Consider the following 576,716-nt stretch of genomic DNA (forward strand, 5'->3'; position numbering starts at 1 on the left):
ATGAAGAAATAAAGATCTCCAATAAAGATAACTATACGGATAAATTTAAATGCCAGTGTCATTGTATGGTTTGTGGTTAATCCATTTTTATTTCTTGGATGATTTAAAATACAAATGCATAAAAACAGTTATAAATCTATGTTTTGAGGCACACAATGTATAATGATGTAATTCGTGGCAAGAACAACATTAAAGGAGGAAAAGAGGTATAGGAGCATAGTTTGTGTATGCTATTTAAATTAAGTTAGTATCAATTCAAACAATATTATTGGTATTTTGTGTAAACACAAAAAATCATATACGTATATATACATACATATATATATACACACACATACACCCATACATCCATACACAGAAGAAATGAGAAGGGATTCAAAATGCGTCATTACAAAAGATCAACTAAACACAAAAGTAGGCAGTAATGGAGGAATGAGGTGCAGGTATAAGGTATAAGACATACAAAATGCAAACAGAAAAATGGCATAAGTCAGTCCTGAATTATGAGTAAGTATTTTAAGTGTAAATGGATTAAATGCTCCAATCAAAAGGCAGAGATTGGCAGAATGTGTTAAAAAAAAAAAAAAAAAAAAACATGATCCAACAATATGCTTTTTAAACTCACCTTAACTTCAAAACCACAAATAGGTTGAAAGTGAAAGGATGCAAAAAGTACTCCATGCAAACCAAAAGCAAAATAAGCTAGACACAAAAGGACAAATATTATATGATTTCACTTATATGAAATACCTAGAATAAGCAAGTTCATAGAGACTAAAAGTAGATTAGAAGTTACCAGGGGCTGGGGGAGGAGGAGTAGGAAGTTATTGCTTAATGACCACAGAGTTTCTGTTTGGGTTGATGAAAAAGTTTTGGTAATGGATGATGGAGACAGTGGCACAACATTGTAAATGTGATTAATGCCACTGAATTGTACACTTAAAAATAGTAAATTTGAAAATTTTGTGTTACATGTATGTTATCACAATACATTTTTTTGTAATTTAAAGGTACCAGTATCAAATTTTACAGAAAGAGTGTCAGAGGCTTGAAAGAAAGCCCTGGAGACAATAGTGAAGCACTGTTTTAAACCCTCTATATCAAAAGCCTGTGCAGAGGTTAGTATTGAATTAGAGTATTTCTCAATATTCCTGAAGTGGAAATAAAAAGCCTAGTTCTTCGTGAATTATCTTCTAGGTAAGTTGATTCCTCTCTATAGATTTGCTGCTATTAAGAACTGTTTTTTACTTTTCCAATATCAATGCAAACCTAGCTAATTAGTCCAGCAGCAATAACTTTTAGGTTTTATGGATTTTTTTAAAGAAATGTAACATCACTAGCATTTCTGATGACCAAATTATGATATTGTGTGAGAAAGTATAGAATTCTACGGCTGTTAGATGAAAAGTGATTGAGGAGAGCTATACTGCCAATATGAAGAAGTTTTGGAAGACCTTAACCATTTTTTTCACTTTGCATTTTCCTTTGTATTTATGGATAAGTGATGTATGATAGAAATATATATCTAATTAAGTCTAAAAGTATGCTTTCAATAAAAGTATAAAATAAAAATTCTAAATCAGAGGAAAGCATGGGTCACAGTATAATAGGCAGAATTCTTTCTTTGGGAGTGGCACATAAAGTAATGACAATCTTACCATCAGCAAGGTCTTAGATTTCCTAGTTAAATATTATGGTATTAGAGATCCTGAAACACATTATAAGGTCATAAAAAGAAATACAAAATATAAAGATTGGAAGGTATATCAGCCAAGGTCCAGTCAGGAAACAGAGTTCCATTCCAAATAGTTCAAAGAGGGAATTTAATAGAGAAACAAATTTTTAAAAGGTGTTTCAATAACCAAAAAGTCAAACAGGATTCTGAGGCAACAGCAGGAAGTTTCTGCCACTTCTAGGGCAGAAAGGACCCAGAGAAGAGGTGGTGCTACCCAGTAGGAAGATTTCTTTAGGAGATATTCCTAAGTATATTACCTGGCAATTGTGCTCCAGGCCCAGGGGATGATTAATTCCAGTGATATTAATGCAAATGGTTACCTCTGAAGGAAGAAAGTGGAGCATAGTCAGGGAGGGTATATAGTGGGCCTATAACAAGAATTTATTCATTCTAATTGCTATACAGAATTTCAGTTATAAATACACCAACATTTATTTATCCTTTCTTCTGTGGATGGACATATGGAGAAAAATAACCCACTCGTACTTAAGGAGGCAAAGCACATGAAAATATATCATGTGATCTTGTTGAAGCTTCCCACCAGTAAGATTATCTGACAGATAGAAATGCCTTAAATATAACTACTGTAGAGAGAAAATAGAAGAAGCAAACTTTGAGCTCTTCTAGAATCCACATAAATTAGAGTATACTTTTAGTTTCTGTTTTGTTTGTTCAAAGAATGATTTATAGAAAAATTACCTTACTAGTGAGTCAAAGAAATTTAAGACGAGGTGAAAGAAAATCTGCAAAACTTCAAGTGCCATTCTTTCACTATTGGATTGACAAATGACTTTCCAAATTTGATGTTTATTAAATTTTGGAAGTAAATGCTCTCTAGACCAATTTCTTAAAACTTTACAAAAAAATTCTGAAATCTGGGGAAGAGTACAGAAACAAATGTGGTAACTAGAAAAGAGTAAAAGTCAACAGAAAGCTTGGCACATGTTCATAGAAAAAAGAATGTTTCATTTATTCAAGGATACTTTTCTTTTGTTTTGCAAAAACATGCTAAGGCCATACAAAAAGATATGTCCACCCCTAATCTCTGAAACCTGTGAATATTACTTCATTTGCAAATAGGGTCTTTGCAGATATAATTAAGTTGCGATCATCCTGGATTACTCAGGTGAGCCCTGTATCCAATGGCCAAGTATCCTGATAAGAGACACAAGATAAATACACACAGAGGAGAGGGTGATATGAAGATGAAGCCAGAGAAAAAAGCAATATGGCCATAATCCAAAGAAGCCAAGCAATGCCAATGGCCAACAGAAGCTGGTAGAGGCAAGGAAGGATTCTCCCCTGGAGCCTCCAGAAGGAGTGTGGCCTTGCTGACACTTTGAACAGAACAGTGAGAGAATAAAGTTGTTATTTTAAGCCAAAACATACACACAGAGAAACATGCTAAGGCAAAAAGAATTCAAACTATTTTTAAAAAGCAAAATTGAAGTAATTACAAATCTCTTAAGTCACATCAGCATAGAACATGAAGGTCTGTGCATTATTTTTTGCACATCTCAGGCAAATTGCTTAATTTTTCTTTATACTACCTATATAGTTGAACATGAAAAAAATTTAACTATAAATTACGATAAAAATGTACTTTTTGATGAGAGAGGTTAAAATTCTTGAAAAATGCCGTTATAACTTCTCATATAATAGTGGACCATACCAACTTTTGTTTGGTGGAAATGCAAGTAGTCCAATTTGATGGAAGTGGGCACTTGAACTCTGGCAATAACTGGAAATAACACTAAAAAACTAACGCGAAGTCAAATTGGAAATGGTTTGCTATACAAAGGAATTTGAATGTTACATACGTGGATGGTAGGAGCAGGTTTATAAAGTGACGTGAGTAGAGCTGTGATTTGGGAAGATTACTTAGCAGCAGTGTATAGGGAATTTATGGGAGAGATAGAAGATGGAGAGAAGAATGGAAGAAGGATGAAGAGTGGGTGGCCTGTTAGGGTATCTTACTTAAAAGTGAGGAGTGATAAGGGACTAAAATAAAATAGTGGCCATAGGAATAAAGACAAGGAAACAGATGCCAATTATAAATGTAATCTTGTATCATCATTTTAACTACCATGGACTAGGAAAATATCTAGCCACTATCTTAACTTATATGATCTCTTCAAATGTTGCTGGTCTAATTTTGTCTCCCAATATTAATTGAATAAATATTTTCTATAATGACAAAAATGTATGTTAGGCAACAATGAAGATAGGTGAGGAAGACTACTCTATCTGCCCATGAGAAGCTTGTAGTCTAATGTAAAGAACTCTCTTATATGTAATTTAGTAATAGAAGAGATGGGAAAAGAGGCTATTGCATAATATTTATTATTTCTGAGGTTTATCTTTAAAATTCCATCAAGTATTTTCAATACCAGTAGGCTTGTACATGCATTTCTCTGGAGGGAAACACAAATAACTGATAACAATAATTATATCTAAGGAAGGAAATTGGGTGGCTGAGGAAGGGTTAAAGAGAGACTTTGCTTTTCACCATATATCCTTTTGTACCATTTGAATTTTGTACCATCTTAATGTATTACCTATTTTAAAATATGATTCTCTAAATTCTTTCTTACGGGAAACTATGGGCACTATGAAAAACATAACAAATTTTTTAGTGAGAGATGGTACATTAGTTTGCCAGGGCTGCTATAACAAATACCACAGACTAGTTGGCTTAAACAACAGGAATATATTGTCTCACAGTTTCAGAGGCTAGAAGTCCAAAATCAAGGCATTGGCACACCATGCTTTCTCTAAAGTCTGTAACATACTGATGGTGGCTTGCTGGCAATCCATAACTCAATCTCTGCTTCCATCACATGGCAATCTGTCTCCTGTCTCCTCCTCACTCTTACTATCATGTCCAAATTTACTTTACTTATAAGGATTCCAGTCATGTTGGATTAAGGCCCACTCTGATTTAGTTTGGCCTTAATAGACTCTTCAAAGTTCCTATTTCTAAGAGTTCACATGCACAGGACCAGTGATTAGGACTTGAACATATCTTTGTAGAGGTTCATGATTGAATCCATAATAGATGGTTATTACAATTTTCCATTCATTTAATCACTGAGAGCATTTTATTTCTATCTTTGCTATTTCCCTTTTTGTAGCTAAATAAATCTTTTCAAGACAGAACAAAGTTAATTTGGCCATATTTTGAAATTATGTTCAAATTTAAGGATATATTTTATCAAAAATTACCAAAACAAGGAGAATTGAATAAAATTCTGAGAACCACAATGTCTAAGAGCTGGTACAGACTACAGCACTTAGAGCTTAATGCCCATGGTTTCGTTCTTTACACTCTCTGAGCCTCAGGTTACCTATCTTTAAATGTATAAAATAGAGTAAATAACACATATTTTATAAGATCGTGTATGGCAATACCTGTGAAAATACTTTGTAAACCATAAAGTTTATAATGTGGCTAAGAAATGTACACAATCATAGATCTCAGGTAGGTAAACATAGAACCTCATTTATTTTTCTAAAACTAAACATAACCTAGATTTCTAGTTCTCTAGTTCCATTGAAAGCTATTCCAGGTTGCTAATGCTGCCGCTATGCAAAACACCAGAAATGGATTGGCTTTTATAAAGGGGTTTTATTTGGTTACAAAGTTACAGTCTTAAGGCCATGAAGTGTCCAAGGTAAGGCATCAACAAAGGGTACTGTCCTAGTTTGCTAATGCTGCAGAATGCAAAACACCAGAGATGGATAGGCTTTTATAAAACGGGGGTTTATTTCACTACACAGTTACAGTCTTAAGGCCACAAAGCATCCAAGGTAACACATCAGCAATCGGGTACCCTCACCGGAGGATGGCCAATGGCCTCCGGAAAACCTCTGTTAGCTAGGAAGGCAGCTGGCATCTGCTCCAAAGCTCTGGCCTCAAAATGGCTTTCTCCCAGGAAGTTCCTCTCTAGCAAGCTTGCTCCTCTTCAAAACATCACTCCCAGCTGCACTCTCTTTCCTCTCTTTGAGTCAGCTCATTTATATAGCTCCACTGATCAAGGCCCACCCTGAATGGGTGGGGCCACACCTCCATGGGAACAGCTCATCAAAATCATCACCGACAGCTGGGTGGGGCACACTCCAAGCAAATCCAACCAGCACCAAAACTTCTGCCCCACACAAGACCACAAAGATAATGGCATTTAGGGGACACAATACACTCAAACTGGCACAGGTACCTTCAATGAAGAAAGGCCAATGGCATCCAGAAAACCTCTGTCAGTTGGGAAGACACGTGGCTGCCGTCTGCTGGTCCTGGATTGTGTTTCAGCTACTCTCTCAGCTCCTGTGCATCCTTAGCTTAGCATTTTCAAACATCCTTCCATCCGCAACTCCAAGCATCTCTGGGCATCTCTGTCAGCTCCCAGGTGTCTCTCCAAAAGTTTCTCTCAGCTACTCTTGGGGTGTTTTGTCCTCTCTTAGCTTCTCTGGAGCAAACTCTGGGCTAGCATCTCAAAGTGTAAGCATCTCTCTTAGCTCTCTTAAATACTCCAGTGAACTAATCAAGCCCTACCCTGAATGGGAGGGCTCAAACATCCATGGAAACATTCAATCAAGGGGTCACACCCTAATCAAAAAGATTAATGTCTGCCCCCACAAGATTGCATTAAAGAATATGGCACATTCCACCCCCTGGACCTCAAAAAGACATGTTCTTTCCATATACAAAATACATTCATCCCATCACAATCACAAAAAGTTAAATCATTTCAGTAATAATAGGTAAATACAAGATCTTATCAAAATCAGTTACAGTTGTGGTCTATCCTAAGGCAAAATTTCCCTCTGGCTGTGGACCTGTGAAACTTAGAACAAGTTATCTGCTGCCAATATACGAAGGAGGGACAGTCATAGGATAGATGTTCCAATTACCATATGGAGAAACTGAAAGGAAAACAGGGTTCCCAGGACCAAAACAGTTCCTAAAGCCCACAGGGAAAACTCCATTAGATTTCAAAGTCTGAGAGTCATTTATCGAATGATGTTTTATCCTTGCGACTTTAGAGAGCAAGAGTCCAACCCTTTCCAAGGGCCTTCGCAGCAGCCCTTTAATCTCCAAATGCTGGGATGAGTCCTTCAACATATCTACGCACTGGGGAGACCACCTTCTTCTTGGCCTCACCCTCCTCAAACATCAGGGCACCACCTAGACTCTGCCTCTTTGGGGCAAAGTCTCTCCCCTCTCTGAACAGTGGGGTGGTGGCCAGGCTGTCTCCAATCCCCAGGGAATGTGCTCCACCTTCTCTGAGGCCTGGGGTGGCAGTACTCTTCCTGACCATCCAGGTGGGCCTTCTGCCTCTGGGGCAAGCTCACCCTTTCCATGTGTATGGGTTGCTCCACTCTCCTTGCCCAAGATTTCTTGACTCCAGACCTCAAATTCCATGGTTCTGTCCCTAAAGAATTTTCCTTCAATTTATTCCTTTTCTGTCCCCTCCAGTCTAGACCAGCAGTGGTGCCACTTATACAGATCTTGCAAAAAATTTGTTGGCTTGGCATGCAACATACAGGAGTCAAAACCATCAGACAATAGGACTTTCCACAGATCCTTTCTGGATAACACCCATCCCCAATCCTGGCTTATACTGAATTGGCTGGCTTGTTTCAGGTTTCATTAAATCCTCACATGGGGCTGTAGCCTTTGGGGTTTCACTTTCTGGAAGCCCAGAGTTTTCCAGACCATCAATTTCTGGTTTCTTTGAACCCAAGAGTTCATGTCTCAGCTTATCTCCTTCCTCTCACATTTTACCGTAAGCTTCAAGGAGAAACCAGGCTACATCTTCCCTATGTAGTTTGGATATCTCTTAAGCTAAGTATCCCAGCTCATCGGTTTCAAATGCTGCCTTCCATCTAATACCAGGACTCAATTTTGCCAAATTCTCTGCCTCTTTAAAACAAGGATTGCCTTTCTTCCAGTTTGCAATGACACAGTCAACATTTCTGTTCAAGGCCTCATCAGAACTATCTTTAGAGTCCATATTTCTACCAACAGTCTCTTCAAAGCCATCTAGGCCCTTTCTATAAAGCTCCTCACAATTCTTCCAAAATCTTCCCCTTATCCATTTAAAAAGCTGTTCCAATATGTTTGGTATTTGCAAACTCAGCAGCATCCCACTTCTCTGGTACCAAAATCTGTTCTGATTTACTAGAGCTGCCATCATGCGAAATACTAGACATGGATTGGCTTTTATAAAGGGGGTTTATTTGATTACAAATTTACAGTCTGAAGGCCATGAAAATGTCCAAATTAAGGCATCAACAAGAGTATACCTTCACTGAAGAATGGCCGATGGCATTGGGAACATCTCTGTTAGCTGGGAAGGCACGTGGCTTGTGTCTGCTCATCCTTTGCAACCAGGTTCCATTTCAAAATGGCGTTCTTTTGGGGGTTCAGGGGGTGGAATGTGCTGGTTTGGATATATTATGTCCCCCCAAAAGCTATATTCTTTAATGCAGTCTTTTGGGGGCAGACATATTAACCTTTTTGATTAGGGTGTGACCTCTTGATTGAATGTTTCCATAGAGATTTGAGCCCACCCATTCAGGGTAGGTTTTGATTCATTTACTGGAGCCCTTTAAAGGGAGCTCACATAAAGAGCAAAGAGATGAAAATGCCCTGGGATATGCTAAGCCAAGACCCAGATGCGTGCTTACACTTAGAGATGTTTGGAGATGCAGGCAGAAGGACGTTTGGAGATGGTTAGCTAAGAGATGCTAGCCCAGAGTTTGCTCTGGAGAAGCTAAGAGAGACTAGCCCAGAGACATTTTGGAGAACGCAGTTTTGAAACGCAACCTGGGAGCTAAGGACCAGCAGACGCAAGCCATGTGCCTTCCCAGCTAACAGAGGTGTACCGGACACCATCGGCCATTCTTCAGTGAAGGTATACTCTTGTTGATTCCTTAATATGGACATTTTCATGGCCTTTAGACTGTAAATTTGTAACCAAATAAACCCTCTCTATAAAAGCCAATCCATTTCTGGTGTTTTGCATAATGGCAGCTCTAGCAAACTGGAACAACAGCATAAAACTTAATCTTGCTAATGTACTCACTTTCAGATTTTTATCCTCTGTTGTGCTAATCATTCAATTCTTTATTCTTCCTTTACCCCTTCTTCTTACATCAGATCGTGGGTGACTGGAGAAGCTGCTGGTGAAAGTTGATGATCTAAGTTCTTGAAAAGGGTAGAGGAAGAGCCTTACATGATCTTAGTATCAAGGAGGTATGGGACATCTGATCCAAAACCCACTCTCTGTCTTCACTGGCCTCTGCTGAGGCATACCTCGTGTCATTTGATCTTCCTCAAGAGTGGGCTGGCATCTATTGATGTCTGCAAGTTCTCCATGGCTTCTCACTGTCAGGTCCATCTATGCATTCTATGCCCAATTGTAACCCCAGACTCCTCTGAGTAATTTAGCATGCCCACCATAAACGCAGAGAAATCCTAGGATGCTTTCCCATATCAAGCTGGGATGTTTGTGACTGTAATGCTACCTATCCCTCCAAACCCCTCACTTAGTCAATAATATCTTCCTTATCCAACACCATGCTAGACACAGACCTTTTCCATGAGAGTTGTGAGGAATCATGGCCCAGGTCTCCTCTATTCTGTGCTCCAAAAAACTTATTTAGTGTTTCTACCAGTCTTTACAACTTGGAGGGGGCAGGATATAGGACCCCTATCTTAGGACTACATACCAAGTATTACTCTCTTTCATTTTTATTTCCTGATTCTATCTTATCTCAACTTAATCTTCTCTCTCAGTGGTTAACAACTCTTATGCTAAAAGTTTCATGCTCTGGGTCCTAAGTCTTTCAGACTTTTCACACTCAATCCCTCTTATCTTTTTCCACAAAAAATTCAGGCACTTATCTTGGCTTTCAAGATTATTGCTATGAGTTTAAAATGTGTGGTATGCAGTAAGACTATTCAAAGATTCCATTTCTCCATTTAGAAACATGGTAGGATTGAACTTTCCCACCCTCTTTGTAGTTAGGCCTAGCATGTGACTTGCATTGGCCAATAAGAGGAAGTGATATGTCACTTCTGGGCAGAAGTAAGAGCTAGTGTACATTTGCTGCATCCCATTTCAATAGCCACTCTAATTATGGAAGCACATGTTAAAATGGAGCCTCCACCAACCTGGATTGTTAATTGCAATAAGCAGCACTCAACCCTTCCTATCAGTTCACGTTTGACATTTTGTATGAGCAAGACATAAGCTTTTGCTGGATTAAGCCACTAAGATTTGAGAGGTTTTTGTTACTATAGTATCACCTAGACTAACCCAACTAATAAACAAATCAATCATAAACACTTTTAATTTCAGCTGTAGCAATACCGCTACTAAGGCTCTAAATACTACTGGTTTAATTTGGAGAGTCACAAGGCAAAAGGAAATGTGGAAGAAAATTTTTTGAGTTATTATTTGGAAATCCTACCCATTTTTATGTGTAAGGTATTGTGATTTGTCACATAGTGTTTTACATATAAATGCCATTTTATAGGGAAAGGGGCTCATTTATAAAGGGAAGTTAAAACATGTTCAACAGGTTGAAGCCTTAGGGAGTAGTCAGAGAATAGCTAAGGACAGTTTAAACTGAGTCAGGGAGGAAGAATAAAAGCAGAATCTTCAAAATAAAGTAACATAGTAGATGGTGGACAATGGTTAAGTGATGCTAAAGGGAGACTATGCTGTATTATAAATTCTCTCTGGAAAAGATGGATAGATAAGTCTATGCTTTTTCTCCCTTATTAACATTAGACATTCATATTTTGGTTGGTTATTTAACTATTGTCTCTCAGTCCTTATTTTACACTTTTATACTCTGCTTTTTGATGGTGGAGCAGAGACTCCAAAGACCACATTTCCCAGACTCCCATGACAGTTTAACAGTAGTTATGGGGCACCTGCCACCAGAGATCCAAACAACATCCATAAGTCACCCCATCAGAAATCTGAAGAGTTGTCAAGTATCCCTGCACAGAGGTTTGATTATCACCTTCAGAGTACCCTCCTCAGAAATCCAAGCACCAGCCATATGTGGGCTTCTCCCCTCAGTACAATGTTTAGACGTCTGGTGTCTGGGGCATGTCAATATATCCCCTCCAAAATGAAAGACAATTTCCTGTAGTTTGCATCTCCTATTACAAAGAAAAAGGTAAATTCTTTGGATTTGGAGACAATATATATACCACACATGAATGTGCTGCTTCTACCCATTTATCATATAACTTGTAAGGCTGCATTTGGAGTAAGGCCCAGAGGAAGAGAAGCCTCTGCACCAACCAAACTGCTGTCCAAGGTGCTTCGCTACTTGAGCATTATGACCCAGCAGATCCATTGGCAAATAGGGATCCTGCGTGGACCAACAGGTCTCCTAGGGTCTTGAGCAAAGCCAAGTGCCCTACAGATAACTATTCTCCTTCTAAGAAACAACTTCTTCACTTCAGGCTCTGGTAGAGATTGAACATCTATCCATGGGACACACAGGACCATATGACCTAGCTGCCTACCATGAATTGGATGTTATCCGATCCATCGAACCATAAGTTTGGATATGCAATGCAGAAATCCATCTTCAAGAAGGTCCTGAAGATACAGGTAAGCTGTATGAGCAGTTGGCTCAGACTTTTCTGCATCACTACCTCTCCCTCAACACACATGATACAGCTTCACAGAAAATTCTCAATTACAAAGTTACTGCGGAAAAGAAATTGGGACTTGGTTTACGGATGATTCCCCATGATATGCTGCTCCAGCCAGAAACAGACTGCTAGAGCATTATATAGCCCCAATTAGGGATGTCTCTTGAAAGGCAGAGGTAAAAGGAAATCCTTTCAGTAGCCAAAACTTTTATCAGTAATTTAGCTTTTCTACTTTGCCTGGATGGACAAGTGGCCAGACATATGGATCTAAACTCATTAATGGACACTGGCTAACATTTTTACTAAATGATCAGGGACCAGAAAAGAACAGGATTAGTATATTGGTGATGAGTAGCTCTGGAGAAAAGTTGTATGGATGAAGTTTCTCAATAATAAAGTGGTCAAGATCACCTTTTGTGTAGCAGAAATTGAGGCTATGCATGGGTGAAGCAACATAGATTTTCCCTCACTGATGCTGATATGTGCCTAACATACCAATAGTAGAGACCAATGCTCAGCTCCCAACATGGCACCATTCCTCAGTTGGATCAGCAAGCAGGTTGATTATATGTGACCATCTCTATCATGAAGAAAGCAATTTTTCTCACTGGAATAGACCTCTGGACATGTATTTTCCTTCTGTGGTAGGTGAAATTCTAAGATGTCCCCAAAGGTCCCCTGCCTTCTAGAGTACACATCCTTTATAATACCCAGAACTGTGAATACAATGGATCTTACTACCACGATTAGGTTATGTTCTATGTCACAGTATACTTTAAGAAAAGGAGATTATCAGGGTGGGGCCTGACCTAATCACATGAACCCCTTAAAAACAGAGGATTTCCACCACTGGTTATAGGAGAGGAGGTCAGAGATTCAAAGCATAGGAAGGATTAGATGTGTTGTTGTTGGTTTGAAGATGAGGGGACCACAAGGTAAGAAATACTTACAGCCTTTAGCTTCTGAGAGCAGCCTCCAGATGACAACCAGCAAGTAAACAGGGACATCAGTCCTATGACTTCAAGTAACTGAATTCTGCCAACCATAAGAATGACCTTGGAAGCAGATTTTTCACCACAGCCTGCAGTCAACACCTTGATTTCAACTTTGTGACACCATGAGGAAAGAACCCAGCTACACCATGCCAGTCTTCTGACTTACAAAACTGTGAGCTAATAAATGTGTATTGTTTTAAGCTGCTAATTATTGATAATTTGTTACACAGAAATAGAAAACTAATATACTTTATCTCTCTGCAATGGGCTATTGAAGACTATAGGACCAATCAGGAGTTACCACCAAGTGGTAGTTAGAAAAAAACACCTGGTGAAATTAGGACACTATTCTACAGGATGAGCAGTGTGCTTTGAACCCAGTCAGGAATATATGGTGCTCTTTCTTCCATAGCCAGAATACATGAATCTGGGCATGATAAGAGGTGGCAATGAGAGTAGTCTCCACTTCTCTTACATCTAATAACACAGTTTTGGGTTCTCTGGCTTAGAAGTCTAAGTACTCAAGGAAGAAATGCTTCCACCTAAGGATACAATGTTTTCAGTTAATTGAAAGCTGAGACTACCACCTGGTCTTTTGTGCTTCTCAAACCACTGAACCAAAAGGCAAAAAAGGATTGGGCTGATTTATCCCTATTACCAAGGTAAACTTTTGATGCCCCTACAAAATAGGGGACTATGTATATAACTCAGGGAATTGTCTGGAGTACCTCTATATGCTTCCAAGTCCATAGTAAAAGTCAATGGAAAATTAGAGCAACCCAATAAAGAAAGAACTACAAAGGATTCAGACCCTTCAGGAATGAAGTTTGAGATCACCTCACCATGTAAAGACCCAATCAATTTATTTTCTGGCCACCAGCAAAGGGAACATGGAAAGGGTAGTGGAAGAAAGAAGTTTTAAATATCAACTATGGCCTTGTGACCAGTTACAGAAACAAGAATATAGCAGTTATGCATACTTATTCTTTGATTTTTATGAACATATTAACTATTTTATCCTTCATTCTTCTTTCCTATTATTTTAATTAAAGATTACTACTATTATCTGAATGATTATTTCAACCTCCCCTTTGTGGCCTTTCAGCCATACACCACCTATGTTACTAACCCTCCGTGTGGTAAATCCCGTTTGAATACCTAGCATGGTTTCTGTTTCCCTCACTGACTGACACATCTTTTCTCTCCTCTCCTCAGACCTCAGTCATTCTGACTATAACATTGCATATTTTCCCCTCCTTCCAGGTTATGTATCAATGATCTGTTAAGTTCTTTAATAAACAATTCACCATATATATTGGTATATTGTATGTCAACTTTCATTTAGTGATGCCTCAGAACTGAGTCTTTCAACAACTGTGAGTGGGGGGCAGAAAGGTGGTGGACAAGTGGTGAGGAGCCACAGTTATTTTGGAGGGTTATTGGGAAAAAGATGTCACATTCTGATATGGGGCATCAATCAGGAATTTAAATGCTAGCCTTTATACATAAGAGACAGGGGAAGTGGTTGGTTACTAGAACTAAACTTTCTTCCTTCTGCTAAAAATATTCTTTTAAAAAGAAATTTTATAAAAAATTCATTTTGCCCTGCATATATAGGTAAGAGATAGGTTTTAAAAGAATCCTGGTCATGACTCCCAGGGGTGTAAATCTCCCTGGCAATGCAGGATATGACTCCCGGGGATGAATCTGGACATGGCATCATGGGATTGAGAACATCTTCTTGACCAAAAGGGAGATGTAAAATGAAACGAAATAAAGCTTCAGTGGCTGAGAGATTTCAAATGGAGTCGAGAGTTCACTCTGGTGGACATTATTACGCACTATATAGATAACACTTTTTAGGTTTTAATGTATTGGAATACCTAGAACTAAATACCTGAAACTACCAAACTCCAACCCAGTAGCCTTGACTCTTGAAGACGATGGTATAACAATGTAGATTACAAGGGGTGACAGTGTAATTGTGAAAACCTTGTGGATCGCACTCCCTTTATCCAGTGTATGGATGGATGAGTAGATAAATGGGGACAAAAACTAAATGAAAAATAGGGTGGGATGGGGGGGGTGATTTGGGTGTATTTTTTATTTTTATTTTTTATTCTTATTCTGATTATTTCTGGTATAAGGAAAATGTTCAAAAATAGATTGGGGTGATGAATGAAAAACTATATGATGGTACTGTGAACAGTTGATTGTACACCATGGATGATTGTGTGGTATGTGAATATATCTCAATAAAACTGAATTTAAAAAAAAGAATCCTGGTCATTTTATTTGGGACTAATTAAAGAAACAAAGAAAAAGCTCAAGTTGATTGATTGAGCTAATACAAAATATCACATAGCAAATCAAATTGCCTGTTTGATGAAGACAGATTGCTTGACTTGGCATAAATTCTATTGTTTAGAGAAATATCTTTTAGTGGAAAACAATTGTCTGGTATATAACAATGTTGTTTACTTCAAATTAAAACAGGAATAGAAAATGAAAAGATTATGCAACCATTCTGCAAGTTTATTGGCAAAATGCATGAATATGTGTTTTCGGTTGCTCTGCAGAGTCTTGACCTAATTGAAAGAGAAATGTGATGCCTGGTGACAAAGCTGAATAATTGTTTTTTAGAAAAAGAGAGTAGAATAATTATCCATCTTCTGTATTTCTTCCACATAGAGTATATGATGACTGTTTCAACCCTGGGAAATAATTCATGCCCCCAAAAAGCCCAAACCAGAGACTCTAATATTAGTAGTTTAATTCAGGGCTTTCATTAGTAAAACTAGCACTTCTTTAGCACTACAATCACTGATGACTCAGGCACTGTCCTTCACATAGGTGATGCTGCTGATTCACGGTCTATAATGCATGAGCTCTAAGGTTTTTTCGTTTTGTTTTGTTTGTTTGTTTGTGGTTTTTGTTTTTTATTTTCCCAATAGCAGTTTAAATTTTTTTCTGATCTACCCACAATTCCGGGCTTTGTTTTCCTCCTGACCAATATGTTGACTTGTTAGGGTGGGTCTATAGTTAGAAACACATTGGTGCTGAACAAGCACACAAGAAAAAAAATCCATCAACCCTGCCTCTCTACGCCATAGCAGAATAAGAAATTCTTTCCAATTATTTGCTCATTTCTCTTTAGTCCCCAGGAAAATGTGAACTCCTCTGAGAATTAATCTGTCTTTGCATTCTCAGTTCCTATATTATGTATTCAATAAATGTTGGTGTGTATAGTGGGTCGCCTAAACTTCAGAACAGTGCTATTACCAATGGAGTAATATCAGGATTTGAACAGGTTGCTAAACCAAGATCTTTAAAAAAATATATATTGAAGGTGAAAATACTTTCTTGAGTTCTTGCCCTTATTGCCATTTGGAATGGTAGTTTTTCACAAGTTTAGTTTCAAAACTGCTAACTCTTGCCTTATACTCCTTAATGTCAAAGAAATGAGACCTACAGAATAATGAAAGTTGAAAAGAGGTCAGTTACTTTCATGAGATCAGCTTCATAGAAGTAAAACAACTACTACTCATTCAATTCCTTTGACAAACATCTCTTAATAGCAGGTTGTGTGCTAAATGATATGGATGCAAGGGTGAATAAGAGATAAGTCTAAGTCTTAAAAGACTACACAATTTACCTGAACAAACAGATTCCTATAATGCTAGAGTTATACCACAGGGTATTATGGGACTGTTGAGGAAGGACACCTGTCCCAGCCCAGAGGGCTCAGGAAAGGTTTCCTAAACTGAGTCTTAAAGAGAGGATGGTTTAAGCAAAGACATGAAGAACGGAAAGAACATGGTATGTAGGAGTAAATGCAAATATTTGTGTCTCTAAAGCATAAAGAGTGGAGAAAGGAGTGGCAGAGGATTACAGAAAAAGCAAGCTAGATAGCAGAGAGCCAAATTTGTCTTATTATGGGTTTGGAAGTATAGGGAGCCCCCAAATACTTTTAAGTAAAACAATGATAGGATCAGATTTGTATTTTGCATAGATTATTTGAATTAAGATAAGTATGATTTGAGGAGTATAATACAGAAGATTAAGAAAGCAGTATTACAATAATCTAAGTAAAAGATTGTGGGGTTTCCACTTGAGAAAAGAAGGCTCAGCTCCAGAAATATTTAGCAGGGTTTGGTGATTGATGGCACGTGAGCTGTGAGGTAGAAACTCCCAGGTTTCTAACTTGGGTGACCAAGCTGATTGTACTGCTTCCAAAGAAGTTATACAATGCAAAAAGGGTAAAAGACTGGGAAAATGATAAGATAAGAATTTAAATAGCAATGCTGAAATTGAGGTTATGGTGGGGCATCTGATTGGAACAGTACAACTGAGAATTAGACACATGAGTATCCCTCCATGATGTTATGGCAGTTGAAACCATAAGAGGAGAGAACAGAGAAAATGTTATGAGAAACAGTGTCATGGAAGACAAGAAAGGAATTTCAAGGAAGGAGTTATCAACATGCCAAATGCAGCAAAGACACCCAATTAGATAAAGACTGAAAATGTCCAGTCAAATTTTGTAATTAGCAGGTTTTCTGTAACATAATGAGGAAAATTTCAGTAGGAAGAAAAGGCAGAAAACAAACTACATTAGTGTCACTGATAAATGATAGGTGAAGAAGCAGGGACAAGTAAGTTTAGACTCTTTTTAGAAGTTTGTATGAGATGTTAGCTCAATTTGTTCTTTTATGAATTGTACTTTTGATATCATACCTAAGAACTTTTTCTAGTGATTGCCAAAGTCACAATGATTTTTTTCTTTTAGAAATTTTATAGTTTCAAGTTTTACCTTTAGATTTATGATCCATTTTGAATTCATTTTTGTATAAGATGTAAGGTTTAGGTCAAGGTTCATTTTTTTTGCTAATGAAAGTCGAATTGATCCAACACCATTTGTTGAAAAGACTATACTTCCTCCATTGAATTAATTTTGCACGTTTGTCAAAAATCAGTTGGCAGTATTTGTGAGAGTCTGTCTCTGGACTCTATTCTGTTCCATTTATCTATGTGTCTATCCTTTCACGAATGCCACAATATCTTGATTAGCTTTATAATAAGTCTTGAAATCCAGTAGTGGTGATTCCTCCAACACTGTTCTCTTTCAAAACCATTTAGGTCATTCAAGTTCCTTTGCCTTTCAATATAAACTTTAGAATCAACTTATTGATGTCTACAAAAATACTGCTAAGCTTTTGACTGGGATTTTGTCAAATCTATAGATCTGGGAAGAATTGACATCTTAACAATAGTAAGTTTACCAATCCATGAACATGGTGTATCTCTTCATTTATTTAGGTGTTCTTTGATTTCTTTCATAAGTTTTATAGTTTTTAGTATACAGATTCTAGAGACATTTTGTTAGATTTAAACCTATCTCAATATTATGATACTTTTTTTCAATTTCATATTCTAATTGTTCATTGCTAGTATCTAGAAACATAATTGACTTATTATATTGACCTTATATTCTGCAAACTTGTTAAACTCACTAATTAGTTCTAGAAGCATCTTTATAGATTCCTTAAGGCTTTCTTTATAGATAACCATGCCATTTGATAATAGACATAGTTTTGTTTCTTTCATTCCAATTTGGATGTCTTTTTTCGTCTTCTTTTTGACTTACTGCACTGGCTAAGACTTCTAATATGCTGTTAAATAGAAGTGGGGAGAGTGAATATCCTTGTCTTATTCTTCATTTTATGGAGCAGCATTAGTCTTTCACCATTAAGGATGATGTTAGCTGTGGGTTTTTATAGATAATCTTTATCAGAAAAAGGGAGTTCTATTCTTAGTTTGCTGAGATCTTTTTTGATAGTAATAAATGTTAATTATGTCAAATGCTTCTTCTGGATCTATTGAGATGATCATATACTTTTTCTTCTTTAGTCTGTTAATGTGGTGAATTACACTGGTTGATTTTTTTTTAATTTTTAATTTTTATTTTGAAATCAATTCAAACTTATAGTAACCATTGCAAAAATAATACAAACCCCATACACAGAACTCCAGCATACCCCAACCCCTCTCCATCAATACCCCAATCTATCCACTTTAATATTTTGTCACTTTACCCTTTCTTTCTTTCTCTCCCTCCCTCCCTCCCTGTCTATATCCATCATCTATTGCTCTTTCTTCTGAACATATGCGAGCAAGCTGCACACATCCTTGAACAAATAATATAATTCACATATACATTTCCTATGAACAAGAATATTCATTTATGTAATCACATTAAGTGTAGTTAAGAAGTTCAAGAAATTTAACATTGATATAAAGCTTACATTCTATATTTCATTTTTTTTTATGTCCCAATTGTGACCTTTTAAGCCTTTTCTCTTCTATTCTTAGATCTCATCCAGGATCATCTATGGCATTTAATTGTCATTATCTATTTAGACTTTTTTTTTCAATTGTGGAAACATATATACAGCATAAATCTTCCCATTCCAACCCCTCCCTAGCATTCCATTTAGTGGGATTAATCACATTCACAATGTTGCAATGCCATCACCTTCCCACCATCCATTACCAGAAATTTCCCTTCACCCCAAACAGAAACCCTACACTCATTTCATATTAACTCCCCATTGCCCCTTCCCCCACTTCCCATAACCCATACTCTACTTTTCATCTCTATGGTCATATTCTCTGATACTTTCTTTGTGTTTACCGTGGGGCTTAAATTTAACATCTTAAGTCTATAACAATCTTGTTTCCTTTGATACCAACTTAACTTCAATAGGACACATAAACTATGTTCCTATACTCCTCCATTCCCCCACCTTTATGTAGTTCTTGTCAAAAATTACATATTTTGCCTTGAGTCCAAAACCACTGATTTATCATTACACTTTATGTGTTTTAGATCCTGTAGGAAGTAAATAGTGGAGTTACAAATAAAAAATACAGTAGTATTGGTATTTATATTTACCATGTGATCTTTACTTGGAAATCTTTATTTCTTCATGTGGTTTCAGTCAATTGTTTAGTGTCCCTTCTTTTCAGCCTGCACAATTCCCTTTAGCATTTCTTATAGGCCTGATCTACTGATGATGAAGTCCCTCAGCTTTTGATTATCTGGAAATGTTTTCACCTCCCCCTCATTGCTAACCTCCAGGTGTTTGTGAATTTTCTAAGTCTCTGATGACTATTGACTTCTATTTGTATTCCATTGTGGTCAGAGAATGTGCTTTGAATAATTTCAATTTTTTTTAATTTATTGAGGCTTGTTTTATGTCCGAGCCTATGGTCTATTCTGGAGAAAGTTCCGTGATCACTAGAGAAGAATGTGTATTCTGGTGATTTGGGATGTAATGTTCTATATATGTCTGTTAAATTTCTCTATATCTCTCTCTCCTTTCTTTGTTTCTCTGCCAGTAGGGCAAGTCTTTAATTAGCAAAATCTCTCAGCATTTGTTTGTCTGTGAAAAATTTAAGCTCTCCCTCAAATTTGAAGGCGAGTTTTGCTGGATAAAGTATTCCTGGTTGGAAATTTTTCTCTCTCAGAATTTTAAATATGTCATGCCACTGCCTTCTCGCCTCCATGGTGGCCGCTGAGTAGTCACTGCTTAGTCTTATGTTGTTTCCTTTGTATGTGATGAATTGCTTTTCTCTTGCTGCTTTCAGAACTTGCTCCTTCTCTTCAGTATTTGACAGTCTGATCAGAATATGTCTCGGAGTGGGTTTATTTGGATTTATTCTATTTGGAGTTCGCTGGGCATTTATGCTTTGTGTATTTATATTGTGTAGAAGGTTTGAAGGTTTGGGAAGTTTTCCCCAACAATTTCTTTGAATACTCTTTCTAGATCTTTACCCTTCTCTTCCCCTTCTGGGACACCAATGAGTCTTATATTTGGATGTTTTATTTTATCTATCATATCCCTGAGATCCATTTTGATTTTTTCATTTTTTTCCCCATTCTTTCTTTTGTTCTTTCATTTTCCGCTCTGGCTCTTGATGTCACTGAGTCATTGTTCACCTTCCTCTAGTCTTGTACTATGAGTATCCAGAATCTTTTTAATTTGGCCAACAGTTTCTTTTATTTCCATAAGATCATCTTTTTTTAATTTACTCTTGCAATTTCTTCTTTATGCTCTTCTAGGATCTTCTTTATGTCCTTTATATCCTGTGTCATGCTCTCGTTGTTTGTCTTTAGTTCTTTGATTAACTGCTCCAAGTACTGTGTCTCCTCTGATCTTTTGATTTGGGGGTTTGGGTTTGGGTTATCCATATCATCTGGTTTTTCATATGCTGTAAAATTTTCTGTTGTTTTGGGCTCTTGGCATTTGCCTTACTTGATAGGGTTCTTTTAGGATATGAAGGATTATTCAGAAACCAATCTCTAATTTGTCAGATCTACAGCTTGGTGGCCTACACTTTAACCAGCAGATGGTGGCCACGAGTCACCTATTCCCCTCAAGTCAGTTTCTCCCCAACTTTGCCTTTGTGGTGTGTGGGGGTCTGGTTCTTGTGGGGTCCAATTGGTGCACCAATTGGTGTGTTGTTGCTGTCTGCCCTGAATGTGGGGCATATGTCTGAGTGGTGAGGAAGGGAGGGAAGCTTTAATAATCAAACCTCCCAGGTGTTCCTGGAGATTTAAGGCTGTTGCAAGAGTCTAAACCTCCATTTCAGTCTCGCCACAGATTGTCTCTGCCGCTGACTCACAAGTCCTTGGTATTGGCATAGGGTCCCTGGGTTTTCCAGGTAGGTTCCTCTTCCCAGCCGTGCCCTTCTAGGGCCTTTGCTGAGGGAAGGCTGTGCTACGCCACAAGTGCGCACCATCCTTCAAGGGAAGCCCTGGGCTGTGGGGCCATGCAGGGGCATTCCCAGCCTGCTGTAAAGATGGCTGAATGGGGCGTGTTAATTTCCCCCTTTTCACACAGCTCTACCTTCCCAGCTCTGGGACAATTAGCTGTGGGTGCATGAAAGGCTATTGTCCACTCCCAATATTGTGGCATGTTCACGGTGTTGCCGGAAACACTTCCCGTCACACTGGGTCCCTTGGCGCAGCTCTGGGCTGTGGCTCCAGTGCCAGGCAGGAGTGTTCCAGCCCACTGGGAAGATGGCTGCAAGGAGCATGGTTTTTTCCCCTTTTGGCTCTCCTCTGCCCTCCTTGCTCTCAGACAACTAGCAGTGGGTGCCTCAAAGGCTCTCTTCCACGCCAGATATTGAGGTGTTCATACAGCCCTTTCCTGCTGCGCTTCACTGTGTGGTTCTCGCTGCCGTATCTGCAGCCGCTTTTGGGTTTTTTTAAAAAAGAACTAGTCCACCTCCAAACGCCAACCCACAGTTTCCCCACACCGCAGCGAGGTTGCCAGACATTCAGCCAACTTACTCACTCGTTTCAGAACGCAGACTCCCGGTTTCACCAAGTGCTCAGTCCCTGTGGATTTAGCAGACCTTGTCCAGCTGGTGCATTGCTGGAACTGGTGTTCTGGGTCACTTTCTGGTCTATATCTAGTATTTTTCATGGAGATGTTTTTTTGCCCTGTTTCTCCTAGCTGCCATCTTAGTTTCTCTCTGATTGATTTCTGAATATTAAGCCAGCCTTGTATTCCTGGGATAAATCTCAGTTGATCATCACAGTTTATCCTTTTTGTACATTGCTGGATTCAATTTTCTAAAATTTAGTAGAGAAATTTTGCTTCTACATTCATGAGGGATATTAGAATGTGTTTGTCTTCTCTTATAATGTTTTTTTGTGCATTTGGTACCAGGATAATGTTGGCCTCATAAAGTTAGTTGGGATGTGTATCCTCCTCTTCTATTTTCTGGATTTTTCCACAAATATTTGTTAGAATTGAACAATGAAACAATCTGTACCTAAGTTTTCTTTTTTTGGAAGGTTTGTAGCTACAAATTCAATTTTAAAAAGCAGATATAGAATGATTCACGTTATCGGTATCATATTGAATAGGTTTTGGTAGTTTTTATCTTTCTAACAATTTGTTCATTTCCTCAAATTTGTCAAATTTCTGGACATAGAGTTATTTGTACTATTCCCTTATTATCCTTTTAATGTCTATAGGGTCTGTAATGATGTCCCTTCTTTTATTCCTGATATTGGTAATCTGTTTCTTCTCTATTTTTTTTTTTTTATCATTCTAACTAGAGGTTCATCAATTTTATTGGTATCTTTGAAAAGATGGCATTTGGTTTCATTTATATTTTCTATTATTTTTATTTTTCACTTTCATTGATTTCTGCTCTTATTCTTTCCTGTCTTCTGCTTGCTTTGGGCTTACCTTGCTCTACTTTTTCTTGTTCTTTATATTAGAAACTGAAATTTCTTATTTGAGACTGGTCTTCTTTTCTAATATAAGCACTTTACACTATTCTTCTCTTTCTTTATGCACTTTTAATTACTTCCCATAAATACTGAAATGTCATACTTCCATTTTCATTCAGCTCAAAATAATTTTCTAATTTACCTTGAGAATTCCTGTTTGATTCATGGGATATTTAGAAACATTGTTTTTAAATTTCAATTCTTTGGAGATTTTCCAAATATCTCTCTATTATTAATGTGTAATTTAATTTCATTATGGCTGGAGACCATACTTGGTATAATTTTTAATCTTTTAAATTTGTTAGGGTTTGTCCTATGGCCTAGAATATAGTCTATCAGTGAATGTTTCATGTACCCTTAAAAAGAATTTTTATTCTGTTGTTATTGTGTACAGTGATACATAAATGTGAATTAGGTGATGTTCATTGATACTATTGTCCATGTCTACTATATCTTTGCTGATTTTCTATGTGTTCTATTGATTACTGAGAGAGAAGTGTTGAAAACCTTGAATATTATTGTAAATTTTTAAATTCTCTTTCACTTTCTGCTTCATGTATTTTGAAGATCTGTGTTAGATGCATACACATTAGCATTGTTATGACTTTTTGTTAAATGGAACCTTTCATCATTATATAATGTCCCTCTTTATCCCTGGTAATCTTCCTTTTTATAAAGCCTATTTTGTCTGATATTAATATAACCACTCCATATTTCTTTTTATTAGTGTTTGCATGGTATATCTTTTTTCACCTTTTTACTTAACCTATCTTTGTGAATATATTTCAAGTGGATTTCTTGTAAACAATTCCTTTCTTTTAATTGGTGTGTTTAGATCATTTATATTTACTATAATTATAGGACTGCCATAATTTAGGATTGCCATTTTATTATTTATTTTTGTTTGTTTGTCCCCTCTATTTTTCCCTCCATATCCCCTTTCCTGTTTTTTTTTATTATTATTTGAATAGTTTTTATTATTCCATTTTAATTTACCTATTGGATGTTTTACTATAACATTGTATTTTTCTTTTAGTGGTTTCTCTAGGGATTACAATATATATACCTAATCTTTCAGAGTCTGCTTAGAGACAATATTTTATCACTATGAGTAAAATATATAAGATTAACAATTATATAGGTTCCTTTATCCTTGCCACATTATGTTATTGTTGTCATATGTATTACATTTACATAGATTGAAAATCTCACAAGACAATATTATATTTTGCTTTCCATAGCCATACAGATTTTAAATAACTTCAGGGAAAAAAAAAACAGTCAATTATATTTACCCAGATATTTACCATTTCTGTTACTCTTCTTTCATTCCTGAAATTCCAAATTTCCCTCTGTTATGATTTCCCTTTTGTCTGAAAATTTTCCTTAATCATTTCTTTTAGAGCAGAACTGTTGGTGATGAATTCTTTTAGTTTTCCTTCATTTGAGAATGTCTTTATTTCACCATCATCTCTGAAGGATATTTCACTGGATATATAATTCTGGGTTGACAGTCCCTTTCTTTTAACACTTTTAAAGAAGTTGTTCCTCTGTCTCCTGGCCTCCATGGTTTCTGATGAGAAATCTGAAGTCATTCAAGTCATTGTTCCTCTATTTTTAATGTGTCCTTTTTCTCTAATTATTTTAAGATTTCTAAATCTTTGCCTTTCAGAAGTTTGATTATGATTATCTGAGCATGGTTTTCTTTGAGATTATCCTGCTGTATATATTTTCTGCACCAATGTCTTTCTTCTCTCTTTCTGAAACTCCTATGACACCAACGTTAGAACTGTTCATATTGTCCCAAAGATCTCTAAGGCTCTGTTCATTTTTTCCCAATCTTTTCTGTCTTTTTTCTTCACATTGGATTATTTCCATTGTTCTATGCTTAAAACACTGATTATTTCTTCTGTTATCTCTATTCTCCTACTGAGCCCATCCACTGTGTGTTTGTTTTTTTTAATTCAAATATTATATTTTTCAGTTGTAAACTTGCCATTTGGTTTTTTTAAACAGTTTTTATTTCTCTGGCTAAAGACTTCTTTTTTTCATTATTTCAAGAGTGTTTACCATTGCACCTCATGGATCCTGGGTATAATATATGAGCTGTTTTAAAGACTTCTTTATAAGTCCAACATGTGGGTCACTTCATGGTTGGCACCTGTTGTTGATTTTCTTTTTCCTTGAGAATTGGTAACATTTTTCTGATTTTTTTGTAGGTCAAATCTTTGGGATTATATCCTGGACATTTTAAATATATTGTGAGATTCTGAGTCCTGATAAAAAACCCTCTGAAAAACGTCTAATTTTTGCTTTAGCAGGCAATTAATCCTGTTAGGTCCAGACTGCAAGTTCTCTCCTGTCTTCTATCAGCAGTGATTCCAACATCAGTTCAGTTTTGAGACATTTGATATGGTTTTTTGGGCTATATTATTCATGTGTCTATCAGGGTTTAGTCAGGGAATTGGGTGATGGTTTATAGCATGATTAAGTTCTCAAAACCTTTGCTATGCTGCTTTTGGTCTTTTCTGTACAAGCACAACTTGGGGGTATGCTTAGGACTTGTGTTGTTACATACACAGAATTAGGAGAGCCTCTTCTCCAGCTCTCTCTTCTACCAAATTTCTCCGATACTCTCCTGCTCATAAGGGTCTTTCCTGGTCCTCTACAAAGAAAGACAGTTTCTTTCAGACCTTTAGTTGCCTGTGTTAATGTACAGTTCCATGTGATTAGGGCCACCTTTGGGAAAAAGCAGAGAGGAAAAATAATAAATGTCATTCTGACCATACTCTTCCAATTACAGGGTCAACCATTGCCATTGCCTCTTGCCAGAAAGACAAGGTTTCTCTTGAACTGTTAGGTTCTTATGCTTCCACTCCAAGTGCAGCTACACAACTGAGACCACCTATTGGAGAAGCCTGGAGAGAAAAAAGAGAAAAAACCCCAGCATTTCTCCCCATACTATCTGGCTCACAGGGGCCCTTTCTCCCAGTTTTTCTGGCCAGAAAGACAATATTTTCTTGGAGTCTTTGCTGTCCACACTTGCCGCAGTTTTGCACTGGTGCCACCCTCAGGTCAAAACTGGGAGATAAAATAAAATAAAAGGCTGGGTAACTCACCTTTGTTCTGTGTCATTCTTCAAGTTTAGGCTCCCCTGCCCTGATCAACCTGCTATTGTTAAATTTTTAGTGTCTTCAGGTAGCTGCTCTTTAAAATTTTGTCCAGAGATTTTAGTTGTAATCCATGAGAGAGACAGGCTGTAATGGGCTTACTTCATTGTGACCAGAACTCTTTAATTCATCTGGAAATTATAGATTAACTAATTAAAGGTTAACTGATAGTTATACCAACAGTTATGAATAATTATTCTTTCTCCATCACTCTTTTTTTTTTTTTTAATCTTCATTTTATTGAGATATATTCACATACCACGCAGTCATACAAAACAAATCGTACTTTCGATTGTTTCCAGGACCATTACATAGTGGTACATTCATCACCCAAATCAATCCCTGACACCTTCATTAGCACACACCCAAAAATAACAAGAATAATAATTAGAGTGAAAAAGAGCAATTGAAGTAAAAAAGAACACTGGGTACCTTTGTCTGTTTGTTTCCTTCCCCTATTTTTCTACTCATCCATCCATAAACTAGACAAAGTGGAGTGTGGTCCTTATGGCTTTCCCAATCCCCTTGTCACCCCTCATAAGCTACATTTTTATACAACTGTCTTCGAGATTCATGGGTTCTGGGTTGTAGTTTGATAGTTTCAGGTATCCACCACCAGCTACCCCAATTCTTTAGAACCTAAAAAGGGTTGTCTAAAGTGTGCGTAAGAGTGCCCACCAGAGTGACCTCTCGGCTCCTTTTCGAATCTCTCTGCCACTGAAGCTTATTTCATTTCCTTTCACATCCCCCTTTTGGTCAAGAAGATGTTCTCCGTCCCACGATGCCAGGTCTACATTCCTCCCTGGGAGTCATATTCCACGTTGCCAGGGAGATTCACTCCCCTGGGTATCTGATCCCACGTAGTGGGGAGGGCAGTGATTTCAGCTTTCAAGTTGGCTTAGCCAGAGAGAGAGGGCCACATCTGAGCAACAAAGAGGCATTCGGGAGGAGGTTCTTAGGCACAACCATAGGGAGGCCTAGCCTCTCCTTTGCAGCAACCGTCTTCCCAAGGGTAAAACCTGTGGTAGAGGGCTCAACCCATCAAACCACCAGTCCCCTATGTCTGTGGTCATGTTAGCAACCATCGAGGTGGGGTAGGCGAATACCCCTGCATTCTCCACAGGCTCCTCAAGGGGGCACTACATCTTTTTTTTTTTCCTTGTTTTTCTTTTTTTTTTTTTTTAACTTTCCCTTCTTTTTTAAATCAACTGTATGAAAAAAAAGTTAAAAAGAAAACAAACATACAATAAAAGAACATTTCAAAGAGACCATAACAAGGGAGTAAGAAAAAGACAACTAACCTAAGATAACTGCTTAACTTCCAACATGTTCCTACTTTACCCCAAGAAAGTTACCTAATATAGCAACATTTCTGTGAACTTGTTCCTACTATATCCATCAGAAATTAACAGACTATAGTCATTCCTGGGCATCCCCAGAACGTTACATAGCATATCTGTTCTTCTTGGATTATTGTTCCCCCTTCCTTAATTGCTCTCTATTGCTAGTTCCCCTACATTCTACATTATAAACCATTTGTTTTACATTTTTCAAAGTTCACATTAGTGGTAGCATATAATATTTCTCTTTTTGTGCCTGGCTTATTTCGCTCAGCATTATGTCTTCAAGGTTCATCCATGTTGTCATATGTTTCACGAGATTGTTCCTTCTTACTGCCGCGTAGTATTCCATCGTGTGTATATACCACATTTTATTTATCCACTCATCTGTTGAAGGACATTTGGGTTGTTTCCATCTCTTGGCAATTGTGAATAATGCTGCTATGAACATTGGCGTGCAGATATCTGTTCGTGTCACTGCTTTCCGATCTTCCGGGTATGTACAGAGAAGTGCAATCGCTGGATCGAATGGTAACTCTATATCTAGTTTTCTAAGGAACTGCCAGACTGACTTCCAGAGTGGCTGAACCATTATACAGTCCCACCAACAATGAATAAGAGTTCCAATTTCTCCACATCCCCTCCAGCATTTGTAGTTTCCTGATTGTTTAATGGCAGCCATTCTAACCGGTGTTAGATGGTATCTCATTGTGGTCTTAATTTGCATCTCTCTAATAGCTAGTGAAGCTGAACATTTTTTTCATGTGTTTCTTGGCCATTTGTATTTCCTCTTCAGAGAACTGTCTTTTCATATCTTTTGCCCATTTTATAATTGGGCCGTCTGTACTATTGTCATTGAGTTGTAGGATTTCTTTATATATGCAAGATATCAGTCTTTTGTCAGATACATGGTTTCCAAAAATTTTTTCCCATTGAGTTGGCTGCCTCTTTACCTTTTTGAGAAATTCCTTTGAGGTGCAGAAACTTCTAAGCTTGAGGAGCTCCCATTTATCTATTTTCTCTTTTGTTGCTTGTGCTTTGGGTGTAAAGTCTAGGAAGTGGCCGCCTAATACAAGGTCTTGAAGATGTTTTCCTACATTATCTTCTAGGAGTTTTATGGTACTTTCTTTTATATTGAGATCTTTGGTCCATTTTGAGTTAATTTTTGTGTAGGGGGTGAGGTAGGGGTCCTCTTTCATTCTTTTGGATATGGATATCCAACTCTCCCAGCCCCATTTGTTGAAAAGACCATTATGGCTCAGTTCAGTGACTTTGGGGGCCTTATCAAAGATCAGTCGGCCATAGATCTGAGGGTCTATCTCTGAATTCTCAATTCGATTCCATTGATCTATATCTCTATCTTTGTGCCAGTACCATGCTGTTTTGGCAACTGTGCCTTTATAATAAGCTTCAAAGTCAGGGAGTGTAAGTCCTCCCACTTCGTTTTTCTTTTTTAGATTGTCTTTAGCAATTCGAGGCATTTTCCCTTTCCAAATAAATTTGATAACTAGCTTTTCCAAGTCTGCAAAGTAGGTTGTTGGAATTTTGATTGGGATTGCATTGAATCTGTAGATGAGTTTGGGTAGAATTGACATCTTAATGACATTTAGTCTTCCTATCCATGAACATGGAATATTTTTCCATCTTTTAAGGTCCCCTTCTATTTCTTTTAGTAGAGTTATGTAGTTTTCTTTGTATAGGTCTTTTACATCTTTGGTTAAGTTTATTCCTAGGTACTTGATTTTTTTAGTTGCTATTGAAAATGGTATCTTTTTCTTGAGTGTCTCTTCAGTTTGTTCATTTCTAGCATATAGAAACATTACTGACTTATGTGCATTAATCTTGTATCCCGCTACTTTGCTAAATTTGTTTATTAGCTCTAGTAGCTGTATCGTCGATTTCTCAGGGTTTTCTAGATATAAGATCATATCATCTGCAAACAATGACAGTTTTACTTCTTCTTTTCCAATTTGGATGCCTTTTATTTCTTTGTCTTGCCGGATTGCCCTGGCTAGCACTTCCAGCACAATGTTGAATAACAGTGGTGACAGCGGGCATCCTTGTCTTGTTCCTGATCTTAGAGGGAAGGCTTTCAGTCTCTCACCATTGAGTACTATGCTGGCTGTGGGTTTTTCATATATGCTCTTTATCATGTTGAGGAAGTTTCCTTCAATTCCTACCTTTTGAAGTGTTTTTATCAAAAAGGGATGTTGGATTTTGTCAAATGCTTTTTCAGCATCTATTGAGATGATCAATTGATTTTTCCCTTTTGACTTGTTAATGTGTTGTAATACATTGATTGATTTTCTTATGTTGAACCATCCTTGCATGCCTGGAATGAACCCCACTTGGTCATGGTGTATGATTTTTTTAATGTGTCTTTGGATTCAATTTGCAAGTATTTTGTTGAGGATTTTTGCATCTATATTCATTAGGGAGATTGGCCGGTAGTTTTCCTTTTTTGTAGCATCTTTGCCTGGTTTTGGTATTAGATTGATGTTAGCTTCATAAAATGAGTTAGGTAGTGTTCCATTTTCTTCAATGTTTTGAAAGAGTTTGAGTAAGATTGGTGTCAGTTCTTTCTGGAAAGTTTGGTAGAATTCCCCTGTGAAGCCATCTGGCCCTGGGCATTTATTTGTGGGAAGATTTTTGATGACTGATTGGATCTCTTTGCTTGTGATGGGTTGGTTGAGGTCTTCTATTTCTTCTCTGGTCAGTCTAGGTTGTTCATATGTTTCCAGGAAATTGTCCATTTCCTCTACATTATCCAGTTTGTTGCCATACAGTTGTTCATAGTATCCTCTTATAATTTTTTTAATTTCTTCAGGATCTGCAGTTATGTCACCTTTTTCATTCATTATTTTGTTTATATGGGTCTTCTCTCTTTTTGATTTTCTCAATCTAGCTAGGAGCTTGTCAATCTTGTTGATCTTCTCAAAGAACCAACTTTTGGTGATATTTATCCTCTCTATTGTTTTTTTGTTCTCTATGTCATTTATTTCTGCTTTAATCCTTGTTATTTCTTTTCTTCTACTTGGTTTAGGATTGGTTTGTTTTTCATTTTCTAGCTTCTTCAGTTGATCCATTAGTTCTTTGATTTTGGCTCTTTCTTCCTTTTTAATATATGTGTTTAGTGCTATAAATTTCCCCCTTAGCACTGCTTTTGCTGCATCCCATAGGTTTTGGTATGTTGTGTTCTCATTTTCATTCGTCTATATATATTTAGCAATTTCTCTTGCTATTTCTTCTTTAACCCACTGATTGTTTAGGAGTGTGTTGTTTAACCTCCAGGTATTTGTGAATTTTCTAAGTCTCTGATGGTTATTGACTTCTAATTGTATTCCATTGTGGTCAGAGAATGTGTTTTGAATAATTTCAATCTTTTTAAATTTATTGAGGCTTATTTTATGTCCCAGCATATGATCTATTCTGGAGAAAGTTCCATGAGCACTAGAAAAGTATGTGTATCCTGGTGATTTGGGATGTAATGTCCTGTATATGTCTGTTAAATCTAATTCATTTATCAGATTGTTTAGGTTTTCAATTTCCTTATTGGTCTTCTGTCTGGTTGATCTATCTATAGGAGAGAGTGATGTGTTGAAGTCTCCCACAATTATTGTGGAAACATCAATTGCTTCCTTTAGTTTTGCCAGTGTTTCTCTCATGTATTTTGTGGCACCTTGATTGGGTGCATAGACATTTACAATTGTTATTTCTTCTTGCTGAATTGCCCCTTTTATTAGTATGTAGTGGCCTTCTTTGTCTCTCAAAACATCCCTGCATTTGAAGTCTATTTTATCTGAGATTAATATTGCTACACCTGCTTTCTTTTGGTTGTAGCTTGCATGAAATATTTTTTTCCATCCTTTCACTTTCAGTTTCTTTGTGTCCCTGTGTCTAAGATGAGTCTCTTGTATACAACATATTGATGGTTCATTTTTTTTGATACATTCTGCGAATCTATATCTTTTAATTGGGGAGTTTAATCCATTTACATTCAACGTTATAACCGTGAAGGCATTTCTTGAATCAGCCATCTTATCCTTTGGTTTATGTTTGTCATATTTTTCCCCTCTGTCTATTAATATCCTTTATTGTACCCATACCGAATCTCTTTAGTACTGAACCTTTCTCCAAGTCTCTCTGTCCTTTCTTTGTTTCTCTGTCTGTAGGGCTCCCTTGAGTATCTCCAGTAGGGCAGGTCTCTTGTTAGCAAATTCTCTCAGCATTTGTTTGTCTGTGAAAAATTTAAGCTCTCCCTCAAATTTGAAGGAGAGCTTTGCTGGATAAAGTATTCTTGGCTGGAAATTTTTCTCACTCAGAATTTTAAATATATCGTGCCACTGCCTTCTCGCCTCCATGGTGGCTGCTGAGTAGTCACTACTTAGTCTTATGCTGTTTCCTTTGTATGTGGTGAATTGCTTTTCTCTTGCTGCTTTCAGAACTTGCTCCTTCTCTTCTGTGTTTGACAGTGTGATCAGTATATGTCTCGGAGTGGGTTTATTTGGATTTATTCTATTTGGAGTTCGCTGAGCATTTATGATTTGTGTATTTATGTTGTTTAGAAGATTTGGGAAGTTTTCCCCAACAATTTCTTTGAATACTCTTCCTAGACCTTTACCCTTTTCTTCCCCTTCTGGGACACCAATGAGTCTTATATTCGGACGTTTCATATTATCTATCATATCCCTGAGGTCCATTTCGATTTTTTTCAATTTTTTTCCCCATTCTTTCTTTTATGCTTTCATTTTCCATTCTGTCATCTTCTAGGTCACTGATTCGTTGTTCAACTTCCTCTAGTCTTGTACTATGAGTGTCCAGAATCTTTTTAATTTGGTCAACAGTTTCTTTAATTTCCATAAGATCATCCATTTTTTTATTTAGTCTTGCAATGTCTTCTTTATGCTCTTCTAGGGTCTTCTTGATTTCCTTTGTCTCCCGTACTATGGTCTCATTGTTCATCTTTAGTTCTTTGAGTAGCTGCTCTAGGTGCTGTGTCTCTTCTGGTCTTTTGATTTGGGTGCTTGGGCTTGGGTTATCCATATCGTCTGGTTTTTTTCATATGCTTTAGAATTTTCTGTTGTTTTTGGCCTCGTGGCATTTGCTGAACTTGATAGGGTTCTTTTAGGATTTGTAGACCAAGTGAAGTCCTTATCTCTAATTTATCAGATCTACAGCTTCGTGGAGTACACTTTCTCTAACTAACCAGCAGGTGGCGTCCACGAGCCACCTGTTCTCCACAAGCCAGTTCTCCCCTGCTTAGCCTTTTTGGTGAGTGGGGGAGTGAGTCTTGTGGGGTCCAATTGGTGTACCAAGCTTGCGTGTGTAGTTGGTGTTGCCTGCCCTGTATATGGGGCGTGTTTCTGGGCAGTCAGGGAGGGGGGGTGGCTCTAACAATCAAATCTCCCTGGTGATCCTAGAGTTTTAAAGCTGCTGCAATAGTCTAATCCTTCAGTTCAGTCCTGCCACAGTTTGTCTCTGCCACTGACCCACAAGTCCTTGGTATTGGCGTATGGCTCCTGAGACTTGCAAGTGGGCCCCTCTTCCAGGCCGTGCACCCCGGGTCCTCTGTTGAGGGATGACTGTGCTATGTCACAGGTGAGTGCCGTCCCCCCAGGGCAGTTCTGGGCTGCTGGGCTGTGTAGGGAGGCTCCCAGTCTGCTGAAATGATGGCTGAATGGGGCTTTGTTAATTCACACTGCTCTACCTTCCCAACTCTGGGACAATCAGCTGAGGCTGCAGGGAAAGCTAATGTCCACGCCCAGTTTTGTGGTGTGTGCCTGTTATTTGAAGCACTTCCGTCACACTGGGTTGTGTGGGGCAGCTCTGGGCTATGGGGCTGGCGATGGGCAGTAGTGTTTCCTGTCCACCAGGATGATGGCTGTGAGCGGACACCCCCCTTTTCTTGGGAAGTTGTGGTGTTTAGTGAATTTTCTCAGCCACTGGATTATTGCGTTTTGTCTCAGAGCTCTCTTAGTTCTGCTCTTGACTTGACGTGCCCAAATTGCAATTCTTTGAAGCTTTCTGTATTGGGCTTCTTAGAGTAATTGTTTTAGAAAAAGAAAAAAGGATTAAAAAAAAAAAAAAAAAAAAAAGGGCCCTCCTCAGAGATCTAATGGGTTATTGAAATGCTAAGAGACAAAGCAACCAGGGCCATTAAGGAAAGGTCCACAGGGCAGAGAGATCAGCTTTTCTTCGGGATTTGCATATGCGCCTCAGGGCCTGAGCTCGGGCCTGAGCTCTGCCCTTCCCCTTTCTATGTTCACCAGAACTCCAAAAATCCTCCGCTTTTATTTTGGAGTTTTTCGTGTTGTTTTTTTTTCTCTATGCCTGTCTCCTCTCTGCTGGGCTGGCTGCTCTCAGATTCTCTGGTGTCTGGTCTCAGTCTATCTATGGTTGGAGTTTGGATCAGTAGAATGAGTTTCCGATAAGGGCTGCCACTGCAGTTCTCCCTTCTCCTTCCGGGAGCTGACAGCCCCTCCTCCCACGGGACTGAGCCTGGCAGGGAGGGGCGCGGGTCCTGTGGCCGCAAAAACTTACAGATTTCGCTGATCTCAGCAGTTCCACGTTTTCATGAGTGTTGTATGAAGTATGCCCAAAGTCAGATTGCTCTGTGGTGTCCAGTCCACGCAGTTCCTGGCTTTCTACCTACTTTCCTGGAGGAGTAACTAAAACATACAGCTCACCAGTCTGCCATCTTGCCCCGCCTCTCATCTCTCCATCATTCTTAATTCCATTTTTTTCCTATACAGAACTCACATGTATACTGCGATCTGAGATCAAAACTTTCTAACCTGTTTATTAATTGTGACTCTTCTATTACAAGTGCCGCACTCTTTTTACAACATACTTTAATGTTTTTTGGTGCAACTTAGCTAAAATCATTCTAAGCTTTTCAAAAATATCTTGACTCCTCATAACCATTTGTTATTCCAAATGTACTTTGTTATCACTCAAGTGGTTGTTTTGTTTTTGTTTTTGCTTTCTTGTTTACACTTGGTTCATGGCTTACTAGAGGGCTGCAAGGTGGACAGTTAAAAAGATGCCTCCTGGCTGAAGGGAGAGACTCAGGCAGAAGCCTGGATGCCAGGGGAATACAGAGGGTTCTGCCAAAGACCTCTGGACTCTGGAGTCTCCTAGTCATGCTTGAGGGTGAGCCTTTCAAAGATATACTCATCCAGCCTGGCCTGCAGCCCAGCCAGTCAGGTGATCACCTATCTTCTTGATGAGTTCCTGCTCCTTATCTAGGAAATGGCTCTCCAGGAAGTCGTAGAGATGAGGGTCTGTGTTGGCAGAACTCAGGGCATGCAGATCCATAAGGGCCTGGTTCAGGGTTTTTTCCAGGGCCATGGGGGCTTCCATGGTATCCAGTTTCTCAGCATTCTTGTCAGCATTTGATGTTGTCATCGTGTTTTATTTTAGCCATTCTGATAGGTGTGCATGCATTTCCCTAATGGTTAATGATTTTGAGCATCTTTTCATGTGTTTGCCACCTGTATGCCTCTTCAGTGAAATGTCTATTCATGCCTTTTGCCAATTTTCTTATTTTATATACATACATATATATATAGATATATATTTTTTTTATTATCATTTATTCATTTATTTTTTTAACCATTGAGGTTTTAGAGTTCTTTATATATTCTGGCCACTAGCCTGTGTCAGATATGTGGTTTGAAAATATTTCCTCCTAGTCAGTACCTTGGCTTTTTATCCTCTTAACAAGGTCTTTCATGGAGCAAATTTTTAAATTTTTATGAGTTCTAATTTATCAATTTTAACTTTTATGTATCACGCATTTGATGTCGTGTTTAAGAAATCTTTGACTAGCCTTGATCCTGAAGATTTTCTCATGATTTTTTTTTCTGAAAGTTTTATAGTTTTACATTTTACTTTAAGTCCATGGTTCATTTTAATTTAATTAGGTATATGGTTTAGGTTGAGGTACATTTTTTTTGCCTATGAATGTCCAATTGTTCCAGCACAATTTGTTGAAAAGGTATCCTTCTTCTATTGAATTGCTTTTGTACCTTTGTCAAAAATGAGTTGGGCAAACTTGTGTAGGTCTATTTCTGGGTTCTTTATTCAGTTCCATTGATCTATATGTCCATTCTTCCACCCAAACAACACTGTCTTGATTATTGTAGCTATATGGTAAGCTACTATATTGGGTATAGTGATTCCTCCCACATTATTTTTCTTTGTCAAGATTGTTTTATGAATTTATGGCCTGTGCCTTTCAATATCAATTTTAGAATAAGCTTGTCTATATCTACAGAAAACCTTGCTAGGATTTTAATAAGAATTGCATTAAACCTATAAATAAATTTGAGGAGAGCTGGCATCTTTATTATGCTCTTATAATCCATGAATCCTGTATGTTTTTTCCATTTATTTAGATCTTCTTTAATTTCCTGCATCAGCTTTTTATGATTTTCAGTGCACATATCCTGTACATGATTTACCAAGTGTATTCCTAAGTATTTAATTATCTTTAGAAAGCTTTCAAATGGTATTATGCTTTAAATTTTGGTTTCTGCATGTTAGTATATAGAAATGCAATTGATTTTTTTGTTGCTGATCTTGTGAACTTGCTGAACTTACTTATTAGTCCTAGGAGATCTTTTTGTAGATTCTTCAGGAATTTCTCCATGGACGATCATGTCTGCAAATAGGAACATTTTTATTTCTTCCCTTCCAATATGCTGCCTTTAATTCTTATTCTATCTATGTTATATTTTAAGTGAGTTTCTTATAGACAACATATTGTTGGATTAGTTTTTTTTTTTAGCCAATCTGTCAATTTCTTTATTTTAATTGGTATATACAGACCATTTACATTTAAGCTAATACTGATGTGTTGGGGCTTAAGGAGACTGTTTTATTATTGTTTTCTGTTTGTTTCCTCTGTTTCTCATTCTTTTTTTCCCTTTTCTTACCATCATGTGGGTTATTTGAACATAATTTAGGATTCCATTCTGATTAATTTATACTGAGTTTTTTTCATTTTTTATTGTGGAATATAACATATATACATAAAAGTGATAACTTTCAAAGTGTGATTTAACAAGTAGCTAGAGAGAAAATTTCAAAGAATGTTATGGGTTATAGTTCCACAGTTTCCATTATTTCCTTATTGTGAAATAAGGAAAGGTGATAACTTTCAATGTACAGCTTAACAAGTAGCTATAGAGCAAATTTCAAAGAATTATAGTGTTTTTTAGCACGTTTCTTTGTATAGCTTTCTTAGTGGTTGCTCTAGGTATTAGAATATACATATGTAACATCACAATCTGCTAGTATCGATGATTTACCAATTTAAGTGAAGTATAGAAACATCACTTCCATTGGGTTCCTTTATCTTCCCCATTCTTAAAATATATTTAAGTATTTCTTCTCTATATATTAAGCTCCAAATCAGATGATGTTATAATTTTTGCTTCATTCTTCAAATATGATTTAAGAAACTCATGAGAAGTAGGATAACCTATTATATTTCCCTTATTCTTACACATTCCAGTTTTCTTTTCTGAAGTTCTATTATCAGTAACTTCCTGATAAGAGAAATTAATTCCTTTAACCATTCTTTAAGGAGAAGTTTGCTAGAAAATAATTCCCTTAGTTTTACTTCATCTCAGAACATTTTTGTTAACCCTAATTCCTGAAGGACATTCTCACCAGATATAGAACTCACTGTTTACAGTTCTTTGTATTCAGCACTTAAAAAAATATGCCACTTCCTTTTGGTCTCCATAATATCAGATGAGAAATCCAGTGTCATACCAATTGGTGGTCCTCTATAAGTAATGGGCCATTTCTCTCTGGCTGCTTTCAAATTTTTTTCTTTGTCTTTAGTTTTCACAAGTTTAATTATGATATCTTTGCATGTATTTCTTTGAGTTTATCCTATCTGGACTTGGCTCAGCTTCTTGAATTTGTAAATGTCTTTCTTTTGCCAAATTTGGAAAGTTTTCAACCATCATCTCTTTGGATAACATTTCAGTGTCATTCTCTCCTCTCCTTCTGCAACTTCAGGAGCCAAATGTTTTCTCTTTTGTTGTTGTACCATAGGTCCCTGAGACTCTGTTCATTTCTTTTTTTTTTTCTACTTCCTCTATGTTCTTAAAATTGGATAAATGCTATTGAGCTATTGAGCTGTACTCAAGTTCACTGATTCTATCCTTTGTCATCTCTACTCTGCTATTGACCCATTGTGCAAGTTTTTCATTTTGGTTATAATAGTTTTGAGTTCTATAATTTCCATTTGTTTCTTTTTATAGCTTCTTTTTCTTTGCTGAGATTTAGTATTTTTTCATTTGTCTCAAAAGAATTCAAAATTGTTTATTAAAACATTTTTATGGTGGCTGCTTTAAAAATTGTCAGATAATTTCAACACCTCATTCCTCTCAGTGTTGGCACCTATTAATTGTTTTTTCTCATTCCTGTTTGATTTTTCTGGTTCTTTCTATGATGAGTGATTTTTTATTGTAGCCTGGACATCCTGAATATTTTCCTATGAAGCTAGAGACCCTATTTAATCGTCTTCATTTTAACAGGCAGTCCACCTGTTGAGGTGTAGCTCCTGGGCCAGGTGGGATGTATGTACCACTTCACAATGGGTCCTTCCAAAACCATCCTGGCAATAGTGGGCACTGACTCATACTTCCTCATTGCAGATGGATAGATAGGGTGGAAGTTCAGCTTCTCCATCAGCCCCACTGACATCTTCCCAGTGAAAATGGGGCACTGATGGGTTGGTGTGGGAGCTCAGGTTTCTAATGGACCCTATGACAACATTGGTGGAGGAACAGAGGCGACGAATAACCTTGCTTTGCATCACTTCATTCGGTCTTACTGCTGCCAAGTGAGTTTGGAGGTCCAGGTCTGCACTGACCTTGCTGACATCAGGGGTAGGGGGAAAGTGGAGTGCTTACTAGTTCTGACTTACACTGCTTTGTTCAGTCTCATTGTTCACAGGTTGGAATGGAGGCTCAGCTCTTCACTGAGCCCTGTGACAAGGGGAGTGGGAACTAGTAGGGGTGAAGCATAGTGGTGACTAGCCCCAGCTCCCATGCCTTGTTAAGATTCCTTGCTGCTGGGTTGGGCTAGAGACTCAGCTATCTGCTGAACCCCACTGAAACTACCCTGGGAGGGGAACTGGAGCACCACCTGTTTCCACTGCATAGGGAATGGAAAATCAGCTTCCTTCTCAGCTTGCTGACACCACATTGTAGGCAGAGTACCACCTACTTCCCACAAGTGGAACACTGCTGTAACTGTGAGGCATAAGATGTAGTTTCTCTATGCTGCCTATCTGGTGTAGGCTAGTTATTGTCAAAAAGATTTTCTGTTGTTAGGCCACTCTTTTCCTGGTCCTTTTGCTAGGGGGGGAAATAGACTTTTCTTGGAGCTTTTTTTTTTTTTTAAATAAATTCAAACTTACAGGAACAGTTGCAAAAACAATACAAACCCCATACACAGAACTCCAGCATACCCCGACCCCTCTCCCCCGATACCCTGATCCACCAACTTTAACATCCTGCCACACCACCATTTCTTTCTTTCCCTCCCTCCCTCCCTCCTTCCCTCCCTCCTTCCCTCCCTATCTACCATGCATCATCTATTGCTCTGTCTTCTGAACATATGAGAGCAAGATGCACACATCCTTGAACAAACAATATAATTCACATATACATTTCCCATGAACAAGAACATTCTTTTATGCATTCCCTTTAAGCGCAGCTAAGAAGTTCAAGAAATTCAACATTGATACAAAGCTTACATTCTATATTTCCTTTTTTTTTTTTTTTTATGTCCCAACTGTGTCCCTTTGAGCCTCCTCTCCTTCTTGGAGCTTTTTGTCTTTGCCTGTTGGCAGTTCTGGGTTGGAGAATTTTGCCATGCTATGTTCTGGATCTATGGAAGGCAATCATTAATGAAGCCAATGGAACTCACTGTAGTGTCTTTCCTCAAGGCCCAAGGTCCCTGGGCTGTTTATCTTCTTGCCACCTTTCAGAGTCCTCCTGTGCTTGTTTCTTGTGTTATGTCCAAGTATTTTTTATTGTAAGAGGGAGGACATGGGAAGAATGGGGCTATTCCATCTTGGCTGAACCAACAGTCTCCCAAAATGTTATTTTGAGAAGACACTGTTTTATGTTTTACAGTACTAGATTTAAAAAATACATAAGGGCGGCATCCTTGCTCTGAGGCGGCAACCGGGAGCAACACTTCATGCATGGCTGTGGCAACACGCTTCAAGCACAGTCCTTTATGTAGCTGTTAATTCATGCTTTTAAAAGAGTTATTCAGAGACAAACAATGCCAACACTAGGAAGGATGTTTCTCTCCTGCTGAACTCCAGGGAACTTGCTGAGTTGGTGCCCTCATTCTTTCCCTCCAGCTGATATGAAATGGGAATGCCATGGTGAGAGGTGTGTGATTCAGATGAAAACCAGGTGGAAACAGGCCACTGAGACCATAGGAGACCAGAGAAATGAAGTCTTGCAAGACTTGGGGCTGGTATGAGTTGAACCAGAGAGGACAGAAGACATCTTCAGACTTCTGGAAAGATGGCGGAGTAGGTGAGGTGAAGCAAGCTTCTCCCCCATGAAAGAAACTAGAGAGGGGCCAGAAGATGCCCAGGACTGCAGTTTCAGGGTGTGACTGACCATAGAGGGACCCCTAGAGTACATGGTGGGGATGTGGGCAAAACCACAGAGAGACTGCTCCTTGAGGAATGGGGTGAGTTTGTTCGGCCAGGACTGCCTCCCGGGGCCAGCAGCAGCAAGACGGCTGCCAGGCAAGGGAGTAAGTGGCAGCTCCCCACTACCGTGCACCCACCTTGGCAGTTAGCTGGAGAGGTGATCCTCCACAGCCATACAGCCAGGAGCTCCTGTGAGGGAACCCAGGAAGCAGCATTTACTTTCACCCCATGGAAGTCAAGGGTATGCACTGGCAAGAAGTAGGGATAGGAGAGGGTGCCATACAGAAGCATCAGGAGTCTCTCCCACACCCCAGAGGCTCACAGGTGCAAGAAAGGCAAGGAACAGGGCATGTTTGAGCTAGAGGGTGCCCTTGAGAGGACTCCCTGCCAAACTGCACAGGGCCCACATAGTACCACCCGGGCAGGCAGTCACCAGGGCACATGGAGAACTGGTGAAGTGAATGGGTCCCTTTCCACTTTGGACTCTGCCCAGCACACATGAGAAGTTCAGGGAAGACTGGCTTAAGAGTAAAAGGTGGATAAAGAATGCCACCTACTGGTAGGATAGGGAAACTGCACCCCAGCAAGCTGTAGCTCTGCCAAATTATATATAAATGCTCAAATAGTCCTGCATTTCCCAAAATAACCTTATCAAGACAAGCAAATGCCCAGAATTCAACAGAAAATCATAAAGCACTTGAAGAATGTAGAAGATACAGACAAGCCAAATGAACAAATTAAAAAGCCATAGGAGACACAAATTTTGGAGCAATTAATTAAAGAAGTATAAACAAATCTCCAAAAAACTTCAACGAGATGACTAAAGACATAAAGGACATCAAGAAGACTCTAGAAAAGCATAAAGAAGAATTTGAAAGTAAATAAAAAATAGCATATCTTATGGAAATAAAAGATACTGTGGATCAAATTAAAAATATAATAGAGAAACACAACAGCAGATTTGAAGAGGCAGATGAAAGAACAGGTGAACCAGAAGACAGATCAATTGAATGCAAACACACAAAAGAACAAATGGTGAAAAAAATCGAAAAATTTGAAATGGATGTCAGGAAAATGATGGACAACATGAAGCAAACAAATATAAGAATCACTGATGTCCCAGAAGGAGAAGAGAAGAGCAAAGGGCTAGGAAGAATGTTTCAAGGCATAGTTGGGGAAAATTTCCTAGCCCTTCTAAATGACATAAATATGCAAATAAAAGATGCCTAATGAACTCCAAATACAATAAATCCAAATAAACCTACTCTGAAACATACACTGATCAGATTGTCAAATGCTGAAGAGGAGTAGAAAGTTGTGAAAGCAGCAAAAGAGAAGCAATTCAACCACATACAAGGGAAAGAACATAAGACTAAGTACTGACTACTCAGCAGGCACCATGGAGGCGGGAAGGCAGTGGTATGATATAATTAAGATGCTAAAAGAGAAAAATTTCCAACCTGGAATTCTTTATCCAACATAACTCTCCTTCAAAATTGAGGGAGACTTTAAAATTTTCACAGACAAACAATGACAAAGTCACTTGAGCTAATAAACAAATTCAGCAGAGTGGCGGGATACAAGATTAATGCACAAAAGTCAGTAATGTTCCTATACACTAGTAATGACCTAACTGAAGAGGCAATTAAAAAAAATTCCATTCCCAATAACAAGACCTCATAATAGGAGGTAGCTTCTTAAAACCTTACACCTAAAGCACAAGCAATGAAAGAAAAACTAGATAAATTGGAACTCCCCCAAACCAAAAGCTTCTGTGCCTCAAAAGACTTTGTCAAAAAGGTGAAGAAGCAGCCAACCCAATGGGAGAAAATATTTGGAAACCATATAGCTGATAAGAGACTGATATCGTGCATATATAAAGAAATCCTACAACTCAACAACAATAGTACAACAGCCCAATTATAAAATGGGCAAAAGATATGAAAAGGCATTTTTCCAAAGAGGAGATACAAATGGCTAAAAAACACATGAAAAAAAATGTTTACCTTCACTAGCTATTAGGGAAATGCACAAAACCACAATGAGATACTCTCATGCCAAAAACTGGGCTGCCACTAAACAAACAGAAAACAATAAATACTGGAGAGGATGTGGAGAAAGTGGAACTCATTCATTGCTGGTGGGAATGCATAATGATACAGCCACTGTGGAAGACAGTTTTGTGGTTTCTCAGAAAACTATATATCAAATTACCCTGTGATCCAGCAATTCCATTTCTTGGTATATACCCAGAAGATCTGAAAGCAGAGACATGAACAGACATTTGTACACCAATGTTCATAGCAGTATTTTTCACAATTGCCAAGAGATGGAAACAATCCAAGTGTTCTTCAACAAACGAGTGGATAAACAAAATGTGGTATATACTTATAATGGAATATTATGCAGCAGTAAGCAGCAACAAGGTCCTGAAACATATCACAACATGGATGAACCTTGAAGATATAATGCTGAGTGAAATAAGTCAGATACAAAAGGAGAGATATTGTATGTTACCACTAGTATGAACTCCCTGAACAATGTGAAATCAGTGTCTTATAATGTAGAATTTTGGGGACCTAGTGATAGACAGAAGCTAGTGAAGGGGGAATGATAATCTAATATGTTCAGATAAGTTAATGAGGGTGAATTCAAAGATATGGGAATGGATAGGGGTAATGATTGTTTGCTAATGGGATTATAAGTATCAGAGCTGCACTGAAGGAAGCCCAAGTCAACAGTAGTGCCGAAAACCCTAAAGAATACCTGGATCCCTATCTGAGCCTCTATAAAAGTTTCACTCACTAAGTTTATTCTTCTAAAACTTAAATTCTCCAAAGAGCTCCTATGCCAGCTAAGTCCCAAAACCCAGAGGCAATAGCCTCTTTGAGAACTTCAATCAGATGTGTCTCCTTTTCCCATAATGTCGACACCCCTTTTCAACATGAACAAGTTAGGGTGGCCACTGCCTAGACAATCCTGAAGATTGGGAAAGTGATTAAATTAGAGGAAGGGGTAGCTACAGACAAGATGGAATTTAACAAGGATTATGAATACTGAATCTCTATATAATTCTCTTTTTCTTAGTTGCTAGGGTATTAGAACAGCTAGAAGGAAAGAACTGAAATGGCAGAACTATAACCCATAGCATTCTTTGAAATTTGCTCTATAGCTACTTGCTAAATTGTAATTTAAAAGTTATCACCTTTTGCATATATATTTCACAATAAGGAAATAACTGAAACTGTGTAACTGTAACCCATAACATTCTTTGAAATTTGCTCTCTAACTACTTGTAAAATTGTACTTGGAAAGTTATCACTTCTATGTATGTATGTTACATTCCACCAAAAAAAATATGATTATATATAGATAGGTAGATTGAACATTTAATTTTACCAGATTATTTTTCGGCATATATTTGGAGGCTCATATGTGCTTTGTCCTTTGATCTACGGATTAGGGTTAGGGTGGAAATTTAGGAAAATTACACATGAAAACCAAACACAATGGATAAAAACTTGATTATTTGGGGTTTATGTTTTGTTTTGTTTTGTTTTTACTTTTACAATGGGGGTTTATTAGATTGCAAATTTACAGTTCTAAGGCCGTGAAAATGTCCAAATTAAGGCATCAAGAGGAAGATACCTTCTCTGAGGAATGGCTGATGGCACCTGGGGTTCCTCTGTCACATGGGAAGGCAGGCACATGGCTGGCTTTACTGAACCTTCTCTCCTGGGTTTAACTTCTGGTTTCAGTGGCTTTCTCCAAAATGTCTCTGGGCTTCTGTCTCAGCTCCTGTGGGTCCTTGCCTGCTTCTCCAGGGGGCAAACTCTAGATTACTATCTTAGCTTCTCTGCAAAATGTCTCTCTCAGCTTTTCTCGGCTCCTGTGGGTCGTCCTTGCTTCTCCTGGGGGCAGACTCTGGATTTCATCTCTTAGCTTTTCATCTCCAAATGTCTTTCTGCCTACATCTCCAAATGTCTGTCAGCTCTGAGTGCTCTCTTTCTCCCTGAGCTCTCTTAAGGACTCCAGTAAACTAATTAAGACCCACCTTGAATGGGTGAGGTCACATCTCCATAGAAATAATCTAATCAAAATTTCCCACCCAACAATAGATCTGCCCCCACAAGAGTGGATTAAAAGAACATAGTCTTTTATGGGGTACATAACAGATTCAAACCAGCACAGACATGAATAATTAATTTTCCCTTATCCTTGATAGTGATTGTTGCTTTTCAAAGGATTCAGTGCCACTGACTCAGCAAGTCATAGGTTGAGAGTAATCTTAATCTTAAGAAGACACATGGTTCAAGTGCCTCCTCTGACCTATGAGGTTAGGAAACCAGGGCCCAGTGAAGAGCTTACCCCACAGTCACACCATTGTCAAGGTAGAATTGGGAGTGGAACCCACAAAACCCCAATTTCCATAGCACGCTTTATCCTATATAGTAGTGGTTTCCAGTCTCTATTCCACCAAGTTCTAGGGGTTCCTGGGGGTACCTCCAGGTATCTGGGGTGACTAGAAGGGCTCTGAATGGGCTGCATGCCTCCCTTGCCCCCTTCCCTCCATCAAAACATCTCTGCTTTCATCATTTGCTATATTGAAATTTGGCATAAAATTTTATTTTAAGAATGGTTGTGGTGCTTGGGGAGAAAAAGTTGATTCTTAATATTTCTTTTCAGGGATTTTCCAGCATGGATTGGATTGGCTTAAGCATTGTAAAATAAAAGCCCAATGATATCTGGCCTGAAAATTCTTCTTCCTTCCTTCAAAAGTTTCCCTGCATTAAATGTGGCTAGATGATATATGCTCTTAATTAATGTACTTTCTTCAACAAGCTTACTTCTCTCATAGCCCTCTCCTATTTGGTCCTTGAATCATAAGTGTGCATTGTCCTATTCTTAGGGAGCTTATCAAAGGAGAATCTGAAGCCAAGTCAAATTCTTGGCTTTTAGATTTGTTTTTAAAAGCCATAGTTTGCAAGGAAAACACAAACCATAAGGGAAAATATTGATAAATTGAACTATGTTAAAATTTTAAAATTCTGCTCATCAAAAGACACCATTAAGAAAATTAATAGTTAAGCCAAAGTCTGAGAGAAAATATTCACAACACATATATTTGCCAAAGAGATTGGATCTAGAATTTATAAAGAACTCCTAAAACTAAATAATAAAAAGATAAACAACCCAATAAAAATATGGGCAAAAGATATGAACAGACACTTCACAAAGGAAGATATACAAATGGCCAACAGGCACATCATTAATCATCAGACAAATGCAAATTAAAACCCAAATAAAATAACACTATACACCCACTAGACTGTCTAAATGAAAAAGATTGACCATACCAAATATTCGAGAAGAAATGGAACTCTGATACATTGCTGCTAGAAGTTTAGCATTTTCTTAAAAAATTAAACACACAGCCATTCTATAACCCAGCAATTCTACTCCTATATATCTATCAAAGAGAAATGAAAATATATGTTCACAAAAATCCTTGTACAAGAATGTTTATAGCTGACTTATTCATAATAGCCAGATATCTTTCTATAGGAGTATGGATAAACAACCCATGGTATATTCATACAATGGAGTACTACTCAGAAATAAAATGGAATGAACCACAGATATATGCCAAAATACAAGCGAATCTAAAAAAAATTATGCTAAGTGAAAGAAACAAGACACACAAGTACATACTGTGTAACTTCATTTCTATGAAATTCAAGAATGCACAAAACTAATAAACTATGGTGACAGAAAACAGATCATAGTTGTTGATGGGGGGTGGTTATTCACTGAGGAGGGGCATGAGAGAACTTTATGTGGTATGAGAACATTTTGCGTCTTAATAGCGATATGAGTTATACAAGTATACTCATTTGTCAAAGCTGAACAGTACACTTGAGGTCTGAGCATTTAACTGTATTTAAATTGTACTTCAATAAAAAGAAAAGCCAAGGTCTATGTATAAGACCAAAAGATTTGGGAAGTGTACTAATTAAAATTTACTCCTCTCCCAGATTAAATAACATCTTTAGAGCTATAGGGCAAGGCAGGGAAGAAAATTTGAAAATAAAACAAGAGAGCCAAATGTAGTGGTGGGTAGGAGGTATTGGGGCCTCCTCTCCAAGTCTAAACAGAACCCTATTTTAAGTGTGAGTATTTGAGAGAGTATAAAGAATCCTGGGAGAAGACCAAGGAGATAGCAAATTAAGAAAATCCTCCAAATCATTAAAAGTGCCATAAAGTTTGTTCACAGAAAACAAGACAAGAGAAAACCCTCTGAATTTCCAGTGGAATGGCATCTGAGAGTTCCTGGAGAGTTAAATAGTAGCTAAGAAGAGAAATAGTTAATGAGCATGCAAGGGATCTACAGCTGATACTAGTGATCCCCAAACTAAAGGAATATCCAGCCTGGGATCAAGTAAGGGTATATTTCATTTCAGCAGATGTCAGTGTGGAAGGGACAAGTAGGAGGAGTTATGATACAGAGGGTGTCAGCTTAGGATATAACCAAATCAAACATAACTTTATGGAAATTATTCATTATTTACTTAAGCCTCCTTCCAGCTTTACTTCTACCTCAGGGAAGAGGAGAAGGCCAACCCTACAAATTTCCTTAAGAAAAATCACAAAAATGACCAACTTTACCTGGAAATGACTAGATAAAATCTTTTGAGACATAGATAAATTTTCTGCCACTAAATAAACTTTCTTGGACACTTGAGGTAGAAATGACATTTAGTTATATAAAAAGTAAAGTTTGCTCTCTCTCCCTCTCCTCTGTGTTTGTGTGTGTTTGTGTGTGTGTGTATTTTAAAAGTTTTATTTTGAACTAATTTTAGACTTAAAGAAAAGTTGCAAAAATAGTACAGAGTTCATTTATCTCTCTCACCTTGCTTCCCCTAATGTTAGCATCTTTCATAACCATAGTTTATTAGGAACAATAAATTAAGATTTGTACAATATTATTAACTGAACTACAGACTTATTCGAAATTCACCAATTTTTCTACTAACATCTTTTTTTCTGTTCCAGGATTCTATTGGGATCCCTCTATGTATATAAAACAGGGGGAGGAGGAGATTGCATGGCAATTTCTTATATCAATAATCCTTTGCATTTGGTTTCATTATGGCAAACAACTTTCAAGGAGGGTTGCCGTCTACTTCAACAATTTTGCTTACATTTCTGGAAAATTCTTAGGTGTATCTCTCTAGGTTGTTACAAATTTTCCTTATATGCTGATGATATGTCAACAAGTTTTCTTTCTGAAACAATCAAACCTTCCTTTGCTCATGCTGCTGATGGCTCACTACATTAACTCTCAGGTCTCTTGAACAGCAAAATACTTTGGCCATATAGATTGCTTGGATATGTGGCATGTGAATTCACTGCATTTGGTCAAAAATTTATGCAATCAAAACTGTTTTCACCTGATAAATCAGTATACCCCAATTCAAATCACCTCTGATGTCATTGGTCCTCACTTCAAACCATTTGATGGTAAAGCATGGCTAATGTCTGTATCTGAGGAAGTCATTAGGTACACGTAAATTCAGAAACATGGGTTTTGACTATTCTTATTTAGGAAAAGAAAGGTCATTAAATCAGAGCATCAAAGTCAAATTGTCATAAAGTTCCTTGCTTGAGAATATTTTTCCAAACAGTTTAAGGGAAAAGTTAGACACAAATTGCACTTACCTTGAGCTTATGATTCTCTCTACCAACTTGGATCGGCTTCTTCTAGGTCTTAACTATAGGACAATATGTAAGATAATAACTGCAGCTGTATTAAATCTACAGAAACCAGTGTCTCTGAGAAGGACAACTAAAGTCTTAGTAAATGATTTAATTCTTTGAGGTATTCAAAATGAAGGCAAATTGCAGTTGTATAAATGGCAGGTATCAGTTGGAGTCATCTTTATCAATGCATATGGAATATCTTTGTATGAATGTTTGCTTTAGCTTGTTTATTTTGTGATTTACCAAAACAGGTAAACAAATTAGTATTAACAGATTTTCCATTTTGACATTGTTGAACCAAACCTCCACAGGATCCCATTAGGACCCAAGTATATTTTTCATACTAAAAATCATGTTCATTGCATGTTAATAGAATTCTTCTGATTATACTAACAGTATTTTTAAAGAGAATCTAATGGCTTGCCATTTTCATGTATTTATGTTCTAATGGACCAAGAAAAATTGGATAATTAACATAATATCACAAAGACATGATAAAAGAGAAACACACTGCAAATAGGCAAACAACTAATATTCCTTACCCAAAAGCAAGGTCACAATGGGTACCTGATATAATTTCTGAATAGTATTTTTAAACTAAATGTTGGATTTAGTTAATTCCATCATCTTTCTAATCTTTCTCTATTGGATACAACTTTATTTTCCTGTTCAGGAATCAATTTTTCATGTTGTCACATTTTCTTTTTTCAATGAAATTGGGCATTCCAGAAGTTGTGCCTTTAAGTAAGTGGATTTCTACACTTTCTCAACATTGCACAATATTTTTCTGAGGAAAATAAATATAATAATTCTATGACCTCTTACTCCCTCGGCCATGTGAGGATTCTGACAATGCTGTGTAAGAACTACAAGTACCTAGGTTGGGATGGGGAAACTATGAACTGTAGTCTATTTTCATCCAGCTGCAGAAGGTATATTTCTAAATATGGAGAACAAAGACAAGGTTTAACTTTTTAAGTCAATTTTGTTTTATGTAGGCACTCATTCAAATAAATTGATAGTAAAGTGGTACTTTATCAATTCAAATATTTTCCTTCCCACTCCCCTTCCACATTCCAATCTTTATTCTTAGTGCTGACAAAGGGAATAGTTTACAGGAGCTGAACTTTCATTGCCCTTCCATGCTCACATCGGAAAAAACATGAAAAGTGAATAGTTTTTATTTCTCATTTCACAAACATAAATTTGATTATTTTATGCTCAACAATTTAAATTTTTATAGAGTAATATCTTAAACCAAACATGTAGAATAAGGATACAATAATCCAGGAGTTGAAATGGAAACATTACTAAAATGCAGATAAACCTATTTTTTTTTAAGAAATATAACCAAGGAAATACAATGAATAAGTGTTAAGCCTTCAAAATAGTCACCATCAGGATGCTCAGATAATCCAAAACATTTTGGGAACTTTTAACATTACCTTCAATAATTTTATGTGACATGCTTTAAAAAAGGTCTGTTTAAAGTTTCTTTTTTTAAAAAAAAAAAACAAAAACCATATTAGCCAATTGGAGCATCAACTTTACTGGGAAGACTTGGCTTCAAATGCATTTTGACCATCAAAATTACCCTTAGACAACAAAGAGTTGCTAATTTTAAGGATATTTACAAGAATATGCTATGAATGCTATATAATTTAAATAATAACATCTAGCTTACATTTGTATACTTCACAGTGATTTTGAATACATTGTCTCATTTGTACTTCATGACAATTCTAATAGATGGAAATCTCCATATTGCATGAAAATATGGAGGCTTAGTGGAGCCTTGAAAGCTGAAGTTTAGACAGAAGGCCCCAACTCTTCTCACTCCTAATTTAACTCTCTTTCTAATTATATCATATCACTTTGCAATTCAACATGTTCTGGCAGACTTAAGATTTTTCTTATAATTTTATAAGGAATTTATTTTCATATAATTTGTAGAATATAATGTATGCTGTTAGGTCTATGATATAACTTTGTTGAGGACATACTCTTCAATAAAAATTAAGAGGGTTTGCTACAGAAAACAACCTTAACTTTGCTTTTTGAATGAACATATTCCGATTAATAGCTAAGCAAATATAAAGCCTTAAATCTTTATTTCCAAATTTCCAGACATTTGGTACCCTAATAATCATTTTATCAGAATAACCAACCATTGATACCAATTTAAAAATCTGGACACATTCAAAGGAAAATAAATAACAATGTACCTCTTCCCTTTATGTCCATAATCTACCAAAAAATAAGATTGTTTTTCTAGAATATTAAAAGTAACCCCATGCTAATGGAAAAATACTTGGTAATTACGCTTTTATACAGGACTTCTGCAAAAAGTTATTTGCTTGGGAAGCAAGAAAACACTGTTTTGGATTCTCATTATCAACTGATTACTGTTTCTCCTATCAGATTCCAAATCCCATGAAAATTAAGTAAACATAATTTTATAACATGGGAAAAATGTATATCTTCTCTAACTAGAAAAGACGTGCTGCTTCACTGGAGCTTAGAAACAACATACTGTTTTAAAAATAAGGTTTCTGAGTTAGGAGACATGGTGAATCTTCATGAAGTCAGGGAGAGAGGAGAGTTGTCATGAAACGTGCTCCATCAGAATTGCCAGAGGGGCAGACTATACTTTCCTTCTAACGAACGTAACTTTTTAAATGTGGTCATCCCTATATTTTCTTACTATATGTGCAAGTTTTCACTTTTTCCCTGTGACTATGTGGAATGCTTTCTATTTTCAATTCCCAAAATTTTTTTTCTATTTTACTTAGAACTCAAAAGGTACATTGTATACCCATTGCAAATAAAGGTTGGAATGAAAAAAAAATCAGGCTGGAGAAGAGATAATAATTCTAGTCTTGGGGGTGGGAGGGTATGTTGATTTGAAAAACTCCATGGTGGAAGTTATATTTCAGTAGGGTCTGAGGAAGAGATGCCAGAGAAGTGAGACTATTTTCCAATGTGGCTGAAGTGTGCTGGGGCACAGCTAGAAATAGAGGGTTAAAGCTAATTGGGGTAGACTTTCTAACCACCAGGCAAGAAAGTTCAGTCTTTATGCTCTAGACTGAAGTAGAGACTTCTGGTTTTATTATAAATATTTTAAAAAATGTTTACTAAGGTGATAAATGCACAAGATTTACTAATGAAAGGGTAGAGAAGGGCTTAACAATGAAAACTCTTCCTACCTTATCTACTCCCATTTTAACTTTTTAGAGCTGTTTGTCACTATTAAATAGATTTGTTAATTTAGGACATTATCCATGGACTTTCTATTATGGCAGAAGAGTATTTAGCTAACTTAAACCATACCCCTATAACTTCACTCATTCCCCCCGATATGATTATATTATTATTTTCAGCTCCTGTACTGCTTACCACTGAACTTTAAGGAATATATTTAGATATTTATTTCTTTTTCGATCAACTATGCAATGTATTCTTTGACTCTTTACCAAGTAACATCAGTGTACTAGCACTTCAATTTTTTCCTTTAGTTTTCTTTTCCCTTACTACCTTCCAAATTCTGCTTATACAAGGTCAATGTTGATAACATTTAAATTCTGTTCAAGAGCCATAATTTTCTTCTTTGCTTTGTTTATAGGTTTATTCAAAAAGTCAAAAATCAGTAAACAGTATTTAATTATCAAAATGTAAGTATTTTTTACTGCACATCCAAGTATACTGATTTTTTTTCCTGAAGTTTCTAATTGCCTTTTCTCCCCTGAATTTATTGTATCCTACAGTTGTTATAAAGTCTTATAGATGGCATCAAAACTCTTAAATCCCCATTTTTCCATGATATCTCCCATCTGAAGCCCACTATTCTTCAATCTAAACTAATTGCTCTGTATGTAAACCTGCTTCACAGGGACTTTACTTCTTTCCTGGTTTGGATCCATTATTTCCTGGATCCATGCTTTCCTCTGTCTTATTTGCTGGAACACAACCTCGGTAACTTAGTAAGAAAGGTTATGTGGGAGATAAATGTCTCAGGTCCTTGCATTTTTAGAAATGTCTTTAGTTTACTCTCAAAACTGGGATTTTGGCTAGGCATAGAATTCGATGATAAAAATCATTTTCCTTTAGAGGTTCAAAGATATTGCTCCATAATTTTCCAGCATTTGGTCTTGCTGATGAGAATTCTGATGCTAGTTTGATTCTTGTTACCATGTAAATGACTTGAATTTTCTTGAGTGTGTTTGAAAGCATTTATGACCTTTTCTTTATTGTAGTAATATTCACAGGAGTGAATATTTCTATTCATTTTGCTAGGCACTTCCTTGGCCCTTTCAATATACAGACTTGCATGCCTGACTTATGGAAAATTCTCTCATTTTCTTCCATTGAATTGTCTTTGAAATTCTGCTCTCCTCCATTTTTTATATTTTTTCCTTGTTAGAATTCCTCTTATATGTGAGTCCTCTTAGATTATTCTTATATCTCTTTAGCTTTTCTCTCATATTTTATATCTCTTTGGCTTTTTGTACTATTTTTAAGGCATTTCCTTGACTTATCTAACCCTTCTATTAAAGTTTTTATTTTGACAAGAAGTTTTTTAATTTCCAAGAGCCTCTTCTTGTTCTTTTTCTTTTTCATGACACTTTCATCTTTTACAGATTAAATATTCTCTTAAATCTCCATGAGGAATCAGAGATTTTGAATTTTTCTTTTGTTCTTTGCATTATCTCTTTATTGTCCTGTGTCATTTTGTTCTTTGTTTATTTTGATTAAAGGAGTTAATGTATTTAAAGCACTGAACAGTACCAGTATTTATAAGCGTGAAATAAATATTGGCAATTATTATTTGATTTCTCTCTTTCATGTTAGAGGCCTTCCTGAAATATCTAGTAATATTCAGTTGTCTGTTGATAGTTAAAAATAAACCAATGTAAGACCAATTTGAAATTCCGTATACTTGGTGAGGTTAAGACCAATTTGAAATTCCGTATACTTGGTGAGGTGTGCCCACTGGTGGAGGAGATGATGGAAATAACTAGAGTTCATGCCTACTCTTTCATTTCTGATTTTAGTAATTTGAGTCACTTCTCTCTTTTTTGATTAGTTTAGCTAAAGGTTTGTCAATTTTGTTGATCTTTTTCAAGAACCAACTTTTGGTTTCATTGATTCTTCTATTGTTTTTCTATTCCCAATTCATTAATTTCAACTCTAATCTTTATTATTTCCTTACTTCTGTTTGCTTTAGGTTTAGTTTGCTCGTCTTTTTCCAGTGTCTTAAGGTGGAAGGTTAGGCTATTGATTTGAGATCTTTCCTCTTTTTTAATACAGATGTTTACAGCTATATGTTTCCCTCTAAGCACTGCTTTGCTAAATCCTATAAGTTTTGGTATGTTGTGTTTTCAGTTTCATTCATCTCAAGGTATTTGTTAATTTCCCTTGTGAATTTTTCTTTGACCTTTTGGTTAAGTGTGTGTTGTTTAATTTCTACATGTTTGTGAATTTCCTTAAGTTTCTTTCTGTTACTGAAATCTAATTTCATTCCATTGTGGTCAGAGAATATACTTTGTAAAATATCAATCCCTTTATATTTTTGAGGTATGTTTGATGACCTAGCATATGGTCTATCCTGGAGAATGTTCCACTTGAGAAGAATGTGTACTCTGCCATTATTAGGTGGAGTGTTTTATAGCTATTTGTTAGGTCTAGTTGGTTTATAGTGTTGTTCAGGTCTTTTATTTCCTCAATCTTCTGACTATTTGTTCTATCATTATTGAAAGTGTCTTATTGACATCTGTAAGTATTATTTTTGAATTTTTATTTCTTCCTTCAATTCTGTTAGGTGTTGCTTCATGTATTTCAGGGCTCTGTTGTTAGGTACATATATATTTATAATTGTTGCATCTTCCTGATGAATTGTCTGGTTTATCATCTTAAAGTGTCGCTCTTTATCTGTAGTAACATATTTTTGTTTTAAAGTCTAGTTTGTCTGATATTAGTTAACCCACTCCAGCTTTCTTATGGTTGCATGATAATATCATTTCCACCTGTTCACTTTGAGTGTTTGTATATTTGACTTTAAAGGCTGTCTCCAGTAGGCAGAATATATCTTTTGTCATCCAGTCTGTCAAACTGCCTTTTGATTAGAATGTTTAATGCATTCACATTTTAAGATATTAATATAATTGTTATTGTTGGATTTACATCTGCTATTTTACCTTTTTATTTCTATATATCTCATATCTTTTGTTTCTTTGTTCCTCCTTTATTGCTTTCTTTTTCATTAAGTGAATATTTTCTATTACAACATTTTAATTCCTTAATGATTATTTTCCACTATATATTTTTTTAGTTTTTTCTTAGTGGTTACTCTAGGACTTACAAGTCACTACACTTACATAGCTCTATTCCTTCTTCCCTTTTTTGGGGGCTATTATTTTTATACCTATTACATCTATATATTACTATCCCAACAATATATTCTTATATTAATAGATTATATAATGTTATGTCTTTTAAAAAATCTGAGAGAAGAAATGAGACCACGTATATATTTATAGAGTTTGTTATATTAACCTTCTTATTTATCATATCTGGTCCTTTTCATTTGTTCCTGTGGTTATGAGTTGCTCTCTAATGTTTTCTCCTTACTATAATTTCCATTTAGTTCTTTTTAAAAAAATTCTATCTCTTTATTGATAGTCTCAATTTGATGACATTGTCACCACACCTTTGTTTAATTCTTTAAGCATGGTTTGCTTTAGCTTTGTTTTTTTTTTTTTTTTTTTAATCATTTTATTGAGATATATTCACATACCACGCAGTCATACAAAACAAATTGTACTTTCGATTGTTTACAGTACCATTACATAGTTGTACATTCATCACCTAAATCAATCCCTGACACCTTCATTAGCACACACACAAAAATAACAAGAATAATAATTAGAGTGAAAAAGAGCAATTGAAGTAAAAAAGAACACTAGGTACCTTTGTCTGTTTGTTTGCTTCCCCTACTTTTCTACACATCCATCCATAAACTAGACAAAGTGGAGTTTGGTCCTTATGGCATTCCCAATCCCACTGTCACCCCTCATAAGCTACATTTTTATACAACTGTCTTCGAGATTCATGGGTTCTGGGTTGTAGTTTAATAGTTTCAGGTATCCACCACCAGCTACCCCAATTCTTTAGAACCTAAAAAGGTTGTCTAAAGTGTGCGTAAGAGTGCCCACCAGAGTGATCTCTCGGCTCGTTTTGGAATCTCTCTGCCACTGAAGCTTATTTCATTTCCTTTCACATCCCCCTTTTGGTCAAGAAGATGTTCTCCATCCCACGATGCCGGGTCTACATTCCTCCCCGGGAGTCATATTCCACGTTGCCAGGGAGATTCACTTCCCTGGGTGTCTGATCCCACGTAGGGGGGAGGGCAGTGATTTCACCTTTCAAGTTGGCTTAGCCAGAGAGAGAGGGCCACATCTGAGCAACAAAGAGGCATTCAGGAGGAGACTCTTAGGCACAAATACAGGGAGGCCTAGCCTCTCCTTTGCAGCAACCGTCTTCCCAAGGGTAAAACTTATGGTAGAGGGCTCAACCCATCAAACCACCAGTCCCCTATGTCTGTGGTCATGTTAGCAACCATGGAGGTGGGGTAGGCGAATACCCCTTTTAGCTTTGTTTTAATATTTATATTGGCTGCTTCAAAATCGTCATCTGCTAAATTCATCATCTGAGCCCTCTCAGAGGCAATTTCTGTAGCCTGCTTTTTTTTCCTGTGTATGGGTCACATTTTCCTGTTTCTTGACATGTTTTGTAATTTTTTAATTTGAAATTGAACAATTTAGGTAATATAGTGTACCAATTGTGGATACTGATTCCCCTAGGGGTTTCTTGTTGTTATTGTTTGCTTGTTTATTTATTTGGTGACTTGGCTGGACTATTTAAGAGAAATCTATTTCCCTCACAGTGTGTAGCTTCTGATGTTGCGTCTCAGAAGGTGCAGCCTTGAGAATGCACAGAGTCACCTTGGTATGAATTGTTTTAGGAGGGCTTTTTTTTTTAAGTCTCTTTCCCTATTCTCTCTATTAAGCTTCCAGCAGGTCTGCCTTTATTTGTATCATACCCAGCTGTTAGCTTCCATTAATTGTTGGCTGATTGCTCTTTTTTTTTTTTTTTTTTTTAAACAATTCTCTGAAGCATAAATTGCTCTACAGTCTGATCCAATTAAATTTGTGTCCCTTTGCAGGGGTAGTCTTTGAAGTCAGTCTTTGAAGTTTGTTCTGACTTTTAAGGGCTCTACTTAGTTGCCTTTTTACCTGGTTCTCTTTGTTAAACTTCTCGCTGGTGTAGAGTTTAGCTTGTTTTTATCATGGAGCTACTAGCCTCCTCTAAACTGCTTACCACCCAAATCTCCACTGGTTTTGACAGTACTCTTAGGCTTGACCTTTTCACACTATGTCTAAATAAAGTCAGTCCCTTTAGGGACAGCTACAGAGCTCTCTGTTCTTATGGCCTGCCTCTCCCCATGGGATATGCTTCTGTGCCACTGCTCTGGAGCTGGGGCCAGGGAGAGTGGCTCACTTTTCTTGGTGTGACACCCCTGATTGGTGAGTGGGGTGCTGGGTAGGGGCAGTAGCCCCTATCTTCTTGGCTTGCCTCTCCTGGCCTCTCCACCTTATGAGAAAGCTGAGAAAAAGGAGATCTGGGTCGAATATGCTCAGCCTGGCACACCTGGGGTAGAGCTTCTACCCCATGAATGCGGGCTGGGTGGAGGAAAGGAGCACCAGATATCTCCACTCTTGCTTGGAATAAAACTTCTGCAATATGGAACTGGGGTATAATGTATTTTTATTTCTCTTGAGACTTCCTCTTTGACCCACAAATTATTTAGGAGTCTGTTCAGTTTCTAAGAGTTTTCTGTCATCTTTCTGTTATTGACTTCTAGTTTGATTCCATTGTGTTTGGAGCACAATTCTTTTAAATTTTTGAGGTTTGTTTTATATCCCATGATATGGTTCCATGGGCAATTGAAAAGAATACGTATTCTTCTGTTTTGGGGTAGATCTGTAGTGTGGATTAGATTCCATTGGTTGATGATATTGTTGAGTTCTTCTATATTCCTGCTGATTTTCTATCTAGTTGTTCTAATAATTGTTGAGAAAGGGGTATTGAAATATCCAACTATAATCATGGATTTGTCTATCTTGCCTTTTGTATTATCAGTTTTTCCTTCACATATTTTGCAGCTCTGTTGTTTGCTACATTTAGTAATCTGTTAAGATAGTTATGCTAGCAACAAATTCATTCGATTTCCTTCATCTGAGAAGATCTTGATTTCCCTCAAATTCCTGAAGGATATTTTTGCTGAATCTAGAATTCTAGTTTGACAGTTCTTTTCTTTCAGCACTTGAAAAATATTTGTGCCACTTCCTCCTGACTTCCATGGTTTCTGATGAGAAATCTACTGCCATTCAAATATTTTTTTTCCCCTAGGTAAGATGTAGTTTCTCTCTGCCTTCTTTAAAAAGTTTCCCTTTGTCTTTAGTTTTCAGAAATTTGACTATGACATGTCTTTGAGTGGATTTCTTTGGTTATTGTGGGGTTCGTTCAGCTTCTTGAATCTGTAGGTTTACTACTTTTGCCACATTTAGGAAGTTTCTGCCATTATTTTTTTTTTTTTTTACATTGTGAAATTTATTATAGCAATTTTGAGAGATTTATTATAGGAATTGGCTTACACAATTGTGGGTATGGCAAGTCCAGATTCTATAGGGCAGGCCACAAGTTGGAAACTCCAATGAAATTGACATTGAATTCCCCAAGAGAAGTGGGCTGGATGAAGTAGAGATAGAAATTCTTCTTTCTGACTGCTGAAATCCTCAGTTCTCACTGTTATGCCTCCAACTGATTGGATGAGGAGACTACTCTCATTGCTGAACTGCCATTATTTTTTCAAGCCCTTTTTCAGCCCTGGCCTCTGTGACTCCAATGGCATGAATGTTAGATCTTTTGCTATAGTCCCATGGGCTTCTGAGACTCTGTTCATTTTTCTCCCCTGCAGACTATTTCCTCTCTGTTGTTCGGATTCGATTTTTTATTTCAGTTATTGCATTTTTGAATTCTAAAATTTCATTTTTTTCTCCTTTATGTTTTCTGTTTCCTTGATGAAACTTTTATGTTTTCATTTGTTTCAAGTATATTTGTAATTGCTCAATGAAGCATTTTTGTGATGGCGGCTTTAAAATTATTGTCAGATAATTCTAACAATTGTGTCATCTTATTGTTGGAATCTACTGATTATCTTTTTTCATTCAGTTTGAAATCTTCCTGGTTCTTGGTATGACAAGTGAACTTCATTTGACACCTGGACATTATGTTATGAGTCTCTGAATCTTATATAAACCTCTTTTAGCTGGCTTTTTCTGACACTACTGATCAGGGGAAGCACAAGCGCTGCTGCTTTCTTTCTGCCATGTGGTAAAAGTCCAGATCCCCACTCAATATTCTTTGACACCCAAAGGCAGGGCTCCTTACTACTGCTAAGCCATGGTTGGAGTTTTGGCTCCCCAGTAGACTTCCACTGATATCTCCCTGCCTGGGAAGGGTACGAGTACTTCATTGCCATTCACTTTTCACTTTCCCTGACACCACTGAGTAGGAGAGGTGGCCAAATTACTACTGCGTGGTAGTGAAAGTCTTGACTCTGATTAGGCCTCCTCTGACACCATCTAAGTGGGGAAGGGAGGTACATTGTTACTGCCTGTTGGGCTAATAGTCCAGGCTCCACTTATACTGCAGGGTTGTTGCAGGCATCATTACTGCCTGGCAGGGATAAAAGTCCCATATTTCTACTTGACCTTCTCTGACACCCTCAGTGCTGGGGTCCCTTGCTATAGGTCACCTTGCAAAGGTGGAAGTCCAGACTCCCTGTATGGCCTTTGCTGGCATGGGTGGGGGCAGGGCCCTGGTTTCTTCTGTGGTGTTTCATTGGAGTAGAGGAGTTACTGTCTAATGTTTTCTGTCTTGCTAGGCTGTATCTTTCCTGGTGATTTGACAAGAAAGAGTAGGCTTTTCTTGGGACATTTTTGCCTGAACCCTTGGCATTTCCAGGTTGCCAGCTTCTTTAGCTTTAAGTTTAGGACATATGAGGCAAAGAAACCTCAAAAACTGGGAATTCACCACCATGTTTTTCCTTCAGTCTCATGGTCTCTTGCCAATCTGCTTTCTTCACTCTACCTTGCTATTTAATGTCCTGGGATTTTAGTTGTATTTAGTGAGAGGAATAGAGAAAAGTATATCTACTCCATTTCTCCAGAAGCATAACCCCTCCTGATTTAAAAATATAATTTGGATCATGTCTCTGGCCTGTTTACAAATCTCAATGGCTTCTCACTGCACTCTAAACTAGTTACCTCATGGACTTCAAGACCCTGTTTTCTCTGACTCCTGCGTTTTTCTCTAGCCTCTTTCCATGCTTCCCCACCCCCATTCACTAAGTTTCAGCCACACTGGTTTCCTTTCTGTTCCTCAATCAACTCAAACTTTTTATTGCCTCAGACTTTACACATGCTTTTACTTCTCCCTTGAATGAGCTATTTCTGCTCTTTGCATGCCTATATCCTTCTTATATCTCAAGACCGTGCCTAAAAGATACCTACTCATAGAAGTCTTCAGATCACCCCAAGGAATTTCCTCTCTCCCTCACTCCAACTGTTCCCTATCACTGCACAGTACTTTTCATGATTGGCAATCATATATATTTTTGTTTGTTTATCATCATATTGTATCTTTCCTACTAGATTGTAAACTCCATAAGTTTGGGAACCATGTCTATTTGTAATCACTAGTTCATCCATAGTTCTTAGCCTAGGGCCTGGGACACAGTAATCATTCAGTAAATGTCAAATGAATGGAGACAAAGCATTGTATGTACAAAATACATTGCCATCTTCTAATCTAGAGAGATGCTTGTTTATTTATTCATTTGGTATGTATTCATATTTTCATACTGTAAAATACACCCATAATGATTTTATATGTCTCTGTCATTTTACATGCTACATTATATCAGAAATATGTATTATATGCTTTGTTTAGTTTATAGGCTTTGAAAACAGCAACCATGTTTTACTCATTTTTGTATCTACAGTGCTTAGCAGATGGGATACGCATAGTAGATGCTCATGTTGACAAATCAATAAATAAGTTGCACTGTTCCACAAAGTATTTGAAATAATTCCTAAGAAACTAAACCAACCAAGTCTTTTTATCACTTAGCTCATAAAAATATCTAAGTTTCCTTTCAAAATCAAGAAAATGTCAAAAGGAGTAACAAAACTTACATGCCTCTCTCTCTTTCTGGATACAGTTCCTGATCAGTGGGAATACCTGATTTGTTCCACTTGATATGAGCATCCTTAATTAGCCAATCTTCCTGGAAGTAAATAAGACCAATTTGTGAAAAAGACAAAATCTATGGAGAAAGAAAACAATCCACCTTTCCCACTCTCTATCTTTATTCCTCTGTAATCTGTCAATTGTTAGCAAAATACTAAACAATTTGTCTCCTGCCTTAGGCAATTTTTACATTTAAAATTTTTGATCTGTCTATAGAGATAGACCAATTAACTTTTTTTAAAATTCAATTTCATTGAGATATATTTACATACCATACAATCATCCACAGTGTACAATCAATTGTTCACAGTACCATTATATAGTTGTGTATTCATCACCACTATCAATTATAGAACATTTTCATTAACACACACAACAAAGAATAAGAGTTAAAGTGAAAAAGAACACACAAAACATCCCATACTCCCCATCCCTCCCTATTACTCATTTACTTCTTATCCTCATTTTTCTATTCATCTGTCCATACACTGGATAAAGGGAGTGGGAGCCACAAAGTTTTCACATCACGTGGTCACACAGTGTAAGCTATATAGTTATACAATCGCCTTCAAGAGTAAAGGCTACTGGGTTACAGTTCAACAGTTTCAGGTATTTCCTTCTAGCTATTCCAATACACTAAAAACTAAAAAGGGATATCTATATAATGCATAAGAATAACCTCCAGAATGACTTCTTGACTCTATTTGAGATCTCTCAGCCACTGAAACTTTATTTTGTTTAATTTTGCTTCCCCCTTTTGGTCAGAAAGGCTTTCTCAATCCCACAATGCCAGGGCCAAGCTTATCCCCACAAGTCATGTCCCACATTGCCAGGGAGATTTGCACCCCTGGGAGTCATGTTCCATGTAGGGGGGAGGGCAGTGAGTGGATTAGTGAGAGAGGCCACATCTGAGCAACAAAAGAGGTTCTCTGGGGATGACTCTTAGGCACAATTTTAAGTAGGCTTAGCCTCTCCTTTGCTGTAACAAGATTCATAAGGGCAAGCCCCAAGATTGAGGGCTCAGACTTCTAAATTGGTAGTCCCCAGTGCTTGTGAGAGTATCAGTAATTCCCCAGGTGGGGCAATTTAATATTTCCACATTTTTCCCCAGTCCCTCAAGGGGGCTTTGCAAATACATTTTTATTCTCTGCCCAAATTACTCTGGGATGTATTGGGGCTTCACACTAACCTGTGCAAACCAACCAGATTTCCCTCCCCTATTCAAGGGTCCATGTAATTATGTTGCTTGAATAAATTGACCATACAAGTCAATTATACAGTGTGTTACAAAAAATATAGATTTTGTACCTAATAAACATCTCTTCCTTTGGTCTCACACAGAAGTTGAAGTTTTAAAAATACTGTTAATTTCATCCTTTACCCTTTAGTCTGATTTACCTTAGTACTAACCAAGTCCATTTCATTCATATCTCTAATTGAAGTCTGATCTTTTTTTTCAGACTATTTAACATTTGCTATATGGGGTAATGCTGACCTTCATAGCTACCAGACTCTGGCTCTGAGTCTCAGGTATCACACAGATACCCAAAGTTCCAGAGACTGACCAGGTTATTCACAAAGAGCTTAGCATCTCAGAATTTAGAAATAGCCATTACAACACAGAAATAGATGTAACTGCTGTAAGAGCTTACAATCTAGGAACCTTAACCATAAGCCTTCCCTTGATAACCTATGCTCCCAGGTCAGGTCTCAGAGTTTGCATATTATAGTTAGTCCATATTAGTGAGGCATTATAATGTTTGTCTTTTCATTTCTGGTTTATTTCACTCAACATACTGTTTTCAATGCCCATTCACCTCACAACTTCACTCCTTCTTGTAGCAGCTCAATATTCCATTGTATGTATACACCAGTTTGCCATTCCGTTCATCAATTGATGTACCCTTGGGCCACCTCCATCCATTGCGAATCCTGAATACTGACACAATAAACCCCACTGTGCAAATGTCCATTTGTGTCCCTCTTTTCAGTTCCTCCAAGTATATACCCCATAACTGAGTTGCAGAACCGTATGGCAACCCCATGCTTAGCTTCCTGTGGAACCACCACACTGCCCTCCAGATGGGCTGCACCATTCAACTTTCCCACCAGTGGTGATTAGGTACATACCTTTCTCCACATTTTCTCTAGCACTCGTATCCCTCTTTTATTTTTAGATGGTTTTATTCACACACCATACATTCTATCATAAGTAAACAATCAGTGGTTCCCTGTATAATCACATAGTTACACATTCACCACCACTATCTATATAAGGACATTTCCATTTCCTTATAATGGAAATTATAATGGAAATTAAAGAAAGAGGAAGAGGCAAAAAAATAAAAAGAAAGAAAAATGACAACTAAAAACCAACAAAAGAAAAAATAAAATTAAAATAAAATACAATAAAGTCAGACAACACCACCAATGCCAAGAATCCCATACCCCTCCCTTATATCCCCCTCTTATAGACATTTAGCTTTGGTATATTGCCTTGGTTACAATTAATGGAAGCATATTACAATGTTACTGTCAACTATAGTCTCTAGTTTGCATTGATTGACTTTTCCCCCCAATCCCACCCCATTTTTAACACCTTGCAATGTTGACATTCATTTATTCTCCCTCATGTAAAACCATATTTGTACCTTTTATTACAATCGTTGAGCACACTAGGTTTCCCTGAGTTATACAGTCCCAGTCTTTATCTTTCATCTTTCATTCTGGTGTCCCGCATGCTTCTAACCTTCCTCTTTCAACCATGCTCACAGTCATCTTTGTTCAGTGTACTTACATTGCTGTGCTACTATCTCCCAAAATTGTTTTCCAAACCTCTCACTCCTGTCTTTTCCTATCTGCCTGTTGTGCTCCTTTAGTATTTCCTGTAGAGCAGGTATCTTGTTCACAAACTCTCTCAGTGTCTGTTTGCCTGAGAGTATTTTAAACTCTCTCTCATCTTTGAAGGACAGTTTTGCCAGATATAGAATTTAGTTGGCAGTTTTTCTCTTTCAGTCCAATTAACTTTAAACAGGACATTTGAGTTTATCTAGCACCAATTTTGCCAGTCCACATTTGCCACTACCAAATAGACTGCCAAATGCTCAGATGAAAATGGACCTAATATTTTGAATGTGAGGGAATTCCCTTAAATCTTAGTGTTTTATAAACAAATAATGTTAAAGCTCAAAAGAAAAGTTTTAGATCAAGGTTTTTTTGTTTCTTATCCTGCAACATTAACACAGAGTTGTTCTTCGTGTGTATTTTTTAAAAATTAATTATTGGGTTATCTAGGGAGTCCTGATGAGAGGGAAAATGCAGTCTTTTCAAATTCAAAGTCAAGTTTCTGCAGCTACTTATTTACTAGGCCAGGGCAGGTCTGGCCTAGTTTATCTAGGCAGAGGTTCAGCAAAGCTCACTCCTTTGGGGAGTATTTATGGACTTCCTAGATCAAATCTGTGCCAAGCAGTCAAGCAGTACCTAAGCAGTAGCATGATAACAGCTGCTAAGTTGGTTTCCATAGATTCAGCCAATAAGGAGAAAAGAAGTTCAAATGGATTTAGAAAGTTTATTATTTACACAGACAACAAAGCAAGATCAGTGTGGTATCAGTTCCCTGTGTCCCTAGGTCCACAGGATGACAACAAATTGGAGGGGCAAGATGACAGAAAACAAAAGGGGTGGGTTGCTCTGTCATTGAGGAGCCAACTCTGAATTACAGCTAAACAGTTTTATAGTCTGAAGCTGTACCTGAAGCAGGGATGAGGTGGAAAGTCCCATGCCTCACTGGAAACAGGGAGACATATGAGAAATGGACTTGGGATGGCACCTCACAAAACTCTCTTGCCCATTCCAAGGAGGATCACAAGATGTTCTGCCAAGACTTGGGTCACAATGCGGTTGAGCCTTCTCTACATGGCCTATGTGGAGATGTGCAAAATCACCAGGATGCTGGGGTGAAGCTGGTCCCCTACAATTTGATGAGGAAGGGAGGATTTCAGAGCTGGTACAATGTAAAGAGTTCCATGATTCCATAAGGGGTGAAAGTATAATTAGACAAGAGTAAAGATTGTCATTAAATTCTGAGACGTCATCAAAAAGAGTAATTCAAGTGGTTGTTGGTTAATCCGAAACATTCTCATTCATTATGGAGGCATCTTAATAAGAGAGACACATAGGTGGGCTTTGAGGAGGATAGAAGGGAAATCAACTTGTAAAAGTTAATGCTCTACACACCAAGACTCCCCATTCTGACATCCAGCTCTTTTACAGATCCCATGAAGAATCTCCAAAGTGCAAAACCACCAGATATTTTTCCCTCAGTTCTTCCTGGAACAACCTTATTTTTGTACTTTACACAATTTTCCACTCCTTCTTAGCAGAAATTTTTGGTTTATTGGGCTGCCATGACACTGCATTCACTTGGCTCTCCTTATAATTTACTTATTTTCTCTTTCTTTTCTGTGAGCTTTCTCTGTCTCATTCATATTCTTGTTTTGTAGTGACTCCCAAATCTATATCTTCTGCCCAGACTGAACTTCACATTCCTATATGTGAATACAGAAACTGCCCCTATTAGAAATACCTTCTTGGCTGTCCCACAGATATCTCATGTTTAGAATGTCTAAAACAAAACTAACATCTCAGATCACCCCTCACAAATCTGATTTTCCTCCTATTTTTTAAATGTTAAATGGAGAAGTAATTTACTATTCACCCAAGCTAGAATCCTGGGAATCATTCTTCATATTGCTCTTTTCCTAACCTTTCATATGCAATCAATCACCAAGTTCTAAAGTTACTAAACCTATCCCTTTCTCTCCTATTATTCTATTTCTTTGTAAAATTTCATTGTGTATATTATATATAACAAAAAATTTGCCATTTTAACCATTTTAAGGGTACAATTTACCAGCATTCATTACATTTACCATGTTGTGCTACCATCACCACCATCCATTACCAAAATTTTTTCGGCACCCAAAACAGAAATTCTGTACCCATTAAGCAATAACTCCCCGTTTCTCCCTCCGCCTGACATGTGGTAACTTCTAATCTATTTCTGTCTCTATGAATTTGCTGATTCTAGATATTTCATATAAGTGGAATTATATAGTATTTTTTCTTTTGTGTCTGGCTTATTTCACCTAGCATAATGTTTTCAAGGTCCATCTATGTTGTAGCATGTATTGGAACTTCATTCCTTTTTATGGCTGAATAATATTCCATCACATGCATATACCACATTTGTTCAGCCATTCATCTGTTGATGGACATTTGGGTTGTTTTTACCTTTTGGCTATTGTGAATAATGCTGCTATGAACATTGGAGAACAGATATTTGCTTGAGTTCTACTGCTCTATTTCTGACCTGAGTTGTTTCTTTACTGGGCTATTGTCACAACCTCCAAATTGATCCCTGCCTACATCCTATCCCTCTCAAATCTATGCTTTCCATAGCTGCCAGAGTAATCTATATAAAAACATAAACATATAAATATGACCAAGTCACTTCATTGCTTAAAATCATCACATGGCTCTAACTTTTCAGGTTACAGCTTCAATTTTTTTTCCCACTATCTGGTTATTGCCCACTTCTTGCTTTGCTTTTTAACTCCACACATCCAGGTACTTCCACATGGTGATTTGTAATTGCTCACACTGTACTTCTGCCTTCAAGCCCTCTTCTGTATTATTGCTTGGCTATTCCTGCATATCCTTTAAGACAGAACAGACATTATACCCTCCATATAGTTCTTCCCCTCAGCTGAGTTAGATACTCCTCTCTGCATAATACTATGCACATCTATCTTTGCCCTTATCACATCAGTCTATTAAATTAGCTGCAAATGTTTCTGTTTCTCCTATCAGTCTATAAGCATCTTGGTCTTCAAAGTCACAAATTCAAGCACAGAGGCTGATGCATTGATAGTGTTCAAAAAATATTTGTTGAATAATGAGTTTGTATGACCTTCATTAATGGTTGTTGAGTCATAAGAAACTTCTCTGATGGGGTAGGACTTAATGTAAGAAAGCTAGGTTTCCTGATCTTGATGGGCTCTGGGATTTTTATTAGATTGTGATTAATACAGCAAGGTGAGCCCTGGAAAGGGCCCTAAAAAAGACCCCTATTGGTATATCCTCAACTCAAGGCAATTTCTCTTCACCTAGAAACAATTGTGAATCTCTGTCTAGAAAGGACATGGCTTGATTTAATACAGTTTACCCCACAGGCAGAACAGCAAAGAGGATTCTACTAACTTAATTATAATCTCTGGGTGCTTCTCCCTGAGAATCTAAAAGGTTTGGCCTGGAGCAGTGCAGGGAAGGCCCATTTACAGTTAAAGGTCTCTTCCTACTTGTTTCTCTGAAGATTGGGTGCTTAGAAAGTCAGATTGCTATCAGGTGGTTGATTATATTCTTAATCCATATCTTTTAGTTGAATTACACTGGGAACATTGTTCCAGAAATTTTGCTGCGCTTTCTCTGAAGGAAGTATTACATATTGTTCTTTGGAATAAATTGTGTTTTGTTTGTTTATTACTACTAGCCTTATCAGAATGTCCAAGCTATTTCTTCTGTTCAAGGGATATAGCTTGGGCCAGCACTGAACACCTGCTTTTGAAATTGTAGGAAAAATGCGAGCATAACTGAGTAAAAGAGGGCTTTTATTCTTTCCTCTATTTTAGGACATGACCCTCATAGCTGTTCTTTCTGTGTTGTCACTTCTCACCACCCATTTAAAAATGAAAGATAAAAGAAAGAAAAATAATTTATGATAAAATACTACTCATTTAAAAAAACACAAAAAATAAGAAACCTAAAAACTAAACAGACAGTGATGGCAAAAAATACAAAATCTAAGCAAAGCGGGAAAATCACCAGAAAGGGCTTTGTATTTTATCTAAATGTTAAATTACTAAAAACATTAAAATGTGTCTTGCATGGCATTTCTGAGGTCTGGTTTAGAGCAAACTTCTTAGCAGAAAAAAACAAGTCAAGAATAAGGCCCCTGCAAGATAGCCTAGGTTGGAAAAACATGGAGGTCAGATTCTCACCTTGCAGCTCCAGAAGAAGCATTCAAATTATCTACTCCTTTCTTTGCCCCAAAGAAACAAAGCTTGAAGGTCCTCCTTTTGGTGGAAGGCTCCCTCCCTCTCTGACCTAATCCCTAAGAGTCAGATCCATTTAGCACCCAGATACCATTCATATCTGGAGCTAATTAGAAACATTACATATACAGTAAGATTTTAACTGAATATTTTGGTCAAGATTTTAAATTTTTTTATTTAAATCTAGAGAGAGAGGAATACAAAAAGATAAGCTACAATAACTAGCACCATAAATAGGATTAAGGGATCATTTAAAGTGATTTATTTTGATATAGCTGCAAACATCTCACAAGTTTTATGTCTCCAATTAATTTAATTAATTTAGTATTTCTGCTCTGCCTGCTTCCAACAAGAGAATGTAAAATTTCTTCCAAAGAATCAGTTTGGTTTTCATATCCAGAGTGTTACAGTATATGTGAATCATGCTATTTAGCGTATTATGTTGTTTGTTTTATGCCAACATACCTTTTCCCCTAATCTTTTTGAGACTGCATTCTCAGCCCCTTGAGTTCTGCATTAAGAAATGGCAAAATTAAACTATTGAAGTTTATATATAATCACATTATACAATGCTTACAAAAATGGAACAAGATGTTATCATTTTGAATAAAAGGCAACAGAATATAAAAGCTAGTTTATTTGAAAAGTTGTGGAGAGAAAAATGCAGGGACGATTTAGCTGAGTCATTTGGAGTTAAGAATAAAAGAGTGAAGGCAATGATGATTTAATCCTTTTATTTTTCTTCCCCCAAAGTCAAGAATATTCGAAGTGAAAAGTCAGTTATGTTCTCAACAAATTAAGTGAAATAATTAATGACTATTATATTGTCAAAATCAAAGGCATATGTTACATTTTGTAGGGGAAACCTTAGGGAGGATGACTTAGGACAAATAAACTTAAGGCCCTGGTGAAATACATTAGATAGTATAACTCCACACCCACATGTTGGCTCTTTCTTAGATCTTAGTATTAGTTTTTATAGTTATCTAAGGGGATTAGATTAAGTAAATTCCTTACTGTGACATAAATAAGAGGACTGGAGTCCACGTACAGCTTAGTTTTAATGCAGGGTCTTCTTTGGCACTGGTCTTCTCATGAAGTAGTCTTCTCTTTCATTTTGACTGCATCTTGGTCTTTGGCATTTGTTTAGATTGATATTCCATTCATCATGCAAAGGATATCTAGCTTTGAACTTGTGATGTACAGTCTGGTTGTTTCTCTTGCAAGCCCAGTCTCCAAGTGAAGTTAGGTCTTTCAGCCAAATTCGGTCACTTCCTATGTTCTTACAGTTGCTGATTAGGTACTGGTCAGGAACATTCAAGGTGACTCTCAGACTCCTTTGTAATTAAAAACATTCTGATGCGATATATTAACACTGAATGGACCTTCCATTCACTCTTGCTGTTCATATTGTGACACGGATACAAGTCCTTTTACTAGTTTTAAAAGCTCACATTCTGGAATCACCTTAATTTGGTAATACCAAATTACCTAACCTCTTTAAGCTTATTTATTTATTTATAAAACCTTTACTGAACTATGTGTAATAAGCTCTGGGGATAGGAAGTGAACGTGATAACCAAAGTTTCTCATCTGTAAAATGTGGCTAATGATAGAGATGTTTTGAAAATAAAATGCATGCAAAGGACTTAGCACGGTGCTCAATAAATAAATGTTAATTGTGATTAGCAGTATTATTTTGATAAAATTACTTTTAACATCTCCCTATGACTGTAACCCCTAATGACTCACAATGTATCCATTATATTACATTTTTTAATGTAGTTGCTCCATAAATTACTGACACTGGAAATGGTCTGTTCTAAAAATACTGATGCACTGTTCTTATACTCAATTGGAATGTAAACACTCCAAAGTCCAATACAATACCTTTCACACCTGGTCAGCCAAGAATTGTATATCATAACCATGACCTGGATTATGAAAGGGAGGTGCGATGCTTGCATCCTCTGAGTATAAACCTATCTAGATAGTATTCCAAATTTCTTCCCCAAATCTCCCATATGATTTTAAATTTGGAGTATTAGAAAAATACAGAAGCCTAAATCTAGGGCACATCTTAAATTTTACTTGTTTTGAATCCCTAGGCTGAAAACATCAAAATATTTTAACTACTGCTGTTTCGGCAATTTTTTTTCCTGTGTGTTTGGGGACATATCTCATGTCAGTCGAAGAAAGTAGCAGTTCTACATTTCATAAAATTGAACTGGAGAAAATGGGTTACTGCAGGCACTGGAAAAACCTATCGACATAATTGAAATAGTTATGGAAATAAGGAGCGTTTCTATTTTACTCAATGGAGCTATTTAAGAAAGAGAAAACATCTACAACGGTGGTAGAGTTTATATATATACTCTCTAGGATTTCTTATTTGTCGATTAAAGTGAAGCCTCATTAGGCAAACTGTATTTTCCTACGGGTGTAAGATTTCTGAAGAAAATGAGTTTGGAAGAATCACGTTGTTTACAGTTTGTCATTCATTTCAAATCATTTAAAATTGTTACCCTTCAGCTTTTATATAAGAATATCTGAAAGCAAAACGACATCCCCTAAAATAGGTACTGGGAGCTCTCAGTGTTGGAGGAGGTGGCCGAAACCCCGAGACTGAGCCCTTCAAAAAGGCACGCGAGGCAGAACCAGTCTCAGAGATAATCACCACAGCAAGCAGTTTGCAGGTTACAGAAATCGACGCCAAGCTTCCCAGGCCCCGCTCATCACCGGGGGGGTGAGGTGGGAGTGGGGTGGTGAGGTGGTGGGGTGGGTGGGGTGGTGGGGGCTGGGGTATACGACAGCACCGGACCTCCTGCCTCGTCATCGCTGCGTTGCTAGCTCGCAGATCCCGGTTCCCGTACACGGCGTTCCACGCCTCCGTCTCCGCAGGCGTGCGCGGGTCTCGGGAATCACCTCGCTAGCCCACTTGGCAGCAGGGAGGGAGAGAGCGAGGAAACCCCGGGCTCGCGATGTAACTCCGCACTCCGCGGTGTCCCCCTCCCGTCGGCGGCGGGGCCGCAGGTACCTCCTCAGCCTCCTCAGCAGTCAGCTTTCAACTGGTGGGCGGCCCGTCCCGTCGCCGCCGCCGCCGCGTTCCCTCAGGGGCCCTTCCAAGCCGCGCTCCTGTCGCTGGCACCTGACTGAGTGACTGACTGAGTGACTGACTGACTGACGGACGGACTCCGGGCTCGGGCCTCGCGGCACTGCCGCGCACGCGCTCCTCGCGCGCCTCTGTCCCTCGCGGGCTCCCAGGGCGGGAACGGGACGTAGGTAGCCGCCCGCACCTGACTGACTGACAGGCAGACCCCGGGCTCGGGCCTCACGGCCCGCGCTGTCGCCGCGCGCACGCGCACTCGCACTCGCACTCGAACGCGCCTCGCGCGCCTGCCGTCGGCCCCGGGGGCGGGACCGCGCGGCTCCGAGCGGGCGGGGGGCTCGTGGCGCGCGCGCCCCGCATCCGAGGGCTGCAGAGAGATATTCTGGGTGGCAGGAGGCCCCTCGTCATTTCCGCCGGGCAGCGTGTCGTACCGGGGGCTTCACTCCCGCGCGCGAGGCAAGCGGGCAAGTTGGTTGCGGGCGTGCGGCGGCGACTCCTTCCTTCAGCACCGCGACCCTTGGCAGCGCAAGCCATGAACTGAAGCCTGGGGAAGACGAGACCCAAGCGAAGCGGCGGAGGCAGCAGCCACCGCCACAGTGGACTGAGCAGACCCGGCGCGGGGCCGCGAACCCGGCGCGTTTCCCTCCCGCTGCCGCTCCCATAGCTGCTGCCCGTCGTTTACAGCCGCGACGCACCCTGTACACAAAAGCCACCTTCTCCGCGCCGCCCGCCCAGTGAGGCAGCGGCCAGCAAGGGAGACCACCTGAGGGCAGCTCGGGCGATTGAGTTCGTTTTGTGTCTGACCTCCGCGCCCGCACGGAACCGATCGCGTCCCCATGGCTCTGATAATGGAACCGGTGAGCAAATGGTCTCCGAGTCAAGTGGTGGACTGGATGAAAGGTAATGCCCGCCTTAGGGAGGGTGCGCCCACCGCCGCCGCCGAGCCCCGCCATCGGGGCTTCCAGCGCAGATCGTGGTACTCTGTTAGGCAGCGGGGAGTCCTCCGGAGCTGGCGTGGGTTCGGGTTCCCCGGTGCCCTTTTGTCTGCAACCCGTCGCTCCCCAGCCTGAGGGGCTCGGAGGGGCGCAGAGAGCGCGGGGGCGACCTGCTTGGAGGGCGGAACTGGGCGGCGAATCCTGGCGTATCTTCCCCGCTCTCTACAAAGTCCCCAAGTCTTGGCGACCCTTGTCTCCCCACTTAACGAGGAGCCCCCGGAACCTGTTCCCCCGGGAGCCCCTTCTTCGGCCCCTTTGTTCCTGGGAAACCCCTCAGCGCCCGCCCTCGCCAGGTGCCTTCTCCAGCTCCAACTCTCCCGGCAACTTTTAAGCCCGAATAATGGGGTCAGGACCGGGCTGCCCCCGTCTGGGCCCAGGGAGCCCCCCCCCCCCTCCAGCCCCCAGGCTGGGGCTAAGGATGCTTGGGTGTGCATGCTACTTTGAGAAAGAGGAAAACATGCTTCCCCTGGGACAGCATCTGCGCTGGCATCTGGGCTCAATCTTGCGCACCCCCCTCCACCCCCCTAGTCTTTTGCCCCCTCCAGTTCAGACCGGATGGGACTTCGGATCCCACGGTTTTTTATTAGGGGCCCGATGCCAGGTGTAAGGTGATGCGCATTTAAGTACCCCCTCGTATTTTCCATCGTGAAGACAACCCCCCCCACACACACACACCTTTTTTTTTCCCCCCCTGGCAATTTCTGATTACCGTAGTTCTAGACACTCGCCCTCCTAGTTGCAAACGTGACTATTCCCTGGGCTTTCCTGCCTCACTATCTCCCTCTGTTGTCTGAGCTAAGGGGCTCATAGAGGAACCCCCTCCCCACCAGCACCACCACGGCTGCTCCCCTCCCCCCCATCCCCAGGCCCAAGTCTTTCCTTAAGATTTGGGGAATGCTGAGAGGGGATGGATGGGATGGAATAAAGGATCTCTGACCACACTTGGGGGACGTTACATTCTGTTGGTGGGGGTTCTTGGGCACAAACCCTAGGTAGATTAGTCAGGGACTGAAGGCTTATTTGTGAAAATGCCAGGTTCAGAAGACGAGGAAGCCTTCCCTTCTTAGGGCTTGCTTAGCCTTCAGACTGTCTAAGCCCCAGGTGCTTTAGAACGAAGGGTGAGGTGATTGAGACTGGGTGGAAGGGTGGAAGGGATTGAGACTGAAAGGGAGAAACTGTTTTTTTCCCTTTCTTTTCTCCAACCCTTTCGGCCTCTTCCTTATTCTTGTGGATTTTCGTTTATTCTTATTTTCTTATTCCCTTACTTACCCTTTATTCTCATTTACTGTGTTTTTCTTTTCTAATATGTGGAAAGTGCTTGTAACTGCAAAGCACAGTACCATGTGAGTGAATTGAATTGAATCAAATTCATTATTTATCGACTGCCCCCTCTGTATGCGGTGCATTGTGCTAAGGTGCCCTGGGGGGTTATAAAGATGACTAAGACAAAGTCTGCAGTGGCTCATCTTTTCTGCTTCTTCTTCTCTTTCCATTATTTGCTGTTGATATTCCACTTTCCTAGATTCCCACCAGAATTTTTCCCCCTGGATTCACAGATTCAGACAGACATCTATCTTCTCAGTTTCTCAGTCCTGTAAGAAGGAGCCAGGACATATGTAGGAAGCTAGAATGCTTAACGAAAACCCTTTCTTTGAATTTGTCTAAAAGGTCACTTTAGTTTGAGTCTGTGGCTGAAATACTTAGAGAAAAAGCTATCTTGGCTCCATGGGAGTCAGATTACCTTCAGAGACTACCTTTCACAAATTCCCATGATGCTTTGTAGTGATTGTTGCATACTCCATCTTCTTCACCTCCCACCCTCCCAGTTACATTCTTGCAGTTTCCCCTCTCTCATCAGTTTAGGTCCACTGAAGCAAGCAGAACATATGATGTACATGTTCTGACACAGTATTAGTTTTCCAGTACACTAGTCCTTTAAAAATCTCTCTACCCTAAAATGCAGCTTCTTTGAAGTTAGACTAACATTGTTAGTTATGATTTTAAATGGTTGTTATATTTAAGTTGAATAACTTGTTTTCATCGGTGAAGCATTTTAGAGCTATTTGAAACGATCAATGAGGCAGCCAAGATATAATTTTTATGTCTTTATACACATATGACTGGAAGAGAATAATTGATGCAATTATCTGGCTATTTCAAATCCCAACAACTTACTGCTGAAATTTCCATAATATTCATATAAATTTGATTTGAGATATTATCAGAAAATAAGATTAAACAAAAATAGTTGGATGAAATAAACATTTCCTCAACTTGTAGCTTAGACTGTTAACTTAATTTTCCCCTCCCTACCCTTTTCCCAAATAAACAAGACATTTAAAAAATACTTTTCATCACTTCCTCAGATGCCGTAATGCTTAAAAGTCAACTCCTAATTTAGGCTGTAGCTTGAGAATAGATAGACCTCATTTAGTGTTGTATAATGTATAGCGTTATAAAGGCAGTACCAAAGAATGAAAAGGACTTTGAAAAATGCAATATTGCGAGACTTCCTCACAAGAGGCTCTGCCTTACTTATGTGATTGTTTCATCATCCTTAACATTTAAAGCATATGCTTTCAGCTATTTGCCATAATAAATAGTTATAACTCTGTTGAGTAAGGTAAATGCTTTGTGCTCTAAGGTATTTTTCTCTTCACTGAACAGAAAAGGAACCATTAAGCATGTAAGAATAGCATGACCATATATTTATGATTACAGACAATTTATAGAAGTGGTATAGAAACTTAGTCATCATAGAGGAGAATTGAAAAAAAATACAGGCTGAGAAAATTATTAAGCTTTGGTAACATATGTTTGAGATTATTTATGAAGGAACATTTATACATTGCAATTCATTTTGATCTCTTTATTAAAATATATTTGAGGGAGACACAAATAAAATTTATGTATTATTTGTATATGAAAACAGGCTCATACTCAACTCTACTATTTGTAAATCTAATACTCTGAATTTTCTGTTGACAATGAAAATTCGATGTGACAGTATTGAAGTTAATTCTAGTAAATATATGAATGCCTCATGAGCCCTCATAAGCAGTTATATCTCAGATAATTGTTATTTTTATTTTAATTTTTTTTATTAGAGAAGTTGTGGGTTTACAGTATGATCATGCATAAAATGCAGGATTCTTCTACACCACCCCACCAGCAACAGCTTGCATTGGTGTGGAACATTTGTTACAGTTGATGATCAGATAATCTTGATAGTACTTGTGGCTATTTGGAGATATCTTTCAGACCTTCAAAATTTTTAAATTTTATAAAAATATCTTTTGCAAAAATCGAATATTTATCATTTAGTGTTTTGAAGCCAATATTCTTCAATTGGAAATTACATTCAATCTTCTTGTGGTTTTGACAAAATTTTAAAACTCAAGCCATTTCAAAGTAAATAAAAGCAAACCAGTTATTGGAAAATGTTATAGGCAGAAAAGTAGGCCAATAACTTTGTAATTTCTGCTCAGTCTTTTACTCTAAAATGCATTATTTCTCAGCTCCTGTCTGTTCACTTGCAGGTCCTAGAAGTATTTCAAAATCAGCAGTTGTTTGAGTCCTCAGTCCTTCTCCACCTTCTTTCCTGCTGAAAAATAACAAAAACCTCTCAACATTTTGGGCCCCTATTATGACTTTTGTTATTAATTTTCATTGCCCACGTCACACCCAAGTAATTCCAGTTTTCTTCTTACACCCTTTCCAACTTTGAGACTCATTCAAAATATTCTCATAACAAAAGCTAAAATTTTTTTCCAGGATCAGCACTCTCATTTTCTTCCAGTGATTGTTAATCCCTTTTTGTAACAAATAAAGTTATTATTGTTTTCAGAGTCAATCAACAGGCCCTGCTTTGCTGGTCTTCTCTCATGGTCACTATAACTTAGTTCCAAACCAATCTTGCATTATTATGATTCCTAAAATAATATAAATCTTTAAGACAGCCTTTTGTCAAATCATCTCACAATCAACTGCTGTCTTCTTTCCTGTTTACTATAAACCATTTTCTATAAATTTTCTTTAAGAAGCATTCCCTGACTTCTAATTTCTGTCCTGATGACTCAGCCATCTTGAGGGTATAAAAAAAGCAAAGATAAAAGCAAAATTTTGCATAGAACTCTATAATAGAGGAAAATGCAGTGATGAAATCAGTCTATTCAGTATAAAAATTAAATGCTGTAAGGACAATGTGTCTGATAGGGCAAAGAAGTTTTGACAGGTATAATGTTCGTTTGTAATTCTTTTTCTCCCCCCCTCGAAGGACCCAGAACTGAGGTTGAAACTTATCTTAAGTTAGAGAAGAGAAAATGTCAAAATTTGACTTAAACTGTCTTGAGAGATCAGGAATAGTTTTCTGGCAAGAACTTGAAAAAGTATGCATCATAAGAAAAAATATGGTAAGCTTGAAAATGAAATTGATCATAACACTTCCTTTTGAAAAATTAGATTTTTCTTCTCAATTGCAGGGTGACTAGATAGTCACCATTTTTGGTAAGCAGAATTCTTGTCATTTTACACCAAAAAGAAATTTACCTTTTCAATATGTAGAAGTTAGTTCACAAGAAACATTTTATTTATAATGTCATTAACTTTTGCTCCTTAAGATAACACTCATATCTAGTGCAGATTAGGAAGAAAAAGTTTATATATCTAGATATAGTTTGGTTTTTATATAGTATTTTCGCACTACTACTGCATGGAAGGTGCTTTAATAGGTTGGTTTAAATGAATTATTTTCTGCTTTGGGGAAATTAGCCTTGGTAGGGGACAACAGTGACTAGACAAACCTATGCCAAGACAGAGACAAGTACCAACTAGTACATTTGGTAAATTAAAAAAAAAGTATATGCACTATGTAAACAAGCACAATTGGAAAGAGAAGATGATGATTTTAGTGAGTAAGGAAGCGGATCCTGAGGAAAGTGGGGTTTAGCAACTATTTAAGCTACTTATTTAACTAAGGAATATTCTAAGATGGATGTATTCTAAATGCAAGAGCGTTTAGACTCTAGAGCAGGACTCCAGAGTTGAGATGGGGTGATTAACCAGAGGGGCTGTGTATAGGTTTGTCTGGTTGAAGGCAAGGGATGGGCAGTAGAGGGAAAATGAGGGAGGAGCATGAGTAGGTGGCACAAAGGTACAAGAACAAATCTGCATTTTCACAAAGACAATAAAACTCTCATGTCCTGAGTTAAAATAAATGCCACATTATAAAACTTGGGCAGCCAAAAATAAGCCCACAAAGAATGTATATTGAATTTGTACAGCTGTTTCTAATCTGTTTCTCAGCAATCATTTGGAAATAATGTTAAAATAAGTTATTTTGATGATTAATTACATCATTAACATTATGTTGTTGGATATTTAAAATTTTACTGATCCATAATCTTACATGAAGAATGGAGATAGGATTTTAAATATTAATTCTCTTCTTAAAGCAATGATAAATTATCATTTTCATTTATAGCAGAGCAACCTTAGATTAGGTTTAATTTGTTGTTCTTAATGACTTTTAGCTTTCCATGTGACTTCCCTACAGCACCTCAGACATAAGGCTAATTGTGAACGATGACTTATAAGTTTCCATAAAGATTATTAGAAAGACGGATCATATAGACCAATTTTAAAAAGGAGAGGAGTAATTTTGAAAAAAGAAAAGCAGTCTAAAGCTTTTTTTATTTTTTATGACTGTCATGGTTTAGTGTCTGATTAACGAATCGCAAGTGTAGTCTTCAATACAGAATCATTATGTTGAATAATATTCAGTGAGTGAATTCACAGTTTTCATGAATAGCATAGGCCTGTGCTCCTCAAAATGGTATATATTTGTGGTTATGGAAGTCAAATGATAAAAGGAAGCCAAAGGGTTGATTTTGCTAAGTATTTTAAAACATTATTTTTATATTAAAACAAACATGATTATTATATTCATGGTGCAGAAAGTAAAATTGTCATGATTTTAAAGATGAGACCAGAAGCTTAATAGGAATTTTTGGCTTGCAGCAAGCTGTTTAAAGCTGCATTCCCCAGACCTCCCAGGGTTATGAGTACACTCAGTTCAGCAATTATGGCTACATTTGAGAAGTGATTGTTGGGTTTAGAAAAGGCAAACTTAACGCACTCTTGCTGTCTCTTTTTCTCCTGTTATCGCAAGAAGCAAAATATGTTTTCAGTCAAGTTCATAATAATTATAGCATCTTAATTTTGTTTGTTTGATCATCAACCTGCAGTCAGGATGAACTTCTTGATTCTTGTCTGATCTTGTCCTCTCACTTCCACCTTCATCAGCTTAAAACAATTTAATGACTTCTCATTGCCTTTAGGATAAAAAGATCAAAGTCCTTAACATGGCCTATAAGACCCTTGAAGGTTTGGTTATTGCCTTTAACATAAGCCTCATTCTTAGTATCAACTACAGTGGCCTTTTTCATTTCTTCCTGTTTGCTCACCACTGGGCCTTTGCATTACTATGTTCTCTCTTCCCTCCTTTCTTCACCCACTTAACTCCTACTCATCCTTTATATCTGAAGCACTGCCCCCTTCCCACCCCAGGAAAGCCTTCCCTGATTCCCTAAATCACATGAAATCCTCAATGAAATGCTTTCTTAGTAGTACTATGTATATTTCCTTTGTACATTTGCCAAAATTTTATTTTTATATTAATTCCTATGGCTATTTGATTGATGTCTAACCCCCACTAGATTTATACTCCTTGAGGACAGGGACCCCATCTGTTTTGCATAATAAAGTGTCTGGAGCAAAGTAGACACTCAAAAAGTCTTTTGTTGAGTGAAATAATAAATATATTTATTCACAGATTACTGGTTTGTCAGCAAATCTGCTTTCCTAAACCATGATGCACGTAAAGTCCTTTATAATACTCTAATGGATACTTCAGAGCCAAGTTGTATACTGTGTGCCAGATTAAAATGGAAGTAGAGTTGTTTCATCCATTTTTTCACAGTTGTATTGCTAGAGCCAATTCAAACACCTAAATCATGGTTTAGAATCATTTTAAGAAATATTAATAATTTCAATGAATCCATAATACTTCTGTATTAATACTATAAATATGATAAATATTATGCTCTAAATATTGCTGATGTCACACAATAGGCTAATACAATGACCCAATGCTTATTAAAAAGTAAAACATACCCCTTCTAAGCATTTGTATTCCTTTATTCAAATTTTCTAATTGTTTCTTCTTTTTGGTATTTAAAAAAAAAAACAATATATTTTTGAATGCATGGTTTGAGTGAAATTGATAAAATGCCCTAAATTTGTCCTCTTATAAAAGTTAAAAAAAAAAAACAAACTCATAAGAAGTTAAAATGTATTTTTCTGTTGTGAGAACAAAATACCCTTTATTTGTTAATTAGGAGTATAAAATGGAAGAATAGCCCTTTAGTTTAATGAGAACCATTATCTTTATTATATTTCATGTTGAATTTTTATTTTTATTAATAGGAATAAAATTAAGTTATTTAAAGATGCATCTTAAATCAGTCTTATATAATTTTCCTTCCTTGCCTCTGATTTTGAAAAAAGAATTCTAATTTTTTGACCAGATATATAAGTTTATTTTGACTAATTTTTGAAGGGTACTTGCTAAGAATATATGTAAAAGGTTATTGTAAAAACTAGCTTGCTGAATATCAACTGCCTCATGTGGATTTTTTTGAGAGGTGCATCTTACTAGATAATCACCAGTAGGTAAGTTATATTTTCCGAATAAAACATGCCTCCCCCCAATTAAGCATCGTTAACATATAAATCAGAATAAGTGAAATTTTTAATGTCTTAACATAGGTATGCCAGTCTGTTAACTCGTAATAAAATACCTTCAGGCTTAAATGTTTTAGCTAGTGCTGGAAAACAATGGATTGCAATTGTACCCTGATTTGAATTACAAGGCAACTTATTCATGATGATATTTTTAAAACTTTAAAGATGTACTTAATTTCTTGTTCAATTTCAATTTAAATTACAATCATTAATTTTAAGAGAGGTTTTTGTTAACTCATTTACTCTTCAGGAAAGAAAGGGTGTATGGGTATTTGCATAAATTTGTTGAGTTACAAATTTTACTCATACATTAATTGCTGTTTTAGTTTTCTGTGTTTGCTAATTATTGTGTCACAACATAAAATTGTTTTAAAAACCATGATTTAGTAAATAAAACCAAAACTCACAATGACATTAATTCATGATAGGTTGCCATGATGAAAACAGTATTACATAACTAATATCAAGTGTAGCACATATGCCTGTTTTATATATTTAGATGACATTAATGTCCTTGGAAATCAGTCTTATTGGGTAGGCTGGATAGTCTTCAGATAGGAGGGGAGGTAAAAAGAAACCAGCATTAAGTTAGTTGCTTTTTAAAATGTTGCCTAATACATTTTCTTTTTTATTTGAACTTTTAATTTTGTTTCAGATACATCTGCTATTTTAAAAATGGGCTTGCAATATGTTTTCTTAAGTGATACCTACAACAAATCAATAGAAGGCTGGCTTAGATCCTGGATTTTACTTTTTTCAACTTGTTTACCAAAGATCATGAAAGAATCCATCTTCAAGCAAGTTGTTAGTTGTTAGACTTGTGATGTAACTTATTAATAAAAACATTTAAAATACTGACCTTAAGTAATTAGGCTGAATTTCCACAACATCAGCTTAATTTTTGTCATAAATTTGGTATGCTTTTAAATGTATATGGGAGTTTATTTCTTACTTTTCTTTCAACCATCCATATTGCTTTTAAAATATTTGAAAGTTCTGGAGACTTGCAATATTTTTTTTTTCCTGCCTGAGCAGAAAATTCATATTTTAATTTTTGCGTAGTTCATTTATATTTTGGCTTTCAAAACAGGCTACTGTACTATTAAAAACATATAAAAGAGGAAGTGTTTTAGAGTTTTTGCTAATAATGTTCAAAACAAACATCTTGTCCTGTTGCTATTTTCCTCCAGGCCTGCGGGTGCCTATGTGGCATAGGGCCAAACATGGTATGGCAAGCTAAATGCTTCTTCCACATTTCTCTCCGTAATGGTGCCAGGGTGAGTTTTGTGGCAGTTTCTGTTGGCACCAGTGTTGCATTAAATCAAAAGCAGACGGTTTCCTTATCTAGAAGGCTGCCTCTGCCTTCTAGCTATCAGACCAGAGGCTTTCAGATAGATGTTGAATTACCACATGCAGAGAGAAGTTGGTTCTGTGGAATATTTGTGATTAGATAATTTTGCTCTCCAGTCTGTCCCTACATGTAATGCTTTGAGTTTGTTTTGGGGAAAAACGTAGTAATTCAGACTGTATTTATTTGGGATTTGTGATAATTTCACTAGGTTCCCATTATAGTTTACTCTTAATATGTGAAGGAAGAGTTTACTGATCAATCTAATAATGCAAATGATAGTGGGAAGAAATTGTTTAACCTGGGAGGATAAAGTGTTTTCAAGTACTGAACTTTGCCAGGAGTCATTTTCACACTGAAAATATGCTAGTTATAAGTGAATTGTATTTTTAGTTAGAATTTCTGTATACTTGGAATCTTGGTTTTTATTTTTTGATTTGTTTGCAAACATTGTATACTATAGCTTGGTTCTTCCCCTCATTTGCTCAAATTAGTAAGGTCTCAAGCACCTCACATCTGTTATTTGTAATCCTTAAAAGTGAGATAAGGGGCAGTTATTAACACCAACTGTTCTTTCCCTACTGGATTGGATTTACAACTTAGTGGGTGAAGGACATAGCTCAGGTTTGTATATAATTACCTTTAGACTTGATTTTTTTAAAATTTCTCAAACTTTCTGCCTATTAAAAATTGACAGCATATAGTATATGGTATAATTAAGAAAATTTTTGCATCGATGCCTGGGTTTATAGCCTGGCTCCATCACTTCCTAGCTGTATGATCTTAGGCAGGGACAGTTTAAGTAATTTATCCAAGTTTTCTCATTTTTGTAAAATAGGAAGATAATATTACCTTCCTCATAGAGTTGTGGTATACTTAGAATGATGCTTGGTACATAGTAAGTGCATGATAAATGTCAGCTTTTATTTTTTGTAAGAATAAGGTTGCATTCTTCTGGCAATCTTCAGAAGCAGAACTATTAATAGATAATATTTATTGAGTACATACTACATTCCATATACTGTGCCAGGTGCTTTCCCTATATTATCTTTAATGCTTACCCCAGCCTGAAAGGCTGGAATTATCCCTGTTTTACAGATGAAGAAACTTTTGGTTAGGGAGAGTAAACATTGAATCACTTGCAGATGCTCAATAAATATTTTGAAGAATGAATGAATAGTAAGTGGAAGGAGCAGGATTTGAATTGATTTCTATCTGGCTCCAAAATATATATATCCACCTTGCCTTTCTACCAGAGGTAGATGTGACATGAGAGGAATCCTGGGAATACTTTTCAAAGATGTAGCTATCCTCTCCATCAGACCTGCCTTCCCTGGAATCTGGTAAAGTGGGCTGTAATTTCTGGGTCCTTTTAGCCTCCAGTGGGGTGTGTGGTGGGGTGGGGGTGGGGTTGGGGTTCTACTTTTCAGAATAGGCCTCTAGCTAGTGGCAAAAATGCCACACATAACTGTAGTCTTGGTGACATCTCTTCTATTTTGAAGTGAACCCCAGGAATTTGCTCCCCTCTGGACTTAAGCAAATGTCCTACTTCAGACGGCTGCTCTACCCATGCAGTGCTGAGAAAATGTTTTGTTCTCAAAGCATTGTTATAGCAGTATCTGTACATGGTGCTTGGTAATAGATGTCCATAAGCAGCTACAAGTTTAGAAATAATGCCTTCTGTGATATTATTTTGTTCAAATTTACTCAGCAGTGATTAGCATGGCCATCTGCATTTCATTAGTGTTTCTCTGAACAGCAGACTTTATTCAGTGCATTCCTATAGCTCTGAAACTCTTACCTACTTACCAAATGTTAATTAAGCCCCTAACATTGTTTTGTTTGAAAACTCTTTTATCATAGACCATATTGTTTCGTGATAGCATACTGAATCACAAAAGGAACTTAAGTACTGTACTAGGGGACACTGAATCTTGTCAAAAAGCTATTGTGAGCTGGGATTTGAATCCCAGCTGCAACACAGGCACATTACTTAACCTTCCTGAATTTCAGATTCCTCAAATGTAAAATGGAGATAATGATAAGTACCTGATGGTGATGGCATAAGAATTAGTGAAGAAATGCAAGTAAACTTTCTGGATATGGTAACTCAACAAATAGTACCTATTATTATTGTTGTTATGTAGTAAATTTATTTGTAAATTTTGGAGGCAATCTGAGGTTCTTCCAAACCTGATCCACCAAAAAATTCCAGCTGATTAATGACAAGATGATTATTTATATTACTAAGGGAGAACTTTTTATATGTTACAACAACACTTCAGAGTCAGAACTCTAAATGTGAACTAATTTAAAGTAAGGAAAAATTTACATAAAATTGTTTTAATTAAAAAAAAGCTAGAGATAACTTCTCTAAGATACTCAACTATGTAGCCTATTTTCTACTTACTAGGGTAGGAAAATTTTAAAATAATTTTTAGAAAGATTCACAAAATACAAAGTTGGTTAAAAAAAAAGCTATTATGAAATAAATGCAAAATATGGAGTGGTCAAGTTGAGCCAGAGATGTTTGATCAGTTGAATAGTTGTGAAATTAGAATCAAAGAACATTCCATTTACATTATATTTTTCAATGATATCCATGGTTTTGTATATGTATCTAAAATATAAATTCTAGTATGCATTTAGGAAGTTAAAGTAGGATTTATTCAGAGTAAAAATACACAGATGGTATCTTCTATTTCTCCTTGTTTTCTTTTAATAGAATTGAGGTGTGTTTGCTTCAGACTGGGAGTTTTAACATAGTGAAAAAAACTTTTAAACTGGTTTTTACTTGTGGAGAAAATGATTTGGCATCCCTGTCACTTTTTATAAAAGCTACCACAATACCCAGGACAAAAGACACTTAAAAGAACAACAAGAAAAAATACAACTGTGAACTGTGGTAATTACCAAGTATTTTGAATTTGCCCCAGCCTTGTCCATTTGATTATGTAAAGCACTTTTTATCAACTGAAGAGCTAATTATCTTTTAAAATCCATATGAATTAAAATTAATTGTGTTTGCGAATGCTTTGAGAATCTGAGCACTTTCCTTGAAATAATTGTTGACATCCTGTGTTAATAAGCAGTCTGGTAAGAGAAACTTTTAAATATGTAACACGGTGAATCTCCATCTCCATTAATTTTTAAGTTATGTCTAATTTAATGTTTAAAGAAAATGGTTTTATAAATCTGAGAATTTTTTGATGTTTTCAAATGAGGCTGCCTTGCCAGCTTATTCTTACATTTGTACTGGAAATTAACACACACACACATAGAAAATAAATACAGCAAAATAATAGCTAGGGATTTGGTAACATTTTCTCCCTATTGATACACAGTAGTGAGATCGTAAACAATTAAGGCTGGTATGTACCTCTAAAAAATAAAAGAGTTAAAAAAATATATATTTATAACACACACACACACACACACACTACTACAACACTATTATCGCACCAAAAATCATTCCTTCACATCATCAAATATCCAGCTGGTGTTCAAATTTTGTTTCATAAATGTCACAGACATTTTTACAATTTTTTGTTTCTTAAGTCAGGATCCAAATAAGGTCCACATATTGTAGTCCACCTTTTTCCTTTTCCCCATGTAAATCCTTTTGGACCCAATATCCCCTTTATATAATAGACATTATGTAATTCATAGATAATATAATCTTCTTACATAATTTTAAATCCAGTATAATGCCCTTATTGTAATAATAACAAAGAAAAGGAAAAATTAAGTTATAGTAAAATAAGATAGGTTTCTATATGTAGATGCTCAGTATGATTATACTAGATGAAAAAAATTGATGTTTTTGGCTACTTATAATGAACATATCTGGATTTCAGATCAGAAGTCATTCCATTTAGTAAGTAGAAGAAATGGAAGAGCAGCTAAACCGATAGACACTGTAATAAATGTAAGTATTAGAAGTAAAACAGGCCAGACTCATTTGATATTTCATCCTAATAAATCCCCCTGATCATTTTAAAATCATGTGGGAAAGAACCACAACTCCTTGGAGAAATGGCAGAGTCTAGGGCTGGGGCAGGGAAAATATACAGGATCAGCCTGGAGCATCTTGTATTTCCAAAAAGTAGTGCCCCCCAAAAAAGAACCTACAATAATGAGGGCATATCAAAGATACAGGAGCCAATGTGAAAGTGTTCCCAATGACCAAAGCTGGAACAATTTGAGCAACAAAATAAAGTAGTATTGGATTATAAACCAAAGTGTAAAATCAATATCTGTGAATCCATACTGATATAAATAAATGATTGAATAAATAAAGAAATGAGAAAGAAGAGACATATAATTATATACAGAGAATTCCAAATAATTTATATACATACTTCCTCCTTAAGGAAGTGACACTTCACTCTCCACCCCTTGATTGTAGGCTGTTCTTAGTGACTTGATTCCAAAGAGTAGAATATGGAAAGGGGGAAAAATATAACTTTATAGTGCAGAATCCTGGCAAGCACTACCTTTGGCTAGGTGGTCAAGATGGACATCATCAGTGATAAGCCATGGTGATAGCAGGTACCCTTGATATGATGTGATGAGAAGAGCACTTCTCTTCTGCGGTCTTCTTCCCCAACACCCACAGCCTCAGTCTAACCAGGAGAAAAACATCAGATAAATCCAAAGTTAAGGACATTTTACCAAATAGCTGACCAGTACTCCTCAAAACTGTCAAGGCCATCAAAAAACAAGGAAAATCTGAGACACGCCTCTGTCACAGACCAGAGGAGGCTAAGGAGACATGATGATTTAATATTTGGTATCCTGGAATAGAAAAAAGACATTAGGAAAAAAAAAAAAAAAAGAAAAGTGAAATCCAAATAAAATGTAGAGTAATATACCAACACTGGCTCCTTAGTTGTGACAAATGTACCATATTAATACAATGTTAATAAGGAAAAATGGATGACGGCTATATGGGAACTCTCTGTACTATCTTTGCAACTTCTCTGTTGATCTAAAACTATTCTGAAGTAAAAAGTTTATTTTCAAATTTGGTAATTCCAAAATATAAGCAATATCTCATGTATTAAATAGCTGTCGTTTGTCTCTTCTGAATTAACAACAAACTCTTTCAAATGCAAAAAAAAACAAAACAAAACAAAACAAAAAACTTGTCTGGGACATAGGCAGTTCTTCAGTGCGTGAGACTGTTCCATACTTGATCTTTAGCAATCACTGGGAAATACAATCATTGTATAACCAAAAACTCTTTAACAGTTCTCAAAATGCTCTCAAGAGCCAATACCCTTGCCTGAGGTTAAGAACCACTGCCTCACTTATCTCCTGTGTAAACCTCATGCTCTTCCACACTTGAAAAACTAATTTTCTTGAATAAATGTTATACCTGGTTTCCATCATACTGAAATTAAACTTCTACCTTATTACGCACTTACCTTTGCTAATCAGGAAATGTGTTTAGGAGAACTTAATGTGCATAGGTAAATTGAATACTACTAAACTTGAGCTCCATCTCCTTATTTTACCTTAAAGCTAACAAATTTGCAGTTAAATTCTTGGACAGAGGAGTGGTTTGCTAAACCTTGTGAACAAAGCCTGATTCCCAACACTCCTAATCATAGTTACTGTTTTGCAGAAACTTTGTGTGGGAATATCTACTTTGTTAAACAAGGCATGAAAATTTTTGAGCAAATAAATTGTTTATAATAATTGATTTTAGCTGTGTGTATGATGTGTGTATGAATATTCATGCATATTTACTGAGGGCAGATATTTGCCTAGGGAAGATAAGCTGAAATTGAATATCACTAAAAGACCTTTTCTGATTGCTCTTCTGCAAGAAAGTCAATTTTTTTGCTTTTGTCATTTAATGTAACACCTTGTTTTCATTGAATAATGGGGCCATGTAGTGTATTTGTAGTTGAGTTTGAATATGAGGATGGTTCTAACCTAAGACCTCAAAACAGAACTACTTTAATACTTGCATTTCATTTCTGTGCTTTTTTGGTTAAGATTGTCCTTGTTTTCTAGTTTCCTGATGTGGAAATCCTAAAAAGAACAGGCTCTGGTAATAAGTAGATAAAGAAACGGTGATTGAGAACTTAATGCATTAGCCTGATACTTTCTGTATTGCCACAGTAAGTTGAAATGTTGTAATTATCAAAATTTTAGCCTACTTGGTTCTTCATTACCAATCCACCTCTGTAAAATTATGAAGTTCTGCTGATATTGTTAAGATGTGAATGATTTAGAATTCTCTCCCTGGCTTGCTGCTAAGTATCTTTTCCTTTTTTCTGACTTTATCTCTATGAGTACCAACCTCAATATACATTAATGTGTTCTCTGTGAAATGCTTTTGTTTTTTGTACCAAGTATTCTTCAGTTATGCTCACAGAAATGAAGGAGGTTTTTTTTTGTTTGTTTGTTTGTCTCCTTTCTTTTATTTTATTAAGGTATGAATGCTTTGCCTTTGTAGACACCCAAAAAAAAACAACCTGTGTGGAAGCTGTCTTTGGCTATGTGACTGGAAAGGATGGTTTGGCTTTGCAACATTCTCCAATATCTTAAAATTTTAGAATTCATCCCAGCATAAGTGGGCAACATATAGAGTGAAGTTATTTTCAAAACTTTCCAGTAATACTTTTCATACTACAGTTATGCAGATTTAGGGTGACTAGCTATTGAAAATGCAGTCTGATAATAATTAAAAACAGAATGTTAGAAGCAAATCGTGTGATTTGCATGACTTATGAAATACAGATGGTGAGAAGTAGACTTGGAAGCTTTTTCAGAGTACAGATGGACATGAGTTCTTCAGTGAAGCTAATTAAGAGTAATCACTGTATAGTAAGCACTGCCTTGTAGGCTGCCATGAATTTATTATTCTACTTTCCCAAATGAAAATGCAGATGATGCCTTTCAAAGCTGCTGAAAACATCTTTTATCACCTGTGGCCATAGCAAAAGATTCATTCCCCTATCCCTCTCTTCCTTCATCTCTACATTTCACACAGATGAATTAAAAAAAAAAAGATTAAAGGGAGAAATATCTAGTAGGAAGCACTACATGTAGAAAACAATACAAATCATTTGTAGTATTGAGTTGGGATTAGAAGTCTCGCCAGTTATGGTCCAACCCAAGTTTTGCCCTGTATTTGCTATGTGTGTTTAACCTATCTCTTCACTTTTCAAGCCCTTGGCTTCTTTATCTAAAAAAATGGTAATAATGAAAATGTGCTTTATAGGGAATACTGAGGAATAATTGGTCAAGATGTAGTTCAGGCAGAAATGGAGTAACATTTTGACACTGGCCAAAAAAAATAGTTTATTAATTACTGTAACAGGATCTTATAAATGATCTTTATGGAAAAGAATGTTCAAAGTACTCCAATTTAGAAATAAAATTACTGCATGTAGCTCACATGTTTGCCTTAAGACATGGAATGCAAAGAAGATTATACTGACTGGTTTGCTAAAGTTGCCAAAATGCAGTATACCAGAAGTGGGTTAGCTTTTACAATGGGGATTTATTAACTTACAAGCTTACAGTTCTCAGGCCATGAAGATGTCCAAATCAAACCATCAATAAGCGATGCTTCCTCCCCGAAGACCAGCTACCAGAGATCCTCAAGGCACATGGCGACGTCTCCTGACTCTCTGAGGAGACTCTCCCTTCTCTCCCAGGTTTTGTTGCTGCCAGCTTCTGGCTTCAGAGGCTTCCTCTCCGTTTCTGTGGTTTCTCTCTGATTTTTGTGTGCCCTTCTTTCTCAGCTTCTCTGGCTTTTCTTTCTCAACTTCTCTCTGTGCTTCTCTGAATTTCATCTCTTATAAAGTACTCCAGTAAGAGGATTAAGATCCACCCCAAATGAGTTGGGCCACATCTTAAGATCTTACTCATCAAAAGATCCTACCTACAATGGGTCCACACCCACAGCAATGGACTAGCTTTAAGAACATGATCTTTTCTAGGATACATACAGCTTCAAACCATCACACTGACTTAAAAATGTATCTACATAAAGGTGTGTGTGGGGGGATGGGGTATAGGAATATAGTTTATGTATGCTATCGAAGTTAATTTGGTATCAAAGCAAATGAAATTGTTGTAGACTTAGGATGTTAAATTTAAACCCCATGGTTACCACAAAGAAAATATCAGAGAATATGCAAACTCACAGAGACAGAAAGTAGGGTACAGGTTACCAGGGGCGGGGGACAGGGGCAGTGGGGAGTTAATACAAAATGAGTGTAGGGTTTCTGTTTTGGGAGAAGGGAAAGTTCTAATGATGGAAGGTGGTGAGGGTGCTGCAAACATTGTGAATGTGACTAATCCCACTGAATGGTAAGCTTGGGAGGGGTTGGGATAGGAAGATTTTTGTGGTGTATGTTTCTATAATTAAGAAAAAAAAGAATAATAAAGAGAAAATGACAGTTAAATACAATACATGGGAAATATTATGTGTTCAAGGGGTATGATGTGTGTAACCTGCTCTCAGTTTTTCAGAAAATAGATAGGTAGGTAGATAGACAGACAGAAGACAGACAGAATGATACAGCAAAGGTGGCAAAATGTTAAAATTTGTGGATCTTGGTATCTGGGAGTATGTGGGTATGTTGGAGTTCTCTATATGAGGTTTATATTATTTTTGCAACTGTCCTTTACATTTGAACTTATTTCAAATTAAAAAGATAAAAAATGTATCTGGAGTATGAATTTCAAGTGGCTAGTTCTGTCTTGGAAATGCTTTCTTTCTTACTAGCTTCTGTCTGCTTATGTAGTCACTTCTTTCTAACAGCTTTGTTAGCTAGTTTCCCTCCAGATCATTGTTTCTTATTTGAGTCATATGGTCACTTAAATGATTCCTGCCTGATTATTAAAATGGCAAATCCCACTCTTCCAGCTGTGGAACTCAATACAAAGGTCCTAAATCATTGCCGCTGATGGCTCTGCCATCCCTGGCTAAGTCTGTATGAATATAAGCCGCCTCTCAGGAATAGATGACCCTGCATATCATGGTTCCCCAGTACTTCTCAGCATTATTTTATCAGAAAGTTCGTGGTCATTGCAAATTTCATCTCTCAGACCTTGTCAGAAGATTGGGATATAAGAGTTTTATCATCATAGATATATACTTGATCAAAATTGTTATTAGAGTGAATCTGTACAATGAAAATGATAGGCACCTTTATGAACACTAGCGCTCCGTTTAAGTGATATGACTATTGACTTTTCATAGGAAAAACAATCAGTTGTCAGAAACAAATGAACCAGTTCATTTGAGCTTGCATCACTGAAAACAAGGGAGTATCAATGGCAAAAACAATGCCTTTTCTCATTCATGTGTCACAAGTGGTATTTGGATTGAGGGCACTTGAGAAGCATTAAGATTATAAATTAGTTCCCAAGTTATGTAGAATGATTGTTGGAAAGTATACTTTACCAATACTATTATGTTGGGTTAAAAAATATATATTATAGCAGTTTTGAATTTTTTTCCTTAGGTTTCACATATTGGCCTACATTTGTGTTTTCCTTACAAAAAATGCTCTGTGTATTCAACATTGATGCATCTTGTAAATGATGTCAACACACATAAAATTTAGTTTAGAGGAATTTTTTAAATATAGAAATTGATTAACAGCCTCCTCTTAAATCAGTATAACAATGTAACTGTTGACTTTAAAGCTTTTGAGAAATATTTTTCACCATGTTTTTTTTTTGTTGTTGTTGTTGTTGCTACTTCTTCAATCTTTTTGGTATTGATATGTTTCTAAATGACAGTAGACAACAATATACCAAATTTTACCCTTTCTTTCAAACTTGGAGGACCAGTTGAACTTTTTGTCAGCCCTGAGCTGTTCATAACTCATTTTTTTAAATCATGTAAGTTATAAAGTGAGTGAATACCTTCTATAAAATGAGGTTGTGTGGTTGAGACTTAACATTTGTCAGGGTTATCTAGGGTAAATAATTTGGTTTTCTGATTTTCTTTTCCCATATTTGGTTTAGAAGTGATGAATGAGGAGCATACTTGATTTTTTTTTTACATCTACTTTAGTGACCTCTAGTGACAGTTGGACCTTATGAATTTTTAAAGGATTTAGTTTTATTCTAGCCAGTAATAAATTCCAGGCACAAAAGTGCATGTGCTTAATCTATACAAAGACTTGCAATGTAATAAAAACAGAAGGTTTATTTTTAATGTTTTAAGGTAGATCTGAATCCTCCAGTTCTTGGCCATTAGTCCCAGTTTATCTTAACTACTAATTCTGGTTGGCAAATTCCTAAGATACTAGGTTACAATTTTCTATTCTTTTCCTTTAGGTCTTTCATTGCCTAAAACCGTAACTACTACAGGTCAGCAAGCAGGCTATTGAGAAAATACCCCCTCCACCCTCAGCCCCTTGGATAGTCTTAATTTCTTAAGGTGGCCTTGTCTGCCTTTCCTTTAACAATATTCCCCCATTTCCCCGCAAAAATCAGGTGGCTGAAAAATCCTACTATACAAAAATAAAAATATGAATTACATTCACAAGTCTAAGGAAAACATAAATTGGAATATGCTGTACAAACAAGGTGATACAGAGTATCTAAAAATAATACTTTTTATTCTTTTGTTCATTTTTAAATCATTCTTTTTATTGAATAAAGTGTCTGTAATACAGTAGGTCGATAAGTTATTTCTAGATATTTGCGAATGTATCAAACAGATCTGTATAATGCAAATAAGTACATCCCTTAAGTTCTTAGCAAAATTTGTAGCTATTTTTTTATAGACCTTTAACATGTATATGGTTTTAATTATACTGGCTAGGCAAATTTGAAGCACAAACTCAAATAATAGTTTTTGTGTTTATCATTGAAACACATCATTAGTTAAAACAGTTTCTAACCTTTCTTTTAAAAAATAACATACTTAGTTTCCCTGGATACTGACAATATTGACACTTTTATTCTCTATATAATCTATGAGATAATTAACAGAGATTTAGAACCAGAAAGAACCTTTAGAAGTCTCTTGGTCATATGCCATCATATTACATGTAAGGAACTGAGCTCAGAGAGGTTAAAGGACTTGTCTAAATTCATGTATCTTTCTAGCAGGAAAGTTAGTATGACAAAGAACCCAACGTTTGAACTTTCAGAAATAGTATTTTGCATAGATCTTTTCATCGTTATGTGGACATCTCTGCTAGGAACAAAAGAGAGTGAATTCCTTTGATCACTGGTATAAAAAATAGAGCACGCCTTGATTAACACAAGCAACAAGCTTACTTCATAGAATAATCCCCTCATTAAGAATGCTTGTTTTAGATTTCATTTACCATAATCCAATGTAAGGTTCTGAGAATGCCATACCCCATTTATAGTGTTAAAATACCATTAACTGCTGGAAAAACTTCTCCTGATGAGCTTCTAATATGTGTGTGCTATGACTCAGTGATTTTAAATCCCATTTTCGAAAGCGTTGCAGATTGTTAGTGCAGTCCAGTGCAACTGATTTAACACAAATCTGAACACAGAACCTTTTGAGGTTCATTTAGAACTGAGTAAGTGGTTTGCTATGCTGAATAATTCATAGTAATTCACTTATGTTAATAATTGCCAATTTTAATTAGGAACAGTATACATGCACCTACAATTCTAAATGTGGAATAACTTTCAACACTGTCTATTATTTAAATAACTTCATTCACACTACTGGAATTAATATATTAGAATAAATTGATCTCTGCCAAATACAAATAGCTGTCTTTGATGCTTCAAAAAAAGTGTGTGGAAAGATCAAGGCCACTGAATTGTTTTCAAATTTGTTTTGAAGAGCTTGTTTATTGTATGTCTTCTTTTGCACCTGTTTTAGATATTGCTTCCTTCTCTATAGTAGATATTGCATCATTTGTACTGTTTTCATTCTTCTTTCTGATATTCCTATGTCCCAGTGTTAGTTAAAGCCTGAAGATTGGAATCTTTGATTTCAAAGAATTTTTACTTATTTAAAATCTATAGCAGTGTGATATCTGCATTTATCAGTGATTTGGTAAGAAATGTAAATTATATGACTATAATGAGATTTCTGGTATTTATTTTAAAATGAATACATGGATGCCAAATAGGGAGAGATAGCTACATAAAGTATTTAATAAAATATAAACAAATACATTAATAGAGTTTTCAAGTTTAATATGTGTGTATTTTCCTTGTATTGTTTGTGCTATTAAGTATCAATGGATGCTTTAAGGTATTCAATAACTAAATGAAAATGGAAAGTATTTTTTCTTTCACCACTGAAATGCCATTGTATGTCTTCTATTCTAAACTTCTTTCATATGGCATTTACTGTCCTTTAGGAACTACTTTCTTCTGCATGTTAATTTTTAGTTATGGTATTTTTAAGGTTTGTCATCCTTTAAGAAAGGCAAAATTATATAACTTAGTCACTTGAGAATGAACTGTGGCATTATGCACATTTCCTGATAGCTGCTGTCAAAGATGGAATAACAACACTTTCCCTGCCTCCATAAAATGTGTGGTCACCTCAGGACAGCACTGAGTCATATTTCTGTGGCCAGTAGGAAAAGTTCGCATCATTGGCAGCCACCTGGGCTCTTCATGTTCCATGACAAATGGCACACTGGCACATGGTGTAACTGAAATGTTTCTCACATGTCTAAGTCCCAGGAAAAATTATCGTTAAATAGGGTAAAAACTGACTGCAATCTGTGATTTGTATTGAAATAGTAGTTTTGAATTATTAATTTAGTTATGCTTGTTTCACAAACTTATAATTGTGTTTTAATTTAACTAAATTCATATTACAGCTTGCTATGCTAAAACTAAGGGACCTTGTACAGTTAAGAACTCATGGATTGAGTCTTTTTCTGTATTTTTTTAAATGTGTTAACCATTCTCAAAAATTCAGGCAACACTGGAATATGACCATTAATGTTTTTTTCTCTCTGTCTGTAGATATATAGTTGTTATTTTAACCTAGATAATTGCTGGACTTCTCATTTATGTAAATATGTCTAAGGAATCTAGGCAATTTTTTTTAATTAAATTCAGTTTTATTGAAATACATTCGCACACCATACAATCATCCATGGTATACAATCCACTGTCCACAGTATGATAACATAGTTATGTGTTCATCATCACAATCTATCTCTGAACATTTTCCTTACATCAGAAAGACCCAGAACAAGAATAAAAAATAAAAGTGAAAAAAGAACACCCAAATCATTCCCCCATCCCACCCCATTTGTCCTTTAGTTTTTATCCCCATTTTTCTACTCATCCATACACTAGATAAAGGGGGTGTGATCCACAAGGTCTTCACAATCACACTGTCACCCCTTGTAATCTACATTATTATATAATTGTCTTCAGGAGTCCAGACTACTGGGTTGGAGTTTGGTAGTTTCAGGTATTTACTTCTAGCTATTCCAATACATTAAAACCTAAGAGGTGTTATCTATATAGTGCATAAGAATGTCCACCAGAGTGACCTCTCAACTCCACTTGGAATCTCTCAGCCACTGAAACTATTTTGTCTCATTTTGCATCCCCCTTTTGGTCAAGAAGATACTCTCAGTCCCACGATGCCGGGTCCACATTCATCCCCGGGAGTCATATTCTGCGTTGCCAGGGAGATTTACAACCCTGGGAGTCGGGTCCCACGTAGTGGGGAGGGCAGCGAGTTCACCTGTCGAGATGGCTCAGTTAGAGAGAGAGAGGGCCACATCTGAGCAACAAAGAGGTACTCAGGGGGAGACTCTTAGGCACAACTACATGCAAATTTAGACTCTCCTTTGTGGTAACGAGCTTCATAAGGGCAAGTCCCATGATCCAGGGCTCAGCACATCAAACCGCCAGTCCCAATGTTTGTGACAACATCAACACCAGTCCAGGTGAGGATGTCCAACATATCCACACCTTCCCCCAGATCCTCCGGGCTGGGGAGGGGGAGGCTGTAAATATATTTTTTATTATCTGCCCAAATTACTCTGGGATGTGTCACTATTTCACTCCAGCCTATACTAACCTACCGTATCTCACTTCCTATTCAAAGTTCCATGCAATTGTGGTGTTTGAACAAATTGACTGTAGAGTTGTACCGTTTAGGAAATTTAGATCCTATACCAAATAGATATCTCTTCCCTTGGTCTCACACAGAAGTTGAAGTTTTAAAACACAGTTTCAACCTTTACCCTTTGGCTTGGCTTGCCCGGGTCTTAACCAGACCTGCTTCATTCATATCACTAATTGAAGTCTGGGCTCTTTTTCAGCTTTTTTTTTTTTTTTTGACAGTGGCTGTATACACTAATACTGACATTCATATCTGCCGAGCTCTAGCTCTGAGTTTCAGGTGTCTCAGAGATATGCATTGTTCCAGAGACCAATCAGGTTATACGCTAGGGGATCAGCATCTCAAAGTTTAGAGATAGGCCTTACAATTCAGGGATAGAGTTAACTGCTGTAAGAGCTTACAATCTAGGGACTATTACAATTATTGTGTCCACGTTAGGCTATGTTCTAAGATTCAATTCTGAGTTTACACATTGTAGTTAGTCCATATTGGTGAGGCATCATCCCTCTCACCATGTTTTCTCCAACACTTTTACTCCTGTATATATATTTTCCTACAATTTTATAGAGTTATATTCACATACCATACATTTATCCACAGTGTACAATCAGTTGTTCATGGTATCATCATAAAGTTGTACATTTATCACCACAAACAGCACTTGAACATACTGATTACTACAAGAAAAATTGTTTTTTTTTTTTAGCAATAAGAAAAAAATGATAAAAAGAAAAATAACATGTCATACAATACAATATACTAGAAAGGACAGCAAATAACACCACTACCGAGAATCCCATGGAATCTAGGCAATTTTGCAGAACAGTAATACACTGTTAGAATGCTTAGTTGATTGCCCTTGATAAATACCAGTAAAATTTGTGACCACAGAACTGTCCATCCCACATACTCAAAATAACCTTAAAGCATAAATGCTATTTTTTTTAATCTTCATTTTATTGAGATATATTCACATACCACGCAGTCACACAAAACAAATCGTACTTTCGATTGTTCACAGTACCATTACATAGTTGTACATTCATCACCTAAATCAATCCCTGACACCTTCATTAGCACACACAAAAATAACAAGAATAATAATTAGAGTGAAAAAGAGCAATTGAAGTAAAAAAGAACACTGGGTACCTTTGTCTGTTTGTTTCCTTCCCCTATTTTTCTACTCATCCATCCATAAACTAGACAAAGTGGAGTGTGGTCCTTATGGCTTTCCCAATCCCATTGTCACCCCTCATAAGCTACCTTTTTATACAACTGTCTTCGAGATTCATGGGTTCTGGGTTGTAGTTTGATAGTTTCAGGTATCCACCACCAGCTACCCCAATTCTTTAGAACCTAAAAAGGGTTGTCTAAAGTGTGCGTAAGAGTGCCCACCAGAGTGACCTCTCGGCTCCTTTTGGAATCTCTCTGCTACTGAAGCTTATTTCATTTCCTTTCACATCCCCCTTTTGGTCAAGAAGATGTTCTCCGTCCCACGATGCCAGGTCTACATTCCTCCCCGGGAGTCATATTCCACGTTGCCAGGGAGATTCACTCCCTTGGGTGTCTGGTCCCACGTAGTGGGGAGGGCAGTGATTTCACCTTTCAAGTTGGCTTAGCCAGAGAGAGAGGGCCACATCTGAGCAACAAAGAGGAATTCGGGAGGAGGCTCTTAGGCACAACCATAGGGAGGCCTAGCCTCTCCTTTGCAGCAACCGTCTTCCCAAGTGTAAAACCTATGGTAGAGGGCTGAACCCATCAAACCACCAGTCCCCTATGTCTGTGGTCATGTTAGCAACCATCGAGGTGGGGTAGGCGAATACCCCTGCATTCTCCACAGGCTCCTCAAGGGGGCTCTACATATTTTTTTCCTTGTTTTTTTTTTTTTTTTAACTTTCCCTTTTTTAAATCAACTGTATGAAAAAAAAGTTAAAAAGAAAACAAACATACAATAAAAGAACATTTCAAAGAGACCATAACAAGGGAGTAAGAAAAAGACAACTAACCTAAGATAACTACTTAACTTCCAACATGTTCCTACTTTACCCCAAGAAAGTTACCTAATATAGCAACATTTCTGTGAACTTGTTCCTACTGTACCCATCAGAAATTAACAGACCATAGTCATTCCTGGGCATCCCCAGAACGTTAAATAGCTTATCTGTTCTTCTTGGATTATTGTTCCCCCTTCCTTAATTGCTCTCTATTGCTAGTTCCCCTACATTCTACATTATAAACCATTTGTTTTACATTTTTCAAAGTTCACATTAGTGGTAGCATATAATATTTCTCTTTTTGTGCCTGGCTTATTTCGTTCAGCATTATGTCTTCAAGGTTCATCCATGTTGTCATATGTTTCACGAGATCGTTCCTTCTTACTGCCGCGTAGTATTCCATCGTGTGTATATACCACATTTTATTTATCCACTCATCTGTTGAAGGACATTTGGGTTGTTTCCATCTCTTGGCAATTGTGAATAATGCTGCTATGAACATTGGTGTGCAGATATCTGTTCGTGTCACTGCTTTCCGATCTTCCGGGTATGTACAGAGAAGTGCAATCGCTGGATCGAATGGTAACTCTATATCTAGTTTTCTAAGGAACTGCCAGACCAACTTCCAGAGTGGCTGAACCATTATACAGTCCCACCAACAATGAATAAGAGTTCCAGTTTCTCCACATCCCCTCCAGCATTTGTAGTTTCCTGTTTGTTTAATGGCAGCCACTCTAATAGGTGTTAGATGGTATCTCATTGTGGTCTTAATTTGCATCTCTCTAATAGCTAGTGAAGCTGAACATTTTTTCATGTGTTTCTTGGCCATTTGTATTTCCTCTTCAGAGAACTGCCTTTTCATATCTTTTGCCCATTTTATAATTGGGCCGATTGTACTATTGTCATTGAGTTGTAGGATTTCTTTATATATGCAAGATATCAGTCTTTTGTCAGATACATGGTTTCCAAAAATTTTTTCCCATTGAGTTGGCTGCCTCTTTACCTTTTTGAGAAATTCCTTTGAGGTGCAGAAACTTCTAAGCTTGAGGAGTTCCCATTTATCTATTTTTTCTTTTGTTGCTTGTGCTTTGGGTGTAAAGTCTAGGAAGTGGCAACCTAATACAAGGTCTTGAAGATGTTTTCCTACATTATCTTCTAGGAGTTTTATGGTACTTTCTTTTATATTGAGATCTTTGGTCCATTTTGAGTTAATTTTTGTGTAGGGGGTGAGGTAGGGGTCCTCTTTCATTCTTTTGGATATGGATATCCAACTCTCCCAGCCCCATTTGTTGAAAAGACCATTATGGCTCAGTTCGGTGACTTTGGGGGCCTTATCAAAGATCAGTCGGCCATAGATCTGAGGGTCTATCTCTGAATTCTCAATTCGATTCCATTGATCTATATGTCTCTCTTTATGCCAGTACCATGCTGTTTTGGCAACTGTGGCTTTATAATAAGCTTCAAAGTCAGGGAGTGTAAGTCCTCCCACTTCGTTTTTCTTTTTTAGAGTGTCTTTAGCAATTCGAGGCATCTTCCCTTTCCAAATAAATTTGATAACTAGCTTTCCCAAGTCTGCAAAGTAGGTTGTTGGAATTTTGATTGGGATTGCATTGAATCTGTAGATGAGTTTGGGTAGAATTGACATCTTAATGACATTTAGCCTTCCTATCCATGAACATGGAATATTTTTCCATCTTTTAAGGTCCCCTTCTATTTCTTTTAGTAGAGTTATGTAGTTTTCTTTGTATAGGTCTTTTACATCTTTGGTTAAGTTTATCCCTAGGTACTTGATTTTTTTAGTTGCTATTGAAAATGGTATCTTTTTCTTGAGTGTCTCTTCAGTTTGTTCATTTCTAGCATATAGAAACATTACTGACTTATGTGCATTAACCTTGTATCCCGCTACTTTGCTAAATTTGTTTATTAGCTCTAGTAGCTGTATCGTCGATTTCTCAGGGTTTTCCAGATATAAGATCATATCATCTGCAAACAATGACAGTTTTACTTCTTCTTTTCCAATTTGGATGCCTTTTATTTCTTTGTCTTGCCGGATTGCCCTGGCTAGCACTTCCAGCACAATGTTGAATAACAGTGGTGACAGCGGGCATCCTTGTCTTGTTCCTGATCTTAGAGGGAAGGCTTTCAGTCTCTCACCATTGAGTACTATGCTGGCTGTGGGTTTTTCATATATGCTCTTTATCATGTTGAGGAAGTTTCCTTCAATTCCTACCTTTTGAAGTGTTTTTATCAAAAAGGGATGTTGGATTTTGTCAAATGCTTTTTCAGCATCTATTGAGATGATCAATTGATTTTTCCCTTTCGAGTTTTTAATGTGTTGTAATACATTGATTGATTTTCTTATGTTGAACCATCCTTGCATGCCTGGAATGAACCCCACTTGGTCATGGTGTATGATTTTTTTAATGTGTCTTTGGATTCGATTTGCAAGTATTTTGTTGAGGATTTTTGCATCTATATTCATGAGGGAGATTGGCTGGTAGTTTTCCTTTTTTGTAGCATCTTTGCCTGGTTTTGGTATTAGATTGATGTTAGCTTCATAAAATGAGTTAGGTAGTGTTCCATTTTCTTCAATGTTTTGAAAGAGTTTGAGTAAGATTGGTGTCAGTTCTTTCTGGAAAGTTTGGTAGAATTCCCCTGTGAAGCCATCTGGCCCTGGGCATTTATTTGTGGGAAGATTTTTGATGACTGATTGGATCTCTTTGCTTGTGATGGGTTGGTTGAGGTCTTCTATTTCTCCTCTGGTCAGTGTAGGTTGTTCATATGTTTCCAGGAAATTGTCCATTTCCTCTACATTATCCAGTTTGTTGCCATACAGTTGTTCATAATATCCTCTTATAATTTTTTTAATTTCTTCAGGATCTGTAATGTCACCTTTTTCATTCATTATTTTGTTTATATGGGTCTTCTCTCTTTTTGATTTTGTCAGTGTAGCTAGGGGCTTGTCAATCTTGTTGATCTTCTCAAAGAACCAACTTTTGGTGAAATTTGTCCTCTCTATTGTTTTTTTGTTCTCTATGTCATTTATTTCTGCTTTAATCCTTGTTATTTCTTTTCTTGTACTTGGTTTAGGATTGGTTTGCTGTTCATTTTCTAGCTTCTTCAGTTGATCCATTAGTTCTTTGATTTTGGCTCTTTCTTCCTTTTTAATATATGCGTTTAGTGCTATAAATTTCCCCCTTAGCACTGCTTTTGCTGCATCCCATAGGTTTTGGTATGTTGTGTTCTCATTTTCATTCGTCTCTATATATTTAGCAGTTTCTCTTGCTATTTCTTCTTTAACCCACTGATTGTTTAGGAGTGTGTTGTTTAACCTCCAGGTATTTGTGAATTTTCTAAGTCTCTGATGGTTATTGACTTCTAATTGTATTCCATTGTGGTCAGAGAATGTGCTTTGAATAATTTCAATCTTTTTAAATTTATTGAGGCTTGTTTTATGTCCCAGCATATGATCTATTCTGGAGAAAGTTCCATGAGAACTAGAAAAGTATGTGTATCCTGGTGATTTGGGATGTAATGTCCTGTATATGTCTGTTAAATCTAATTCATTTATCAGATTGTTTAGGTTTTCAATTTCCTTATTGGTCTTCTGTCTGGTTGATCTATCTATAGGAGAGAGTGATGTGTTGAAGTCTCCCACAATTATTGTGGAAAGATCAATTGCTTCCTTTAGTTTTGCCAGTGTTTCTCTCATGTATTTTGTGGCACCTTGGTTGGGTGCATAGACATTTACGATTGTTATTTCTTCTTGCTGAATTGCCCCTTTTATTAGTACGTAGTGGCCTTCTTTGTCTCTCAAAACATCCCTGCATTTGAAGTCTATTTTATCTGAGATTAATATTGCTACACCTGCTTTCTTTTGGCTGTAGCTTGCATGAAATATTTTTTTCCATCCTTTCACTTTCAGTTTCTTTGTGTCTCTGTGTCTAAGATGAGTCTCTTGTATGCAACATATTGATGGTTCATTTTTTTTGATCCATTCTGCGAATCTGTATCTTTTAATTGGGGAGTTTAATCCATTTACATTCAACGTTATAACCGTGAAGGCATTTCTTGAATCAGCCATCTTATCCTTTGGTTTATGTTTGTCATATTTTTCCCCTCTCTCTATTAATATCCTTTATTGTACCCATACCGAATCTCTTTAATACTGAACCTTTCTCCAAGTCTCCCTCTCCTTTCTTTGTTTCTCTGTCTGTAGGGCTCCCTTTAGTATCTCTAGTAGGGCAGGTCTCTTGTTAGCAAATTCTCTCAGCATTTGTTTGTCTGTGAAAAATTTAAGCTCTCCCTCAAATTTGAAGGAGAGCTTTGCTGGATAAAGTATTCTTGGCTGGAAATTTTTCTCACTCAGAATTTTAAATATATCGTGCCACTGCCTTCTCGCCTCCATGGTGGCTGCTGAGTAGTCACTACTTAGTCTTATGCTGTTTCCTTTGTATGTGGTGAATTGCTTTTCTCTTGCTGCTTTCAGAACTTGCTCCTTCTCTTCTGTGTTTGACAGTGTGATCAGAATATGTCTCGGAGTGGGTTTATTTGGATTTATTCTATTTGGAGTTCGCTGAGCATTTATGATTTGTGTATTTATGTTGTTTAGAAGATTTGGGAAGTTTTCCCCAACAATTTCTTTGAATACTCTTCCTAGACCTTTACCCTTTTCTTCCCCTTCTGGAACACCAATGAGTCTTATATTCGGACGTTTCATATTATCTATCATATCCCTGAGGTCCATTTCGATTTTTTCAATTTTTTTCCCCATTCTTTCTTTTATGCTTTCATTTTCCATTCTGTCATCTTCTAGGTCACTGATTCGTTGTTCAACTTCCTCTAGTCTTGTACTATGAGTGTCCAGAATCTTTTTAATTTGGTCAACAGTTTCTTTAATTTCCATAAGATCATCCATTTTTTTATTTAGTCTTGCAATGTCTTCTTTATGCTCTTCTAGGGTCTTCTTGATATCCTTTATATCCCGTACTATGGTCTCATTGTTCATCTTTAGTTCTTTGAGTAGCTGCTCTAGGTGCTGTGTCTCTTCTGATCTTTTGATTTGGGTGCTTGGGCTTGGGTTATCCATGTCGTCTGGTTTTTTCATATGCTTTATAATTTTCTGTTGTTTTTGGCCTCTTGGCATTTGCTGAACTTGATAGGGTTCTTTTAGGATTTGTAGACCAATTGAAGTCCTTATCTCTAATTTATCACATCTACAGCTTCGTGGAGTACACTTTCTCTAACTAACCAGCAGGTGGCGTCCACGAGCCACCTGTTCTCCACAAGCCAGTTCTCCCCTGCTTAGCCTTTTTGGTGAGTGGGGGAGTGAGTCTTGTGGGGTCCAATTGGTGTACCAAGCTTGCGTGTGTAGTTGGTGTTGCCTGCCCTGTATATGGGGCGTGTTTCTGGGCAGTCAGGGAGGGGGGGTGGCTCCAACAATCAAATCTCCCTGGTGATCCTAGAGTTTTAAAGCTGCTGCAATAGTCTAATCCTTCCGTTCAGTCCTGCCACAGTTTGTCTCTGCCACTGACCCACAAGTCCTTGGTATTGGCGTATGGCTCCTGAGACTTGCAAGTGGGCCCCTCTTCCAGGCTGTGCACCCCGGGTCCTCTGTTGAGGGATGACTGTGCTATGTCACAGGTGAGTGCCATCCCCCCAGGGCAGTTCTGGGCTGCTGGGCTGTGTAGGGAGGCTCCCAGTCTGCTGAACTGATGGCTGAATGGGGCTTTGTTAATTCACACTGAAGCACTTCCGTCACACTGGGTTGTCTGGGGCAGGTCTCGGCTATGGGGCTGGCGATGGGCAGGAGTGTTTCCTGTCCACCAGGATGATGGCTGTGAGTGCACACCCCCCTTTTCTTGGGAAGTTGTAGTGTTTAGTGAATTTTCTCTGCCAGTGGATTATTGCCTTTTGTCTCAGAGCTCTCTTAGTTCTGCTCTTGTCTTGACCTGCCCAAATTGCAAGTCTTTGAAGCTTTCTCTATTGTGCTTCTTAGAGTAATTGTTTTAGAAAAAGAAAAAAGGATTAAAAAAAAGGTCCCTCCTCAGAGATCTAATAGGTTATTGAAATGCTAAGAGACAAAGCAATTAGGGCCATTAAGGAAAGGTCCACAGGGCAGAGAGATCAGCTTTTCTTCGGGATTTGCATATGAGCCTCAGGGTCTGAGCTCTGCCCTTCCCCTTTCTATGTTCACCAGAACTCCAAAATCGTCCGCTTGTATTTTGGAGTTTTTCGTGTTGTTTTTTTCTATGCCTGTCTCCTCTCTGCTGGGATGGCTGCTCTCAGATTCTCTGGTGTCTGGTCTCAGTCTATCTATGGTTGGAGTTTGGATCAGTAGAATGAGTTTCTGATAAGGGCTTCAACTGCAGTTCTCCCTTCTCCTTCCCGGAGCTGACAGCCCCTCCTCCCACGGGACTGAGCCTGGCAGGGAGGGGTGCGGGTCCCCTGGCCGCAAAAACTTACAGATTTCGCTGATCTCAGCAGTTCCACGTTTTCATGAGTGTTGTATGAAGTATGCCCAAAGTCAGATTGCTCTGTGGTGTCCAGTCCACGCAGTTCCTGGCTTTCTACCTACTTTCCTGGAGGAGTAACTAAAACATACAGCTCACCAGTCCGCCATCTTGCCCCGCCTCCCATAAATGCTATTTTAATAATATGTTAGCATAATTAAAATAAGCACCTTTAAAAACAAACACGACCTTTAATTGAATGGCTTCTTTTTGAATATCCATCCTCAAGTTACACGTTATATGTGTATTTTTATATGAAAGTTAATTGTATGTTCTTCAAATGAAAGGAAATTTATTTTAGAGACATTTCCCCCATCTTTGTTGTCTTATTTGAAACACTTGATTTGGTAATTATGACAGGGCTATTTCTATATGATTGAGTAATATTTTTATTTGTATGTGGGTTGCTTATTTTTTTATAGCAAAATATACTGTGTTGCTATATAATTAGGTATTTTTAAAAGTTGCTCTAAACACTGGAGTCTACCATAAAAATCTTTTAGGATAGTGCAATTATCCTTTTCCCTAAGTGATCAGAGTGTGCTCATTCTAAACTCTAAATTTGTCTTAATTCTTTTTGGGAACTCGCACCTAAATTTGGAGGGTTCATTATGGATGGGAAGAAAGGGTAGATGAAAGTATTTTAAAACTTATGTTTCAGACACTCCTTTCTTCCTTAGTTCCTTACAAATGTTTTGCAGTGGTAGAAGTAGGCAAATATAATTTTTTTTATTGAGATTGTTCACATTCCATACAATTATCCAAAGATCCAAAGTGTACAATCAGTTGCCCATGATACCATCATACAGCTGTGCATCCATCACCACAATTAATTTTTTTTGAATTTTTAGAACATTTTCATTACTCCAGAAAAGAAACAAAGACGACAAAAGGAAACGCCAATCCTCCCATACCCCTAACCCCCCCTCCATTATTGACTCAGTATTGGTGTAGTACATTTGTTACTGTTAATGAAAGAATGTTAAAATACTATTAACTGTAGTAGATAGTTTGCAATAGGTATATTTTCCCCTATATACCCCTCTATTGTTAACTTCTAGTTATAGTGTCATACATTTGTTTTAGTTCATGAGAGAAGTTTCTACTGTTTGGACAGTTAATCACGGACATTGCCTACCACAAGATTTACTGTTTTATACATTCCCAATGCAAATATAATTTTAAAATCTTTTAGCCCTTCTTTTTAAAAATACCATGGAATTTAAGCTATACCTTGTTCGAGCTTGTTCGTTTTGCCCAAGATGTTTCTTTTTCTGAGCAGTGATTGGTTAAATTAGGATTCTCTTAAGCCAGGATGTCAGCAATACTAATAGTATTAGAATTGAATGAGCTTAGAAAACTGGGTTAAGAAATGATCAGGAGAAAGTAAGATTGTTGGTTAGTACACTATGAAAATAGTCTTGGAAAAACTGAAAATCATCTGTAAAAGTAGCTAGCAGCCTTTTGACTTATGTTATGTGGTCCGAAAATAGTGTTTTAATATTGGAAATAATACAGGTTCATGTTTTTGATATTTGTCTAAATCTACAAAATTTAACCAAAATGGTGATGGCATGAGCTACAAAGTTCTTGCTCAGATATAGCTCATTTTGGCCTTTTTCAAAGCCAAACAAATATCAGTTGTGGGTTTGAGGAGCATCATTTTTCAGTGGCCTAATTTTTCGCCTTTCCTTTAGAAATTATGTAGTCCTGAAATGTGTATGTGTGTGTATACACCTGTATGCATATTTACACAGCGTGCTTAGTCCTGTATGGAATATAGAAATCTATATAGCAATCCTTATCTTTAGGATAATTTCATTTTAAGAATTAGAGAAAACTTTTTTTTTTTCCTCACTACCTTTGTGTTTAGAGCACTGTGTAACTTAGTCTGGAAGAAACTATGAAACCGAATGACATAGCCCTTAATATTGAGAGGCTTTTATTCTGCAATAAATGTAAAACCAGAAAATTGTATGCATTATAATTATTCATTCAGTGCCTACTAAGTGTCAGTCACTTTTCATACTTCAGTGATTTGATTAGGATATTGGGGTAGCATCTCGAGGGTAGTGTTACTAACTGATGTAACTACCCAACAATGACCCCTATTTTTCTCTAGTTTATCTTACCTGAGTTCAAAGATGTGCTTTTATATTCTGATAACAAAAAGGGCAAAAACAGGGCTGCCACATTGAGTTGTGTAGCTTTTCATCATCCCATATATGGTTGCGCGGGTGTGCATTACAGAGCCTGCAGAGTTCTGTGTAGTGTCCTTAAGTAAGGACATAGAGTTCAAAACCTAGAGCAAGTTAAAGGAAACTGTTTATAAAATTCCTGTTTTGCTCACCCAATAAAATTTAGAAAATTAGAATAAATAATTAACATTAGAATGATTTAGTTTATGTTCAAATTTAGATAAGGGACTGTAAAGGCTCATGCCAAACAATATATTTGAATTTATGATGACACTTAATATTTTTAAAGAAAACCTCGTATATTATGATTGTATTATCTTTACATTTTAAATTTATCAACTAATCTGAAAGTGTGATGACAAATGAGCATATAGTCTATATTACAACATTTTACAAATAAAAATTCATTTTTTAAATATTCCAGAACATGAAACTAGTTGACAGTTACTTAGCTCTTTAATGCTTATGATAAAAGGGAAAAATAGGCTGAAATAGGGAGTGAAATTTTCATGTTGACAATTTAATTTTTGTGCTTGGTTTACCATCCTAATTACATGTGGGGCATAATTCTTAAATTAATCTATTAAATCTTTTGGCTTATGATTGATACAGGGATTGATAACCTATAAATAATAATAGCCAGGAACTCACTGAAAAAGAAAATCTATGAAGTGGGATTAGCCCCATGAGATATTAAAACATATTATAAAGTCTCTAATAAAAACAGTATGGTGCCTGGCACATGGATAGACAAATGTAACAGTGGAATAGAATAGAAAGCCCATAACTAGACCTTAGCACATATGGAAATTTACTATATTATAAAGATAGCATTTCAAATCACTGGAGAAAAAGTGAACTCCTTTTTAAAATTCCTAAAAAAAATTTTATAGCAGAAACATATATAACACAGAATTTCCCATTAAGTATACAATTCAATGGTTTTAATTATATTCATAATGTTGTGCTACCAGCACCACCATCCATTCCCAACATTTCATCACTCTAAACAGAAACTCTGTACCCACTGAACACAGTGAAGTTTTTAATAAATGGTGTGCTTGGACAACTGGCATTTGGAAAATGATAAATTGAAATCCATACACAAGAATACACAAGAATAAACTCCAAATCATGTAAAAAAAATGGAACCATACAAGTACTAGAAAAACTCAAGGGTAAATTCCTTTCTAACCTCAGTGTACATTTTTAAAGAAAATTTCCATCAACTAGGAAAGTTTCCTTTTGAAATGGCAGATTTCCCCCCTCATTTTGCAGGTGCAGTCATTTGCCTTTATTAGGCATAGGGAAAATCAGTTCTCCTTTAGTATTCTCAATCTCATCCCCTAGTACATGTATTCTCCTTTTTAAAAGGTCAATGCCAAAATTATTAATTCAAACTGGTATCCTTTAAGGATAGACTCACTCCCAATGATCATGATATGTTTATATACATTAACAGTTCTACCCTAAATTTTTTTCATTGGACTTTAGTATCAACCTGTGTTACTCCATAAAATATCAATGGCAACTCAGATTCTATGATGGTGAGGCATGGAAACTACGTTAAGTTCTGTTGTGGTTATGGCTGATGACTGTAAAGTTGAGTTATAGAAAGAGAAAGGAGTTAAATGGCAATTCTGTACTATATAAAGGTTTGGGAAGCAGAAAATCTTACATAAAGTTTAAATAAATCCCACAGAACTTACTTTAAATCTATGTTGAGTTTTAAAATAGTGCAGAAGAGATATTCATTATGCAAGCATATATTAAATATCTTTTGAGAGTTAGACTCTATTCTGGAGATTAAAATGTGGCATATAGTCCCATAGCTGCTTTTATTAAGGGTCTGGTAATTAAATGCAGAATCTTATTTTAAATAATGGTCATTATATTGACCCCATTTTATAAATTTACTTTGTTTATACAGCTGCTATATTATATTTCACTTAAACCACATGTTACTTGTGAGAACAAAGGGTAAACTGCAGTACATTTGAAATAACTGTGTCCAGAAAGCAGCATTATATAACAAACTCTTCCACATAGGGCCTTTTATTACAGCTTCTATTTTCATAAATTGAAACTTGTAGCAACCTGTACATAAAGTAAACTAGATTGCAAGAATAGCATAATTTCTTGAAAGAACCAGTGCACCTAATAACTAACCTTTCATGGAATTTGTTTTGAAGAAAAAAAATAACTTATTCTGGAACGCACATACAAGGGATGCAGCCCACTTTCATAAGCAACAGTGGCTCACTAAAGCATAGCTTCTTAAGGAGTAAAGAGGGAGAAGTAGGAGGTTGACATTTTATCAGAATTTAGGGCTCGTGTGTAGTTTGAAAAAAAACCCTGTCTTTTATAGGAAAACATTTAAATTTTAATGTAGTCATATCTGTCATTTTTTTTCCTCTTAAGGCTACAGGGTGTTATATCTCGCTTAGGACCTTTTTCATCCCAATATTGTACAAATCTTTTCCATATTTTGTTCAAGTGCATTCATTTTTAAATCTTAATTTAGCTTTTTAATAGGAAATTTTTAAAAATGTAAAATATAAAGTAGGATCTGATTTTATCTTTTTCCCCAAATGACTATTATAACACAACTTATTGGCTAATCTGTTTTCCCCCACTTATTTGAAATGTCGATTTTATTTAAAAAAATTAAAATGGTAAATCTCAATCATATACACTTAAATTCACATGGATAGGTCTGTTTCTGGATTCTTCTTTGGTTCATTTATCTATCTTCTATTTCTATTTATTGTTGTTTTATAGACATGTTTGCTGTCTATATGCTTTTTCAAATATGCCTTGGTTATTGTTCATTTTTTCTTTAAAAAGAAATTTAGGTTCAGTTTGTCAAGTCTCATACACAAAAAAATTCCATTAGGATTTTGAGTGGGATTGCACTGAATTAATTAGATTGATTTGGGGAGAATTAACATCCTTACACTATTGGGTCTTATCATCCAGGAGTATGGTATCCTCCTTTATTTATTTGAGTCTTCTTGTATATCCTTCAGTGAAATTTGATAGCTTTTTAAAGTAAATGTCTTCTACATTTCTTATTAGGTTCATTCCAAGATAATTTGTTGTTTTTATTCCTATTGTGAATGGAATTTTTTTCCATTACATTTTCTAATTGGTTTTTGCCACATATAAGGAAGTTACTGTATACCGCTCTTATTTTTGGCCATCTTACTAAGCTTGCTTATTATTAGTCTAATAGCTTTTCAGATGATTCTCTTGGATTTTTAAGTAGGCAACCATATTATGCAATGTTGATAATTTTTTTCCTCTTCTAATTATCTATAACTCTTCTTTTTCTGCCTTTTTTGGATTGGCTAGGACTGTTGCTCAATACTGAATATTCTTGAGCTGGTGGAGAATGCAGGGGTATTGGCCTGCCCCACAGCGATGCTTGCTAACATGCCCACAGACATAGGGGACTGGTGGTTTGATGGGTTGAGCCCTCTACCACAGGATTTGCCCTTGGGAAGACTGTTGCTGCAAAGGAGAGGCTAGGCCTCCCTACATTTGTGCCTAAGAGCCTCCTCCCGAATGCCTCTTTGTTACTCAGATGTGGCCCTCTCTCTCCAGCTAAGCCAACTTGGCAGGTGAAATCACTGCCCTCCCCACTACGTGGGATCAGACACCCAGGAGAGTGAATCTCCCTGGCAACGTGGAATGTGACTCCCAGGGAGGAATGTAGACCCAGCATCGTGGGACGGAGAACATCTTCTTGACCAAAAGGGGGATGTGAACGGAAATGAAATAAACTTCAGTGGCAGAGAGATTCCAAAAGGAGCCGAGAGGTCACTCTGGTGGGCACTCTTACGCACAATTTAGACAACCCTTTTTAGGTTCTAATGAACTGGAGTAGCTGGTGGTGGACACCTGAAACTATCAAACTGCAACCCAGAACCCATGAATCTTGAAGACAATTGTATAAAAATGTAGCTTTTGAGGGGTGACAGCAGGATTGGGAAAGCCATAAGGACCACACTCCACTTTGTCTAGTTTATGGATGGATGAGTAGAAAAATAGGGGAAGGAAACAAACAAACAAACAGACAAAGGCACCCAGTGTCCTTTTTTACTTTAATTGCTCTTTTTCACTTTAATTATTATTCTTGTTATTTTTGTGTGTGTGGTAATGAAGGTGTCAGGGATTGATTTTGGTGATGAATGTACAACTATGTAATGGTACTGTGAACAATCAAATGTACGATTTGTTTTGTATGACTGCGTGGTATGTGAATATATCTCAATGAAATGAATATTAAAAAAATATATATATTGAATGTTCTTGACCATAGTGAGATTGCTTCTTGAGTTTCAGTATTAAATATGTTGAATATGATGATTCTGAATTGTTCTAAATGTGTCTCTGCATTTGGCAATATCTGGTTACCCTTTTTCCAAGTTGATATATTAACATTCAAATTTGTAATTGGAAAATAAATATCCCATATTTATATAAATGCTAATGATTGATTTAGAGTAGTATAAAGAAATGATCATTAGTGGCCTGTGAGGCTTAAGGGTTTAACTTCCTATCTTCTAGGAAGCAAATTTATGTTGAGGATGATTTTTATATATTTTATTCCAGCTTAGTAACTTAGTTTATCAAGTAACATATTTTCAGATCTTATAATAAAAATGTTTTACTTTGAAAAGTTTAATTCTGTTTTGAGCTGATATTAGTTTATGTGTACTGATGATATGGTCTTGACGTTTTTATTATTGGACCACCAGGACATTTATCTATGTGTCCCCATTATTTAGAAATTTCCAAAAAACTGTTTTATGTATTTCTCTGAATATTCATAAAACAAGCTCTGAGTGTAAAGAAGTGGAGAGGTGGGACCATTGAACCACTCTCAGCTGGGCCAAAGAGTAAGCCATTAAGTTTCTGATCTTCCCCTCCATTCCTTTGTGTCAAGACAAGAAGAGGTGGGAGTAGGAGAGCAATATCATATCTCTCTTCAGTTTACAGGAATAGTGATTTGAAATAGGAGCTTAATATTAATCATGTTGCTGAAGCACAGATCATCTTCCCTATGCATAAAGGAAAATTTTTAGCTCATTAACTAATGTAAGACCTGTTTTTAAAAAACAAAAGGTAAGTATTGTGTGTATTAAGTTCCTCCTTTTTATCCTTTGGTGTAAACTACAAGAACCATAAATTGAAAAGTTTCATTGGTTCTGTTCCTCATTGTAACAATTTTTGATTTTGTGGCATTATTATTAATTAAGTAATAGAGTAGCACTACTCTTCTCCCTTTTGATGTACTCTGCCAAGGCTTTTAGTTTTGGAACATGGATTATAACTATGCTATTTCTAAAATAAACTTAAAAACTGTAAGATTTTTTGGAGCAAATATAAAAAAGTAGTTAATATTGTACTCTTAAAAATTATTAGAAGGTTGAAATAAAGGATAAAGAAAATAAGTCATATTCCAGAAGAAATGCTCCTAATTTAAGTGTTCATCAGCTGCCTGAGGTTAAACTAGTTAACCTTGAAAATGCTGTATATGAAATACACTGTGTATGTTGGAGAATAGATACTGTATTAAAGCATTAGGATAATTAAGATAGATGCACATGGGCCTTATTTCCTCTCAGAGAGGATCAGTTTCTCAAAATCAGGTATTCTGTTTCCTATGCCAGGCTTTTTATCGTTTTTTGCCTTCCTATTTTTATTTTCTGTTGTTGTGTTCTCACAACATCATCACCAAACCCATGCCCTTAAAACAAACCCCCACCTATTTGAGGAGAAATAATTTTTGTTGTTGTTTTCCTCCTTTTTGACAGGATTTGGGATTGCCATCAAAAGTAATGAAACCAACTCTTTTTATATGTAAATTTTTCCTGGGATGACATGACTCAGTTTTGAATAGAAATGCAACTTTCCGTTTTGAATTCTTTACCCTTTTTTTTGGATTATGGTACTGCGATGTCAGGATCTGAGTACTTTGTTCATAACTAGAGGTGTCCAAAACTTTAATAGGAGTTTAAAGTTGCCTTTATCATTGATTGAATCACATTCCTCTTAGATAACTTAGTCTGTGATGCTATAACCAGAGGGAACATGTTTCCCGGAGGCTGCTGATGATAATAATTCTAGGTTTTCTTACATTGCTACCTATTTTAGTATATTTCTTATTCTTTCTTTCTTGAGATGAAATTTCCTTCAAAATTTTTCTATTTCTGGGAAACTATCTCAAATTCAGTAACCTGCTGTTTAAAGTTATCAGGATTAGGGAGCAGTTTTGACTCAACTATAAAATTAAAACAAAATTAATGTTAATCTTTTACATATACATTAATTTAGAAACATGTACCAATATTTTCTATAGTTTTCACCAGGGCTATTTGTAATGCTTATCAAGGTTATATTATATTATGATATGTAACATTAAATTAATATAATTATTTATAATGTAAATATTTTTAATACTTGCAAAACTGCTGGGAATAGCTCTTAGTTTGTGGCTACTCAAGATGATTCTTAATAAGTGCTTAGTTCCTTTCACAAGATTGATTTACAGCTGTCATGCCTATAGGTTGGTGTAGCATCAATGGTAGTATATCTATATGATGCAAATCATATCTCTCAGGGTCTTTTTTTTTTTTTTTTTAAATCATCATTTTATTGAGATATATTCACATACCACGCAGTCATACAAAACAAATTGTACTTTCGATTGTTTACAGTACCATTACATAGTTGTACATTCATCACCTAAATCAATCCCTGACACCTTCATTAGCACACACACAAAAATAACAAGAATAATAATTAGAGTGAAAAAGAGCAATTGAAGTAAAAAAGAACACTGGGTACCTTTGTCTGTTTGTTTCCTTCCCCTACTTTTCTACACATCCATCCAAAAACTAGACAAAGTGGTGTTTGGTCCTTATGGCTTTCCCAATCCCATTGTCACCCCTCATAAGCTACATTTTTATACAACTGTCTTCGAGATTCATGGGTTCTGGGTTGTAGTTTGATAGTTTCAGGTATCCACCACCAGCTACCCCAATTCTTTAGAACCTAAAAAGGGTTGTCTAAAGTGTGCATAAGAGTGCCCACCAGAGTGACCTCTCGGCTCCTTTTGGAATCTCTCTGCCACTGAAGCTTATTTCATTTCCTTTCACATCCCCCTTTTGGTCAAGAAGATGTTCTCCGTCCCACGGTGCCAGGTCTACATTCCTCCCTGGGAGTCATATTCCACGTTGCCAGGGAGATTCACTTCCCTGGGTGTCTGATCCCACGTAGGGGGGAGGGCAGTGATTTCACCTTTCAAGTTGGCTTAGCCAGAGAGAGAGGGCCACATCTCTCAGGGTCTTTTCATTGAAATTTGCCATTGGAGAGATTTGGGATAAAAATAAAAGCTTGCTAAAAGATTGTTTGCACAGCTGTTGGTAGGCAGTGACCAGAGTCTTATAGGAAGATGAGTGGCACTCTTGCTGGGCCAAGCTCAAGTTTCTTGGATAGCACTTGGCATAATATAAAGACATTGCATGTGTTGGTCTTTGCCCTTGACCTAACTTCACCAATCCCCAGTATCTAGTGACTTTAAATTACATTTCTTGTTAGACGGTTTTAAAATTCTGGGACCTGAATGAAGATGATGTCCATGTATCTTTCTCTTCTTATAAACTCCTGTGTATGAAACTAGGCTTTTGAGCAATACTGTAATGAGGAGAATCATAAGAAAAGTAAGCTCCATTAACTATTGTATTGCTAACAATATGAATCTAGTGTTAAATTATGACTTGGAACTTTGCAAATATCATCTAAAGGGTAATTCTTAAATTCCTGGCAAGTGATTGCAATCTGTGAAGAAACAGATGTTATGGAAGTTAATTTTTGACTTCCCAGTGGTAAGGTGTGAATGCAAGATTTTTAAAAAAATGTGAGTGTATCAATATATTTCTTTGACAGAGCATTATCAAGGCCTCTCATATCTTCTCTCTTTTTTTCTGATTCATATGCATCTATGCAGAACTTTTTCCTGCTCTTCTAATTTGGAGATAACTTCTTTCTCTGACTCACTTATAGAAATTTAGAGTCTAGAGGGGACCAAGGGAAAGAAGCTATTACTAACTGACATCCTCTTCCAGTTTGATTGGTAAGAGGAGAAACCCCACTTCCCTACTGGACATTGATTGCAGTAGAATGCTATCATAATGAAGGCAAATTTTATTGAGAGGAATTATGAGAAATATTAGCAGATTCATATTTTAGGAGTCTTTTGAGAAATGCTTTATGATAAGGGACATGAATTTGTACTTTTTTTTTATAAGAACAGTATTGAACTTGGGATTTATTAGTGCACAAGTGATTAAGGGAATATTAAATTTATAATTGTACAAAGTAGTACAGGACCTTGCTACTCCTGGTGTGAACAGACCAGTAGCAACAAGCGCATCGTTTGGGAGTTTATTCTCAGGCCCCACCCCAGACCTGTTGAATCAGAATCTGCATTTTCACAAAATCCCCAGATGTTTTGAGTGAACATTAAAGTTTGAGAAGCAATGGGAAACTGACATTGTATTGAGTTATAATTATTAGAATTATTTTGAGGATGTATTATGATTTTAGGGAAAAAATCAAAATAACCCTCAAAATAGCCTATTTTCCTAGGTAAAATAAAATTTACTTCATAAATTTTTGATGCTAATATTCATTTGGCTAATAAATAATTGGCCTTTAATGTAACAGTATGATATATATTGATTCTGATGCACGAAGCAAAACAAATAAATTCAATATCACCACTTAAATTATTAGGTAATCTATCAGAAATGACTGTGGGATAAGTCTAGAATTCTTTTTTATCCTGAAAAAAAATTTAACCTTTTGTTAAAATTCCAAAATTCATAGCTTTATTTTAATTATAATATTCAGTAAAACTAAATGATATAAGCATTAGATATGAAGTACATGTTGACTAAAAATTAAATTGTCTTAACTTTTTAGAACCTGTTTTAAGACAAAAAATTTTAAAACACCAGAGGTTTCTTCCTGTTTTGTTTTTTTTTTGTTTGTTTGTTTGTTTTTTGTTTCTTCCTTTTGCTTGTCCCTGTGAAATTATTGAATAGTTAATGTTGACATACATTTATAGTGGGACATAGTGGGAAAGTGTGTGTGTGTGTGTGTGTGTGTGTGTGTGTCTAACAGTGCAGGAGGCTCCAAACTGTGGATTTGAAATGATGGTAAGATTTGTTTTCAATTAGGGAAGGATCATAGGACATATATTGAGATTAGGTTTAATAGTGGATAATGCACTTTGTTCCTGCAGGTACTTTTATGCTAGACTTTTCTTTTGTGGAGGTTATTTCAATCAGAATTAATGAGTTGCATATGTCTGAATTAAAATGATTGGTTGTAACTTCTAAAGGTAGTTTTTTACTTCTGTATTACCATACTGTATTTTTCTGAATCACCATTTTAAAAGATGATTCTACCCTTTACCACATTTTTCTTTTGATTTTGATTTCTTATTCAGGAGACCATGGATATAATTCTATATGATGTATGGAATAAGCTCTACTTGTAGGTCTTTTCCTTAACTTCTCTTACCAGGAGGAGAGTAAGGAGGATGTAGGTGGGCACAGAAGGATAAAATGGCCACAGAAAAGACATGTTTGGGAAAGCTGTGTGCTTCAACTCACATAGCTGAAATAGCCGACCAAGTGAAGGTGCTGAGCAGGAAGATTAGTTCCTGCCAAAGATGATCCTTTCTTTGACAAAAGGCGAATTGGCCACAAGTCACACTGTTCTACATGTTGAAACCAGAGAGAAGCTTTTCAGAACATGTCTGATTTTTAAATCCCTCAATGGCTTACCATGGCTCTTAGGATAAGGAACAAATTCCATACCACAAATTTAGTCATGCCAGCCTTTTTTTCAATGCCTCATACCCTATCCTGTTTCTTGCTGTTAGGTCTTTGTTGTTTCCAGGGTTTAATGCTTCCCTCCCTCTTTGCCTAGTTGACTCTTACTCATCTCCAAGCAGCAGTTCTTGCCACGGTTCCCCCAGAAAAACTTAACTTTGGTCTCTCTGATGTGGTCAGATCCCCCTATTATAGGCTCTTGGAGCACCATGCAAGGTACCTTTCCTTCCCTTCAATTTACTTGTCAGGGTTGCTTGTGTAATTGTTTACTTAATATGCTTCTCTCTCAGTAAACTAGCTCCACAAAGGCAGGGACCACGTCTGTTTCTGCCAATATATATATATATGTGTGTATATATATATATATAGAGAGAGATTGTTTACATATCATACAACTATCCAAAGATCCAAAGTGTACAATTAATTGCCCATGATACAATCATACAGCTGTGCATCCATCACCACAATTAATCTTTTTTCAATTTTTAAAACATTTTCATTACTCCAGAAAAGAAATAAAGACAAAAAAAGGAGTCTCAAATCATCCCATACCCCTGACCACACCCCCCACCCTCCATTATTGATTCATAGTTTTGGTATAGTACATTTGTTACTGTTGATGAAAGAATGTTAAAATACTACTAACTGTAGTATATAGTTTGCAATAGTATATATTTTTTTCCTATATGCCTCTCTATTAACTTCTAGTTATAGTGTCATACATCTGTTCTAGTTCGTGAGAGAGATTTCTAATATTTGTATAGTTAATCACAGACATTGTTCACCACAAGATTCACTGTTTTATACATTCCCATCTTTTAATCTCCAACTTTCCTTCTGGTGACATACGTGACTCTGAGCTTACCCTTTCCACCACCTTCACACACCATTCAGCACTGTTAGTTATTCTCACAACATGCTACCATCACCCGTCTATTTCCAAACATTTAAGTTCACCCTAGTTGAACATTCTGCTCATCATAAGCAACCACTCCTGATTCTTTAGCCTCATTCTATATCCTGGTAACTTATATTTCATGTCTACGAGTTTACATATATATTATAATTAGTTCATATCAGTGAGACCCTGAAATATTTGCCTTTATGTGTCTTACTTCACTCAATATAGTGCCCTCAAGGTTTCTTCATCAACCCCTTTCTTTTAAGATAGTTTTGTTCACACACCATACATTCCGTCCTAAGTAAACAATCGTTTCCCTGTATAGTCACATATTTATGTTTTTAGCACCATCGCCACTATCTATATAAGGACATCTCCATTTCTTCCACAAAGAAGGAGGAAGAATCAAAGAAGGCAGAGAGACAAAAGAAAAAGAAAAGAGGAAGAGAGAGAGAGAGAAAAAACAAACAACAAAAAACCCCAAACTAGACAGCTAGAAAACAACAAAAGGAAAGATAGCATTAACCTAAAGTAGAATAAAGAGTCAGACAACCTCATCAATGCCAGGAGTCTCATGTCCTTCCCCTATACCCCACCCCCCATATGCATTTAACTTTGGTATATTGCCTTTGTTATATTAAAGGAAGCATAATACAATGTTTCCGTTAATTATAGTCTCTAGTTTGCATTGATTGTATTTTCCCCCCAATCCCATCCTATTTTTAAACCTTCCAGTGTTGACATTCATTTGTTCTACCTCATGTAAAAACATATTTGTACCTTTTATTACAATCGTTGAGCACCCTAGGTTTCCTTGAGTTACACAGTCCCAGTCTTTATCGTTCATCTTTTGTTCTGATGTCCCACGTGGTCCCAACCTTCCTCTTTCAACCATACTTAACAGTCATCTTTGTTCAGTGTACTTAACATTGCTGTGCTACTATCTCCCAAAATTGTGTTCCAAGCCTCTTACTCCTGTCTTCTCCTTTCTGTCTGCAATGCTTCCTTTAGTGTTTTCTGTAGAGCAGGTATCTTGTTTACAAAGTCTCTCATTGTCTGTCAGAAAATATTTTGAACTATCCCTCATATTTGAAGGACAGTTTTGCTGGATATAGGATTCTTGGTTGGCAGTTTTTCTCTTTCAGTATCTTAAATATATCACACCACTTCCTTCTTGCCTCCATGGTTTCTGCTGAGAGATCCACACATAGTCTTATTAAGCTTCCTTTGTATGTGATGGATTGCTTTTCTCTTGCTGCTTTCAGGATTCTCTCTTTTATCTTTGATGTTTGATAATCTGATTATTAAGTGCCTTGGCATGGGCCTATTCAGATTTATTCTGTTTGGGATACGCTACCCTTCTTGGATCTATAATTTTATGTCTTTCATAAGAGATGGGAAATTTTCATTGATTATTTCCTCTATTATTGCTTCTGCCACTTTTCCCTTCTTTTCTCTTTTGGGGGACACCAATAACACGTACATTCCTGATTTTCGTTTTGCCCTTAAGTTCCCGGAGACGTTGCTTGTATTTTTCCATTCTTTTCTCTATCTGTTCTTTTGTGTGTGGGCTTTCAGTTGCCTTGTTCTCCAGTTCCTGAGTGTTTTCTTCTGCCTCTTGAGATCTGCTGTTTGTATGTTTCCATTGTGTCTTTCATCTGTGTTATGCCTTTCATTTCCATAGATTCTGCCAGTTGTTTTTTCGAACTTTCAATTTCTACCTTATGTACGCCCAGTGTTTTCATTATACAGTCCATCTTTGTTGCCATATCCTCCCTAAACTTTTTGAATTGACTTAGTATTAATTGTTTAAGTTCCTGTATCTCAGTTGAAGTGTAAGTTTGTTCCTTTGACTGGGCCATAACTTCGTTTCTCTTAGTGTAGGTTGTAGTTTTCTGTTGTCTAGGCATGGTTTCCTTGGTTACCCCAGTCAAGTTTCCCAGCCCAAAACAGGCTCTGGTCCCAGAAGGAAGAGCTGGTCAGTATCTGGTTTCCCTGAGGGTGTGTCTTAGAAAATTGGTACACCCTTTGAGGCCTTGGGTCACTGTGTTTTTCTGCCCAGCAGGTGGCGCCTGTCAGCCTGTCACTCCTGACTGGTGTAAGGAGGTGTGGCCTGTGGCTGTTTTCCCCCAGGCTCTGGGGTCTGGTTCTGAATGGAAGGTGGGTAGTAGAGCTGGGCCCCACCCCTTTCCTCTTAGGGAAGATAGACCCCCTAGGAAGAGGTCATTAGCATTTCAGTAGTCTCTCTCTGCCTGTGCTATCTCCACTCTTGTCTGGGTCAGAACACTGGGGACTGAAAATCACCAAGGCTTTCTCCACTGAGCTGAAACAGGGACAGAAAGCCCCCTTCAGGGCCAGTATGCAGCCACCCTCTGGTTCTCCAAGGTCAGTCTTCACCCAAAGCCTCTGTCTGCTTGTTGGGGATTCATAGCTTATAGTGAGCAGTCCACACTTGCTAATTAAAACCCCAGTTGCAGCTCAGCTGAGCTATATTCGCTTGCTGGGAGAGAGCTTCTCTCTGGCTCCACAAGGCTTTGCAGCTCAGGCTGTGGGGGGAGGGGGCTCCCGGCTTGGATCCGCAGTTTTTACTTACAGATTTTATGCTGTGATCTTGGGCATTCCTCCCAATTCAGGTTGGTGTATGATGAGTGGATGGTCATGTTTGTCCCCCCGCAGTTATTCCAGATTATTTACTAGTTGCTCCTGGTTGCTTATTAGTTGTTCCAGGGGGACTAACTAGCTTCCACTCCTCTCTATGCTGCCATCTTAGATCTCCAGTCACTCCTTCTCTCTCTGCTCACCTTTTTATCCTTACTGCTTCAAATACTGCCTGGCTCATAACTAGGCATTTGATAAAAATTTGTTGAATGAATAAATGAAATTTGATACCAGGAATTGGAAAAGCAGTATTGTTAGGATCCTGATATTGGGAGAGGAAGAGAGGATTTCCTTAGCTCAGCAAGCTAGTTTGTCACAGGAAAGTCATATAGAGATCTGTTCTGTAGTGGAAGTCTAACAAGCAGGCAGTAATTGACATTGGAACCAGGTTAAAATCCAAGGAATTCAGGAGCATTAGAGAATCCTTGGGCTGAGATAAGCCAAGATTAGATGTTTCCCCAGAAGTAAAGTTGCATCAAGTTTTATCCTTTTCAATGGGCATGAATCAGGGTTGTCCCCACCTTCACCTCCTCCTCCCTGCCTCCTCAGGACAGCCCTCTCCTGCCCATGGCATATTCTTCCTGAAGAAGGGACTCTCCCAGCACTCTGACAAAGATAATCAAAGATGATCAATCCTTCATGATTCTATTCCTTCAAAATTCATCTGGATAGCATTTGGATATAAAATTATTTTTTCCCTTGGATTGTACTATGTACAATTTTTTATAAAATTCAAAATTCACACATGGCTGAAACAATTTTTGGCATATCTTCACACTCAACAATATTTAGATATTGAGTGAAAATAATAATAATAATAATAAAGAGATGACAGCTGTATAAGTCCCATCATGATTAGGCAAATAATTTTGTCATGATGAATTAGCACTGGGTAAGACATCATACTGATGTGTTCCATGTAAGAGTCACTGAAGTCAGAAAATCATTGCCTTTGAAAAATTTGTTTACAAATGGATACAGCATTAGTACTAGATTCAGAACAGTGCTTACAACTATGGCTTTCATATACCAATGGACCTCCCAAAATGCTTAAGCTTAATTGAAATTTGAAAGCAGCAAATTCAAGGCTTTTTAAGATTAATCTATTAGTTAACTCATAGTTTTTAAAATAAAAATCTGTAAACATGCTTTTCAAGATAAGCAGTAGTATAACTCTGGGAGTCTTTCGATTTAAATTGGCCTTGCCTTACCATTTATAAGCTATAGGATCCTGGGCGTGGTCCCTAAGTCTCAATTTTCTTATCCGTAAAACTGAGATAATATGTAATTCACAGGATTGTTCTAAGGAATAAATGAGAAAATATTTGTGAAGTGCTTACAACAGTGCTTGGCACACAGCAGTTACATACATACACAAAAAATCAATGGAAGGTATTACTATTAGCACCATTTCCGTTTGCAGTCATGGAAAACTATTGACAACTTTTCATTTCCTAAGAGAAATTAGGACAGAGTAAATGAAAACAGGCCAACAAGGAAATTTTCCTTCCTTTTCCTATTTTATTTGGTTTTCTTGGGAATCTTTGTGAAAAGAAATGTTATGCTTGTAGAAGGTGGGTGACTGAAGGATGGCATTGAAGAACGTAAGGAAGAAGAGTTCTCAGGTCAACATGTATTGTATTGCTTTCAGTGTTACCTAAAAATTGCTGGTGGTGTTTCTCCTTTCATTCATTTGAATGTAGCTTCAGAATGAATATGAGCTGGGTACCCTGCACTGTAATTGATGCAGCAGAGTCTGTGAGCATGTATGTAATTCAATCCTTGGTACTTTTAAAGAATTTTTTTCACATAGGTCTGGAAGAGTACAATTTTATTAGCCACTGTCCTGTGTTGGCCCTTCTTCATTTTTAATAGCTGTACGTTTCTATCTGTGTTCATTGACCCCTTTCGTTTTGTAAGAGTATAAATCCACTGTATTGGGATCTGTTTTCTTAATCTTGAGATTGTCTGATGTAGTAAAAGTGGACTGGACTCTGGAATCATATGGAAGGAGGCGGTTTTAATCCTTCTTTGCAGGTCACTTACTTGCTGTGTACACTTACGTAGTTACTTAATCTCTTTGTGCTTTAGTTTCTTCTTCTCTAAAATTAGTATAATAGTCCTTTTGACCCTGCTTGACACCTCTCTGTCCACTCCCCATCTTCCTCAATACCATATAATCTCCTTCCTTTCCTTCTGTAAATTTCTCTAAGGAATATTCTACATGTAAGGCCCCCTCTTTCTCACTGTTCTGGCTAAAGTCACTGATAATCTCCTAATTGTCAAATCCAGAGTGTTTTTAGTCCTCATCTCACTGGGATGCTGTGCTGCATTTAACACTGACTGTCAGCCCTACCTTATTACCTTCATCCTCTGTTCCATTTTGTTCTCATTCTTGGATGCCCTTTTCTCTGTCCATCCCTCAAATGTTGTGGCCTACTATTCTTTCATCCTGTGTATTCTTCCCATCCATTCATACTTTTTACTACCATCCCTACCACTTCCCTTAGTACTTCAAAATTATAATGATCCTTTTGTGTGCCTATCTCCACCTCTAAGTAGTGCTGCATTCTGTGTCGTATTTACCTTTCTATTCCCAGCATTCAGGAACTATCTTACACATAGTTCCTTCATCTTTTCCCTTGTTCCTGACCTCAGAGTCATCCCTTGAAAATAAAAACCTGCACCTATCTTCTCCTTCCCTCTTTTTCAGATAGAGATATACAGCTCTTATCCCCATTTAAGTGTCTTCAAGTTGCTAACATCCTTAAAAACAAACACACACCTCTTTCCCAATCCCATGTTGTCCAGCTGTCCCCTTATTGTTTTCTTTTTTATAGCCTGACAATTTCAAAGACTCAACTCATTTACTGATGGCTTACTGCCATCATTCTGTGAAAACAACTCTCACGAATGTCATCAGTGACCTTCATGTGGTCATATCCAATGAGAAAATTTCAGCCCTCATCCCATGACCCTAAGCAACTTTTGACACTGTTGATCATGCCTTGCATTTTAAGATAACATTTGTTAAGCCTTTACTGTCTGACAAGAACTGTTTGAATTTAATCCTCACAACAATTCTGTAAGAGGGGTATAGAGGCATATTGCTTATCCCTATTTTAGAACTGAGGTAACTAAGGCACAGAGGTATTAAATAACTTGCCTAAGACCCCACCATGGTAGAGCTGGGATTGGAACTCAGGCAGTCTGACACAGAGTTTTCTTTTACCATAGTCCTGTACTGTCCATCTTCTTGAAACGTTTTCTTCCATTAGCTTCCATGATATCACCTTTTCCTCATTTCTTTCCCTTCCTCTCTGTCTGTACCTCCTCTGTTTCCTTTCCAGGCTTGCCTCTCCCATGCCTTAATACTTTGGAGTTTCTTAAGGTTTAGTTCTAAATTCTCTTTTCACTCTACCCATTTTACTTAGTCAGTCTCAGTCACGCTCATGGCTTCAATTTTCTCCCTATACACCAATTACTTTCAAATATATGTCTCCAGGGCAGACCTTTATTTCAGACTGGCTACTCAACATTTCTACCTGGCTGTCTCAAAGGCACTGTAAGCCCAATATGTCCAAAAGAGAGCTAGTCCACCCTAAATTCATCCTTCTTCGGTATTCCCTTTGTATGTGATTAATGCCACCATTCATCCATTTCTGTGATCCAGGAATGTAGGCATCATCTTCCTTCCCATGACCTACTCTATGTCTCACATCTGATCTAACACCAAATCCTGTAAAATTTTATGTCCTTCCCAATCCGTCTCTTCTCTTCCTTTCCTGCCATCTCCTAGAACAAGCTACTAGCATTTCATTCTTAGATTACTTCAAAATATCCCAATCTGCCTCCCTCTTGGCACCCTCCAATTCATTCACCACACTGCAGCAGCTATTATGTTCTCAAAAAAGGAAATGCTTTTAAGTTACCTATTTCCCCTTTGGTAGATTCTCATTGTTCTTAGGGTCCTTGTCAAGATTCTGAACATGACCTCTTATTCCAGCCATACAGACTTCTTTCAGTTCTTTGAAAATCGTGTGTGCTTTTGCAGCACAGGGTCTTTGCATATGTTTCATCTACCCTAATTGTCCCCTCTCTATTCCTCCCCTTTGCCTACTTAACATTTTTAAGCTTATGAATCTCAGTGCAGTCATCAATTCGATTCTTCAAGTAAGCCTTCTATTTCTGACTTCCACTTCCACCCTGGCCTCTAGGTTAAGTATCCATTTTTGTTTTATATACACAGTGTACTTTCCCCCTCGTAACAGTTATCACAGTTTGTATTAATACATCTATTTTGGTGATTAAATGATAAATGGCTACCTTCTGCATTACACTATAAACTCCATGAAGTCAAGAGCCATGATGGTTTTTGCTCAGCATTGGATTCCCAGTGCCTAACACATAGTAATCATCTCAGTAAATACTGATTGAATGAAAGAATGATGGAATATATATCAGGTGCCTACTGTGCTCAGTACTGTGTGGAGGAGTCAGTGATGCTACCCTTCAAGGCTCTATAGTCTTGGGGGGAGGGGGGAGTAAGACACTAACACAAATAATTAAATCAAAACAGTATAGGTACCATAAGTGTGAAATCCATGAATGTTAAGAGAAGAAAGGTTTATCTGATTAGATAATCAAGACCTGATGGGATTTCAGCAACTGAACACGTAAAAGAGTATACTCTGGGGAATAGGAATCACATTAAGGGAAACAGTTGAGTTGTCCAGTTTGCTGTTGTATAGTCTATATGAATGTATGGGAGATAATGTTAGAAAGATGGGTTGAGGCCTGAATTGGGAGAGCTTTGAATGCCAGAATAAAGGATAAGAAGCTGAGGTGTCCTTAAGCTTCCGTAAAAAGCAAAACAAAAACTATTAGGTTGCAGAATGAAAGCTATTTCTAAATCCATAGGTTTGCAATTAATTCTTTATGTTTGTTCTGCATCTGATTCACATCAGTTATTTTTCTTTAATTAAATATGCTTAGTAAGGAGTGGGAAGACTTTCAAAGAGAAAGACCCTTTCAATTTTAGTTAAATTGACACTGAAACTGATTCTTCATTTGCAGAAGAAAGTGTGAAATTTGAAAAATACTGTATATATATAGCATGCAATCTTTTGTTTATTGAACGTGTCATTAGAAACAATAAAATGCGGCAGTGCAGAATAGTTGTATAATGTTGAGCGTTTATTTCCTCTTTACTTAAAGGACATTTAAAAGTTTGTAAGCTATCCTGAATATCACTTAAAAAAAAACTGCTTATCTAGCTGATTTATTATGTTCTGCATAAACTTTAAAAATTATAAAATTATGAAACCACTATAACATTGTTTTGTTTAATGTGCCATTGCATTTTAAGGTTGCTATCTCAGATGACCATATATCAATATTTTAGAATTGAACATTTTTAAGCAACTTGCTAGTATGTCTATGGGTTACTTTGTCCTCTTTAGTTGGTCTTGATGGAGTATATCACTGTATATATTATAAGTACCTTTTGGTGAATATTCTGATTTGACATGTTGCAACAAAAACTTTAAATTTTTATGTAGTCATTTAATTTTTATGCAGTCCTTACTGTTTCTGGGTTTGGTGTTACAGAATTCAGTTTTCTTCTAGTACCTTTTTATTTTTTTAACATTAAATCTTTAACTTATCTGTTATGGTCGGTACTGTCTCCTAGTTTCAGTGGTAATAAAGTTTTCCTCATTTTTGCTTTCTTGTTGTTATTTTCTAGGAGAGGGGAGTTTCAAGCCAGATCTTTCTTTGCTATCTTCTTTGAAATTCAGTTTAAAGTCTCTTGGTATTTAAAATCTCTGGTTTAAAATGAAGACTCAGAAACAGATTGTAGGGAGGCTAAGGTGTTTTGCAAAGTGGAACAATTGATGTATTATCTCACAGACAAGATTTTTTTAGTCTCTGTCCTTAAAGACAACATTAAATTGTTACAGAGAAAAATAGGTGTAAGGAGAATTTAATGGGACAAAGGAAGGTTAAAATGGTAGTGATCAGTATTGTGGGGCTTGGCCTTTTACTTCTAAGGAATCTTCTGGACCACAGCATGGTCTTTGAAAATTCATTCATTCAGCGGTTGGTTTCCTACTACATCATTCTGCACACACTGCATTATATAGAGTTTCTCAGGGAGAATTCTGTTTATAGACTCTCAGCTCCTTCAGTCAACAGGGGGAAGGAGTCTTTTCAAGTGTATTTAAATGCATCGATGCACACTGCCTCAAACTTAGCAGGTGCTTAATAAATAGTTGCTGAATAGAATGCTTCAAACACAGTATTATTCCCTGGCTTGTGTCTTGTATGTCAAACACTGACAAAATGATGTCAAAGGGGCAATTTTTTTCAACTAAATTTTTACTTTAATAATATTTTTCAAACTTTATAAATTTACCTATTTCCAAATATAATATGGCCTATAATTTCATTTATAAATTTTTAAATGTTTTTAATTTTATTTTTTAAATTAACAGGATAAAATTGAATTTTTGAATGTACAGTTCTATGAATTTTAACACGTGTAGAGTTTTGTTACTGGGGCCATAATCAGGATATAGAATAGTTTCATCACCCCAAAAAATTCCTTCTTGCTATTCCTTTACAATCACATCCTCCTCCATTCCCAACCCCTGGCAACTGCTGATCTGTTTTCTGCCACTTTAGTTTTGCCTTTTTTGGCATGTCATATAAATGGAATTATTCAGTAATCTTTTTGTGGTTGACTTTTTCACTCAGCCTAATGCCCTTGAGATCCATTCAAGTTGTTGTGTCTAGCAATAGTTTGCTCCTTTTTTATTGCTTTAGTGGTATATATGGTTTTGAAGAAAACGTATTTTTTTGTTATTGTTGAATATAAACCAAAATATAGTAAAAAGCTTTTAGAGCAAATAATAAATGTTTTTACTGCTAAATAAGAGTGATGGACAGCTCATCTCTGAATTATATCAGGAGTTCGTATGGCTATATTATCCCAGAACTATGTGGAAATTGTTAAACAGAAATTTTTTTACCTATATAGGTTTTGGAGCAAAACCCCACTTTTCTAGAATATTTGAGAAATTTGTTCTATTAAATATTCTGGGTATCTTGTCAGCTAGCCTATATAGTTACATAGGTTGACCAGTTTGCCCAGATTTAGAATCCAATAAAATCCACTTATTGCTCAAATACTTTTGAATACAAATTCATCCTTTTCAGATGGTTTGGAAGTACCATAACATCTTAAATAAGGATTGACTTTTGCTAGACCATTTATCATTATATACTACCCTATGTGTAGAGGAAAAGCATGGTTATATGAACTTCCTGGTTTTTTATATTCTAGAAAGTGCTTTTATTGTCTGAAGTAGATGTTACAGTTAAAACCTTCCAAGTTAAAAAACAAAAAAACAAAAAAAAACTTTGAATTTTTTTTTAATTGGTAAAAGTCTTGATCAAAGTGTGTTTTACAGATCTAGCAGTGACAGACTGAATGGACTCATGCCTGAAGGAACAGCTAGAGGTCAGAGCAGGCTGTACAGCATGAATAAACTGGTGACACTGGGATGTGACACTGGGATCAGAGATGACAGGACAGAGCAAAAACTGTTTTGATTGAAGAAATTGTTTCTCAGTGACTGACAAGATAAGAAATTAAAATAAACATCATCAGACATCATCAAAGATGGTTCTGAGACTAAAAAAAGTGATAGAAGTAGAAAAATTGCTGAGAGAGAATGAGATTGGAGATGAGGAAATTAAATGTGATGTTGGTTATTGGTAATCTTGAAAATAAGTAGTATCAGTGAAATGAGGGGACTGCAAGCTAGATTAAAAGTAAGATCTTTTATGAATTAACATTCGTGTGATTAAGCAAAGGAATATTAAATGTATAGATGTTTGTTTTAATTTCTTACTCTTATGTTATAGAAGGGACATAGGTCTTCATAACTCTTTACATGTTGAAGGTATTAGCAGGAAAGCCATAAACTGCTTTGTCTAAATGAGAGAGAATTAAGGCCTTGTCACAGCCCATGAGGGCCATGCCAGTCCAGAGGCCAAAGAAGACAACGAGCATTTTCTGATACATGAACTTTTATTCAGGGCTTACTTACAGGGTGAGAAGTCGTGGAGAGATCATGACAGCTCTCTCAGGCCAGGCAGGCATCGCATTCACAGGGAAGAAGACTGAGTGATGCAAAAAAAGGCAGAAAGCCTTTTATAAGGATTTAAGACAAAGGCCTTCCTAAGGGTGGGGGGAGCATAGATGCAGGAACAGGTCACTCTGACCTGGGGGGTGGTACAGGAAGGACTAGAATAACACTTGAACAATTACATTTTGCTCTTTTTGTGAGTCTAAGAGCCTTTCACTTCCTGCCTGCTTCCCATAAAGTTACATTTTAAGGTCAATTTACCCTTTTTCTCTTTACTGTTTTAGAAAGACAATAGGTTAAACATTTAGCTGCCTAGGTCATGCAGACTGCTGTGCACCAAAGATCTGCAGGCCTGTTTTGCTCAGGCCACAGGTTGCCACAGGCCTGATTTAGGAAGATGGCAGTGGGGAATGAGAGGAAAGGCGATATATACGTATGTCAGAGGACCAATTGATAGGACATGGAGGTTGGTTGGATATGTGGCTCTAAGGGAGGTGAATGAATCTAAGATGGCTCCCATATATTTGGCTTTTATAATGAGATATATGGTGGTAACATTCACTGAGACAGTGAATGCAGCAGGGAGACGACTCTGGAGGGGAGAATGAGTTGTGTTGTGGGCATGTTGAAGTGTATGGATATGTAGGTCTGGCATTCATGAGGGAAATCTGAAATGGAAATAAAGTGTGTTAGACGGTAGCTGAAGACATGGTGATAAATGAAATTTTTCAATTAGAATTTACAGACTGACTGGTAAAGGGGTCAGGGAGGGGTCCTGGAGTGGAGAGCAACAATATTTTAGGACAATTGGAGAAATAGTCCTGAGGGGTCTGATTAGGAATGGATAAAAAAGTTAGAGAACCAGGAGAGAGCAATATACATGTAACAATGGAGAGTATAGTGGGGGTACAATGCAAATTGTATTGGATTAAGGAGAACATTGGAGGTGAAGAAATAAAGCTAAGGGGCTTGCCTGTAAAGGGAATGACAGACTAGTAAGGAACACACGATCAAGGAAATGAAGGAAAATATGGTTGTTTTTTTAAGATGGCAAAGGTATGAATACAGGAGTCACTGAGTAGGAAGTGGTTCAAACAAGAGTTTAATTGTTGAAGTAGCCTTAAGGTGACAGAAGATGAGATTTCAGAGTGAAAAGAAGATAGATTAGCTTTGTATACGAAAAAGGAAACCTCTCCCTTTGAAATGAGATTAAAGAAGAATGGTGGAGTGGGTTGCAGATAAGTTTAAAAGTAGGTACTTTATGAAATAGGCAGCAAGGAAATCTGCTGAGAAGAGAGGTGATGATTTCCAATAATTGCTGAGGAAAATTCAAATAGGATCCTAACAGCTAGTGAAATGATGAGGTGAATTTTTTTTGCTGCAGCCCACATATAGGTTGAGAAAAAGAGAGTGATTGGACTAGTCCAGAACTGAAATGGATTTGTGACATGGTAGGAGTTAACACTTGCTGCTTCCCTCCCATTTCATTGGTTCAACTGTTTTTTCATTCTAGTCTTCCATATTTCTCTTTTGTAGGTCTTGATGACTGTTTGCAGCAATATATTAAGAATTTTGAGAGAGAGAAGATTAGTGGGGACCAGCTGCTGCGCATTACACATCAAGAACTGGAAGATCTGGGTGTCAGTCGCATTGGCCATCAGGAACTGATCTTAGAAGCAGTTGACCTTCTGTGTGCACTGGTAAGGCCATAAAACTGGCGGGAAGGGAAACTTTTCTTTTTTCTTGTTTTCTCTCCTTTTTAATTCATGTTCCTTTGTTTGCTTGTTTTCTCCTTTTCTTTTTTTTTTAAATAATTTAAATGCAGTAGAAAAGAAATCCCCTAATTCTAATTATCAACCAATTAGATATGGTATTTTTTTCTTTCCTTGAATTCAGTATATTCTATAGTACCAAATTACAAATCAAAGAGGCTTGTAACTCAGCTGTAACGTTACATTTAGCTACTTCAAAAAATTGAGTTAGAGATCACAAAGAGAGTTTTCACAGCAACATTTGGAATACATAATTGTATACAGTCATTTATAAAGTCCATTTCCTTCTGAAAATCTTTAGTATCTAAAATACTAAGTAATCCCATTTTAGAAAAATCATCCTTAAAATAATCAAATTATTTGAGTGTTCTTTATGTATACTTAACAATGAAAATTTAACATTGTACATTACATGGTTACTTCTGTATATTAAAAGAGCAGTGCCTAGTTAAACACAAGTAATTTCACCACAGCTTTAGTTCTTGAAAATGGAGATAATAGCAACTACCCCTTGATGGTGTTGTGAAAAGTAAATGAGATAGTGCATGTATAGTGCTTAATTCGGCACCTGGCACATAGTAGGCATTCAATAAATAGTAACTCTTACTAAGATGATGATAATTAATGAGATGAATAGATAAATGCATTTCAATTCAAGAACCAATTAATACACTAAAGTAACAAGCTATGACTAAGATAGATGGGTTCATGTTGTAAAGGAGATGATATTTGAGCAGCCTAATTGAGGATGAACATGTGTTTGGTAGATAGAGTGTAACTGAGAAATTAAGATTTAACAAATCAATTTGGTGACTCTGGCGGGACATGGATGTCTTTAAAGAATAAGGAGTCTGGCTGACCGATGTTTTGGAGCCCCAGCAGGACAAGTAAGCATGGTAATTGATCCTTTTAGTCTAAAGGTTAACTGGGTTTTCTTCTGGCCTGCCGGCACCCCAGGGTCCTTAGTGCTTTAAAGCTTCAAAGGGAGAAACAGTTCCAGAGTTCCAGGTGTGGACATCTGATTGGGTGAGTAGGTCAACAAAGTAGAAATGGATTAGGAAGTTTGTACGGGAGTTCAGTCCCCTGGACCTGGGTTTGAGGCCCTGAGTCCCGCTTCCAAAAGGATTCCCCCTTGCTCTGACCTCTACACCTTTCTGTTTTCTGAGTACCATTTCTATATGGGGTGCAAGGCACTGACCTGAGTCTGTCAAGTATATGCCTGAAATATGTTATAAAATAAGTAATCTAACAATATTTAATGAAATTAAGTGTTTAGTGTCTCTGTGTTAATTGGTGTGTTGCTTAGATATATAGTGATTACTGAAATTCTTTAAAAGAGGAAATTCTAATTCTAGTAGCATTCCTGAATGTAGCCCCTTGTGCTATATTTTGAAAAATTAGTAAGGTTTTAGTTATGAGCCTATTATAAAACAAAAGATAGTTTATTTTTGTAGCACGGTCTAGCTTCAATATGATTTAGAATCAGGAGAGAAATGGCCTGAGAATGGTTCTATAGAAAAGAACACTGTATTACAGTTAGAATTGTTCTGCAAAGGAAAGCAGAAATGGTATGAGATGATGTATGTTCAATACTTTAGTTGTCTCTCTCAGCTATCAATGTTGATGAGAAAATGTAAAATTTTACTTGTAAAGATTAGCAGAGAAAAGAAAAATGTCCTCCTTGATTCAAATCCAGAAGATCCAATAGTGCCTTTATAAACTCCTTCACCTGCCCCACCTCTACCCTATAACCGAGGGGCCAATAGATCAGGAAAGGAGGAAGCTCCCTTACCCCGCCCTCCCATATCCTCCTTTACCGGAGGTAAGAGAGCCTTAGATAGACATGGTCTCCCCTTCCCATACCTGTCAGGGTACTCAATTCAGCCAGCGCTGCTCTAAGACCAGCAACTGAGCCACTGGCAAAACTTCTACTCCTCCGGCAGGTGCCTACCAGAGTAGAAAAACAGGGAGACCCAAGTAGATTCGAATTGCTTAAAGATAAATATGTGCTTGCATATATATATATACACACACACATATATATATATATATATATATTAGTATTCCTGGAGTCCCCAAAATTTTAAAAACACACAAACAAAAAGCAGGCTTCTAGTGGTCTTTAAACTACTCCTGCCTTCCCTCTCTGTGTCCTGGCTTAACCTATACCTTTTCACTCTAAGCCACGAAGATTCAAGAGGCAGTACTGTGTAGAAGTTTTTTAAGAACCTGGGCTCTGAAATTCAAAGCCCAGCTCTGCAGGGACTGCTGGTGAAGGTCATATAAAAAATCTAAATAGACGAAAGGATTTGAAGAAAAAAAAACCCTCTAGGCACCAGGGTTAGTACTTGTAATTACTGTAAACAACCTGGACATTGGAAAGAAGCTTCAGCTAGAAATTTCCCAAAGGCAGCAGCACCCCCCACTCCCACCTCCCCAGTTCAGTGCTCTGCCCTCTATAAAAGCAAAGTAGCAAAGTAGCAAAGTGCCTTTCGCTGTAACTCTTAAAGCTGCCTCCGGAAACAGCAAAGACTTTTGTAATTGTCTGGGTCACATCTTTAGGTGAAATAGATCTGATAATTGGAAACAATTTAAAGGAGGGCATAGGAACTCTCATCAATACTAGGATCATCTTATGTGTCTTAAATCCCAAGACCCCCATTTGAAAACTTTAAACCATATTCATTAGACCAGGCTTCATTCTTTCTGTCTCACCTATGCCTGCCCCCAGGGCCTCTTAAACTTTGACCACATATGAATGAACCAATTAAGACAGCTATGGGGGAAGAGTTGGGTGCAGAATGATGGGGGAAGTGTGGGTTTGGTTTAGAATTCTTTCTACTGGGTCTGAAGATCAGGAATGGTGGGCACAGGGGAAATGTTGCAAGATAGGCATGTTTTTCTGAGAGAATTCCCCAATTAAAAATTTTTTATCCCAATAATACCTTTGCAATGGTAGCTGCAGTAAACAAATCATTATTAAAACATAAATAGCCTTGGGATGGGATAATTGAATGATATCTAATTGCCAAATTTCAGTAAATAAAAGAAAATGTCCTTGAGAGCTATGGAAAAGTTTCCCTGGATTTATGCTTAGGACAAATTAAACAATTGTAGTATATTTTCCAGAGCTTGATAGTTAGTAAGCTTTTGAGGTTGTTCATAATTTTGGGATATTATGAAAACAGAAATTTTTTTAACCCCCATTGGGAAAAAAAGAATAAAAGCAAATACAACTGCAAAAAAAAATGCAGTGACAAAGTCTAGTCCTACTCCTATTTTTGTGATGACTTTTGAACCAAACAAATACAATTTTATTCTACTTGGTTATCTTCTCCCTACATTTATGCAAGTTTACTGATAAAATAAGCTAGCATTATATCTATTAGAACTTTAAGATGGTGAAAAATGTAAGTTTGTATTTAATGAAATTAAGTTACTGTCATTGGCCCAAGAGGGCTTTTGTAGCCAAAGAACTAAAGAAAGCACCGGACGCGTTCTGAGATATGAGCTTTTATTCTCAGGCTTACCTACAGGGTGGGAAGTCGAGTCATGTTGTCCTGAATTCAGGAGCTTCTCTGAATGGATTCAGGAACTGCTCTGAATGGCAGCAGGTTCAGAGCTCAACGTGGAAATACTCCACACTTTGGGGGCCTGAACAAGCTGGTTATAAGGGCTCTACATTCCGATGGGTAAGAGAGCATAAGGCCGGAGTGGGGGTCTTGCAAGGAAAGGGAGGGATTGATTGTGGTCAACAGGGAGGAGGGGAGGATTAGAGATTATTTTGTAGATAACAGTATCTCAGGGAATCTCAGGGAGGAGGTAGTTACACATTACATTTAGCACAGAGGCCTGATTTTACAAGGAGATTACGTCAAACCTTTAACTGTTCTAGGTCAAGCAAACTGCTGTGTGCAGTCTTCAAGACACTTGGGGGCCCGGGATTCTCACAGTTACTATTTTGAGAAACTTTATTTTAAGAATAATTATATTTTGTAAGATGTTTAAAGACAGTTTCAAAAATCTTTTTAATAACTTAAAATATGCAAATATGTAAAGTATGCAAGTATGCTTTGTTTAAAAAAAAAGAGAAAGATGTAGTTTTTTCCTGAAATAGAATAACTAGTTTTCACAGAATGAGAAGCAGAAATATATAAGACAAGATCTGAGTAAATATAGAAAGTGGTAGAAAGTTTATAAAAGTGAATTTTGTTTGTTGTAGTCAATGCTGACTAAAATTTAATAAGCTTATTTAAGTGTGTGGTTTAGTCCTAAAGTAAAATAACTGGTTTTTACAAAATGTAAAACAAAGATGTATAAGGCAAAATCTGAATGTAAAAAGTTTTAAAAAGGTTTATAAAAATGAATTTTATTTGTCATGGTCATTGTTAACTAAGAAATACAAAGAAGTTTGTATTTCCTAAAGTGAGCATTGAAGAATCATCAAAGAACAATCAAATATTTGTTTTAAAGAGGTCATCGATGTTAGTGAGAATGATGGAATGGAGAGAGAATTAACTAAAGATGTGGAGAACTCTCAGGAAATGTTTGAAATAATCCATGTAAACAATGAGCAGGGCCTGAACTAAGGTTGTGACAACAGGAATAGATGCTAAATATGGGAAATGAGATAAAGGAAGAAGTTGAGAACAACTCCATCCTTTTAGCTTCAGAGACAGAATAAATGATTGTGCAGTAACAAAGATAGGCAATAACGGAAAGAAGAATAGATAATAGTTGGGAATATAAATTGAGCTTTAGATTTGTTGAATTTGAGGTGTAATCCAGAAAGAGATATATATCCCTTAGTTGAACATATGAATTTGGCCAGAAAGAGATATATATCCCTTAGTTGAACATATGAATTTGGCACTCCGAAGTGGCTGAAGATAAAGATTTGGGACTCTCAAGGATATAGGAATTGAATCCATAAAAAGGAGATCACCCAGGGAGGGTCCATAGAATATAAAGAACAAAGGGTGCAGCTCTGCATGCAAATTGGAAAGGAAGAGATGTCTACTGAGGAGACTTCCAGAGTGGTCAGAAAAGCATGAAGACAACAAAAGCAAAGGGGAGTGTGATTTTCATTAAGGAGTATCAATTATGTCATCAGATTTCACTGAAAGCCAATAGGATAAGCAAGGAAAAAAAAAGACCTGGCCAAAAACAGATTCCAAAGAAAACTGCAATCCAAAACCATTTTGGTTGAATAGCACCTCCCATTTATACTTCGCTTTTTCCTTAATAGTCACTTCCTCAAAGAGACATTCCTTGATCACTCCCTCATCTTTGCTTTTCTTAACCCTCATCTCATTTTATAATTATATACTTGAGTGCATGTTTAATGACTCTTCCACTCGACCGTAAGCTGTGTGGGAAAAGTGACTATGCTTATTGAACACCTTATGTGTAGCACAAATGCCTGGCAATAGTGAATGCTCAATAAATATTTTTTGAAAGTGAGAGTGAAGGATATTTCCCACATTTTTCACATGATAGTTTGAAGATCTTCTTATTTCACCATTCCAGAGATAAAAGAAATCAATTAAGACTGGAATTTGCGCTTGTACTTTATCCCTTATCTGAATCAGGTTTCAGAAATCATTACTGAGAACAAAAGATAGTACTCAGGGTGAGGTAATAGTCCACAGTGTTTTTAGCATGCTAGTCTTCAAATCTGAGTCAGAGTGGCCATGACAGTGCAAAGAAGTGGCTTAGAGATTGGCACCTGATGTAGCAGTCGCCTGTTTGAGTTGAGTGTGTCAGAGCTTAAAGTCCAGGGAATATGTTTCGTAAACAGGGCTCCTCAGAACCACTCATGTGCTGGGCTCCCATACTGCCAGTTTGAGGAAGGAAAGAAGAATGATAATTGACAGTGTCAAAAAAAAGTTTAACCTGTGGTCTTTGGACTTTGGCCCATGCACAAGGCTTTGCTGAACTAAACTTACTTAGAAGGATGGCATCAACGCCATTTCTAAATTTGAGCCATGAACTGTGGTAAATCCTTTAATATGCTGAGCTTTAATCCCTCTACAGTTCTGGGTTTAAGCCCCCCTAGTTTTACATCATTTTTTTTTTTCAAAAAACTTCATTATATGGTTGGGCTCTTCTAGGAGTTAACAGAGGAAAAAAAAAATAAATCAAAATGCTGAATTCATTTTTTCTGTTTTTATTCAGCAATAAATTGGGACATATTCCCCAGAGAAGTCAAACATTAAACTTCCTTTTCACTGCTTCCTAATGGCTCTAAATCAGTAGGTTAGATGTACAGATATCTTCCAATTTATGCAACAAATGTTTTCCAATGAATATAGAGCAAATTTCTGAGCAATGAATTCTGATTCACTTTGAAATACTTTTATAAAATCAGGAGTTGTGCTGTTGGGAGTGGGAACTGTGTCCTGTCTCTCTGAAACTAATGTCTCTACTGACCTTTCTACTCTGTCCCACATTAACTATATTTACTTCTTAAAACAATTTTTGTATTCATCCACTACAATGCTCAGACAGTCCTACTACTGGGAATACAAACATGAAAAAGACATAGTCTGTGTTCTTGAGATGTGTACAGTTCAGTTGGAAGGCAGCATTCATTAAACGACAACATAGATTTAAAGAAAGTCCCAGAGGAGTGCAGAATGAAATGACAGACATTGCTGAGAGAGTCAGGAAGTGTATCTGAGATTTGAATTAGTCCTTGAAGGATGAGTAGAAGTTTGCCAGACAAAATAGTTGGGGAAAAGTTATCTTCAGCTTTCACCCCAGTGCTTAGTGTATAGAGGTTGTTAAGTTAATGTTATTTGATGGAATGAAACTCTCTGCCTTTCTCCAGAGAGGTGTAATTTTTTCTCTTGCCTGCACAGCCTCTGACTCTGAAGTTTCTGTTTCTAATGTAATGAAGACACAGAAAAATTACCAAATTCCTTTTGTTTTTTTAAAGCTGTGCTATAGGTATTTTCATTTGCCTTTTTTGAAATTAGTACTGATGGGGAAAAAATATTATGGCAGCTGATGAAAATTAAAGGTTTATTTAGTTACTTGTTCATTCATGCAACATATGTTTATTAAGTACTAACTATGTTGTTTGCACCATGTTATGCTAGAAAGAAGTAAGCTGTTCATGATTTAGAAGTGCATTAACTCTTTCACGCTATTATGCTGTCATTTAGTATGCTTAAACAAAGAGCAAAATATATTAACCAAAAGAATAAAAGCATAAATAAAATATGTATGGTTTAATATGTAGCCCTTTATTTATGTTCTGACAATATACCTTTTATTGAGAAGTATAATTGAATCACTTATGACAGGAAAAGAACAGTTTTCATTTCATTCTTCATGCACTTTTCATTTACTAGACATTTTGCATGAAAATTTTGATGTTTGCAATTGCTAGGTGTTGTTTCTTTGAAATATAATTGCTAGACTCATTCATCTCAAAATAATTTATTTTCTAAAAAAAATCATTAAGGCAAGCCTTTTAGGGCTCTCTCATGTTTATAAAGCAAAAGCATTATAAATCTTATACACCTGCTCCATGATGCATTCAAATTAAGAGCTCTGAATAAAATAACATTGACAATTTTAAAATATGTGGTGCCAATATTGAATATTTTTAGTTAAATGTTTAGTGAGAATTGGCCACTAGTGAAGATATAGCCAATTCCATTTTTTAAAATGTTAAATGTTCATTTCTTTCTTTGATATGTTTGCTTGCATCTAATTGAAAGAGGAAACCAATATGAACTTAGCACCAATTCATTAAGACTAGACTGGCTGTGTTTATAGTCGCGAGACATGACTAGTTTCTGGCAGACATGTTAATGGCCAAGTATATGAACAAATAGGATAACTTATAAGATGAAGAAAATAGTTAAGTGTGTTTCAATGCCCAAATTTTTGTTTTCTTGATGTAGTCCTCCATATACCAATATTAATACCTAGCTTTTCCACGAATAGCCAGTAAAAATAAATCCATAATCAGGAAACCTGCATTTTTAAAAAGTTTAGGCAGTACCTCTCATCTGTATACCCGTGATTAAAACCAAAGATGCACTTCATTTACTTTTAGATTCTTTAAATGATAGGCAAGAGAGTATGATTTACTGATGACTTAGTGAGTCACAACAAACCATCTGCTTTCATGAAAGAGCAAGAAGATATCTGTGTTAGCAGTAATTGATTATGAGCTACTTAGAATTGTAAATTGTGTTGGTAAAAATTAACTTAAGAGGTCAATTAATCCATCTCTTTTATTAAAATAGGATTACATAGAAATTGGTGAAAATCAAGCCCAGAGCACAGGAGAAAACTTACCTTATCTTTTTAAAGGTGTGAATACTACTCACAGGGTTGTTGGTTTTGTCCTTAGCCAAGAAATAGGAGGAGCAAGTTCACGGGCCATATTTTAAACTTTTGTTGACATTAGAACTTTTTGAGAAAAAGAGCAAAGAACTAACAGAATCCCTGGGATAATATGTGTAGTTTCAAAAATTATTTTGGTTTTCTTTTGTCACAATATTCAGTTTATTTTGAATTTGGAGGGATTTTAAAGAAACACATGAAAAACACACAAAAAAAGTTACTTTTTTTTAAAAGAGGGCATAGTTAACAAAGTTTGATGAAATCAAACTTAGGTGATTGAGAATCTTCTAGGTTGGAAAATTCAGAACTAAATAAATTGATTTAATCCTCCCCTTTGTTTCCTAAGATACGATATTAATTGGACATATGTTGACATACATAAGAAAGATCATTTGCTATCCTATGTAGTGTGTGGTTCAGATATAGTAATACAGAGTTCTTAGGAAGAAGTGGAGAAGTGGTAACAATATAAAGTTAAGGAATGCAGAATCGTGAGTTACAAAAATTTTGACTAAAACTTTTGGAAAATGTTAATCTAAAACTTTGGCAAAGGAAATACTGAAATTTCTATTCAAGAATTTTGGAGTTTAAAATGCAGATCTAAAAATAAGGTGGATTACATGTTATTAAAAAAAAAACTCAAGATGACTAGTGAATTGTATTAAAAGTAATAATTTTAATATCTTGAATTTTGAAGACTTCAAAGTATTTTTACTTTGCCTTCAGATTTTTATTTATAAAAGGATTTGTATCTCTAAAATTATTTTTACCTTTTCTAATAAAATATTTGAGATGCCTAATGTTATATAGAGACAAATAAATTAATCTTTTATGGAGGCTAATGGCTGCAGTGTGAAAGGTCAATAACTAGATTGATTAATTAGGTGCCTCTTTAATAAACTGTTATAACTTGACCTTCTCTACACACTCTTAAACTTTGTAAGTAACTGTTTTTCCATTAAAATCACTAATGCACAAAAGTGAAAAGTGCCAACATGGTTGAACTTCAAGGAAAATGCTTTAACAGGGAAAAAGTGTTATGGAAATACTTCCAAGCACTTCACAAGTATGCTATACATTTAGTTGCTATAATTATGAATGGCTCTTATCTAGTCATTAGAGAGTATCTTTTATAAACTTACAAAAATATTTCCTTCATTATATAGTGGCACACTAGATAAAATCTCCCAAATGTTTCATAGATAGTCCCTGCCTAGATGCAATAGATTTGCCTAGAATGTTATTTTAACACAAGCCAAAACCCTTTAACTTGAAAGGAATATTGCAATTCAAATTAAGCAGTGAATTCCAAATTCAGTATACTATGTTTTAAAAAAAAAATCTGTGATTCCAAATAAGAGTGTTCTGTTAATAAAAACATAAATTCTCAGCAAAGAACACCAAACTTTTATCACTATTAAATCTTTAGTGGTAACACCCATAATATAACTTGATATTTAATGTTGATGCATCCAATCCTCTCCCCCCCTCTTTTTTTCTCCACTAAGTCCTCTCTTTTCATTAATTACCCCAAAAAGAAATGCCTAAATTTCATTTAAAGTAGGTATCCAATGGTTGTTGACTTAATAATATAGCTAAATACATTGTGCCATTTGCTTCTTCACTTTTTTCATTCCCCCAGTGTTTTATCTTCCACTTTGCTTCATTTGTTGTCACCACCCTGCTTTGAACAGGAGTAGAATACAGATGCTGGAGGATGGTGGAGGCATCCGTCCCGGCAAGTGTCTTGCAATCCTATTCTGAACTCTGTCGAATCGAAAAGCTTTTAAAAAAATCAGAATTTCCATATACTTCAGTTTCCTCAAGTGTAAAAAGGAAAGCAAATCGTACCGTGGTAGACTCTAAGGTCCAATCAAATTCAAACATTCTTTAGGTTTTATGATATTCTGTAAGGCAATAATACATTAATTTTATACATGACAGCAATATACATGCCCATAGCATGTATGTTGTTTAAGATCATCCTTTGATCAGGTTAACCATCCTTTCTTAGGGGTGTTTTACTGCTCACAATTAGCTGCTTTTAATATTAATTTTAACTTACTAAATTTTTCCGTAAGGTTTATTTGAGAGGGAGTGTACATTATTTTCTTACTTGAAGATGGTAAAAAGGTTTATTATGTTTATATTCTTATAACCCCTTTCTGCAATAATTTGTAGACAAAATATTTATAGTAAAATAATAAATATAAACAGAAGTTGAAAAGTGAGTCCCAGGAAAGGAAAACAAATATGGTAGTTTCCAAAAGTTACTATGATTGCTTTAGCTATGCTTTATGTTTGACTGTGAGCTTATAAGCAGCCATGACAAAAGTTAAAATTAAGTTTAGTTTCATAATTTGTGAAAATATATTTGTTCCTCTGGGGAAGCAGAATTTTTCCTGGTGACATATAATTAAAAAATTCTTCTTACATGAATAGTTATGTAGAAGACACAGAAAAAAGTTTATTGCATGTGATTTATTTCTTGCTTTTCATATCATTGTTGGGTTGTGCTTATTTTTCTCACTTCGGATAAGCAGACTTTTTCCTAGTATCTACATTCATGACCATGCATATGCTAATAGAATATATACTCAAAAATAACTGTTGCTACTAATTAGTTTCACAAGTAAATGAACTTAGGTATTGTATTTTTTTTATCTTTTTAAGAAACTCTTGAATCCTTTTAATCTTGCTGTCTTGGGTGGCATATTTCCAAGATAAGATGACCTCATCTTTCTGCGCTCATATCTTATTATAGTACTTAAAAACACATTTTTTGGTATTTATTTGTTTATCTGACATCTCCCTAAATCCTTACCTGACTGTAGCCTCTCCTCTAGGGCAAAAATCCTATCTTAGTCATTTGTAACAGTAGACCCATTGCCCATGCATAGTAAATACTCAGTAAATATTTAAATGAATATATAAAACATTGACTTTCTATTTATTCTCTCTCTTTTTTATAATTCAGAATTATGGCTTGGAAACAGAAAATCTAAAAACCCTTTCTCACAAGTTGAATGCATCTGCCAAAAATCTACAGAATTTTATAACAGGAAGGAGAAGGAGTGGCCATTATGATGGGAGGACGAGCCGAAAATTGCCAAGTGACTTTCTGACATCTGTGGTGGATCTGATTGGAGCAGCTAAGAGTCTGCTTGCCTAGTGGGACAGGTAAAGTCTTCCACATGTTTTATAGATAACCCCGCCTCAGACAGTAGTTTGAATATAATGTTATTTCATGCTTTCTTGTGAAAGGATATGGACAGGTGGAGGAGTAATATGTAATAAATGTCTAATTATGAAACACCACAATATAATGCATCATCAAATAGATATTAATCTTTTGTAAAATTTGATATCAAAACAAGTAGTCAATAATTAGTCCCTAAGAATTGCAAAATACCTTTGCTGCTTTATAAGCAAAGTCATATTAGGATTTTATAATGCTACTTTATAAATATATTAATAAACAGTATTAATAACAGAATTTATAATTCTGCTTTGTCTTCTGATTTTCTTTATTATTTTTACTAATTAGTTATATTTAAGGAACTGACTATTAGGATTCTATTTACTGTTTTAAGTATCAGACACTGACACTTTCATAGCATGCATTGTATGTCTCCTTGCCCTTGCCTTATTCATTCTTTATTATTAGTCACATTGCACAGTCAGCTCTGGATATCATAAACATACTTTTAGAAATTTGTTTTGGTTTAGTTAAATTTCATTTGTCTTGGAACACACAAAATATAAACATTTTCATAATATTAAATGAAAAAAGATTGAAATTTTATACATGATTAAACATTACAATAGTTTAAAAAAACCAAAGCTCTCTAACTTTATTTTCAAAATTTTTTGTAAGGGCCATATACTATACTATAACAGTTAAATAATCAAAATTTTAAATAACTCTTTCTTTCTCTTAAAAAAAAAATTCTGATAATGCATGATTTTACCAGAATTCTTTCATGAATAAATGTCAGTAGGATAGACGTATAGCTCAGTATTATCTTTTGACTTTTTAAAATTATGAGGTATTATTGTAAAAGTAAAATATTTGTATTTTTAATATAAAAGTTAAGGTAATTTTGCTAAATTTTATATTGTCTAAATTTATATATATTAATATTAACATATAACATAAAGTGATGTCTCCAAATCTGAACACAAAGCTGTATATTATTGGCTTTTTGGTAATTAATACGTGGACAGCATGATTCTTTTGCACTATAACATCATGAAAATTTAATTCTCATAATTGTCTAAACAGCATTTAACAATTATTTAAAATAATCGCATTTTAAATATATAAATTCTACAAGTTCTCATTAATGGTCAGTGAGGAAAATATATTTAAAATATGGCTTAGTCCCTAAGTAATGAAATACACTTACTTTGGGAAGCTTCCCGTAATCAGAAAGCTTGAAGAACACATACTTGATTTTAATTATATGTTCTTTTACTATCACTGCCCTATAATTATAAATTTGCTCAGCTTTGATATTTGTATCAGTAAATCCCATTATATCTTCTTTTTACAGTAGTATTTGTTAGTATAATAGTATTTGTTAATAAATAAGTAAATAGAGTGATGAGAGAATGTTTTTGCTTCTTGATGACAGGTTGGCTATTTATAAAATTTCATAAATGACTTCTAGTGCTATATTAGTCTCTGAGATCTTACTGTATTATTAATTTTTTTGTGGTGGCATTACTTTTAACATCTAATAAGATCCTCTTGGTAAATAATAAATACCTATTCACCTAGAAACACATATCTGTGCATACACGTATAAAAACACATACATAGGACTCCATGAAGGCGATCAATAATGTTTTGTGTTTGTTTCATAGAAAGAGAAAATATGACGAAAGTCCTGAAATAAATAATTTAAATCATCTATTTGACTTCCATTGCTGCAAAGCTTCTCACAATGCTTATTTTGTGTTATATCATACCAGTGGTCAGTTAAATCAAAGGCCAGTTGACATTTTGACCATGAAAATGAAGTACATTCTTGAAAGGAAACAAAAAGAACAATTTGAAATAACTTTAAAATCTTCTACTGAGACTTTAATAAATTGAATAAAGAAACTGAAGCTTATATTTTGAAGATTTTTCACAGAAAAGTTTAGTTGCAGGCTGGTTGACTACAATGATGCTGCTTTAAAAGCCAAAATTTTGCAAATAAAAGAAAGAGAAAAAAAAGAAAAGAAAAAAAATTCTTTACCATGCTAAGTAAGGCATTTGGACTTTACAATAAAGGCAGTGTGGGAGCTGCTTGGGGTCCGTGTGTGTTCAGATCTGTGAATTTTGAAGATTACTTGGGTTGTAGCGTCAGGAGAGATCAAAGAGTAAGGCTAGAAGAAGAGAAATCAGTTAGAAGTCATGTTATTGTTGCTGCTGCTGGTGATTCTAATGCTGACATTGATGATGAGAGTATTTGTTGGGCACTAATACCTCCAGCCACACTCATTTAATCAAAGAAACCCTAGGAGAGTTGTCCTCATTTTACAGATACGAAAACTAGGACTTAGGGAGGTGAAGTTCAAAACCAGAAGGGAAGTAAGTAGTGGAGCCAGGATTCAAACCTGGCATTCTGACTCCAGAGCTATCTTCTCCACTGCTATTTGTTGAGATTTTTAATTAGGGAAACAGCAATGAGAATGGAAAAATGTTAGAAATATTTACACCCATAATTAAGACTCAGTGACAGATAAGATCTAGAGAATAAGGAAAAAGAGACATCTAGGATGAATAAGTGGTATCTGACTTGGCAGACCCAGTGGTGCTATTATCAAGATAGGAGGAATGGGTTATGGTGGAAGATGAGTATTGAGTTCAGTATTAGGCATGATAAATTTGTGATGGCTGTAGAATATTCAGGTGAAATGGTCATATGGGGTGTTGCTCAGAGAAGAAATGTAGTCTTTGGATAGAGATTTGGGAATAGCTAAAATATAGGTGATAGTTAAAGTCATGGGTATATTTAATATGATGGTCTAAAGAGTGTATTAGAATGGATTCCTCTTACCCTGCTCTATTTGTTTTCCATAACAGTTATAACCTTCTAACACACAATATAGTTTATTATATATTATGCTTATTGTTTTTGTTTGACTACTCTATAGGATGTGAACTTCAAGAAAGCAGGGATTTTTGTCTGCCTTGTTCACTGATCCCACAATTATCTAGAACAGTTCCTGGCCCATAGTGAGTACTCAGTAAATACTTTTTGAGTGAATGAAGAGAAGTGGATAAAGAATGAATCCTTTGGACCCCCAACATTTGAGAGGTGGTTGGATGTTTAGTTTATTAGAAAAAATAAGAAGGCATAATCAGAGAGGTAGGAGGGAATTAGTTGAGCATTGGTGTCATAGAGGCAATGGGAATAAAGAATTTTAGAAAAAAGAGGAAGTGGTCAGGGTCAAATGCTGCTGAGAAGTTAGGTAGAGTCAAGGACTGAAAAGCATGTGGTAGATTAGAGAATCAGGATATATTTGCCTTTACTAGCAACACTTTGTTTTTACCTAGAAGTCATGAAAACTGGATTGCATGGGTTGGTTGGGAGTTACAAGTTAAGTGAGGATTCCTCTTTGAAGAAATTTTTTCCATGAAATGATTTGTAGTTCAGAATAGTTTTGTAGGATATTAACTTCTCCTTTTCATAATTTCTTAATCTTTTAGGGGTGATGAAAAAAGGAAAGGCAAATTATGAGTGCCCCTTCTATATTTGGGAACTTGACTTTGCTTCCTCCTCTGCCATGGGTTGTATGAATATCTTAACTGCTCCTTGGCTAATTTAAATTTCAAAAGGTCCTGAGATCAATTTAAATGCAATAGGATTTTATATATAACTGTGCCAGGTGAAATGTTTAGGCTGTTTGTTTTACTGACAAGTAGCCCAGACTTCTTTTTTTTAAATAAACAATTTCATTCCCACACCATACAGTCCATCCAAAGTGTACAATCCAAGGCTTTCAGTATAATCAGAGTTGTGTGTTCATCACCACAATCAATTTGAGAATATTCTCGTTCCTCAAAAAAAAAAAAAAATCCCATACTCCTTATATCCCCCTATTATTGAGACTCGGCATTGTAACAATTTGTTACAGTTGATGCAAGAATATTACAATGTTACTGTTAACTATAGTCTATAGTTTTTATTAGTTGTATTTTTCCCCATATACCACCCTATTATTAACACCTTATAATAGTGACACACATTTGTTCTAGTTCGTGTAAGAACATTCGTATATTTGTATAGCTAACCACAGTCATTGTCTACAAAAGGGTTCAAAATGCTGTACTGTCCCATGTTTTATTCTCTAGCTTTCCTTCTAGTGACATATACAATCCTAAATTTCCCCTTTCAACCATAATCACACCCATAACTCAGTGTTGTTAGTTACCCTTACAGTAATGTGCTACCATCACCTCTGCCCATTTCCAAACATTTACAATCAACCTTATTAAAAATTCTGTGCAAATTAAGCATCAACCTGCCACTCTCTACCCTCTCTCTATTTCCTGGTAATCTATACTCTAGATTTTAGCTCCAAGAGTTTGCTTATTATAATTAGTTCGTATTAGTGAGATAACACAATATTTGTCCTTTGGTATCTGGCTTATTTCACTCAATATAATGTCCTCATGGTTAATCCATGTTGTCATATGCATCAGGACTTCATTTCTTCTTACAGCTGAATAATATTCCATTGTATGTATATATCACATTTTGTTTATCAGTTCATCAGTGGATAGACACTTGGGCTGTTTCCATCTTTTGGCAATTGCAAATAATGTTGCTGTGAATATAGGTGTGCAAATGTCTGTTCATGTTCCTGTTTTCAGTTCTTCTGAGTAGATACCTAGCAGCAGGATTGCTGTATCATAAGGCAATTCTATACTTAATTTCCTGAGGAACTGCCTAATTGTCTTCCACGGTGGCTGCACCATTCTACATTCCCACTATCAGTGAATAAGTGTTCCTATTTCTCCATATCCTCTCCAACACCTGTAGTTTTCTTGTTTTGTTTTTTATTCCAGTCATTCTAGTAGGTGTTAAATGATATCTCATTGTGGTCTCAGTTTGCATTTTCCTAATAGCTAGTGATGTTGAGCGTTTTTCCAAGTGCTTTTTAACCATTTGTATTTCCTCTTTGAAAAAGTGTCTATTCAGGTCTTTTGTTCATTTTTTAATTGGGTTTTTTGTCTTTTTATTGTTGAGTTGTAGGGATTCTTTAAATATTCTGGATATTAAACCCTTATCGGATATGTGGTTTCCAAATATTTTCTCCCATTGAGTAGGCTGCTTTTTTACTTTCTTGACACAGTCCTTTGAAGCATAAAAGTATTCAATTTTGAGGAGGTCCCTTTTATCTATTTCTTCTTTCATTGCTTGTGCTTTGGGTGTAAGGTCTAAGAAACCACCTCCTACCACCAGATCTTGAGGATGCTTCCCTACATTTTCTTCTAGGTGTTTTGTGGTCATGGCTCTTATATTTAGGTCTTTGACCCATTTTGACTTAATTTTTTTATAAGGTGTGAGATACGGGACCTATTTCATTTTTTTGCATATGGATATCATACATTTTCTTCTAGGAGTTTTATGGTCCTAGCTCTTATATTTAGGTCTTTGATCCATTTTTAGTTCATTTTTGTATTAGGTGTGAGATAGGAGCCCTCTTTCATTCTTTTAAATATGGCTATCCAGTTCTCCCAGCACCATTTCTTGCAGAAACTGTTCTGTCCCAGTTGAGTGGCTTTGGCAGCCTTGTCAAAAATCAATTGACCATAGATATGAGCATCTATTTCTGAAATCTCAATTCTATTCCATTGGTCAATATATCTATCTTTATGCCAGTATCATGCAGTTTTGACCAGTATAGCCTTGTGATATGCTTTAAAGTCAGAAAGTGTGAGTCCTCCCACTTTGTTTTTCTTTCTCAAGATGTTTTTGCATTTAAAGTCTATCTTGTCCTATATTAATATAGCCACTTCAGCTCTTTTCCGGTTACTATTTGCATGGAATATCTTTTTTTCTAGCCTTTCCCTTTCAACCTATTTGTGTCCTTGGGTCTAAGGTGAATCTCTTATAGACAGCATATTGATGGATCATTTTTGTTTTTATCCATTCTGCCACTCTGTGTCTTTTGGGGAGTTTAATCCATTAATACTCAATGTTATTACTGTAAATAGCCTGGACTTTAATTAGATATTGTTGGTGGGTGTGTGGTTAAGTTATATTCTTATTCCTTACAAAGAAAAAAAGTTTCCTAGGTAGCAGCAAGAATGCAAGGCCACACTTCACTGCTGCCTTGTTTCAGTGTGTCCTACAGACTTTCCACAGGAAACAAAACACATTAATCAAATGCTGGAAGAGCCAAAGAGCAGTGTTCTCCATGACCATTACGGTGAATCCCATTGAAATGCACTGTGGTGTGGTGGAATAGAGCAGAGGGCTGAGAAGGGGAGAAAGAGTTGAGACTCAGTTCTCTTTCTAGCTCTGGGTAAACTTGAACCTTGACTTCTAAGTGTTTTTAATTTCTTTGTGGAATAAGGATGTAAGACCTGCAGAATTTGAAGTTCTCTTCTAAGCACTAATACTCTATTTTTCATTGATCTTGTTCACAAAAGCCATTTGAGGTATATATACAATTCATTTCCCTTTATATAATATTAAACACTAACAAAATCTGTTTGTCAGTGACTTATACAATTTTAACTTAAATCCCTACCTCTTCTTTAAATAAATTTAGTTAAGTATTTTTGTTTCATTTTAAGTTCTAGAGCAAAACTAATCTGTCTTTATACTTTATCTATGGTAAGAATGTGTCTGGTCTTTTTTTAGTTTTGTTTGTTTTCTAAGAACTTAGAACATAAAGCATAGAAATGATGTTCACCAAAAATTCTTAACAATTTTGTTTGTCAGTATACATTTGCTTTAATTTAGAGGGTTGGAAATGGCCACTGCAATCAAATATTGTCAACCATTTGATATTTAAGCTTAGTTTATTCCTTTGGTATGTAATACCATATAATTCTTTGTTTGAAGAATGAAAAAAATTGGCAGTTAAATATGGTTATTTTGATGCCAAACAACTGATTTCCCTTTTATAAAAACAGCACAGTAAATTTTTTGGCATTAAGAAATTTTTAATGACAATTTGGTATGAACTTGCTTGCACAGCAATATGATTTGGGTTAATTGCAGTTTTTATTTTTAATTTTGGGTTAATTGTTAATTTTGTTTTATGGCTCTTGAAGTGGGGGTGGAGGTGGAGGAAAAGAAAGCATAGGTGAAATATCTTTAATTTAGTTCTAGATACTGAACTTGATGCTTTAACTCTATCAACTCATTTTATTCTCATAAAGCAGGTATCGTTTTCCCCATTTTACATATGAGATATTCAGTAACTTGCCTAAAGCCCTTAATCTAATATGAAAATTGTGATTTGAACCTATTTTTGTCTGATACCAAAGCTGTTATTTCTCCTCTGCTCCTTTGTCATGTTACATTTCTTTTGGGAGTTGATTATTTCTTGAGGATTTTGAGAGAGTGATTCTTAGGAATGCAGCATATAAATATTTACACTTCGGCACTTTTCTTCAAAAGCGAAGTAGCCACTTAACCAAAATAAGAGTACCACTTTTCTTTTTGGCCTTGATACCTCAAATTGCTATATGGAATTTTATTTATAGAAAGAAGTTTATTTTACTATTTTTAGTGTACATTTATTCTTTTCCCTCTTTTTTAGCATTAAATCCAAGATTTAATTTTTGTAAAATAGCTTTCAAACGTTATTGTGAGAATAATTAACAGTGCTGAATGGTGTGTGAATATGGTGGAAAGGAGAAGTTTAGAGTCGTATGTCACCAGGAGGAAACGTGGGTTAAAGCATTGGAATGTATAACACAGTGAATCTTGTGGTAGACAATGTCTGTGATTAACTGTATAAATATAAAAAAGTTCTTTCATGAACTAGAACAAATATATAACACTATTGCAGGGAGTTAATAATAGAGGGGTGTATGGGAAAAAATGTATCTATTGCAAACTATGGACTATAGTTAACATTAATATTTTAATATTCTGTCGTCAACAGTAACAAATGTACCACACCAATACTGTGCATCAATAATGGGGCAGGGGGTGGTGGTAAGGGATATGGGAGGATTTGGGTTTTCTTTTTTATTTCTTTTCTGGAATAATGAAAAGGTTCTAAAATTGATCTTGGGAATGTACACTGTGAGCCAGTGATTATATACTTTGGATGGTTTGTATGGTGTGTGAATCTGCCTCAATAAAATTGCATTAAAAATAGCTTTCAAGACTATTCCATTTTGAAGGAATCAATGAGATATCTTGTAATATCATTAGAAACCTTTTTAATATTTAAGGCATAAGAGTTAGATTACTAATGAAAAAATGTCTGAAATTCACAAAAATTCCAGTTTCAATGGAGCTTTCCTTTAACTGAGGTTTATTTTCAAAGACCAGCTCATTAAATTCTTAAATAAGATAAAATATAAGGCTAGCAAAATACCTTTTTTCCTACGATTTTAAATACTGACTTGAAAGAAACAGCAGACTTTCCCAGAAGAAAAGCCTCAGAGATGAATCACAGTTGGTAGCTTTACTGTTTATTTTCAATGTGCAGTTTACTTGTCTATTTTTAACATATATCCTGCTGTTTTTCGCACCTCATCTTTCTTGCAGTTTTCTGTGGCTTTGTCACATCAGTCTATACTTGGAGGTTTACAGATCACTGTACGTATCACATTATACACTATCATCAGTAAAAATGTTCAAAATGAGTTTCTTTGAAAACTTTGCCTTAAATGAGAATATGGTTGAACTGATTTCCTCTTCCGTGATAGAAAACTTTAGGAAATAAATTAATTCTATACCAGAAAAAAAAATTACAGAGACCAAGAAAAACAGCCAGATGTTGCAGCTCATTGTTATTTGGTCTTATTTCCTCTCACGTGCTCATTGCTCTCACTTGGCACCTCTTTTCCAGTGAAGAGCAGTGATGTTAGCACTGATACGGTTCATGGGCTTCCCCTGAAGCTTTAGCAGTGCCATCCTAAGAAATTGTAAGGCATTACAGATTCTCCTTATTTATGCTTCTCATTTATTCAGGATTCCTGAACCATTAATAATCTTTCCATAAATGTAATGCTTTTGTTTGACAATAATGTACAAAGAATAATTTCATATAGGCTCATAAACCTTTGCCCTACAAAGAAGAATAAGCATTGTATTATCCATGAGGATTTAAAAAAGGAAAGTTGCTGAAAATATAATATTTACATAGTATATTTAGATATTTATCGTAACAGCCATTTATTGATGAGCCAAGGATTCAATTTTTTTCTTTTTTCTTTTTCCTTTCTGGCATGAAAAAACTTTATTGCCATGAATTTAATTTCCTTTGCTTAGAGTCTCTGTGTTCTTTTTGTAAGTTGCCTGAGTTCTAGTTCAGGGTTTCTTTATTTTGTTTTGTTTTTGAGCTGGTCATGGTCAGTTATTCTACAGAGATCGATTTCTTTATCTCATCAGTGAGCATTAAGTCATGACCAAGCGATCATCTTTGGTGATCCACAAAGATTGGAACCCTGTCTGTCAGCTTTCTTCTATCCTTATTTATGTGTGTGTATAGCCAAAATCTTTATACCAAGCATTAATATCTGCTGTCTGATAGATTTTTCTCTTTGTATATTTTGAAGATCAAATGAGATTCTTTTAATTAGTTATATAGAAAAATCATCTGGTTTTTGAATGAAATATTTAGATTTTATAAATAGATTCTGACCTTTTCAAGCCTAGGAATCCAAACTCTTTCCTAATTATGCCAGAAGTATTTTTAAATTCTTAATTTAAAATGCCAATTTTTATGCTTCAGGGCAGCTAAAATGGTCTTTAGTTTTTTTTTGTTTTTTGTGTTTGTTTTGTCAATTAACTATTTTTTCCCAAAGTGCTTATATTTTACATATTTCACTTAAAGAGCTCTATTGAGACATAATTTATATTCTATAAAATTCACCTATTTTAAGTATACAGTTTCATGAGTTTTATTGCAACCATCTCTACATTCCAGTTTTAGAACACTTCCATCAGGATAGATTTTTTTAGCTGGTTTCTACTTACAATTAAAGGTACTAATTTTTTTTTCAAGTGAAAACTTGAAAAAGCAATCACGTTAGATATATCAATTACTTAAATGTAAAACATAAATCCTTAAGAAAACTAGGAAAAATGCAGGCTAAAAATGAGTTCTGAGTGTGGAAAGACTAAGTACTAAAAATATGGTATATATATAAAGGAAAATACTTTTTTTTTACTTTGACTGTAAAAATTAACAACTTGAAAATGTGACAGATGATAAACTGGGAAAAAATTCTTGCAGTAAACAGATGAGAAGCAGAGGGTCAACATGAATACAATAGTCAAATATATGCATAACAGAAACTACTAAAGCGCAACAGATGAGTACATAAATATACATTTCAGAAAAGGTACGCAAATTGCTTATAAATATTTGAGAAAAAAATATTTAACTGACATAGTCACCATATAAATTAAAATTTTAAAACATCATTAGCTTGACTGTCAAAATATCAGAGAAAAATACTTTAAAAAGTACAGTACGACTCATTCTAAAGTAACTCAACAGATACTTTCAAACTGCTGGTAGAATACAAATTATAACAACTCTGCTACAAAGTAATTTGTAGGATTTATCAAGAGTTCTAAAAATGTTTATAGCATTTTACTAGTAATTCTACTTCATGGACTATATCCTTGGCAAACAATTAGAAATATGAACAAAAATTTATGCCCAAGAGGCCTATCATAGCATTATTTACTTAATTTACTTAATTAAATCCTATTTTGGGGAATTTTAGTTTATACTGCCTATTATTTTGTTATACATTGCAAGGATTATAGAAAAAAAAAGTGACATCTGTAATAGGTTTAGTACCAGATAAAAAACTGGGTAAGTTCAGAGGCAGTGTATTAGTGTTAAACTGGGTGTGGAGAGGGGTGCTCTGGAGTCAGACTTCCTGAGTTTGAATACTGGCTCTACCACTTACTAGTTGTGTGGCCTTGGATACATCGTTTAACCTTTTTTTACCTTAGGTTTCTCATCTTTAAAATGGGAATACTAGTGCCCATTTTAAAAGGGTTGTGAAGGTTAAATTATTTAGTACATATAAAACATTTAGAACAGTACCAGGCATATAGTAAGCTCTCAGTAATTGTTACTGATTACTTATTACTAGCTCTTAATCATGAATATTTCAAGAAAATACTGTACTCAAAACCTTGGTTCTTTCGAAGGTAAACTTTAGCTAAATGTTGTCTTTGCCTAAAATATACTTTTTGTTGTTTTGTTTTAGATGTAGTGAAGAGACTTTGTAAGAAATACCAAAGAACTTCTAAATATTAAGAACTAAAAGAAAGAGAAATTTGATGGGAAGCAAACATGTTTCTTGAATTTAATACTCATTTAAGCATTCCTCTCATTTTTTAAATAAGGTCCAAAATGTTGTTTATCAATATGTAAACTTCAGAACATTTCGTACTATTCAAAATCTTATTTTTGGTTGTTATGTTTTGGAACTTTTCAAAAACTGTTCATATTAATCACTATTTTCCTTTTCTCTTTATAGATCACCATTTGCTGCTGTGACAGATTATTCAGTTACAAGGAATAATGTCATTCAGCTCTGCTTGGAATTAACAACAATCGTGCAACAGGTATTAGCTCACAGACTTTTCTTCTGTCAATATGTTGGCTATTTCCTATTCCAACAATGAGGAGTATTCTTTAACCGAAAATATATAAGACACTGGTTTGGTAATTTCTCATTCAAAGACAGATGGTTCTAAAGAAACCAAATATGTGATTATTTCTTGCAAAACAATGTATATAGCATAATAAACAAGGGTTTCATTTACCAGAAGAAGAAAAAGTAACCTGAACTTCTAAAGACATCCTTACAATAAAATTGTAATGTCTGTTAGTTTCATACTTTCAGGATGTCAACTAAACTATATTGCCTTTCACAACATTAAACTACCCCATGATAGTCTGAGACTATTAGTGTCTTGTTTGTGCAACTATAGTTTCACTTAATGTACATATACATGCAAACAAATATACGTAATAGTGATCTAATTATATGAACTAATTTCCCGCTTTGAATATTATCTAAGCCAGGGATCCCCAAATCAAATGCTTTCACATGTCCAGCAGCTAATATAAATGTTTGAATCAAGCCTGATATAAGACAAGTATTAGAGGTAGGGACTGGGGTTAGTTGAATAGTATATAACAAAACTCTCCTGAGAGGTCTGAGGCCTGCATCCACCACTCTGTGTAAGCCTCATATAAGCGTATTGCTACTGTTTCTTTCTTAGGGTGCCATTATTTGTTAACCTGTCCAATGATGCAGAAATCTGGAAAGCAGAGGATAAATTATGATACAGGAGATTATTGGATAAATTTGGGAAATTGACAGTTTAATTTATCCTTCTACTCTATCCATTAACAGGGATTCTTGCTCTTTTATTATATTGCCTATATATTCTCAAAGAAACAAGACATTTTATTCATATAGATTTAATTCCTTCAGTACATTTTCTGCTGCACTGTATAGATTTTATTTGTACTATTTCCCTGAAACTGCAGGTTTTAAGATGTTTTTCATTATAGACAGAAGAGTAAATTTGTGACTTTTAGTTGTGGAATACATCAGACATTCAACAGAATTGTATCATGGTAATGAGAAGTCATCAACTCATTGCTTGCTGTTAGTCTAAGAGACATGCATGAAGATGATGAACACTTTATGAATTTTGAAGTATCCTAACAGCCTTACTACATGCCTTCATATTTGATATCAGAAGAATTTCATACATCCCAACTGGGTAGTAGGGAGACAAGTAGTATTTTAAGGTAGAGCTAAGCAAACTTGTTCTGTAAATGACCAGACACTAAATATTTAAGGCTTTATAGGCCATATGATCTCTGTCACAGCTACTCAGATCTACTGTTGTAGCACAAAAGCAGTCATAGACAATATGTGAATGAATGAGCATGGCTGTGTTCCCTTAAAACTTTATTTGCAAAAACAGGTAGTTGGCAAAATTTGGCCCACTGGCCATAGTTTGCTGGCCTACGTTCTAGGGCAATGCTAGTCCAGTGTGTTAGGCAGAGCAGCAGCATCATGATCACGTAGAAACATGTTAGAAATTCGGATTCTTGGAACCCACCCCAGATTTACTATAGGTAGGGCCCTGAAATCTGCCTGTCAGTTTTCCAGGTGATTTTCATTTTCATACATTGTTCTAGGAAACAAGGTAAAAGAGCAAAACCAAAATTCATGGGTAGTTTTTCTTATAGTTCTGTATTAACTGTGGCATTTCTTCAAAAATCTGTTTTCTAAAATCCTATTTCTTTTAAAGGTTTTAAACTTTCCCAGAAATTTGGGATGTGGACAACAGATTGTTGGTTTCTTCCCTTTTAATATGAGAGAAAGAAATTCTCCCTGATTTAAACATACCTGTTACACAGTATTTGTAATCATTTATAGCCTCTTAATGTTGGATATGCAGTGGAAATCTGTGAACAAACAATAATAGTAATGAAATTATTAATGCCTGTTATCTGCTATATGATAAGTCTGTTATAACCATATTATATATATTATGTAAGTTTTTTTTCATTTATAGATGAGACTAAAGACAATTGAAATATGGAATTAAATGGAAGGATTAAAAGTATGTTTATTTTTATACATGAGAACTTTTTATACGTGAGAAACAACTTTTGTTACATGAGAAATTCATTTATTGTCAATTATGTGGGAAAGCAATCAATCTGATATCAGGTTCCAAAATAATTTCATTTCCAAGCATAATTATGACAGAAAGTGGATGTTTTTCATTCCTTCTTTCTCCTCCAAACATCTGGAACTGGATGACCAGTTTAAGGTTTTCTTTTGAGTAACTGGCCAATACTTTGTTGCCTTATAAACCAAGACTGCAAATTCTGAATGACAACAATGATACTTTTTCTTGAAATTCTTGAAAGAGTATTAGGGGATTGTTTTTCACTTAATTCATACATACCTAATATTTTCCCATATCAAAAGGGGGTAGACAAAGTGATCTTGAAAGAAAAGTTACCTTTCTTTTAACTGTTAAATATAGGACCAAGTCAGAAATGGAGAGTTTTCTATATTTAGCACTCACAGGTTCCAGAGCATACCTTTGTCACTCTAACCTTCAGATGTTAAGTCAAGAAGAATGGCTGAAGTAATTTTAAGATCTGTAGAAACGTGAAGTGGTGGAAATGCGGTTTATGTCAGATATGACTAACTTACCCACTCTACTATTTTAAGAACCTACCATCTAAATAACAAGTGATTCAGTTTTTGTTTCCAGAATGTATGAACACCTGCTATTGACAACTATTTCATAGAAAACGTATCCTACTCTGATAATGCCCTAAAAGGCTTGTTTATGCTCTCAACAGGACCTTTTAACAGCTGCACTATTTGGCTTAGCATTCTCTTCAGGAGTCTTCCTTTAGGGCAGTAATGGGTTTATGTTTTGCTATTTATAAGTTAAGAAAAAGTTACAGCTTTTAAAAAGTTCAACCTCTTTACACTGGTTGAACTTTAAGTACCTTCAGTCCTGACTAAATGCAGAATAACCAAAATTACTCCCAATAACTGAAATATTCCAAATATACTCAAGGCATAGAAAGACCTCTGTACCTTCCACCTTATATACTTTTTTTTTTTTTTGTAGAGGATGTCATGCCCTTCTAATGGCATTTTGCTTTTACAATACCTATTTCTGTGGTTTTTGAAAGTTCAGTAGCTCATAACATTTGTCACAGTTACGTCTACCTTGTTCTCATTTTCCCATTACTATCCAGTTCCTTGTTTTTCCTTTAAGATGCTTCATAACAAAAACCTCTATACATGAATGTTTTGGTTCTTGTCTCACCACCCCATCCCAACTTGTACCTGGCTTGATTTCTTAATACATCTGCTTTAACTAGGTCCTTTGTTATACCTTAAGGAAAATAATGGGTGCAAATTTCTCTTAAATCTTGTCTTCTTGGCATTCTGATTATTCTTTTTAGAGAATCAGTCACTTTCAGACTAGTCATCCCAAAGCCCAACTCCAATCTGATCAGTCTGGTTACTTCTAGCAGTTTTCAGCAATTTTCTACTTATTTCCACATTGATTACAAACTCCTCTCTTTGGAATTCAAAGGCCTCCATGTATGGTCTTAACATAACTTAAGTTTTATCTTCTAGTACTTCCATGTATCTTAATTGTACTCTAGTTCATATGGATGACTTATTTTTACTAAAATAGATCTTGCAGTTTCATCTTTTTATGTTGTGAGGCCTTCTCAGAATGTAAATTGCATATATCTCATTATCTCGTATATCTCATTATCTTTGCTTGTTAAAATTATGTCATATTTTTAAAGCCCTCAAAGAATGCCACCTCACCCATGAAACATTTCATTTTTCCACATCTGTTTGTCCCTTCTCCCTACTTTGACCATTTATATGTAATATGATTATTAATATGGTTGGGTTTAAATATACCATCTTGCCATCTTTTATTTTTTCCTTCTGTTCTTTGTTCCCTTCCCCCCCCCTTTTTTTTCTGTATACTTTTAAATTAATCGTTTTTATGATTACATTTTTTTCTCCTTTTTGTCAGCTTACTAGCTGTAACTCTCTGGTGTGTATAAGATGGGTTTTAGTGATTGCTTTAGGGCTTATGGTATACACCTTTAACTTAGCAGTCTGCCATCAAATAATATTATGCCACTTCACATATAAGAATATTATGATGAGATACTTCCATTTCTCCTCTCACAACTCTTGTGCCATTTTGTCATATCTTTTAACTAGACATAGGTTATAAACCCCATAATCCATTGTTATAATTTTGACTTTAAACATTAAATTATCTTTTAAAGATTATCCTTTAGAGTAAATTTAATTATAGGCATTATATATTAGTTGTTTGTGTTTTTTTTTTACCATCTCTTAAATAATCTATTAATTTTCTACCATTATGTGACGTTATCTCTCTTAGGTACCAAGTTTAATGATACGCTTAAGTCTTTTCTCTGGACTCTGTGATCTATAGCTACCTTTAATAGCAGTAGGAATGAGCATTATAGATAAAATAATGAAATAAAATAGTTACATGTTTTCTCTTGGTAGTGAAATTATGGGTGAGTTTATTTAGACTCTACTTTTCTGTATTTTCCACATTTTCTAAAACAAACTTGGGTTATCAGAAAAACAAAAAAATAAATGCTACATCCATTGAAGAAGAGCTACTTTAACTTTGATAAAAAGAGCACAGTGTCGATGAATACTTACTATATATTAAATTACATAGCTCCCAAATAGTTAATGTCCACCCAATGGTCTAATTCAGCCATTATATACATGCTAATCACTGTATTCACTTGGAAGTTATGAAGCATCTAAAGTCAGGAATTAAACTTAAACTGCAGTAAAAGAGGACAATTTGAATAAGCAACATGTGGATTTAAAAATCATATCTAGGGGAGAAACCATTATGAAACCAGAACTCCAGAGCAGGTGCCAGCCACATGCCTCCCCAGTTAACAGAGGTTTTCTGGACACCATTGGCCACCCTCCACTGAAGGCACCCGATTGTTGATGCATTACGTTGGACACTTTATGGCCTTAAGACTGTAACCGTGTAACCAAATAAACCCCCTTTATAAAAGCTAAAAAAAAAAAAAAATCATATCTAGGGCATGCATTTATTACCAAGCTTTCAAGAAATCTCATCTGAACAGTTATTATGATAGTTACGCTTTTGAAATATGCTGTGCTTCAAATTATTTTTCACTCAACTTTAATTATTTTTATTTCCTTTGCAGTAGGATGAGATAATCAATATCTAAAAATAAACTGTCAAAAATGGCTTTTTTTTCCCTCCTTAACACAAAAAGGTGGCACTATGAAGTAAGCGGAAAGTGCTTCTTGATAGTGGCCACTTATATTTAAAATAATGCTAAAATTAGAATAGGAAGATATTTCTTTTAAAAACGATTTAGTGGAATTCGTTTAATCTACTAGGCCTATTTAACTTATTTTCACTTGTGATGGATTTGGATAGTTATATTTGAAGTCTTTTAGAAGAAACACTTTTCCCCAACACATACCTCCCCACATAAGATTAGTTATAATAACACCTTAAAGACAAAAAGAGAAACTTGTTTTAAAATCTTAATGGAAAGAATCCTCAAGAAGTACTGCGGCTTCATTTAGAGCACTGTCAACAACTGAATCAGAAAAATGAGACGGGTACCCACGCACATCTTGTCAGCATTGAAATAATTGCCATTTGCCTGCCCTAATGGGTATCAGCTCAACCTAAAACTATTCCTACTGTAACATTTTTATGTTTTTCACTTCAAATTTAAAAATGATGCATTAGCTTGTCACTAGTTAAGAAATGAGCACAAAACTATAGGTTTGCAAGGTGATGTTTTGGTGAAGCTTAGAATACTTGGGACAAGGGACTGGGGGTGGAAGGGGGCAGTGAGTCTTGGAATACTTGAGACTCAGCTCTATTGCTTCATAAGCATTTCATCTTGGATAAGCCATAAATTGCTTGCACCATATATCAACAGAAGTGATCATATGTATCTCAAAGCTATTGTGAGCATCAAATTAGATATATTTAAAAATGATTCATAAATGTTAAGTGAAAAGCAAAAGTGGAGTAATATTATTTACAAAATGAGTGAGAAAGAGACTTGATAAAAGGAAATAGGATAAGAACTTTATTTTAAATAATAAATTACAACAATTTATTTTCTCCATTTGGCATGTGTTAGCTTCCTTGAGCTAAACTTATAGTGAAATCTGAATTACATACTGAGAGAAAAATTTCAACATGTTGGAAAACATTTTAAATCAAAGTTTGAAATGTTAAATTCAGAGTGAAAACTCCTTTAAAATTCATGTTCTGACAATATGCTTTTACCTGAAATCGTCCCCTCTAGGTTGTGTTTATTCAAAATGTCTTTCTGTTTTCTTAGGGGCTTACTTATTTTTCAGCCTTTTTAGATCCATTTTTCCATGTCCTTGGACATCACTGGATGTCTGAATAGTGTTGGAAACATTTTAGTTTCCTTTACCAGTCCTACCTAAAAGTTGAAAAAAACGAGAAGACCAGTACTCTTTCACGTAAGGTTATTATAAAATAACTTTTGAGAAGAAAAAGAATTCAGGGCCTATCATTCTGAAGACCTTTCTTAAATCATCGATCTATTTAAAAATATGTAATTTATACTTACCACATACTCAACACTTTCCTTCCCTACTTCCTAAAATATGAAGAAATAGCATTTACTATTCAAAAAGTATTAACTGAGAGAATCCTCACCAACACCTGAAAATTCATTTAGTTGTTGAAAGAGAGAGTTTTTATGGTCCTTGCTCTTATGATACTAAAATGTATAGTGTAAAGGCTTGTATGTATCATATTCTCTACTCCTTTGACTATTTTCTAAATTTTTTAAATTATAAAAGTAATCCTGACAGAAAAATTTGGAAGTAATAAGAAGAATAAAAATGTTATTTATTACCCTAACACCCAAAGAGAGCCCCTGTTATCATTTTGCCTATTTTATTTCAGACTGTTTCATGTGCATATACATATGTATATATTTTGAATATGGCATTTTTAATTTAATATTTTTTGATACTTATTTTTCATTTTATTGCATACTTCAAATTAGGTCTTTTTTCCTTTAAAAAAAGTTTAAAAATAATATTAATTTTTTTAACAAAATACAGAAAGCTGTAAAGAAGAACAGTTACACTCATCCCAACCTAATAATGCAGAAATAACTGATGCTATTCTTTTGGTCTTTCCTACAATATATATCTTACTTTATTATTCTGGCTTTGATGGTTATTTATTTTTTAAATTTTTTACTTTGTTACATATTTATCTGTTGAATGTATTTCATTTCTTTTTAAAATCTTTATTCAAGCAAAGGGGAAAGATATTCTTCATAGATCAATATTGAAAGTGTTTATTTTTTATAGGTAACCTCCCTTAAATTATGTATATGTGTTTTCTGATCCCTTTTGTTACATTTACACTATTTAAAATGTAAATCTGTAAAATCAAACAATTTATGAACTAGTCTCTAAATATGCATTTTAAAATAAAAATATAAATTAGCATGTTGAGTTTATAGCCCTTTTTATGTATTCCTGCTCCAATTAAATCCAATCACTTTACTTGTTTTATCTTCATCAGGTTGTTCCTTGCTCACAGTAAATACCTAAGAGACATCAAAAGCTTTTCTAGGACTTGCTGAATTGGTACTTTATGGTTTAAATTTTTAGAGCACATATTTATAAATACTTTAAAAGAAAAAGCAGAATTTTGTGAAAACGAATAGCCTAAAAAGCAATTTTAAAAGCTTCATTAAGGGTGTATGCAGGCAAATTTGGCCAGTAAGTTTATTGACAAAAGCTATTATATTTCACTTAATTACATTTCCTCTAGATGAATGGTACCTCCTTTACCTTTTTGGTTGACATATCATTTGCTCTTATATTTTATGACAAAATAGTGTAGTGTGCTTTCATGTCAAGTAGATCTGAGTTTATCATCTAAGTTCAGCTTTTTGATGAGCTGTATGAACTCAGACAAATTGCTTCATAACTCTGATACTCTTTGTCTTTACCTGTAAAATTGGATCACTACTTTGTTGGATTATTGTTGAGTTGTTGTGAAGACTGGAAACTGATCAGCCCATGACCTGGCATGTAGTGGGAGCTTAATAAATGGCAGTTATTGTTATCTTATGTAGCAAAGGAGCTTTGGGAAACTAAACAGCTAGTTTCTTGCTCCACAAAAAATGTAAGTGATGCTCTACTTTTTGGTATTGAGTAGCAATGAAGAAAGACCTATTTCTAAAAGTAGAGGAATTTTTTAATAGGATTTTAGTTTGCTTAGGATGTTCTTTAGTTTTTTATGCATATTAATTTCTGTTTCATATTCTGGGAGATAATTTGAAACATCTTTGTTCAAATGTAATACAGAAATTAATTTTGATCATCTGCGAACTTGCAATCTCTACCCACATATTCAAATAACCTAGAGTTAAAAATGGAACAACCAAAATGTGCATATTTGAAAGGCCATCAGTATATAATAGTCATACAGAATGTGTTTTAAAAGGGATATTAAGATTCACATAATAGTTTAATACATGTAAAGATCTAAAGTGGGGACATAAATTATGCTGGGATAGGTAGGGTATATTCTATGGTTCATGTAGCAAGTGTTAAAACATATGAAAAACCCAGCCAGAATATTCTCACATCATCTCAAACACAATATATTACTAACCCTGAAAATATATATATATATATTACTATATATGCAGGGTTAGTGTTCAAGCCTTTCTGAATCAGACGTTCTAGGTGACCTGAAAATTGGACTGGAACCCTTGGGTTAGAAACTGGGGCATTTCAGACTTAAAACTAGGGCAAGCCTTATATGTAATTTTTATAAAATATGAATTATATTACTTAGCATATCCATTGAAAGCAATATGAAAGGCGATGGTGTTTTTTTAAACAAAACAATACATTTCAGTGTAATTTGTACTTAATCTTTTTTCTCAGATGTTTAGTTAATCATGTAAAAGCAAATCCAATATCTTTTAAAACTTTTTCAGAGAATCCTAATATAGTGAACCAGAAGTTTTATATAGAACTGTTAGACATAACACACAGATAACTTGAGCATATTTTTTCTGAAGACAGTGAATATTGGACATATGTATATATATATAGAACTAAAAACAGTTTGCAAAGTTCTGTAGTGGCAGGAAGTATGATATATGTATATACCTGTATCTTGTCAAAGGCCTAGAATATAGTGTTATAATCAGAATAGATATAAACATACACACAGACATGACATCATCATTCATTATTTTTTCTTAAAATAGTTCCATTTATTTCTCTTCACATTTAATGTAATTATGCTTGTCTTTGAGCTTTGTAAAAATGGTATCATTGTGCATCTTTTTTCACTTGATATTAGATTTTCAGTTTCACTCATGTCTTGCTCAGTACCTTGTAGTTCATTCACTTTTACTGCATATAATATTTCATTGTGTGTATATACCCCAAGATATTTATCTGTTCTCTTGACTATGGATATTTGGGTGTATACCTACATTTAAGTACATACCTAGGAGTGTAATTGCCAGGTTATATGGTATGCATATGCTTGTCTTTACATTTGGACCACATCTTATTCTCAAAGTTTTATTTATTTATTTGTTTTATTTATTTTATTATTTATTATATAGTGTACTTTCATTATCATCTTATTCTCTACATTATTTTTGTCATATGGTCTTATGATGCAATTTACCTTTCAAGAGATGTTTACAATTTTCTCACAAAAACCTTAAGAAGGTAGAACTTTTGTCAGTATTCCTATTTTATGTATAAGGAAACAAGTGTAGAAAGGTGGGTTAGGTGATTCTAACCCCTTATACTTGATAAAATAAACTTCATTAGAAATTCCCTGATTTGCTGTCATTTGTGATGTACCATGATGACTCTTCTTAAAGAATCAAGCCAAAAGTAATACAGATACATTTAAGAAGGGGTTTGCTGTGGTAGGTTTGGTGAAGGCAGAAGTATGCCTCCTTCATCTCTGTATCTCTAGAGCCTGGCAAATAAGCATTTGTTGAAAGTATGGAAAGATTCATTTTCCGATTAAAATTTCACCAAAAAAGTTATATAATTTTAAATATAGCTTCTTAACTCACTCTGATATGATGCTATATGAAGACCAAAAAGAGAAGTAAACAAATTATTGAGTTTCTAAAGTTGATAAAATCTATGTGTTAGTTTTCCAGGGCTGCTATAGCAAATACCATAGACTGGTTGGCTTAAACAACGGGAATTTATTGTCTCAGTTTGGAAGGCTAGAATTCCGAAATTCAGGTGCCAGCAGGATCATGCTTTCTCTGAATCTGTAGCATTTTGGTGGTGGCTTGCCGTCTGTCTCTTTTCTTCTTCTACTGTGTCCAAATTTCTTCTGCTTATAAGGACTCCAGTCACATTGGATTAAGGCCCACCCTGATTCAGTTTGATCTCACCTTAACTAGTAACATCTTCAAAGGTCCTGTTTACAAATGGGTTCACATCCACAGGACCAGGGGCTAGGACTTGAACATCTCTTTGTGAGGGACATGATTCAATCTGTAATACTATGTATATTATGATTTTAGCAAATTTTAAAATTGTCCTTTAAGGCTGCTGCTTCCTATTCCTCCTCCTGTTAATCTTTGTAACTCCAGGGAGATGGATTGCGAGACAACAGTGGTGACAGTGCCAGTCTTCTCCATAGAGCTGGTAATTAGCTAATGAGTTGGGGAGGGTGGGAGAGGGGAGAAAAACTATTGTGGGGAAGACCAGAGGCTTAAGGGAGTAGGCTGGTTTTGGAGCCAGGAATGCTCCCCATTACTGTCTGCTTTCTGCCCTCCCTCAAATAAAGCCAGGTGTGCATCTCTGAGTATCATTTAGAATGCTTTTGTAGCTTAAGAATTTAACATTGGGTCAAATTTGGAAATCTGAGCAATAAAAGAATATAGAATATAATGTTTTTGCACTATACAATGCCAGTTAGAGTGAGAGTTAATGAAGTGGGACGTGGGGGGTGGGGGTGGGAATCAAAAGTTTCAATTAGGTAGCCTTATTGGTTCTGGTTCTGTAAATGTTTTCCTGTGTATCTTTCTCCTATTTAAGTGCTGCCACAAAGTTTCTTCAAGACTTTTGAAATGCCTACCCTAGTTGTATTCAATGGTTATTTATACTGTATTAATTACCATTTTAATGTCTCACTGTTTTCTATCCTCCCCACCCCACTAAATATCCCACTGGTGCTTCCTGTTTCTTTCCACCTAAACTATCTACACAATGTTCTCCTACCCTGTCTTCCCACCTAGGAAGGATTCTTAGTTGTCTTTTAGAATTGAAATTTATTTGCCCTGGCTCTTTCAACTTTTTAACCCCTCCCCCAATCATAGCATCTGGATAAACCCTATTCCTTCTGACACTTAAAGGTCATTAGCAAGAAAAACAGGGCTATGTTATGTTTAATGTGTAAGCAATAATATCTTTACTGTTTTGCTGTTGGCAAAGTGTTTGTACCACACACATCAAATTTCCTCCTCACAACAATCAGGTAAGGTAGGTAGACTAAGTGTCATTATCTCAATTTTACAAGTGAGTTAATGGAATTTCAGAGAGGGAGAATGACATTAAGTGATTTAGGTCTAGGTGCTCTGACATGGTCTGTAATACTTTCAGTTTGTTGCTCCCCAACTTTGACTTCATCTTAGAATCAAGTAAAGAGCTCTTTAAAAACACTGATGCCTGGGCCCCATCCAAAACCAATTAAATCAGATTATCTGGGTTGGAGTTTGGCATCAGTATTTTTTAAATGATGCTTCAAGTGATTCTACTAAGGAGTCAAAGTTGATAATCACTGGGATGTACTCATACTTTACTGGCTTAGTAGGAGATGAGTATTAGGTGGGAAGAAAATGTACGTGATCAAGAAGTGTTTCCCAAAGGATGGTCCATGGACCAAACTTGACCTGGGAAAGCTTGTTAAAAGTGCAGATTCCCCAGACTTCACCACAGACTTAATGACTGAGAAGCATGAATCAGAAGGTTGACCTATTAATAGGTGATATCAGCCCAGAACTCACACATTATGAAGGAAACTAGTTAAAGTTTTGAATTTGTAACCATACTTATCAGTGGTTCATAGTCCATCTGTATAGTAAATGAATTATGGGGAATGCATATCCAGTATTAGACTTACTCTTATAAGTTATTAATGAAAATGTGTCACTGTGCACTTGTAATAAGAGGGAGAACCTGTGCTAGAAACTGATATGGTATCAACAGGCAGAGGCAGGAACTAGAGTTAGTAAAACATGAAGGACTAATAACTACATTTTGAGTATTTACTGTAAATCATAGCTTACATGGATTATTACCTCATTGAATCTTTAAAAAAAAAAAACTATGACATAGATTTTTATACATATGTAAAATGAAAGCAGCAAACCAAAGAAAATATAGAGCTACTAGTTTGAGGCACTGGTTTTTTTAGACATTTTGCCTCTTGGCCGAGGAAATAGTTTTTAATAACCCATACCCCTTAGGTTGTGTCAGAATGACTACCAACATCAGATAGGTACTTCAGATGAAATTAGGCGCTGACACAGGTGAAATAATGGGTTGAAATTTTAAGTGACAATGATAGATTGAAGAATTGGTGAGAATTAAGTAATTAGGGCAAGTGAGCATGAATCAGACTTAAAAATTAGACAAAAAATTTCTCTATAAATACAAGATAGGAAAGGACCAGATTTGCATGAAGGTAGCGGATTGTAATCTAAGATTCGTTGTGGGTTGCAGTGTGTGAGAGGTGACATAGCGTGGGGACCCAGGGCCCAGGCTCCCCCTCCCTAATGGGGAATGAGGTCCCATAGCACATAGCAGCCTGTATGATAGGATAGAAGTTAAAAGTCAACAGACCACCTCCGGGAAGAAAGTATGTACAGATGGTATTGTAAACCACTTATCTTGTAAAGCATTGAAACTCCCCTCCCCAATCACTGTTGATAACAAATCTCCAGACCCCTATGTCCCAAGACCCTGATAAACTGTTCTCATATTCTATGGAATGTCTTTGTTCTAAACCCTTATAAGCTGCCTTTTGCACACCTACCTTTGTGTAATGCTGATTCCATTTTCCTCGGACAGCTGCCACTGGGGACCCTCTCCCATCTGTAAGCCCTAATAAAACTCATGTATGACTCCATACCTGGTGTGTTCTTTGATCTTAAGGCTGCACTGATCCGAGCCCTTTAAGAGCTGGGTGGAACAATTGATGTGCCAGCCAGGAGACCAAAGACCTGCCTGCCATAGTGGGCATGAGTCCTGGAAAGGGAGAATTTGTGGGGGAAATCCCAAATTGGCCTATATCATCCGTGTGGGGAGGGGTGGCCACCCTCCTGGACAAATGGGAGCTACCGTGTGAGTATGCGGACACCCTGAAAACGCTGGCGGGGTTGCTAACTGTTTTGCAACAGATAGCAGGACAAGTAAATTTTTTAATGCATTTTTTTATTGTGAACTTGAACATATATACATAACAGTGGTAACTTTCAATGTACGATTTGACAAGTAGTTAGAGGGAAAATTTCAAAAATGCTATGGGTTACAGTTCCACAATTTCAGTTATTTCCATTATTGTAAAATATAACATATACAGAAAGGTGTTAACTTTCAAAGTACAATTTAACAAGTAGTTATATAGGTAATTTCAAAGAATGTTATCGGTTACAGTTCCACAGTTTGGGTTCTTTCCTTATTGTGAAATATAAGGTATATACAGAAAGGTGATAACTTTCAAAGTACAATTTAATGAATAGTTATAGAGCAAATTTCAAAGAATGTTATGGGTTACAGTTTTACCTTTTCAGTTATTTCCTTTTAGCTATTCTAATACCCTAGCATCAAAAAAATATTAATATAAAGATTCTGTATTCGTAATGCTTTGTTAAATCCTATCTCGTCTGTTGCTACCCCTTCCTCTCATGTAATCACTTTCTCCATCTTCAGGGATGTCTAGGCAGTGACCACCCTAACTTGTTCATATTAAAGGAGGTGTCGATACTATGGGGAAGGGGTCTGCATCTGATTCTTGTTCCTAAAGGGGCTGTTGCCTCTGGGTTTTAGGACTTGTCTGGCATAGGAATGCTCTGGTGGATTTAAGATTTTAAGAGAGAAAATTTAGTGAGAGAATCTTTTATAGAACCTCAAATAAGGACCAAGGTATTTGGGGACTACTTTTGGTAAGGGCATAGCATACTGTGGCCATTTGGGGTATCTAGCTGGAGCTTAAATAAGAGTAACCAGCAGGATAGCCTCTCAACTCTATTTGAAATCTCTTAGCCACTATAACCTTATTTTGTTGCTTTTCTTTTCCCCCTTTTAGTCAAGTAGGCATTTTCAATCCCTTGATGCCAGGGCTCATTCCTGGGAGTCAAGGACAACTAAATTTGAGTAAGAAGAAAAGAGACCACCAAATAGCAGCAGCCATAGCATGACCCCTTTTAGGAGCCTTGTGGACGGCTACCAAGGCAAAACAAGTGGAGAAAGATACTGCACGCTGTTTAGAGGAGAAGGTAAAACTAGAAAGAGATACGTGTCTTGCCCAGGTGCAAATGAAGGTCTCTCTGACTAATTGCCTACTCTCAGTGGATGATTAGTTAGAGACTTTGGCATGCAGATATGCCTGAGTCAGAGGCCGTAAGTTGCCTCAGGCTCAATTCTGGAGGATTTTAGCTACTCCGGGATGGGACCCCAAAGTGTGGGACTCCATAACTCCATAGATTGCTCTGCAGAAGAGGAAGGGGAGGAAGAATGGGAGGTAGAGGAGGATGAAGAGCCCTGACAGGTGTGCCCCATAAATAGAACAGAAATGGAAGGCGTCATAAGATCAACCCTCTGGGGTTCAGCAATTCCAACCTCCTGAAAAGAAATTACACTATACTATGAGAGACTATACTGCTGCTGAATTGGACATTTTAGGGCAGTGGTATAGCCAAAAAATCAGGGAGCACCTACCCAATTGGCTTCTGAGATTATGGGACACTGGAGTAGAGGGAACAGTGCTTTCAGGGGTGGAGATGAGTAAACTGGCGTCCATTACAACCCACCCTTCGCTGCAACAATGCTTGTATGCTACCAATAACTGCCTCCTTATTGGTATGGCTGGTTGACAGTTATAAGGCTGCATCACCTAATGAAGAGGATAGATACACCACACAATACCCCTCATTGGAAAACTATGAAGGAGCTACCAGATGTTTTAAGTGGGCTAGGAATGAAGCATGCCATTTATGCCTCGGCTTTCGTAGGTCCTGACACTGAAGCTTTTACCACAGGAATGAAAGACATAGTATTGCATACTGCCCCCAACCATTACTATGGGCCTCTCGTGTCTGTGCTAAGTCCACTAGTAGGACAGCCCATTTCCCTTGCCACTCATGTCCAGTGCTCATGCTCCATGTCCATCCTGGGTTGCTAACACTACTCCACATCATCCTTTACTTTAAAGCCCAGGTTGATAGAGTAACCTCTTCTACAACATTGCTGGTCATCATGGCAGAGGGAAAAGAGAGAATGGTAAGCCATGTACTGGTTTGGAAACCTTCATGGAAGTGAAACATAACACTTCTTCTTACACTTAACTTGTCAAAGCAAGTCATGTAACCTCAGTGGCTTGAGGAAGTTCAATCCTTCCTTTAAAAAGGGCGATGCGTGTTGAAAGTCATAGTACAATCTGCCACAGCAGTGATGCTATGAAGAAAGAATACCATGATAGCATTAGATTAGAATTTTGATACAACTATATTGTTTATTTGAATGGATGGAAAAAGACAATAAAATTTTAATTTTAATTAAAAATTTAAAGATCAGAAAACAACATGGTAAAGGTCAAGTTTGAAGAATTTCTTCTCTCTGTTCAGTGGTGTTTTTAATTTGTGTGTGTATGTGTCTTGGTATTTTAAGCACAGTCTAGACAATGGAAGGTAGAGTGGGTGGAAGGGGAATAAATGACCTATTAAAGTTGTTTCCAAGCATAAATTTCTGGTTTATAATCACTCAGTGTGAGCTATTTAAAAAACCCAAATGGGTGCTGATTCTGTGGAATGTCTCTTTTCAAGGTGTACAAAATTAAGCCTCAATTTAAGCTTGTACAATTTAGTGGACAACTTAGTATCTATTAGGAAATAAATACCTTATCATCATTAATGATCTAAAATTTTTGAATGCTTGGGTCCAAATGGTACTTTTTTAAATGTTGCACACTGTTACTGAAAAAAAAAAAAAATGGTTCCATTTTGTCCAAGAAAATGCAATCTAAATAGATAAAAGAGACAAAGCTAAATAGGCTAAGTATGTTTTTTCAATAATCGCAGGAATTTGTTCCAGATACACCATAACATCCATTTATTTTCTTATGGCCAAGTAGATAATCTTGAATTGAAGAATTAATGTTTAATTTCTGTTGTTATTTATGACTAGGTACGGTATTTATCTTTGCTTGAATTCTTTAGTTGAGTTTGTTGCAAAGGAAAAATTGTCTCCCATCACCTAGACCCCATAGATGTTCTTTATTTCCCATGTGATATATTAGATGGTCATTACAATAAGTAAGTTGGACATCTGGAAGCTAGAAAGTCTTTTCATTGCAAAGAAATGTTAGCTTCATTGTATGAATATAAAGTTCTTGATATCTTTTATACAATATGAGCCTTCATGTAGAAAGGCCCAATTATTTTTATTGAAAATAACTGCTAAGATCATGCAGATCAGGTTTAAAAACAAACTCACATTTAAAATTATGAATCTCAGTCTTTTTATATAAAATGGAAGTGTGAAGAAACTAAATGTACTGTACTAGTTTGTTTGACAATTAGAACTTGTTTTTAAATATGATTTTTAAAATTTCATTTTCTATACCTAGGCTAGAAAACCGGTGTAAAATGTTTTTTATGGAATTTGAAAATAGAGAATCAATGGAATAAAATATTCATAACTGATAAATTCTGATATTTAAAGAGTATATAGAGCACCTTGGGAAATTAAGGAGGCAATACAGTTGACTAGAGGGCTCCTTTGAAAATATCCACCTTGTAATGGGCAAGACTAACAAATAGATAACTGTTGGAAACATAACACATGCAAAGTTAGTAGTTATTCAGCAGGCCATTCAAAACAATTTAGGTCTTGCCTCAAGACATGCAGAATACCCACACTTAGTTCATAAGGGGAATTAGCTCACTGCCTCTTCAGGTTTTCAACACAGAGCTGTTAAAGTTACAGGGATCATAATTACATTCATTGAGTTTTCTAGTCATTGGTATGTTTACGTTTTTACTTGTTATCCATTTGACACTTCAATTTGAAGTCTCATTGATTTTTTTGAATTTGTTGGAGACCCTTTTGGATGCTGAAAAAACAAGCTGCCTTCCTTCTACCCCCAACCCCAAGTCTATATACAAAAACATTATTACTTTCCACATCCATACAACTATTGGGACATTAGTTTATCATTATCAAATGAAAGACTGAAGTGATTAGAGCCAAATGGGGCTTCATTTTAGATGACTGAATGGGGAGAACTGAAAAAGAATTTTGAGGAGGAATATTATGCAAGGTGAGGAAAATATATAGCTATGTTCACCAGCAGAAAGACAAAGTAGTTCCAAGCCTTTTTATCACTGAGTGACTATTTTATTGTTTTTCTTTCCTATACCCCATGCCTTAAAAGATTTAAGGCTTCTGAACTGCATTTTGTAATAATTAGTAATTTGAAAATCATTTACACTACAGAAAGAAATGGTGAATAATATAACAAGCATGCAGATACCAACACTTGAAATTAACACATATTAACATTTTGTCATATTTGTTTTAGAACTTTTTTTATGAATTTGTTTGGATTTCTGCTTTGTCCCCTTCCTCAGATACAGCCATTAGTATTGGCATGTATGCGTCCAGTCCCTGTATATATACTTTACTTCACATAAATGTGTATTCAAAAACAATGCATTCTACTTCTAAATTTTAGTGAACAATAAAACAGCATGGGAATTAAACAGAAGGATTTAGGATTATGATAGGAAGATTAAAATAGCTCAAAAGTTTGATATAGTGGTTTTATGAGTTCCCCTGCTCCTTGGTGACTCCCCGTTAGCCTCAGGATAAAACTCATACTCCTTAACTGAATTTCGAGACATCACATGATCAGATTCCCCAACTTTTACCTCTTCAGCTTCAGCTCTCATTATTCCTCTTTCACATCTGTTTTATTCCCTGCTTTCAATTTTTTAGGGTATATACCTAACAGTGGAATTTCTAGATCATATGGTGATAACATGTTTAACTTTTTGAGGAGCCACCAAAGTGCTTTCCACGGTGGTTGCACCATTTTACATTCGCACCAACAATGCATGAGAGTTCTGATTTCTCTACATTCTCCCCAACACTTATTTTCTGTTTTTGTTTTGTTTATTTTTTAAAATAATAGTCATCCTAGTGTGTAGGAAGTGGTATCTCATGGTGGTTTCTATTTGTACTTCTATAATGGCTAACAATGAGCTTTCATGTGCTTATTGACCATTTGTATATCTTCTTTAGAGAAATGTCTGTTCAAGTGCTTTACCAATTTTTAAATTGGGTTGTTTGTCTTTTTGTTGTTCAGTTGTAGGAGTTCTCTGTGTGTTCTGGATATCAAACCCTTGTCGGTTATTTGATTTGCTACTATTTTCTCCCATTCTGTGGGTTGTCTTTTCACTTTGTTGATAATCAATAATTTTCTAGGTTTTCATAATGAAATATAAAATGTTAAGGTATTGAACTTGAGCCTCGGAAAAACAGAAAAATACTGCTTATTTTTAATTTATTGGTAAACTGACAAATATTAATTATTTTATATACCAAATATTTTTGCATAAAACTGCAGTCTCCTTTCTACAATTAACTCATCTTTATGTACAGATGTTTGTTTCACGCAACAGACTGTAAATGGAACTTTATACCCAAAGCTAGTCTGTATTGAAGATTATCTGCTACAATTTAACAACAAAAAGACAATCCAATTAAAAATTGCTTCTCCCTCTCCGATTACTGCTCTTTCTCTGTTACAACTCATATCCTATTTAATGTAATGAAAATCTTAGTTCTTTTAGAAATTGGTCATTTTCCTATTTCAACAAGATACCACCCCTCATGATCCTTTCCCCAAAACAATGGTGGCAGGAACACTAACAGGTTTGTGGCCATTGAGATGGTCCAAATGGTGAAGGGGTTGCCAAAGAAGCACTTTTGGCATGACTGTACATCTGCCTTGTTTCCCAAGGACTTTGAGGTGGCTGAAATTAAAGCTAATAAATGACATTTTGGTAAGGCACTCAAGAAGAATGCAGATGCCTGTCTTTTCAGCATGGACATCGTTCTTTGCACTTGGTACCATTAGATGTCAGCTTTCAGTCTTTGATGAATGTAAATTTAGTTTGGACTTTTATCTTCCCATCTAGAGCAAATATTTTACATGCTGGCACTGCTTTCTCTATGCCCGCCAAGCTATGTGATGGGCACTTTTCGTGGCTCTTTTCCATATATTATCATATAAAGGAATTGATTTCATTGTACCATGCTTCTACTACAAATGTCATGATAGACCAGAATCTGCTCTTTGCAGAATAAAAAGTAAAGTGAAGCATCTGGTTAATAACCAGGAACTAAATCTCTATGTTTTCTTCTCAGGTATCCCCTTCACTGTTATTTGCTTGGAGTTTTTATTAAATGGCCACTTCCCATTTTGTAACTGCTGCATAGACTATATTATATTTCTTTAGACCTGTGCTCCTGTCTAACATAGTAACCACTAGCCACATATGGCTATTGAAATTGAAATTCAAATTAAATTGTATAGAATTAAAAATTCAGTTCCCCATTTGCACTAGCTACATTTCAAGTGCTCAGCAGTCACATGTGCCTAATGGCTATTGAATTGGACAACACAGAAGCAAACATTTCTACTAATTTGGCTAGTTGTATTGGATGATACTGCTCTAGACTATTGTGGTATTCCTGCATGTGAGGACATAGCTTGGCAAAGTAGTTTTGTCATATATCCATCCTCAATATGGGATGTTATAAGGCAGAAAACTGAAAAGGTAATCAGACCAAGAATAAGTGGTAAATGGGTAAGGATTGTTCCATCTTGCTACTAAAAACAAATCACCCTTCCCACGTGAAAAAGTTGTTAGAAACTGTTTTAGTTTCCTAGGCTAGTCTAAGTAGATACCATGAAATGTGTTGGTTTAAACAATGGGAATTTATTAGCTTACAGTTTTGAGGGTGCGAGAATGTTCAAATCAAAGTGATGCTTTCTTCCCAAAGACTGGCTGCCAGTGATCCTTGGCTCCTCTGCTACACGGCAAGGCGCATTGCAGCACCTGGCACCTTCTGGCCTCTCCCTTCTCTTCCAGGTTTCATTGCTTTCAGCTTCTTGCTTCCATGGCTTCCTCTCTCTCTCTGTCTCTCTCTCTCTCTGGGGTACATACAGCTTCAAACCATCACAGAAGCTAGTTTTTTAAAAAAATAGAAAAGGCTGTGAGAATGTCTCAAAACTAGTGATAAAGAAAGGGTTTGTCCTTTCTTTTTACAAAATAAGAATTTTGTTTTTACTCCTCTCCAGATAATTATGGTCCATATTATATTGTACTCTCTTTCCTCTGAGGACAACTCATCTAAATCATTTCTACTCTTTACAATCCTTCACCCTTTTTAAGCCCCTAACCAGATTTGTGTCTCCTTTCCCCTGGTTGATGAATTTGCCACATTAATTGTATTGTTTTGAGGAGATGGAAGGTATTTGATATATTTTTGATTCACCTGTTTTTCCCACTGATATTGCACAGAATCAGTCAGTCTTCCTTTTTGATGTATTTACCATATTGACCCCTGTACTGATACCTTCTCCTTGGTGTGTATATAGAGCCTCCATCTCCTGTAATCCCCTAAGAGTAATGACAGTAATCATGTTATATTGAGCATTGCCTAGACATTCTTTCCATTTATAATCTTTATGTTAGTTGAGTTATATAAACATGTTTATATCTCTATGCCTTTGTGTAAATTAGCATATCTTGATACACTCTAAACTGCATCCATCTTCTTTCCCTCCTTTCTTTTTCTTTTCCATCGGTTTGACCCTGCTTCCTACAAACCTACTTTTATAATTCCTTTCCCCTACCTTGAAACATTTCTTGGAAGAGCAGTTTATATTAGTTGCTGTTATTTACAATCTGAACTCCCTATCCTTGTCCCTTTCAGCTAGAGTTTTATCTCCAGCTTTATATTAAAACTGATTCTCAAACGTTCTCATCATCGTTTTGCTCAGTCTCTCACTGAATTCTCTCACTTGAATTGTTTATCACTTTTCCCTTTTTAAAACTTTCTCTTTCTTTATCTTCTGTAACACCACTTTTATGCAACCAGCTCCTCCTCTGTCTGGCTCATAAACATAAGCATGGTCTCAAGTTCTGTCTTCATATTTCTTCTCAATGTACATATTCTACTTTGATGAACTCCTTTTTATTCCTTATAGCCTTAACTGTCACTTTGTCAGTATCTCCCAGATCTGGCTTTATCTTAATTCCAATTCATCTTTTTTAGCCGCTTGCTGGATATCTTTATATTATATGTCTTCTCTCTGCTACTTCTAATTTCACATGACCAAAATATAATTATTTTAATGTCTCCAAAATCTCTCCTGCCATCTCTACTATGCCGTTCACCCATTTACTCAGGCTTGAAACTCTGGAATAATTTTTAACTCTTCCCTCTCTATTATTCTCTGTATTTAACCAGTCACAAAATTCTCTCATTTTTGGCTAAATTTAAGTCATCCAGCTATCCTCATCTCCCCTTCCACGATCATAGCCTCAGTTCAAGCCCTCATTGCATATCACATTTTCTATTGAAAGAGTTTTCTGACTGATCTCCCTGCCTCCAGTTTCCCTCCCTTCCAAATCCACTGCTTCCCCATCATTATCATAAAACAAATTGGATCACATACTTCCCATACTCAAACATCTGTGAATGCTCCCTTTGTATCAGAGTAAAGTTCCCTCCCTAGAGTTCAAAAATCTATTTGATGTGTCTAGAAAGATTCAAAGCTTTGCAGAGACTCCCATATCTGAGACATGGTGCCAAAGTTGCTCCTGTAACTTAAGGGACTAGGAGGAAAGGAACAGGAGACAGTTATTGTTAGCAGGACCAGAGAGTGTCAACCCCCACCCACCCCAACCAAAACATACACACACTCGAAACTCACATTGCTGCATAATACCATGGTACTAGGAAAGCTACCCTGATTTCAATCCCTCCCCAAGGAAAATCAAGAGATATTGTCAATGGACTGAGTTAAGCTTTTGCCACCCTGATAGAATGGAGCTTCAAAATAGAAATTAGATTATTACAGGGAAAAAAAAAATTTCCCTTTAAAGCAGAAGCAAAATTCTTAAAGCAGAAACCAGCCCAGTTTTGGTAGCTCTCTACAATATGACCCCATCTTATTTTTTTTTTTTTTCTTTTTTTGCTATCTTTCCCACTGCATCCCCTCCACATCTTACACTCTAGCCTAGCTGAATCAGTCTCCCTCCTCCTTATTGATGATGCCTTTGTTCAGCATATTCACACAACCTGAAATGTTCTTTTCCCTGCAACCCCCATTTTTCAGATTTCAGAGCCATTTAAGACTAGCTAAAATACCATCTCCTCCAGTAAGTCATTCTAGAGTTAAGTCAGAATTTATTTCCTTTCTTTCTGTTAGCATTTATTTTGTATACCTGGTATTATCAGTTGAATGTTTTCTCCTCCAGTAAATAATGAAATCATCATGGACAAGGACCAAATATAATTTATCTTTGATCACCCAATAGTGCCTGACAGTGAACAGTACTTGGAAGATGCCAAAAAACATTTTGGTGGAAACTGAATTGTGACTTGAATGAATGAATGAATAAGACTATAGAACTAACTCATTGCATGAATTAATCACTTAGACATTTGAAGACATTTTGATAGCTTAATAATAGCCAAGTATGTGAAGTATTCAGTGTGAAGGTACTATGTCAAAGGCTCACACAAATGGATTGTTTAAATATTACTTGCAAGCAAAACAATATTTTTATATTTTTTGTAAAAGTACACTATTATATATATATATATACACTGAAATGAAACATGAAAATTTGTGGTATTAAAGTTTCATGAAAATATAATTATATATATATATCATTCGAGGCATACAGTATCTTTATGTTTCTAATATTAATAACCTATATACTGTTTTTAGGAACTATAATACACAGTTGATGAGAAATATTACTTTTACTGAGCATTATGACCCCAGGAGCTTAAAGCTTGTTGAGAAAGTGTGGAACGTCAATGGTAGCATGTAGGAATAGAAATTTTTCTGTGTATTCTGCTCAGCATTGTTTCACAGAAAGGGTAACTGATTATGATTCTGTGTGGGTGTGTAGCTTATATGTGGGAGGCTGCTTCTGTGCATACTTACTTTTCCAAGAAGAAAAATGTTCAAATTTAAGAAACTCCTCATTTTTAGGAATAATATCTCCTCATTAAGAATTTGGTCCATATAAATATATATCACATAGTTTGTAGAAGCATTATGTGGAAAAGGATAAAGAAGAAATGCAAGTTTTATTTTGCACGTACAGTAAAAGACAGCTTGAACTACTGAAGAGAATTTCTGGGAGTATGTAGTGTCATAGTTCTAAATCCAATTTTAAAGATCTAAATTTAATTGTAGCCTAAAAATAAGTAGAATGTCAGAAGTGTACCTTTCCTTAACATGAATAGGTTTCTAAAATGTAGATTTTTCCATATATAGTACTATTTTCTTTTTTTTTTTTTTTTTTTTTTTTTTTTTTTTGAGTGGCTTCTGATTTTATTAGATTTCTGATAAATAGGGTATAAACAAAGCATCCCAGAGACACTGGCTCAACAAAGTACAGAGTCATAGTGACAGACTCATGAATCTTTGGTTCTGCTTGTATATGCATGTAGAAAATCTGGAGTTCTTATGATTTCTTATGCATTTCTGGGGGACTCCTGGGTGTATTTCTTGGGTTCATTACAAACCATTGGTTACCATTGGTCGGTCATTTTCCTCCTTACCTGCTCTGCCTCTTTGGGGAGACTGGTGATGTTGGTAAAGGCACAGGGAAGGCAGAGAAATTGCTTTGGAAGGCTAGCTAGTCACCAGCCACTTACCACAGCTTGTGGCACTCGCCTCAGGAGTTCAGCCACCATTCAGGGCCTGGCTAGTCCTAAGCCCTGAGGCTCTAATATCTCATTTGCCAGCACACTGAGACAAGGACCATCCTTCAGGGCTGACTGGCATTAACCGAGCACTCAGCGCCTTTTCTCCTATGGGCCAATTTGTGAAATTTTAGAGATCAGTACAACTGTCAAGAGATGAGAATGCTTGGATTGGCAGAAGATTGATGCATAAGGAATCCAAAGGTTAGGAGTGATCTGATTCTAAGAAGTTTCTACCAGCTACAGCAAGTTGAGGTACTTTAGGGATGGTGTTGCCCAAAACTCAAAAGGCTAGTGTTCAGTCAGAATTCCTTTTCCTCTGGACAACACTTGTCTGGTTATTTGTCAACATTTTCTTCCTCTGGGATCCTGTTTTTTTCCCCTGCTTCTGTGGGTGATCATTTTCCATTCATGTGGCTTTTCCTCCAATCGTGAGTCTGATATACTTGATTAGGATTCTACTTACAATCAAATGCCAGTTCTGCCTCCTGGAGACAGCTCTCAATTACTTTGATTGGAATTTTAAGTGTTCACAAACATTCCCATCATACATTTGTAAAGACCTCTGGGGTTTACTTTCATAGATGAATAATATATGTAGTGATATAGATATATTCTAGTGTTTATTCATTCAGCAAATATTTATTGTATACCTACTATCTGCCAGTTACCAGGCTAAAGGCTGGGATAATAATGATTAGTAAGACAAGCACAGTTCCTGTCCTTCTCAGCTGCTAGTGATGAGAACGAGAACATCTTCACCTCTAGTCCCTGGGTGTGGTGACTGCCAAAACCTCAAATGTTAATGCTCCGGGAGTGTCCACTAATGATGGTCAGTTTTCCTTGTTCAGGGCCCCATTGCCCTATGTACTTTCCTGCCAGAGGTGGTAGTGGGCCAGCTGGGTCTGTCCCTAAGTCTGAGCTAAGGGCAGCCAGGGCCATGAGAGCACGCATATGTGTACTAAGGGTGCCATCTTCTGATGCTACTGAGGCTGGTGGCATCTATGCCAACCACCCTGCTCCTCCAACCTGTTTTAGCATTTATTCACTCTTGTCTAGGACTTATTTTCATATTAAAACTTGAGCTTGTGATCTTTTGGGAAAAGATTTGGTCCCAAGTTTTAATAAAACCCTCACTTAAGAATAAAATATTTTAAAATCACATTTTGATGGAAATGAAGCAACTTACTAATTAAAATGAATCCCCCAAAGTAACTAGGGCTATTTAAATATTTGGCATGATAAAATGAGCCTCATAAAATTATAGCTTAACAAAATAGAGCATAGTTATTTAGCTTCTATTCTCCCTAATATGAAGTAGCAGGTTAATATCTGTGTTGTTTTGTTTTAAATTTGCTGTGTCTTAGCCCTTTGTGAAAGCCTCTGTCTTTCAATAATGATCGGATTGAGCTGGGCTAAAAGAAGGTAGGGATACAGGCAAATAGAAGCAGTTATTCAAAGTAGTAAGCTATTAAATAAAGAAATAAATTGGGGGAACATATAACTAAAATACATATCTCTGAAGATCTGAAAACGCTTTAGAATAAGCCAGCAGATACTGTTTTTAAATCAGTTTACTGATTTATGAATTCTATATATTTGATTATTTTTGATTTGGATTGATTTGGTGCTCCTCTATCATATGATTTCCTATTAAATAAACCAAGTGCTTCTCAGAATACAACCTTCATCAAAATCATATTGGGAGGCACCCACTGTAGATCTACTGAATCAGAATTCTGGGGGATGACATTTGGGGATCTGAATTTTAACCTGCTCCCCAAGTGATTCTTGGATATACAGAACCAAAATCTGAAAACTACTACAGTAGCTTAACTGCTTTTGAATACAGTTATGATGGTTTTGCAGTGATACCTTTATTTTCACTGCCTAAAGATCTACTTTTTCCAGGGCCCAATTAAAACCAGACTTCTGTGAAACCTTTCCTGATTTTTTTTTTTTTTGAGTCAGAGTTCATTGCTCCCTCCTCTGCTTTTCCAGCCCTATGATTGTGACTTTATTATAGAAACTGTGGGTGTCCCAAAAATCTTAGTGCTGATTTAAGCATTGATAACTTCAGATGTATAAGTGCTACAAACAGTAAATGTCATTTGAAATTTTAATTGTTTAAATTTATTTCATAATCATTTAGTTTTGTTTATTTTAATTAGTAAGTTTTTTATTTTAATATTTTTATGTGACAGTTTTTTAGACTGGTGAAAGAAACTTGGCCACCTTAGTCACCTGATATATCTCTCTTACAGTTTTTCTTGTGATAGGTCAAAATTGTATGCATTAATGCCTCATTCTATGAATAATCTTAAGGCTAGGATCACAAATGTAATCCTTTCAATCACTGAGCAACAGCTGATGAAAGTTTTTACAAAGTTTGAAATTTGAGTAGGGCTAACACAGTGGTCATATTGAATTTTAATAAGAAATATATCAATATTGTAAAGTTTAAATATTTTATCTTTCATATGTTTTGTATAATTTTGTGACATTTATACTTCTAAAGTTATTAAAACATAAAATTACACAAACACTTTTGGGACACCACATTGTTTTTTTCCATACTAAAGAGAAGTTGTATGTTTATAGAACAATCATGCATAAAATACAAGATTCCCATTTACCACCCTATTATTAACACGTTGCATTGGTATGGAACATTTGTTACAGTTGATGACAGCATATTTTTATAACTGTACTGTTAAATATAGTCCATGGTTTAACTTAAGGTTCACTGTTTGTGTAGTATACTTCCATGGATTTTTTTAAAATTATTATTCTCTTACCATATATATAGCTTAAAATTTCCCCATTTAACCACATTCATATATATACATATATATTTCAGTGTTGCTAATTACATTCACAGTGTTGTACTACCATCACCACCATGGGTGTGAAATGGTATCTCATTGTGGTTTTGACTTGGCGTTTCCCTGATGACTAATCATGTTGAACATCTTTTCATATGCTTCTTGGTCATTTGTATATCTTCTTTGGAGAAGTGTCTATTCAAGTCTTGAGCCCATTTTTAAATTGTATTGTTTGGTTTTTTGTTGTTAAGTTGAAGTATTTCTTCATGTCTTCTAGATATTAAATTGGATATGTGGTTTCCAAATGTCTTCTCCCATTGTGTAGGTGGTGGTTTTACTTTCATGACAAAGTCTTTTGAGATGCAAAAGTTTTTCATTTTGATGAGTTTCCATTTATCTTTTTCATTTGTTGCTTGTGCTTTAGGTGTAAAGTTTAAGAAACCATTGCCTAACACAAGGTCCTAAAGATGCTTCCCTACAGTTTTTTCTAGGAATTTGATAGTTCTGGTTCTTCTATTTAGGTCTTTGATCCATTTTGAGTTGATTTTTGTATAAGATGTGAGGTAAGGGGTCCTCTTTTATTTTGCAAATGGAGATTCAGTTTTCTCAGCACCATTTGTTGAAGAGGCTATTCTTTCCCAATTGAGTGGTCTTTGTCATCATGTCAAAGCTCAGTTGGCCATAAATGTGAGTTGATTTCTGAGCTCTTACTTTGATTCCATTGGTCTGTATGCCTCTCCTTGTCCCAGTACCATGCTGTTCTGATTACTGTGGCTTTGTAATAAGTTTAAGATAAGGAAGTATGAGCCCTCCAACTTCATTCTTCTTTTTCAAGATGGCTTTAGGCATTTGGGGCCCCTTATCTGTCCATATAGATTTGATGATTGATTTTCCATTTCTGCAAAGAAGGTTGTTGGAATTTTGATTGGGATTGTGTTGAATCTATAAATTGCTTTGGGTAGGACTGACATCTTAATGATATTTAGTCTTCCAATCCATGTACATGGATTATCCTTCCATTTATTTGGGTATGCTTTGATTTCTTTTATTAAAATTTAGTAGTTTTCTGTGTATAAGTCCCTTACATTTTGGTTACATGTATTCCTAGGTATTTGATTCTTTTAGTTGCTATTGTGAATGGAATGTTTTTCTTGATTTCTTCTTCTGGTTTTTCTTTGCTTGTGTATAGAAACACTACTGATTTTTGAGTATTGATCTTGTACCCTACCACTTTGCTGAATTCGTTTATTAGCTCTAGGGGCTTTGTTGTGGTATTTTCAGGATTTTCTGTATATGGGATCATGTCATCTGCAAATAGAGAAAGTTTTACTTTCCAATCTAGATGACTTTTATTTCTTTTTCTTGCCTATTTGCTGTGGCAAGAACTCCCAGGTACAATGTTGAATAACAGTGGTGACACTGGTCATCCTTGTCTTGTTCCTGCTCTTAGAGGGAAAACATTCTGTCTTCCACCATTAAGTAGGACATTAGTTATGGGGTTCTCATGTATTCCCTTTATCGTGTTGAGGAAGTTTCCTTGTATTCCTAGTTCTAAGTGATTTTATCAAGAAGAGTTGCTGGATTTTGTCATTTGCCTTTTCTGCATCAATTGAGATAATCTTATGTTTTTGTTTTTTTTTCCTTCATGTTGTTAATGCAGTATATTACATTAATTGATTTTTTCATGTTGAACCAACCTTGCATACCAGGGATAAATCCCACTTGATTGTGATGTATTATTCTTTCAATATGCTGTTGGATTCAGTTTGCTGTATTTTGTTGAGGATTTTTGCATCTATATTCGTAAGAGATATTGGTCTGTAGTTTTCTTTCCTTGTGATAACTTTGTCTGGCTTTGGTATGAGGATGATGTTGGCCTCGTAGAATGAGTTCAGGAGTGTTCCCTCCTCTTCAATTTTTTTGGAAAAGTTTGAGCAGAATTGGAGTTAAGTCTTCTTGGAATGTTTGGAAGAATTCCCCTGTGAAGCCATCTGGTCCTGGGCTTTTCTTTGTTGGGAGGTTTTGATTACTGATTCAGTCTTTATACTAGGAATTGGCTTGTTGATATCTACTAATTCACCTTGAGTCAATATAGGTAGTTTGTGTGTTTCTTAGAATTTATCCACTTCATCAAGGTTGTCCTAATTTATTGGCTTACAGTTTTTCTTTGTATCCTTTTATAGTCCTTTTTATTTCAACGGGGTCAGTAGCAATGTCACCCTTTTCATTTCTGATTTTCGATATTTGTATCCTCTCTTTTTATGTTTTTCAGACTAGCTAAACATTTGTCAATTTTATAGATCTTTTCAAAAAAGCCACTTTTCTGTTGATTCTCTCTATTGTTTTTTGTTTTTTTTTCTATTTCATTTATTTCCACTCTAATCTTAGTTATTTCCTTCCTTCTGCTCACTTTGGGTTTAGTTTCCTCTTCTTTTGCTAGTTCTTGCAGTTTTTGAGGTTACGTCTTTGATTTGAAGTCTTTCTTTAATGTAATCATTAAAAACTATAAATTTCCCTCTCAGCACTATCTTCTTTGTCTCTCATAATGTTTAGTATGTTGTATTTTCATTTTCATCTGCCTGAAGATATTTCCTAATTTCACTTGTGATTTCCTCTAACCCACTGGTTGTTTAAGAATATGTTGCTTAATTTCCACATATTTGTGAATTTTCCATTTCTCCCTGTTATTGATTGCGATAGCTTCACTCCGTGTGGTCAGAGAAGATACGTTGTATAATTTCAATATTTTTTTGATTTATTGAGACTTGTTTTGTGACCCAATATATGGTCTATCCTGTAGAATGACCCATGTGCACTCGAAAAAAATGTGTATTCTGTTTTTGTTGGGTGAAGCTTTCTATGTATATATGTCTGTTGGGTCTTGTTGGTGTAGAGTATTGTTCAAGTCTTTTTATTTCCTTAGTGACCTTCTGACTTCTACCCATTGTTGAAAGTGGTGTATTTAAAGTCTTGTCGTTACCGGGACACTACATATTTAAACTTGTGTGAATGCCTTTCTCCCTGAACTGTGTTTCTCTAAGTCTGGGGCCATGTGTTATTTATCTTTATATTCCTAGCACAGTCAATATTTTCTGAATTAAGGGGAAAAATATACCTTTATACTTTGTCCAATTATTTTAATATACATTGACTATTACACTATGAAATATACTTTGATATGGTTAACATATTTAAATTTTAGTATTTAAATATCAAATATATTACTATATTTAATATTTAATAATATTTACTGTGCTTCAATCCATTGCACTTATTATCCTTATAGATGCTCGAATTACTTCATCTTTGGCCAAGGGGATTCTCTTCATGTTGGCTTCTGTGTCCTACTTACATAATCCTAGCAGTCTTTGGTAGCTTCCCTCTGTCTTATATCACAATAGAATCCAAGCTCATCTTGTACATTTCATATCCCAGGTGTGGAATCAGCCATTTTCCAAGAAGCCCTGGGAAATGTTATTTCAAGACCACAAACTATGGGACATTCCTTGTTACTGGATTGGTTACTGTTTCTCGGCATTTTCAATGGGCAGAGTTAGGTAATACATAATATATCAGGAATTCTATTGATACTTCCATTCAAATTCGGGATTCTAGGGTTTTTACTTAACTTCAGTCTTACATCTATGTCTGCTTTTTTTATCTTATCAATGACACTAAGTTATAGAATGACATTTTCATATAATTCTTCATATGTTTTGTCCTATAAAACAATTTTAGCAAAACAATAACAGAATAGCAGCATGTCTACCAACAACCAATATGATTACTGAAAGAAACCATTTAAAATATTTTTAACAGTTCTTTTGTTATATTACACTAGGGATGTGCAAGTAAGTTATTATTATTTAAAGAGACTTACTCTGTATGATTATACCACTAACAGGACATACATTTAGACCTTATTTACTTTTTCCCTTGAGAATCCCTTTAAAATTTGGACATTTAATCATATCCTCTGATTCTGGGAAGGTAAGCAAATAATAAAGCTTGCATCTCTTGTAGCTGAAACAAGCTGTAGAGGCAGCCTGGGGAAACTGGGCAACTTCCCAGCTTTTCCCAAAACATCTTTTCCCAGTGTAATTGTGTTTGAAGCTAATTTCTATAAAATTGGGCTCTTTCAAACTCAGATGTAAGTACAAATCCATTTTCCAAATATAAATGTTTTATCTACACCTTGGCTACTGTGTACACATAATTCATACTTAATTATTAAGAGTTGACTTTGTATAAGTATATGGACATAGATATGACTATATTTGTAATAAACTTTCCCTTTGCCACAGGAGCCACTCAGAAAGGCAAGGCTCAATGCTTAAGTATTTCTATTAGTTTATGAAATGAATCAGACCTAAATTTAAGTTTTAAAAAATGCACTTCTTTAATATGAATCTATACTTCTTCTCACATGATATTGTGGTAAAATATCATTATCATAAACTGTGTTGAACTTGATTTCTTTCTGTTAACATTAAATTCAAGAAAAAAATAAAAGGAACTGTCATTCCTTAAAATATGTAGAATATGGATTTTTTTTCAAAATTAGATTGCCAAATAAGAAAAATTAGTCATTAATTTTTTATTTTGAAATAAAGGCAATTAGTTTTAAAATTTAAAATAATCATACAGAGAGAGCAACAGTAATACATGGTTAAATGTATTTATTAAAATACAGTATGCCAGACACTGTACCAAGCAATTTGTCTCATTTTCTTATTTAAGCCTCACAACACCCTTATAGGTTATTACTAATACCATGCCCATTTTATAAATTCCTAGAGGAAACTGAGACTCGGGAACATTGTTACTTGCTTAAGGTCATTTTGCTATATTATTGCTTTTTGTAAATCTAGCAATTGAAGGTAAAAACAAAGTGGCAATTTTTAAAAATAATTTTTTATAATTTCCAAAACTCAAATTTAGGGTACAAGTACTATAAACTTGATATTAGCATGTCTCAATTTAAAAGACATAAAATCAAGTATATTTAACACTTTGCAATAGTTGAAATATAAAAGTGTTTATGATATTTTTATATTGGAGATATTCTAACAAAGTACATTTATCTCAGGTAACATTTTAGATAGAAAATGGTTACAGTAAGTTTTCTAATACTACTTTCTAAAAGTCTAATGTGTGTTGCCCTGTATTATATGTGTTTAAAATCAGTAAAATTAGAAAATATGGGTAAGCAAAAATAAGAATATCCCCTCTAACTGGCCATCAGAGCAAACCACTGTTAATATTTTGGTATAAAACATTCCTGATTTTTTCCCCATTCTTACTGGGGTTTTTGTTTTGTTTTGTTTTGTTTGCTGGAATTGTCAATTTTTTTTTTTTCAAATTATAGTATAATTACTAAGAAAATGTTTTAAAAAGAATTCTTGACATGTTGAACCTAATTTATGGTTTCTTTTCTTCAGGATTGTACTGTGTATGAAACAGAAAATAAAATTCTTCATGTGGTAAGTATACTTAGATTTATATCCATCTTCATTAGAGAATGTTTCTTTGTTTAACTAGTAATTAAATAAAAGGCTATAGCTTATAAAAATAGTGAGCCATAATAAAAAATCTAGTGGGCAATTAAGTGTGTATTTTATAGGAAATGTAGAAAAGAATCAAAACACAAATTATGTGAGTTATAACCATTCTGTTGTATCTAATAGAAAAATATGATATAATATTTTAGAAATGCAATATGTATCATGGTTGGAATATAATAAAATAATGAATCTAAAAAAAGATAAATTGAAATGTGAATTTTTCACCTTTATCCATGACAAAAGGAGATCGGAGAAAGGTACTCTATCACAGTTAAATTATCTCTGTCATCATTTGTATGAAATACTTCATAAAGTAATTGAATTTCCTTTGCTGTGATTCCATACTCACCAAACAACCTTCTGAATTTTAATTTGGCAATATTTGTTGACTCAGTTAATGAATTTGCAGATTTATTATTACTAGAAATGTAGTTTGAGTACATTATTCCTTGTAGAAAGGCATATCCATTTTTGTTAAGGAATAGTTCAGTTCACCACTTCTGTTTGTAAATCACTTTCTTGGGTGATGCCAGTCTGTCCTAAGAACTGCTTCACTCTGGTGTGAGATTATGTTGTTTCTTCATATGCCAGATCCCAGTTGGTGAAGATCCATATACCTGCCAAATGATACTTTCCTCTTTTATTCCTACTTTCACTTATAAGTTCTATATTTCTGAAATATTTTAATATTATTAAAACAAAAATGCATCATTTTGTGTTTGAAAAAGGAATTATTTTTTTTTTTTAATCATCATTTTATTAAGATATATTCACATACCACGCAGTCATACAAAACAAATTGTACTTTCGATTGTTTACAGTACCATTACATAGTTGTATATTCATCACCTAAATCAATCCCTGACACCTTCATTAGCACACACACAAAAATAACAAGAATAATAATTAGAGTGAAAAAGAGCAATTGAAGTAAAAAAGAACACTAGGTACCTTTGTCTGTTTGTTTGCTTCCCCTACTTTTCTACACATCCATCCATAAACTAGACAAAGTGGAGTTTGGTCCTTATGGCATTCCCAATCCCACTGTCACCCCTCATAAGCTACATTTTTATACAATTGTCTTCGAGATTCATGGGTTCTGGGTTGTAGTTTAATAGTTTCAGGTATCCACCACCAGCTACCCCAATTCTTTAGAACCTAAAAAAGGTTGTCTAAAGTGTGCGTAAGAGTGCCCACCAGAGTGATCTCTCGGCTCGTTTTGGAATCTCTCTGCCACTGAAGCTTATTTCATTTCCTTTCACATCCCCCTTTTGGTCAAGAAGATGTTCTCCATCCCACGATGCCGGGTCTACATTCCTCCCCGGGAGTCATATTCCACGTTGCCAGGGAGATTCACTTCCCTGGGTGTCTGATCCCACGTAGGGGGGAGGGCAGTGATTTCACCTTTCAAGTTGGCTTAGCCAGAGAGAGAGGGCCACATCTGAGCAACAAAGAGGCATTCAGGAGGAGACTCTTAGGCACAAATACAGGGAGGCCTAGCCTCTCCTTTGCAGCAACCGTCTTCCCAAGGGTAAAACTTATGGTAGAGGGCTCAACCCATCAAACCACCAGTCCCCTATGTCTGTGGTCATGTTAGCAACCATGGAGGTGGGGTAGGCGAATACCCCTGCATTCTCCACAGGCTCCTCAAGGGGGCACTACATCTTTTTTTTTTTTTTTCCTTGTTTGTCTTTTTTCTTTCTTTTTTTTTTTTTTAACTTTCCCTTCTTTTTTCAAATCAACTGTATGAAAAAGTTAAAAAGAAAACAAACATACAATAAAAGAACATTTCAAAGAGACCATAGCAAGGGAGTAAGAAAAAGACAACTAACCTAAGATAACTGCTTAACTTCCAACATGTTCCTACTTTACCCCAAGAAAGTTACATAATATAGCAACATTTCAGTGAACTTGTTCCTACTACATCCATCAGAAATTAACAGACCATAGTCATTTCTGGGCATCCCCAGAACGTTAAATAGCTTATCTGTTCTTCTTGGATTATTGTTCCCCCTTCCTTAATTGCTCTCTACTGCTAGTTCCCCTACATTCTACATTATAAACCATTTGTTTTACATTTTTCAAAGTTCACATTAGTGGTAGCATATAATATTTCTCTTTTTGTGCCTGGCTTATTTCGCTCAGCATTATGTCTTCAAGGTTCATCCATGTTGTCATATGTTTCACCAGATCGTTCCTTCTTACTGCCGCGTAGTATTCCATCGTGTGTATATACCACATTTTATTTATCCACTCATCTGTTGAAGGACATTTGGGTTGTTTCCATCTCTTGGCAATTGTGAATAATGCTGCTATGAACATTGGCGTGCAGATATCTGTTCGTGTCACTGCTTTCCGATCTTCCGGGTATATACCGAGAAGTGCAATCGCTGGATCGAATGGTAGCTCTATATCTAGTTTTCTAAGGAACTGCCAGACTGACTTCCAGAGTGGCTGAACCATTATACAGTCCCACCAACAATGAATAAGAGTTCCAATTTCTCCACATCCCCTCCAGCATTTGTAGTTTCCTGTTTGTTTAATGGCAGCCATTCTAACCGGTGTTAGATGGTATCTCATTGTGGTCTTAATTTGCATCTCTCTAATAGCTAGTGAAGCTGAACATTTTTTCATGTGTTTCTTGGCCATTTGTATTTCCTCTTCAGAGAACTGTCTTTTCATATCTTTTGCCCATTTTATAATTGGGCTGTCTGTACTATTGTCATTGAGTTGTAGGATTTCTTTGTATATGCAAGATATCAGTCTTTTGTCAGATACATGGTTTCCAAAAATTTTTTCCCATTGAGTTGGCTGCCTCTTTACCTTTTTGAGAAATTCCTTTGAGGTGCAGAAACTTCTAAGCTTGAGGAGTTCCCATTTATCTATTTTCTCTTTTGTTGCTTGTGCTTTGGGTGTAAAGTCTAGGAAGTGGCCGCCTAATACAAGGTCTTGAAGATGTTTTCCTACATTATCTTCTAGGAGTTTTATGGTACTTTCTTTTATATTGAGATCTTTGGTCCATTTTGAATTAATTTTTGTGTAGGGGGTGAGGTAGGGGTCCTCTTTCATTCTTTTGGATATGGATATCCAACTCTCCCAGCCCCATTTGTTGAAAAGACCATTATGGCTCAGTTCGGTGACTTTGGGGGCCTTATCAAAGATCAGTCGGCCATAGATCTGAGGGTCTATCTCTGAATTCTCAATTCGATTCCATTGATCTATATGTCTATCTTTGTGCCAGTACCATCCTGTTTTGGCAACTGTGGCTTTATAATAAGCTTCAAAGTCAGGGAGTGTAAGTCCTCCCACTTCGTTTTTCTTTTTTAGAGTGTCTTTAGCAATTCGAGGCATCTTCCCTTTCCAAATAAATTTGATAACTAGCTTTTCCAAGTCTGCAAAGTAGGTTGTTGGAATTTTGATTGGGATTGCATTGAATCTGTAGATGAGTTTGGGTAGAATTGACATCTTAATGACATTTAGCCTTCCTATCCATGAACATGGAATATTTTTCCATCTTTTAAGGTCCCCTTCTATTTCTTTTAGTAGAGTTATGTAGTTTTCTTTGTATAGGTCTTTTACATCTTTGGTTAAGTTTATTCCTAGGTACTTGATTTTTTTAGTTGCTATTGAAAATGGTATCTTTTTCTTGAGTGTCTCTTCAGTTTGTTCATTTCTAGCATATAGAAACATTACTGACTTATGTGCATTAATCTTGTATCCCGCTACTTTGCTAAATTTGTTTATTAGCTCTAGTAGGTGTATCGTTGATTTCTCAGGGTTTTCTAGATATAAGATCATATCATCTGCAAACAATGACAGTTTTACTTCTTCTTTTCCAATTTGGATGCCTTTTATTTCTTTGTCTTGCCGGATTGCCCTGGCTAGCACTTCCAGCACAATGTTGAATAACAGTGGTGACAGCGGGCATCCTTGTCTTGTTCCTGATCTTAGAGGGAAGGCTTTCAGTCTCTCACCATTGAGTACTATGCTGGCTGTGGGTTTTTCATATATGCTCGTTATCATGTTGAGGAAGTTTCCTTCAATTCCTACCTTTTGAAGTGTTTTTATCAAAAAGGGATGTTGGATTTTGTCAAATGCTTTTTCAGCATCTATTGAGATGATCAATTGATTTTTCCCTTTCGAGTTTTTAATGTGTTGTAATACATTGATTGTTTTTCTTATGTTGAACCATCCTTGCATGCCTGGAATGAACCCCACTTGGTCATGGTGTATGATTTTTTTAATGTGTCTTTGGATTCGATTTGCAAGTATTTTGTTGAGGATTTTTTTTTTTTTTTTTTATAAAGCTTCCAGTTTATGCAGACATGCAGCTAAAGTTGAGAAACACTGATATATCCCCATGCCACCCAATAGAAATATACTGTGAACTGCATCTATTCTACTGGCAACATTTAAAAAGTATAAAAGAAATAGGTAACATTAATGATAGATTCTATTAACCCAATTTGTCCAAGACATCAAGATATCAACATGTACTCAGATAAAAAGTATTGTGAAATATTTTATCTTCTCTTTTTCATACTAAATCTTTGAAATCCAGTGTGTATTTTACACTTGGAGAACATCTTAATCCCATTGCTAAATTGTCATTGGAAGTACTTGATTTATATTTAAGGTTTATAAAATTTATCGTTTAAAAAGTAGATTCACATATCCAAGTTGTTTCTTACATACTTAAAAATTTTCCAATAACTGAATCCAGTATCAATTCATTGAATTTAATTTTAAATTAATTAATTAAAATTAAAAGCTCATTTCTTTAGTCTCACTAGCTGCAAGTCAAGTGCTCAGTAGCTATATACAGCTAGTGGCTACCATATTTCACTTTGGTAATGATTTGTATATCTTTTCCTCACAAAATTGTATATTCTTTCTCTGAGTTAGTGGTTATATGCTGATGACCTGCAGGCCAAGTCTGGTCCACAAGTTTGTTTTATATAGCCCAAAACAGTGCGAGGTCATATAGGGTTGAAATGTGGTTGCCAGCACTTAAGAATCAAATAGATATGTACACAGAATCTGGATTTGCATCTTCTCATGAAAAAGAAAAAGAAGCCTTAGCAACACAAGGTCTGCATTTCCATGTAACTTTAAGCTGCTGAGCTGAGAAGTCTAAGCTCCCTCCTTTTGCCGTCATGTGTTGAGTATCCCCAGTCCCCACCATTCCCTCTTTTTTTTTTTTTTTTTTTTTTCCATAGGTAATCACTATTACTTTTATTTGCATATTTTTTGAAACTTATATGAACTTTATAATATAGCTTTAAAATACATAAAGCAAAAATCAACAGAACCAAAAGACAAGCTGACTAATTCACTTTCATGTTTGACAACTTTTATGTATTTTTCGATTGATTGAGATTAAAAAACTCATCAAGGATACAGAATGATTGAACAAGAACATTAGAAAGTTTAACCTAATGTCAATAGATAAAACAAATATTTACAAAACATGATCATACCGTGTATTTTTTTTTTTTTTAAATCATCATTTTATTGAGATATATTCACATACCACGCAGTCATACAAAACAAATTGTACTTTCGATTGTTTACAGTACCATTACATAGTTGTACATTCATCACCTAAATCAATCCCTGACACCTTCATTAGCACACACACAAAAATAACAAGAATAATAATTAGAGTGAAAAAGAGCAATTGAAGTAAAAAAGAACACTGGGTACCTTTGTCTGTCTGTTTCCCTCCCCTACTTTTCTACACATCCATCCATAAACTAGACAAAGTGGTGTTTGGTCCTTATGGCTTTCCCAATCCCATTGTCACCCCTCATAAGCTACATTTTTATACAACTGTCTTCGAGATTCATGGGTTCTGGGTTGTAGTTTGATAGTTTCAGGTATCCACCACCAGCTACCCCAATTCTTTAGAACCTAAAAAGGGTTGTCTAAAGTGTGCATAAGAGTGCCCACCAGAGTGACCTCTCGGCTCGTTTTGGAATCTCTCTGCCACTGAAGCTTATTTCATTTCCTTTCACATCCCCCTTTTGGTCAAGAAGATGTTCTCCGTCCCACGGTGCCAGGTCTACATTCCTCCCTGGGAGTCATATTCCACGTTGCCAGGGAGATTCACTTCCCTGGGTGTCTGATCCCACGTAGGGGGGAGGGCAGTGATTTCACCTTTCAAGTTGGCTTAGCCAGAGAGAGAGGGCCACATCTGAGCAACAAAGAGGCATTCAGGAGGAGACTCTTAGGCACAAATACAGGGAGGCCTAGCCTCTCCTTTGCAGCAACCGTCTTCCCAAGGGTAAAACTTATGGTAGAGGGCTCAACCCATCAAACCACCAGTCCCCTATGTCTGTGGTCATGTTAGCAACCATGGAGGTGGGGTAGGCGAATACCCCTGCATTCTCCACAGGCTCCTCAAGGGGGCACTACATCTTTTTTTTTTTTTTTTTCCCCTTGTTTGTCTTTTTTCTTTTTTTTTTTTTTTTTTTTTTTTTAACTTTCCCTTCTTTTTTCAAATCACCTGTATGAAAAAAAAGTTAAAAAGAAAACAAACATACAATAAAAGAGCATTTCAAAGAGACCATAGCAAGGGAGTAAGAAAAAGACAACTAACCTAAGATAACTGCTTAACTTCCAACATGTTCCTACTTTACCCCAAGAAAGTTACATAATATAGCAACATTTCAGTGAACTTGTTCCTACTACAACCATCAGAAATTAACAGACCATAGTCATTTCTGGGCATCCCCAGAACGTTAAATAGCTTATCTGTTCTTCCTGGATTATTGTTCCCCCTTCCTTAATTGCTCTCTACTGCTAGTTCCCCTACATTCTACATTATAAACCATTTGTTTTACATTTTTCAAAGTTCACATTAGTGGTAGCATATAATATTTCTCTTTTTGTGCCTGGCTTATTTCGCTCAGCATTATGTCTTCAAGGTTCATCCATGTTGTCATATGTTTCACCAGATCGTTCCTTCTTACTGCCGCGTAGTATTCCATCGTGTGTATATACCACATTTTATTTATCCACTCATCTGTTGAAGGACATTTGGGTTGTTTCCATCTCTTGGCAATTGTGAATAATGCTGCTATGAACATTGGCGTGCAGATATCTGTTCGTGTCACTGCTTTCCGATCTTCCGGGTATATACCGAGGAGTGCAATCGCTGGATCGAATGGTAGCTCTATATCTAGTTTTCTAAGGAACTGCCAGACTGACTTCCAGAGTGGCTGAACCATTATACAGTCCCACCAACAATGAATAAGAGTTCCAATTTCTCCACATCCCCTCCAGCATTTGTAGTTTCCTGTTTGTTTAATGGCAGCCATTCTAACCGGTGTTAGATGGTATCTCATTGTGGTCTTAATTTGCATCTCTCTAATAGCTAGTGAAGCTGAACATTTTTTCATGTGTTTCTTGGTCATTTGTATTTCCTCTTCAGAGAACTGTCTTTTCATATCTTTTGCCCATTTTATAATTGGGCTGTCTGTACTATTGTCATTGAGTTGTAGGATTTCTTTGTATATGCAAGATATCAGTCTTTTGTCAGATACATGGTTTCCAAAAATTTTTTCCCATTGAGTTGGCTGCCTCTTTACCTTTTTGAGAAATTCCTTTGAGGTGCAGAAACTTCTAAGCTTGAGGAGTTCCCATTTATCTATTTTCTCTTTTGTTGCTTGTGCTTTGGGTGTAAAGTCTAGGAAGTGGCCTCCTAATACAAGGTCTTGAAGATGTTTTCCTACATTATCTTCTAGGAGTTTTATGGTACTTTCTTTTATATTGAGATCTTTGGTCCATTTTGAGTTAATTTTTGTGTAGGGGGTGAGGTAGGGGTCCTCTTTCATTCTTTTGGATATGGATATCCAACTCTCCCAGCCCCATTTGTTGAAAAGACCATTATGGCTCAGTTCGGTGACTTTGGGGGCCTTATCAAAGATCAGTCGGCCATAGATCTGAGGGTCTATCTCTGAATTCTCAATTCGATTCCATTGATCTATATGTCTATCTTTGTGCCAGTACCATCCTGTTTTGGCAACTGTGGCTTTATAATAAGCTTCAAAGTCAGGGAGTGTAAGTCCTCCCACTTCGTTTTTCTTTTTTAGAGTGTCTTTAGCAATTCGAGGCATCTTCCCTTTCCAAATAAATTTGATAACTAGCTTTTCCAAGTCTGCAAAGTAGGTTGTTGGAATTTTGATTGGGATTGCATTGAATCTGTAGATGAGTTTGGGTAGAATTGACATCTTAATGACATTTAGCCTTCCTATCCATGAACATGGAATATTTTTCCATCTTTTAAGGTCCCCTTCTATTTCTTTTAGTAGAGTTATGTAGTTTTCTTTGTATAGGTCTTTTACATCTTTGGTTAAGTTTATTCCTAGGTACTTGATTTTTTTAGTTGCTATTGAAAATGGTATCTTTTTCTTGAGTGTCTCTTCAGTTTGTTCATTTCTAGCATATAGAAACATTACTGACTTATGTGCATTAATCTTGTATCCCGCTACTTTGCTAAATTTGTTTATTAGCTCTACTAGGTGTATCGTTGATTTCTCAGGGTTTTCTAGATATAAGATCATGTCATCTGCAAACAATGACAGTTTTACTTCTTCTTTTCCAATTTGGATGCCTTTTATTTCTTTGTCTTGCCGGATTGCCCTGGCTAGCACTTCCAGCACAATGTTGAATAACAGTGGTGACAGCGGGCATCCTTGTCTTGTTCCTGATCTTAGAGGGAAGGCTTTCAGTCTCTCACCATTGAGTACTATGCTGGCTGTGGGTTTTTCATATATGCTCTTTATCATGTTGAGGAAGTTTCCTTCAATTCCTACCTTTTGAAGTGTTTTTATCAAAAAGGGATGTTGGATTTTGTCAAATGCTTTTTCAGCATCTATTGAGATGATCAATTGATTTTTCCCTTTCGAGTTTTTAATGTGTTGTAATACATTGATTGTTTTTCTGATGTTGAACCATCCTTGCATGCCTGGAATGAACCCCACTTGGTCATGGTGTATGATTTTTTTAATGTGTCTTTGGATTCGATTTGCAAGTATTTTGTTGAGGATTTTTGCATCTATATTCATTAGGGAGATTGGCCGGTAGTTTTCCTTTTTTGTAGCATCTTTGCCTGGTTTTGGTATTAGATTGATGTTAGCTTCATAAAATGAGTTAGGTAGTGTTCCATTTTTTTCAATGTTTTGAAAGAGTTTGAGTAAGATTGGTGTCAGTTCTTTCTGGAAAGTTTGGTAGAATTCCCCTGTGAAGCCATCTGGCCCTGGGCATTTATTTGTGGGAAGATTTTTGATGACTGATTGGATCTCTTTGCTTGTGATGGGTTGGTTGAGGTCTTCTATTTCTTCTCTGGTCAGTCTAGGTTGTTCATATGTTTCCAGGAAATTGTCCATTTCTTCTACATTATCCAGTTTGTTGCCATACAGTTGTTCATAATATCCTCTTATAATTTTTTTAATTTCTTCAGGATCTGCAGTTATGTCACCTTTTTCATTCATTATTTTGTTTATATGGGTCTTCTCTCTTTTTGATTTTGTCAGTCTAGCTAGGGGCTTGTCAATCTTGTTGATCTTCTCAAAGAACCAACTTTTGGTGATATTTATCCTTTCTATTGTTTTTTTGTTCTCTATGTCATTTATTTCTGCTTTAATCCTTGTTATTTCTTTTCTTCTACTTGGTTTAGGATTGGTTTGCTGTTCATTTTCTAGCTTCTTCAGTTGATCCATTAGTTCTTTGATTTTGGCTCTTTCTTCCTTTTTAATATATGCGTTTAGTGCTATAAATTTCCCCCTTAGCACTGCTTTTGCTGCATCCCATAGGTTTTGGTATGTTGTGTTCTCATTTTCATTCGTCTCTATATATTTAGCAATTTCTCTTGCTATTTCTTCTTTAACCCACTGATTGTTTAGGAGTGTGTTGTTTAACCTCCAGGTATTTGTGAATTTTCTAAGTCTCTGATGGTTATTGACTTCTAATTGTATTCCATTGTGGTCAGAGAATGTGCTTTGAATGATTTCAATCTTTTTAAATTTATTGAGGCTTGTTTTATGTCCCAGCATATGATCTATTCTGGAGAAAGTTCCGTGAGCACTAGAAAAGTATGTGTATCCTGGTGATTTGGGATGTAATGTCCTGTAGATGTCTGTTAAATCTAATTCATTTATCATATTGTTTAGGTTTTCAATTTCCTTATTGGTCTTCTGTCTGGTTGATCTATCTATAGGAGAGAGTGATGTGTTGAAGTCTCCCACAATTATTGTGGAAACATCAATTGCTTCCTTTAGTTTTGCCAATGTTTCTCTCATGTATTTTGTGGCACCTTGATTGGGTGCATAGACATTTACGATTGTTATTTCTTCTTGCTGAATTGCCCCTTTTATTAGTATGTAGTGGCCTTCTTTGTCTCTCAAAACATCCCTGCATTTGAAGTCTATTTTATCTGAGATTAATATTGCTACACCTGCTTTCTTTTGGCTGTAGCTTGCATGAAATATTTTTTTCCATCCTTCCACTTTCAGTTTCTTTGTGTCCCTGTGTCTAAGATGAGTCTCTTGTATGCAACATATTGATGGTTCATTTTTTTTGATCCATTCTGCGAATCTATATCTTTTAATTGGGGAGTTTAATCCATTTACATTCAACGTTAAAACCGTGAAGGCATTTCTTGAATCGGCCATCTTATCCTTTGGATTATGTTTGCCATATTTTTCCCTCTCTCTATTAATATCCTTTATTGTACCCATACCGAATCTCTTTAGTACTGAACCTTTCTCCAAGTCTCTCTGTCCTGTCTTTGTTTCTCTGTCTGTAGGGCTCCCTTTAGTATCTCCAGTAGGGCAGGTCTCTTGTTAGCAAATTCTCTCAGCATTTCTTTGTCTGTGAAAAATTTAAGCTCTCCCTCAAATTTGAAGGAGAGCTTTGCTGGATAAAGTATTCTTGGCTGGAAATTCCTCTCACTCAGAATTTTAAATATATCGTGCCACTGCCTTCTCGCCTCCATGGTGGCTGCTGAGTAGTCACTACTTAGTCTTATGCTGTTTCCTTTGTATGTGGTGAATTGCTTTTCTCTTGCTGCTTTCAGAACTTGCTCCTTCTCTTCTGTGTTTGACAGTGTGATCAGTATATGTCTCGGAGTGGGTTTTTTTGGATTTATTCTATTTGGAGTTCGCTGAGCATTTATGATTTGTGTATTTATGTTGTTTAGAAGATTTGGGAAGTTTTCCCCAACAATTTCTTTGAATACTCTTCCTAGACCTTTACCCTTTTCTTCCCCTTCTGGGACACCAATGAGTCTTATATTCGGACGTTTCATATTATCTATCATATCCCTGAGGTCCATTTCGAGTTTTTCAATTTTTTTCCCCATTCTTTCTTTTATGCTTTCATTTTCCATTCTGTCATCTTCCAGGTCACTGATTCGTTGTTCAACTTCCTCTAGTCTTGTACTATGAGTGTCCAGAATCTTTTTAATTTGGTCAACAGTTTCTTTAATTTCCATAAGATCATCCATTTTTTTATTTAGTCTTGCAATGTCTTCTTTATGCTCTTCTAGGGTCTTCTTGATTTCCTTCATATCCCGTACTATGGTCTCATTGTTCATCTTTAGTTCTTTGAGTAGCTGCTCTAGGTGTGTCTCTTCTGGTCTTTTGATTTGGGTGCTTGGGCTTGGGTTATCCATATCGTCTGGTTTTTTCATATGCTTTATAATTTTCTGTTGTTTTTGGCCTCGTGGCATTTGCTGAACTTGATAGGGTTCTTTTAGGGTTTGTAGACCAGTTGAAGTCCTTATCTCTAATTTATCAGATCTACAGCTTCGTGGAGTACACTTTCTCTAACTGACCAGCAGGTGGCGTCCACGAGCCACCTGTTCTCCACAAGCCAGATCTCCCCTGCTTAGCCTTTTTGGTGAGTGGGGGAGTGAGTCTTGTGGGGCCCAATTGGTGTACAAAGCTTGCGTGTGCAGTTGGTGTTGCCTGCCCTGTATGTGGGGCGTGTTTCTGGGCAGTCGGGGAGGGGGGGTGGCCCTAACAATCAAATCTCCCTGATGATCCTAGAGTTTTAAAGCTACTGCAATAGTCTAATCCTTCAGTTCAGTCCTGCCACAGTTTGTCTCTGCCACTGACCCACAAGTCTTTGGTATTGGCGTATGGCTCCTGAGACTTGCAAGTGGGCCCCTCTTCCAGGCTGTGCACCCCGGGTCCTCTGTTGAGGGATGACTGTGCTATGTCACAGGTGAGTGCCGTCCCCCCAGGGCAGTTCTGGGCTGCTGGGCTGTGTTGGGAGGCTCCCAGTCTGCTGAAATGATGGCTGAATGGGGCTCTGTTAATTCACACTGCTCCCCCTACCCAGCTCTGGGACATTCAGCTGAGGTTGCAGGGAAGGCTAATGTCCACGCCCAGTTTTGTGGTGTGTGCCTGTTATTTGAAGCACTTCCGTCACACTGGGTTGTCTGGGGCAGCTCTGGGCTATGGGGCTGGCGATGGGCAGGAGTGTTTCCTGTCCACCAGGATGGTGGCTGTGAGCGGACACCCCCCTTTTCTTGGGAAGTTGTGTTGTTTAGTGAATTTTCTCAGCCACTGGATTATTGCCTTTTGTCTCAGAGCTCTCTTAGTTCTGCTCTTGACTTGACGTGTCCAAATTTCAATTCTTTGAAGCTTTCTGTATTGAGCTTCTTAGAGTAATTGTTTTAGAAAAAGCAAAAAGGATTTAAAAAAAAAACAAAAAAAAAAAACGGCCCTCCTCAGAGATCTAATGGGTTATTGAAATGCTAATAGACAAAGCAACCAGGGCCATTAAGGAAAGGTGCACAGGGCGGAGAGATCAGCCTTGCTTCGGGATTTGCATATGCGCCTCAAGGCCTGATCTCCGCCCTTCCCCTTTCTGTGTTCACCAGAACTCCAAAAATCCTCTGCTTTTATTTTGGAGTTTTTCGTGTTGTTTTTTTTCTATGCCTGTCTCCTCTCTGCTGGGCTGGCTGCTCTCAGAGTCTCTGGTGTCTGGTCTCAGTCTATCTATGGTTGGAGTTTGAATCAGTAGAATGAGTTTCCGATAAGAGCAGCCACTGCAATTCTCCCTTCTCCTTCCCGGAGCTGACAGCCCCTCCTCCCCCGGGACTGAGCCTGGCAGGGAGGGGCGCGGGTCCCCTGGCCGCAAAAACTTACAGATTTCGCTGATCTCAGCAGTTCCACGTTTTCATGAGTGTTGTATGAAGTATGCCCAAAGACAGATTGCTCTGTGGTGTCCAGTCCACGCAGTTCCTGGCTTTTTACCTACTTTCCTGGAGGAGTAACTAAAACATACAGCTCACCAGACTGCCATCTTGCCCCGCCTCCTCGAAAAAGGAATTATTTTTAAACCATCATACCTAAATGTGTGCGTGGTGGTGGTGGGATATTAATTCAAGATATCAGTGGTGCAGAATTCTTGTTTTTGTTTTGTTTTCAGCTACAGTAATCCCTTGCTGAGTGATCCTTTTGTCCTAATTGTGCAGTGATGATGTCCATTCTGATTTCTAGGGATGGTCTGAGGAGTGGATAATTAATATACTCTCTTAATTCAGGAGGGAAAGTTATTACCACCAACCCTCTTTTTATCTACTTGTGGGGTCTGGAAAATAAATGAAAGAAAGTAATATTTATTTAGTGTATATTAATATTGCAAGTGAAGGTTTAGGTCCTATAAACATATCTCATTTAATCTTAATTTTGCAGATGTTGGAACTAAATAAGGGTCACGGATGTTGAGCTGTTCGAGTGTTGCCTTTGAACACATATCTGATACCAAAGCCCATGCCCTTTCCAGATATGTCTGTTGTTGCCAATTCTGTTTCCCCAAGAGTTTATGAACTGCACTATTTTGTTTTCTACAGAACCACAGGGCTACTATCTAGCTACTCCTTTTGTGTCAGTAACCAAGGAGCATGAACAGACTCTTTCCTGCCAACATTTTATTTCCTATGAGTTACTGTTTCTTTGACATTGAATTTTCTGACAATGATTATTACTTCTGAAGTTTGGAAATTACTGAATTGGACTTTAGTATGTTGCTGTGTATTTTTATCGCAAGGCTGTTTTTGAGGTTGTTGTGTGCTACACAGTGCCCCCTTTATAAAGTTTCTCAGGAGTAATCTCTTTCTGGTATCAGTATCAAAAAGAGTTGTACTTTTCTTTATGCATTGGCTGCTTGAAACGTAATGTTGAAATTTATGGCCCATAGTTAACAAGTGCATTTCATGGTATTCATTTTGTATATTAGCTTCATTCTTGGCTCTAATTTATATCCATGATTTCTCTTTCCCTTGTCTTTCTTGCTTAATGTATGTATGGCATATATTTTTGTTTGCTAAAATAGTCTTTTATATGGAGGAATATCTCCAGTAGATAAGAAAAGCCATTTTTAAATTGATATTCAGATGTCAACAAAGGAAGTGTAAATGGTTCATAGAAAAAGAATCTTCTGGAGACTGCAAAAAATAGGAAATTTTTTTATGAAGAAAATTCATATTCTACCATCATGAGCCAGAATAACAGAAATGAATTTAAATGATGAAAGAAATATTTGGGATTTCTCTTGTATAAAAAGTATCTTAAATATTATTTTAAATATAATTTTAAGTTTATCAGGCTAAGGAAATAAGCTCTTTGGGCTTATAAAATGATGTTTGAAAATTTTATTTAAAACCGTAATAAATAATATCAGATTTTAAAATAATTTGACTCTTATATTATTGCTATATTGACATGTCATTTATCTTTCTTAAAAGACAGATGCTAAGCTATATGCTACTAGAAGTGAATGACAATGTAACATAGAAGAAGTTTGGAAATGAGTGCAATATATTTAGTTTGACAAATTTGCATTCCAGCTAGTGAGAATTTAAAAGTCCTCTCTGATGATCAAGACAGGGTAGCATTGGCCAATCAGTTCAACTCAGAAAGCACTTTTGTGTTTTTGTGTTATTCCACTTCCATTATGACATTATGTGGAAAGATGGCCCAGCCGCCACTAGAAGGTTGTAAGATTGTGTGTGACTTTTCTCACAATAGGAATTAATTTCTTAAATAGTAAATTAGTATACTATATCATGTGGTATATGATGTTGGAATACTTTCTTAAAATAAAAATTTCAAAACAAGTAACTTTCCATATTTCCTGTAGTGTATAAGAAATCACTTTGATTCTAAAAACTGTGTCTGAGTCCTGCTTCTATCACTTTCTATCTCAGTGACTTTGGTCAAGTGGTTCAACTTTTTTGAGAATTTGTTCTTAATATGTAAAATGAAGATGTGAATATTTTCCAAGTATCATTGTTTCTAGGAGGAAATAAATTAATATGTTTTGGTGTGGTAAATTGCTATGCAAAAGTGGAGTGTATTAGTTATAGGTTTTAAAAAATCCCAGTCATATAATCTATTATCTTCTCATGGTTATACTGGAAAAAAAATATCAAACCTATTTTCTAGGCAGAGCTTTGTGATCGGTTCAACTTCTCTCTAATACTTGTTTGACTAGGTTTTTTTCTTTCTCTTTTATATAAATACCAGAAAATACAAAGCTTGAGTTCTGATATAACTTATTGAAAACCAAGCTGTGAGCTACTCTTTAGTCCTATGATACTTGAATATGCTAAGTAAATTAGTATTATGGCTCATTTTCAAAGATTCATTAATGTTTACTCAATATGACCATCTCAGCCTGGGTTCTCTCTGGAAAGCAGAGCCTAACACAAATGCTTGAATGCAGATAGTTTATTTTGGGATGTGATCCTAAAGCACAGAAGTGAAACTGGGAAGGAGAGAGTCATTATAAGGATGGGCTCTTGAATTGTTCACAGGCATTCCATCCCATCAGGACATTCTGAGGAGCCCTATAGAACCTATCTCCGAATTGCCCAGACTGCCTGCCAAAGATTGAAGAGGAAGCTGTTTCTTCCATTGGTCAATGTTTGCCCCTTGGGGTGTTAACTCTCTCACACTACCAGGTTCCTGGAGGCATTTAAGAGCCCCAGAGCAAAAAGTGAAGGCGGTGAAACTAAGGAGAGACAGATTGCCACAGCAATGTCTGGAGTACAAAGTGGGCTGAGAGGCTGTAGGGTGGAGGCTGAGGTGTCTAGTACTGTGAGATATACCGTGACACACCATTGGATGTCTTACTCCAGTGTTTTTAATGTTACACAACATCAACAACAAAACGGCTTACTTGTTAGTTTTTAAAAAGGAAAATTCCCTTGAAAAATATTATGGTGTCTTGGGAAGAAAACTTCAATAGGTCTCTGCCAATCAAAATATTAAAGTATTTTATCCTGAAAATGATTAAGATTAAGATTTGCATAAGTAACAAAAGCAACTTTCAAACAATAGGTATAGTATGATAAAGTGTAAAAAGGAAATTTGTTTATAGTGAGAAAAATTTAATTAAAACAAACATAGTATAACATGTATATTACTTTCTTAATCAGAAAAAAATTCCACTAAAATATCCACAGATGCCTGAAAGTAAGGTAAACCACAGAATAATACCCCAAACTCTAGATTAAAAAATAAGCATTTTCCCAACTATATAATGGTACTGTGAACAATTGAATGTACACTTTGTATGACTGCATGGTATGTGAATATATCTCAATAAAATTGACTTTAAAAGAAAAGAAACATTTTCCACAAATGAGTAAGAGTTTCAAATGGGTAAGAAGTAAGAATAGTGCTATTATACAACCATTGCTAAGCTACAGACAATGGCTGGAATCTTTCCAATGCCAGGCAGCTTTAGAATTCCTGTGTAATGTAACCCCACCCATCCACCCACCCACCCCGCCTCCCACGCAGGCCGTGTTCAAGGTACCTAGTCAGGTTCAAATCCTGGCTCCACGTGGAGATGGTGGCACAACATGGTGAATGTCACTAGCACCACTGGATGCTACTTGAAAGTGGTTACAACAGGATATTAATAGGTCCTAGGAGCCTCTTCCCTTTATATGCTGGAATGCCAGTAAATAGATATTTAAAGCAGCCACAATGATTGCTGCCTTTTTCAAATGACCAAAGAGGAGAACCTCACACAACTATGTAGAGATTACAGTAGCTTGAGATATATACTGGGACATCAGCTGTCGTAACCCAGACTCGTCCCCTGTAACTTTATTTTGCCCAGAGGGTAGGGGAGGCAATTGTCAAGAGGAAGGAGAACTTATCACTGATGAAGGCCTGTTATATCCTAGGAATTCTACAAAGCAACACAAGTATCAGAGTGCCCTTCAATACCTGGACAAACTGAGATAGAGAGCTGAGGAGTGTTATGAGGTGTTATGTCTTCTCCCCAAATTGATCCATATTTGAGAATGAGTAAAGAAAAAGAAAGGGAAACAGAAAAGGATGTAGCCTCTTAGACTAGAAAATCCTTCCCCATGAAAAAGGTTTAGTAAAAACATTTGTTTAATGTTCTCCATGAGTCAAAAGAACATTGCCTGTATTAAAGGAGAATACAATTATATAAAGAGAGATAAGGCCAGTATAAACCAAGAACAAAATGAACTAAGAAAATAGTTCCGTAAAACTAAGAACATGGAAATAGAAATTAAACCATGCTGAAAATGGAAAATAGCAGGCTGGATATTGCACAAAATTTAAACTGAGATACAAGATACACTTTGAAAACACTCATAAATATTTAGTAAATTAATAAAAATACAAAGAACAAGAGAAGATAATGACTATTTAGAGGATAGATTATGGTTAACTGATCTTCAAGTAATTATTAATTTCTGAGGGAAAAAAGATAGGAAACAATTAAGGAATATAAGAATAATTTAGGATTAGAAGTTGGGAAAATTGCAAGTCAGAAGATATATTGAAAAGTAACAATTTTAAGGTATATTCTGGTAACCGTTTTACTTTCTATAACAAGCAACCTGGCGTTCACTGAACCAGTGCGGTAGCTTTTATATATATTTTTTTAAAAGGAACAACCTTGCATCCTTAGATTAAATCACAAAGACTACCATTACTTGCCAGTAGCAATTATTCTCAGATAATAAGGACTTCCTGTAAAATAATATTGAAATACAGACTTTCACCTATTAACTCACACACATGCAGACACATATATACATACATATATATATACACACACACATACATATATATACATACATACATACTGAATATATCCAAAAGCTGGTGAGCATCTGTTGAAATTAGAACTATCATACTTGACTGCTAGGCATGTACTCAATCAACCTTTTTTGAAAGCAGTTTTCAGGCTATATTGATACTTGAAAACATTAATACTAACACTTATGCAGTATTTGCAATATGCCTCGGGTACTGTTTCAAGTGCTCTATATAAATTAACTCATTTGGTCCTCATAACATTCTTGTGAGGTGGGTATTATTACTGTCATCTCCATTTTGCAGATGAGGAAACTGAAGCACAGAGAGGTTAGGTGATTTGCCCGAAGTGACATAGTTGGAAAGGATTTAAGAGAGGATTTGAACCCAGGTAATCTGACTCCAGAATCCACATTCCTACACTTGCTTGGGTGTCAAGTCTAAAGAGAAGTTCCAAAACATAATGTTTTTCCTAGAAAGTGTTTATTGCAGTATTATATATAATAATGAAAAATAGGAAATAATTCCGTAGTTGCATTCACAAAATATTGATTTTTCATAGTTAGGGTTTGAAATTATGCTTGTGAATATATAATTTATGAAGAAATTGTATTTATGATTATACCTAAAATATTCATGTGCCAAAGTTAAATGAAAAATTCTAAATGATAATGTTAAGTAACAAAGCAGATGAAAAGCATTATAAACACAATGAATTATCACTGTTGAAAACTGAAAAAGGGAATATTCTATAATATTAATCTTTGTTGTGTTTGCTTGGTAAAATAAATGCATGGAAATACCATGCCAGGCATAATCATGAAAGTCACATTGTTGTGAGCTCAAATACACCTTTATGTTAACCAACACTGTGGTATTGTATATGACGCTTTATAATAGCATTGTATGCCATTGTTTTGGTAAAGATAATGGGAGGAAAAATTACAGTGAATGACTATTTGTTATTTCAGTGTTAATATTATCTTTTAGTTGTATAATACTTTAGTGTACAGAGCATTCACACAAATGTGGTTTCTTCTCTTTTCTCTCACTTTGTTTTCTCTCCAAGCTAGTTTTTCTTTATTTAGGTTTGATAACAAAGTAGGCTTATTTTGGCATGTTAAGTATTTGTTTTATTTCATAAAGATTTTGTATAATTTTTCCCCCTTTAAATGTTTGATTTCTTTACTCCTAAACTCTACCTGGGCCAAGATACTGTGCCTTCTCGGCTATCCAGGCTACAAATGGCTAAAGCTGCAAAGAGCCAATGGGCTAGATTCAAGACAGGAACCTGGAGGAGAAAGTAAATAGCTCATTGTAGATTTTGCCCCAGTACCTATCATGTCATTTATATTAGCATAGCTTTCCTCCCCATATCACCCAAAACCTTGAGGATGTATTTCAGTTCTAGGGTAGCAGCATGCCCCATAATGAAATAAAAGTGATCATATTAATATTTTATCTTTAGAGAGTCCTTGAAAACAGTGGCACTCTCTCTAATGACTTAAGAATCCATGAAAGCAACCATTATAAATATATTATTGGTCTTCAGAAGTTCCCTGATGCTGTGGAAAGACAGATTTTGACAATGATAGCCTGGACACTTCTTCTTTTAAAGCTGTGGTCTTAGGCTAATTGCAAATGGAATTGTTTTGTATGGTTACTATTTTGGTTGTAACTGTAGCATTTGAACATTATGGTCAATCTCATTAAAACATAAATTCTAATACTGAGTTTTTTAGCTGGAAAGGGTTAAGACGCTTATATGAAGTCCAACTTTTCTTCATCTTCGCGGTTAATATGATCCTTCTATCTTTGCCCACTTTACTATCTTTGTGGTTAACCTAGAGGCATGCTAATACTAATGCTAATACTATTACTGAAATAGGTATTGATTTTTTGCATGGTGTATTAGATTATCTTCAGTAATTTGACAATTTGGTAGTTAATTGCCTGGTAAATTATTTTAACTGTAAATTAACTTTTCTATAAGTGATGTCCTGTGCAAGAAAGGAGAAATCCAGAAAGAATATGATAGAGGTGGAAAATGTTCGTCTTTCCTGGGACAAAATGAAAACATGTATATATTAAAGAGAATGTGACCATACATGAAGAATTAAAATAATCTGTTTTTAGTGTTCCCTATTATTAGTCAGATATGTAAGTTGGTATATTAATATCATTGTTTTTGCTAACATACTTGCTAAACACATTATGCATTGAAAAATACTTTCATATTCAGGCTGACTCTGAGAGAGTGATCGTTGTCCTCAAGGAATATTCTTTCTTCTTGGGTAATCAAGTGAGGCAGAGTAATACAGTAGAAACAGTACCAATCTGAGAGTTAGATTTGACTTCCTGAGCCCATTCTGACCATTCCTAGTGGGGAACAATTTAAATTAACCTCTGATTAAGTTGGGGGATTGGAGGATCTGTGATTTCTAAGGTCCAAATGTCATAATTATTTGGTGTCTGCAATGGTTAAGTTCCTATGTCAACTTGGCCAGGTTTAGGTGTCCAGTTGTGTGGTCAAGCAAGCACTGGCCTGATTGCTTCTGTGAGGACGTTTCATGGACTTAAATCATCAATAAGTTGATTGCATCTATGTTTGATTACATCTACAATCTACTGAGGAGATAGCCTTCAACAATCAGAGAAGTCTGATCCAATCCGTTGAAGACTTTGAAAGGAAAAGTGATGGTTTCCCCAGTCAGAAGAGAATTTCCATCTCTACTTCAGCCAACCAGCTTCTCCTGGGGAATTAATCAAAAACCTTCATGAGAGTTCCCAGCTTGCAGCCTGCCCTACAGAATTTAGACTTGCCCATCCTCATGGTCACGTGAAACAATTCTTATAAAGATCTCTTAATATTTACGTTATATATATATATATATATATATATATATATATATATATATATATATATATATAAAATATATCTTCTGTTAGTTTGGCCACAGAAAGTGATAAATTAGAGGGCTGTCTTCCTCTGAGTTCATTCTTTGTGTGATCAAGGACACTGGATTTTTAAAAATTACAGTTGTAGTCTTTGTAAACATAAAGATTTCTTCATCAAGGTAATTGATTCAGTCTGGAGACAAATTGCACAGTAATTTAAACAAGAGATGTTTAATATAAAAATTATTAAACTATGATAGGGTAATTATAAAGATATAAAGAGAACTCTAAAAGATATCTTAGGACTGAGGGGGAGTACCCAAGTAAGGACAAACTTGGACGTAGAATACCTTCTCCACAAGTGACTCTCAGAACTGATTGGAGAAGGTATGATTGTAGTGCCACCAGCTTGCCTAGGCCAGAGCTCATCCACAGTTGCCAGTCACTCAGGAAACAACCTTCCAGAATGCAGGCAGGTTGAAGCTGGTGGGAGGGTTCACAGGGTTGGGGTGCCACTGCAGGTGCGAGGCCTGGAGAGTATAGTGAGTGTCTTGAGAGGGCTGCAGGATGGTGGTCACTGAGCCCAGGCTGAGTCTGCGAGGTCGCTGAGGGACTGGGTGCATGGCTGGAGCAGAGTACCATCAGATGGCCCTACACACATGTACTGCTAATGGGCCGTGCAGCAGGAGCAAGAAAAAGCAAAATGCAGTACATGGGAACTGTAAAGAGAAGACTCCTGGGTTGCTTCCACCTTTGGGCTATTGTGAATAATGCTGCTATAAATGTTGAGTTGTATATATGTTACTACAATAAAAAGGTTTTTGAAAAGAGAGAGCAATGCTTGCTTCCTCCTGCAATGTCCCTCCAGCGCCCTCTACTGACATAAACTTAACATTGTATTCCCTGTAAAGGAAACATGCTTGAGTACAGTCCATTATCACAGAGCAAGTAATGAAGGGTGAATTTGGAGCTGAGAGCCAACAATAAATGCCTAACTGTCACAGTGCAGTTAGCTTTTATCACCATAAAACCTCACATGGCAACTTCAAATTTTTCTACTATAAGTACAGAAATTGTTGCCAGTCTCCACTATTATTTCCTATTTGCCCTTAAAGTATGTATAGCAACTGGATTTTCAGAAATTCCTTCAGTTATAGTGAACTGCTTCACTCTTGCCATTTGAATTTAAAGTCCAAAGAAAAATTAAATATTCTTTCTAATAACCTGCATCTTAGTTGAGCAGCTGATTTGTCCAGAGCCTTGTTATTCTTGAGCCTGAAAAGTAGCTTGCCCACAATAAATGCTCCCTTATCATTGGGGACCCACTACAAGTCTGCCTGTCTGTGTTTCCTGCAGAAGAAACAGCACACAAATAGAATAAAGATTTTTCCAGAGCCAGTTCTGCTTTCCAACTGGCTCTCTCTTCCTATTCAGAAATGAGAGTAGTGGTGGAGCTTCTCCCAACTTTTAATTCAGACCAGGATGTCTCAGGGAAGTAGGGAAGTTGGAAGTGTCATGGGTCCCCTTCTTGCTCATCAAAGCTGGCACACATTTGGGACTGGTGTTCTCTCATTGTTTGGCACTGACCTCATTATTCTTAGATGATTATTTTAAAGTGCTGTTTTTTAGGCTATAATATTATCTCAAAGTTTGGCTCTCGAGGCATTAAAATATCTGACAGTTACATGCTAGGCAATGTTCTAAGCACAGTAGTTAAGCAGGAACTGAGACAAAGCTGCCTGGGTGTAACTTGACTCTGCCATGTAAAAGCTCTGTGAGCTTGTGCAACTTTTTTAGCACCTTTGTGCCTCAGTTTCCATATCTGTACAACACAGATAAAAACTATCTCCTTAGGGATGTTGTGAGGATTAAGTTAATTAATACATGTAAAGGGCTTGGAAAGATATTTAGAATATAGTGTGCTCTAAATAAATGTTAGCATTTCATTTACTCCCCATAACAGTGCTGTGAGAAGGTACTATTTTCATCTCGATTCTGTGGATGAGGAAACTGAGGCATGCGACTTGCCCAAGATCATGTAGCTAGTAATGACTAAAACTGGGCTTCAATCCCAGGCTCTTAAATCACTATGCTATAGTTGTCTGTCTAGGAGATCACAATCTAATCCTAAAATTGTAAGTTGTAGGCATATTATTTCAGTGACTTTATTTTCTGTCTTTTTATTGATGATTTTCCATTGACATCTCTGATTGGCAGAATTCTAAGATGACCTCAAGATCCTTGCCGTCTGTTATATAATCCCCTGTTCTTCAGTGTGGATAAGACCTGTTAATATGATGGATGTTACTTCTGTGATTAGGTTTCATTATATGGCAAAGGTGAAGGGAGTTTGCAGATGTATTTAATAATCATCAAAAGGGAGATTATGCTGGGTGAGCCTGCCCTAATCATGTGAGCTCTTGAAAAGAGACTCAAAAGAAGTCAGAGTCTCTTGCTGGTTTCAAAGAAGTAAGTTGCCATGTTGTGAGAGGGCTTGTGGGGGGAGCTACGTGGCCAGGACCTGAGGATAACCAATACAGCATCATTAACCTAAATTTCACCTCAAAATAACAACAACAAAAAAAACCCTTGAGATTTTCTAAATAAAACCAAAAAGAGAGCAGTAATCAACAAAGAATAATTATAGAAACAATTCCTTTGAGAATCTAAATATATATAAAGTACTGTATTGTTCACATCTTATTTATTGTAAACAGTTCTTTGGTTAGGCAGTGTATTACTGTGAAAAGAGCACTTGACTGGGAATCAGGAATTCTAGGTTTTAGTCCTGAATTTGCCATTAACCCTGTCACTTGTGCAAATCACAAGCTGTCAGGCATTCTCAAGTGTCATTCAGATAGATTGAACTAAATGATTACAAACCATCAATCTTGAAATTCTATGAATATAAGGATTAAAATGATTAGATGCTTGTAATAACAGGACTGAAATTATCAATAAACTTTAGGACCTGGCTTGGCACTGGGTAGGCAAAAGGAAGCACATAAGTTTTAATGTGGACAGATGTTAGAACTAATTTAAAAGGAACTGATACTTTTAAGATCATGACTTACTAATTTTAACTCAGGATACTCTGTTAGAGGACATTCCTTCTTTTCTGTTATTGAAAACACAAGGGCAGCATACTTTGAACTTCACTGATATTGAGGACAAAACCAAATAAACTACTAGAAATATTTTTGTCGGCTATGAAATCCTTGAGCGGAGTAGTTGGCATTTGAATCATATAGTAGATCTTTGGTGATTGTTTAATGAATGAATGGCTTAATGGAGGAGTATTGTTGTTATTGTGGTTTTGTTACATTTTGCTTATTGTTTTGTTGTGCTTTTTCCCCCACCCTCAGAGTTGTAAGTTTAAGGGATTGCAGGAGTTTTCTAGGCTCTTTTGAACTTAGTTCATGTGACCTTTATTTGCAACTACATTTGCTTTCTGCAGCTGTTTTAAACTCTTAATATTTGCTGTATATAGATATCATTTTTAATTGAATTGAAATTGAAATTTTATTCTATTGAAGTTTTAAAGAAAGTTTTTTCTTCAATTCTCTTTATTCCTATGAGCAAAAAATTCTTCCTGGGGAATGTATATAGAAAATACTTTTGAATACCAATTTAAATTCTGTTTGTGAATTTTACTCTTTCAAAGTTACCCAGGATTGTTCACTCCTTGTGTCTTGTTAGGGAGCCATCGTGTACAAAATTGCTAGCTCAACAGAGATTTGGCAAATACTAAGATACTAAATGTACTATATTTCTGAATGAGGTTTAGATCATCTAGAGTTCTCACTATTTAAAATTAGAATAAATGTGTAATATTTTGTAAAAACAAAGCCTCTCTTGTTCACCAAATAGAATGCAAATATCATCCTAAATCAGCACAGAGCTGCATGTTTAATGCTGAATTATACTAATATATAAGCCAAACAATAAAATACAAACATAGTGTTCTTTAGACCATTTTAATTGAATTATTATTTATATAAATAACTCTTTTAACATGTACACACTATTAAAATAAAATTTATTGCTGTTTTCCATGTTGTTGATAATAAAACTGTATTTGTTTAAGCTGTATTTAAATGTAGCTTTCACCCCACCATTGCCATCTTAAAATGTAATTTTAAGATATTTCCTCATCTTGTCTTGGTTTTATACTCTTGTCCCTTGTGTGAGATGTTGACACCAGAATAATGGAAATTTCCTTTTGTAAAGCCTTTTGTTAACCTAGTGAGCCTGGAATGCTTTCCTATGTCACATGATTTTTCTAATTTTTTAATCTGAAAATATTTCCATTCATTTGCTCCAATACACTTTGAAGAATAACTGAGCGGGACTCTACTTATTTAGAAGAACAGAAGTAAAAATAATTTCAGTAACTCAGTCATGCCGGAGTGTGTTCGAAGGCTAACATAAGACCTCTTTCCTACACCTTAGCTTTTCACTATTGTTTGTACTTAGAACATTTTCTACATTCCCTTTTTAAAATACAAATCTGAAACTTCACATGTAAATCTAAAAAGTATTGGAAACATTCACAGATAATAAAAGAATGCTGTTCATAGATAATGAAAATTGCCTATGTGCTATTATTGGTTAATACCTTGATATAGGGTGGTGGTTCTTTTTAAATCTCTACAGGGAATAAAATGTGGCTTTTACAATTGTTTTAAAACCGTTACCTAGTTTATACTAATCAAGCTGTGTTCAGATCTTTTCTCCCTTTAGAACTTTTAGACTTCAGTGAATCAGACATATATACAGAATATAATATGTATGTAGAAGAAAATACTAAAACTTTCCATTTCATTCTGAGAATGTGATCTATTAGTTAAATTAATTCATATTTAAGATTACTATAATTTACCCGAGAGAAAAAAATCTCACAGTACCACTGAATCCAGCATCTGACACTCTTCTATTTTAAATGGTTCTTGAAATCATAGCTAGCCCTGACTGTTAACTGTTATTCAGTCATCAATCCTTTGTCACCATCTTGGGTAGCTTGTAATAGAATCCAGAGGGTCAATTATGATACTTATTGCCATTTTGTGTTCCCTATAGCTTTATTAAAGGCATTATTTACTAGGCTTTAATTTATGGTTCAAGTTTTTCTGTTTTTAGAATTAAAGAAAAATAGAATTTAAAATCCTTTGGTATAAATATTGCAAAAATACCAAAAGAATCCTCTTTATGCAGTGGTCACCAGTTGTCCTTTTGCTGCTTATATAGGTTTTCCCAGAGAGCTATGACTTTCTAACACTCCTTATCTAATCTGCATTGTAAATTGCAAGAACTCTGCTGGCCAGCCTTATATTTCTTTATACTAGGTGGTATGTGATATAACATCCATCTAAAACAGACATATATTTTAAACACTAAAAATGAAATTGATCAAAAATGGAAGTCAATCAAAGTTTCAAAATAAGAGACAGTAAACATAATAATGATTAAGAATTTAAGTCATTCTTCTGCCAAGTCACTGACCTTGGTTTACTTATTTAGCCTTGCTCTCTCATCTGTTAAACTGGCTATAAAGATACCTACTTCAGGTAGTTGTTTTAAGTGTAAATGATTATGAAGCATTTAGCATTGTGCCACACACATGGTAGGTACTCTACAAATATTAAATTATAATAATAAAAGATGTGTTTTTCTTGCTATATTATAGTTAATTTTCTTTTTCTAGAATACGCTCTTAGGTAGCAATAGATAATATTGTGTTTTAAAACAACAAAATAATATCTCACACGATTTCACTGAATGAACAGAATTGTAAACAAATTGATCAAACAAATAACATCACCAGAACTTTACCATAGTACTCTTAATGTGGTTTCCCGCAGTAGCTTGATGTATGATGCAGGATGGAGTGTAGAATTAGCATTTAAAGTAAGGTCATTTTATACCTTCTAATTGGCTTATTTAGTCAAGTGGCAGATGCTATAATATAAAGATTCTAGTACATTATCTATAAAAGAGTCAGCAAGGTTTTAGTGCAGTTTCTTTTCTAATTCTATTTTTTTTTTTCAAATACTTTAATCTGTTAAAACCTGGTAGCTTTGATGGCAAGGTCAGTGTTTTACTCACCTTTCGTATTCCCAGCAGCACCTAGCAAATAGCAGACATATGGCAAACAAAATTACTCAAGAAGAGGAATCTGAAAAAATGATTTGCAACTTAATATGGTGCGTTTAATTGGTACTTCCTTTTTCCTAAAAATATCTGCAGTCTAGTATTTCCGCCTTTCCTCTTTCCACCCCGGTTCTAAGTACTACCAGGGCCCTGGCGAGGAGAGCTACTGTAGCTCAATACTGGTGTGTTATATGAGGCCTGAATGTTGTGATGCACATGTATCAAGCCATTTATATACATCCATTACCTTTTGACTTATTTAATGTTGAACTCTTGAAGTATGCTTCAACTTTTAGAAACCACAAAGGTTTCTTTTTAGCATGCTGATTTAGTAACCTTCAGATTATCATGCAATCCAAGTGTCCTATATAGACACATTTCAGAATTAACAATGTTATCATCCCCTTGAGATAAAGAGAAAATAAGAATGAAATGTAACCACATATAGGGAGAAAGCTAAATCTGCCAAAATGTGTTTTTCTTCCTGTCAAACAGCAGCAATTTGAACTGTAGCCACAGTTTTTGTATGTTAAATTCTGCCATTCCATCCTTTTCCTGATGGTTGTGATGAACATTTGAAGAGGAATTAAATATATATATTTATCAGAGAATGGGGTCCCAGGAAGGGCTACATAATTGGTGAAACCAAGTGCAAAATGAAAATGCAGAGCTCCATCTTAAAAAATTGATTACAAATTTCAAGATGGTAACAGAGTATAAAACTGAATGTAGGCCCTGTGCACATGCCCATGATGCTGGCACTGTAGGATTCCCTAATTCTAGAAGGTGGTTTTCCTGTTGGCACTTTGTCTAGAAACTCTTCGGGTTGAATACCTTCATCTTATATGAAAGGAATGACTTGAACATCAAAGGGAGTAAAGAGATGTAAGCTGTCCATTTCAACCATGCAGCTAGACTGGTTGGTATGATTATTGATCATCATAAAATGATGAAGAAGGCCATGGGATTGAGAATAATGAGAGAATTCATCCTGTGAGTAAGGATTGAGCCCTTTGAAGGTAGAGAAAACAACAAGGAGAGAATAAGCATTCTCACATTTAGTGCCGTCTTTGGATAGGAGCCTATTGGACTCTTTTTTAATTCCTGATGTACCATGGAAACCATATAAAGTAATTTTTGTTACCCCCATTTTCTATATGAACAAATTGAGACCCAAAGACAGAGAGAAAACTGAAGTCACACAGCAAGTAAGTGGCAAAATGGTGCTTGCCCACATCTGTCTTCATACCAAGCCCTCACCCTTTCATGGCCATTGGTGTCAAACTGGCTAATGTCTGTCTTTAGGGGCTGGAAGCCGCAATAAAAGTGCAGCCTTGACAAGCAGCAAAAAGCATGAGTGTGATTAGGAGTTGAAATTTAGCCTGGCAGCTTCTGTAGTGAGGAAGCTGATCCCAGCGCAGACTGAGGCCATGGACCAAGTATGGAATGCAGTCAATAAAGAGAGACATTATTATCCTGACCAGGCAGATGGAACTGTCTCCCTCCCAGGAGAGTAAAGCAGTGGCCACATAATAAATGTAACATGTTGGAGACAGAAGATAATACCTTGATTGCTGCAAAATAATAGCTCCTCCTACAGTGAGGAAAAAAAGTTCTCAAATATTAGAAACCAGGCTTCACTAAGTACAGTTACAGTTTGTGAAATATCTGAGGACTAGCGTATGTTAGGGCACAATTTTCCAAGCTTCATTCCGTCATACTACGTTTTCTTCATGATTTTGCCATGTCTAACTGGTAGCCATGCTATTATGGATGTAATGTATATTTTAAATCTATTATTCTGTGTCAGTATGAATGGATTTATCCTAGCCAAAACACTTTCTGTCTTCAGTCAAGCCACTCTCTACTAATTGTTAAAGGTCATTTCCTCTTTACTTTATTGAGTTTATATTTATCAAGTGCCCTGTGTGTTCTAGGATCTGTCCGCCTTGTGTGGGTGAGGGGTGGGGGGAGAAAGAGAAGAAGTCAGAGATGTGTAAGACATAGTCCCTTAGTTATCATCCAGTTTCTGAATGTTCATAGAGTGCTCAAACAACAGGATTGAGAGAGTACCAAACTGCCTGGAGGAGGTGGAAAACTTGAGGCTAAGGTAACCTTTGGGCAGGAAAGTTTTGAAAGGTCAAACAGATTTGGGAGGTGTGTCTTTTCTGGACCTTGGCTGGATATATTTTTTTTAATGTTTCTGATCACAGAGTAAAAGACAGCAAGATTTTGAGGTTATTTAATTCATTTCAATCCATTGGTTATCATCAATAGGGTCTCAGATAATTAAGGTTGTTTAGAAACAGTCATTTTAATTTAGGACAGGCGAATCCAATAATAGAAGAAAGAGACCATAACCATGACTTTCATGAATATTTTTGCATATATTTCTTATATTCATAGTTTAGAATATATATAGGAGTGTGTCGTATGTGTATATGTGTGTGTTTCACCTGAATATCTTTTTTACACAGTAATTTGATTTTAGAGAATAAAGTGCCAATTACTTTCATCTACTGTTTCTTTTATTTTCTCCTTGTTGAAAAAAGTTAAAAGGTGATTTGTATGTTACTTCCAGTGTGTTTACTATATATATACACATTTTTTGCTTCCAGTGTAAAACTCTTTCTGGAGTTTGTGACCACATCATCTCCCTGTCATCGGATCCTCTGGTTTCACAGTCTGCCCACCTGGAAGTGATTCAACTGGCAAACATCAAGCCAAGTGAAGGGCTGGTAAGAGATACCGTGTTTATCAAAACCACCATCCATAAGTGAACAACTAATAATGTAGGCAAAGCAGCCTCCAAATATGGGTACCCATAAATTTTTCAACAGACACTGAACATTTTTTTTTTTTTCTGGAGGAGTTAATTTAGTGGGAGTTTGTCATGATAAGAACTTTTATAAACATAAATGAAAATGAAAGGGAATTAAAAACAGTGATTTCTGCATTATCCTGTTTACTTTTGTAATAATTTTTTTTTTTTTGCATTCTTCCACTTCACTCCCCATCTCCAGCCAAAGTTTCTTAAGTTTAAAGTTTTATAATAAACAACACAATGTTACCTTCCATGCAAGTAGGTTTTTTGTTTGTTTGTTCTGTTTTGCTTGGTTTGTTCTGGTTTTAATATGTCTTTCTTCCCCTAGGGTAGATAAGCTAAACAAAACTGATACTGTTTATAACTCATGCCCATTCTTTCTTATGAGGATAAGTAAGCAAGTAGAAATCACTAACAATAGGCTAACATCCATGAGATGTATTTTCTTTTTATGGTGATAAAGGTAATCTTCTATATCTTGTTCACCTGATTGAAAAGTGTATTGGTTCTGAATTTAACCTAAGGTAGAGTTTGTTGTTTGTTTGTTTGTTTTTTGTTTTTTTTATAAGCCTCTAGAAAAAAAGCATGTTTTTGGATATTGATGAGGGCAAGGCAACAACAAGAAACTGGCTGGAGAACATCATACCTACACACAACTATTTACTTGCTAGCTTAGTGCTACACTATTTGTCCTTTCTCCTTGTAGATAAATTTTCCAGAGAAACCATTAATGATACTTTAGAAAATAGAAATCTTAGAAATCATGTTAATAACTGAATTCAGATAATAATCTTCTTAAGGCTCTCTAAGCATGTTTAAATTTTGTATTTGGTTTTTTCTTCTTCATATATGTATAACTGTTTCAGAGGGTAAAACTTTCATAGGGTATCAGTAATTTTTTGGTATGGAACCATCTAGTCAATAGAGTGACTTTTCTCCTGTTATTTGGCAAATTCTCTTGTAGCTTTTATGGGTATTTTCCTGGGAAGATGGAAATCAATAGTTCAGACATCGGCAACATGTCATCATTGTAACCCAAAAGTGTTATATCTAACTTTGATTAGTTTTAAGAGTTTATTTCTAACATTTATAAACTTAATTTGAGGTAATAATATGGTTTTAAATTTTTGTTATTTTTTTAAGTTAAGTGAGGTAGATCTGGGTCTGCTCTTTGGAAGAGTCATGAACTTAAAATACTATGAACCAGATTCAGTTAAATAGTCTGGGAAAGAGTGGAAAAAGAAAAGAAGTGAGTGTCTACCATTTATTTACCAGGTACTTTCCTCACAACTCTATAGAGTAGTTATTAATTTTCCCATGTTACAAATGAGAAAATGGGATCTCAGATTGTCACCAATTTGCCCTATATCACATATAAGTAATAAATGATAGCAGCAGGGTTTAAGTTCATTGTAAATCTATAGGAAGCACATCTGAACAAACCTTTTTCCATTATCCCACATTCAAATTTGTAGTTGCTAAAGGGAGATGGGAGTTTAGAATGACGAATTTAAAACTAGAACTACTTAGGGAAATTCATTTTTAAAGGACATTTCAAAGGGAGGAAAAGATAAGCTTATAATGTTCAAAATTAATAAAAAGAGTTAAGTATAACACCTTTTCTTGTGATTCCTATGAAAGAGTAGAAGACAAATAGAGATTTTAAATGACCTATTCAAGGTATCATTTTAAAAATCAGCCACTTTTATGTAAGTTTAGACAGTCACATTTGAATTAAGTGAGGATTTGAAGATTGTGGTAACATTTGGCGTGTGTTTAGCCATAGGAAGTATCTAAATGGTAAATGAAGGAGAGAAATAGAAAGAGGTGGAGTATACCAAGACTTAATGAAATTTAATTAGCTTAGCAACAGCTGCAGAAGGTCTTCTGCCAATTTCAGAATGCAATGTCTCTCATAGGCAAAAATGTAACTGCTTTATTGTTCTGATAAACTGGATAGATTGTTCATCAGCCTTCTATCTAAGTAGTAAAATCTCCCAGGATTTCTTAGATTTGGAGGTCCTGAAGCATTATAGGAAATTATGAGAGAAGTACTTAGTTATAATTAAAACATAAGAAACTTATAAAATGCTCTTAAACAGCAATAATCAGCAGAAAATTAAAAGAAGGAAAATGGGAGCTATCCTAACATAACAAAAGTAGTTTAGAGTTGAGATGAGTTGAATAGAGAGAAATGGGTTGTTGGGGGTGGGCATTCTTAGGGAAGCCTCTTGGCCTCCAAGAGTTCTTTTTCTATTTAGGTTCTTGGACTGTTTCCAAATATGCCTTATTCTGCTGGCTTGCCTGTGAGGTTGCTTTGGCTGCTGTTGGTTAACTGACATTTGGAGACAGAATGAAGCAAATGTCATTTTGGCAAGCTGAACAGGAGAAAGGGAGCTGTTTGAGTCAGCTCCGGAATTAATTAATTGGTTTATAAAAAAGAAAAAAAGGCGGAATGACAGTGCTGTTGAAATAGAAGCTTAGATTTGTCTCAGATCCAGAAAAGTGCCATTTGAATTACATGTCCTACTGCTATTTGACCCTTTTTCAGAAATAAACCAGTGATCAGATGTAATTCTGTGTATTCAGAAGATGGTTAGTTTGAAGCTCATCCAAGCAACTTGTTTCTTGTCTTACTTGCTTTTGTTGCCTGACTTTTTGCCCTTTTTCTCATTAGTACTACTAGATGGAGAGAAGGATGAAGAACTCAGTTTTGATTCTTAAAAGCAGTTATGATATAGTTTATGCAGATTAGAAATATAATTATTACATGAAATAAAGTATCCTCATTCTTTGGGATATTTCTTAAATGTGCTTTATTTATATCCTATTGCTCATGACTATAAAAAGCTTCTGAAATTGAATTCTATGCACATAACTAGATCCATCTTTATTTAAGCATCTTTAAAATAGTGTTTATCCATCTGAAAAATAAGTTTTAATATAAATTACATAAAATTGTTATGACAAGATCCTCTTCCTATAACTAATAGATACTAACTGTAGCTTATAGTTGCCTGTCTTTAAAGTTCCTGGAATGTGCAATAATTAATTATACACAAATATTATTTCCAGAGTTATATCTACATTATCCATGATTTTTTATTATCCTAATGACTATAGTATCTTTTCTGAGATTTTTTTCTTAGGGTACTAGGGTTTCTCTATGACCTAATCATTTATTTAAAACTCTTGACAAACATCTTTAATTCATAATCAGGAATGCACAGAGTTGAAGCAAATATGGTGAGAAATAGAATTAACTTCTGCTTAAAGTTGTCAGAAGACATGGGTAATTAGTACAAATTTGTACAATATCAAACCCAGTTATTCTTTTTTACCACATTTCACATAATAAATGTATACTAAAGACATCTTAGTCTTTCTGATTAGATGTTAAACAGTGAATCTTTGACTTTAATATCTACTGGTTGCCAAATATATGTTCTAATGAGAAAATACAAGGTACACAACTTGCTTAACTGTTAATAAATAGATAAATCAGGAGCATGGTAGTTGAGACTGTAGCCTTGGTGCCTCAGTTTCCTTATCTCTAAAACAAAGGTAATAACAGTTTTCACCACATAGGCTTTTATGAAATAAATGTAAAACACTTAAGGCAGACCCTCGCATAAGTAGATGTTAGCGATGATGATTGCTTTGTATGTCCAAGTATAATGTTTTTCTCACTGTCTTTTACCACTTTATCCTCTCTCATAACCCTTCTATGTTGAAAACTAAAACAAAATTTTAGAGTCTAACTCTTACAAATATGTTTTAAGATACTTTATTAATTTGATGTCATCTTGTTAATTCCTGTGGTGGGGGGTGGGTGTTGATTGCAAGGATCTTGTCCTCTTCTAAGTTCTTTAATAACACCATTAAATATTTGCCTTCCTATATATAATGAAATAAATATTAACTTCGAAAGTATTAAGTTATTCATCTGTCACCAGCTTAAGATTGAATATTACCATATGGTCATAGCCAAGAACTACTAGCTAGTTTGTTGATTAATTTCTTGTTGAATTTTTGTTAAGAGGTTTAGTTAGTTTATATAAAGTAATGAGCTTTCATTTAAGAAACTAGAGTTCACAGGTAATTGATGATTTTTAAAAATTATATTCATTTCATTTCACGTTAGAGATCCAGGCTCGTCCATTTCTGGAAGTGATAGTAACAATTTAGATTTAGGACATTACCAAAATAACTTTTCAGAATTAAAACTTATCCAGGAAGATCTAAGATGGCGGCATAGAGAGGAGTGGAAGCTAAGTAGTCCCCCTGGAACAACTAAAAAAAACCAGAAACAACTAGTAAATAATCCGGAATAACTGCAGGGGGACAAACGTGACCGTCCACTCATCATATGCTAACCTGAATTGGGAGGAATGCCTGAGATCACAGCATAAAATCTGTAAGTAAAAACTGTGGATCCAAATCGGGAGACCCCTCCCCCACAGCCCGAGTTACAAAGCCTCATGGTGCCAGAGAGAAGCTTTCTCCCAGCAAGTGAATATAGCTCAGCTGAGCTCCAACTGGGGTTTTAATTAGCGAGTATGAACTGCTCACTACGAGATGCGAGTCCCCAGCAGGTAGACGGAGGCTTTGGGTGGCGCCTGACCTTGGAGAGCCGGAGGGTCGCCTCAGACTAGCTCTGTTCCTTTTTCGACTCAGTGGAGAAAGCCTCAGCCGTTTTCAGTTCCCAGTTCTGTGACCCAGACCAAGGGTGTAGCGCAGGCAGAGAGAGACCATTGAAATGCTAATGACCTCCCCCTAAGGCATCTATCTTCTCTGAGAGGAAAGGGGTGGGACCCAGCTCTGCTACCTGCCTTTCCTTCAGAACTTGCACCAGTCAAGAATTATAGGCTAATCTTTGCATCAGGCAGAGAGCGCCCCTGCACGGCCCAGTGGCCCGGGGCTTCCCTTGAGGGACAACGTGCACAGTGACGTAGCACAGCCTTCCCTCAGCAGAGGTCCTGGAAGATCACAGCTGAGAAGGGGGGCCCGCTTGGAAAACCCAGGGACGCTGCGTCAATGCCGGTGGTTTGTGGGTCAGCGACAGAGAAAATCTGGGAAAAAACTGAAATGAAGGCTTAGACTCTTGCAACAGCCTTGAATCTCCGGGAACACCTGGGAGGTTTGAATATTAAAGCTGCCCTGCCTCCCTGACCACCAAGACACACGCCCCACGTTCAGGGCGGACAGCTCCAACAACAAACCCAAACTGAGTTCACCAACTGAACCCCACAAAAATCATTTCCCCACACACCACAGAGACAGAGTTGGGGAGAACTGACTTGAGGGGTATAGGTGACTCGCAGACGCCATCTGCTGGTTAGTTGGAGAAAGTGTACGCCACCAACTTGTTTTTCTGAAAAATTAGATTGGTATTTTATTTTACAACTTGAAAGAACCATATCAAGCAAAGCAAATGCCAAGAGGCCAAAAACAACAGAAAATCTTAATGCATATGATAAAACCAGACGATATGGAGAACCCGATCCCAAACACCCAAATCAAAATATCAGAAAAGACACAGTACTTGGCACAATTAATCAAACAATTACAATCGAGGAACGAAAACATGGCACAGGATATAAAAGACATGAAGAAGACCATGGAACAGGATAAAAGGGACATAAAGAAGACCTTAGAAGAGCATAAAGAAGAAATTGCAAGATTAAATTAAAAAATAGAAGATCTTATGGAAATAAAAAATTGTTGGCCAAATTAAAAAGACTCTGGATACTCATAATACAAGATTAGAGGAAGTTGAACAACGACTTAGTGTCCTAGAGGTCCACAGAACAGAAAATGAAAGAACCAAAGAAAGAATGGAGAAAAAAATTGAAAAAATTGAAAAGGATCTCAGGGATACGATAGATAAAATAAAACGTCCAAATGTAAGACTCATTGGTGTCCCAGAAGGGGAAGAGAAGGGTAAAGGTCTAGAAAGCGTATTCAAAGAAACTGTTGGGGAAAACTTCCCAAACCTTCTACACAATATAAATACACAAAGCATAAATGCTCAGCGAACTCCAAATAGAACAAATCCAAATAAACCCACTCCAAGACATATTCTGATCAGACTATCAAATACTGAAGAGAAGGAGCCAGTTCTGAAAGCAGCAAGAGAAAAGCAATTCACCACATACAAAGGAAACAGCATAAGACTAAGTAGTGAATACTCAGCGGCCACCATGGAGGCGAGAAGGCAGTGGCATGACATATTTAAAACTCTGAGAGAGAAAAATTTCCAACCAAGAATACTTTATCCAGCAAAACTCTCCTTCAAATTTGAGGGAGAGCTTAAATTTTTCACAGACAAACAAATGCTGAGAGAGTTTGCCAATAAAAGACCCGCCCTACTTCAGATACTAAAGGGAACCCTACTGACAGAGAAACAAAGAAAGGAGAAAGAGATATAGAGAATTTTAACAGACATATATAGAACCTTACATCCCAAATCACCAGGACACTCATTTTTCTCTAGTGATCATGGATCTTTCTCCAGAATGGACCATATGCTGGGACATAAAACAAGCCTCAAGAAATTAAAAAAAAAAAAAAAAAATTGAATATACTCAAAGCACATTCTCCAACCATAATGGAATACAAATAGAAGTCAATAATTTTTGAACTGTAACTCCACTATTTACTTCCTACATGATATAAATTACACAAACTCTAATGACAAATCAGTGGTTTTGAACTCAGTGTAAAATATGTAATTTTAGACAACTATATAAAGGTGGGGGAATGGAGGAGTATCGGAACATAGTTTATGTGTCCTATTGAAGTGAAGGTGGTATCAAAGAAAAACAAGATTGATATGGATTTAAGAGGTTAATTTTAACCCCCACAGAAAACACAAAGAAATTATCAGAGAATATAACCATAGAGATGAAAAGTAGAGTATGGGTTAAGAGAAGTGGGGGAAGGGGCAATGAGGAGTTAAGAAATGAGTGTAGGGTTGCTGTTGGAGGTGAAGGGAAATTTCTAGTAATGGATGGTGGGAAGGTGATAGCATTACAACATTCTAACTGTGATTAATCCCACTAATGGAAGGCTAGGGAGGGGGTGGAATGGGAAGATTTAGGCTGTATATATGTTTCCACAATTGAGGAAAAATACAACAGTCTAAATAGATGACAGTTGAATGCCAAGGATGACCCTGGATGGGATCTGAGGATGGAGGACAGGAGGCTCAAAGGGACACAGTTGAGACATAAGGAAAAGGAAATATGGAATGTAAGCTTTGTATCATTGTTGAATCTCTTGTACTTCTTAGCTGTGCTTAATGGGATTGCATAAAAGAATGTTCTTGTTCATGGGAATTGTATATGTGAATTATAGTGTTTGTTGAAGGATGTGTGCAGCTAGCTCTCATGTTCAGAAGACAGAGCAATAGATGATGGATGATAGGGAGAGAGGGAGGGAGGGAAAGAAATAGCAGTGTGACAACATGTTAAAGTTAGTGGATCGGGGTATCGGGGGAGGGGGGTCAGGGAATGCTGGAGTTCTGTGTATGGGGTTTGTATTGTTTTTGCAACTGTTCCTATAACTTTGAATTTATTTCAAAAAAAACACTTACCCAGTGATTTCATAATAGTTACATACCATGAACTTTACTGGTTCCTGTTTTTCTCTTACTTACTTTCACTGAATACATGTGTATATTCAGGCATCTAAACATGTAGTTAACATAAAGATTTGGGAAATTAACATTATAGTAACTGTTTGCTTTACGTAAGTGCTAAAGGTATATTTTTCTGAGATATTTTTTGCTATTTATCCCTTAGGTTTCAGATTTTAAGTTCATTAAATTTCATTAACATTAAATGTTCATTAACATTTTTTGCTTATGAAATCAGTGTTCTGAAATGCAAAGCACTTTTTTAGGTAAAACTCAGGGAATTATTTTCCTCCAAAGAGAATTTAAAGAAACAGAATCTTCCTTAGAGAGGAAAATAGGCCATTCACAGAATCATTTATTCTTCTGATTATTTAAGATATTTCATTATTTAAAATGTGAGTCCTTTATTGTGATATTATTATTTCTCTTTACTTTAAAATTCCATCACTATCTATAATTTAAAATTTTCATTTGCCCTTAAAGCTTCCACAATTTTGGTATTTCTGGATAATTTTTAAACTTAATGAAGCTTTTTCTAAAATGGCTTTATTTAAATAGAAAATGGAGTCATGCCTTCTTTATTGGGGGAGGGGACATTGCCACACATTACATCTTAATTGTTGATGTAGAGATGATTGGATATAATTTTTTTAATTATAACTATCAAATAAAGATAGAAAATACAGGGTAGCCCACAATAGCAGAAGAAAAAAAAATCCATATAAGTAATATTTTATTGTCCTTCTTTCTCCAGTTATAGTCCAAGTGGCTCTGTAGAAATCTACCTTTTATTGTATAATATACAAGTATAATATGGTAATACTATGCTAATATTTGAGTCCCCTGTTGTAACTTGTATTTTGCCATAGAACTTATAGTATAAATTTTTGAAGGGGAGTGAGTTGAGTTCTTTCTATAGTATTGAGTTACCATGCTGCCTTTTATAAATCTTACAGGAAATTCACTTGACAGGTAGTTGTATGATTAAGTTGACTATAGGCTTCTTCCCACAAAGTTAAGAAACCGAAACATTCAGACAGGAATTTCTCGTCAGTTTAAAGACACATAATTGAATCATGGCTTCATCCCAGGGGCATGTGGCACTTTTAATTCCATAGGGTAAATTTTTTTTTTTTTTTTTTTTTTTTTTTTTTGTAAGTGAGGTTATAATGTACTTGAAAATATTCCAATTGCTTCACTTTTTTTTTTTTTTTTTTTTTCCTGATGTTTCTTTTTCTTAGGGTATGTATATTAAATCAACATATGATGGCCTCCATGTAATTACTGGAACCACAGAAAATGTAAGTATTGTAAACATTACGATTTTGGTGTGTTTTTCCCTTTCATTGTTAAACACCTAATTTTATACATCTCACATGATTGAGGTTGGCTTTTAAGGATATATGAACAGATTAGTAGATAAAATTAAAAAGACATACCAAGTTAATAAGTGATGGTTTCAGGAGGGTTTCAGTGATCATATGTAGTTTAGAATAGCTAGTTACTTAAAGTAAATCAGATGTTTTCTGTTCACAGCCAGAACAATTTGTCTTTGTTAAGTATTTTCTGGTTCATGACAAGTTATTGTAACATCTAAAAGGAACCACTTCCATCTGTCAAACATTTTAGTTATTTTAAGCTTCTTAAGTCATGCAAGAAAGGAACATCAGGTAAGTCTGGCTTTTTGAATACTTGGCAGTATAATTCAGCTTAAATCAGTGGAGGAACAGTATGATATGTAGTTCAATGGTTCTTATAATGTGGTCCCTGGATCAGTAGCATCAGCCTCCCTTGAGAACTTGTTAGAAATGCAAATACTTGGATCTTACCCCAGACCTACTGAATCAGACACTCTGGGGCCCAGCCCTCTGCTTCTTACCAAGAGATTCTGTTTTAACAGAATCTGAGGCATGCTCAAGTTTGAGAACCACAGAAATCCCCAGGCCTAGGTCCTGTAATCAAATCTGCTTCTTAATAGTACTGTAGTTTTTGGTGAGTCGCTTACCTTCTCATTGCTTTAGTTTCCTCAACTATAAATTGGAAGTAATATCACCTGGCCTACATACCTCACTGTGCTGTAAAAATCAAATAAACTAATAAATGTGAAAGACTATGACAAAAAGAGCTCCAGAAATGTGAGGTGATCTTGTTGGGCATTAACATGATCAGTATAATAGATTTGAATAGCATAATAAATCAGTATTCCTGCATTTGGTTATCTCATGTTTTCATTCTACTCTTCTATAAGCAGGTGCTGAGCTTTGAATTGATTTTTTTTTTCATTGAAAGATTCTGACAGATTACATGTTTATGCTGTGTTCCTTTAACAAAGTCTGAGGTAGAATTAGTTTAATCTCAAGTTATTATTGATCTCAACATTTTGCCAGAATTTTCTTTTAAAAAACCAATGTTCTCTTCATCTAATTCACCTATTCCTTTAATCATTTATTGATCTTTCCCTACTTCTCTTGGTTTCTTGTGAAAGGTGAAACACATAATACACGTTACAGTTAGATTCCAGTAATGGCTTCACATTTTGGTATTATATATGAGATTCATATGGGATCAGAAATACTGGTCAGATGCACAGTGTGAACTATTAAAAAAATTTTTAAATGCAGTAAGATACTACAAACCACACTCTTGCCACCAGTTGATCATTTTCATTTATTTGTACATTAATTTGCTCATTTATTTATTCATTTGTTCATTTAGCATACCTCTCTTTCATGTCTGCAATGTTCCAAGCATGGTGCTAGGTATTGGAAGAATCTTAAAAATAACTAGCTTGCTGCCCCTGAGGAGTGTATAGCCAGTAGGGGTTTGTTCTAGTTTGCTAATGCTGCAGAATGCAAAACACCAGAGATGGATAGGCTTTTATAAAACAGGGGTTTATTTTGCTACACAGTTACAGTCTTAAGGCCACAAAGTGTCCAAGGTAACACCTCAGCAATCGGGTACCTTCACCGGAGGATGGCCAATGGCGTCCGGAAAACCTCTATTAGCTGGGAAGGCAGCTGGCGTCTGCTCCAAAGCTCCGGCCTCAAAATGGCTTTCTCCCAGGACGTTCCTCTCTAGCAAGCTTGCTCCTCTTCAAAACATCACTCCCAGCTGCACTCAGTTCCCTCCCCCCGGAGTCAGCTCATTTATATAGCTCCACTGATCAAGGCCCACCCTGAATGGGTGGGGCCATGCCTCCATGGGAACATCTCATCAGAATCATTACCCACAGCTGGGTGGGGCACATTCCGAGCAAATCCAACCATCACCAAAACATCTGCCCCACAAAACTACAAAGACAATGGCATTTGGGGGACACAATACATTCAAACCGGCACAGGGTTCATCTGTGTAAACAGGTAGTGAAAGTTGCATGGATGGACAAAGGAAAGAATAGTAAATACTATTTACTAGTAAATAGAAATAAGTGAAATCAGAAAAGGAATCACAGAAATGGTGATTTTGAACTATATCTTGAAGAATTGGTAGGAACTGTGTGGTCTAAGGTCTGTAAAAAAAAAAGTTGAGCACTATGTCTTGCTCGTATTAATTACTCAGTGATATGAGTGATCAAAATAAAGACTGATTCTGTATTTCAGATATGAACCATGTATTAATGGTTCATCATTTAATTCTTTTTTCTTGAAAATACTACTATTCTCAGTACCCTCAGTTACTGATAATTAGATCTGTATTTGGCTCCTAGTAAAGCTTCTCACTAAAGTGGGTAAGTTACTGTGTTTTTCTGTGCCTTAGTTTTCTCATATGTAAAATGAGGGGTTTGGACAAAACAATTTCTAGGATCCTTTTTAACACTGAAAATCTAAAATTTATATGACATCACCCCCATTTTTACATATCTGTGCAAAAGTTGTTTAAATTTCTTTGCATTTTATGTACCAACTGTCATTTTCTCTTATATCATGACAAGAGCCATTTGCTTGGTATTTTTCTTCCAAACTTTCCTTTAAAAAGATTGGTTGTAAACCAAATAGCATAGTGACAGAGCCTGTAGTCATAGTTCTATTAAAGTAATGATTCACGATCTTTTCAGAGTTGTTACATGGTACTTGTCTGATTTGATAACATGCCCCACCTCCTAACGATGCTGTGGAATAAATACAATTTTTTCTTCTTATAACACTGTTCTTAGAGTTGGGTTCATATCCTAGATGAGCCTACACCTTTAATATTATACTTGTGTTATTACTTCAGTAACTGGAACTCTGGATGTCTATCATCTTAACTTGAATTCTAGTCTGTGGAAAATAGTTTTATTATGAATTTTAAAAATTTTGCTTAATTGAGGATAATACTGTTTCAAGATGTCTGTGTTTTTTTGAAATAATTGGGAATTGCAAGTGAATCAAAAATAACTAGAAATCGCTTTTAAAGTAAATCCTACTCCAGGCTGTTGAAAGTAGCATTTTAGTTTGCAGGTTACGCTACTATATCATTCTTCTTTAGCTTTCAATGGATACTAATGAATTATATCTCCAGCACTTATAAACAACATGCATATATACAAAAAAATATTTTTTTCATAAAAGCACCAAAGTCTATAAGCATACTGTCATTAAAATGTCAAACAATTCATAGCATATAATCAAGTTGTAGTAACTAGAGGAAAAATAAAGTTTATTATTTTAAATTAATTACCTAGCCTACAAAATTATGAAATTTCTATCTTAAGTCTCATTTTAGTTTCCTAAAGTTCTCTTAAAACTTGTCAACATTAGCTTACCGAAGTTGTTTGATTTTATTTTTACTCTTTGGGGAGTAAAGAAAAAAGTGATAGAAATGTTACATCCTTTGCAAGTTTTGGCATTTTAGTTCATTTATTGTGATTTTTGTTTGCCAGAGTATTTTTATATGATGTATAAGAAATAGCATGCTCTTATAATTAGACATTTAGTGAAATAATGTTATACAACGCAGCTTTGAGCTAATGGCTGTCTGTTCATCTTTTAACTTGCTTTTCTAGATTATTCAGAATTGATGTTATTAATGAAATAAGTTAGCAATTTAATTATCAGGCTTCAAAGCTTTGATGCTGATAATATATGCATGTACTTGGAAACATTGATTTGCTAAAGTTAATGTGAATTATTTGTATTAGATGGAAAGAATCGTAGTACACAAAAGACAATGTTTTGAAATATTTTTGAAACAGTTGCCCAGTATAGCCTAGCAGGGTTGCTTGTATAAAGTTTGCAAAGGGTAACACCAATTATCCTTTTCCCTAAATGGTGTCAGAAATATCTTCTTCTTTTATAACATAAATATATATTGTTTTACATTTCTCTTTCCTGTCATTAGTTATATACAAAATACATAAATACTAGTAACTATTTTTATTAGTTTAATTAATTAGTTCAATTCCTTGGAGATTTTAACTGAAAATACTTGGTCTAATTTAAGGAGATTAACTTATTGTAGTGTTGCCAGAGGGAGGAAATGACTGATAAAAATTAACTTCTTTATCATTTCTTTTATATTAAATTTAGTCACCTGCAGATCGGTGCAAGAAAATCCATGCTGGCGATGAAGTGATTCAAGTTAATCATCAGACTGTGGTATGTATAATTACCTTAAGAGTCAGTGGGAGGAACTAATTTAAAGATTTGTAAAGCTTTAAAAGAATATCAATGAAATGAAGTGCCTGTTTGTGTACAAAATAATTGAAGTCTTTTTTTTTTATCATTGAATAACTATTCTTCTTTGTTACTTGATGGAATGTAAAGACATGGTTTTAAAAGAACATGAAGAAATATTGCTGGTGTTTGAGATTACATATGCATTTCTATTTGGACAGGTGTAATATAACATTAAATTAAAGTGGTGATGCATATAAATTTGACCTTTTTTCTATAACTTTTTAAAAATTATTGGATTATCTAGTAGATATTGTTTGTAACAGCATGCATTCCTTCATCTGACATTGATTTGTTCATTAAGTATCTGGTGGATTTTTTTTTTTTTTTTTAGTTTATATGTAGACTTTTTAAAAATTTTAAACTTTAGTAGCTGAATTGGCTCTTTATTTCCCCCAAAGAGGACAACAGTTTTAGCTTTAAAACTATTGCATAAAACTATTCCACTTAACTAAATTAATTAATTAAATTTTCTTGCCCTGTGCACCTCATGAATCCTTTTCTACTGATAAGAATAACCGTGGCATTCTCTGCCTATGGTACATTTTAAAGGGCTGTTTTTCTTAATTTTAGATTTAGAAAATGAACATTATATGATTTTCATTTCAGATTATTTTCTATTTCTCAGTTGATTCACTTTGTTCACCTCTTTCTGCCAAAATAAGGTGTGTTCTCTTAAAAATGAGTTAAAATAATTAATATTAATATAGTAATCTTCATTTGAAAAAAAAAATTTCTGATATATATTGTTACAGCCCACTAACTCTTCAGAGTAAATAATTATCTCCATTACAATTTTTAACTAAAGTTGCTTTTGCATATGCTAGTGGTAGAAGAAACTCAAAAAGAAAGGATATATTTTGAGTGTAGAAAGACTCGTGTGAAAAGGCTGATCTTTCACAATGATTTTGATCTTAAGGCAAAAGGTCCATTTTAATTTTTGCTTTGAATAAACGGAAAAGTTTGTGATATTTTGGAAAGGTTCCTAAGTACTTATAATTAAAGTCATGATGTTTATTCAATACATTTAATATCTTAAGTATAGTGAAAGTTTCTAAAACTAAATTTGTGGGCCTAAGGTTGGCACTAAATAATACAGAATATTGGTAATTGACAAAGCCTTTCCACACAATGAAAATTTCAATGACCAGAAAGTTCTCATTACTAGAAACTGTACAAAGTGGTTGTCCTGACTAAAGTTTCTTGTCCCCCAGGATGAGGATTTGAGTAGTGGGATAAAGCACCTGCTTCAGTTAGACTGACGGCTTTTCCTTCTTCTAATGTTTATGCTGCTTCCATTTCTGAAATGTGACCTTTAAAAATATGACATCTGTTGGATAGTTCCTGAATGTGTTTCCAGTTGGTTGATTCTAAGAGAATAGAAAACAGTCCCTAATGAAAAAAAAATTGTTTAAAGGATACTCTTCATGGAGCAAATTCTGATGTTTATCAAATGGATATGAAGGTCTTTAAAAGTCTACAAATGAATTAAAATCTGCATGGACTGGTGACATTTAAATGCTACGAGAGTGTGTCTATTCATGTTTACATCATAGGAGTATTCTAAAATACTGAGAACTACCCAAAATGATGGTTAGGGAAATTTGGTTCTGGTTTATGCTCTGAAATTGACTTATGGTTCTAAGTGAGTTGGGATAACTATATGAGTATCACTTTACCTTTTTATAATAATAATAACCATAGTCAACATTTATTGAGTCCTTACTGTTTGCCAAGCATATTAAGTACTTTACATATTTCATTTCATTTACTTCTAACAATAATTCTGTAAAGAAGTTGTATGTGGAAATTGAGGCTCAGAATGGTTATTTAATTCACCCACAACTCAAGGCTGTCTGACTCTATGGCCCATTCCTTACTTCAATTTTATCATACTCCCTCCCAAAACTAAAATTATAATATCATCAAACAAAAAGAGAAGAATTCTAACAAGCTAGTAAATAAATATCAGGATTCATTGAGAGATTAAGTGGGGCCAAAGGTAAGGAAAGGAAGTGAGAATTTACATAACTGAGGTAGGGAATCAGCTGAACTGAATGTAGAGTAGGGTTGAAATTCAACTTTACCACCACTTCTTCAGTCAGATGTATAAGATTAATGTGAAACATCTATCACAATGCTGGGCACATGTTAGGAGCTCAATAAAAATTAATTTTCTTACCTCCCTTTCTCCCTTTTACCTGCTACAACTAGGCCAATTGGAGTCCAGTTTCTTGGCAGGGTGCTGCTTGAGCCTACAAATCGTTTTTGGATTATAAAGAGACGTTCTCTGGCATGGAAATATGTTGAATTCTATGGAAGTAGCCTTGCTTAATAATATGATGATTTACCAGATTTTCTTATTTGTGTTCAAGTAAGAGGTATAGTTGGGCAAGAATGGTGCATTTTATTAAATGTAGCCTACTCTGCCCCTTTTTCTTTTTTTTTTTTAAATTCAATTTTATTCAGATATATTCACATACCATACAGTCATCCAAAGTGTACAATCAGTTGTTCATAGTACCATCATATAGTTGTGCATTCATCACCCCAGTCTATTTTTTTTGAACATTTTCCTTGTACCAGAAAAAGTGAAAATAAGAATTAAAAATAAAAGTAAAGAACACCCAAAACAGCCCCCCCCCACACACCCTATTTTTCATTTAGTTTTTTGTCCCCATTTTTCCACTCATACATCCATACATAGGATAAAGGGAGTGTGATCCATAAGGCTTTCAAAATCACACTGTCACCTCTTGTAAGCTACATTGCTATACAATCGTCTTCAAGAGTCATGGCTACTGGGTTGCAGTTTGATAGTTTCAGGTATCTATATAGTGCATAAGAGTGCCCACCAGAGTGACCTCTCGGCTCCTTTTGGAATCTCTCTGCCACTGAAGCTTATTTCATTTCCTTTCACATCCCCCTTTTGGTCAAGAAGATGTTCTCAATCCCACAATGCTGGGTCCAGATTCACCCCCGGAAGTCATATCCCACGTTGCCAGGAGATTTACACCCCTAGGAGTCAGATCCCACGTAGGGGGGAGGGCAGTGTGTTCACCTGCCGATTTGGCTTAGCTAGAGAGAGAGGGCCACATCTGAGCAACAAAGGGGCACTCAGGGGGAGACTCTTAGGCACAATTATAAGCAGGTTTAGCCTCTTCTTTGCAGTGACAAGCTTCATGAGGGCAAGTCCCATGATTTGGGCTCGGCATATCAAGCTGCCAGTCCTCGATGTTTGTGAAAACATCCGCAACCGTCCAGGTGAGGAAGTCCAACACCTCTGCATTTTCCCCTAGCTCCTCAGTGAGGCCCTGCATATATATTTTTATTCTCTGTCCAAATTACTTTGGGATGTTTCACTATTTCACACTAACCTATGCAAACCTACCAGGTCTCAATTCCTATTAAAAGTTCCATGTAATTATGGTATTTGAACAAACTGTTCTGCCCCTTTTTCTTACTGTTGCCTGTGTTGTGGTCTGTACAGTGCTTTTAACTTCTTGCTAAACAATATACAGATGAGGTGAAATGCAAATTATCTGGGTTTTGTTAACGTGAAAGGTTTGGTAGATTGATGGACAAGTTGAAACAAGTATAAATTATTTGTAGCCTCCCATTTTCCCTTCTATCCCTATGTTCATTACCATGGACATTAGGTGTCAGTTAAGATGTAATAGTAAGTTACATTAAATATGGCCTAATGCATTTGAAATGTATATTTAATATCTCTTAATCCATTAACTAATTGATCAGAATAGTGAGAGATTGCCAATTTTATTCTTTACCAATTTAAAATCAATAATAAAAAGAGGAGTGTTACATCTTATTATTTTAGACAATATTAGCCCAGTTAGCCTTTTTTAATAACTCTAAAATTTCCTACTGCTTAAGTATACCTTTAATGGATACTAATGTACAATATAAAATCTGGTACTTTCTCTTATTTTAAAATACATGTAAAATGATTTAAAATTTTTCCGTAAGAGTCTGAGAAAGTTGAATGAATGACAGATGAATTTAAATACTATTTTCTGAAATTGCTAGTATGGTATATCTTCAAGATGTTGAATTAGTTGTGTATGTTTCTAGTTTGCTTTTTTTTTATTAAAAAAAAGTATATTTTCTTATTTGAACTGAAATTGGAAGTTTTGTGTCCTTTTTCATGTTGCTGTATTCTTTATTGTGAATGGCTTTTAAGCATTTCAAACATACTTCTATGACTGAGAAGCTGTGACTGCCAGGTAGGAAGAAGAAAAAAAACATGAACATCCAAGCAAAGCAGACTGAGTCATATTGCATGTCTTCCCCGCCACTGAAGATTCGACTCCTCAAAGGCTGCTGGAATCTCCCGAGATTCTTTCCACTTCATCTGCCACTACATCCCTCTCTCTGGGAGATAACCTCGGCATAGCTTGAATCAGCAACTCTGCCCTCTTGATGTGCTTTTAATACATTTTTTAGCTAATGAGAGTATTTATAGTTATTAAAACTATTTCAGCATATTCCTAATGAATCTGTTAAACTTCATGTTACTACTGTTTGGGGTGTGTGTTTTAAAGATTTTATCTATACTCAAAACAAATACTTTCTTCTTAGGAATCTCAGTTGTAAAGAGTGGCATATATGGTGGTTGAATCCAGCATTCTGAAAAATTTCCTCTTTATTTTGTATAAATATTAAAACATATTCACTGTTATTTTAAAGGTCTTCTGGAACCTGGTGACTGCATTATGGCAAGAAATGGTTCAATAGATGTGGCTATAAAAGCCGCTGTGATAAAAAATGACCAGGTTGGGATAGTTAAGAAGATAGACTGCAGCAAATAGGATGTTGGGCATTGAGATATGGAAGATGAATACTATAAGCTAGTGGTTTTTGTTACCCACAAAATGGTAAATAATAATTGAGCAAGGCTTGTAGATGATGGCAGAATGGGGCGGGGGAAAGGAAACACATTGAAGGACTATTGAGTCATCTGGAAACAGCATTCTGACTTCATGTATACAATTTTCAAAGGAGTTTCCATTCTATTCTCACTCTCATGTCTCCTTTTTAACTGTATCCTCACCCTCTTGTTCTCTCAATTCCAGTACAATGGAAGAATATTGTTAAATGGGGCAGCTAACATAATCAGAAAGAATGGAGAGTGTGGTAACCCATTAAAGTTCCTCTTTTTTATCCTTCCCTCTCACCTTACCACCCTTCCCTGGACTGAAGCAGGAATTAGTGGCTTTAGTACCTCATCAAATGGAATCAGTACCATGATATTCTCTAAAACCAGATGTGCTTTCTCTCTCTTTTCTAATTTACTAAATTCTTTATTTGTTTTTCTTCTAATTCCATTTTCTTCTCCTTTCTTTGACTGTTCTCATCTATTCTCACTTAACTGTTTCTTCTCCATTTGTCATCTCGTTCAGTTTTCTTTATTCTTCCTTGTTTTCTTCTCTTCTCCTTCTTCAAATGAGAAAGTATTCATCTTACAACTTTCCTTATACCCAAAATATAAATATAAGTGAGATCTCAAATGGCAGTATTTTTGGCATACCCCATCTTATTCTTGTAAACACAAGATGTTACTGGAGTACAGGGATTAAATACGTTAGCATGGTGTTTAATGTATTTAACATACTACTTAATAAATGGCTATGATAATACCCTATAATAACTGTATTAGGATTCTGAGAAATTGGTATCCTAAAACAGAGCAAGTAAAGTATTCTCTTTTAGAAGAGAAAAAAATTACAAAACACTAAAGAAAATAGTGCATCATAGATTTCAATTACTCATAGTAATATTTTATTTCAGATTCTACCTTTTATAGTGGATAGCTTATGAAATGATCATAGATTTTCTTTATTTTATATTGAACATTGTAGATTTGATGAGAATGTGTGAAATTAGTTATGAAGTGTCACATATTGATATAAATTACATTTTTTGGCCTAGAGAAATCAATTCATGGCTTTGTTATTTTCAAATATAATACTAAAATGTATTATCTTAAGCATTTATATAAAGGACATAAGTTGTATGATGACTTAGTTATATCAACTTCCTGTTAACCAGTTTATTTTCTCTGCTGATCTCTGTCTTTTGATTTGTTTTTCCTATTTATGCAATTTTTACTAGTTTCACCAGGAAATGAGTAATTGCTTTTTAAAATGGTTATTCTTTTATTTTTATTAGAATATATCTTTCAGTGTCCACATGCAGTTAATATGATCCAGTTATTTTATACTGAATCAAAAATGTTTCCTTATAAGTGATTATTTTATATATTTAAGATGTATTTATTGGCTAAAGTTCTTACCTATTCAGATTTATTAAGTGTGTAGCTTATTTTGTAAATCAATTTCAATCATCTCAGCCCTTTTCCTTTCCCTTTCAAAAGCAAAAGATAATCTGCCAGCCACAATTGCCTAGGCACTTCCTATTTGTAATAGGGGTAGGCAATTAGTCGATAACATTTAGCTGCCTGATGAGGATAAAAAATTTCATCAGTGAGAGACACATTAGAGCAATAATCTTAAGTTCTTTTCAAGTTATTTAGCCCTGTGATTCAAATGCAAGTTTCATTCACTAAATGAACATTTGATCAGCATGGCAGCTGAAATTTTAGGTAATGGAGCCACTCATTACTTTTACATTTCCTCTCAACTGTCCCTTCTGCATCTTCTTACCATAATACTGGGCAATAAAAGTTTTTTTTTTATTTGGGACAAATCGCAGACCAAATTCACTGTGACCCTTTTTAGAACTGATCTGTTTGTCTGAAATACTGGAATTATGGTAAAAGGATTTCTAAAGATAATTTCTGCAGTAGAAGTATTTATGACTATTATGGAAGTTCTTAAATTTAAAATTTTTATTAATAAATGATTAGAATGCTGTTTTATTTAGTGTTACATATGTGTACATATGGGTCTTGAGCTTGTGTTTTAATAAATATAGACATCTATTGCAATATATACTAGGATTTTCATATGAGCATTTTTGTTGAATGTCTACTAGTAAATGACATTTTAAAAATTATTCATAGAAAAATTGTAAATATTTAAGCATGTCACTTTTGGAGTACTAAGGTTTTGCTTGTTATTTAAATTTTTTTCATTTGGGTTACTAAATTAAACTTAAGCCTGATTTTTTTTCTTAAGTTTAGACATGTTTTCTTTATTCTTTCTCAAAATTTGTATAAGTAGGAGCTTTAGATTTTTAGATAAAGATACTTCGTTTCATCCCTTAGTTTTGGCAACCAAGAGTCTTTTCTTTTTATTTTAAAATACACATATGTCCAGTATCTTTGCAGGAAGAACAGAAATGAAATATAGGAGAGAACAACAGAAATTCCATAACTTCTTAATATATACAGATATAAAATTGTTTTAAAATTTAACCTATGTATATATCTTTATAAAAATTTAAGTTATAAAGCTGTATTATTTTGGTTCTTTAAAAAAAAAAACTGTTACTGCTTTTTTGGGGAATGCGGTTCTGTGGTATGATGAAAGATTCACCCCCATAGCGTTGCCTTTTGCTATGTTCTGATGGTCTTCCGCCTCCATCTCTCCCTAACAGGCTTTCAGACTCAAATCAATTTTATGTTTTTGAGAAGTTAAACAACATCATAAAACATGATGAAATGAAAATAAAATTGACTTTGATTTAGTTTTCTACAGCATATATGATTGTAAACCATGTCCCCCAAATAAACCGTTGGCCTTCAGAGACCACAACATTTACCAAATTTACTATACTGCAAAGGAAGAAGGGAAAGAGAGCTGTATGTTCAAGATGCTAAACTGGACCCACAGGTTTTGATTCAACTTGCCACTGAAGCAGACACACCAGCAATTCAAAGGATACAGTTAATATAAGTGATAGGTTGCATAAGATAGTGCAAGTGACAGGGTATGGATTACTACTACCTTTGGTGAAAATTATTTGGGTAATTCAAAAAACTTAAAAGAAAGCATTATGATTACCATTTTGTTCCCCCTGTGAGCTTTCTCATGAGCCAATCAAGGAATTCTGATTTAGCCCTAAGAGCTTCTTAGTTACTCAGGAAAAAAAACTCTGGGAAGTGATGTGCAATAAGTGGAGGGAAAAAAAAGTACTAGCTTCTTGTAGTGCACAAGTTGGCTCTCATTTGGGCTCCCTCTCCATCTTTAGCAGTGAGAAATTATGCTCCCTGTCAGTGCTTTCTCTTTATATACATTATATCCCATGTTAGAATTTCATATTCAAAATCACCTGCCAGAAAGATTCTGTTAATGGATTTTTATATATATTTCTATAGTAATATAGAGAGATAGATAGATAGATGGATAAATAGATATAGTTGTTCCTCATTATTCATGGATTCCACATTTGCAAATTCAACAACTTCCTAAAATTTTTTTGTAACCTCCAGATCAACACTCACGGCACTTCTGCAGCCATTCACAGACATGTGCAGGGCAGTGTAAAATTTCATTCGCCACACACACACACGTTCCCAGCCACGGTTGAATAAGGCCTTCTTGTTTCACCTCTTGTGTTGTAAACAAGTGTCCTTTTCATGGTATGTTTAGTGCCATGTTTTTTGTGCTTTTTGTTGGTGATCTTGCTATTTAAATGGCCCCCAAGCGTAGTACTGAAGTGTTGTCTAGTGTTCCTAAATGCAAGAGGGCTTTGATTTATCTTATGGAGAAAATATGTATTTTAGATAAGCTTCATTGAGGCATGGGTTATAGTACTATTGGCTATGAGTTCAATGTTAGTGAATCAATGATATATATTAAGTAAGAGGTCATTAAACAAACACATAAAACAAAGTTATGTTTTTTGTGTGTTATGTTATGATGAAGTTGTCATGACTGGAGGCTCATGGGAACCTAACCCTATATTTCCCCTAAAAGTGATGGTTCAGTATTCACTATTTCAGTGTTCCTAGCAACTTTGTAAAACTTAATGACTGCAAATAGCAAGAATTGACTGTATATACATTATATAAATGACTGTGAAATTCATCTGAAAATATTAAGTATGAAAACAATATGTAAATTCAAATTGTGAGCGGCTTAACATGGTCTAAGTTTGACAGTAAAATTAAGCCACGAAAAAAGTAAATGCCTTGATGTATGTTTATTTCACTGGATAAGTGCCTTTTAAAGTTAAAGAGGATGTGAGATCAAGAGTAGCTCAATGAATAAATGACATAAACTTATGAGGCGTTTTCTGTAATGAAAAGAAAATATTTGATTCCCATATTCCTTATTTTCAAATGATATCTTCTAAGACTATCCTAATCATATTTATAAAGGTATTCAACAATACTAAAGTTTTATTTAAAATAGATAAACCTTGGGAACATTTCTCAATACTCTGAATCTTATTTAAATTACTCTATGCTAGGATTTAAAATCATCTTTTGAATATAGTTCCTTAACAGATTGCATATACACTTTAGCTTAAATTCCTTTATATTTGAACCATGAGTAATTATTCCTATTCGGTGAGTAAATGATGGTAGAAGAACAAAATTAAGATATCTCCAAATGTACTAGAGTTTAAGACTGTAAGTCTTGTTTATAATACTTTGTGGAAATACAAGTTTAAATGAAGGTGAAGTTTGTAGATTGGTAATCAAGGAAGTAATCAAAGATCTAGGAACTTTGAAAGATATTTTTTATACCAAAATTCATTACTTCTGAAATATTTATAACTGTATGATATTTCCTCCACATCACTTGTTTTGCTAAAAAAAGGTAGTCATTGGTATAAAATGTTTAGTAAATTAGATACTTGAATAACCTTTTGGTAATACAAAAGAACAGAACACTATTATAAATATCTCAGCACCAAAAAATGTAGAAAAGACAGAAGCGTCATTAGCTAGAGCATGATGGATTGTGGATTGAATTAACTCTTCTTCAGTCCTTTTAAAAAGAACAGGAGGACATTTGAGTGTAGCATGACTCATATCTTAGGCATCCTCAAGTCTCTGAAATTTCATTTGTGAATGGGTATCTTTTATAGATTACAACCTCTGGGTAAGACCTTGTGTAAATATTGATTATGAAATCTATTTCTTTGTCTTGTGAAGGGTAACAACTTTTAAAATATTCTAAGAAATGTACTGTTTTCCTACCCATGGGTATAGAAATATGCTCTTTGTAATTCCAAATGTAGCTGTGAAAGAGATAAAGAAGACTTGGATCTACAAGCTCAAAGTCTTTACACTACACCTTTTGCTACTTGGGGCCAAAGACATTGTCTTTTCATATGTCTGTCAGTAAATAATTCACCAACTCTTGTTTGGAAAACAAGTAGGCCAGGACACTTCTTAAAGGGGTCAGAGATGACTTCCCTCTAGGTACCAAGAGGAAAAGAAGCATTTCAACTCTTTAGCACCAACCCAAAGCTTCTTGTGCAGCTAATTCAGGCAACTAATGGTCCAGAACCTGCCCATTTATGTTACCCTTCAGCCAGGAACATCTGCTGTCTGCTTCAGCCTGACCAAAACAATTACAAGCCCCATACACAAGAAAGCACAACCTCTGGCTTTTAACCTTTGGAAGACTTAATGGTATTCTTGGAAAATCTTAATCTGGTTTGTGTTATACATAAAATACATTTTGACGTATAAGTTGGAAATTATATATAAATTAGCAATCAATAGGACTTGCCATTACTTGGAGACACTGATTTTGTTACCATGGACAATCATGAAGATAATGGTAGTTCAGCACATATGAAAAACATAGCTATAGCTAATAATCAGATATTTTGTAACATACATATTATAGTTTTAAAGGGTTCATTCTAGCCCATGACTTAATGTGAACAAAGTAATCTATTGAAATATTGAAAAAGAGAAATTTGGACTATTTACAACCACTACAATATATTTTTCTTGGGAGAAAAAACCTTATCAGTGTTTATATATGTGTATGACAAAGTAGAATCTTTCTATGACAAATAGGGACGTTGTTCACTGTTATAGTCCTTGTCATAATCGCATCACTATGACTTTAGGTCTGGAGTATCCAAGAGAGAAATACTAATTTTTTTCAAATGTTCATTTATAAAGAGAAAGTTTATTTGGAAATCTGGAGTAATAATGTCTATTGTCGCCTTAATATCAGGTATATTACATTTAGAGAAAAATGACTGCATCTTGGCTTTACATACAAAGCCAAACGTTCCTTTGGAGTTTCAAGACACTTTGTTGTCTCTGAAACATTTATACTTTCAAGTCACTGTATTATCTCACTAATCCAGATATTAACAAATATTGACTGTCTACTATTTGTAAGGAAGCTTGTTGATTACAGGGTATATCCAGATAAAGACTCTGTCTTTAGTCTCAAAAAAAATCTTGAAATGCAGTTCTTGTAAGGGTAGGAGGAGGGTGAGGAAAAAATGTCAACCTGTAACATGAGACACTGCATGAAAAATGCCACTAAAGAGATACAGTGTGCTAGGAGATTCACATGAGGAAAAAGATGATTTCAGCTGTAACAAGAGGCTTTATGGGAGATGATGCATTTAAAATGAACCATCGTGGATAGGTAAGATTTTATAGATGAGAGAAAAATTACAAGCAGAGGACAGAGTGCTTTTGCAAAGACAGTCGAGGAAAAAAGCACAGTGTTTGAAAGGAACATATATTCATTACTCTACCAACTTTTTTAATCATCCACTTTACAAAGCCTTTTGTAATCACCTAACCACAATTTATTTCTCCTGCTTCATTACTTCTTCCCTTGCTGTCTTCCACCATAGTGAACTACTGAAAGTTGCTCAAACTGGCAATACTTTTTCACAGCTTTCTTTACCCCCTCAACCTCCATACTCCCTTCACCTGCCCAACTCCTGAAGAATTCAGATTAGCTCTAATAGGAAACCTTCCCTGAACCCTCAAGGAGAAGGTAGGTTCCCATTTTGGGGGCTCCCATGGAACCCAGTATTCACCCTACTAAGGTACTTCTCTTACTGTATTGTAAATGTTTATTCACCTGATCATCTCTCCCCATTTATTATGCTTTTTAGTGAGGCATAGACTGCTGCATTCACTGTCGTATTTATAGTTCATGGAAGACATAATAAATACTGATATATGAGTTATAATATCTAGTCTTAAAAACATTAAACACTGAAAATATTCTAGTCTTGGGTGAGTCACTGCCTTCAAGGAGCTCATCATTTAGGACAAGCTGTTCTCTGCATGTGGTCCCTGGACCAGTAGCATCCACTTCACTTGGGAATTTGTGTTTTTTTGTTGTTTGTTTGTTTTTTCCAAAAAAAAAAAGGATATTCTCAGACCCCAGCCTAGACCCACTGGATCAGAAACTGGGAATAAGGCCCAGCAATCTGTGTTTTAACAAGCTTTCCAGGTGACTCCGATGCATGCTGAAGTTTGAGAACCACTGCATTAAAGAGAAGTAAGAGGAGACAAAGTTGTGGCCATATGGTCAGAAGACCTATTTGAGGAATTGGTTCTTTAGTTGAACCTTTTGGAGAACCATTCCAATGTTTTGAAGGGAAAGGTTAAACGGGGGGGGGGGCGGGGGGGGCACGACAGTCAAGATGACTCCAAAGAGAAGAAGATGAGGACCATAGAACTTTTTTGGTGGATGAGGGCAAGGAGATAATGAGTTTGGTTTTTAAAGTGTGGCATTCATTTGAGCTGCATTATTCAGGGGAAGAATAATGCTTTGTACTTCATAATCGAACATACTTGAATGTGAATTCTGGCTTTTCTACTTGCTATCTTTGTAATCTTGGCCACAAAATTTAATCTCTGCTTCAGTTTCTTCACTTGTAAAATGAATTTAATAGTTTATGTCATTGGGCAATTGAATGAACAAAAATATAATTTAAAAGATTTTAATATAAATACGAATACTCTTATGGTGAATTGTAGGTGCCTGATGATTCAGTAGCTGTTAGTATGGTTGAACTGAATTGAACAGTGGGAAATACATGACTAGAGTTCTTGATAGTAAGCAAGGATGGTTGGAGAGATTTGGGAGTCCTATGCAAAAAGTTATTAGTGGAAGCTCTGGGAAGAGATTATTGTAAGGAGGCAGCATACAATATTAGAAAAGGGGTATAATAGCCTCGAGCAAACACCTAAATTTACTGACTGTAAAAAGAATTCTATGTAGTAGAGAAATAGAAAGTAATGAAGAAATATGCCATGTTAGGGAGTTTGAGAAAGGACTAAGGAAAAAAGGACTATTCAAAAGAGAAAGGCAGTGGTCTGGTTACTTTTTATACGTATATAAGTACTAGAATGAGACTGATATAGTTAAAGCCTACCTATGTTATTGGGGAAAATGTTACATACAGGCTGTGAGTTAGCAAGCTTCATTCCTATTCAGTAATTTCTACATGAAAGTGGTATATCTCCTGAAACCATTCATTGAATCAAATATAATCAAAAATTGCTGTGGAACAAAGGGAACTTTGATCTCATTTACCATTGACCCATTTAGATCAAGTTTTTTTTTTTCACATTTAAGTTTTATAATGACTAAGACTTTCTCAAAAATATCCAAGAACAAAGATATTATACTTCTTGATTTATTGAGTACACCTAAGTAATAAATTTGTATCCTCTTGCACAAGTCATTTAAAAGTGTAGTGCATAGAGCAGATGTGATTCCCCCATCACCATCTTTTAGTGTTTTAAATAATGTTGCCTTTCTGGTTCTGTACATTTTGTGGAAATTTTCCATCTGTAACAAACAGGCCTGATTAGATCATTAATAAAACACATGATTTTCTACCTGAAATGCTACTATTCATGGACTAGGTCCTACTTTATTTGTCTTTAAAACCAAAATATTTTTTATTGTTGTTTATAAAAGCAACTCATCTTGTTGCCAAAAGTTCAGGAAATGAGAGTATAAAGAAGAAAGTATATGTTGCAGTCTGTATGACTCTCTCAATGTAACCATCATTATCACTGTTGTATACCTTTCTGTATTTTCTATATTTATGTATTTTTTATTACAAAAGTAGAATTGAATTATTATTTTGGAAGCTACTTTTTTCATACAACAATTTTTTTACCCCTGACTATTGGACATTTAAATAGTGAATAATTTTTGATCGGGTTAAGCAATACTGTGAGACATATGTTGCATATATATTTATATATGTATATAATAGATATTTCTTTGTGCTTTTATCCAGTCATTTCCTTATGGCAGTGGAAGTAGAATTTGGGAGCCAAAGATACTTTGATAATTCTTTTTTTGATTCTTGATATATATTTGTTTGCTTTTTTAAAAACAACATCACTAATGTTATGTCAATTTAAGTCGGACAGCTAATTAAAATGTAGTGAAATTTTATGCCCAAATTTTCTGTCATTAAATATCATGGAGCTGAAAAATTAAAATCTAACCAGATTAACTTTATCATCAAAAAACAACTCCACTTTCTCATAGGTAAATAATTCTGTTTTGGAATTGTTTCCTCAAAAAGCATTTCATAAGGGTGAAAGAAGGGGATGAATCAAATTGCAATGAACATTTTACTGTAAAACACCATCTGGCCTTAACAATCTTCAACTAGTCACAGTGATCATTTCATAGAGTAAAATGGACAGAAATTGGTGGATATAAATCAATATGTACTTCATTGTTGATAATAGACATTCTGGAAGAAAGGTCTGATCATCACATTGATTGCTTTAGTAGAGTTAGGGATTATTTGAATAAATAAAATAAATGATAAAATGAGTTTATTATTAATAGTTGTTCATAAACTCTTTGTATGATCAGTTTGTTTTCTCCCTCCACACCTGTAACTCAAAAATCTGCTCTCTTGTCCTTTCTTAGCAAGCAAAATGAACACTTGGATTTGAACTCACTTTGCTTTGACTCTTGGCTTGTAGAAATAACTGTCTAAACACTACTTAGCTATCAGAGAAATCAGATAATAATCCCTAGGTACATATAATGGAAGGCATTTGACCGGTTCCATTACCGTAGTTGATCTGCATTAATGTGATTTAAAAAAAACACACACACACAAAAATCTGGCAGCCTCTTATTTATGTTCGATGAATATCCTAATGATCAATTTTATTCATATTTCAGACCCCTGAGGCTGTAAGCTTCACCTCTTCTTTTTTTATCCTAATGCCTAACCCGCTCCACCATCACTCAATTCAGCTATAGTTGAGGTTATAGTTGAAATGAATGCTCCTTAAATATACCAAAGTCTCCTGTTCTATAGAAGTTGTGTTCCAAGTAATCTCTTCATCATAGTCTCTGGGGAGTTGTGCTTTTCTTGGTGGAAGAATTCATTCTCTCCAGCTTAAGAAGTATATTCTAGACAAAAACACTGAATAGCAGACAAAAGGCACCCATTCCTTTTCATTTGAATACCTAGGAAGAAACTAGATGGTTGTTCAGGCCGTTTGCTAAATCCTGATTGCAGTCCAGGGTAAATTCTGATCCGGTATATTTATGTGACATGTCCTGGAAAATTATAATCTATTAGAGTTGGGTTTTCTCTCGTTTATATATGAATGTATTTTTAAGCAAAAATTGGAATATTTTTAATGTTTCTTTAAAGCATAATTCTTGGGATTTCAGTTACCTGCTACTGCATCGCTAGTCCTTTTAAAAAACAAACAAAAATGATTCTATGTTCAGAATTTTAAAAGGATAACATGTGAAGTGATTGAACATGGTCAACAGTTGATCCAGGTTTCAGGACATGTATCTAGTACTTTGTTTTATTACATGATATGTTTTGAGGTAATATTCAGATAAAATGGCTTCATTAAATTTAGCATATTATATTTTATGTTTATAGGGTCATTTGGAATACATTTCCAATAGCTGCTGAATTGAAGTAGCATTGCCTTGTCATTTCTTCTATTTTTATAGCATGGTAAAAGGTTTATTTTATTGAAGCAATCTTCCATGCATCAGAATATTGCCTTGGTAGATCAGTATCAGCTATTGATAATATAATTTCAGTCTAATTTAGGGATATTTGTACCACATATCTCTAAAAGATGGTGATGAGAAAGCATGTGGTGTAGTTTTTAAGCTCAGGGCATTGCCAAGTCCTTGTTTTCTGGCATGTGGATTTTTAAAATTTACTTGTGAACAGAACTTGGATCTAGACCTGGCAACTGAGCTGCATTAATGGTGACATGAAATCTCTTTACATTCTAAATTACTCCATTGATAGGGATACTGTTTTAGCCTCTGCTTTGACATGGTTAATGTCCATTATGTTGTCTCTTATTGATATGGACTCTAATGCAATAACTTGTTTAATCAATTCAAATATAAAATTTCTTTCTTGAATATGTATCTCCTGAAAATTGATAGGATGGTACACCAATTATGTGATTTTCTTTTTTTACTAATCTTGTTAAAAGGGGGAGAACATTAAATCTTGAATACTGTACCTCAATTTTATTGTAATGATTTTGCTGGTTACCAGGTGGGGTGGCAGTTGAAAAATTTGGTGAATGCACTACGAGAGGACCCGAGTGGTGTTATCTTAACTTTGAAAAAGCGACCTCAGAGCATGCTTACCTCAGCACCAGCTTTACTGAAAAATATGAGATGGAAGCCCCTTGCTCTGCAGGTAATGAAGCTTAATCATAAGTCATACACCATCATTTTAGCCATAGATTATCTCAGTAATGCTTCTTTATTGTGCCTCATCTCAGCAGCATATGGATTAATCTTGTATGCTTTTGAAAATTTGTTTGTGAAATGATCTCTTCACAGCTTATCCTAATAGGTTTAATTGGGATGAAATCAGAGAGACTTACTATAAATCCCCAATGATAAAAAACCCAGCCTTAATTTTTAAAGATTTAAATTATAATTCCAAAGAACCACAAGTTATTTCTTGCCAAAATATTGATAGAAATGAAAAAGAAAGCTTTCATTTTGTGATATAATCTTCTATTTTATAAATTATATTTGGATACACTAGAAACTAGATGATATGATAGTAAGAGTAATTTATAGATAGTAGGAAAATCAAGTTTTAGGGTAGTAGTAGTACCTAGTACATTCCTCCTGACTCATCATTTTTCTCTTTTCCACCCTGTAGGGTGGCAAAAATAGGAAAGATTTTGGAGTAGAATTTCTGCATTTTTCCTTAGCATAAATATAAAACATCACTTTGATGAAAATCAACCCTGGGTGTTGATTAAATTATATTCATTAAGAAGCAGAGTTATCTAGAAAATTGTAAAACCATGATTCCGATTGATGAAATTCAAGGAAGTAATACATTTCCTTCCATTTCAGTCTGGATGTAACCTTTAAACATATTATGGAAGAACTTTTTTTCCTTCACAAAACCTACATTTTAAAATAGGAGATGGTTATCTTGTCCGGAAAGTTAATTTTTTAAAATTTGAATTGCCCATTGAAATAGAAATTGCCTATTGTCACTGCTATGTAAATTGTTAATAAGTTCAGTATTATAGTACTGTCTATCATTCATAGATTTTTTTCTAATAAAGTCTCCATTACACATGAATAGCCTTGTAGATTTTTAAGATTTCTCATTGTTTAAAACTTTACTTCTCATTGACCTCAAAGTTGGCATTACCCTTAAATCATATAAAAACATACAAAATGTTCCAACATTAAGGTCTTCAAGGTGAATCTTTCTAACTTTTCAAATGAATATATATAAAACTGTATTAATATGTCCATATGCATTTGACTTGCAGTATATGTTTATCAAAGATTTTTGATGATCATTAAAGTTGAAAGGTCAGTGTTTGACTCATTAAGTCATAGATTTACAGATCAGACTTTCCCATCACATCGTTTTATTTTCTCACTTCCATTGTAAGTTGCTTTGTTCTTCCACTCTGTAGTTTCCTACTGACATTTCTTTTCCAAAGATCCTTCTTCAATGTTGGAGAGGTGGGAACCCTGACTAAGGTGAAAAGGAGGCCATGCTTTCAGCCATTAGTTTTTCTTAGTGTAGTTAAATTTAATAACTCCTCTCTAGTCCCTTATATTTCACATTGAACACCAAAAAAATACAGAGAGCCATGCGCTGTTTGCAGGAATATCTCTAGCAAAGAAATTGATCATTTGTTCCCCTTTTAGATTCTTTTCCACAAGCACAAGCCCAGTTAAGAATCACCTTTACATGAAATGCTAAAGTAACTGAAAGACCAACATTTCTTTTTTGCTGCACATACATTTGGGTGTGTGTATGTGTGTGTGTACTCAAAGCTAGAAAACACACTTTAATGTAAAAATATCTCACATCGTTCCTTACTCTATGCTTATAATTGAATTTGACACCTTTTTCTAGATGCATTCCTAAACACCATTCAGTTACTCCGTATTTGTAAATTTACTTTTTCAGAATGCTGAAATCTGAAAAAAATAAACAACCTTTATATAAGTGCTTGTATGTATTGACATTTTTGTAAATTCCTTATTTCAACTGAATTCAGCTCACCTAAAATGTATTGAACCAGCTCACTTTCCTATGGATAAATAATACTATTAGAAAAAAACAAAACTGCTTTCAAATCCTTTGACAATTGCTTCGGTGGTTGATTCTTTGCACAGCAGAAGGAAGATGACTAGTTTTTATTAAACACTTCCTAGTGGTGCTAAAATAAGGTGTTAGGAGTAGGGGCAATGGATGAGACCTCTAACATACCACACCACTACCGCCACCACATCTCTTCATTGGAACCTATATTGAAGTCCTGAAATTGCACCATTCCAGATTTCTTTCTTGATCTTAAGGCATCAACCTGTGCCAAAATGCAGAGACACCTAGAAGGGAATTATCTGCTCAGAATTTTTATAGAGTAGATTTTGATACAACCAAAGATGGGCAAAATCTGAAGTTACCAGGATCTGGAGGCTGAATATGATTGCCTCCAGAGGGGGTAATGTCAAAGAAATAGTGGAATGAGAAGGTCTTGAAGGCAGTTTCAGATTCTTTCATGACTTTGCCTGAGGCCACTTTTTCTTCCTAGTGCCTAAGAAAGGACCTGTGATGTGAAACATAAGTGCTTTATGTAGTAACAATACTCTGTGTAGATATTAACTAAAGTACCATCCTTATTGTATTCTTGCTTCGGGTGTCTATGCAGATACGCTGGAGCCAAAATGCCCATTAACTCACTGAAATATAAATCTTTGGTGTTCAAACTGGAAGAATTTACATTGGGTTATTTCTTTTCATAGTGTACAAAAAGTATACTAGGAATTATTTATAATAGAGGTATAAGAATAAACAATCTGTGGCATTTATTATACTCAGTATGTCTATATCATCTTTTTCTTATACTATGCCAGGCTTAATTTATCTACTAGCATTTTCAGATAAAACACAGCAAAGTTTGTGTAGTATGGAGGTAGAAACTAATCCATGCCTCCAAAACAACAACAAAAAAACCCCAACTTTATCCTAACATAGGGAATAATGATTTTTTAAACTTTTTAATTCATATCTACACAAATAAATCATTATCTACCTAAAGGTAGAAGACTGTTAAAGAATACATGTTTAACTGAAAGTGAAGTTTTATTTCTAAAAACATTTTAAAAGATTAATGATTCCCAATTTTAATCAACTGCAATGGTGAGTTTTGATTTTCTTCCAAAACTCATTCATGAAATTATAGCCAAATATACAAAAGCATACAATTCAACCTCATACTCACAGAGCAATTTCATTAATACATTTCATGAAATTTGGAAACTCTTTTGTTATGTTCCTGATTTCTCAAGTATTTTGCATTAGAACCGTAGAACTTACAAAACCTTAGGCAAATACTACAAGCAGATTTAATAATATCTAGATGACTGAATTCTGTTGTCATTTGCACTCATTTATAAATAACACAAATGTCTTACTGAGATAAAATCTTTTATTCTAAGAAAGCAAACAGGAATTCCTTGCTACCTAAGAGCTGTTTTTAAAAACATCTCCTTAGTGGCACTCTCTGCTCATTTTCTGGATTTTGGTAAGCATGGTGACTGCTTATGGTCAGGTTCTTCCAAATCAATGAGAAAAATCCCTTCTAATTATGAATAAATCTCAAGGTATATTTTTAGATGTTTGTGTTTTAAAATTAGTGTGCCTAGGTTGCAAGCATGCATGGGTGGTGTGATTTTATTCTTACAAGAGAAGTGTGGTAGAATTAACTGGACACTGATGAATGTTCCTTGAAATGATCACTGAGTCCAGCTTTTTGTGTGTGAGAATGCATCTCAGAAATGATCCCTAAAATCAAATGCTGGAATTCAACAAATAATTTTTATATAAAATATAAAGTAAGGGCTATCTGTGTCTTCTAGAAATATGTTCCTAAACTGTATTCTAGTCCATAAATCTCTTATATTTATGCTATAGTTACATATGTGGTTTTGTGCTTTTCAATTCAAATTTTATTGCTTAGCATTACCTTTGATGCCATTTTTACAGGATGTTTAAATAACTGAGCAAAAAAAGAAATGGAAAGCAAATAGAGCAGTTGTTTTTTGTCTATCAGTTGGTGTAACTGGAGAACACTGATTTGTTACATTTTAAATACATATAGATGTGAATGGTTGAAGTCATTCTGTATAAAAATCAAGACATAAGCAGTAATAAAATGTATTTCAATATTAAATCTCCAGGTCAGTGTGACTGAAAAAAACCTTAGTGACAGAAAGCTTATATGTTACTGAGAATTTTGTTTTAAAAACCTGTTTTGAAAAAGAAGAGAACTAATACTAGGTATGACACCAGAGAAGAAAATCAGTTTTTTTACCAAAAATATAATTGTGTTGACTGAAAGAGAGAAACAATTATATGGTTAAAATGCTCAAATTAGTAAATAGCTGCAGGCAATTGTCACATCTAATTTCATATCACCAGTATTTAAGCCAGTTAATTCTAATTCACATATGTGTCTTTCAGCCAAAAGCTTTCAAAATATTAATAAGGACTACAAGTAATAATCTATAGTGCAAGTTATCCATTCTTTCTTTAGTTACTATGCTAAAAATCATGTTTACTGTAATTTGAAAAAAGTAGAATTCCAGTTTTTCTCTTGTAGTATTAACTATGCCCATAATACTAGACAGCACAAAATTAAAAACATGCATTAGCCTCAATACACTGAGCAAAATTTGATAATTCAGTGGAAAAAAACATTTTGCAGGGTGACTCAGAAGTCTAGTTATGTATTTACGTATGTACATATTTTTATGCACACATATCTGTATTTTTAACTTAACGCAGATATGGTTTCCTAATCAAATCCATGGTCAAAAATTTTTCTTAGTAGTCTGGTAGGAAAGGAAAAATACATGCTCATAAAAGAAGAGTTAAACCTTTTATATTTATAAATTTGGATTCTAGAAAAAGCTGTGAAACAATGAGAGTGGAAGAATTTTGTATGTATATGTTTACCATGCTTAAGTTCTTTTCAAATAATTTAATACTTAAGAAAAGCATAGCCAGGAAAAGAGATGCCTAATAATTTTCCAAATTAGATCTAATTCTTTATATGGTCAAGAAACTTACAAAATTGTGTCCAACTTTTTATTTCTCAAAGTCCAGGATGCATTTTCTCTGGAGCATTTGTTTAGATGATCAGTAAGAGAGTTGCTAACATAAAACAATATTCTGGTACTGATGTTGGGAGTTTTAATAAGAATGTGTTTGAACCAAGTAAGAAGGTCTAGTATGAACGTTCTGTGCTAGAATAATAGGGTATTATGATCCATTTGAGTCTGTGCTTAATCCCAAGAGTGAATAAAATGAATGGCTATGTTTTGTACTTGATGTGATCATTTGTATTTCATTATGTATTTTGCCTCAGAAGGCAAAGCAAGTTCTGTGTGGTCTTTACATTAGTGAATTTTAAGAGAACTACATAATGCATAATGCACTGTTTTAATCTTTAACATTGAGGCTGTCTTAATGTCGTTGGTTCCATTTGAAACATTTTATAGCTCTATCAAAGCTGGGTCACTTACCAGGCAGAAGGACAGCAAAAATGTGAATGTTTCAAGTAAAACCTCAATGTCAAATGTAATTTCTTAAGCATGGAAGTTCTTTTCTCATAGATTTTAAGAGCCTAGGGGTTTCAGAGGTACAGTGATACCTTCCAGCTGTGCTCAGTTACCTTAGAGATGTTCGAATTGAGGGCACAAGGAAAAGACCTGAGCCATCAAAGGATTTAAAATGAGATTTCAGTGATTCCTTGCAAAAGCTAAAAATTTTATTTTACAATAATCAGTCTCTCAGTGATGTTTAAACTAGATGAGTAGGATATTATACTGAAGTCATTACTCATGATTCAGAGAACGACATGTGCAGTACCATATTTTGAGCTACAATTTTAAAGTATTAAACTTATCCAGTTCAAACTGAATATGAAAAGTTTATGTGTAAGTTTTACCTAGTAGATTTGAGTCCTGCTGATCATGGTTAGTTATCATTAATTGATGTGGGGTTATAAATATATACTTGAAGAGATACGTATGATTTAGGATTTGGACCTTTTTAAGAGGTGCATGCCAGCGCCCCTAGAAATCTATCATGAAATTGTTTTAGAAGGTTAACAACAGATATGTAAATGCATAATCTGTGTTGGAGACTCACTAAATCTGTGGAAAGAGAGCTGTATGTCACAAGGACCATTTAGATATGAAAACCAAATGTTATGATGAGATACTTCTTGGGAATAAACCCCTTTCAATGGAACCCAAAATGGATGCATGTCATACTTGATTGCATACCTTAATGGATCAAGTTTTACTGAAGCTTCATGCTTCAGTCTTAAAAAACCCTTGTGTTAATAGTTCCTAATTCTCTTCCCATACAAATTTTTCCACTGTAAGAGAAAGAATCAAAATGGCAAAATCGTTAAAAGAGAAGAATATTACCATTTATTTCAACTTTTTTTTTCTTAAATTGGAAATTCTTTACAGTGCAATGGTAACTTTTTCTTATACTTTATTATAAACAAAGATTTAATAAATCATATTTTTTTAATCTAGAGATTCTATCATTCAAAGACCTGTAGAGGCTGGAAATGCTTCCTTAGAAAGAATACAGTTTTTTATTTCCTCGAGCTTTCTGGTGTTGATCCATACAGGTAACTCCTGTGGTTACCTGTAAAATCTCAGGATATCCCATTGCCAAGTGTTTTATTTTCAAAAGACACACATAGTTTAACTGGACACTATTCCAAAATCAACATAGTTAAACATAATAGTCTGTACTGCATATTTTATAATATCTTAAACTGTCTACTAATATGTAAAGCTTCTGACTTTTTTTTTTACATCATTTGAGATAGAATATTGTAGAGTCCCAAAATAAATTATCAATTCTTTTCCCCTTCTCTCTCTCTTTCTTTAATTTCTATTTCACATAGATTAAAACTTAACTATCATTTTGACAGGATGTGTGATTGCAAGCTATTAAGGTGAGCTGTGTAACAAGGAAGGTCAAAACCATGAACTGAGTCATAAACTATGTAGCCTACTCCAGTGACCTACATTGTACTTTACATTGTATTTATGCTTGCCTTTTTAAACAAATTTTGTTTATCTGTACAAAAGTATCATCACAATATAAAATAGTTGTAATATTCTATTTTTGAGTGTCCAGCAAAATGTGTTAGAGTAATAGAACTGTGGGTCTATATAGAATTGCTGAAAGTATTTTTGTACTGGCTAAAATGACAACATCTTGTCATGTGAAGATATAGTTCATTTTGTGATAATTATTTTTGTGTTTGCAATTGGACTAAAATTCTTGTGCTTAATATGTTAATTGTATATGTTGCTAATCAGTAAAATATGTAAGATAAACAAGAAAATTTGTGAATAATTGTTTCACTTTAGGATAGTTTCTTGAACCACAAGATAGTTTTCAAATGCTGTGAAGCTTGAAATTGGGAGTGCTCTTAAGTTAATGCATCTGGATGTATCACTTAAGACAGTATACACATTATCTTAAATTAAAAAAAACTTCCTATTTAATATTTAAATACAGGCATGAAAATGAGCTCTATAGATACACAACTAAAGTTTATTTTAAACAATGACAAATGTGTGTGACTATGAGAGGTAAAATGATTGTGGCACATTTATCACCATACTTTTGAAGATGTACCATAAAATGGCTTTGAGAAGACTGTTAGCTATGTTTATATTTACAGAAAAAAAAGTACCTTTTTCTAGAAAATACTTTCTCGTATTGGCTTTTCATACTCCATTGTTGTAACATTTTCTGAGAATCTGCAACATTCCATTGACCTAGGAATATGGTTGGGTTTTTTGGGGGGGAGGGAAATGATCTGAAATCTTTTTCTCATATATCAGTCAATCGAGTGAGCTAATTCTGTTTATTTACCTTTCTTTCAAAAGCATTGATGGGATTCTGATGAAGTAAACTTAATTTAAATACGTTCCTGACTGAGATAAATCTACCCATTGTGAAACACCACATGGTTTTACTACCTTTTAAATAGCTTTTAGATGATTATATCATAGAATAAGGTGAGTTGAGAATTAAGAGGAAACCTCTAATGTAGTAAACAATTGGGTTTTGGAGATTCAAAGTAATATCCACGTGCTAAATAACATGTTTCTTGATTGCAACCGAGTTCAAAAACTTTGCAGAAATAGATAATTTAAAAATGATAACCATGTGTCGTTGTTGTTTTGTGTGTTGTTTGTGTGTGTATGTATTTTCTTTTTCATTTTAACCAGCCTCTTATACCTAGAAGTCCCACAAGCAGTGTTGCCACGCCTTCCAGCACCATCAGCACACCCACCAAGAGAGACAGTTCTGCCCTCCAGGATCTCTACATTCCTCCTCCTCCTGCAGAACCCTATATTCCCAGGTATAAAACTAACCAAAATGTTTTTCTAGGCATATTCTGTTAAAAACTAACCCCATAGTGTGTAAACTGTGAAGTCAATTCTCAAGAGACACCTTGAATATTTTATCAGTTAGGAATTCTGAGCACGTTCTGGAAAATCTTGCATTATAGAGACTGTATTTTGGTTAGTAATAATAACAGTAACTGGTTTGTATAAAGCACTATGCATTAAGTATTTTACACCCATTATCTCATATAATAGAGAAGCATAGGAAAGTAATATTAAATAACCATTAGGATTACTGTAACAAGTAAAAAATAAGTGAGGCTCTTTGTCTAAGAAGCCATCTCAGGTTACTTTGAAGCAGCTCATACTTTTTTAAAATGGAAAGTTACAATAACTTTTGTGTCTTCTTAAATATATGTGATAAGGGAGATTTTTTTTTTCGATGATGAGGGAAGTAGTTTTCTTTCTTAATACTTCTGTATCTAGAATTTCCACTTCATTAGTTCATTAATGATTCTTTCAGAAACTAGAGTTTGCAGGAGAATGAATTGCCTTAAAATCTATTTCTAGATTTTTTTGAGGCTATGTCTACATTTCATTTCTAGTTTCCTGTTTAAAATTCTAGGTCTGGAAGAATACAGCTTTGTGCTATAATGCATTCTATCCAAAAGCATTCCGATGTCCAGCCTTGTGGAATACAAAAATGATGGAAAAGGGCCATCACTAATTGGGGGTAATTAATACCAGCCACAAAGAATGTGATTCAGTTTTTAAGTTAGTTGCACAGTCATTCAAAAGCAATAATTTAAAGTCTCTTTTCAAACATCATACTTAATAGTAAATTTCTTCAGTATATAAAGGAACAGAAATATCTTATGTTTAATTAATTTTATTTACTTTAGTATACCTCGTGTTTCAGAAACTTTTCTTGTATTAGACATGATGGTACTGGCATGTTAAGATCTAAATGCTATATTGCATGTCTGCAAATGCTGTGTTGTCATCTAGTAATAAAACTACAGCCAGTTGTATAAACATTTCAGTTCTTGAAATTGAAATTTATTCTCAGTGGGAAGAAAATATCATTTACTAAGCTGGCATTTCATAAATCTTTCACATATATAATTTATAATCTTATGTTCAATTTGCAATCAAATGTACAAATTCATCAAACACCCTAGTAAAACACAAGTTGCATTTTAATCCTATTAAGACAATGTCAGACTTTCTGCATAATCTTGCATGAAGAACAGTAAAAGCATGTGTGCTCCCAGTAGGAAGTGACCCTTTTTGGTTTGTTTTCATTTTAATTGGAAACATTATTTCAATGCAAATAGTTATTTAAGAGGCCTTACTTTTCAAAGGCTACATGTACAAATAAACATGTAAAGATTATTTTTGTCAAATCTCTCCAATTTTTAAATATTATTTCCTTTTCTCTTGGGTTGGGAGGAGCTTGTTATAAAGAAAATGTTTTCTAGACAGAAAGTTTTTTAAATATACTTAAGAAGACAGTAGAGTAAAATGATCCAGCTCTGTCCTCTGAGTGTGATGAAGATATGATTAAAGCAATATATTCAAGTCAGTAAAAAGCTTTAGCATACTAATTAAAAATACTAGACAAGGTAAGATTTTGAAATGTCAACATGTGGTTCTTGTTTTATTGGTACTACTTGAAAGCTCCATACTTTTCAGTAAAATCCATAATTAGTGTTTACTATCTCATTTTAATAATTCTAGTTGGTCAATGTGTAGTTTAACAAAATAGTCTAAATATGTTTTAATCAAATTACTGGTTAACTAGCCACAGAATCTTTCAGTACAGCATAGTCAGTGCAATACATTCATCAAAGTCCATTTGTACCACAGCCTTGAACAAATTATCTGCATTTTCTGGGTTTGACTTGAAGATAGAGTCAAAAAATCTTTTGCTCTTGTCATTCTTTTTATAGATACAGCCTTGGCACTTCCTCCCCCTGCCCCCACACCCCATTTTCTCACTTTGAGGATGAATGTGGTTGACCTGATTTAGCACTTCTGAACAACGTTTCTTTTTTCTCCTACATAAAAAAAAATTTATTTATACAGTATAGGCATGTTGGTGATATGTGAACATATATAAATTATATGTTTAATTTAGAATGTAAATTAATAAAAGCTTTCTTATCTTAAAAAAAAAAGACTAAAATGGTAGAGCTAGTCAAGTTAGGTAGATTTTTCATATGAGTACAATTCTTTGAACACATACATTCCAGAAAAAAAAAATGTGGCTGAAAAAGTGCCTTTTTCTCTAACACAGAAAACACTGATGTTTGTGAAATGAGTGAGACTTGGTTGGTATTTTATTATATATCTTATGACTATATACAGTTTCTGTTAATCATAATATATAGTATATTTTTATACTTAACCAAATTTCTTTTTCTGTGATGCAAGTGAAGAATTTGTAGTTTTTTGTACAGCTGTGAATTGTAAGCACTAATTTCTCATATTACCTCTATTGTGTGCCATTAAATAATCAAGTCCGCTAAAGCAGTGTTCTAACTTTTAATCTATTACCTTAAATCCATTCTAGAGCAAAGGTGTACACTTACTAGATACATGTATAAACGTATAGCATTATGAAAAGTTAAAAAACACGAAAACAAATCTTTACAGCAGCTTGAATTAATACATTGAGTTCTTCAGGGACTCTTGAGTACATACACACACACACACACACTACATGTATTCATTCATTCTGCTGGAAAGTTTATTTGAATGCATCCCCTATAAGCATGTTTAATTAGTCTGCCTTGTTGGTTGAAGGCCCTTCCTTCATATCATTGTAAAGTAAGCAATACCAGCACTCCAATTTCCTGCCGCAAGGTTTGTCCATATAAATAGAGCATGGTTTGTTAACCACAGCTGAATCTGATCTCTGATCTCAACTGCACTGACATTCATGTTACAGGCCTCATAGAGAAGTATACCCATTTACAGATACATATAACCTTACTCCAGTGCCATGAATTCTTTTTCTTTTTTTTTTTTTAATTCAGTTCTGTTGAGACACATTCACACACCCTACAATCATCCACAGTGCACAGTCAACCATCCACAGTACCACCATACGGCTGTGCATTCATCACCTAAACCAACCCCTGAACATTTTCATCACTCCAAAATTAAATTAAATTAAATTAAAAATTGAAAAAACAAGAATAAAAATACAAATAAAGAAGAACACCTGAAACATCCCATTCCCCCTATTCATTTAGTTTTTGTTCCCATTTTTCTACTCAACTGTACATACACTGATTAAAGAAAGTGTGAGCCACAATGTTTTCACAGTCGCCTAGTCACACCATGTAAGCTACATAGTTATACAATCATCTTCAAGAATAAAGGCTACTGGGTTTCAGGTATTTCCTTCTAGCTGTTCCAATACACTAAAAACTAAAAAGGAATATCCATATAACACATAAGAATGCCCTCCAGAGTAACCTCTCGACTCCATTTGAAATTTCTCAGGCACTGAAACTTTATTTTGTTTAATCCCCACCCCCCGTTTTGATCAGAAGGATGTTCTCAATCCCACAATACTGGGTCCATGCCCATCTCCTGGAGCCATGCCCCACATTGCCAGGGAGATTCACACCCCTGGGAGTCATGTCCCATGGGTGGGTTGCGGGGGAGGAAGCACTGTCATGAATTCTTAGGACTGTTTCCAAGCTAATTGCAGTTTTAATTTCTTTCTGATAGAGGACTCACAGTAACAAAGAATACCAGGGAATTTGTTCAGGAAAAGTTTGTAGCTATCTTAATATAAAATTCTGCTTGGATTTTATATTTATTTCTTCATGTTGCCTAAGAGCTAGCTATGTAGTTATAATTTGGTAATAATACTTTTCTTTTAGAAAATAAAAGAGCAAATGTCAATGTAAATGGAAATTTCATCTTGCCATGAGTTAGATAAACAATTCACTGATTCAGTCAGTCTTGAAAATACTATGTACTATTTTTTACTTATTTCAAATAGTAGGACTATAGTTCTCTACATTTGGATAAGCCTAATCCAGATATTTGCATATAGATACAGAAATATAGATTTTTGCTGGACTGAAAATTTATTTTGGACTTGACATTATTTTTCCAAGCTCATCACCATCTTTAAGGATTAATAGGACTTAATTGAAAAATGTGTTCTCCTTATCTGTCTTGTTATAATTCCTTCTGTAGATTTAAGATTTCAGTCTTAGCTCTTAAGATAAAATTAAGTTTTCTGATTTGATAGCACTGACTCATGGCACTGTTTTAGGGTAACTGGGAACAGTTAGGTGCTATGAAGAAATATAACTAATAATTGATGAGGAAAGCAATAGGTTACATTTACATTCACAGTCATGTTCTAGAAGACAAACCTTTCTAACAAAAATTTCATAGCTAGTCAGTAAAACAAGGTTTGGCTTAGCCAATCCTAAATGGAATATTTCTACCAAAATACCACTTGTTATGGGCCCAGTCACTGATTACTATTTGTGAGTAATAGGTTTTAGAGATCCCTGAATTATTGGAGATTTTTCTCTTTAGAATCCTATAGAAGAAAAAATAAATATGCCATCACCCTAAGTGCCATATTTTGTAAGAGTTCTTCACTTGTTCTCCACAAGAAACATTGCTGTTATGTAATGAAATTTTGATATATCCATTTAGAATGAGTTCTATGAGTATCTCTTTTTACTCTTAAATGACACACTTAGAATTTGAGTAGTGAGAGTAATTCTTTATGCTAAAGTTTATTTTAAATTAATAACATACTGTTTGAAATTCCTACCATACCCGTTTATGTATGCTCATTTGGTTCTTAAAGCCACTTTTCCCCTTAGAGAGGTGATAGTTCTTAAACACCTCTTTGTTTTTAAGCAGTGGAATTATTGCAAAGAATCAATTAGGTGAACTGGCAGAAGAAAGCTATGTGATTAACATTGTTAACACTGTACCTGCTGTCTTGAACACTAAAACCAATTTATGTGCTAAGATGATTTCCTTTGTATGAATGACATGTACAATAAAAAATGGACTTAAGCAGGAGTTAGAAGATTCAGGACCCATTACTAGCTCCACCATTTATTTTTTGTGTGATATTTGGGCAAGTCATTTAACCTCTCTTGAGCTTCAGCTTTTTTCCTGCAAAATAGGAATAATTTAAAATTGCCCTATAAACCTCAAAGAAAGTTTGGAAATATCAGAAGATATTTTATATATATATATATAATTTTAGACTCTCTCTTTGATTTTACCACTCTAATAACACTTTCCCAAATCCCTCTCCTTTACTCGGCTCTTTCTTCAGGGATGAAAAAGGAAATCTTCCTTGTGAAGACCTCAGGGGACATATGGTGGGCAAGCCCGTGCATAAGGGATCTGAATCACCAAATTCATTTCTGGATCAGGAATATCGAAAGAGATTTAATATTGTTGAAGAAGATACTGTCTTGTATTGCTATGAGTATGAAAAAGGAAGATCTAGTAGTCAAGGAAGACGAGAAAGCACCCCAACTTATGGTAATTATAACAATTCTTCTCTTACCTTTACATAAAAACATGCCTGACATGGGAATCTCAAATTTTCTTTCATAGTCTTTTAAGTTGGGAGAATTACTTGATAGCTTTTGAATCTCTGTAATTGATCTGAGTTACTCATGTGGATTGCCAACAATTTGAGGCATGACATTAGAAACAGCTTTTCCAAAAATAAGCAAGAACAATAGGTAATATTTTAGTTCAATATTTTTAGCATCACATGTACTTTTTATATGTCAGATATTTCCCAAGCTGAAATAATTCAAGGTTTTTTCCCTTTCTTTTTTGTTATTTTTAATGAATACTTACAGTTAACATAACTTCTTTAAAATAATCTCCTTATTCTTCAGGGATTTAAAAAATTATTTAAATTAGTGCGACATTTCTGGGGAAGATCTTACCTCAATTTTTGTAATTTTTTTAAGCTGCAAAATTAAGTTGGCATTTGAGTAGAACTGTTGACATTTTAAAGAGAATGGACATGTACTTAATGCAAAGATGGGCTTAGAATTTTTTATCGTTCACTCCTGTTTTTTCATGCATGACTAAGAAAGCACCAGTCAGAAATACTTAAAATCAATATACCGTATTAGAAAGATTTACAGATAAAGTTGTGTGAAGTTAAAGTAGTAAAGTCTATGGTGCTATTGCAAGAATGTACGGATTTAATTGGAAGTCTATGCTCCTTCCTCCCTTTCCAATTTTCAAACTGTCCTTTTCAGTAAGCTTATACTTTGGGGAAAGGCAGGATACCTACTGATTAGTCTAGACTTTACCAGTGGGAGCTGAGCAACAGGGAAATTGTCTTTATTTTTTTGTTTCGTTTTTTAAATTTTTATTGTGGTACACACACGTGCACATATATCACAAAATTTCCCGTTTTAATATTCTTAACTGTACAATTCAGTGGTATTAATTACATTTACAATGTTGTGCCACCATCACCACTATCCATTACTAAAACTTTTTCATCACCCAAAACAGAAACTCTTTACCCATTTAACAATAACTCCCCATTTCCCCCTACTCTGAACCTTGGTAACCTCTAATCTATTTTGCAACTATGAATTTGCTTATTCTACATAATTCATATAAGTGGAATCACACAGCCTTTGTCCTTTTGTGTTTGGCTTATTTCACTGAACAAAGTATTCTCCATGTTGCAGCATAAGTCAGTACTTCCTTTTTACATCTGAATTATATTCCACCGTGTGAATATGTGACATTTTGTTTATCCACCTGTCATTTGGTGAACATTTGAAATTTTCCGCTTTTTGGCAATTGTGGAATTGTGCTCTATGAACGTTCATGTACAAGTTTTTTATTGAATACCTATTTTCAGTTCTTTGGGGCATATACCTAAGAGTAGAATTCTCAGGTCATATTCTAATTCTATGTTTAACTTTTTGAGGAACCCCCTCACAATGGCTATACCATTTTACATTCCTACCAACAATGAACAAAGGTTCCAATTTCTCCTCATCCTTGCCAACACTTACATTCTATTTTTTAATACTAGCCATCCTGGTGAATGTGAAGTAATATCTCACGGGGGTTTTGATTTGTGTTTCCCTAATGGCTAATGATATTGAGCATCTTTTCATGTGCTTATTGGCCATTTGCATATCTTCTTTGAAGAAATGTCTATTCACGTCTTTTGCCCATTTTTAATCAGGTTGTTTTTGTTGTTGAGTTGGAGGAGTTCTTTATATATTCTGGATATTAAACCCTTATCAGATACATGATTTCCAGCTATTTTCTCCTTCTGTGCAGGTTGTCTTTTTCACTTTATTGATAATGCCCTTTGATACAGAATTTTGTAATTTTGATAAAGTTCAGTTTTTCTGTTTTTTCTTTTGTTGCTCATGCTTTTGGTATCATGTATAAGAAATCACTGCCAAATCCAAGGTCATGGAAATTTTCCCCTGTGTTGTCCTCTTAGAGTTTTATAGGGTCAACTTTTATATTTAGGTCCTTGATCAATTTTGAGTTAATTTTTGCTTATGGTGTGAGGTATGCATTCATCTTTCTTTTTTTTTTTTTTTTTTTTTTTGCATGTGGGCAGCCACTTTTCCCAGCACCATTTATCAAAGAGACTGTTCTTTCCCCCTTCTAATGTAATTGGCACTCTTGTCAAAAATCTGTTGGCCATAAATGTGTGGGTTTATTTCTGGACTCTCATTTCTATTCCATTGATCTAGATGTCTATCTTTATGCCAGTATCACATTGTTTTGACTACTGGAGCTTTGTGGTATGTTTTGAAGTCAGGGATTATGAGATCTCCAAATTTGTTCTTTTCCAAGATTGTTTTGGCTACTGGAGCCCTTTGTGACTCCATATAAATTTCAGGATTGGCTTTTCCATTTCTGCAAAAAAGGCTGCTGGAATTTTGATAAGGATTGCAGTCAATCTACAGATCGTTTTGGGTAGTATTGATACTTAACAATATTAAGTCTTCCATTCCACAGACACTGGATGTCTTGCCATTTATTTAGGTCTTCTTATATCCTCCAACAGTGTTTTCTGGTTTTCACTGTACAAGTTTTTCATTGCCTTGGTTATTAAATTTATTAAATAATTAAATTTATTCCTAGATATTTTATTATTTTAGATTTTATTATAAATGGAATTGTTTTCTTAATTCCCATTTTTGATTGTTCATTACTGGTATTTAGAAACACAACTGGTATTTGCATGTTAATCTTGTACCCTGCAACTTCACTGAATTTATGAGCTCTAATAGTTTTCTCATGGATTCTTTGGGATTTTTTTTCAATATATATAGGATCATGTCATCTGCAACTAGAGAAAGTGTTACTTCTTCCTTTTCAATTTGGATACCTGTTATTTATTTTTATGCCTAACGTCTCCAGCTAAAACTTCCAGTATTGAATAGCAATGATGAAAGTGGGCATCCTTCTCTTATTCCTGATCTTAGGGGAAAGGCTAAGATATATAATAATAATCTAAGGGGAGTATAATAATTTAAGGGGAAATTGATAGTCACCAGATGACAAAGTTGATAACCCATAACTTTATTAAAAAACATGTTTACTAGGTCCTTACTTGAATGGCTGTGAATTGTTTAGTACCTTCAGATTATTTTAAAACACCTAGTGCCATCATGTTCCACAAGTCATAATATCCACACACACACATCCCCCCCTAATAAATAGACAGATCAAATTTCAGAACTTGTTCCAGTTTGCTAATGCTGCTGTTATGCAAAATACCAGAAATGGATTGGGTTTTATAAAGGGGATTTAAGTTACAAATTTACAGTTCTAAGGCCATAAAAGTGTCCAAACTAAGGTATCAACAAGATGATGCCTTCACTGAAAAATGGCCAGTGTTGTCCAGAACACCTCTGTCAGCTTGTGGCTGCCGTCTGCTGGTCCTTTGTTCCTGGGTTATGTTTCAAAATGGCTTTCTCCAAAATATCTCTGGGCGTCTGTCTTAGCTCCTCTCTCTCAGCTCCTCTGCATCCTTGCTTCTTTCTCCCAGATGTTTCTGTCTAAGCATGTGGGGTGCTCTCTTAACTTCTCTGGGGCAAACCCTGGGCTTCATCTCTTAACTTAGCATCTCCAAATGTCTTTCTGTCTGCATCTCCAAGCTTCAGCATCTGTGTTGTCTCTTGAGCTCTGTTAAGTAGTTCCGTGAACTAATCAATACCCACCCTGAATGGTCGGGGTCCACACCTCCATGGAAGTAATTTAATCAGAGATTCTACCCTAATCAACAGACTAATAAGTCTGCCCCACAAGATTGCATTAAAGAATATGGTTTCTCTGGGGGACATAATATATCCAAACCATCACAGAACTTAAAATGGAAGATATTCTATTGATAATCTGATCTCTTTTTTTATACAACTTAGGCGAAAATAAATGTATACATGTTTAAAAAAGAACAAAGAAGTAAAAAAAAAAAAATTCTTTTTTTAAACTTTTGACCCTGAAACAAATAATCTTACTATACAGTGATTTAATATAATCTGAGCCTTCAGTAGAGATACTTGTAGCCTAGAAACATTTTATTTATCTTGAGTTACCAGGGAATTAGCATTTTCATGTATTTATCTTTTTAACCTGTAAATAGTAAAACCTACCTGTCAGGCACATGAATTTGTGGCCCTAATCTTCCCAATGATCAATTCATTCATCAAGTCATTCAACTAATACTTTTTGTGTATATAAGGTTGGCTAGGCACTGGTGATGCAAAGGTGAATAACACGTAGTTCCTACCTGTAAGACAGTCGTAATTCAGAGGGAATTTTAAAAAGGAGATGCATTGTGCTCACTTTAAGTAAGTAGGAAGGTATGAACAAAATGCTGTAATAGCCCAGGACATGACCCCACATAGTTTTCCTGAGGAAGTAAAAAAAATTGAGGTGACGTTTATGCCAAGTTTTAAATGATGAATACTCACCATCTGGGGTTTCTATAAATTCCAGTCATCCCCACTAAACAACTGGTACCTTCTTAAACCTCGGTCTGAGGTTAGAGGGCTGGTATAAATCAGCCTAAAGGCTCCAATAGAAATTACTTTAAACCTTCATAAAAAATAAAAGATGACTGCTGGAATAGTACAACTTATTTATTTAACCTGTGAAGTGGTCCCATTACATGAACTCCCAAATGTGACATTCTCTGGTATTTGAAAATAATGATAATGAAAATACATGATTCTGCTGAAGTATAATAGCAAAAAAACTAAAGTACAAAAAAATTCACATTTCATGCTTTCAGAAAATGACATTAATTAGACTTGTTAGCACTTGTACAATGTCTCAAAATGCTGTGTATGAGTCCTTTATCCTTATTGTGTTCAACTTAGTTCTTAGTTACAAATACCCCTATCTTGAAGTATGTGAGTTTAGCTACCATTACTGTCCTATTAATTTCCCAGATTACCTATTTACTCAAAGAGAGGATAGAGTTGAGATTATAAGAGTCTAGTCTAGTTAGGATTTTGAGAATCAAAGAGAAGACGTGACAATTCTTAATAGGTGCTTTTGGTTAAATATGTGTATACCTACTATATTTCTTTTAGTATTATTCCTGTTTTAAAGTTAGATATAAAAGAGAACAATATTTAGGGAAGCATTGTTATTGGACACAGTGACAAAGAAAGGTAGACTTGATAGAAAAATACTTGAATATATCCTAATTGTGGTGTTTAAAATATTGTTTATCCAAGGCTCTCCTTTTATATCATGAATCCACGAGTTGTTGCTAAGAATGAGTAAAAATAAGTACAGTTATTTTCCCTAAGCTCAGTACAAATATGGATAGCCTCTAGATGGCCCTTCAAGAAAATAAGTAAATACTACCTATTGAACTTTTATATATGTTCTGAGCATTTTAAAGGCATTAACCCAATTAATCCTCACAATAGTCCTATGAGGTAGATACTAAGAAAATTTTTGTTACAGATGAGAAATCTGAATTACAGAGAGATTAAATAACTTACCTAACTAGTAAGTGGTACATCTGGGATTAAATATCCATAAATATTTGTTAACCCTGCTAGTGATACTAACAGGTAAATGTAATGAAAATAAATTGCTAAATTGTAGGAAAATAATTTCCAACAATTTTATTATTCTGTCCAAATTCAAGCACTTTTTTTTCAGGTAAGCAGAACTAGGTCTGATTTTGTATGTTCTTGTGTATGTTGTTTTGAATTTACTTGCACTATAATAAACATGCATGTAAATAGAAATGGCCCTGACAGACCTTAGGATAAGATTGCTAAATTGGGGGATAAAATATGTTAAGTCCTTTTTAAATCAAAGAGCATAAAATCGATTTTACTTTCATAAAAAAGAAAGACAAGAATAATATCCGGAAAATACAGGTATCAGTAGGGAAAACAACATAGATTAGTGGTTAATAGTGTTGGCTATAGCATTAGACATACTTGGTATTCCTATTTGCCATCTAATTATTCCATTGTGACCTTGGGGACATTACTCAGTTTTCTCATTTGTTAAAGGAAGACAATAATATCTGCCTCATAGAGTTTTTGTGAGAATTTAATGATGACAAATTATAAATTGCTTTGGAAGGGCCCAGTATGTTTTAGGTATTTATTTTCACTATTATCATTATTATATAGAAACTTTATATGAAAATAAAAAGGGGGAAGAGATAGCATTAAATTACTTTATTTGGTCTCATCTGCTCATGCTTCAAAGGCAAAGGTTCAAAGTTGATGAGATCAATTGCTTGGCAACTTTTCAGAATAGTTACATTTCCCATCAGCTTTCCCAATTTGCTCCACATAGATTCCTTGCCTTGCTGTTTCCATCATGGCACAATTCTATGGGTAAAAACGTGCTAAAAGGTAGACACAGTTGACTGAGTCCCTTTATGGCTGTGAGTGGTTTTTGTAGCCAAGGGACTAAATAAAGTACCAGACATGTTCTGAAACATGAGTTTTTATTTTGGGGACTTTTCTACAGGGTGGGAAGTTGGTCACATTGCCCTGAATTCAGGAGCTTCTCTGAATGGATTCAGGAGCTGCTCTGAATGGTGGAGGGTTCGGAGCTCAACGTGAAGATACTCCGTACTTTGGGGGGGCTGAACAAGCTGGTTATAAGGGCTCAACATTCCAATGGATATGAGAACATAAGGCAGGAGCAGGGGTCTTGCAACGTAGGGAGGGATTGATTGTAATCAGCAGGGAGGAGGGGAAGATTATAGATTATCTTGTAGATGACAGTATCTCAGGGTGTTTCAGGGAGGAGGTAGTTCCGAGAGGGTGGCAAACTATAGATAACATTTAGAACCAGAGGCCTGATTTTACAAGGAGAGGAGGTCAAACCTTAACTGTCCTAGGTCAAGCAAGCTGCTGTGTGCACAGTCTTCAAGGCACTTGGGGAAGGTCCTGGGCCCGGGGCTCCCACAGTGGTCATATTTTATAAGAAAAGGTGGAAAACATGTTTTTACAATAATATCACAGAATAGTATTGGTTTGAAGATTGGAATCCAGACCTTTTCTGATTTGTTGTAAATTCAGGACCTCACAAAAAGTGCATGAATTAATGAAAACTTCGTATTTTAGAAATGCTTCTCATAGATGTTATTTGCATACACATTGTGGATTGAGGAAAGTTAATTTCTATAAAGTTATAACTGAACATTTTCAACTCAAATAGTTGGGACAAGAGAAAATCAAATACTGTGTTCCTTTTATCCATGTGAATAAGTAGATGGCTTGAAATGACTTATAGCAGCATGATAAAGTGCCTATGGGAAATGACACTGTAAACTAAGAAGTTTTATCAATGTGAGGTAAAGATACTGTGTGGGTTTCAGGTCTCTTATCATACTTCAACATTGCCTTTCCACTTGCCTTACAACTTCATTTTATCTTAGGAGCAGTTAAATTGTAATTAATAGCATTATTTCAAACATTATTCTTAAAGAATAAAATACACATAGTAAATTTGTACTTTCTTCTTTAGTTCCAAGTAGAAGCCTGGTTTTTTACCTGTGCTTTTATAATCTTATCAGGGAAAAGTTGAATTATCATTCATCATCTCTGCTAAAGGGAAGGGGAAATGGGATTCTAACCACATGAAATTTCTGTGTTCAAGTAAAGTGTACCATTTCCAAAGTAGAACTAGTGAATTGAAAATGCAGAAATATGAGATGTGCACTATACTCAAAGGAATTGTTTTAATAAATTTCATAAAGACTACATGTTGACTAGCTTCACAAAATAATTTTGACTATCAAGCTGATGGTGACAAAGGGCTACGTAATTGATTAAAAAGCAGTTCAATATGGTGTCTTGACTATATCGCAGTAAAACTGCAAAAAAATGTTCAGCCATATTTTGACGTAGAAATAGAAAATAGTCTATTCTTGATGTAAAAATTAGAATAATCACCTAGGGAAGGCACTCTTCTTAATTTTTACAATTTTACTGATAAAATTAAAAGAGCTTGATCTTTGAGGTCAGATGGAGTTCAATTTGTGTCACAATTTGGCCTTTAATAGTTGACTGACCTTGAACTGTTTACTTAACCTCTCTGTTATTTCTTTTATCTGTAAAATGGAAGAGCAGTACTACTCAATCTTAATCTTAAAGATTAAGAGATAGTACATGCCAAGCACTTAGCATAGTTCTTGCCTTGTAGAAAGCACGGAAGAAATGGTGCCTAAGTGGTATAATAAACTACTGCTGCTCATAAATAAAAATATTCCAAAGATAAGTCCCTCTCTTATGGAGGCACTTGGTAAGGGACAAAAGGGATGGAAGTGTTCCCTCATGTTTGGACTCTGCCTACCTAAAACCACCTATTTAAATTATAGCAATTAAAAGAAATATAAAATATGAATAGAGATTTTTGTTTTGTTTTGTTTGTATTTGCAAAAATAGAAGGTAGAGCATTGAAATAGCTGATAGCAATAGAAGCTGTCCTCATCCAAGTCTTCTTGTACCCCCCCCCCCCCAGAAGGTCCCAATTACAGCCTCTCGGCATCAGAAATGTGAAAACAATTCAGCACTATTCCTTTTTAAAGTTTTTAGTTGCTAAGAAAAATAAAGGAAGAAAATATGTGAAATAAATAAAATAGTTGGAGACTCTCAAAGAAATGAAACTTGGGAATACTCTTCTGAAAGAATTCAATGTACTGGGTAACAGATGAAACATTAAGATTAAGAAAAGGAACCTTTAAGAAAGTTCCAGGGTATTAATGTGTGGATAAAATGGAAAGATTACCCAACCAAATCAGCAAAGCTGATTCAACTATCAGGGGACTAAAGAAATTCTTCAAGTGAATTAATCAGCAGAAAGATAAGAAATGAAATAAATGAAATCGTGCTCCCCTTATAGACAGAATGGGAAAGCCAAGAATAGAAAACAGTCTAATTCCGTAATTCTCAAATGGGGTGGGGATGGCGGGGATACTGTTCCCCCGAGAGACATATGGCAATGAATGTCTGGGGACATTTTTAGTTGTCACAATTAGATGTGGGGATATGGGAGGGTACTACTGGCATCTAGTGGGTAGAAGCCAGGGATGCTACTTAACATCCTACAATGCACTGGGCAGTCCTACAACAAAAAATGGTATAGCCTAAAATGTCAACACTGCTACTGTTGAGAAACCATAGTTAACTTCAGAATAAGCAATTTACACACAAACTGAATACAGAAATAGATAGTTAAAATTAAAAAATCAGAGTCAGAGCCGATGTATGACATAGGGCCAATTACCTCCCCTCCAAACTCCCTCTACCCCCATTTGAAGAACCTGGGACAGATATGCCAACTTTTATTCACACTTAGCTTATTTTCTTGGGCAGAAATAGTATAAGGTCATGGGTCCCTGCCCTACAATAGAAATCCTACTCATGATACCCCAGGGCAGGAGGGAATACATTTATCCCTAGTTGAAATTAGAATACATTTTCCCCTGTTGTGAAAAAAAAAAGTAATAAATGGCAGCTAGATAAAGTTTAAAAGGAGCTGTTACTGTTAGTTTTCAAATCATAATATGTCTTAAGTCATCCAGCATTTTCCTGAGTATGTTCTTCAGACCAGTAGTTCTGATAGTCTTTGTAAAAGAAATAGATTATGTGGTTAAGTAAGATTGGGAAGCTCTGAATATTTTATCTCCCTCTTGGAGATTAATAAATGCACATTATCATATTAAAGACTTTGATATAATACTTTTTTTGCCACATAATACTTATTAACTCCCAAAGAAACTAATGTTTGATAGAATATATTTTGGAAAATGCTGAACTAGAGGTGTGTAGCTCCTTCTGATACCAATGATAAAATTTTTGTGTGTTTCAAATTCCAAACAGCTGACTTACAGATAAGCATTTGGAAAAACCTCTATTCTTAACTTGAAGCCTGCCCAACAGTCTGCTGGTTGAATGTCATCTTCGTTTTTATCTTGCAGGATAGCCAGATGTGAACCGTTTTCTAGAGTAAATCTTTTTTATTGTTATTATGGTAACATATATACATAACATGAAATTTGCAATTTTTAAGTGTATAGTTCACTAGCATTAATTACTTTTACAATGTGCTACCATCACCACCTTCCATGACTAAAACTTTTTCATCACCCAAAACAGATGCTCTTTACCCATTAAGCAGTAACTCCCCATTCTCCCTCCCCCTAGCCCCTGGTAACCTATAATCTACTTTCTGTCTCTATGAATTTGCTTATTCTAGATATCTCATGTAACTAGAATCATACAATACTTGTCCTTTTGTGTTCCGCTTAATTCATTTAGGATTGTTTTCAAGATTCATCCATGTTGTAGCATGTATCACAACTCTATTCCTTTTTATAGCCAAATAGTATTCCATTGTATGGATATACCACATTTTGTTTATCCATTCATCTGTTGATGGACATTTGGGTTGTTTCTACCTTTTGGCTAATGTAAATAATGTTACTATGAACATAGTATACAAGCTTGAGTCTGCTTTCAAATCTTTGGCGTATAATCCACAGAGTGGAATTGCTGAGTCATATGGTAAATCTTTTTTACTTTTTGAAGAACTTCCAAACTGCTTTCCACAGTGGCTTCACCATTTTATATTCCCATCAGCAATATACAAAAGTTCCGATTTCTCCACATCCTCACCAACACTTGTTATTTTCTGTTTTTAAAATAATAGCCATCCTAGTGTGTGTGAAGTGGTTTTGATCTGCTTTATCCTAATGGTTAACGATATTGACCATCTTTTCATGTGCTTATTAGGCCTTTGTATATATTATTTAGGGAAATATCTATTCAATTCCTTTGCCCATTTTTTAAATTGGGTTGTCTTTTTGTTATAGAGTATAGAAGTTCTTTATATATTTTGGATATTAAACTCTTAGATATATGATTTGCAACTGTTTTTTCCCATTCTATAGGTTGTCTTTTTACTTTCTTGACAATGTCCTTTGATGTACAATAGAGTAAATTTTATTTGTGATAAATATTCAAACTAAAGTAATAAAAACTAACTAGAAAGACAGGTACATGATGTTCTATACCTCAGGCTGGAAATTTTGGAAGAAATAGATCCCTAGGGATAAAAAATGTCAAGTCTTATATCTAGTGTTGTTAAAGAAAAGATGACCATAAATTAAACACTACTTACCTTAACATCAGTAGCTCTGGAGATATTGGAGCAAATAATATACAGCTATTTAAGTGTACACATATAACAACCTATTAATTTATTTTCATTCGATGTTAAGGCAATGCACTATAAATACAAAGTTACTTCCACAATTTATTCTCTAATCCATTAATTCTTCACACAGCCTTAAGAATATTTTGCAAGAATTGCCACCTGGCTGACAGGATACTTAAACAAAAAAAAAGCAAGAATTATATATATATCATTGAATTATTTTTGAAGAAAAATTAGTTGGATTTTTGCGTAATTCAATGCTCTTGAATGATTCATCACTGAGTTAATTTGATGAAGTGAAAAGAACACTAGGATAGGAATTTAAAATGTATACTCATGTACTGGCTCCAATACTGCTTATCGGTGAAATCCTGAGAAATTAAATGTTCGGGCCCAGACCAAGTTTATGCAGAGCATGCGCTGGTGCTGCCACAAGACTGAAACACACTCCAGGCACAGAAGTAGACATAGATTTATTAGGACTTACGAACAGGAGAGGTTCTCCAGTGACAGCAGATTCTGAGGTTTAGCGCTTCACGAGGAATAGGAGTGCAGAGGGGGTAATATGTGATTTTAAAACAAAGACATTCCATATAGTAAGAGGACATGAGGTCATTACAGGGGCCTAAAATCTGATATTTTACTAAGATTAGTGTTTAAGACTAAGATAAAATCAATGCCGTATTTACATCCATAGTTACATTCTTACCCCTCTGGGGAGATTGTTTACTTTCTTGACCTTTGTCCTTGGCTAAAGCAGGTTTGTTACAGATCATTTAAGAGGGGCCCAGGCCATGGGCTGCCACATTAACTTTGATAACTTTGTTATGTCTCAAGTTCTCCGTCTCTACCTTTCTTACTAGCTTCACTGGTAAGCATGATCCCAAAGAGAAAAATATGTGAAAGGAATTATGAAGTTATTACAAGATGTCTTTTTTTTTTTTTCAAATGAGAATCACTTGAATTGGTGGTTTTAATCATTGTCTTATTCAGTTCTCATGAGAGTGACCATCTTCCATATGTTTATGGGATTTTCAAGACACTGCTTTATCAAGATTTTAAAAAAATGGATTGCTTGAATATGTAGTTCTTTAACTTGAGAACTGGATGTTTTAAACAAAATATTTGCATGCCTGTGCCTTCTTTCTTATTCACAGCCATGTTAATGCTGAGCACAGCAAGAAGCAAAAATATGTTTTGGTGTAGATCATTTACACCGTCAGAGCCCTGAGAAGAGGACACACAACTCTTTTGCCACTTGTACAGTATTTAAACCATCTGAATCCTTCCCCATTCTTCCCACATCCATCTAATGTAAACAAATTGTCTCTGTACATAGTAGCAACATTTAAACTAAAAAAAACCTGTCCTTCCTAATTCCAATGTGTATAGCACAGTCTTTCTCTTGATAGAAGCTTTACAAAAGGTAACTTGGTTCAAAATAAAATTAGCCTTGGATTCAAGTGTTGTGGGCTCTGCCAGGATCAAGATGGCAGAGTGAGAAGCTTCTGGGCTCCCTCCCACCTCAGAAGCTTTGAACATCCAGTAAGAAGTGGCAGAAACACCTTTCTCAAAGCTCCATAAAACAGTTAGAGGACTGCAGTAATAGGGTGAGCTCCAAATCAAGAGAAAGGCTACTTAAAAGCAGTAGGATCTCCCATTACCCTGGCTAGCTCATTCCCCCACCTCTCACCACCTCTGCACAGAGCCCACCTGGATTTCTAGTGCAGATCCCTGGTCCCAGTTCCAGAGGGCACAAGGTAATAATTTATGTGCATACTGGGAGCAAGTATGTCTGGCCCAATTGTCTGATGGGGGCCTGATGGAGTCACTATCCCAGAACTTGCCCTGCATGTGTAGAAAACAGATCACCAACCTATAGAACACTGTGAGAGAGTGGTCAAATCATGCTGCCTGGGGCAAGGAATTGCTGGCTATAGGACACATAGTACAGTGCCCAGACCATGAGGAAATTGATTCCTAGGGAAGAGGGGACATTCCTATCCACATAAATGGGGAAATTTTTAGAGCTTGGGGTAGATGCACATGCTCTAAATAAGAAGCATGTACAAAAGGATCGGGGAGGCCCTTATACATTGGCCTGCAGCTATTTTCATACAACCCCTTGTATGGATAAGCTCTGAAGGAGAACGTTTACACGGGTCAATCTGCAAACACTGGGAAAGGCGGTTTCTTTTTTTCCTCTTTTTTTGGTTTGTTGTTGTTGTTGTTTTTAAACAACTGTCTGGATACAACCTTAAGGAACAGAAGCTTCAGAGTCTAAATTCCAGTGATAACATGTATCAAAATGTCCAGATTTCTATAAAATATTACAAAACATACAAAGAGATAGGAAGTAATGGCCCAAGCAAAGGAGAAGATTAAAGCATTGGAAATCATCAATGTGGAGGAAACAGACCTGGGGCATATGGTCCTAAATATGCTCAAAGAGCTAAAGGAAAACATGGACAAAGAACTAAGGAAATCTGTAAAATGATAGCTGTATACAAAGAGAATATCAATAGAGAGATGGAAATTATGAAAAGGAAATAAACAGCTGAAGACCACACTAACAGAAATTTAAAATTCCCTAAAGGAATTCAGTAGCAGATTGGAGCTGGCAGAAGAAAGAATCAGTGAACTTGAAGAGAAGGTAATTGAAATCATGAGGTCTGAGGAGCAGAAAGAAAAAACAATTAAGAAAAGTAAACAGAGCTGAGGATACTGAGGGACACCATCAAGCATACCAATATATGCATTGTAGGAATCCCAGAAGGAGAAGAAAGAGAAAGGAACAGAGTGAATATTCAAAGAAATACTGGCTGAAAACTTCCCAAATTTAATGAAAGGCATAAAGACATAAATATGCACATCCAAGATGTTCAACAAATTCCAAACAGGATACACCCAAATAGACCCACACCTTGTCCATGTTATAATCAAACCATCAAATGCCAAAGATGAAGAGTTAATTCGGAAAGCCTCAAGAGAAAAGTAAAGTGTTACATGCAGGGGAGGCTCAAAAGGATATTATCAGGACCTAAGAAACACATTAGAATATAGAATCTTGAGCCTTTTCTTCTCCATTCTTAGATTCCATTACTTAAAGTGATTGCATAAGTGAATATCCTTGTTGTTTAGGAACTGTACATGGACATATGTGTTCAAGGAGTGTGATGTGTGAAACCTACTCTCAGATGTTCAATAGGTGGATGGATGGATGGCAGGCAGGAAGAAAGGGAGGAAAGAGGAAAGAGATGGGTGGATACCAAAGTTGGAAAAATGTTAAAATTTGGTGGATCTGGTTATGGAGGGGGATGGTGTGAGGGTATGTTGGAGTTCTCTGTATGGGGTCTGTGTTATTTTTGCAACTGTCCTGTAAGTTTGAAATTAGTTCAAAGTTAAAAGTTGAAAAAAAACTTAAATGCCAGTAATTTTCATGCAATTCAATATTTTCTCCTTCAATAATTCTTGTACATTACTCCCTACTTAAAGTATAGATTACTTTTAGAAAGTAATAGGAAAGTGCACAAACAAGATACAATTTATTCTTTGAAATGAAATGAAATGTTTTTGTTCTCCATTAATGAAACAGAAAAGACTTCAAGCTAATAGTCATCAGGTTTATATTTGGTTTGTATTATTTATGGGACATTAAAGCCGGTGCTTCAATAATCATCACGTTGAAATGTTTACAAGCCAGTATTTTTCCAAGCTCTCTTATCCAAAAATGAAAAAAAAAAAAAAAATGACCCCTAAAAATCCAAGTGCCCATTCTTATTTTATTGGATCCAGATGTTACCCTTATCCTTAAAAAATAGACTTCCCATTTAATTCAGTTTTACTTCCTCTTTAAATGTGTGCTCCTCTGCCTTAAATAACCTGGGGATGTTTTCCTATAAATGCAGTCAACCATCTGAAAATAATTTTTCTTTCTGGAATGTGTGATGCTTGATGGGTGTATCTGGCAACCTGATTGTTTATTTCTTACTATACTCATTTTTGTCATAATATTGACTAAAATTTTCAGAACAGATGTGTGTTTGAATGTACTTTTTCTCCTTAAAAGTTCTAGATAAAGCCTTTTTCTGGGCTTTAAAGGGTATGACAGACTTATGGGGAAATTTTTATGCATTTTTTTCATCTCTTTGGCAACTGTAAGAGTTGCTGTAAAAGAGAAGATTGCTTCTCAAATGCTGTCTATTACCTTGAAGCTTCATGATTTTAGCACATTTTGAAACAGTAAAAAAAAAAGTGATGCGATGGAAAAAGGCAGCAATTCGCTAGTGTTTCAACAGACGTCATGGGTAGCTTAAGATGGGGATGTTTCTAGAAAATAAATCAGGAGATAGGACTTATAGTTCTGATTTGATTACCAGCAGCTCTCTAAGTCTCAATTTCTTTAAAAAAAAAAAAAAAAGAAAGAAAAAAAAGGAAGAAAGTTGGTCACGATGGCATATTACCTTAGAAGGAAGGAAGGAGGCAAGGTGGAAGGGATGGGAGAGAAGGAAAGGGAAGGAAACTATGAAAATGGAAACTGATGGGGTAGCTTGGACCCTTTTGGTCTAGTGTATGAGGAAGATCCCCTATTTACTTTTTAAATAAGTAATCAGTTAAATATTGAGCAGACACTGTATTTCCAGCACTGTGTTAAGCGCTGGAGATACCACAGTAAACAACAGAGACATTGTCCCTTTCCTCTGGAATTTACATTCTACAAGGCAACTAATTTAGATTTCAAGCAACTAATTTAGTAAATAATTATTTGGCTATAGTTGGCATGCTATGAAGAACAAGACAAAAGGAGAACAAATGCAGAGAAACCTGACCTAGAATAAGAGGTCAAGGAGAACATCCCTGAGGAAGTGACATTTTTCCTTAGCTGTAAAGGATGCATGTGAATTTAAGAAGAGAATGGGAGAGAAAAACCAGAGGAGAGCAGAATTCTGGACACCAGGTGAAGAAAATGTTTAAAAGAAGGACACAGTAATCCTCTGTGCCGAATGCTGCAGATAGATCAGAAAATCAAGGACTCTGAAAGTTTTCTACTGGATTTAGCAACATGGAGATCGTAGTGACTTTGCCAATAGCAGTTTGGGTAAAGTGTAGTGGGAGCAGGTTAATTGGAGAAGGTTAGAGAGAGAGAATAGGAGGTGAGGTATTGGAGATTGGGAATATAAAATAAATCTAGGAGATTTTCTGATAAGGGGAGCAGAGAAATAATGTGGTAGCTGTGTGGGGGTTTGAGGCCAAGAGAGGTTTTTTGTGTTTGTTTTTTAAGATTGGAGAAATTACAGCATGTTTATGTGGTAATGGGAATGATTGAGTAGAGGGGAAACTTGATGCAGAAGAGAGAAGGGATGATTGCTCAAATGATGCCCTTGAGTAGGTAAGAAAGGATACGATCCAGTGAAAACCCCAGTAATTTGGGATATCCCTAACATCTAGCATCCTTTCATTCACATTCGAAAAATAATTGAATGAATAGCTCCTTTGGATCAGAGTCTTTGCCAGGGACATTCATAACAAAGATATACAAGATCTAGTATCTTCCAAAAAGTAGAAAAATTTATAAACAGACAGATATAATACAGTATAATAAGCATGATATATACTGAGAATACCAGGAGAGAGCTAAGGGAGCCCAGATATGTGAGTATATAACTCTGCCAAAGGGAATCGTAGCATTTGTAATATCACCTAAAATGCTCTATTATCTAAGGTAAGAGTTTATTTAAAAGGGATTCTGTGTACTAGTATTAAAACATGGCAATTTTATATTAAATATATTTAAATATATATTACTTTGCATAGAGATTATAAAGCCCTCCATCACGTATACTTAAAATTATATTTAGTGTTCTATTTGTATTTCATTGCAGCTAAATGTGGTTTGTAATTAAAAAAAAAAAAAAAACTGCTTGCCATCAATTTCAGAATAAAATTCAAAGAAAATCTTGAAATACTTATCCTTTTCATCTGTGCTACCTTCATTAGTATATACTAAGAAACACAATGCACAATTCCTGCCTCAATGGAGATCCCAGTTAGAAAGCCCCAGATATGCAGCAGATATGAAAAGCCAAGGAACAAAATAATAGTTATGCTATGAGGCAATAGCACAAGCGATATCACAGGGGCTGTGATAGAGTGTCAAATGAACTTTACAATTAATAAATGCTTTATGCTTAAAGGAATGAAAAATTACTATTAAGACAGAGTGATCAGCAAAAAATTTTAAATGGGTTCTATTCCTCATTTTCTTTGACTATAACAAAAGTAAAGCACTGCATTGGTATAATTACCATACCACATTTCTCATGCTACCAAAGAAATGAAATGAGTGGGTTTGTTCAGCAAAGCATTTATCATTATAGTTGCTATTATTACCAATTTTCATCATGATTTAATAATCTTAACTTTACCATGTCAAGAACTAATCTGTGTTTCTACCTAAAGAGACTTAAAATTCTCCAGATTTATTTTTCAGAGATCCATGATTAATTTATGTACATTTATAAAGGAATGGATCAGATGTATATAATTTCATAAGCCTTAAAAGGGCACATAAGCATAAAATACTTTACATCTATGAATAATATATATTCGATTTAAATCTAACTATAATGCTTATAGTACTTTTTTTTTGAACCATTAGCACTACAACAACCAACCATAAAGTTCTTTTTCCACTTGAACTTTGCTGTCTAGTAAAATTAAAATGCTGCTATATACATGCAGTAGCAAACATATTCCCAAACTGCAATCAATAATCTGTGTATTTGGAATTGAAAATAATTTAAGCCATTGTCTATTTTTCAGTCTTTAAAGGACTGCTGTTTATATAAGAATGTTACCTTATGTTATAACCTTATGTTATTTCTTTACCTGTTTCTTGACCTGTTTGTTATTTCTTATATGTTTCAATATTTTAGCACAATAAAAAATTTATAAAAGAAGCAATACTTAGAAGCAACATTATTTGTTATGCCTAAACAAATACACTTTTTAAAATACTTATTTTCATTTGCATTGCTAAATAGCTTTATAAATAATAAAAGCAAAACCATGATGTCCTCCAAAAGTAAATTTCAATTAATTCTTTTTATCTCAGTTGGTTATTTTGTCCAATTCAATATATATTCCTTCAATTTTAAGTTAGTAATATATGCTATAATTCTCTTTAAAAAAATCACTCCATGAAAGTCATTGTTAAAATCTACTGCAAATTTTTCCTATGGTCAATGACATGACCAAAAACATCCAGGCTTAATTACATGTGTCAATGACTTAGCTCCATTAGAATCTCAAGAGAAAATGACCTGAAATACAATGACCACAATTATGTGTTTCATATTGTTTGTACCAAGTATTGTAACATGAGTGCAAATCTTTCTTATTTTTGTGCACATATATTTGATGCCAAACAACCAGTCAATTATTTAACAAGTATCAAACAAAGGTTTATTTTATAACATAGAGCAAGTAAAACAATTAAATGCTTGTTTATTGGATTTTTTTTTCACTTTTCAAAAGATTTTCTCAGTGATATGTAGAAATAGTATTAGCGCTATTAACTGCCTCAGTTTCAGTGTACATGCTGAATGGAGTTTATTTTTAAAACCACTAACAGGTTCTAGATATTTTGAAAATAAAGTATTCATAATATTGAAAATCTGGAGGACCAATTCTGCAAAGCAGTGGAATAGACATGACCAAAAGAGACCTTTTCTAAAACCTTTACCCCATCCTCAATGGGTGGAATAGAATATATTGACCTGGATCAACTCGCCCAAAGTCCCTCTCTGTAAAAGAGCAGAGATATACTTCAAGGGAGTTTTGGAATCTTAGATGATCATTTATAAAGCCGTTTGCATACCTTCAAAGGAAGTTAACTGCAAAGAAATACTACTTTTTTTGGCTCATTAATAATTTTATCATGTCTGGTTCAATCTCCGGCTTTAAAAGAGCTTAGTAAAACATACTATATAAACTGTACCAGTGTACATAATTAAAAAAAAAAAACCCTAAGGTTGCTGCTACACTTTCCTTATAAACAGAAGTGCGAGTCTTCTAACATTTTTTTTTTTTAATTCATGGAGTGACTATAATAATTAGTCATGAAATTTAGCTGGGCAAAGAGGAAAGTGAAGAGGTCATATGGTTACTGGGGGATATTGAAAAGTGTTACGATTGATAGATTAAAGGAAGGAGGCTTGTTGGCCTTAGTGTACTGTTGGGGGGGGGGATGTGCTAGAAATACAGAAGTTGGTAGTTGGAAAGTGGAATATTTGGAGGGATTGCCACATTTGTAGATGACCTGATTAAGTATATGACCACAGGAATGAATGGAGAAGAGAACATTGAGAAACTTCCTGGCCCAAGTATTGGAGGGTGATTCTTGAAGTCTCCAAAAACTATGGCCAAAGCGATGTTTGAGTCCTGGTACCACTACTTGCCAGCTATATGTCCTTGGGCAAATTATGTAACCTGTCTCCGTTTCCTCATCTGATAAAATGAGGATAATGATAGTATATTTCTAATAGTTGTTATGAGGATTAAACAAATGGATGCAGATAAACCCCTTAGACATATCTAGCATATGGTAAATGATATATGATTGTTAGTGCTAGTATTGTGACCATCATCAGCATCATTATTATTACAATTCCATCTTGTGTACGTCTCTGCTTTTCATTCATTCACAATTTACTAATCAACTCTTATGTCAGGCATTGTGCTAGATACCCTTTTAAAACTTATGTATGACTTTGACTGTTTCATGCTTCAAGAACTTCAAGTTGAACAAAAGTAATATGCCTCAGCCTCACCAAAAAGTTTGTCTATGGAATCTATACCAAGAGTTCTCCTGGCTAAAGTAAAATACTGTTTAGTAAGAATATAAGCCCAGAGTGAAATGGGACAGGCCAAAGCAGTGGTTAGTTGGATCTGTAAACTAGACATGTTCAATTTAGCAGAAGAGCTGCTTATGGGCTTACTCAGCCATAAAAGAGAATCTAGTCATATGGCTGAGACATGATGATATCCAAAATGTATGGTGGTAGGAGTTAGAAGGCAGTCAAAAGGAGAAGTTAGCATTGTGGTATTCCAACAGGAAATGGGGTTGATGTCCTGGCCTGGCAGGCAGGTTAAACACCAGGGGCTGCGATCTTAGAAGTAGGCTATCAAAATATAGACACTTGGGCACTAGGGAATAAGAGTTCTAGTTACTGAAAAGGAAGTAAAGTCACTTAAATAATGATCGTCTTTATAAAAGATCACATTTTTAAAGTCTAGGGCTCCTGAATGAGCAGACCTAGGCTATTCTTTATTATTGAGAAATAGTGCCTTAAGTTTGCATTCTCACCTGGCCAATTGCCACAGGCAGTTTCACCTTCTGGCTCAAAACACACATTTTCTTCATCTACATTAATGCCAACCATAATGTTGCATATGAGTGAGTGTGTTTTGCAAACTGTAGCTAAAAATCAATGTGAGTCGGAGCGGACATGGGGAAGAAAAACAATGTGATGTGAATTTTGTTCTCTGTGTTTAGGCAAGCTACGACCTATATCTATGCCAGTGGAGTATAATTGGGTGGGGGACTATGAAGATCCAAATAAGATGAAGAGAGATAGTAGAAGAGGTAAGTGTTCTAGAATTTCAGTGTAGGCTGGGTTGTTTGAACAATAAGCAAATTTAAATGTTCTTTAAATAGGATGTTATGGCTTCAGTGGAAAACTTTTCATTCTGTTACTGACTCTATGGTACACCAAAACCAAGTCAGACCAATGTTTAACTGTCTTGACTGGTTATTAAGTAGATATCTTCTCTGAATCCCTGCTAAGTGATTCAGGGTAGATAAGCATACTGTAAAAAAAAAAAAAAAAAAACGAATATCTTATTTGAAATTTAATATTTTGGAAAAAAAGGTCAGAAGTGTGAAACTGCACAAAAGAATTAAGCTCAGTGAATAGGAGCCGCTTGTGATTAGTCCCCATTGGTCCACAATGCAAACTCACTACTTTTGTATTGATGCAATCTTAAAATAAGTATTGAAATAACATGGGTAAAAGTTAATGAAAACTGGGGCAGTGACTCCAATGAAAACCATAAAGAAATTTAAAAAAATGCTTTTTTTTCCCCATTCTGTTTGCTGTTCAGGGATATCTTCTTATTTAGGGGTGGGATACTCTTGAAGTACCTACCAAAAGTAAGTTTTTCTGTTCTCGTATCCTGATATTGATGTGAGCAGTAAAGAGAGCAACTGAGAACCTCACTACTAGATGGAATTTGATCAAATGTGGACATGGTGGGCCCGTGGGTTGTGCTGCTACTTCCACTATCCATAATAGCCATTAGGTTGTGGATGAAAAACAACAAAAATCAAAACACAGCAAAAACTTCATAGAACCTAAGCTAACTAAGCTTCTTTCATGATATGTTTGACCTATTTGCCTTTTATTTCTAGCCAGTATACAGAATTTATTTCATTACTACACAGTTTCACAGACCACACAGTGACAAACAATACTGAATATCTATTTCATTAGGGTTCTTAACACTCATTTTATGGAGCAAGCATTTCTAAAAATGTTGGTAAATACAGGAACATTGACAGATTCTCTTAAATCTATATATTCATTGATTTTCCACCTTCAGTTTCTAACCTCATTTGTTTTACAGAATAAATCAGGAAAAAAATAAAAGTGCTTGTCTATGCCATCTCTGAGTCACTCTTTTTTGGACTTCATATGAGAGTGACATCTTTAAAAAAACAAGTCATATGAAATACTAAGTGCTAACTATCAATTTAAGCATGGATTTTTTGAACTAAGTTTCCTGACTATTGGTTCATAATGCAGCCTTGAACGTCTCCAAGGATGCTACCTAGCATGCCCATAGGTCAGTGTTTGTCATCAAGCTTTAGCAAAATCCCCCTGGGGGAGCTTGTTAAAAATTTTAATGAGCCACACACCCAGAACTTGGGATTCACACTCTGCAGATGATTCTCATGTAATTGCTTCAACTTGCAGAAATACTCTATAGGCTGTCTGTTTCTTATTGTCCTATGATCCCGACAAATTCAATTCCTCTATATTTTCATTACGTGGCTATTTTATAAATTAAAGCAAGTTAAATTTCTGAAATGAAACCTAATGGCAGTTAGGAAAAATGGTAAATGTGGAATATTTGCATATTTATATTGGTGTATTTATCTCTTTTTATATAGAAAACTCTCTACTCCGATATATGAGCAATGAAAAAATTGCTCAAGAAGAATACATGTTCCAGAGAAACAGCAAAAAAGACACAGGGAAGAAGTCAAAAAAGAAGGGTGATAAGAGTAATAGCCCAACTCACTATTCATTGCTACCTAGTTTGCAAATGGATGCATTGAGACAAGACATCATAGGCACACCTGTGCCTGAGACCATGCTATACCATGTAAGTAAAAGTCTTAAACACTGATGCGGCTTTTATTAGGAGACTGACAAATGACTCTTTTCGGCAAATTCCAGATTATTTATTTTTATCCTATTGCAAGACTTTCACAAAAGATCCTAACTTTAGAGTTTATGCCCTTAAAAAAAAAAAAAGCATGACGGGTTATTGGCTTGTTCTTCAGTTCTTACGATGAGTTTATGTATTGTAGCAGGTTAAATTTTTAATGAGATGATATGCATAAAGATGATGGAGAACAATTAGCTGATTAATCATCAGTGTGGTAAAAATAGTGAATTGGATAGCTGTAAAATTCAATATTAAAGATAGAAATTTTAATATGTTCATGATTGTTTCAGTTTGCTAATGCTGCCATTAAGCAAAATACCAGAAATGGATTGGCCTTCATAAAGGGTATTTATTAGGTTACAAATTTACAGTTCTAAGGCCATAAAAGTGTCCAAACTAAGGCATCAACAAGAGGATATCTTCACTGAAGAATAGCTGATGGCGTCTGGAACACCTCTCTCAGCTGGGAAGACACATGGCTGGAATCTGCTTGTCCTTTGCTCCCAGGTTGTGTTTCAAAATGGCTTTCTCCAAAATGTCTCTGGGTTTCTCTTAGCTCCTCTCTCAGCTCCTGTGTGTCCTTGCTTCTTTCTCCCAGGACGTTTCTCTCTAAGCGTCTGGGGGTCCTCTCTTAGCTTTTCCGGGGCAAACGCTGGGCTTCATCTCTTAGTTTAGCCTCTCCAAACATCCTTTTGTCCACATTTCCTAGCATCTCTTAAGTGTCAGCAAGCATCTGGGTCTGTGTTGGCTCTTGGCTTCTCTCTTAAATACTCCAGTGAACTAATCAAGACCCACCTTGAATGGGTGAGGCCACACCTCCATGGAAATAACCCAGTCAGTGTCACCCACAGTTGTGTGGGTCACATCTCCATGGAAACACTCAATCAAAATGTTCCGCCCGAGAAGACTGGGTTAAAAGATCATGGCTCTACTTATTCTATAGGACTCTCATAAAATTAGAGTGTAGAAAAATACTTTCCTTTATTTGGATTGGAGTAGGAATTTCCTTAGCACTCCTAAGTGTCTCATTCTCTACCCTTGCTTCTCCCCAGAAACATATCCCCAAGCCTCTTTCACTCAAAAGACTAGTGCCCATATCAAAACCTGCTCCCTTAAATGACTGATAAATCAAACTGTTATTTTTTCTGCAGGCATTTGCAGTCTCAAATCATTACTCTTAGCTGTGTGATGTCAGCCATTTTTGCTATCACCACTAGTTAGAAGCACTGTATAAGTACTGAACTCCCTCTAGAATCTGAAGTTCCAGTTATCAGTAGTAGCCTGAACAAAGGTCTGAAGATGAGAAACAGCTGACCCATTCAAGAGGCAAGTTGGTAGTGAGATTAGTCTGAAGAGGGAAGAAAGGACCACTTGACTTAGAGCGTATAAACTGTTAAGGAGTTTGGATTTTATTCTAAGAGGAGTGGTGAGCCATTGAAGGCACATTTAAACACTCAGCTTGTTCCTTACTGTCATGCACATCTGGACAGGAGAATACTGTGTGAGGAAGGAAAATAGGGAAATTGATGAAGTTTGTGGATTTGGAGCTATTAAATTTAAGGAAGAGTAAAAGGTGAGTCAAAGTGGTAATCAGGAATACCATGAGTATTGTCTAGGAGTATAAATTGTTAATATATAGCATTATTAATATATAGCATTATTATGTATTGTGGCAGGTTAAATAAATATAGCATTATTAAGCTATATATGTGTGTGTGTATATGCATACATACATTATATATGTACATATATACACACATATGTTTTTGTTTCCTAGCTGCTAAAACAAATACCATACAGTGGGTTGGCTTAACAATGGGAATTTAGTGGCTCACAGTTTTGAGGCTAGGAGAAGTCCAAAATCAAGGCATCAGCAAGGCGATGTTTTTTCCCTGAAGACTGTGGCGTTTGGGGGCTGGCTGCCAGTGATCCTTGATCCTTGGCTTTTCTGTCACATGGCAATACACATGACAGCGTCTTTTCCTTTCTTTTCCGGATTCTGTTAACTTCCAACTTCTTGCTTCTCCTGTGGCTTCTCTGTGTCCAATTTCCTGTGCTTGTAAGGTCTTCAGCTATATTGGATTAAGGCCCACCCCCCTTCAGTTTGGGCACACCTTCACTAATAACATCTTCAAAAGTCCTATTGACAAATGGGTTCACACCTGCAGGACCAAGGGTTGGGACCTGAACATGCCTTTTGTGGGGGACATGATTCAATCCCCAACAATATATATACTTCAAGAACTTAGTCTAGTAAATTAACTTCTAGAAATTTATTTCAAGAGAGAAATCAGAGAGCCTACTTTTGCCTCCTACTTTTATCATGAGTCCTGATTCTGAGCGTGGTATTTTACACATAGGCGAGATCTGTCTCAACTGATTTTTGACAGAAGGCCAACACAGAGTAAGGTACATTGTTAACCTTGGGGTAGATCATCCCATGTAATGCTGATCCTCCAATCCAAGAGTAGAAGGTAATACTTTCCACCTCTATTTTCAGACTTAGAAGAAGCAAATTAATTATTAGCTCCAATTAGAAGAAGCAAATTAATTATTAACCCCAAAGTACATGTTGGATGCCTGTAACCAATGTTCAGTAAAGAAAACATTCATTGGTGGGTTTTTTTTTTTTTTCTGGATCTTAAGTTCCCTTGCCTTGTACTTATTTAGTACTTTCACAGATTTGGGGGAGTTTCCACATTTGGTTTGACATTTGAACCTCACAACAACCCTATTTGCAAATGACAAAACTCAAAGCTCAGAAGGGTTAACCAGATTACCTACTCCAGTAATCTTTCTATACTCTATCCTTGTGTTTTGTGCATAGTAGGCATTCCACACACAAATGAGTTTGTGCTTTAATGAATAAGTATATAATAATTATAATTTAATAAATAATGAATAAATGAGTGAATTTTGAAAAAGTTTGACTTTTTTAAAAACCCTTTTACATTTATTTTAACAACATTTTCAGTACTTGTATTGATTTCTGTCCACATTCTCTTTTGCTTTATGTTACTCTTTTGTATTAAGTTAAGAAAAATGTACAGAGCTTCTGCTGTTACAAAGCACAAATAGTTATTCAGCATAAGCTATTGCTGTGACTACAGAGTATTATGGTTAAAATAGCTTGGTCCTTAGAGGCAAAATGACATACCATTTATATTTTACAGGATTTCTTGTTGGGGTATTTTTTTTTTTAAGTTGTTTATACACAGTTATTTAAACAATGAAAGGATTTTCCCCCTTTTTTATGTTAAATTTTCCTGAAAATGTAAGATCAATATCAATATTATTCCAATTACCTTTATAATGAAGCACTAATCTTTGTTCTTACCAATTATTCCTTTGGATAAAATGGCCATTTTTAACAACTGAATAGGGCTTTGAAGGTTGACTATTGAGTTTCATAAGCTGCTATCTCTGCTGTAATGCCAAATACTAAAATACTAAAGGTTTTGAGTTGAAATATAGAGAAAATTTAGTTGAATTTAGCAGCAAGATCATATTAGCAATAAATACCCTTAAGCATACTAAACGGGTGGGAGGGTAGAGGATGGATGTTCCTTGTATGCAGACCTAGATTAAATCCCCACTGGTCTATTTGGGAAAGCAGCAAAATAAAATACACAAGCAAGGCATAATATAGTTTGGCTTCAGAGTGATTCATTTCTCTTAGTTCCTACAGCAGAAATGTTCATGTAATAATAAAGAAGATTTAGAAATTTATGGGATTATAAAATACACATTTTGATTTTTAAGTTCCATACATCTGTTAATCCAGTTATATAATTTTTCCTTAGACTTATTTAGGAAATAATTCATTATACTCTCCCTATCCTGACCATCCACCAGCTCTTTGCTGCCTCTTTCCTTTTTGCCATGCTAGTCCCTCTGTTGAGAATTCTCTCACCCCTCCTCTCACCCAGGCTAACTCCTATCCAAACCTGAAATCTGAGAGAGACTTTCCTTAACCACCATCCCCCAAACTAAGTCAGTTTCCCGTTATATTCTTTTAGCACTCTGTACTTTTTCTTCAAAATATTTATTATTTGTAGTTATACATTTATTTACATGATTGTCTACTTAATGTCTTTCTCCCCTATACATGGTAAGATGGACATACTCATGTACATGACAGGAAGGGACAGTTTCTCCATTTTGTTCAGCACTGTATTTTGGCACCTAGTAAAAATAAAGAATTCAGTGCCTTTCTCAGTATCTCTCAGTTGGTATCTTCAACCTGTAAACAAATCCCCCTCCATGTCCTAGACTGGCCCTACCTGCCCAAAGCAAGCCCATCTTCATTTTGGGTTTATTAGCAGTGGGAATTGTGTGGATCTTAGTGTAAACTTATGGCTAAATTTCTACTTTGTTTTATCAATTAACATTGCATTTCACTCCAGCAATTGGAACCCTGACCTTATTGGCCCCTCCTCCAAGGAGCTAGATGCCCCCAGGATCTAGCTGGTTTACTGCTGCAGACAGAGAGGCCATGTGGAACCTATCTCTGGCCATCCCCCCAATTAAAATATATTAGAAACACCTAATAAATTACACTCACCATGTTAGGTTCCCTATCACACATCAGGTCCCAGTTTGCCCCTTTAAACAGGATGAGTTGCAATGCATCTATGCTTCACAAGTGTCAACAGTACAACAGCATTAGCTCCCCCACAGCCTTCATCCAACCTCTTCTGCCCCAGCTTCAGAACTTCAGTTCTAGCCAATTCATACTTTCTTTCTTTCCCTGCCATTTCAATACTGAAGTTCCAATATGCCTGCCAGCCAAGCCTGTTATGGCATTTTTCAAAAGAGTATAACTTTATTTTTTCTACTCACTGATGATTCTATCAGAAAATGGGAAAGTTGTTAGTGGCCAAAGTTCTCATCTGACCTGAGAGCACATGAAGAAAAGGCAGATTGCAATAAGTGTGTGTATGAAATTCAAATTAGTGGTAAAATCATTTAGGTAAAGTATAGTTTACTTGTTCTGAATCTCATCCTTCAGTCGTTTGGAACTTTTTTTTTCTTAATATCATATGCATATGACAACTTGCTCTCACATTGAAGCTGCTAAACTAAATCCATAAACAAAATAATCATTTATTTTAAATCTACCTGCTGAGATGCCAGAAAAAATAAAATTTGATTATGGATCCAGGCATTATGCAGGTATACTTTCATAAACTAAATAATGTAATATTAGATAGTTTGTTGAAAACATATTTTGCATAGGTGTTCAGAAATCTGGATGATTCCTTTCATAACAGTCCAACATTTTTGTGGCTTGCCTTAGTTATTAAAGATATAACTGCAAACATCCCATTGTTTTACTTCTAATAAGTACTTCTAGCTATTCTGGTCAAATTGTGACCTTTTGGTGGGAGAGGAGGGTGATGAGCTTTTAAAAGATTTTACTTTTATTAATTTAACAATAAACATTATAAACCATATACTGTTCTAAGTACTTTACAAATATTAACTGAGTTAATCCTCATAACAATCCTGTAAGGAAGGTGCTGATATTATCCCCATTTTATGGATGAGGCAGCAGAGGCACATGGATTAAGTAAATGCTGAGTATTATAGCTGGGATTTGAATGTCAATAGTCTGGCTCTCTTAGCACACTATATTGCCCCTCAAAAAAAAAAAAACAACAGCAGAAACTCAATTCTAATAATGTCAACCAGGTGTAAGGCTCAATTGAAGTGCTGGGAAATATACAAATACTAATAATATTGCCATTGCTACTAATAATAGCTAACCTTTACTGATTACTTACTAAGTTCCTGTGCCAAGGCCTTATGTATGTTATCTTATCAAATCCTCAAAATGACCCTGTAAGACTTGTTCAGTTGTTATCTCTAGTTTACAGAACTAGAAGGAATGGAAACACCAAGTTCAACTCAGGGTTACATAGCTAGAAAGTGGCTGAGTCAAGATGAGTCTAAAGCTGTCTGACTCCAAAATTCACATTTTTAGATGAATAAAGCCGTTGCTGTTCATAAGGATTTTGCCATCTGTTAGAGAAGACAGCTATTATTATCACGAAGAAGGAAAATTGCTGTATTATGAGCATATAAACATTAATAATTAAATCTATCTGCAGCTATACTTATAAAGGTTGGTGTGTCTAACAGCTGTCTACTTAGTTGCATTGTTTCAGGATCAAAGTAACTAAAATAAGAGGACAGTTAATTTTAAAGACAAGGAAGCCATCTCTGAGCTCTCAGTTGTTTATAACAACCAATTTCTCCCCATTCTGACTTGACTTACCTAGAAGAGGGACATAGTACAGTGTAACACAATGTTCCTCCTCACCAGGGAGCATGCAAACATTTTGATATCTGTTCTAAATATTTTTGTATTTGTATTTGTATATATTCTCTGATACCTGTAGATGACTTGATTATTTCTAAAGTGTTAATGCCAATTTCACAGTAGAACCAGCAGAGCACTACATGGGGACAGCCTGGACTATGAAAAGTGTTTCCAAGGGACCACTTCCCCAGAGCAGTGAGTCACAAAGTATGGACCATCCTTGCAGGATGTTGGCTGATTCTTGACCCAGAAATGGCTGTCCTTTCTTTGACTCTTATCAACAAATAACACATAACTTCACAGACTTCCATTTTTGCTTTAACTCGATATTGCTTACAAGTAACCTAGTAAATGAATTCTAAAAGATTGTGAATTGAATAATCATAAAATATATTTGTAGAGTTTACTGAAAGTTTACTGAGTATCCTTCAAAGAAGCCTGGTATCCATGCAACCCCTGACAATGCAGCCGTGTGCCTACTACACAAGCACAAGAGTAGATTGTTAGGATTCCCACAGTTTTCAGGAGGAATGATAATAAACATCATCAGGAATTTTTTAAGTTACCTATGGTTTTCAGTTGCTGTTCTTTTTTTTTTTATTCATTTACTTTTTTTTTTATTTTGAAATAAATTCAAAGTTATAGGAACAGTTGCAAAAACAATACTAACCCCATACAAGGAATTCCATCATACCCTGACCCCCCTCCCCCGATAGCTCAATCCACCAACTTTAACATGCTGTCACATTGCTATTTCTTTCCCTCCCTTCCTATCTATCATCCATCATCTATTGCTCTGTCTTCTAAACATATGAGAGCTAGCTGCACACATCCTTGAACATATACTATAATTCACGTATACACTTCCATGAACAAGAACATTCTTTTATGCAATCCCATTAAGCGCAGCTACAAAGTACAAGAGATTCAACAATGATACAAAGCTTACATTCTATATTTCCTTTACCTTAAGTCTCAACTGTGTCCCTTTGAGCCACCTGTCCTCTATCCTCCAATCCCATCCAAGTTCATTCTTGGCATTCAATCATCATCTATTTAGACTTTTTTTTTTTTTTTTTTCAGTTGTGGAAACATATATACAGCCTAAATCTTCCCATTCCACCCCCTCCCTAGCCTTCCATTAGTGGGATTAATCACATTTAGAATGTTGTAAAGTTGCTGTTCTTTTTAATTATCAATTACTGTTAGACATCATCACTATCAATTTTAGTTTGTTTTAGGTTGCTTGGTTTACCCTATAGTTTATAGTGATTCATGTCTACATACAATTTTCTTGGCGTAATATAATTCTTGTTTGACTTGTAGTTAAGATATGAATCATCCATACCCAAATACTTACAGAGTAATACTCTGTTGGTATCACCTAGTTATTTTTCCATTTGAAAGTGGAAACAGAAGAACGGATGGACCAATGGGTCTTTTGGCCACAATCAAAAAATATGTAGACCCATAGCCTTAAGATATAGATATGTGGCAAAAAAAAAAAGAAATCTTGGCCTTACTTGCTTATAAATATGGAACAGATTTATTGAATGCTAGTCCATGAAGAAGTCTAGTAGGAAAATTCACTTCTATTTCCTGACCAATTTATACTAATTAATAGTTCTTTTTGCTTTCTTAAGTTTATTTTTTTAACAAAAGTATCAGCATATCCTCCCACTGCCCCACCCCCCTCCCATTTTCTCATTTACCACATACTGGTATACTTATAATTGAACTGGCTAGACTAGAGGCTTAAGAATATAAATACTTTTGGGGAGTTTAAAGATTCACTATCACAAACTTGTAGTCCTGAAAAAGATGAAGTATTTTATTCTTCTTGCAAATCACAACAAAAAACCCTGGACAAAATGTACCTGCCAGAAGACTGAAAAGTGAAGAAAAGAAAGCAGACTGGATAGAAACCTTGGACCTGAGGACAAGCTGGTGGTGAGTTCTCTGGGCTTTTTCTTGACCTGGGTGCTAAAGAAACCTGCAACCTGGAAACGTCAGTGGGCACAGATAATATATAGCCTCAAGAAAAGCCTGCTCTCTTTAGCCAGAGGACAAAAAGAAGGGTGGCCCCACGGAATAGGAACCTTTTAAGCATGCCTGCCTGTTCTCAAGGCAAAACCATGAAAAAAGCCACACCCCTCCTCCACTGCAAAAGGTGTAAAAAGGAACAATTCACTAAGAAGACATGACAGTCTTAAGTGTGTATGCACCAAACAACAAAACTGAAATTGACAAATTTAACATTACAGTTGGGGATTTCAACACCTCTCAGTAATTGATCGAGCCACTAGACAGTAAGTCAGCAAGGATGTAAAACTACTGAAAAATACTATCCACCAACAATATCTAATTGACACCCAGCAACAGCAAAATACTCCTTCTCTTCAACCATGCATGGGACATTCATTGGTATAGACCATATTTTGGGTAATAAAATAAACCTTAACAATTTTAAGAGAACTGAAATCATGCAAAGTATATTCTCCAGTCATAATGGAATCAAACCAGAAATCAATAATAAAAGATAACAAATTAAACAACATAGATCAAAGAGGAAGTCTTAATAGAAATAGAACTGAATGAAAATGAAAACAACATGTGCTTAGAGGAAAATTTATAGCACTAACTGTTTATATCGGAAAAGAAAGGTTTCAAGTCAATTATCTAAGCTCCCACCTCAAGAAATTTTTTAAAAGAAGGAAAAAAAGCAAACAGAAGGAAGGAATTAAGGATAAAAGCTGAAGTCAGAAATGAAAACAAAAACAGTAGAGAACACCTCAATGACACCAAAAGCTGTTTTTTCGAAAAATGAAAAAAAAAAATTGAAAAAGCTCTAGCAAGACTAACAAAAGAAAAAAGAAAGAGAAGACTCAAATTACCAGTATTAGGAATGAAACTGGAAAATCACTACAAATCCCACGAACGTTAAAAGAGTAATGAGGAAATATTATGAACAACTCTATGCACAAAAGTCTGACAGTTGAGATGAAATGGACTAATTCCTCAAATACCACAAGCTGCCAAAACTCACCAAAGATGAAGTACATCATCTAAATAATAGTCCTATAAAAAATAAAGAAATGTATGTAACCATTAAAAGACTGATGAAAATTAATTGTAAAAATAACAACAAAAAACCAGAGCACCCATACTTTTACATTGGTTGAGCATAGGAGTAACCCATTTTGCTTTTACTTTTATTTTTATGGCATGTGGTGCTTTTAAATAGTTGGAAGCCTATAAAAAAAGATTTGATGTATAAGACTTGTAATTTAAGGGAATTCTTAAGAGACTGATTATATTCATAAACATTATTAATTATAATAGTATTGCTTAAATGTTCAGAAAATTTGTTTCATCAATTTTTAAATTTAATAAATTGAGCATTAAAACAAGCAAACAAACAAAAGATTCACTAATACACCCTCACTCTTGAGCTAGATTTCTGCCCACATAGTTTAAATCAGATTATTGATAAACTGAAGCCAGTCCTTTGGTTTCATATTTGAACAAATGTGGGTCTATTTCTGCTAGTTCTTGGTTTGATAACGACCACCAGGAGGCAAAAATCAAAGTCTGGGTTAATAAGTGAGGCATCATGCAAAACAGAACACAGAAGAATTAAATTAAGAATTTATTGAGTTTAATGTTATTAAGTTTAAATCTTATTACAAATTGTTTTTAGTCTTTAGGTAAGATAAATAAATTAAATATAAATTCAAATGAGAGCTTGGTTGCTAAGATGAATAATTACTATTTAGGGACCTACCTGAATTTAGTAGCTTTGGTCAGAAAGGTTAAAGAAGCGCCATTCTTTTTCATGCTGTTGACCTGTGTCTCCTAGCTTTATAGCCTCAGAAAATGTCCTCAAATTTTGTAGGCCATAAGCCCTTCTTTTGAGTCTGTAATCACCCTGCCCACATTACCTCACCACCATAGCTCATTTAATCAAACTTTTCTAGTTTAGTAAAACTCCAGGTAAAATTATCTTACCCCTCGAACTCTTTAAAGCCTATGCTGATTGAAGGGCCATAACCTGTACCAACTTATTTTCTTCACTCAACTCCCAAAATGTATTACCCCTTGATGGTTTTAGCACCCTCCAATTCCAGAATACTATAGGCCTAATGATTTGCTGTACATAACCAAACCTTATCTAAAATTTCTTCTCAATATACAACATGCCTGGGTTTCCTAGATCAGATCTTCTATGAGAATGAACTGGGTTTTCATCATAATTATCGATGACTATTACATTCTAGATTCTTGAAGATAAATTTTCCAAGAATAAAATTAAACTATTTGCAGCTTTCATGGACCTTTCACTGGTTTTTCACTCTGTTGACAGCAGCTGGCAGTCAGCCAAAGTGCATAAACTAAACCTAGAGTCTCAGTTATAAATGATATTGTTAATCAGTTTCTTAACATATCTACAAATATCAGGGTAAGCCAGGAACAGTATCCTAATAGACTTGAATCCAAAGCAATCTGAAATGGTGTGAAATAGACCCATGTTCCAACCCCTACTCTTTATATGCAACTGATTTTAGATTCACTGAATTCAAACTTTAATACCATAGTAAACAGGAGAATAAGTTATCTTCTCATGGTTTCTTTTAGTATCATAAATCTGGAGTGGCCTCAAGAGTCTGAAGAGGGTGAATGAATGTTCTGTTCACTACTGTACTGGAGTGAATAGTGTCCCCCTCAAAATTCGTGTCTACCCAGAATCTCATACATTGTGTGTAAAGGTTTTTCCACTGTGCTGGGCACATAATAACTATTCTTAACTCTATATTGGGAAAAAAATAATAATAATTCTTTTACATGAAAGGGAATTTACATCCTGATGAGCAAATCAGTAAGCCTTCTAAGACTAAAAAATTATATGTTCCATTTGGGCATTAATGAGTATATCAGTTAAGAGTCAAGCAGGGAAGCAAAACCATTAAGTGATATAAAATAAAAGACTAGACCTTACACAATTGAGGAGCTGATGAAGATACCTCAGCAGAAGCAGCAGTCAGAAAGAAAAGCTGGACATGAAGCATAGGAGAGAGAGCGAGGCAAACTAGAACCCTGGAACACAAACTGGAACACTGCTTCCCACTTCAACAACAAAATTAGTACCCTTTTCCATGGAGCATCACAGGCTCATGGTCCAGGACTCAGAGAAGCTGAAGGAGGAGATCTAGCAGGAGCTGGAGGAGTTGGGAGCCTGGCTACTGACTCACACCAACAAGGTGGGCAGCAGAAAAGTGACAGTGTGCCTGAGCCACAGCTGCTACTATGGCTGACACCCTACGCTAACCTTCAGAGCATAATGGCTGCTGCTTCACTTGTGTCCTCCAAAATTCACACCCGTTTATCTTGTGGCTAACCCTAATCTGGAACCATACTGGGAAGGGAATTCTGAAATATATACTTCCGGCTTAGCTAAAATGACACAGAAGGAAACTACCACACTGAGGTTTCCATTGTAGGTGGCCTCTGTAGATGCCTACCAGGTCAAACCTGCTTTGAAAAGATCTCTAGTAACACTATATATGAGGATTGGTGCTAAAGTAAAAAATTCTAAAATGATCATAAATCTGGAGTATAGAGTACAGCCCACCTCTATGAAGGCATCATCCCTATTTATTACTTATATTTGGATAAAAGCTTTGGCCCCCTGAGGTGTCAGAGTATGTAAAATATCTGGTACAGTGGCTGGAACTACAATAATGCACAAATGCTTTTAGCATCCTTCTTCCAACCCTACTGCCAAAATGTCCTCACCAGTGGGCTGAGACCAAGCAAAACCTAATCAAGGTGCATTTGAGGCAACCAGTACTGGAAAGGTGGTGGCAAACATCAGACCCTGCAGAAATCTCATTTTTCATATCTGAGCTTCCATAAATTGCTTTCTTTCTCTTACTCAGTTTTCTTGTTTATAAAATGAGCATAGCACTTGCAGACAGGCTATGGAAAATGCCTCTAAATTGACAGCATAATGATGATTTGATTCCTGCTGCAACCACAGAATTTAAAAAACAAAAAAAACAAAAAAAAAACTTCACATCAAGTTCTTCTTTCCCTTCTGTTAAATAAAACCGATTTTGCCTTTTTAGTCTTAAAATCTTGCAAGTCTTAAAATACTAGCAGTTTCAGTTTGGAACAGAAGGAGGTGTAAGATTTATAACTTTTATTATAAAATGAATTAGTGATTTTTTAAACTGTTTAAACTTAGTTTTTATTTTTAATCAACTATCCTTGAAAAATATATTTTAAATAATAATTATCTCCAGATCAAGAAAACTCCAGTGAAACTAACAAATATGAAAACATTTGAAGTCATTGTCTTGGAAAGTTTGTCTATTTTTTAAGAGCAAAAGTCTCAGAATAAAAGTTTGATACACTCTTACCCATAAAGGTATTTAGATAACGATAGCTTTCTTGGAACTAATTACACTGACATGGCAAGAATTCCCTCATGAGCAAATAGGTACCAGAGCAACAAACCTAAAAATCAAGGTAACCAAAAAAAGATACTTGATTTTGGATTCTTATCAAAATAAAATCATTAATTTAATAGCCAGAAAAGTTTTTCAGTAATTATGATTTAGTCATATCATTGCTGACAAAATTATCATGCCATATATAGTGACTTCATTTGAAATTTCTAGGTTTTATGCCTTCTTTATTAGAGATGACTTTTTATGTTATTTATTTCTCTATTTTCTTTTGTGATTTATTTCCTTTTAGTTCAGTAGCCTCCAGGTGCCAAATCTTGTTCCTTCAATTTTTTCTGGTCATCAACGTTTCCTTGTCAGAAGAGATAGATAGGCAAGACTACCTTGATTTCTCTGATACCCGATGTCAACAATTTCTGTCAAATGGAACTGTCAGGCGCTGGAGCTGCCCTATTTCTGTTTTTCAGCTATTAGAACTCTCTGCCTCTGTCTCATGTACAAAATCTATGTTAATTGTACACATTAGGCACCTGAAAATAGCTGTGTCTAATATGACTGGTGATAGGTCATTTTCACACATGGTGTAGCTTAAGCATAAACTAAGTACTTTTCAATGAATAATCTAGCATTAAGATTAAGAATGACACTGATTACAGGTTACTGATTACTGATTCCTAAAACTTCAATAATGTAGGTGTACATTGGTGACTAATTAACCATTTTTTCCCATCATTTTTAAGTCAGGCTCATGAAAAGTTATTGGTCTTTGAGACATTCTAAGAGTCTCTGTTCCAAATCTCTGATTTTACTGATGGGGAAATTGAGGTCAAGAGTTCCCTGACGTGACCAGTCATAGAGCTGGAATATGGAGAACTAGAGCTCGGGTCTAGTAATTCCTAGTACAAGGCTGCTCCGCTGATACCATGTATTCCATTATTGCTGAAACATAAATAGAATAGTTCAATGATTAGATCCTTTTAAACCTGTGATACCCTGGGAGTTTTGTTTATTGCCTAGAATGGGCTGGCAGACTTCAGTATTTTAGGCTTTGCGGGCCTTACAGTATCTGTCACAACTACTCAAAGCTTCTGTTGTGATATGTAAATGAATGGGCATGGCTGTGCGCCAATAACACGTTATTTACAAAAACAGGCAACATCAGATTTGGACCAAGGACTATAGTTTGCCAACCATTGGCCTAGGTAATAAAATCTGCTGCAAAACGATTTCAAGGAATTACTTTAGAGAAGTTACCCAGCATAATACAGATTGCTAGAAGTGAAGTGTGTGTGTGTGTGTGCAATTTGATCAAAATAATAATTATCAATTACTGACTGTACTCCATGTGAAAGGCACTATTCCAAGTGCTTTCTATTGTTAGGAAAATATAATTAAAAACAAAATCTTCTCCCAATGCAGAAAACCTCTCCACAAAGGTAGAAGAGAAAAGAAAATAGTATTATCATTAAATAAGTATTAAACTAGAACGTGATGCATCACAGGCAACCCATAGAGATTGAAAAGACAGAAAAAGAGTGCTTCTTTTTTAAGTGGCTAAGCAGATAAGCAAATACAACCCATTACATATACATTCTCAAGGTATTATTTCAGAGGCTAGGTTTGTAATTTGGAGGCATGAGCCCCCAGAAAGTTATTCCAATCTCTTCCCAGGATAGTGGGAGATAGGGGCAATATCTTCCTTGACTACTTTTCAAAAGGATAGTGAGAACTCACAACTACAGGTTTTCTAAAGTAAATGCTAAAAGAGTTGGGTAGGGAGGAAGAAGTCTCTTCCTTTACTTTCAACAGAGAAAATTAAGCCTTTTCTTTATTTTTAAATTTGTTGTTGCCCTTGCAAAATATGTTGTCATTTAATCCTTTTAAGTTCTCATTTTATAAGTAAAGAAGCAGGCACACAGAGATTAATGAAACTACTAAATTAACTTTAATTACATTTTCAAACTATTTTACATGATTTGGTATATACACCTTTGGGAGATAAAAGTCAAAATAAACATTATAAAATATTGTCTGTTTATAAAATCATTAAAAATATTGACCATAATAGTATGCTACAGATTATCACTAAATACTTTAGTTACTGGAACTGTATATTTGATAGGTCAAAAATACTGGGTTCTCCTTTTTAGGTAGTTATATCACTTTGAAAATGTGAACAGTTTTTCTTTGTATTAGAGTAACATGGCCTTTGAGTAGTATATGATCCTTTACTACCAATGAGATATATGATTTTTCACTGTAACACCAAATATATGCTATATTTTTTTCATTTTATTTCAAGTTTTCTGTTATATAAACCTTTTTAAATTACATTGTCCCTGAAGTGGAAATCCTTCCTAAGGTATATGTACACCTGTATGTAGTTTGCAGTTAGCAATTGTTTACTGGCTCAAACTGCCTCAGCAGTGGATAAAATAGAAAAATACCTTCTAGGTACTATGCTTTTGAAAGGTACTTTACATATCTAGATGACAAGAGGACTTCCTCTACTCTTTTTTCAGTCTCCAATCTGCTCACAAGGAATCTCCCCCCCATTATCAAAACAATTTGGTTTCAAGGTGCTTCCCTACTGCCATAGCTTCTTAAGACCACATGCCTCCTTGAACTGTAGCAGAGACCCAGCTGGGGAACATGGGTGGAATGGAGGGTTCCCGGAAACAAGGAAATATTCTCACCTTCTTTCCAGGGCTTTGGTTTTTACCTTTGCTCTTTTGTAGAAGGATTCTGAAAGGAAACCAATAAAATGCACCTAAGCCATCAAAAAAAATAATACAGGGATATGTTTATGGCATCCTGAATTGAAATTCAGAATACATTATCTCTCTTAGTGACAGAGTTGTAAATGGTGATTGAGTATATTTGAAATGACAATTCCAGAAGAAGAAAAAAGAAACAGTATGATTAATCCTTCAGGTCCTTTTAGATTAAAAAGTTTTATGTGGATTTGCATGAGAACCCAACTAACTACACTTGTTATAGGAAAATGTATTCCAAGTTCTAAAACAACTAGCTTACAAACAAACTTGAAACATAGCTCATTTAAAATGAGGCCTGCCAATACTGGCTGAATAAAGTATACATATATACACACACATGTTATTGCTGAATAAAAGAAATAACTCCTGTGACCAAATAATTCTCCTTACTCTTATGCCTTCAAAAACATAGGCTTCTGTAGACATATGTTTTCCCTGGGGGAAAGAGAATTACAGACAAAAGCAGTGTGTGCAAAGGTCCTGAGGTGGGAACATGACTGGCACATTCAAGGGACAGCAAGGTTCTAGTGTGGTTGGAGCAAAGTAAGCAAAGCAGAAAGCAGTAGGAGATGCAGGCCAAGAAGTCACAGGGGACCAGATCATAAAGGACGATGTGGGTCATTGAAGACCTTTGGGTTTTACTCAGAGTGGAAGAAAAGACAGGAAGATTAGAGGGATTTCAGTGGAGGAGTGGCTTCTTATGATTTACATTCTAACCACATCAGTCTTGCTGGTGCAAGAGTTGAAGAGCAACTGAAGAGGGGGGGGAGCAGTAAATGTGGGAAAAAGAGAGATAAGATCTGGTTAATTTAAATGAGAGATGACCATGGCTTAGCTCTGGGAGTTAAAGTAGAAGTGGTAAGAAAGGGTTGGACTCTGGACGTGTTTTGAAAGTAGAGTGGACAGGATGTGCTGACTGATTATGTATAAGATGCCATAACTCATAGCCCGTACCTCAGTGTCCCACACACATAGGTGGTCAGTAACTACTCAATTCATGCATTCAATCGATCAGCATATGAAGTACTGCTAGAAGGTGAGTATAGAGTGGTGAGCCAACTGATGGCTTAGGCCTTCAGAGAAACTAATGCAGTGAAGTTAAAAATCACATCTTGAGAAAAGTGAACTAAGTAATTTTAAGGCCTTGCATAATAATCAGCAGTGTACTAGTTGAAAAATTGCATAACACGATGAATCAGCTCCAAGAGATTTCTCCTGTGTAGTGGGATGGCAGGCTTGCCTTATTTGTATCAGTGATTTCCTCATCAGTATTCACATTGGGTTTTCAAATTGCTCTGAGTTAACACTGTTAATAGGTTTGGAGTAAAATGTGATTGCTGTCCCATCCTTGTCTACCTAAGCTGAGCCTTGTAACCTTTCTGTATCTTAATTTCTGCCTCATTTGCAAAATTAAGATGTTAACATGAGTCATCCCCTCATGAAGATCTTATGATAAATGATTGCCAAAAAAACACTACAAATCTTAATCCACAGATTAATATAGCTTGCTAATTAATATTAAATTGACAAAAGCATGAAAACTAGAGATCAATAAAATGTTACTGGTTTGAAATACCTCCATTAATATGTGTTATCTGTATTAATATCTCTGTTTTGTACAATCCTTTCCACATAAAAATGTACTTACATCACATGTTGTGGGAGGTTTTCCTATGTTTGTCTTCATTCATAAATGTGTTTTCTTTTCCCTTATATTGTTGCTATGACTACAGAATACTTAATTAGGAGGCTGATTGCACGTTGTGGAGGTTTGAGGATTAGACAGACCTGGGATTGAGTTTTGATTCTGCCACTACATGTGTGATCCTGAGCAAATAGTTTAAGTTGTGCCTCCTTTCTGTCCTCTTTAAAATGGAATTAATGGTAACCACTTTACGAAATCATTTGAAGGATTAAAATTGATAACATATATAAAGTGCCTAATACTGTGCGTGGCACATAATAAGCCCCCATAAATGGTAACATTATGACCTAAGGACAACAGTTCCTATTTCTCGATAATAGTGACTCTTGTTACCCTTCCCAAATATTTACCAACTAACCACCCCCATAGGAAAAGGAGGAATCACCTCTGGGATCCTGTATGAGATTCAGTCATTTCTTTCCTTCAGCATCTGATATGCTTGACATTCTTTGGTGAATCATTGACTCTGCCAAACTTAATTACTTTTGTTGGCCTTCTCTAGATCCCCACCCCACCCCCAATTATTGCCTTTTTGTTCTTATTTGACTATAATTTATTAGTTTATATTTAAAAACATACTTATTTTTGGATTGATATAGGGCCACTTGCAGTTGATAGAAGTTCAGGTTAACTTTACCGACTCCACTCCAGTGCTACCTCACCACTAAACTGAAAGGCCTGGTCCGTATGCAGTGCCTCACCTCTCACCCTACTCAGCTCAGAGGTTTTCTTTGGTGCAACAGAATGGATAAGGCCCCCACCAACAGTGGCCACCCTTACCTGACCCCAGCACTCCCTGTGGTGTTGCAAAGCCTTCTGGTGCTTGTTTCATTATACAGGAATATAATGAAACAGGTTGACATAATCATAAAAGGGGCGTATTTTTAAATTCTGAGGAAAAATTGAATTTATTTATTGAATTTTAAATTCTATGCTACTTCTTATAAATGGAAGATTTCTTAACTTTTATTTCGTTCCATTAGCATCTTACCCCACTTGCTCATATTTAGACTTTCTTCTGCCTGTATACAGTAATTAGAAAGTAATGAGAAATGCTTTTCTTTGTGAAATATTTAAGTCTCAAAGGTTTTTGTTTGTTTATTAAAAAAATTAAGTATGTGGAAGTAGCTATCATTTATGCCAAGTGTTTCAAAATGCTAAGCACCTTCTTAAGTATAAGAAATAAGCTATTGGTTTGACTAGTCACTGAAGACATTTTAGAACTTTACAGAAAATTACAGTAAGAGGAAGTTGCTCTGTTGCAACAAGAGAGTATTTTGATTGCAGATTTTTCCATAAGTGTGGCAATTTGCAACTTGAGAAGAATTTTATAGTAGCTGAGCTTTCAAAATGTAACACAAGAAACTATCATTTTCTTCCACAATTAAAATAAATGCTTCTGGAAATTTCAGGATAAGAATGACCCAAATCACCCTCCCCCCACACTTCCCCATACAGAGGAGGGGGGAATGGAGTTTGAACAGAACATCTGTGGACAAAATGAAAGACAAATGGTCTTTTCAGGCAACGTCTGAAAAAGGGATCTTTTGTAGCCATACAGCATACTATTGCATGCATCGCCATGGTTAAGAAGATCAACAGTACTTTCATAATAGCCTTTTATTTTAGCACATTCTATTTTTATGGATAGAATTATGATTTCAACACATCCATTCATAATTCATCATATAATTATTTGCATAAATATCTTTTGACACAGATTTAATGCACTTTTGCCAGCCACATCTTGAATTTAAATTTAAACTGTTAAATGCATTTCGACAATCTCAGTGCAAGTAATGCTAAAGGAGATTGGCTAAAAAGGAATTTTTTCTTTTCTACCAAAAGGAATGGCCTAGTAAAGAACGGCGATTTCAGTTATGTACTGCACGTGGATTACTGGAGAAAACACTCCTGGCTTATTTATTGCCTACTGAAGACTTCTTCAGATTAAAACAATCAGCTAATTAAGACTACAACCTGAGCTCTTTGCTGATGATTTGTTCAAGATTAATTCATTCAACCAATATTTATTGAGCACCTACTGCGTGCTGAGCCTTGTTCTAGGCAGAGGATAAAGAAGTGCATACAACAGACAAAATTATCTTTTCTCATGGAGTTTATACTTGTAGGAAAGGCCAAGTAATAAACAAGAAATATAAATACTTTAGATAATGCTAAGTGCTAAGTAGAGAAATAAACCAGGGAAAGAGAACAGGAAGTGTTGGGGGAAATGGGGGTAACAATTTTAGATAGGGAAGCCTATAACACTTGAGTTATGACCTGAAGGAGGTAAGGGAGTAAGCCATGACAATATCGACACAAAGAACATTTCAGACAGAGGGATCAGCAAAGGTAAAGGCCCTGAAATGGGACCATACTTGGCATCATCTAGAACACCAAGTGTGGCTGGAGCAAATTAGCAAGGGGAGGAATAGTAGGCAAAGGTAAGGGGATGAGGTCATGTGGGGCCTTCAAGGTCATTAAAAGAATTTGGGTATTTATTTAGACTGAGATGAGAAACCATTGGAGGGTTCTGAATAGAAGAATGGCATAATTCAAATCATATTTTAACAGGATCACTCTGGTTGCTGTATTAAAAATAGAGGCATTTCAGTAATCCAGGTGAGAGATGCTGGTGGTTTACAACAAGATAATAGAGGTGGCAAGGGAAAAGTCTTATTGTAAATATATTTTGAAGACAGCTGAAATGACTTGCTGATAGATTGACTGTGGGTTGTAAGAGAAAGAGAAGAGTTAAGGTTGACTCCAGGATCTTGGACTGGAACCACTGGGGGAAAACCGGAATTACCGTTTACTAGGGTATAGAAGACTGGGAGAGGAACAGATTGGGTTCATGGCAAAGGATATCATTGAGCTTAGTTTTGTACATATTAAATCTGTTGAGTTAGACAGCCTGTAGCTCAGCCAAGAAGTCCTGCCTGGTGATATGAATTCAGAAGTTTCTAAAGATCAGAGTTTATATAATATTCTTAGAGAGAAGTTTCAAAGAACTTCACTACAATAAACAGAAAGTACTAATGAGGATGTTAGAAAGATTTTAATTAATGATGGTTTAGGAAATAAAGTAAAAATACAGTTTTTAAGGTTGTTGGCCTTCACAAATGCCTACAAAAGGAATCTATTTTTGATAGTATTATGAACTTATGCTTTAAATTAAGACATATATGCTTGTGCACACACACACACACACCCTACCCCAAATGCATAAGAATGAAACATTAATAAAACAAAAAGGATATAGTCATGATCAAAAACAAGATCTAGTCTCCAAGCACCAGAAAATGAACAAAAATGCACAGGGATAAATAGGAGCTATAGCCACATACTTGCTATACTCTGAATCCAGAAAGAGATAGAGGGCTGGAATTCTACTCTAATGGGTATCAGAAATCAAATGGACCCCAGCTTTGTCAGGAAACTGAAAGTTTACTCACTAGGTGAAACCAATTGGGAAGGCAAGGAGAGCTTCCTCCCTTGTGAGTAAGGAGGTTGAATATAGACACAACCACTGACTAGGGCTAAGACTTGTTTAAAGCTGTATTCCTGGGTGTCAACAGGAAGCAAAGAAGATGTATACTCACAACCATGGGCCAAACCTCTCCCTCTTGGACTGCATGGGTGGAACAGGAAACCATGCCGCCTTTAAAAGACCTGGTTATTGCCTGAGGGTCCCTAAGGAATGGAGGCAAGAAACAGCAAAACCCTTACACAGGGAGGGATGAGTGCATAAAGAAACTTCCTTTCAGGAAGAACCTTCCTCTCAAGCTAAAATTCGAAAACATCTGAAGAAAACTAATGCTTCCCAACAATCAGCTGATTCTTTCCTCATTAAATGCAAATTATGGGAAATGCACAAAAGCCCTTAAAATAAACTTTAAAATAAACTTTGAAATAAAAATAGAAAGATCAAGGACAGATATTTAAAAGAGCCCATACTAACTTACACCCTGGATATTTAAAATCTAGTTAGTGAAATAAATAGTCTGTAGATAAGATAAACTTTAGACTGTATACAATCAGAGAGAGAATTAGGAAATTGGAAACTGCAGAAATATGAAGAGATAAATATGAAAGACATAAGTTGAGAGGTGCCGACATTTGTCAAGAGGCAGATATCTTAACAGCAACAATAAAGACCAGGAAACAGAATTTTAGGCCAATAGGCCATCTCATCTCCTGCTTCATGCCTAACATGAAACCTCGGTGTCATGGATTGGCAGTTATGCGCATTGGGCGGAGAACCCATGGCTTTTGATTGGTATCACATGGGGGATTCTGGGAGGTTCTGGATTGTTTAACAACCGTGGACTCCAAGTACAGCAACAACAGCAAAGGAGCCTCTCGCTACATGAGTACCTGAGTAGAGTATGGAATTGTTGCAAGAAGCTGGTGTCACCATTCCCAGTGGACAAGTGGCAAAGTCACCAGATGAAGGTTATGCAATTGCCAAAAACTCAGGTGCAAACAATGTTGTGATAAAGGCACAGGTTTTAGCTGGTGGTAGAGGTAAAGGGACATTTGAAAGTGGCCTCAAAGGAGGAATGAAGATACTCTTCTCTCCAGTAGGAGCAAAAGCTGTTTCCTCACAAATGATTGGGGGAAAGTTGATTACCAAACAAGCAGGAGAAAAGGGTAGAGTATGCAATCAAGTATTGGTCTGTGAGTAAAGATCTTCCAGGAGAGAATACTACTTTGCAATAACAATGGAAAGGTCATTTCAAGGTCCTGTCTTAATAGAAAGTTCTCAAGGTGGTGTCAACATTGAAGATGCTGCTGAGTCTCCTGAGGCAATCATTAAAGAACATATTGATATTGTAGAAGGCATCAAAAAGGAACAAGCTGTGAGGCTTGCACAGAAGATGGGATTTCCACCTAATATTATGGATTCTGCAGCAGAAAACATCATTTTTCTGAAATATGATGCAACTATGGTAGAAATAAATCCAATGGGAGAAGATGCAGATGGAGCTGTGCTGTGTATGGATGCAGAGATCAATTTTGATTCAAATTCAGCCTGTCACCAGAAGGAAATCTTTGACGTATGTGACTGGACCCAGGAAGATAAAAGGGATAAAAATGCAGCTAAGGCAGATCTCAACTACATTGGCCTAGAAGGAGGAAATGTAGGCTTTCTGGTAAATGGTGCTGATTTGACTATGGCCACATGGATATAATAAAACTTCATGGAGGGACTCCAGCCAACTTTCTTGATGTTGGTGATGGTGCCACAGTTGAGCAAGTGACTGAGGCATTTAAGTTTATCACTTCAGATAAAAAGGTAAAGGCTATTCTGGTCAACATTTTTGAAGGAATCATGCAATGTGATGTCATTGCACAGGGCATAGTCATGGCAGTAAAGGACCTGGAAATTAAAATACCTATTGTGGTGCAGTTCCAAGGTACACAAGTTGATGATGCTAAGTCCCTGATAATGGACACTGGACTTAAAATTCTTGTTTGTTGAGACTTTGATGAAGCTGCTAAAAATGGTTGTAAAACTCTGAAATAGTGACCTTAGCCAAGCAAGCCCAGGTGGATGTGAAATTTCAATTGCCAATCTGATCTGAGAACCCAGTGGATGTCTGAAAGTGTTAAATTTGTTAAAATTGTTTAAAATACTGTGTTCTCTATTATTGTTCCTTTTCTTTTTAGTGTGTGGGGATAACCATCTAGGCACACAGACTTTTAAAAGCATTGGTCTGCATTTAATTCTACTGTTTAGAATGGGCTATTTGTATAAAGAATTTATAATGCAGTTATCTAGTTTCTTTTATTGAAGCTCTTTTTTGCTTTTCCTACAGAATGTCACTCACAATATGCTTGTTTCTTCTTGTTGGGTACAGAGTTCTTCATTGATAAAACTTCTAGGAATAAAATAAGTATGAAGATAAAGCTTTATTCTTTAGTCTTAGAAATATATCTAACTAGCCTTGTTAGCAGAGCAATGTATTAAAACAATGTTTTATATAAGAAATGTTTATCTTCAGCACCAAAAACATTCTAAATATATCAATCATTATTTATAAACAGAGCTTTCAAATACTCCCCAGAATAGTCTTTTAAGTATTTCGATGAAGTAAGTTGTTAATTATTTGAACATCATTTTAATCACTACAAAACACTAATAACTGCAAGTCTTCATGATTCTGTGGTGTTATTGAAAAGCACCTATAGGTGTGTATCAAATAAAGGCAAATTATATTTTCTAAGGACTTGACAGATAAAATAAAGAATGTCAATTTAAGTTAAAAACAACAACAATAAAGACCAGAAGAAAATAATGTGCTCAAAATGCTGAGAAAAAATTATTTTCAACTCAGAATTCTATACCCAGCTAAGCTATCATTCAAGCATAAAGGAAAAATATATTTCCAAACATAAAAATTTAGAAGAGTTTGCCACTCACAGACTGCTACGAAAGAAGTTCTAAAGGATTTACTTACTTTAGCATGAATCCTGAAGATGGGTAAGCTGAAGCTAATAACAAAAATGTATTATGAATTTTCAATCTTGTGAGAAAAACATTCATCATCATGAATTCAAAGATTCCAGGTCTCATTTTTTTTTTAATTAATGGCACCATATATGATCTGCTGTGTTATCCATTATAGCTGAGAGTCCATTCTTAATATCTTGCTCTTATTAAATTTTGCATAATATCCTTAGAAACCAACAAAAATTGATACCAATAAATTTCTGACAATCAGAATGAATAATTCCATCAGTACTACTATAAAAGACTAGACAGAAATTTGCACCTGAGGGGTGGTTAATAACACAGTTGCTGATAACATGAGGAAACCTTCATTGTCAGTAGCCTATTTATGTGTATGAATAATGAACAGTTTCTAATATAAGTTTTTAAGGGATCTTTTGAATACGAGGCTGTTTCTGATGTCCCCAAGTCCATCCAAATGTCTGGTGTTTTGCTAGAAGGACTCACAGGTCTCAATATGTACTCACAGATAAGATTTATTATAGTGACGCAGCAAAAATATACAGCTGTATCAGTAAGGAAAATCACTGGTAGAAACTGGAGAAATCCGTATGCAGATTTCCTATATTCTCTCTCCCATGATGGATCACACAAAGAGCCTTCTGCCCCCAGAATAAAAAAAATGCAGTCACATTTGTAGTTTCCAGGGAAGCCCATTAGAGACTCAGCGCCCAAGGTTTTTATTCTGAATTGGTCATGTTGACACCCTCTGCCTGGCAACTACTAAAATTCCAGACTCCCAGCAGGAAAGCACGTGTTCAGTGTCCCTAGCAGGCAAAAGGTTTTGTCACTTAGGGAAAGTTTCTTATCAGAATAGGGAACTGTTCACCAGTCAAGTTCCCAGATGACAACCAAGGGCCAACCTTGCAAGCAGGCACAGCAGCCTCAGGCCTGCTCTATTAACTCTTTTCAACACAGAGACCTATTTCCTTAACTGTAGTTTTAATTGTTTTTCCCATTTCAAACACTTTACAATTCAATTAACCTTTTTTCATTTTAGAAAACGCCAATTCACATTGCAAAATAATGAAATTTCTCTTAAGAGAATTCCATTGTAAAATTTACAGAATCTTCAAAAGACATCTAAGGCTTTGCTTCCTTGAATGATGAGTATATCTCTAGAGTGCCCAGGAGTTCTCAGGTTTCAACAATATGTACACTGACTATACTCTGCAATTAAGATCTTTGTGAGAATATATTCATGGAGAAACAAGGGATAAGCCTGTTTAAAGGAAAACCTGGAGAGCATAAACTATGTTTTTGTGTAGATTTTTTAAGTACATCTGCAGGTTCTCAGCAATAGAATATCATGCAAAAACATAGGAGGTACATTATATAACTCAGTTCTTTTGTGATGTCTCTGTCTGCTATCCAAGTAGCTTCCTAAGAACAAACCACCCCCTTCTTTGTTAGTTTTCAAAATAGTAAGCTTTAAAATTATAATGATTGCTTGTAAAAACACGAAAGAAAAAATTTCCAATCAGTAATTTTACAGCCAAACACTTTAGGGAAAATAACTATGTAAATTAACTATACTTAAGAACACTAGCCTGTGTTGTTATGGGTAAAGATAATAAATTATAAAATCTGTCACAAAATCTGAATTTATTGTATAAAACTGAGATCAGTGAATTTTATGTAAACAAAATCTAGTTGCCCCTTACAAACACACTTTTGTGAAGAAAAGTGTTGCCTAAAATTCATTATGAAGGAATATCTGGGAATTAAAATTATACAAGCTGTCACTATTCTCTGTTAGCTAGCTAATCACATAATTAATCTTATTACATCCGTGAACAATCTAACATAGTAGACTGGAAACAATGTTTTATCGTTATTAATTGAAAGTTAGACCAGTCAATACAATTGTGGTTATTTCTCCAGATACATTACACTGTTGTTCAGATACTTAGCTTGGAGTAACAGATAGGTGGGTTTAGCTAAAGTGGTTGTTTACCTAGGCAAGTATGATTCATGAAATCATTAATAATGATGTCCTTTGGAAACCAAGCTGTGTAAGTTGGGGAATACAGGCACAAAAGGATACTAGGGTTAATGAATCAGATGCCTCAATGAAGATTTTTTAAAAATTGACGGGATGGGAGTATTGAACTACATAAATCAGAGGTATTGGCGGCAATGGTCAGAGCATGTTTAAGATATCAAACATATAGTCGAGGGGTGGTTGATAGCTGAGGGGTGGAAGGTGAAGATCACTGGAGGTGAGGTACTAAGGAGCCAAAGTGCTGACTTAATCTACACAAAGATTACTCACCAATAACAGTGACAGAAGTAGAGGTGAGAAGAAAATGTTGATGCAAGTGCTGAAATATTTAGTGACTGAGGGGAAGTGCACAGGAGATCAGAAGGTGATAGTGATTTATGTAATACCATGAACTTCAAAGAAACAAGGGGTTGTCATATTTGCCTGCCTACTTCATAAGAATAAAATGGGATATTGTCTGAGAAAGCACTATAAACCCCTTAAAAAGGTACAAATTATAAGTACTATGCTTATAATAACAGCCCGTAGTTTCACCAATGCTTTGTGCACGTATTAGTCTGCCTACAAAACAAATATAATATATTCTCTTCCTTCACAAAGAGATGAGAAAGTTGAGTGACATGATGTATGTGAATTTATTTTGAGGCTTTGGAAAAAGAAAATTCTTTCTCTGACCAGTGTCTTAGTCATTGATTGGCTTTTGAGAGTCCGATCCAGCATACTGGCACTCTGGATGGCACCCTGAGGATCAGATAACATTCTTTTCTATCTTTGATTTCAGACATTTCAGCAGTCCTCTCTGCAGCACAAATCAAAGAAGAAAAACAAAGGTAAGAAAAGGAAAGTAAATGAAACATCTGCCTGCTTATTTTGTACTATGATAATCACCAACACACTCCCCTCATAGCTTTCTTGTCTGAACCCAGTGTGGTTTGGAAGAACACAACTCCCTAGTATAAGAACTGCCAAGACCAAATTCTCCTTCAGTTCAATTATGATACAAGACACCCTTTGCAGCAAATGGCCTCAACAAGTTTTGAGACTAGAACTACACATTCCTGATAAAGTTGTGTGTCACTTGTGTGGTGTAAGAAGTGTTAAAGATTTCCATATTTTTCTATTCTGATACGATTTGAAAATATGATTTTGGAGTTGTTAAATTTCCAGACTTATTTTTGTCATTTATAGATTAAGCTTCTAACTTCATAACTTGTATAAAATTTATAGAGTATTTTCACCCATTGTTATCTTTAGGTCCTATAGCAGGCAAGAGCAAAAGACGAATTTCTTGTAAAGATCTTGGCCGTGGTGACTGTGAGGGCTGGCTATGGAAAAAGAAAGATGCTAAGAGTTATTTTTCACAGAAATGGAAGAAATATTGGTTTGTCCTAAAGGATGCATCCCTATATTGGTATATTAATGAGGAGGTAAGAAATAAGCACATTTTGTTTTCTCATCGATTTTCTATCTTTAACCAAAAGAATCGCCATTTTGAGACATACTTGAAAATTATATAATAACCTTAAGGCTAATTTAGGAAACTTCTGCTAATTACTTTTCAGTCTGCCCTCTTAAAATGGTTGCATTTTTGGGTTCTGATATAGTAACATATCTGAAGCACAGATAAGGTAAAATACCAAGCTAATTTAAGCAATAGCCTGACTAAAAGGATTATTCGTAGAAATTTGATATAGATTTTAAATGTCTTTTTTTAGTTCAAAGTTTCAAATTTTGGGGGGGGTTGTTTTTTTAGTCATTTGAGTAAATTAATATCACCTGAATTTATTTCAGTTTTTCTTAAAAAAAAAAAAAGAAAAGAAAAGAAAAAACTAGTTGACTGGTTTTAAAAATCTGTTAAGTATTCATTTCATTTGGCCCAATTGGGGGAAAATGTATATAATATAACTGAATTGTTCTTATGATTTCCTATTTTATTTGCAGTACATCAGATTTATATCCAGAACCATCCTATCACAACCTATCACATTTCACAACAGATATTTGTTGATATTCCCTTGACTCTACATTTGCTTTGATTCCTTTGCCATAGCCATCTATCAGGTCACCTTATTCATTTTTATTTTAAAACAATAATTTGTACTGTTACTTGTTTTATCAAAAAGCGTAAATGGCTTAATACAGTATGCCGGCTGAATAGTCTTATATTAATGCTATGAAATTAAGCTATTCATCAATTTGCATTTGGAGATTAATTTTTGAAATATAATTTAGCAATATTATTACATTTATGATTATAACTTACAATATCTTGAGACTTTTATGTTCCCCAGACAGGTTGTTATGTTGTGTTGTTTTGTTATGTTATATTATGGTTAATAGAATAAACTGAGAAATTACACCACTTCACTTACTGTGCCTCATTTCCTTCATCTGCAAAATGAGAGTAATAATAATGCCTATCTCACTGAGCTGACATGTGGATTAAATAAATCAATGTATGTAAAGCCCACTTAGAATGATGACTGGCACATACTAAGTGCTCAATAAACATAAGCTGTTAGTAATATTTTTTCTGATTGACCTTGTTTCATTTGTAAAATTTTGAATTAATGTTTTGCTCTTTAACATAAATGTCTATTATCTATATAGAAATATTGTTTGTTCTCTGTACCTTTCTTTGTGGTAATCATACAATTGCCTAGAAAACCCTCCATTTCACTAAATGTCTCTTATTTTCATTATAGTAAACAAAGAGTAATTTAACCTACATTTTCATTTAATCGATATTTATGAAATATTTGTAGATACTAATCAAGGAGCACCAATATATAGTGTCTCTATGCTTCTGTTTATTGTAAAGTCACTTTAGATTTGTCTGCTATATGCTGGCCTATATCCTATCTTTCCAAGTTTGAATGATAAAAAACTGTGGACATTTTTTTTTTATTGCTCCAAAATTGGAAGGAAAAATATATTGCAGAGAAATATATATATATTGAGAATGTTTAATACTGCTCTTTTTCATAACATACACATTTCAACCACTAGCAGTAGCATCAAATGTTTATTAATAAGTTTGCATAGAAGCTTCACATTCTAAGAAGTCTTACATATATGGATGGGGGTGTAATCTCATTTGAACTGATATATAGGAACTATGGACTGGTATAGCACATATCTAATAAAATTTTCAGAGAGTTAAAGTCTGAGCTTGGTCATGAACATGAGAACGGACACAACAATTAACAGTTTAGCCAGGGATAGTCTTAGCCTAGTTGGGATAACTTGTATCTAATGTAAGATTTTGGATAATTCTCCTATCTTGTTTTTCCCATCCAGCATTAGAGAAAGGAGGATTTTATGGGTTTCATTAAATTTTCCAAGTGAAAAATGACCTTTATACATATAGCATTTACCCCATGTCAGATATTTGAAGATCAAGTTGACCTCTTATTTCATAACATGTTTCACTTAGACAATTAAAGAGTTTTCTATCCTCATTTATTATAAAAAGGATTTTTTAGAAGTTCTGTGCATATTTTAATTTGTAGTATTCTAAGTACTCAAAATATGCCTTCAATTTTAAAGAAATGCAGCTGGTAGAAGTAAAATTCTAATCTCTAAAATGTCAAATTTAAGGAATTAAATGAACAGATCTATTAGTATAGATATTTAAGGCATAGCTATATAGTATCTTCAGCTTCGGACCTTTCAATATAATGCCCTAAACAAGAGTTTTGCCTCTTTAGGATGAAAAAGCAGAAGGATTCATCAGTCTGCCTGAATTTAAAATTGATAGAGCCAGTGAATGCCGTAAGAAATAGTAAGTTGATTTTATTTGGGGAGAGGGTGAGAAGGGAAGGGTTTTTTAATTTCTGACTTTTAAATTACAGGATACTTGTCTAATGCTTTCAAATTGAGGTTATAAGAAAGCAACTTTCTAGGCAGAATTGTTTACTGATTCCTATCATGGTAGAAGCATTGCATATGTGAACTCAGGTTAGATGTTGAGGTAATTTTACCCATAAAAAATTATTGGGTTCCAACTTATTTTGCGATTTGAAAGAAAATAAATGTACTTTGTTTCCTTTTGCAGTGCATTCAAAGCCTGTCACCCTAAAATCAAAAGCTTTTATTTTGCTGCTGAACATCTTGATGATATGAACAGGTAAAGTGTTACTTAAATTTCAAAGTATTTAGAAAGTCAGGCTTAGAATTCTAAGTTTTCCACATTGATGCTTAGAGAATAATGTCACTGACTTTTCTAGTTCTATCAGTTTAAAAATAAAATGGACCCAGCTATAGCTCCATGCAGCTATACCTTATTTAAAGAATGGCATTTAAAAAGTAAAAATAATGTCATTGACTGTTTGTCAAGTTTACCAAAAATGTGCCAGAATCCATATATAGGCCCCAAAAAATCTATGGCAAAAGAGAGATTATTTTAAATCCATTTCAAGAATATGTCTTAAAATTATATTCCCAGATCTGAAAAAAAGATGTCCACCAAAAAACTGATCCTTTCAAGTGCTAAGTATTTATGACAGAACATCCATCTCAATAATTCATGGCCAAGCAAAATCAGAATTTCTTTCTATCACCTTTCATCTATCACTGGACAGGTCTGTCTGTACAGCCAAGTGATTAGATGGCTACATGGTTATTTGGTCGCTCAGGGAAAACCTAAATATAGATGGATGGATGGATGAACAGACAGAGATATAGATATATTTTTCCCATCATCTGCCACATTCAGCTTTAACTCTTTAACTTTTATGAATTTGCGCTTTCCTTCCTTTTCCTTTTCTTTTCACTCTCCCTTTTCTGAAATTGTAGAAATTAGGTTTAAGATTCAAAAATATTCCCTTTACATACTTAAGATGGCAGTGCTTATTATGTGTATACATTGCCTACAGTTAGAGACAGGCAGCATAGCACAGTGGTCAAGAGCATGGACTTTGGAACCAGATTGTTCAAATCCCAGTTCTGCCACTTACTTGCTGTGAGACCTTGGGCAAGGAACTTAACTTCTCCATGCTGGTGGTTGTCCCTTCTTTAAAGTGGGAATAACAACCATCCCTATCATGTAGGACCTTCGAAGGAGTAATTAGCACACATAAAGAGCTTAGAACAATGCCTCCTAAATTGTAAGTGCTATATAATATTTGTTATCAATATATATTCCTTTTATATACTTAAAAAATCAGTATCAAGATATTTTTAATCACAAAATTATGTAGCTTCATAAATGTGCTTAAAAACACTTAATGAACACTAATGTGCTTTTATAAATAATCTTATTCTTTGACACCTGAGAGTACAGACATAGCTTTTTCAAAGCAAGGATGTGAATACAAGAAAATGGCAAAGAAAGGTGTTAAGAATACTTGGTTAAATCTCTTATTAGTATTAAGGGAACTAAGCCTTTCATGTATTTACATAATCGTCTCTTGATTTATATAACTTACATTCTTGAAATTTCACACTTAGCAATCGAAATTTGGAGCGCTTTTCCTCCTTAACATAACATGCTTATTCACATGCACATGGTGGTATAGTGATATTCTATTTTGTGTTTTAATTACTTTATGATCCTACTGTGCTAAGTTATTCACTATTCAATTTGCCACATGCTGAACTCATTGCCCTTGGGATAAATATAAAGGGTTTACGTCATGACCAAACTGACCAGACTGAAAATAAGCACATATCCTATCTTACAAGATGGATACACTGGAACAGTCACCTCCCTCTAAAAATTACCATAATTTAATCATATGATATGTGCTAATCAGGGTCTTTTTAATATTATAAAATGGCTTATTTGAAAATGTATTTTTTGAACTATGAAACCATTCTTAGTCTCCATTCCCTACCCAGTGTTAGCAGTAGTTTCAAAGATGTGCTTATGTCATTACTACGCTTCCCTAATACTTCTGTGGATTTATCTGGTTCAGGATATCCTAGAAGAAGCTAAAGCAAACCCGTGAGTTTCATTTTGCTGCTTTTTCTAAGCAGTAGGTTAAAGAAAAAAACAATCTGATCTAAAACATCATCTTCACATCCCACATTTAAGAATGCTGTTTTATGTAAGCCTTGCTGTGGTGCACTACAACTTTTAGAATTAAATGTTCCTAAAATACTGGAAGTTTTTTAAAAATTTAATTATATTAGGCTTTTATTATTTTGCTTTGTTTTTTTTTTCTTTTTTTAATAATTATATGCCTGATGTCTATTTTCAATAGGCAGGTTTTTAAAAAATATGTTACTTGTTAATAAAAGGGGGGAAGAGTCAATGCTAGAAATATTTGCAGAGAATTAGTGATGGAAATAAACATCCTCTTACACCTTTGTTCATTCACCTGACAGTTAAAGGTATGTACCTAAGTCTTCAAAAGATTATATATTTACAAAATAATTATAATTACAGTAAATATATACTTTATTTGATTATTTTATAATTTGTCTTAAGCATTATTATCTTTTCTTTTTATGAATATATTCCATGGTATGGAGAAGTATATTTTTCTCTTCCATATTTAAAAAAATATTGTGTCACTAACAGGATTTAATAATTAGAATGAAAAAGTAATCCTTATATTTAATTTTCTTCCATAAAATCTGAGCATATATATATAATATATATACCTATAATATACATACATATAATATATGTATATATACATATGTATGCAAATAATATTAAAATCTCACTTTCTTTTTTGAGCAGCCATAAGCTTGATTATGAGGTAATAGTTTGCAAAAACACTTTTGGGCAGCCCACCACCATCCATCTGTTTCCTTCTCAAAAATGAGCATTGAAACATTTAAAAAAAAAAAATTCTTCTGTGTGAAATCTGTGAGGAGAAAACAAAATAACATGTTTCTCAAGTATTCTGAGACTTATTTACTGAATGTTTCATCTACATATTCCTTACCATATTAACTCATATGTTCTTATGATTGTTTCTATTTGATTATTATTTAATACATTTTGTTCATGGTTCTTACTAGTATTTCCATCTCAGTACATTATTCTATGTCAGTTATTGACATCTTCATTACAGTGTTCATTGTAGGCCCAGTATCTCCTTACCTGTGTTTTCATGTTTTAAAGCATCAGTGATAATCTAAGGCACTATATACATAGAATGCCCCTATGAATATTTTGGAAAAGGTTCTAAGTTCAATACTTGTGTCCCTGACTACCTTATCTAAAATCGTCTTCTCCCATCCCCCAGCACCTTTGACATTCTACCTTTTTATTTAGCTTGGTATATATGCTACTACTTGACAAATATTTATTTGTATTCCTATTTATTTTCTATCTCTCACTAAATATGAACATCATGAAGGCAGACATTTAGTTTTGTTTATCTCTGTATCCTCATTGCCTAGAATATTATCTGGCACGTATGTAGGCTCTCAAAAAATATTTCTTGAATATATCTGCTGTTCATAATAGCCTATAAACACCAAATCATAGTTGTAGCAAGTATATAGGTAGACATCTTCTAGCTAAAGCCTTTACAACAAGTTTGTCTAAGGCAGCACCAACCATTGTATAGTGCTCAGCCTTTCATGGCTATACACAGTGGTCTGAGTTGATCTACACACTTTCTGAAGAGCTTTGGCTATGAACAGAATTTTTCTTCCTAAAAGTAGTTTAAACTTTCAAATACCTTAAGAAATTCAGCAATTCTGGAGCTTGTTGAAGGCAAGAACTATATCTTATTCATTTCTGTATCCCTAAAACATAGCTCATTGCTCAGCACATAGAAAGCACTTAATAAATGTTGAATTGAAAAACTGAATAAGCCGCCTTAGTCTCATTGTTCTTTAGACCTCTAACACAATGAAATTTCATTGATGTAAAAAAAAAAAGTAGTAAATACAAGGCACTGGATTAAAATTCGATGATAGACTGTGGCAACTTTCAAACCATGATTTTTAACAGTATATTCTAATTTTGAATTATAGTACAGATTTCCTGATTTTCTGAGTAAAGCTAATATGACCTTGTTGTTATTAACATCTAGATTAGAAAGGATATTTTTTAAAAATTTCATATAGTAAATTGATTTTTTGAGCATTTTTCTTCAGTTGTCTCTTTTCCTTTCTATCCTGTATCATTTCTGTTTGAAAAGTCTTTGTGATCACAGCATCCCAGTGTTAAGCACTACTTTATATCTTTTACAAGCAACAGTTAGCCATGAAAAAAAATCTACAATAACTGTTCTTTTAATGGTATTATTAAAGTCTTCACCCGAAAACCACCAAGCCAATCTTTCTCAAGAGTGCTAAGGTTGGCCTTGTAGTACAAATTCAACTCCTTTCTCCCTACAAATGAGCTATAGACTAGATTTTAATTTTGACCTTTTACTAATGATTAGAGTCACTTTTTCAAGGTGGTTTGTCTTGAAGTTGACTTCTTGACTTGTGGTTTATAATTTTCTAGAGTGCATGTGTGTATACCATGCTATAGAATTCATTTGATAAATCTTTATTTTATTCTATTTCCACTGTAGCCCCTTATTCACTTCCAAAATATACTTAAAACATGATAGTTACATTGTATGTTTTGTCAAAATAAAGTTGGATTTTACATGACTTATTCTTCAAATTACAGTTTAAATTTCCATAAATTTTATTTTGTCTATTAGATACAACTTTCCTCCCTCTTCAAGATACTCTAAATCTGATGCACAGTTAGCACCACTTGTGTAAATGATGACGTATATGAGTCACTTGAAAGAAGGTCATCTTTCACTTGACAGGAGATAATACTATCTCAGGAGAAAAAGTTTTCAAACACAACTTTTTCTAAAAAATATGTCTAGATATCTTATTCCATAATTCAATGATGTTAAATGTGCTAGTGATTCCAAACTTACCCAGGCTAGATTGGAAGGTGAGTTCATCCCTAATATTTGATTTGGAGTAGTATTTGGATCATAGTTTAGGATTTACTAATGGGAGATTGTCATGTTAGTTTAAAGATTTTGTGGTTTCATAATCTGATGCAATGAGAATAGTTAGAATAAGGAGAACAGGGAAAGTCCTGTGGAACCATAGAAGTAGATTGAAACCATACTTTGCTTTAGGCAGTCCCTGCATTGGCAGTAGCACTACTGCAGAAAAAAAAAAAGAAGGTCTACAATTTAGTTTTAAGTTATTATTGCTCATGGTAATAAATTTTCAGGAACTCAGCAGAGGTTAAAATTGTATATGCTCTTTCTGTTTTTGAAAAACATAATACCGTTAGTATTTAGAGACAAGTTTATGAAGTACTCCTGAGATGGTGTTCCCCTGTACCATTAAACCTAAATGAGCTTCATCAAGACTTTTATTTTATAGTAAAACTATTATTTTGACTGGCATGTTTCATAACTTTTTCCCATTTCTGGACAGATTAGAACTCATATTGCTGGACCTTATCTCTAAAGGAGCATTTGTTTTGAAGAAACACAACAGCCAGGACTATTTGGAGTAACAGACTTAATGGGGCTTTGATCATCTCAAAACCCTTTAACAGATATTGAACAGCTTTGCCCAAGGCTTTTCTATTGAAATAGCATCTTTGGTGTGGGAGTGATTTGTACTGCAGGGAATTATACCTCATTGAAGACTCTATGTTTCAAGAGTAGTAAAGAACACATCTTATATGTAGATAATATTCCACATATTCTTAAACATCTTAAAATAAATATTTCCAAAGAGTACAGTGGAAGAAATTAACTTGAAATGTTACTGATTTGAATATTTGTGTTTTCAGGTGGCTTAACAGAATTAATATGCTGACTGCAGGGTATGCAGAAAGAGAGAGGATTAAGCAAGAACAAGGTAAAAGAACACTTTTTTTTTTTTCACATATGTGTTATACTTCTTTTCTTGTAGTTGTCCTATACAGGATTCATTTCACTGCTATCACCTGAGAGAAAATGTATATGTCATTCATTTTGGTTATTTTTCTTCTGGGCTCTTTTTATCCAGATCATAGCATCTTTAAAGATAAGGTCTAGTAAATTACACAGATAGAGAATGAACTCAAATTTTTGGAGCAGCTAATGCGGAGTTCTCTTCTGTTTATGCTCTCTCATCTAGTCTATTTCCTATGGGGAAACATTTTTTTAAATTGAAAAGCCTATAGTTGGTCCTGGATATTAACCCAAGTCCAAGTCCTTGGCAGTAGATTGTTTTTTACTGTTTAGCAATTTCATACTCATGTAAGTGACCTTGTAGGCAAAGAGCTCAGATGAATGATCCTTCTTCCTTAAATTATCTCATTTGGTTATGTTCTGTTACAATGTAACTCGGTGATCTTATGGAATTTGCCTCGTTAGTGACCTAAGATTTATGAAGCACCAAGATACAGAATTGAAATCTTAGTAATAATGAAAGCTGTGGTCACCATTCTGAGGTGGCTTCATGTTTCCCAAAGAGTGTTTGCTCTACCTTTCTTGGAATCTTAAGTTGTTTTTTGAAATTATTTGAGAGAGCCTAAAGTTAAAAGAATTCCACAGGTTAATACACATAGAAACATAAACATATTCATAGTTCTGTCTCCAGTAAGTATAGCCAGTTTTTGATGGGCAGATTCTAAAAACCTTCAGTTTTCTCTCAGACTTATAGTAAAATCTCAGCAAAAACATTTGAAGAACACCTAAAAACTAAAGGCTATTGAGGTCTAAAAAAGAGAACAATATCCCAAACCCAATCTGTCAACACATATTTAGGACAGGGGTCAGCAAACATTTTCTGTAAAGGGCCAAATAGTAAATATTTTGAGCTTTGTAGGCTGTACAATCACTGTCACAACTACTCAACTCTGCTATTGTAGTGCAGAAGCAACCGTAGACAATGCATGAGTGAGTGTGGCCGTGTTTCAATAAAACTTTATTTATGGACACTGAAATTTGAATTTCATATAATTTTCATGTGTAGAGAAATATTCTTCTTTTGATTTTTTTTCAACCATTTAAAAAATGTTCTTTGCCCACCAGGCATATAAAAACAGGTGGAGGGATACATCTGGCCTATATGCTATAGCTTACCAACCCCTGGTTTACAGCCATGGGTGGGGGTGGCTGGCAGAATGAGGAAGGGCAGGAAGATTTAAAAGAAATAGCAAAATATGTTCCCTGACAATGGGAGTTTCTTTTCTTGATAAGGACCTCCAAAATATACACTTGAAATTGCTTGAGAAAAATTAGAGCAAAATAAAAGTAAATGAGTATTAATTTGTACATAGTATGCAGCTGATTAAAAAAAATACTAAATGGATACATAGTTTAAAATTTTTTAAAAGCCTGAGAAGGAAGTGGGGATGAGTAAATGCTTGCTGGACAAAGTGACCAGTTAGTCTGATTTAAAGTTGGTAGTGGTATAAACAAGTCTCATAAGTTTTTTTGAAGATTGAAATTATTCAAAGCATCTTCTCTGACCAAAATGGAAAGAAACTAGATATCAATAACAGAGGGAGAACTGAAAAAATGCACAAATATATGGAATTAAACAATACACTCAAATGATCAGTGGTCAAAGAAGACATCACAGGGCAAATCAGGAAATATCTTGAGTAAATGAAAACAAAAACAACATATCAAAACTTGTGGGATATAGTTAAGGTGATGCTTAGAGGGAAACTTATAGCTGTAAATAATTACATTAAAAAGGAAGAAAGGAAAAAAAAAAAGGAATAAAGAGCTCAAATCACAGACCTGACCTCACACCTGGAGGAACTAGAAATGGAAGAGCGAACTAAAACCAAAGCAAGCAGAAGGAAGGAAATAAAAATTAAAGCAGTGGTAAATGAAATGGAAATTTTAAAAAGGAGGACATTACTACTGACTACACAGAAATAAACAAGATTTTAAGAGGATACTATGAACATTGTGTGCCAACAAATTAAATGACCTAGATGAAATGCACGAAGTCCTAGAAGCACACAAACTATCTACACTGACTCAAGAACAAATAGAAGATCTTAACAGTCCAATAACAAATAAACAGATTGAATCAGTAGTTAAAAAAAAAAACAAAAAACCTCCAACAAAGAAAAGCCCGGGACCAGACGACTTCACTGGTGAATTCTACCAAACATTCAAAGAATTAACACAAATCCTGCTCAAACTTCCAAAAAATAGAAGAGGGAACACTTCCCAACTCACTTAATGAGGCCAGCATCAATCTAATTCCAAAGTCAGATAAAAATATCACAAGAAAAGAAAATTACAGGGACCAATAGTCCTAATGAATATAAATACAAAAGTCCACAACAAAACACTAGCAGACTGAATCCAATAGCACATTAAAAAAAATCATACACCATGATCAAGTGGGATTTATTCCAGATATGCAAGGGTGATTCAACATAAGAAAACCAATTAATGTAATATACCAGATTAATAGAACAAAGGAAAACAACCAGGTGATCATCTCAATTGACACAGAAAAGGCATTTGACAAAATCCAGCACCACTCCCTGTTAAAAGCACTCAGGCAACTAGGAATAGAAGGACACATTCTTAACATGGTAAACAGCATATATGAAAAACCCACCGCTAACATCATACTCAATGTTGAAACACTGAAAGCTTCCCCCCTGAGATCAGGAACAAAACAAGGATACCCACAGTCGCCACTATTATTCAACATTGTACTGGAAGTACTAGCCAGAGCAATTAGGCAAGCAAAAAAATATATAAGGCATCCAAACAGTAAAGGAAGAAATAAAACTCTCCCTGTTTGCATATAATATGATCCTATATGTAGAGAATCCTTTAAAAATCCACAACAAAGCTACTAGAGCTAAGAAACAAATTCAGCAAAGTGGCAGGGTACAATATCAACACAGAAAAATCAGTGGTGTTTCTATACACTAGTAATGAACAATCCAAAGAGGAAGTAAAAGAAATTCCATTTACAATAGCAACTAAAAGAATGAAATATCTAGGAATAAATATTACCAAGGATGTAAAGAACATATATATGGGAAAACTACAAAACATTGCTGAAAGAAATTAAAGATGACCTAAATAAATGGAAAGGCATTCTATGTGCATGGATTGGAAGACTAAATATTGTTAAGATGTCAATTCTACCCAAAGCAATATACAGATTCAACACAATTCCAATCAGAATTTCAACAGAGTTACTTACAGAAATGGAAAAGCCAATCATTAAATTCATATGAAAGAATAAGCAGCCCCGAATATCCAAACACACCTTGAAAAAGAACTAAGCTGGAGGATTCCCAATTCCTGATTTTAGAACTTAATACAAAGCTACAAGAATCAAAACAACACAGTACTGGAACAGACATATAGACAAATGGAATCAAATTGAGAGTTCAGAGATAAACCTTCGCACCTTTGCCCAATTGACCTTTGACATGGCGTGCCAGATTCACTCAGTGGGGAAAGGATAGTCTCTTCAACAAATGGTGCTGAGAGAACTAGATAGCTATATGCAAAAGAATGAAGGTGGGCCCCTCCCTCACACCGTATACATAAATTAACACAAAATGGATCAAAGACCTAAGTATAAGAACTAAAACTACAACTCCAAGAAGAAAACATAGGGAAACATCTTCAGGACCTTTGGTTAGGCAGTGGTCTCTTAGATTTTACACCAAAACCATGAGCAAAAAAAGAAAAGAAAAAATATATAAATAGAAGTTCATCAAAATTAAAAACTGTTGTAATCAAAGGACTTTATCAAGGAAGTAAAAAAGGCAACCTACAGAGAAAATATTTGAAAGCCGTATATCTGATAAGGGTTTAATATCCAGAATACATAAAGAACTCCTAAAACTTAACAACAAAAAGAAAAATAATGCAATTTAAAACTTAGAAAGAGATTTGACTAGATATTACTCCAAAGAAGATATCCAAATGGCCAATAAATACATGAAAAGTAGCTCAAAGTCATTAGCCATTAAGGAAATGTAAATCAAAACCACAATGAGATACCATCTCACACCCACTAGAATGGCTACTATTTTAAAAATGGAAAACAGCAAATGTTGGCAAGGATGTGGAGAAATAGGAACACTCATACATTGTTGGTGGTAATGTAAAATGGTGCAGCTGCTGTGGAAGATAGTTTGGTGGTTCCTCAGAAAGTTAAGTATAGAACTGCCATATGACCTGGCAACCCAACTTCAAAGTATATAAACCAAAAAAAATTGAAAGCAGGGACTTGAACAGATATTTGTACACCAGCGCTCATAGCAGCATTATTCACAATTGCAAAAAGGTTGAAACAACCCAAGTGTCCATCAACAGACGTACAGATAAATAAGATGTTATAATATACAGATAAATATTGGACTGTAAAAAGGAATGAAGTTCTGATGACTGTAACAACGTGGATGAGCCTTAAAGACATCTGTTGAGTGAAATAAGCCAGGGGCTAATACTGTATGGTCTCACTTATATGAAATAAGCAGAATATGCAAATTCATAAATTCAGAAGCTAGAATACAGGTTACCAGGTGCTGGGAAGGCGCGGGAAATAGAGAGTCAATGCTTAAGTGGTACAGCGTTTCTGTTTGGGGTGATAAAAAAGTTTTGGCAATGGATGATGGTGATGGAGGCACAACTTTGTGAAACTAATTAACACCACTGAATTGTATATTTGTAAAAGGATCTGAGGGGAATTTTAGGTTGTATATAAGTTCCCATACACTCAATACACTCATACACACACACACACACAAAACCATAGACCTATACAACACAAAGAGTGAACCCCAGTTAAACAGTGGGTTAAAGTTAGTAGCCTAATTATAATAATATTGTTTCATCAATTGTAACAAAAGTACCACAGTAATATTAATAGTGAAAACTGTGTGAAAAGGGGTTATATGGTAACTCTGCTTTCTGCATGATATTTCTGTATACCTACCCTGCTCTAATATTTTTTAAATGCTAAAAATATAAAATAATGTTGGTGGTGGAGAGGGAGAGAAGATACTTTATTCAATAGTAAGTTCTTCTGTGTGAGGCTCTTGACTAGGCACTCTTAATTGCATAAAGGTGAGCCAGGCACCCATCCTGCCTGAAATTGCATTGCATTCTGGAAGAAAAGCTATGCTTAGTACAATATAGAAAGTAAATTACAAAAAAGTACAAACCAAGTTCCATAGGAATTAAGAGGCTGGAGTGATTCTTTCCAGGAGAGGATTGGAAGAAAACTTACATAGGCTCTATTATCTGAACTGGTTCTTGTAGGATGGGAAGGATGAGGACCCAAGGAAATAACAAAATAAAACATTCCTGGGGGCAGCATGAGTAATTCCACAAATAGCATAGAAGCCGTCTCCATCAAATCAATGCGCATAGGCAAATCCCAGTCAAAAGTGAAGTGTCAAATCAGTTATTAAGCCACAATTCCTAATGGTTAAAAGTTTATTCCCCACCTTTAGGCCTCAGTTTATTTTTTTAGGCCTAAATTTGTTTTAAGAACACTGAAAAAAATTCCAGCCTTCCTTTTCAAATTCCTTTTAAAAGGTATAAAACACTTTTTTTAAAGTGCATATAAATGTATTTCTGATTTTTTAAGATGCAAGAATTAGAAGTGTGGGCAGTATACTGACAGGAAAATGAAACTCTGAAAAAAATCAATTTGCATGAATAAGGAAACTTGGATTTTCAGGCTTAACTTATGTATTTTATCACTCAGCATTGCTTTGAAGCTGAGCATGGTCTTGATTTTAGTGAATTTCCTTTGTACTTAACCATATTTCATTATGGATGAAAGAACTGGTAAGTTAAAATAGCACATGCAGTTTCCAGAAACTATTTATTCCATGGATTCATGCTGCCCTGGTCTATCATGTTAGTATTATATCTTCATGCATTATGGCATACCCAAAATTTAATGAAGGTGACACACGGTCTTCCAAATAGACCTGCCAACTGAAGTGTGATAGAAAATCATAGGCAGAAGCTAAAAGGTATCATTCAGGATTCCATTGTCTATATAAAAACAACTAGAATCTCTGTAGTAATTTTGATTTCCCCATAGAGTGTCTGTTCCTTGGGTACTTTAACATAGGTGGGAAACCTATTAGACTTCCTACCTCCTGCATAATTAGTTCTCATGATATTATTCTATATGGAAAACTACTGGAGGCACATGTCTACTCCACACTTCTGTAGAGATATTTGACATCTCCTGAGTACTATTCTCAGTATTGATGTTAAGCTTCATACAAAATATAGGTCTTTGAGGATTGGGAATATTTCACAAAGATGCAAAGGAATAACTGTCAAATGTTTCTGTTTAAATGCCCAATGCAGCTTACAAGTGATTCTTTCATTGACTTAAATAAAAGGTTAGTGAATTGCTGTCTTTAGTGACTAAAGGTTAAAGGATATGGGGTTCTCTTTCATTATTCCTTGTTGTACTTAGAAAAAACAAGGTTACAGTAAATTCTGCTGAGATCACAATTTGGCTAATTATTTGCTAATCAGTTTTTATTTTTTTCATCTACCTTCAAATCAGTCATTCTCTTTTTTTGTGTGTGTGTGATAACATATATAACACAAAATTTGCCATTCTAACCATTTTTTAAGTGTACAATTCAATGGCATTAATTACTTTTACAATGTTGTGCTTCCATCACCACCTTCCATTACTAAAATTTTTTTCATCACTAAAAGTAGAAACTCTTCACCCATTAAGTAATAACTCTCACTTCCCCCTCTCCCCCAGTCCCTGGTAACCTCTAATATATTTTCTGTCTCCATGAATTTGCTTATTCTAGATATTTCATATAAGTGAAATCATTCATATAGGTGGCTTATTTCACTTAGTGTAATGTTTTTAAGGTTCCTCCATGTTGTAGCGTGTATCAGGACTTCATTCCTTTTTATGGCTAAATAGTATTCCATTGTCTGATTAAACCACATTTTGTTTATTCACCTGTCAGTGGGCATTTTGGGTTGTTTCCACAGTCACTGATTCTTGACATATTATTTCCAGTCATATATAAGGTCTTTGTAAAGCTTTAATCACATAAAAAATGCATGTACTGTATTGTATTTCTTTCATAGTTCTGTATAAAAAAGTCAATTTTTCTCAGTATCCTTTGTATCAACATGAGAAAGTAAAATGGAAGTTTTCCTCTTCCAGTGATGGCACTGATCACTCATGATTAGGTACATATAAAATTGAATATCACTGCAAGAAACATTGAAAGTATCCATTTATTTAGTGCTGAATAGAGAACTAAGAAAAATAAATTAGTTTATCCTTAGAATAAAATTCAGACTTGTTTCAGCCTCTGAGCAAATTTGTGCCTTCAGTTTTCCTCACAAACCAAAAAAAGCCTGGCAAAATTTTCTACATTTTCTCTTCTCTAGCATTGCTCCCTCAAAGACACATAGCTTAATGAAGTGAATCTGTAAAGTGGTATTTCAGCCTTAGGCTACCCGTGAAAACTTGAGGTTGATGGTGCTTTTTAATAAACCAAAACTTACATCAAACAATGGGCTAGAATTCATCCTAATTTAGCTGGGGTTTGGGGAGAGGGAGAAGAGAGAGAATCTCCTGCAAGGATCTATAGAGCCCTTGATAAAATGAGGATCTTTGTCTCGCTGTGTTAATAAGGACCACTTGAAGTTGCTAACTTTTTGAAACCCCTGAGGTATTGGCGCAAACCTCAAGGAGAAACTCAGTACAGGTGCCACACTTTCTGGACATAGTGGGGAGGGTAAAAGCAGGAGAGATCTTGGTAAGCCCAGTGCTCATGGGGAGGGGGAACAGTGGGAGAAGAGAAGTTAGTCCCTGCACCTTCAGAAGTGACGTCCCACTAGTATTTTAAGCTCCCACAGGGCTCCAGAATTCACTTTTCATTGCTGGAACTTGGTATGAAAGCACTAAATGTCTAAAAGGATGAACACCAGGCACTTATGGTTTCTCTGATCTGGGTCAGTCTGTCTTGCTTGCTACCCATGATTATACCAAGAAGATAAGGGGTCCTAATGTTTATTGAGTGCTTTCAAGGTGCAAGGCTCCTTAATATATGTTACCTTATTTAGTACCTCACAACTCTGAAAGGAGTTATCATTAACCCCTTTTTACACATGTCAACAGAGAGGTTAAGTAACCATCACAAGAGCACAGAAATGGTAAGTGGTGCAGCCAAGAATTGAACCTACATCTGTCTGCACCATAGTTCATGATTTTTTCCACCAGTGGTTGCTGGGCCCATTTTGGGACAATTATGTCATTTCATATTTGAAGCAAGACTTAGTATACTGGCTGTCACCAGCATGACACAGTGTAAAAAACAGACATCACATTTAGATGAACTAGCCCTTGCTTATCTTTTAATCAAAGGGGGTAAAGTAGGAATAGAATTGTCAAAGGCCTTGTGTTTGGAGACATGAATATAATAGACAATTTATTTTATTCCCAGTCTCCCTTGATGAAAAATTTTTATTCACAGTAGCCAGAGTTATACAGCAGCAGGAGGAGGGGGATTTAAATGATCATGAAAATATTTCACATTTTAAATTCCCTTGCTATGTTAATACAAAAGAGTCCTAGTGACTTAGTCTTGAGAGGTTTAGGGCAAGACAATTTCTTAGTTCAAATCCCAGCTCTACTACTTTCTCGCTGGTCTATAGTAAGTACTCATTAAATAAATATTAGCTGTAATTATTATTATGAATATTAGTCCCACAAGGAAAATATATAAAAATATTACAATATACGAATTTATTAGTGGAGAAGGGTTCCTGTAAAAGCATGTGCCATGATTTTTTCACCTAAATCTAAATATTAGTTAATCTTTGTGATGATTCTTTTGTGATTTAGATTTTCATAAGAATAAAGTTTTCGTTTTAATACCTTTTCTTTTATCATCTGAAATTGATATGGGTAATACTCCTGGGTTTTCCTTATAAATCCAATAAAGATTTACCCTAACAGTTGCAGGGTGATTGAGATATTATTGGAACAGATTATGATTTGGGAGCTTTCTGCTGACTTTTACTTATTCTAATAATGTATCTCTGAGTTCTTCCTCCTCCCTCTTGTCTGAGATCTGCCAAATCACTTTGTCTTGTGGCTTACATTTTCTACCGTTTTAAGTAATTCTGGAAGTTTGGAACTTCCAGCCACATCACCAGATTTGCCCTTTTGCATTTGGCAAGACTCGGGGACTGCCATGTGTTTCCAAGTAGAGATGGGTGTATGGGATTTTAGAGATTGATGTCAGCATGACTCTAGAAACAGTGATTGTTAGATAACTGGTGAATTGAAGCCAGAGGAGAGAATTTAGAATGTTCTTTTATGGAGCTGTTTACATTGGTCGAGATCGACAGCAAATGTGTGAATTATTTCTCTTGGGATATTCATCTTTAGGATAAAATGGTGCACCTCTAAGAAGTATCATATGACATCATTCATTAATTGAAGCTTCAGACTAATTTGGTCTGGGATCTAAAACATTCCCAACCTGATTTGGATTATACCATGTCTTTCTCTTAACTCCCTAAAATTGAGGCTGTGCCTAATCACTTGCTTTGAAATGAGGTTGCAATTAGGTGATTGTGTTCTTCCTTCCTCCTTAAAACCCAGCTGAAAATAAACACTGGTGGGGGGCTGGGGCATTTATGGTCGTGGAATTTAAATTACTTCTTACTGTATGATAGTGTGTGTTCCTGCAAATGTGGCTAGGAATATTTAATAGAATGTTGATATATCCATATGTGTGAATTTTCAGATTACTGGAGTGAAAGTGACAAGGAAGAAGCAGATACTCCATCAACACCCAAACAAGACAGCCCTCCACCCCCCTATGATACATACCCACGGCCTCCCTCTGTAAGTTAACAACAGGAATATACTTAATATATAATCATATTCTTTGACCTGAAACATCCCTTTGTATGTTAAAAAAATTATGTAATGAATTGCATGTCAAACCTTAGGTTTCTTAGGGGAAAAGACAATTGGGGGTCTAAAATCAGTAAGGAAAAATGTTTTTAAGTATATGAAAATATTTATTCAGGAGAAACAGTCACTAAAGATTCCAGGCAGAATAAATATCTGACCAGTTTTATTAAGAAAATATACTGTTTGTGTCAGAGTACCTTTCATGGAAATATTAACGACAAAAACAGTTTTTTTAGGTAAAGATAAATAAATTGACCTTACTTATTCTACACTAATAAAGTTCATTCCTATGTCCTTTGGAAGCAGCTTGTAAAGATTAACATATCTGTCTTGAACATGTTTTGGCATGTAGCTTTTTAGACAACCATTCGGTCTGATTTAACGTGTATTTTTATATGGTGCTCTGGACTTCTTAAATCTGTATAAATTATTCTGTGTATAGACTATACTTTGATCTTTTAATAGGGTAAACAACTGTCCTGGTTTGCTTAGGACTATCCTACTTTATGCCTATTTCCCATCAGAATTACCTAGGGTGTCTCAATAGTATCCAGTTTAGATAATACATTATGTGCTCACGTTAACCAGAAGACTGAATTCTGCCTGTCTTGGGACTGAATTTTCTACATAGGAAATGGAAGCTGGATTTAGGTGGCAATAATAGCCAATGAAATTCAGCCTCCATATTACTCCAGGGGATTTTTAATAGTGTGCTATGCAAGATGTTGATATAATTCTAGGCTACTTCTCAACCTTGGCTGTGCATAAAAATCACCTCTGGAACATTTTACAGTTGCAGATGCTCAAGCCCCAACCCAGACATAGACAATCAGACTATTTGGGACTGAAACTTTTGAGACCGGGGACTCTATTCTATTCACCTTTACATTCTCTTAGCCTAGCACAGCCCTGACACTTATTTATTAAGTAGTTAACAAATATTTCTGAAATAAATGAATGGGCACTTTCGGCTAATAACTAAAAGGGAAGCCATATTTTTAATTAAAATTTTTGATGCCAGCGTCTCTTAGAAGAGGAAGAAAGTGGAAAAATGCAGAATTGCTCCTCTCTCTATGCATATTTCTTTAATAAATTCTGTATTTACCTAATGCAACAGAGTGCAGAGGATAAGCTAGAGAAATAAAACAGTGAAGTCAGTGACAAGATATAGATTATTATGCTTTCCCTCTTTCCCTAAAACATCAGGATCTGAACAATTCCTTTAAAATATTTATAAAAGAGGAAGAAAGGAAAATTTCATCTTCACTGAACAATCCTTTAAACATTAACTTATAAATTTCAAGACACATGGGATTATTAGACATGTGGAAAGATAACCTACTGCCCACAGAAAATGTCAAGTAACTTCTCCTTACTTGGGGGGCGAAGTGCGTCTTTACCTCAGCTGAGCTTGTCCTAGCCCCCACCTCAGCCCCACTTTTGATGACAATAGTTAACAAATCTGGCTGTATCTGCCAGAAAGGAGCCTGGGTGGATCTTTTAGCCCCAGAGCTAAATTCAGACTTGTCATAGTAGGGCTGCCTGCAGTATTTTATAGCATTCACTTGCTGCCAAATCTTTTTCCTTGATTGGGCTTTGTGCTGTAACATATATTCCCAAACTTTAAAGTCCAGGGATAAAAATACTGTTTTTCTTTTGTGCTCATGTGCTCTGCACTGTCTATGCTAAGAGCAAATGCTGATCCCCATCAGGATATAATCTCATCCTGCCTACATTTTTAACCATCTAGAACGTGCCTTAGAAATGTCAAGACCATAACACAGCTTTTCCTTGGAGCCCATAGGAACAACATTTACCTGTGAAGAAGAGGAAGTGTTCTATTTGTTTATAGGCAACTTGTTTTCATATCCAAAAGCTTTTCTCCTCACCTTCACCCCAAGCTATATAAAATCTGGAAATACAAATTTAGGAACAATACTTCTTCAAGATTTCAAATGTGTAGAAATTTTTAAACTTTGGGATGTTTAATTGCTGAATGTTTTTAATTTAAACACTCACATTTTCTTATACTTTTATTGTTGTAAAATGTGTCTTTGAAATGTAAGCTGAGACCTAATTTTGAGATGTCTGAAAACTTGAATAGTCATTAACTTCACTGCATAAGAGTCTGTCTACCAAAATATTATCTGGTGGCCATCGAATGTGTTCCTTGGGGATAACAATGTTCTGTATTATTGTAGAAATTGATCAGAGGCTCTTTTCCACAGATGAGTTGTGCCAGTCCTTATGTGGAAGCAAAACACAGCCGACTTTCCTCCACAGAGACCTCCCAGTCTCAGTCTTCCCATGAGGAGTTTCGCCAGGAAGTGACAGGGAGCAGTGCCGTGTCCCCCATTCGCAAGACAGTCAGTCAGCGCCGCTCCTGGCAGGATTTAATTGAGACGCCACTGACAAGCTCAGGATTACACTATCTTCAGACTCTGCCCCTGGAGGATTCTGTCTTCTCTGACTCTGCTGCTGTCTCCCCAGAGCACAGGCGGCAGTCCACCCTTCCAACTCAAAAGTGCCACCTACAGGATCACTATGGGCCATATCCCTTAGCTGAGAGCGAGAGGATGCAAGTGTTAAATGGAAATGGAGGCAAGCCTCGAAGTTTTACGCTGCCTCGAGATAGCGGGTTCAACCACTGCTGTCTGAATGCGCCAGTTAGTGCCTGTGATCCACAGGATGATGTGCAGCCAACAGAGGTGGAGGAAGAGGAGGAGGAGGAGGAGGAGGAGGAAGGGGAGGCAGCAGGGGAAAACATAGGAGATAAAAGTAAGTATGTTTATGGAGATTCTTAGCCTGTATACAGAGTCTTAACCTTTTCAAATTTCTTATTTTAAGAAAATACTATTTTGTTTCCCTTTTTTCTTAAAATAATGGTATTGTTACATAAGAAGTTAGGTATCCCTTGGCATCCTACTTTCAGAACTTCAGTAATTGGGGGGTGGGGGGTTTGGGGGAAAGTGATGAGTAATGAAGCTTATATCACAGGACATCCATAGCTAGAGCAAAGAATTCTGTTGTCTAACTACCCATTTGCCTTTTATGGTTAATGGTATTTACTTCTTTTTCTTCTCTTTTCTACTTTCTTCTCACTTGCATGCATCATCCCTTTGGCCCACAGTGGTTGACCCCTGAGTCTGGGTTAAGAAACCATAAATCCTTCAAGCAGAGTGTTAGCAGAGCCTTGTTTGAATAAGTAATTGAATACACACCCCTATGGAAGATGTGTATCTTCCATTTTCACTATCAGAAGATTTAAAGGAAAAATCCAAAAGACAGTTTTCCCCACAAGAATAAATTTCACATAGCATTTCTGTAAACCCACAAGAATAAATTTCACATAGCATTTCTGTAAACTCCACATAGCTGAACTTATTTCTAGAAACCAATTTGCCAAAAGCATCCATCTAGTTTCTTGATAGGTATGTTGATTGCAAAACACAATATATGTGAATCAGGTCTTAAGAGAAACAAGTCAATTAGGTAACCCTCTGTCTTGTTGGCATTAAGAATATGTTTACTAGTTATCAAGTTCTTTATCCAACATGCCATACTAAGCATTTGTTGATGACTAATGTGATACACCAGTCCAAAACCCCAGGCTAGTTTAAGGGAAAGGCAATAACTCAGTTGTTTTAGTGTAGAAAGAAAATCTAGGTTTGGCCATAAATCCTTAAAATGCAAAAAGAGTATAGAAGAAATCGTATAAAACTGTTTACATCTCTTCATTCAAAATGAAGTCTGGGTCAGTTAGTCCAGCTGACTTGAGCCAGTGTTAATGAAACCATAGTTACTGGTTTGGTCCCCCTAAAGCATTAGACTTCTCTTTTAAAGGACAGAGACTGTCTATATCCTTCCACCCATTTTGCAAGTTTACAGGACTTTGATTACAGGATGTATTGGTGTAAGTTCTTTATCACAACTAGAAAAACAACTCAAAGCTCACAGGTTACCAACAGGTCAGGAGCTTCATGTTGATATCAAGTTTGGCTCATTTAAAATGAGTCACTTTGGAGATTATTGACAAGAGAATATAGTGGACCTCCTTTTATGCTCTGAATTTTATTGCATTATTTAATAGGAATTAACTACTTTCCACCAACAAAATATAAGAGTTGCTTATAATAAAGGTCATGTGTTAAGGTGGTTTCCATGTGGAATATATTTTAGCCATCCATAATCTCCATAAGGAGCATTATAGAGGTAGATTATAACAGATATACTGTTGGTGCAGGAAAGATAATTACCATCCATTACCTGCCAAACCCTCCCAATGTTCACATTATTAGAGACCATGGAAGAGTCTTTTGGAAGAACTATTTAGAAGCCATTCTAGGCTTCTGTAGGAATCTGGCAAGCATGATAATATATGTTTAATAATACAATTATTGCCAAAATTAATAAAGAGATCATTTCCTAAAATTTAACTAAAGATGAGTTAGAAACTTCATTTCAGCTGTCATCCAGGTGCTACACAACTGCTGTAACAGTATGTGGGGTTAGGTTATTATTCTGTAAACATTGGGAAAATCCTTCATCTCAGCCATTTTTAAATAAATTGTGTTCAAATTAGGCACAATCCTCTGAAATAGAGAACTCTGTTCAGAAACCATTCCATCATTCCTACAGTTAGAAGTCGTTGGAGTTGTCTTTTTTAGGATATCCTAGATACCTAACAGTTCCTCAGGAAGACTAGAAAAGAGAAAGCGTGTCTGAGAATGTGAAAGGAAAACACGGTATCTAGGTTTGCCCTTCCTTCAAGTTTTCCAGTATTCTACAGAGGATCTCTCATTGCGTGGCTTTGATTTTTTTTCTTTCTTTTAGTATCACTTCATCTTTTCTGTTGTATTTTTTAGCCATAAAGATGCACTGCTGAGTTGGTGATTTTCCCCTTCCGGTTCCTAAATGAGTTCAGTGATCTGTTATTCAATACTTTCCATCTTTTTCAGTGGGTTTGCTCTTTGTGGAGAAATTGCAATAAAACAGAACAGCCCCAGGAAGTGTGTCAGTGAATTTGGTATTATACGTTTTGTCTTTATGGTTAAATATTGTGGGCTCTTTCCATGGTGGTACTCTCTCTTTCAAGGCCTCGTTTCTTCCTGGGTATTTTTCCATAAATCTTGCCATTTGATGCCTCAGTGTACTTCAGCTGTTCTCAACAGAGCAGTGCATTTCACACTTGCCTAGAAGATGCTTCTTATTTAATGGAACGTATGTTCACCTTTCTAATGATGATTTTCTACATTGCTATTTCTTATATTCAGGAGTGTGCAGTCAGCTTTAAAATCATGTTTTCAAAAGAATCGTTAAGGTTTAGTTAAGGAGTACCATCTTGTTGGCTGACCTGGACTAGCCATTAAGAATAAATATTCCAGGCTGCATAGTCAAATCAAGCTGCTTGGTGTTATGTCAGCAGAGCATAAGTTATGCGCTGGAAAGAAGCTGCTGCCATTATATCAGCCTCGGACCTATGTGCATGCCCTCCAGCACACAGCCCTGTGCTCTGCCTAGTTAGGCAGGCAATAGGCATTTGGTCAAATCAAGGTCCAATAACAGTATGTCACTGTCCTGCCTAAGGCCAGCATTTGGTTTGACCTACTAAAGTGAATTTGTGCTAATCAAATAAAGACCTTCAAAGGAAATAAGTTTAATGTCTCTAGTTCCAAATGTTTTACTTAGTTTGCCAAGAAATTAAAAATAGGAAGCATCAAGTGAGTGGTGGGTGGGCAGAAGTAAAGGAAGAAAACATGAAAATATCACCTATCTTATGCCTTAAGGGTAAAGAATTATGACATCAACCAAACCCCTTATCATTTATATTATATGATACCTTTATATATTATGATATAAATTATATAGTGCTTTAGAGATTACGAAGCAATCTTAGAAATCTAAATCCGTGATTATGAAGTATAAATTTAGCCTACTTTGTAACAGCCTCCACCTGTGTTCTCATAGTCAATCTACCTTTTGTCTTATTTTGAAATTCAATTATTTAACTGAATCATACTGATCATAAGACAGATCAGACCTGTCTTATTTTCCTTTGGCTGAAAAGTCAGCTTGCATATTAATTATCCTGACCTACTTCACTGGCATTTGGGAGAAGATAAGTAATTTCCTATTATCCCAATTAGCAATTTTGAAGCTTATTTAGGTGTGGGTCTTTGTAACACCTCAGTTAAATTAAATTATAAACTATGTCATCATGTGCAAATTTCAAGGAGTATAAATCATAAAAGTATGGGACAAAGTATAAAGATATACTTCATTCAGAACTCATCTACCATAATACTAAAATACCGTTTGGTTAATGCTGCTTGAAATCTGCTTAGAATCTCTGCTTTTTTTTTTTTCTTTTTTTTTTTTGCCATACTAGACAATTTAGATGAGGTTTCCGAAAGATTTATCCCTTAAGCCTGCTGATTTCCCTCTTGGCAGTTATAGAGGTACTCTTTCCTGGCCACACATTCTTGGTGCCTTCATTTACTCAATGAAGTTATAATATGTTCTTTTTCATTGTCCTAGAGATAACCTACTGGTATTCTCACTTGATTTACACATATATTTAGCTTGAGCTTAGAAATCTAAAGCAAAACCTAGGTCTTTTGGCTGGTGGGTAGATAAAATCTGTTATAATGTGTATAGGTTATCTGGCTGATATATTTATTGACACTTGCAAAATGAGATATGCTGAGAAGTATATTTTAAAGTGATTTTTTTTAATTTAATGTCCTTTGCACACCATCAGTAACTTAGGAGCTGCACAGAATATGCAGCTCAGTGGCCTAATATCTTAAATTATCTAGGCAGAAGGGCTAGATAATGACTGCCAATACAGCACAGAAGATGCATTAATCCTCAACAATCATTTTAAGGGTCCTAGTGTAATTTCCTGAAGATTTTTCTAAAAGCTGGGAATCTTATCTTTAAGAAACATTCGGGTAGCAGGTGTGTGGGCAACGGGAAGATATTCCCTGAATATGAAATTGTGTTCAAGGAAAAAAAAGGAACCAGTTGAAAATAAAGAAAAATGTTACAGCACTTTCCACTGTTTTATTTGTCTACATAAATTATTCATAAGCACAAAGAATTTAGAAGAGCATAATTGTTAATAACATCTTATAGTGCAGTTCTAAAGGGAATAGATGGAGAAGGATATAAGCAATGTGAATAAAAAGACATGTGATAGAGTCAGAGAAAAAATAGCCAAGAACCTTAAATACATCACTTTTGTGAAGTTTAAGGGCACTATCTGTGACTAGTTATGTAAGAAGTATATAAAGAAACAACAAAGAAAAATCTATAAAGTAGTGAAAGAACATTCCCTTAATACCATATTACCTGATTTTACAGAAAGACTATTAGGGAGACATAAAACACTGAGGATTAGATATGAAGTAGCATCTAGTTGTAAGTCTGAGGATACTTGGTCATAGATTGGATTTTCAATCACACCTCCCTCATTTTTTGGCTTAAATAATGAGTAAAAGTTAATTTACAAGGAATTCAGAGGTGCTGGGGCTGTTCTAGGGTGAATTTAGTGACTTTACAATGTCTGGACTCTTGGTTAACTTTTCTGTAATGCCAAGAGGCTTTCCTCCTTGGTTTCAAGCAACCGCTCCAAACATTACTTCTCCTAAGACTGTATCCAAAGAGCCCAAGACCGGGCCTTATCTTTAGTCCTTTTTGTAAGATCAAGAAAAACTTTCGCTGTATCCCTCCAGCAGACTTACTTCCAAATTTCATTGGCCAAGGTTTGCATCACATGCCCATGCCTAAATGGCAAGGGAGATGTAATGATTATGAGTAGTTGAGAATAATGCTGATTTTTTTAAAGGTCATGAAGAAAGGAAATGTACTAAACTGCTTATCATTACTTTCCATAAGAACAGCTCAACTAATATGTTTGATATGTCTTCAAATATGTTCGTTCAAGCAATGTTTCACTCTTTTAACATGTATATGCAAACACCTACCCCAAGTCACATCACATCATAAAAAAGTCTTGACACTATAGAAATGTTAGATATAAAAAAGAGGGGATAAATATTCTATAACCCTGAAAATATGGCAAGTCTGATATACTTGTTGTTGACCCTTGAAATGAATAAGTATGTTTTGCCATAAGTAAGTAATCATAGCTTAGAGTAGTCTCTGGAGACATTCCTCCGTTCACATGCTTGCTTTGTCACTCTGCCACTTACAAGCTGTTTGATTGATCAAGTTACTTGACACTTCTAGACCTCAGTTTCTTCATTGTTAAATCATATGATAATAGTACCTACCTTTTGAGGTTTTATGAGGATTAAATGAGGTAATGCCAGAAAGAACTTAATGACCATATCCGACACACTGTAAGTCTGTCCAACAGACGTCATATAATTATATAATTGTATGTAGGTTTTATGCAGATTTGGATTTAGACAAACAAAGCAGTTAACCTACTTAAATAATGAATTAGACCAGGCAAACCTCACTAAATAGTGTTTTCTTGGCTATGTGACCTCTCTTTATTTGGTTTTAGCTATTGAATTGACTCATGGATTGCTGTTTTTGTAGGTCAAAATGATGAAATATCAGCAGTTCTATATGTTTCACCCTAATATATTAGCTGAGTTCTAGGAGATAAAATAGAAATATCCCTCTTTTCACATTTTCATCACTCACTATTCCTTTCCTTTTTGACTTTGGACATTTCGGAACCCAAAAGAAACCATGAGCTTCCAAATAGCAATGTATTTATAGATCCTGCCATTCGGGTCTCAGTTCAGATATTTCCCCTCAGAGAATACTTCCCTGACAACCAAGTCTGACCCAGATCCCTGCACCCACAACCACCATTCATCCTCTAGTCTGTTACCCTGTTTTATTTTCTTCATAACTTTATCACTGTGGGTATAATATTATAGATTGTTCACTGGTTTCTTTTCCAAATCCACTCACCAGAATATAAGCTTCCTAAAAGCAGGGATTTTATTCCTGTCTTTTATACCCAGTGGCTAAAACAGTATATAGCACATAGTAAGTCAGGCACTATTGAATGAATGAATAAATGAATGAGTGAATGAAAAAGAGGTAGCCAACCCTCTTTGTCACTAAATTCTTTTCCATTTTATGTTATAACACTTAAAGCTAAAGTTATTGTTTTATCCATTGTGTTACATAAGGCAGGAATCCAAACATTGCAAATTTCTTCATTTTAAGTGTTTGTGAAAGGAAAGACAGGACTGTGTCTCTTCAGCATATCTTCTTCCTGCTGGGAACCACAAGACTGGGATGTTACTAACTAGAATTACTGTTCTTTCTATTATGACTCATTTATAGTCTCCTTCTCTAATGTTGAAACTATTCTTCTCCTATATTATTCCCATTTCAAAGATGAAGTCCCCAAGAATATGACATAAGAAATGACTATTTTCTTGTCCAAAAAAAAAGTTAGAAACCAGATTTTCCAGCACCCCTAGGCAGTTGCTCTTCCGACCAAAACATGCTACTTGTGAAGGGAAGGATGATTCAGACCCCTACTGGTTCTTGATTCACAGTCCTGAATCTCCCTTGGAAATCACCCATCAACTAGCTTCATCGTAATTAGTTTGTAAAACGTGTTGAAATTGCAACTTGTACTTTAGTAAATGACCAATAGCCCTGTATCAGCTAGGAAAAAAAAAAAATCTCAGGCGTGTTAATAAGTATTGAAGCCCAATTTAAATGGCAAAAGAATGAATTCTAGGTCCTATAGAGTCACATCAGTAGAAGATGTGGCCAGATAAGAATTAAAGCTCACATAAAAGGATGACAACCCCTTACCAGTATGGGGAAAATAAGTGATGATTTACAGTTTTGTTTTTACCAAGAAAGATGATCAGTTTCAGCCACAATAGTTTTCACACATTGAAAAAGCAAACCACTTTTCTTCAGATCAGTAAAAGCAAATGGTCAGTTTCTCAGTGGATTGCTTTCTAGCTGATTTTACAAGGACCTTTCCTAAGCTCAGTCTTCTTTTACCTTGGTCACTCTTGCCAGAGAACACTGCAGGTCACAGGTGCCTCGTTTTTTGTCCTTCTGCATATGAAATCTACCTTTGTGGTTACCAATCAGAAACCATAATAGGATTCCACTATAAAACATACCTTGGAAATCTTAAAATTTCCCCACATGTTTTTCTGTTGTGTAATTCAAAAGTAATAATAACTTGCTTGTAAACTAAGTAAATAAATAAATAATACCGTGGTGAAAGTTAAAAGCAACTCTCCTCTCCTCCTTACTCTCCAGAGGTAACTACTGTCAAAAATTAAGGTTTTAAATTTTAATTCTGCTATTTATTGATTTGCCTCATATATTTTTCCTGTAACTCAATGTGAGTAGGGAGGTAAAGTGCAGTTTAGTTGATTTTTAAGTTAGGGATTTTTTTCTGAAACTTATCAGAAGCTCTCTTGCCTAATTGACTAGTACCTTGGTGCCATATGAATTTTGCCTAGCCTTCTTTATGGAGGTCTTCCAATACTGTCAGCTTATCTCAAAGCTCTGTGATGAAAACAGCTCAGCCATAGCCAATTGGCTAAAAAAAAAAAATGTAGCAAATCTAGCCTTAAAGAGCCAGAAAGCAGAACTCTCAGATGGGTTTCAGAACCACTGAGTCTGGTGGTCAGAGTTTACCTATGGCTTGTGGCTTCAAAGCCATCTTCCTTACTTATTTTTTCCAGTGTTCTCACGAGTTTCATTCTTCTGGCCTCTTAGACTTTCTCGTGTTGAACCATCAGGTGCATCTTAGCCCTAATATTTTGTTTTAGTAGTTTAATCTGTTATACCCTGAAATTTTTCCTTTAATGGGAAAATACTCCCATTAGCATGTCATTCAATACAGAAGAGGTGGCAATTATATTTTTAAGTGCAGAAATGGCAGTTGATCATAAAAAATAATATTTAAACCTCATATTTAAAAACTTCTAGAAAATTCTTGTCTCAGGAATGTGACAATTTTATATATAGTAGATATTTGTTTCTATTACAAACACAAAATAAAATGAACTTTCTGGGTTACTGCATAGGAGTTTTAGAATACTTTAAAATGAGTGACAGTTATTAAACTCATTGATTCCCTAACATTTCAATATCTAGATTTAACCTACTAAAGTGTAAACTAAACCTCCATATTTTACTTTTGATTTGCTATATCAATATATATACAGTTAGTTCTAAGCATGTATTCATTCATTCGTATTCATTCATTCAACAGATATTTATTGTTTATTTACTACATGCCAGGTACTATGTTAAGAGTATATGTAGCTCTTACATAACCCTACTTACAAAGAAAATATGTAAATAAAAAATAAGATAACATGAAGCTTAGCAAATAATTCAAAGTATACAACATCTTTGTTACCTCATGCCAATAGTTTTCCCTGGTTACCAATTTATAATTTTATAGAAATGATTCTTTGAGAGATAACACGAGATACTCTATTTTCATTTTATTTAGAATCACTTAGGCAAAATTCAGGACTGGTTAAAATCAGATGAGATCACTTTTAAAGCTGTTTCTATTTACGTTATTCCTTAAAATTATGGCTGGGGAATGTGCATTCTGGTTACTCAGCTGTGCTGATTAATGCAAATCAAATGTTTAAAAAGAAATCCATGAAATGAACATCGTTATTATACTAGCCACAGATTAATATTTCTTTGGTGATTGAGAAGATGCTTCCTAATTTTACAGTATAGCCATTATGGAATTTGATTATTAGAGAAACCTGTTAATACAGGGCATATTAGCAGAGTACCAAATAGAGAAAATTATACTGTATTTTAAATGTCTCACCTAGGGAAATTTGAAACCTAACAATCTCTACTCATCCATGATTCTGATTCTGATATTTTTATGTGCTATTTCTCTTTTGATAAATCGTCCACAGAATATATTTACTTAATGCTGAAGATCTACTTATTTAAGACCTGCAAATTTTCTCATCTGTGACTTTATTGGTGCCTTTCACTACCGTTTTTTCCTTAAATTTTTTTGTTGCTGCCTTACTACCCCAAGACCTAATGTAGAGTCTATTCTGTAACTTATAAAATGGACATTTTAAAGCAGTCGTTCACCTTGGGATTCTTTGTGAGAGAAAATGAGCTATAACTTCCTTACCACTAAACTTAAACTTGATAGCTTTTCTTCCTAGCATGTCTGCTGTTTCCTCCTTGTTCTTTAACAATGCCAACACACAGGGGTGTACGTGTCTTTTCTAAAAAAAACAGGGAGAAGGCACAGCTTGGAATCAGTGTGACTTTAATACAATCCTTCTGCAAACCATGACAATAAGTCCCACCTCTTACTTTGTACTCTCTTGTCTTTTTCATATCCTATGTAGTTACTGGGCAGCCTTCTCCTGATTTAGCATCTTAGGGTCTAAGACTCATGATAGTCTTTTATTAACCTAATTAGAAGGATTGTGCCTCAGCACTAGAGGTAGGAAAGATGTTTACCATTCCAAAAATAATTTTGTACAAATGCTGATTATCTTTACTGAATAAGTTAAAAGCTAGCCTTAACTTTGAATGCCTCCATAAATTTGCAGAATCTTTTTTTTTTTTTTTTAATGTGTTACTGACAGTGGTGTCTCCCTGGTAAATACTATAGAACCCATTACTAGATAAATTTTTTTTTTATTGGGGTGGGCATATAACTTGCATCATGCTGTATATAAGTATTTCTATTACCCTCTTATCATAGAACTTAAAGAGTTTTAAGGTACTTATATTCACCCTCCCACATGATACAAAAATACTTTTCAATATTTGAAAAATTGTTGAATAGTTTTAGAGATTCAGAGCTCACTGCCTATAAATGCAGGGCATTCCATGTTGGACAGCTCTAGCTAGAAAGTTCTTTGTATGGATACAATAGCTTACTTATAAGTTTCCCACTCATTATGGATCTTGAAATTGCAAATTAGGAAAATACAGAGCAAGTATTTGAAAGGCTGTCATATGGAAGATGGGTAAGCTAGTTTTTTTTTTAAGTTCCAGGGGGTATAACTAGGTGGAAGATACAGGGAGGCTGATTTTAGATTGATATAAGGAAAAACATTCCAATTATTGCATTTGCCCATAAATGGAATAACTGGTCCTGTGAGTTTAGTGGGTTCCCTATAACTCAGAGTGTTTAAGAAGGGACTAAATAACCAGCTACCAGTCAGTGATTCCTGAATTTGCTGGAAAGTTTAACCTGATGGCCTCTTATAACTCTTAAGGTTTTATGGTTCTGTTCAGCATAATGGCCTCATAGTTTGCTCTCACCTTGTATATGTCCTGTACATTGTATATGTCCAACACTATAGAAAGGAATTATGCTAGTATTATAATTTTTGCTTTCTTATCTCTGAGCTGAATGCATTATAATTGCCTTAACTGTATGCCTGTGATATGAGTTCTAGATAATTCAACATCCTGTTTACCTCATCTATACTTATTGTTTCATTTTGGTGTCCCCATGTCAGGTGTATTGGGACTATTACAGTGACTTAGACACTGAACTTTTGTTAACATGATTGCATTAGTTTTAACTCACTTACCATTGGCTCATATGATGCCTTAATTTTGACCAGGCCAGAAATAGCATCCCACACTTATTTATTTCTTACCCACAATGCAACTGTTTATATTTGTTTCTGTTAAATTTTTTAACTTCTCTGGTTTTAGCCAGCAGTATTCAATACTGTTAAGAAAGTTTGGGATTTCAGTTTTATCATCTGTGATATTAATCATCCCTCCAGTTGTTCCAGGCATCCTTTCTATGTTTTTTAACTGCTTCAGTGATTGAGGAAAAACATTTTTAAAGAAAACATTTTAAAGAAGAAAGGACCAAAGACAGAGCCTTACAGCATTCAACTTGAAACTTTATAAGTTAATTTCATTCAGTCATTCAAAGTGCTTATATGGATCCACTGTATAGTAATAGCATTCAGTCCGTATAACAGTATCTTTATTCATAAGGGTATCGTGCAAAATTCTCATCATATGCAAGATACACTGCCTATGGCATTCCTCTTATCTCCCAATCTAGAGGTATCATCGAAAGAAATAACTTTTTAAATGCTTCATTTTCATTAAATCCATGTTGGTAAAAAAAGAAACTCTGCCCATGTCATAGTCTATTCTAAAACTTTACCATATATCTATATCAGGTTTATCAATATAAACCCATACTGGTTTTTTTCTTATTTGTTTGGATAAGGGAACTCTCCCTTTAAGAAATAAATCTCAAGGAATTTTGACAATGGCCCTGAGATAATTGAGATAATTTCCAAAAAGTTCTTTCCATTCCTAAGGTAATAACCTATTGTTCAAAGGCAATTCAAAGTGGTTCTTAATAGTCCCTTATCTTGAAAATCATTTCCTTTTCATTTTTCTAGTTTGAAGACTTTTCTCCTTGCAGGAAAAGCCTAAAATATCATTTAAGTCATATGGTTCTACTTTCTTTTGTCATTTATTTTTTTTCTTTAAACAAAAAGAAAACTTTTTTATCTTCATTTTTTTTCACAAGCCGCAGCTGAACATTTGCCTTCCTAGCACTCTTCTTACAAGTAATTGGTATTATTTTCTGCTTGTTTCTTTCTAGTAGCCTCTCTTTCCATCTTTTACAGAAATCTTCCTTAAACTAAAGCTTTAAGAATTTAATTCTTATACCTAACTACCTTGACTTCAGCTCCATCTCCTTTATCTCTGTTTGGAACAGCTTGCATTTATATTATTAGATTTTCCTTTTTTTAAAAATGACCAATCATTGAAAATTTCTGTGTCTCTTTAAAGTTTAAAATCTTATTTCTTATGTTCTAGAACCCATATCTGACTATGTGTTCTTATTCCTTACCACTAGGAAAAAGAAATTACAGGGTGAGTTTTTCTAGTCCCCTTCATATCTAGAGTACCACTTAGTTCTTCCCTGTTGTTGACTGTTAGATCCAAAATAGTTTTTACTCGTTTCTTTGTATTTTTGAGACATGAAATTATCAGAGCTTTAATGCACGCCACAATTACTTACATGTATTAATCTCATTTTCATGCATAAATCCTATAGTTTGTATATTGGCTATTTAAGCAAATAATACTGGCATCAGGTTATATCGTTTCATATTTTTTTCATTTTCAGAGGGTTTCATAGAACCTGACTCACCAGCTTTTATTACACAAATAATGGGAAAAGTAGGGCTATAAAAATTAGGTGGTATCATTAGGATGATTTGCAAGAATTTATTTCTTTATTCTTGCATCCCTCAATCAATATCAGAATATACCAGCATAGAGTACAGGAACCCTTCTGACCTTGGCCATTTACATTGTCTAGTAAGTGTAAGGAAATAAGAGGACCAAAGGTTTCTAGTAGCTTATTTTTTTGGACCTAAGTTCTACCCTTGTTCAGCCCTATTCTTTGGTCATCTGCATTCAGTGGATCCTAAAAATTATCATTTCTATACTGTATCCCAACTCACATCCCCTATAAATTATCGCTTCAGATTCTAGAAACAAGTTGCCTTCATTTTAAGGCTTTTCATACCAGATAATAATGTCTGGGTAGTATAAAACTATACTATCAATTTCTGCTCTAAAAAAGTGTAACAAAAATGGGGTGAGTATTTCTGTTTACTAGATTATCTTGCTATAATGTATCCAGTGCTAGCTCTGTGTTGTCTATCTATAAAAGGCAAGGTTTTTTCTTAAAGATCATCTCTTTTTTATGAATTTTAGAGAATATATGATAACATTCCAAAATGGGTGAGTTACTGAAAAGTAGTGTTTAGCCATATTTTCCATGTTCCTTAAGATTGTCACACATAGCCAGGGTATACCTATTCCAATTGAATAATTGTCATATAGCTGCTGGTAAAAATATATAAATAAACTAGAATTAGCTCTTCACAAGTTGTTTGCCTTCAGTTCACTGAACATGTGTGTATTAAACACGTTATATAGGATGTACTTCACTGTCATAGACCCCAGAATAAATAAATATTAAATAATACTATTTCATGGATTTATAGCTTACAAAATACTGCATATTGTTGGAAGAAGAAAGACATCGGTGTCCAAAAATTGGTTTCTCATCATTTATAATAGAGGGTATAAAAAAAAGAGCAATTGTTTCCATTGTTTTGGTCAGTGAGTTTATAAATGACTTTCATGTACTAAAAGTTTAATAAATACACCCCAACAATGATAAAGAGACAGCCAAATTACGAGTGATTTACTGCTTAAATATCAATAATATTTCCACTAGTAGCATAAAATGACAGTCTTCACTTTCTGATATATGTAAGAAAGTCCTATGCATCACTGATATTCAGAGCTACTTTTTTAGTATATTAAGATGTTTGACATCAAAGCAGGAACTTAAGACCAATTGATAGATAAACTATCTTCACAAAATGCAGAGCTATTATATTTTCACTCTATGTCTTAAATTTTAAAAAAGAAGGAAAAATAAAGAATGTAGTTTGCTTTGTTTGACAATCAGTAAAAGCCAGCCCAGCTGGGCTTGGCTGTCATCCCAAAGATGAATCATAAAAGCAGTCATAAACCGGATGTTTTAACAGGTCATATAACTGACAAATGACTAAAACTCAAGAACCTTTTATTGTATTTGCAAATGAGTTTAGTGGAGTTAAAATAATGAGAATTGTGCCTATAAAGTAATAATTCTTATGGCTAAAGAATCTGTAAATCCTTTTCTGCTATGACAAAGAATAGGTTCCTCTTAAGTTTTATATCATGACTTGTTTTCAAGTTAGGTAGAATTGTGATGATGTATTAATTAATCTACTTAACCAAACTTTTATTCTGTTCTTTGCTCAATTTCTAAAATCAGGGCTTGTCTTAGATTGAGCATATCAGACATACTGGTATATTACCGTAGTAGCACATAATTCAGGTGGTTATAGCCCAATTAAATGAAAGCGTGAGTTATATTAGCCATTAGGTTTGAGTAAGGCAGAATGTTAATTCCTATGTTATGACTTTATCTAATGAGGTGACTGAATTTTTAGAAAAGCCATTTAATTGATCCAGTGATATAAGAAATCAGGTATCTTCAGTGATTGGAGAATGTTTATTTAGAATTAAAACTAGCTCTACTCAACTTTCAAAAAAGATTAAAATAAAAGCATGTCATTCTAAAAGTAAAAAAAGGAATGAATGGATGGGTAAATCATTTAAATCTTTGGGTAAACTTTGGCTACTCTTATTTCTGTTAAATTTTTGATATTTTATGGAAATTCAGAGATTAGTAGATATATAATGTGGCATTTTAAAATGTTAAAACAGTAATTGAGGGTTATGTCTTAATAGTAACTATTTTGCCTGACTCACATGGGACAGAAACCTAACCATTCAAAATCTGTTAAAGGACTAAGTTGTGGACATAGCAATAAACCTATTCCAAGCAATTTGGCTGCAGCCCCTTCTCACATCTCCCCAAGATAGCAAGGTGATAAGATTTTTTTGTAGTAGTTTCTTCTAATCGGCCTCTGTCAACATAGGAGGACCTTTAGAGAGTGTATTTATAGGCTATATTTATAATTAAAAACTCATCCTGAGTCTTAGTAAGATTTTGACTCAACCTCATCTACATTTAATATTAATGACATGTAAATAACAAATCTCAGTCATTCAAAAGAAAACATTCTTTAACAATGGTTAAGACTTATCACTTCATATAAAGTCTAAATCATCCTTCCTTGGCATAGCAGTGCCAGATACAGCATCTTTTGACCTCAGTGACCTATCTTCCTAAGATTCCCCTATCTGCCACATAGTTCACACCAAAGACTTTAATTAGATCTTCTTACTTCAATTGACAATTTAGTGAAGTAAAACATTTTACCTAATTATGTGTTCAGTGTTCAACATGTACCCCATATACTTAGACATTGAATAAAAGTGTATTTCAGTGATTAAATTCTCTTCAAGTAGTATTTATGGAGCAGCCAGCCACAATGTCCTGAGTATCCACTCTGCTAAGTGCTGGGGAAACAAAGGTTTAAAAAAGAAAAAATCACAGAATCAGTAAGTTCATTACCTAGAGGGAGAGCAAAACATCCAAATATAACAGTATATTATATTGAGTTTTTAAAGAGATGAACAAATTAATTTCCATGAACGCACCTAAGAGGGCTATTTTGTGAAATCAGACAAGGCCTCAGAAAGGATGTCACAAGCTTGATGAATAGGATTTCACCAGGAGGGGAAAAAAAACGGGGGAGGGGTTTACATTCTGAGTGATTAAAAAAAAAAATAGCATCTGCAAAGGCATAAATGATAAGGAATAATTTAGGAAAATATGGTTTATGATGTATATGAGTAGAGTTGAGACAATTATTCTGGAACAAAATTATCAAAGTCCTGGTATACCATACCCAGAAGTTTGGATTTTATCCCAAATTACATGTTGGAGAGCCTTTGGAGAGTTCAGTAGAAGGTGACATAATCAGATGTTTAAGTTTCAGAAGGTCAGTATGGTTGCAGTGGAGAAGATTTATTGATGTGGGAGAATACAGGTGGTAGAGACACCAGTTAGAAAACTGTTTCAGCAATCCAGATGAGAGAAATGATATCTCCTTTGCAAACGTGGGGACAAAAAGTTATCTGCTCAGAGGAAGGTCCACAGGTAGAGAGCAGCCTTGAAGAATATAATGGAAGCTTGGTACACTCTCAATGGGGAACTAGAAATTGAGCTAACTGAACACTAATAAGAGATCTACTCGGTATCCCTGAAAGACTTGAGGTCAAAAAATACAAATTTATAATGGTGCCAATCAGTAGGGATATACAGTAGGGATATACTGAGCTATCGATGCTCAGTGGTAAGGCAGGAGTAGGAAAGCAAATGGTTGAATATTTGAAAGAGTACATGTAGGGTATATCCAAGAGGGTGAGGGAATTGAGTCTAGTCAGAGTAGTACAAATCAGATAAGAAAGTAAATTCAGGAAGGGTCTTGGTCCTTGAGAGATCAGAGTAGACCTAGTAGAAAAGATGGAAGAAGCTATAATCAGGAGAGGGTAAGACTAATACTAGTAGAATTTATTACATTTCAATTGTTCAGTGAAATATTCAATGATACAACTTGAATTATGGGAAAGTAAAAATTCAACGTGTTTTAACTTGCTACCTTCATCCTAAAGCAAATCTCTTCAGTTCATTTCACTAAGATTTACAACATCAGTCTTTGTGGAACTAGAATAAAATAATGTAAAATATGATACAAGGACATTCTGAATGAAATGAATGAGTTATAGGTATTTGTCCTTTTACTTTCACTGTTGTCTCAAGAAAACTCTATCATTCCTGTGGACTATACCTGTCTGAAGTGAAAAATATTTTAGTGATTCATCTTTTCTATAAAGGTTTGCTACCATACTCTGGACTTAAAATGCAACCTATAAAGCCAGACATGCCCATAAATCCGAAATTTTCATTATTTTCTCATGTACAGAGAGATCTTTTTCCACGTGGATAAAACACTAAATTAGAATTAACTTCCAGAAGGTAAAGTAAAAACATCTATAGTGTATATGATGGCTTTTGTTTAAATCTTAAAGGTTTGTTGAGCACATTAATCTTTTAAAAATAATAGCTTAACATTTTTTAATGTGTTTACTACATGGCAGGTACTATTCTGAGGTCTTTGCAGAATATAACTCATTTAATCCTCACAACAGCCCTATGAGGTCAATACAATTATTATGTCCATTTTATAGATGAGGAAACAGTTTAAATAATATGATCCAGGGCTCCCAGCTCATTAATAGCAGATCTGAGACTCAGACCTAGTCTGACAGCATAGTGAATGCTCTCAACCTTATATTGTCCCCTTGGATCTATAATTTTAATTCAGGTTAAAATTTAGCAAAAGGTTTCCTTTTGGATACTTTTTCTTTATATATATTAGACCTATGTAGAAGAAACGAAGATGTTTAGATTTTAGATTTTATTACAGCAGGTCAGGATCATCATGTATATGCTCTGCAAGTAAAACAAAGACCAATCACATTTATACCGATTTACCTTTTTTTTTTTATTATTTTGAAATAAATTCAAACTTACAGGAACAGTTGCAAAAACAATACAAACCCCATACACAGAACTCCAGCATACCCCGAACCCCTCCCCCAATACCCCAATCCACCAACTTTAACATCCTGTCACACCACCATTTCTTTCTTTCCCTGCCTCCCTCCCTATCATCCATCATCTATTGCTCTGTCTTCTGAACATATGCGAGCAAGCTGCACACATCCTTGAACAAACAATATAATTCACATATACATTTCCCATGAACAAGAACATTCTTTTATGCAATCCCATTAAGCACAGCTAAGAAGTTCAAGAAATTCAACATTGATACAAAGCTTACATTCTATATTTCCTTTTTTTTCTTTCTTTTGTCCCACCTGTGTCCCTTTGAGCCTCCTCTCCTCCATCCTCAGATCCCATCCAGGATCATCCTTGGCATTTAATTGTCATTATCTATTTAGACTGTTTTTTTGTTTTTTTTTTTTTTTCCAATTGTGGAAACACATATACAGCGTAAATCGTCCCGTTCCAACCCCTCCCTAGCATTCCATTAGTGGAATTAATCACATTTAGAATGTTGCAATGCTATCACCTGCCCACCATCTATTACTAGAAATTTCCCTTCACCCCAAACAGAAACCCTACACTCATTTCTTAACTCCCCATTGCCCCATCCCCCACTTCTCATAACCCATAATCTACTTTTTGTCTGTATGGTCATATTCTCTGATACTTTCTTTGTGTTTACTGTGGGGCTTAAATTTAACCTCTTAAATCTATAACAATCTTGTTTTTCTTTGATACCAACTTAACTTCAATAGGACATGTAGACTATGTTCCTATACTCCTCCATTCCCCCACCTTTATGTAGTTCTTGTCAAAAATTACATATTTTACGTTGAGTCCAAAACCACTGATTTATCATTACAGTTTATGTATTTTAATCCTGTAGGAAGTGAATAGTGGAGTTACAAATCAAAAATACACTAGTATTGGTATTTATATTTACCATGTGATCTTTACTGGAAATCTTTATTTCTTCATGTGGTTTCAGTCAATTGTTTAGTGTCCCTTCTTTTTGGCCTGCTCAATTCCCTTTAGCATTTCTTATAGGACTGATCTACTGGTGATGAAGTCCCTCAGCTTTTGATTATCTGGGAATGTTTTCATCTCCCCCTCATTTTTACCCTCCAGTTGTTTGTGAATTTTCTAAGTCTCTGATGGTTATTGACTTCTATTTGTATTCCATTGTGATCAGAGAATGTGCTTTGAAAAAATTCAATTTTTTTAAAAATTTATTGAGGCTTGTTTTATGTCCCAGCATACAGTCCATTCTGGAGAAAGATCCGTGATCACTATAAAAGAATGTGTGTCCTGGTGATTTGGGATGTAATGTTCTATATATGTCTGTTAAATTTCTCTATATCTCTCTCTCCTTTCTTTGTTTCTCTGTCAGTAGGGCTTCCTTTAGTATCTGAAGTAGGGCAGATCTTTTATTAGCAAAATCTCTCAGCATTTGTTTGTCTGTGAAAAATTTAAGCTCTCCCTCAAATTTGAAGGAGAGTTTTGCTGGATAAAGTATTCTTGGTTGGAAATTTTTCTCTCTCAGAATTTTAAATATGTCATGCCACTGCCTTGTCACCTCCATGGTGGCTGCTGAGTAGTCACTACTTAGTCTTATGCTGTTTCCTTTGTATGTGGTGAGTTGCTTTTCTCTTGCTGCTTTCAGAACTTGCTCCTTCTCTTCAGTATTTGATAGTCTGATCAGAATATGTCTTGAAGTGGGTTTATTTGGATTTATTCTATTTGGAGTTCGCTGGGCATTTATGCTTTGTGCATTTATATTGTGTAGAAGGTTTGCGAAGTTTTCCCCAACAATTTCTTTGAATACTGTTTCTAGACCTTTACCCTTCTCTCCCCCTTCTGGGACACCAATGAGTCTTAAATTTGGACGTTTTATTTTATGTATCATATCCCTGAGATCCATTTCAATGTTTTTGATTTTTTTTCCCCATTCTTTCTTTTGTTCTTTCATTTTCCATTCTGTGGTGCTCGAGGAGGCTGAGTCGTTGTTCAACTTCCTCTAATCTTGTATTATGAGTATCCAGAGTCTTTTTAACTTGGCCAACAGTTTCTTTTATTTCCATAAGATCATCTATTTTTTATTTACTCTTGCAGTTTCTTCTTTATGCTCTTCTAGGGTCTTCCTTATGTCCTTTATATCCTGTGCCATGCTCTTCTTCATGTCCTTTATATCCTGTGCCATGCTCTCGTTCTTTGTCCTTAGTTCTTTGATTAATTGCTCCAAGTACTGTGTCTCTTCTGAGCTTTTGATTTGGGGATTTGGGTTTGGGTTCTCCATATCATCTGGTTTTATCATATGCTTTAAGATTTTCTGTTGTTTTTGGCCTCTTGGCATTTGCTTTACTTGATGGGGTTCTTTCTGGATATAAAAAATACCGATCTCTAATTTGTCAGATCTACAGCTTGGTGGCGTACACTTTAACTAACCAGCAGATGGCTTCCATGAGTCACCTATTCCCCTCAAGTCAGTTCTCTCCAACTTTGTCTTTGTGGTGTGTGGGATCTGATTCTTGTGGGGTTCAATTGGTGCACTAAGTTTGGGTGTGTTGTTGGTGCTGTCCTCCCTGAATGTGGATGTGTGTCTGGATGGTTAGGGAGGCAGGGAAGATTTAATAATCAGACCTCCCAGGTGTTCCCAGAGATTTAAGGCTGTTGCAAGAGTCTAAGCCTTCATTTCAGTCTTGCCACAGATTTTCTCTGCTGCTGACCCACAAGTCCTTGGTATTGGCGTAGGGTCCCTGGGATTTCCGAGCGGGTCCCCCATCTCAGCTGTGCTCTTCCAGGACCTCTGCTGAGGGAAGTTTGTGCCATGTCCCAAGTGCACGCCAGCCCTCCAGGGAAGCCCTGGGCCACCGGGCCGTGCAGGGGCGTTCCCAGCCTGCTGTAAAGATGGTTGAATGGGGCGTGTTAATTTCCCCCTTTTTGCACAGCTCCGCCTTCCCAGCTCCAGGACAATTAGCTGTGGGTGCACTAAAGACCACTGTCCGCGGCCGATATTGTGGCATGTGTGCGGTGCTGCGGGAAACACTCCCCGTTACACTGGGTTTCTTGGCGTGGCTCTGGGCTGTGGGTCGGGCCCCAGGCAGGAGTGTCCCCAGCCTGCCAGGAAGATGGCTGCAAGGGGCACGGTTTCTTTCTCCTTTTGGCTCTCCCCTCTGCCCCCCTGACCCCAAGACAATCAGCAGCGGGCTATCCTCCACGCCAGACACCGAGACGTTGGCACAGTCCGCTCTTGCCATGCTTCACTGCGCGGTTCTCACTGTTGTAACCACAGCCACTCCCAGGTTTTTGTTTGTTTGTTTGTTTGTTTGTTTTTAAAGTAACTAGGCCATCTCCAAACGCCAACCCACGGTTTCCCCACACCGCAGTGTGGCCGCCGGACTTTCAGCCAGCTCATTCACTCGTTTCAGAATGCAGACTCCCGGTTTCACCAAATGCACGGTCCCTGTGGATTTAGCAGACCTTGTCCAGCTGGTGCATCGCTGGAACTGGTGTTCTGGGTCACTTTCTGGCTTTTATCTAGTATTTTTCATAGAGGTGTTTTTTTGCCCTGTCTCACCTAGCTGCCATCTTAGGTTCTCCATACCAATTTACCTTTTATTACTAAAAATTTTAATTAGTGTATTTTCCAATTTTAACTAATAGGTATCCAAAAATCATGTACCATGATATATGTATAAATAATGAAACAATTCCATCACTTGAATCAAAACTCTCTTAGTATTTTAAACTTTGACATGATTTCTTTTATAGCTAATTTGTAACAAGTTAATGTTGGGATATTAAGAAAACTACTTGCCAGAAGTAAGGTTTTGAGACCAATTTGAAAAGTATTTCATGTGGTAGCCACATTTATCAATATTTATTATTTCAGTTTTTCCTTCCAAGTACCACTTTATCTGACTTCTTAAAAACAATATAAATCTCTGCATTTTTTTTTGTTAGTATCAGCTAAAGGACCTTCTATTATTTATTTATTTTTTTTAATTAAAATAATTATTTTAATTATTATTTAATTAGAAAAGCAACAGATTTCAGAGAAAAGTTTGGAACTGCCACTGTACCAGTTCCTACTCACACATGCCAAATCTGATACATTGTGAGTTAATGTGTATTCTCTCATGATAAAACATTGCTTCCTGTCACCTACTACAAATCTGAAGAGCTTGTTCATGTGACCTGAAAGGAACTATTAAAAAATAGAACAGCACACTTTAATCTGTTTCCAAGTACTAATTTCTCATTTGCTTTATGCATTGTAGTGAAATAAGAATTTAGTACCATGTGAACTCTAGTGAAATTCTCACATTTTCCATATCTTATTTCAAGATACTGCATGCAAAAGTACTTTATAAAGTGGAAAGCAAAATACAAATGTTAGTGATCAAAGTTGTTGATATTACTGAGCTATCAGGCTAAATTGGTTTGCCTTCAGAATGTTTAAACTAAATTGAAGAAGAGTCAAAGTTGCTCAATGCTATTTCTTAGGATATTTTTAAAAGGAATACTAATTGGATTATATGATATTTTACAAAAACAGCAAATGCCTCCATTAAACTCCTATCTCCTCTTAATTTAAGAAAACTGAATTCAGAACTCGTCAATAAATTATTACTTTTAACACGTATTCTGACTTATGCTTTGACATTTTAGTAGTAATTCGATGTGGTATCTGTAACCCATCTTTCTTAGCAGATTGCCATGGCAATTCTAAAGTAAGGTACCAGTTCACTAGAGCTGCAGGCTAAATACAGAAGCTGCATTTGATTTCAGCTTGTCTGTTTCTATGGGGAACAGTGTACCACAGTTCTTTCCACTTACCAGGCTGACTTTCATCACCATGGAGACTAGATCTGCCCACACAACCAAGATCTGAAACCATTTCTAGTAAAGCTAAGGCCTTCTATAATTAAAGTGTGTTGTTTTGTTAAAGAAGACTTCCTACCTCTACTTTTGATGTATTTATTGATTTTCCACAAAGAGAAAGCAGGCATTCTGGTGCTGTGCTGAAGATTTACAATAAGGAGAAAGAAAATGCTATCATGCCATTTTCCTTGGTCAGGTTCTGGTTTTGTGTGTATTTATGGTGCATACTCTGCTTAGTCATTTACTGTGGAATAATGCCTCATTTCAAATTATGTGACAGTATTTCTAAGTAGTAAACACATAATGTACACTTGGTGATGGTCTTAAAAATGCTATTTTAATCTTTTCTAGATTTTTAATGATAATCGGCAATTTTGATAATGCACGCTAGAGGAAAGACTGAATTATCTTTGTTCTCTCAATAGAAATCATTGTCATGGGAAGAGATGACTGAAGAGTTTGCAGCCAAAAAATATGCATGAGGAAAAATATTAGAGAAAGGAGTCAACACTGTTAATTAATAAAAATATTATGGGGGGGAATGTTGCTTTTAATATTTTAATATTTTTATTAGAGAAGTTAATAGGTTTACAGAAACATGCAGAAAATACAGAGTTCCCATATACCCCACCTCATGTATATAGGTTTCCCTATTATTAACACTTTGCATTAGTGGGGTACCTTTCTAGCAATTGATGAAACTATATAATTATTATACCATTAACTATAGTCCATAGTTTACATTAGGGCTCACTGTTTGGGTTGTACAGTCCTGTTTTTGTTTTTGTTTTTTAATTTTTATTTTAGCAACATATATTCAACCTGAAATTTCCTCTTTTAACCACATTTAAATTTACAACTCTGGTTTCAATCTCATTCACAATGCCATACTACCACTGGTTCATCCATTGCCAGAATCCTTCCATCACCCCAAACAGAAACTCTGTACCAATTAAGCACCAGCTCCCTACTCCCTACCCCTACCCTGAACCCTGGTAACCTATATTCTAGATTCCTACTCTATGAGTTTGCTTATTCTAATTATTTCTTATCAGTGAGATCATGCAATATTTATCCTTTTGTGTCTGGCTTATTTCACTCAAAATGTCTTCAACATTCATCTATTTTTTAGCGTATATCAGAACTGCATTCCTATTACAGCTGAATATTATTCTATTGCATATATATACCACATTGTGTTTATCCATTCATCTATTGATGGACATTGGGGTTGCTTCCATCTCTTAGCAATTGTGAATAATGCCGTTGTGAATACTGGTGTACAAACGTGTTCAAGTCCCTGCTTTCTGTCTTTTGGGTATATACCTAGAAATGAGATTTGCTGAGTCATATGGTAATTCTATACTTAACTTTCTGAGGAACCACTGAAATGTTTTCTACAGCAGATATACCATTTTACATTCCTGCTAACAATGAACAACTGTTCCTCTTTTTCCGCATCCTCTCCAACACTTATTATTTTCTATTTTTTTAGTACTAGCCATTCTAGTGGGTATGAATTAGTATCTCATTTTGGTTTTGATTTGCATTCTCCTAATGGCTTAATGATGTTGAGCGTCTTTTAATGTGCTTTTTGGTCATTTTTATATCTTCTTTGGATAAATGTCTATTCAAGTCTTTTGCCCATTTTTTAATTGGGTTGCTTCCATTTTTCTTGTTGAGTTGTAGGATTTCTTTATATATTCTGGATATTAAACCCAAGTATTTTCTCCCATTCTGTAGGCTGTCTTTTTACTTTCCTAATGGAATCCTTTGATGCACAAAAGTTTTTAGTTTTTATGAAGTCCCATTTTTTATTTTTTATTTTGTTTCTCATGCTTTTGGTGTAAAGTCTAAGAAACCATTTGACTAACACCAGATCCTGAAGATGCTTCCCTAAGTTTTCTTCCAGAAATTTTATAGTTATGGCTAATATATTTAGGTCTTTGATCCATTTTGAGTTAATTTTTGTACATGGTAAGGTAGGGATCTACTTTCTTTCTTTTGCATATGGATATCCAGTTCTCCCAGCACCATTTGTTAAAGAGATTGTTCTTTCCCCACTGAGTGGACTTGGTACCTGTGTCAAAAATCAGTTGGCCATAGATGTAAGAGTTTATTTCTGAATTCTCAACTTGATTCCATTGATCTGTATGTCTGTCCTTGTGCCAGTACTATGCTATTTTGATTACTATAGCTTTGTAATAAATTTTAAGATCAGAAGTGTGAGTCCTTCAACTTCGTTCTTCTTTTTCAAGACGGTTTTGGCTATCCAGTGTTCCTTACCCTCCATATAAACTTGATGGTTGGCTTTTCCATTTCTGTGAGTAACTCTGTTGAAATTTCTATTGGAATTGTGTTGACTCTGTGAATTGCTTTTGGTAGAATTGGCATCTTAACAATATTTAGTTTTCCAATCCATGAATACAGTATGTTCTTCCATTTACTTAGGTCTTCTTTTGATTTCATTTAGCAATGTTTTGTAGTTTTCCATGTACACATCCTTTATATCCTTGGTTAAATTTATTCCTAGATTAAAAAAAAAAAAAAAAAAAAAAAGTGGTGACAGTGGGCATCCTTGTCTTGTTCCAGATCTTAGAGGCAAAGCTTTTAAACTTTCACCATTGAGTATGATGTTAGCTGTGGAATTTTCATATATGCCCTTTATCATGTTGATGAAATTTCTTTCTATTCCTAGCTTTCTGAGTGTTTTTATCAAGAAGGGGTACTGGATTTTGTCAAATGCCTTTTCTTCATCAATTGAGATGATCATATGGTTGTTTTCCTTTGTTCTATTAATCTGGTGTATTACGTTAATTGATTTTCTTATGTTGAACCACCTGTGCATACCTGGGATAAATCCCATTTGATCATGGTGTAAAGTTCTTTTAACATGCCGTTGGATTCTGTTTGCTAGCATTTTGTTGAGGATTTTTGCATCCATATTCATGAGGGATATTGGTCTGTAATTTTATTTTCTTATGTATCTTTGTCTGGCTTTGGCATGAGAGTAATGTTGGCCTCATAGAGTGAGTTAGTACGTGTTCCCTCCTCTTCAATATTTTGGAGGAGTTTGAGCAGGATTGGTTTTAATTCTTCTTGACATGTTTGGTAAAATTCACCAGTGAAGCCATCTGGTCCTGGGCTTTTCTTTATTGAGAGGTTTTGACTATTGATACAATCTCTTCACTAGTTATTGGTCTGTTGAGATCTTCTATTTGATCTTGAGTCAGAGTAGGTAGTTTGTATGCTTCTAGGATTTTGTCCGCTTCATCTAGATTACCTAATTTGCTGGCCTACAATTGTTCATAGTATCCCCTTATAATCCTTTTTATTTCTGAGAGGTCACTAGTAATGTCCCCCCTTTCATCCCTGAGTTTAGTTATTTGCATCTAGCTAATTTTGTCAGTCTAGCTAAAAGTTCATCAATTTTTTTGATCTTTTCAGAGAACCAACTTTTGGTTTTGTTGAATCTCTGGATTGTTTTTCATTCTCTATTTCATGTATCTTCTCTAGTCTTGTTATTTCCTTCCTTCTGCTCGCTTTGGGTTTAGTTTGCTGTTCTTTTTCTAGATCCTCCAGTTGTGAGGTTGGGTCTCTGATTTGAGATCTTTTAAATATCAGCATTTAGAGCTATAAATTTCCCACTCAGCCCTGCCTTTGCTGCGTCTCATAAGTTTTTGTGTGTTTTGTTTTCATTTGCCTCAAGATACTTCCTAATTTCCCTTGTGATTTCTTCTTTGACCCATTGGTTATTTAAGAGTGTATTGTTCAATTTCCACATATTTGTGAATTTTCCAGTTCTTCTTACTGATTTCTAGTTTAATTCTACTGTGGTTGGAGAAGATACATTTTATGATTTCAATGTGTTTGAATTTATTGACACTTTTTTTTTTTAACCTAACATATGGTCTATCCTGGAGAATGATCCATGTGTACTTGAAAAGAATGTGTATTCTGCTACTGTTGGGTGAAGTGTACTACATATGTCTGTTAGGTCAAATTGGTTTATAGTATCATTCAAGACTTCTAATTCCTTTTTGATGTTTTTTTAGATGTTCTAACTACTATTGAAAGTTGTGTACTGAAGTCTCCTACTGTTACTGTTGAACCATCTATTTCCCCCTTCAAATCTGATGGTATTTGTTTCATATATTATGGGACTTTGCCATTAGGTGCATATATATATATTTGTAATTGTTATGGCTCCTTTAATTGACCCCTTTATCACTATATAGTGACCTTCTTTGTCCTCTATAACTGTTTTTTACTTATTCTGTTTTACCTGACATTAATATAGCTACCCCAGCTCTCTTTTGTTGACTATCTGCAAGTTACATTTTTTCCATCCTTTCATTTTCAACCTACTTGTGCCTTTGAATTTAAGGTGAGTCTCTTATAACCACCATATAGTTGGGTCATGCTTTTCTTTATCCATTCTGCCAATCTCTGCCTTTTGACTGGAGAGTTTAATCCATTTACAGTTAAAGTCATTACTGATAACTTAGGACATTCTTCTGCCATTTTGCTATTTGGTCTTTGTAAGTTTTATACCTTTTTTGTCCCTGAATTCATCTGTTAATGCCTACTTTCATATTTATTTGATTTTTTGTATTGTGCCATTTTGAGTCCCTTCTCATATTGCTGTATTTGTTTTTCATATAGTTTCTTTGTGGTTACCATGGAACTTAAGTTGAACGTCTTAAATCTACAACAGTCACGTTTGATTTGTTAGCAACTTAACTTCAATACATACATATAGACTGTTCCTATATCCCCCTCACCTTTTCGTTATACTTTTTACAAATATATCTATGTATATTGTATGTCCATAACCATAGATTTATCATTACTTTTTATACATTTGAATTTTAGAACCTACAAGATATAAAAAGTGGAGTTGCATACCGAAAAATACAGTAAAAAATTATTGGCATTTATAATTACCCATATGGTCACCTCTTCCAGAGGTCTTTATGCCACTTTGATCCACCATCTAGTGTCCTTTACTTTCAGTCTGAAGAACCCCCTTTAGCATTCTGGTAGGGCAAGTCTAGTGGTGACAAACTCCCTCAGCTTTTGTTTACCTAGGAATATCCTAAATTTGTCTCTCATTTTTGAAAGATAGTCTCACCAGATATAAAAACTTGTGGCTGGCAATTGTTTCCTTTTCAGCCCTTTAAATATTTCATCCCACTACCTTCTTGCCTTCATGGTTTCTGGTGAGAAATTGGCACTCAAAATTATTGGGCCTCCCTTGTATATAACATGTTGTTTTCCTCTTGCAGCTTTCAGAACTCTATCCTTGTCCTTGGCATTCAACAGTTTATCTACTGTGTTCCTGGGCATGGTTCTCTTTGAGACTATCCTGTTTAGGATTTGTTGAGCTTCTAGAATGTGCATATTCATGTCTTTTATTGAATTTGGGAAGTCTTCTGCCATATTTCTTTGAATATTCCTTCTGCCCTTTTCTCTCTTCTTCTGGGACTCCTATAATGCATATATTGGTATGCACAATGGTGTCCCATGGGTCTCCTAGGCACTGTTCACTTCATTTCATTTTCTTTTTTGCTATGCAGCCTGAGTTATTCAATTGTCTTGTATTTGAGTTCATTGATTCTTTCTTCTGCCAGTTCCAATCTGCTATTAAAACCCTCTAGGGAATTTTTCATTTCAATTATTGTGGTCTTCAACTCTAGTATTTCTGTTTATTTCCTTTTTAAAATTTCTCTTTATTGAGATTTGCCTATTGTTTATTCATTGTTTTCTTGATATCCTTTAGTTCATTCCCTGTATCTCCTTGAGCATATTTAGAATATATTACTTTTTTAAGTATCTTTCTGGTATGCCCAAAGCCTTACCTCCTTCAATGATGGTTTCTGAATTTTTATCTTATTCCTTTGGATAGTCCATCATTTTTTATTTCTTTGTTTGTCTTGTAATCTTTTGTTGCACACTCTACATTTTAGTATTTTAAAGTGTTAACTCTGGGATTTAGTTACTTAGTTGACTGTTCCTTAAGTTTGTACCCCACTAGTGAAATGTCAGAGATTTCCTTGAGTGTCGGGAGCTAACAAAAACAAAGAAACCAAATTGACTCTGTACTGGCTGGTACTCTCCTTCAGAGTTTACTCCTCCTATCAAGAAGATCAGCCTGAGGTAAATGTGAAATGCAGGGTCCTTTCTGTCTTTTCTGAGCCTGCATCTTGTCCTGGGCTTGTGCTTACTCATGGCCTTAGGAATTCTTCTGTTTACAGGAATTCAAATTCCTCCTCTACTCCCTATGAAATAGACTTTCTCCCCTTCTGGGGCACTCTATTTTATGACTTAAAGCAGATAATCCTTTTCCCCAGCCACCTTGACTTAAATCTGTCTTATAATGCTTTAGCTGTCCACAAGCTGCTTCTGCCTCCTAGGCAAGCTCTGGGAGGGTGAGCCCCAGAGGAAGGTCTTGGTTCAGTATTTCAGGCATAGACATATAGGTACTCCAGCATGCACATAGTGGTTACTCTCTTCCCTCTGAAACAGGGCTAGGGACTCACCACGGGAACACGGGTTGGTCCACAACATGGCTGTGAGGACATGGTGGAAGGGCCAGTAAGGGTACCATGAGCTCCTCCTACTGTTTTTAAGGCAGAGTTCTCTTGATTCAGTCCTCACCTAGTTACTGCCTCCCTTTAACTGTTTTCTGGAATTTTGAGGAAGATGGTGCTATTAAAGTTTTTGCTAATTGTTCAAAGATTCTGTGGGGAAGTGGCACCTTCACCATCTTTTGCCACCATCTTGGTTGACCTTTACTTCGCTACTTTTAATTTTATTTTTGGCTTTTCTCAGTTTGGTTCTAAGTCCAGTATTGATTTCTTTTTGAGTAGTTCTGTACTTGCTCACAATAAAATCAGTAAGTATGAGAACCTTGGTCGTAACTATACAGGACTTAACAAGAAAAGATTGATGTAATTTGTCACTATAAATCCAGTTATGGCACATCCAAATAGGATCTGATAAATTATCTATGGAAGATCACACAGATCGATATACCTGTTTTGGAATTTTTTCATTTATTTTTTAAATATATATACCAGTATCACAAAAAGGGCCAAAGTTTCACAGAGATCTTTGATGATCACATTTTTAACTGAGATAATAGTTACGCCATAGCTGATATCATTATTTAATCTCCCCACAACCCTCTGGGGGAAACAAAATGCACCAAAAGTTCTTAAATGGAACCTGGGAATCCCAAATTTACGCTTTGATGTGTACATCCCTACAAAGTGACTTAAGATGGCATCTCTACTTTGATGGTTATGTTTTTTAACCCTAGAGAAGGTAATGTGGTCCTTGTTTGATAGAGCCAATATACTAAATACAGAATTCCAAAAAAAATCCTGACTTTGATGAAATATTTTTAAAAATATATTATGAATAAGTTTTATAAATGTGTTGCAAATTACTTAATTGACAAATAGGAAACAAATTATTAATATAATTGGATTTTTTTGGTTTGTTCACCAGAAAGTTAACAATTCATTGCTATATTTAATTACAAACTAAGTTGTATAATACAGAGAACCTTCAAACATTTGAATTTTGCCAAAGGAGCTCTCATCCTAATGAAATTCCTGTAGGATTCTAGTTTTCGGTAATTCCTCTGGTGAGTGTGAAATTCAGCATGTGACTCTAAATGTTAAACAGATATAACTGGAAACCATTTGCAGTACCTACGGTCATTTGTAATGTTCCATAAGAACACTGAGAGTCAACACAGTTCTAAATCTTTGGTAAAACTTGCCTTCTTTAAAAGGGCAGTGCCAGACAATTTTTCAAGGAGAGAAAAAATGAAACTCATACATGATAGGGCATTTTTTGAAAAGCATATTCTTCATATGTTCTTAGATTCATAAGTTTTCCATCTCATATGCAGGCTGAGTTTGCTGATCCAAAATATAATAACCAACAATTTCTAAGAAAGCTAAAATTGAATATGAATGCTTATTCTGAGTTTTAGTCAAGAGAAATTTCTGTGCTAATTTGTTTACATTCCTGCTATATTTTTTGTAAATGTGATTTTATAGTGATTTTTACATATACTTTTTTCTTCTGAAGTACACAATACATTTTGAATACTTAAAAATCTAATAATTTGAATGTGAAAGGTGCAGATGACTTTAACGATGAAGAATTATGATAATAGTCTATGATGTGATTATCATAGGTTGGAAAATAAAAAGAAATGTGAAATTTTCAGTGACTAAGGTAAAAGATTAGATTTACAACAGATCTGAGGTAAAGAAAAAGTTTTAATTCTGATATATGACTGTTGAAATACAATCTTAGGTTCTTCCAAATGTTTCTTGAATTTTCTCTTTACCTTTCTTGGCTCTTGCTTTGCTGGGGAAGGTATTTTCAGTTGTCCTTATAGCTAAGTTCGATTGGCAGTGCCCCCATACAGCTCCTTCTTGCCAGAGTTCTTAATGAGCAGATGATTCCAAATGTCAGGCTGGTATGCCAAAGAGGTTGGTGATAAGTCATTAACATTTAGAAGTTATTGAAGGGGAAATATCCATATTGCAATTTTTTGTAATATTGGAAGCTCAGTCAGAAAAAGTAAGCAGAAGTCCATTTTAAGCTTCTTTGATTGTAAAAATGTTATAGATGAGGGAAAATAATGTCTTTAAATTTTTAGCCTAAAAATCACTTCTGTCTTATTCTCTTCCCAGCCCACACACCTCCACACCAACATCTGTTCCACTCTTGTTGAAAAGAATTTAGTATTTCATTCACTTTTGCAGATCAATATCTCTTTTTTCCCCCTCATTCAGTCTCAAGGGATGACATGATACAGGAGCTGATACTGAATGATATGCTTTTAAAACAAAAGGAAAGGGGGAGGAAAAGGTAGTCCCACCAAAATTAAAATGGCAGTACTTTGAGGATAGTGTAAGAATGTAGTATGAGATTAAGAATTGGGTGGATTCTATAGGGCAAAAGTTCATGAAGATTTATGTTATTGTTAATTTGAAAAGGCTATCTATGTCTTCTTTGATTTAAAGCAGATATTCAAGCAAGCATAAGGAAATTGTGTCATTGATTGCATCTTAAAAGAGCTGGCCAATAAAAGCACAATTTGTATAACATCAAACTTTTAGTGACCACAGATCAATTTAGCTGATCACCAACTTGACAAAAAAAGAAATAAAGGAAAGTCACTTTTTGTTTACTTTGAGTGCATTCTGATGGAGTGAACAATCTAAATTTATTTTCACAACCCCAAATCTCCAGGTACAGATCCCTCACCTGTTATTACACTGGAAACTATGTTGTCCTTTCCTACATATCCCTTTTGGAGAATTGAAGTCAAGTGTGAGAGGCAAATTAAATAGCTTGAGTCATGGAAGTATAATCACTGTTCTGAAGACATTTTACCACCCAATCACATAAGTGGATCAAAGTTCAGATAAGATTGAAACTGCTTTTCAGAGTACTTACCAGGTAGGAAAGAGAATGTCTTAGAAGGGTTGGAAGGACAAAAGAAGGAGACATGGAAAGAAATAGGCAAGAAAACAGTTTAGATGCAGTTGGCCCAAATTCACCTTTTCTTTTTGGCAAGCCAGACATATTCACAGGTGAAATGTTAGTTATGTCATGTTTGATTTGTTTGTTAACTAGATCCACAGTTCTCATTATTGAGTTACTTCACACCAACTGTGATCCACAATTAATGATATATCTAATAACAGGCTTTGAATATAAATATGAAAGGTGGCGTTAGAGGTTAAAATTCTCATAAGTTAAAAACCGTATCATTCATCTCTACTATTTCCTATAGTGGGTTCATGTCTCAGACTTCAGCTATGTTGTCTCTGTAGTTACTTCTACAGAAATGAGAACTTTAAAAAATTATTTAAAAATAATTAATTGTTCATCATAAAATAAGTTGCAAGAGCAACCCAGTCTCCGCCAATAGGCTGCCATCTACTCACATTACTGAAAGAAAAATTTAGCAGGAGTGGTTGTAATTTTTACTGCTCATTGGTGTTTAATATAATTATTTTATTATTAATCCCAAAAATAACCTTATCTATTGAAATATTTTTGAAATACAGATGAAATTAGGATAGATGGGTTTAAAAGCTAATTTAAGGTCTATTGTGAGCATCATAACTCAGATGTTTCATATTTTTATATACATACATATATACACTCATATTTTTAACTCTCTTCTTTAAATGTGCCCTAAATTTGAAATATTTTTATTTTCTATGTATTCTAAAATATATCAATTAAAATTAATATATACATAAAATATACATCACATATTCTGTAATTACATATACTATACATTATTAGTTTAATTGTATAATATTATATATGTAAAATTGAATGTAATAAATATAAAATAGGGCTATATATCATTAATAATAATTAACTATAAGATTTTAAGACAGAAACAGAGAAGGGGCTTATACAACTATACCATGAACTCTGAGGTCAGCCTATCATATTTGTATATTTATCTGTAACATTTGATGTAGTATATATATCCATCAGCACTTATCAAATCCTTATTGAACAATGTATGTCTATAAAAACAAATTGCTCCCATTTTCCATTTTAAAATCTGAATGGTGACATCTATGATGACAATTTAATTTGGCAAAATTCTATAGTACATTTTTCTGAAACATCTATAGACAACTTCATTGAAAATAAACTGGTAAATAGAATTATCATATTAAGCACTTCTATGACTATTAAATATATAAAAGGCCATTTCAATTATCGCTAATATATAAGCTTCATTTAAAGGGTACTTGAGACCTGCCTTTATTTCAGATAGTGGTTTTTAATACAGATAGAAAAAGCCAGAGTACATAGTATACTCGTTGGATAACTAACTCAGAAATGAACTCTAGGATCATAGTACAGCAGTAGGTACAGTAAGATGAAATACTACTTTCATAAGGAAATACTCCATCTCCTTTGAATTATACACAGGATGGAATTGTGATTTGGCAATTTAGAGGAACATGCTAATTATCTAATCTGTTCTGCCTCTGGCTAGGGTCATCAAATATTTTATTTTACCTGGAATTGCCAATTAAAAGTGCTCCATAAGTGCTATAAATATAAGCACAAACTATATTACCTTTTACTATTTATTATTTTATTTTGAAAAAGAATACTTTATCATGAAAATTTTATTCCTCATTTATAAAATAAAAATATTTTCCAATTCCTTCCCCCATGATATTAAATAAAAAATAAACAAATTTTTTTAAAATCTGATATCCTGCCTCTTTGAACTCGACTTTTTATGTGAAAAATAGTCCCTCAAAATTTGGAAAGATAATACTCAAGCCACAGTTAACAAGTCACTATTTTGGTCCAAATATTCTGAACCAAAGGATGAGCCCACTGTTTGAATATTTACACTGAGAAATATAATTATCAGTGATTATCAATTCATGGTGTTACGTGTTCCTGTTTTTCACAGAAAGCTTAAGCCTGAAAGCATACATTTAGGAGAAATGTTGGCTCCAGGTAATTATGTTAAACAAAATGAACTTTAAAAAAAAAAAAAAAAGCAGCAGCACAAAACAATTCTAAGCTCCCACAACTACTCCTGTATTGCTGTTGATAGTTTTGGCTGTCTGCTACTGGTGACCTTTGTCATCTGCAAGCAGTTTAAGACAGGTAGTCACTGGCTCCCTGCCCTTAAATTTACTCTGGGGCTCACTGATAATGGAACTGAGTAAATCTATCTCTTAGAACTCAGACCTAAGTAGGAATCTTTGAAAATGCTCTTCCTACTTAAATACCACTTATTTCCATTTTCAAGTATTTTCTTCTCTTTTATTCATTAAAGAAAAGATTTTTTTATACCTGTTTTGTATTCACACTTAATCATTCTCTTGCAAATGTTTGTGCCTACATCATTACCGATATCTATTATCTACTCCTCAGGCATGTGATTGAAGGATCATGAGCTATTCCTATCAGATACACTGTTAGAAACCTGAAGACCTTTCTAAAACTTATATTTCCAGAATTTATATTTTGCTTATTATTTGAGTGGTCCTTAGTAGGAAAATTTTTAAATTCATAAAACCAAAAGGGAATAAAACACCCTTCTTAAAATAAACAACATGAATTCAAGTTATGTCTCAAAGAACTTGCATGGGAAATGGATCCACACTGAAATAAGTTATCCTATATCTGACTCAACATGGCATTACATCTGGATTCACCATTCATATCTTCAGGAGTTAAGTAACAGAGAGATGTTTCTTCTTATCCAGCTAAGCTGGAGGCCTCACAATTGGAGGTTTCAGTGGTGAGAAGTTGCTCAATAAATAGTTGTTAATTAGTATGCCAAGCAAAAACTTTACTGATTTTTGGGGGGAGTAGCATAGATATGTTGCTGTTGTTTCAAAATGTAATTGTTTAAAAGCTTGGTAAATGTGAAGTCTATTTTAATAGCAGGAGTAGATAATATTTTTATAGTTGGGATATTGGCCAAAAGAAAACAAAACAGTCAAGAGCCATTTAATTTAAGTTTTTGCTCCATTTTCTTTTTTTTTTAAGGAACATACAATTTTTGCTTGTCCTCTTAAAAACCAAGAAGAAAATGAATCTGTAACTAGAATAAATAATTTTAACTGAATATTTTGACTATTTGAGGGGGATAAATGAAGTTATCAACGACAAATGAGAAAAAATGTAGAAATAAGTAAGTGGACACTAAGGAAAAGAAAAAGCCCAAGGGGAGAGAAAAAGAGAGAGCGTGTTGAGAACCAGGAAGGGACTTGCAAAAAGTTTAGACACATAAACATGAAATTCACAGATGTTAAAGATAGACTTTCACAGAACAGTATCGTTATGAAGTGGCTTTGTTTTTGTTTTTTAAAGATTTAATATAGATTAGCCACATACCATCAGTCCTTCTGTGCCTTTGCCTCTGACCCAGCTGACTCACCAGTTCTATTCATACTTTAGATTCAGAATGCACACACCAAGATATTCTTACAGTTCAGTTCATTCAGTGGGGTCAAATCTGAAAGCATCTTTGTAGTTGCTCTGTTTGCCTCAAAAATAAATAGGAAGTATGTAACGCTAAATAAAAATATAGCTTTAAAGAATTTATTCAAGCGGCTTACCAAGGCCTCTTTTATTTGCCATAACTTGGTAGATCGAGATATTTCCATCAGATTCCCCAGCAAAAACCATGCAGTTATTTGAGCTGTGTGAAACAGTGTTATAATCATGACTAGACTAAAAGTCAAGTGCTATACGAAGTCCCCCCACTCAACTAAAAAGCTTCTGACTTACAAACTACCTGTGTATGCAGTACCAAAAATTGGCTTAAATCCTAATAGCCCTACCCACTGTGTAACTTACCCCAATGTGACTGGCCTAAAGCAGTCTTCAACAGGCACAAGAGTCACCTGGGGAGCTTGTTTAAAATGCAGATTCCTGAGTTCCATTACCTAGAAATTCTGATTCAGTAGATTAAGGGTGGGGCCCAGAAATCTGTGTTTAACAAGTACACCCCACCTCTGGCATTCTGTATCCAGGGGTGCTGACCACTACTAGTTCAAGAGACACCCTGCCCTAGAGAGTTATCTTCTCTTATGCTAATGTACACAGACCAATAACTAGTTTGTAGTCCTTTTCAAATAGCAGTTCTCCCCCACCATCCTCCCACACTCTGGCAATGTGCTAAACTGAGGTGTTTCTGGTCTCTTGGAGTAGAATTAATTAATCCTATGGAAACAATGCTGTAAATGTAACTAAGTGTAACTTAATTCCCAGGGCTCTAGCTCAGGATTAGTATGAGTTAAATTCCTTAATAGGGAATGCACTGGAAATTAAACCACTCCTATAATATTGTTTCTAAGGGGAAATGAGGGATGTGTTCAAAACAACTTACCACGTTTTTGAATTGCACAGATAAATTAGAAACACTTTAAGCATAGAAATGATTTTGTGCCCAAGGTCTGACTGCCACTGATTTTACTGTTTAAAATTCCATGGCCTTATGAGACAAAGTGGTAGAAGCCAGAGCTAGCGTTCTAGTATTACAATATTCTTTTAAAAAGGAGTTATTCTCTTTTTATTTTATTTGAGCTACATAGGAAGATTATTCAGTTCCCAGCCCCTTTGCTGCAAAAGGAAAATGATGTGATAAACAAAAATTAATTCTCATGATTTCTGAACTATTTTGCATCCTGTTTTCTAGATACCCGTATTGTGGACAACATATGCTCCCCCACACACACACACACCCTTTCTACAGGAGATAGTGAACAACATGCTTTTTCTGTTCCCTTTCCCACTTTGTGCTACCTTCTCCATATAACTCAAAAGATACTACAGGATGTTGCAGATAAAAATCTGCCCTAGACTAGAAGTGAGAAAATATTTCAGATTTGTGCCTTCTGAGCAATATTTTGGATTTCTCAAAATCCAAAATGAAATGAACTAAAAGAGACTACAGTTTCTTTTATCCACATTGTTCTTAGTTTCTCAGGTCATTCAGAAACTTCAGTCTCTTCTATTTTCTTAACTCCTTGACCTGTGGCTTATGCTCAGGTATAAAGTCACTCTTTCATCCTGGGTAGCTTTTCATTTCTCTTCACTCTGTATTGTTCGGCATGTGGCCCCCTCACTGGAGAGACACTAGCTGGGTTATTCTACTATCTCATCGATTAGGATGGGGTAGTTAGATAGAAGGTCGAGCAGAAAACGTTTCCTCATACTTCCTGGTTGGGTGAATTTGAGGAAAGATCTTGTATAGAAATACAGTTTAATTTTATGGAAAGACTGATCATTTTACATAAATATGCAGAATATTTTAACATAAACTTTTCTGATTAAAATTATAGATGTGCATATTAAAGTATAGAGGTGGGAAAAGATTTATCTGCGCTGTGTATGATTTTGTGTCCATAAGATTGGTATTTCCAAACAAACTTTCAAAGCAAAAAGTGTCCCATTTATGACCAAGTAGACTTGCATGCCAACAGAAAGGCATTATGGTATTAAAACCATATGCAATTCTAGCCATATTTTTCTATTTTCTCTTCTTCATGGGTATTGCATGATGGTATTTCTAATACAAATACTGATATGCTTTGGAAATAATGGCACACACAGGTCTTTCATCATATTGTATCACTGCTTTATCATATTAGGCTAATACACTGCGAGAGTTGGTAGAACCTCTCCATGCCAAATCGGATCCACTTCTGTTGGCACTGAACCCATTGGACTGACAGATTGATAAGCTAATGTTTAGAGAATTTAGATCGGAGAGAGTTGACACGGCGCAGACTCAACATCAACCTCTTGCAAGCAACTAAAATGGCCTCGTCCTTGCTGTTTATAACAGAAAACAGACTTTTTAAAAAGTTTAGATCAACAAGTGTTTTGGATTTGGGGCCTCCGTAAAGGGATATTAAGAGGGACAGGCCACTCGTAAGAAGAATCCGAGCTTCCTACATTGGGACTAGCATAAGATCAAAGCCAGTCAAGATGGAGCACAGTGACAGAAAACTGCCATTTCTGTGGGAGAACAGAAGGGGAAAGGGTGTTGACTGGGGAAGGGCTCTGTGTGGTGACTCCTCAGTTGTGTTCTCCTGACATCAGGAAAAGAGAGGAATCAGCTCCAATAACTAGAAAATCCTGGCTGTTTAATGGACTCTTGGGTGGCCTCTTTAAGGCAAAGCAGAGGGAGCAAATTCTGTAAAAGTGTATTTTGTATTTTTAAAAGTTGATGTGATGTATTGTACTAAATTAAGTGTAATCTACTAAGGCAAGGTATACATAACCTGCCGTGAAACTTAATATGTTTATTCTATTATAAAGTGTATTCAGGTGCAACACAGAGACTGCTTTTGAAGACAATAATGAAGAAAATTCCTCATGCCAGGCTTTATTAGCTTCCTCAGATACACCATCCTAACTTTCTCCTTATTTCTTGGCACTTGTATATGAATGGTGTTGCCTCATAGGACAGGCATGAGCTATGCTTTTCTGTAAAACATTCAGAATCTGTAGGTTGTGGTTTTCCTGTTTTAAAAACTATTTTGTCTGGATGTTTTTCACACTAGCTTCAGATATTATTTAATACTATGTAACTGGATCCCCTGTGGATCAATACTGGTTTATTTTTCTTCTGTAGTGGATGTGAAATTTCCTTTATTTAGTTGGATAAGATATACTGTAATACTTCAATGCTAATTATTGGATATTTCATACTGTGCAATGAACAGATAATTTAAACTTGTATTTTGAAATGTTTTTTCTTCCTGTCGCCGCAGTGTGTGGTATTGCATAATGTGAATAACTGTAAAAATATAAATTACTTAAAATAAAAGATGACCAGTTGGTATCAGATCTTTTTAGATAGCTAAATAATTTGCTAAATGTGCTTGATAGTAAATATCTTTCTAAAGAGATGAAATCTATGCTTCTTTCTCACAAATGGAATTTGTGTTGTGAATAAAATCACATTGCTCTGCCTTACAATTGCCTCTGTGCTCTAACCATTTTAATGTTGGTTTTTTGGTTGTTGTTTTGTTTTGGTTTTTTTTGTTTGTTTTTTTGAGTATATGAAAAAAGATGACTCTGGTATGTAGAACTCCATCAAAAAAACATTTTATTGGCATTTAACATCAGTGGGATTGTCTTGGGTCATTCTCTCTGTTTAAGACATAGTAAAATATTATGATCTGAAGAATTTTTAGTTTTTCCTCATTAAGGAATATGGTTGAATACATATTAATTTTCAAATGCAATAATCTCTTAGCTTTGGTTTTAAACTGTCCCTTTATAAATTCCTGCCTGAGAACCAGGTATGTTAACCTAGAATCTGTCATTTATGTTTGTGATTGTTCTTCAAAGAACCTTTCCTTCTTTGGATCAGTAAATCAATGCCAAGGGCACCAGGATTGTGCTATCTGAAATATTCATCATAAAAACCCTGAGAGTTCAACCACTGTCATATATTTATAGCATTAAATTACATAATTTGGCAGAAATTACACGCTTAGAGAATGAAGTATAGAATAAACTTCAGCTCTATCTCTTTTGTCACATCTTTAGGGAAGTAAGCTTTACTGTTAGAAAGAAGGGATTTACAGACACTAGTATGGATCATACTTGATTCTGGTGAAGCACATTGTCATACTTACAAAGATAGGCTTAAATATACTTTCAGAAATATATACTTAGCAATGTCGATGGATCCACTCAAACTGTCTCTTTAAAAGAAGTATTTTTTTATCACTAAAATTGATTTATTTAATCAGAGAAATTTTTGCCCAGTAGTGATGCTTGGGTGTTGTTATTTTGCCTAAAATATAGGAAACAAATTGCTTCTAATTATGAAATAGGTAATTGATTACAGTGTGAGGAGTAAAAGCCAGCCTTTAAAATCTTACCCTTTTTTCTGATGTATCAAACTGCCCTCCCCCCAGTTTTACAATGCTAGGCATAGCTAGTTGGCTTATATTAAAATTGAGAGCTAATATTTAATTATAACACAATTCGACTTCTAATGTAAAATCCTGAATACTTAATCATCTCTAGCATGAAAGCGACAAAGGCATTAAATCCACTAAAAGTTTGTCACCTTACACATAAGTAAGTGGTTCATTATGGTGTGCTACTTAGCTAATATTCATAGAAAATGTCCCTGTGGTCTCAGTGCAAATGTTAATTGCCATTTGTTACAAGGACAGTAGTCCACATATTTGATGTCATTGCCTGGAAACCTTAAAGCATTCTGCTGTTGTACAAGAATGAATGTCTCTCAAATTTGACTGATAACAAATACTACCATGTCCAGCCTTCTCTACCACTTGTTATTTAACCTTTCACAACCTTCTGTGCTCATTACACAACTGTGATGTGGAAGCAACAACTATTTCCACGAGGCCATCATTGTCCAATTTTAAAAGAACACAATTCCCTTCTAAAACACATACCAAAACTGATTATCCATTGTTGGTTTGGTTCTTCGAGAACCCAATTGGTTTACACATTGTTTTGTTTTGTTTTGTTTTCATTTTTTACTCTCCTTCAACATTGTCATTGAAGGGGTGGGGGAATGAAGAGGGCATTAGGGTGAAATTTTAGGTCTTCAAGTTTTGTTCTCCTACTCTTCACCTACGAAACATGAGTGATATTACACAATAAATTGTCATAATTACACAGCCACCTGATATGGAACCCTGTTTGGAGTACTTCATGTAAAAAGTTGAGAAAACCATCATTCATTTTTTTTTTTTTTTAATCATCATTTTATTGAGATATATTCACATACCACGCAGTCATACAAAACAAATTGTACTTTCGATTGTTTACAGTACCATTACATAGTTGTACATTCATCACCTAAATCAATCCCTGACACCTTCATTAGCACACACACAAAAATAACAAGAATAATAATTAGAGTGAAAAAGAGCAATTGAAGTAAAAAAGAACACTGGGTACCTTTGTCTGTTTGTTTCCTTCCCCTACTTTTCTACACATCCATCCATAAACTAGACAAAGTGGTGTTTGGTCCTTATGGCTTTCCCAATCCCATTGTCACCCCTCATAAGCTAAATTTTTATACAATTGTCTTTGAGATTCATGGGTTCTGGGTTGTAGTTTGATAGTTTCAGGTATCCACCACCAGCTACCCCAATTCTTTAGAACCTAAAAAGGGTTGTCTAAAGTGTGCATAACATCATTCATTTTTTAAACATGTTGGGTGCATGTGACACTGTGCGAGGTAGAAGAATGGGAAATGCAAACGTGAGTGAAGCTTATTCTTCTCATGGGAAGGTCACAGTCTAGGTCTCTGAAGGGGAGGGTACACACAGGCCCATTGAGGTATAGGAAGAAGAAACTTTGGAATTTCACCTCAGGTTTTAGATCTCATCCTTGTGCATTTCTTTTCCGTGTATGTTTTAAAATGCATTTTTATTAGTATATAGTAATATATGTACATAAGTTAATTACATAAGTGTATTAACCGGTAAGGGTGCACAATGAAAAAAGTTTGGAAACTTCTAAGCCTGAATGTAAGGAAATGCACCAACCGAAAACCTTTTGGTATTTGAGAAATGGCATTATCATCTGCTTATAAGAAATTTGCAAGCAAGTTCCAACAAACTATTATTTTTCATTAGCTAATCTTTCCTTTGAGCTTTTCTTTATGACTTACTACCTAGAGGCCATATACAATCTGAAACAACCAAACAATGAACTGTTGTGATGCTCACCATGTTCCGAGATTGACATTTCATGGTGTAGATAAGAGTATTAATAAGACAATAAAGAGTATTTTCTTCTTTCATCCCTACCAAATATGACACAACTGGAAATAACCCTCCCTAGGCAGAGAATACAAGTTAATTCATCAATTACCTAATTGTAATCCTCAAATCTATTAGTCAATGACATTTTATATAGGAAAGGGAATTTTATATGTTCTGTTTGCTTTAAAAAAATTGGAATTTTTAAGTATGGGATCTGACACAGGACTAATTTACATGTTGTAAGCATGAGTATAATTTGGGGGGAAATTTATTCCTGCATAGGTCCAGATTTTCTGAATAAATCAGAAAATCCATCAGTATACTTGGAAACGTTTCTGTGTTCAGTGATATACTTCCTCACTTGGAATCACAGAAGATTCCTATATATGTTCTGTGATTTGAATGTGGTCTTGTACACTTTGCCAACTTTCAGAAAACATTCATTGAAATTGCAAAAGAGCTGGTTTTCGGCCAGTGCTCCAATGGCTGAACTGGTACATTGAGAGAAAGTCAGATGGGAAGCAGACCTCACCAAGTGCTTGCTTCCTCTTCCTAAACAAACCTCAAGGGCAAGCCTCTTCTGAAAGAAGAAAAGCAAGAGTTTAAGAAAGAGAAGCCAGAAGAGAAGTGAGAAGGAGACAAAGAAGGGGTCAAAAAGAGAAGAAAATAAAGGTGCTTTCATATTTTCAGTTGCAACGGTAGCCCAAATTGACTTAATTGATATGCATCCAAGAAAAATCAAGGAAACCAATTGAATGTTATAAAAGAAAATAAAGGTCTGTTTTTGTCTTGAATGTTGAGTTCTGTGTTGTGTTTTGACTGTTGAGCACAGTGAATCAGATTTATAATGTGACTCTGCTCCTCACCCCCTCCTTTGAAACTAAAAGGACCCTTTGTCTAGTTGTAAAATGTTAAGTAATTGGTGGCATTTTGTGGTAGCCTGGCATCTCAATCCATCATCCTTACTCATTCCACTACCATGTCTTGTGCAGTGTTGCATACATGTATGATGTGTAAGGAATGGGCTGGGGGTTACCTATCTCTGATAGGAGCCACACTATTCCATCAGTATACTTGGAAATGTTTCTGTGTTCAGTCTCATTCCCTGTTCAAATGTGCTGCCCAGAGATAAATCCATACTCAATTCTTCTTACAGCTTTCAAACCAGATTCTTTGTAGAATTATGTTGTCTTTTGGTTGAAGGCTTTCTCCCCTTAACAGCAAGAAGGGGAAAGAAAAAAAAGCTTTTTGTTTTTATTTATTTAATAGCTATTATGTCACTTTTTATATTAAATCTTTACTTACACTTCTTAAAATAAAACTACATTGAAATTTTATCAAAATTGATCATCTGTCCCAGTATTCCACAAACTTTAAGAACTGGGGTCAAAGAAAACAAGGTCAAAATGTTTTTTAAACGAAATACTGACTCCCTACAGTGTTAGGTAATATAGAGGAAGGTTATCTTAAAAATTTACTTTGTAAAAATATTTCTGCCTCCCTTAAATCCTAAAACTATAATCTGAATCCCTTTTTCCTTCACCTTCTTTCTAGAACTGAAATGGTAATAATACATTAGTCTACCTGATACCTTAACTACTATAATTCACATCTTTGAGCCTCCCATTTCTACCTCACCCTCTACTCTGAAATTACACATGGCTTTAGATGCAGTCTTGCCTTGAGGCCAAAAAGATTGATTATTGATGACTACTAAATAATCCCTTGGGGTCCCTTCCTGGCCTATGATTTTATGAAATGAGAGTATGCTATTCAAATGTGTCCTCATTTTTACAACTCCTTTGAGTACTCTAATTGGCCTTTTGATTTTGTGCCTTCCTCAGTACAAACCACTGTCTGTTAAAATTTCCTGTCTTGCTTCCATCTTCTCTTAACCCAGAAAGCAGTTCCTCCTTTCTACATTCTTCCATCCACCCATCCCTCAAATCCTCTAGGTGTTGTAAACATTCAAGGCTGAACCAACAGATAATTTAAAAACTGTTATTTAAGGGGACTTGAAACTGTGCATTTTTATAGTTCAAAATTATGCTTTCGTTGGGAAGTTAAAATTCATTATAGAGGACGTAGCACACTTAGTGATAGCATGTGCTGATGAAGACAAGGAATTTTCTAAAGGAAGGACTCAATAATCATAACTTGCCTTTACTTACTAACTCTTGGCAGCAGAACCAAGAGTTGAATATGAAATTGAAATGAAGCTCCTTTTTAATCCTAAAGTTTATGCCTTCACGATAAGGTGCTGTGTGTTTGTGGGCTTTGGAGGCAGTTTTAGTTACACTCTTTTTAACAATTTTTATAATGCCGCATTTTAAGGGAGTCTCATATTAATACCTACTGTTAAATGTGCAGTTCACATGATTACTGGAAAAAAAATTTGCAGTATAGAATCCTTATTAAAATCATGGATTCTGAAGCCAGACTGCCAAGTTGGAATTCTAGCTCCACCACTTACTAGATGTGACTTGGGCAAGGTACTTACCTGCTATAAAATGAAGATAAAATAGATCTACTTTTAGTATTATTGTGAGGATTAAATGAGATAATGTTAAGCATTTAACCTACTGCCTGGCACATATAAATGTTAACTGCTATTATTACCAATTAGAGGATCTTTTTTGAAACTATGTCTAAAAGCCTAAAATAATCACATGGACCATTGGTGGAATGAACAACATTCCATATTTACTCCTTGGGCCAATATAATTCATATTCCTCCAATATGACTCTTTGGCTATCTTTTAAAGGAAACTTATAGTCCTGCTCTAATCTATCACTCCAAGCAAATGCCCAGTTCATCTATATTTATCATTGTTGAAAAAGATAGGACATCAGTATTCATGCAATTAAAACCAAGATGGGAGTTTGATTTGTTCAGCTAGATCTACAATCCTTTCTCAGGAAAAAAAATCAATCTCCAATTTTTTTCTGAAAACTGTTTAGTTGGAGTATTTTCTTCTCAGGTCTTATAAAAATGCTAAGCAGCTTCTCTTAGTATGTGTCAGATATTCCTTAAATTTGCATATAAGCATTCCCATATTTCATTTTAATTAAAGCATTATGATTAATGATAATTTATTATCATTTAATTGTGCCAGGGATTACTCTTGCAGTCACATGAAACTTAATAATTCTCTATGGCACACTTTTGGAAGATTTTCATTATATATATGTTAATGAATGTGATTACATCTTATGAAGTCTGGAAAAATATAAAACAAAAATCAGTACATTCAATATTGCTATAAACCAGGAGAGCTTAGTAATCAGCACTTCTATGCTTATCACTATAATGATAAAGGGATATTCAATATTTGTTAATATTAAATTATGTGCAGGATTGTTTCCATGTTGTATCTTTTGTACTCTCTTTGAACTAAATGAACTTGTGATCTGTATGGTGATTTGATATCAAGAGAATATTTGGTTAATCAGAGCTTCCTATTTGATCATTCTAAAACAATTGGCTGCCTGTAGCTAATTTTACCCAATATAACTAGCAGCTGTAGGGTTGTTTTGTTTGGGTTGTTTTTTTTTTTTAAATATAATAGTGTTTTCCCAGTCATTCATTATCCTGTTTTTCATATGGTTTTGAGTTTTTTTGTAGATTTTTGGAGTGTCAGATAACTGTTTATTATACTGGATTCATTTCTCTTTTTTTTTTTCTTTCTTCACTTATTGCAGGTGAAAGTAGGGAAGAAAAGTTAGGAAACTCGTTGCAAGATCTATACAGGGCATTGGAGCAAGCCAGTCTGTCACCACTAGGAGAACATCGCATTTCAACCAGGCTGGAATACAAGCTATCATTTATAAAAAGATGTAATGATCCTGTAATGAATGAAAAACTACACAGGCTGCGAATTCTCAAAAGCACTTTAAAGGTAAGCTATAAAATGGAAGGAGAAATTCCTTTGAAGAGATTCATTCTTGAACTCAATGTGGATTGCCAGATATTCTAGGTGAAGAAATACAGAATTGGTGGGTGGGGAGGGGGGTTACACAGAAAGAACCTGAAGCTGGCTGTTCCTATGTCATAGTAAGTATATTGGTAAAGAGGAAATACCCTAAACTTTTCATTCAAGTTTCAAAGCTGACTAAATGTTTTATAACTTAGTTCTAGGAGAAAACAGTATATAGTCCTTTTTTTCAAAAATGCAGGTATTATATTTTATAATATTGTGATATAATTTTACATAATAATGGCATTATTCCTCAGTCTTTTGTTTTCCTAAGATAAATATACCATGTAGTGTAATTACTAGAGTTACTAAAAGAATACATCATGCATGTAGAATGCAATAGTGGGTGCTAAAGGGGTCTGAGACTTTTTGTGAATATTTCCTGCATGGATTACAGTGCATTTGGAGTGAAGCCTCAGTAATTCATGTTCCATGTAGAAATTTCATAATTGTTCTGTTTACACTGTCAGTGCCCAACTCACATACATGTTATTTTGCTTCCAGATAGAGGAGGAAGTGGTGAGGAGAGGGGAGCAGGCAGGCAGGAAGTTGAAGAAGGATTCAGCAAACAGCTCCCCTCACTGTGTGTATGTACGTGGAGAAGGGAAGATCGGAGAAAGAGTATTAGCTATACTCAGTACTTCTAGGACATTCCAGGAGAGGGCCTGCCTCGTCAACTTTACCCAAGCAGGCCCTGTACTCTTGAAAAATCAAAAACAGAAAAGAACTATCATACAGGCTATGTGACATAGTAATTTCAGGAAACAAAAGGTCAGAAGGCTCCTTTGGGAAATGTTTCAGATCCATAGTATGCTGCTGAGGTTTTATAATTTTGAAATATAGATGAGTACTAAAGAGATAAACAAAATGGAAAATCAGTGATTTGAAAAAAATTTAAGTAGCAAGTAGCCAAGTTTTCAGAGTCAATTAGCTTATAATTGGTATTCATGAAAATACTGTCACAAATCTATGGGACAATTTAATGGACTCTTGGTAACTAAGACCAGAATTTTAAATAGAGCTATAATATTCATAAGAATAATTCTAATAACCAAACCCTATACTCCAAAGATAGCGTCACCCCTCCTTCAACTCCAAATGGTCTGGTTTAGAAGGTGGGCAAAGATTTTGAAGGTTAGGCTCATATTTTCTATAGACCTCTCAGCCCTTTGCCTCTATCTTTTATGCTCTGTAAATTCCCAAAAAGCATTTTCTTCTAGTGACAAAGAATCCAAGCTACTATATTCAGTTCAATAAGTATTGATGAATCACCAGGAATGTGAAAGATGCTGTGCTAGGCTCTCTGGGGCAACAAAAGATGATGAGAAAGTTGCTATAAAGAAATGCCACTCATTAATAAAACAGTGGGACACCTAAACTTTCAGCCTGGAAAATTAATAGGGAATGAAATCTCCAGTTAGGGAAGGACAGCTGACCAAGCAACCCTGAGTGTGACTAGTGCCCAGAATTTTAACAGTCTACCTCACCAAGCATAGATCTCTGATCCACTCACAAAATTCACAATCCCAGTCCCATTCCATATCCAATCACAGAACCACTTCTTAGGCACCTTGCTGTCTTCTTTCCCTCCCAACTCTGGCTGTCACAGAGTTGTACCTTCTCACTTCCTGCAGAACATTTCCTAACTTCCCTACCCCTTCCTTAGGTCCATAAAAGACAGGACTGAGCTTTGCAAACTACCTGAAACCCTCCTCCATTTCACCTGGGAAATTCACTTCTTTCATGGGTGATAGTTGTGCTGTGGTGAGTTATACCATAATGAAGCTTATTCTCCAGCTGAAACCCAGCCTCCAACATAGAAGGTATGACCATTGTCCATTGTAGGCCCACCGTGCTACAGGAAAGGAGCTGTAACATTCACCCAGCAGGATTTGTGTATTTGGAGGGCCATAGTTCCTCTCAAACAAGCATGAGGAGCTTACCACATAGTGGAGGAGATAGGTGCAAAAATAAGTGAGAGATAGAAGGTGCTAAGTCCACTCATGGAGACAATGATGAAGTGTTATGGGGCACAAATGAGGGAGAAAATGTTTGCTTGTTTAAGGAAGGCTTCAAGAAATAGGCATTTGAACTGGATTAAAGAATGAGGAAGGTTTCCATAGGCAGATATGGGAGCAAAAAATAAAACACACCATGTAGACAGTATGAGGCATCTCTCAAATGCAGAAAAAGTACACTAGGATTTGAGTCCAAATAACTGAGCTTAAGTATACCACAGTCATTTCTTACTGGCAGCACACTTTATTTTGGGCATATTAACTTTTTGAACTTGAATAAAAGTTTTCCCCCATCTTAACTGTTGAATCCTTTTGCTTTGCAGGCCAGAGAAGGGGAAGTGGCCATTATTGATAAAGTTCTAGACAATCCAGACTTGACGTCTAAAGAATTCCAACAATGGAAGCAGATGTACCTCGACCTTTTCTTGGATATGTGTCAGAACACCACCTCAAATGACCCGCTAAATATTTCTTCTGAAGTAGACGTCATCACTTCCTCTCTAACACACACTCATTCATACATTGAAACACATGTGTAAGTGTATTCTGCCTTCAGGCCATCTGGTACCTTCCGGTACTTTGAATAAGTATATAAGGTAGTTTTTATATCGATGTGTGAGACACTTGACAAGCTATACATTAATGTTACTGAACTATATGAAACCAACCATATATGGTCACATTACCACTGTCTTTAATGAGCATTTGTATATTTTATATGCAGTTAGTGCTCAGCTTGTGTTTGCCATGTGCAAAATAGACTGTCTTTAATGACTTAAAATTAACTTTTGCAAACAATTCTGAAGACAGGTGGTCTTCAAGTAGTAAAACCATAAAAAGGCAGTTTTCTATCTAAGGTCATCTTTTCTCCCTTTAAGTTAGTTTTATATAAACAAAACTTCAAAAGTAATTCACATTTTTTCAGGTGCAGACATCCTTGTGGGTGGGAAAGAACTTAAACCTTTTTTATATTTATTAAAATGTTCTGAGAATTTTCTTAAACATTGCACAAAGTTTAATGCTGTAGTTTTATTTTTGTGAAATGTAGATGCACACACAAGAGTTAAGCAAACTAGAAGAGCATCAAAATAAGGAAAGTTCAGGTATCTAATATTCATCTTAATAGTCTGTTAACTCGTGAAAGCCTGTTAATGGAAATACTATTCCAAATCTATGAGAGCACTTCATGGTGTATCAGGGCAAAGCTTTGTAAGCTGTTTTTGTAACTAAGACCAAAACTGAAGATAGAGCTGCTTTATTTTCTTGGTTTAAATCTTCCTTTATTTTTGTAGTGATGAAATGCCGATTGTGTACAGAGGAATTTGAGAATGGAGTTTTTTAAAAGACTTAACTCACCCAGAAAGGCAGCTAACAGAAATATATATATATATATATATATATATATAATTTCAGCCCAAACTCATGTTTTCAAACTCCAACTCTTAAAACACCACAAGATACAGACTGAAACAAATCAACTCTCCAGTTAGTTTCTGATTTTCCCCGTAATCCATTAATTAAACTTTGTAATTATACTTCAGGCAAGAAAGTAAAATATGTTTAGCTACAGGCTGATGTGTGTTTAACAACATTAAAAACAACATTGAAAAATAAAGATCTACTTCTAAGGAATAAAAGGATGACGGTTGTTCAGAGATATATTGCTTTGAATTGTATGAGAGAAACAACTTAGAGGATTTTCCTAGCTTCATGAACCGTTCTATTGAGTGGATGAAGTCTATGAAAAAGTCCTCTTCATATATTTCCATTTCTAAGCGTCTTGTTTTTGAAAGTGATCACAGCATGATAATGACTGTGCTGCTTTTTAGTGTCTGGCTGCAAAACATATAAGTCACAATTTTCTGTTTTTAAGAAGGAGGAAGGGACCCTCCCTTACTATTCTATATCCTAAAATCTACTTTTAATCAGCTTTATCCTATTGCCTGTACAGCTCAGTGAATGTACTTTCATCTTTAAGAGTTCAGACACATGCCAGTGAATATTTTGCTGTAGAGGAGAAAGTAAAAACTCCACAGCCAGGACCTATTTCTTTGCTTTTGAAACCACCATTGAATCACTATTGTTTTGCAGACTTTGCACAACTGTACAGGAGAGTGGCCTTTCTACAGCACATTTTCAGTAATCCTATATTTAGTCAAAATGGATGAGAAATCATGTATTATTGTTTGTATGGAATTTTGAGTCCAGTGTAATATTTTTACCATTAAAAAACCTATTTGTAAAAACATTTATTTACTGCATGGGTATTGACACATTAAATTTGTGGGATTTTGTATATGTAAAAAAAAAACAAAAAACAACCTTTGTCCTAAAATGAAGTGTGCTTGTTACAAGTGTTTAGACTTGTTGATGTTTACTAGACCAAATGTGTACATTCGCATAAAAATATCTGTACCTGATGGATATGTCATGTACGCAGTGGGCAAATCGTGCCCTGTAAACAGGAAGCAGTTGAGGGGAACACTAGCTCTGTTGCTATGAAGCAGCTTTTACTTTTGTAAAGTCAGCTCTGTTGTTTTAAATGGTAAAAATTAAACTAATGAATTTTAAGACTCGTAGCTAGCCTAGCATGAAAGAGACCTTTTAACACTATATATCTGTACATTTTATTGCATTCGTTTCAAATCTAGGAGAGAGGCAGCACTGTAAACTGAAATCAAATAAATTCAGCTCTTAATGAATCCTTATAAAGCACCTACTTTATTCATACAAACTCCTTACCACATTTACTTGAGATCTAATCACACAACCATTGTCCTACCCAGTTATAAGTTCTAACCTTGCCACCCCACAGGTGGTAGAAGCCAGAAGAAGCACCTGTTCAGTGTATACAAGTATCTTCTCTGAGACCCTGAAAAAAATCAAGCTGGTTTCCCATCTACCTGACACAGACTTTAAAATTTCATCTACTCTCTTTTCTCTGTGATTCTTTTGGGGAAGTGGGAGAGGAGGGAGAACCACCAAAAATAATATTTTTTTTTTTTAACAAACTACAGTATGTCTGTAGAATGAACATTTAAAGAGGATGAAAGAAATAGACTTTTGTTTTGTCTTTCTTAGATGTTCCACTTAACCTGAAGAGCTTGATTATCATGGCTAAGGGTTGCTTAAATATTATTCAAAACCAACAAGCTCCCTAAAGCCAGGGCAAAGGCAGATTAGGGGTAGGGGACAAAAAAAACTCAAGGTAGGATGCTTTTCACACACACAGGCACACACCGTGCTTTATGAGAGACTTTTTTTCCCTCAGTTCCATGTTTTTATCAAACCATCAGAGCAGAACTATAATCATGGCTCTGTATCATAGCATCAAAGTTCTCTTCGCAATGATTTCATGCTGTTTAACAAGGGCACTTTCCCTTCACTATTTATTCAGATAATACCATCTTCTAAGGTTATTCATTACAGCCTTTACAGTCCACAGTTGTCTGGGTTTTGTATATAATGTCACTTGGTATATATTTTACTCTTTTTTGGGGGATGGGGCACAAAATTAATCACTGTTTAGCAGCTTGGGAAACACTTTAAGTACAAGAGGGAAAACAGGATCAGATTTTATTTTGGAAAGTCCATCTCTAGCTCAGCATAAGTCTTTCTGGAAATTGCCAGCTCACTGAAGCTGATTCATATATCCTTCTATTTCCCCCCTGCTGTCTCCATGCTCAAGGGGAAATGTTCCTCTTTGGCCAAGGCCTTGTTTGCCTCCTTAACCTTCAGAAGACACCCTGCTCCCACATTCCCATTCTTAGGAAAAGCCCATCTGTTTCTCCATAAGCCTGGTCAAGTTCGACTTTCTCCTCCCTCGGCTGAAGGAGAATGAACTAACCCATTATCCCCATCACTAAATCTGGCGCCTTTCCAGGTTCTCCCTCCCTCTCGTCCCCACCCTCGGGCAGCTGCAGCACTGCACACTGCAGGCCGCTCCAGGCCCAGGGCAGCGCGCAGTCGATGTCCTCCCAGCGGTCCAGGTCCAGGTTGTAACCCACCACGTTGCGGGTAGGCACCTGGCGCGAGTCCCGCCACTTCAGCCCGCCCAGGAGCAGCACCGTCTCCTCCACCACTGCCAGCCCATAGCAGAAGCGGTCGTAGGGCAGCAGCCGCAGCCGAGTCCACTGGTCTGCGCCCGGGTCGTAGCGCTCGATTTCAGAAAACGGCTCGTAGAGCCCCAGAAAGACGAACACCGCACCGCGCAGCGCGGCCATGTGGTGCCCGAAGCGGGCCGTGCCCATGGACTCCTTTCTCCTCCACTCCCGCTCCCCAGGCCCCAGGGCGTACAAGTCCCGGAGGCTGCTCCCGCCGCCCTCGCCTCGCCCCGCCTTGCCCCCCGAGATGTACACTACGCCGCGGTCCCCGACGGCCCCCGCGTGGCCGTGCAGCGCCCGCGGCAGCGCCCCGGCCACCACCCAGCGGTCCCGGCGTAGGTCGTACATCTCCACCGAGGCGAGCGCTTCGCCGCCCGCGCCCAGGCCCCCGACAGCCAGGAGCCCCTCGCCCACCGCGCCGCACCAAAAATGGGCTCGCGCCTCCAGCATGGGGGGCACAGACGTCCAGGCGTGGAAGCGCGGGTCATAACGGTGCACTTGGGCCGTGACAGGCCGCGAGCCGTCGGCCGCGGGAGAGGAGGCGCTGCTCAAAGGGCTCTCCCCGCCCAGGACGAACAGGAAATTGCCCGCGACGCACACGCTATGCCCCAGCAGCGGGGCGGGCAGCCGCGTGAGGTTCTGCCAGCGGTGGTTGTAAACGTCGAAGGCCACCACGTCTTGAGTCAGCACCCATTCCTCCTCTTTCACCTCCCCTTCCTCCTCCTCCACCTCTCCTTCCTCCTCCTCCTCGCCCTCCTCCTCTGGCTCAGCCGCGACGATCCTGACCCTGGCTACCACCCGCGGGGCCGCGACCTCCTCAGTCACCACCTCCCGCGCCCTGCGTCCCCCGACCAACAAGATGCGGGTTTGGGGGCTCCGGACGCTGGTCTGCTCGCCCTGCACGAGTGGCTGGCGGGAAGGCGCTGTATGGTAGTTGAGGGCCTGGATGATTAGGCCTTTGATGAGGGCGGGCAGCGCGAGGCCGGAGCCGGAGTACACGCGCCGCAGCACGTCGACCGGCACCAGGCCGAAGCGCACGCGCTCGAGCAGCCTGGCGCAGTGTGCCAGGCGCTCAGTCGCCGGCTCCCGCCGAAGCCAGGCCAGGGTCAGGCCCAGCAGCTGGGCCTCGGGCACACACGCCATGTCGGGGGCACCCAACACAACCCTCAGCGACGCGGGGTTGAGTTCCAGCAGCCCCACGGGGTCCGCGCCCCGCGCCAACATCTCGCGCAAGTGGTGCACGATGCAGCGCTCCGCCGCATCCAGCGTGTGTGTCAGGCCGAAGCGCGCCGCCATATTGGCGGCGAAGCAGCAGTTCTCCGGGGCGAGCTGGCTTTCCAGGTAGCGACCGCACAGCTCCAGGGCCTCGGTGACCTGCAGGTAGCTGGCGGCCTCCAGCGTGTCCTCCACAGTGTCCATGGAGAGCGGCAGCCAGGCGGTGTAGATGAAGTCCAGCAGGCGCTGCAGGCCGGCCGCCGACGGCACGTGCAGGTGGATCACGCGCGCCCGGGATTCCCGGTTGTGGCTTTTGAACAGGGCCCTGAAGTAGTCGCTGGAGCAAGCCAGGAGCGACCTGTGCGCCGGGAACTCGCTGCCCTCGGCCTCCAACGTCACATCACACAGGAAGCCCTCGGCGCGCAGGGCCTGGTAGCCGGTGAGCAACGCGCCGCAATGAGCTTTGCAATAAGATAGGAAGTAGCTCATGATGCCCAGGGCGGGAAACGGCGGGACCGGGGTTGGGGCCAGCCGGGCGTGGTCGGTTAGACATTCCAGGGCACGGCGACCCCGAGACCCCCGCGCGAGCCGCAGAACCCCTAGCAGGGGCCCATTTGTGTCTGTTCAGCTTAAAGCCTGGGGCTCATTCATCCAGGTCCGCAGATCGCCCCGTTCCCCGATCAGAGCAAATCCCTTCCGGGAACGGTTTCCTGCAGCCCCTGATAGCCGCGGGCGAGGAGGGCACAGGGTTTGGAAGCTTCCGGGGGTTGCGGAGCTTGGTTTCGGCGGCTACCGAGGCTGCCAGTGCGTTGCCCAAAGCCCCTTCCCCGGCCCAGTTTGGGGAGCCCACACCTGGGTGCCAGAGGCGGCAGTGGCTGCATACCATCACCTGGAAAGGCCGAGCAGCTGGTGAACTGGGGGAGTGCTGGATCTCCGACGGCCGGGGTAGGCAGATGTGGCCCCGGCTCGGGGCGTCCCGGGAGTGCGAGCGAGGGCTCTGACCTCCCGGTGGTGGACGAAAAGGACCGGCTCTGCGCGAGGGCTGGGGACAACTGGCTTGGAGGGCGGGGGGAGGGGGGTGAACTTGTTCCCCGTGGTGGATCAAATCAAAGCCTGGGGGATTAGGGAGGGGGGCGGCGCGGGACAGCGCGGCGGATCGGAGGCGTGATTGGGCGCTGCGCATAACATGCCCCTAGCTCACAGCGACAGGAATAGCGCACGGCCCCGGCCTCCTCGGCGCGCCCTGCCCCGCGCCCCGGCTACTGGCCGCGAACCCAGGACCAGGGCGCGGGAGGAAGTGGCCCGGGCCAAGGGCCTGACTCCGGTGACCCGACGGGCCGCTAGTCACCAGGGGGTCCGGGCAACCCGGCTGGGGGTGCGGTGGGGACGGGCGCTCACTGGAGAGGCACGGGGTCGCCAGGGACCCTGTCCCTCCCTGGAGGTGAACGGGTAGAGGCGCCTGGCTGGGCCGGAGGAGTGTCGACCTCCCGGTGGCCCGGCGACTGGGAAAGAAACCCCTGGCTCTCAACTTTCTGCTTTGAGGAGGCCCTAATTAATCCGGCGGGAGCAGAGATTAAGCGGCGGTTTTGCGCGCTGACACCCAGGAGGCCACTGCTTGCAGAGGAGCCGCCGGCGAGAACCACGCCCGGGCGAATCCGGGGCTCCCGGCCAGCCGTGCTCGGTGACACGCCGCTCACCTGGACTCACACTTCCCACCCTTGTGAGATGCTTGCTGGGCCTACTCAGCGCCCTTCCCGTGGCAACTCCGTCTCCCGGGCTAGCCTCTTTCACATTCCACTTTGCGAAATATGCTCCCATCCCTGCTCCCCGACTCCAGCCGACTTCTCCCTTCCTCTCCTTGGACCCTGCCCGGCCCATCCCTTTGCAACGTGGACAAGGACATTGTGGGTGATCTGCCTTTGAATGACTACTTTCTATAAGAAAATAATTCGTTCCAGTTTCTCTCCCTGGCTTTCCAGGCGCGGATCTAATTGCTGGTTATACATCTTCAATACCATGAGGAAAAAATGGGCAATAAGGTCGCAAAGTTTGGGCGAGGGTGGAGTTTCCTAAGGTTTCCCCTCACGAAGTTATTTTTATTAGAAGCAGGTGGGGCAAGGCCCCACCACCCGGCACAGAAATGAGGAGTAAAACGACTTTAATCTTGAGACATTCTGGATTAACAATATGCTGTTTAAATAACTATACTTAATGTCTTGAGACATTAGAAAAGCATTTCTCCATCTCCTCCATCTTGCTCTTAAATAACTAAATGATTAATATAACTGTTCTTTCTTGCCAATTTGGAGGCATCTGCGTGTTTTGCTTTCATCTAGAATTGATTTTTCTATTTTCGATTGCAGTCCCTCTGGCAGCCTGTTTTAAATGAGCTTTTTAAGGGCATCTGAAATAATTTGCCTTTCTGACAGTTTGGCTTGTGTTTCATAGGAAAAAGTCCCAAGGAAGGATAAAATTCTATCATTCTCTGTCTGGTATGCAGTCAGTAGTTACAAGTTAGAAGTTTTTTAAATGTATAAAAATATTAATAATATGATTTTGCTTTCTTGTCAGAGGTGGAACTGCATTGTGACTTAAATTAGCCAAATTGTAGAGTGCAGGTAGGGTCTAGGTTGAGCTTGCTTAACTCCAGAGGCTAAAAATACTCTGATTTGAATTCCTAATGTTGGAGCTACAGATGGATTCAAAGGATGTGCTGGGTTTGTTTTTGATTTTGATTAAGTATTAAAGTTCTAGCTTCAAAGTAAAATGTCATTTTGGTTCACTTTGCACAGATCTGTGTGTTGACTTAAGTGGCCTTCACTCAACCTAATAGAATTTTGCTATGGGATTTTTGAGATCATTTAGCCAACCCTCTTCCCTTTCCTCCACAATCCTTGTTTTTCTTTTTAAACAAATATGGCAAATGAGCCCCAGAGAGAGGACAGTTTGTCTGGGTGATATGGATATTGAGTTACACAGAGTCTAGACCAGAATCCAGAGCTCCCTCCCCACTATATTATGTGGCCTCATGTATGATAAAAATAAAATAGTGCAACACACAGTAAGTTTATTTAAACCAAAGATTTTGAGTGATAAAGTTTAAGTATAGTTATTTAAACAGCATATTGTTAACCCAGAAACCAGATCACATGCCATGAGATCTGGTCATCACTATAATTCAGGTTGAACCCAAAATGTCATGCTTATTTGAAAGTAAAGATGCTGTGGAAGACTTTTAACTCTTGGCGTCAAAAATCCAGTTTTACATATGGTGGACATGTGACCCAGAAGCAGGTCCTGACAGCTTGAATGATGGTGATGCCCAGATTTGATGGGATAGGACCATGAGGTTGAAAATTATCTGCTTCCAAGTTGGCCTCCCTCTCTAGACTGTAAACTCTTTGAGGGTAGGGACTGTTTCTTGGTCTTGGTTTCTCCAGCATCTGGCACAGTCTTTGGCATAAGTAATGTTGAGTTGAACAGATACATGCAATGGCACTATTAGTGGGGGGAGTAAAGGATTATTAAAAGGAGCTTGACTGGGACAATTGTTCCTTCTCTCTTGTCCCCTCTTTTCCCTTCACACAGCTTAGGTTTAAGACATCCCCTGGTAAGGCCATGTGCTGACATCCTTAAGAATCAATGGGCGGCCCCCAACTGGGGAGTCCGGGCAGGCGTCTCTTCTGAGAAGGCGTGAGGGGCTAACTCGCCCAGTCCCCGGGGTCAGTGCCAACCTGCAGCCACTGGAGTCCTTTACCCAGACCAGTCCCATTTAGGCCTCAGCACCCAGTCTCACTCCCTGGACACTGTGCCCCAGTTGTCACAGCTGGCCTCTCGCCCCAGCAGCCCCTCCATGCCCAGTTTGTATGCCTGGACTTCGACTGAAGGCCCCGCTACCCACTCCAGCAAGCCCCTTGTCAGGACTGTGACCAGCTGTCACTGACCCTTTCCTGCATTTGAACCTCCTGTGACAGCACCTAGAACTAAAGTCCTTCAAGCACCCACCCCATTTCCCACATCAAGGAGGAAAAGCTAGTCAGATTATACACTCCCTTTTCCATAAACTGGTCCTACCTAGTGAAACCTAAACCCCATAGCTTTCAGCTCTAAAAAAGTTTGTAATTTTTTTAAAAATCCAAAAGTACAAACTTACACGTAAATGGGCACTTAATTTATTTTTTTTGGCAAGTGTAATGCACTTTTTTTGGTACTAGCTTTATTGAGAAATAATTCTGGTACCATACAGTTTGCCCATTTAAAGTGTACAGTTCAGTAGTTTTTAGTGTAGTCGTGGAGTTGTGCAATCATCACCACAGTCAATTTTAGAACATTTTCATTCCCTCAAAAAGAAACTGTGTACCCCCTATCCATCACCCCAAACACTGCCCTCCTACCCTAGCCCTAAGCCAGCACTAATCTACTTTCTGTCTTTATAGATTCTGGGCATTTCATATAAATGGAATCATACAACATGTGGTCTCTTGTGACTGACTTCTTTCAGTTAGCATCATGCTTTCAAGGTTGACCCATTGTAAAACACTTCTGAGAAAGAAAGACTTTGTATAATGATAACATTAAGAACCTTTTCTCAAAACCACAAAACTCTAAAATGCACCTGGCTCAATATTTAGGCTATAGTTTCTGGCAGGTCAGCTCTCTACTCTCTATTCTTATTAGCTCCTTTAAATCCAGATATACTACATTCCAACACATGGCTCCTGGCAACCTCCACGGGAGAGCCTATTATTAGAAATTGACACCAAGTTAATTGTGAAACATGATTACAAATAATAACAGACAAGCAGTAGAGAAAATCCTGTGTTATCTTCACCTTCTAGGCCCATTTTCTGTGCATGTGAATCGTATTTTATTTTTGTGACATACAGTTCAAGCAAAACGATTTCAAAGGGTGGGGAATGTGCATGTGTTTTTTAATCATGAGTGCTTTGGGTGCAGTGGGTGGGGAAGGACTGGACTTTGCACTTGGACAGACCTGACCTCCAATTCCTGATCTGCCCCATGTGTCCTTCAGCAAGTGACTTAAATTCTGTGTCATTTTCTTATTTTTAAGAGAAGGACAATGATTCTACATTCATAACATCGTTAAAATAAAATTAGATTATATACATGACTGCCTGGCATACAATACACAAAATAGATGATGTGAGTTTTTCCCCCTTCTCCCTCCCTTGACTAAAAGCCTTCTGGAAAGTCATAATACCAGAGCCCAAGCAGCCAGGAAATTTAATAGCGCAATAGTGCTCAGGGCTCCTCCTGCAGCGTCACTGAGAATTTGTTAGAAATGCAAGTTCTTGGTGCCACTCCAGCCCCACCGACTCAGACATGCTGGGGTGGCACCCAGCAATCAGTGCTTGAATGTGCCCTTCACAAAAGTTTGAGAATCCCTTTAACAGGATTGTTAATAATTTCTGCTACAACCTGAATTCATTGTTCTCAGTAACAACTTATTCTGGGGGTGATGTGAATCTTTTACCAAAAAAGAGAGAGAGAGGAAGCCCACTAGCTCCAAAAGGTCAGGGGTCAGGGACACAGGGGAGGAAAAATTAGTGGCCTCTGCCCCTCATCATATGACTTAGCAAAAAGTATTACAAACTTCCCCCTGCCCACTTACCCCTACAAGATGACAGTATTGACAGTGTACACCTGAGGCATGAAAGGACGACTTGGTGACCAACGTGTTTTCCCAAACAGCAATTGATCAAATGCTCAAATCAAAAGGTACCTATAGCCACAATTTCCTATCTGAATCGCCACATTGTAAGAGGCTTTGGGACAAACAGGAACGCCTCAAGAGGCCAACCAGAAGGAGATGGGGTCTGGAAACGTTCCCTCTCACACAAGGAGCAGGTGAAGGAAGTAGAGGTTTTAGGACGAGAAGAGAGGACATTTGGGGTTAAGAGATGGCTGTTGTCAACCTTCCGGAGGGCGGGAGGAACAGAGGTGGACTGGGCAGCCAGGAAGGGCAGACCCACAACCAGGAAGCAGAAGTTACAAAGAGAAGTTTTGCCAGAGCTTAAAAGAGAACCTCCTACCGATTTAGACCCTTGAAAGATAATACCCAGGTAGAAGCAGAGCAGACCAGGCAGGAAGTAGAGTTAACAGAGGTTTGGAGAAGAGGGGGTTTAGCAGAACGTGGCGGAGCCCTGCCCATGTCCCCAGGGATCCCTTTCCCATTTCTGTGCACACTGGATCCCAGTGGCTTCCACTCCTGGCAGCTGGCACCTGTGTTGGTCCTCGGGCTGGCTGCTGAGCCCACTTTGCCTGTGCACATACTCAGAAGCCAAAAGTACCTGCCAAGTTACTTCATCCCAGGGACCACACAGGTGGGCTGGGAGGGGGGCATACAAACACCCCAGTTCCCTTTCCAGGTGTGACCCACAATGTTTCCAGAGCCGCCCCAAAGTTACCCTCTGTAGGGCCCTGCTTATTATCACATGCTTGCTTGGCTTCCTTGCTTTCCCTGTCCCATATTGACCATCCCGAGTTATCTTTCCTGGGAACCCTTGCCAGTAAGCCACTTTCATGGAAGTCCTCAGGGCAGTGCCTGCTTCTGGGCACCCCAGCCCGAGACTTCCCAGAGGGGGCAGCACATACTATGTCAGCAGAAGTCACCAGCCCCAGTTCTGCAAGTCAGCCCCCAGTGTAGTGGGTGGGCTCTTAGTGGTCGATCACAAAGGGCCCTCTGTCATCCACTTGCACTCATCTACAGAAGACAATCACTGTATTGTGTAGGTAGACATGGCTGCCCAGTGGCAGAGCCAGCCTGGAAGTCAGGACCGCCTGACACCGAGCCCGGGCATCATGACCACCGCCCTGCTGGCCTTTCAGGGCTGCTGCAGGGGACGAAAGGGACCCCAGGGTCCTGGCAGCTCAGCACTCCCCAGTTCTGAGATGCCAGCCTCCTAAGCCCCATCTGCAGGTGCCATCCAAACATGAGCCTTAACTGAAGTCTTTGCTCTATAGGATTGATTTTGCTCCTTCTCATCATCCCCCCACCCCTTGCCCTCCCAAAGCTTCCAGACGCATTGTAAGGCCTGAACTGTGCTTAGCTGCTTTCTTCTAATATTTCTCTCTCCTTCCTACATGGAATGGCTCATGCCCATTTCTTCACTTGGCAACAGCTTGCACTCGAGTTCCAACTTCCATCTGTGCTCTTGCCTGGGGCTTGCCAGGATCTCTGTACCTGACTTGGCTTCCAAAAGGACAGTTGGGGACATTGATAAAATTCTAAGAGAGAGGTGAAGCGTACAGCAATTCCTCCTGGAGGTGTGTTGCTGGCAGTGTGGTTGGAGACCACCAGCATTAGAATCTGCAGAGCAGGTTAAAATGCATCCTCCCCCCCCCCCCCCAGCTGGACAGGAATCTCTAGTAGCGGAGCCAGAGCCAACAGCTTTAATGTGTTTCCCAGCTGTTTCTCACTCACCCTATGGCTGCTGAGTGTGGGCAGCTAACCAGCAGCAGTGGCGGCAACACCTGGGAACTTGTTAGAGACTCAAATTCTCAGGCCTTTTCAATAAGGGAGTGGAGGGGGGTGGGGGGTAGGCAGCCATCTGTGTCTTACGAGGCCTTCAGGTGATTCCCATGCATGCTTAAGTTTAAGAAGCACTGCTCTAACATTCAGGAACCACTCACATCCAATTTCGATTCATTCATTTAAAAAATTATAACCATTGGATCCCGGGCACGTGCTTGGCACTGAGGGTACAGATGAGCAGATCAGTCCAAGGTCCTGCCTTTGAAGATCTTCAAGCCTCAGTGGGTTTGAGAACATGTTGGTGCTTCAATGTGTCTTATAGATTCCCAAGCAAATGTAGCCTTCTTGACCCCTTTCTCTAGGGCTTTGCTGTTCCCACCTCATTAGACAGCAGGCCGTCTAAGTAGCATAATCCAAAGCCAATTCTCGAGTCGCTGTTGCTGAGGCCCAACTCTGTCCACAAATTTCACCCCACACCATTCTGCAGTCAGCCCCCAATGAAGAATCTCACTATCCAATCACAAAGGGCCACTGATCAACTACTTAGAGACATGTACAGAGAATCCAGCCCTTGACTTTGAGAGTTGGACTTCCTCCGGAAAGATAAAACAGCATTCTGACATCAACATCAGAGGCTCTTATGCACCTTTCAAAATGTCTGCGTGGTAAAAGCAAGTCCGACTGCTCCAGGTTGGCAATGAGAAGCAGCAGCTCAGATATGTCATCTGGGTACACAAAAAATATATCGTCACGGAACAGCCGTGGGGTGTTAGTAAATTTCTCCAATCATCCAGGCCTGTTTAAGAGAGTTGCAGAGTCTGGAACCTCAGATGCTTTTTTTTTTTTTTTTAAAACCAACCTCTTCTATAAAGATATTTTTCCTGAACTTTCCTGTGGCTGACACATAGCCAGCATGTCAACTCTGCCAATTACTTTTGCTATTTTCAGAACCCCTTTCTAATAATGGTGGTCAGTGAGTAATAGGGAAAGATTCTACACAAGATCTTGCCAACAATGGGGAGAATACAGGACAGTTTGCTCTCAGCTGCTTCTGATCGTTGAAAAAGTATTTGTAATGTTAGCCTCAGAATCTTGGGGCCTTTTGTCCAGGGTTCTATTTGTTAAGGAAGATTCTGCAAAAGTATCTACTGTTACCCGCACAATAGTGGGTGAGAAATGGTCATTAGACAATAACAGCCCAAGTGCTTGTTCTCTGCTGTCACTCAGGGAGTCTCAATTGGAACTCCAAGCAGGAAGATGTCTCCTCCTAAAGCGGCCAGATCTGTCCTTCTCTGTCACTCCAGAGTATGAGGACACAGGGGCAAGAGCCGGGTTGCCAGAGCCTGCCCACGGTAGAGTTCAGGAGAAATGGTGCCAGCTCCCTTCCCATAAATGGTATGAAAGTGCAGTATTGCCCCAGTGACTCAGAGGAAATTCCAGGGGCTTACCTTTCTCCTAGCACCCCCTGGTTCCATTTCCTGCTTCTGCTGACACCTCCATCTCACTCATGTTTTGTTTCTTGGGTTTGCCCCCCATCCCCCACTCTGCACTCATCCTGCCATGGAACATAGTCTCTAAGCCTAAATTCTGCCCCCTGAGTTCTCCAACAGCAGATGAGGGAGGAATGCTTTTACTCAAGATCTGAGTGAGACAGGCGCAGAGAAGCAGCAAAGCAGAGTGTAGCAGCTACAACTAGAAATAAGTCCTGTTCTTAAAATGGCTCCCCTGGTGGCGCTTCTTCCTCAGGGGCCACCAGCTCTCTGCCATGTTGCTGGCTCTGGCCCAGCCTCCATCCCTGCCCCCCTCCTGCACCTCCCCACTGCTCACCTCCCTGTCTCCCCAAGACTGCACTCAGAAACCCAAACTCCAAACCATTTCATTCTTCAGGACATCGCAGCTTTCTCTTTTCCCAGACAGCTTTTGCATGGCCAGATCTGACCACGTCCTGGGCCGCCCCCGTCACATGCAGAGAAACCTTGGAGGTGTTTTTATCAGCAATCCCCGACAGAACCTACAGAGGAGGGTGAGAGTCTGGCAGAAAGTAAACACCACGGCAGATCTGGAAACAGCCGGAACTTTTGGAAAAGCCTGATTTTGGAGAAGCATTCCCAGGACAGATCAGCAGGGGAGTGGGGAAGTGGGACGGGCAGGGGAAGGCCAAAGCTTCAGGGAGGTTAACTTGGGCTCCATCCCTACAGAGTTGTCCCCATCATGGAAATGGGGACTGGAGTGTTTTTACTCCCGGACTGGCCAAACTTACCCCTGGGGACACTTCTGGCTCTTTCTCTCTGCACAGGCAATGCAGGAGCCAGCAGCCTGGGGGCAATCCTCCAACAAGGAGACACAGGGCTGCCTGTTTGGAGTGAAGGTACACCCACCAGGAGCAGGTGGGCGCGAAAGTGGTAAAGGGAGCCGGGGACCTAGTTGGAGCGCTGACACTTTGCCTCACCCTCCCTGGATGTGAGCAGTTGTCGGCAGGCACCGGGGGAGGGGTGGGAACAAGTTCACTTTCAGTCTTTCTCTGTCCATCCATTGGGGCAAAGGTCGGCCAGCCTCCTCCACCCCCTGCCCTCCAGGGGTGTAGACTGATGTGACTGCGGGAGCCGCTGCTGTCTGAATCAGACTCCTGAGGGTGACTGCATGGGACCCACCCCAGCTATCTCTATTGTCCTCATTGATGTTTTTTATTCCCCCAAGCCTGGCACCAGCTGGGACCCCCTCAGCCGCTCACCACCCAGCTCTCCTTACTGCAGAAAGGGGTATGACAAGTGCAGTGGACAAGAGGACAGGCTCTGGACCCAGGGAGCCCCAGTTCAAATCCTCACTCTACTGCTCTCCCCACATTTAACAGGGGCAATTTATGTAGCCTCTCACTCTCAGCTTTCTCATCCTACAAGTACTTAGTGCAGGGGTTGGGATTGTGTTAATTCATAAGAGCAGGCACATTATAAATAATAAACATCATATATAGGCCTGGATTATAAATAATAATCATATAGGTATGGATTTCTCCCTAAATACATTAGAGAAATATACATATTTCCTAAATCTTTGCTAAATACATTCCCTAAATAAATTAGTCCTAGAAAAAGGGCTTCCATTCAGGGGACGTACATGTATCATTCATTCCACCTCAGTACAAATATGCGAACATCTTACTACAGAAAAGCATCAGGCAACCCTTGACCTATGGTATTTAAGGTCAAAGATTGATTGGTACAATTCATAAACTTATTAAGCCACCATTCATTAATAATTTCTGCTCATGTAAGTAGGAAAACTCATAACAAGGGAAGGATCAGTAAGTCCATGCCCTATGGTGGGATTTTACCCAGGATTCATCCATGACACCTGCTCAAAGGTGCTCACATTTAATGAGGGACAGAGTGGGCCTGGAGCCCCGGATTCTGAAGCCTGGCACCCCCACCCTGGAGCAGTATTCTGCAATGTATTGGCAAGTACCATGAAACGAAAACAGCAAGGGAGCTTATCCTTGCAATCATGCTCTTGGATTAAAAATAAACAGCACAAAAGGATTTTGCAAAGTCCTTCTTTCAGCCAGAAATCCACAGGGAATGAATTTGTGTAGTGTCAATGTTTAACAGACAGTCAACATTGAACAGTTTTACAAGTTGACATTGTAAACAAAGCGCATCATAGAAGCCCAAGATTGTTCACTGGCAGATGTGCCCTAAGCCCTGGCTGCCTGGTAAATGCCAGTTGTGATCAGCGTTCAGATTACGGACAATTTGAGGGGTCAACCATCTTCCTGGCCTTTATGGGTAGGGAACCACATTTCTCAGAATTGACTCATTGCATAACAACAGATAATAAATTTTGTTAGCATTTTTCTAAAATATACACATTTTCCCCTTAAGTAAACTATGTTGTTAATTTTCCCTGTCTCTTTTCAAAAAATAAAGAAATATCAAAATTTTGACTGAAAGGAATAACAAAGACAGCAAAAGTACCTGAAGTCCTTCCATTCAAAAACAACCACCATCAACCCTGTAGTAATCCATGTGGATTATGGATAAATGATTTTGCATGGGTGGGATCACACCACCTTTACCATTTTGAAGCCACACTTTTCATTTAACTACATGCTATGGGGATATTTACAAATGAATGTGAATATATATACCCCTTCTGATGTTTGCATAGTGTTTTTTAATATAAACATAGCAAAATTTATTGAATAAATCCTCTTCAAATGGATATTCAGATTACCTCCAGTTTTTCTCTGATAAACCAAGCTGCGGTGAGCACCCTTTTGTAAACCTCTTTGTATTCTTGTGTGATTTGCTTCTTAGAATAGAGTCCATGAGTTGAAATCCTAGATTAGAAAGCATGCATTTGTTAATGATAGGTGTGTATATAAGTAGTTGCATATATAAGCCAATAAAAGTCTGGAAGGGCATGAGCCAGACTATTACCAGTGATCATAACTGGATGAACTGTAGATAATTTGTTCTCATCAATGTTTTTAATTTTCATAGGACGACTGATAATTTTTCATATATGTATTTAATATTCATAGAGCGTTAGGTGACTTTTATCATCACAGTTTAATTTTTCATACAAGTAGTATCATTAAAAATGGTGACGTAAACAGCTACTGAAAACTTGCCAGAGATTTGATGAAAAAAGGACAATTCTGAATTGTTTGAAACTCTGGGGGAAGATATAGACTGCAGAAGGACCCTGCAGATGCCAAATTGAAAGAAAGAGAGGAAATATCAAGTAGGAATCTTCCATCCCAGACAAGCTGGTCCTTTTGCCTCCCCCTTACTCAGTCTCAGTGTTGGAAAGGCACAGAATCAGCAGACAGGACCCCTCCCACCAGAGACATAGATTTTTAAAATATCACAGCAGTGAAACATACCCCCACTGTTTGAAGACCCAGGGGACTGGAGGACAATTCAGGGCCCAGGTCAGTGAGGGACAAAGAGACTGAGAAAACATGGACAGAGACTGCATTTCTAGCCCTGGGTCTGAAAACCCTTCCCCACCCTTGAGGGAAGCAGGAGCTGGTGGGTTTCCTTGCCTTGGGGATGGCTGGAGGACTGGGTCAGCTGAGGCAGCCTCTGAGGACGATTAAGTTACCAAACAGTGCCATCTGCTGGAAAATCCAGAAGGTGCAAGGGAAACAGCACCACTGGAAGCCATCAGATCTATATTACCACACACAGTGAACTTGCTGGGGTGCCCAGTGCCTACCTCCCATCCCTGTGGCAGGCCATGATGGGTGCCTGATCTGGGGGGAAGACGGGGGAGCAGAGCCAATCTGACAACTGGCCAGTGAGAGAAACAAAGAAATAAAGAGATCAAAGAAAACCAACAAGAAAACCCAAGGCAAAAGAGAGAAAACAACCTCCCAGATAAACTAATCAAGAAAATCAGATGCCTAGACAGCAAAAAATCATGAGCCACACCAGGAAAAGGGAAGATATGGCCCAGTCAAAGGAAGAACTAACACCTCATCTGAGATTCAAGAGGTGAAACAATTAAAGATGTTCAAACAAATCTTTTAAATCAAATCAACAAGTTGAAAGAAAATGTGACAAAAGAGATGAAAGATATAAAGAAGACACTAGGTGACCATAAGGAAGAATTTGTAAGCTTGAAAAAACAAATGGCAGAACTTACGGAAATGAAAGGCACAATACAAGAGATGAAAAACACAGTGGAGACATACAACAGCAGACTTGGAGAGGCAGAAGAAAGGATTACCAAACTGGAGGTCATCTGAAATCCTACACACAAAAGAACAGATAGGGAAAACAATGGAAAAATATGAGCAGGTCTCAGGGAACTGAATGACACGAAGCACAGGAATATTCGTGTTATAGGTGTCCAGAAAGGGAAGAGAAGGGAAAAGGGGCAGAAAGAATAATAGAGGAAATAATCAATGAAAATTTCCCAACTCTTATGAAAGAAATAAAATTACATGTCCAAGAAGCACAGCATACCCCAAACAGAATTAATCCAGACTTACTCCAAGACACTTGCTAATCAGATTGTCAAATGTCAAAGACAAAGAGAGAATTCTGAAAGGGGCAAGAGAAGAGCAATCTATCATATAAAAGGGAGGCTCAATAAGACTAAGAGCAGATTTCTCAGTAGAATCCATGGAGGTGAGAAGGCAGTGGTATGGTATATTCAAGATACTGAAGGAGAAAAATGCCAACCAAGAATCCTCTATCCGGAAAAACTGTCCTTCAAAAATGAGGGAGAGTTTAAAATATTTACAGACAAACAGACACTGAGAGAGTTTGTGTACAAGATACCTGCTCTACAAGAAATACTAAAGGGGGCACTACAGACAGATAGGAAAAGACAAGAGTGAGAGGTTTGGAACACAATCTTGGGTGATGGTAGCACAGCAATGTAAGTACACTGAACAAAGATGACTGTGAGTATGGTTGAAAGAGGAAGGTTAGGAGCATGTGGAACACCAGAAGGAAAGAGGAAAGATAAAGACTGGGACTGTACAACTCAGTGAAACATAGGTTGCTCAATGATTGTGATAAAATGTACAAATAAAAGAATGTTTTTACATGAGGGAGAACAAATGAATGTCAACTTTGCAAGGTGTTAAAAATGGGATGGTATTGGGGAAAAATACAGTCAAAGCAAACTAGAGTCTACAGTTAACAGTAACATGTAATTTGCTTCCATTAATTGTAACAAAGGCACTATAACAAAGCTAAATGTCTATAAGAGGGATGGGCATGAGATTCTTGGCATTCATGTTGTTTTCTGACCTTTTTATTGTATTTTATTTTTTGTTTTTTCTTTTGTTGCTTTTTAGTTGTCATTTTTTCTTTCTTTTTTTCTTTTTTTGGCCTCTTCCTCTTTCTTTGTGGAAGAAATGGAAATGTCCTCATATAGATAGTGGTGATAAATGCATAACTGTGATTATACAGGGAACCACTGATTTCTTACTTAGGATGGATTGAATGTGTGTGAATAAAACCATCTAAAAAATAAAAGAGGGATACAAGTGCTGGAGAAAATGTGGAGAAAGGGATGTACCTAATCACCGTTGGTGGGGAAGTAGAATGGTGCAGCCCATCTGGAGGGCAGTGTGGTGGTTCCACAGGAAGCTAAGCATGGGGTTGTGTGGTCCTGTAACTCTGTTATTGGGTATATACTTGGAAGAACTGAAAAGAGGGACATGAAGGGACATTTGCACAGTGGGGTTTATGGTGGCAGTATTCATGATTCACAGTGGATGGAAGTGGCGTAAGGGTACATCGACTGATGAATGGAATGGCGAACTGTGGTGTATACATACACTGGAATACAGAGCTGCTACAAGGAGTGAAGTTGTGAGCTGCATGGACATTGAGGACAGTATGTTGAGTGAAATAAACCAGAAATGAAAAGAAAAACATTATAATGCCTCACTAATTTGGACAGACTATATAATGTGCAAGCTCTGAGAATTGAGTCTGAGAGCACAGGTTATCAGGGGAAGGCTTATGGTAAAGTTTCCTAGATTGTAAGCTCTTATAGCAGTTACATCTATTTCTGAATTATAATGGTTATTTCTAAATTCTGAGATGCCGAGTTCTTTGTGTATAATCTGGTTGGTCTCTGGAACTTTGGGTATCTGTGTGACCCCTGAGACTCAGAGCCAGAGTCCAGCAGCTATGAATGTCAGCATTACCCCATACGGCAAATGTTAAGGAGTCTTACCCTCAATCCAGTTCTCCCCAATTTCGTTTATGCAGCGAGTGGTGGTCCAAACCTTGTGGAGGTCCAATCAGGGCACCAATTTTCCATGTGCAGTGGGGACTGCCAGCCCTGTGGCTGGGGGGACATGCCCTGTGCAGTTTTGCAGGGAAGACAGATCTAAGACCCATACTCCCAGCCATTCCTGGGGCTTCAGCTGGAATACCTTGGGGCCACAGAATGCATCTAACCCTTCAGCTCAGATTCCCCACAGTCCCTCTCTGCTGTGGGCCCACAAGTCCCTGGGATTGGTGTAGGGCTCCTGGCATTTCTGTGTGGCACCTCTGCCTATAGGCTGTGCATGCCATGGGCTTCTGTGGGGGAGAAGTTGTGCTGTCACAAGGCAGCTGAATCCCAAGTCTTGAGGAAGCTCTCGGCCACAGCACGGTGAAGGGGTGGCTCCCAGCCCACTTCAAAGATGGTTGCACTGGGTGTGAAAAATAACCCACTTCCACGATCGTCTGCCTGCTGTAGCACCTCGCCCCTGGCTCAGGGGCTGTTAGCTGCAGGAGTGCAAAGGGTTATTACCCACACCAGATACTGAGGTGGGTGCCTGGAGCATGGATGGCACTCCTCACCGCAATCTACTGTGGCTCCTGCTACCAGCTTCCCAACTGCTTTCCGGGTCTTACTCTAACCTGCCTCTGAACACAGTCTCTCGGTTTCTCCCCACTGCAACGCAAGTCCAGCTCTTTCCCCACTGGCTTTCCAGATCAAACAGTTACATGACTCTGAACGCGGTCTCTCGGTTTCTCCAAGTGCTCAATCACTATGGATATATAAGCCCCTGCCCAGATGGTTGGACCCTGGAACCGGTATTCTGGAGCACTTTCTGTCTTTTATCTAGTGTTTTTCATGGAGGAGAATTTTGCTCTGTCTCTCCTCATCCCCATCTTGGATGCCTCCCCCTTTTTAGTTTTTAGTGTTTTGGAATAGCCAGAAGGAAATACCTGAAACTGTTGAACTGCAACCCAGTAGCCTTGATTCTTGAAGGTGATTGTATAACTATGTAGCTTACATGGTGTGACTGTGCGATTGTGAAAACTTTGTGGCTCCCACTCCCTTTATCCAGTGTATGGGCAGAGGAGTAGAAAAATGAGGACAAAAAGTAAGTGAACAATAGGGAGGGTTTGGGGGGTATGGGTTGTTTTGGGTGTTCTTTTTTACTTTTATTTTGTGTGTGTAGTAGTGAAAATGTTCAAAAATTGATTGTGGTGCTGAATGCACAACTATATAATGGTACCATGAACGATTGTACACTGTGGATGACTTTATGGTTTTTTAATATAGATCAATAAAACTGAATGTTGAGTTAAAAAAAAGAAATGAAATTGTATGTTCACACAAAAATTTGTTCATAGTGTTTTTCATAATAGTCAAAAATGGAAACAACTCAAATGTCCATCAACTGATGAATAATGGATGAATAATGTGGTATATCCATACAATGGAATATTACTCAACAATAAAAAAAGAAAGAAGTCCTGATATGTGCTACAACTTGAATGAACCTCAAAAACATTATCCTAAGTGAAATAAGCAAGTTACACTATAAGAAGGTGAACTTTGTGGTATATAAACTATACATAAACTATATCTCAATAAAAATGAAATGGCACAGCAACTATGTATACATACTATAGAAGAGGGAATGAAAGAACACAGAAAGAAAATGGAGAAGGAATATAGACTGTACAAGGAAGATGAAGAGCCCATCTTAAAGAAAACATAGACCAAGGAACAGAAGAAAAGCCTCCACAAATTTCTTGTGCTATAGAATACTTAACAAGTCTGTTCTTTCAGTAAATAAATACTGAGTCCCTGTTATGCAGCATGCACCTTTCTAGGTGCTGAAGATATAGCAGTAAACAAGTTCTTTTCATTGCTTACATTATTGTGCACAAATACATGCACAAAGATGTTGATTTCATTGGATTCCTTCCATCATGGAGGGGGACATTGATTTGTCTTCAGTGGAATAGATCCATATTCCAAATATGGATTTGCCTTCCATTCTACCCTTATTTACTGCTTCATACAAGATTGCTTCTGATCAAAGAGTTCCTTTCACAGCAAGAGTGGTGCCTAATGTGAGCTCATGCTGTGGAAGTGGAAAAAGGCCCTGACAGTAGCCAGCCTGTGATTTCCATCACTTAACATTTAAAAAGTGTTCACAGAATATAAATAATACTCTATTTGTTGTTGTTTTTCCCAGTTTCTCAGAGTAGAAGCTTGGGTCAGTGATTTGAGACATTTTCCTTTTTCTAAGGTAAGTTTTTAATGTTATAAATTTCCTTTTAAGCTGTAGGTATATCCCATAAATTATGTTACGTACAATTAAAAATATTTTATAATTCCACTTTCAAAAGACGAAAAAAATAAAGGTTAAAAAAAGAAAAACCAAAAATAACATTAACTGATTACATACAAATAAAACCAATTAATCACATATAAAAGGAATATATTTTATTACATTTTATTAGGGTTTACTGGTATCTTAGTTTGCCAGGCTGCTGTGACAAATACCATGCAATGGGTTGGCTTAAAAAATGAGAATTTATTGGCTCACAGTTTTGAGGCTAGAGAAGTCCAAAATCAAGGCATCAGCAATGTGATGCCTTCCCTCCAAAGTTATAACATCCTGGTGCTGGCTGCTGGCAATCCTAGGGGTTCCCTGGCTTATATCCCCATCTTGCATCACATGGTGATGTCCTCTCCTTTCTCTTCCGGGTTCCATTGGCTTCTGGCACCTTCCTGTAGCTTTCTCTAACTATGTCTGAACTACTTCTTCTTATAAAGGACTCCAGTAATCTGAATTAAGGCTCACCCTCATTCAGTCAGACCACAACTTAACTAAAAATAATATCTTCATTTTCTTCTAAAAGTCTTATGGTTTTAGCACTAATGTTTAAGTCTTTGATCCATTTTGAGTTAATTTTTGTATAAGGTGTGAGATAGGAGTCCTCTTTCATTCTTTTGGATGTGGATATCCTGTTCTCCAACATCATTTATTGAAAAGACTTATCTGTCCCAGTTGGTTTGGCTTGACTGGCTTATCAAAGATCAATTGTCTATAGATGAGAGGGTCTATTTCGTAACGCTCAATTTGATTCCATTGGTCGGTATATCTGTCCTTATGCCAGTACCATGCTTTTTTGAGCACTGTAGCTTTGTAGTATGCTTCAAAGTTAGGTAGTGTGAGACCTCCCACTTTGTTCTCTTTCTCAAGATGTTTTTGGCTATACAGGGCACCCTGCCCTTCCAAATAAATCTGGTTATCCTCCCTTCCATTTGCAGCTGGAGGCAACTACTCATCCTCTGGTAACCTGGTAACCAACAAGGGGCCCTTCCAGCCCCAACATTCTCATTGGATGACACCATGGCTTCAGAAACACTCCAGCTCCTTGGTGGCCTCTCCTGATGATATGTTAAATTTCCAACCCCTTTTAGTCATTGGTTATAAGAAAATTATTGCTATGCCTCAGCCCTCGATCTGCTATTGTCAATCTGCTGTTTCTTTGATTTGAGTGCTGTGATTTTACAAAATAATTCTCTATTTGATGCATTTCATTTATTTTTTATTCATTCATTTATATCAGTATGGATTCATAGATTATTTTTTCTTTAATGGCTTATAATTATTTTGATGCTTATTTTTGTCTCAGATTTGACCATTTGGAGCACCCTCAGGCTGGCTCCTGTGTTTTTGTTTTTGTTTTTGTTTTTGTTTTAGTAACATATACAACATAAAAAATCCCATTTTAGCTACTTTCAAGCATACAATTCAGTGACATTAATTACATTCACAATGTTGTGCTACTATCACCACCATCCTTTACCAAAACTTCTCCATCACCCCAAACAGAACCTCCATACCCATTAAGCATTGAGTTCTCCTTCCCGTCCCTCCCACCCGATAACCTGTACTCTACTTTCGATCTCTATGAATTTGCATATTCTAGTTATTTCATATAAGTAGAATCATACAGTATCTGTCCTTTTGTGTCTGGCTTATTTCACTCAACAGCTTTTCTTCAAGATTCATTCATGTTAGAGCAGGTATCAGAACTTCACTCCTGTTTATAACACTCTGTTGTGTGGCTATCTAGTCATCTGTTGATGGACCCTTGGGTTGCTTCCACCTTTGGCTATTGTGAATTATGCTGCTATGAACATTGGTGTAAAGTATCTGTTGGAGTCCCTGCTTGCAATTCTCTGGGAATATATACCTAAAAGTGGAAGTGCCAGGTCATATGGTAATTCTATGTTCAAATTCCTGAGCAACCGCCAAGTTGTTTCCCACAGAGGCTGAACCATTTTACATCCTCACCAGCATTGCAGAAGGGTTCCTGTATCTCCACATCCTCACTAGCACTGGTTATTTTCCTTTTAAAAAAATAATAGCCATCCTAGTGGGTGGGAGGTGGTATTTCACTGTGGTTTTGATTTGGATTGCCCTAATGCCTAATGATGTTGAGCATCTTTTCATGTGCTTTTATTGGCCATTTTCATTTATTTTTTAACTGATTCATTCTTCCACAGTGAAGCAAGTGTTAAGCTGAAAATATGAATAAGGAGTTCTTTATCAAGATTGTTACATCCTAAAATCTATTCAAGACAAAAGCCCTCTCGCAACTTCAGTGGCCTTCCCAAAATAGTATAGAGTAGGGTGTTTTTTTTCCTCACAAAAAGAATTCCTTTTATGATAAGCTTAACATTTCTTCAGAGAAAATGTTACAATACCAACAACTTCCAAGTTGACATTTACTTAGATTTTACAAGAGGAACATTTAAAATTTACACAAGGCTTATATCTGAACATCTTCAAGTTTTGTAGGTATAAATCTCAAAGGGTAACTCTAAAAACAAAACTTAGGTGACAGCATTTGCCACATGTAAATAGATGCACATCCATCTGACTACTTCTAAATACGCTCATCCCCCTGACCTTCTCTGGGTTACCACCCTAGGTGAGCGCCTGCTTGCCAGAAGAGCAAACCACACACTCTGTGTGTGATTCACCAACGAGAAGCAACGCACGTGAGCAGTTAGTTGTCTACATCCCTGTCCTATAAAACTTACCTGTATTGCTAACATGACCACAGACATAGGGGACTGGTGGTTTGATGGGTTGAGCCCTCTACCACAGGTTTTACCCTTGGGAAGACGGTTGCTGCAAAGGAGAGGCTAGGCCTCCCTATGGTTGTGCCTAAGAGCCTCCTCCCGAATGCCTCTTTGTTGCTCAGATGTGGCCCTGTCTCTCTAGCTAAGCCAACTTGAAAGGTGAAATCACTGCCCTCCCCCCTACGTGGGATCAGACACCCAGGGGAGTGAATCTCCCTGGCAACGTGGAATATGACTCCCGGGGAGGAATGTAGACCTGGCATCGTGGGACGGAGAACATCTTCTTGACCAAAAGGGGGATGTGAAAGGAAATGAAATAAGCTTCAGTGGCAGAGAGATTCCAGAAGGAGCCGAGAGGTCACTCTGGTGGGCACTCTTATGCACACTTTAGACAACCCTTTTTAGGTTCTAAAGAATTGGGGTAGCTGGTGGTGGATACCTGAAACTATCAAACTACAACCAAGAACCCATGAATCTCGAAGACAGTTGTATAAAAATGTAGCTTATGAGGGGTGACAAGGGGATTGGGAAAGCCATAAGGACCACACTCCACTTTGTCTAGTTTATGGATGGATGAGTAGAAAAATAGGGGAAGGAAACAAACAGACAAAGGTACCCAGTGTTCTTTTTTACTTCAATTGCTCTTTTTCACTCTAATTATTATTCTTGTTATTCTTGTGTGTGTGCTAATGAAGGTGTCAGGGATTGATTTGGGTGATGAATGTACAACTATGTAATGGTACTGTGAACAATCAAAAGTACGATTTGTTTTGTATGACTGCGTGGTATATGAATATATCTCAATAAAATGAAGATAAAAAAAAAAAAAAAAAAAAAAAGACATAATGCTGAGCAAAATAAGCCAGGCACAAAAAGAGAGATATTGTATGTTACCACTAATGTGAATTCTGTGAAAAATGTACAATGTTTTATACTGTAGAATGTAGGGGACCTAGAGATACCAATTAGTGGAGGGGGAATGATAATCTAATAAGAACAGATAAACTATGGAGGGTAATCTCAATGTTATGGGAATGCTCAGGAATGATTATGGTTTGTAAACTTTCTTGGATATAGTTAAGATCATGTTGGAAGCAATAGAGTTATTTTAGGTTTTTTTTTCTCTTATTCCTTTGTTTTCTTAGGGGTTGTTAATTTTCTTGGGGTATGGTAGGAACATGTTGGAAGCAATGTAGTTATTTTAGATTACTTGTTTTTCTTACTCCTCTGTTTGGACATGGTTTATTAATTTTCTTGGGGTATGGTAGGAACATATTGGAAGCAAAGTAGTTATTTTAGGTTATTTGTTTTCCTTAATCCATTGCTTTGTTTGAAATGTTGTGGGGTTTTTTTGGTTGTTGTTTGCCTGTTTGTTTTTAATTTTTTGATAAACAAAAGTTAAAAAATTGAAAAAAAAATCAGTAGAAAAATGGGAGTAAAAACTAAATGACAAATAGGGTGGGATGGGGGGATGGTTTGGGTATTCTCTTTTCACTTTTATTTTTTTATTCTTATTCTGATTCTTTCTGATGTAAGGAAAATGTTCAGAAATAGATTGTGGTGATGAACGCATAACTATATGATCATACTGTGAACAGTTGATTGTATACCATGGATGACTGTATGGTTTGTGAATATATTTCAATAAAACTGAATTTAAAAAAAAAAAAAAAAAAAAACTTACCTGTAGTCTCCTTCTGTACAAGTAGTTTAAAAGGGGCTGTGCCCTGGATGCACTCTCAGCCTTTTTCATTATGAGGGTCATTTTGTAAAGTAAAAATATTTCACAGTCTCTCACCGGCTTTGCTCTTAACAACTGTCCTTTGGGAGAGAAAGAGACCAAAAAGCTCCTGTGTCCTAGGCAACACATACACACACACACACATACACACCCTGTTTTTAAAAACCTGAAAAAAATAAAAACAGAAAAGTATAAAGGAGAAAAGAAATTGTTAACATTTACACATGCAGAATAAACTACTGTTAATATTTTGGCATATTTGCTTCCAGGATTCTCCCTTCCTTCCTTCCTTCCTTTGTTCCTTCCTTCCTTCCCTCCCTCCCTCCCTTCTCCCCACCCCCCCCCCACTTGTCTCTGTCTCTTTCTTTCTAGTACAAAGTTAATAAAATTGATAGTCACCCACAAAATCCCACCTAGAAGCAGTTTTCACTAACATTCAGAGATTCCAGACAACTGCCTAGGCTTATGGGAAAAGATGGATAAGTGGGCAGATAGCCAAAACAGATACAGATAGGAAAACTTTTAAGAAAATGCTATTTCTTAATTAAAATAGGAATAAAATAGCTAAATGCTATTTTAATTAAAACACTACTTTTATTTTTTTTTACTTGACTATCTCAAGAAAAAAGAAATTGAAGTGAATACCACAAGATACTATTTCCTTAAAGAGTCTTCTAGGCCTAGGAATAAAAGATTATTTTAAAAAATTAAGTAGTTGGAGTTGGGCTCTTTTAACCAAATGTTCAGATTTTAGGCAGTATTGACTCCCTGCTTTCATCTTTCTGACACCTCATTTTCTCCACGTTTCAATGTTGAAGGGTTGCATTAATCTTCTCACATTGCCAGTGTACAGTCTTCACCTCCTACCCCGTGAGAGCTGAGTAAGTGGGAGGTTTTGCTCCCGACCCTTCCTCATCTCCTCCTGAGGGCCTCCTGGCACTCTCGGTGCTTCTCCCTTGGGTCTTGGGTCCCATCCTTCCCATCTGGCGACTCATAGCTCCAAAAGCAAGAGTCCCGGCGACAAGGCAGAAGCTACTGCACATTTTCTGACATAGCCTCAGATGTCACACAGCATCGCTTTCTCTACATTCTATTGATGATGTGATTGTAAGTGAGTCACAAGCTGGCCCAGATTCACTGGGACAGTCATGGACCTACCTCTTGATGGAGGAGTCAGATTTTGAAGAGAACACCTGGGATGAGAGATTGTTGAGGCCATGTTTGGAAAATTCAATCTGACAAAGGAAGTGAGAGTTTCTCATAAAAGATCAAACTAAGCGATCCTTACCACCTGCCTGGAGAAGCACTGAGCCAAGCCAAAGCATATGAAAATGTCAAGAGTAGGAATGAGGATTTTACAAAGACAGAGTGAAGTTAATGTAGATCAGGTTTTGAAAATTCAATCAGCTGTGACAAACCACGGCCACTTAAAATTAACATTCTATCTTAGTATTTTACAACATCCTATTTCTTTTTACCCCAGACTCTTCTTGCTATATTCTCAATCCAGTCATTTTAATTATTGCTGGTGGATTGTCATGAATTCAGTGTAAAACTCACTGCATATAAATGGCCAGTCAGGGACAATTAAGATAGTTCTAGCTTTAGATATTAACATCTAGATGCTATTATTGATTTAACTTCTTGATACAACTACCAAAAAAAAAAAAAAACTTATTTTGGTATATATTTCTGTTTTTTTTTTTTGGACTTGAGGTTTCAGGACAACTTTTGTCTTGAAATGGTTAAGTTCTAATCCAAGTTCTTATTACCTGTATTTCAAATCCCCTTCTTCCAAATGAGAAAAACAATACATCTCTCAAACATGTCAAGGATATTAAAAACGAAGCTTAAAGTACAATGGAACCAGAAAGAGCTATTAAATTCCTTTTTATCAAGCCTGCTCTTATGAGCCATTATCATATCAGACTTCTACAGAGGCTTGTCTGTGCCACCCAGAGATCAGGAAGATAAGGCTTATTATGTCAATCATTTGGTACTTTTATCAATCAGGTTTCTTGCCTGCAAGCAACAGACAATCCAGCTGATCTAAATGCACGAGAGATGATTAAATGATATCGGTTGGCTCATAAAATTCCCACCAGTGCTAGAAAGTAAGATTTGGGAGGCTCTACAGCTAGGAAAAACAACCCACATCCAACCCCAGCATTGGAACCACGTAGACACCCTGGTGCTGCCATAGACAATGGACTGTGTTCACTGGACATCACCATCAAGACCACCACCCTTTTTGGAGAAATGGCTGGTTTCTGGGCTGGGGCAGGGAACATACAAGGTTAGCCTGGAGCACCTTGTGGGGCAGGAAGCAAGGAAATGCTCAAAGAACAATGGGCACACATCAAAAGGACCTAGTGGCTGGCTGCCAGGGCTCCCACTGTGCAAATGCGGGGCAATTTGAGGATCAGAATGTATAATGATAATAATGGATTATAACAAAAAGAAATCAATGAGTCCAAAGTGATACATATAAAGGAGAGAGAGGAAAAACTATTCTTTACAAAAGAATGCCAGTTTAGACATGAAAGAATGATAGAATTAGAAAATCCCCATTTTATAACGAATGATGTAATAATTGATTGATTCAAGCAAAAATCATCAATGGATACTAAAACCAATGAGTTTGGGGGAAAAAAGATATTCACATAATCTCAAAGTATCATCTCCTCCTTACTTATTAATTACAAAGGTTAAAAGATATCTTTACACTGAGGAGATCTGGTGGACCTTACCTTAAATAAGTGATCAAACTTGGCACCTCAGTATATGGGAATCCTGTATTTTACGCACGATTGTTCTGTAAGCCCACAATTTCTCTAATAAAATAAAATAAAATTTAAAAACTTGGTACCTCCAGTAATGTGATAAGCTGATACCATGTGTCTCCTGATATCATGAATGGGAAGAACAAATTATCACTTATGTAGTATTCTTGCCAAAAATGTTTCACTTGAATCTAATGAGGAAATAATCAGACAAATTGAATTATGGGATATTCTACAAGACAACTGGTCTGGAGTCTTAAAAAATGTTAGTGGTCATGAAAGAAAAATAAAGATGGAAAGACTGTTCTAGATTAAAGGAGACTAAAGAAACCTGACAGCACTTGTAATTTGTGGTCCTAGATTTGATCCTAGATTAAAAAAAAAAATTATAAATGACATTGGGGGATAATTGGGAAAGTTTGAATATGAAAGTATATTAGATAATATTATTGTAGTAATGTTAAGTTTCTTAGGTGTGGCAATGGTCTTGAGGGTATATAGGAAAATGCTTTGTTTTTAGGAAATGCATGCTGAAGTATTTAGAAATAGCATGCCTTAATTTCTGCAACTTGCTTCAATGTTCTGTAAAAACAAAACAAAACAAAAAATCTCTGTGGGGTGTGTGTGTGGCTGAAGGAGGGGGAGGTAATGTGACAAACTGTTAACAACTTGCGAATATGGCAAAATGTTAGCAATTTGTAATTATCGGTAAAGGATATATGGAAATTTAGACTATTTTACAATGTCTCACATGCCACTTATACTCTATTCCTTTAATTTTTTTTCATCAAATATAATTCCAGAAACAGAAGAGGCCTTCCTAGGTGAGCAGAGATCAGCAACTGTTTTCCTCCTGGGGGACAGTTGCCAAGAATGGGCAAGAACCGAGGATCAGGCTTGCCATGTGTAGAGAGACATTGTGAAGGTAAAAAGAAATGGGGGATGCGTCTAACAGTTGTGTGGACTGGCACGACTGATTGGAGTCAAGAGGAAATCCAAATGTGTAGCCATTCTTTCCACCAGTTTTCTCCTACAGGACTTTTGCTGAGTTCTGGGGCAATGAGAGAAGCTGGGGAGGGAAGCAACTTGGTAGACTGAGACCCAACCATATCATAATTACATTGAATGTAAATGGATTAAATACACCAATGAAGAGACAAAGAAAGGCATACTAGATTATTAAGAAAACACCAAATTATATGCTGTTTATAAGAGACAAACTTTAAATGTAAGGGCATAGTAAAGTAAAAATTAAAAGGATGAAAAGATATATAAAAGAGAAAATGGTCTGGCTATATTAATACCAAAGTAGAGTTTAAGGAAAGAAGTATTACTAGAGATAAAGAGGACATTGCATAATGATAAAAGGGTCAATTCAACAAGAAGGCATAATGATCTTAAATATGAATGTACCTCCAATAACATAGCTTCAAAATACATCAAGGAAAACTTGACAGAACTAGAAGTAGAGATAGACAAATCTAAAATCTTAATTAGAGAAATTTAAACTCCTCTCTCATTAATTGATAAAAACAAGTAGGCAAAAAAATCAGCAGAAATATAAAAAATTTGAATACACTATTAACCAACTTGACCTGATAGACATTTCTAGAACACCTGCAGAAATCACATGGAACATTAACCAAAATAGACCAATATGCGAGGGCATAAAAAAGTCTCAATAAATCAAGGACTGAAATCATGCAGAGTAAGTTCTCTGACTGAAATAGGTTAAACCAGAAATCAAGAGCTGAAATATAACTAGGGAAAACAAAAAAGCTACAACAAACAGTTGGCAAAAAGCACTTGGATCCCTGGTGATTCTGCCATGGCCCAGAGAGGGCTGAAGCCAGGTGAGTGATGCATGCACGTCATCGTTTTTCCCGCCTGCAAAATAAAAGTAGCGTCCCTGAGAAGGGGAGCATGGGGAGTATGAGCAGATATGGGCCCCAGAGCAGCCTCCAAAGCATAGATTCCCTAAATAGCAGTATGAGGTAAATTTCTGTTGTCACCATCTGAGAGGACTGGGAGGAAGAATGACAAATTCCTTATCAGAGATGAGAACTCTCTACATCCTGAAATAGTTACAGATGAAATGGAATTTACTTCACATTTTTATGAGAAAGGGGTCTGGATAGGTATATAAATGAAACCAAGGTCAGCCGTGGGTTGCTAATGGTGAAGCTAAGTGATAGACACATGGAGTTCATTAGGCTAATCTGTCAGGAACATAATTAAAATGTATCCATAATAAAAAGCTAAAAAATAATATACAAAACAAAAACAACAAAACCCCAAAGATTTGGTATTTTGTGACTGGTCTGAACCATGGGGATAACTGTCTCTTACAAACTGTCCTGGGCGGAAGGCAAGTGAGAAGGGACAACTCACTTCCTCTGTTTCCACATCCAGAAATAGAACCCCAGGGGGATGACTGATTGGGGCGAGGAGCTCCTGGAGAGCAATGGAAAGACATCAGCGAGCTCTGGTCGCAAATGTATGGGTTGCACTCTGGATGAGATTGGTCTCCAATTGATTTAGAAATTGATTCCAAGGTCAGGAGTTTTAGAGGAAACGCCATGAATAGCTTGCATCGTGTAACTTTGTGTAATAATTGCTCTTTTGACATTTTCTCCTTTCCAGTTTTTATTTTTAAATGTATATGATTTCTCAGCCGTGGGCCCAATGATTTTTCTCTTCCGGCATCTGGTGCTCATGGTCCTTAAAAGGCCAATTCTGTATTTTTAGCTTTTGTGGGTTTGAGCAATACTTCCAGGTTCAAGGGATAAAGATTGCTCATTAATATTTGTTTAGAGGATGAGGTAATTTCACAAGCCAGGCTATGAAGTTCTACAGTATATGAAATCTGATAGAACTATAAATATCAACTCTAGTGAGGGAAAGCAACTCAACAGAATTCTGCAGAATTATGGTGACACTGATGTGATGTATTTTATTAATCTCTTATAAGCCGTGTGAGTTATTGGAGCATGTAATTTAGCATGTGGGCCATGCTTTCATAAGCACAGTGTTGGAGGCATTAATCAAAATCAAAATCATGGAGATTTCCCCACTTGTATTTGTGAACCCAAGAGATACATTCAGCTTAGTGGCTGTATTCAAACAGCCTTCTATTTATCCATGCCCTAATTCATTTGATAAATATTCACAGAGTCTCCATCAGTGGGCCAGATACTTTATTTTTCAAATTAATATCCAGTTTTCAAATATCTCTGATACCCTTCCTTGGACCCTAGAAAAAAAAATAGTAAGAGGAGTAAAATTTCACCCATGAAAAAGCCAAATGTTAGGATTCAATTTGTGAGCAAAGCCAGCGACAGCATTTGCTGCCTGCCTGTCCCATGCTTAACTCCACAGTAGGTTCATGGAGGGCTGGGGTGGGGGGCTGGGGGTAAATTGTAGCCTGGAGCTTACAGAAATCAGGATCTAAAAATTTCCCAAATTCTTCATTGTGGCTGATAAGGATCTCTTCACTCACCCCCAGCACCCGTCAGCTTTTTTGTATTTCTTTCTGGTCACAGAACGTACCGTTCTGTTTCTCTAGATGTCATACCTACTGCTCCCACTGCTTGCAACACTTTCCCCTCTTCTCGTCCTCTCCCCTTCCTCCTTCTGCTGGCTGACTTTCAGGTCTCAGTTAATTCGTGTATCAGCCAGGATAGGCTAACTCATGCTGCAGTAACAAACAACCCCCAGTCTCGGTAGCTGAAACCAACAAAGGTGTGTTTGTTTCTCTGCCATCCAAAGTCCTTAGCAGGCCTAGCCAACTCTCCAGGGCAGCTCCCTTCCATGTGATGGCTCAGGAGAGCACCACCACATCGGCACGTGCTTCCACAGTCCCTACAGCAGGGATAAGAAGAGCTGGGCCTCACGCTGACCAGTAATGACTCTGGCCTAGAAGTGACATATCTCACTTGCATTCACAACCATTGGCAGAATAGTCATAAGGCCAAGACCCTGCATAACCCCAAGGGGGCTGTTGCGGTTTGCTAACACCACCCGTTATGCAAACTACCAGAAATGGATTGGCTTTTATAAAGGGGGTTTATTTGATTACACGTTTACAGTCCTAAGGCCTCAGCAAGAGGATACCTTCACTGAAGAACACTGATGGCGTCCAGAAAACCTCTGTTAGCTGGGAAGGCACGTGGCTGGCATCCGCTTGCTCCCAGGTTGCGTTTCAAAATGGCATTCTCCAAAATGTTGCTCTCGGGGCATTTTGTCCTCTCTTAGCTGCAGCTCCTCTTCAAAATGTCACTCTCAGTTGCTCTCCCAAGTGTCACTCATAGTTCCTCTCTGAGCTCCTTCTGTCTGAGCTTTTATAGGGCTCCAGTGAACTAATCAAGGCCCAAGCTGAAGGGCAGGGCCACACCTCTATGGAAATAATCTGATCAAATTTATCACCCACAGTTGGGTGGGTCACATCTCCATGGAAACAACCTAATCCAAATATCCCACAAGATTGGATTAAAAGATCATGGGTTTTTCTTGGGGGACATAATATATCGAAACCAGCACAGGGGCAGAGACAGAAAATCTCACCCTGTGCCAAGAATGAGGAAAACCAGAAATAGCAACAAGCCCCAAGCGCTAACATTTATCTAAACAGATGTAACTGGTTTATTGAGGAGCCTCAACTTGATTTTTTGTTTTTTATTTTTGTTTTTTTGTCCCATTACTGCCTTCCTCTTCTTCCCCGCTAGGTGGCAGGTCCTAAAAAACATCTTGGCCAGTCCCTTTTGATTATCAGAACAATCTCCAATCAGTTTAAGTATTCAGTCCTTTTTTTTTTTTTTTAATAATAAATTTTATTTTGAAATAAGTTCAATCTTACAGGAACACTTGTAAAAACAGTACAAACCCCATACATAGAATTCCATCATACCCCGACCCCCCTCCCCCGATACCCTGATCCATCACCTTTAAGATCCTGTCACACCACTGTCTCTTTCTTTCCCTCCCTCTCTCCCTCCCTCCCTCCCTAACACCCATCATCTATTGCTCTGTCTTCTGAACATGAGAGCAAGCTGCACATATCTTTGAACAAACAATATAATTCACATATACCTTTCCCATGAACAAGAACATTATGTTATGCAATCTCATTAAACGCAGCTAAGAAGTTCAAGAAATTCAACATTGATATAAAGCTTACATTCTATATTTCCTTTATTTTTTTTTTTTTTCTTGTGTCCCATCTGTGTCCCTTTGAGCCTCCTCTCCTCCGACCTCAGATCCCATCCAGGATCATCCTTGACATTTAATTGTCATCTATTTAGACTGTCTTATTTTTTTTTCAATTGTGGAAAGATATATATAGCCTAAATCTTCCTATTCCAACCCTCCCTAGCATTCCCTTAGTGGGATTAATCACACTTAGAATGTTGCAATGCTATCACCTTCCGACCATCCATTTCTAGAAGTTTCCCTTCACCCCAAACCAAAACCCCTACTCTCATTTCTTAACTCCCCATTGCCCCTTCCCCCACTTCTTGGAACCCCTACTCTACTTTTCATCTCTTTGGTCATATTCTTTGATACTTTCTTTGTGTTTACCATGGGGCTTAAATTTAACCTCTTAAATCTATAACAATCTTGTTTTTCTTTGATACCAACTTAACTTCAATAGGACACGTAAACTGTGTTTCTATACTCCTCCATTCCCCCACCTTTATGTAGTTCTTGTCAAGAATTACATATTTTACATTGAGTCCAAAACCACTGATTTATCATTACAGTTTATGTATTTTAGATCCTGTAGGAAGTAAATAGTGGAGTTATAAATCAACAATACAGTAGTATTGGTCTTTATATTTACCACGTGATCTTTACTGGAAATCTTTATTTCTTCATGTGGTTTCAGTCAATTGTTTAGTGTCCCTTCCTTTCAGCCTGCTTAGGACTGATCTACTGGTGATGAAGTTCCTCAGCTTTTGATTGTCCGGGAATGTTTTCATCTCCCCCTCATTTTTATCTTTCAGGTGTTTGTGAATTCTCCAAGTCTCTGATGGTTATTGACTTATATTTGTATTCCATGGTGGTCAGAGAATGTGCTTTGAACAAATTCATTTTTTTATTTTTTATTTTATTGAGGCTTGTTTTTATGTCCCCGCATACAGTCCATTCTGGAGAAAGATCCGTGATCACTAGTGAAGAACGTGTGTCCCAGTGACCTGGGATGTAATATTCTTTATATGTCTGTTAAAAGTCTCTATATCTCTCTTTCATTTCTTTGTTTCTCTGTCGGTAGGGCTCGCTTTAGTATCTGAAGTAGGGCAGGTCTTTTATTAGCAAACTCTCTCAGCATTTGTTTGTCTGTGAAAAATTTAAGCTCTCCCTCAAATTTGAAGGAGAGTTTTGCTGGATAAAGTATTCTTGGTTGGAAATTTTCCTCTCTCAGAATTTTAAATATGTCATGCCACTGCCTTCTCACCTCCATGGTGGCCGCTGAGTAGTCATTACTTAGTCTTATGTTATTTCCTTTGTATGTGGTGAATTGCTTTTCTCTTGCTGCTTTCAGAACTTGCTCCTTCTCTTCAGTATTTGACAGTCTGATCAGAATATGTCTTGGAGTGGGTTTGTTTGAATTTATTCTATTTGGAGTTCGCTGGGCATTTATGCTTTGTGTATTTATATTGTGTAGAAGGTTTGGGAAGTTTTCCCCAAAAATTCCTTTGAATACTCTTTCTAGACCTTTACCCTTCTCTTCCCCTTCTGGGACACCAATGAGTCTTAAATTTGGACGTTTTATTTCATCTATTATATCCCTGAGATCCATTTCAATTTTTTCAATTTTTTTCCCCATTCTTTCTTTTGTTCTTTCATTTTCTGTTTTGTGCTCCTCGAGGAGGCTGAGTTGTTGTTCAACTTCCTCTAATCTTGTATTATGAGTATCCAGAGTCTTTTTAATTTGGCCTACAGTTTCTTTAATTTCCATAAGATCTTCTATTTTTTTATTTACTCTTGCAATATCTTCTTTATGCTCTTCTAGGGTCTTCTTTATGTCTTTTATATTCTGTGCCATGCTCTTCTTCAAGTCTTTTATATCCCGTGCCATGCTCTCATCGCCTGTCTGTAGTTCTTTGATTAATTCTGCCAGGAACTGTGTGTCTTCGGATCTTTTGATTTGAGTGTTTGGGTTCGGGTTCTCCATGTCATCTGGTTTTATCATATGCTTTAAGATTTTCTGTTGTTTTTGGCCTCTTGGCATTTGCTTTACTTGATCTTTAATTTGTTAGAATTGCAGTTTGGTGACATATACTTTCTCTAACTAACCAGCAGATGGCATCCGTGAGTCACTTATTCCCCTCAAGTCAGTTCTCCCCAACTTTGTGGTATGTGGGGATCTGATTCTTTTGGGGTCCAATTGGTGCACTTAATTTGGGTGTGTTGTCGGTGCTGTCTGCCCTCAATGAGGGGCGTGTGCCTGAGCAGTTAGGGAGGAAGGGCAGCTTTAACAATCAAACCTCCCAGGTGTTTCCAGAGATTTAAGGCTGTTCTCTGCCGCTGACACAAAAGTCCTTGGTATTGGTGTAGGTTCCCTGGGATTTCCGAGTGGTGCCCCCCTCCCTGCTGTGCTTTTCCAGGACCTCTGTTGGGGGTGGGGCAGGCCGTGCCACGTCACAAGTGAGCGCCGGCCTCCAAGGAAGCCCTGGGCCGCTGGGCTGTGTAGGGGCGTTCCCAGCCCACTTCAAAGATGGTTGAATGGGACGCGTTAACTTCCCCCTTTCTGCACAGCTCCGCTCTCCCAGCTCCGGGACAATCAGCCGTGGGTGTATTCAAGGCCACTGTCCACGGCCAATATTGTGTCGTGTGAGCAGTGCTGCGGTAAAGACTTCCTGTCAGGCTGGGTTTCTTGGCTCGGCTCCGTGCTGTGTGTTCGGCCCCGGGCAGGAGTAGCCCCGCCCGCTGGGGAGACGGCTGCAAGTCGTGCATCTCCCCTTTGCTCCCCTGGACCCGAGACAATCAGCAGTGGGTGTGGGAAGGGGTATCCTCCACCCCAGACACCGAGGCGTTAGTCCAGACCGCTCCCGTCTTATCTGCAGCTGTTCCCGGGCTTTTTTTAAAAAAAAAACACCAACCCACCGTTTCCCCACACCGCAGCGTGGCCATGGGATTCAGCCTACTCACTCATTTCAGAATGCAGACTCCTGGTTTCACCAAACGCACGTTCCCTGTGGCTTTAGCAGAACTTGTCCGGCTGGTGCTACTCTGGAAGTGGTGTTCTGGGTCCTTTCTGGTTTTTTATCTAGTGTTTTCCACGGAGGTGTTTTTTTCTCTGTCTCACCTAGTCGCCATCTTAGGTTCCTCCCAAGTATTCAGTCCTCTTCACTCTCATATTTCAACCTCAAGGTCAAATTAAAACACATCTTATTCCTCTATTCCCAGGGCAGGCTTGGGACCGAGGATGGTGCTTGTCTGCTCTTTATACACATCCCCATCCTCCCTGTTTTAGGGACTAAGTTCTCCATGTGTTAGGGTAGAGGAAGGGTGAAGGAAAAGAGCAAATGTCTCCTCGCTCTACTGAAGCAGCTTTTCCTGCCTCTCTGGCTAACCTGGTTTCTGGAGGCACCCCAGGACCTGAGTTCTCATGGAGCCGTATGTGGGTCCCCCAGAGCATCATAGATGGGCTGCCTTTCTCCTGCCCGGGGAGACTGGTCTTTGCCTGGACCCCTTTCCTCCCACTGCCTCCACCTCCACAAAGATAGTCAACCATTTAGGCTCTGTCTCTAGGGAACCCCATTAGTGGAGTTCCAGCAACATGGCTCAAGCCCAGCCACTTTCCAAGGTGTCCATTCAACCCCCAGGAATCTCTCAAATCCTTGCCACCCCACCCCACCATGGTGGGTAGGCAAGAAGGTCCACTGCCAGCTGCTGCTTTTGCCCTGTCACCGTTTGCCTGTACTCATTGTTCAGGGGAACCAGAGGCCGATTGGCAAGTCTGATGACTAAGAAGGCATCCAACCGGAGGATGAGATGCCAGTCTCCCTCTCCTACTGACACTCGTGTACAAGCAATGTGTTGGCTTTGGTGATGGGAAAACACCACCACTACCCTCTCCCCCGCCCCATACACAGAGGGAGAAAATAGCTCTCTTTCTAAACACTGCCCTAACCTCAAAGGCCTCCGACATCTATCGCTGTTGGTCGTCACCATCATCTATCGCTGGTGGTGGCTTGCTGGCCATCCTAACTCAATCTCTGCTTCTGTCACACGGCCATCTGTCCCCTTCTGTGTCCTCCTCCTCCTCCTAGTGTGTCCAATTCCCTCTGCTTATAAGGACTCCAGTCACACTGGATTAAGGCCTACCCTGATTCAGTTTGGCTTCACCTTAGCCAATAACATCTTCAAATATCCTATTTAAATGGGTTCACACCTACAGGAGAGGGGTTAGGACTGGGACATGTCTTTGTTGGGGACATGATTCCATCCACAACAAAGCACCTTCACAGGTGCTCCCAGACCCCTGTGCTGCTTAGATCTGGGGCCCCCTTGCATTGTGTGGCCCCTGCTTACTGGATTATCTCTACCCCCTGGACTAGCTGCCTGGGGGCTTTCTGTTCCATCCTGGAGCCCAGCACATGGTGAGTGCTCAGGAAGTACTTTTTGACAAGACCAGGTGAGCTCAGTTTAGTGTGGGAAGGTTTTAAGAAAAATAAATAGTTTTAGAAGGATTCAAAAGAGAAGAGGTACCTGTTTACAGAAATAGAATGGAAGATATTCTGAATAGGGGAAATAGTTTGAGAGGTAAATGTGCAGATGGAAAAATTCTGTCCCTATGAGTATAGTTATGTTTGTTTAAATGGAATAAAATGGCAATCACTGTATTGAGAAAGGAGAGGTTGCTTTATCGAATATGTGGTTTCATATAATTTGTGATTTTGTAGAATCATCTGTCTCCATTGTGTTTATCCAGTGAAAATATAGCAAGCTGTCCAAATCAAGACATATGGCCCCAGTTGTTTTGGCAGGACTAACCTCAGCCCACCTTCAGAATTTCTAGAACAGATGGAGTCTTTAGAGAGAAGTGAACAAAGAATATTGCATCGTCTTACCTCATTCCTTATAGCTACTAATGCAATCAAAGCTTGCATTAAAGTTACTCTTGATTCCTTCCAGTAATTCAATATATGCCGAGCAAATTCTGAAATCACTTAGGGCCACAAAGATGGCCATGGAATAAACAAAGTTTGAATGCCCTGACCATGGTTTATAAATGCCTAATTAGAAGCATTAGTCTTGTTGACATTTTCTGTATGCCTCTGTTGGATGTGGCATGTCTGGGGTCCTTTTCTAACTATTCCAGAGCAGAGAGTAATTTACCTGTACTGGATAAGCACTTGTGAGTTATTCTTATAGCGGTTTCCCCTGAGTTATGAAAAGCATGTATGTTTTGAACTGGGTAGATTTGAAACAGAAGGACAAAGCTGGTTTGGGGGATCACTTGTCTCCACAAGAAATCAACTTCCTGGATCATTCCTTGCTGTTTGAATCCTCTAGAACTTTGCATAATCAGTGGACTGCTTCATGCCTGCTGTAAGAGATGGCATGACTTGGGCATAGATTTGTTGGCTTGATAGCATCTGCTCTTGGAAAGTTGCCAAGTGGTATTCCACTAGCACTAGAGCTTTCTCTTCAGTTTGTCCTTGGCTGGTTGGGGTTTCAGTGACCTGCAAAAAGGGGGTTGATTAAAGGATCTGGATGCCATCGCTTCTGGTTGCAATCTGTCATTCTCTCTCCATCATTATTTTGTTGGGGTGAGAATTTGAGCTGGCATTCTATACAGCCTTTAGTTGTTCTCTCAGTGTTTTCTTGAGTCCCTTTCTCTTAAAAGCCTAAAAATAAAAATAAATTTAAAAACCTTCACACATTTCCCCAAGTGTTTCATATCACTGCCCCATGAGTTTTTCCTCTTTGGCCTGTGTCCACATTCTGTTGTGAGGCAATTACAAAGGAGGCAAGGAAGGGCAGCCTTTCAACCAGGCAGGTTCATAATTTTTGGCTGATGCCTTTCGATTGCTCAACAGTCACTGAATGAATGCAGGCCTCCCTTGTTATCTTTGTCTAATCCATTCCTGAAAACATGTTGGATAGCGAATTTTCAGATAAGGGAAGCCCTATATTCTGTTATTGTAAATGAGAAAAAAAAAAGGCATTCTCAGCTTATCCAAGGATTTTCACATAATATAATGCATTCAAAACACCAACTATCTTATTATTTGTGCACAGTACTGCATTATATGGTGAAGCAGAGCTTTTCAAACTTTGGCATGCATCACAATTATCTGGGGAGTTTATTGAAGCAAAGAATTCTGGGTCCTCAGAAATTCTGATTCAGAGGGTCTGGGGTGGGACCCAAGAGCAAGCTGCCCGTCCCCAGATCACACTGAGAGGGAACTGGCATAGACTGTATGAATTCTGTCTTTCTTCCACGCTCAGTGAGGATTACGGAAATATAAATAATCACATTGGAAATAATACGTTAAAGATAAATAAGCTTCAGTGGCAGAGAGATTCCAAAAGGAGCCGAGAGGTCACTCTGTTGGGCACTCTTATGCACAATATAAACAACCCTTTTTAGGTTCTAATGAATTGGAATAGCTAGCAGTAAATATCTGAAACTATCAAACTACAACCCAGAACCCATGAATTTTGAAGACGATTGTATAAAAAAGTAGCTTATGAGGGGCGACAATGTGACTGGGAAAGCCATATGGACCACACTCCCCTTTGTCTAGTTTATGGATGGATGAGTAAGAAAAATGGGGGAAGGAAAAAAACAAACGAACAAAAAAAACAAAAACAAAAGGCACCCAGTGTTCTTTTTTACTTTAATTGCTCTTTTTCACTTTAATTTTTATTCTTATTACTTTTGTGTGTGTGGTAATGAAAATGTTCAAAATTTAAGTTTGGTGATGGACGCACAACTATATGGTGGTACTGTGAACGATTGTACGCTTTGTGTGACTGCATGGTATGTGAATATATCTCAATAAAATTGAATTATTAAAATAAAAAAGGTGCTATAAATAATGAACATAAATTACACTTAGAAACATGAAATAAACTAAGGCAATTTTCAAATAATGGTTATTTACCAACTGAAGAGTTGCCTGAGCAACTGATGGCCAGAGGAGGGAGATGGGGGTTTGGGAGCAGCAGTCGATGCCTCATACCCTTCAGTTTCCAGACACAAGGACCCTTTCTCTGATTGGCATCGGAGACTCTGGAAGTGGGTGTGGCTCAGAAGCTGTAGATGAAGCAACACAACAAAAATTAAAGCTCTTGAAGCAGACGTCTGTTCATATTCTCTTCACTTGAGGGTATACAGCTCCTGATAGCATAACACAGAGCTTGCCATTGCATCTTTGGAATGTGAGGTTTCCTTTGATATCATGGCCACACTCACTTGCCCCAGCAATGGCTTTGTGGATGGGATCTACAATTCCTTTTGAAGATTCGGCACAGTGTTCACAGCTTCTCTTCTTCCCTTTCCCCCGAATGATGACAAAGATGACATTGAATGAGTTCTACTTCCCAAGAAGACATTCCACTTAATAATCGGGAAAGCTGATTTTCTGGCTGCTGCTGCTGCACAACACTTACCCGGGCTGGCTGGCAATGGAAACCATTCTTCTGTCATTCACTTGCTGATTTGCAACAGCAGGTTTTGATTCACATAATAAATGTGGGATAAAACTGTTTGCAAGTTGTTACGGTGAGTATTTGTATAGTGCGAGTCCAGCTGGTGAGGGACACCTGCCCTAGGACAGGATCTGGCCTGGACAGTGGAATAAACACGGTGCTGCCCTCGTGAGCTTAGAGCTAGTGAGACACAGACAGTTAAGAAGCCAACGAATAAAATCTACCCCACCGTGAAGTGTGATAGAGATGACAAGAGGAAAATAACAGGATGCTATTAGAACAATAATGTAGAGACAGGAAAGGGGAGGGTGCCCATCTAAGAAAGTAACATTCTTGGTTTTGTTTTATTTTCTTATGGAACATTTTGTTTCAAGTTTTCTATGGAATGTTTAAAGTACAAAAAAGTACCAAGAAGAAAATAACACCCACCCACCCACAGTTCCACCGTCCAGAAATAACCACCTTAGCATTTGGGTATCATTGCTTCCAGTTAAAGTTTTTAAAAGACTTATTTCACTGTGGTGAGGAGCTGTGGCTTTAGTGGGGAACTTGGTGGGGGTGGGGGGCATGGAGTAAAGGAGAGTGAGTCCAGTTGGCTGTGGCTCTGATTCAGTGAGCGGTTGAGGGAGAAGGAGGCAAAGAGGGTGAGTCTCCGGGTTCTTGGTAAATCCAGTGGGCAGTGATGGTGTCCAGGGAGAGGGGAAGAAGTGGAGGAGGGGATGCAAAATAGGTTGGAATAGGGGAAAGGAGATCAAGAGTTCCTTAATTTTGAGATGCTCACGAAACCCCTAAGTGGAGCTGCCCAGTAAGCCATTGGAGCAAAGAATCTGGAGCACAGAAGAGAGAGAGAGGATGTCTGTGTAGATTTTGCATATAGAGGCCATTTAAAGGCAGGGGAGTAGAAGAGATGAGATCACCTGGGGAGAAAGTTGGAAAGAAAGGAGAAAAAGGGCTGGGACTGAACCCAAGAAACACCAGTGTGGAAGTGGATTCGAGGAAGAACAACTGGGAAAAAAGAATGAACATGATTAGCCAGAGGTGTAGGAGGAAAACCTGAGAAGGAAATTTTATGTTGTATATAGGTGACCATGCTGAAGTTTTTAAAAAAACACCATAGAACTGTACAACCCAAAGAGCAAACCCTAATGGAAACTATAGACTTCAGTTAATATAATTATAATAATAATGGTTCATCAGTTGTAAGAAATGTACCACACTAATGCAAGGTGTTAATAATAGGGAAAACTGTGGGTGAGGGTTGGTATATGGGAACTCTGTACTTTCTGCAGGATTTTTCTGTAAACCTACAACTGCTCTAAACAAAAATTTAAAAACAAAAACAAACCTGATAAATGCTGTGTTATGCAGAATAATGATGTTTCAACAATGTTCAAGCCCTAATCCCTGGAACCCGAGAATGTGTCACATGACATGGCAAAAGGGGCTTTGCAGATTGAATTAATGTTACAGACCTTAAGATAGGGAGAGTAGCCTGGATTACCCAGGTGGGCCCAATGTATTCACATGGGCCCTTAAAAGTGGAAGAAGGTGGCTGAGGAGTCAGACAGAGGGATGCAAGAATGGGAGAGGCAGGAGATATTCAAAACATAAGAGGGACTTAACCTGCCATTGCCAGCTTGAAGGTAGAAGAATGGGGCCACAAGCCAAGGGATGCAGGTGGCCTCTAGGAGCTGGGAATGGCCCTCAGCCGACAGCCAGCAAAGAAACAGGGACCTTGTTCTACCACTGCAAAGAACTGAATCCTGCCAAAACCTGAGTCAGCTTGGAAGTAGATTCTCCCCAGAGATTCTGGAAAGGCCCACCCTGCTGACACTTTGACTTTAGCCTGGTGAGACCCATACTAGATAATACATTTGGGTTGTTTTAAGCCTCTAACTGTGTAGTAAACTGTTAACAGCAGTTAGTTGCTCAAAAAACTATCAGCTATTATTGTCCTTTTTGAAACTGACTTCCTGTGAAACTAATGAAGGTAGTGATTATCTTTCAGAGGTGTGGTAATTAGGGAAGAATTGCTTCACTCCTGTGGCCCAGGTGAGTCTTGGTCTAACCAAACTCCCCATCCCAGACAGCAAGGCTCTGATGAGGCTCCCATTGTGTCAGCATGTCTTAATTTGCCCAGTTCCCCGCTGACTGCATGGGGATGCCCATCTGCAAGCTGCAGAAGGGAAGGTGCCTGTCTTCCTGCCTCAACTATGTCCTCAGTCCATCATCAGAGTTCCTGCCTCAAGCTAACACCTGACGTGCAGAGAAGCAAACAGGAGTGGCATGCTTCTGTTCCCTAAACAGAAGTATTGAGAGATTTGTGCTCCCCGCCTACATGGCTGGCTCTGACGAGGATGCCTTCCCCATAGTTCTCCCCACATGGATAATGTCATAGCTCCCGATAGCCAGAAGTTGCTCATCTATTAAACAGAGACACCCAGTGACAACCTGCAGCCCCTTTGTCTTAGAGCAGGGCTTCTCAACCCTGGCTGTACATCAAAATCGTCTGGGAAGCTTTAAAAAAAAAAAACTGATACTTGGGCCCCACTCGAGCCCAGATGAACCAGAATCTCTGCAGGTGGGGCCGTAGCACGGATGTTGGGTTTTTTGTTTTTTGTTTTTTGTCTTTGAAGCTCCACAGCTAATTCCAAAGCGCAGCAATGGTTCAGCAGCACTGCCTTGGTACGTGCTTTGCCTTTCATTTGCTCAGTCTGCCGAGAGTGGGGGAGGCACTCTTTGTGCCCAGAGATCTATTCCAGCCAGAACCCCTCAGAGCTAATGGGTAGAGGGTCCTAAGTGCAAAGCACTTACACAGAGACTGTGGGAGGAGACACCCAAACTCAAGCGGCTCCAAGTGGAGATGAAGGTCTTGGCTGCAGCCATCCTCACGGGTAACACTGAGCTCTGGGTCGCCTGGAGATGGGAGGGGGCCGAAGCTTGGAAGGTAAAGGTATTTCCCTCTTTCTTACATAAGTGTTATTCAGGGTCTTCACTGTTCCCCTAAGTAAGAAAAGTTCATTGCTCTCACTTCACGGTGTGGCAGATGAAATGTTATGGACACAACTTCTGAGAATCTGTGACTTTAAATGATCCCATAGGCCCTCCAGGAACCCAAATGGCCATAGCTCAATAGAAGGGGTAGGAAACCCTGTCCTTGGCGTCGTGGCCTAACACTGACTGGGGATTGCTGCGGTAGGCAGAATAATCATGCTACCCTCCAACCCCCACCCCAAGATGTCCGCACCCTAATCCCTGAAGGCTGTGAAGGCTCAGTTACATGACTAAAGACCTTGCTGATGTAATTAAGGCTACAGGTTTTACAGTCGAGAGATTATCCAGGATTATCCAGACAGGCCCAGGCATCCTTAAAATCAGAGCACTTTCTCCAGCTTGCAGGCAGAAGTGAGGCAGCAGAAGGGGAAGTCAGAGAGATTCGAAGGCGAGAGTGACTCGGCGTCAGTGCCGAATTCTGCCAATGACCTGAACACACCTCGATTTCAGCTTTGTGAGACTCGGAACAGAGGAGCCAGGGTAGCCCACCCGGAATTCTGACCTACAGAACAGTGAGATGATGATCAACTTGCATTGTTTTAAGCTGCTAAATGTGTGGTGATTTGTTAAGCAGTGATAGGAAACTAACACAAGGGCTGAGGCATGTTTTGAGCTATTATCCCATTGATAAACAATCCAAGGACATTAACTTCAACTGCTGAACACAAACCACAAGTTGAGGGATGAGAGATCTGGCAAGTTTTAATGGTCAATTTACTCCTGGAACATTTAGCCTGACTGTTGACTTGCCAAAGATGAGTTGTGGTGATGACAACTCGGATAATGTTCCTTTTTACAAAGTCCTCCACCACAATAAAGGGGAAATGCTGACAGATGTCAGAAATTACTGTGTCTGGGCAGCCATGTTGTAAAAATTTGACATGGAGGTATGACGATTGCAAAAATGTTTGAAATGAAATGCATGAATTCAGAAAAGAGGTTTAAACATCACCAAGATAATTTTCTCCTCTAATACATCTCCCAAAACATAGGGACTTTGGAGCAATTTATCTTGGCCGTTTCCCATGGCTGTTATGCTAAACTGCCAGGCACATCCCCACCATTTAGAGTCATCTCAATTTCCCAGCATCAGATTTCTAGCTTCCAAACTGGGCTCCCATGAGGAGATGCCCGCATTCTGGAATCACAGCACGATTCCTCTGTTGGAAGGCTTCCTTCTGGGCATATTTTATCAACTCCACCAACAGAAACCACCTCTACTTACCTCATGCAGAAAATGAATTTCTTGCACAATTTATTGAACAGCTCACAGAATTATCAGGAAGTTGGAGAATCGGCTCTAAAAATGGACAGAAAACAAAGGAAGGTAGGCAGTTGTATCCACTGCTAAAATGACATCATAGGAAGAGTCCATTAAAAGAAGCTATTCCTCAGTCATCTCTGGCTGCCAGCTGCTGTGACTGCAAAGAATTCTAAATTATCCCCTATATCTATCTCCAGATCCCAAACCCCAAGTGGAAGGATTCTGTTTTCTCAGCTTAGAGCATATGCAAAAAATTCCAGCCACCAAGGGTCAGGAAAAGCACATGTTTTCGTTTCCCTTACAGGAGGCAGGACTCTTCTTGTCTCCAGATTTATGCTAGGGGCCATTCCTCAAACATAGAAAAAGGAGCAAGGCGTATAAAACTGTCCACCCCTTTGGCTGTTCAACATCCCTGAAGACTCATCTTCTCGTGCTTACACATCTAGAAAAAATATATATGCTCCCACTTTATGTAATGCAACTTACCCATCCCCCCAAAAAAGAACTCAGTGTTTCATAGTTACTTCTTCTTCAGGGTGTCTGAGGTTATCTATTTCTGTCATAATCCCTTCTCAACCACAAGCACACACTGTATACAATAGTGGGGTAAAGGAAGAGGAAAGGAAAGGGAAATTACTTTAAATGCAAAAAGATGTACATGGCACAGCAAGGAAGAAAATATGGGCAGAGTCTACAGTCCTTGTTTCTGTATTTGCTGAAGTATCTAGGACTTCCCTTTGCCATCAGCCACACCCCAGCTGGCTGCAGAGGTGTATTGGTAAATGTTTAGCAACCGACTCACAATTCATTATAAATTTCACTGATAAAAAGGATGTGTTGGGCACACAATTTACAAATAATAATATCTACAGTGCTCTTTGTTGTAAATTCCATATGGCCAATTGATTCTCAAGAGTGCCTTTGTTGATTTGGACTGAACTCTTGAATTCATAGCCAACCCCAAGGTTCAATTAAACCATGATTGGACAAATTAGACTACAAAAAAAAAAAAAAAAAAAAAGCTTGATTACTACCTAATTCAGCAAAGAAGTTGCTGGCATCATTAACTAATGAGTGAAGTTCTGCCATGAATATTGATTGATAATTTTGTTGGCATTAACAATTAAGATGAAAGTTTAACAAATGAAGATGTATGATGGAACTTCATTTGTTCATCAGTGACATGAGGGACTGCTGAATCAGATAACAGTTTTCAAATACTGGAAGAATATTTCCTCAATTTTTTTGTGTGCTATTCACAATCCAGTGGCCACAGACACAACATGGCTTTACGTTTAATCTGTACTATTAACATTTCCTTCATCACTTTTTTAAGTCCAGAAAATCAACAAAATCCAATATCATGACTTGACCCATTTAAAAAAGACAAAAATAAGCTCCTAGTCGACAGATACATTTAACATCTTTTCTTTTTCTTGTTGAAAATGAATTTCCATTTCACTTCCGTAGAATTTTATGCTTATAAATATGGAAGTTTTACAAATTTATTTATACTCCATCATGCTTCCTAGTAACAAAAAAATATATATATCAACTAGAATTTTAAATTTTGTCTCTTAATTGTTAAAAATATTCTTCTGGATTGAGCTTCATTACAATTATTATTTGTACACATTTCCTCAAAACAACATAATATATTATAAATGTTAAACAATCATTAAACCTAAAAAAGCAAAATTTAATTGTAATCACATCTCTTAGTAATATGCATGAGGCTGATTGTATCCATGGATGAATACAATAATGAGACAGAATTCCCCAATAATTCAACAATTTTTTCCTATTTTCTCATTTTTATAGAGGCAAGCACTGAGAAACCTTGCTCACATAAATAAGCATACAGGCGTGGAAGGAGTTTTGCTATAGCAGTGTGACCCAGTTCATTGAACTCTTTCCAAGTATATGCTAAATGTTACATAGCGAGCTGTCATCAGTTATTTTTAATGGACTATCAGCTCCCAACTCATAGGTCTTCATATTATATATGAAGTACTTTTATCTTATCACATGCTTTAATTATATTTTCATCAAATGCTTGGAACTGCAGCTTTAGCTCTTCAACTTATGGAAAATGTCTGCCATAAAATATATATGGGAGGACCAGTCCTCATTGTCAAACCTATTAGTCAAGTTAGACTTGCCTCTCTCTCGTTCCTTGTGACATCTCATATTCTAGAGACTCTCCTTGTAGCTTGGGCTGCTCACAGCAGGCTTCCAAGAGGAAAGAAGCAGGAACTTTCCAACCAATTAAGGGTTACCCCTAGAGCTGGCACAGTGTCATTTCTGCCCTATTCTATTGACCAAAGCAGTCATCTTTGGAAAATACAGCGCAATCTGGCACAGTCAGTTTCTGAGGACATATGCGGTACTCCTAACAAATTAACATCCCACAGCTCATTTCCACACATCCCCTCCTACCAGTAACTCAGGCCTACAGAGAAGAGGCACTGCCCTCGCCAATTTATTTCTCAAGGCCGTGGGAGAAGGGATTGTCTTCTGGGGTTTCTCAAGTGACTTTAGTAGTAGAAAATTATAAATGAATCAACTCAAGCATTACTGTGTCCTAACATTGTTAGAGTCCTTGCAAATGAATTTCTTGCATCTCAACTTTATTTAAGGTGGGCCACAAAAATGGGTCCAGGTTTTAGTGAACCAACCAAGTAAACAATTAGAACTACTTTCAGCCTCTCAAGCTAGCCTACTGGATCCAGAATCTCTGCTAAGAGTACCCATATTGATTAATGCAGCCTAATATAAAATTATATTTCTCCATTTTGGGTCTAGCACCTTCTGAACCTATTTCCATATATCCCATTTCCCCAGATTTTTCCTGATATAAATTAACAACTTGCAGTTACTTTGGTGTCTCACCCTTCTTCTAAATGTTACATAGCGAGCTGTCATCAGTTATTTTAATGGATTGACCCTCCAGAACATGCCAATCAGACTCCAGGGCTGGGAGGAGTAGAGCAGGAGAATAGGCTTTCTCTAGGGTTGCTTCCTTTAGGTGATGTCAGTCAGAGTCCAGTCAAGAGACTGAAACTATGTAGAAATTTGAACAGGGAACGTTTACCCTAGAAATCATTAACTGGTAATAGGTGATTAAGTACTAAATGGTAATGAGAACTCTGAAGAACACAGAAATGGCAGCTGTAGGGACCAGGCTGAGGCAGAGCTCCCAAGGAAGGGACAAATCTGGAGGAGGCTCAGCTTCAGACCTTTTTAGAGAGAGTGTGGCCAGACTCCACTGGATTGCTTGCTGAGGTGCTGCAAGAAACCAACTGCTGGGGGTCGAAACTCACTAGAAGTCACTTGTGGTGCCGGCGGAACTCGCTGGGAAACCACTAGTGAGCATGCACTGGAACTTGTTGGAAGGTGAGCCCCACTGGGTGTCCTGCATGTCACTGGCTGCTGCAGGCTGACCAAGCAATAAGAAGCACACCAGAACCAGGCAGAGAAGCCTGTCCCTTCTGCAGGGCTCTCCCAGAACCCTGGACTGCAGAGTGGGGGATGAAGGTGACCTGGTGTTGTGGGCTTCCTGTGAAGAATGAGGGAAGAGGGATGTAGGACGTGACCAGATCGGTCCTGGTGATCTTCAGGCAGAGAGGGGTGAATGGGTGTCAGGGGACGGTGGGGGGGGGGGGGTGGGGGTCTACAGCTGCTTGTCTCTTCTCTCCTGCCAGGAGAGAAATGATCCTCCCTCACGAGTGAGGGTTTCACTCTTGACCCTGCCAAAGGAGATGTGGAGGTCCAGGGAGGGGCACGTCTTCAATGAGTACATAATTCCAAGTGACCGCAGGTGACCAATGAATGTGCTGATTGGCCAGTGGCTGCCAGAGTCCCGCCCCTTTATGCTGCCTTCAGCCCCAACTAGGACAAATAACTCATCCCAGGTACCTCCCATTACCCTAAGGCCATTCGTTGCAAACTCATGCCCAGGTACCAATTTCTAGATAGTTAAGTTTAGGGTCACAAGCAGTAGATACTGGCCCTTCACTGGAAGGATATTGAATAGTTCACATACTCAGTGGGATTGTTGGAGAAACAGGCTTGGAAAAAAAGTAGGAGACAAAAGGGTGAGTATGGCAGAACTATCACCAAATCAGGCCACAGAAGAGTTTAGTATGCACTGCCCAAGACTAAGCCCTACCTCAGGCACTGTCCCCATTAGACCGGGCAGGCCACTGCTATCCGTCTGGCATGAATTCTAAATAAGTTCTAAACTGTTAGCTGCTCCTTTGTCCATATTCAAATGCCAGCATGGCACATACAATTCCCCTACCTTATGCACATGTCCAAGCTCTAGCTCTTCATGGAGGCAAGTAACTGTCCTCTCTGTAGAGGGAGGCAGGGACACACCGAATGGCTGTGGGTATGGTTGCTGGTCAGAAAAGAAAATCTACTCCAGCAAATAACTCACAGGATCTCATATCCATTTCCAAGGAAGAACAGACTTTGTATTAGTTGAAATAAGGTTAAACTGTAAGTAACCAAAAAATAATAATAATAAAAAAATCAAAGTACAAGAAATCAGTTTAATTTTTCTTTCCCATAAATGTGGGCAATCCAAGCCTGGTATGATGACTTCCCAGACCTACCCTCCTCCTATCAGTGCACAGCATCTACCTCATGGTCCAAAATGGCCACTCCTGCTCCAGCTGTTACATCTGCATTCCAGCTAGAAGGAAAGAGGAAAAGGGGGAGAAAGGAGTACTTGACCTCTCCCTTCAAGGATACTTCCAAGTAATTATAAACACTGTTTTTGCTTAACACTCTTAGCCAGAATTTAGTCACAGAGCCACCTCTAGCTGTAAGAGAAGTGACCGTTCAGCCAGTTAAAATTAAGTATTACTGAGGAAGAAGGGGGAAATGCATACTGGAGGACACTTAGCTCTCTCTGTCACTTGCAAGACATTTATTTGTACATTTTACAGTGGTGAAACTGTCCTTTACCTTTTCTATGCCCCTGTCACCTCCAAATCACCATGGCCTGGAAACAGCTGAACTGAAAAGACCTGCTTGCCACCCTTAGAGCTCAGGGCTTCCTGGGACAGATAGAGACCTACTCACCTCTATTTCCATTGCTAATAGTTTGGTTTCCTAATGCCTTCTGGATGCTGTTACCTCTTTTTCCATTTTTGCTGCAGAGCCTAGCAGGCTACCAAATCATTGATAGCGTTTACACATTAGATTCAAGTCCCCTTTCTCTTTTGCTCTTTTTATCAATTTATTCCAGGGATGCCTTCTTATTGAACCAATATTTAAGCCCCAAGTCGTTTACAGTTTTGCAATGACAGAAACAAGAGTGATGGAAAGTCTGGGGTGCTTTGGGCTGTGGGGTTTACCATGACGATGTTTTATTGCAGCTTTCAAAAAATCCGAACAGAGAAAACCTGCTGCTTTTACAGAAAAGATAAATTTAGATCTAATCATCCATTTTTCTAGGGACACATATGTTTTCAAAAAGCCTTCATAGTGATAATAATCTCATACAGTAGTTGTATATGGAGAGCTAGTAACATTAGCCATGTTATGTTATTATCTAGATTTATGTTTTGCCTTCCTGGTTTTATCTCTATATCATTAAGATGAAAATGTATCTTGGGAAATATGCAGGAGCGGGGCTATTTGGGAGATTAATTGACACAGAATATTTGGTAGAATTTCTATTTAAAAATTTTTTCAGCATCAATACTGTTTCAAAATAGGTACACGTGTAAAAAAAAGCAACAACAAAAAACAAGTAGGCCACTTCCCTACCCAGTGGATGGTTTACCCCTCACTATTTTTTAGAGGGAAAATACCAGAAATGATTCACTTTGATTCACTTCCTGAATTAAAGTACTGATGTATATTTGGCTCGTCCCAACTTCAGTAGAAAATATGTTCTGCTAACTGTTACAATATGAATTTTATTTTATTTTTGCCCTTTGTTCAGAGAAGCCATCAACAGGCCCCTGTTACCCACATCCCTGGGTTCCTTTTACCTCAGGGTAGATGCAGCTGCAATTCCTCATAGCAGTGACTGGCTTCATTGCCCTCCTTTTGCTGCTTCCCTACCTTGGTTCACACCCCCATCCCCCACTGGTGGTTCCTTCTCACCCAAATAAGTCCCTGCTTGTCTCAGGGTCTGCCTCTGGGGAAAGCAAAACTAAGACTGAAGCAAGCAAAAAAAAAAAAAAACAAAAAAATGCTCATTGCTGTGCTTCCCACCCTGGACATTGACCTAAGCCGTAACTTGACTCACACAGAGGAATCTAAATTATGGGGAATAATTAAATTAATTCAAAGTGATTTGAATCATGACTTCAGTCATTAGATATAGAGATTAATTTTCAATCATTGCTATTTTTTTTTCCTACAGTAGAGCTCTCAATATACTCATCACTTATAGCCTCCAATTCAGCCCTCACACACACACATCAAAACTCAAACAGACCACCTTGAAGGTGTCTTGGGTGAAAGGGACTCTACCATCCAGTGGTGCCTGGATCAGCGCTCGCTGACTGTGGATCTCACTGGAGGTTTAGTTTTTAAAAACATATTGAGCCATGTGTAGTGACTGCAGCCAGGATTCAAATGCAGATCTATCCGAGCTCAGAGGCCAAGCCCTTAGCCGCGTGCAGAACCCAGGCCTGGTGATGGCCGATAAACAACTGCGGGGCGGAGGGCGGGCTGGTGGGCAGGCTGCGCTCTGCTCCTCTCAGCAGAGAAAGGAGAGCAGATAAGGGATTAGGAGAGGGCTGGGGCCTGAGTCACCCCGGGCCAGGGCCAGATCACATGTGCGCCGGGACTATGTGACATTTAGATGTCTCTGGTCGACCCAAGTCAGATGATCATCTAGTCCTCATCCAGCTTCCCCACAGGCACTTGGAAGCTCTCACGCATCCTTTCTTACCCTTCGGGAGAAAATAGATGATGAGTGGGGCAGATAGGCTTCCCCTGCTTGGCCAGACCCAGACGGCTAAGAAGCTACTGGATCTTTTTTGCTGACCCAGCCAGGAGTTGAGCAGCAATGCGCTCTCCCTCCAGCTCCCTCCCTCTTCTCCCTCTTCCCCTCTCTCTGCCTCTCTCCTCTTCCTCTCTATCACCTCTGATGCAACAAGAAAGCCCTGAAGTTTATAAAAGACGTACTTTGACAGGCCTCGATTGTGCAAAGTCACCCATTTCATTCTTCGCAGCTCTGGCCTCCCCGGGGCCCCCCACCTGGCGTCTGGGGTCTATGAGCTCCCAGGTCAGTAACCAGGTCGAATGTGTTGCACCTCCTGCGGAAGGGTCTGTTGTCCTTAAAATCGGATTGTCTTAACCACAGCAAGTGATTTCAGCTTATTTACTGGGATCAAAAGTTGGCACACAACCACGATGTCCAAAGGACCCGGGGCGGTTATGTAACCATTCTTCTGCGGAGGCGACGAGGTCACGTGTTTGCCGGTCTAACCGCTGATCGGGGACATATTTGATTGCAGATAATGTGCTCGCTGGTCCACAGCTTAATTACTGAGTGTCTGAATCAACAAAGCTTTCCGATGTAGGGCTTGCCTAATGGTGCATCTGTTCAAGACCGTTGCCTCAGTTCAGCCTCTAAACGAAAGGTCTCGGGGATACAGCGGGCCACTGCCATCGCTGTTCTCGGTGACCTTTTGTCGAAACGCATGCCAATTCCCACGGTTTATTTCCTAGCCACAATAGGCATTACTGTTTATAACCAGGGCCAAATGGAACGAACGACTCTGGGGCGGCAAATATTGGTGGAAGTATGTTCTCCTAGGAAATTAATGCCACAATTATTTTGGTACATCTGCAGCCAGGGATCCAATTAGGCAGCCGTGAAGACTCCAGAGCAACGGAGACACGTGGCTCCCTTCCCCATGCTGGTAAAGAAAATAGGCTGAGGGAAATGAGCAAGCAATAAGCAAAGTAGAGCCCGCGAGTTGAGGCTTTGGGTTGGGTTCCCAGCAGTGCATTGGGATCTAACTACAGACGTTGGAACCTAGTGGCTCTCTTATTAGGGTATGCCCCTCCCCAGCCAATCCCTTCTTCTGAATTCCCCACCCTGTGTGTTCTGCATGGTTGCAAAATGGAGCGCCCACCCTGCCCCACTCAGGCCATTGGCATCACAACTGAGGTGCTTGTCAATGAGTTCAAGCCTTGGAAAAAAAGAAGTTTGATATTTTAATGTATGTTTCTTTGTTTGTTAGGATTTAAGGAGTCTTGTAGGCACTACTGTTATTATTTTATCACTAGGGACAGCTATGTTATTTCTTGTGTCCTCGTTTACAAATTTAAGTAAATACACCATGCCATCTTAAAGAAGTGGTAATAAAGTCAGATCCACCCAGATGATTTTGGAACACAAAGCAAAGGACTCATTTCCAATTCTAAGCAGAAACTTCCATGCCCAGATGGGCATATGGCTTCCTAGAAGTTGAGATATGTCCTTTGGCCTCCTCAGATGTTTGTCACTTCCCACTGAATGCAGGACAACTCAGCTCAGGCTGGGCGAGGAGGGTGAGGACCACCTGCACCCAAGAATCTTTCTGTTTATGAGCAGAGCCAGAAGACCCAGTATAAAACAAAACAATGCTATGACAGCACAGCCTTCCCTGCTGGTTTTGCCTGAAGCTTGCCATTAATCGTAAAGCAAGGTGGTGTGCGTGGGTGGGTGGATTGAATGTTGGCATGTTCCAAAATGCTTCCGGAAAGAAATTCCTCCAGGACCCTGTGTTGTCATAGATGCTTACATGATATTCAGGAGCAGGAATAGTTTCCAGAGAAGTCCAGAAACTTCCTTCTGTGTGTATAGAGACCATAAGCCACCCCTACACTGTGGGTCCCCATTTTGTTAGAAAAGGTAAAATCCTGCCTGCACCTCCCCAATCCATCACTCTTCCCAACTCACAATCAGATTTTAAAGTTTGGTTTTGGAGTGCAGACTTGCTTTTCTTTTGCAGGGCCTTGCAGGCCTCTGATGCAAAGGGGAAAGCCTCCTTTTCCTCTGGAACCTGCATCTTGAATACATCCTCCCTGAACCAAGTAAAGAGCTGGTCATAAAAAAAGAGCCTTGTTAGCTGATTCTGCCAGTTTCTCCTCTTCAGTGGTGTCACAGAATTATTTTGCACAGAAGTCAAACGTTATGGACTTTATTTTTTGCCTTTAATAAGCAAGCATAGGGTTGAAGGACATGAGGCTGAGTGCATCCCAGAATCTGAAAATGGTTGCTTAATTGAGGCTGTTTTTCTTTTTCTGAAGAACACCTGTTCTAGTTTGCTAATGCTGCAGAGTGCAAAACACCAGAGATGGATAGGCTTTTATAAACAGGGGGTTTATTTGGCTACACAGTTACAGTCTTAAGGCCATAAAGTGTCCAAGGTAACACATCAGTAATCGGGTACCTTCACTGGAGGATGGCAAATGGTGTCCGGAAAACCTCTGTTAGCTGGGAAGGCACGTGGCTGGCGTCTGCTCCAAAGTTCTGGTTTCAAAATGGCTTTCTCCCAGGACATTCCTCTCTAGCAAGCTTGCTCTTCTTCAAAACATCACTCACAGCTGCACTCCATCCAGTCTCTTTGAGTCAGCATGTTTTATATGGCTCCACTGATCAAGGCCCACCCTGAATGGGTGGGGTCACACCTCCATGGGAGTATCCCACCAAAATCATCTCCCACAGCTGGGTGGGGCACATTCCAAGCAAATCCAACCAGCACCAAAAACGTTTGCCCCACACAAGACCACAAAGATAATGGCATTTGGGGGACACAATACACTCAAACCGGCACAACACCTTTAGGTGATAATGTTGCTAAGGCTGTAATCCTATTTTATGCCTGAATCCCTCTTTTAGATTCAGCATATATATTATGTATTTGACAGTGTGAGCTGCTTTCAGTACAGGATCTAAGCAGGTTTGGTCATTTGCTTAGAGGAAAAAATGAAATCCATATATGAGCTCTTAGAATTTTCTTGGCCTGACTACATGCTGGGAGTTTGCTTTGTCGCCTAGTGGATGCTCTGCGTGGCTTGAATATGTGATGACGTCCACGTGTTATGATAATATGTCCTCTCTTGAGAAGCACAGAGATTTCATTAATAGTATCTGAGGCAAAGAACTAGCTGTGGGCCACCTTACTGCGTATATTCAGCCTCAGGTTAAAATCCCAAAGGAGCATCAGTTACCAAGTTAAATGCAGTTTCTATTTAAAGCTAGATCGCAAGGCAGTGCTGTAATGTTACACACCTTCAAAGGAAACCGGTTTTAATCGATCAACCCCTAGTCCTTGAATTCATTTCAGCCCTGTTCTCATTCCCCCTACGTGCTATGTCATCTCAGAGTGGGGATCCCTAATTCGAGGTCAGCCCAAGAATGCAAGTGAGAGGATTTCACTGGATGGTAATTCAAATTCATAGTATTTCTTGAATGGACCAGATCTTAATGGGAGGCTTTTTGGAAATCCTCTAAGTACTCTAGTTTAAAATGAGGGATTCATTTGGGTAATAACCTCCACCCTGATCCCTCCTGTCCCGACCCCCATCCCCACCCCCGTGTTAGGCCCGTGCCGGGGGCCTAACTTCTAAAACTCTATTGTATCACTCAGTTACTCAGTAAGCAATCTTGGAAGCAAAGCTCATTACCTTCCAATTTGTGCTCTTGAAATGTAAAGATCATAAAAAATTAGTGGTTGAGATGATTCTGAAGAGCCTGGCGGGTTCCCAATGCGTCTGCTCCAAAGGAAGAAGCTTTTCAAGTGTCAGTCACAAAGCCCGTGGGGCTTTCTCCTTTCCCTCCTGCCTCGACCGCAATCTAGTTAAATCCCATATGTGCGGGGGAGCGAGAGGGGTGAGTGTGTGTGTGCCTGTGGGTGCATGGGGCCTGGCACATAGGCACCCAGGAAGTGTGGCTGAGTGAATGCACTCAGATTATACTCAAAGATATATACTCCAGGCTACTCACCTTCCTGTAGTGTCTGAGAGCTGTGCCATTTACAGCACACCCACTAAAAACTGGGTATCCTGCCTTATGCTTTGCTCACTCAAACCCGTGGTGTTTCTAGTTTTTCTCTCTCCTACTGAACCTTCAACTACTTGTACCTTGTTTTTCCCCCGTGGAAAAGCGGCATAATAATTGGTTGTTTACAAGCCTATAAGATGAACAATGTCATTTCAATGTGATGTCTGGATTTTTAAAGAGCCATTTAGTGTAAAAAAAATGTGTGAATTTTTAAATCAGAGCTTCACTGAAAGCAAAGACTCTTGTCTTTTCCTATATTACACTATATGTGCCGTTCAATAACTATGGAAATTCCTAAATCCCATATATGGTGAACTTGGCTCTCAACCAAATAAAACAGATAAAATTTACAACTCTCAAAAAAATCCATAGAATTTGTCTAATGATTTCAGACCATATTCTGCAAATCTGACTTGGCAGACTGCATTAAAAGATGAACTAGAATTTTGAAACTGAACATAGATAACATATTTAAACAAAATGAATGCCAAGGTGAATTCTGTAACCCTACCCAACTACCCCAACTAGGAAGTAGTTGGGTGGCCTGAGGCAACACAATGGCATTTTATTTCGAATTTGCTTTGATGACATTAGGTGGATATGTTCTGTTCCAGTGGCTGTTACCTACCACATATGTGTATATCAGATTTAGATCACCAGGACACCCTGCAGCCCAGCGAGGTGCCTGGGATCTGTGACCAGATGACTCCTCCATCAGAACAGCCTAAATCATCAGGCACCACTGATTCTGCAGCCAGTCACGTGTGAGTGCAATGCTAGTCCTGCTTTTGGAAACCAAGCTCTATGACACAGCAGTGCAAGAGAGTAACTTATCCTTGGGATGTTTTTTAATGATTTTTAAAGTGACAGGCTATGAAGCAAGATTTTTTTAAATGGCAGGCTACGAAGCAAGAATAAAAGTCATTTAGCTCAAGAAATGGCATTGGGGACTCTGCCTACCAGGTAGGTGGCACACTTGCCTTTAAAACAGTGTGGTCTCCATAACCCATGTCCCCAGACCTCCGTATTTTGAGGTTGCCCAGACATTTCAGAAGATCCTAGAGGGCCATGGGTAATTATTTTTGGTTTGTGATAGTGTTGGACATTGATTAAATTTACATAGAGACTCTTTCTTAGCAGGAGGAAGTACATTCCATCTTTCTTTAGACAGCTAAGGTATGATCTGCCTCACTCTTTGGTTCTGATTTCTATCTTTAAATTAGTGTGCCTTATAATGACCTCTAGTCTATCTGAGCAAGAGAAATTTGTGAGGCTTTCTGGAAGTAAAATGTACTCACCATAAAGGTCATTCTTGTAGGAGGAATATCAACAATACCCAATTCCTCAGGCAAAATTTAACTTCATATGCAAGGATCAACCTTATTTTTACCCATGGTACCTGATAATTCAGAATGAGAAGCCTCCACTCAGACAATGTGGGATTGGGCTCTCTCTTGCATCTCATTTTTCTCTCTGTTAGGCAATATGTAACTATCTGAAGATATGAAAATTAATTTAGTTTAGATTCACATTTTACATTTACTGAAATATTTATTTGAACTCATAAAAAGGTTGTTGACATAATTCAAAAGGTGAAGAACTAAAATGCATTCCAAATATTGACCAAAATATTGTGGAAAGTAGCTTATAGAACTTATGATCAAAAGCACTGTTCTGCACATTTCTATATCTCTTACCATAACAGTATATCCCTCCTCCAAACCACACCCTCCAAATGGTGACTTCAAGGGCTCACTTGTTCTACAAGGTGCCAAAAATGAAGATAAGTTAAATTAAGAAATGCAGCCAGATAGAAGGAAGAGATATAAATGTACAAACAGGACATTTCTTCTAGAGTCTCAGGCATTCTGGAGGTTCATAATCTTCATACAAATATATAAAATTTTTAGAAAGCTCTGTTCATTTGAATCCATCTTTACCTCTTCAAGTCTTCACACCAAACCTGCAGAAGAAATACCAAAGGAACCGTCAGTTTGGTTTTCATGAGATATTTTTAGGGCCAGCTTGTAAATCGGTATCATAGGTACAAGTCAAAATTGAAGACCCCATTTTTATTTGGAAACTTCAGTCTCTCAGTCTCAATGAGTAGAAGCTGTGACCATCAACTTTGGCTCTAGTGATTTAAGTAATTCCAAAGTAAATTAGGAAGGCTTTCTTCTGAAGGATCGAGTGTAACGCTAATCTTACGACTCTGACTTGCAAGACCCTTGATGTCTGTGGTGAATTTGCATGAATGGCTCCAATTCTTTACTCCTTCCTATAGCCACACTTGTCGCCATGTAACTTTGCAGTTTCCTACCATTGTTGACTTGTACCTATGATACTTCCTCAGGCCTGAGTTTGGCCATGTGATTTGCTTGGGCCGATGGAACGAAGCCAATGGCTGGCATGCCAGTTCTGCATCTCAGCCTCAAGAGGTATCAGATGTTTTTGCTTAAACTCTCTGGCACCTCTGCCATTGTCATAAGAAGGGTGAGGAACACTAGGGCAGGGTCACCTGCTAACCTGCCTCAACCAAACCCAGTGTAGGGCAGAGCCCCCAGCCAAACTGCAGGGGCAAGAGTGAGCCCAGCTGAGATCAGCTGACCCACAAACACATGAGCTATAATAATAAATGATCCTGTTTTAAGCCATTGGGTCTGGGGCAGTTGGTTATGCGGCGATAGCTAATTGATATGGTGCTGTTTCTTTTAAAGGTTCTTGAAATGCAGGGATTCTTGAACATTATATACACATTTGTTTCCCATCATTCTTTGGTGTCATTCCTTGGGAGTTTTGCTTATGTGAATGGGGTGAATCTTTTCTAAGAATGGAATGCTCACATTCTTTATTATCAGTGACTGAAGAAAGAAAATTCCATAGACAAGGGCCCTCCCCTGCTGTGGCAGACGCTATGGGCAGGCTCTCCCCACATCCATCCCTTGCTTCGCTCTACTAGAAAGGCTGCTAAACCAAACAGTCTCTTTCCCACTCAATCTTACACCCAAGGGGCAGCCAAGGGATCCAGTTCTGGCCAATGAGCCCGGAGGAGAATTCTGCACCCGAGACCTTTTGGAAAGCTTTACTGTCTTGTATATTGCTTTAGCAATTTCAAAGCCCATGATGTCACTTAACATTTATAGCTCTGATATGATATAGGTTGTATTTGACTCCGGTTTGAGTTGAACACAGAGGTTCAAAAAGCAAAGTGACTGGGGGCAAGATGGCAGACTGGTGAGCTGTAAGTTTTAGTTACTCCTCCAGGAAAGTAGGTAAAAAGCCAGGAACTGCGTGGACTGGACACCACAGAGCAATCTGTCTTTGGGCATACTTCATACAACACTCATGAAAACGTGGAACTGCTGAGATCAGCGAAATCTGTAAGTTTTTGCGGCCAGGGGACCCGCGCCCCTCCCTGCCAGGCTCAGTCCCGGGGGAGGAGGGGCTGTCAGCTCCGGGAAGGAGAAGGGAGAACTGCAGTGGCTGCTCTTATCGGAAACTCATTCTACTGATTCAAACTCCAACCATAGATAGACTGAGACCAGACACCAGAGACTCTGAGAGCAGCCAGCCCAGCAGAGAGGAGACAGACATAGAAAAAAAACAACACGAAAAACTCCAAAATAAAAGCAGAGGATTTTTGGAGTTCTGGTGAACACAGAAAGGGGAAGGGCGGAGCTCAGGCCTTGAGGCGCATATGCAAATCCCCAAGCAAAGCTGATCTCTCTGCCCTGTGGACCTTTCCTTAATGGCCCTGGTTGCTTTGTCTATTAGCATTTCAATAACCCATTAGATCTCTGAGGAGGGCCGTTTTTTTTTTGTTTGTTTGTTTGTTTGTTTTTTTTAAATCCTTTTTTCTTTTTCTAAAACAATTACTCTAAGAAACCCAATACAGAAAGCTTCAAAGAATTGCAATTTGGGCACGTCAAGTCAAGAGCAGAACTAAGAGAGCTCTGAGACAAAAGGCAATAATCCAGTGGCTGAGAAAATTCACTAAACAACACAACTTCCCAAGAAAAGGGGGGTGTCCGCTCACAGCCACCATCCTGGTGGACAGGAAACACTCCTGCCCATCGCCAGCCCCATAGCCCAGAGCTGCCCCAGACAACCCAGTGTGACGGAAGTGCTTCAAATAACAGGCACACACCACAAAACTGGGCGTGGACATTAGCCTTCCCTGCAACCTCAGCTGAATGTCCCAGAGCTGGGAAGGTGGAGCAGTGTGAATTAACAAAGCCCCATTCAGCCATTATTTGAGCAGACTGGGAGCCTCCCTACACAGCCCAGCAGCCCAGAACTGCCCTGGGGGGACGGCACTCACCTGTGACATAGCACAGTCATCCCTCAACAGAGGACCCAGGATGCACGGCCTGGAAGAGGGGCCCACTTGCAAGTCTCAGGAGTCATATGCCAATACCAAAGACTTGTGGGTCAGTGGCAGAGACAAACTGTGGCAGGACTGAACTGAAGGATTAGACTATTGCAGCAGCTTTAAAACTCTAGGATCATCAGGGAGATTTGATTGTTAGGGCCACCCCCCCTCCCCGACTGCCCAGAAACACGCCCCACATACAGGGCAGGCAACACCAACTACACACGCAAGCTTGGTACACCAATTGGGCCCCACAAGACTCACTCCCCCACTCACCAAAAAGGCTAAGCAGGGGAGAACTGGCTTGTGGAGAACAGGTGGCTCGTGGACGCCACCTGCTGGTTAGTTAGAGAAAGTGTACTCCACGAAGCTGTAGATCTGATAAATTAGAGATAAGGACTTCAATAGGTCTACAAACCCTAAAAGAACCCTATCAAGTTCAGCAAATGCCACGAGGCCAAAAACAACAGAAAATTATAAAGCATATGAAAAAACCAGACGATATGGATAACCCAAGCCCAAGCACCCAACTCAAAAGACCAGAAGAGACACAGCACCTAGAGCAGCTACTCAAAGAACTAAAGATGAACAATGAGACCATAGTACGGGATATGAAGGAAATCAAGAATACCCTAGAAGAGCATAAAGAAGACATTGCAAGACTAAATAAAAAAATGGATGATCTTATGGAAATTAAAGAAACTGTTGACCAAATTAAAAAGATTCTGGACACTCATAGTACAAGACTAGAGGAAGTTGAACAACTAATCAGTGACCTGGAAGATGACAGAATGGAAAATGAAAGCATAAAACAAAGAATGGGGAAAAAAATTGAAAAACTCGAAATGGACCTCAGGGATATGATAGATAATATGAAACGTCCGAATATAAGACTCATTGGTGTCCCAGAAGGGGAAGAAAAGGGTAAAGGTCTAGGAAGAGTATTCAAAGAAATTGTTGGGGAAAACTTCCCAAATCTTCTAAACAACATAAATACACAAATCATAAATGCTCAGCGAACTCCAAATAGAATAAATCCAAAAAAACCCACTCCGAGACATATACTGATCACACTGTCAAACATAGAAGAGAAGGAGCAAGTTCTGAAAGCAGCAAGAGAAAAGCAATTCACCACATACAAAGGAAACAGCATAAGACTAAGTAGTGACTACTCAGCAGCCACCATGGAGGCCAGAAGGCAGTGGCACGATATATTTAAAATTCTGAGTGAGAGGAATTTCCAGCCAAGAATACTTTATCCAGCAAAGCTCTCCTTCAAATTTGAGGGAGAGCTTAAATTTTTCACAGACAAAGAAATGCTGAGAGAATTTGCTAACAAGAGACCTGCCCTACTGGAGATACTAAAGGGAGCCCTACAGACTGAGAAACAAAGACAGGACAGAGAGACTTGGAGAAAGGTTCAGTACTAAAGAGATTCGGTATGGGTACAATAAAGGATATTAATAGAGAGAGGGAAAAATATGGCAAACATAATCCAAAGGATAAGATGGCCGATTCAAGAAATGCCTTCACGGTTTTAACGTTGAATGTAAATGGATTAAACTCCCCAATTAAAAGATATAGATTCGCAGAATGGATCAAAAAAAATGAACCATCAATATGTTGCATACAAGAGACTCATCTTAGACACAGGGACACAAAGAAACTGAAAGTGAAAGGATGGAAAAAAATATTTCATGCAAGCTACAGCCAAAAGAAAGCAGGTGTAGCAATATTAATCTCAGATAAAATAGACTTCAAATGCAGGGATGTTTTGAGAGACAAAGAAGGCCACTACATACTAATAAAAGGGGCAATTCAGCAAGAAGAAATAACAATCGTAAATGTCTATGCACCCAATCAAGGTGCCACAAAATACATGAGAGAAACACTGGCAAAACTAAAGGAAGCAATTGATGTTTCCACAATAATTGTGGGAGACTTCAACACATCACTCTCTCCTATAGATAGATCAACCAGACAGAAGACCAATAAGGAAATTGAAAACCTAAACAATCTGATAAATGAATTAGATTTAACAGACATATACAGGACATTACATCCCAAATCACCAGGATACACATACTTTTCTAGTGCTCACGGAACTTTCTCCAGAATAGATCATATGCTGGGACATAAAACAAGCCTCAATAAATTTAAAAAGATTGAAATTATTCAAAGCACATTCTCTGACCACAATGGAATACAATTAGAAGTCAATAACCATCAGAGACTTAGAAAATTCACAAATACCTGGAGGTTAAACAACACACTCCTAAGCAATCAGTGGGTTAAAGAAGAAATAGCAAGAGAAATTGCTAAATATATAGAGACGAATGAAAATGAGAACACAACATACCAAAACCTATGGGATGCAGCAAAAGCAGTGCTAAGGGGGAAATTTATAGCACTAAACGCATATATTAAAAAGGAAGAAAGAGCCAAAATCAAAGAACTAATGGATCAACTGAAGAAGCTAGAAAATGAACAGCAAACCAATCCTAAACCAAGTACAAGAAAAGAAATAACAAGGATTAAAGCAGAAATAAATGACATAGAGAACAAAAAAACAATAGAGAGGATAAATATCACCAAAAGTTGGTTCTTTGAGAAGATCAACAAGATTGACAAGCCCCTAGCTAGACTGACAAAATCAAAAAGAGAGAAGACCCATATAAACAAAATAATGAATGAAAAAGGTGACATAACTGCAGATCCTGAAGAAATTAAAAAAATTATAAGAGGATATTATGAACAACTGTATGGCAACAAACTGGATAATGTAGAAGAAATGGACAATTTCCTGGAAACATATGAACAACCTAGACTGACCAGAGAAGAAATAGAAGACCTCAACCAACCCATCACAAGCAAAGAGATCCAATCAGTCATCAAAAATCTTCCCACAAATAAATGCCCAGGGCCAGATGGCTTCACAGGGGAATTCTACCAAACTTTCCAGAAAGAACTGACACCAATCTTACTCAAACTCTTTCAAAACATTGAAAAAAATGGAACACTACCTAACTCATTTTATGAAGCTAACATCAATCTAATACCAAAACCAGGCAAAGATGCTACAAAAAAGGAAAACTACCGGCCAATCTCCCTAATGAATATAGATGCAAAAATCCTCAACAAAATACTTGCAAATCGAATCCAAAGACACATTAAAAAAATCATACACCATGACCAAGTGGGGTTCATTCCAGGCATGCAAGGATGGTTCAACATCAGAAAAACAATCAATGTATTACAACACATTAAAAACTCGAAAGGGAAAAATCAATTGATCATCTCAATAGATGCTGAAAAAGCATTGGACAAAATCCAACATCCCTTTCTGATAAAAACACTTCAAAAGGTAGGAATTGAAGGAAACTTCCTCAACATGATAAAGAGCATATATGAAAAACCCACAGCCAGCATAGTACTCAATGGTGAGAGACTGAAAGCCTTCCCTCTAAGATCAGGAACAAGACAAGGATGCCCGCTGTCACCACTGTTATTCAACATTGTGCTGGAAGTGCTAGCCAGGGCAATCCGGCAAGACAAAGAAATAAAAGGCATCCAAATTGGAAAAGAAGAAGTAAAACTGTCATTGTTTGCAGATGATATGATCTTATATCTAGAAAACCCTGAGAAATCGACGATACAGCTACTAGAGCTAATAAACAAATTTAGCAAAGTAGCGGGATACAAGATTAATGCACATAAGTCAGTAATGTTTCTATATGCTAGAAATGAACAAACTGAAGAGACACTCAAGAAAAAGATACCATTTTCAATAGCAACTAAAAAAATCAAGTACCTAGGAATAAACTTAACCAAAGATGTAAAAGACCTATACAAAGAAAACTACATAACTCTACTAAAAGAAATAGAAGGGGACCTTAAAAGATGGAGAAATATTCCATGTTCATGGATAGGAAGGCTAAATGTCATTAAGATGTCAATTCTACCCAAACTCATCTACAGATTCAATGCAATCCCAATCAAAATTCCAACAACCTACTTTGCAGACTTGGAAAAGCTAGTTATCAAATTTATTTGGAAAGGGAAGATGCCCCGAATTGCTAAAGACACTCTAAAAAAGAAAAACGAAGTGGGAGGACTTACACTCCCTGACTTTGAAGCTTATTATAAAGCCACAGTTGCCAAAACAGCATGGTACTGGCACAAAGATAGACATATAGATCAATGGAATCGAATTGAGAATTCAGAGATAGACCCTCAGATCTATGGCCGACTGATCTTTGATAAGGCCCCCAAAGTCACCGAACTGAGCCATAATGGTCTTTTCAACAAATGGGGCTGGGAGAGTTGGATATCCATATCCAAAAGAATGAAAGAGGACCCCTACCTCACACCCTACACAAAAATTAACTCAAAATGGACCAAAGATCTCAATATAAAAGAAAGTACCATAAAACTCCTAGAAGATAATGTAGGAAAACATCTTCAAGACCTTGTATTAGGAGGCCACTTCCTAGACTTTACACCCAAAGCACAAGCAACAAAAGAGAAAATAGATAAATGGGAACTCCTCAAGCTTAGAAGTTTCTGCACCTCAAAGGAATTTCTCAGAAAGGTAAAGAGGCAGCCAACTCAATGGGAAAAAGTTTTTGGAAACCATGTATCTGACAAAAGACTGATATCTTGCATATACAAAGAAATCCTACAACTCAATGACAATAGTACAGACAGCCCAATTATAAAATGGGCAAAAGATATGAAAAGACAGTTCTCTGAAGAGGAAATACAAATGGCCAAGAAACACATGAAAAAATGTTCAGCTTCACTAGCTATTAGAGAGATGCAAATTAAAACCACAATGAGATACCATCTAACACCGGTTAGAATGGCTGCCATTAAACAAACAGGAAACTACAAATGCTGGAGGGGATGTGGAGAAATTGGAACTCTTATTCATTGTTGGTGGGACTGTATAATGGTTCAGCCACTCTGGAAGTCAGTCTGGCAGTTCCTTAGAAAACTAGATATAGAGCTACCATTCGATCCAGCGATTGCACTTCTCGGTATATACCCGGAAGATCGGAAAGCAGTGACACGAACAGATATCTGCACGCCAATGTTCATAGCAGCATTATTCACAATTGCCAAGAGATGGAAACAACCCAAATGTCCTTCAACAGATGAGTGGATAAATAAAATGTGGTATATACACACGATGGAATACTACGCGGCAGTAAGAAGGAACGATCTGGTGAAACATATGACAACATGGATGAACCTTGAAGACATAATGCTGAGCGAAATAAGCCAGGCACAAAAAGAGAAATATTATATGCTACCACTAATGTGAACTTTGAAAAATGTAAAACAAATGGTTTATAATGTAGAATGTAGGGGAACTAGCAGTAGAGAGCAATTAAGGAAGGGGGAACAATAATCCAAGAAGAACAGATAAGCTATTTAACGTTCTGGGGATGCCCAGAAATGACTATGGTCTGTTAATTTCTGATGGATGTAGTAGGAACAAGTTCACTGAAATGTTGCTATATTATGTAACTTTCTTGGGGTAAAGTAGGAACATGTTGGAAGTTAAGCAGTTATCTTAGGTTAGTTGTCTTTTTCTTACTCCCTTGTTATGGTCTCTTTGAAATGTTCTTTTATTGTATGTTTGTTTTCTTTTTAACTTTTTTTTTCATACAGTTGATTTAAAAAAGAAGGGAAAGTTAAAAAAAAAAAAAAAGAAAAAAGACAAACAAGGAAAAAAAAAAAAAGATGTAGTGCCCCCTTGAGGAGCCTGTGGAGAATGCAGGTGTATTCGCCTACCCCACCTCCATGGTTGCTAACATGACCACAGACATAGGCGACTGGTGGTTTGATGGGTTGAGCCCTCTACCATAAGTTTTACCCTTGGGAAGATGGTTGCTGCAAAGGAGAGGCTAGGCCTCCCTGTATTTGTGCCTAAGAGTCTCCTCCTGAATGCCTCTTTGTTGCTCAGATGTGGCCCTCTCTCTCTGGCTAAGCCAACTTGAAAGGTGAAATCACTGCCCTCCCCCCTACGTGGGATCAGACACCCAGGGAAGTGAATCTCCCTGGCAACGTGGAATATGACTCCCGGGGAGGAATGTAGACCCGGCATCGTGGGTTGGAGAACATCTTCTTGACCAAAAGGGGGATGTGAAAGGAAATGAAATAAGCTTCAGTGGCAGAGAGTTTCCAAAACGAGCCGAGAGATCACTCTGGTGGGCACTCTTACGCACACTTTAGACAACCCTTTTTTGGTTCTAAAGAATTGGGGTAGCTGGTGGTGGATACCTGAAACTATCAAACTACAACCCAGAACCCATGAATCTCGAAGACAGTTGTATAAAAATGTAGCTTATGAGGGGTGACAATGGGATTGGGAAAGCCAAAAGGACCAAACTCCACTTTGTCTAGTTTATGGATGGATGAGTAGAAAAATAGGGGAAGGAAACAAACAGACAAAGGTACCCAGTGTTCTTTTTTACTTCAATTGCTCTTTTTCACTCTAATTATTATTCTTGTTATTTTTGTGTGTGTGCTAATGAAGGTGTCAGGGATTGATTTAGGTGATGAATGTACAACTATGTAATGGTACTGTAAACAATCGAAAGTACAAAAAAAAATAAAATAAAATCGCCTGGGAACACCAGGCCGTTTAAAGGAAAAAAAAAAAAAAAAAGCAAAGTGACTAGCTCAAAGTCTCATAGCTGGTAAATGGAAAGGCTGGGATTTGAACTCAAGTATCCTGACTTGGGGGCACTTTCCATTCCACTACCAGGGAAGGTGTGGATGGTTCTCGAACCAGAGGGCAAGGCAGAGAGGCATTAATGATGGCAAAACTGAAAACCATCAAGAGCAGTTAGCATAGGTCCTCGGGTTTCTCTAGCACTTATTTTTTGTTTTAGAAATTATCGATTTTGGGTCCATGCCAATCACCAAGAGGAAAGAATATGTCAGCTCTTTCCAAGCCCAGGATTTCCAGGTGAAATGTATTTTGTTGACTAGTAACTTCACAACCTCATCCCAGCCAGCCTACCATGCCAGGCCCATCTCTAACCACTCTCCCTCACGTGCCCTGCACTTTGAATTTACTGGGCCACTTTCTGCTTCCATAACATGACAGGTTCCTTTAGGCCTCTCCCTCGTTACTTATTACCTTTGACTGGAATCTGGGCCCCAAGACTCTCTACTTGACATGCTGTACTGTCGTTATTGTTCATATGCATCACCTCTCTCCTGTCATAGCTCTCCCACTACAGCTGCCCTGCCCCTGGGCTGGAACCTTCTTAAGGGTATGAACATGTCCTATTCATTTTTACATCCCCATTGCCTATCACAGCACTTGGCACATAGCAGGGGCCCAGGGATCGATGGACGGACAAGACCAAGGGAGATGTGAGAACAGGAAAAGAACAGGAGTTCCAGGCTTATAACAATCAACCAAGATTGGAGGCCCATTGAAGAAGTGCAGAAGGTCCGAAGGGCAACCAATGACCAGTCATCACTTCTTTCTCCCAAAGAGTACTCTATGAATCTAGTGGAAACACTTCTGCACAAACTAGATTATGGATACCAGTGTGTGGAAGTGCTTCTGCTGCATTTTTCAAGTTTGCCTACATTTTTGCACTCTAATTTTGGAATTAAAGGTAGTGCAGCAATAATCATCTAGTCCAAAAATAAGTTTCTGCCTTGTTGGCAGCAGGCCCACTGTGGGGCAACACAGTAAAGCACATGTGTTGATCTGATCTGCTCCATCCCCACGTGCTGTCAGTTCTGCCCCAGGGGTCAGCCACTCAGGGCCAAGGTGTGCTCCAGCCATTTTCTTGTTGTGATCACCGGGCTGGGTCACATATGGCCACTCTCTTGTGCTGAGAGGCCTGTGACAAGCTGCCCTTGAAACCGAGACATTCCTTGGGCTTCTCTGAGCAGCATGAAGGGGTGATGATCCACAGCAAATTATCACTGAAGCATGTTCTGTGAGATGAGATTGCTTGCCAAGAAGTATCCAGACTGCGAAACACCATCTGCAACCTGGAAGTGGGGACCATTTACGTGACAAGTTTGTTATGGACTTTGTCCACCATATACCTGTCCCGGGTGGGTGAAATCGTGGCTCTACTGAGAAACATGGGATGAGTGGGTATGTGCAGTGCCCTTTCAGTGACTGTTTAAAGTCCAGAAGATGCCCCTTGCAACTTGGAGACCTCTCTGACTTTGAGACAGTTTTGCAAACAGAGGAAACTCTTGATCCAGTTTGCCAGGCCCATCGTGGCCACTGTGGGAGGACCAAGATATTTAGGAAAATAAATGCAAAGAATTCCTTCCTTATGCAACACAAGCCCTAGGGAGCCTGTGCTCTTCTTCTTTCCTCCATGTGCCTGGGAGCCAAGGAGAGCCCAGAAAACTCTGCTTGAAGAGGGGGATGCTGGGGCAGGGCCACCAGCCTGGGCTTTGCTCATACGGGGGTGGGAAAACAGCTGATGGTGATGGCACCCGTTCCCAGCACCTCCCACGAGCCAGGCAGCCCACCACTGACTTCACACCTCATTTAATCTACAAAGTGAACCTGATTCTTTCTTGTAGAAGGCGCCTGGCCGCTGGCAGCAGACAGAACAGAGGACCCACCGCAGTTGTCCTGAGACAACCCTGCTCCACCCCAGCCCCCTCTCCCAGGTAGCATCCGAGAGGGCCTCGCAACGGGGAACTGGACTCTGCTGGTGGTTAAGGTCAGATATGGTCCTTCTCAGAGGGCAGCACCCCCAGGGCACCAGGCGTCTCCATCCAGGGCTGTTCAGAGCCTGTAGGACACTGGAATATGAGAATTCAGGAATGCAGAGACCTGGGCTCACCGCTCTGGGTCTAGGCTCTAATTTAGAAATGGGAAACAATGGGAAGGGAGCCAGAGCTAAAATTGCCGACGCGGTAAAGCACACTTGTTTTTCGGGTTGCTGGAATGCAAGTCGGGCGGCATCTCGGGCCACGCTGCTTTGCCGCCAGGCCAAGTCCCCCGCGTCCCGATCTCCTGTGGGGGCTCCGATGGGAACTTTGGGGACTGGGCGGCACTTTGCCGGCCCACACACCTTTGGCACCCAATTCAAGCGTACCTAGAGTTGCACTTGGGAAAGGCCCGCTTGGGCGGGCGCACGGAGGATCCTCCAGAGACCTCCTCGGGGTGGCCCTCAGTGCGGCAGGCGAAGGAGCAGATGATGTTTACGCCCTGCCGTGGCCCATTTATAGCTGCCTTAGTCACCGTCGCCACGGCCCCAGAAGCCCCACTCATTTTAATCTATTCAACGCGCGGTTGCAGCTGGCCCTTTAAGCAGACGTCCGGGGGCGGGGCGGAGGGCAAGGCCCCGCCTCCGGCTGCGGCTGCAGCGCCCCGGCCCGCCCTGCAGCCAGGGCCCTGGGAAATCGCGGGGGGGGGGAAGCCTGGCATTTGTGTAGTCCTCCATCGTTGACAAAGAAAGCACTTACACACACTCTGGCCCAGGCGATCATCACAGCCACGCGGGGGACGGAGGCAGGACGTGTGTTAGCCCCAGCTTATGCAGGAGAAAGGGCGGGCACGGCCTGGGATTGCGCCCAGGTGACTCCAAACCCAGAACGCTTTCTTTTATCCCAAACTGCCGCTCAGGAAGTAAAAGAAACAGAAATCTACGTAAAAAATTAGACAAGTTTTTGTCTTAAACTGTGAAGCATCCACAAAAATTGGTTTCTGCGTATCACTGAGCCTTTTTGGTGGCAAAAGTAAAAACTGCAATGTCCCTACCAAGAGCTACTAAAAACAGGGAAGAGGAAGAGGGTACAAAGAGCAGGGCGTTTTTAAAATAAAATTCGGCCCCTGAGCTTACCGGACCTGAGGCTCCCATAGACCCTTCTCCTTTAAAGGAAAAAAAGTTTCCAAGCCCACTGTGCCCCTCTTTATACAAGTCCGGCAGGACATAGTCACCGTGGAGTCTCTTACCACCACCACCACCCCGAAATAAAAGACAAGGATTTAAAAGGGGATAAAATATACCCTCTCCAAGAAGTGGCCAATGGGGATATGGGAACTATAAGGGTCCAAGTCCCCTTTTCAATGACTGACTTAGCATAATGTAAGAAACAGGGAGGTTCTTGGAGAATCCCTTAAAATTTATGGAAAAATTTAAAAACCTAATATTAGCCTTTGAATTCACTGGGGGGTGGGGGGGGGGTGGTGTAAATCATTCTTTCCTCTTGTTGCTCTCCCAAGGAAAAACGTCGAATTTAGGCTAAAGCACAGGGCCACGCAGACCAACTTGCAGGCTAGCAAGCTGCCCAATATGCAGTGAGGGCAGTAGCAATTCCAAATGTTGATCCAAACTACAACTATCAGAGGGGTCGGGCAGATCTAAATCCAGGGATCACATGATAATTTGTCTAATAGAAGGAATGAAAACCTGGACCATCAAATCTGTAAATTATAATATGTTACAGAGTATAACTCAGGAAAATTAAAAAAAATAAATAAATAAAAACCTGCCTTATTTGAGGGAAGGCTGGGAAGGCTATGAAGAAATATACCCAAGTAAACCCTGACTGTCCAAAAGGGCAAATAATGCTTAAAACTTATTTTAGTGGTCAGTCAACTATAAGTCAAAACTTCATCTTCAACAAAAAGGACTTAAAAAAACAAGGCAAGTATACAAATTATATTCTACCTGTTAATTAACATAACTCTAGTACATGAATAAAGGTAAAACAGGACAAAACTTCTATAGTTTATCAAATATTTTTATTTCTAAAAGTAGCTTCATTAACCAAAAACCAAAGAAAGTAAAGTATGCAAGTCAGCCAAACAAGAATGAAGCCAGAGTCCTGCCCCCCAGGGACTTTAGCTCAAAAAGCAAAACTAATGGCCCTCATCTGAGCTCTAGAACTAGGGAAAGGGAGAAGGCTACGCCTTCCTAGGCCTGCAAGCTCACACAGCTGTGCAGAAAGAGCGAGGCTTTCTCCCAATTAAACACCACCAAGAGATACTCAACCTCTTAAATGCTGTGCTCTTGTCGACAAAAATATCTGTAATTCATTGCCCTAATCATCAAAAAATAATACTAACATCTCTCAAGGAAATAACCGGGTCGACACAGCAGCCAAAGCCACAGCCTGCTCTATCAAGCCCCTTCTAACTTCATTCCTACACCCCCTAACTTGCCACATGCACCCTTTATTTCCCAGTTGAGCAGGAACGAGCTGCCCAGCTAGGATTCACTCTTGAACCTAAAGGAGGTTCCTTCCCTCTTCCCCAGTCTCTCTTGGCTAATGCCTCTCCTAGGGCCACTCACTTCTATCCTCCTCTTGCTATTGATCAGCCCTTGCATTTTTAAAACTTTTCACCAAGTTTATTCCTTCCAGACTAAAAGCCTGTCACACCAAACCAATACTGATGTGAGGATTTTCAGCTGTTCTGACTGCCCCTCCAGACTCCGCCCCTTTCAAATAAGATGGCCAGAAAGTTCTATGCCCTGTCAGGCAGGGCCTACATACCCTGACAAGCAAGAGGAAGCTACAGAAGACAGACCCTCGTCCCTCAGCAACCCTTAAGATTAAGGGGCAAGAACTCTCTGAGGGGGAAGTTGAGGCAGGCTAGAACAGGGAGAGAAGGGAAAAAAGAGCTCATGAAGGAGCACCTGAGCAAGGATGGTTAATCAAGACATCCCACCTGGGGGCTACCCACTTATAGAAACACCTGGTGGCAGCTGCCCCACCCAAATGCACTATCTACCACCAGGCAACACCCTGGAAAGAAGGGAGGGTGGGAGAAAGAGCCCCGAACAAGGAAAGGGGAGGGAAGAAGTAAAGCTAATCTATAAAAGCAAATGGCCCCACATTGCCAGGGCTTCTCGCCTCTGACCTTTCTTTTCTTGCGAGAGTGCCCGCATGTTCTCTCACATGTATATCTGATAAACTTTCTACCTGCTTACTCAAAAAAAAAAAAAAAAAAAATCGGCCCATGGACTCCAGATGAAGGTTGTTATGTGCAAGATGTGGAGAATTTAAATGACCTTCAGGAAAAGGCAAATAGCATATCCAGGTCAAATCTCATGGAAATAAATTCAAAAGGAATTTTTATACCCTACGGTATTAAGAATTGGTTGTATTGGCTATCAAGCCAGAGTTAGGGGCTGGCAGCTGAGAGGCATCATTTAATTTGTTTGGTGAGATTTTGGTGGAGGAAAGGGCATACTCCAAAACCAGACCCCACTGTGCGCCCTGGTTTTTGTAGTACATTTCCCTGAATCCAAAGAACATATGCCTCCCCCCTTTTTTTCCTGGGCCACGGGCTTCATTAGAGAAACACTGACCCAAGATATTCCTCCCAAAGTACAGCTTCAGAACACCCAGAGGCAGGGAAGGTGATAAACAAGCAGAGTAGGCTGCTATCTTAACCAAAGAGCTTCTCAGATTTTTCAAAGATGGCAAAATCTTTCTATGTCATTTAGGCCTTAGCATCCCAAGGCCTAGAGACAATGGTGTTTACATCAGAAATATGCACCCTCCTCCTAGAACCACCTGGCAACGGTCTGTGGCACCTAAGAGTTCTGGAACACCCAAACGGAAAACCAATTTCTTGGCATGTAGTTAATGGAACATATGAAGCAAATATAGGCCTCCCTGCCTTTGTCAGTAATGCATTCTTGAAAATCACATTGTCGACAGAGATCACCTTAAAGCTGAGCATCTGTGTTTGCACAGTGAGTGGTCCAAAGACTCAGTATTCAAATTCAAAATGTGGCTACTGGTGTACCATAAGGCAAAGATAGAATTATAAAGCTTTATAATCTTTTAAAATAGTAAAACTATTTTCAAAGATGAATGGACCTAGAATTTAGTACTACTCATTTTAGAAATTAGGAAATTAAAATCCAGAAAGGTTGAGTCATTTCTCCAAGGTCACACAGCTAGGCAATAGCAGATGCAGGATTAAAAGCCTGTCTGGAGCTCTTTCCCCTACATAAAACTCTTTTTCAAAACTCATTTAAAATGGGCACAAGTAATCTGTATACACTGACCATACATTAGAGATACCTTGAATGAAGTGAACAACGGATCCATAGAAATATATCTGTAGTGTATCGAAAGATTTGATGTAATAAATGTTTGTGTACTTGTTCTAATGAACACCAAAATTCATTTAAAAATATTTCTTGCCTTCTCAAATTTAGCAGGTTTTAAAAAAATATATTTTGCTAGAGTAAAATGCACAAAAAAATGAACAGCTTGATCTTTTAGGTGTGTCCACCCATGTATGACTTTCATCGCTCTTAAATACTATTGTAAAAACTAGCAAATCCTCAAGATGTTTTGTTTTGTGGATTGGTTTGTTTTTTCTTTTTGTGTGAGAAATACTAGTTCTAAGAGATGATGAAACAAGTTTTACTCTTGAAAGTAAGGGAGGAGAGGGGAGGGAAGGAAAAAGAAAAGAAACCTTCCATGGTCAGATAAATTAAAAACCCCTGGGTTAAGCAAAGATAAGCCATTTTCTTACTTTTAGATGTATAGTTTATGGAGTGGGTGTGGGGATGATACCAGGTGGCATTTTCAGAATTTATTCAATCACTAAACCATCTTTCCAGTTTTCTACTGTTTGTATTCTTTTTTTCATTTATCATTCATTATATCACACAGTGTCCACAGCATTTCTTCAGGTCGATGCACCATAGTTTACTTGATCATAATCCTATTATTGGGCACTTAGGTTCCTAAACCTTTTGCCACTAGAAGTGAATGACACTTTTTCCACATTAGCATTTTCTTTAGGATGGACTTCCCTCCTGGCATAAATGGGTGGGCGGTATGTAAATCCTGAGGGCTGAGACTATCTCAGCCCTCACGCCCTCCTCACTCCATATCTGTTGAAAAAGTGATCAAGTGTCTGTTTCATGATCACTTTCCCACTCATCTTTGTTTCATTTAGCATCCCTTTCATTACTGGTAAGACTGCACATTTTCTCCTGCTTCTCTACTAATTATACATCCACTTGGGTGAATTGTGAGTTCATTTTCTTTATTCATCTATTAACGTGTTAGTGTTTTGCTTCCTGATTTGTATGGGCTCTTTATATAATTATGCATTTCTTACAGAACAATTTCCTTGATAGAGTTCACTATTTAATGGTTGTTATTCTTTTCAAGTAGAGAAAACTTGAAAGATTAGCAAGATTTTGAGGCATGGTTTTGATAGCTCTTGCTTCTTTAAAAAGCTATCCGGGGAAGCTTAAATCAATGCCTTCATATTTTCTCCCCCCAAATCATTCCAACCACTTTAAATATAAAGAGCTAGTTATAGCCAAATTCTACCTTTTGAAGCCATCATCAAAGAACTTTAATATTATAATCTTGAAAGTGAAAAGCAGTCAAAGAGATCATGAAAGGGAAAGAAGCATCCACTTCGGAGATCTGGCATCTTGTTTATAGGCTACCGTGAATCACTCTGGTTTGTGGGATTTTTTTTTTTTTAAGCTACCCAGAACAGGTGCTGACATTGGCTACACATTAGAATCACCTGGGGAGTTTTTAAAACTCCCAAAGCCCAGGCTGCCCCAGATCAATTAAATCAGAATCCCTGTGGGTGGGGTCAGGTGCTCTGACAAGGTTGAGAACCAGTGGCCTAGAAGTGTTTCTCAGACTTTAATGTCCATACGACTCACTGGGATCTGGTTAAACTACAGATTCTGTCTCAGTAGAACTGGGGTGGGGTCTAAGATTCTGCATTTCCCACATCTCCCCATGGAGCCCACCTTCAGAATCAAGGGTCTAGATCAGTGGTCCTCAATGGGGAAGGGGCTGGATTTTGTCCCCCAGGAAACATTTGGCGATGTCTGGAGACATTTTTGGTTGTTACAACCAGGAGGAGTGTGCTAATGGCACCTGGTGGGTGGAGGCCGGGGGTCCTGCTAAACATCCTGCAATGCACAGGATGCTCCACACACACATACACACACACAGAGCAGAGAATTATCTGGCCCCAAGTATCAAAAGTGCCGAAGATGAGAAACCCTGGTCTAGAGGGAACTGTTTCCCTGAAAGGAAATGACCCCAAACCTGAGCTGGGACAGAATTTTGTGTTCTGGTGTGATCAGCTGTCCCTTCTGGGAAGCATTTCTGATAAAACATATGAGTGATTTTCTGATCAACTTTAATGAGATTTAAGAGCCCCTTCTGGGAAATTCGATTTACCTGCCCTGCTAAATTAGCCTCGTAACAGAGTTTAATGACCCCTTGTTAACAATTGTTATCTAACCACATTTTTCTCCTGTTCCAAGTTTGTGAACCGGCTTTTTGAAGCCTCTTTAAGCAACTTTGAAATAAAACTCTGACATGTGCTTGCAATCCATTCATCAGAGAAATTGCTTTAACACCCTTTGCCGTGCCAGCCTCCAAGCTGGTTCCCAGGTGGGACAATGTCATACGTTCAACTACTGTTTGCTGCGCACCAACTGTGGAGACACTTTAGGGCAGACTCTGCCTTCAAATCCCCAGCAGTCCTGCTCCCTCCCTGTGTCACCTGGGGCCAGTCACTAAATGGCTTGAGCTCCCCATGTTCCTCTGACACGTAGGAAAATCACAGTATCAAGCTCATCAGATTATTGCAAGGATACCATTTTAAAGCATTTAGCCGAGTAGCTCCCACATAGTAAATGCTCAACAAATGTGAGCCATTACTCTGATTCGGAGACAAAAACAGGACCTCTACCGCCACCAAAAAACAAGCTTATAAATAAACACATCCCCCCTCCTCCCTCCTTTGCCCTCCAAGAGAGATTCAGTCTCTGTCTTCTTGGCTTCCAGCCTGTTGTGGTGCTGATGGGCAGAGGAGGTCTAAATGAGTGGAGAGCAGAACTGAAAGAAGTGCGCTGAGTCTAATTTAATATACATAACAAAAGGGGCCAGGAGAGAGGAGTAGAGAAGCAAAGAAGGGCTGGGGGATCAGTGGAAAACCGGATTTTTTTGGAAAGAAAGAAGAGATTTGGGGTAAGTAGCCTCTAGGATAAAGGAATCTTGGGCTGATGATGAGTCAAGAGGATTGTTAGTTTCACTGTGTGTTGTGCAACGTAAATCTTTAAGTGAAGCTTTACCTTTCTTTTTTGAGGACATTTTTGGAGTTTGATTTATGTTACGTTTTTAACGCAGCTCTGTGCCTAAATGGCCCTGAAGGTGGGAACCTGAAGGCCCGGGTTTATTTGGGTTACATTAGATGTCATGGCGGTGTTAAGTAAAATAAACTGACCACGTGCATTGGACAGTGCAGGGAGGGGCCCCGTTCAGAGAAGAGCTTTTCCAGAAGACAAAAACAATTGACCTGTAGGGGCTTTCTGAGAAAAATGGAACCCATACTACAGAACTGCAGATAACCAACACCTACTGATCAGTTTGGGTGGAGGAGAGATAGCTTATCAGACTGGACAAGCACACCATGCTAATCAATATATGTCTGCTCCCCACTTTGTAAGATCCCCCTATGTAAAATGGAAACTTCACGTCAGCCAATCAGAACATTTCCTCGCTTGCTTCCGGCTTCCGCCTTAGTCCTATATGAGCTTCCCCTTTCCACCCCCTCGGTGGAGTGCCCTTCTATCTTCTGAGTGGGATGCTGCCCTCTTCAGGAATCCCTCAGTAAGGCTGTGAGCGCTTACACTGCCCCCATAGAGGAACTTCACATCTAGAAGGAGAATCAGACACTAAAATAAGGAATGGCAAGCCACTCTTCATTGTGAGGGGGTGCTGCTGTGATGGGACAAGCACAGGAAGCGTTATCCCGTTTAAGGGGCTATGGAAAGGCTTTCCAGAAACAACATTTGACTTGAGACCTGAATGAGGGGAAGGAGGTGGCCAGCTAACGGATAGGGGAGGAGAGAAGGATTGGAGAAGACTATCCGGAGCATGCATGAAGGCCTAGAGCCACTGAGGCACCTCCATGAACTGGGAGACGTTCACTAGGGTTGGGGCAAGGAACGTCCCAGGAGGGCAGAAATGAGAGCTGAGGAAAGTGGTGAGTCTGAACCAGTTCATGCAGGCCCTAGGGGTCACGGAGGAGCCTCTGAGGGATGTTCAGCAGGGCAGTGACATGATCACATTTGGTTTTTTGAAAGGTCTGCTGGCTGTAGGGATTTAGCAACTAAAAAACAAGTGAGAAAAAAGCTCTGAGGAGCAAAGCACACGGGTCACTTGGACAGCTGTGTGCCATTAACGCACCAGTTCTTCATTGAGGTCACCTGTGAACAGTGGGTGCATGGAGTTTGCCAAGCTTCTTTCAAGGGGAAGAGAAGGGTCAGACATATCAAAAACTCCCGGCACTTGTCCAAGGGCTCTTGCCTGAGGATTGAGAAAGGAGGCCGTTGGCCATTAGCAAAGGCCCAGGTGCTCCTCACTGGAACTTTTCAGTTCCAGATGGCGGACTTCCACCCGGGGTTTAGGAATATTCCCACGGGCCACACAAGCATTACTTGGGGTAGCAAATGCAAGACGAATCACAAGTGATCCCAGACTGCTGGGCAGGCAGGGGGAACTCATACTGAGCTCTCACCTGTCAATTTGCAGTATTTTGTGGGCTGGGAGGAATTTTGAGCTTAAATAAGGCAGAAATGGACAATCTTTCTGACAGCATGGCTTAATTTATTGAATGGTATGGGAACTAGGCCTTGTGAGGGAGATAGAGCCGTTCCTAACAATTTAACCATTAATAAAGTTCTGCTATAAATGGAACACAGGAGAGAAGGTAGCTTGTCAGAGGGCAAAGAATCGACCCCCATTAGACAAAATAGGTCAGGCAGGGAGGGAGTTGTCGTGTTTCCTGACTAGTCAAGTTGATCGGAGATGACAGGCCTTGTCGTTTTTCAACTGATTGAAAAGAGAGAATATGTAAGAGATTTCTTTCTTGTTGTTTCCTTTCTTAGAAGATGGCTGTGTTTCAAAGAAGATCCTAAAAAGAAAAGAACTGATACATTTATCACAGTTTTGAGTTTTGTGCTTAAAAACCTGTGTGTATGTGTGTGTTTTCAGAAATATATTTTCACAGAAAAGTAAACCTATGCTTCTCCTGGGAGGTTACTCTGGCTGCATTATTCCCTTTCACCTGGGAGTAATGAAACCCCAACTCCTGAGGAGGGTTTTCCCTTCTATTGGTTTGATTTTTGGTGATACTGTCTGCTTTTTTCTTCTTGTCCTTATTTTCACCTTCAGAAAATCAAAAGAGAGAGCAGGAAAACGGTTGCATATGGGAACAAGCCAAGGAAGAGGAACAGTGTGCAAAGGTCAAAATTTAGCCTTCAAACACTAGAGTTTTAGTTCGCTGATGGATCTGCCTCCCCTTAAAGTTTCTGCTTTCCCCTCTCTCTCATTTTGGGGCACCTCCTCCCTAATGACTAAGGAAGTGTAGAGAAAACTTGCCCGAATACTCAAAGAGTGTGCCTTTTGCTTGTACATTGTCTGGTTTCTAAAGGGCTTCCTGTGTTAGAGGCATCAGGGAACCTGGCTTCACATCTGGAAATCATTTTTTCTAATCTCCCCAAAGATAAACAACATTGGGTATTTTAAATAAATATAAGAAATTGTAGGTGGTGAGGATCAGTAGGGTTGAAAGGAAAGTAAATACTGAGATGTTAAGGCTAGGTGACTTTGGGCAAGCGTCATTCCTCTGGAGGTCAGTTTTCTCAACTGTAAAAAAAGGGGTAGGCTGCTATGGCCACCAGCCTCCTCTTGGTTGGACTAAATGAAATTGACAATCCCTGATCTGTGAGAATATGACTCTACATATTGCTGGGTAGACACGTGTCACTGCACTAATGAGGCACAGCACCTGTGGGAACCTGAGAGTCCACAGCCCCCTCTAAATGGCTGTTGTTCTGGACCCATAGGACAGTCCAGATAATTGTATCTCTTCCCCATGTCCTATCCCAAATAGAAGCTATAGCTCACCACTGGGCCACCCAATAAATAAGAAACCATGCTGCATGGCTTTCCAAGAATGCTTGGCTGTTTTCCATATAGAGTCTTTAATCCCAGCAACCTTGACGTTCAACCAAAGAAATACTTTTCCAAGCAAAGATCTCAGTCTGATTTGTCAAGGGAGGATCTGAGAAACACCCTCTGACTCAATCCTTCTCAACCCAAGCTGCACATTAGAATCCCCTGGGAATCTTGTGACGCATACCGAGACCCAGGCCCATTCCTCTGAAGATTCTGCTGCAATTGGTCAGAGGTGGGGCTCAGGCAAGTCCCGGTGACTAATGTGCACTCAGAGCTAAGGACTGCTGATCTAACTAGTCACAAGGTTTACTTATCTAGCATTTTGCTGCTGTCTGACTCTGGGACTAAGGTAACTGGGATAAAAAGAAGTGATTCCCACCTAAAGCCCAAGGCTGGACAACTCAGTTCAGAAACTGGTTTCAGTTCTTATGTCATAATATTTGAGAAAAGCTATAAAACTGTCTATCAATCAGCGAAGTAACCGGTTTGCTGACCCCTAGTCTGGAACAGGGTCAGCATTTAATACAAATTACAGAAATTAATATGGTATCAGTGAGGTAATGTGACTGGTAGGTAAGTCAATGCTATTGACATAGTTTCTCATCCATTATATTCAGACTGTCCCCCATAATTCACAAAGCATATTTCACCCCCATGGAGCTATCCTATCTGTCACCTAGAGAGTCCACTGGGCTAATAGTTAAGAGCCAGAGAGCCTGGCTATGAATCCTGTTTTCCCACTGTCTAGCTGCGTGACCTTGGGGGAAAGTCCCATGACTTCTCTGTGCCTCAGTTTTTCTCACCTCTAAAATGAAGATCTTGTGTGGCCTAACTCATTTAAGTTTCACAAGGTAAAGTACTTAGAATAGTGCCTGACCCTCGGAAGCACTATTATATAATATCAATGATTATTCTTCAGTGGTGCTTAGTATATCTGAATTTCAAAAGGAAATTTGATTAAGTTTCTCACTCTACCTTTGGATACTAGGTATAAAACTGTGGACCAGGGGATGGGGTACTTATGGGATTCTGAATGTCCAGACCTAAACCATCTGGACTGATGGCTCTAGGTCAGTGATTCTCAAAGTGTGATCCCCAAACCAGCACCATCAGCACCACCTGGGAGCGTGTTAGAAATGCCAATTGTGGGGCCCACCCCAGACCTACTGAATTAGAAACTCTGGGGGTGGGGTCCAGTAATTTCAGTTTCAACAAGCCCTCCAGATGATTCTGGCATGCTCAAAGGTTGAGAACCACTGTTCTAGGTCAATCTAAAAAGAGTTTCCTTTGCCACAGCCCATGGGATGCTGTCCTTGATGCTGCCCTGTCCCCGAGTACGGAAGTGAAGACCTGCCCACCACACCTCTTGGTATTTCTCAATTCTGTGAGAAAGGGCACCACTGAGAGGTGAAACAGAGTCTGGAGTCGGTTATGAAGGGATGGCATTTTAATGCATTTGTTATCTGCTGGTCTTGGAGCATCTCAGCTGTTTTGTCTTATTTGGGCCACTAGCTCCTCTACTGACGCACGGGACGTCCTTCCCTGCCAGCCAGTGGGGCTTGCTGGTTGGCCCATAACTGGATTGGATTTGGCTTACAATAACTCTCAGGCTCTTTCTCCCCTGACAGCTAACCAGCAGTAAACTCTCTGTGTGATTCTTCAGGGAGTCCAGGACACTATTTCTTAGCCGTCTGTGACGATGGAGTGCTTTACGGAAGAGTTGACCTTTAGGATGATGACCTTGAAGTGAAATTTTCCCCAGAGTAATTTGTTTGCTACAAGGTCTTTCGGACATTAAGACATTTCAAACTGATTTCTAAATACTGGATCAAATCTTGTGTGTGTGTGTGTGTGTGTGTGTGTGTGTTTGTATGTGTATAAAGAATACAGTATGACTTTTTCTTTTTGAAATAGGCATCAAGAAAACAGTAAATGGAGGTGGAACTTGAGATAGTAGGTTTCCTTTGAGATATATCTGTAGATAAAGGTGGGTAGATTCATCCTGTATATTTTTCTGTGTCATGTCAGTGGGGTAAAAGGACTCTTATGCCCTCCTATGTATAACCAGAGCCATTATCCATTCAATTTTGGCCCCATGGCATGGGTTGTAACTACCCTCCTTCTTGGCACCTGTGGCAGACTGTGTGATGGTCCTACATTTCTGTATAAAAAGGATTACACCCATTTTTCTACAGATAGATTTAAATAGGCTTAATTAGTAGTCTGAAAATAAACTTTCTCCGGAGGGAGATGATAAGTTTCACAATCTTCCACTGTGTGTGAGGTTGGAAAAGTCACATAAGAACTTAGTACAAATTCAATTCCTGCCCTTTCTAGCTCACAGGACTGTCGTGAGGCTAGAAAGAGAGAATGAGCATGGAAATACTTTGGAATTTTTACGATCAAGTACAAGGACCTGTTACTATCACTGCTCCTCTTAGCTCTGGGTTAAAAGATGTGATTTAGGTTTTGCCATCAAAGTCCAAATAAGCCTCTGTTTCCTCGTTGTCTGGCCCATGAAGCCCCCGTAAGCTGCCATTTCACAAAATTTCGAGGTTTCCATGTAATTTGGCACCTGTATTTATTAATGCCTGCATACCTCTTTCACTCCCACTGCAAAGTAGACATTGCTTAATTATCAAATTAAGTCACGTCAGAAAGGAGAAAGCACTCCTGCAGAGTAATACTAGTTGCAAATTGGATGTGAATGAGGTATAAGCCAGCACAGGATGTCATGGAGACACCCAGGCACTTCTGGATATTTAGATCAACAGGGCTCTCGTTTTATTTTTTGTACCAGACTCCAACAGTACATGGTCTGTGTAAAAAAGGGAGATGGCGCCTTCTGGCCATCAAGCCCATTTGAAATATCATCAGTAAAATAATGTATGAAGCATATTGTTTGACTTTTCCTTGATAATAAGGGAATGATGGCAGCTGCACTCTTCCAATGTTCCTTAAATTGATCAGCTTCAGAGAAAAATCAGAAATTGCAAGCCAGGTCCATTTTCTAGTTAAGAACAAAGAAAAAGTCCCTTGGAGGCTCCAAACCAAAATGAAAGTGCTCAAGTGAAATGTCTGTAATTTTGCTCTCTCAAGACATAAGGGCTTTGGGAACAGGAGCTGCTGCAAGTTTTTGAAAAATGGAACTGCAATGCCTCCTCCAGGGCAAAGAGGACACTCGCAGTTTAAAAATCTCATGAGCTGGCTCAGGCTCTCCCAGATGCTTCCAGTGAGCTCACCTTAGCCAGAGAAAATTAATGGATTTTACTTTTCAGTGCATTGTCTGTTTTTTGTTGTTGTTTTTTCATATTCCCTGGGGAAATATGTGATTGCTTTGGAGAGAGCATTTCATTTAAAAACAAATACATGCCTGCCCTTGATAGCAAGGGGAGGAGGGCGGAGGGCTGAGGCAGGGGTGGGGACAGCCAAGGAAATGCCGGTGGCAGTTAAGTCGCGGGCTTGGCGGTGGCCTCTCAAGACCGGCATTATTATTCCTATTTATAGATGCGGCTCGGAGTGCTTGGGAACTTGCCCAAGGTCACCGAGTTACTACGTGACATGGCTGGAAATGGACTGCAGGTGTGTCCAGCTCTTTCCAGCACGTCCAGTGTCTGGTGGCTTTTGCAAGGCTGGCAAGGAGGCTGCGAGAAGCCTGCCCCTGCCACCTCTCACAGCCACGGCAGCCGCTGCTACGAGATCACCTACATTTACCGTCACAACTCAAGCTCCAAACAAGCTTCTTAACATGGTTACTACCAAGGAAACAGAGCAGTCGCTCAAAATCAAACCTTTCTGCCTTCCCTAGAAATTAGGGGCACAGAACTGGGAAACAGGAGCCTGGGATTTTAGGCTGGGTATTGACCTTGATTCAGTTGCTCTCTGGGACTCAGTTTCTATTTCTAATAGATGGGGGGCCTTAAATGAACTTCCTCCCAATGGTAGCACTAAAGAGATAGTCATAATGATAGTGATCACTGCCCTGAGGAGCCACATTATCTAATTCAGTGTTTATCAGCCTTGACACTATTGACATTTGAAGACAGACCTTTCTGTCTTGTGGGGCTGTCCTTAGCAGCATCCCCGGCCTCCACCCACTGGATTCCAGGAGCACCTGCTCCTAAATGTGACAACCCAAAATGTCTCCAGACAATGCCAAATGTCCCTTGTGGGGTAGGGGCCAAAAGCGCCCCTGTGAGATAGGTCTTTTCTCATTTTTTTTTAAATGAAGAAATGAAGGCATAGAGATTATGCTAAATCACAGACGAAGGGAGAGCAAACCCAGGGCATGAACCTATGCCTGAATCCCCTCTGCATGTATGCTCTTCAACATTTCTCTCAGTAGAATTTTTGTTTCTCCAATAGCCTCTCTAGAATCTTCCTTTGTCACCTATATTCAGAGAGTCCATCTTGTTATTTCTTCTTCATTCCTGCTGCAATCATTATGTGCTAATATCCCCTATCACGTCCTCACCTAACTAGACTGTGAGATCTAGTTGGCATCACCTACCCCTAACGCAGTAGTGCCTGGCATTTAGTATGTGCACAGATGTTCATTTAATAAATGAGTGGATTTATTCCAGTACTTTAATTCTTCCCATTCAAATCCAGTTCATGCTCTTAATTTGCATTATGAAGATAAAGGTTAATTCAGCGAAGGTAAATTCCAACTAGCCCATTGTAAAATGATTTGGAAATGAAAATCAGTTGAGTCAGAATAGAGGTTTGAACACTCAGAATTGAACAAACCCATTTGGTAAGTTTTCAGGAATTAATTGTTGCCTCTGGAGCTAAAGGGCCGCTATGATTCCTGTCAGTTGTGTCCAAAATTGGGGCATCAGGCAGGAGCTAGGCAGTAAAACGTGTATTTCTTGTTAAGGATTCGATTGCTGCCTGCTCCATGTCAGGGCAGGTCTTCTGGGATGGAAGGAACTGCCACTGGCCTTCCTACAGAAGGAAGCCAGTGACTTTCTGTCAGTAGGACATGCTTGCTTTCTGCTGTTTTTCCAGCAGTCAAGATGAATTGTTCTGAGCAGGTCTTTGTGCTGCCTGACTGTAGGAAAGAGACTCTAATCTGTCGACAGTTTAATAGGAATCGCCCTCGGTGAGAAGCCAATTGACCTCCCCTGCCTGGATTAAACCAGCCACCGCCTCGCCATCTGCATAAAACCCTAACCCAGAGGGTGGGGAATGATCAGTTCACAGGCAGGAGCGGCGGCGAGGGAGTACGAGTTAAATTTGAAAGTCTTGATTTGCTCCTCGTGATTCCTTCTGCTCAAATACCACAGCGTGTGGAGGAAGTTAAAAGGAGCAGTGTTGTCACGACGCAGCCAAGCCTGATTAGACAGCCTGTAATTCAGTTCCCCAGTTTTCTGCGTGGGCTGCACACTGCGTGAGAGGGAATGAGAGGAAAGGATTCCTGGGTAGGAGACGGCTGCTTCGTGAGGACACAGAGATGCCTGACAAGCCCTCACTGCTCCTGGGAGCCATGGCAGGCCCTACAGAGACCTGGCCTTCCTCTGCGGCAGCTGCATCGGCACTGGGCAGGGCCAGGGCTGTTCAGTCTCTCTGCTTCTGCTCTCACCCCTCCTTTCCTTCATTTCCTTCCCTTTCTTTACCTCCCTCTCAGGCTCTCTCGCACTCTTTCACACTTTCTCTGAGATTTATGGACATTAAACCTTCCTTTTGTCCAAGACCATTAAAGAGAAAATTATGGGTGCTGCTGTGCAATGTTTTGCCCGTTAAACTGTGAAGCAGGGTAGACACTCTGACTCATATTTGAATCCCTGATGCCTGGTGCATACTTGATGCCTAATCGGTGCTTGTTGAATGAATGAACGCATGAATGCATGCATGCGTGAATGAACAAACAAATAAGCCAACATGGCAGACCTGTGGTTCAGTATTTTTCTTTGTGGCTGTAACATTCTCTGCGGTCTCGTTAGCCTTTGCTTGTTTTACTCCTACCTAACAGTGAAGTATGTGCAAAGCCTAGAAGACTATATAGAAGAACATTTTTCTTTTAAATGCAGTGGGTGATTGTGATTAAAAGGTCTGGCTGTGGAGTACCACAGATGAGGGTTTGCATCTCATTTCTGTGACTTACAAGCTGTGTGAACTTGGTCAAGTTACGAAACTCTCTTTGCCTTCCTTCCTCCACAAACAAAATGGGCCTAGTAGCATATGCCTCATATGATCAGCACAAGGAACAAACAAAATAACACATGCAAAGCAGAAAACAAGGTGTTGGTCATATCACAAGCATATAATAAATAGTTATGCTGATGACAATAAAAATTATGAGATTGATGTTGGTGCTGATGATTGATGCTTAGCATGTAGATTTTCAGAGACTGCTGAGCTGTAGAGAATATTCTGCTTTCTGCTACATTTGAGATGAAAATATAACCTACAAAAGACAGTTGTGTTTGAGGCCTAATACTATAATTCAGGAATATTCCTATAATAAACAGTTTCAATTTATCAGTTGATAAGAGAATCATATTTAAGAGTACCTTATTCCTAAGTCTCTAAGTTACTGTGAAGAGATTATACATGTTGGACAATTAATTACTATTCTCTTTATCAGTGTTGTAGTTTCTGTAATGCAATGCATTAACGGCTTGGAAAGGAAAGTTTATGACAAGTCAAGTTAGTCCTGACATCATACCTTTCCAGCAGATAAAGCAGTGTTTCTCAACCTTGGCACCACATTTGGGGCTGAATAATTCTTTGTTGTGGGGGACTGTCCTGTGCATTTAGCAAAATCCTTGGCCTCTCCCCACCAGATGCCAGTAGCATCCCCTACTCCTGTTGTGACAACTAAATAAGTCTCCAGAGATTGCCAAATGTCCCCTGGGAGGCAAAATCACCCCTGGATGAGAATGTCTGAGATAGAGATAGTGAGTTCCATTGTACTGGGAGTAGGGCAAGTGTCAGCCATAACTGTCTTTTGGCCCAAGGAAATTTGCATGCTAGTGGAAAAGGTTCTGGAGAAATGGGTCCTGATCCACCTCTGCCTTCACCAAGCTGGCTGGAGAAGATTTTCTTCTCTGTTCTCAAGTCTCCTCCCTGAAAGCTCTCTCGCAAATTCCAACTCCCTTCTGAGAATTCACACACTAGACCCTCCAGATCTCTGTTTCAATGGAAGCTATCCAGGTAGCTTGTGTGTTTGTGCATGTGTGTGTCTGTGTGTGTGTATTTGCTGTGGAGAGCACTGAGAGGGCTCTTAAGGCAACTGTCACAATCAACTCAAAGGCTCCTTGCATTCACCCTCAAGAGTCCTTTACACTCGCACGGGCTGTAACCAGGATCCTGAACAAGAGCTTTGCCAGGCAGGAAAACAAATGAGCAAAACCTTGATGTGGTTTGGAACCACTGCAAAACTCATCTTTACCCTAACCAAGTGAAGAGCTGAAAAAAAGAGCATCAGAAATAAAAAGAAATGTGGCTTCACTAGAGAGTGAAAAATCTTAGCATAAAACCATTACCTTCAAAGAAAGTGAATACAGCTTCTGTAATTGGGTCAAAGCAGGGAACATTTCAAAATCGAGGACAAAAAATTTCCAGCAAGCCATAGAGAAAACATTTGAAGAACTTTTTGTTTAAGTTTAGCTCTATGTAAAACAATAAATCAGTCCTCCATCTTCTGGCAGAGGGAAAAGGTTATGAGATCATGATAAGTCAAAGACTATGAAAAATAAATCATCTTAATTCTGAAGGCTGCAAAGCAGCAGGGAAAATATTCTTATGATAAAATGAAAAGTGGAAAAAGCAAGATACAAAACTGTACAAGTTCTATGATTGATGCTATGTAAAAAAAATAAGAGGAAGATCAGTTTCCACTTATTGCATTTTAATTAATGTTTATTGTTTTTCACTGCTAAGTTTTGGTGTAAATTGTTATACAGCAATAGATAACTCATACAATCTTTAAGAAAAATCAAGATAAAAAGTAAGATGCAAATATATATGTATATACATGAATGTTTCTATAGTTTGACTTTACTTTTATAAATAAATTTATGTGCTACTATACACTGAAGACTATCTAGAGAACTATTTCCAAACTTAATAATTTCTCAAGTGATTCGGGGGGGGGGACATAAATAACAGAGGGTGTTAATTTTGGCACTATATACTCTTGTTACATCCATATTTTTTACACTGAGCACTTATTGCTTTTGAAAGCAGGAAAAAAATTTTAAGACTAAAAATTGTCAAGTACTGAAGTCATTAAAACCTTTGGTATTCCTTCCAGAAATGGCTGCCTGCTAATGACCTTGACCCAGAAGCAGTCATATGAGTTGATATGTAGAGGCAACAGAGAATTTTATACACTTAGCCAGGTACATGGGCAGATTCTTAAGGATGACTCAGATGGACAATGAGCCCACAGCAAAAGAAATCTCAAGTAAGGACAAAATCCTCATCAGAAATGTACAACTGAAAGCTGCCCCGATACAGGATATTTGAACAGTAAATCAACAAATGATGTGAAGACTGAGATAGAAAGGGAGCATCAAGAAGCCCAATTTACAGCTCCATGAGGGTGGGGGGCGGGCAGGGGTGACTTTGGTTATCTGACTACAGGGATTTGTTAGTACTCGATGATTTACCCAGCATCCTCCTGTCCTCCTGTATAGACACCTTGTGTTAACTCGGCACCAGCACCACTAAAGTCTATGGTTGGGAACTACATGCATGTATGGTCCTGGGTTAAAGTTTGCCAACTAGACAAATTTGCCAGAGATTTGGAAGGCAGAAGTGAAGTGGAAGCCATTATTTGGGGGGGGAGGGGGGCCGTGTGCAGAGGCGCAACAGTCAGACAAGGCAATTCACAGACTTCTCCGTGAGTTCCCACCTCGTGGTTCCAATGTTGGTAGCAGGACACGGTAGCTTCTCAGAATTCCCTGAGAACTCCTGCTTCCCCAGCCAGACCAGTGCTTCAGGCTGAAGTCATTTGTGACTGCTTCTCCAGTCTTCCAGCTACGGCTTTCCAGACCTCCTCTCCTCCCTCTCCTCCTCCATTTATATAAGCCCTAATTCCTATATTAAACTCCTATTCCTGGAATACTTGTAGTGGCTTTGGTTTCCTAGCTAAACCTCATATACAGAAGGGGGAACACCTAGAATTACCTCTAAGTGCACCAACTAATCACCAAAGATACTTGATAATCACCAGTACTGAGCACTATTCTAGGAGTTGGCACACCCTAGAGGGTGGACATAAACCACAGGACACTGCTGATCCCTGAAAGGTTCTGGGGACCGAACTGTGTAGGTCCTGGGGATCAGAGCATTCTCTGTTCTCAGTGTCCTGGGTTCCAAGAAAGAATAGAATACATTGTGTCACTCATTTGATTTACTCCACATTTATTGAGGATAAAAGTGCCCGGTATGATGCCAGGTAGGCTGACCCAAGCATTCTACTAGGAAACTGCAAAGATGGATTAAGATATAGCTTCTTTCCTTGAGGAACTTATGCCTACTAAAGAGAGACAGGCAAACAAGCAGATGATCGAAATGCAGTGTGATAAATGCTATGATACATAGGAGCACAGAGCGGGGCCTGGGGTGGGGGAGTCCAGGTTAAGGAAGGTCTCTTGAGGAGGCCATGCCTGGGCTGAGACCATAAAAGCATCATGAAAAGGGGATGGAGGCATGAAACTGCAAGGACCCTCCTAGAGAACTGCAAGGAGCTCAGGATGCCCACAGCATCAAGAGCTTGGGAGAAACGGGTAGAAATGTCACGGGACTAGGCAACAGGAACCAAATTTCAAAGGATTATTAACAATGGGTGAAGGAATTCAGTCCTCAAAGCTAGTGAGCCCCTTGTAACATTTTCAAATATGCATGTGGAATGATCAGATTTGTGTTTTTAAGAGATAATAGTTGCAGCAGTGTGGAGAATATGCATGGGGATGGGTAAGACTGGAGGTCTTGCATGGTTTCCATAACCAAGATAAAGAGGACAGAAAGCGGAGCCAATTTAGAAAGAAGGATGACAAGCTCACTTTTTGGACTCCTGTGGCAGATTGCATTTTCCCATTCTGCATGCTCCTCTGACAATGTGATTTTGATGCTCCTTCTACTGAAAAGTGGGATTTATGCTCTCTCTACTTCGATCTGGCTGGGGATTGTGACTGTCCTGATTAGAAGATTATGGCAGAAATGATGCTCTGTGACTTCTGAGGTTGGGTCATTAAAAGGACACAGCTTTCACCTGGATGACTCTTTTGAGGAGTCTTGTTTCGGGGGAGCCAGCCATCACGCTGTGAGGAAGCTCAAACTAGCCCAAGTGAAGAGACCACAGCGAGTGATTCATGTTGAAAGGAAATGAGGCCTCTCGCCTCCAGCCAGCATCAACCAACAGACCTGTGAGTGAACGAGTCTTCGAATGATTCCAGTACTCAGCCTTTTGGAGTCTTCTGGGTCCCCGACATCATGGAGAAGAGACAAACCATTCCCATGGGGCCCTTTCTGAATTCCTGAACCATAGACTCTGAAGGTTTGGGTAATGTATTACATAGCCATAGTAACTGAAATAAACCCTCAAGAGGTTCAGAAGGCAGTTCTGTTTGGTTGGTTAATGAGTTGGATAGTTTTCTAGTTTTCTTTAGCTAATGAGCTCCTTGAGAACAAGAAACGTCATATCCATTGCAGAGTTCCAATCACCCACCTGACAGCACAACCCCTGGCACCTAGAAGGTTCTGAACATGGGCTTATTAAATTCATAAAATAGGAATTTCACTCCAGGTCTGGGCCAGAACTGGAGTTCCTCTGGACAGGGTGATTAGTTAGCAGTCCTCTACTTGGTGAGAGTACTGGGAAGTATGCCTAGAGTTGGCATTTCTTTGGATACATTGGGGTAGGTTTTATGAATACTTTCACTGGCAGCATTAAAGTCTCAGCAATGCCGTTTAGGAGGGAACTATTTAAAAATTTTTTTATTTTGTCTTTGCAGTGATCTGTCTGTCCAATTATAAGAGTAATAGTGATGGGTTATGTGTTTTTTCTCCCTTTGGGGATAAACAGGCACTTTCATGCCTCAGGCACATCCACCGAAGAGGAATTGTATACACAGTAACATCACCCAGTGAATTTTTTCTCTTAAATTGGAACTTTTCTTCTCAATTTTATTGCCAAATACATTTATCATCAGAAACAGACAGACACCTCACCAAACAACAAAGGCTTGAGGCTACCTAAAGTCCTTACTCTGTATGAAAGGAAAGGAAATTGTTGGATCTTGTCAAGTGCACGAGAATGAATAATTGGCTTTCTGCACTGACACCTGTAACAATTCCAACTTTTGACTGAAAAAAATTGTATCTATTCGTTTCTGAAATAACTTCAAGACACACTTTTTCTAAGCTTCTTGCTTCCTGAGATATTTTTGTTGTATACTTGTACCGGAATCCCTATGAAGTGTGATCTTTCGGGTCTAAATGCATTTTTTTTCTTCTTTTTATTGAGATACCATACAATTCACCATTTTAAAGGGTACAATTCAGTGGTTTTTAGTATATTCACAAGGTTGTACAACCATCACCACTTTCTAATTCCAGAATATTTTCATCACCTTCAAAATAAACCCTGTACCCATTAATAGTCAGTTCCCCATCCTCCCCTCTCACTGTCCCCTGTAACTGGCAAACAATAGTCTACTTTCTGTCTCTATGAATTTGCTGTTCTGGACATTTCATATAAATGGAATCATACAATATGTAGACAATATGTAGCCTTTTGTGTTTTGTTTCTTTCACTTAGCATATTGCTTTCAAAGTTCATTCACGTTGTAGCATGTATCAATACCTCCTTCCTTTTTATGGCCGAATAATATTCCATTGTGTGCATATGCCACATTTGGTTATCCATTCCTCGGTTGATGGACATTTGGGTTGTTTCTACTTTTTTGGCTATTAATAATAATGGCATATTAAGAATATGAAGAGTAGAATAGAAGTTTTTGTGTAGACATATGTTTTTAATCCTCTTGGTTATATACTTAGAGGATTTGCTGGGTTAGGGCAACCCTATGTTTAACTTTTTGAGGAACTGCCAAACTATTTTCCAAAGCAGTTATACCATTTTTCATTTCCATCGACAATGTATGAGGGTTTCAATTTCTCCACATCCTCAGCAACACTTGTTATGATCTGTCTTTCTTATTATAGCCATCATAGTAGTTGTGAAGTGGTATCTCATTGTGGTTTGGATTCGCATTTCCCTGATGATATTGAGCATCTTTTCAAATGTGTTTATTAGCCATTGGTATATTGTCTTCGGACAAGTGTCTATTCAGATCCTTTGCCTGTGTTTCAATTGTGTAATTTGTCTTTTTATTGCTGAGTTGTAAGAGTTCTTTATATAGTCTGGATACCAGATCCTTACCAGACATATGATTTGAAAATGTTTTCTCCTATTCTATAGGTTGTAGTTTCACTTTCTTCAGAGTGTCCTTCAAAGCACAAAAGTTTTTAATTTTAATGAAGTCCAATTTACTTTTCTTTAATTTTCTTCTTTTCTTTTTCTTTTTTTTCTTTTCTTTTTTTTGGTTGCTTGTGCTTTTGATGTCATATCTAAGAAACCACTGCCTAATCCAAGGTCACAAAGATTTACCTCAATGCCTTCTTCTAAGAGTTTTATGATTTTAGCTCTGACATTTAGGTCTTTGATCCAGTTTGCATTAATTTTTGTATATGGTCTGAGGTAGAGGTCCACAAATTGATTCTTTTGCATGTGGATAGCTAGTTGTCCCAGCATCATTTGTTGAAAAGACTATTCTTCCCCCCATTGAATTTTCTTGGCACCCTCGTGGAAAATAAACTAACCATAAATGCCAGGGTTTATTTCTGGACTCTCAATTCTATCCCATTGATCCATATGTCTATCCTTATGCCAGTACCACACAGTCTTGGTTACTATAACTCTGTAGTAAGTTTTTAAAACAGGAAGTGTGATTCCTCCAAATTTGTTGTTCTCTTCAAGATTGTTTCAGCTATTCTGGGTCCCTTGTGTTTCCATATGAATTTTAGGATCCACTTGACAATTTCTGCACAAAAAACCAGCTGGGGTTTTCATAGCGATTGTCTTGAATCTGTAGATCAGTTTGGGGAATTGTTAAGAATTGTTAAGAAATGCCAGCTTAACAATATGGTCTTCCAATCCATGAACATGGGATGTTTTTCTCTTTATTTAGGTCTTCTTTAATTTATTTCAACAATGTTTCAGTGTACAAGTCTTGCACTTCTTTTGTTAAATTTGTTCCTATGTATTTTATCCCTTTTGATGCTATTATAAATTGAATTGTTTTCTTAATTTCATTTTTGGATTGTTCATGGCTACTATATAGAAATACAGTTGATTTTTGTATATTGATCTAGGTTATATAATTTATTGGCATACAATTGTTTATAGTATTCCACTAAAATCCCTTTATTATAAGGTCAGTAGTAATGTCCCTCTTTCATTCCTGATTTTAGTAATTTGAGTCTTCTTTTTTTCTTGGTCAGTCTAACTAAAAGGTTTCTCAATTTGAGTGATCTTTTCAAAGAATCAACTTTTGGTGTCATTGATTGTCTCTACCTTTATGTCTTCCCTATTTCATTTATTTCCACTCTAATCTTTATTATTTCCTTCCTTCTGCTTGCTTTGGGTTTAGTTTGCTCTTCTTTTTCCAGTGTCTGAAGGTGGAATGTTAAGTTATTGATTTGAGGTCTTTCTTCTTTTTTAAATACAGGCATTTACAGCTATAAATTTCCCTTTAAGCACTGCTTTTGCTACACCCCACAAGTTTTGGCATACTGTATTTTTGTTTTCATTCATCTCAGAGTATTTTCTAATTTCCCTTATGGTTTCTTCTTTGACCCATTGATTATTTAGGAATGTGTTGTTTAAGTCTCACATGTTTGTGACTTTCCCAGACTTCCTTCTGTTACTGATTTCTAATTTCATTCCACTGTGATCAGAGAATATACTTTGTATGATTTCAAACCTTTTAAATTTACTGAGCTTGTTTTATGGCCTAAAATGAGGTCTGTCTTGGAGGATGTTCCATGTGTACTTGAGAAGAACGTGTACTCTGCTGTTGTTGAGTAGAGTGTTCTATAGATGTCTATAAGGTCTAATTGGTTTATAGTATTGTTCAAATCTTCTATTCCTTGTTGATCTTCTGTCTAGTTGTTCTATCCATTATTGACAGTAGAGTATTGAAGACTCTAGCTATTATTGTTGAATTGTCTATTTCTCCCTTCAATTCTGTTAGTTTTTGCTTCATGTATTTCGGGGCTCTGTTGTTAGGCATTAAATGTACTTTTTTTTTTTTTTTTTTTTTTTTTTTTTTTTTTTTTTTTTTTTTTTTTTCCTTTTTTTTTTTTTTTTTTTTTTTTTTTTTTAATCATCATTTTATTGAGATATATTCACATACCACGCAGTCATACAAAACAAATTGTACTTTCGATTGTTTACAGTACCATTACATAGTTGTACATTCATCACCTAAATCAATCCCTGACACCTTCATTAGCATACACACAAAAATAACAAGAATAATAATTAGAGTGAAAAAAGAGCAATTGAAGTAAAAAAGAACACTGGGTACCTTTGTCTGTTTGTTTCCTTCCCCTACTTTTCTACACATCCATCCATAAACTAGACAAAGTGGTGTTTGGTCCTTATGGCTTTCCCAATCCCATTGTCACCCCTCATAAGCTACATTTTTATACAACTGTCTTCGAGATTCATGGGTTCTGGGTTGTAGTTTGATAGTTTCAGGTATCCACCACCAGCTACCCCAATTCTTAGAACCTAAAAAGGGTTGTCTAAAGTGTGCATAAGAGTGCCCACCAGAGTGACCTCTCGGCTCCTTTTGGAATCTCTCTGCCACTGAAGCTTATTTCATTTCCTTTCACATCCCCCTTTTGGTCAAGAAGATGTTCTCCGTCCCACGGTGCCAGGTCTACATTCCTCCCTGGGAGTCATATTCCACGTTGCCAGGGAGATTCACTTCCCTGGGTGTCTGATCCCACGTAGGGGGGAGGGCAGTGATTTCACCTTTCAAGTTGGCTTAGCCAGAGAGAGAGGGCCACATCTGAGCAACAAAGAGGCATTCAGGAGGAGACTCTTAGGCACAAATACAGGGAGGCCTAGCCTCTCCTTTGCAGCAACCGTCTTCCCAAGGGTAAAACTTATGGTAGAGGGCTCAACCCATCAAACCACCAGTCCCCTATGTCTGTGGTCATGTTAGCAACCATGGAGGTGGGGTAGGCGAATACCCCTGCATTCTCCACAGGCTCCTCAAGGGGGCACTACATCTTTTTTTTTTTTTTTTTCCCCTTGTTTGTGATTTTTTCTTTTTATATTTTTCTATTTTTTATATTTTTAAATTTCCCTTATTTTTTTAAATCACCTGTATGAAAAAAAAAAAAGTTAAAAAAGAAAACAAACATACAATAAAAGAGCATTTCAAAGAGACCATAGCAAGGGAGTAAGAAAAAAGACAACTAACCTAAGATAACTGCTTAACTTCCAACATGTTCCTACTTTACCCCAAGAAAGTTACATAATATAGCAACATTTCAGTGAACTTGTTCCTACTACAACCATCAGAAATTAACAGACCATAGTCATTTCTGGGCATCCCCAGAACGTTAAATAGCTTATCTGTTCTTCCTGGATTATTGTTCCCCCTTCCTTAATTGCTCTCTACTGCTAGTTCCCCTACATTCTACATTATAAACCATTTGTTTTACATTTTTCAAAGTTCACATTAGTGGTAGCATATAATATTTCTCTTTTTGTGCCTGGCTTATTTCGCTCAGCATTATGTCTTCAAGGTTCATCCATGTTGTCATATGTTTCACGAGATCGTTCCTTCTTACTGCCGCGTAGTATTCCATCGTGTGTATATACCACATTTTATTTATCCACTCATCTGTTGAAGGACATTTGGGTTGTTTCCATCTCTTGGCAATTGTGAATAATGCTGCTATGAACATTGGCGTGCAGATATCTGTTCGTGTCACTGCTTTCCGATCTTCCGGGTATATACCGAGGAGTGCAATCGCTGGATCGAATGGTAGCTCTATATCTAGTTTTCTAAGGAACTGCCAGACTGACTTCCAGAGTGGCTGAACCATTATACAGTCCCACCAACAATGAATAAGAGTTCCAATTTCTCCACATCCCCTCCAGCATTTGTAGTTTCCTGTTTGTTTAATGGCAGCCATTCTAACTGGTGTTAGATGGTATCTCATTGTGGTCTTAATTTGCATCTCTCTAATAGCTAGTGAAGCTGAACATTTTTTTCATGTGTTTCTTGGCCATTTGTATTTCCTCTTCAGAGAACTGTCTTTTCATATCTTTTGCCCATTTTATAATTGGGCTGTCTGTACTATTGTCATTGAGTTGTAGGATTTCTTTGTATATGCAAGATATCAGTCTTTTGTCAGATACATGGTTTCCAAAAATTTTTTCCCATTGAGTTGGCTGCCTCTTTACCTTTTTGAGAAATTCCTTTGAGGTGCAGAAACTTCTAAGCTTGAGGAGTTCCCATTTATCTCTTTTCTCTTTTGTTGCTTGTGCTTTGGGTGTAAAGTCTAGGAAGTGGCCTCCTAATACAAGGTCTTGAAGATGTTTTCCTACATTATCTTCTAGGAGTTTTTATGGTACTTTCTTTTATATTGAGATCTTTGGTCCATTTTGAGTTAATTTTTGTGTAGGGGGTGAGGTAGGGGTCCTCTTTCATTCTTTTGGATATGGATATCCAACTCTCCCAGCCCCATTTGTTGAAAAGACCATTATGGCTCAGTTCGGTGACTTTGGGGGCCTTATCAAAGATCAGTCGGCCATAGATCTGAGGGTCTATCTCTGAATTCTCAATTCGATTCCATTGATCTATATGTCTATCTTTGTGCCAGTACCATGCTGTCTTGGCAACTGTGGCTTTATAATAAGCTTCAAAGTCAGGGAGTGTAAGTCCTCCCACTTCGTTTTTCTTTTTTAGAGTGTCTTTAGCAATTCGAGGCATCTTCCCTTTCCAAATAAATTTGATAACTAGCTTTTCCAAGTCTGCAAAGTAGGTTGTTGGAATTTTGATTGGGATTGCATTGAATCTGTAGATGAGTTTGGGTAGAATTGACATCTTAATGACATTTAGCCTTCCTATCCATGAACATGGAATATTTTTCCATCTTTTAAGGTCCCCTTCTATTTCTTTAGTAGAGTTATGTAGTTTTCTTTGTATAGGTCTTTTACATCTTTGGTTAAGTTGATTCCTAGGTACTTGATTTTTTTAGTTGCTATTGAAAATGGTATCTTTTTCTTGAGTGTCTCTTCAGTTTGTTCATTTCTAGCATATAGAAACATTACTGACTTATGTGCATTAATCTTGTATCCCGCTACTTTGCTAAATTTGTTTATTAGCTCTAGTAGGTGTATCGTTGATTTCTCAGGGTTTTCTAGATATAAGATCATATCATCTGCAAACAATGACAGTTTTACTTCTTCTTTTCCAATTTGGATGCCTTTTATTTCTTTGTCTTGCCGGATTGCCCTGGCTAGCACTTCCAGCACAATGTTGAATAACAGTGGTGACAGCGGGCATCCTTGTCTTGTTCCTGATCTTAGAGGGAAGGCTTTCAGTCTCTCACCATTGAGTACTATGCTGGCTGTGGGTTTTTCATATATGCTCTTTATCATGTTGAGGAAGTTTCCTTCAATTCCTACCTTTTGAAGTGTTTTTATCAAAAACGGATGTTGGATTTTGTCAAATGCTTTTTCAGCATCTATTGAGATGATCAATTGATTTTTCCCTTTCGAGTTTTTAATGTGTTGTAATACATTGATTGTTTTTCTGATGTTGAACCATCCTTGCATGCCTGGAATAAACCCCACTTGGTCATGGTGTATGATTTTTTTAATGTGTCTTTGGATTCGATTTGCAAGTATTTTGTTGAGGATTTTTGCATCTATATTCATTAGGGAGATTGGCCGGTAGTTTTCCTTTTTTGTAGCATCTTTGCCTGGTTTTGGTATTAGATTGATGTTAGCTTCATAAAATGAGTTAGGTAGTGTTCCATTTTTTTCAATGTTTTGAAAGAGTTTGAGTAAGATTGGTGTCAGTTCTTTCTGGAAAGTTTGGTAGAATTCCCCTGTGAAGCCATCTGGCCCTGGGCATTTATTTGTGGGAAGATTTTTGATGACTGATTGGATCTCTTTGCTTGTGATGGGTTGGTTGAGGTCTTCTATTTCTTCTCTGGTCAGTCTAGGTTGTTCATATGTTTCCAGGAAATTGTCCATTTCTTCTACATTATCCAGTTTGTTGCCATACAGTTGTTCATAATATCCTCTTATAATTTTTTTAATTTCTTCAGGATCTGCAGTTATGTCACCTTTTTCATTCATTATTTGTTGATATGGGTCTTCTCTCTTTTTGATTTTGTCAGTCTAGCTAGGGGCTTGTCAATCTTGTTGATCTTCTCAAAGAACCAACTTTTGGTGATATTTATCCTTTCTATTGTTTTTTTGTTCTCTATGTCATTTATTTCTGCTTAATCCTTGTTATTTCTTTTCTTCTACTTGGTTTAGGATTGGTTTGCTGTTCATTTTCTAGCTTCTTCAGTTGATCCATTAGTTCTTTGATTTTGGCTCTTTCTTCCTTTTTAATATATGCGTTTAGTGCTATAAATTTCCCCCTTAGCACTGCTTTTGCTGCATCCCATAGGTTTTGGTATGTTGTGTTCTCATTTTCATTCGTCTCTATATATTTAGCAATTTCTCTTGCTATTTCTTCTTTAACCCACTGATTGTTTAGGAGTGTGTTGTTTAACCTCCAGGTATTTGTGAATTTTCTAAGTCTCTGATGGTTATTGACTTCTAATTGTATTCCATTGTGGTCAGAGAATGTGCTTTGAATAATTTCAATCTTTTTAAATTTATTGAGGCTTGTTTTATGTCCCAGCATATGATCTATTCTGGAGAAAGTTCCGTGAGCACTAGAAAAGTATGTGTATCCTGGTGATTTGGGATGTAATGTCCTGTAGATGTCTGTTAAATCTAATTCATTTTATCAGATTGTTTAGGTTTTCAATTTCCTTATTGGTCTTCTGTCTGGTTGATCTATCTATAGGAGAGAGTGATGTGTTGAAGTCTCCCACAATTATTGTGGAAACATCAATTGCTTCCTTTAGTTTTGCCAATGTTTCTCTCATGTATTTTGTGGCACCTTGATTGGGTGCATAGACATTTACGATTGTTATTTCTTCTTGCTGAATTGCCCCTTTTATTAGTATGTAGTGGCCTTCTTTTGTCTCTCAAAACATCCCTGCATTTGAAGTCTATTTTATCTGAGATTAATATTGCTACACCTGCTTTCTTTTGGCTGTAGCTTGCATGAAATATTTTTTTCCATCCTTTCACTTCAATTTCTTTGTGTCCCTGTGTCTAAGATGAGTCTCTTGTATGCAACATATTGATGGTTCATTTTTTTGATCCATTCTGCGAATCTATATCTTTTAATTGGGGAGTTTAATCCATTTACATTCAACGTTAAAACCGTGAAGGCATTTCTTGAATCGGCCATCTTATCCTTTGGATTATGTTTGCCATATTTTTCCCTCTCTCTATTAATATCCTTTATTGTACCCATACCGAATCTCTTTAGTACTGAACCTTTCTCCAAGTCTCTCTGTCCTGTCTTTGTTTCTCTGTCTGTAGGGCTCCCTTTAGTATCTCCAGTAGGGCAGGTCTCTTGTTAGCAAATTCTCTCAGCATTTCTTTGTCTGTGAAAAATTTAAGCTCTCCCTCAAATTTGAAGGAGAGCTTTGCTGGATAAAGTATTCTTGGCTGGAAATTCCTATCTCTCAGAATTTTAAATATATCGTGCCATTGCCTTCTCGCCTCCATGGTGGCTGCTGAGTAGTCACTACTTAGTCTTATGCTGTTTCCTTTGTATGTGGTGAATTGCTTTTCTCTTGCTGCTTTCAGAACTTGCTCCTTCTCTTCTATGTTTGACAGTGTGATCAGTATATGTCTCGGAGTGGGTTTTTTTGGATTTATTCTATTTGGAGTTCGCTGAGCATTATGATTTGTGTATTTATGTTGTTTAGAAGATTTGGGAAGTTTTCCCCAACAATTTCTTTGAATACTCTTCCTAGACCTTTACCCTTTTCTTCCCCTTCTGGGACACCAATGAGTCTTATATTCGGACGTTTCATATTATCTATCATATCCCTGAGGTCCATTTCGAGTTTTTCAATTTTTTTCCCCATTCTTTCTTTTATGCTTTCATTTCCATTCTGTCATCTTCCAGGTCACTGATTCGTTGTTCAACTTCCTCTAGTCTTGTACTATGAGTGTCCAGAATCTTTTTAATTTGGTCAACAGTTTCTTTAATTTCCATAAGATCATCCATTTTTTTATTTAGTCTTGCAATGTCTTCTTTATGCTCTTCTAGGGTCTTCTTGATTTCCTTCATATCCCGTACTAGGGTCTCATTGTTCATCTTTAGTTCTTTGAGTAGCTGCTCTAGGTGTGTCTCTTCTGGTCTTTTGATTTGGGTGCTTGGGCTTGGGTTATCCATATCGTCTGGTTTTTTCATATGCTTTATAATTTTCTGTTGTTTTTGGCCTCGTGGCATTTGCTGTCCTTGATAGGGTTCTTTTAGGGTTTGTAGACCAGTTGAAGTCCTTATCTCTAATTTATCAGATCTACAGCTTCGTGGAGTACACTTTCTCTAACTAACCAGCAGGTGGCGTCCACGAGCCACCTGTTCTCCACAAGCCAGATCTCCCCTGCTTAGCCTTTTTGGTGAGTGGGGGAGTGAGTCTTGTGGGGCCCAATTGGTGTCCCAAGCTTGCGTGTGTAGTTGGTGTTGCCTGCCCTGTATGTGGGGCGTGTTTCTGGGCAGTCGGGGCGGGGGGGGTGGCCCTAACAATCAAATCTCCCTGATGATCCTAGAGTTTTAAAGCTACTGCAATAGTCTAATCCTTCAGTTCAGTCCTGCCACAGTTTGTCTCTGCCACTGACCCACAAGTCTTTGGTATTGGCGTATGGCTCCTGAGACTTGCAAGTGGGCCCCTCATCCAGGCTGTGCACCCCGGGTCCTCTGTTGAGGGATGACTGTGCTATGTCACAGGTGAGTGCCGTCCCCCCAGGGCAGTTCTGGGCTGCTGGGCTGTGTTGGGAGGCTCCCAGTCTGCTCAAATGATGGCTGAATGGGGCTCTGTTAATTCACACTGCTCCCCCTTCCCAGCTCTGGGACATTCAGCTGAGGTTGCAGGGAAGGCTAATGTCCACGCCCAGTTTTGTGGTGTGTGCCTGTTATTTGAAGCACTTCCGTCACACTGGGTTGTCTGGGGCAGCTCTGGGCTATGGGGCTGGCGATGGGCAGGAGTGTTTCCTGTCCACCAGGATGGTGGCTGTGAGCGGACACCCCCCTTTTCTTGGGAAGTTGTGTTGTTTAGTGAATTTTCTCAGCCACTGGATTATTGCCTTTTGTCTCAGAGCTCTCTTAGTTCTGCTCTTGACTTGACGTGCCCAAATTTCAATTCTTTGAAGCTTTCTGTATTGAGCTTCTTAGAGTAATTGTTTTAGAAAAAGCAAAAAGGATTTAAAAAAAAAAAAAAAAACAAAAAAAAAAAAACGGCCCTCCTCAAGAGATCTAATGGGTTATTGAAATGCTAATAGACAAAGCAACCAGGGCCATTAAGGAAAGGTGCCCTGGGCAGAGAGATCAGCCTTGCTTCGGGATTTGCATATGCGCCTCAAGGCCTGATCTCCGCCCTTCCCCTTTCTGTGTTCACCAGAACTCCAAAAATCCTCTGCTTTTACTTTGGAGCTTCTCGTGTTGTTTTCCTTCTATGCCCGTCTCCTCTCTGCTGGGCTGGCTGCTCTCAGAGTCTCTGGTGTCTGGCCTCAGTCTATCTATGGTTGGAGTTTGAATCAGTAGAATGAGTTTCCGACGAAAGCAGCCACTGCAATTCTCCCTTCTCCTTCCTGGAGCTGACAGCCCCTCCTCCCCCGGGACTGAGCCTGGCAGGGAGGGGCGCGGGTCCCCTGGCCGCAAAAACTTACAGATTTCGCTGATCTCAGCAGTTCCACGTTTTCATGAGTGTTGTATGAAGTATGCCCAAAGACAGATTGCTCTGTGGTGTCCAGTCCACGCAGTTCCTGGCTTTTTACCTACTTTCCTGGAGGAGTAACTAAAACATACAGCTCACCAGTCTGCCATCTTGCCCCGCCTCCTAAATGTACTTTTTATCAAGTGTCTGGATGTATCAATGTGCCTTCCTGCCAACACTCTTGAAATTAGCCCTTGAATCAGGAGGAACGATCATGATGCATAATGCTTAACATTTAAGAGTAATGAACACCTTATGTTCTCCTCTATAAGAAATGATAGCTTTCTGGATGATCTGTCGGTAAATATGTCTTATCTAGACATAGATGTTCTTTGAAAAATAAAGTCAAAGAATTCTTGGAAATTAAGTGATTTTCTTCTGGTTTTACATTCTAAGGAATATGAGCCAAACTTGACTTTTTCCTTAATTTTTCAGTTTCCCAAAGGAATAAAGTAAGTTGTAATCAATGAAATAAAGTCAAATTTCTGAGCCCATTACTGATTATGGTCAACAATGTTACCTTCAACCCTTGCTGGATAAGCTAGTCTTGCTTTTAGGTAGTTATTTCCCTAAAAACACAAGGACTTGGAAAATCTCTAAGAAACACATTTCTAGGGGACACCAGATTTGATATGGCCAGGATACCAATAACATTCTATAGCTATGCCTTTTGTGCCCAATATATACCAGGTGCATCCCAGTCTTTAAGGAGCTATATCATGGCATCAGGAAGAAGATAAACAAGAAAACCAATATATTACAATTTGATAACAATTGTGACAGCATAAACAGAATATGCTAGGAGTGGTACAAAAATGGTGGAGGGGAAAAAATGGTGGAGGGAGAGGGCACATGTCCCCCATTTGGGCAGTATATTGGTTCTTTTGAGATAAAAAAAAAAATCCAAAATCAAGGCAAGTTGGCTGATGTGGGGTATGAGATGAGACTAACGTGCGATTATGGGGCTGTGTATGGATCCACAGGAGTTGCGGATCATTCCAACTCACTCTCACTTATTGCCCTACAGCAATGTTTCTCAAAGTATTGTTCAAGGCCCACTGGTTGACCTCAAAGGACTTCCTGAATGCAGAAATTCAAGTGCTCTTCCTCAGTTCTTAACAGCAAATGGGGCTCCATTCCATAGGTTTTCACCTTTATATATGACCAAAAGCCACTAGGTAAGTTATTAAGAATTACAAAAATTGTGCATTTTTCTGCTTCCTAGTTTAGTGTGGAATCATGAAGTCTGGCTGCCACACATGTGGCCATACTGCAATGTCCAACACAGAGAGGAGGAATTCCTGTAACTTTTCAGAATGACGACTGATTTCTAGTGCTTTTTCAGTCCTAGGGTTTTCAATTCTGCTATCCGGAGTTCATTAACATAGTTGTAGAATTCTTCTTGGGTTTTATCCTTGATAATCATGTCTTTTCTTGTAATTGCTCCATTGTTACACTTTGATACTTATTTTATTCCTCCTTAATTCTTTGTTATCACTGAGTTCTTTTACCACTGGGGGAAAAAAAAGAAGAGATGGTGGTGTGGGCAGGTTGTGTATTCATGTTTTGCTCTGCCCCAAAAGTTTAAGAACTGTTGCCCTAGAGAAACTGTTTGGTCTCACCAGGCTATTCTATTAATGGTACCCTGGATATTCCTTGTGTCCAGAAGCTATCTCTGAGCCTCTGTTTAAACCATTCCATTCACACTGCCTCCTTGAATTTGCCCCTGACCCTAAATCATTGTGAGCTCTCCCTCTCATAAATTGCAATATTTATTGTCACCACTGTCTTGAGTCATTGGAATGTTCGCTAATTTTTGAATTATCTACTTTTTGGAGTATTTTATTTTATCTCTTCATCAAGATTTAAGTATCAGGCATATATGTGTGTGTGTGTGCGTGTGCGTGCGCGCACATAGAATGAAGCAAGTTCCCATGGCACAGAAGCGAGTTACAAGGGTTCTTAACCGGGCACCTGTGATCTGATCTGAGGGTTGGGAGGGAGCAAAAATGGACACAGAGTCTGGACACCAGCCCTAAGCAGTTCTCTGGGTTCCCTAGACCCTTGTCCATGAAGTCTGAGGCAGCAACTGCTACAGCTACAAGCAAATAAGCTGACAATGGATTCTGACCATGGACCTGGAGGATTCCTGATAATGCAGCAAACAAGTAGGAATGGGAGTGTTGGAGGCTGCCTGGTTTTCTGACTGTGCTGCTGGTCCTGCCTCTACATCTGGCTCCTAGACTTGCTTAAATCACCATCTGGCCACCCTAAATCACATCCAGGAGAATCCCAAGAGCCATGTGGCTGAACACTCTACTTGCCCTGCTCTGTGACTGTTCCAACCTGGATTGGGGGCCCATTTGGGATACTCCTGTTCTTTTGGTTTTGACTTGAGAAGTTCTGTCTCTATGTTGTCTGGTTCTGGTTCCTGAATGAGTCTAGGCCCTAAGTCCTTTTCCATAAACCAAGATTCCCAATCCCCAACTGGCTAGTCATTGGCCTTTCTAGTTTTTGTCTTATAATGTTTACTTGATTTCCATGAACCATTCTAGCCATGCTGTAGGCCATGGAAAGAATCAAGATTTCCACTTAAAAGGAGACACTGAACCTCAGCTGAAAGGAGATGCTGCTCTGTTTTATATGTCTAAAACAATATTGTAATAGCTGTAACCTGGACTTTGAACCTTGAGACTCGTGGTTTTCACAGTGCCTGACACTATGGACTTATTCACTCAATCTTCAAACCAACAATCTGTTTGATCAAATTGGACAATACATGGTGAGGGTGGTGATGAAGTGGTGGCTTGAGAAGGAGGAAATCAATCCAACCAGTGAGGTGTTAAATGAGGGCTGGTCCAGGGTATTGACTGCTCATGAGTCCACTGAATCCATTAATGTTAAGAAATCCTTTCTCTCTGTGACCATAGAAGTCTGGAAATCTCAGACATATTTGCAAGAGGAGAACTAGTAAGTCGAAAGCAAATCAGCTTAATACCTCTCCTACAAGAAATAAAGATCATTCCTTGGCTTAAAACAATGTCTGTACTCATTTGGAATTCAGACCAATTACCCTGACAACTTGTATTTTCAAAATCCTGCAAGAATAAGGACAAAGAGGCCTCTCCAAGTGGCTTTGCATTATTAGAATTTGTTCAGGAGAGAAGAATCATTAAAGTCTTGTCTGAGAAAATGAAGTAACAAAAAATTGTTCTGGATACTCTGGTACGTTTTCAATATTTTATTGAATTGCCATTGTCCCCGTAACCATAGATCCAAGGCTACTGAATCAATTTCACTGCCGAATAACACTGCAAGATCTGCTGTGAGCTAATTTAAAAATAGCATACCTTTGAATCTTCAAAATCAAGTTCTTCTGAGACTGGAACTGGGGTTAAATTTAGGTCGACATGTATTTCATAAAAGCAAAAACTTTTAAAGCTTGCATTAAAAATTCATGTGTCTAACTGAACAGCTTTGGTTGTGTAATGATAATAAATATTAGAAAAAGTTAATTTCCCTTCTCTGGGCTTTCTCACAAGGAAGGTCTGCAGCTTCGCCCCAAGCATATTGGGCTATTTAATCTCAGTTTGGCAACACAAGCAGGACTGAGGAAAATGATAGGAAAACATCAGTTGGTTCCATTAAGTCACAAATAATAACCAGTGTGCATAGCCATGCTTCAGGTCCGTTCCCTTTCATGTCACTCCATCAACTCATTCTAAAGTCCTAGAATCCACTGTGTTTCCTTCTTACTCCTTTGTTCTTTTATGTAACTGTGCTGAAAACATTAGATACTGTTCTTTTATTTTAACTTCAAATGGCTCCTCTCTTTCCCTAGGCTATAAAGAAGTCATTTTGGCAGAACTACCTCGCGAACGCACTCCTAAGCCCACAAATAAGCGTGACACAAATAACATTGCCGGGATGAGCTGGACTGTGTCACAGAACGTTCTGTCCTGGATTATGTCTAGATTAGAAGACACAGCAGGGCCCCATCGCTGTGCTTGCCTCCGCCATCTACATGATCAGAAGATTTCACCCTTAACACCAACAGGGAGTATGCAATCAATCTGTAATGTTATGGTGGGAGGAAGGAGTTGTTAACAGCACTAACTTTGAAGTCAGAAACTCCCTCCCCCTTTTAGCTGCATGACAGATAGGGAAAATCACAGTCTCTCTAACTTATCTCAAGAATGGGGGCAATAACTGGGTATCATGAGGTTTAAAAGAAACAATGGATATAAAGTTCTTCACATAGTACCTGGCACATGAGAAGTATTTAATAAATGTTTCTAGTGTCCAGCACATAACAGATACTCAATAAAAGTTGACTGAATAAATTAATGAGTGGGTGAATGAATGAACGAACGGACAATCAACCAGATAAATATCTGTTTATGTTCCCAGTATAGATTCTTCTCCTCTGGACTTAAACTTCCGTTTAAGAAATGGAATAGGCTGTGCACCGTGGGTTCAGTAATTTTGGATAAAGGGTCAATTTGCTCTCAGGGGCTCACAGGAAAAACCATGATGACTTAGGTCAAATTCCACACTCCTCCTGCTGGCAGATTTCCACACCAGTCCCCAGGAGCAAGGTCTGTAGATGGAGGGCAGGGCTGAGTCCTTATCAAGGGATCATTATTGAGTGGATACAATAAAAAACAAAAGAAGGCTGCAGACCTTGCTTGCAGTGCCTTATTGGGTGGGGCATACAGTTTTGAGTCTACCCCTGACCCAGCCACACTCAGAGTCAGGAGTGGTTCTTCCTGATCTGCCTTGCACATGCCTGGGTTATTGTTTCAAGGCCTAAACTTTTGGATCTCTTCCCCCTTTATGCTTACAAACCTCCTCAGCTCTTTGCTACTCTGATTCTCCAGCTCAGGTATAGCTCATCACTCTTTGTGACTTCTAGGTGGGAAACTGAAGTATGGAATGGTAGAGAGCTCCCTGGGCCCCAAGATAACAGGCTCCTCAAGGCCCCTTCCCAAGCATCTTTCCTTTCCCAACCACATCCTTCCCCAACTGAGAAGGGAGATCAGAAAGAGGATAGTAGACAAACATCTTCAATGGACCACTGGCTGGTATGGAATAAGGCACAAAGCTTGTACCATTTACCACTGGTACTTAATAAATGCTTCTGGAATTCCTGACTCCTGTGGAAGTCTTCCTCAAATCATTTTATAGTGGTCTTGTGAGATAATGGAAACATATTTTCACTCACCTTTTTTCTTTCAGCTACTGTTCAGCTTTGGGGACATATTTCAGTTCACTTTTAATATTCTGGATCTCTGATAGGTTGACCGCAGGTCCTGGAAGTTTCTTCGCTCCTGGAATTGGCTTCTTCTCCTCATCCGAGGTGGGAGGAACACCCTAAAGAGAAAGGAGAAGGCAGTTAACTCACTGAAGAGGACATTTGGTCTCTCTGGGTCATGGACAGGGACCAGAAAAAAATTAAAGGATAATGTCAGAGTGTGATTCTAGCAGAATGACTTTCTCTTGTGCCATTGAGACAGCTTCAGAGTTTCAGTAAGATCTCTCGAAGCTTACAGAGGAATGTGGAATAAAGTTGGGAGAAAACAAGTGACTTCCACATGACATAGAGACCACTAGACTACAGTTCAATATCTAATAACATAAAGATTATCACTTGTTAGAAGGATTTGTGTTTCCAAGAGAAGAATCACACAGGATCAAATTTAATTTGTTATTATATGATCATAATATGCCTCAACAGCAGAGATCTGTAGAATGTTAGTGCAGGGCTGGCTCTAGAAATGATTTTTGGTCCAAGAGTTTTCAAATTTTTGTTTGGGGTGCAGTGGCTGAGAGCCTTTGTTCCAGTGACATCTTCAGAATACATAAAAAAAACTGAAACCAACATAGGCAAAACATCGTTGAATATAGGCAGGACGGGAGGAGCAACAGAGAAGGCCCTGCTCTCCTCTACTGCTTTAGGAAGTATTACAAATTTCCTATCGTTTAGTATTTTTATGTTTTTGTCGCAGCTTTAGGACAGGATCACACCCTATATTATTTGTGGTTCTTCCAATGCCTGGTACGGTGGTTTTTGCACATACATACTTGTTGATTGTTGTTTAACTCCTCAATCCCGAGAGTGACAAATCTATGGCTCTATTTACATATGCCAAACACACATATCTACAGTAACTATAAAACAGTAAGATCAGTTACCGTGTGTGGCTCAGAGAACTCCAACTCATTACTACAGGAGCAAGCTGTGTGTAACCCATTCCTCATATTTCCACTGCCCTGGAAGGCAGGTGTTGGAGGGACATTTGATCACTGTGGCAGCCATGAGAATGTGCCTCTCAGATCGGTTTACTGTAGGGAGAGTGAATGAATGACGGCCCCAGCTGCTTCGCCCTGAAATCCATCCATCACTGTGCTGAGGTCACACTTCCCACGGGCTGCTCCCAGCCAATGACTGCGCGCAGCGGGGATAGAAGGCAGGCCCAGGCCTGGGAGACATGGACTCCCCTGAAGAGTGGCTTTGGCTAGCAGGCTCCCTGACAGCCTTGCCGGTTTCCTCAGAACAGCTCTGCAGTGTGAGAGGCTTCCACTCAGCCCTCCTTTCCTTCCCTTTCTCCTCCTGCAGAGTCTCACGACTCTCGCTCCTAACCTCTTGGGGCTCCCTCCCATTCTCCCTCGTAGGTGTTTTCTCCAATAAATATTTTGCACGTCTAATGCCATCTTTGGGTCTGCTTCTTAGAGCCCCCAAACTAACAACTGTCAATGGAAGAAGAGACTGGCATCTGGAATAAGCAAATTCGTAGACAGAAATTAGGACAGAGTTTACCAGGGGCTGGGAGGAGGGGAACTGGGGAGTTACTGCTTAATGGGTACGGAGTTTCTGTTTGGGGTGATGAAAAAGTTTTGGAAACGGTTGGTGGTGATGGCTGTACAACATTGTGAATGTAATTAATGACGCTGAATGGTCCACTTAAAAATGATTAAAATGGCAAGTTTTACCACAATAAAATTTTACAAGAGAGAGAGGCTGGCAGAGCTCCATCTGCTTGGCCAACAACTGGGTGGACCAAAACAGTTCCAGGGAAAAGTAATAAATTGCATTTTTTGTCTCCGTTTCCAGCCCTGTACCCCAACCCAGTTTAACCAGGGAGCCCTGCAATTTGGGTATTAAAGCTAAAGCCGTGTTTCAGTTGCCATCTGGCTCCTAGTTCTCAAATTGATTAGAACCTAAAGGGAAAGGGAAGAAAGTATTCAAGCTTGCCCAAACTCCAACAAATTACTTGGAAGGCACATCCTTTATAGAAATGTTAAATTGCTTATTTGAGGGGATGAGTAGAAATAGCAAAAATCGAGGTACTGTTTTCTGTTAAGGGCTAATGATTTTCCCTATAGTCATTTTCTTTGGAACTGGTACAGTGCTGATGGAATAGCTAACGTGTCACCCATACAAAATGATAAAGTAACTCAATGTAGATTGTTCCTGTTGCAAATATCTGGAAAATAGTCTTTCCTCAGAGCAATGTACAAAGCCATAGGATTGGCTTCCTTTCATCATACACACATATTCATTCATTTATAAATGCAGATTTAGAAGCAATAATCAAAACTGTTAAGCATCCACTTAGAGAATTACATATTCCAAAATGTTCTTTGCAAGGCTTTTGGAAAGAAATTTTTAACAAGACTATAAAGCATTTTGGTTTTTTAAAATATGTGTAACGGTGAGATGATAAATGATTCCTCGGTTACAAATGTTCCCATGGTGGTTAGGTGGGTAGATCTTAATAATGAAGTATGAAGGAGAAAAATGTTTCCAATTCCTTCTGTTAAATTCCCAGGTAAGTCACATTTACTGTCTTTGTAAACAGTAAATCAAAATCTGATATATCGGCAAATTTAACACATAAAGCTAATGTGTGTAATTATATGTATATGTGTGAAGATTTATTAGGCGACCATACACAGGTTAACAATAATAATATTTAATACTAGGTAGTTTCCTTTCAAGTTATTAAAACCTCAGTGCACTGTGTTTTTTATTTATCAAGCATTTGGTTTGGTAAGGCTGCACATCATGGAAAATTGTAAGTGGATATATTTAATAATTAGACATTATGATAGTGACTAGGGGAAGGAGTAGTGGTGGTGCATTTTCATAACTGAATCTCTTCTCATCGTTTAAAAACATAAAGGGAATTACATTCCATTTCCTCTATGAACTTCTCATAAGAATTATAAGGCAGGAACAAGCAAGGTTCCAGATGGCCGCATGTGGCTAATAAACACATAAACACATTCTTTTTTTTTTTCTTTCTGTCTTTCTTTCTTAAGTAGATATTTGAATTGAGAAGGGGACATGGAAGAAATTCTTTGGTTTAGGTAAAGAGAGGTTGAGAGAAGCCATATAACCTACAGCATCATTCCCCGTTTCAAGAATGGCTACTATGAAGGGAAGTGTTTCCTTTGGGGTGACAGAATATTTGTAAAATTTGGCAAAATGGTGGGCCAGAGATACAGCAGTGAACATGGTCAAAATGGCTTTGACAGATGACCAAAGACTCGTCCTGGCTTCCTGCTACTTTGCAGCCCCTTCATGTCTGAGTTTCATGATAGAAAGACCTCTGAATTTAGATGGTGTCCCAGAGGGAGAGCTCAGGATCATGAGTTAATTCGACAACAAAGTTAGCAGCATTGGAACTTGAGAATCTGTCACCATAAAAGTAAGGCAAGGCCAGGTCTTTTTAGCTGGTATGCTCAAAATTTTTATTCATCAAAGGTGACTTAGTGGCTGAAATTCCACAACTTGGTGATGTCATCACTCAAAAACTCCAGCTCTTCCTTACAAAAATTATCTTTCTATTGATGGGAGACTGGAACCACTAACTTAGGACCATGTCAGGAATAGTCACTGGAGGAAAAGTTAGATTCGGGGTAATCAAAGTTTTATTAGAAAACTCCAAAATGGTTATAGGTATTCTTTTGGGGGCAAATACCAAAAATGTCACTGCAAAAGTTAAAAAGCCTTTTTAAAAGGATGGAATACAGTTTGCTGTGCCTTCTGGCTTTATTTAATTCTATTTCCCTTGTCTTGTGCTAATGAAAGGCTTCAAAGCCTTATTTATTTCTTTATTTTTTTCGGTATCAGGACTTCCTGGTTTCATGAGAAAAGTCACAATTGGAGAAGAAATATCAACCTCAGGGAAGGGAACTTATCTCTATTTACTGCATTCATTATTAATTTTAGTAATTTTGACCTCCATTTTAGCAAACCAGTATTTGAATTTGGAAGAGAAGTACAGAAATGGATGCTTCATAGACTTCCTTGCAAAGTCCTCTCTTCAAAGGAAATATCCAGAAATTGAATTGTTGGATTTTTTTAAAATCCACAAATAATCTAACGTGCTTACTACCTGCTCTCCCACTCGGGCTCATCACTCATCAGAAGCTACACTAAATACATCCTGCTCAGACAGATACAAATCTCCACAGGGAAAACTGAGCCAATCTCGTGACTATTGCTGGACTGGAAGCATCTGAGAAACACACTGCCCCACTCCTCACCCCCACAGACACACGCTATCAGTCAACAAAGGAGATGTTAATCTCGGTATCTTCAAGGAACTGTGCCAGGCACTGAAATTTGGCTGGGGAAGTGGAGGGAGGGGCAGTATGTTTCATAGCCCATTGAACAAGGCAAACAAAGAAATGCATGTACTAAATCCTGAGTCTCTGACACAGAGCCAGCCCTCACCAAGCCTCTACTCCCCTCTAGTGAGGATTTGAGAGAGGAAAGACAGTGCTGAGCTCTGCTGCCAAATTTGTCCTCACCTCCTCCGTTTCAGGAGTAAATTCTTTTCTTCTGGGGGGCTGCCCAGCTCCTGGCCGAAAGGCTCCCATTGGGATATTGATGTTTGCCTAAAAGACAAAAAATGGGCAAGATTTAGCTGAAGAAAAGTAAGAGCTTGCAATGACATTCTGAGATCGTAATCATTTTGTGAACAGAAATGCTTCTTAAAAGTACATCGTCAAAGCTTTTTACAGAAAAATTGCTGTAATGACAGGACAAACATATGCAAAGGAAAATGTCACTTCCATTTGTTACAGAGTCCTGGTACCCATCATTAGGTGTGTACGGTGGTTTTACAGTTCCCTATTGGATGGAAGAATCTGAAGATGGTTTTTCTGGCTATTGCCCTCCTGTGGGGCTTTTTACTTTCCTCTCCCTGGGAAGTGGAAGACATAATGAGGAGATAAGAGCATCCGCAGAAGGCACCCCCCACTGCAGCCCTCCTTCATGTTCCTTCAGATTTACCACTGAGGGTGGGGATGGGGGTGGGAGACTAGGCATTCACACCTCCTAAGCCTCCTTTTCCTTTCCACAATGTCCATAGCTGTTCCAGCATCTTCTTAGGGCTCTGTAATTGGTGCTCTTCTACTTTCTCTCCGACACACAGCTGCGTGGGTCAGTGAGTAAGGAAGAGTGATGGGAAGTGAAGTTCCCTTTTGTGTCACATTTCATAGTTTCTTGTCATTTAGCAAGATAAACTAATCTCCATCTGTGGTAAACATAAAATAGCTTCTAGTAAACAGAAAATACTCTAAACTTTAAATTATGTAAAATGACACAGTAATTTGAACTTGATGAAGAGCATATGTAAACTTGAATTTTGTCCATATTTGTTCTGAAATCAAAAGGCAAAACTAATGTGAAGAGGTTTTTTAAAAGTAAGTAACAATTATTGTCCACCTAAAACAGAGAACTGCCTTATATGCAATTGAATATGTGGGCTTGAAAAGTTGAAATTTCCCTTTGATATTATGCATGAAAATGATGTCTGACCTTATGACACAGATTGGGTGGTTTTGGTCCACACCAAACAACGAAATGATCAGGAAGTCTGGTAAGGCTCATTTGGAACTGTCTGGTACGAGCTCTGTTGCTAGGAGAATGTTTAACCCACGACACAAGAAGTACCCAGTGTCTACATTCATGCACCTTCATGCAACATGGCAGATCTGTATCGTGCTCCACTGAGATCATGAAGTGATTAATGCTGATTCCCACAGAAAGAAAACGGGACTAAAGTTTTTGAGGCAAATAACAAGAAAGTTACATCACCATGGAGCCATTCTGGAGCCAAGAAGCCGAGAAGTATTTTTGATCAGTATGTACCATATATGCTAGAATATAAGTGTAGCACAATTTTAGAGGAAGGCATTTTGGAAAACCTAAGGCCGAGCCTTTTATGCTATTCCTCTGCTGAATGGAAATATCAGGTGGCCTAGAGGGGGAGGAGGTGAGGGCGTAAGACAAGGGGAAAAACATGTCTTATATGGTGGCAAATATGGCACCCTATTCCATGAATTCCAAGATGTACCTCTTTTAATATCTATGAAATCAGAATATGTCTTACAACTAGCGGTATCTTAAATTTTAATTGGCACATTTGTGTTCTCAATAGGACATAAAATAATGGTATTTAACAACTGACAGTGTCTTAGATTTGATGACATATCATTCGGGTCCTCAATTAAGAAGATTAAAATAGTATAAGATGATCTATATTGGACTAATGGAAAATTTCTACCATGACAGTTGGGATGCAAGGGGGAAAAGGTCTATATAGGGACATCTGGGGGAAGGTTAAGTGGTTAAAAGTGTAGTTGGATCACCAGTATCCCAACCCAATCTGTGAATATACTAAAAAAAAAAAAAAAAAAAAAAAAAAAGGCATCTACGGGGGCATTTTCCTAATAGTGAATTTATGTTAACATTGTTTCTAAAAGACTTGATTACTAAACTACCCCATTTAATCAAGTCTGTATGCTCAATTGTGGGTTGTAGTTTTCAATAAGGGAACATGTAAAGGTCATCAGTAAAGCACATGCATTGGAATAACCACCTTTTCCTATTTGGAGATTAATCTCAGCAATGCATATAGCTTCTCCATGGGACATGGTACACGGTAGCAAAAAGAGCCCAGTGCTAGGAGTTGCTAGGGATTCTCAGTACTGTACTTAAAAAGGTGACAAGCACTCTAGGTCTCATTTTCTCATTTGTAAAATGAGTGTTAGACTACATCAGTGGTTTTTAAACTTCTTAGCCATGGAACCCTTCCTTCAAGCAAAGTATTATAAGAACACCTAACATGCAAAATAGTCACAGGTGGAGTTGCTCTGGTTAAGGTGGTAGGGAGCCCAGAACCCCATCCGCTTCCCTCAAGCCCTGAACCAAGAGCAGTTCCTTGGAATTTGGGAGCCCAATCTGATAACCACTGAAAGAGATGATACGTAAGTGGAAGAGTGGTTTGCTGTGCCTATTTTAAGATGCCTGTAATTTATTTTAAACTACTTTAGCATCTATAAGTGCAGGTTGTTTTAAAATGTCAACTCCAGGGAACTCAGTTACTCTAAATAAAAGTTCATCCTCCTGGGGTAGCCAGGTGGTAAAATATCACCAAGACCATATTCCCAAGATTGCTACTCCAAGTGCTTCTGTTGTGCACATCTCCACCAGCACTTGAGGCTTTGATGATTGAGGAAATGTCAAAAAATGGGTGAAAGAGCATAATGAGCATTAGAAATGGTTTTTACTGATGAGATTAAAGGATGTTAAGCTATGTAGATTGGTTAAAATGTTTGCAAAACAATCACTACCCTGCTGACCAGAGTATAAGAATCTGGGGTCTATAACTTGCACCTTCAGGTTGGATCCTTTAATGGTCCTGTCTCCAGCCACTGATAATGAGGATTTCCAGCAAGCTGTTGCTAACTAAAGGTAACAGAATCCTGTCCCACCTGCCTCACGCAAAACTTTTATGTAAGGTAGTAGGCACTTGTAGCACTTACAAGGACGAAAGCTGAGGTTTCATCAAGTTCACAGAACAGACTGTACGTACTGCCTTATGCTTGCTTGCTAATGAATGCATTTAACAAATGTTTTGAGTGGCAGAATTTGGTGAGACTAGCTTTCATCTTAACCTGACAGTGATATTGTGGGACAGTGGCTAACCCCTTCACAACAAACTTCGGAGGATAGTATAACATCTTCAATTTACTGATGAAGGAACTGAGCCTCAAAGAAGTTAGATATTTCTCACAAATACTATGAGGGAAAGCCAGGATTCCAAATCGATGCTGCCTGACATTGGGGCCAGATCTTTTCACTCTTACCAAACCAGTCTCCAAAGAGCTCTTTTCACTTGATCAAAATTAGCTCTAACCAGCTCTAAAATTCTCCAAAGCAGCCCCCTTAAATTGCAGACTTACACTCTGAGAGCCGCCTTCAAAAAGGAGCACGCACAGATGTGGCCCTTTCTCTCTCTCTCTAGTTAAGCCACCTCAGCTGGTGAACTCACTGCCTTCCCCTCTACGTGGGACCTGACTCCCAGGGGTGGAAATTTCCTTGGCAATGCAGGATATGACTCCCGGGGATTAACCTGGACCTGGCATCGTGGAATTGAGAACATCTTCTTGACCAAAAGGGGGATGCAAAATGAAACCAAATAAACTTTCACTGGCTGAGAGATTTCAAATGGAGTCAAGAGGTCACTCTGGTGGACATTCTTATGTACTATATAGATAACACTTTTTAGGTTTTAATGTATTGGAATAGCTAAAAGTAAATACCTGAAACTATCAAACTCCAACCCAGTAGCCTTGACTCTTGAAGACGATTGTACAACAACGTAGCTTATAAGGGGTGACAGTGTGATTGTGAAAACCTTGTGGATCACACTTGTGGATCACACTCCCTTTATCCAGTGGATGACTAGAAAAATGGGGACAAAAACTAAATGAAAAATAGGGTGGGATGGGGGGGATGATTTGGGTGTTCTTTTTTTTACTTTTATTTTTGGGTGTTCTTTTTTTTACTTTTATTTTTCATTCTTATTCTGATTCTTTATAGATTGGGGTGATGAGTGCATAACTGTATGATGGTACTATGAACAGTTGATTGTACACCATGGGTGATTGTGTGGTATGTGAATACATTTCAATAAAACTGAATTTAGGATTGGGGGGAGGCGGGGCAAGATGGCAGACTGGTGAGCTGTATGTTTTAGTTACTCCTCCAGGAAAGTAGGTAAAAAGCCAGGAACTGCGTGGACTGGACACCACAGAGCAATCTGTCTTTGGGCATACTTCATACAACACTCATGAAAACGTGGAACTGCTGAGATCACCGAAATCTGTAAGTTTTTGCGGCCAGGGGACCCGCGCCCCTCCCTGCCAGGCTCAGTCCCGGGGGAGGAGGGGCTGTCAGCTCCAGGAAGGAGAAGGGAGAATTGCAGTGGCTGCTCTCATCGGAAACTCATTCTACTGATTCAAACTCCAACCATAGATAGACTGAGGCCAGACACCAGAGACTCTGAGAGCAGCCAGCCCAGCAGAGAGGAGACGGGCATAGAAGGAAAACAACACGAGAAGCTCCAAAGTAAAAGCAGAGGATTTTTGGAGTTCTGGTGAACACAGAAAGGGGAAGGGCGGAGATCAGGCCTTGAGGCGCATATGCAAATCCCGAAGCAAGGCTGATCTCTCTGCCCAGGGCACCTTTCCTTAATGGCCCTGGTTGCTTTGTCTATTAGCATTTCAATAACCCATTATATCTCTGAGGAGGGCCGTTTTTTTTTTTTTTTTTTTTTTTTTTTTTTTTTAAATCCTTTTTGCTTTTTCTAAAACAATTACTCTAAGAAGCTCAATACAGAAAGCTTCAAAGAATTGAAATTTGGGCACGTCAAGTCAAGAGCAGAAATAAGAGAGCTCTGAGACAAAAGGCAATAATCCAGTGGCTGAGAAAATTCACTAAACAACACAACTTCCCAAGAAAAGGGGGGTGTCCGCTCACAGCCACCATCCTGGTGGACAGGAAACACTCCTGCCCATCGCCAGCCCCATAGCCCAGAGCTGCCCCAGACAACCCAGTGTGACGGAAGTGCTTCAAATAACAGGCACACACCACAAAACTGGGCGTGGACATTAGCCTTCCCTGCAACCTCAGCTGAATGTCCCAGAGCTGGGAAGGGGGAGCAGTGTGAATTAACAGAGCCCCATTCAGCCATCATTTGAGCAGACTGGGAGCCTCCCAACACAGCCCAGCAGCCCAGAACTGCCCTGGGGGGACGGCACTCACCTGTGACATAGCACAGTCATCCCTCAACAGAGGACCCGGGGTGCACAGCCTGGAAGAGGGGCCCACTTGCAAGTCTCAGGAGCCATACGCCAATACCAAAGACTTGTAGGTCAGTGGCAGAGACAAACTGTGGCAGGACTGAACTGAAGGATTAGACTATTGCAGTAGCTTTAAAACTCTAGGATCATCAGGGAGATTTGATTGTTAGGGCCACCCCCCCCTCCCGACTGCCCAGAAACACGCCCCACATACAGGGCAGGCAACACCAACTACACACGCAAGCTTGGGACACCAATTGGGCCCCACAAGACTCACTCCCCCACTCACCAAAAAGGCTAAGCAGGGGAGATCTGGCTTGTGGAGAACAGGTGGCTCGTGGACGCCACCTGCTGGTTAGTTAGAGAAAGTGTACTCCACGAAGCTGTAGATCTGATAAATTAGAGATAAGGACTTCAACTGGTCTACAAACCCTAAAAGAACCCTATCAAGGACAGCAAATGCCACGAGGCCAAAAACAACAGAAAATTATAAAGCATATGAAAAAACCAGACGATATGGATAACCCAAGCCCAAGCACCCAAATCAAAAGACCAGAAGAGACACACCTAGAGCAGCTACTCAAAGAACTAAAGATGAACAATGAGACCCTAGTACGGGATATAAAGGAAATCAAGAAGACCCTAGAAGAGCATAAAGAAGACATTGCAAGACTAAATAAAAAAATGGATGATCTTATGGAAATTAAAGAAACTGTTGACCAAATTAAAAAGATTCTGGACACTCATAGTACAAGACTAGAGGAAGTTGAACAACGAATCAGTGACCTGGAAGATGACAGAATGGAAAATGAAAGCATAAAAGAAAGAATGGGGAAAAAAATTGAAAAACTCGAAATGGACCTCAGAGATATGATAGATAATATGAAGCGTCCGAATATAAGACTCATTGGTGTCCCAGAAGGGGAAGAAAAGGGTAAAGGTCTAGGAAGAGTATTCAAAGAAATTGTTGGGGAAAACTTCCCAAATCTTCTAAACAACATAAATACACAAATCATAAATGCTCAGCGAACTCCAAATAGAATAAATCCAAAAAAACCCACTCCGAGACATATACTGATCACACTGTCAAACATAGAAGAGAAGGAGCAAGTTCTGAAAGCAGCAAGAGAAAAGCAATTCACCACATACAAAGGAAACAGCATAAGACTAAGTAGTGACTACTCAGCAGCCACCATGGAGGCGAGAAGGCAATGGCACGATATATTTAAAATTCTGAGAGAGAGGAATTTCCAGCCAAGAATACTTTATCCAGCAAAGCTCTCCTTCAAATTTGAGGGAGAGCTTAAATTTTTCACAGACAAAGAAATGCTGAGAGAATTTGCTAACAAGAGACCTGCCCTACTGGAGATACTAAAGGGAGCCCTACAGACAGAGAAACAAAGACAGGACAGAGAGACTTGGAGAAAGGTTCAGTACTAAAGAGATTCGGTATGGGTACAATAAAGGATATTAATAGAGAGAGGGAAAAATATGGCAAACATAATCCAAAGGATAAGATGGCCGATTCAAGAAATGCCTTCACGGTTTTAACGTTGAATGTAAATGGATTAAACTCCCCAATTAAAAGATATAGATTCGCAGAATGGATCAAAAAAAATGAACCATCAATATGTTGCATACAAGAGACTCATCTTAGACACAGGGACACAAAGAAATTGAAAGTGAAAGGATGGAAAAAAAATATTTCATGCAAGCTACAGCCAAAAGAAAGCAGGTGTAGCAATATTAATCTCAGATAAAATAGACTTCAAATGCAGGGATGTTTTGAGAGACAAAGAAGGCCACTACATACTAATAAAAGGGGCAATTCAGCAAGAAGAAATAACAATCGTAAATGTCTATGCACCCAATCAAGGTGCCACAAAATACATGAGAGAAACATTGGCAAAACTAAAGGAAGCAATTGATGTTTCCACAATAATTGTGGGAGACTTCAACACATCACTCTCTCCTATAGATAGATCAACCAGACAGAAGACCAATAAGGAAATTGAAAACCTAAACAATCTGATAAATGAATTAGATTTAACAGACATCTACAGGACATTACATCCCAAATCACCAGGATACACATACTTTTCTAGTGCTCACGGAACTTTCTCCAGAATAGATCATATGCTGGGACATAAAACAAGCCTCAATAAATTTAAAAAGATTGAAATCATTCAAAGCACATTCTCTGACCACAATGGAATACAATTAGAAGTCAATAACCATCAGAGACTTAGAAAATTCACAAATACCTGGAGGTTAAACAACACACTCCTAAACAATCAGTGGGTTAAAGAAGAAATAGCAAGAGAAATTGCTAAATATATAGAGACGAATGAAAATGAGAACACAACATACCAAAACCTATGGGATGCAGCAAAAGCAGTGCTAAGGGGGAAATTTATAGCACTAAACGCATATATTAAAAAGGAAGAAAGAGCCAAAATCAAAGAACTAATGGATCAACTGAAGAAGCTAGAAAATGAACAGCAAACCAATCCTAAACCAAGTAGAAGAAAAGAAATAACAAGGATTAAAGCAGAAATAAATGACATAGAGAACAAAAAAACAATAGAAAGGATAAATATCACCAAAAGTTGGTTCTTTGAGAAGATCAACAAGATTGACAAGCCCCTAGCTAGACTGACAAAATCAAAAAGAGAGAAGACCCATATAAACAAAATAATGAATGAAAAAGGTGACATAACTGCAGATCCTGAAGAAATTAAAAAAATTATAAGAGGATATTATGAACAACTGTATGGCAACAAACTGGATAATGTAGAAGAAATGGACAATTTCCTGGAAACATATGAACAACCTAGACTGACCAGAGAAGAAATAGAAGACCTCAACCAACCCATCACAAGCAAAGAGATCCAATCAGTCATCAAAAATCGTCCCACAAATAAATGCCCAGGGCCAGATGGCTTCACAGGGGAATTCTACCAAACTTTCCAGAAAGAACTGACACCAATCTTACTCAAACTCTTTCAAAACATTGAAAAAAATGGAACACTACCTAACTCATTTTATGAAGCTAACATCAATCTAATACCAAAACCAGGCAAAGATGCTACAAAAAAGGAAAACTACCGGCCAATCTCCCTAATGAATATAGATGCAAAAATCCTCAACAAAATACTTGCAAATCGAATCCAAAGACACATTAAAAAAATCATACACCATGACCAAGTGGGGTTCATTCCAGGCATGCAAGGATGGTTCAACATCAGAAAAACAATCAATGTATTACAACACATTAAAAACTCGAAAGGGAAAAATCAATTGATCATCTCAATAGATGCTGAAAAAGCATTTGACAAAATCCAACATCCCTTTTTGATAAAAACACTTCAAAAGGTAGGAATTGAAGGAAACTTCCTCAACATGATAAAGAGCATATATGAAAAACCCACAGCCAGCATAGTACTCAATGGTGAGAGACTGAAAGCCTTCCCTCTAAGATCAGGAACAAGACAAGGATGCCCGCTGTCACCACTGTTATTCAACATTGTGCTGGAAGTGCTAGCCAGGGCAATCCGGCAAGACAAAGAAATAAAAGGCATCCAAATTGGAAAAGAAGAAGTAAAACTGTCATTGTTTGCAGATGATATGATCTTATATCTAGAAAACCCTGAGAAATCAACGATACACCTACTAGAGCTAATAAACAAATTTAGCAAAGTAGCGGGATACAAGATTAATGCACATAAGTCAGTAATGTTTCTATATGCTAGAAATGAACAAACTGAAGAGACACTCAAGAAAAAGATACCATTTTCAATAGCAACTAAAAAAATCAAGTACCTAGGAATCAACTTAACCAAAGATGTAAAAGACCTATACAAAGAAAACTACATAACTCTACTAAAAGAAATAGAAGGGGACCTTAAAAGATGGAAAAATATTCCATGTTCATGGATAGGAAGGCTAAATGTCATTAAGATGTCAATTCTACCCAAACTCATCTACAGATTCAATGCAATCCCAATCAAAATTCCAACAACCTACTTTGCAGACTTGGAAAAGCTAGTTATCAAATTTATTTGGAAAGGGAAGATGCCTCGAATTGCTAAAGACACTCTAAAAAAGAAAAACGAAGTGGGAGGACTTACACTCCCTGACTTTGAAGCATATTATAAAGCCACAGTTGCCAAGACAGCATGGTACTGGCACAAAGATAGACATATAGATCAATGGAATCGAATTGAGAATTCAGAGATAGACCCTCAGATCTATGGCCGACTGATCTTTGATAAGGCCCCCAAAGTCACCGAACTGAGCCATAATGGTCTTTTCAACAAATGGGGCTGGGAGAGTTGGATATCCATATCCAAAAGAATGAAAGAGGACCCCTACCTCACCCCCTACACAAAAATTAACTCAAAATGGACCAAAGATCTCAATATAAAAGAAAGTACCATAAAACTCCTAGAAGATAATGTAGGAAAACATCTTCAAGACCTTGTATTAGGAGGCCACTTCCTAGACTTTACACCCAAAGCACAAGCAACAAAAGAGAAAATAGATAAATGGGAACTCCTCAAGCTTAGAAGTTTCTGCACCTCAAAGGAATTTCTCAAAAAGGTAAAGAGGCAGCCAACTCAATGGGAAAAAATTTTTGGAAACCATGTATCTGACAAAAGACTGATATCTTGCATATACAAAGAAATCCTACAACTCAATGACAATAGTACAGACAGCCCAATTATAAAATGGGCAAAAGATATGAAAAGACAGTTCTCTGAAGAGGAAATACAAATGACCAAGAAACACATGAAAAAATGTTCAGCTTCACTAGCTATTAGAGAGATGCAAATTAAGACCACAATGAGATACCATCTAACACCGGTTAGAATGGCTGCCATTAAACAAACAGGAAACTACAAATGCTGGAGGGGATGTGGAGAAATTGGAACTCTTATTCATTGTTGGTGGGACTGTATAATGGTTCAGCCACTCTGGAAGTCAGTCTGGCAGTTCCTTAGAAAACTAGATATAGAGCTACCATTCGATCCAGCGATTGCACTCCTCGGTATATACCCGGAAGATCGGAAAGCAGTGACACGAACAGATATCTGCACGCCAATGTTCATAGCAGCATTATTCACAATTGCCAAGAGATGGAAACAACCCAAATGTCCTTCAACAGATGAGTGGATAAATAAAATGTGGTATATACACACGATGGAATACTACGCGGCAGTAAGAAGGAACGATCTGGTGAAACATATGACAACATGGATGAACCTTGAAGACATAATGCTGAGCGAAATAAGCCAGGCACAAAAAGAGAAATATTATATGCTACCACTAATGTGAACTTTGAAAAATGTAAAACAAATGGTTTATAATGTAGAATGTAGGGGAACTAGCAGTAGAGAGCAATTAAGGAAGGGGGAACAATAATCCAGGAAGAACAGATAAGCTATTTAACGTTCTGGGGATGCCCAGAAATGACTATGGTCTGTTAATTTCTGATGGTTGTAGTAGGAACAAGTTCACTGAAATGTTGCTATATTATGTAACTTTCTTGGGGTAAAGTAGGAACATGTTGGAAGTTAAGCAGTTATCTTAGGTTAGTTGTCTTTTTCTTACTCCCTTGCTATGGTCTCTTTGAAATGCTCTTTTATTGTATGTTTGTTTTCTTTTTAACTTTTTTTTTCATACAGGTGATTTGAAAAAAGAAGGGAAAGTTAAAAAAAAAAAAAAAAAAAAAAAAAAAAGAAAAGAAAAAAGACAAACAAGGGGAAAAAAAAAAAAAAAAAAAGATGTAGTGCCCCCTTGAGGAGCCTGTGGAGAATGCAGGGGTATTCGCCTACCCCACCTCCATGGTTGCTAACATGACCACAGACATAGGGGACTGGTGGTTTGATGGGTTGAGCCCTCTACCATAAGTTTTACCCTTGGGAAGACGGTTGCTGCAAAGGAGAGGCTAGGCCTCCCTGTATTTGTGCCTAAGAGTCTCCTCCTGAATGCCTCTTTGTTGCTCAGATGTGGCCCTCTCTCTCTGGCTAAGCCAACTTGAAAGGTGAAATCACTGCCCTCCCCCCTACGTGGGATCAGACACCCAGGGAAGTGAATCTCCCTGGCAACGTGGAATATGACTCCCAGGGAGGAATGTAGACCTGGCACCGTGGGACGGAGAACATCTTCTTGACCAAAAGGGGGATGTGAAAGGAAATGAAATAAGCTTCAGTGGCAGAGAGATTCCAAAAGGAGCCGAGAGGTCACTCTGGTGGGCACTCTTATGCACACTTTAGACAACCCTTTTTAGGTTCTAAAGAATTGGGGTAGCTGGTGGTGGATACCTGAAACTATCAAACTACAACCCAGAACCCATGAATCTCGAAGACAGTTGTATAAAAATGTAGCTTATGAGGGGTGACAATGGGATTGGGAAAGCCATAAGGACCAAACACCACTTTGTCTAGTTTATGGATGGATGTGTAGAAAAGTAGGGGAGGGAAACAGACAGACAAAGGTACCCAGTGTTCTTTTTTACTTCAATTGCTCTTTTTCACTCTAATTATTATTCTTGTTATTTTTGTGTGTATGCTAATGAAGGTGTCAGGGATTGATTTAGGTGATGAATGTACAACTATGTAATGGTACTGTAAACAATCGAAAGTACAATTTGTTTTGTATGAAAAAAAAAAAAAAAAAAAAAAAAAAAAAAAAAAACTGAATTTAATTTTTTTTAAAAAAGGAGCACACAAAATGGGTAATTCTAAACTAGATGCCAAAGACAAGGCACACTGAAAAATGAGCCATTAACTCACTGACTTTTTTACATGGGGACATTTTTCTTCTTTAAAGCATCACTCAGAGAAATGAGGAACATAATGCGTTTTTTGACAGCAAATATTGACAGGAACCAAAGCAGCCCAGGAACACAATGAGTATTCAGTCATTAACGTACACCAATAAGGGAGTGTAAGAGGAGTGCTTTGTAAACTGTGACATGCATTACACCAATAATAAGACGATTAAGGAGGTTTCATTAATACCATTGCAGGGCAGTGATATTTGAGTGACAAATTATAGACTAAATTATAAGAAAAAGTTCTTATAACTTGAATTTGATAGAAATATGTAGACCTGTAGCTCTCTATTTTTATTCCATTGACAAAAGAATTGTGTCTCTTTCACTGACTTGCTCAGCATTTGAATGCAAATAAAATACTTTCTCCACGACTCATTTTTTCCATGTGCGAATCTGGTGTGGTATTTGCTACTCAAAATGGATTTGGAATAATGAGCTAACTTTTTACAAAAGAGTAAACAAACAAAAACATCTAACATCAATGACATGGAGTTGATATAAAGTTGGGTTTCCTTCTTTATACAGATTCTGAATAAATGCAAAGGAAACAGGCTATTCTTTTTTCTTTTTGTAACACAATTCCTTGTATTTCTTTTCCTTCCTTGAGTTTATTCATTTTAAATATTTTAAAATATGTCCCTGGTGCATCACTTTCTAAAGCTATACATAATTTGTTACATCCTCAAAATTGGGAATGGAAAAAAATCTACTAGATCATCTTTTGCCAGAACAGGATACATTTCCCTGATAGAGGACCCATCTGATGTGAAATTAATACTACACTTGATCTCACCAGGTGAAGAAAAGTAGAAAGAATTCCCTGTAAGTTAATTCCACTACTCCCTTAATTATTTGTATTGTTCTCCTGCTGAGCTCCAAGCTTTGAGCCCAGAGAGTTCTGGAAGCGATATTCCCTCCACAGCCACTCCTGTGTGGCTTACAATGGAATGACATCTTCTTTTCCCTGGGGACTGGATTTTGATAGCTGACAGCCACTGTGTACTGACAATTCTGATGCAACTTGGCTTTCCATAGCCATTGTTCTCTTACCTCCCTCTCCCTGTTTGTCCCCACACACTCCCTCTCTTTTTCTACACCCACTGTGAGTTTTCTGAACTGGGCTATGGCTTTTGGAGTTTCCTCCTATTGCATATTTATTTCCAATGACCCCCCACTGATTCTATCTTTAGTTTTCAAAGGTCCCCAGCAGCTCCTGCCAGAATCTATAGCCTTCCCCATGCCATTCTCCCATTCCACTAGAAGAGAAAATTCTATCAGGTTGCATTTTGCAATATTTCTTTCTGTTCTTTTCTCTTCTCACAGTCCCAGTCCTTCTCTGAATGTAGCAGGCTATGACACTTTGAGATTTACAGCATCTTCCCAGAAGACTTTCAAAAAGAGGTGTGTTTTCTCAATAGGTGATTAGGAAGATGAGATTCTTGTTTATCAATTAGCCTAAAATAAAACGCACACATTTACCAACTAAAACATAGTCCAACCATTTAAAAATAAAATTACGCATCACTAGAATGCATAACCACTTTGTCTTCAGGGATTCTTGAAATGTGGAGTGGATTCAGAATGCGCAAAACTTTCCTACTCAACACAATTTTGAGAAACTCCCACTCAGCCACTGTTCGTCACCCATGATGTTTCATACTGAAAGGTTTTCTTTTTTCCTCTGTTCTAAATACTTTTTGTTCTCTTTGATAATTTCCTGAATGACTCAACTTTAGTCTTGTCACCCAGGGAAAAGCAGATTTCAAGAATGTACTGTACAGCTATTAAAATAACATGACAATTGGTTGGGGGCAGGTTATATTTCTGAAGTGCTTGTGAATGTCAGCCTCAAAAAAAAAAAAAAAAAAAGGCATCTTTTAGCCAGCATGTGACTGTTAGCCTTGTGTCATACATAACTAAGGAGCCCTGATCAGAGCAGCAGAGACTGTTAGCTAGAGTTACCACCAAACCCACGTGGGAGTCAGATTGCTGCATTCAAGTCTGATCAGAGCTCCACTGCAGACTGGAAGAGATGAACCATAACCACACCAGTTAAAAGAATAAGCCACCAAAAAGTTGGCATAGCATTCAAATGAGAAAATGGTCAGCCTAGTTACTGGCCAAATACATAAAAAGTAGAATTCCTGACCAGTAGCTTCTATCTATATTTTCTGCTTGTTTTTAGTCACAGTGTAATTATTTGTAACAAGTTAATAAGAGGTGCTTTACAGTTTTCAAAATACTTTCATGTACTTTGTTTCATTTGATAGCATGCTGATGTTGGCAAGACTGTTATAATTATTCCCATTTTTATAGATGAGGAGACAGAGGATCAGAGAGGCTAAATTGCATACCTGGTTAGTTAACTAGGTAAGTAGTGGAACAGGGATGCTTTTAATTCATCTCAACTATCATATTGCACCACTTCAATAAATATGCAGTCGTGCAGTGGTTTATAAAGCATGAGTAGAGTCACCACTAGAATATAATTTCAGGATCCTAAAACAGCTCCCTCACCCAAAAGTATCTTCCTCACTGAAGCCCAACAGTCCAGTGCTTAGTAATTCTTATTTTCATAAAATCCTAGTACAGGTGAAGAAAATGAGTACAGTGGAAGCTTCTTCCACTGACATTCACCTGCCCCTTAGCAAAGGGACTGATGCTCGCCAATGGCCTCAAACCCTCTGAATGTGCAAGGCTGGTAGGTGACTCTCCAGAATGCCTGTTCAATTGTGTTCCAACTCCTTAGGCTCTATGCTTATTGAGATGGTTGCGTTTATTCCCAAACCTGTTTTTGCCAGGTGAACTTCTTTTGTAATTATGCAATTTAATTAAACAGTCCATAAACAGCTGCTTAATGGATGAAAAGAGTTTTTCTGGGAAAATAATGCTGAATGCTTTGGAAAGACTGTATTAAAATGTCAGCATCAAAGTAAGTGTGGATGAGGCAACAACTGGAAACAATTTACTCCCTGTCTAAGAAAGATTCTGCTCTCAATTTCTTTACAAGTGGCTTTAAGATCTTGCTACACTTCAAAGAAACCAGCACTGGAAATCATAAACAATGTACTATAGTGGTTTATGTAAGAAAGAAACAGTAGATACATGGTCAAAGAAAAGGCTTTGGCTCTACATTAAAACAAATGGCAAATGAAGGCCCATTTTTTATGTTTTAAATTAAAAAAATATATATTGAAGGAACACATGTATTATTTTTATGATTCTTAGCTTTAATCAATGTAGTTGATTAACTCACCAACCATGGGCCCTTTGTACCAAGGGCTGTAAATATACCTGGAATCTTTTTTTAACTGGAAATCCTTGACAGGAAAGAGTCCACAACACCTGTCTATAAATATCTTTATCAGGCTGCGTTCTTCTTCCACAGAGCACTTACGCCCTGGAAAACAGAGGGTGGAAGAGCAATGATAGAGGGTGGAGAGGGAAAATCACTAAAAAGTGAAGCATCAAAATATTCCGTTCAAGCTCGAAAGCATTATGTTAAGTGAAAGAAGCCAGGCACAAAAGGTGATGTATTGTATGATTCCATTTACATGAACTATCCAGAATAGGTAAATCATAGAGACAGAAAACAAATTAGTGGTTGCCAGGGGTGGGAGGGAGGGGGAATGGGCAGTGACTTAATAGGTGTGGGATTTTATTCTGGGGTGATGGAGATGTTTTGGAACTATAGAGAGGTGGTGGTGGCACAGCACTGTGACTGTACTAAATGCCACTAAATTGTTCACTTTAAAGTGGTGAATTTTACGTTATATGAATTTCACCTCAATAATTTTTTTTAGACTACACCATTAGTGTAATGAGTATGTGACTTCTTACAACAGAAAGTTTTCCATTGCTACTCAATACACATGTAGAACAATTTTGCTTTGTTTTATTATCATTAAAATAGTTTAAAAAATTTAATCATAGTAGGCTATTAGCTTCTTCATTGAAAGGCTGACACTGTTTCTGAATGCTAGCTGAATTCTTTAAAAGGAAAGCACCAAGCACTGAACATCCAGAAAATGGTCATTGTCCCTCAAAAACAAAACAGATGAGCTTTGTGCCTTAGTATTTGTGATTACCCTTTAGATGGGCCACACCCATTCTTCTACCATTATATGCTCTATGCCAAGGGTGGGGATGGTAAGTAATGAGACTGGACAGCATTGCAGAGTGGTTCAGGACATAGGCTTTGGGATCAGACTGAACAACTGGTTCAGGTCCCAATTCTCCTACTTACAAACGGTGTCACCCTAGGTGAGCTGTTTCACTTCTCCAAACCTTACATTATAATCCATGTAAATCCACTGTACTATGCCAAGTACATAGTAAAACCCTGAATAAACTGTAACTATTATTATCATCCTAATAATAAACCCTAGCAGTTGTTCTCAAGAAGTTCATAGACTATTGGAAGCTGGACAGAGGCTACAGGCCATTTAATCATTTAATTCAACACCCTCTCTTTGCAGATCACAAGGACCAGGGGCAGGAAGTCTCACAGCAGAGCTAAGACTAGGGCACTGGAGTCTTTTCTGTTCAACTCTGAAGCTCTCAGGTCTCGTGGGAGAGGACAAATAATAGATAGTTTACTTGGACCAACTGTGGACAGAAAGGACCAGCAATGACCCAGAGAAGATTGGCTCTGGGTGGGTTGAAGCTCTGGGGAGGCCTGTTGTAGTACCCAAAGGTTGGGTTCAGAAGGAAGGGGAAGGACAAGCAGGTGCTGCTGCCAGTGGCTGGTGTCACTTGGTCTCATTAGAGGGGGTTGCCAAGCAGATCACTGATGGGATTAGATGTCCCGGCAGCTCTAACTCTCCCACCACCTGTCATGTCAAATTCTGGAGCAATCAGACTCAGTATGCTTAGTGTGCTGATGTTGCCTTGGTTACAACTCCGTTTCCATCAACAGTGGTGTTTAACAACCGGCCTGGAGAGTACAGAACCGAGATCAGCAAATTAACATCCACGGGCCAAATCCAGCCCACCAACTGTTTTGTAAATAAAGTTTTACTGGAACACAGCTACATTCATTCTTATACGTATTGTTGATGGCCGCTTTTGTGCCATAACAGCAAAGGTGAGCAGCTGGAACAGAGACCAAACAACCCACAAAGCCTAAAATATTTACTATCTAGTCCTTTACAGAAAAAATATGCTAATCTCTGGTATAGAACTTTGTCAGATGCTTAGGAGACAAAGGCCCTCTCCAGGCTATGGAAGAATCAACTGATTCCTTCAGGATGTTTTTATGCCCCTGGCTGAGATTTAATTAATACAATTGAAAAGAAGTGTAAACTCAGATAGAATCCCCTCACAATTCAAAGATCATTTTTTCTTCAAAGTTGATGTGCAAGACAACTGTCCATCTTCCCTAAGGGTGAGTCTAGTTCTGGCTTCTCTCTCATTCTGGTCCACGGAGGAGATAGAATCAGCTGAAGAGAAAGCAAGGTCATTCCATGCATTACTTAGATAGTTAAAAGAGCCATCTCTTCAGGTATTTATCTACTATAAACCAGGCACTTGCCATACATTATTTTGTTTATTCATTATAATAACCCCCATTACGTACTATGATTGTCCCCATACACATGGGTAAACTAAGGGTGAGAACCCAGGTAACTAAGTTCAGAGTGAGTGAGTGGCCGAGCAGAGATGGGTGGGTCACTGTTTGGCTCCATGTCGCCTGACACACATAGATGCAGTAACTCAACTCTGGAAATGCCTGACTGTTAACGCATATGGTTGAAAGTGTCTGAAGATCACTCAGTTCAGACAAAGTAAAGATCTAAGTCTTGTTTCTAGAAGTTTGTCCTGCAAAACACTATCCTGCAAGATACTCATGGAAAAGGTCCAATATGTTTGGAAAAATACTGCATCTATCACCACCCTCTTGGAAATTCACAATGCCATCAGCAAGTTAGAGACTGTGAAATCCTGCAGTCAAGAACTATTCAACTTTGCTTAACTTATTCATAGAACCCTTGGAGCCAACATCCCATAAAACTACTATTCCAAAGGACACACTTTGAGAACCTTTGAATTAGATGATGGTGATGATGATAATAGACAGCTAATATTTATTAAGAAATTACAATGCACCAGGCATTGTTTTAAGCATTTACATATATTAATGCATTTTATCTTAAAGCAACTCTATGAAATAGGTACTGTTATTATCTTCCCATTTGATAGATGAGGAAACTGAGGCACAAAGAGGATAAACAACTTGCCCCAGATCACACAGTTAGTAAGTACTGGAGATATGAGCTCCTCAAACATGGGTGGGGATCAGGGATCAGTTCATCTGCGAAGGCCCAGCACTTAGCTCAGTGCCTGCTGACAACACATTATGAACCCAGGAAATCTGTATAATATAACCATTTTCATATTTTATTTCATGTACTCTAGGCTAATACAAATATGACAGGAAATTATCAAATAGTGAAGAGCCTATATAGCTATAATAAATATTCTATTTGGAGGTACATTAATTAGGCTTTTTTGTGTGGTATAAAATATATAGAAAGAGACAATACCACATCCATAAGGAACCACTGTATTGCCTTTGTTGGTAAAATGGATGGCTTTTCTTTTTAATGCAGTATAATAAGAGCTACTGAGAATAGTCAATAGCAGCTTTTAAAATAGGCCATATCTAAAAATATATCAAGGTCAAAATTGGTAAATAAAATACTGGTAAATTTTCAGTGTAGGCCAGGCAGCATTAGGAAAGAAAAATCAACACACTTTTAGCTTAGGAAGAAAAGCAAAGGCAGCCGGAGAGAAGACTATATTTTTGTGTTCTGCAAAATAAAAAGGCAATTTTACATTTAGCAGGTCAGGAACTTTGAAGGCAGTGATTAAATGTATTATTTCTCATAACTTTATCATAAAGCATTCCTGAATAATTATTATACCAACGGTTGACACTTAGCGAGTATTTACGGTGCTATTTTAAGCACCTTGTACATGTGGCCATAGGAGGTGGGTACTATTATTATCCCCATTTTACATTTATGAAAACAGAGGCATGGAGGAGTCAAGTAGGTGAAGTAATTTCCCGACAATCCCACAACCAGGACCAGGTTGATGAGTGCAGGCCCCAGACTCACTAGGTGGACACCAAAGGGCTAAGTCTGGCAATGTGGAGTAGAATCCTTGCTGATTGCATAGGCCCCTACTTCCTTGATAGTTTGTTCAATGACAGGTTCACAGAGGTTATTATACATCTTGCCCCTTAAAATCCCATCAATTTCAGGATATATATTAATCATGCCAGGTAATGAGGTATCCCTCCACCCAACTCACCACCAGAACATGCTAGATTTCTAAAACCCTTAAGGATATGCTTACTACCAGGCCACACATGCTCGCCCCTCCAAAATACAGTCCACCGCTTGCAAATGGGTTTATACCGTGACGGGGTCTCAGACCTAAACTATTCAGGAACTGCTGCCTGTCCTGGGTTATTCAGAAAAGTCCAGGGAAAAAAACAAAGTTTAAAAGTTCCTTTGGAGAAAGCACAGATGGGCCTCATGTTGATGGAAAGGAAAGATGGAATTTTACAATAAAGTGGTCTGCCTAAAGACTCCATGGTGGGAGCCATTTCAGAGGTAAGCACAGGGCTCTTATATATTAAGTATTAACTGAGTCAAAACACATATTGAACATTATTTTCATAATTGTATTTTGTTTTCCAAAATGCCTGCTTTGCCTTCCCCTTTATGTGGGAAACATTTTGGTCAGTTTAAACAACCAAAGGATTTGTTTCCTGGGAGGGCATGAAGAGAAATCCTAGCAGAGGGACTTTAAAAGATAAATACTCAAACCTTGGGAAGACCACAACTACAAAAGGATATTATTTAAAGAAAGACGTATTTTAAACAGATGAATCATCAAACTCAACTGGACATAAAAATGGAAATTGGATTTTTAAAATTCTCTATCAAGGAGCATATCAAAAACATAACACATCAAAAGACATACTACATTTTCGTAGAAGACAATTTAATTGTCATTCATAAACTTTGGTTGTCCTAAAATTCAGAACAATTAAATAAAACTAATTTCTCCTTTCGCAGAGCTACCTTATGAGTGTTATAAAGAGGAGCTTTCTTCTCTTCTTGAAGTTAGGCATCTGTCAGGAGTGAACAATCCCCAAAAGTATGATTGAATAAGCAAACAGGCTAGAAGCCACAGAACTGATGTTAAAACGCAAATATGCCTACTTACCTGGATGGCTCTGACATTGGAAACTGGCTGTTTCGACATATTCACGCAGTCGGATCCCTAAAAAAAAAAAAAAAAAACAGGTAAGAAACTGTCAAGGTGACGGAATTCAGATTCTCGGTCTTGATAAATTAGAATTTCACTCATGATTCAACTGGGCAGTCACCTCTTTGGCTGGCCATATATTCTTTCAGTCTCAGTTTCCAAAGTTACTTAGAGACTGTCCCTCCTAATGCCTCTGGGAGAGGGAACCCTAGAGCACATGGATAAATCATTCAGGAGGAGAAATGCTGAGATGCCTGGCCCCTGATGCTAATGATAGGCAATCAGAAACTTGAAAGGCCCTATCATCTCCTTCCCTACCCTCTTGACCCCTGGCGAGAGCAGCAGAACAAAGAGGTTGTGGGGAATAAAACACCTTTGTTCCGGGCCTGCAACTGAACTTTTGATCTGAGTTGGTTATAGCCAGGGCTGCTAGTCAGTCCAGTGGGAGCACCGCCTTTTTGGGGAATGCCTAAAGAGAAATGGCCTGAACCACTTTCTTCCTACTGCTGTGCTCTCTACTTGATGTGCACATGTCTGTTAGGTGCACGAACCTAGGCGAAGCTTTGAGTTCCCGGCCACGTCTCCCTCCTTTGTGTGTCCTTTGTGAGCCCTCGCAGCGCCGGGGCTCAGTAAACACAGGCAGACAGCAAGAGTAGCTGGTATTCTTTTCTTTGAACAAAACGGTCTCTGAAGGCAAATAGGACTTACAGGTCTAGAAGTGCTTCCTTCTTGCAGGACTTTCCCTTTCTTTCAGTAAGTGAGACCTGAATTACAGTGGGGAGTACACATTTGGAGGCATAGGCCACAGTTTACTGGGGCTAGGGTAGCAGGGGATAACCCGGCCCCGGCCTTTTACCCCATGTGTTTGTGTTATTATAGAATGTGATCTAGTAAATGTCGACAGGACCACTTGAAAGTTAAAAATTCAATTCCCTACCCCCCCCTTTTTTTAACTTGCTAAATCTTTTAATTTTCTTTCTTACATGAACAATCTTTTCAGCGTCGTATCTGTAGTATAGAGAAAGCACTTACATGAATTTAAATAATTACTTCAGTTTTTTTTTCCTCTTTGGTTACTTTCAAACAATTACTTTTATTTTATTTTATTTTTTTTTAAATTTAGTTTTATTGAAATATATTCACAAACCATACAGTCATCCATGGTATACAATCAACTGTTCACAGTATGATCATATAGTTATGCGTTCATCACCACAATCTATTTCTGAACATTTTCCTTACATCAGAAAGAATCAGAATAAGAATAAAAAATAAAAGTGAAAAGAGAATACCCAAACCATCCCCCCATCCCACCCTATTTGTCATTTAGTTTTTACTCCCATTTTTCTACTGATTTTTTTTCAATTTTTTAACTTTGTTTATCAAAAAATTAAAAACAAACAGGCAAACAACAACCAAAAAAACCCCACAACATTTCAAACAAAGCAATGGATTAAGGAAAACAAATAACCTAAAATAACTACTTTGCTTCCAATATGTTCCTACCATACCCCAAGAAAATTAATAAACCATGTCCAAACAGAGGAGTAAGAAAAACAAATAATCTAAAATAACTACATTGCTTCCAACATGTTCCTACCATACCCCAAGAAAATTAACAACCCCTAAGAAAACAAAGGAATAAGAGAAAAAAAAAAACCTAAAATAACTCTATTGCTTCCAACATGATCTTACTATATCCAAGAAAGTTTACAAACCATAATCATTCCTGAGCATTCCCATAACATTGAGATCAAACAATTACTTTTAAAGCAGCATGTACAGTATGATTTCATTTTTGGAAAATGATTTGTATCTAATTATCTAATATTTATCACAGATATCTATTTGGAAAAATAATTATCAAAACTTGATCATTTCTGGGTTGTAAATTTTGAATAATTTCTCTTACTTTGTGGTAGATTAAAGATGTCTGGAAATTCTTTGTTAAACCTCCCACAATAGATATAATAAAGTGTTTGTTTTAAGACACTGATTTAGTTTCCTGGCTGCTAAAACAAATACTATACCATGGGTTGGCTTAAACAATGGGAATTTATTGCCTCAAAGTCCATAACCAAGGTGTCAGCAAGGCGATGCTTTCTCCCCCAAGACAGTGGTAATCTAAGGCTGCTTTTTAAACTCAAACTGTAAAACAAGGTGACTGAATTCTCTCTGTTGGTTGGTGTAAGTGTATGTGTTAACTGGTGACTAATGAACAAGGGATTCTGGGGCTGGGACAACTCCAAACTGCATCTCACACTTTCTGACACCAGGCATAGTGGCAGAGTCATAGAGAGCAGGGCTGGCATTTGCCACAAGCCCCGTGTAACTTGGACAATGTTACTCAACACTTCCAGGCCCATTTCCTCTTCCTTAAATTTTACTTGCTTCAAAATAACAGAATGTTCCAGAAAATGCCTAGCGAACCTATAAAGCATGATGCGCATATTTACTGTTTCTTTGCTATTGCCCATAGCAATACACAATACTTTTCAGTATTCCGGGATCTGCAGCTTTAACAACAGACTACCAATTGATGTAAATAGTGATGCTCAGCAATGCTTACAGAGATAAAAGATCTGAGAAGAACTCTTGTGATAAGCTTGAGTCTTTTGTGATGTTCAAAGTCTTAGGTTTGGTTATATGAAGTTAAATCATTACATAATTTTTAGAAAACCCCTGTAACTTGTGTTAACAACCAAATATATAGTTATTTGGAAATACATGCATGAAAACAATGGGATTTAAAAACATTTCCATCCAAATGTTTTGGTAATATATAGACATAGCCTCCATGCATAAAAAGCAACAACAAATTGAACAATCAGGGATGCATTTTGCTCTGTTTCAAATAGTGTCAAAGAGTCAATGAAGGTTTTCAATTTTTGGATCTAGGACACATCGCTTAATTCTAAAAAGAAAAGCTTGGTGGTTTAATTTTTAATGTTTCTATTCCTCAAATACTATTAAAAGCCAAGCAAAGCAATAATTCTCACAGGACTTTAAATATGTAAGCATATAGTATTCTTTGTGCAACTAAAGTTTAACTAAAATCACTTGGGAACTTTTAAAAATAGATTTGAAACATGGGAATAAAGAAATTTATTTTATTACAATAGCAGGTTAAAATGTAAAAAAAAAAATTAGGCAATGAATGTTTGTGTTATTTACACTGCGTTGATTTAAAAGAATTAGACTGATCTTGTTTTTTCATTTATCTGATTGAACTAGCTGCTCGATTGCCTTGTTTTTTGGGTACCTCTGGATATACCTTAGGCTTTGTCTCCCATATAGTTTGTGTATATTCTCATTTGCATGAAAATTCCTTCTTAACATACATGGTGATCTGTGATAGAGACATTTATAGAATATTGGTCAGATCACAACTCTCATTCCTCACAAATGGTCAAGAGAACATTTGTGTAAATCAGTTCAGCAGCAGTTTCTGCTGTCCTCATTATTCGCAGAGAAATCAGGGCAAAGCGCACCGATGAATAAAAATAGACAGTGTTTCCTAGCTGTTTCCTGGCCCTCCATTCACCTGTATTAGGGATGCTGAGTGTAAGAGGCACCTTCCTTCTTCATCTGGATACTTCATCCCAGGACCAAAAAGAGAAAGCTACGCCCTAGATACAAAGCTTCACTCACACCACGGCTAATGCTTTTCATCCAAAGAGGTACTCTTAAAACACTCTATTACTCTATCTCCTGATTTTTGCTAAAATTTGGAAACACCGAAAGTTTGACAAGGCATACCCTGAGTTTTACAAAACCTGTATTGTCGTGGAAATGCTTGCCAGTTTAGCACAGTTGAGTTATCTGGGCAGTTGTGCGAGGCAGTGGGGACCTTTAATGGTCTATGTGCTGAGTCGTGCACAATTTTTTTGATGGGGCAGCACCTAATAGCTTAATTCTAAATCAGACTCTTTCACTTACTAAACATTTGTTCAACATTAATGTCACTAATTTAATAAGAAGGGATTCAGAAATCAGTCAATCAATATTTGGGGACAAGGGGCTTGCTTTATTGTTTTTTTTTTTAAAGCTCAAGTAAATGAGTAAAGCTAAATATCAAGGGGAATTATATTCTGTCCTGCAGCTAAAATTAGTTCCCAAGAAGAGTGTAGAAAGATGTTCAGCTGTCTGATCTAACTCCTTATTCACTCTGCCGTAAATATGCTGAGAGGGAAAAGGTACTCTTAGCGTTTCCATGCTTCACAACTGGGAGCCCACATAGAAATAGACAGTGAATACTGCCTTCTACCCTGCTGGATGCAGGGAAAACTGAGTAAAACTGGGCTTTCGAAAAGATGGTTCTGGAATATTAAAATATATATCTACACACAAAACATTGATAGGGCTTTATCCTTGAGACCAGTCCTGGTGCTTTGGGCAAGGAGAAAAGCATTCTAAACTTGTACTATGTAACAACTCTGGCAATAATTTGTATTTACATAAACCAAAGAACTAGCATTATAGCTTTTCTCTGCCCCAAACTGTCCTGATTATTTGTAGGATTATAGCCCAAACCAATCTGTAGCTGACCAACTGTAACCCCGGCCAGCAAAATTTCAGGGTCACATTTATCCTATCTGGAGGGTGGAAATTTTGTTAATTTCAATATCAAAGAAGAGTACTTTTAGATTAATATTTCAATTTTCAGCCACCCCTTTCCCCCACCCCCACAATTTATAAAACAGAAGCAGCAACACCACCAACAAACAGTAAATTTTCAAGGAACCTACACCTACTGCTTACAAGCCTATAAAGTTATAAGTAGCCACTTCAAGTTAGCCATCAAGGAAATTTCCTTTAGAAAGCCCAGTTGCCAGAGCTGGGTCCTTTGGCTTACCTGCTTTATTTATTTGTTTACTGCCTAAGGAAAGTCCCAAGCAGCCAAGTGCAAAAATACAAGGCTTCTTGGAGGGTGGAAGGGCCGCCCGGTGTCCTCTGAGCTGTGATCTCAATTCCGACGCTTTGCATGTGGCTGGAAGAGCCCAAGTGCTCTCTACCTCGCCGGGGATTGAGAGCTGCTCCCAGCTCAGGGCTGGAGGAGAACTCGGTTTAAGGCTAAGTGTTAAAGAGAATTCCTGTCATAGCTCACAGTTGTTATTCCTAAATATAGAGTTTGATACAAGCCATACGCTGGCTGCCTCCGAAAGGCTTGACCGCGCTGAAAGCAGGGCTCAAATGTCAGCCGAGAGGTGGCTATAGTATCTTACTGCCCTCCTTATCTTCCCGAAGATGCTGGCTGCTTTTAAACCACATACTCTGAAGGGACATAGGGAAGTTTAGTAAGTAGGAAAAGTTTCTATCTTTAGATTTATTACCTAGAGGCCAGAAGATGAGGAGTATCCAATAAAAATGGGAGGAGGCAGTGGGCACAGTGCTTACTAGCAGGAAGACTGGCATCAGACAGTGTTTGAATCCTAGCTTGGTCACTTAGTAGCTGTTCAAGTTCAGGGTCACAGTTATCATACCTGGAGGGGGGAAATGATGCTCACGCCACTATCAATGAAAACTAATAATCAGTGTTCAATAAATGGCCACCGAATGATGATGATGATAATATTACGTTGAACTAGAAGACAGTGCCCGTTTTGTAGGTCAAAAATGGTGGAGCAGCCACAGACTGGGATGATTCCAGGCCCCAGAGTACTTGCTCACTTGCTGCACTGCCCCTACTGGTGGCAATGTTTTTGACCCCAGAACACTTGGAACAACAGAACAAAACAAAACCAAGATGAAATGTCTACTTGAAATAGGACAAGGGCCAGGACCAGGTAAGAGGCAGAAAACTTTTAAACAGAACACGATCAAATCTTAAGGCACATGCTCACTGTTTTTAATGCTACTTTTATTTCTTTTTTTACTTCTCCAGCCTCTGAAATTACCTTTATGTAGTACTTCCCTTCAGAAGCTGTAGTAAACAGAGTGGACACATTTACAAATCATGCACTGGATGAAAGTGTGCCCCATTTTTGGTATGCCCCATTTTTGGTGTACCCCATCCCAGACAACATGGTTGAGCCACTGAGCTAAAACCAGCAACCATCTCCTACCAGTCTTCTTGTTATGTGAGAAAAAGAAGTTCCTATTTGTATAAGCCCCCAAAGTCAGGTTTCTGTTCCCTGCAGTTGAACACATTCCAAACAGAAGCAATTGGTTTGTTTTAAGGTCAGTAAAAAGGAAATCCACTTCCGGGTAGTTTAAGAAGTCAGCAGATAATTGTGGTTCGTTTTGGGGGGTTCATGGGTAAGTTCTATTCATGTACTGCTTAAAAGAATGATGTTTTTAAAATTCAGTTTAGACATCACGCCTTGAGATCACATGGCACCAAAAGTGAGTTATTTATACACTGAAGAAGAGAATAAAGTGAACACCTAATGTTTTCTCCTATGTGTTCAGAATGCCTCAGCAAACAAAAGAGGGCATCACTCCGTGGACCAACAACAATCCATTTCTGATCCCTTGCCCTGCTGTCAGCCCATAAATTCCTTTTCCCCTTCAATGACCCCTCCGTAGCCACTGGTGTGGTATAGGTCAAGGAAAGTCCTCCTGGCCACAAGGCCTTGCACACAGGGCTGACCCAACATGGGTGTGGCTGCCTCTGTGGTAAAAACTGAGGTGAGCTGCATAATCAGGACTCATTCGGTCATAAGTGACAGAAGCCCAAAGTGAACGAGTCTAAGCCAGAAGGGGGTGTGGCAGACACTGCTGATGTCTTTCTTGATGTCCCCTCTGCCCATTTGAGTTCTCCTGCCACTTCCGAGAATTCCCAGCGCGCTGTCAGCTTTGCACCTCAAGAGCTTGAATCTCTCTTGTTCTCTGTGTTAGGGCTCTCTCCCTCACCAAGGCACCCTTCCTTATAGGCTTTTTCCCCTTCCCTGTCTCACTTCCCCACTCTCTCACTTGTACTCTCTGGGATCAGATCATCTCCCAAATAAACTACCTGCACCCAAGTCCTTGTTTCAGTGTCTGAATTTGAAGGAACCCAAAGCAAGACAAAGGGATCCATTGGGAAGTTGTTATACTGTGGCAGAAAGGGCGTGGGTACAGGTGGGCTTCAGAAATAACCAGAACCAAGAACTCAGACCTCACTAGAGTGACAAATCTATTTCCCCACCTCTGAGTTCTGTCTGAGTCAATCACCTATTCCTGGTGAGGGACAAGGCCACCCAGCATAGATGAGACCACTGGGATGCACACCTGTGGAGTAGGCCCTCCCAACTGGGGTCTCCCAGAAGCATCAAGAGGTCAAGTGCTTTTGATGACCTCCTGCCACAACCCCCTGAAGTTTCTATGGTTGTGTCACTTCATCAGCTTAAGAGCCACCCCAAAAATGTACACTTGTGGTGTGGGAAGGATAACAGGAAGCAGCAGCTGGCACACACCAACACATAACTGCATTGGTAAGTGTATTAGTCAAGGTTCTCTAGAGAAATAGAACCAAAAGGACATTATATATATATCACACACACACACACCTCCCCCCCAGGAATTGGCTCATGTGACTCTGGGGGTGGGCAAGTACAAATTCCATAGGGCAGGCAGCAAGCTGGGAACTCCAATGAAGGTTTTAGATGAATTCCCCAGGAGAAGCTAGCTGGCTGAAGTAGAGATGGAAATTCTCCCTTCTCTTCCAGGTTCCATTGATGTTCAGCTTCTGGCTGCTTCCACTGTGGCTTCCTACCTCTGTATATGAATTTCATTCTCTTATAAAGAACTCCAGTAATAGGATTAAGACCCATCCTGACTGAGGTGGGCCACACCTTAACTGAAGAAAACTCATCAAAAGGTCCTACTTATGGGTTCACACCCACAGGAATGGATTAAGTTTAAGAACGTGTTTTTCTGGGGTACAAACAGCTCCGAACAGCCATAGTAAGTGACTATATTGGCCCTGTGGGGATAGGATACAAGATGAGTCCATTGCTTAGTGAGAAAATAGAGATGGAAGGAGTTGGAAAAAGAAACAAAGAGCATTGAAGTGTGGGAAATGGGAAGCTAGAGGGTGCTGGGCATTGATGGGACAGCTTGAGACCTCTGGGCCTATTTCAGAGGAAAGCGCCAAAGAGGTACAGGGTGGAGGATGTTGGCAAAAACAAAATTCACTGAAGTCTTCCCTACCTGCATACCTTCATCCCTCCTCCACTGCAGTGGAACAGCAGTAGGATATCTAATAGCACCTTACATCTGCATAGCCATTGTTCAGTGGCAAAGCACTTTCATTTGTATTATTTTGTTTAGCCCTCCCAACAAGCCTGTGATTTTAGTGGTATTATTTCCATTTTATAGGCCAGTAAGTCAAGGCTCAAGGTGGTTAATTCAAAGTCAGTTAATCCCAGCTTTTGACTCTCAAATTTAGTGCTCTCTTCTGTTGTGCCGCAGTGACTGCAAGGAAGCACTCTCATATGCACAAACATCCATAAGCACATATACCTACGGTAGCAGTTAGGATGCATTTGTGTATTTGGTTGCAACTAACAATACCTGACTAGTGGTGGCTTAAGCAATAAAGCCATTTAATCATCTCATGAACCTAGAAACCTGGAGGGAGATAGTTTCAGGCTGGTTTAGGAATTCCATGAAGTCAAGAAGACCCACACACTTTCCAGTTCTTCTACGTGCTACTTTCAAGTTAGCTTTTCATCCTCATGCTTTGTTTCTTACCTCATGTTCCCAAAATGGCTGCCATAGCTCCAAGAATCTGGATCTTCCACTGGCATCCAAACAAGAAGGAATGACAGTGATGGTGGGAAAAAGGGAAAAGGGGCTTTCCTTTTCTTGGGGAGGACAATCTTTCCCAGAAGCCCCTAGCAGACTTTCCCTTATATCCCAGTAGCCAGAACTGGGTCTTGTGCTGCAAAGGAGGCAAGGAAAAGAAATAAATGGCAGAGGGTGAATGGAATAGACATGACTAGCTTACATCAAACACCCCATATAAAACTGGAATTCTCTTAGCAAAGAAGAAAGGAGAGAATGGCAGTTAGGTAGACAAGACATCCACATGTATATAGAGCTTTACAGTGGAAAATGTCCTTTTACACATGTAAGCTCATTTAACCCTCACCACTTTGTGAAGCAGGTGTTGTTTTTATTTATCTCCATCTTATAATGACAAAACACACAGAAAAAGGTCAAGCCACATGTCTAGGAAGTGGCTGAGTTGAAACTCTAATCCAGTTCTCCGAGCTCTAAATTCCATGTTTACCCCTGTTCCTCTATACGCAAGCCAGCAGGGAGAGCCAAGCTGCTCAGACATTGTCCCATCCCTGAGTACCCTCATGAATAAGACACCTATCACATGCCCTATGGCACCATTAAAAAGACTGGTCAACAAGTGTGGTGCGTCCTGCCCACCTTGGCCCCACCTCACCCACAGCCTCCCTGGGCCAATTGAGGCCTCCAGCTCCGGCAGGATATAATTTAAAATTTCCCATAATATCTATCATGGTAGTACCAAAATTCTGTAAGGCATGGATGGTTTTATTTTAAAAGGATCATCGGTTAATAACAATAAAAATACAACATATCTCAACACTGTTGAAACTCAACTGAGAGAGATGGTTGCCCCTAACTCTTTCATGGTGCTGAGGGCTTCACAGAGAAGGAAACGTGTGACTGCATGCCCTCTGAACTGAATGAGCAGCTGCTAAGTGCCAGCACTATTCTATCCCCACTATCATCGTGCTAAAACAGTGAACAAAACTGACTGTGTGACTGCCCTCAGAGCTTATCAAGGGGAAAAAAGCCCAGACAAAACCAAGTAAACAAATAAACAAGATAATTATAAATCCTGGTAAGTGATATGAAACAAACAATTAAAAGACTGAGGAAGAAAATAATGGGGAGCAGAGGCAGCATCTCTCCAAGAAGAATTTTGATCAATAGAGTGAGAAGAAACTGGGGCAAAGAACATTCCAGGCAGGGTGGACTGCATGTGCAAAGGTCCTGAGATGGGAAAGTATGTTCTAAGAACTCAAAGAAAATGTGGCTAGAGCACAGCGGAGAGTGGCATGGGAGGACTTGAGAAAGGCAGGCAGGGGCTGGCGCATGCAGGCTTTTGTAGGTCATTTTGGCAAGTTTGGGAAACCTTAGAGGCTTTTAAGCAGTGGAGTTGTCTGGCTTGAGCTTCAAGGAGTTCACTATTGCTGCTACGTGGAAAATGGACTGTCCTAGAACAAGCAGGGAAGTAGGGAGAACAATTAAAAGGCTCTAGATGATGGTGTCCTGAACAAAGGTGTTAGCTGTGGAAATAAAGAGAAGAGAGGTTCAAAAGTATTTTAGCAATAGGGTCAAAAGTATCTTTGCTAATGGATTGGTGTGGTGATGGTGGTGGTGGTGGTGGTGGAAGGGAGGAATGGAGGGTGTCTAAGTTTCAGGCCTTAGCAAAGTTGCTCTTAGCGACACTGGCATCCTGTTTCTAAAAAGCCTAATTTATTTGAAACAATCTTACAAAGTTATATTATTGCAGTGCTAAAATGAGCACTTCTGTTTCTTTGTCATTTTTTTAATGAGTGTTGAAATAGACTATTTTTGCAGAGTTTTGGCAGCCTATAAATGAATTTAGAGTTACATTTTCCAGCTTTGTCACATGAGACCTCTATAACCTGGCTTTTTTTCCAAATGAGGTAACTCTAATCCCACGGGTGACACATGGTAGATGCTGGGGAAGTGGGGAGGGGTCCTCCTCCAGGGTCTGAAGCAGTAACAGTAGCCATCTGGCACATGCACCAGAGATCTGGAATGTTACGGAAACATCACTGCAGCCTATGTGCCCTTGAACAAATTTTTACTCAACTGACATTTTACCCAAGGTCAGGATCTGTAAAACTGGGGAGAATCACAATTGTACCACATGCTTTGTAGAACAATTACCACAGGCTCCTTTGCTTCCGCCCTGTAAAGTTTTTTTTTTTTTTTTCTTTTTTTTTTAATAACTGAATCTCTGAACAGAAATGAGTCAATAAACATCTGGGTCCTCCTAGAGAGAAAAAAAGGAATAAGAGCCTTAAAGCATGGGGCAGAGACAGTGCTGTGAGTTGAGCATCCTGGCTCCTCTTCCTGGCACACAGGAACACGATATTTCCCAGGCGCCCTTGCAGTTGAATTAGGGCCACATGACTGAGTTCTGGCCATAGGATGTGGGCCCAGTTACCGTAAGCCCCAGTGCTACTCAAAGAGTGGTCATGAACCCATGCACGTTTGCAAACTGTTTGTTACCAGTTTGCAATGAGCTGAGTACACAAATTAAAAAGTAAGCAATTAGGGGCTATTTTATAGCAGTTTGATATAGTGGCAATCCACAACATCCAAGCAACATTTCCTTTTTCTACTAATTCATTTTGGTTGCATTTTTACAAAAGTGTTAGTCTGTGATGGATTAAAAAATATTTTAAACCTGTTCGTTCACCTCAGATTGTTTGAAAAGCACTGCTATAAGCCACTCCAGGCCTGCCCCTTGAAAATATCCTGTGCAATTCAGCCCTTTCTTCACCATCTGTAGCAACTTTGGAGGCCACTGGTCCTAGAAGGCATTGCTACAAAATGGAGAGGAACCACCCAGCCAGCCCACATCGGACTCTGATATGAGTGAGAAATAAATTTTTACTGTGTAAAGCTACAGAAAGTTGGTTTTGTTGGTGAAGAACAGCCCAGGGTTCCTTGACCAATACCCTCATTCTAACTGGACAGGTGTGATCAGTATGTTTACAGTACGGCAAATGACCAAGGTGTCCTCTGTCCCCTGCTTTCTCTTCCCCTCTCTGCGCTCGCCTTCTTGTACCGCGATCCTGCTCCTTGCTGTGGAGATAATCGTGGGACTGGGATTTGGTGAATGTGGGAGAAAGGTCATTACAGAACTAGAGTGCCAATGAGCCCCACTTAGAGTTTGCTCTTCCCTATAGCCCTTTGCCCCACTGAATCATACAAATAATCCTGGACATTAAAAAAAATCAGAAAATCAAGGTTTAAAAAAGTGAGCAGCACAAAAGAGGCTGTTTCCATTCATGGGAAATATGCCCATTGCTGAAAAGGAACAAGGCAAAAAATTTTAAGCCTATGATGGGAGATCTGGTTGGGTCCAGGGCTACTTTTTTCTCTGGGCCTTAATAAAGAGGAGGTGAACATTTGTCCACTTCTAAGCCTTTGGTTAGCGTCAGAAATATAGGATTGAAATCTTGAGACTCAGCTTTGCCACTTACTAGCCTGTGACCATAGACAAAATGCTTCATTACTTTCCTTTCCTACAGAAAAATAAGGATATAAAAACTTGTGCCCTATTGATAGAATAGATGATATGAGGTATAAGAAAGCCCTTTGTAAACCCTAAAGGACTCTACAAAGTGGATTGCCCTGTGTTTTAGTCAGCTAATTCTGCATAAAGATGTGATGTAAAAAAAAAAGTTGCCACTTATTGTGGGCAGGGATTCTCTGGGGTAGGATTTCAGGAAGGGCACAGTGGGTATGGCTCTTCTCTGATCCATGATGTCTGGGGACCGAGCTGGGGGACTCTATAGCTGAGAACTGGATCATCTGTGGCTGCAGGTTCCACTTCCAAGATGACTTCTTCACTCACATGGCAGGGGTGGCAGGAAGGCTGGGCTGAGCTGGAAGTATCAACCAGAGTGCATACACGTCCTCCCCAGGATGGCGGCCATGGGGTAGCTGGACTTCTTACCTGGAGATTCAGGCCTCCAAGAGCAAGTGATCCAGTAAAAAAGCAGAAGCTACATGGCCTTTTATACTATCGTGGATGTCACACAGCATCACTTTTGCTGTACTCTGTTGTTTGAAGCACACACAAGTCCGTCCAGATTCAAAGGGAGTGGATATGGACCTCACCGCTCTATGGGAGGAGTGTCACAAAATTTGTAGCCATGTTTTAAAGCTGTCTCCCCACAATTATAATTAATGGCTGTAGTTCCAGACATCTCATATTCCTTTCAAGCCATCTGACCTGGTGCCTTATCCATAGCAGCCATACTGAGTATGTGTCGATAGGAATGAGAAGGGAAGCCAAGAATATTACTCCTGTTTTGGGGATAACTGAATCTTAAAAGGTTTGAGGCAGCAGCTGTAATCCCTGGGACAAACAAGCTCGTTTGCTGGGTCTCTCTCACTCCACTTCCTCTTGTACAGGTGGAAAGATGTGACCTTCCTCACTTAGGAGGGCCCAGAACTAAATTTAGGATTGGGCTCTGAAAAGGAAAAGACTGGCTTTTTAGATGAACTTGGCTGAGGTAAAGGAATTTTCTATGATGTTCATGAGTTCTGCACTGTGATCTGGAACCACCACCCCAGGTAGTAATGGAATCTGCTTTGCCTCTTGTGTGCATCTATTTACTTGAGGACCACATTGCAGGGGGAGGGAGGGAGAATGACCAATACAAGACTAATCTGGATATTCCTGAATTCCCTGAAGAACTTCCTCTTAAATCCATATTTTCTTTTTATATCACCCTAGAACCAAGTTGAAGAACAATAACTCCAGAGGTTCTAAGGTGGCACGTTTTGGCATGCTAAACCATGTGGCTTTAGTTTAGCAGGCCATAGGCAGGGGGAAAAATGTAGCCAATGTTAGATCATACAGAGCCATAGAGAACCTTCTGTGTGCCAGGCACAGTTCTACACACTGGAGGCACCTCATCAAACAAAACAGAGGAATCCTTGCTCTCCTGGGTCTCATATTCTAGGAAGAACTCCCAGAAGTAGGCCTGAGCGAATCAGTGGATGGTGAGGTGGGGAGTACTGAGGTGGGGAACACTAGGGAAGAAGCAGGTTTGGGGACAAGAAAACAAAGCTTGGTTTGAGCATGTTAGGTTTGCAAAGCCTGTTAGATGTCTAAATGGAGATAGCAAAGAAGAAGTTGTTTATCCAAATATAGTTTAGCAAAGAAGTCTGAGCTGTGATTCAAATTTGGGGGTCACCATTATGGAGATGGTATTTAAAACCAGGGGAGTGGATGAGATGATCTAGAGAAGTGTGACTAGAGCAAAGATGGGCTCAAAGGGCCAAGCCTTGGAGCACTACAGCCTTTAGAAGTCAAGAAGAGGAGGACCCAGCCAAAGAGACTGAGGAGTAAATGGGTACAAGAACCCAAATGGAGGAAGTGTTTTGGGAAGGTGGGAGTGAACAACCAGATCAAAGACTGTTGAGAAATCCATTGAGTTAACCAAGGCTTTTGGCAATGGGGAGAGCAGTGGAGACCTTGATTGAAGTGGGCTCAAGGAGATTACAGGGGTGAGGGAGTCAGAATGAAGAGAACAGCTAACATTTAGGGTGGTAGAAAAATGGGGGCAGTGGCTGGAAGTGGTCTCAGGAGGATTCTTGTTTTAAGAGAAAAACATTTGAAGGCTGAGGTTGAAATAATCACACAGAGAAAGAAATGCTGATGATGCAGGAGAGAAAGAGGACACTTGCTGGTGGTGGCGCTAGGACCCCAGGCTGCTGAGAGCCCTGGGAATCCTGTTTACATGGGTGGGGCTGGCCCCTGGGGGCACAATGGCAGTTGAGCAGTGTGAGGAGGGGGGCAAGGGTGAGGATGCAGACGCAGAGGTGAGCAGGTTGGTCGGCTTGCCGGGGAGAGGGTAAGGACGTTTGCTTCTGATTTCATTTTTCAGTGAAATTAGAAGCAAGGTTTTCAGCTGACAGTGAGGAATAGGGAAGATGTTTTGGAGTTTTGACAAAAGGGAAGACAAAATAGTCCTTTAAGAGAGAGAGAGACGAAAGGGAATTGGCACAGGAAACGTGATAGCATATGAGGCAGCTCTTGGGGCAAAATTAAGGTTTGTGATCATAAATTTAAAGTGAGATTGGGGTCAATTTTCATCTGAATATATATTTTTATTGTTAATACTTTCTTAATAGTGTGTGATTTCAATTTTTCTTTCTTCTTTGATTCATTTATTTTCTAGAAGAATTTTAAAAATATTTCTAAGTTAGAAATATTTTTTTATAAAAATACAAGTCACCAGAATTTATCAGTCATGATTTTTATTTATGCTTTATATATACACACACACACATTTTTAATTCGGCATTCATTTTTATTGCCATGAAATATTTGCAAAAGGGCTTAAGGTACTGTGAGACCAAGAAAACTTCAAATTGCCAAATTTAGAAATTGCATATTCCACAATGTCTGACCAGGATGCTAAAAAACTGGAAATTAACAAGAAAAAGAAAATAAATTGAACTATTAGAAAAATTCTAAAATATTCTTCTAAATAACTCAGAGACCAAAGAAAAAATCAAAATGTAAATAACACGTTTATAAAATAGCAACAATGAAAATAATGCAAGCTCTGGGGAAAAGTCACGGCCCTAAAACTCTTGATAGGTGGAGCTGCAAAGTAGTGTGGCCATGTTTTTCAATCTACCATAAAGGCAAAAAACAGGAAGGCTTGGTGAAGTAACGGGGAAACCGCTGCAGTATATATCTTCTTGTTTAGATGATGTTTCAAGATCCAATTTCACAACCTCAAATGCTTCCTGCTTAGGAATAAATGACTGAAAGTGGGGGGCAGCAAGAGTCAAGAACTTAGTCCAAAAGCTCTCACACCTCATCCTCTCCTGCCACTTCCATCTCAAAGGGAATGGCTACACCAGGAGAGCATCCTGCCTTGCTACCAAGATTAGGAGAAAGAGAAACAAGGGATTCTGTCTTTCCTTTCTTTGTCCTCTGTGCTCATTTTAAAAAGTCCTTGTTTCTTTTTTAAGTGCCTTGTGATGAAGCCTCAATTAAGTTGATCCACTCAGGCTGGTTAGAGATGAGGAAGATAAGCCAATTTACTCCACCCAAATTTTTTAGGTCAACTGAAATATCTTTAGGGATATATATATAAATATTCAGCATAAATATGGACGATACCAAATGTGTACAAGGGTCAAGGGAACAACTGCTTGGAAGGGTAAATACATGATTGAGACATGGAAAGTGAAATAGGCAAGGAAATCCAATAAGTGCATTGAGTTGATAAGAAACACACTGATTCAATTCAGTTACTGCCAGTCACTGGAGAATAGGATATGAAACATGTCTTCAAGGAACTCACGGTCTGGTAAAGGATCTCCTAGGCAATTTGCATTAAAAATCTTCCCCTCGGTGGTGGGAAAAGAGTTGAAATCTGGAGTGACCCAATGAGAAAATGTACGTGAATTTGAAAGGTTATAAAGCACCGAATTCTATAACACTATTTTCACTATTTATTACTTGCTCATAATGGTCTCCCTAATGATACATAGCAGGGGTTGGCAAACTATGACCGGTGGCTTGTGTTTGTAAATAAGGTTTTATTGGATTACGGTCACACCCATTCATTTACATATTGCCTATGGCTGCTTTCCCAGGGCAAGGACAGAGTTAAGTAGTTGCAACAGAGGTGGCACAGCCTGCAAAGCCTAAAATATTTACTATCTGCCCTTGACAAAAAAAGTTTGCTGGCCTCTGATATATAGTACCATTCAAATGTGTTCCCTGGGTCACTCAACTCTCCTGATTCTTCTTTCTTTTCCCTGTGGGGAATAACTGTTTTCATGTGTGAAAATACCGCCCCCATTCAAAAATATTTTTTATAATCATGTGAAAAACATGGGATGTTATGTTCCCAGCTGTTCCAACAATAAATTTAACACAGACTTATAATTATTGTCTATTTCTTTCTATTTTACTGAATTATAGGAAATAAAATTTTGCTGTTATAAATGAGGGTAAAAATATTCTTCAAAATGGTAACTTGCTTTTGTCCAGTGGTTTTTTTTTTTTTTTTAATGAAAGCTTTTTTTCTTAAATTATAACAATCTGTCTGGTAAAAGAAATAACTGCTTTGCTTTAAGGTGACTTACTTTGTTCTGTTTTATTATTGCCAGGCAATCTCTCATAAATCCCAAAGTTCTAACTTCTTTTAATAGACAGAGGTATTATCTGAGTTCCAAGAATTTATATTAAGCTCTTACCGAGTGTATTATAAATGTAGCCCACACAAACACCGAAACACAATCCTAGGACAGCTGTATTAGACCCAAGGCTGGTTTCAGTTATCATTCACTCTTTGAATATAGCAAATATCAAGCAGTAGCAAAAACTTTGAGAAACCAAGATATTAGTATGCATTGGATTAAACCCACATTGGAATTTGTGACCATCAAAAAACTAGAACAACAGCCTAACCAAGATGGCAGCATGAAATCTCTTCTTCCCCGGCAAGCATTACTTTTTATGTATTCTAAAAAGCATCACTCCACCTAGAACCAACAGGTTTGTGATCCTTTGACATTTGAATTAGGTTTTCGGAGAAGGGACTTTTCGTTTATTTTTGAGCTAGACCTTAGGAAACTACTTCTGAGGCCCTGAAGAAATAAGAACCAGGAAAACTTCAGTTTTAAAAACCTGGAAGAGCTCTATTGAATATCACAGTATTCTTTCTTATTGCCATTTAGACACATCACGCCCCCATCCCTGGTTTCTCTTCTAACAATTTCCTCTAGTCACCATCCATTGAGTAGTTTGGGGAGTGTTGGGTCACCGGCAAAGGCTGACATTGTCCCAAAATAGAGGGGAAGGAAAAGATTAGGGAAAGACAGCCTTAGAGAGAGTCATATGTATTGACATGAGAAGGATTTGGAAAGTAGAGTAGAGGGATGTCTTCAGGCCAAAGGGAGGAAGAATCCAGTTTCTTAAGAGAAAGGTGCTAGAAAGATTCTTGCTAATTCTGAATATATTTTATGTTCAGACTTTATCTGAAAAGAAGAGTTTATTCATTAGCAATCTGCTTCTGGGGCACAGCCAAGCTTTTTCTCAGTTGGCATCCACGTGTACATGACAGCATCACTCGATCATAGGGCATCCTCCCTAGGTGAATTCCTTCTGCAGACTACTCTTGAGAAAACTCCAGTCAACTGTAGGTAAATTAGTGTTCCTAGGTATGGTTCTAAACAGTTCACTTTTCCATTCCTCTGCTCAAGCAGCTACTTTCCAACTTAAACATTTTTCACTTCTGGTTTCCAAACTAAAGTTCTTTGGTAAATAAAAAGCAATGCATGTGTTCTTTCCTTATCCCTCATTAGATTAGAATGAAAGTAATATCTGACAAAAAAGGCAGTAGTTTCAAAATACAAATAACCAGAATACTTATTGAATGCTTTTTAAAATCAAGATATGCAAAATTATCTATAGAATATAGTCTCAATTTCTGTATCATTATTTTCTCCTGAAGAACAGTAAATGTACAAAGACTAGCAAATCTTTATATTTGAAGAGTTTTGTTTCACCAAGCCAAAAAAATCTCAAATGTGAATTATTCAAATTCTTTCACATAAAGTAAAGTTAAGGTCATAAAAGAATCCTAGCAAATGGATATTAGTCAACTTCATGAGAAAAAAGGGTTTGGAGACTTCAGTTATGATCAAATCCATGAGACAGGAATAATCCAGAAAGGGACGTACATGTAAGACTAAGACTTATCTAAAGTTTTCTATGTTGAGTCTGGTAATTGCTTTAGTGACATCAATTATTCCATTACACAATCTTATGAGGTAGATAGTACTATTATTTTTCCCATTTTATAAATGTACAAACTGAGACACCAAGTAATTAAGCTAATTGCCCAGGGTCACAGAGCTAGTTATTGGTGGAACAAGATTGACATCCAGGCAGCCTGACTCTACAGTCCACACACTTAACCCCTCCGGGATACAGCCTCTCAACATTCAGGCACATACACATATTTTTTTTAAATTGAAAGAGTTGTAGGTTTACAGAAAAATCCTGCAGAAAGAACAGAGTTCCCATATACTGCCCCCCCCAACACACACAGTTTTCCCTATTATTGACACTTTGTATTATTGTGGTATTTTTGTCACAATTGACGAAACAATATTATCATTATATGATTAACTATAGTCCATAGTTTACATTAGGGTTCACTCTTTGTGTTGTACAGTTCTATTGATTTTTTTTATTCTGGTAACTTATATACAACCTAAAATTTCCCATTTTATCCACTTTCAAATGTACAATTCAGTGGTGTTAATTACATTCACAGAGTTGTGACTCCATCACTACCATCCATTGCCAAAACTTTTCCATCACCCCAAACAGAGACACTGCACCAATTAAGCATTGACTCCCCATTCCCCACTACTACCCAGCCCCTGGAAACCTGTATTCAGTTTCTGACTATATAAATTTGCATATTCTACTTATTTCATATACATACATTTATATTTCATTTATCTTCTTTTGCATGTGGGAAGTGGGAGGCAATATTAAAAAACAAAAAAACCCGTAGCCATTTAAAGACACTGGAGGCCAAGAGTTGAGGAAACTGATTTTTAATGCTCTTAGCAGCACTTAAATTATTATATTTTCTAATTGTAGGCCCACCTTCTTTTTGAATTCTTGCTACACTTCTGAGAGGTTGGAGTTATTTGCCTTTTACAGATGAGGAAGCCAGTGTCTTAGCTTGGCTTTCCTAGAAACAGAACCTGACATGGGGATTCTTGTTCAAATGATTTGGGTAGGAAGGCTCTGGGGAGAAGCAGTAGCACAAGGCAACCAGGATTTGCAGGGTAGAGACTCTGCAAGGGTGTGGACTTAGCTGGAGAACAGCTTCAGCCCCAGGCAGCAGAGACCTCTGGAGTATGAGTGGCACCATAGAGGTAGTCACCCTTGAGGAAAAGGCGTCAGCATTTGGATTGCCTTGTCAGGTGATCTCTCCTTGAAGGGTGGAGGGGGATAGCTACTGTTAGGCCAAGGGCAACTCTTCAAAGAAGGGGCAGCCAACACTCACAGCAGCTGGAGGTGGGTGAACCAACTAGTAGAGGGAATCTGAGCGGGTCATCAACAGCATTCCCCTGGCTCAGAGAGGTTGTCACCCAACAAGGTTCTTTTCAGAGGTCGTTTCCCCCAAGAAGCCTCCCTGAACCTCCTCCAGTGTGGGTCTGAGAGAATCTGCCATTTTTTCCTAAGTCTGCTCTCATAAAGCAAGACCACATTTTCATACATTTTCATTTGATTCTAGCAAGTAAAAAGGCTTCTCATAATTAGAGTACTAGATTTCTGCAACTAATACCCAAAATAGAAGGAAATTAGCTGTTTTTGATATGTCAAAGATATGCTTCTACTTACTGGCATGAAGATTTGCCTACAGTATTTCCCCTATCTTTTGCTATTCTGCGTTCTACACTTGGCTTCCTCGCCTCTGTTGTTTTCTCTCCTTAACTTCTATTCTCTGTTACCCACTTTTACTCCATCTAAGACTGCAGGTACAGTCCATCATGGACTTTAGTTTTCTGATGTTGTCCATGGCTGACTGAAAAACTGACAGACCGAGAAGATGGTGCTTTGGACCAAGTGTCCTACCTCAAACTGGAAGGCCATGCTATGATCTATTGGATATATTGGCCTTCCACATGAGCTATTGTTTGAAAACAGAGTTCAGTGACTTTACAAAGTTTTAAAAACCCTGGTCTATATCACAGCTGCATCTATAGTATTTTTTCATTTGAGGAAGCTGAATCTCTCTGTAGACCAAGGATTCATGCTGTGGCCCCTCTGCATCCAGTGAGTCCTAATGGACCTCTGCTCAGAATAGTTTTTTTTCCTATTAACATTTTTTTAAACTTTTTTTGTCTTGAAATACTTTCAAACTTACATGACAGTTACAAAAATAATACAAACCTCAAAGAACTCCAACCTATCCCTACCTCCCCCAGAACACAGATCCATCAATTTTAACTTTTTGCCTCATTTGCCATATCATTCTATCTCTCCATCCATTTATCTACCTATCTGTCTGTCTGTCTATGTATTGATCAACCTGTTTTCTGAACATTTGAGTAGGTTGTGTACATCATGCTCCTTGAACACTTAATACTGCCATGTACGTTTCCTGAGAACAAGGAAATTCACTTATATAACCACCTTAAGTACAGTTGATAAGTTCAAGAAATTAAACATTGATAAAAAGCTTGGGGGCCATATTCCAATTTTTCTATATGTTCCAATAATGTCCTTTTGAGCCTTTTCTCCCCCTTGCTAGATCCTGTCCAGGATCATGTATTGCATTTGCCATTGTCTCTTTAGTTGCTCTTCCTTTTTTGAAAAATTGTGGTAACATATATACAACATAAACTTTCCCATCTCAACCATTCCCAAGCATACCATTCAATGGGATTAAGCACATTCAGAATATTGTACCCTCACCACCTTTCCCATCTCCCTCCTTTTCATAATTTCCATCTCTCTATTGATATTCTCTTTGTGTTCATCTATCATTTTCCTGATTTCCTTTAGTTCTCTGTCCATGTCTTCCTTTGGTTCTTTGAACATATTTAGGACCATTTTTTAAAAATTAAATTCAGTTTTATTGAAATATATTCACATACCACACAATCATCCATGGTGTACAATCAACTGTTCACAGTACCATCATATAGTTATGCATTCATCACCCCAATCTATTTTTGAACATTTTCCTTATGCCAGAAAGAATCAGAATAAGAATAAAAAATAAAAGTAAAAAAGAACACCCACATCATCACCCCTTCCCACACTATTTTTCATTTAGTTTTTGTCCCCATTTTTCTAGTCATCCATCCATACATTAGATAAAGCGAGTGTGATCCACAAGGTTTTCACAATCACACTGTCACCCCTTGTAAGCTACATTGTTATACAATCATCTTCAGGAGTCCAGACTACTGGACTGGAGTTTGATAGTTTCAGGTATTTACTTCTAGCGATTCAATACATTAAAACCTAAGAGGTGTTATCTATATAGTGCATAAGAATGTCCACCAGAGTGACCTCTTGACTCCATTTGAAATCTCTCAGCCACTGAAACTTTATTTCATTTCATTTTGCATCCCCCTTTTGGTTAAGACCATTTTTTCAAAGTCTTTGTCTGGTATGTCCCAGGTCTGGTCCTCCTCGTTGATGGTTTTTAATACTTCAATATCCTTTGCCTGGGCCATCACTTCCTGTTTCTTTGCATGTTTTGTAATCTTTTGTTGAAACCTGGACATTTTGATATTTTAATGTGTTGTCACTGGAATTTAGGCTCTGAGGTGTCTGTTCCTTAGGCTTTTGTCTAGCTAGTGTTATGACAGAACTTTCCTCGGATTCCAGGAGTTAACAAAAAAAAAAAAAAAAAAGAAAGAAAAAACAAAATACCTTTTCCAGTCTTTGCAGATTGACCTGTGCAAGTGCACGCCTTCAGTACTTATCATACAGAACATTTAGAGAAAAGCTTGAGGCCAAAGCATAGGAGCCTCCTGATCCTTTCTGTGCATGCATCTTGTCTTGGGTATGTGCTTATGGCCTGAGAATTCCACTGTTTATATGGATACAAATGTCCCTCTTTCCTAAGAAACAATTTCCTTATGGTCCTGGGCACTGCAGTGTATGTCCTACGGCCAGCAATCTCCAGGCAGCTGTGACTTGACTGCTCTTTCACAGCGTTCTGTAGGAGAGTTTGGTGAATCACCTTCTACACGCAAGGCAAGTTCTGGGACGGCAAGTCCCTCAGGCCACCACCAGCCAGATTGGGCCAGACGTATGAGCTACCATATGTGCACGAGGGTGACTCCACTTCCTCCTGTACTGGGACCAGGGATCCACACTGGGAGCATAGGCCAGCTCCTTGTCAAGCTGGTGAGAGGTGGGGGAGGGGCCAATCAGGGCACCTCGAAATCCTACTGTTTTCGGGTGGCCTTTTTCTCGATTTGGTGCATGCCCTGTTACTGCAGTCCTTTGTTTTCTGGAGCTTTGAGGAAGATTTTCTGTCAGTTCTTGCTGGTTGTTCAAAGATTCTTTGGGTGGATGGAGCTCTGAAGTGTCTCACTGCACCTTCTTGATTGGGGTGAGGCCCCCTCCTCTGATTTTTTGAGGTGTGTGAATAGATTGGGTTCTCCTGGCTCATGCTCAGAGTTTGTGTTTGCTCAGGAAATCTCCCATCATGCTCTGAGAATCTTGTGGGCACATCCGTCTTCCCATTAATCACAAGGTTACTTCAACAGTGTTTCTCACTACTTCAAATGTGGCTCCCTGAAACTGGACCTGTGGCTAAAGAGAGTAATATTATTCTACAGGAGAGTTCAGGTATTTGGTTAAGGGTGTAATCTGGCCTGGGGTCTCCTGAAAGACCCTCTAAACAGGCACACAATAGTTACTCCAGAGTCTCAAAGGCTACTTTTCTCCTTTCTCTTCATAGTCTACCACTAACATTTATTCATCATGTATTCTGAGCCAAGGACTGAAAAACTGTTTTAAATGCAGTGTCATCTTGAACCCTCACAGGCAACCTATGATGTAGGTACTGTTTTTTTTTCTCTATTTATATCTGATTAAAAGGAGAGTGTATTAGGAATGCATTTGTCTATAGCTAATGGAAAACATGACATATTATGCCTCAAACAAATGAGGGTGTTCCTCTTGTCGTGGAGGGGAAGGAGAAGCAGTCCAGGCCTTATATGATGGGCTCCAGATGCTATCAGCTTTCCATTCTATCTTTAGCATGCGGTTTTCTTCCTCATGTTTGTTGCCTTGTGGCTACAAGACGGCTGCATTACCTCCAGCATTGCATCAGTGTTTCAGGAAGGATAGGAAAGGCTAAAGAAGTGGTTTCAAGTGGGGGTGATTTTGCACCCAAGGGGACATTTGGCAATATCTGGAGACATTTTTGGTTGTCATAACTGGGCTTGTGTGTTGCTATTGGCATCTAGTGGGTGGAATCCAAAGATGTTGCTAAACATCCTACAATCTTCGGGACAGCTCCCACAATAAAAAATTAGCTGGCCCAATATGTCCAGAATGCTAAGGTCGATAAACCCTGGTCTAAAGGCAGAAAACAGATGCAGGCAGAGTCTGTCCTATTTTAAAGAGGATTCCTGGAAGTACAATGGTGACTTTTAGTTATGGTTCATTGGCCAAAATCTCATCCCATAGCCAACTCTAGCTACAAAGGAGGCTATTTTGTATTGGGTTCATTGTCATCCTGAGCAGAATTGGGTCCTGATAATAAGAGAGGCAAGGGAGGATGGATATTGGGTAGACAAGAGGCAGTGTTTGCTTCATAAAAGTTAAGTATTTTACCCAAGATCACAGAGGAAGTAACCATTTGGACCTCCTCCATTGACCCATCTACGTGTACATGGGCTGGGCTGCCAGAAGGAGATCCAGTTGTCAGGTGCAGCCCCTCTCCAGGTGTCTGCATGAATGAGGAATGGAAACGTATGCACTGGTTATGCAAAACCCTGGTGTTTTTGATCACTCACAAGAAGCCTACGAAATATTTCTTGCAGGATATAATGTGCAGTCTGTTATATACCACTGTTCTCAGTATTTGCACTGGGAATTGCTTTTCCTTCTTGTCCCACTTATAACCACTAGGGAATTGAGTTCAGGCTTGCCTCCCTAAATCTTTGCCCTTTAAGCCATCAAACTATTTGGTGCTTCACTTCTCCCATTCTGAAAGGTAAAAAGTGATGGGATCACTATTTGCCTTGAGGGGGTATGTCAGTGTCTGGGCACTGCACAGTATGACCTACAGGCGGCCCTTGCCCCAGGCAATGCGACTTGACTGCTCTCCCACAATGATCTGTAGGAGAGCTCTGTGAACTGCTGTCCACATGCAGGGCAGGTTCTAGGACAGTGAGTCCCTCAGACCACGACCAGACAGATTGGGACAGACATATATGCTCCCAGTGTGTGCACGAGAGTTATTCTGCTCCCTCTGGAATTGGGACCAGGGACCCTAAGTGAGAGCGTGGGCCGGTGCCGAGCTGGTGAGGGGTTGGGGAAGGGCCAGCCAGGCTGCCAGGTGATCCTGCTGCTTTTAAGGACTGTTTTTCTTGATTGGGCGCTCATTCTGTTATTGTAGTCCTTTAACTGTTTTCTGGACCTTTGAGAAAGATGTTTCTGCCAGTTCTTCCTGGTTGCCTGGTTGTTAAAAGCTCGGGGCCGGGGGGGGGGGGGCGATAGTGCAGGGGGATGGAGCCCTGAAGCATCTCATTCCACCATCTTGATCTTCAGAATAATTTTTTTAAATGTACAAAATAGGATTACAAAGCTAATCAACCTGTATTGAAATAGTTATTAAAATATAAAGATAAATTTGTGATATAATACTAGATGTGTTTCTTTCTTAGTACATTGAATAACAAGGTCTAGAGATAGTTCCATGAACTATTGTAATCCCCAAGTGATGAGTATAAATAATATTTCAACAAGTGCAAAAGTTATGTCCTTAGAAAATACCTGTTCCATTGGTGATGAAGTTACAGATCAATGCCTAATATTACTGTGGTTTATTGCCTACATTCATAATTGAAATAAATACTAAATTTCAGTTAGAGGATAGTGAAAAGAAAGATGTAATTATTTTCCTGTATTTAAATCCCCTGAATTAACTCCAGGTTAAGAAGCCCTGGCCTAGATAGAATTTAGAAGGCAGGTATCATGCCAATTTTACAAAATTACAAAAAGCTCGTATAAACAGTCACACATACACTCGCACTACAAAAATCAAGTTTGTGCTGCATTCAATCAGGCCGAATGCTATTGCCAGTGACTCAGCTTCCAGGCTTCTGCAGAGGCCCTGGCCTCTTTTGTGGTCATGATCATATCACAGTCCTTGGGAACAAGGTCAGACACTAGACAGGTCCAGAATCTCCTTGAAAAGTAAAAATAAAGTATTCTGGAGAACATTTACACCTAAAAAGCCCCACAAATTTGGAATACGAACATTCCAGGGTAGAAAATCACTTACCAACACAGTGTGAACTATGTGGTTTGCAAGATATTAATTGCAATTGGCACTTGTGAGGCTGGTGTGAGATGTGCTGTCCTTTATCTCCAAAGAGCTGTCTCTGACCTGCTTTCTTCCTGACCACCCCAACAGAAGAAAAGAAGGGAAAAACTCTGAATTTGTTTCTGTTTTACTGAGCACTTTTAATTAAAATATTTTGAAGGATGATGTGCTTTTTAAAAATTTAATATGGCCGTTCTCTTTAAATCAAGGTCACATTTTATGTCAGTGAGCAATTAGGTCTAGATTGAAGAAAATTTGGACCTGGCTCATTTTTTTTATTAATAAAATAATAATCAACAATTGAGGGGGGTTGGTTAGGGATAGGGGAGGATTAGAGTTTCCTTTTCTTTTTTTCTTTTTTCATCTTTCACTTTATTTCTTGTCTGGAGTAATGAAAAGTTTCTAAAAATTGAACAAAAATTAAGTGTAATGGATGCACAGCTGTATGAGGGTACCCAGGGGCAAGTGATTGTTCAGATAGCATACAATTATCCAAAGTTCCAAAGTGTACAATCTCAATAAAAATGAAAAAAAAAATTAATATGGCCATTTTCTTTAAATAAGGTCACATTTTATGTCAGTGAGCAATTAGGTCTAGATTGAAGAAAATTTGGACCTGGCTCATTTTTTTTATTAATAAAATAATAATCCCTCATGAATATGCAGAATTCCTTCATTCTAGTTTTATTTATATATCTCCCTTATAAGAAACACCTTAAAATTTCAATTTTATTATGGAGGTAATAGGCATAACAAATTTTAAGTAAGTAAGGCAAATTTTTACCAAACTTGGGTTAGTTTTTCATTGATTTTTGTGTAGACATATTTGGATTCTTAAATAAAACTCCTATTGAATCAGTTCCAATCCTTGAAGACTGCCTGGCACATTAAGTTCTTTCTTCCCACTCCACTTTATATCTTACAAGGTCTCTCTGCCTCTAGTAAAAGCATTATTTATTCAACCCTTAGCTGCTCAATGTTCTAAACTTCCATTTATTTATTCAACAAATGTTTCCTGAGAGCCTCCTACAGGGTGAGCAGTGGACTGGACCTAGGGATGCAACCACATATAAGAAGGGTTCTGACTCCATTGTGAGGAAGACAGATAAACCTAGCCATGCTGCAACTTGACTGGTGTTGCAACAGAGGCAGGAAGTCCAGAGGAACTCACAATGAATTCTGCCCTAAGGAATTAAGAAGAGACTTCAAAGAGATAATGATCTTTAAATTGGGTCCTGAAGGATAAGTAGGAATTTACCAGATGGTGACACCTGGAGGAAGATGTTCCAGCTTTGAGATGGTTCAGAAAACAAAGCTTATTAAAAGTTTGAAAAATAAACCTAAATACATTGGTCCAAAAAATGGATGAGAAGGATACATACAAAATGGATGATAATTACTCTAGAAAGGGAAGAAAAAATGGGGAAAGAGATTTCAAATTATCTATAATGATTTACTTATGTGTATATATATATACACACACAAACAAATTTGATAAAATTTTTTAATAATTAGCAATTATAGCTTGATAGGTAGGAGCATGTTATATCGATCTCTGTACTTTTCCCTGTTTCTAAAAATTTATTAAAATTTGAAAATAAGCAAACAACAACAAAATAAATGTATGGGAATTTATTTTATTTACTCTAAAGAGGAGAAGGTTAATGTAACTAATTCATTCAATTAGATGAAAGATGGAGATTATCTTTTATCCATCCCTCATAGAGAAAGATGCCCCAAATCATAAATTGCAGATCTACCAGGGTATCTTGAAAATTTTACCCAGTCCACTTCCAAACCATTTGCCAACACCATGCCTTCCCTTTCCAAACCCCCACCCCTACACCTCCAACTTCCACCTCCTGACTCAGGAATGTTGAAAATAAAAAGTATAAAAATAGATACCAGCTTAAGTAAAATGACATCTAGGGAGAAAATTTGTTACGCTAAGTTGTTAATGAGTTGATTATTAAATCAGGGAGGTCAAATTCCAGAGGCAAAATTATAGGACAAGACTGCAATGAAAGTACCTTCATCTCAATGGAGAATCTGTCTCAAATAATTTCTTTAAGTTCTGTCAAAGACTCCCAATGCCTCTCTCCACCACCTCCACTTTATTGTGCTGTGCAAAGCTATTATGACTTGTACCCGAATTTTCACTGTACACTGGTGGTTCCTTTGATTGATATTCTAATGTTTATCATGCAAATAGGAGTTCAGGGCAACAATGATTCTAACACCATAAATGTTTTCATTATTTGTCCTCTAAAGGGTAGTTTGGCTATATATAATTGAATGTGCTCAAATTTCAGTCACTTCCCAACTTTTTATTGTCACTCTTTAAGTAGGTAAAAGGAAAATTCCCAAGATCTATGAATGTTTTTGTTAGCACATTTGTAAATCAATGCTCGTATTCTGAAACCAACTTCAACTCGAAATGAATTTCATGAAATCCTACAAACATTTCTGGAACACATACTTTCATAGCACACACCACTTGGGGAAGGAATAGAAAGAGAACTAACTTCTGTCCTCCCAAAGTTCATTTTCTATGTTAGGAAACCAGCATACAGGCTGCACTTAGGAGGTTTTGTGATAAGCACTATATACCATGTGGAGGTTTACACACAGCATTATGACAGAACTGAGGAAAGGGAGATTAATTTGGCTTGGCAAGGTGAATTTACAGAGGAAGGCGATATTTGAACTGGGTATCAAAAGATGAATTAGCCACATGAAAAAATTTGGTAAAGGCATGAAAGCAAGAAAGGCTAGATCTTGGGGAAAGTCTGGAGAGTGACATGACCAGATATGTGGTTTGGAAACACACTAGTGTTTAGATCTGGCTGCAGTATGGATCATGCCTGTCCCCTCATTCTTTACAGTAATCCTAACCACCAGTGCCTCATACAGACTTGCTCCAGAGAAAGAGGACTTAAACATCAAAAGAGAAGAGGAAAGAGGAAATAGGAGGCATTGTGGTATGAATTACGATGACGAAAAAATAGAGGGAGGAAAGAGTAGATGCAGAAACCAAAGAAATTGTAAAGGTACTGAACCTAAATCTGTTTACCAATGATTGAGAACAAGAGTATGATGTAGCTTACTCTTGCTGTGTACCAGTCAGAGTTCCAACTGTCAGCACTTGTAGCTCTTTGCTTGAGGGCTTTCTCCAGCTGCTATAGTCCACTTTGCCTGCACACACAGCAGGCTAGAAGTGGCAGAGAATTAAAGGCTCCTGGAAGCAGCCCTCAACCAATAACCATCAAATACTCCAGCTCCCTTCCTCCTTGGATGAGATAACTCAGAAGTATATGCTTTACCTCTTCAGCCAGATTTAAGCTCTAGTTGCCCCGAGTAGGCACCCTCGATAAATCACCCCGTGTTGATTGCTTTTCCTGTCCTGTCTTACTTCTCCACTCCCCTACTGGTATTTCCTAGGATTACCTCCCAAAGAATCAACTCGTACTTGAATCCTTGTCCAATATGTTGATTAGAAAGCAAGTAGGTGTGAAGTAACAAATGTGAATGGAAAAGTGAAAAGTTGAAAAGCAAATAGGAAAAACGCAACAATAAGAAACAGGAAAGACAAAAAAGAAACTTGCCAAGTCCTGGAGGAGATGAAATAGAGAGGAATCCAAATGTAGATTCCTTAAAGCAGAGGTTCTTAACTTTGGATGCACATTGGACAAGATTTTAAGAAAAATAATGACAGTAGTCAATGTTTGTTGGGCACTGGGTTGGCAAGGAGTCCCGGGAAGGGAATGGATTGTGGATTGGCCCCCAGAATCATCACTGAGTCAAGGCTTCTTGCTTTAATGAATGGGATGGAAACAAACATTGCAACAAATAGAAGTACCCAAATTTTTCTCTCTTCAAAGAGGACAAAAATTAGTGGCACATTATTAGCACATTAGCAACTCACAAAAAGAAATCAACATCAAATTTAGAACTAGAAGAAAAGCCAAGTTAATTTCCATTCTCAGTTGTTCTTCATTTGCATCATTTAGTTGCCATTTTAAAGACAATGATGGTGAATGACACTGTATGGTTCTGTTGAAAGAGTTGGACTTTGAAGTCAAACAAGCCAGGATATGAATCTCAGGTTACTTGGTGTATGTTCTGGTGCCTACTTCATTGGGTTGTTGCTAGGATTAAAGGAGCATGAGTCTGGTATGCAGCAATTGTTTGAAAAATTCACTAGCAGTCATAATAATAGCAGTAGTAATAATAGTATTAATATGAATTAATAACTTTTCTGAACCTCACTTTCTTCTTCTGTGAAATAAGAAAACTGAGACCCATCTTATAAGGGTATTGAGGATAAATCTGAAGTGAAATAACTTATTTAAAATGCCTAGCCTAATGCCTGGCTCATAGTAGGCATTACATAAATGTAGTAGCTATTGTTATTGGCTTAGTTTTGTTTGCCCAGGACCTCATGGATTTCCTTCTCTGATCCCTGTCCCTACCCACTGGACATTTCTTCGAAGTCCCTGGAAGTTGGGTATTCTGCCAGGGGACCATGGTTATCTCTCTACCCTGGGGCACATGACTTGCAATTAGAAATGGACCTCATCCTCATAAAACAGCAGTTAGGAAGGTGGTTTAGGTTTGGTCCTCACTATAAGCTCTCTCTCCCTGGATTTTTTTGACACCCCCCCCCCCCGCACTTTTTAACTGTTACCAACCTCCTTTATGTCATTGCTTCAATACAAGTATTTTTATCTGAGGGAAGGAAGCAGGATTATTGCTTAAGACAAAGTCCTCAGAGTGTGGATAGTCACATTCAGAGAATGCTACTCGAAACAGATTGTGGTATGGTGAAATCTTGACTCTCGACAGCCTTGCTCAGCCTTTTGCTTAGGCAATGGAAAGAGCAGCCCAAAAGACAGGTAAATGAGGGGAGAACCAAAATCCCAGTCACGAAACACAGGATGAGCCAAGTGGTAGCAGGGGGTAGTGAAAAATAGAGACTACTTCTTGTTTTGTAGCTGTCCTAGTTTGCTAATGCTGCAGAATGCAAAACACCAGAGACGGATAGGCTTTTATAAAACGGGGGTTTATTTTGCTACACAGTTACAGTCTTAAGGCCACAAAGCGTCCAAGGTAACACACCAGCAATCAGGTACCTTCACCAGAGGACGGCCAATGGTGTCCGGAAAACCTCTGATAGCTAGGAAGGCAGCCGGCATCTGCTCCAAAGCTCCGGCCTCAAAACGGCTTTCTCCCAGGACGTTCCTCTCTAGCAAGCTTGCTCCTCTTCAAAACATCACTCCCAGCTGCACTCACTGAGTTTTTTCTCTCTCAGTCAGTTCATTTATATGGCTCCACTGATCAAGGCCCACCCCGAATGGGCGGGGCCACACCTCCATGGGAACATCTCATCAAAATTATTACCCACAGCTGAGTGGGGCACATTCCAAGCAAATCTAACCAGCACCAAAAACGTCTGTCCAACAAGACCACAAAGATAATGGCATTTGGGGGACACAATACATTCAAACTGGCACAGTAGCTTATTTATAAGCTTCAAGTAATCTCCATTTTATTGAAAGAGACTTTTAATCTTTGAAATAGATCAAAGTCCACCTTTGTTGTGAATTTATGAAGCACCTGCATTTACAACATGTGGCTCCTGAAAAAGTAAACTGTGCAGTGAAATCTGTCTCATGAAGACAAACCCAAGCATAGAAGAAACAATTATTTCCTGTTCATTCAGGTTGCTGAAGTTGCTATCTTGTTTAGTTATCTTTACTTTCTTTTTACTTTATTTTTTTTATCATCATTTTATTGAGATATATTCACATACCACGCAGTCATACAAAACAAATCGTACTTTCGATTGTTTACAGTACCATTACATAGTTGTACATTCATCACCTAAATCAATCCCTGACACCTTCATTAACACACACACAAAAATAACAAGAATAATAATTAGAGTGAAAAAGAGCAATTGAAGTAAAAAAGAACACTGGGTACCTTTGTCTGTTTGTTTCCTTCCCCTATTTTTCTACTCATCCATCCATAAACTAGACAAAGTGGAGTGTGGTCCTTATGGCTTTCCCAATCCCCTTGTCACCCCTCATAAGCTACATTTTTATACAACTGTCTTCGAGATTCATGGGTTCTGGGTTGTAGTTTGATAGTTTCAGGTATCCACCACCAGCTACCCCAATTCTTTAGAACCTAAAAAGGGTTGTCTAAAGTGTGCGTAAGAGTGCCCTCCAGAGTGACCTCTCGGCTCGTTTTGGAATCTCTCTGCCACTGAAGCTTATTTCATTCCTTTCACATCCCCCTTTTGGTCAAGAAGATGTTCTCCGTCCCACGATGCCAGGTCTACATTCCTCCCCGGGAGTCATATTCCACGTTGCCAGGGAGATTCACTCCCCTGGGTGTCTGATCCCACGTAGGGGGGAGGGCAGTGATTTCACCTTTCAAGTTGGCTTAGCCAGAGAGAGAGGGCCACATCTGAGCAACAAAGAGGCATTCGGGAGGAGGCTCTTAGGCACAACCATAGGGAGGCCTAGCCTCTCCTTTGCAGCAACCGTCTTCCCAAGGGTAAAACTTATGGTAGAGGGCTCAACCCATCAAACCACCAGTCCCCTATGTCTGTGGTCATGTTAGCAACCATGGAGGTGGGTTAGGCGAATACCCCTGCACTCTCCACAGGCTCCTCAAGGGGGCACTACATCTTTTTTTTTTTCCTTGTTTTTCTTTCTTTTTTTTTTTTTTTAACTTTCCCTTCTTTTTTAAATCAACTGTATGAAAAAAAAAAGTTAAAAAGAAAACAAACATACAATAAAAGAACATTTCAAAGAGACCATAACAAGGGAGTAAGAAAAAGACAACTAACCTAAGATAACTGCTTAACTTCCAACATGTTCCTACTTTACCCCAAGAAAGTTACCTAATATAGCAACATTTCCGTGAACCCGCTCCCACCATATCCATCAGAATTTAACAGACCATAGTCATTCCTGGGCATCCCCAGAACGCCAAATAGCTTATCTGTTCTTCTTGGATTATTGTTCCCCCTTCCTTAATTGCTCTCTACTGCTAGTTCCCCTACATTCTACATTATAAACCATTTGTTTTACATTTTTCAAAGTTCACATTAGTGGTAGCATATAATATTTCTCTTTTTGTGCCTGGCTTATTTCGCTCAGCATTATGTCTTCAAGGTTCATCCATGTTGTCATATGTTTCACCAGATCGTTCCTTCTTACTGCCGCGTAGTATTCCATCGTGTGTATATACCACATTTTATTTATCCACTCATCTGTTGAAGGACATTTGGGTTGTTTCCATCTCTTGGCAATTGTGAATAATGCTGCTATGAACATTGGCGTGCAGATATCTGTTCATGTCACTGCTTTCCGATCTTCCGGGTATATACCGAGAAGTGCAATCGCTGGATCGAATGGTAGCTCTATATCTAGTTTTCTAAGGAACTGCCAGACTGACTTCCAGAGTGGCTGAACCATTATACAGTCCCACCAACAATGAATAAGAGTTCCAATTTCTCCACATCCCCTCCAGCATTTGTAGTTTCCTGTTTGTTTAATGGCAGCCATTCTAACCGGTGTTAGATGGTATCTCATGGTGGTCTTAATTTGCATCTCTCTAATAGCTAGTGAAGCGGAACATTTTTTCATGTGTTTCTTGGCCATTTGTATTTCCTCTTCAGAGAACTGTCTTTTCATATCTTTTGCCCATTTTATAATTGGGCTGTCTGTACTATTGTCATTGAGTTGTAGGATTTCTTTGTATATGCAAGATATCAGTCTTTTGTCAGATACATGGTTTCCAAAAATTTTTTCCCATTGAGTTGGCTGCCTCTTTACCTTTTTGAGAAATTCCTTTGAGGTGCAGAAACTTCTAAGCTTGAGGAGTTCCCATTTATCCATTTTCTCTTTTGTTGCTTGTGCTTTGGGTGTAAAGTCTAGGAAGTGGCCGCCTAATACAAGGTCTTGAAGATGTTTTCCTACATTATCTTCTAGGAGTTTTATGGTACTTTCTTTTATATTGAGATCTTTGGTCCATTTTGAGTTAATTTTTGTGTAGGGGGTGAGGTAGGGGTCCTCTTTCATTCTTTTGGATATGGATATCTAACTCTCCCAGCACCATTTGTTGAAAAGACCATTATGGCTCAGTTCGGTGACTTTGGGGGCCTTATCAAAGATCAGTCGGCCATAGATCTGAGGGTCTATCTCTGAATTCTCAATTCGATTCCATTGATCTATATGTCTATCTTTGTGCCAGTACCATGCTGTTTTGGCAACTGTGGCTTTATAATAAGCTTCAAAGTCAGGGAGTGTAAGTCCTCCCACTTCGTTTTTCTTTTTTAGAGTGTCTTTAGCAATTCGAGGCATCTTCCCTTTCCAAATAAATTTGATAACTAGCTTTTCCAAGTCTGTAAAGTAGGTTGTTGGAATTTTGATTGGGATTGCATTGAATCTGTAGATGAGTTTGGGTAGAATTGACATCTTAATGACATTTAGCCTTCCTATCCATGAACATGGAATATTTTTCCATCTTTTAAGGTCCCCTTCTATTTCTTTTAGTAGAATTATGTAGTTTTCTTTGTATAGGTCTTTTACATCTTTGGTTAAGTTTATTCCTAGGTACTTGATTTTTTTAGTTGCTATTGAAAATGGTATCTTTTTCTTGAGTGTCTCTTCAGTTTGTTCATTTCTAGCATATAGAAACATTACTGACTTATGTGCATTAATCTTGTATCCCGCTACTTTGCTAAATTTGTTTATTAGCTCTAGTAGCTGTATCGTCGATTTCTCAGGGTTTTCTAGATATAAGATCATATCATCTGCAAACAATGACACTTTTACTTCTTCTTTTCCAATTTGGATGCCTTTTATTTCTTTGTCTTGCCGGATTGCCCTGGCTAGCACTTCCAGCACAATGTTGAATAACAGTGGTGACAGCGGGCATCCTTGTCTTGTTCCTGATCTTAGAGGGAAGGCTTTCAGTCTCTCACCATTGAGTACTATGCTGGCTGTGGGTTTTTCATATATGCTCTTTATCATGTTGAGGAAGTTTCCTTCAATTCCTACCTTTTGAAGTGTTTTTATCAAAAAGGGATGTTGGATTTTGTCAAATGCTTTTTCAGCATCTATTGAGATGATCAATTGATTTTTCCCTTTCGACTTGTTAATGTGTTGTAATACATTGATTGATTTTCTTATGTTGAACCATCCTTGCATGCCTGGAATAAACCCCACTTGGTCATGGTGTATGATTTTTTTAATGTGTCTTTGGATTCGATTTGCAAGTATTTTGTTGAGGATTTTTGCATCTATATTCATTAGGGAGATTGGCCGGTAGTTTTCCTTTTTTGTAGCATCTTTGCCTGGTTTTGGTATTAGATTGATGTTAGCTTCATAAAATGAGTTAGGTAGTGTTCCCTTTTCTTCAATGTTTTGAAAGAGTTTGAGTAAGATTGGTGTCAGTTCTTTCTGGGAAGTTTGGTAGAATTCCCCTGTGAAGCCATCTGGCCCTGGGCATTTATTTGTGGGAAGATTTTTGATGACTGATTGGATCTCTTTGCTTGTGATGGGTTGGTTGTGGTCTTCTATTTCTTCTCTGGTCAGTCTAGGTTGTTCATATGTTTCCAGGAAATTGTCCATTTCTTCTACATTGTCCAGTTTGTTGCCATACAGTTGTTCATAATATCCTCTTATAATTTGTTTAATTTCTTCAGGGTCTGCAGTTATGTCACCTTTTTCATTCATTATTATGTTTATATGGGTCTTCTCTCTTTTTGATTTTGTCAGTCTAGCTAGGGGCTTGTCAATCTTGTTGATCTTCTCAAAGAACCAACTTTTGGTGATATTTATCCTCTCTATTGTTTTTTTGTTCTCTATGTCATTTATTTCTGCTTTAATCCTTGTTATTTCTTTTCTTGTACTTGGTTTAGGATTGGTTTGCTGTTCATTTTCTAGCTTCTTCACTTGATCCATTAGTTCTTTGATTTTGGCTCTTTCTTCCTTTTTAATATATGCGTTTAGTGCTATAAATTTCCCCCTTAGCACTGCTTTTGCTGCATCCCATAGGTTTTGGTATGTTGTGTTCTCATTTTCATTCGTCTCTATATATTTAGGAATTTCTCTTGCTATTTCTTCTTTAACCCACTGATTGTTTAGGAGTGTGTTGTTTAACCTCCAGGTATTTGTGAATTTTCTAAGTCTCTGTTAAATCTAATTCATTTATCAGATTGTTTAGGTTTTCAATTTCCTTATTGGTCTTCTGTCTGGTTGATCTATCTATAGGAGAGAGTGATGTGTTGAAGTCTCCCACAATTATTGTGGAAACATCAATTGCTTCCTTTAGTTTTGCCAGTGTTTCTCTCATGTATTTTGTGGCACTTTGATTGGGTGCATAGACATTTACGATTGTTATTTCTTCTTGCTGAATTGCCCCTTTTATTAGTATGTAGTGGCCTTCTTTGTCTCTCAAAACATCCCTGCATTTGAAGTCTATTTTATCTGAGATTAATATTGCTACACCTGCTTTCTTTTGGCTGTAGCTTGCATGAAATATTTTTTCCCATCCTTTCACTTTCAGTTTCTTTGTGTCCCTGTGTCTAAGATGAGTCTCTTGTATGCAACATATTGATGGTTCATTTTTTTTGATCCATTCTGCGAATCTATATCTTTTAATTGGGGAGTTTAATCCATTTACATTCAACGTTATAACCGTGAAGGCATTTCTTGAATCGGCCATCTTATCCTTTGGTTTATGTTTGCCATATTTTTCCCTCTCTCTATTAATATCCTTTATTGTACCCATACCGAATCTCTTTAGTACTGAACCTTTCTCCAAGTCTCTCTGTCCTGTCTTTGTTTCTCTGTCTGTAGGGCTCCCTTTAGTATCTCCAGTAGGGCAGGTCTCTTGTTAGCAAATTCTCTCAGCATTTGTTTGTCTGTGAAAAATTTAAGCTCTCCCTCAAATTTGAAGGAGAGCTTTGCTGGATAAAGTATTCTTGGCTGGAAATTTTTCTCACTCAGAATTTTAAATATATCATGCCACTGCCTTCTCGCCTCCATGGTGGCTGCTGAGTAGTCACTACTTAGTCTTATGCTGTTTCCTTTGTGTGTGGTGAATTGCTTTTCTCTTGCTGCTTTCAGAACTTGCTCCTTCTCTTCTGTGTTTGACAGTGTGATCAGTATATGTCTCGGAGTGGGTTTATTTGGATTTATTCTATTTGGAGTTCGCTGAGCATTTATGATTTGTGTATTTATGTTGTTTAGAAGATTTGGGAAGTTTTCCCCAACAATTTCTTTGAATACTCTTCCTAGACCTTTACCCTTTTCTTCCCCTTCTGGGACACCAATGAGTCTTATATTTGGACGTTTCATATCATCTATCATATCCCTGAGGTCCATTTCGATTTTTTCAATTTTTTTCCCCATTCTTTCTTTTATGCTTTCATTTTCCATTCTGTCATCTTCCAGGTCACTGATTCGTTGTTCAACTTCCTCTAGTCTTGTACTATGAGTGTCCAGAGTCTTTTTAATTTGGTCAACACTTTCTTTAATTTCCATAAGATCATCCATTTTTTTATTTAGTCTTGCAATGTCTTCTTTATGCTCTTCTAGGGTCTTCTTGATTTCCTTTATCTCCCGTACTATGGTCTCATTGTTCATCTTTAGTTCTTTGAGTAGCTGCTCTAGGTGCTGTGTCTCTTCTGGTCTTTTGATTTGGGTGCTTGGGCTTGGGTTATCCATATCGTCTGGTTTTTTCATATGCTTTATAATTTTCTGTTGTTTTTGGCCTCGTGGCATTTGCTGAACTTGATAGGGTTCTTTTAGGGTTTGTAGACCTATTGAAGTCCTTATCTCTAATTTATCAGATCTACAGCTTCGTGGAGTACACTTTCTCTAACTAACCAGCAGGTGGCGTCCACGAGCCACCTGTTCTCCACAAGCCAGTTCTCCCCTGCTTAGCCTTTTTGGTGAGTGGGGGAGTGAGTCTTGTGGGGCCCAATTGGTGTACCAAGCTTGCGTATGTAGTTGGTGTTGCCTGCCCTGTATGTGGGGCGTGTTTCTGGGCAGTCGGGGAGGGGGGGTGGCCCTAACAATCAAATCTCCCTGGTGATCCTAGAGTTTTAAAGCTGCTGCAATAGTCTAATCCTTCAGTTCAGTCCTGCCACAGTTTGTCTCTGCCACTGACCCACAAGTCCTTGGTATTGGCGTATGGCTCCTGAGACTTGCGAGTGGGTCCCTCTTCCAGGCCGTGCACCCCGGGTCCTCTGTTGAGGGATGACTGTGCTATGTCACAGGTGAGTGCCGTCCCCCCAGGGCAGTTCTGGGCTGCTGGGCTGTGTAGGGAGGCTCCCAGTCTGCTGAAATGATGGCTGAGTGGGGCTTTGTTAATTCACACTGCTCCACCTTCCCAACTCTGGGACAATCAGCTGAGGTTGCAGGGAAGGCTAATGTCCACGCCCAGTTTTGTGGTGTGTGCCTGTTATTTGAAGCACTTCCGTCACACTGGGTTGTCTGGGGCAGCTCTGGGCTATGGGGCTGGCGATGGGCAGGAGTGTTTCCTGTCCACCAGGATGATGGCTGTGAGCCGACACCCCCCTTTTCTTGGGAATTTGTGGTGTTTAGTGAATTTTCTCAGCCACTGGATTATTGCCTTTTGTCTCAGAGCTCTCTTAGTTCTGCTGTTGACTTGACGTGCCCAAATTGAAAGTCTTTGAAGCTTTCTGTATTGGGCTTCTTAGAGTAATTGTTTTAGAAAAAGAAAAAAGGATTAAAAAAAAAAAAAAAAAAAAGGGCCCTCCTCAGAGATCTAATGGGTTATTGAAATGCTAATAGACAAAGCAACCAGGGCCATTAAGGAAAGGTCCACAGGGCAGAGAGATCAGCTTTTCTTCGGGATTTGCATATGCGCCTCAAGGCCTGAGCTCCGCCCTTCCCCTTTCTGTGTTCACCAGAATTCCAAAAATCCTCCGCTTTTATTTTGGAGTTTTTCGTGTTGTTTTTTTTTCTCTCTATGCCTGTCTCCTCTCTGCTGGGCTGGCTGCTCTCAGATTCTCTGGTGTCTGGTCTCAGTCTATCTATGGTTGGAGTTTGGATCAGTAGAATGAGTTTCCGATAAGGGCTGCCACTGCAGTTCTCCCTTCTCCTTCCCGGAGCTGACAGCCTCTCCTCCCACGGGACTGAGCCTGGCAGGGAGGGGCGCGGGTCCCCTGGCCACAAAAACTTACAGATTTCGCTGATCTCAGTAGTTCGACATTTTCATGAGTGTTGTATGAAGTATGCCCAAAGTCAGATTGCTCTGTGGTGTCCAGTCCACGCAGTTCCTGGCTTTCTACCTACTTTCCTGGAGGAGTAACTAAAACATACAGCTCACCAGTCTGCCATCTTGCCCCGCCCACACCTCTTTTTACTTTAATGTTAATTGTTTCAATCTAGTAACGAATATAGAATAAACATGGTCTAACTTTTTCCATTGACTATTAAATACTATCGGACCAATACTCCCATTTTCCATTTCCTTTCTTCTATCCCAAGTCAACAAAATTATGAGATGAACTATAGCCTGATTCAATGAGCTCACTTTAAAAAAATCATATATATATATATATATTTGGATAATAAAGTAATAGATGTTCATTATAAAAGCAATGTAGAAATTTCATAAATGCCAAGGAAGAAAAAAAAATTACTCATAGCCCCACCAGAGAAATAAAGACGATTAATGTGTTGGTGAAGATCAGATTGCTTTTATATTTTTCTTGCATTTGTATGTTTTATTTAATCAGGATTGTGGTGCACATATTGCTTTTGTGACCACACTTTAAAGTCATTAAATGTCTTTCTCCATGATTTGCAATGGCTGCATCATATTCCATCAAACAGAAAATTTAGATAGCTGATCCCAAATTGTTTCCAGGTAGGTTTCTGGACAAATGACATGCTCATTTAAAAAGCACTTTTCTAGCCGCCTATATTTTTACTTTGTAGAACCTACCACAACTCCAATTAAGTGACTACATTGGTAATTATTTTTCGAATAACTGACCTCTCAAGTAGTCAGTAAGTTCCACCACTTTGGCTTCCAATCTCTATCTCCCTCCCTGCCTTTCATGTCTGAAAGAAGTGTAAAAATCTTTCGTATAAGAACATGAGTCTACGTGAAAAATTTTCAGTTAGGGAAAGATGGTAGCCATAATCACAGGTGTTCAGTAAAGTTCCAGATATTTGCACATCTAACACAGAGATGTTCCCTACCGCCAATAACTTCTATAAGGGCAGGGGTCTCAGATCTGCTTACCCCTGTGTTTGCAGACATAGTTATATTAACCACATTTTCTAGCTTCTGTAAATTGATGCTTTAACACTGTAAGTGTCCCCAGGTAGCCAAGCCCCACCTATACATCTGTTACTCCTAGATAATTCCTACCCCAGCTGTGGGGGCACCACTTTCAAATAGAACCAGCCAACCTGGGCTGGCCCCACCCTTGCACGCTTCCCACAGAGGCCACAATAAAGACACTTCCTCAGGCCCACTTGCTCTTTCTGCCTTACAACCAGCCCTGGTATTTCCCCGTGTGGCCCTGCGGGGCGTGCTGCCCTCTCCCCCGGGAACTATGAGTATAGCAAATCTTTCAGACTCTTCTGATCGCTCTCTCTTGATTTGCACCTGGCCTTCTCATACCTCAGACAAGGTAATGGGAACAAAACAACAGTATAGCACCTGGCATATTTTAGGAGATCAAAAGCCATTTCCTGAATGAATGAATGGTCATCTGGTAAGGTTTATACCAATTTACATTCCTGCCAATAATCTCATCGATCTCAGTCATCTAATGTTTAGACAAAAATTCTACATATTCCATAAATATGCAATTGTTTAAAGAAAATATTCTAATGCCTTAAGCAGATAAAACTATCTAAAGGACTCACATAGTCTCACCAAAGTTAAAAGCATGTGATGTTCAATTACATGGAACTTTGAATAGAAAGTGAGATACGGTAGGTTAGCATAGGTTAGAGTGAAATAGTGACACATCCCAAAGTAATCTGGGCAGAGAATAAAAATATATTTACAGCCCCCCCCCGCACCCTGCCGAGGAGCTGGGGGAAAGTGTGAAAGTGTTGGACTTCCTCACCTGGACTGATGTTGACGTTGTCACAAACATTAGGACTGGTGGTTTGATGTGCTGAACCCTCTATCATGGGACTTGCCCTTATGAAGCTTGTTACTGCAAAGGAGAGGCTAAACTTGCATATAATTGTGCCTAAGAGTCTCCCCCGAGTACCTCTTTGTTGCTCAGACGTGGCCCTCTCTCTCTCTAACTGAGCCACCTCGGCAGGTGAACGCACTGCCCTCCCCCCTACATGGGACCCGACTCCCAGGGGTGTAAATCTCCCTGGAAACGCAGGATGTGGCTCCCAGGGATGAACCTGGACCCAGCATCGTGGGACTGAGAGTATCTTCTTGACCAAAAGGGGGAAGCAAAATGAGACGAAATAGTTTCAGTGGCTGACAGATTTCAAATGGAGTCGAGAGGTCACTCTGGTGGACATTCTTATGCACTATATAGATAACACCTCTTAGGTTTTAATGTATTGGAATAGCTAGAAGTAAATATATGAAACTATCCAACTCCAACCCAGTAGACGATTGTATAACAATGTAGCTTACAAGGGGTGACAGTGTGATTGTGAAAACCTTGTGGATCACACTCCCTTTATCTAGTGTATGGATGGATGACTAGAAAAATGGGGACAAAAACTAAATGAAAAATAGGTTGGGATGGGGGGGATGATTTGGGTGTTCTTTTTTACTTTTATTTTTATTTTTTTATTCTTATTCTGATTCTTTCTGATGTAAGGAAAATGTTCAGAAATAGATTGTGGTGATAAATGCACAACTATAAGATGGTACTGTGAACAGTTGATTGTACACCATGGATGACTGTATGGTATGTGAATATATTTCAATAAAACTGAATTTAATTTTTAAAAAAAGCATGTGATGTTAATTTACCTGTATTATATGTTAAATAGTACTATAGAGCAGCACTGTCCAATAAAAATATGATACAAGCCACAGATATCATTTAAAATTTCCTAGTAGCCACATTAAAAGAATAAAAAGAACTGGGTGAAATTAATTTTAGTAATATATTTTGTTTAATCTAAAATATCTAAAATATTCACTTCAACATGTAAAAATATTTTAAAATTATTAAAATTTTACATTCTTTTTTTCATACTAATTCTTCAAAATCCAGTGTTTTACACTTACAGCCCATTGCACTTTGGACACTAAATTTTCATCAGAAATACTTGATCTGTGTTTAAATTTCATAAAATTTAGAGTTGTTCCATACTCAAGGTATTCCACATACACATTCCCAAGTTGTTCCAAATAACTGAATCAAGTATCAGTTTTTAAATATTAATTAAAATTAGTTAAAATTAAATTAAATTCAGTTCCTCAGTTGCACTTACCACACTTCAAATGCTCAATAGTCACATGTGGCTAGTGGCTGCCATATTGGATAGTGCTGTAGAAGAAAGCACTTTAAATGCATATCTTTTTGTTTGTTTGTTTTTGTTTTTTTGTTTTCAGGATGTTTTTATTTCAGTATCATTGACTGATGTAGGGGACACTGGGGAATTGGGTAGTGCAAGTTGTCCTAGAGGTTTATTTTAGTTGCATAAAGTTTGAGATGTCCATTTGGCATCTGAGTGGAGCCTTCCAGTAGGCAGTTTGGGTGTTTGTTGCTCAGTGAAGAAGCCAGGGCTAGATGTTTAAATCTGACACTTGGTGGCATATAGATGACTTTTTTTTTTTAATTAACTGTATCAAAAAATTAAAAAAAAACACAGACGATAAAAAAACATTTCAAACAAAACCAAAACAAAGGAATAAGAAAAAACAAATAACCCAGAATAACTACATTACTTCCAGCATGTTCCTATTCTACCCCAAGAAAATATACAGACTATAACTCAGGAAAGGAATAAGAAAAACAGATAACCTAAGATAACTACATTTCTGTGAACTTGTTCCCACCATACCCACCAGAAATTAACAAACCATAGTCATTCCTGGGCATTCCTAGAACATTAAATTTACCCATGATAACTTATCTATAAATGCATATCTTTTGTATGACTCATTAACTTTTAACAAATTATCACACAAAATAGACATTATTTATCCCTGTTTTCAGGTGAGGATGTTGAGGCTCTGAGAAGTTGTCACTTATATATAAGATCACAAGGCTAGGAGTTAGTTAAGAAGCAACTCTAGGCATTTGGGCCCCGGAGGCTGAAACCTTTCCCCTGTCCTATGAGCTGAAAGAGCAGCAAAATGGAACATCTGTATTAGATGTGCAAATATATGGGACTTTTCTAGACACTGCTTTTGTGCCCAGTGGTTATGGCTACCATGTTGCCTAAACTAAAAACATAGACACATGGTTTTGACAAAAGATTTTTGTACTTCTTTCAGCTTCTTTTAAGCAGCAGACCCTTTTGTCCATGAAATCTTAGATAGAGCCCTAATATATAAAATCAACACAAGTGAAGCTGCTTAATTAAATCAGAGGTAAGGGCTCCCAGAGTACTACCACTCCCCATGCCCCTCTGCCGCACCCTCTCCCCACCATGGCAGCCCTTGAGGCAATACCTAAGAACCCCAGGACTCCACAGAGCATCATTTAACAACCACAGGTCAAAAATGACTTCTGCTTTCAGAAAGATGGAGTAGACGCACTTTTCTTTATTTCACCCACTAAGCACAGCTAAAAACCCTGGACAGTATATATAAAGCAAACATAAGAAGACTCAGAAAGGTGACGAGAAGAAGGCAGATGCGCTAGAACCTCGGGCCCTGAGGAACATGGTGTTTTTTCGGTTTTTTGTTTTTTTTCATTTGTTTGTTTTTGGCTTCAAATATCCCACACTGGGCCTGGGTTTTTTGTTTTTGTTTTTGTTTTTGTTTTTTTTTTTCAAATATCCCACACGGGGTACTGGAGAAGCTGGCAAACTGGAAATTTCAACAGGTGCAGACGAAAAGGTCCCAAGAAAAGCCTGCTGCTTTAGTCAAAAGATTAGGAAAGGAACAGCTTAGAAAGACAAAACTTTTAGATAATAACTGCTCTACCCCAGCTAAACACCACAGAAAATACAATAGCCTCACCCCCATCTTTGTCAGCAAAGGCCAATTAGAAACCTAAACTTTCACACTTGCCAGCCAGGCTGTAAGGAGATCGGACACCCATGCCAGGGTCATGTCAGAGAATGACAAGCCAGTAGCCAGGGCTTCCATCCCACCTGGTGGTAACACAGCTCACCTAGCTTTCGGTGTCAGGGGATACCAGAAGGGGAACCTGAACTTCCACTCTTACCTGGCAGTAATGAGGCATCCCTCCCCCTCTTTGCTGAAATCCATGAAATTGAAAACAGAAAAATATGGATAAAAATAATTGAAACAAAAAAACTGACTCCTTGAAAAGATCAATACAATTGACAAACCTCTAGCAAGACTAAGAAAAAGAGACTGAAGACACAAATTACCAATATTAGGAAGGAAACAGGGGATATCACTATAGGCCCTGCAAACATCAAAAAGACAATAGGATGCAGAGTGATTTACATAATGCATACAGGGGTGTTCTTCTGGAGTGATAAAAAAGTTTTGAATCAGAGAGGTGGTAGTTGCACAATATTGTGAATGTACTATATGCCACCGAATTGTATGCTTTAAAATGGTTAGTTACATGTTATGAGAATTTCACTCAAAAATTTCATTAAATTTTGCATTCTTTAAAAAAAGAATAATGAAGGAATACTACAAACAACTCTACACATATAAATTTGACAACTTAAATGAAATGGACCAATTCCTCTAAAAGCACAAACTACCACAACTCATCCAATAGGAAATAGATAATATGATTAGCCTTATAACTATTAAGGAAATTGAACTCATAATTTAAAAACTCTCCAGAAAGAAATATCTAGGCTCAGATGATTTCACTGGAGAATTCTACTGAACATTTAAAGAATTAACAACAATTCTATACACTCTCTTCCAGAAACTAGAAGAGGGGAGAGCATCACCCAATTCATTTTTTGAAGCCAGTATTATCCTGATACTAAAACCAAAGACAGTACAAAAAACGAAAACTACAGACCAACATCCCTCATGAATACAGACACAAAAATCCTTACAAAATATTAGCGAATAGTATTCAACAATATATAAAATGAATTATACACCATGACAAAGTAGGGTTTATTCCAGGAATGGTTGGTTCAATATTCAAAAATCAATCAATGTAATCCACCAAATTAAGCCAAAGAAGAAAAATCACATGATCATATCAATTGATGCAAAAAAAAATTTGACAAAATTCCACACCAATTCATGATAAAAACTCTCAGAAAACCAGGAATACAGGGGAACTACCTCAACTTGATAAAGAACATCTACAAAAACCTATAGCTAACATTATACTTCATGGTAAAAGACTGAATGTTTTCCCCCTTAGATTGGGAACAAGGCAGGATGTCCACTCTTACTGCTGCTATTCAACCTAGTAATGAAAGTGTAGCCAGCTCAGTTAGGCCAGAAAAGACAGAGATTGGAAAGGAAGAAACAGAACTTTCCCTATTTGCAGATGACATAATGATTTATGTAGAAAGCCCCAAGAAATCTACCAAAAATTCTAGGACAAATAAGCAACTTGAGCAAGGTCACCTGATACAAGATCAACATACAAAAATTAATTATATTTCTACATACTAGCAATAAACATGTGGAAACTGAAATCAAAACTATAATGCCATTTATAATTGCTCAAAAATGAAATACTTAGGTGTAAATCTAAAAAAACATGTACAAACTTGTCTGCTGAAAACTACAAAATGCTGATGAAAGAAATAAAGAAGAGCGAAATAGATGAAAAGATATTACATGTTCATGAATTGGAAAACTCAACACAGCAAAGATGTCATTTCTCCCAAATTGATAAACAAGTTTAACATAACTCCTATCAAAATCCCAGCAAGATCTTTTGTAAATATAGACAAGATTATTCTAAAATTTATATGGAAAGACAAAGGAACTAGGATAGCTAGAACAATTTTGCAAAAGAATATTAAAGTGAGAGGGACCATCCTACCAGACTTCAAGACCCATTATATAGAGAACAGTATACAAGACTGTGTGGTACTGGTAGAGGGATAGACACATAGATCCATGAAATAGAACAGAAAATCACAGATCACTCCATACAAGTATGACCAATTGATTCTTGACAAATGTGCAAAAGCAATTCAATGGAGGAAGGATACTCTTTTCAACAAATGGTGCTGGAACAACTGGACATCCATAGGAAAAACAACAACAAAAAACACCTCGACTTAACCTCATACCTTATGCAAAAATTAACTCAAAATCGATCATACATTTAAATGTCAAACATAAAGCTATACAACTTTTAGAAGAAAACATAGGAGCAAATCTTCAGAGCTTAGAATTTGGAGAAGAGTTCTAGGCTTGGCATCAAAAGCACAATCCATTTAAAAAAAAACAATAAATTGGACATCAAAATAAAAAATAGTTGCTCTGTAAAAGACCCTATTATGAAAAGTATGAAAGAAGCTACATACTAGGAGAAAATATTTCCAAACCACATATCTGACAAAGGATTCATATCTATAATATATAAAGAACTCTCAAACTCAACAGTAAAAGACCAGATAATTAGAAAAGAAAATGGACAATAGACAAAATGAGACATTTCACCAAACATGATACATGCATGGTAAATAAATACACAAAAAGATGTTTAACATCACTAGCCAGCACTGAAATGCAAATTAATACCATGATGAGATATCACTGCATACTTACCACAATAGCTAACATAAAAATTAGTAACAATATCAAATGCTGGCAAGGATACAAAGTAATTGTATCTCTCATACATTGCTTGTGGGAACATAAAATGCTACAACCTCTCTCAAAACTAGTTTCACAGTTTGTTTTTTTTAAAGGATTTCAAATCATTTATTGTTTTGCATACAGTAACTCAGACATTTATTCCAAACATAAAGTAATAAATTTGGCTTCATTTCCCCTGAAAAATGGGGACATTCATCTCAGTAAAAGAAAAAGGTAATTCTTTTTATACACCGGTTGATTGTTTGAATTTATAGTTCTTTAAAATATGACACCAGCAAAAAAATAACATTAATTGATTAGCACATAAAACAGTTTACAATAATATGGTAAGCAAAAACCAAAAACTGATCAGAAAACACTGTTTTAAAGTAATTTCCAAACAGATTTCTATTAAAGTACCCCGAAGGACTCTGAGCCCATTAGTAGAGCAATTCTATACATACAAGATATTACAAACTGATACAGTATTTATTGCAACAACAAATTAAAGTTTCTCATAATATATGTAACTTAAATACCCTCCCTCTCTTCCCCATTGATATAGTGGCTTCTTATTCCTTAACAATAGAAACTCTGCCTTTCAGTGGAGAAAGATGAAGTCCTCTCATCAAAAGGCACATTCTTATCTTCGAGGATGATTGGCATCAAACAATGTGTTATCGTCATCCTCATTATCTTGTTCTAAAGGTGTCAATTCCATATTTTCTATGTTAGTGTCCAGAACTCCGTATTTCCTTGTCTTTTGGTTTCTTCTTCTCATCCTGACTGTCCCGACGACGAAGTACACCAACACCGCGCCACTCACCACCATCAACACCGTCAGGGCCCGCTGGGTCATGGGTTTATCACCAGGGTTTGGACTCACAGCGGGCCGCCGCCCACTGAGCCTTCCCCGGCCTTCCCTCCATGATCATCAACCGCAAGCTCCGCCTTGGAGCTGCTGCCATTATCGCTCTCAGCGCTCCGCGGCCCCGCGGCCTCAGCCGGAGTGCGGCCTTGCAGATGGGCTGTGGTCGTGCCCGGCGGCAGCGGCGGCAGGGTCCGCGGCCCGGGGTCCAGCGGCCCAGGGCCCGGTGCGGCCTCAGCCGCTTGCAGCAACACTGCCAGGGGCCCCTCACAGTTTCTTTAAAAACTAAAGATACACTTACCTTATGACCCAGCAATCTCAATCCTGGGCATTTATCACAGAGAAATGAAAATGTATACCCACACAAAAACTTGTACATGATTGCTCATAGCAGCTTTATGTGTAACAGTCAAAAACTGGAAACAACCAAAATACCTAATAGTCAAATGGTTCAATTTGTTTAACCAATTCGTTTTATCCATACCATGGAATACTACTTAGCAATAAAAAGGAATGCTACTGATAAACATAACAAGTTGGATGGATCTCAAGGGCATTATGCAGTGTGAAAAAAAAAGCAACCTCAAAAGGTCACAGACTGTGACTCCATTTATAACAACATTCTCAAAATGACAAAAACAGAGATGGAGAACAAATTAGTGGATGCCAAGGGTTAAGGATGGTGGGGGGTGATGGAGTGGGTATAACTATAAAGGGGCAGCATTAGGGAGATCTTTGCAGTAATGGAACACTTATGTATCTTTATTGTGGTGGTACTTACATGAATATGCATGTGTGATAAAATAACATAGAACTACACATACACACCAATCTTCTGGTTTTGATATTATACTATGGTTATGTAAGATGTAACCATCGAGGGAAACTGGGTGAAGGATACATAGTACTTCACTGTACCATCTTTGAAACTTCTTGTGAATCTATAATTACTTCAAAATAAAAAGTTAAAAAAAATGAATGGTCAGACTGATCATATCAAATGGTAAGAATGTGAAGCAACTGGAACTTTCATACACTGCTGGTGGAGCTATAAACTGGTATAATCACTTTGGAAAATGGTTTGGCCATACCTATTAAAGCTAAACATAATATACTTTTTGGTCTGATAATTCCACTCCTTGGAATATATCCAAGAGAAATGAGAGCACATATCCATAAAAAAACACATAAAAGGTTTTCATAGTCCTGTTATTCATAATATCCAAAAACTTAAAACAACTTAAATGGCCAAGAATATTAAAATGGATAAGTAAATTGAAATAGATTCTTATAATGGAAATGAGCAGCCATGGAAAGAACTAACTACTGCTGCACACAATCATATGGAAGAATCTGAAACATTTTGTTGAGCAAAAGAAATCAGGCACACAAAAATTAAATGAAAAATAGGGTAGGATAGGAGGATGGAATGTTTTGGGTGTTCTTTTATACTTTTATTTTTATTCTTACTTTTATCTTCTTTTGGACCAATTAAAATGTTTAGAAATTGATTGTGGTGATGAATGCACAACTATATGATGGTACTGTGAACAATTGATTGTACACTGTGGATGATTGTATGGTATGTGAATATATCTCAATAAAACTCAATTAAAAAAAAGAGAAGTCAGGCACAAAATAACACATATTGCATAATTCCATTCATGTGAAATTCAAGAATCAGCAAAACCAATCAATAGAGGTGACAGAGGGGAGAATACTGACTACTTCAGGCAAGAGGTATGGGTATTGACTAGGAAAGGGCAAGAAAGAATCTTCTGGGGCTATAGAAATGAACTATATCTTACTCTGGGTGGTGTTCACATGGGTGTATATCTATGTAAAAAAATCATCAAGCTGTACACTTAAGATTAACGCACTTTCCTGTATTTAAGCAGAGTCTTGGAAAAGGTAAGAAAAAACAAACAAGAAACAATAAACCAAGCCATTGGTCTTGCAAGACTGCTCTGCTATGTCTGGGGCTACTGAGTCACTTTGAACATGTTACAAAGGCACTGAGTGATGACTTCTGCATGATGGACACAGATATACTTCCTGCTCATTGGGCCCCTTGCACAGCATGCCAATCCCACCTTTGCCACTTCCCTTAGTGACATCACATCAGCCCCATGGTGTCCCTGACTCCTTGACCCAAGCCGTGGCAATGCTACACTATCTATTGACTTACCTTGGGGGAATATCTGTTTACAAATATTTACAGACAGAAATACAGCACAGTGGTTAGGAGTGTAGGCTCTGGAGTCAGATTGCCTGGGTTTGAATCCCTACACTGTCACCGACTCACAGGACTTTGGATGAGTATTTTAAGCTCTGTGCTCTTCAGTTTCTGCCTCAAAATTGGTTAATGATATCTAGTACATTCTAAATTAAAGCTAGATAATATGAGCAAGATAACATGTCAGTGTCTCACACTTTAGGGCAGGGAGCAAATCTGATTCATTTTTGTGTCCCTAGCACTACTAGGGTGCTTGGCACACAGTAAGTGATCAGTGGAGCCTAATAGTTAAAAGCAAGGACTCTGGAGCCACACAGACCTGTGTTCAGAACCCCCGCTCCACCACTTACCAGCTGTGTGACTTTGGCCACCGTCTTAGTTTGCTGGGGCTGCTGTAACAAAGGACCACAAACTGGGTAGCTTAAAACAATGGAAATTTATTCTCTCACAGTTCTGGAGATTGGAAATTTGAAAACAAGACGTCAGCAAGGGTGGTTCCATCTGGAGGTTCTGATGGAGAATCTGTTCTCTGCTTCTCTCCCAGCCTCTGGTGGTTGCCAGCAATCCTTGGCATTTCTTGACTTGTAGCTATATCATTCCAATCTCTGCCTCCCTCATCACATAGCCTTCTTCTCTGTGCATATTTCTCCATGTGTTCCCTCCTCTTCTCATATGAACACTAGTCACAGCATTTAGGGCCCACCCTAAGCCAGTATGACTTCATCTTAACTTGAATACATCTGCAAAGATCCTACTTCCAAATAAGGTCATATTAATAGGTACTGGGGGCTAGAATGTCAACATATCTTTTTTTGGGGGGGGGGGCACAATTTAACCCACAACAGGTACACAAGTGAGACTTTGATTGCAGTCTCCTTGTTTATAAAATGAGAATATTAAATGACATAATTCATGGAAAATGCTTAGCACAGTGTCTGGTGCATAGTAGAATCTCAAATACTAACCTAAAAATAAATATCTGTTTAACTGCACTGAATTGTCAAAGGATTGTAACTGAATTTACAAAATGGACAAATTGTACTTCTCTGGGTAATCTCAATTTAAAGTCTACATGGGGTTTAAAAGAAAACATTTTCTCCCAGAGTATCCATGATAGCTGAAATGTATACTGAGACTGTTTGGGGGAAGGCAAACTTCTTTTCCCTCAGACTCGGCCTCTGAGAGAAGAGAAAGTATGAACTTCTTTCCTGGGGGCAAAATGGGTGAGCCAGGGGAAGGGGAAGGAAAAGCTGTTGTTTCCCTGCCCGCCTTCTGGATAAAGGCAAATTACTGTGTGGAGGCTGGAGTGTGGCACTGGGCCCAATGAGGGGTATTGATTTGTTCTATCCAGGAAGAAATGCACATTATTCATTTTTTAGTAGGCTGTCTTGTTCTGGAAGGTAAATCATATGACTTCACAATGACACGACTTGTGTGTTTAGGTTACTGGCTGCCTTGCAGGGAAGATGTGCTGTTTTCATTAAGTAGGTACGCAGGAGAGCTCTGTTCTCTGTACCATGATAGATGAAATTTCTTTAGTCCTGTTCTCTGGCTGTTCTTCACTAGACTCTCCTGGCACATGATCTCCCCAGAGCTCATAATGACTAATAACTTGTGCTATGGAGCTGTCTTCTCTCAAACAGCCAAATGTGTCATTTTACACAGTGGTTTGCAAAGTTCCTAGTCCAGTATCACTTCATCTAACAATTGTCATTTTCAAAACATCGTCACATTACTGTATTATTTTGTCCTCAAAATGACATCCCAGTGAGGTAACATACTGACCTATTTCACAGAAGAGAAAACTAAGGTACAGGGGCTAGAAAATGGATGGCATCCAATTGACCAAGATGGCACATAAAATGCACCAGGGTGCTGTTCCCCTACAGAATCTCTGAACAATTGGCAAAAACTGGCAGAGCCATCTACCTCAAAACTCTGGAAAACAGTTAAAGGGTTGTAGCAACTGGACAAGTGCCAAATTAAGAAAACAAAGCTTAAAATAGTAGGAGAAACTCCCAGAGCCTTTGCTGCCGCCTTCCCCATCCCTCCCCTGCACAGTGTGGAGCCAGTCGTGCTCCCACTGTGGGTCCCTGGCCCCATTCCCGAGGGAGCAGAATAACCCCTACTTGTATGTTGATGCCAGCCTATCAGGTAGCAACCTGTAAGACTGAACCAGAACATTCATCTCTGGCTCACCCTCCCAGAACTTGCCCTGAGGCAGAAGCAGCTTGTGGACTGCTAAAGCCCTGTAAGAAACAATTAAGCCAAAGCAGCCTGGGGCAAAAGATTACCTGCTGTAAATTATACAATAAAGCATTCTGGGAGGGGGAGAAAATCTATTATATAGGGAGTAGAGGGGGCATTCAAATTCCTGTAAATGAGGGAATTCCTAAGGACACCAGCAAACACAAGCCAAGGACAAGATGCAGGCTTAGAAAAGATGGAGAGGACCCTGCACTTCTTTTTTTTTTTTTTTTTTTTTTTTTTTTTTTAATCATCATTTTATTGAGATATATTCACATACCACGCAGTCATACAAAACAAATTGTACTTTCGATTGTTTACAGTACCATTACATAGTTGTACATTCATCACCTAAATCAATCCCTGACACCTTCATTAGCACACACACAAAAATAACAAGAATAATAATTAGAGTGAAAAAGAGCAATTGAAGTAAAAAAGAACACTGGGTACCTTTGTCTGTTTGTTTCCTTCCCCTACTTTTCTACACATCCATCCATAAACTAGACAAAGTGGTGTTTGGTCCTTATGGCTTTCCCAATCCCATTGTCACCCCTCATAAGCTACATTTTTATACAACTGTCTTCGAGATTCATGGGTTCTGGGTTGTAGTTTGATAGTTTCAGGTATCCACCACCAGCTACCCCAATTCTTTAGAACCTAAAAAGGGTTGTCTAAAGTGTGCATAAGAGTGCCCACCAGAGTGACCTCTCGGCTCCTTTTGGAATCTCTCTGCCACTGAAGCTTATTTCATTTCCTTTCACATCCCCCTTTTGGTCAAGAAGATGTTCTCCGTCCCACGGTGCCAGGTCTACATTCCTCCCTGGGAGTCATATTCCACGTTGCCAGGGAGATTCACTTCCCTGGGTGTCTGATCCCACGTAGGGGGGAGGGCAGTGATTTCACCTTTCAAGTTGGCTTAGCCAGAGAGAGAGGGCCACATCTGAGCAACAAAGAGGCATTCAGGAGGAGACTCTTAGGCACAAATACAGGGAGGCCTAGCCTCTCCTTTGCAGCAACCGTCTTCCCAAGGGTAAAACTTATGGTAGAGGGCTCAACCCATCAAACCACCAGTCCCCTATGTCTGTGGTCATGTTAGCAACCATGGAGGTGGGGTAGGCGAATACCCCTGCATTCTCCACAGGCTCCTCAAGGGGGCACTACATCTTTTTTTTTTTTTTTTTTTTTTCCCTTGTTTGTCTTTTTTCTTTTTTTTTTTTTTTTTTTTTAACTTTCCCTTCTTTTTTCAAATCACCTGTATGAAAAAAAAAGTTAAAAAGAAAACAAACATACAATAAAAGAGCATTTCAAAGAGACCATAGCAAGGGAGTAAGAAAAAGACAACTAACCTAAGATAACTGCTTAACTTCCAACATGTTCCTACTTTACCCCAAGAAAGTTACATAATATAGCAACATTTCAGTGAACTTGTTCCTACTACAACCATCAGAAATTAACAGACCATAGTCATTTCTGGGCATCCCCAGAACGTTAAATAGCTTATCTGTTCTTCCTGGATTATTGTTCCCCCTTCCTTAATTGCTCTCTACTGCTAGTTCCCCTACATTCTACATTATAAACCATTTGTTTTACATTTTTCAAAGTTCACATTAGTGGTAGCATATAATATTTCTCTTTTTGTGCCTGGCTTATTTCGCTCAGCATTATGTCTTCAAGGTTCATCCATGTTGTCATATGTTTCACCAGATCGTTCCTTCTTACTGCCGCGTAGTATTCCATCGTGTGTATATACCACATTTTATTTATCCACTCATCTGTTGAAGGACATTTGGGTTGTTTCCATCTCTTGGCAATTGTGAATAATGCTGCTATGAACATTGGCGTGCAGATATCTGTTCGTGTCACTGCTTTCCGATCTTCCGGGTATATACCGAGGAGTGCAATCGCTGGATCGAATGGTAGCTCTATATCTAGTTTTCTAAGGAACTGCCAGACTGACTTCCAGAGTGGCTGAACCATTATACAGTCCCACCAACAATGAATAAGAGTTCCAATTTCTCCACATCCCCTCCAGCATTTGTAGTTTCCTGTTTGTTTAATGGCAGCCATTCTAACCGGTGTTAGATGGTATCTCATTGTGGTCTTAATTTGCATCTCTCTAATAGCTAGTGAAGCTGAACATTTTTTCATGTGTTTCTTAGTCATTTGTATTTCCTCTTCAGAGAACTGTCTTTTCATATCTTTTGCCCATTTTATAATTGGGCTGTCTGTACTATTGTCATTGAGTTGTAGGATTTCTTTGTATATGCAAGATATCAGTCTTTTGTCAGATACATGGTTTCCAAAAATTTTTTCCCATTGAGTTGGCTGCCTCTTTACCTTTTTGAGAAATTCCTTTGAGGTGCAGAAACTTCTAAGCTTGAGGAGTTCCCATTTATCTATTTTCTCTTTTGTTGCTTGTGCTTTGGGTGTAAAGTCTAGGAAGTGGCCTCCTAATACAAGGTCTTGAAGATGTTTTCCTACATTATCTTCTAGGAGTTTTATGGTACTTTCTTTTATATTGAGATCTTTGGTCCATTTTGAGTTAATTTTTGTGTAGGGGGTGAGGTAGGGGTCCTCTTTCATTCTTTTGGATATGGATATCCAACTCTCCCAGCCCCATTTGTTGAAAAGACCATTATGGCTCAGTTCGGTGACTTTGGGGGCCTTATCAAAGATCAGTCGGCCATAGATCTGAGGGTCTATCTCTGAATTCTCAATTCGATTCCATTGATCTATATGTCTATCTTTGTGCCAGTACCATGCTGTCTTGGCAACTGTGGCTTTATAATAAGCTTCAAAGTCAGGGAGTGTAAGTCCTCCCACTTCGTTTTTCTTTTTTAGAGTGTCTTTAGCAATTCGAGGCATCTTCCCTTTCCAAATAAATTTGATAACTAGCTTTTCCAAGTCTGCAAAGTAGGTTGTTGGAATTTTGATTGGGATTGCATTGAATCTGTAGATGAGTTTGGGTAGAATTGACATCTTAATGACATTTAGCCTTCCTATCCATGAACATGGAATATTTTTCCATCTTTTAAGGTCCCCTTCTATTTCTTTTAGTAGAGTTATGTAGTTTTCTTTGTATAGGTCTTTTACATCTTTGGTTAAGTTGATTCCTAGGTACTTGATTTTTTTAGTTGCTATTGAAAATGGTATCTTTTTCTTGAGTGTCTCTTCAGTTTGTTCATTTCTAGCATATAGAAACATTACTGACTTATGTGCATTAATCTTGTATCCCGCTACTTTGCTAAATTTGTTTATTAGCTCTAGTAGGTGTATCGTTGATTTCTCAGGGTTTTCTAGATATAAGATCATATCATCTGCAAACAATGACAGTTTTACTTCTTCTTTTCCAATTTGGATGCCTTTTATTTCTTTGTCTTGCCGGATTGCCCTGGCTAGCACTTCCAGCACAATGTTGAATAACAGTGGTGACAGCGGGCATCCTTGTCTTGTTCCTGATCTTAGAGGGAGGGCTTTCAGTCTCTCACCATTGAGTACTATGCTGGCTGTGGGTTTTTCATATATGCTCTTTATCATGTTGAGGAAGTTTCCTTCAATTCCTACCTTTTGAAGTGTTTTTATCAAAAAGGGATGTTGGATTTTGTCAAATGCTTTTTCAGCATCTATTGAGATGATCAATTGATTTTTTCCTTTTGAGTTTTTAATGTGTTGTAATACATTGATTGTTTTTCTGATGTTGAACCATCCTTGCATGCCTGGAATGAACCCCACTTGGTCATGGTGTATGATTTTTTTAATGTGTCTTTGGATTCGATTTGCAAGTATTTTGTTGAGGATTTTTGCATCTATATTCATTAGGGAGATTGGCCGGTAGTTTTCCTTTTTTGTAGCATCTTTGCCTGGTTTTGGTATTAGATTGATGTTAGCTTCATAAAATGAGTTAGGTAGTGTTCCATTTTTTTCAATGTTTTGAAAGAGTTTGAGTAAGATTGGTGTCAGTTCTTTCTGGAAAGTTTGGTAGAATTCCCCTGTGAAGCCATCTGGCCCTGGGCATTTATTTGTGGGAAGATTTTTGATGACTGATTGGATCTCTTTGCTTGTGATGGGTTGGTTGAGGTCTTCTATTTCTTCTCTGGTCAGTCTAGGTTGTTCATATGTTTCCAGGAAATTGTCCATTTCTTCTACATTATCCAGTTTGTTGCCATACAGTTGTTCATAATATCCTCTTATAATTTTTTTAATTTCTTCAGGATCTGCAGTTATGTCACCTTTTTCATTCATTATTTTGTTTATATGGGTCTTCTCTCTTTTTGATTTTGTCAGTCTAGCTAGGGGCTTGTCAATCTTGTTGATCTTCTCAAAGAACCAACTTTTGGTGATATTTATCCTTTCTATTGTTTTTTTGTTCTCTATGTCATTTATTTCTGCTTTAATCCTTGCTATTTCTTTTCTTCTACTTGGTTTAGGATTGGTTTGCTGTTCATTTTCTAGCTTCTTCAGTTGATCCATTAGTTCTTTGATTTTGGCTCTTTCTTCCTTTTTAATATATGCGTTTAGTGCTATAAATTTCCCCCTTAGCACTGCTTTTGCTGCATCCCATAGGTTTTGGTATGTTGTGTTCTCATTTTCATTCGTCTCTATATATTTAGCAATTTCTCTTGCTATTTCTTCTTTAACCCACTGATTGTTTAGGAGTGTGTTGTTTAACCTCCAGGTATTTGTGAATTTTCTAAGTCTCTGATGGTTATTGACTTCTAATTGTATTCCATTGTGGTCAGAGAATGTGCTTTGAATAATTTCAATCTTTTTAAATTTATTGAGGCTTGTTTTATGTCCCAGCATATGATCTATTCTGGATGCACTTCTTGATAGGAGGTCTAAACTCCCAAGGAGAGCACCAGCCAACACAGAGACAATTTGCAGACTGTGAAGGGTGTTTTTTACATTGGTTTGTTTGTTATTGTTAGCTCCTGGCAGGCAAGGAAATCTCTATCATATCACTACCCAAATATAAACTCAAGGACTAAACCCCAGAATTAACACTTGAAAATATTAAAATGTACAGTGTGCAATAAACGATCACAAGGCAAACAAAGAAACAGGAAATGATAGCCCATTCAAAGGAACAAGATAAAAGTCCAGAAACCATCAACAAAGAAGATCAGACTTTGGACATACTGAACAAAGACTTTAAAAAATGATCCTCTATAGATAGGTGTTTGCATGATATACTTCTAAGGTATGACACTAGTACAGAGAATTGACAAAAGAATGGTACATGGAAAAAACCCACCTATTGCATACTAGGGACTATAATTAATAGGAATACTTTACTAGTACCACACAAATACTAGGGACAAATAATTAAGGGCTGAAAAGAGCTATGGGGTGTTTGGGTCATAAGAATTGTTTAAAATGGAGAATGATGAGGATTATACAACTAAGTGATGATAATGTGAGATTTGGATGGACTATTTGTGGACATAACATATGCTATGTGAATTTAGGAACCTGCTACTAAATAAGTCAAACACACGATCTTGAGGCTTGCTCTTATGAAATTTATGGTTGAAAAGGGGAGGCTAAGCCCACCTATAATTATACCTAGGAGTCACCTCCAGAGAACCATTTTTGTTGCTCAAATGTGGACTTTCTTTCTCTAAGCCCAACTCTGCAAATAAATTCATCACTCTCCCCCCAATATGGGACAAGACCCCCAAGTGAATGAGTCTCCCTGGCAACATGGGACATGGATTCTGGGAATGAGCCTGACCCTGGTATTGAGGGGTTGAGAATGCCTTTTAGACCAAAGGTGGGTGGAGGCAACAAAATAAGGTTTCAGTGGCTAAGATAATTCAAATAGAGTTGAGAGGCTGTCATGGAGGTTACTCCTATGCAAGCTTCAGTTAGATATGCCAAATGGCCACAGTATGATAAGCCCAAGTCAACAGTAGTCCTGAAAACCCTAAAGAAAACCCAGATCCCTATCTGAGACTCTACAAAAGTTTCACTCACTAAGTTTATTCTTCAGAAACTTAAATTCTCCAGAGAACTCCCATGCCAGCTAAGACTCAAAACCCAGAGGCAATAGCCTCTTCAAGAACATCAACCAGATGTGTCCCTTCTTCCCATAATGTTGACACCCCTTTTCAAAATGAACAAGTTAGGGTGGTCACTGCCTAGACCTAAGTGATTTTCCCTGAAGACTTGGAAAGTGATTAAACTGGAGGAAGGGGTAGCAACAGGCAAGATGGAATTTCACAAAGGATTATGAATATTGAATATATAATTTTCTTTTTCTTAGTTGCTAGGGCACTAGAATAGCTAGAAGGAAAGAATTGAAATAGTGGAAATGTAACTCATAGCATTCTTTGAAATTTGCTCTATAGCTGCTTGTTAAATTGTAATTTGAAAGTTATCACATTTTGTACATATGTTATATGTCACAATAAGGAAATAACTGAAATGATGGTGCTGTAACTCATAACATTTTTGGAAATTTTCTATATAACTACTTGTTAAACCGTACTTTGAAAGTTATTACCTTTTTGCATATATGTTATATTTCACAATAAGGAAATAACTGAAACTATGGATCTGTAACCCATAATATTCATTGAAATTTGCTCTCTAACTACTTATAAATTGCACTTGGAAAGTTATCACTTCTATGTATATATTTTATATTCCACAATAAAAAACATGATTAAATTTTAAAAAAAAAATGATCCTCAATATGTTCAAAGAAGTAAAGGAAAACACAGAGAAAGAACTAAAGGATGTCAGGAAAATGATGAGTGAAAAATATAAGAATCTCAATAAAGAGATAAAAATTTTCAAAAGGAACCAAATAGAAACACTGGAGTTGAAGACTACACTAACTGAAATGACAAATTCCCTAGAGGGTTTCAACAGCAGACTGGAGCTAGCAGAAGGAAACAGTGAACTCAAAGACAAGAAAATTGAAATGATGCAGGCCGAGGAGCAAAAAGAAAAAAGAATTTAATAAAGCAAACAGAGCCTAAGAGACCTGTAGTAAACCAAGAAGCCCATACCAATATGAGTCCCAGAAGGAGAAGAAAGAGAGAAAGAAGCGGAAGGCATATACAACCAAATAATGGCAGAACACTTTAAATTTAATGAAATTTAATGAAAGACATGAATTTGGACATTCAAGAACCCAACAAACCCCAAACACCAGAAACTTGAAGAGAACCATGCCCAACCACATAACAGTCAAACTGTTAATGCCAAGGACAAGGAGAGAGTTCTAAGAGCTATAAGAGAAGAGGAACATGCTCTGTACAAGGGTACTAATAAGATTAGGTGTTGATTTCTCATCAGAAACCATGGAGGCAAAAGGCAATGGGAAAAAATATATTTTTTTCCCCAATTGCCAACCAAGAATTTTATATCTGGAGAGACTGTCTTTCAAAAATGAGGGAGAGATTAAGACATTCCCAGGAAAGTAAAAAGACAACCAACAGAATGGGAGAAAATATTGTTGGTGGGAATGTAAAATGGTGCAGTCACTGTGGAAAACAATTTGGTGCTTCCTCAAAAAGTTAAACATAGAACTACTATATGACTATCCCACTTCTAGGTATATACCCAAAGAATTGAAAGCAGGCACCTGAACAGATATTTGCACATCAATGTTCATAGCAGCATTATTCACAATTGCCAAAAGATGAAAGCAACTTGAGTGTCCATCAACCAAAAAATGGATAAACGAAATGTGATATATACATAAATGAAATTCATAAGGAGGAATGAAGTTCTGATGCATGCTACAACATGGATGAACCTTGAAGACATCAGGTTGAGGGAATAAGCCAGATACAAATATACAAATACTATATGATCTCACTTATATGAAATAAGCAAAATAAATGTATTCATGAAGTCAGAAATTAGAATACAGGTTACCAGGGGCCAAGAGGGGGGCAGAGAATGATGAGTTAATGTTTAATTGGTATGGAGTTTCTGTTTGGGGTGATGGAAAAGTTTTGGCAACAGACAATGAGGATGGAGGCACAACTTTGCGTATGTAATGAACTCCACTGAATTGTATATTCCAAAAGGGAAAAAAGGGGAGATTTCAGGTTGCATGTAAGTTACCACACACACACATACACACAAAACCCATGTAGCAAAGGTACCACACTAATGCAAAATGTTAATAGGGAAAACCGTGTGTAGAGGGGAGGGGGTATAAGGGAACTTTGTACTTCTTGCATGATGTTTCTGTAAACCTACAACTGCTCTAATAAAAATAATTTAAGAATTTTTTTAAAAAGGGAATGAAGTTCTGATACATGAGGCAACATGGATGAACCTTGAAGATACCACGTTGAGTGAAATAAGCCAGACACAAAAGGACGAGTACTGTATTGACCTCATTGATTTGAAACAATTAGAATAAGCAAATTCATGGTGTTATAAACTAGAATACAGGTTACCAGGGGCCAGAGTGGGGATAGGAAATGGGGAGTTAATGTTTAATTGGCACAGAGTTTCTGTTTAGGGTGATGGAAAAGTTTTGGTAATGGATGGTGGTGATGGTAGCACAACTTTATGAATGTAATGGACACCATTTAATTATATATTTAAATAAGGTTAATGGAGGAAATGTTATATATACTGTAATATGCTATTATATAAATAGTATGTTACTAGAATAAAAATTTTCAAAAAACCCATAAGACTGTACAACACAGTGAACCCTAATGTAAACTATGGATTATAGTACAATTATAATATTGTTTCATCAGTTGTAACAAAGGTATCACACTAATGCAAAGTGTTAATAAAACGGAAAACTGTGTGGGTGAGGGGAGTATACAGGAACTTTATATTTTCTGCATGATTTTTCCAGAAACCTATAATTTCTCTAATTAAAAACTTATTTAAAAAACAAAACAAACAATAACCCTGGGAAGGACCAAGGATCGCCAGCAGCCAGCGTCAGAATGCCAGTCTTTGGGGAGAAAGTATCGCCTTGCTGAGGCCTCAATTTTGGGCTTCTCCTAGCCTCAAAACCAACCTAAATAAAGAGCTGCTTCAGAGCCAACAGCATCAGTGGAAGAGCCAGAGGTGAAAGTTAAGGAGGAGCAGAACCCCAGAACATCAAAAATGGATTAAAAGAACAAATTCAGTCCTTTCTCCATGAAATGGTACCCACAGAACATGGAGAGGAACTTCAACAAGAAGAAGATGAACCAGCTAGAGAACAGCAACTAGAAGATGAAGATGATAGATGATAAATTTGAGAACCTGGAAGTGGGAACATTTCATGAAGAAACTGATGATAGTTACCATGTGAAAGAGACGGCTTCACAGGACTATAATCAGGATACAGAAGAGATGGTATATGAACAGGAAAATCCAGATTCCAGAGAACCAGTAGTAGAAGATAGAAATTTGCACCATGATGCAGATGATGTGACATGCCAAGACTATGATGAACCAGAATATGACCCATCAGAAAAGTGAAGGGATTGAGATTTCAGATAATGTTGTTGAAGATTCACACATAATTTCAGAAGAAGTAAATATCCCCTTTGCAGAAGAACCACAGGATGCACCACTAGATACTTAAAGCTTCAAAATGAATGCCCTTACTACCACAGGAGGACCATCCTAACCATACACTCCAAATGATGGCTGTGAGAGAGCTTGTGAAGTAATTACTGAGCAGATCAAGGTCTTTGGGAATGAACACCAAAGATGTTTTGAATGACTCATAGATGTTTTGAATGACTGTCATTTTACTTTATTTTTTTAAAAAATGAAAATTACATATGATTTCACATTCCTGCATGTCCTTTTTGGAGAGTGATTATTTGATTTTTTTTTCTTTTTTGTGACAAACTTTAAGTCTTACCTGCATTTATGTGTGTTTTTCAGGTGATGGTTAATATTGATGATGTAGCAGCAATTATCTTGGCAGGGTTTATTTAAAAAAATTTTACTATAGAAACACATTTACACCCTAAAATTTCCCCCTTTTAACCACATCCAGACATAGGTCAGTGGTGTTAACTGCATTCACAATGTTGTGCTGCCATCACCACCATCCATCACCAAAACGTTTCCATCACTCCAAATAGGAACTCCATACTAGTCAAGCATTAAACTCCCCATTCCCTACCCCTCCCTGGCACCTGGTAACCTGTTGGTAGGGTTTTAATATATATTATTAGTAAATAAAATTAATTGTGTTGAACTGATTTCTGTAAATTCTGTGTGAAACATGATTTAAAAGCCATTAAGAGTGCTTTGCATTAGCACTCTTGATAACACTAATGGATGTCATTGTTAGCTGTGAAGATTTGAGTTGTATATATCTCCACTGAAATTCTTATTAAAAACTTCTGCATTAACTTTGATTATTCAGGTTAAAACTCAAATCTTGAGTTTTTGTAACTTTTAGCTGGTTAATTAGAAAGCAATTAATATTTTGATGAAGTTTTTTTTTGAGAGGATGTGGAGAAATAGAAACACTAATTTATTTTTTGGGGAATGTAAAATGGTGCAGCTGCTGTGAAAAGCAGTTTGGTGTTTCCTTAGAAAGTTAAGTATAGCATATAACACAAGGAAGAAACATTCATGATCATTACAGTCCTCATAACTTGTCACATGGTTATAGCTCATGTTTATAACTAACTTCTTCCTCTACCCATTCTATATTCCTTTTTTTTATTTTGAAATAAATTCAAAGTTATAGGAACAGTTGCAAAAACAATACTAACCCCATACAAAGAATTCCATCATACCCTGACCCCCCTCCCCCGATAGCTCAATCCACCAACTTTAACATGCTGTCCCATAGCTATTTCTTTCCCTCCCTCCCTCACTCCCTCCCTATCTATCATCCATCATCTATTGCTCTGTCTTCTGAACATATAAGAGCTAGCTGCACACATCCTTGAACATACACTATAATTCATGTATACACTTCCCATGAACAAGAACATTCTGTTATGCAATCCCATTAAGCGCAGCTACGAAGTACAAGAGATTCAACAACGATACAAAGCTTACATTCTATATTTCCTTTACCTTATGTCTTAACTGTGTCCCTTTGAGCCACCTCTCCTCTATCCTCCAATCCCATCCAAGTTCATCCTTGGCATTCAATTGTCATCTATTTAGACTGTCTTTTTTTTTTTTTTTTTCAGTTGTGGAAACATATATACAGCCTAACTCTTCCCGTTCCACCCCCTCCCTAGCCTTCCATTAGTGGGACTAATCACATTTAGAATGTTGTAATGCTCTTTCCCACCATCCATTACTAGAAATTTCCCTTCACCTCAAACAGCAACTCCACACTCATTTCTTAACTCCCCATTGTCCCTTCCCCCATTTCTCTTAACCCAAACTCTACATTTCATCTCTATGATTATATTCTCTGATAATTTCTTTGTGTTTGCTGTGGAGGTTAAAATTAACCTCTTAAATCCATATCAATCTTGTTTTTGATACCACCTTCACTTCAATAGGACACATAAACTATGTTCCTATACTCCTCCATCCCCCCACCTTTATATAGTTGTCTAAAATTACATATTTTACCTTGAGTATAAAACCACTGATTTGTCATCAGAGTTTGTGTAATTTATATCATGTAGTAAGTAAATAGTGGAGTTACAGTTCAAAAATTATTGAATCCATTGTGGTTTGAGAATGTGCTTTCAGTATATTCAATTTTTTTTTTAAATTTCTTGAGGCTTGTTTTATGTCTCAGCTTATGGTCCCTTCTGGAGAAAGATCCATGATCACTAGAGAAAAATGAGTGTCCTGGTGCTTTGTGATGTAAGGTACTATATATGTCTGTTAAAATTCTCTATATCTCTTTCTCCTTTCTGTTGTTTCTCTGTTGGTAGGGCTCCCTTTAGAATCTGAAGTAGGGCAGGTCTTTTATTGGCAAAGTCTCTCAGCATTTGTTTGTGAAAAATTTAAGCTCTCCCTCAAATTTCAAGGAGAGCTTTGCTGGATAAAGTATTCTTGGTTGGAAATTTTTCTCTCTCAGAATTTTAAATATGTCATGCCACTGCCTTCTCGCCTCCATGGTGGCCGCTGAGTAGTCACAACTTAGTCTTATGTTGTTTCCTTTGTATGTGGTGAATTGCTTTTCTCTTGCTGCTTTCAGAACTTGCTCCTTCTCTTCAGTATTTGACAGTCTGATCAGAATATGTCTCAGAGTGGGTTTATTTGGATTTATTCTATTTGGAGTTCGCTGGGCATTTATGCTTTGTGTATTTATATTGTGTAGAAGGTTGGGGAAGTTTTCCCCAACAATTTCTTTGAATACTCTTTCTAGATCTTTACCCTTCTCTTCCCCTTCTGGGACACCGATGAGTCTTGAGTTTGGACGTTTTATTTTATCTATCATTTCCCTGAGATCCATTTTGACTTTTTCAATTTTTTTCTCCATTCTTTCTTTTGTTCTTTCATTTTCTGTTCTGTGGACTTCTAGGACACTGAGATGTTGTTCAGCTTCCTTTAGTCTTGTATTGTGAATATCCAGAGTCTTTTTAATTTGGCCAACTGTTTCTTTTATTTCCATAAGATCTTCTATTTTTTTATTTACTCTTGCAATGTCTTCTTTATGTTCTTCTAGGGTCTTCTTTATGTCGCTTATATCCTGGGCCATGGTCTTCCTGATGTCCTTTAAATCCTTTGCCATGTTTTCGTTCCTTGATTGTAGTTCTTTGATTAATTCTGTGAGGTATTTTGTCTCTTCTGATAACTTGATTTGTGTGTTTGGAGTTGGATTCTCCATATCGTCTGGTTTTATAATATGCATTGAGATTTTCTGTTGTTTTTGGCCTCTTGGCATTTGCTCTGCTTGACAGGGTTCTTTCAAGTTGTAAAAAAAAACCCTATCTAATTTTTCAGAAACACAGTTTGGTGATGTACACTTTCTCTAACTAACCAGCAGATGGCGTCTGTGAGTCACCTATACCTCTTTTTTTTTTTTTTTTTTTTCATTTTTATTGAGATTGTTCAGATACCATACAATTATCCAAAGATCCAAAGTGTACAATCACTTGCCCCTGGGTACCCTCATACAGCTGTGCATCCATCACACTTAATTTTTGTTCAATTTTTAGAAACTTTTCATTACTCCAGACAAGAAATAAAGTGAAAGATGAAAAAAAAAAAAAGAAAAGAAAAGGAAACTCTAATCCTCCCCTATCCCTAACCAACCCCCCTCAATTGTTGACTCGTAGTATTGATATAGTACATTTGTTACTGTTTATGAAAAAATGTTGAAATACTACTAACTGTAGTATATAGTTTGTAATAGGTATATAGTTCTTCCCTATATGCCCCTCTATTATTAACTTCTAATTGTATTGTCATACATTTGTTCTGGTTCATGGAAGCGATTTCTAGTATTTGTACAGTTGATCATGGACATTGCCCACCATAGGATTCAGTTTTATACATTCCCATCTTTTGACCTCCAACTTTCCTTCTGGTGACATATATGACTCTGAGCTTCCCCTTTCCACCTCATTCACACACCATTCGGCACTGTTAGTTATTCTCACATCTTGCTACCAACACCCCTGTTCATTTCCAAACATTTAAGTTCATCCTAATTGAACATTCTGCTCATACTAAGCAACCACTCCCCATTCTTAAGCCTCGTCCTATATCTTGGTACCTTATATTTCATGTCTATGAGTTTACATATTATAATTAGTTCCTATCAGTGAGACCCTGCAATAATTGTCCTAATGTGTCTGGCTTATTTCACTCAGTATATTGCC

The 576,716-nt window shown here is 37.5% G+C and overlaps 3 protein-coding genes and 3 pseudogenes across 3 annotated transcripts; 3 read left to right on the forward strand and 3 right to left on the reverse strand.

The window, feature by feature from the left end:
- The first annotated feature begins 70,695 nt into the window (after positions 1-70,695).
- On the forward strand, positions 70,696-379,578 carry CNKSR2 (connector enhancer of kinase suppressor of Ras 2). The gene is given in 22 exon segments (XM_037821616.1): positions 70,696-71,194; positions 128,384-128,547; positions 139,961-140,163; positions 151,682-151,769; positions 184,365-184,406; positions 214,258-214,377; positions 223,344-223,403; positions 227,610-227,678; positions 244,221-244,367; positions 252,500-252,633; positions 257,955-258,166; positions 278,907-278,996; positions 280,584-280,798; positions 307,445-307,493; positions 307,918-308,090; positions 310,374-310,447; positions 310,721-310,792; positions 316,400-316,467; positions 326,366-326,466; positions 328,767-329,316; positions 374,584-374,780; positions 377,200-379,578. Coding segments are annotated over 22 exon segments (3,108 nt in total). The 5' UTR covers positions 70,696-71,130; the 3' UTR covers positions 377,416-379,578.
- On the forward strand, positions 302,267-303,724 carry LOC119522910 (annotated as a pseudogene).
- On the reverse strand, positions 379,411-382,704 carry KLHL34 (kelch like family member 34). The gene has a single exon (XM_037821615.1). The coding sequence runs from the start codon at positions 382,681-382,683 to the stop codon at positions 380,719-380,721; it is 1,965 nt and encodes a 654-aa protein (XP_037677543.1). The 5' UTR covers positions 382,684-382,704; the 3' UTR covers positions 379,411-380,718.
- Positions 382,705-436,630: 53,926 nt separating this feature from the next.
- Positions 436,631-519,649, reverse strand: SMPX (small muscle protein X-linked). The gene is made up of 5 exons (XM_037821447.1): positions 519,537-519,649; positions 510,819-510,875; positions 490,394-490,480; positions 485,796-485,944; positions 436,631-437,050 (listed from the first exon to the last, which is right to left on the reverse strand). The coding sequence occupies exons 2-4, from the start codon at positions 510,855-510,857 to the stop codon at positions 485,810-485,812; spliced, it is 261 nt and encodes an 86-aa protein (XP_037677375.1). The 5' UTR covers positions 510,858-510,875; positions 519,537-519,649; the 3' UTR covers positions 436,631-437,050; positions 485,796-485,809.
- A 38,419-nt stretch (positions 519,650-558,068) lies between these two features.
- On the reverse strand, positions 558,069-561,373 carry LOC119523359 (annotated as a pseudogene).
- Positions 561,374-561,748: 375 nt separating this feature from the next.
- Positions 561,749-572,533, forward strand: LOC119523360 (annotated as a pseudogene).
- Positions 572,534-576,716: the final 4,183 nt, after the last annotated feature.

The sequence above is a fragment of the Choloepus didactylus genome, chromosome X (genome assembly GCF_015220235.1).
Source record: "Choloepus didactylus isolate mChoDid1 chromosome X, mChoDid1.pri, whole genome shotgun sequence".
Classification (NCBI taxonomy): domain Eukaryota; kingdom Metazoa; phylum Chordata; class Mammalia; order Pilosa; family Megalonychidae; genus Choloepus; species Choloepus didactylus.

What these genes read in the sequence shown, in the direction of transcription:
- KLHL34 (XM_037821615.1), bottom strand. Translation starts at nt 382,683, where the DNA reads ATGAGCTACTTCCTATCTTATTGCAAAGCTCATTGCGGCGCGTTGCTC.
- SMPX (XM_037821447.1), bottom strand. Translation starts at nt 510,857, where the DNA reads ATGTCGAAACAGCCAGTTTCCAATGTCAGAGCCATCCAG. An exon ending in CCAATGTCAGAGCCATCCAG is followed by an intron (nt 490,481 to 510,818) that starts GTAAGTAGGCAT and finishes TTTGTCTTTTAG; the next exon opens with GCAAACATCAATATCCCAAT. An exon ending in TTACTCCTGAAACGGAGGAG is followed by an intron (nt 485,945 to 490,393) that starts GTGAGGACAAAT and finishes CTTTCTCTTTAG; the next exon opens with GGTGTTCCTCCCACCTCGGA.